Here is a 576,716-nt window from a genome sequence, read left to right as displayed (position 1 = left end):
GTCACAAATATGGTTTGTGTTTGATCCATTTTCTAACACATCCGTACAACAGCGTCGGCCTCACTCCCTGCAGAGGAGGGGGCTGAGCGGTGGCCCTGGGAACCGCCTCTCCCTCAGCAAACCCAGCAGCTCAGGGCTCCCCCGTCCTCAGGGCCCTGCACTGCGTTCATCTTCATCGGGACAAGCCAGGCCCTTGCATCTGTCCCGGAGGCCCCTGCCCTCACCGAAAATGTTCCCTCGGCTGATGTATCACAGATCTGCGCCGGCGCCAGGCTGATGGGTTCCGATGCTCACAGCCGCACGCTGTCGTCCTGTTGAAGGGTGGGTGTTTTCCGTTAGTATGATTTACGCCTCAGCAAGTGTTTCGGTAACTAACGTGTGTGTTTGTACACATGCACATGCACAGGTGTGCACAAGTCTACCAAATACAGAAATAACGCCATGAATTAATTCCAATATTCCACATTCTATCCAGACCCATCGCAGCTCACTGTCAACTCCTATATGACATTTGTTTTTTATTCTATCCAGCAATATTGTGTGACACACTTCAGGGTGTACAGTCCCATCTGTCCTCGGAGCCTTTACACTCTAGCTAGAAAGGCTCTTCTCTCTCTCTCTCTCTCTCTCTCTCTCTCTCTCTCTTGCTCTCTCTCTCTTCCTCTCTCTCTCTCTCTTCCCCCCCACCTCAATTCAGTAAGGAGGCCAATCAAACAGAACAAGAGAGTGAATCTCAAAAATGAGTGGATGCATAAAACAGAATTTCTGCTACTGTTTTTGCAGAGTGTGAAATGCTCAAGAGCTGCTGTGGGACTTCCAGCGCAGGCTCGGTGGCATTCACGGAGCTCACGGTGGCCTGCCCAGGTGGCAGCTCAAACAGGTCACCATGGCAAAAGTAGCCCAAAGGGGAGTGCAAGAGGCGCCGGTGGACTCCAACTGCCCCAGACCCGCCACACAGGTGAGAGAATCCGGACAGAGAACACCTGCTTCAGCCAGGGGCCCCACTTCACAGTCGCCAGGGCAGGTGCTCTGCTTTGTAGTGCTGGTTCCTAACTGAGGTGCGTCTTCCACAGGGAACTCCACCAAACGTTCCCCAAAGGCAAGAGCGAAGGAGTCCCCCTGCAGTGCGGGTGGTGAGTTCCACCCAACCCCGTGTGGTCAGCCAGATGCGTGGTGGGCTCAGCAAGAGGACTTGCATTTGCTAGTAAGGTCAGCAGGAAGCATTCAAATAGGATATTAATGAATTTGGATCTTTAAGAATGGTCATATTTTGAATTTTTTAAATTTATTGTTTTGAGAGAGACAGCGAGAGAAAAACATCGACTTTGTGGTTCAAATGATGTATGCACTCATTGGTTGCTTCTTGTATGTGTCCTGACTGGGACCGAGCCTGCAACCTTGGCATATGGGGACAGCGCTCCAAGCAACTGAACTACCTGGCCAGGGCCCACACTGGCTATTTTTTGGGGTGAAAAAGCTAGGGAGTACAGCTTCTTAGGACAGGAGACACAGGGGTGCCTGGGCTGAGTGCACACCCCCAAGCCAGTGCACACCCCCAAACCATGGTCCCTCATGACAGTGACACAGTCGGGATGCCTCGGCCAGTCCTCAGTTCCTCTCACCTCCCAAGTTCCAGAATGTCAGCACGAGGGTCCTCAAAGTTCACTTCTCAGAGAATTCTGCCCCCCAAAAGGGCGATACAGTCCCCTACACAGCATTCCCTTTTCAAAACCACAGCGGCTCCATCCCTGCAATACGTTCTTTCTTTCAAATCAAAGGAAACAAAATTAAATATTTTCTTCCCCTCAGGCAGGCCATTTCCTTCCTCACTAGACTCTTTCCTAATCACATAGAGCTCCCCCCCTTCTGCCTGGCCCTGTCCTGGCAACTACTCCATCCATGTGACTTGATTCAGCTCGAGTTGGTCAGGACCCTTCCTTTGCACACAAGGAGAATAGTCTACATTCACTTAAGGTGTTCTTAAGTGGGTGCAGTTCCCTCACCCTAAAATTCTGTGTGTGTGTGTGTGTGTGCGCGCGCACGCGTTTGTGTGTGAAAGTGGTCCTGGCTTCTCTGCACTGCAAACATCCAAAAGCCAGAACCTAACTACAGCATCACAACAGCGCGCATTTAAAGGACCACAGAATTGCTGTTCTGTAATTATTGTTTTAGAATGTCCTTATGGCCCCACTGTGAGCACAAGGCATCTTTGAAAAGGTGTCAGCATCATTTATGCCCTTGATTTTACCAATATTTATTTGTCAGACCAATTGTCAGCATCACAGTGCAAATATTATGGAAGATATCATCTATACTAATAAAAGGGTAATATGCTAATTAGACCGGGAGACCTTCAGGACGTCCTTCCTGACAAAGCCATGGTGGCAAGGCTGAGGCAGAGGCGGTTAGGGGCGATCAGGCCAGGAGGGGAGGGCAGTTGCGGGTGATCAGGTCAGCAGGGGGGGCCTCTTGGGGGTGAGCAGGCTGGCAGGGGGGGAGTTGGGGGCGATCAGGCCAAAAAGGGGGGGCAGTTGGGGGTGATAAGGCCAGCATGGGGGGGGTAGTTGGGGGTGAGCAGGCTGGCAGGCAGAGTGGTTAGGGGCAATTAGGCAGGCAGGCAGGTGAGCAGTTAGGAGCCAGGGGTCCCAGATTGCGAGTGGGATGTCTGACTGCCACAGGGATCGGGCCTAAACCGGCAGTTGGACATCCCCCGAGGGGTCCCAGATTGGAGAGGGTGCAGACGGGCTGAGGGACATGCCCCTACCCAGTGCACAAATTTCATGCAATGGGCCACTAGTATATTATAAATATTAGCCTCTTAAAATATAGAAATTTTGTTTAACATTACTACATAGCCATAATGTATAACAAATGAGTTAGAAAACTGTCATTTTTCCATAATCAACTTCAAGATTTAACAGTTTGATTAAAAAGAATTTTTGTAAGACAGTTTTATTATTTCTTCATAAAGCAGGAAAGTTTTTAAATTATCTTTATAGCCAGATATTTTACCTTAAATATGTTGACAACTGAATAGTTATATTCTAACAACTATACCTTCTTAATGTCATTATCATTTCTGTTTGAAAAGAATAAGTTCAATCTTTCCTTAGTATTTACATATACCCATTTTAAAAAAGAGATTTATGTCTTTCAATATGTTTATGTGATGTATCACGTTTATTGATTTGTGCATATTGTACCAGCCTTGCATCCCTGGGATAAATCCTACTTGGTCATGGTGTATGATCTTTTTAATGTATTGCTGGATCCGATTTGCTAGGATTTTGTTGAGGATTTTAGCATCTATGTTCATCAGGGATATTGGCCTGTAATTCTCTTTCTTTGTAGTGCCTTTGGGATTAGGGTAATGCTGGCTTCATAGACAGAGCTTGGAAGTGTGCCTTCCTCTTGAATTTTTTGGAATAGTCTGAGAAGGATAGGTTTCCGTTCTTTGACTGTTTGGTAAAACTCCCCTGTGAAGCCGCCTGGTCCAGCACTTTTGTTTGCTGGAAGATTTTTGATGACTGCTTCAATTTCATCAGTAGTTCCTGGCCTATTCAGGTCTTTTGATGCTTCCGAAACTCAATCAGGAAGAATCCGGGATTTAAGTTGGTTTTAGGTTGCTGCTTGCAGGTTGCATCTGGACTTTTGGCATCGTTCTAAACAGAGCCCAGGCTGCCGTCTGCACAGAGGCCGCGCCAGGAAAGAGGCCCGGCAGTGGCTTCTGCAGCCCCAGCCTCCTCGGGAGCTCAGCAGCAACAAAGAAATGCTTAAAACACAAAACAAAACGCAGGACCCTTCCCCTGGTTTAAACTGACAGAAACATACCTTAAATTTTCCTAACAGTTAATTATGTGTTAACCTCTGTAAATAAGCAAGCTGACCACAGTTTTCACTCATAGTTAACTTCCGGTTACTGATGGGAAATTAATGTAACCAGAGAAATAATAAGTTGAGAAAGTTCAGGTATCCTCTTTTGTTCACCTTTCTTATTTCATGTTTGACTAAAAAAAAAACCACTTTCAGCAATTTTGCTGAACTTTTAAATAATTTTCTTCCCCCAAACTGTCTGCAACTTTCAGACTATTATTTTTTTACTGAATAAACAAATTTAGTGAAACAATAGCAGTTCCTGTTTGCTACACCATGGACCTAGTTAAAAATTCTAAACGTCACAAAATCCCTGTTCTCTTTTTTTTCTTAGTACCAGATGGATGGATTTGTATATTTACAAACACTATTGGTTACCTTAGTAATACCTATTCTCCCCTTATTCTTAGTTAGCAAAACCTGTATTTTCTTAAAATGCTAGTTACTCATAGTCACTTCTTGGCTTCCCTTACCTTTTGGGACCTTCTCTGCTTCCTCCTGACTGGAAGGCGGATGTGATGCCTGGAGCAGGAGCAGCCACCGTGGCGCCAGGGTAACTGTGGTCTGAACAAAGCAGAAGAGTTGCGTGGGAGATGCTGCGTCCTGATGACGTCTTTAGAGAATGCCAGGCCCTGGAAAACTGGGAGGTTGAAGCGGGGCAATGTGAGAGGGAACTGGCACAACCCTGTAAGTCATTCTTTGCTCCTATGAACTAAATTCAGATTTTAAAAAAGGTAACTTATTTTTTTTTGCTAGAGATTCTGAAAGTTTGGCTAGAAGATGTAACTTTTCTTAGGTACTATCTCTTAAATTTTGAACAAATGTTCATTAAGACCCTTAAATATTAATTTGGTTACTGAGTATATAGGCAAAGATATACTAAAAAATCTTTAACATTTGCTCTCCTGTTAAAACTGCAAAGTATGACGTTTACAGACATAGGTTATGCCATCTGCGAACTTTGGCAAGCTACGCTAATTTTCTGGTTAGAAAGCTGTAGTTTGGGTGCTTGGAATAATTCCCTTCTTATTCTAATAGGATCATGTCAAGTAGTTGAAATAAAATTTAGTTTTCTAAGATGCATCTGAAGTGATTTTCACGGCCTGCCCCACCCCTGTCCGAGGCGGTGGCCAGGCCCCTGCAGGCTGGGTGCTGGGTTAGCCTCCTGCTGCCGGAGTGGCTGGGCTTTAAATGGATCCTCCCGCCATGGGAGATGACTGCTGTTTTTCACCATATTTTCTCTTATCATCCACAGATAATTAGTTCTGCCTGACAAAGCACATCACCAGGGACGAGTCCGCAGCTTTCAGAAGCAGCTCAGCAGTGTCTTCCTTATGGCCAGCTCTTCCTGAACCTGCTGAAAACTGCTTCATTATCATTATTATTCCTCATCACTCGTCCACACTAGAAATGTAGGCGATATTACCAGTACAAATAGCAGCTATCTCCATACCCTCTTTGTAATGCTCCTAGATATTTGCATAGCAGGATAAGGGGACATTAAAAAGCAGGCGAGCCCCTCTGAGCCTCAGCATCCGCACTCATACACCACCCCTGGGGCCCTGAATCGATTGTTAATGCCCCTTAAATTCCTAAATATATTACCTCCTCCCACTCGTTATATAAACTGAGTTACCATGAAGGATAACAAATAGTCTGTCTTCTTTACAGCAATAAAATATCTACAAATCATGGACGAAAGCTGTGGGTACCAATGAAATATATTTTTAAATACCATGATACTATCAAAGATGCAGCGCGATTTTAGTAAAAGCTTCTCAAGTGTGGGAAAACCCCGCCTCTATATTAAGTATAGGCATCTGTTGTGAAGTATAAGCCAGTTAAAGTATGTTCACGTAAAAATAAGCTTCTTATAACCAAAGAAATATGGTAATAACACTTTAATCACAGGTGAAAAAGTGACTGGCAGATCCATCCTCTCCAACTCGAACCCTCTCTCGGCTCTGCCCCCGCTGCTCCTTTGGCTCCCGCTGGTCTTTAACTCTAGACTCTAATCCTCGCCCTGGTCACCCTTCAGGTGCTTCCTCTGGGGAGCTCCACTCAAAGAGCCTCAACCCTCAAAATCTACGCCAATGACTCTCAGGACTCTGAGAAGATGGATCACTGAGAAACTGAGCTTATGACAAGCACATCCTTCTTATCACTACTGAGGACTCCACTTGTATACTGTGCTACTGGCACAATCTGTCCCCAAACACGCTGAGTAATCTCTCCCAACAGGAGTCCCAGCCCGCCGTAACCGAGGGGCGGTGACTGGCCTTCTCTGCCTTCCTCTTCCCAGCACAGACGCAGCTTAGGGAGCGCTGCACGCACGGCACATAAAGCTCCCTTCCCTGAGAGAGGAAACACGGGGATGAGCAAAAGTAACAGAGGAAAGAGATGATGGTACCGAAGCCTCAGAAAGAAACTGCTCCCTAGCATTTCAGAGCGGCACAGATCAGTGTCACTTCCGCAGGAGATCCCGCATGGGTCGCTGCTGCAGGGAATTACGGTTTCAGAGTGGTGTTGAAGAGCTCCCTGAGACAGGCTGGGAGGGCGACAACAGTCATCTCATTCCATGTGCACAGGGCCTGGGCCCTTCCAGGGACGCCTTTAACTGGACCTCCTGGCAGGTGAGACCATAGGTGTTCTCTCGACAATCAGGGCTGTTTTCTGTTTTGGCTCCTTATTGAAATAATTGACCTTAAAAATATTCAGGCCCTTGTTGCTCTCTTTCGTTTGTTTGTTTGTTTATTTATTTATTTATTTTGGTTCCTCTTGGCAGAATTCTGGGTCTTCATGGAAGGCATAGCCAAATCACCCAGTGCTTTTTTCAAAGCACAAAACAAGGTGTGGCTCTCATTGGTACCTGGCCTTCCTCCAGCCCCTTTGAGAAGTGGCCTGGCTCCAGGTGACAGCAATAGACACATCTGGCCCGAGATCATCATTCCCACAGCCTTGGAAAGCATGTGGATGCCACTCAGCAGCACCCTCTGCCAGCACTTCAGGCACTTGTCTAAGAACTCACCGGGACCTGACGGTGACCCAGGACTTGGGTAAAGCCTCCTTGAAAATCTCATATTTAAGGATGTGCAGGATGTCCCCTGCACACTCACTGTCCTTCCCTCCAGATTCTCAAAGGCCTAAGCTGGTAGCTCGAGCGCGGAGAGAACTCTGCAGCAATGGTTGCAGAGGCGTGCTTTCAGACTAGGTCCTTAACCTGTACAGGAAGACAACAGAAAAGACGCATTTGAAAATCATTCTGCAGTTATTACAAGATAACCATTACAAAGACATAAGAAACCAACTTTTTTTGAGATCTCAGCAATAAAATAATGTTTATCCTTCCTGGCGAGCCTGTTAAGAAGATTAACTTATGACAGGTGCCTGATTTTCTGCAAATTTTTAGGCAATTTCATATTATTAAAATTGTTCTTAAAATGTATTTTTTTAAAAGAGTAAAATAGGATTAGTAAACAAATGTGCAGTTTACATTTCAGTCTTACCTTAAAATACTGAGGATCTTTAAATATGATATATGTTGATACTATTTTAATTAAATTTGAGATTTGGATAAAATATCCACTCCTGAGTTTCTGGATGTCTCCTCTGATCCATGTCGAGTGTCTCCTGGAGAAAGGACTGAAGCCCACATTTCTTCAGGGACATTTCCCGAGTCAGATAACAGGTTTCAGAGCTCAGATTTTCCCATCAGGTGGTACCCATTGTACAGCCCCAGCCTGGCTTGAATAAGCTGAAAAAAGATTCTACACGTTGATGAATAATTTGTAAATATTTCAGGTACCAAAGTAGCATTTTTAATAGGATACATTTATTTCATGATAACAAATGAATATTGTTAGAATCCATTTAAATTTTATATAGCTTATCCTATACTAGTAGCCCGTTTGCACGAAGATTCGTGCAATAGACCTTCATTCACCTGGCTGCCAGCACCGGGGTCCCAGGCCTTGGCTGTGGCCACCGCCTTCTACCTTCTTTCAGGGTCCCGGCTTGGCCCTGGGCGGTGGCCTTGGGCTCGGCTGCACCCAGCGTCCCTGCAACCCGATCGCAGGAGCGAGCCGACCCCCCAGGTCGGCTCGCTCCTGCGATTGGAGCAGGCACCCCGCTGGCGCCCAAGGCCCGGAAAGCCCCGGGCAGCTTTCCGGGCCTTGGGCTCCACTGCACCCCAGCATCCCTGCAATGGTTTCCTGGTGGGCGTGGTTGATGGGCGTGGCTTGGTAGGTGGGCGTGGCTTGGCGTAGCGAAGGTGCGGTCAATTTGCATATTTGTCTATTATAAGGTAATATTATAAAGAAGTAATATGCAAATTAACCACCACACCCTCACAAGATGGCTGCCTACAACCAGGCTGGCAAGGGAGTTAGTGAGGGACGACCAAACGACTGAACAGCAGGCTGTGTGGGGCACCCAGGCCAGCAGGAGGGGCAGTTGGGGGCTACCAGGCTAGCGGGGGGGGCAGTTAGGGGCAACCAGGCCAGCAGTGGGGGGCAGTTGGGGGTGACCGGGTGGGCAGTATGGGGTGACCAGGCTGGCAGGGGGGGGGGCAGTTAGGGGCAACCAGGCAGGCAGGCAGGTGAGGGATTAAGAGCCAGCAGTCCAGGATTGTGAGAGGGATATCCGACTGCTGGTTTAGGCCCAATCCCTAAACCAGCAGTCGGACATGCCCCGAGGGGTCCTGGATTGGAAAGGGTGCAGGTTGGGCAGAGGGGACCCCATCCCCCATGCATGAATTTCATGCACCGGGCCTCTAGTAGGATGTAAAGGAGGAAATTGGATATGTTTTATACTTATCTACTTGAATGTTGTACTAGTCAATTCATTACAACAGCCTCTAGATTTTTTGTTTCAATTATACATAACATTCAAATCAGCATAAAATTATGATGTATGATGTTTCAATATTCTAATAAAAGTGGAAGAGATCTGAGTTTTATTGGTAATTCTACTCAATTCTATGAACAGAGCCTTTGTCTATTCCCGCCAGGTTTAGAAACTTTGCAGATATGCTACTTTTTGACAAAATTTTATCTACAAAACCCCTCCTTCTCTCCAGAAAGGCAGTGTATTTTTTGAGTCAGGCATTTACATTTTAATTTTCAATCTTTCTTTTTTCTTTTTAAGCTATCATTCAGAGTACTATAATACTTTGATGATAGATTTTTAAAATTAGGTTTAAAGAATATTTATTGATTTCTTCATATAAATCTTAAAACATGTTACACTTTCTGTTGCACAAATGGCAAGAGAAAAATTACAGATGACCTTTATTTGTAACAAAAACAAGTACCCAGTTTAAAGATTAACATTTTTTTCTGGAATTCACACATTTTTGTTATCTCCTGAGTTTTGAACACAGTTGATTGAAGGAATACTAATAAAACATGCTGTTTAATTTTTAAAAATCAGTTGCCAATTCTCTCTGAAACAGGCAAAAAGGAGATGTATATCAGGTGGTAATAAACTCTTTTTCTAGTTATGTGGCCATCGAGCCCTACATTTGGTTTTACGTAATTTGTAAAGATAAATGCATCTGAAACTGGTCTCCCACAAAGACATGTGACTTCTTGCAATGAATGGCTTGTCAGGTGGGGTGTTTGTGTATTTATAAGTTGGTAGCATGAAACATTCATATCTTGTCCAGTGGCCTTCTAGTTGTTCATTATATTTTTAGTTGGGATGCCTGTGTTTGATCTTTGCCCTGGTTGTCTCTGGAGCTTTAGATGAATAAAATAACAAATAATTCACTACCCAGAAGCCAACCCACCAAGGGCTGTGATCTCTTCAGATCTTAACAAGGTTGACCCCTCTCTTTGCTGAGGGGAGACATCCAGGGGGCAAGGAATTGGGGGATACAGATATATATATATATATATACATATATATATATATATATATATATATATATATATCCTACCTAATAATAGAGTAATATGCAAATTGACCACACCTTCGCTACACCCACAAGACATGCCCACCAGTCATACCCACCAGGAAACCGTAGCAGGGACGTTGGGGTGCGGCGGAGCCCAAGGCCGGGAAAGCCTCGGAGGGAAAGCGGAGGCTTTCCCGGCCTTGGGCACCAGGGGGGAGCCTGCACGGATAGCAGGCAACCTCCAGGGGTCAGCTCCTACGATCCTTAGCAGGGACACTGGGGTGCAGCAGAGCCCAAGGCCGCCGCCCGGGGCCAAGCCCCGACCCTGAAAGAAGGCAGAAGGCGGTGGCCACAGCCAAGGCCTGGGTCCCCGATGCCGGCAGAAAACTGGTGCAGGCAGCCAGGTGAATGAAGGTCTATTGCACAAATCTTCGTGCAAACGGGCTGCTAGTATATATATATATATATATCTCAAAGTGTGATATACCAATAGTTATATCACTTATATAACTATTTCCTAAAATCGCTTTTACCAAATGTCTAATTACACATTTACTAATACAAAAGATTTCTATCCTACCTAATAATAGACAAATATGCAAATTAACCATACCTCCGACACACCCACAAGCCACGCCCACCATCCAATCAGAGCAAGTATGCAAATTAACCCAACCAAGATGGCTACAGCCACAGGGAGCAAGGTTTCCTAGGTAACAGAGGAAGCCAAGCTTTCCGCCTGCCCTTGCCAGGCCTAAGCCTCCACTCAAGCTACAAATTTCAATTATAGAAGGTAAACAAATTTAAACAAATGGCGGCAGAGGAGCTTGAGAGAGCAGGCCAGGGTTGCTCCCGGCAACAGGGGAAGCAAAGCTTTCCGCACACCCTGGCTGGGCCCACCCGCTTAAGGCTACAAAGTTTCAATTATAAACCCAACAGAAATGGCTGCCGGCCTCGGAGGGAGCCCCAGGCTTGGCTCTGCTCCAGGCTACAAAGTTGCAATTGTAGAAGGAAAATAAATTCCAGATACCAGGGCCTCCACTTGGGTTGCCAGGGGGCGTGGCCGACCTGAAAACCACTACAGGCCCCTCGCTCAGGCCACCCCACACCCCAAGGGAACCCCACCCTGATCAGGGACACCCTTCAGGGCAAACCAGCTGGCCCCACCCCTGTACCAGGCCTCTATCCTATCTAATAAAAGAGTAATATGCAGATTGATCATCACTGCAACACACAATATAGCTGCCCCCATGTGGACACAAGATGACCACCACAAGACGGCCAGCAGGAGAGGGCAGTTGGGAGGCACCCGGCCTGCAAGGGATGGCAGTTGAAAAGGACCAGGTCTGCAAGGGAGGGCAGTTGAGAGGGACCAGGACTGCAAGGGAGGGCAGTTGGAGGTGATCAACCCTGTAGGAGAGGGCAGTTTGGAGTGACCAGGCTGGCAGAGGAGGGGAGTTGGGGGCAAATAGGCTGGCAGCGAAGTGGTTAGGGGGTGATCAGGCTGGCAGGCAGAAGCAGTTAGGGGCAATCAGGAAGGCAGGCAGGCAAGCAGTTGGGAGCCAGCAGTCCTGGATTGTAAGAGGGATGTCCAACTGCCCGTTTAGGCCCGATCCCAGTGGATCGGGCCTAAACGGGCAGTCGGACATCCCTGGAAGGGTCCCAGATTGGAGAGGGTACAGGCTGGGTTGAGGGACAACCCCCCTCCGTGCACGAATTTCGTGCACCGGGCCTCTAGTTAGTTTCATAAAAGTTCAAGTTCAAGAATTAATGTATGAATATATCCTATCCCCTGAATGTGTGTAGGATGATGTCAGAGGTCTGAGTTCTGAAATACAGAGAAAAAAAGAGAGTAGAAACTATCAGAGGAAACTTACGAGTATGTAAAAGAAAGCAACCTATTCATTGTTTCCTGAGCCCCTAAAGGGAACCTGGGAACTTCAGATTTATCTCCCACACAGTCAACTTCACTGTTTCCTAGCATAATTATTAACCAAATGTCTATCCACACATGTGTTAGTACAAAAGACTACTAAGCAAATATTTTTTAAGTGCTCAAACCAATAGTAAGAGGCTTGCAAAGTGTGTTGCTGCATGCTTTGTCAGTGTAAAACCATTCTCCTATATTATCTGGCTTTTGAAAACTCAATTTTATTGTTAGAAAAATAAATTTTGTTTTCAAAATATAAACTTCACATCGATAAGAAATACATAGCGTACTAGGTTACATGGCCTTAGACTTGGTAATCACCAACTCATGGCATCCATTCATGTCTTGATTGCTATAACCTTTAAGCAAAACAAATGAATAACCCTCAGTTAAAAAAAAAAAAAATCCATGCCTCTAAATACCAGGCTTTTAAAATTAAAACAAGTAAACAGAGAAAAAAGTCAGCAAGAGAATCATAATTCTAACTCAACACCCACACCACTGCATGTAAAGAAGCTGGTATACCTCTGTGTCTAAGATCCTGAGGTGTTGACAATCAAATGTTGGTTTTCTCCGGAATATCTTTCAGCTTCTTCTTATGCAAAATTTCTTTTCCAGTGAAAGCACATTGCCTGCTGCTACCAGTCTGAGTCAGCAGGATAAAGACACCTCTTGTTTTTGAAACACCAGTGAGATCTTTCTGGTGTTCTCTCTGGGAAACCGTCCTTCCTCCAGAGCAGGTGTGTGAACTCAGCAAGGCTGCTTTCTGGAATGTCCAGGTACCTTTAGCTTCACTGAAGACACACGCTGTAAAGGCTGCGATATGTTTTTAAAGTACTTTTTGTCCTGTCTTGTAGGACTCATCAGTATGACCCAAATCTGTCCAGTGTCGTAGTTGTCTTATGTTTCAAAAAAATAAAATAAAATAAAATCCATGCATTTTTTTGGAGATTTCCCAGCCCTCGCCTCCCCCTCCCCCCGCCCCCATATGCTTCCTCTGACCATTTTGGGTCTTCCCTCATTCCTGTCTTGACTTCCTCTCTTCTTTTTGCTAATCCCCCCCCACCCCCCCGCACTCTCCTCCTCTCCAGACAAGGTCACTGCCCTGGTTCTTAGCTGTAATGACCACACCTGGTCACTGAAGTTCCTCTTCCTGTTCCGTGGCCTTATCGCTCTCACTCACTGGCCGTGAAGCCCTTAGCTGTTCACCTGCTTCAGTCCCAGCTCCCTGGGTGGGGCCTTCAGAGAGTGGTTCTGATGATGAGGATTTTATGACAGTCCGTGTCCGTTGTCAAGCATCCAAGACACGGTACGTAGTTATCCAGTGGCACATAGTCTCCTGTATGATTCTTCTCACCAGCATTTTTAGCTTTTTTTGTTTGTTTGTTTTGCATAAACCTCCTTTTTTGTTCCCTTCAGGCTTCTTATATGCTTATATTATATTAACATATAATAAAGTGTTTTAAAAATAACTTGCTATTTTTAACCTTTGGTGCCTTTTCAAGGGCCTATTTCTGGCTCTAGGATTGCCGCGTTTTTATCTTTAACTCTTCAAATCTGAAGAGACACCCTGGATACATTTGCAGCTTCTAAATTTATAAACCGACATATTTGACATTCTCTTTAGAACAGATGCTTGACAGGCCCGTCATCAGTGAAAAACGGCAAATGGCGCAGAACACAGCACGCAGAGGGGGCGTGGGCTCCTCCTGCCTGGGCCAAGCGTGTCCCTGGGAGACCATGGGGGGGGGGTGGGGAGGCTCCTGGGCGCACACGCTCTCTCACCTTTGCCGGAAGTCACTTTATCATAAAACCACATTCAATCTACTTAATGCAAAAAAAAAAAAACGCACAAAACATTCAAAGTAAGAATGCTAGTAGACATACTAATTTGCTTTACATTTATTTTCTTAGTAATATACATATATATCTTATTAACGTTGTATGAGTGTACCTAAATCATAAGAAATTTAGCTGTGTATTTTACTCCATATATCTGAATTTTGTGGATGCCATAAAATACATAGTGAAGTAAGAAATATAAAAAAAATAAATTACACAGCACATCTGACAGTTCTACTCTCCTGACTTTACTCATTTCATATCATATTGTTAATATTTATTCTCATATTTTTTAATCACTTTGATAATTTATAAAAATTATTTGATGAGTTTTGGTATTTGCAGTTCCTCCAATATGAATATTGGAAAAAGTAAAGGAAACCCACCAAACTAAAAAAGAGAATTATAAGTACTGTATGTTTCTAGCAAGGGACAGAACATATAATGGAAAATAAAATTAAAATCACTAAGTTGTGAAAAAATTGCCAAGCAAAACAAGAGAAAATGATATGAGGGCATTGATTGTAAAAGCATACATTGGGCCTGTGATATTGTGACATGATTCCTAAATATATATTCATATGTAAAATATCTACTTATATGCACACATAATTCATGTATCCTCAATATCTTCTAATGGAAAAACATGGAGATTATGTAGCATAGATTTCAAAACAGATACTTCCTCAACTGGCATTACTGACTTGCCTTAACTTAAATCCACTATACTTCTCAGTTATGAACCCTCCAAGGCGAACTCAGAATGGAGAGCGAAAGTTCACCGCTGCAAACTGGTTTTAAAAAGTCTCTGTGGTTGACTCCTGGGGACACGGCCAGAAGCATGTGGCCACCACGTATGTGGTGCAGATTTTTGCTAAAGAAAAAAAATGAACCCCTTTATCTTGGCTTTTGAAGGTTTATTTTCTTCTCCTTGTGTTCCATGAAATAAAATAAAAAAAGAGTGAAAATATGTGTATTGCTACTGTTACTTGTGGTCAATAATATAGCTAAATTGATTCCCACAAACTTATTTCACATCTACTTAGAGTATTGAACACGTGTTCATTGACATCAATAGCAGTATTTGAAAATATTGAGCATCCTTTATGTATTTTTTGAGTTATTTTATTCTTACTGTCAAACCAGATAAAATCTGGGTCCAATCCACCTCTAACAAGTACTAACAATGGAATCCTTGGCAGATTTTTTTTACAATTTGGACTTTATTTTCCTAATCTGTGAAATGAATAGAAGGACACATTGCTATGGAGCAGATACAAGGAGATGAGAGCTGTGCTCAGTCCATGCTGGTTCCCTGAACTAACTGCTTACTCCGGGGTTACAGCAGCCACAGCCAGAGGAGGAGACTCGCACGTTGGAAACAAATTACTGGAATATGGTGAGCACTGCGCCGTGGTTATGTAAGGAGAGGGGAACGTGCAGGGAGGACACTGATGCCCTGCTTCCCTTTCCCTGGCAGACCTGCATTTAACATAAAGGGGAGCCGTTTTATTGAATAATAAAAGCCTGCCTGTCGCTGAGCTGGCTGCCAGCCACCTCTGCAGAGCAATTCTAAACAGCTTGTTTTCCAAGTTCTTCTGAAATAAGTCTCTAACACCGGCCACTGCCTAACTCACGAGGTGCAAAACCCATTTCTGAGGTGAAGTGGCTCACATGTGAATCCTGCGGTGAGGTAAGTGATGAGAAAAATATACATTAGCATTATTTTCTCCTTACAATGATTGGAATCAGGCTAAGGCTTCATGATAGAAAAATTAACTCATGACTCAGAGAAGAAAAAAGACACGTGAAGAGATCTTATTTGAAAAATTAAAAAGAAGAAGCCCAGCATGTTTGAGTGAGAGGCACATTTGATCTGTATCCATCATGCAGCTTACAATCCAGTGGCTTCAGGATGGAATTCCATGAGGCTTCAGAAGGTACCTAATCACTTTCTCAGACGCATTTCTCGCCTTTCTCATCAGCAACCCTCATAATGTATGAATAATAAGTTGTAGGGCTGGCAACCCACCAAAATAAATATTTAATGATAGTTTAGTGCTTATTTTAAATCTCTTTTTGTTTAAACTGTGGATTACGACTGTACTGGGTCAATGGATTCTGACCAGAATGCTTGAGAAACCTATCTGCTGTTGAGCTCTCTATAGCGGCTGCATTCTTAATTGTCACAATTGTCCAGGGTAGGTCATCTCTGGGAGACATTTCGTCTTAAATGTCAACCTTGGGAACATGGGGACAGCAATCTGGGGACTGTGGAGCTGTGCTAGTGTCTAGTTCTCAAACACGGAGATGCCAATTAATGCCACACACCCCTGACTCAGAGCAGCACGGAGAGCCGGAGAGATGGTCCTGCTGTGGGTACTGCACAAAACAGAAGAAAAATGGATGTGCTCAGGCGCCAGAAAGAGGGTTCTGGAACAGGCAGTGGGAGCGTCCCAAGGCTTCCGGAGACTGGCTGACGGAATCTTTGTTCAGGCGACAGGCACCCTCAGCCAGACGCCAGGTGGAGACCCGTCACCTCCCACCTGGGCTGCGCCCACTCCGGGCGCGCTTCTCCCCCTCGCCGCCGCCAGCCGCTCGCTCCCCGCTCCGTCTGGGGACTCACACAAAGGACGCGCTGGTTCCCCGGCCCCCAACCCCTGACTTCGCGCCCCGGCCCACAACTTGAGCGGGAGTCAGGCAGGAGCCCCAGCCATGGAGCCTTCCAGAAGAGCCGGGAGGCCGGCGCGCGCGCGCAGACCAAACAATGCCTGGTCCACGCAGGAAGGAATTCACGCCCCACCCCTGGCTCTGAAGCCCGCGGAGAGGGGCGTGGGACGGGGTCCCGCCGGAGGGACGGCTGTGTCTCTCCACCTGCAGACGGCCCTCTCTGCGGCGCGCGGCGCGATGCCCTGCGCTCGGATGTTTTGATGGCGACCGAGAGCGAGGGTGGCTGTGCCCGCGGCAACGCCCCCGGTGTCGCCGGAGCCAGGTTCCCGGAGCTCCGCGCGGGGGGAGCGCAGATCTAGGGGAGGGAGCGGCCGAGGCAGCCTGGGAGGGAGGGAGCTGGGAGCCAGGGGGCGACGGACAGAGAAACTTCGGGGGAGCCGGCCGGCCGGGCGCCCTGCGCAGGTAACTACCTTGAGACGGCGCAGGGTTGCACCCAGAGGAAGTGGCAGCGGCGCAAGTTCTCGGGGAGCAGCAAGTTGTTCCCGCCTCTCAGGCGTGTCCGCGGCACCGCGCGGCCCGCACACGCGCTCCGCATCCAGGCGGCGGCGCCAGCGGGGGCGGCGGAGACGGCGCGGAGGCGGCTGCGCTTCGGGCGGCCCGCGCGGCTCCGCTCCCGGCGCTGCCCCCCCGCCCCGCCCGCCCGCCGGCGTGTGCGCGCGCGTGTGCTCGGCCCCGCGGGGCCCCTGCTCGTCTGCGCGCAGCGCCCACCAGCCTCCCGGCCCCGCGCGGCTCCGTGGCGCCCCGGCAGCCCGGCCCTCCCGCCTGCGAGGCCGCCCGGCTCCTGTCACGTGTCAGTACCCGAGGTCGAGATCCAGAGAAAAACGCGCTTCATTCCTTCTCCCACCGCCATACTGTATTTTATGCCAAATCTCATTTTTATTCCAACATTTTACTCCCGCTCGGTGAGTACCTTCTCAGTGGCATTCTTGTCCTATTCTTTTTTTTTTTTTTGTCCTTTTTTTTGTGTTTTTTTTTTCTTCTTTTTTTTTTTCCACTTCTTTGATTATTGTTTGTATCTGGGAACGCTGGAGGAGATGGTTTCGAGCCTTTTCCTGAATCCAAGTTTTTCTAGCAGGCGATGGTTCCGTGGACGCGGCAGGTCCCGGTCCGGGCGGCCGTGCTGCGGAGCGACTCCGGCGAGATGTGCAACTGGTTTTATGGAAAAAGCGGTGTGAAGTGTGGTGCCTGTTTTTTCCCTTTGTAAAAATATTTTAACAGCATGTTTCTACCTCTTTTTTTTCGCCTACTCTTTTTCTGATAAGATTTTTGGATAGGTGGGATTTCACGCAGTGTTTACAAGTTTGTGGTTTTGCGATACTGGTACAAACCACTGAGCAAAGGCATTCCTTTTCCATTTTCTTGGTGCCCTTTTTGGAGCCGGTGAGAACAAATTCGTTTTTCCCCTGTTTTTGATACCCATTGATAACGTGAAACTTTTCTTGCAGCTGGTGACTGGGATTATTTTTAAGCAAAATACTTTTTTTTCCTCCTTTAAATTAACCATGACTTTTGCACACTTGGCTTTTTTAAATCCCGAGATAATTTTATGATAGATATCCTGATATCTATATCTCTATTCCCCCTTCTTCCTGCCCCGCCGCTCCCCTTATATCAATTTTCAAATGATGGCAGTGGAAGGTTTTTCTGGAAAAAAAAAATGAAGTGCGGTTTGGTTTCCTTGTCAACGGAGGATGAAGTGAACAGCTGAACAGCTCGCAGAGAGCAGGTACTTGGTCCCTTTGGAGGCGTTTCCCGGGTTTGCAATGGCAGCGCTGGTCCTGGCGAGGACGTGTGTGTGTGTGTGTGTGTGTGTGTGTGTGTGTGTGTGTGTGTGTGTCTGCGCGCGCCCGCGGTGGGGACAGCCCAGCCCGGCGCCGGGGAAGTCCCCTGCCTCCGATCCTTTCTGGATGCGCGCAAACACGGTCCCTCCTTGGCTGAGCCCAGGTCTTGGCAGCAGCTGGCGGCGGAGGGCGGCGGCCCGGACCCAGCTCTCCGGCCTGTGAGTTCCCCCGGGGCTAGGGCCCTGGGCGCCGCGCAGGCCGGCGGGCGACCCCTGGAAGTGCCGGGAAGTGGGGAGGGAGCACCCAGGCGGCATCCTCCCGAGGGGCTGGCAGCTGGCCACAGGGCCAGGCGCCGGGGACCTTTCCAGGTCCAGAGAGGATGGCACCAGCCCAGGCGCGTGCTCAGGTCCGGCTCCTCCTCTGTGCCAGGAGTAAACAAGGCAGTAGGTCTTTCCCAGCCTGGTGGCAGGTTCCGGTTCCGAAGGGTGTTGCTGTCTCGGAGCGGCTGCGTTTTCTTTCTCGGGTGCCTCTGGGGGGCTCAGGACTTGCTGGGGACACAGTTACTTTCCACGATGCGCAATTGGGTATCATGTTGAGGATGAAACAGTTTGTAGTGATGAATCCACTCCCCTAAGGTACAAAAGTCCCCAGTACTTGAGGTGTGAAGAAACATTGTTGACTCTTTATGGCCACCTGATAGTGGTGCCAAAGGCTTTCCTTTGAGAACCGGGCAGGACAGGACAGGTAGGGCTTGGTGATGGTGGTGATTGTGTTGGTAGCAGTGCTCGGTGCTGAGTGTATTCTGTGGAGTTGGTGGTAGTTTATGACTCTTCTGTGATACGTTTCCAGTGTAAGACTTTTGGGAGATGAACCAGTTGGTAATAAAAAGCCTTTTCGGTACTAAACACAGTGACAGAATCTGCTGGAAAGCTTGCTGTCCAAATAACTCTGCCGTCTGTACTTGAAATCTTAAAATCTGGAGGTTGGCTGGTATTTGAAGGACTTGCTTTTGAAGCCTTTATTTTCTTTTTCCAAAAAGAAAAGTCCACCTTAAATTTATCATGTGTATGTAATTCGTATTCTTTTAAAACGAAAAGAAAGCAAATGAAATTTCTCAGACTTAGTTTTCTTCTATGTTATCTATAGACTTAAAAACTAATTCCAACACTTGGAAGGGCCCATAACAAGGGGTTAATAACCCATGATGGCTTTTTCAAGCCAATATTTCTCTATGTCTATAACCTGAGTTTGTGGAATGAAAAGTTTTATGCCTGTATTTCTTTACACCTGGTGCTATTCGGGTTAGGAGTGCAAATGGCCATTTCTCTGTAGAAGATTGAAGTTTATTGTAATATCCAGAGTGCTAGATATCTCTTTATTCACCATGCACTGTCTCCTCAAAGGTCTTAGAAGTCACGGTGTGAGCTGGGTTTGTGCGCCACGCAGCTTCCTCTGCGAAGAGAGCCCTGTTGCATTTGTAGCAGGGAGACAGTTCATGTCCAGCTGTGGACTCCCACCCTCGCCGCGGAGAGTGGAGAGCTAGGCTGTGACTCGGATCCCAGGTGAACCAGCCTCCAGTGGTGATTGTTGTGCATACGTGCTGTGCCCTGAGCACACTGTTAAAATGGGGTCTTTCATCTGGTTTAAACAACTCACAAAAGCATTTAAAAAACCACTTGCAACATTCTGGTTTTCTAAATCATTTTTCTCATAATAATGTGGTAAATAGAGATGCTCATTTATTAAAAAATGCAAGATAATGCATGTGTACAATATTTTTTCACAGGTTGCATGCCCTGTAGATCCTTTAGTTCTTTGAACAGAGAGACTGAGTGGGAAAGAAACAACTTGAGTAGTCAAACCAGAATGGCCACTGAGGCCAGGTGCTGTCCTGCGGGACGGGGTCGGGGGTGGGGGCATGTCTCACAGCTGGGGCAGAGTTGAGCTGTACTGTATCATGCACCCCACTGAGATAAAAACCATCGGGGGAGGGAGATGTTCAGAGGGCTTTACTGTGGGAACACATATGTGCCTGTGCTTTGAAATCTGTAAGTAAAAATCATACTAAGAACCTGTGGCCATCTTCGTTTCCATGGAACACTCATCAGGCATTATAGAATATGCTAGGTTACACCGCTGTCTGTTACATTCCCGTCTTTGAGATTACTCCTCCGTGGATCATATGGGTAGTTCTGCAGCTCTGGATACTGGCCACCTATTCAGTGAGTTCTCTGGTTGAAAATCTCTGCGTGAGGCCCCTGTAGTTAGCACCGCCTACTGGCTTGTCCTGGGAAACAACCTTGTTCTTTCATTCAGTGAGCAATCCACCCCGTGATTCTGGATAACTTAATCCTGTGAATAATTTCCAAAGCTTACAGAAAGAGAGAACATATATTTTGCAGGGAGAGCGGGCTTGGGAAGTGAAGGTGGGAGGCGAGGGAAGGAAAACGTAAATTAAATTGGCTGGTGGACCACTAATTGACCTCAAGTATTGTATTACCTGAATTTCGATAAAGAAATAATCAGAAACTTGTTAAATGTCCTCGCAGTATGAAAGTGTTCCAGGAACTTTTATGGCATGCCAAAATTGGCACGTAAAAAAATCCTGGATTACTGAATTAATTTCACAGTATCTGCCCCAGTCTTAGCATTGCAAAGAAAGGAAACTCTCATCCGAGTCCTGTCTAGAATGCCTGGTCTGTCCAGTAGTTTTTAAATGAAGAAATGTTCATCAATGAAAGTAAACATTTAGTTATTTCTTATACGTATCCTTACATGGCTACACGCAAGCAAGCAGCACGCTGATTTTTATCCTGGTAGGCATGAAGCTGGACTGCTATTTATACATAAAGGGGGAAGTGTGAAACACACATTATAACGGCACTCATGTTTACAAAAGATAAACTGCATTTTTTGAAAAGATGGTTGGTTTGTTTTCTCTGATTTTTATGAAAGGTGAGTGGTTAAAAGAATTATAATTCATGCAAACAAATGGTACCTTTAAAATATAAAAAGAATGGAATTGAAAGGTAATGCACATACGTTTGGTATACCAAAAATATATATATATTGTCCTAGTTGAAAGAATTATACGCTATGTAGATAACTGTTCTTAACTAGAAGGACCATTTTTGAGGCAGCTACAGCCCAGAAAGCCTTCTGCTGGGGCAGGGGGTCTCCTTGCTCACTGCTCACTGGCAGCGGAAGTGACTGAGTACGCTGTGTACCCAAACAAACAAAACTCCGAGTGGGGAGCAGGAGAGAAGTGGATAGTTAGGATTGTTTGCATGATCAACAGGAAACTGAAGAAAACATTTCAATTACAATTTAATTTATTCTCCTCTCTGACTTTTAAACACTTTCCTTTTTAAATGGTGTTAGCTGTGACTTAAAAAAAAAAAAAGCCACACAGTTATATCTTCACTTCTTTTATCACACTGCCATTGAGAAAATCATATTTTGTGCATAAAGAACCGAGTTATTAATGAATTTTATTTTTAAGCTACTTTGGCAGGCTCTGGAAAGCAATAAAAAACTAATTTTAAAAAATCTTCACTGATCCTAATATTGTTATTGTTTCCTCATTATTTATTATTATCATTTGCTACTTATACCGACGTGCACAAATCTTTTTAAAATCGCATTTTTTATAATTCAGTGTGATTTAAAAAAAATGTGTTACCTTTCTCTTCAGTAACTGACAATGGCAACATGACCATTCACATTAATGACAAGGAGGACAGTGACTTCCCACCACCGTGATTTTGAGAACAGTAACTGTGATAGAAATTTAAGTAATAGCTAATTTCTGAATGTAACCAGGCTAGCTACACATTTAGCAAGTCAAGTATGATGTAATTATTGTATTTTTCACCATTCTCCTTTTCATTATTAAATTTTCCTGCGGAATACATATATCTACCCAGTCATTGCCAATTTTAGTAGTTTTGCTTATTCGCATAGCTTTTTTATTTCGAAGAAAATATCGGGGAATTTACTTTTTGTTGCTCATTTGTTTTGTTAGACTTCTGTTAAATAGCAACTGTACATTATGGAAAATAGATTTTGTGTTTTTCCAGTGCTGCCATAAATGTAAAGCGTTTGTTTCTTTGTCTTTACATTATCTCGCTGTTTTTCTGGGACTGAATGCTGGAAGGGGTGAGGTGTTGATGCAGTTTTTTCTCAGCTCTCCTGGCCGCAGAGGGGGAAGCAGAGTTGCCGGTGAGGATAAACGTCCTCAGCCTGTCTGTCCAGGGAGACCGCAGTGGGGCCGGGGCACCAGACTGACTGCGTGGGCCTGTGTAAGAGCAGCAGGAGGCAGAGGTGCAGTGGGAGCGTGGGAACCTGTCCTGTTCGCTGACAGGCGGCATGGCCATCACTCAGCGCCCGCGTTCTAAAGAAACACTGGAGATTTTATTTGCATAAATCCATTTCATGCCCGGCCGGCGTGGCTCAGGGGTTGCGTGTCCACCTATGAACCAGGAGGTCACGGTTCCCTTCTGGCCAAGGGCACATGCCTGGAGTGTGAGCTCGATCCCCAGAAGGGGGCGTGCAGGAGGCAACCAGTCAATGATTCTCTCATCATTGACGTTTCTATGTCTCCCTCTCCCTTTCTCTCTGAAATCAAATAGTCCGCTAAAATAAAAATATAGTTTTGAAAATCCATTTCATAAGATTACATGTAACGCGTTCGTTAATATCCTCTTTTCTTAGAGTTACACGGTGGACTGTTTGGTCTGACCTTGGACAGTGGACAGTAATTGCTTTCATGCACAGTCCGTGTGTTTGGGGAAAACATTTGTGCACACTGGTAGCCACAGGCTTGAAGATCGCAGATCCGGGGCCTTTTGGAGGGTGGTAACCGGCTGGGCGAGGGCAAGGCTATTGCCTCTGAAGCCTGGGGAGAGGAAAAGCAAAGGACCAAGGTCGCCTGATGTGCCACGTGGACGCACTTCCGTTTCCACTTCCCTATGCCTTGGTGCCATCACCACTATTTATATTCCCGAGGAAACCGAGACTGGGAGAGAGGTGTAACTTACTCAGAGCTGCACAGGAGGTCGAGGGACGAGTGACAGGACTGTCTGAATTGACCTCGTGTTTGTTTTGTTTCTCTTAATATAAAACAGCTGCTCTATGTTTACCCTTGATCCATTATTTGAAATGACTGGATTTTGGCAGGTTTTCCCATCTTCCCGGGAGGGGCCGGCACAGGGACGTTTGCAGGGGCCGTGGGCGGCCGTGGCTGGGGAGACAGATGGGTCCCTGCCCGCAGAGGCTGTGCAGAGGCCCGGGAAGCCCTCCGCAAATATTTACTCACCACGCACGCACAGAATGTAATCTCCACTCGGGAAGTGTTTGCTGTTGATGTGGAAAATTAGTCTTTCGCACAAGGAGAGTGAACAGCCAATTCCCTCATATCGCGGCCGCTCAGAGGTGTCTGTCTCCCCACAGGGCCTCACCTCCACTCCAGGTTTCTCCATGGCCCGCACTCGGATGTGCCCGTTTCCCAGCTCACTTTGTCTGCTCTCTAATCAAAGGGAACACACGTAACTACACACTATTATTTTAGGGCGCTGCTTCGAATGGCCACTTGAGATGCGTGGAAACGTATTTCATTACTGAATAGTTTCCTGGGAACTTGAGGAAGGGACTGTTTTTCAGTAAAGATTGGGCAGCGTGAACCGCAGTGGAGGCGGGCTGAGTGCGGGTTGGGAGATGACAGTTAGTCTGCATGTCCACAAATCAGCGGAGCGCGGAGGTTTGGAATCTGGATCTCCTGAAATCAGTGGCATAAAACAAAGAATATCTAGAAAACAAGATATATCTAGAAAAAACAGGATATCTAGAGGAGAGCCTTTGGTTGGGGTGGGAGAAAGGGTCAGTTTTGACATGTCACTCACTTGAATTACGACATCGCCTCCTGGCTAAAAGCACTGATGTACCATTGCCTTCCGGGTCTAGAGCTGACAACATGCGGAAGCTAGAAAGGAGGTATGGAATCATCTGCATTGCAGTTAGGAGGGAGGAACTCACCGGAGGCATTTTTTTCTGAGTGGAGGTAGAAGCAGCCAGTTAAAGACAGAAAAAGAGAATCAAGGTGGTGAGCCACTGACTTAATTTTCAAGAGCGAGTTCCAGAATGTTCTGACAAGGTTGGCGTGATAGGTAGCTGCGAAGAGGTTGGCACCTCTTAGAGAGGAAGGAAATGGAGTCAGTTCCTTCGTTAACTGTGTCCTCTGCTCAGCCCTGTGCGGAAAAGCTAGCGGGGAAACACCTCCCATCAGGAGCCGCGTCAGGCCCTCGGGTCTCTCAGATAAGGGAGAGCTCAGAGGTTGAGATGAAATGGTTTGGGGCCAGGGCCTTGGGGGATGGAGAAGTTATAGGAAGATTCCAATAAGGAGGAACTTGACCACGTGAACAAGCCTTTGTGTCGCATTAGAGACTCGGCAGTCTGTAATCCGAAGGAGCCAGCAAACAAGGGTGTTTACTATCAGGACAGGAGCCAGGCTGCAGAGGGCAGGCTGCACAGGGCCTTCTGGAGAGCGCATTTGCAGAAAAGCCGGGCCGGACCAGGGCTGGCCAGGGAGCTCTCAGGACGAAGGACCTGGACAGGGAAGACGGACCGCAGAGCCTGAAGTTCAAGAGCACGTTCACTCTTTTCACTCGAATGAGGGCGGTGCAGGAATGGGTGGTTTGGGTCAGAGGAGAATATTCTATTTCCAGATTTTAAAAGTGGAGCAGAGTCTAACGAAGAACAAATTCTAGACTTTGGAAGGCACCTGGCAGCTGCTGCAGGCGCTGAGACATCCGTGTTGTGAGGGAAGCTGAGAGTTAAAGTGCAATTTCGAGAGAGAGTTTTTAAAAACCTGTCATAGGATGAGAGGGGGAAGGCAGAAAGGAAAGGTTGAAAACATGGACTGGAAGTTTCAGTGACCTTCCTGGATGTGTGTGGGAGCTGCTGCTGTGCTGGTTCTGTGGCTACGGCTGCCCCCCCCCCCCCCTTTCCCGCTGGCAGAGCATCCCTTCTGGACCCTGCTGACTGCTAGGCAAACGCTGGTCATATTGGCCCCATCGTTGTAACACCGGGAAGCATCTGTTGTTACACCAGGTACCAATATCTGGGAGGAAATAAAGGACGAGACGGGGGGCATGTCAACCGTGTTGTGCTGTCGGATGGCTGAGCGGAGATCTGGGCCCGAGCCTGCGTGCACCAGGCCCCGAACGATACCCCCGCGCCTTGGCTCGGAGATGGAGGAGCGGAGATGCTCAGCCCTGCCTGTCCCAGGGCAGGTCTTCAGGACACAGTGCCCTCCTTCTGCTGCCAGAGGGCCCGTCCCTGTCCTCCTCAGAGCCTCCCGGTCCTTTTGTGCTGGGAATAGTTGTACAATTTTGAGAATTTCTCTGTTCACCCGTAGGTTGGGAATCTGTGTTTTAGGAGATGTAAAAAGGTGGGAAAGGAGACAAGACACTGACTCTCCTTGGGCGAGGAAAGGTGCTGTGAGAAATGGCGGTGCCTGGCGCTTTGCCAGCTGAGGAGAGGGGATCGCTTGTGGTTACGTAGAGCATGACGGCACTTGAAAACTCGTGACTGCGAGGCCTCTCCTCTCCAGTGACGTGCAAAGGTCCTGAGGTTGGGAGGCTTGGCAGCGTTCCCCTGACATTGTGTCCAAAGCCCAGAACATTTGAGAACAGACGGAGGCTGTGTGCGGCAGGGATAGCGAAAGGGCCAAGGAAGAGGGCAGACGAGATGTAGAGGTGGCTCCCACAGGAAATCGGGGGATGAACAGGAATGATAGGTTTTTGAGGAAAAAAGAGGTTGTCAGGAAAGAGGAGTGAGTAATAGGACTGTGTGACTTTGTATCACGTGCATTTTATGACATAGAGTCCATAGTTTGAGAGTATAAATTTTGTTTCAGAATATATTGAGATTACTCAAAATTACAAATAAAAGTATTGTATTAGAAACTCTTAAATACGTAAAAACATGAGTTCAAGGTCTCTACGCTTTTATATTTTTTATGTGGACAACAATGTACACTAGTCCCCTCTTATCCCCGGGACGTATGTCCCAAGACCCCCAGTGGATGCCTGAAACGGTGAATAGTACCAAATACCATGCTTTTTCCTGTACATACATACCTGTGGTAAAGTTTACTTTGTAAGTTAGGCACAGTGAGAGAGTAGCAATGACCAATAATAAAACAGAACCGTCATAGCAATATACTCCCTTTGACATTATGTGAATGGCTCCGGGGCCATCATTAGTAAAGTAAGGGTGATTTGGACACAGCGCTGCGGTGCTGTGGCAGGTGACCTGGTGACTGGGACCCCTGCCAGTGACTCTGGGCAGTGACCAGACAGGTGACTGGTAGGAGACGAGGGGTACAGCCTGGAGACGAGGGGTAATCATGTCTCGGGAGGGACAGGGCAGGCCACCAGATGCAACTCTGAATCATGTCGAAGACGTTTAGTAAGTAAAACGAAGCAGGTGAGATCCATTTTCATAATGTTTTATGTAACCCGGTATCATAAATGATCATTTCAGCATGTAGTCGATTTAAATTATTCTTTAAGTATCCTCCATGTTTTTGTGCTCGGCCGTGGAAGCCCAGTTTGTATTGGACGCGGACAGCAGGACCAGCCTCGTTGCCAGAGCCGGGTCGTCACGCGTGCTGGTGGCAGAGGTTCAGAGGCCTCAGCGTCTGTCATGTTTTAAATTCTTTTTGGCACCTCATTCCTTACTAGAAATTAGCCAAGATACATTTCTAAAATGCCCTCTGATTGTCGCAGTTTTAGCTTTCACTTTTTATTAAGAATTTAAACTGACATCCGATGAAGTTCATTTTTTTGCTGAAATGTGATCCCAAAATCTGGTCAGTTGGCTCAGCAGTGTTAAAATGTATCCAGTAAGTATTTAAGTATTTCTTGAAAATGCGCCTTTACCACTCTGTGTGTGGTGAGAGCTCTGTGTGTGTGTGTGTGGGGGGGGGGGTGGGGGGGGGGTGCGGGGGGGCAGGTTCAGTCCACAGCAGCCTTTCTTTGATGTTGGGCATCTTCTCGGCTGACAGGGTGCATGTCCAGGTGGCGGGGGCCCTCAGATGCCCTCCATAGACAGGGACGGACTGCGGCCACCGTGGCTCCCGCCAGCCTAAGTGTCTCAGGGTGAAATGAACAGGATGAGGGAGACCTCAGGGCTGGAAGCCTTGGCTTGAAGCCCTGTCCTTTTCAGGAATTGAGCACTGATCTGTTTACGTTTAAATTGGGGGGACTTATAACCTAAAGTTTTTATATTTGCACACCCCCCTCCAGCACATATGCAATATATTAAAGGAGGTACTGTTGCGCTGTGACCTGGAGTGTTGACTCTTCAATACCCCTTGTTGTCCAACGAAGTGTTGGACAAGTAACCTGAATTCAGTACCTCTTTGGGGGGCAGGGGTGGATGGCAGAAATAGCATTGCTTTTCTAAGACACTAAGTTGGCAATAAAAAAAAAGAAGGAAAAACCCATGACTACAAGGCATTTGTGTGTGTGTGTGTGTGTGAATCTGTCTTAAGTAGTGTTGTCTGAGAGGAGAAAGAAATAGCAAATGATAAATTCTAACTAATTTGGCAATCCCATGATGCATAGGGCATGTCTGTTAGGCCTGCAATAACACAGTGCTGCATGCTGCTGCCTGGGACAGCAGACATTTAATTTCTCATGGTTTTGGAGGCCAGAAGTCCAAGGTCAAGGTGTTGGCAGGATGTGCAGAGGCCTGTCCTTGGCTCGCCGGCGGCTGCTTCCTGCTGAGGTCTTACGTGGCCTTTCCTCTGCGTGCACGTCGCTGGTGCCACCATCTCCCCTTGGATCAGGGCCAACACATATGACCTCATTTTCCCCAAGTACCTATCCAAGGGTCCATCTCCAAACCTAGGCCTTGAACATGCGAATCGGGGGGAAACACACACAGTTCAGGCTGTCACGGGTGTGGACTAGGCTGAGCGCCTTGGGAAATACTCCGTGACTGGGTCCCAGTGCCGCTGGTAAGGAGTCTGCACTGCTGGGCGGGACAGGGTGAAACGTGTGGCATGAGTGTGTGGGTGGCCTGGAGGTGACTCTGGCCTTGCTCATGGTACCTAAAACCAGGAGAGTTCCTTGGAGTAGCTGGGAGTGTGCTCTTGACTCAGTCGCTCAATCGCTACTCACTTTAAGAGGGCACTTTTCATATTAGAAAAAGTAATTATTTCATCAGGACTACACACGTGAGACACTGGAAATCCCGTTCAGTGGGCACGCGTGATTAAGGGTTGAATTAATGGCATAAATGTTCATTAGAGAACAGTAAGAATGGAGTGTTTCAAGTGAGGCCTTTAGGGTGTCGGTGGGTGCTCTGGGGCAAGGTCAGGGATGAGGCGGAGCTTGGAAGGACCTCCGAGGGGTGCTGCCCGGAGCTGGTGGAGATGAATGTGGATGAGGGCCTGGCGGGCAGTGACGGCGTTTAAGTTCGAGCAGCCGTGCCGACGTCGGGGCTCCACGCGAGCAAAGCCAGGCGGATTGTATGCTTCTGGGGAGCTGATCAAGAACGAGTTCCACTTGACTGTTTAAAACGTTTATCAGTGCATTTAATGTGTTAGCATATTGTGGGGATGGGAGATTTCAGCCACCAAATCCTGTTCGCTCCTAGTGAATCTAGATCAAGGGTGTATTGGCTGCAGGAAGCTCCCACTCCTTTGAGACTCACGCAGTGTTCTGCTTCAATTTCAGATTGGAGACACTGGCTGTGCCCTGGGCACACACGCATCACCATAATAAATGGGAATTTTAGAAACACTGCAATTATATCACCTCCTCCCCCAAAAGCTGTGCGTACACGGTATTAGGAGACTACGTCTTTGTCAGGAGGTGTCCTTTGTTTGTTTTGTAATCTTTATTGTTGAAAGTATTACATATGTCCCATTTTCACCCACTGACCCCGCCCAGCCCCCCCTGCCCTCCGCCCCCCGCCCCAGGCCCTCACCACCCCACTGTCTGTGTCCCTGGGTGATGCATATATGCATGCAAGGTCTTTGGTTGATCACCTCTCAGCCACCCTCCCTCCCCCGCCTTCCCTCTGAGATTCAGCACTCTGTTCCATGCTTCCAGTTGCTGGATCCTTTTTGACATTCCCTCAAGTCCCACAATTAGCGTGCAGATTTCAGAGCTCACTTACCCTGCCAGCAGCACAGAGCTGGGCACGGGTGGGTGGGGGGAGTCTCCTTCATTGCCACTCGTGGCCCAGGCTCCATCTGCGCAGGCCTCCGCTTTCTGTCAGGGGGTGGAAGAAGTGCGCCCCTCCAGCCAGACGGATCTGGTCTCCCATACTGGCTTTGCGTGCCGACCTCGGGAAGCTGCCTCTTGTCATCGGGAAAATGGGGACCTGCCCGTAACTCCTTGGACAACCCTCCCCAGGCAGTGTTTTCAGCCAGTGACGGCGTCTGTCTCTTCACTCAGTGTCCCTCCATCGGAGGGAGTCCCCTGGGGGCTGACAGCATCTCCGCGCCCGGCCACACGGTGACCTCAGCCTAAGACTCAGCGCCGGGTTTAGGGGGCCTGGGATTCTGTGTATTACACTTTGCCCTGTACAGCCGCTATGGGATGGGCACCGGTCCTGCCATCCCGCCAGGCAGCTCAAAACATCACGGAGTAGATCAAGCATTTGGGGTGGTGCTCAGCACCTTGCCACCCAGCTCTGTGTGGCTGTGTGTCCGTGTGTCCGTGTGGCCATGTGTCCATGTGTCCATGTGGCTGTGTGGCTGTGTGTCTGTGTGTCCGTGTGTCCGTGTGTCCGTGTGTCCGTGTGGCTGTGTGTCTGTGTGTCTGTGTGTCTGTGTGTATATGTTAGTGTGGGTTCCAATATAATGACTATTTCAAAACCGGCAACTACCATTGTACAATATGATGCTTCTGTGTATTTCTTACTTGGTTTTGGTTGACAACTTATATGCTATGACTCAGAATTAATGCAGCTAATTTTCTCATATGACCAAACCCCCACAAAGGCATTATCATTATTATTATTATTATTATTATTATTATTTTTAAATCCTTACTTGAGGACAATATTTTTTCCATTGATTTCTAGAGAGAGTGGAAGGGAGAAGGAGAGAGTGAGAGAGAGAGAGAGAGAGAGAGAGAGAGAAAGAGAGACATTGACATGAGAGACACATCAATTGGTTACCTCCCACACCTGTCCTCACGGGCAGGGGAACCTGCAACCAAGGTATGTGCCCTTGACCTAGAATCAAACCCTGGATCCTTCAGTCCTTGGGTGGATGCTCTAACCACTGAGCATACCAGCTAGGGCAAAGCCATTATTAAAGAGGAGGGGAGTTCGCGTCAGTGGAACAAGTGTATCTCTGGGGCCAACCACTTGGGATTGACAGCACACCCCTCAGGGTAGATATTCCCATAGGTTTAAAAAATCAGCCTCACTTCCTTGTATTCAGTCTAGTTTTATAGATTCAGAATTATACAAGCTTAAGCATAAATATACATATATGATGTGCATATATACATACATGGATGTGTACGTATGCATATATACATGTATGCATATGTATCTTTGTATAAACAATTAAGAAGACAAATTTATGCATATATGAATTTTCAAATCACTTACATTATCTTCCCAGCATCTCCACATGGTCAGAGGAGCCTTTAAGTCATGATGTGGCATTTTGGCGCATCACCCACGTGACTCAGCACTTTGCAGACTTCTCAGAATGGGTTTTTTCAGCAGCGTCCTGACATCCTGCGAGGCTTCCTTGGGGCAGGGGACTACGTGGCTGCTTGTCTTTTCCATCAATGGCTCAACCACAGGAAGTGGGTCTCATTAGCCTCCAAAGCCCACAAGAAGGCGGCCGTGATGTAAACAAAACTCGTGCCGTCACAAGGGTCCGAGTAGAAATAAGTGCAGCTCACCTGCCTTGCCCGCCACCAGGGCAGGAGAGGGGAACCGTTCCCATAAACTGGGCTTTGTTTTGGTCGTTGGGTGGCAGACTCCAAGCCTTAAGCTCATGGGCCACTGAGAGTGTACTTCATCGTTTGCCGGCCGTTTTTATTACATTTTATTCTCACACACTTAAAAGGGGCATTATGCTGAGCGAAATAAGCCAGTCAGAGAAAGATGATCTCACTCACATGTGGAATCGAAAGAACAAACCAGACAGACAAAATAGATCTAGAGACATGGAACAGACTAACCGATCTCAGAAGGAAGGGCGGAGGGATTAACCAAAGAACTTACACGCATAACCCATGGACACAGACGGTGGTGCGGGAGGCCTGGGCCTGGGGGACGGGGGGATGTTGGGAAGGAGGGGGACATGGGGGGCAAGGGGACACCTGTAAGACTTTCAACAATATCCATTTTTTTAAAAAGACTGTACTGGTCCTGCTGGTAAGAGAGACACGCCCACCTGGTCGTTCAGGGCGCGGTTCCGCCCATCACGGCAGGCGGTCTCGTGCCCCTGAGGTGCGCCAGGCACGGCCCCTGGACGAGGACAGGTCACTCCACGTCACGGACGTAGCTGCAGCGAGGACCCTGCCCTGTGTGTGCTGCTCCGAAGCTGCTTTTTGCCTCGCTGAGTGCCCCCTGTCCACGCTCCCCCAGGAGCATCGGGCCATTCCCAGCACCTGCTGTGCACCAGGCCTTCCTTGGCCACTGTGTGGGGTCCACAGGGTCCCTCAAAGGTTGACCGGTATTATCCCCATTGTCCAGATGGTGGGTCTGCTGCTGCAGGCGGCAGCACAGATTTGCACCCGTGCCTGTCTGAGGGGCTGCCTGGCCTCTCACTCCCACACGGCACTGTCCATCCTCACCGCTTGGGCTCCTGAAGATCCCGGAGAGTTCCCGGAGCCCCTGACTCAGTTCTCTAACAACTCGCCTTGCTTTGAAATTCACAGCGACTGGCTTCCCGGCCGCAGCTTGGACCAGGGCCTAAATGGTCTATTGAGCGCATAACTGACGGCCGGACGGCTGTCTTCTCCATCAAGCTCCTGAATAGTGATGTAATTAGACCCAGTGCCGACTTCCTCCAGCATGTTTTCATCGCTGGTGATGAGATTACAATGTCAGTGATTAGCAGGCGTCGTTTCCCCACTCTCAGCAACAAGAAGCTCTCTTCTGAGTTTGGATGTGGCTGTGGGGCTAATCCAGTAACTGCCGGCTCCTTGATCCAGAATTACGTGCTGACGGGCGGGGGTGAACTCCAGACATTCAGGAACAGGCGTTGTGAGCAGACACCAGGACTGCGATGGTTTTTTACGGCCGTGTGCGAGGTTTTGCACTGGTCAGAAGCCTGTGGAAGTCTATTTAGAATTATTGGAGCTGAAGAACCATCTCAAGGAAAAAAAAAACACAAAAAACTATGGGGACAGTATAATCAAATAAAAATATTATCAGAACATATTTGGGACTTGTCTTTTGCCAGCTGTCTTCTAACACACCGCTCGCCGCCTCGGTGAGGAAACTGAGGTTCAGGGAAGGGAAGCCCAGCTCACAGCGGCAAGCAGGGCTGCAGCTCAGGCGCTTTCTTTCCAGATTCCATGTTTTACTAAAAACAAACAAAACCAGCTTCCGGGCGGTATCGTGGACATGTGAAAACGTATATTTAGTGAGTGCAGCCCGCTCTTTTGAGAGAGGGGCCTGTTAGGGAAAGACTGGCTCCGTCAGGCTCATGGGCGCCCCGGAGGTCCTGTGCTCTTCAGCAGGGTGAACCTGTCCCAGCAAACCTCCTGTGGCCATCAATCCGGGTCTCGGTATAAACTGCAGGTTTAATTTACACGAGGAGTTCTAGCACGGAGGTGAATAACTCTGGATATAAATTTGAATGCAAATTATATTTTCCACGAATTGGTGTTTTCCTGACGAATAAACGTCAGTTTAATCTCTTGCACATGGTGTGTTCACAGGAGAGACGACGCAGCGCTGGCCTGCTCTCCCGCCCTGATGATGCTGCGGCTTTCCGTTCTCCCTGTTGTACGGTCTCCCGGCCTTCCCACCTTCCCAGGGCAGGCGTTGATGTGCTCCGCCCAGCCTCACCACCGCCCTCCCCCCTCCCCGCCCCATGCTGGGGAAGCAGGCGTCGTGTTCCAGATCTGCTTATAGGGAATTAGTCACAGGGCCCTGCCGTGAGCAGCACACAGGCAGGAGCCATGGCTCTGAGCTGAGAATGGGAACACGCGGTGGGTCTCCGGACAGGCAGCGGCGATTGCATCACATCAGTGGTGATGACGTAGTTCAAGGCTTCAGGGAACACGGATACTGGTTTCCATAGCGATGTGCGGAGCTGCAGGTGGGCAGGCGGCAGAAGGAAGTGCAGGAGATGTGAGAACTGCACACACAGGCATGTTCCCATTCAAAACAAGACATCATTTTAGTTTCCAGAAATAGGCCCTACGAAGGTACAGATATGTGTTCGGAAAAGATTTGTCATCTCACAAACAGGGTTTTCTTCCGCTGCCTTTTCAGATTTTGAAACAATTTTTGGCCATTTTTATTGTGATGAGGTTCACAAGAGATTTTGTATGTAAAGAAGTGACATTGCAGGAGTAACTAATGACATTGAGTTCTCATTTATTTCAGTTTACCAAACAAAGCAGATTTCTTTTAACCTCTAGAAATTGCTCTTTACAGCACACCTCAGGAATTACCTTTGTTCCCTGTCCTTATTTTCTGGTTTGTTCTCAGAATCCTATATAATAAAAAGCTAATATGCAAATTGACCGAACGGCAGAATGACCGGTCGCTATGATGCACAATGACCACCAGGGGGCAGATGTTCAACACAGGAGCTGCCCCCTGGTGGTCATTGCGCCAGAAGTCCGGCTCACAGCTGGGAGCCTCTCCCGCCTCCACAGCAGCATGAAGGATGTCAGACTGACGGTTTAGGCCCAGGAGTGGGCCTAAACCATCAGTCAGACATCCCCCGAGGGCTCCCAGACTGCAAGAGGGTGCAGGCAGGCTGAAGGAACCCCCCTCCCCTGAGTGCATTAATTTCCTGCACCAGGCCTCTATTAGAGATATAATTGGTAACTGCCTTATTGTTGTGAAAATAGATTTCTGCATGTAATAAGTTATTTTTGTTTAAATTGATTGTTATTTTGAAAATATGAATCATATTTCATTTAAAGGATCCCTGTTTTTCTTAAATTTATTTTATTTGGAAGAATGAGGTCACATTTTTCCTTAAAAGGAAATTACAATTGTGTGTGTATTTCATGAAAGTAATCACTTAAAAACAGTGACACAAAATACATATTAAAATCAACTTCCATAAATTCATATGTGTCACTTTTAGGATAAACCCCTGGCATGAATTTTATGTTTCCCATTCATTGCACTTTAAGAAGTATAGTAATTACATATTTGTATTTGGATTCTATCCTCAGAATTGTATGAGAATGTTCAAAATTGACACACAGCCACTATGGAGAGCTATGTGTGGGGTAATTAGCAATGTATGTGTCATAAATGCCCTCAATATATCATGCTAGCTTAAAACTAATTTCCTTATAAACATAAGCATGGACTTTTCACTGATATTATTGAAAATTCAATGAAAAATATGTTCAACAGTTTAAATTTAAAAATTGTGTTGTAAAGTTTCCCTACTTTTATTTTGAAATTGTTAACACTACTTCTATTTGCTTTGTCTTTGACTAATTTAATTTGCTATGGTGTGATCCATCATTGTTACCCGTATGTCACAATAGTTTAGGTGAATTATTTATAGAATATGGTAGATTCAGTCGTGTTACAGTTTTCACCCTTGAGTGGGAAAGAGAAGGCATGATAATCACACAGCATTATATCAACTTTGAATAAAGAAAATGGATAAGTTGCATATGAGAAATGTGTATCATTTCATATACATGAGATAGGCAGTAGAACTGTGGGTCTGTTTCTTTGGTCAAATTTTCCTTCTAGTAGTTGGATGCATTTATACAGAGTGAGAAATGCGTCTTTGTGCTTTATCACTTTTATACAAACTAAGTATAGGCAATACCATGTTCACAAACGCAATCACACAGTTAACAAAAGTCCCACCAAAACTATTTAACTGAAGCTTTCCAAAATAGGCAATAACAATTTATTTTTATTTTTAGCTGTGTTAAATTTTTCAAATATAGTGAAAGAGTAATTAATATTACTTACCATAACAGCCATAACATATATGTCCACCTGTGCGTGGGTGTGTGCACGCGCGAACACACACACACACACACACACACACACACGGGATAATTATTTGAGGCATTTTTTTGAATTGCATATTAGCCCTCTTTCCAGGACGAAACAAGTGCTAGGACTGAATCGGTGCCTCTCAGCACGCTGTATGCCATCAGAGTTGGTGAGGGGTCTGCCAGGCGGTGGAAACAGCAGGGCGCCGACCAGCATCACAGCCAAGCCACGCAGTCGTTCGTACGATGGAGTTGATAAACATTTTGGCTTGTCTTCTTGTGTCATGTTCTTTTCCATTAGTAATTAAATTAATTTTAGTTCATTAGCGTAATTAAATTAGTCATCAATGTTTATTTTGGCGTCCATACCGGATTGGTGGGGGACGGGGACAGTGGCCCTGCATCACAGAAGTTGAAAAGGCAGCGATTGGTCTGATCCATGATTCAGGAAGTTCAGAGTAAAACCAAAATCTGATTCCAAGTACAATGTTATTAGTGTCACTGGAAAAACTCTTTGAAGAAATGTCATGTCCATAATGAGTTTTGGACAGTAAAATGCTAAAGCTGCCCTGACCATTTGAGGAATAAACATTTTATCTGAATGGCCATCAACACTAACATAGGTGCTTTCTGTTTATAAAGAAAATATTTGCACATTATTTATTGATTCTGAATAATGTAAAGGATCTTACATTAAAAATGCTACTCGTTTAAGGGAATGAACATATTAAGTACAGGTAAGCGGAAAGTTGAATTATTTACAGAAAAAAAAAATCCTGGACCACATTTCTTCATTTATCTTCTCTGCAGTTTCATTTTTGCTTTTCTCTCCGGCTCCGGCTCTTCTTCCTGCTGACTTGGCTCCGTCTCTCCTGTCTTACAGGCAGTGGCAAATGTACCCTTCATGTCCAAGCCAACCAGTTCCCTGCTCCCAACCTCTGAGGGCTTGGCTTGAGTTCTGCCATTTCTGGGTCACTCTACCCACATTAACTCACCTGTCCCCAAAGTACAAGAGAACCGTACAAAGGCTCTTTAAAGAACATTGTATTTATTTATTTCTCTTGTATTATTGTTATTTTTAATCTTTATTGTTCAAAGTATGAGTCTCCTGCTCAGTCATTTGGTTCATACCTGCAAGTCCCCAAAGTACAAGAGAACCGCACATTGGTCCTCCTTTTACCCCATTAACCTCTTCCAGCCGCTCCCGTCCCTCCCCATCCCCATGCCCTCACCACCCCATTGTCTGTGTCCACAAATTATGCATACATGTGTACAAGTTCATTGGTTCACCTCTTCCCACCCACCCTACCCTGCCTTTCCTCTGAGATTCAACAGCTTGTTCGTGCTTTTCTGTCTCTGGGTCTAATTTTGATAATCAGTTTATTTGGTTCATTAGATTCCACATATGAGTGAGGTCATGTGATACTTATCTTTGTCTGGATTGTTTTGCTTAGCAAAATACTCTCCAGTTCCATCCATGCTGTTGCAAATGGTAAGAGTTCTTTCTTTTCCACTGCTGTGTAGTATCCCATTGTGTAGATGTACCACAGTTGTTTTTTTATCCACTCATTTGCTGATGAGCACTTCGGCTGTTTCTAGATCTTAGCTATTATAAATTGGGCTGCTATGAACATAGGGATGCATATATTCTTTCTGATTGGTTTTTCTGATTTCTTGGAATATGTTCCTAGGAGTGGGATCACTGGGTCGAATGGGAGTTCCATTTTACATTTTTTGAGGAAACTCTGTACTGTTTTCCATAATAAAGAACATTTTTAAAGTATCCACTTCAGTAATTAATGCGTGCATGAGCAACAAAGAAATAAATCACTGGCACAGAAAGGTATAATGACAGCTTACGTCTCCGTTCTCCTCACTGTGCACCCTGGGAGAAACGATCTCCAGCTGCTTGTATGAGAAAATGTCAGGGTTCTCCAATGTGACAACATACACGCACAATAAATGTGCATCAGAATTGAGAGCCTCAGAGACACATGGGAAGGCCGCGACTGTTCCTGTACATGCCCCGTGTTGGCCATTCTGCCGGGGACTGGCCCTCTGCCCTCCCCGCCAGGTGCCCCGCTCATGGTGCCCAGCTCTCTGCTGTTCTGGTGGGAGTAGCCTGGCCCCAGGGCATTTGCAGGGACACCAGGGCCCCAAGTCGATCCTTGGCTGGTTCATTTCTGGAATCTCTGCAGGTGTTTCCATATACTCGTTGCTGAAAAAGCAAACATTTTGCTGAGTTATGCACTAAAAGTTATTGGGCTTATGGGGGAAATGGACCTAGGCTTTATCCCTGTAATTCTGTGTAACCAGACTATGAAGGAGAGTATAATTTTCATTAAAATCTCAGCAGAGTTGAAAAGAATTGTAAAGTTCCTAATAAATGGAGTAATGTGAGAATTAACTGCAAGGAAAGGTGAGGACAGCGGGTGGAGGGGGCATGAGGAGGCGTCACACAGCTAGAGAAGGGCAGAGGGACCAGAGGTCAGGGACAGGTGCCAGGGAGCCTGCCAGGACTCCACTGGGCAGAAGAGGGGGGGCATCAAACAGTCCTGAGGTATTTGGGCCCTCACGGTTCCCATGGGTTGTGTGCCCCTGCTGCTAGTGGCCACACGTGTCTACTGAACACGTAATGTGACTCCTGGGACCAAAGACCTGAATTTGTGATTAATTCCACTTTAATTTACTTATGTTTAAATAGCTACACCAGGCCTGGGGCTAGCAAAGTGGACTTGTAGGTATGAACCAAATGATTGAGCAGTAGACTCATACCATCCTCTTGGTGGCTAATCCGCACAGGCCACGCCCCCTTCAGACCACAGATGGTAGAGTGGTCTCATTGCTGTGTCCTGGTCCTGAGCAAAACTAACCAGCTAAGAAAGAGAAATGAGCACCGTGCGTTATTAGCATCCTATCTAATAAAAGAGTAATATGCAAATTAACCATCACTCCACTACACCCACAAGCCATGCCCACCAGCCAATCAGGAACGAGTATGCAAATTAACCCAACCAAGATGGCTGCGGCCACGGAGCGAGCAGGAGGCTTGGGTTTCTCTGGCAATGGAGGAAGCCAAACTTTCCGCACACCCTGGCGGGCGCAGGCCTCCACTCAAGGCTACAAAGTTTTAATTATAGAAGATAAATAAATCCCAACAAAAATGGCGGCAGCCACAGAGCTGGAGAGAGCAGGAGGCTTGAGTTGCCCCTGGTGATGGAGGAAGCCAAGCTTCAGCAGCCCTGGCCTGCCTTGGCCTCTGATTAAGGCTACAAAGTTTCAATTATAGAAGATAAATAAATCCCAGATCCCAGGGCCTCCGCTTGGGTCACAGGGTTCATGGCCGGCCTGCAAACCACCACAGGCCCCTCGCCCAGGCCACCCCACGCCCCAAGGGAACCCCCACCCTGATCTGGGACACCCTTCAGGGCAAACCAGCTGGCCCCCACCCGTGCACCAGGCCTCTAGCCTATCTAATAAAAGAGTAATATGCAAATTGACCATCACTCCAACACACAAGATGCCTGCCCCCATGTGCTCAAAGATCCTGCCCCATGTGGACACAAGATGGCCACCACAAGATAAACAGCAGGGGAGGGCAGTTGGGAGAGACCAGGCCTGCAAGGGAGGGCAGTTGTGGGCGATCAGGCCATCAGGGGAGGGCAGTTGGGAGAAACCAGGCCTACAAGGGAGGGCAGTTGGGAGCAATCAAGCCCACAGGGGAGGGCAGTTAGGGGTGACCAGGCTGGCAGAAAAGGGAAGTTGGGGGTGACTGGGCCTGCAGGGAAGGGCAGTTGGGTGGGACCCAGGCCTGCAGTGCAGAACAGTTGCGGGGAACCAGGCCTGCAGGGGAGGGAAGTTAGGGGTGACCAGGCCTGCAGGGGAGGGCAGTTAGGGGTGGGGCAAACAGGAAAGCAGACAGGCGAGCAGTTGGGAGCCAGCAGTCCTGGATTGTGAGAGAGATATCCGACTGCCCACTTAGGATCGGGCCTAAACAGGCAGTCTGACATCCCTCGCGGGGTCCCATATTGTAGAGGGTGCAGGCGGGGCTGAGGGACACCCCCCCCCCCCGTGCACGAATTTCATGCACCGGGCCTCTAGTCTGTAATAAAACACAAAGGGGTGTAGTGGTTCCAGGTCTCAGTGGAGCCTGCTCAGCAGTGCCCCTTGGCCCCCGCGCTCGGCAGAGGCCCTGTGGTGGATGTGCATCGCACCCGCAGCAGGTAGCTCGTTCAGAACTGCGAGCCACTCAGTGAGCCCTGCTCCCTGTGGTGAGTTCTGGGCAAGCACGTTTTGCATTTTAGTTTCCTGTGTGGGTTCAGTTTTTAGAAACTGCTCTGCAATTTAAGGTCGATATTTTCTATCAGAAAAAAAAATAGACTATTATAATTTCCAAAATAAAATTGCTTAGGAAATGCAAGTTAAAAATCGATTTTGAAAACATCTCAAAGTGTTTCAATTACACTAAATATTAAATACATTGGGAATAGGTTATATTTACTTCAAGTTACATGTCATGGCATTTTAAACAAAATAGGTATCAAAAGAGGATGACAAATTATGCAAATTATTAAAGAACTGGAGTATATGTAACATTTAAGGCTAGACCATCATCATCGCTATACTGAGAAGGTAATAATTATGAATTAAATTGAGAACTTATGTTTTTTAAACCATCTATCTCAATCATATGTATACATATTTTTTCAGACTTGTACATCTTGGTCCACAACCAATAGAAACTCTCAGATCCACTTTAAAAGCACATGCGTGGAACAGTTTTGCAGTAGAACATCTTGGAAATAGTTTGTCTCGCTCTGGTCTTTCATAAACATGCCTATCTTTGAAAAGTTCTGACTCTCAGACTGTATAATAATTGGAGATAAAACTATTGGGATTCTATAAATTAGTTCTTATTCCTGCTCCAAATCATTAAGCAATTGTATTAATGTGTTTTCTGGAAAAAAGTAGATTCTTTAGAAGAGAGATTCTGGAGCATTGTACCTCATGATTTGTGAAAGGATGGGGAGGCCACACCCCTTTCTGTGAGTGGATAGACTGGTCAAGGACACTTTATGTAAGCCACTTTCTGCGTTGAGAGCAGAGATGGAGGTAGTGCTTAAGTGTCTGTGGAGACTAAGGGGGACATGGAACCCTTTGTCATTGAGGAGAAGCTGGTCAAGGCTAGGTAGGCTGTTTCAGTAGAAGTATTGCCCAGGCAACGTCCTGCAGAATCAGCTTCCTCGGGGTCATCAAGCCTGAGGTGCCCTTGAGTGTCAGAGGCATCGTTATTTTATGGACTGTTTATGGGGGAAATGCTGTCAATTAACCTGGGACAGACCCACGTTTGTATAACATGGCTTTCTTTCAGCTAGAAAGTGCAGAATACTTGCCTAAAGTGTTGTGAAACAGAGTAATACTTTCATCACAAACAAAGAATTGTTTTTGGAAACACTGCCGAGGGACATGAGGGAAGACCTTCGTGACGTCCAGGTTGGATGCCAGTGGCATTCACCCATCTAGAGAGTGTCCCTAAGTCACCGTCTGACTCAGCTGGGCTCCCGCAGCACCTGTGCACAGCTCCTGGGAAGGCCACCCAACACCCAGTTTGTTGCTCTTCTGTACCTACTACAAGAAGTCTGAACCTCAGGGCACATAGTAGACTTTATCCGAATTTGTAGCCTTGTGGCCGGTGTACGGTAGGTGCTAAATGTCGAATGAATGAATTGAATGAATGAATGAGAAGGAAACAAAAGCGGCGCTGATGTAGTAGCCATAATACCAAATGAAAGTCATCCTTTTAAACTCTTCCAACAACAGACTAACAGATTTCCCACATCTGCATCACCATTCAGTAACATTTCCAATTATCCTGGAGCCTGGGAAATTTAGTGCAGACCTTTGGATAATGTGATGACAGACTAAAGCCTGGGGTTTATTAGGGTGAACAAAAATAAAGAAGTGTAGGCAAGAAAAGTAGAGTCGGATTTTCTGGGGGCGAGGGGTTGTTGTTGTTAATCCTCACCTGAGAATATTTTTCTCATTGATTTTTAGGGAGAGTGGAAGAGAGAGGGAAAGACAGAGAGAAACATCGATGTGAGAGAAACACATCAACTGGTTGTCTCCTGCAGGAGCCATGACCAGGACCGGGGGTCGGGGGTGAAGAGGAGCCTTCAACTGAGGTACCTGACCTTGACCAGAATTGAACCCGGCAGCCTTTGGTCTGCAGGCCAACGCTCTATCCACTGAGCCAAACCGGCTAGGGCTTTCTGGTTTGTTTGTTTTTTAATGTAAGGACCCACTAGTTAATTTTCACTCACACTTTATGACAAGCATAACTTAAAGATGAATGCCACTTCTGTTTATTTTTCATCGAGTGGGGATAGTAAGCATATATTTTCAAGGGAGATGGATAAGGATGCATAGTGCAGCATTGCATAAATCAACAATGAAATAAAAGCAATTCTGAGATTTTAGAGTAAGTATTAGTAATTATAACTGTGTCTAACTCAGATAGTAGGATTTATGATGTAAGGAAAAAAGGACAAGGAAGAAAAGATGGCTGCTAACCCCATTCTCCTAAAAACATAATGATTATAAGAGAGCGAGACAGGCAAGGAGGACTAATGAGCTGCTTCCTATGACTGGACAGTGTGAAACTAAAGAAAACAGGGTCCTTTATTTTGGGCTATGACAACAGTAACTGGATTTTTAGATATCTTGCTACTCCTAACCTTGTCACCTAAATGAATGTTTGACGATGGTACTGTGGAAAGTTTAGACTCTCAGTGCAGGATTTTGATATGGTCCTCCAAGTCTTCCTAACAAGGTAGCTAATTATGATTAGACTAGAGGCCCAGTGCATGAAAATTTGTGCACTGGGGAGGGGGGGCAGGGCTCAGCCAGGCCTGCCCCCTCTCACAGTCCAGGAGCCCTCAGGGGATGTCCTGCAGGAGGCAACCAAGCTGATCAGGGGAAGGCGCTGCCCCCATCACTCTGCTGCTGCTGCCACTGCCGGCTGCCATGGCTGACGGCCCTCCTCGTCCCTCGCAGGTGTGGCGGCTTTGTCCAGAAGGAAATCCAGAAGACGTCCTGTCTATCTGGTCTAATTGGCACATTACCCTTTTATTAGTATAGATAATGTATCCATTACTAATCTTTTTTAAAAGATGTTACTACTTTAAGAGGTTAATGATGCTACTGTTATGAACAATTATGCAATCATAAGTTATCTAAGACATGTTTGTCCCATATTTATATATTGGATCATTTGACTTGTCATTTGTAAGTACTACTAAAGAGTTTGCTTGATATAACATGCATATTTCACTGTGAATCAGAAGCCATTGTTCCTGGGCCTGGTGAAATATGGCATATTTTGCCCCCAATAGATCCACAACTGGAAAGCAGGTATTCTCTCTGTAACACCAACCATTGAGAAATGTTGCTCCTCCCAGAAATGATGGGCAGAGAGCTCATTGTCTTATAACACTAACTTGAAGATTGTGGTGAATGATAATAAAAACAAGAAAAAATGTAACCCATGTCTAAATGCATTCCTGATTTTTACATAAGAGCATACTTCCTATGCACACATAATAGCCATGTGAAGCAATTTCCATATAGCCCCTACCCATTTCCCAGGTGACGAAACTAGCTACTCATCTCAGTTCCTTGTGCAGTGAGTTTCTTGTAATTTAACCAAACAAGACCAATTTCTGTAAACCAGAGTCTGGAAAAATTAAATATAACTTGTACATAAGTGATTAGGAACACATTAGAAATATAACTCAAGTTTTCCATTTCCTTTGCTTTATACAATTTTTCTCAAATGAACTCACTTTATTAATCTAAACTGGATTGTTTTAAACCCCACTAAACTGTGAATCACTTACAAATATTCCAGTGTATTTGCCAAACATATCATTTGGCATTTGAATGTTTCCTTTTGAACCAATTCTAGAAACACCATCCCAACACTCCCAGGTGATGGAAAATACATTCCTCTTGCTTAAGGTTGACTGTAAAAGAATAATAATTACTCAAGTTTTGGCATAAATAAGGCTTTGAGATTCATTAGCCACCTTAGTTTTGATTCAGCTATTAATCTGAGAAAACATTTATACTTTGCATATCACAAAGCAATAGAGGCTATTCAATAAATTCTCTTGGGAGATTTTGGGACCACCATAAACAACATTTAAAGAATAAATGAATCTTAAAGGGAACTAGAAGGTGGAATATATACATAATATGCACAAAAAGAAACAGAACTTTAAGAAATTACTGTCACATTCTTAGACAAGTAGTTGTTACTCAGGAGTTCTTCACAGAAGGGCAGGTAACTGGTGGGGTGTGGTGGGGAGGAGTCGGTGGCAGGGCGGTGAGTGTGTGCCTTGAGGAAACCTTCCGTTTAGATAACCTGTTATTATTAGACTAGAGGCCCGGTGCATGAAATTGTGCACGGGGCGGGGGGGTGTCCCTCAGCCCAGCCTGCACCCTCTCCAATCTGGGACCCCTCGAGGGATGTCCGACTGCCCGTTTAGGCCCAATCCTAGATCGGGCCTAAACGGGCAGTCGGACATCTCTCTCACAATCCAGGACTGCTGGCTCCCAACTGCTCGTCTGCCTGCCTTCCTGATTGCCCCTAACTGCTTCTGCCTGCCAGCATGATCACCCCCTAACCACTCCCATGCCAGCCTGATTGATGCCTAACTGCTCCCCTGCCAGCCTGTTTGCCCCTAACTGCCCTCCCCTGCAGGCCTGGTCATCCCTAACTGCCCTCCCCTGCAGGCCTGGTCCCCCAAAACTGCTCTCCCCTGCAGGCCTGGTCCCCCCAAACTGCTCTCCTCTGCAGGCCTGGGTCCCCCCCAACTGCCCTTCCCTGCAGGTGGAGTCGCCCCCAACTTCCCTCCTTTGCCAGCCTGGTCACCCCTAACTGCCCTCCCCTGCAGGCTTGATTGCCCCCAACTGCCCTTCCCTGCAGGTGGAGTCACCCCCAACTTCCCTCCTTTGCCGGCCTGGTCACCCCTAACTGCCCTCCCCTGCAGGCTTGATTGCCCCCAACTGCCCTCCCTTGCAGTCCTAGTCCCTCCCAACTGCCCTTCCCTGCTGGCCTGATCGCCCACAACTGCCCTCCCTTGCATACCTGGCCCCTCCCAACTGCCCTCCCCTACTGGCTATCTTGTGGTGGCCATCTTGTGTACACATAGGGGCAGCCATCTTGTGTGTTGGAGTGATGGTCAATTTGCATATTACTCTTTTATTAGATAGGATAGAAATGCGTTTTTCCCAGTCATACCAAGACACAAAGAGAAATCTAACCCAAAGTGAGAAACCTGTAACCCTTCGTGTTTCATGCATTCTTTTCTTTTTATGTTTTTACTGATTTTAGAGAGAGTAAGGAAGGAGAGAGAAACATGGATGTGAGAGGTTGCCTCACAACCCAGGGAGCAAATCCATGACCCAGGTGTGTGCCCTGACAGGAAATCCATCAAGTGATCTTTTGGTGCATGGGGTGATGCTCAATCTACTAACCCACACTGTCCAGGGCATGTTTCATATTCTTGGATATAGGTTACTGGAGTGCAACTCAAACCAAACAATGGCTGTGTTTTATACATGGCCTTAAGTATTTATTTTTGTATCATTATAATTTATTTTAGCTATTAATTTTTTGGCTTAGGCACATTATGACTATTGTAAATATTTTGAGGTAAATGGATACTGTGTCTGTCATACTAGACAAGTAGAATGAGTGCTGGATAAACATCTGTGTAATGGGTACATTAACATCAGTACTCACATGAGTTTTTGGATTGACATTTGAGATGATTTCGTTTCTGAAATAATACATTGTAAAATATAAATGCAGAGGTAAGTAATTGCTATGCTTACAATACTTAAAGAAAATATATTCAAAATCTATATCAAGTATAAGTTGAAATTTATCTATATAAATCAATAAAAATTCAAGTTATTTATTGAACACCTGCCATGTTCAATGCTCTGTGTAATCTGTGTTCTATTAGTACATTAATTAATTTTATTTATTTAACAACACATAGTTAACAATGCCCATGTTTTAGCCAGGGACATGGAACACACACATAACCTTGACCCTGTATTAAAGGGCAGAGTGCTGAGGGCTATCACAGAAGTTAATAGAGTGCTGCCCAGAGCCCTGGGCATGGGTCTCGCCTATTGATCAGAAGGTCCTGGGGGGATTTCCTTAAGACAGTGATGCTTGAATTTGGGTGGTGGAGGCAGAGCAATTTCCTTTCTCTCTCCCCCGGAGATAGGAAAGGAGAGCACATGTCCATTTGTCCCATGGAAACATATGGATAACATTATTTTATGGGCTCAGTAATGCCCATCGGAAGGAAGGATGAAATCATTCGGGCCAATAGTAACCTGTCCTGATGCACAGGAGGCCCTTGGGGTTCATATGCCACTGGAACTACCAAGCTGCTGATGGAACGAGCAGGGTGAAGGGGTCAGGGAGGAATGCTACGGAAAGACCAAGGTCTGGTTGTGATCTGAGGGTGGTGTGACTGGCCTTGACACACACCAGTTCAAATAAGTCCCTGGAAACGGAGCCCCGTAGGTATCAGAGGAGGATTCACTGCAGCCACATCCCCCGTGGAGCCGTTTCCACTGAGAAAACTCGTGTGCAAACTTGACGGGGAAGATGGGGGACAGGTAGAGTGGAGGAGTTCTCTCTCTCCTCCTCTGCCCTCCCTCCCGCCCTCCCTGTCTCTCTTTGAATGCCTAGGATTTATTATTGGTCAATGGGTCACGCTGGGAGGGTGCTGTAGGCTCTTTTCTCTCCAATTCTCTCAGCTAGCTTAGCAGTGATCACCCAGAATGAAGTTAAGGTCAGGTAAAGCGCTTGACTCTTTGGTACCAACCATTCAAGGAGGGTGGGGTAACGTGGGCGCGAACAGCGGTCAGAGTTTGGGATATTTGTGATTAGAGAAGCAAGAGAGAGCTAAGTGATGCTACACAGAGAGGATGCCAGGGAGCAGGGAGCACGTGGATTGCGCACCCGCACTTCTCACCTGGCCCTGGGGCCACATTCCATCCTGCCGTCCCCAGGCGTCCTGTCTCACTTGATGGCATCACTTGATGGACGTTTTCCTTAGTTCTTCCCCTTGCCTTTCCCTCCTGACTAGATGGAACAAGTCCTACAGTCCTCTTACAAAGTAGGTCCCGAGTTTTCCCACTTTTCCCCACCTTCACTGCCTCCGCGAGGCCAAGTCACATCACTCTGGCCTGGATGGACTGCATGGTCTCCTCCCGGCCCTTCCTGTGGACACGCACTCTCATGCATTCTCTGCGTGGCCCTCGGAGGAGGTCTTTCAAAGCGGAATCAGTGTCACAAGCTGGCTGAGCGCTTCATCCGCTTGTCATCACACACAGGACAAAACCCGGGTTCCCCGTGGGCTCCCAGGGCCCTGCCTGACCTGGGTCCTCTTATCTCCCCAGCCTTGTCGTGTTCCTTCTCGCCAGCGATGCCTCGGCCACAATATCTCTCAGTCTCTCCAGGAGGCGTGTTTCTGCCCAGACTACACTCTCTGCGTGCAAGCTCTGCCCTCAGCTCTTTGCACGACTGCTTTCCTCTCCTCCTGATGTCTCAGACTTCACGGCCCCGATCACAATGTCTCTCTTGGTTGCAACCTTGGACGGCTTCCTCCAGCCCCTTTGCTCTCTGCCAGCACTCGGTCTGTGTCCTGCGCAGCCCTTACCACCGTCTAGGCCAGTGATGGGCAACCTTTTGAGCTTGGTGTGTGAAACTTCTCCAAAAAACTGAGCACAACTCGGGTAGGGTATCACTTTGAGGAAAAAACTAACTCCAAGACTCCAGTCACAAATGTTTCATCCTCAGGAGCAGCAAATGTTTCATCCTCGGCATGCGGCCGTGTGTCATCAGAAATGGCTACGCGTGTCATAGGTTCGCCATCACTGGTCTAGGCTGTGAGTTCTTGCTGATGTGGCTGCTAGTTGATTCTTTAGAGTGACTCCTCCATGAGGACAGAAACCACATCTCTCTTTTTCCCCATTGAGTCCTCGTCATCCCCTGGTGCCTGACACCGGCAGCTGCAATAGGCTTTTGGAAGAACGAGTGAGGAAGGAGAAATGAGAAGGAATTTTTAGTGAGTTTATCAGGGGCAGAGGCTCGAATAGACTGGTGATGCCAACGGCCAGGGTTAGCGGGCCTGCCTGCCTGCGTAGGTCAGACCTGCTGACGTCAGGTAAGCAATCTGTCTTTGTATCTTCACGCATCTCACGTTTGTTCAGATTAGAGCTCCCATTCTTGTTTGGATGCTTGTTGGGGACCCAGACATGTTATTCACACTGTCATGTACCCTTATTATTTCAATCTATCCTTCTTACTCATTAAACATAAAGCAACTGTTACTCAACTCATCACACAACTTAAATTTTTAAATTTAGGAGAGCCCAGCTGGTGTGGCTCAGTGGTTGAGCATCACCCTATGAACCAGGAGGTCATTGTTCGATTTGCAGGCTTGATCCCCAGTGGGGGGGGGGAGCGCAGGGGCAGCCAATCAATGATTCTCTCTCATCATTGATGTTTCTAGCTCTCTATCCCTCTCTTTTCCTATCTGAAGTAAATAAAAATATATTAAAAATAAATACATTTAGGAGAAATTATTGTTTAGGCATCTGCTAAGAAAGTCGGATAATTCATGCATGTTTGCAGGGGTTAAAGAATTTTGCAAAGTAGATTACCTCGCATGGACATGAAACTTGATTCAGTTATCTATTGGGACATATGGATACTATCTGTCTATATTGAGCCTTAAGAAAAATGTATTTCTTGAAAGTGTGATCAAAACTGTTTGACAGCCACTGTTCTCGGTGCTGTGGTTCTAAGACCTCGTGTGTGATTCTCGCTGGCTCAGCCTCAGGCAGAGTTTTGAGTGGGAATGCAGCCAATATTCCCTTGCCAGGATAACCAGAAAAGGACCATTCAACCAGGACTTGCGAGGCAAAAGTTGTGCAATGGATTCCACAATTACCATTTTTAAATTCATTTACATTTTTTGTGTTTTGGGGTTTTCATCTGAAAATGTCACATGCTGTGGTGGAATTTTCCTCAACCAACCATGTCTCCTGACTCGCCTGTTACTGTTAAGGGACGAGGTAAAGTTAACAAGAATTAATTACGCTTATAATTGTGATGGGCCATTAGGCATCGGACATTGAGTCTCAGAAATTAGTTTCATCATTGTTGCAGTAGTGGTTTATAAACAATCTTCCCTCTTTGACTTTTTAATTTATTCTTACTGTTCTCTGTGACATTTGAGCATCTGTTTATCAAACACGAACACGGAGCTGCCCTGTGCCGGCCGCTGCATGTTCAGGGCGCGGAGAATATGGTTTGAGTGGAGAATAGAGACCTGCAGGCGGAGGCCTCGCCCAGGCCCCGGGGATTCGTGGGGCACTGTCACCTACGAAGGAGAAGGGACAGAGGCCAGCAGTGAGGGATGCGGAGAGCACTGCTCTCCACATGAGCGTGAGTGTGAGCTGAGTGGGCAGCTCAGGGAGCATGAGGCTCAAGAATAAGTCTAACACTGAACCGTGAACTGACAAAATCTCGCAACGTTTGTGTGCAACGGAAGTGGTGAGAACACCAGTATTTAGAGGAGCGTCTCCAAGCTGTGGGTAGAGGAAGCACCTGTGTTGCCGGCTAGGGAGGAGGTAGGGCACAGCACCATTGTCTGCAGTAAATGTCAGTGGCTCATCACTGCATCATTGTACGCATGCATGCTCACACACACATGCACACAGAGACACATGCATGCACACACAGACACATGCTCACAGAAATGCATGCGTGTATACACAGGCATACACATACACAGACACATATACACAAATACACATATACACACAGAAAAACACACGCACACACACAGACATAGAGGGATGTGTATGCCGTTCTGTGGACTTCCTCCTCCTCCAGTCTGTTCTCTAAAAGAATCCTAGTACTCAGGCCTGAGAGAATGGCGCTTAGAAGAAGATAAGCTCTACTGAGAAAGAACCCTGCCGTGCTCCTGTCCGATTTTACGGACGATGTCAGTTATGTGGCACCGAGGCCCGTCCTCTTGTAGTGGCCGCCAGGCCTGGAGCTCAGAGATGGAGAGCAAACAGCAGTGGCTCTCTCCGTGTGACAAGAAAATCCTGTAAGTGACAAGGATAAAAAACTGTCTCCAGAATTAAAATCCGAGCACTTGAGTGTGATATAAATTAAATAGACAGTGATATTGAGTATCCCTTTTTGTTTGGACATAAATAGCAAATAAATGAAATAATTTCTATTTAGCCAAACAAAATGTAAAGGAATTGCGCCCACAGGTACAGGGTTCCCTGTTAATCTGTCAGGGCCAACAGACTACATAACGGTTTAGAAATTGCTTCAAACTTCTAATTTTTAAAAATATACGTGTAATAATTCATAAAATTGTTCAATAGTTTATGATTTAATTAAGAGGAATTTGCATTTTGTTCAATAAGCTAATTAAATATAAATTTCACAAGATAATGTATACATGAAGAGAGAGTAACAACCCCACAACATTACTGAATATGCTAGAACAATTTGTGAAAATGCCACAACCCATTCATTTCACTTGGATGAGAAAATAATAAACAAAACACCGTGTATGAACATTAACTTGCATTTCTTTAAGTTTAATACATTAGTGAATTTCCTGCGATGTAGAACATGTCTTGCCAATCCTGAAGAAAGGGGGGCGCTGTTCCCCACTTCATCCTAGTTTGGGTTCTGCTAGGGACACTAACACTGCTTATACTGCTTGCTGCTCCCAGCTGCCAGCGGTGAGCGCACCTGTACCAGACACTGTGCTCAGTGACCTGCCTTATCTCCCTTCATCCCCATAGTGTTCTCACGTGTTTGTTCTCCCTGTCTGCATTTCACAGACGAGGAAACGGAATCCCACGGGGTAAAAGGATGTCACTGGTCAGACACCATTAAATAGTGGAGGGGGGAGGAGGACTTGGTTCTGTTGTTGAGGGCCCTGCTGCAGCCACACAGGTTGAGCCTCGGTGATCAGCACTCCGTCAGATGCCAGGGACACCTAAACAGACAGTGGCCTGGGCTCTCACAGCTCCGGGAGGCGAGCGTGAGGACATGGGAACATAGCTAGCACATCGAATAAGCCACAGCATTTCTTCCTGCGGATCTCAAGGAAGGCTTTGTGTACGAAGGGATGCTCGAGCGAAGACTGGAGAGTAAGGGTCTGCTGGGTAAGAGAGGGGAGGGTGGTCCAGATTTGGGAAAGATAAGAGGAGAACTTTTAATCTTCAGGTTGACTGGAGCAGAAATCAGGCTGGCGGCAAAGGCGAGTCCAGCCTAGGTTTCCTGGCGTCCAGCTAGGAAGAGGCCGCAGGGGGCCGTCGTGTGGGTCAGTCAGGACAGGCTGTGTGAGGCCAGGAGAGGCCGCCCCAAGGGAAGAACACGGGCTAAGGCAGCAGTGCAGGAGGAGGGGAGCACATTTATAAAGATTTCGTTTTTAGCTCTTAAAGATGCTCCATGGCTGCGCGCTCCTAAGTAAGCGCGTGCAGCTGTGTTCATGTCCTCCATGCTCACGGGGCCTGCCTGTGTCTGTAAGCGTGTCCCGAGGTGTTGGATGGGATGAAGCCGGTCGAGCTCCCAGCACCGTCCTTCCATCCTATTCAGATTCCCTCACCACAGCGAGCACACGGCAGCCCCGGCCGCCAGGAGACCGCCAGACCCAGGATCTGCAGGTCCCTCCTCCTGCGAGGGAACTGAGGAGGACGCGTCAGATATCCCTGGGGACAGGCATTTACCACGGGACAGAGGTGACAGTTCAGGTGCACATACTCCCAAAGAGGCCTTAAGAAAACCACCTAGTCATTTGGGGGGAAATAAGTCTGATCAGCCCTTCACTCTGTGTTCGCAGAGATTGCCAGGCACCGGGGGGATTTGAAGGTAAAAGCTGAAAAAAATAGGACTACCCACACTGAATGCCGGTGACTGAGCATACAGAGGGGTTTTCAGTAATGATGCCTAAGACAAAAAGAGAAAAGATGCATTTGGCTACATACAACTTCAAAATTGTCTGCTGTAAAATAACCTTTACAAGTTGAATGAAAAATGACTGTGAACATCACTTTCAACATAAGTGAGATATGAACAGTGAATACAACCAACAGAACATGCAGATATTTTCAGATTTGCTGATAATCTAATAAATGCAAAAAGTAATAATGAAAAGTCATTTTACCCTGTCCATTTGAAGGCTTTTTTTTTAGTTTGACAATATTCAGTGTTTTTCTGAGTGTGTGAAAATAGGCATTTGAATAAAATGCTAATGGGAATGTAAATTGATATACTCCTTCCAGATTATGGCTTAGTAACATGTGTAGAGTGTTTACACAGTGTGTATACTTATCCATATTAAAATATATATGAATATACACAGAGTGGCCAGATTATTATGATCTCTGAACACATAATAATCTGGCCACTCAGTGTGTGTGTGCATATATATATATACATACACACACACATTAGAGGCCCAGTGCATGAATTAATGCATGGGTGGGGTCCAGCCAGCCTGGCCAGAGGGAGGGGACATGGGTGGTTGGCCGGCCTGCCTGCTGGTTGAACTCCTGGTCAAGGGGACAATTTGCATATTAGCCTTTTATTATATAGGATATACACTGAGTGGCCAGATTATTATGCGTTCAGAGATCATAATAATCTGGCCACTCAGTGTATACTTAATATCCAGGAATGTAGTCTAAAAAGATAGTCATACAAATTAATAAAAATGATGTTTAACAAAGGCATTTTATACAGTTATTGTTTATAATATTGAAATACCTGAAACACCTTTAATTCCTTTGAGGAAGGGACTAGCTGAAAACCATCCTATCTAATAAAGAGGGAATATGCTAATTGACCATCATGCCCTCAAAGATGGCAGCGCCCACAGCCACAAGATGGCGGCGCCCAGTCCTCTCAGCCCCCCTGGGCAGCAAGCGCACTACACGCCCAGGCCGGCCCCCGGGTGGGTCTGGCCGCTCCGCGCACCTGCCTCCGGAGTCCCCCAGTTCCCTCAGCCCCCCAGCCGCCCAGGGCTGCCCCAAGGTGCAGGCAAGCCTTGGATGACAGCTGCCCAGGTGACACTCGAGGTGCAGGCAAACCTCAGATGTCGACTGCCCAGCCACCCAGGGCCACTTGAGGCTCAGATAACCAGGGCCACAGAGGCTTGCACTGTCGGCAGTGGCAGCAGCAGAGGTGTGATGGGGGCGTCGCCTTCCCCTGATCACCAGGTCGCCTCCTGCCCCTGAGGGCTCCCGGACTGTGAGAGTGGGCAGGTCAGACTGAGGGACCCCCCTCCAGTGCATGAATTTTCATGCACCGGGCCTCTAGTTTAGCCTAAAAATACAGCCATTAAAAGTTTTCTATGAGGTTAATTTTTATGGATATGGTAATCCTGTGATACGTTAGGTTATAAGCAATTTCTGTCCATATTTGGATTTTATTTCTGACATTTTTGTAAACAGAGAAAGAAAAAGGCTTTTCATTTGCAGAAGAAACCTTCGGATGTGGTGGCAGGTGATGGTGGCAGGTGACTGGCAGGTCTCGGCTGTGGGTTTCCCAGGACAGGGTCACAGGGGTAAGGCAGCTACCACTAGTTCCAAACCCGCAGCTACGAGCTCCTGCCCTTGCCCCCCTCTGCTTTCCTGCCTTTATGCAGGAAGGGAGGAGAGTGAGAGTTGAAGTTCAATCCAACTCATGCTGGAGTTTCACAATTTGAGACGGCAGAAGAGAAAAATAGTCCTGCTTCCAGGCCCCATGATGCCTTCTCCAGGCTCCCAAACTCAAACACTGAGCTTTCCTGGTCTTAGTCGCCCTCCTGCCGTACACGACCATTGATTCTCCCCTCGTCCCTCTGCTGGGCGCCCCCTTGTGTTGATGAGCGCCATCTTCCCAGGTGGGCTTATCCCGGTCTCCTTAGCCTGTGCTAACCCCACTGCTTTAGTCACTTCCGGGACCTGCTGGGGAGAGACTTCCTTTACTTTTGTGCTTCAGATGTTGACCGAGACTTTTCCTGGGCACCACTGTGCCAATGATGGGCACTTGGCTCCCAGGCTCATGTGTCTGGCATATTCTGCTGCATTTCTGATTACGATGCCTTTCTTTCCTGCTTTTTTTTGGCAGCCTTTTACCTATTTATTTTTGTACCTCTCCATGGGACAAATTACAGACAGCAATATCATAAAGGAAAGCTAGATAACTCCCCTAATTTTCAGTGCATTAGGGATTCTGGAAAAACTCCACTGTTAAATTGCTCATGTCCTCTCAAGTGTCTACCACAGCTAATTAGTCCTTTTTGCTTGGCCAGTTCTTAGCTTTGGCATTTGTCCATGTGCCTTTTGATCCCCCTGGGGAAAATGTATTTTTGCTACTAAGAGCACTATCAAATATAACTTACCTCGTTTTCCCTACTTTATGTGACAGAATGACATGCTTTTGTCTCGTATCTCCAAGAGAAATGCATTGATATACTCCTGGGCCCCTAGGCCTGGGCATCTGACAGCCACATCCACTGTAGCGTGAGGACTGAAGACTTGCACTGTAAGGATAAGAGGGAATGATTGATAGCTTGAGCAGATATAACTATCTCTCCCCTAACTGATCCAGGTGGATGACTGAGGGCAAGGTATTTAACCTCTGATGCTTCCGTTTCCTTATCTGAAAAAAGGGAGCACATTTCTTTCATTGGAATGTCTTTTGCTTCCTGTCAATTTTCCAAAAATTTTCAATAACTTTTTTTTAGTTTGTAAATTTTCTCTTTTTGTGCCCATTTATTTCTGTAAGACATTAATTTCTTTTTTATTGATTTGTAAGATTTATTTTTATTTATTTTTCCCAGTTTTATTGACATATAATATTGTGTAAGTTTATGGTGTTTGTCTTGTTGATTTCATACTAATATTGCAAAATGATTCCAACAGTAGCATTAGCTATGCCTGCATCACCTCACATGATTACCATTTCTTTTTTGTGGTTGAGAACATTTAAGATCTATTTTCTTAGCAACTTTTTTATATATAATTCACAGTATTATTAACTACTAGAGGTCCAGTGCATGAATTCATGCATGGGTTGGGTCTGGCCGCCCCGCCCTGATCAGGGCCTATAGGGCCTGGCCGGCCAGGAGAGGGGCCATGGGAGGTTGGCCAGCTGGCCCTGCCCCCGATTGGGGCCAATCAGGGCCTAGCCAGGCGGGGGATGGGGGGCCTCGGGAGGTCAGCCGGCCCCACCCCTGATGGGGTGGCCAATCAGGGCAGGGGCCGGCCAGGGGTAGGGGATGTAGGTGGTTGGCCAGCTCTGCCCCCAATCGGGTTGGGGGGGGCGATCAGGAATGGGGTCAGAAGGGGGAGGGGCCACAGGAGGTTGACTGGCCAGCCCCGCCCCCATCGGGCTGTTTGACCAGCCGCAGTGTGCATCATAGCGACCAGTTGTTCTGGTCATTTCGGTCGTTCTGCTTGCTTGGCTTTTATATACATAGATAATCATTATGCTATACACTAGCTCCCCAGAGCTTACTCATAACTGGAAGTTTGTACCCTTTGACCAACATCTCCCCTTTCTTCTATCCCCCAGCTCTGGAACACCATCCTAGTTTCTGTTTCTGTGAGTTCCGTTTCTTCGATTCCACTTAAAAATGAGATCATACAGTATTTATCTTTCTCTGCTGACTTGTTTCACTTGGTGTAATGCCCTCAAGATCAATCCATGTTAACACATATGGCAGGATTTTCTTCTTTTTCATAGTGGAAGAATATTGCATCAAATGTGTTCACCACACCTTCTTTCCCATTCATCTGCTGATAGACACTTAGGTTGCTTCTGTATCTTGGCTCTTGTGAGTAACGCTGCAGTGAACATGGGGTGCAGTCTCTGGATCAGATCTTGTTTTCATTTCATCAAGATAAATGCCCAGGAGTGCGCTGCTGGGTGATTGGTGCTTCTCATTTTTAATGGCTACACCCATTTACATTCTCACCAGCAGAGCACAAGGATTCTCTTTTCTCCACCTCGTAGCAATGATCTTTTTACAAGATCATTCCAGGTGTGAGGTGGTATCTCCTTGTGGTTTTGATTTGCATTTCCCTGATGATTATAATGTTAGTACCTTTTCATGTACCTGTTGATCACCTATATGTCTTGTTTGGAAATGTCTATTAAAAATGACCATTTTTAATCAGATTGTTTTATTTTGCTTTTGATTTGTATGAGTTTTTTTTTTATATATTTTGGATGTTAACCCAAATGATTTGCAAATATTTTCTTCTCTTTTGTAGGTTGACTTTCATTTTGTTAATGGTTTTTAAAATTCACAACATCTAAAAATGAATTTTCTAAAAGAACATAAGACCTAATTTTGTTGTTGCTTACTAAATTTGAAACATTTTAGCAATATTAGAGACTTTTTTATTTTGTTCTACTTGAGTTTTTCCATTTATCTATTTTGAACATTTTAGGAAATTTCCATTCGATGTTGACATTTTTCAACATTTATGTTTATTTAATTGTATAAAGCAATTTTATTTTGTGAGTCATTTTTATCAATATAAAGGTATTCAGAAGAGTTTGAAATGCAGGCATGAGGAGTTATTTAGACAAACTGGTTTCAGGGAACTGAACTGCTTTAGACCTAGAGGCCTATATCACCGTCCCTCTCCCAGCATATGACTTTGAAGTCAGAAATAATCCTTCTTCTTCCCTCCTCCCTCCCTCCTCAGACACTCATCCTGTCTCTGTCCTTTAACAGGGATTCATTCAGCTGCTTTTCTCTTCTCTGAGGCTAACAATTACACTTAAACTATTGCAAGATAATAACTTTTGATATTTATAGTTTGCTGTTTATTTTTTTAGTGTTGCCCTTTTATCAACCTACTAGTCGCCTGGTGCACGAAATTCGTGCAAGGGGGAATGTCCCTCAGCTCAGCCTGCACCCTCTCCAATCTGGGACCCCTTGGGGGGTGTCTCGCAATCCGGGATCGCTGGCTCCTAACCGCTCACCTGCCTGCCTGCCTGATCACCCCTAACCACTCAGCCTGCCAGCCTGGTCGCCCCCAACTGCCCCCCCCTGCTAGCCTGCTCACCCCAAACTGCCCTCCCCTGCCAGCCTGATCGCCCCTAACTGCCTCTGCCTAGGCCCCGCCAGCATAGCTTTGTCCGGAAAAATGTCCAGAAGGTCTTCCGTTAATTAGCATATTACCCTTTTATTAGTATAGATTAATGAGTATTCCTCCTAAAAGGCCCCATTTTCCCTGGTGGACCACAGCTGTGGCTGTGAGAGAATTATATGAAGGGCCTTATAGGAACTCAGAAGCAGAGCGACTTCTTAGGAAGGCACTGCCCTTGGGGAGGAGGAACAGGGAGGTGTCTCTCACAGGCTGAGAGTGAAGGAAGGGGGGGGGGGTGTTGGCCAAGCACAGTCGGCAGGGAGACTGGAGAGTGGAGACCTTGAGCAGGCAGCGATGGTGTCTAAGGGGGTGCAGAGCGACAGCAGCCGGAAGGCAGGTGACACCATGGCAGCCAGGGACTCCACCTGCTCACGCGGGGGCTGTAATCACTGCCCTGACTTCCATATGGACCAGTTTCAGGACACCCTGCAGCGGGCATCGTGCTTCCTGTTGGCACAGAATCAGAGGCTCGCCTGCGACCTGCGACTGTGCCTGGGCTGTCCAGGTGGAAAAGGCGTCTCTGTGGGTCAGACACCAGCTGTCCTGTCCTGTCATAGGTAGCAGCTCTGCTGTTCCAGGTGTGGGGGGACAGCGTGGCAAGGCTGCCTGGAGCCACACGCATCTCGGGTTTTTCCCTGCGGTACGGTCTGACAGTTCCAAGTTAACAGAAAGGTGGTTGTCCAAAATTTAAGATGTTTTCATGATAGAGAGCAGGATAAACTCTTCCAAATGAGTTTTTATAAGGCTGATAATTTATTAGTGAACACATAAAACAAACTCTGATGCTTTGATAACTAGAATTGAGCCCCTTCTTGGATTGAACCACTGGGACATGTTATGATTCCATCTGAAGAGCAACTATATTGCAATCAAAGCAGAATATGTTTCTGGAGAAAACTTCATTCAGTTACTAAAAACTGCCCATAATGTGCCTGGCACTGCTCAAAGACTTAACATGGGTTAGCTCACTGAGTCCTCCTGGCGATACCACATCGTAATTATTGTTACCATTCTGCAGATGAGGAAAGCGAGGTACAATGAGTTAACTTGCTCACGATCACTCAGCTAGTAGCTTCCAAGGTTCACACCGAGGCATCTGACTTTGGTGCATGTGCCAAATACTGCACCTTATTTTGTACTTCCTCCTCAAAATGAATTTTACATCCAAAAAATGAAAGATGAATAATAGAAAGCCAAAATTTTAATTCATTGTTGAAGAATTGCTAACAATGATGACTAAGTTTTTAAAAATTATTGATCAGTGTTTGTTGATATAATTATAGGCATACTGATTTAAAGTTATATATTTTCTAAACTAGAACTGAGACAAATGAATAATGAAAAATTTTACCTGGTCTGTGATTTTAGCTAACTTACAAAAATATGCAATTATATAACAGTTCTGTTTTTGATCAGTTATATTTCTTTAAAAGTTAAATAATATGAAATTTGGATTTTCCAGAAAATTGTGCTTTCTGGAATTCTGTATAGCTCATTCTGCTGAGGCTGTCCTCCAAACTGGTAATTGTGGAGAACAGCTACAGCGTTTGCACAGGTTCAAGCCTCAGACTAATGAGAGGGCATGGGCCTCTCATGGCAAAGCCACGTGCAGGTCCCAGCTTGGAGGGCTTTGCAATTATTGCCTAAGGCTATGGTTGTAAGCTTGACCTTATGGTCCAAACTTGTGGTCCCATGTGGCTGAGTGATGTAGGCTGTAGGAGGTGCAGCAAGTGCTGCCAAAACAAAGCTAGATAGAGTTCTCAGGTGCATGCAATTAAGTAGATTTGAGAACATTGTAAACATCTTGACCACGCCCTTGCTTTGTCTTGTGGGATATGACTGTAAAATAAAGACTCTGCTTGCAGGCTATGTCACTGTCTCTCCATCTGAGAACAGTGTACCACCTGGCCCCAGCTATATTCTCTTGTCTGTTTTCTTTAATCATTCACTACCCCTCCTCAGGTTCACCCCTTGCCGTGCTGGATGCGGTTCAGGTAATGAGTGCCAGTTGTGGTATTGCTAATTTTGCCCCCCTGACTTCCTGAAACCTAGACTATCAGAAGTCCTGGCCTCTGCCTACAATCAATTCCCATGAATGTCTTTGTTGAGCTCCTACTAAGTGGAACACTGCTATGAAGACATGAGTGTCTGCAGAGAACACCTGCTACTGTGGGGACATTAATTCTTCAGGGTGAGGGAGGGAATGTCACAGGCGGGCACGTGGTTCATTGTCACATGAATAAAGCTGCAGGAGCATGATCCTCAAGTTCACATGGTCACTCTTGTTCTGAAGAACTGTGGGGGGCATGTACTGACCCTTGTGGATGCTGCGCACGTGGTGTGCTCATCACAGCCCAGGAACCCAAGCTTAGGAAGCCTCCATCTTTTCATGGGGTTGCAAGCAGGGCAGCAATCATGGGCAGGATGGAGATCTGGGTGCGAACTTGGCTTCTGCTTGGAGACCTGAAGGTGGTGAGTGGGTACACATGGGGATGAATGTCCAGGCGACTGTTGCCACAATCCTGGTGGCATGGTTGGAGAAGGGGGTTATGGATGGATGCTTTCCAAAACCACTGGATGGAAGAATTGACCAATTCTTCAAAAAAAGATGGCTCACCCACCAGGGTTATTTCCTCATTGTGGTCAGTGAGTGTGGCCCTCAGGAATGTGGTGGTTGAAAGCATGTGATTCAGTCTGTGCCCCTTCCCAGTGGCAGGAACTTGGGCAAGTCTGGCCCTCAGACCCCTCACCTGTAAATAGCTCCATAAAAGTCCCTGTGTGCGGGGTTTATGAGATTGTCAATATGGTGATGGCAATTTGTGGAAAGATAGTGCAGGCAAACATGCAAGTGTCTTTAATTTAGGACGTTTACAAGACTGCTTTGGGTGGTAAGGTTGTACACGAGGGAGACTTCCCCCCTTGTCCCCACAGAGGAGCAGGTGCCCCTGCCTTCAGTAGCTCAGGTGTGCCCGCATCAACCTGCCACTAGATCTCTCTCCGTGTTGACTGCCATTCATCTTGAAACTCACACCCTTTTGGCTGGTCCAGGATTTATATAAAGCGCCGTAGGTTTGAGGAACTGGTACCAAGGTTCCCAGCATATTACTGCATTTTTCTCAAGGTTAGCATACGAACTGGGCGTTCTTTTAACAGGTCAGAGGGTTAGGTCTGCATGAACTGTCTTTCTGCAACTCTGTGCAATGACTTAATGAGCTAATTTGTATAAAGCTCTTGGCCAAAACTTGGAAAAGTGTAATACACAATAGAGTTAAGCCTTTAATTATTAGCAAATTATTAAATAAATCTTCTCTTTAGTTTTAGTTATTCTAAATGCTATTCCATAGTTATTTTTGGAAAGGGTTTTTAAAAATTCTTTTCCAAGAGCCTGCAATAAAACACGTGTGAAGGAGGGGAACCCCGCCACCTGCTCACAGAGCTCTCTGCAGCAGGGAGAACAGAGCCATCTGCCTGCTTATTTCAGTGACGCACGTACAGGAGAGGGGACCGGCCGTCCTCCATCGCTATCATTTGTAACTGTGAAAAGGGACTCTCACGTAGAAACAGTCCTTTTGTGAATTTTCTATTTCTTGAAAGCTCTTTGTCAAGTGAAAGTTTCAAACTAGAAGCACCTTCTGTGCTTCAGGTTCCTGAATTAGTAAATTACAGTCCTCTTAATAACACTACTGGTCGTCAGTGAGGTGCACATAGCATTATTCCTCCATCAGTCTGCTCAGGGTATGCCTTGTCCACTCAGCCATAGGACACTTGGAAGATTCTGAGTCTTAAAAATAATTTCCCAGAGAGAAAATATGAAAAGTCATACCTGTATTAATTTATTATTATTTTATAGGTCAAAGTTTTTTCTTCATTTATATATGCATATTTGATCTATTAATGATACAATAACAGGAAAATATAAAAAGCTAATTTTTTTACAGTAAGAAAAATGTTTGGCAACTAATCCAACATTTTATAAAAATATGAGTACAGGGCTTCTGATTTTACTCTTATTTTAAAGTAGTTTATTACAAAGTCTAATGTATTGCTTCACTAAACAGCTATGATAATATAAAAAGGAAAAACAGCATATATATATATATACACACAGTTATCTATATATAAAAGCCTAATCAACTGAACGACCAGAACGAGCAGAATGATTGGTCGACCAGTTGCTATGACATTCACTGACCACCAGGGGATAGACTCTCAACGCAGGAGCTGCCTCCTGGTGGTCAGCTCGCTCCTGCGGGTTCCTCCCCCTGGCCGGCCCCCCCATAGGCCTCAATCACTGGCCCGGCCGAGGGACTCCATCCATGCACAAATTCGTGCACCAGGCCTCTAGTATATGCATATATACATATATATATATATGTATGTATGTATATACATACATACACACACACGCGCGCGCGCGCGCTCTTTAGTTTTAGGAAAACAGGCTTTCTAGCACACAAAAAATTTAATATTATGACAGTCAAATAGCAGTTAACATCTTGTTCTGGAATTAAAAAATAATTTCTTATTGAATCCCAAACTCAGAGAAGCATCTGAGCTGTTGGTACTGAGCAGAACTTCAGGGAGTCCTATCTGAGTGTTTCACACACATTCCGGTTTAATTTATATGCAAATTCAGTGTGAAGATGTTAAGTTCCAGTTTTAAATGTCTTTTTCTATTAGCTCAGAGAAATAGTGGCTTTTTTATATTGTTATAGACCCGTGGTCGGCAAACTGTGGCTCGAGAGCCACATGCAGCTCTTTGGCCCCTTGAGTGTGGCTCTTCCACAAAATACCATGGCCTGGGCGAGTCTATTTTGAAGAAGTGGCGTTAGAAGAAGTTTAAGTTTAAAAAATTTGGCTCTCAAAAGAAATTTCAGTCGTTGTACTGTTGATATTTGGCTCTGTTGACTAATGAGTTTGCCGACCACTGCTATAGACAAAACTTTGCTTAGTATATTAATTACAGGAAATTGCAAGAAAGAAACAGAGCTGTATGGATTGTGCTTCGAAAAAGTGGAAACGAGTAACATACACCCGCTGAAAAAATCATACACAGAATCTAATACTGTAGTCATACTTGGTTTTCCTTCCTGTGAAAGGTGATTTTTCAAATAGAGTCTGTCATGTACTTTTTTAGAGACTTTTACTAAAAGCAAGTTGAAGGTAAAATATGTCTTAATGAGAGAAAGCAGAGGGCCAGGCAGCCCCATGCCCACTCCCACCTGAGTTGTTAGAAAGTGACCCTCTGAGGCCAGACTATGGAGCTGGCTCCCCCTTCCACTGGGCTCAGGCTTCAGCCTGTCGGGTGGTTTTTATAAAGCCTTTTGCTCCTAATTCTGTGATATTAAATACAGTCTTAAAGTTCTAAAAGAAGCAACTTTGAAAGAGTGTTTCCCCTGAGAAACGCCAAGGGTCAGCAGGCTCCAGGTCACGTTGCAAGAGCTTTCCCCCTGGTGCCTGCTTTGTTTCAGCACAGCCCTTAATTAAACGTGTAGAGACGCGTGTATTTATAGAAGTGTGAAAACGGAAGCAGGTCACATTTAAATGATGAGTCTGCTCTCATCCCTGTTGGTGGGAATGTAAATTGGTACAGCCACATTGGAAACAATATGGAGGTTCCTCAAAAAGTTAAAAATAGAAGAACTACTATAGGATCCAGCCATCCACTGCTGAGTATATATCCAAAGAAGAAGAGTCACTAGCTCAGAGAGGTGTCTGCACCCATGTTCCCTGCCCCCAGTTATGGAAACAGCCTGTGCTTCCGCAGCTCCGTGGGTAAAGAGGATGTGGCACATATGCACAAAGGAATATTATGCAGCCAGAGAAGGGAGTCCTGCCGTTTGCAACAACATCACGCTAAGTGAAGTGAGCAAGACAGAAAGAAAACTAGCATCTGATCGCTCTCTTATACGCGGAATCTGAGAGAAGAATTCACAGGAACTCCGCGTAGACAGGCTGCTGCCAGGGTCCGGGGTGAACTGGGGAGTCTCTTGGCCGCTGTTTGGCCAGGTAAAGCGGAATTTATTCCTGGGTAATGGAACGCCACGTCTCTTCCTCTCCTGTCACTGACACAGAGAAGCGTGTCCCAGTTCCAAAATGCAGCACAGTATTGCTCCCCCCGGGTCAGCCCAACCCGCAGTGTCGTTTGGGAAATTGATGCCGCTGAATGGAGGAAAGTATTATTGCTCCTTCTTTCGTAACTAGGGAGACCAAGTCATCCAGATTTACCCGGAATTCTGCTAGTTTGAGCAATGCAAGTCTCATGTCCCGGGGACATCCAGGATTCCTGACAAACTGGAGTGGTTGGTCAATTTATTTGCAACCTACGCCACTTTTTACTACACGTAGGATTCCAGACTTTCCAAAGATCCTGCTACTTCCAGGGGAGTATGCTCCTTTTACCTCCATTTACCTTCTGCTGTTTTTTATTTGGAAAGCAATGAACTGTTTTTTCTTTTAAAGACATAGGATTAACATATGAGTTCAGGTTGTCTGCTGCTTGCCAGCCTGCCTTCCAGTGACACATCTGAGAAGTGCCAATGGAGTGAGAGAAGCTGGGCCTCCGACGGGTGATGCTACATGTCAGCCCGGCGGGGCCGAGTGCCACCAGGTGGGCGAGGAGAGCTTGTGTCTGGGTGTTGGGGAGGGCGTTGCTGGAAGAGCCCCGCACGGGGGTTGGTGACCTGAGTAGAGCAGACAGGCCTCCGCAGGGTGGGTGGGCTCCACCCATCTGTTGAGGACGTGAATAGAACAAAAACTCAGGAAGGGCCAAGTTCCCCTCTCCCTTGGAGCCAGGCCGTGTGTTTTCTCCTGGCCTTGGACAGCAGTGCTGCCTGGCTCTCAGGCCTGTGGACTTGGGCTGAATCGCACCCACAGCTTTCTGGGTCTCCAGCATGCAGACAGCAGATTGTGGGCCTTCCGGGCCTCCGTGAGCCAATTCCTGCAGTCAGTCCCCCTTATGTGCACACATATGTGAGGGAATATATATATGCTGCTGGTTCTGCTTCCTCGGAGAACCCTGCTACAGCCTTTGGAATGCGCTGTCCTGGAACAGCCCGGGGGGTCCCCAGGCCCTGAGATGAGCGAAGGCTTTGTGCCTTGGAGCCTGGGACATGCAGGTGGGGCAGACTGGCACATCCTCCTTGATCTGGGCCTAGCCTGTGTCCTTCCTAGGGCTCCACCTACTGTTGGCTTTTGAAATTGTAATCTGAGTTCATCAGTACAGGTGACCCTTGGACAGTGTGAGGGGAGGGGTTAGAGGGTGAGCCCAGCACAGTTGAAATCCTCCATATAACTTTTAAAAATATATATTTTTCAGAGAGAGAGACAAAGAGAGAGAGAGAGAGAGAGAGAAAGAGAGAGAGAGAGAGAGAGAGAGAGAGAGAGAGATTTGTTGTTCACTTAGTTATGCACTCATTGGTTGATTCTTACATGCTCCCTGACCGGGGATGGAACCCACAACCTTGGTATATCCAGATGACACTCTAACGTACTGAGCTACCTGGTGAGGGCTCTGAGTATAACTTTGACTCCCCCGAAACTTAACTCTAGCCGGCCCTCAGCATCCAGGGAGTCAACCAGCCTCCGTGGAAAACAGTATTTTTGATCAGCTATGGCAAATCTGTGGCTGGGAATCTGCAGTTGGGAATGTGAAAACACTGTTTTTGACCTGTGGTTGGTTGAATCTGTGGATGCGAAACCCAGGCCTATAAGCGGCCAAATGATTTGCTGAAAAAAAGTCCAAGTGTAAGTGAACCCTCATTGTTCAAACCCGTGTTGTCGGGGGTCAGTGTATTCTGGGAATTCTGAAGGCTGTGTTGAATGAAACAAGAAGTGGAGGTATGTCAGTTTTGTATCAGGAAATGTTGCATGCTTATATTTCTAAAATTTAAAGCAAAACATACTTAATGACCTAATTGTATGTGTGAGGCACTGCGCCGGAATGTGTGGGACATGAAACTTCTGATGCTGTCTTTTCAGAAGTGTCTTTAGAGTACCAGTTGCCAGACCCAGATGCCTAGATTGCAAAGCCTGGGCGTCATGCAAGTGGTTTAAAAGTGCTGGGAAAAGAGATGATTTCTGGTTGGTGGGGACTGTGGTACAATTATTTGAGATAATGTTAAAAGATATGTTGAATTTAGGGGGCCAGCATTGGGAGAAGCTTATGAAAAGCTCCAGAAAAACACCTGGTGAGGGCAAGGTCAGGGAGCATGTGAAAACTCAGAAGCTGCTGGGTTTAACAGCCGCTTTTGGTTATCTGTGGAGGTTAGTGCAAGTTATTCTGGAAAGTTCTGTTAGGATAGATTGGTGGAGGGTTTGAAATGGAGAGTTAGGAATTTGACTTTTCTTGTTTTTAAATCACCTGACCTTTTTAATAGAGAAATTTCCCATTCATATTTCTATCTATAGACTAATAGCAAACACTCAATAAAATGTTTGAGGGAAATGAAGTAATAATTATATAATCATAACTGCACATCTGAAATGGCTTGGCATGTGCTGAAATGCACTTATGAAGTGTTCCCCCAGAAATTTCATTTAAATTTTTCAAAATCAATTTATGGAAATGGTACCCAATATTGTCCGTAATTTCACTGTGGACTAAATTAGACGTTCCCCCCTTTTGCAACCAGACGCATAAATAAGGATAGCACTTAACAAAACCATTATCATTATGGGGAAGGTTTCATTTTTCAATGTTTTGAAAGACATAGATTGACTCTCGTGAAATACCCAGTGTCGTGGCAAGAAGCAATTCGCCCCAATTCGCCGCGGGCCCCTGTGAGGCCAGAGCCGCGAGGGGAGGGGTGATGAGCCCTGAGAGGGGAGGGGGACATGGCCTGTGGCGGCTCCCCACCCGCCTGGCAGCTGTTCCAGGACTCCACGCTTCCGTCCTAGTTTCTGCCTGACTGCAGTGTGCTCCGGGGCTCTGGGCAGGAGAGGCGTCACGGGCACGTGTTCTTCCACGGAGCGGGACGTTTCCTATTTCTGAAAATGGTTTATTATTTATTTATTTATTTATTTATTTATTTTGCCAGCAAAACCTGTGTTTTGAGACACAAGCGCCTTCATTAACTCGGGGCATGTTCTCACATGGACGGGCTGGGCTTGAAGGCTGGCTGCGAGGCGCGGAGGACTGTGTTGAAGGACAGTCTCTGACACAAAGCCCCCTGAAGGCCGCGCTGGGGTCCAGAGGCCGGCGGTCCGCTGCTCCACGGGCCCCTCCTGTCTGCATCCTTAAAGACGGGGTCTCCAGGGAACCCGGTGGAGAGAAAGACCGGGACTTGGACAACAAAAGTGATCTGAATCAGGGACAGGCGACGTGTGACTTCACCAAGCAACTCAGCCTGCGTGCGTCTCAGTTCACTGTTCTTGTGCCCGGGGCCTGGAGCGAACTACGTTTTTAAATTTTTAGACAGCTCCAGGTAGCACATGGGATGGCAGGCACCCCGCTTTCTCAATTAGGGTCTGAAATGTAAAGAGCTTAATTTGCCCAGTCGGACAGGGTGTAAGCCTAGACATTGAACTTGGCTGCTGCCCCTGAGCTAACCCTTAGCCACTTCTGTACCATCTAATACTCTCTGCTTGATAAGATTCTTTGAGGACTAAGTGAGATAGTGTCTGACTGCCGTAGGTGTTCATTGAATGTGTTTTTACTCTGCATATAAACTTTTGGGAAATGAAGATTTTAAAAAGAGTTGTTTTTTGGTGTGTGTTTTTGTTTGCTTTTACAACAACAAAATTGCTTCTTGATAATACAAGGAAAACTTGCTTGGGGAAAGAGTGGGTGGACACCCCGGCCGGGAAAGGCAATGCTGGGACACACGCAGGTGGGATGCGGAGCCCACGTTCAGCCTGAAGCACTTCATGGAGCACTGGGTCGCAGGTGATTGAATGTCAGAATTACAGAGGAAAATGCATGCAGGCTTTCCCGGCTCTTCCCTCCTTTAATCCCATCACCAAAGACTCTGCCTGGAGATGCAGGGTCATCCTGAGAGCAATGACACTGGCACGAAATGAAGACCCACGTGATTGATTAACGGGACTGCCATGCCAAGAGCAGCCTTACAGTGCTGCGTGTTCACCACAGACAGATCTGTGATTAACTTCATCAGCATCTCACGGTGGCACTGACATATCCCTCCCCGTCCGGGTCAGAAGGGACATCGCGCCTGGTCTGCGGGCCGTGGTTGGAGGACTAGGAGCAACTGCAGCGCAGAGGCTGTGGAGTCACTCATCCCAAGGCACCTTTTCTGTCTGATCCCATAGCTTTCAAACTGAATGGCTGTTTGCTGAATTCGCATTGGCTTGACATTCCCAGTCAAGACTCAAAATAGAGAGAAATGTCCACTAAGGATACAGGTTCATGAGTATTTTAAACCCGTTTATTATCTGGGGACCACCATATTTTGTGAAAAGAGAAATTTTAATGAGTGGTCATTTCTAGATGAAACTCTTAGGAAGACGCTGCCTTTGCGAAGTTGGGCAGGCATGGCAGGCAAGCAGGATGAGAGGACAGGTGTGTTGGGACATTGAGTGCAGAGCCTTTTGGGGTGCCTGTGTAAAAGTCCTGGAAGGTCACCAGACACACAGTCTTGGGACTTAGAGGAGAAACAGGGACTCTGGGATGGATTTGGGGATCATCCCCTTATTTGGCACTTGAAGCCTGGAGCTGAGGTGGCCCCGTGCATGGTGGTGGTCCCCAGATGCTCAGCAAGGTGGTGGTGGGTGTGCCCAGGGCCTCTCTTTGCTGGTTTTAAATTAGTGATTTAGATGAGCACATGGTAGACGGGGGGGGAGAGGGAGGGCGGTCTGTCAGGATTTCAGAAATCATCAAAACAAGTGGCATAATGAATGTCCTGGATGAAAAAAGTAAAAAAAAGGTTATTTTCATTTGCCTAGAGTCATTGAAAACAAATGACCATTTAGAGGAATAAATGTCTAACTGGACGTGGAGTTGAGCCATTGAGTGCAGCCCGGCAGGAAGGCTGGCGAAGCTGGATAGGTGGTGTTTTGTACACAAGCGCTGCTTCCTTCTGCCATTCGACCCGATCTCTCCCACTCCACTCCGCTAAACAGGCTGCCGTTCGTGTGTCTCAGGAGAGACAGCCTGCCCCGTCCGTGTCTGGCCGAGGCTTCTTGTTCCTGTCCCCCTGATTCTTCTTCGATCTGAAACATCCAGAAAAATGATCCTGGGTGGTGATGGATCTGCAGATTATGTAGAGTTATGCAGACACCGTGTAAGAGATGTTCTCCAAGCTTTTACTGGGAGCTTGAGAGCTACCTGCAAATAACCGAAAGCTGTTACTGTTTATTTTCCCCACAAATTTACTTTTTTTTATATTTCCCCACAAACGAGTTCCCATCATAGCCTTTCAGGACTCAGTTCTAGAAACACCTGCTGGTGAGAACCTGCCTGAGGTCCCCGGTGCGAACCACACCCTCTTTTGTGTTTTCCTTGTGTCTGGACCCCATCCTTCGTTTCAGCACATTGAGGGCATTCACTTATTCACCTGTGTGTCTGTGTCTGCTAGCCCTGGAGGGACGTGAGAGCCAGACCCGTGTCCCTAAAGTGTTATTCATGCCTGAAGCCCATGTCTTAGTTCAGTTTCCGACCAGATGCTTATGTGCTGAATGGAACTCGGGGCGGGAGGGAGGGCCCTGTGGTGGCCTGGAGGACAGAAATGGGACCAAAGGGCAGAAGTGACAAGAACACAGACTGTGAGCTCATTGCTAACAATTGTGCTGTGGGCGAAGGGAAGGGCCTGCCTTTACCACGTAGGTCAAGTACAAGGTGAACGATCTTGGCATCGGCTAGCCTGGACCTCTGGCTGCCCCTCCAACTCCTGTACCTTCTGCCTGCATTTTCTTCATCTCCTCAGCTGCCTTCTTGGGGAATCTTCAGAAGTATTTTATGTATTTTCTCACTTACTTGGACAACTTTCACGTATGGATGTAGGGCAGGCTTTATCACTCTAATTGTTCAGCGAAACGAAGCATGACAACGTACGCGGCTTGGACAGAGACTCCGTCAGCATTAAATTTCAAGACAGAATCCATCGTCCTCATGGCGCTTTAGTTTTGGTTTTTTTTAGGTAGAATGTCTGAACTGATCTGATTGAACATTGTGGATTCATAGTCATTCTGATATTCACGGAGCAATATGTTTTTTCCTGCTTATCCTCTTCTACACACTCGGTATTTTTAAACATGATCAAACCATTGTCAGTCTTTTCCAGGTCACTTTTAATGGTCATATTTATTGGTGGTTCTGAACAGCCAGGACACAAACAGGAAAACGTGAAATATAAACCAGTGCCTACAAGGGAGCGGGGATGACATGCCACGTGTTCCAAAGGTCTGGGTGAGGGAGAGACACCCCGCCTTCCGTGTCAGCACCCCACGCAGGGAGCAGGTCCGGGCAGGTCAGAGGTCAGAGCTGGCAGCGACACTGGCTCCTGCGCATTCCCGGCAAGGCTGGCGGGAGTGATCCCAGATTGCACTTCAGTTTATGCTCTGCCTGGGCTGCTGGGCTGCAGACGCCACAGGAAGCATTGTGCTGAAGGTCAGGTATTTCCTGAAGGGAGGGTAAGGCCCCAGGAGAAAAGTAGACGTCATTTCATTACTATTCCTGTGTCACCAGCCGCCCTAACGCTCAGTGGCTTAGCACAATGGCAGCTCTTTTTTCTCATCATTCTGTCTGTTGATCCTGTCTGTTCTCCCTCTGCTGGTCCTGGACGCGGTCCCTCAGGAAGCTGCATCAGCTGGGGTGGGGCTGGGGGTCCGCCCCGGACCATTAGTGCCCTGTGGTGGTCTGGAGGACACCTACCTGTGGCCTGCGGCTGGTCTGCAGGGTCTGAGAGGGAGCCGTGGAAGCTGCCAGTCTGGCGGCCTTGACTCTGAAGTCCAGGAATGGCACGTCACAAGAAATAGCAGCAGCTCTGAAGCCTGCTCAGAAAAAGGGGTGGAAAAAGGCTGCACTTCTGGATGGGGAGAGCAGTGTACCTCAAAGGGGTAGTCGGATGGCTGGTGGCCATGGTGGGTGGTCACACTCTATGCAGCCTATCCCAGGGACCAACCCGGAAAAGGAGAACCTGGGCTCTGAACCGCATTGCTCATCCGTCAAGCCCATAGAAACAATCACCTGAAAATTATGTGGCTGATGCTTCTATAGTGAGTAAAAGCCCTGACAATCCTGACTTTCTTTGAGTAAACCAATATTCCAGTGACTCTGTTGTTTATGATGATGCTTTTCCAATCTATTCAGTTATTTTTATAATTTGGGAATGTGATAAAACATTTTCAGAAATACAGCAGATGATAATTGGGGAATCATACATTTCTATCATTCATGTATTGATTAACTGTTGTGCTGTCTTAAGATACTTACATTATGTTTAATGTTATCAGTCCCACTAACTTCTGTGTAACTACAGTAAATTGTTTCCTAAGAGTCATTTATCATTATTATAATGCATTACTTAGTGTTTTGTTTGTTTTTGCTGATTTTCAGAGAAAGGAAGGTAGAGGGAGTGGAAGAGGGAGAGAGAGAGAGCAAAGCATCAATGATGAAAGAGAATCATTGATTGGCTGCCTCCTGCACACCCCCTACTGGGGATTGAATCTGCAACCCAGGCATGTCCCTGACCAGGAATGGAGCCATGACCTCCTGGTTCATAGGTGGACTCTCAGTCACTGGGCCACACCAGCCGGGCCATTACTTAGCTTTTAATTGATTACTGAATTTTATTGAGATGGAATTAAATTAACTTTTAAGAAGTTTTTAAAATCAAATAATTCAATAAATATCTGAATTGTTTATGTTTTCTCAGCAAAGTTGTGAGTCACGTTTGCTTCCATTAACCAGCTATTGATCAATATATAACAAAAGTTCAGTTTTCTCTACATATTATTTTGAAATTTGAAACTGTGGCTCTATAATTATAGTCCAAGTTATTTGGACAACATTTTATTTTATTAATTCTATATGGATTTATTAATTGTATAGGCACTTAATATTTGGAAATTTTATTTTTAAAATGTTTTATTGCTTTATTTAAGCATGGTATTAAAATAGCCGTCTTAGGGATTTTAAGTTATATAGATTGCTTTTTCAAATTTTATTGCATTAATTCATCTTTTCACAACTTTAATAAATAAAATTAGTAAATGTTTAAAAATTAACTGTCTGGCAATATACTTTATACATAAAAGTTGACAGAATAAATTTTGTCTCATCATTCACTAAGCTCAAATCTATATTTAAAAAATCCTTCTACAGTATTTCATAGTAATATACTTAGAATATTTTTATGGCAATAAAATCGGTTCTTTTCTGTTTCTTTTTTAAACATATTTTTATTGATTTCAGAGAGGAAGGGAAGGAAGAGAGAGATAGAAACATTAATGATGAGAATCATTGGTCAGCTGCCTCCTGCATGCCCCCTACTGGGGATTGAGCCTGAAACCTGGGCATGTGCCTGACGGAGAATCAAACCATGACCTCTTGTACGTAGGTCAACTCTCAACCATTGAGCCACACTGGCCTGGCTCAGTTCTTTTCTGACAGAAATTTCCATGTCACCAGTGAGGGCACAATCATGGTTCCAGTTCAGAGGTTTTTGATAGGTTTTCTGTTTGTAGAAGTTGTTAATTTCAGTGTTTCAAGCTTAGTCTGCTGATTTAGCATTTCATTCTGGCAACTGTGTTCTTTCATTAGTGGAAAAATATAGTGAACTTTTTAAATTGAGGCTTTAATATGCATAAGAATATTTATACTGATTCACACTGGAGTCTCAAAATAACATTTTCAGTTTACTTAGGAGCTAAGAGTATTTACAAATCTAAACTGAAAACATGCTGCCTTCAATGTGTTTACCAAAATGTTTACAGTTTATTTTCCTGGTGACATGAAATAATAAATATTGAACAAAGTCTGAATCTGTTTCTTAAGCATTTCTATAAATAAAAAATATAGTTTATTGAATTTTATAATTATTTTTATAATAAAAGATAATACATTTAAGTATAATTTAACAAATTGCTTTGTCTCCTTCTATAAAATAACTACTGTGTTATATTTTTATAGATTTTTTAATTGATAAAGAGAAAAAAAAATGGTTCTAAGTCCTTAGGTGAATTGTGTAGAATGTTCTGGAACAGCAGTTTTCCAACCTATTGCTTTTCTGTTAATGGGTCATCAAATTGATTTTTAGGTTAAATTCAGCATTTTAAAAAGAGTGGAATAGAACTTGAGTACAAGAGATTACATAGAAAATAGAGTACCTAGGAACACAATAAAGAGGAATGTTTCCTGAATGCTTTGTCTCAGTTTTCTACATTTATACATAGTTGGCTACAGTATAAAATATGCCTCTAGCTGAGGGTTGTGGTCAAATCAGTTTGAATGCTTACCTTTATTTAGTTCTTCAACAACAAATATCTCACTACTGAACTAAGCTTAGTGTCTCCAACTGTATTTTGATGAACTAGAAATTACTTTAAAGATGAGCTACTGTTAAACACAAAAGGTGTGAAATTCTGATCTTACAAATTTTAATTAAATATTGGCTCTCTGTGTTAAATGTGTATCTTTGATATTCAAATGTCTAGAATTCATCTACTGATTTACCTCTAAGTTTTCAGTTTATTCTTCTTAACCACAAAACAATTATCAGTCATTCTTGAACTATTTTGACAGAAAACTTCCCATTGATAATAGTAAATGTATTGACTTACAAGACTGAACAGTTGTAATACTAAGAAATAATGATGTTCTATTAATTTTATGTAATCATGAACTGATTTGATACTTTGAAAATGATATGATGTGTATATAAAAATTATGTAGTAAATAATGGCAATTCTATTCTGAAGGCAATTTATATCACTGTTTTTAATGTGGTTGTCAATCAAAGATTAATATACTAGAGGCCCAGTGCATGATTAAATCATGCATGTGTAGGGTCCCCTAGGCCTAACCTGCCATCCAGGCAATATCCACTGCCCCGCAAAGCCTAGCACGCTCCACGGACACTGCTGGCAGCCTGCTCCCCGCTTTTGATGGCAGGGGGTCCACTGGTGCTGGAGCGGACACACAGCTCCCCGCTTTTGATCCCGGGGGAGCTGAGTGCCTGTTCTCTGGTGCACCAGGCCTTTCAGAAGCCTCCGGCGCAGTGGAGGCTTCTGAAAGGCCTGGTGCGGGAACAGACAGGCACCCAGCTCCCCTGCTTTCGCTTTCGATCGTGGGGGAGCTGGGTGCCTGTCCGCTGGTGCACCAGGCCTTTCAGAAGCCTCCACTGCGCCGGAGGCTTCTGAAAGGCCTGGTGCACCAGCGGACAGGCACCCAGCTCCCCCGCTTTTGATGGTCCGCGGCGGGACGTGGGCTTGCTGCCCCAGAGGCCCCTTCTGTGCCGCAGCACAGCCATGGCGCAGACGCTGAGCTCGCGCCGCCGCTGGTGATGCGAACTCAGCGTCCCGCCGGCCCAATCAGCCACCCCGAGTCCCGCCGCTCTGCGCCTCCTGGCCAATCGTGGGCATAGCGAAGGTGCGGTCAATTTGCATATTTGTCTATTATTAAGTAGGATTGCTTTGGTAATGAAGACTGTTTTTTTTTTTTCAGTCTTTGGTTGTCCATGTACTAGAGGCCCGATACACGAAATTCGTGCAAGGGGCTCAGTCCCTGCCGCCGCAGTGGCTGCCTCTGCCTTGGCCCCCGCCACCACAGCTTCATCTGGAAGGTCGTCCAGTCTAATTAGCATATTACGCTTTTATTATTATAGACTACATGATGGTGCCATGGTTTAGCATTCTGCCAAAGCTTCAAAGATGTGATGCTTCCTTCATGAGTCTAGAAGACAAAATAGTGCTCATGAAATCAAGGCACTCCTTGGTGCCAACATGGTGTCTGTTTATTCTTACAGCTCTTATACCTTCAGGATTTCCTGTAACAAAACCTCAGAAGCATTGCTGAATTCATGGGAAACTGACTGAATCAACTTAAACAATATAGGGGAAATGGTGACATTGCGCACGAGTGTGGCATGTGTCCTAAGAAAGGATGAGTTCAAGTTTGGAAAAAGTTTTGAAGGAGATTGGACTGCAGCTGAATTTAAAGGATAAAAAGGAATGGGTTCTGGATTGGTGGGGGGAGATGGCATAAACAAAACTGCCATCATGAACTCCATGTTTGTAAAGCCTGCCTTTGGAGCCTCCCCTTCTCTTTCTAATGGAAAACAACTTTCTCTGTAGGCTTTGATATCCAGGTGGTTGTGGTGGGCAGAATAATGGCACCCTACAGTTGTCTACGTATAAATCTGTAGAATCAGTGAATGTTGCCCAAGGGAACTTTGTAGATATATTTAAGGGTATAGACCTTGAGATGGGGAAGTGATTCTAGACTCTCCACATGGGACCAAATTAATCACATGAGTACTTAAAGCAAATAATTTCTCTGGCTATGGTCAGAAAGAGATGTTTGGAGGAAGGATTCAAACCACAAGAGATACTTGACCCACTATGACTGGCTTTGGAGTTGGAGGAAGGGGCCATGAGGCAAGGAGTGTGTATGCCCCTAAAAACTGAATCAGTCGTCAGCTGACAGCCAGGAAGGGAACAGGGACCTCAGTTCTTCAGAGTCACATGGAACTAAATCCCATCAGCCTGAATGAGCTAAGAAATAGACTGTCCTCTAGAGCCACCAGGAAGGAATGTAGCCACATACACCTTGACTTTGGCTTGATTATTCCTGTGTCAGACTTCTGATATAGTCAGAATCCTAAGATCATTTGTGTTGTTTAGCCAGTGAGTGTGTGGGAGTGTGTTACAGCAATGTAGACTCTTAATGCAGTGATGGTGAGGTTTGGCAAACCACCGTATCTCTATTTGCATCTCTTGCACGGAAGTGAGGGTCTGACAAAGGCACCCAACCCATAGGCTAACCAATGGTTTACAGACTCTGCTCAGACAGTGACATGAAATAAGCTTGTCCAATCCAATTCTCTCCATGTCTTTCTCTGGATTTTGTACCAGGCAATAAACACAGGAAGTTTGTCATTTGAGATATGAGCGTCACTGAAAGAAGATGGAGATCAGAGCTGAGGTCCCTGATGGCCCATGTGCAAGATGACATCATCGAGAATAGGAAACCAGGAGCTGCCCGAGGATGCTTGTCAGGAAGATGTGCAGAGTAAAGCAGAGACCTGGAGGAGGGAGGAGCCCCTTATGAGATCAAGTTCCCAGTGTAGAACATAGATAGTCTTACAGTGTACCTCTTTTTCCTTTAGATCATTTAAGGGGAGCCTTCTTCATTGAAAACCCAAAAGGCTGAAATGAAATATGGGCATTATCTGTGAGTAGTCATTGACTAAGCCAGTTTGAATGGCTTAATGTGGAAAATTCAGAAGGAGGAATCTGGGCCAAAGAAGGGAGAAAGAGAACAGACCAAAAGATGGAAGAATAATCAACAAAGATTCAAGACCTCACTTATGAAAGAACATTGAGAAAGTATACGTATGATGGGCCGCTTGTCCCAGGACAGTTCCTGATGTCTAATGTTTTTGGGTTTTTTTTTCTGTTTCTAATAAATCTTTATTATTCAGATTATTATAATTGTTCCTCTTTTTCCCCCCATAGCTCCCCTCCACCCGGTTCCCACCCCACCCTCTGCCCTTAGCTCTCCCCCACTGTCCTCATCCATAGGTGTACAATTTTTGTTCAGTCTCTTCCTGCACCCCCCACACCCCTTTCCCCCTGAGAATTGTCAGTCCCTATTCCCCTGATTCTATTCTATTCACCAGTTTATTCTGTTCATCAGATTTTTTTATTCACTTGATTTTTAGCTTCACTTGTTGATAGATAATGTATTTGTTGTTAATAATTTTTATCTTTACCTTTTTCTTCTTCTTCCTCTTCTTAAAGAATACCTTTCAGCATTTCATATAACACTGGTTTGGCGGTGATGAACTCCTTTAGCTTTTTCTTATCTGTGAGGCTCTTTATCTGACCTTCAATTCTGAATGATAGCTTTGCTGGGTAGAGTAATCTTGGTTGTAACTTCTTGCTATTCATCACTTTGAATATTTCTTGCCACTCCCATCTGGCCTGCATAGTTTCTGTTGAGAAATCAGCTGACAATCGTATGGGTGCTCCCTTGTAGGTAACTGTTTTCTCTTGCTGCTTTTAATATTCTCTCTTTGTCTTTTGCTCTTGTCATTTTAATTATGATGTGTCTTGCTGTGGTCCTCTTTGGATTCCTTTTGTTTGGGGGTTCTCTGCACTTCCTGGACTTGTAAGTCTATTTCTTTCACCAGGTGGGGGAAGTTTTCTGTCATTGTTTCTTCAAATAGGTTTTCAGTATCTTGCTCTCTCTCTTCTTTTGGCATCCCCAAAATTTGGATGTTGGTATGCTTGAAGTTGTCCCAGAGGCTCCTTACACTATCTTCATATTTTTGGATTCTTTTTGCTTTTTGCTTTTCAGGTTGGGTGTTTTTTGCTTCTTTGTATTTCAAATATTTGACTTGATTCTTGTGATCCTCTTGTCTGCTGTTGAATCTCTGTATATTATTTTTTATTTCAGTCAGTGTATGCTTAATTTCTAGTTGGTCCTTTTTCATATCCTTGAGGGTCTCACTAAATTTATCGGCCTTTTCTAGGAAATTCTTGAAAAACCTTATAATCATGGTTTTGAACTCTATATCTAGTCATTTGCTTTCCTCCATTTCTTTCACTTGTGACCTGTTTTTTTGTCTCTGCATTTTGGCTGCTTTCCTGAGTTGATAGAGTGGCTTTGTGTGCTAGGTGTCCTATAGTGCCCAGTGGCTCAGCCTCCCCAGTTACCTGAGATGGCCCCTCTTGGTGCACCCCTTTGTGGGCTGTGTGCACAGTCTTGTTGTAGTTAAGCCTTGATTGTTGTTGGTATCACTGGGAGGAATTGACCTCCGGGCCAACTGGCTGTGAGGATCAGCTATGTCTACGCTGGGAGAACTTCTGTACTGGAGACACCCTTAAGAGACAAGACTTGCAAAAGGATCTGTGCTCAGTTTGGATGGGGCGGAGTCTCAGGGCGGAGCAGACAGCCTTGGCTTCCCATCAGCCCTGCCTAAGAGGCCCCTGGGTCTCAGTGTCCCACGGTAATCGCTGCAAACACTTCTGAGAGAGAAAGCTGCCCTCGAGTTTCACCCACTGCTAGACAGTCCAGTTTCTCCCCGAATGAGTCTGGGTCCCCAGAGTCTCGCCCAGAACTGGAGTTCAGAGCATTCAGGAGCTTTTGTCTCCTTTCCACTTGAAAGCCAGCCATGTACTCAGTTGCCAGTCCTCTCTGTGCATGAGTCTCCGTACCTCTGCCTTCTGTAGCTCCTCTGAGTCTCAGTGTGCTTTTCTCTTTCCTTCTAATTGTAGAATTTCTACTCAGCCAGCCTTCCTGTGGTTCTGGATGATGTCCGTTTTGTCTTTTAGTTGTAGTTTTGAAATTGTTCTGCGAGGCAGCAGTTTAGGTGTTTACCTATGCCGCCATTTTGGTTTTCTGTCCTGATGTCTAATGTTTGAGGACCTCAGTGGCTTTATTAGTTAGTTGAAGGGTTAGGCAGCTGATGATAACTCTACGATTGGTTTTAATAGGAACACTCTTTTCCCTGGTGAAGCTGTCTTAACTCTACCCCTCCCAGCCTTCTGTCCACCTTTGTCAACACTGTCGTTCCATCTCTAAACAGTTGCAGTTCTCATCTTCAGCACTTTCTTTTTTCTACAGTCCTGATCCTGGACTGATCGTATCTTGATTTGCCAGCTACCTTAGCCTGCCTTCTCTCATCCTTCCCATCTAGTCTCATCAATTATCTTTTAAACTCCCTTTGATCTTGTTCCTTCCTGAGTCAAAACTGTAATTGTCCCCTGACATTTCTAGGCTCCCCTGTAGTATAGCTTTCAAGTTACTCGGCAGCCCAGTTCCAATCTCCATTTATCATGCCTCATGTCCCATTATATTTCTACAGAAACCATCTTCACCAGCCAACTCAGCTCAATCCAAATACCCTAAATAGACCTCTTGGCTTGTTGCCAGTGCATTTGCTCGTCTGGTTCCTTCACCTTCAGTGTGCTCCCTGGTGCACTTGGCTATTCAGACCCTTGTCCTCTTTGGTCTAGTGCATTTGAAACTAGGAAATGTGTCGCTTCTGGACGACATGGTGCTCCTATTCTGTTAATAACAATGAAAAGGAAACCTCAGAGCTCCAAGAGAATGGGAACAAAGGCACTAGGATTCCTGTCCTTCCTATCAAATGCACTGTCAGAAAATATTAGGATTTTTCCAATATCACCTTTATCTTTAACCTCAAAATGGGAATCTGCAAAGATAACACTATTCCAGACATCAAAGCTGGGGCATAGAGCCAGGCTAGCCCTCCAGCCAGGGGTGTTTTGACCCTTTGTTTTTCATTACTGTCTCTGAGACAGAGATTGAGAGCTCCTGATGAAATCAAATTATAACTCAGTAGGTAAATGTCAGTCCTCACAACTGGTCTGAGGGGCAGAGGGACACTCAGCTCCCTCGTCAGTATGCGGGGCCTTACTCAGAGGCCCTGAGCATCAGATGGACTCATTATTCACTGGGAGCCGACCTGCAGGAATCTTCCAGGAAAGGCCAGCAGGATCTCGCCAGGCAGTCTTGATAAAGGAAAATGATCATGGTCTTGTCTTCTCATCTTTCACAGAAGAGAGGAAATTTTTCCCTCCTTATCAATGAGTGTGGAGACCCCTTTGATTCTTGTCCTGAGATGCCTTCACAATATGCAGCTGTAATTCTAAATCCTTTGAGCTCTACTGCATGAAATTTAAATATTCAACATAAAAAAAGGATGAAGTACTGACATGTGCCACATGCTGCAACATGGATGAACCTTGAAAACAATATAGTAAGTGAAAGAAGCTGGATACAACCACTGATTTCCTGCTTCTACTCTGAACATGCGAATCCATAGAGAAAGTAGATAAGTGGGTGCCAGACACTGGGTGTCTAGGGGAACGGAGGCTGACTGCTAATGTTATGGGATTTGGTTTGGGGGAGATGAAATGTTTTAAAATAAGACAATCCTGTACTGTGGAGTTGTTGGCAGCGGGGAGCAATCTGCAACCACATGTATAATGTACAGGTTCAAATACTAGGCTTTTTTGAGGAGTAATTGGGGAAAACTTGGCCGAAAGTAAAATGCAATCCAGCAAAGTAAAATAATAGTGATATTAAGGGAAACATAAGAAATGCATCGTTCTGTAGTTTGTTATATGACTGTCATTTATTTCCTTTCTGTGCTTGGTTCACTGAGCCGTAGGAATATGCACTTTACATATTAAGAAAACTGCAATGATGACAGCTTAGCACGATGCTCAGTGTCCCTAGGAAGTAGCAGTGCAGAGCAGAGGCCGTCTCAGGGCCCCTCCTTTCTGCCCAGGCGCCTGTTTTGTCCACTCCATCCACGCAGGTTCATCTCTCTTGTCCCTGGCGGCCACGTGTTATAACCTTCTCCACAGAGGAAAAGCTGGACTGGCGCTGGCCGCCTCACACCTACTGAGCGTCCCTCTTCTTCAGTATGTAGTTACTCTATGGCCCAGAGCCTGTTGTTTCCTAGGGAGGGGAAGAAAGGCTGGTAGCATCTGTAGTTAGATTAAGGACAGGTAAAAGTCATGAGCACACCCTTGCTACTGCCCATAATAACTCCAGAGGCTGAAAAAGTACTAAGCAGCCAGTACTGGGCAGTAATGTGGAATCACTTTGCACTTACCTGTAATTAACTGCTGTCCCTGCTGCTTTCCAGGCCATTGCTGTGACTTTATACACATCCTTTCTCTAAATGTTGTAGATCCTTCGAAAGCAAGATCTCTTATTTTGACACTGTACGAATTACATAATTAATAGGGGAAAGAGAGACTGCACTGCATAGTCTCTAAGAGAGACTAGAAGTATATTGGTGAATACAGATACATTAAAAACTAATTAATTTGAAATTTATGGCCTGGTGGCCACTTATGCCTTGACAGGCTGAACGCTCTGGTGAGCACTGCATTATTCAATGGAGGTCTCAGTGGGAGTGATTGATAACTGGCTGCCGGTCTCCTGACCTGAATACAGATGGAGCCCAGGTCGCTGCTTCCTGTATTCTCTACTGAAGGGTTGTGTCTTATAAAATATCTTCCTTAACTGAGGTCTGCATGAGGGCTGCTTGTTTTGAATTTCTGTTCTTTCGGTTCCCATCTGATATTTACTAGTGAGTTCTGCTGGTATTATAAGCCACATGTTGCTGATGGCAGGACTATAGAGCCATTATGTTTAAGGACTAGTTCCCACTGATGAGTAATGGCTGAGTGACATCAGCAATATATTCAATGTGTACCAACAATTTTAATTACTATTTTAACCATGGTCATCAACTCTGAGTGTTTGATTCAGTAATATGTTTTAAAATATGTACATATAGAAATAAATAAATAGGTATATTATAAAATATATATGATAGAAAAATCCCTGTGCTCTGCCGGTTCACCTCCTGCACCACCCCCACCCTGACCAAAGCGGACCTGTTTACGCTCTCATGCTTTTGCCTTTCCCAGATGTCTTGCACTTGGAACCATCCAGCAGGTAGTCTTTTCAGATTGGCCTCTCTTACTTAGTAACACCCGTTTACATTTCCTCCGGGTCTTTTCCTGGCTTGGTAACTCACTTCTTCTCAAGGCTGATTGACATTCCCATTGTCTGGAGGGACCACAGTTTGTGTATCCACTCACCTACTAGACGTCATCCTGTTTGCCTCTCAGTTTTGGCAATTAGGAATAAAGCCACTGTAGGCATTTGTGTGCAGGTTTTTGTGAGGACATAGCTTTCCACCCCTTTGCATAAATAATGGAATACTACCCAGTAATAAATAGAATGAATGACTCTCTAAAATAATATTCTAAGTGAAAGAAGCCAGCCGGCTAGAAGAGACCACACAGATTACCTCACTTATACTGAGGGTTTAGGAAAGGCAACGCTGGTGAGACAGAAAGCAGACGTGAGGTGCCCGGGCTGGGCTGGGAGTGGGGCTTGGCTGTGAATGAACACAAGGCCACTTTGGGCGATGAAGGTGTTGTAAAATTCCATTGTGATGATGGCTTCCCAGCTGTACAAATGTGCTAAACGTGAATTGTGCACTTGAAGCGGGTGAATTTTATGGTATTAAGTTAACTCAGTAGAGCTGTCATAAATTACCAGGCTCCCCTCAAAAGGAGAGTTTAAGATGACTTTCTGTTTTTAGTGGGAAAGGGTGTATACGAAAGAGAGACATCGAAGGCAAAAGCGTCCATGTGGAGAGCAGACAGGCCACTACCTGTGAGACTTGAGAGAGACTTCCATTAACTTGGTGAATTTACTGTGATGGACCATGTGTCTCAGAAGATGATTTTATCGGCAAAGTGAGAAATAGCCCTGTCACATGGCCAGGATGCTAGTGTCCATGTACGTAGTTTATTTATTACTGTAGACAGAACTACACAGCAAGCGGAATGACAGTTTCATGTATAAATTATCATGAAAATCCATTGGGATATTTTGGGAAATAAAAGAGGCAAGAATTTCAGCCTACATGAAGGCTCCTACACTACATCATAATCATAAAGTGTCTTGACAAGCACAGCCTCATACTAGTGCCATTCGTTACCTACGGTCGATACTTCCTGGTGTCAGGATGCCCAGCTTGCTTAGTCCACTTCCCAGCAGGGCGGCATTTCCAGGACTGGCCAGGTAGGTAACATAAGTGCAGGCATGGGTGTGGGTAAAGAGCTTTACAGTTACTTACATTTACTAGATTGATTCCTTTCAGGGGAGCAGTTATTCCACTTACGTAGGTGAATTTGCATCTTTCAGCACCGAAAATCAATCTATTGGCCAGGTGGTGTCACTGGGGCCTCTTTGGAGGGCACCCATAATACGGCAGCCTGCTTCCCACCAGCAGGAAAGGTGACATATGTGGTTCCTGCAAGAAAGATTGAATTCGATGTAGGTGTAAGATTTTGTTAGCAATGAAAGAGCAAAAGCCTTCTTATTGGAGATCAGACTGTAATATGATGATGTGAAAGGAGAGGGGATGTTTGGTTCGGTGGAAGGGAATGGGAAGTAAAGCAGCACACCCTTCTTGCTGCCATGTACACTGGTTTTTTATTTGTCATCAGTCCGATGAAGACATGAGAAAACAGGGACAAGGAATCGCAGATGAGACATCTTCTTGACTCCCTTGTCCACTGCCCCCTTACTTCTTTTTCCTTTCTCATTCTGAACTCATATGCATTTTTTTATTAGTTAATTGATATGAAATAGATTTTTCCCCATCGAGCTGAGGTGAAACCCCCAAATCCAGGGCCATGATCAAATGCCAAAAATGACATGTTTCTCAAATATAAAAGTGAAATGTGGACTTTAAAGAATCTTAATACTGTGTGGGCCTTAGTTTATCAGCCATTGAACACCTTACAGGTCTGAGTAAAATGATTCCCATAAATTTTTAATGAAATTCTCTTTACTTTTGTTTTTTTGCTTTGCATTTAATAGGAGTGTTATTAACATAGAATAACTGAGAGAGACCGGGTGTTCTCTTGGTGAACTTCGGGAAACCTGGGATATTCTGTGTCAAGTACTTTGCATAATCTCACAGGGCATCCTGACACTAAGCTTATTCACTCTGAGCAGTAGCTAGGAAGAAAGAATAGCATTTTATTCTCTAAACTGAAAGCACCAATTTTTGTATCTGAAATTTCCTTTTGAACACAAAAGCAATTCAAAACTGTTCTTTTAAAAATGGCACAGCCAACATTAATACAATATGCTGATACCACGAGAAACTGTTCCTTTGGTCTTGATATTTTTTTGTCATTCGGGAATTTTAGGGTTATAAGTAATGAAAATCCAGTTCAGACGAGCACAGGCATGATTGCTGTCTTACCGAAAGGCCCCTATATCACCGGAGAGAGACTTGGAGACCAAGCTGCAGGGATGTCTGGGACTAGCCAAGACTCTGCCTCGTGTCTTCCCACAGTAGCTTCACCAGATGGCCATGAGAGACAGTCTTCCAAGACTCCCCACTGAATTCTCCACCCCCAGAGGGAAAATCCAGAGATGTTCTCAGACAGCTCAGGCTCTGGTCAGGTTTCCACCTGGGATCTGTCACCTGTGTCCAGAGGATCAAAACCCTGTAATTGACCCCACTAGAGTCCGTCTCCAGTACTGATCAGCTGCAACTCGGCAGGTGGTGTGATACACAAAGGTGGTGAAAGTTATAAATCATCTTTTGGCTTTTAAGCCTAATATGCTTTGACTAGAGTCCCGGTGCACCAAATCATGCGGGAGTATGGTCCCTAGGCATAGCCTGCTATCAGGGCAATCTTGCCGCCATCCACCCCAGTTCCCCGTTCACCATCAGGCTATGGGAGCCTGCTGGCTGGGGCTAGGAACCGAGAGGTCAGCCATTCCCGCCCACTCGCTGGCCCCACCCGCTGTGGGTAGCTCTCTGTGTGGGGGGCAACGAGCAGGGCAGGTGCCTTGGCCTGGCACTGCCCACATCCCCCGCCACCCACCCTGGTTCCCCATTCGCTATCGGTGATCGGAGCCTGCAGGCTGTGGGGAGGGACCAAGAAATGGTCAGTGCATCTCATAGTGACTGGTCAAGCGGCCGTTCTGGTTGTTCTGCCATTATGGTTGCTGGGCTTTTATTATATAGGATTATTTTGAGTCATTTTTATGGAGAATTATATGAAAAGTATAAGAAGCACTATCTCAGTTCTTCATGCTGCATTGAAATAGAAGGTAGAGTAGGAGGAGGAACCATTTTCAAAGGAAGAGACAAATGCTAGGCGAGTCAAAGAAAATCCTGCCATTGTCATCTCTAAACTTCTCATGTTTTTGAAAACTTAGCTATTTGTTGAGTGTGCTGTACAAACAGTGTATGAAATCTAGTCCCACTTGCTAGCATACCGTCTTGTAACTGTATTGGGAAGTGGCAGATGTACTGAGTCTGATACCAGTATTATATTTAGAATTCTTATACAAGAACTAAAATTTCCCAAATCAGTGCTAACTTTTCTAACTGAACACTTGTTTGTCAAGGATGGCCTTTGGGAAGATAGAATAATCCATCTAGTCAGTGTTGTCAATATCTTAGCAAGTTTTCACAGACGTCCAACTTGAAGTGAGTCAACCAGCAGTCAGTGGCCTTCACACAGTCTTTGGACTTGAGTTCTGAAAGGCAAAAATTAAGTTTACTTTATTTTAAACATACATTATCATTCATTCACAGCTCACGAGTCCACTCTCAATGGCAATAGGAAAGCATGTTTCTTTCATCATTGTGTAGTTACGCTATAACAAGGTCACTGTACCATCTCTATATAATACATGTTTCATAACTGAAGTAAAAGTAGGCCATTGATAATAAGGCTGTTTTGTTTCTTTGTCAATAATTTATGATGTTTTGGTAAAAAGATGAGCTTTGGAGACTGCGTCCTAGGAGGTGCACTGTTGGAAAGGCACCTCTGTGCCCACAGTGTGGCTCCACCACTCTCTACCACCTTGCATTTTACAAATGCCTTCTTATAACCTGTGCCTTTGGGTTCTCACAGCCTCTTTATTTGTGCTGTGAAGAAAGCTGTCATTTCCACTTTGCAGATAAGCAACCTGAGAAACAAAAGTAAAAGTATTGGCCATGAGTCAGGATCCTTCTGGAAAGGATCCTTCTAGTCAGTGTTGCCAATATCTTAGCAAGTTTTCACAGATGTCCAACTTGAAGTGAGTCAACCAGCAGTCAGTGGCCTTCACACATTTGCATTTTACAAATGCCAAATTAAAAGGTGCAAATTAAAAGGTGCCCGAACTAGACCTGCTACACTCATCCTGTGGACTCAGTCCTGACTCCTGGTAAGCAGACCACAGTGGGACAAAAAGGAAGTCAGGAGGACCCCGTGGACAGGGAGAGACGATGGTTCAGGTAGTTAGGATAGTTAAAGTTTACACTGCACTCAACTTGAACTTGCTCTAGACATCCTTCAGGAACAGGGAGAGTGCCACGGTGATTAGAGAAAAAATAAAAGGATGTAATAGTTGTACCCCATTGAAATGTACACTCTTCAATAAAGTGTACAGCTGAAATTACTAGATTCCAAATGTGTATTAAAACACGTTTATTCTCACCAGTCTGCCCTCACCAATTTGTTCCCTAAGAAAAAAAGATCATGCAGACACCACAGAGAAGAGAGTGCGCAGTTGCCAGAGGTCGAGGTTTGATGTTTATGAATGTCTTTCTGCACCTGTGACCTCTTCTGCTCGAGGTTCAGCATTTATCTTGCGCTTACTACAGGACTCTTCCCAGTGCTGGAGTTTCTGCACCAACAAGATCGACAAGTGCTGCCCTGGCCAGGGAGCTCAGGTGGTCAGAGCATCGTCCTGATGCACCAAGGTTGTGAGTTCCATCCCTGGTCAGGGCACATATAGGAAGCAAACAATGAATGTATGAATAAGTGAAACAACAAATCCATTTCTCTCTCTCTCTCTCTCTCTCTCTCTCTCTCTCTCTCTCTCTCCCCTTCCTCCTTCCCTCCCTCCTTTATTCTCTCTCAAATCAATCAATACATTTATTTTTTTTTAAAGACAAGGTCTTTGCCATATAGGGAAGTTATATTCAAATGTGGAAAGACATTTAGTAAGCAAAATCCATAAATATGGCAATTTCAAGTAAGGGTAAGTGCTATGAAGACAGTGAAAAAACTGGCCGGCACAGCTCAGTGGTTGAACCTAGACCTATGAACCAGGAGGCCACGGTTCAATTCCTGGTCAGGGCATATCCCGGGTTGTGAGCTCAGTCCCCAGTGTGGGGTGTGTACGAGGCAGCCAATCAATGATTTCTCTCATCATTGATGTTTCTCTCTCTTTCTTCCTCTCCCTTCCTCTCTGAAATCAATAAAAATACATTTTTAAAAAAAAAATGAAAAGTAAGTTTATTTCCTAAAATAAGGGCACTGCTATTAGTGACTAAAGCAGCACAGACTCACTCTCTGACAGTTCTGGAAGTCAGAAGTCACAGTGTTGGAAGGACTGTTGTTTCTGGGGGCTCCAGAGCGATACCTGCTGACTTGCCTTCTCAGCTTCCTGAGTTCCCTGCATTCCTTCCCCGTGGCCCCTGCTGGCTTCACTCCTGTCTCTTGTTCCCATCCTTACATCTTTTACTGATTGTGAACCTCTTGTCTTTGTCTTTCAAAAGCCTTGTGATTATATTTGGGGTCCATCTGGGTAATCCAGGATAATCTCCCATCTTAATATCCATCGCTTTATCTCATCTGCAAAGTCCCTTTTGCCAAGTACCGTGGCATTCACAGGGCTTGGACTAGGTGCTGGACATGTTAGTCCAGGGCATTTTTCAGCCTCTTGGTGAAGCTATGTGAGAGACAGAGTCATGGCTATTTATGTAAAGTTATAACAGTTGAGTGAGGTCTGAATGCTGGAGAATATATAAAGTATGGTAAACCACTCTTTTTTATTATTGTTAATCCTCACCGGAGGATATCTTTCCATTGACTTTTAGAGAGAGTGGGAGGGAGGGGAGATACAGAGGAAGAGAAACTATGGATTGGTTGCCTCTGTGCACATTCCCTGATCAGGACCGAGGATCGAGCCTGCCACTGAGGTACATGTCTTTGACCGGAATTGAACCTGGGACCCTTCAATCTGCAGGCCGACACTATCCACTGAGCCAGGTCAGCTAGGGCTATGCTAAACTACCCTTAATGTGAAAAATATGTTCCTAGTATGTGGCCACCATTTGTTGGTAGAATCAGGATTGATTAAATTGTTATATAATGTGTTGTTATTACAGTCTCCTCATTGCCAGGTGTAGCAGTTGAGTGTCATCAGGAGAGAGAGAGAACAGAGCTTGAGCCCTGATGGTTGTGCTGATGAGTGAGGTCCTCAATTACCAGCTCAGGGACTCACGCTGCAGTGGCTTCTCCACAAAAAGTTAGCAGTACACCAGAGGCCCGGTGCACCAATTAGTGCACCAGTGGGGTCCCTTGGCCTGGCCTCTGGGATCGGGCCAAAACCAGCTCTTCGACATCCCCTGAGGGGTCCCAGATTGCAAGAGGGTGCAGGCCAGGCCAAGGGACCCCACCGGTGCACAATCTGGGCCGGAGGGGCGCGGGAAGTTCGCCAGCCGGGGAGGGGCCGCGGGAGGGCTCCAGAGCATGTCTGGCCTGTCTTGCTCAGTCCTGATCTGCCAGACCCCAGCAGCAAGCTAACCTACCAGTCAGAGTGTCTGACCCCTGGTGGTCAGTGCATGTCATAGCGACTGGTTGACCAGTCAACTGCCCCCTGGTGGTCAGTGCACATCATAGCGTGTGGTTGATTGAGTGGCCTTAGCCTATCAGCCTATTATGCTTTGATTGAATAGATGACCAGACACTCAGCATATTAGGCTTTTATTATATAGGATATGAGAGGACAGGGTCTACCTGTTCCTATGGCTTTGTGTCTCACTCGTGAATAAACAGTAGTTCTTCCTTTGCTCCTGAGAGCTTTCCACAGTAAAATATTTACATTGAATTTCAGCCACTAATGGGACCTCTGAGGTCGATACATAAGAATTGCTCCTATGGCAGAGAACAATGTGCTGAACTTTGCACATAGAAATATTATTTTTTTAGAAAAATATTTTTATTAATTTCAGAGAGGAAAGGAGAGGGAGAGAGAGAAAAAAACATCAATGATGAGAGAGGATCATTGATCAGGTGCCTCCTGCAACGCCTACACTGGGGATTGAGCCCACAACCTGAACATGTGCCCTGATCAGGAATTGAACTATGACTTCCTGGTTCATAGGTCGATGCTCAACCACTGAGTCACGCCAGCCAGGCCACATAGAAATATTATTAAGAGCTTTTTGAAAAGCACAGTGACAGGCACAATGATGTTTCTATCCCCTCACTTCCCCTGAAACTCCAAGCTGTGCCGCACCGGATTCTCTGGTTTACTTCCCAAGCTTACACTACAGAACATGTGCACGTTTCCAACATCAGGAGCTGGAGTTTTCAGATGAAGTGCCGTAAGGAACTTGGTGATATCTTTTTGTTTTTGGATTTAGTGCCATGCGTATAATGAACACCATACCCATTAAATGGTGGCCCGTGATAGTTCAAAGACCCTGATGCCGCCTCGAACATATCACATCTCAGTTTTGGCGTCAGAGCACCCAGAATGGGGCTGGTGCATTTTCCAGGGGATCCGTGCTGCAACGTCTTGGGGAAAAGTTGGATCGAGGTTTCCTGGTTTCATACATATACAGTGTTTGGCGAGTATAGGTTTACAGTTGTGAGTGTGTGAAACACAGAGTGTGTGCTTGTATTATCTTTTATTAATGACTGTATTACTTTCCATAGGCACAACTGTAAACCTACCTTTGCCACGCCCTGTATGTATATGTAAGTATGTATGTATTAGAAAAGGAGTGGTGTATTCACTCTCTTACATACAGAAAAAAGTTGTTGGGGAGGCGGTAATCTTTCTTTGTGATCCCATGAGATAAAGAAAGGAGAGTAGACTTAGGACATTTTTCACTTCACTCTTTTTCCAGCTGTAAACCTCTGGGGTGCTGAGCACCTGTGTTTCACACTCGGATGTCTCTGGGAATGAGGTGTGTTATCGCCAGATGGGAGAGAGGTGTGTGGGTGAGAAGTTCGCACCCACAGGGACTGTCGCTAGCGCTGAGGGGGTACAGTTAACACTTTACAGGAGGATTTCGTAGGTCCCAGTCCCCATCACTCAGATTCTGGCATTCCCACACAAGCGTGGGGTAACCTACCTTAGGGATCCAGAGCTTCCTCAGAGGTGCGGATTGGAGCACATATGGTGTCATGTAATTCTCATGGTTAGGAAGTGACCGACACCCAGCAGCGAGTGCATGTTCTAATGGGACAAGGACAGGTGTGGGTCATCTGTGTTAAGGGAGCAGTACTTTCAGGCCAGTTATCCAATTAAGGAAAGATTGCAGGGCAAGGTATTGACAAAATCAATTGAAATAGGATATTATTCTATAATACACATTGTAATTTTGTTTTAAAAGCTAAAGAAAGGTGTAGAACAGTAAAGTAAATAAATGGAAATGGTCAACAAAGTAGGTTTTAGAGTGTCCCCTGTATTATGATAAAACATGGCTGAGGAAGAGGCTCGATGAGAAGCAGTCTCAGTGCACAGGGGCGGACAGCCTCGCCTCCTGGTTACCAGGTGTGGAGATATCTTATTTAGTCATACTGTTGTGTTCCGGCTTTCCATTATGTAAAAGGTTAGCTATTTTGAGAAAGTCAAGCAGTAATGCAGAAAATTGCTCTGTTTGAACGATTGTTTTTTAGCTTCTGGAGTCATCTGTGGTTCAACATTCAAGAAATGTATAATGTCAGACTGCATAAAATTCATTTTTATTCTCTTGTAATGGTGACATTGGTGTTTTGTTAAGCCAGTGCCTTTCCAGCTAAATAATGAAATGTTTGGATTGTTAAATACAGCACTTAGAAATGCTTAAGGACCAGTTATGTAGCTCTCAATCGTTTTTAGTTTACAGATGTTTTGCCACTTGAAGGAGAGTGGGGCAGGCGTGTGGAGAGATTTTCAATGCAGAGGACTCGCAGATCATCAGCAGTATTTAACCTGGTCACAGTCAGGCTGGGCATCCAGAGAGAGCTTTGCACTAAAGAGCCTGGGATTCATTAGATGAACGAGGGCAGGGGAGAAAGCTCATCTAAGCCCCTCTCGTGCCCGTAATGGCAAAACGGGGCGAGGGCCATGCTCTTTCTTCTAACCAGTATTTTTCCCATTATCTTAACATATCTGCTTTGAATTATGTTAATTGCAGGGAAAGATATAATACTTTAGAAACCTAAAATTAGTGTCATGTCTGATGTGAGGAGCATATTCAACACCAGGCCTGCCTGGGTGTCTGTTTCCACTGAAATAGTCAAGGAGAGGAGAGCTAAACAGAGGTTTGGGAAGGAGCAGTGGGAGGAGAGAAATGTGACTGAATGATGCTGGAAGCCACATTGATTAGCCTGCAAACATGGTTCTGTCTTATATTCTGACAAGCTAGGAATTTTGACTAAGCCTGACATAGGTATAATAAACACTGCAATGCATTTCAGTGCTACAAATGAAAAATGTTTTACAAGAGCTCAAAGATTTAAAACACCATTAAGTATACCTGTTTACATATTATCTATTTCAGAGACTGCAAAACATGTCTTGTGATTTGAGAGCTAGAGGGCTAAGGTGTAGGAGTAACTTAAGGACAAGCATACTAGTGGGAGACAGATAATAAATAAACAAAAATAAACTACCTGGTGTGCTGCACAGATACAATGTTGTGGGACGTGGAAGGGGTCGGGAGGCTGGGAGAGGGAAGCTATCATTTTAAGTAAGTGAGTGAATGGGAAAAGGGCATTTGATAGAGGCCTAAAGAGGATGAGTTATACGTTTCTTTGGGGAAGAGGATCCTTATCTCTAGGACTACCAAGTGCAAAGGCCCTGAAGTGAGAGCATGTCAAACATATTGGCAGAACAGCAAGGAGGTTAGCATGCTTGATAGAAATAAGTATAGAGCGACATTGGTAGGATGTGGGGTCAGACAGAATCATCGGGGCAGTTGTAGGCAGTGTCAAGTGAGAAAGGAAGTTATTGGAGGGTTTTGGGTTGAAGGGTAAAGCAGTTTGAGTCCTATCTAGAAGGAAAGCTGTGTGTGCTGCGTGCATGGAAGCAGGAGGCTGCTGCTGTCTGAGGATGAGCAGTGGGGTAGTGGAGGCCACAGTAGTAGCAGTGGGGTGGTGACTAGTGACCACGTTCACATATGCATGGGCAATGTAACTGGCAACAGGGCTAATGACTGAATTGGTGGTACAGGAGAGGGAAGTCAAGCGTGACTACAAGAGTGCAGGTGCCATCAGTTGGCACAGCTGCGTCTTCTTCTCTGGTCACATCTTGTTACAGGCAAGCAGAGACAGAGAGGGGTGAGAGTTAGTGCTAACCAAGCTTGACCTGTTGCTATGTTGAGTGAATGAGGCAGGAGAGAGGTTAAAGAATTGATTAGATATGCCAAAAAGTATCATAATGATGGACCAAACTGTGTCAACTGGATAATAAAAAAGGGGAGACATGATGGGGTGGGATTTAGTGCTGGAGAGAGTGACAGCCAAGTACTGAGACCCTACAGGAAGGAGGGGAATTAACCAAGTGATTGATAGATAAACCAATTGATGAGGAGTCATGGGTGGTGTCTGATTACATCAAAAAGAGGAGTTTTATTTTTTGAAGAATTGAGGGAAATGGACTGGAATCAGCAAGAGAAAAAAAAACCTATCGTTTCAGGGACCATGGCAGAGAAAACACCACCTTCATAGGGTTATAAGAGAAGCATTATTCTCCGGGCCTGATAGGACTTAATTAGAGGAAAAGGGTGGTGGACATATTTAGAGAAAAGGGTGTGGATAAAGGATTTTGCTGATAATTGACCATGAATTCTAGAAGATTCAGTGGTTTCCACATTGGGGTGCAGTAGCTGGTGGGGTTGGGCAGGGGAATGCCCAGAGCTCTAAAGGATTTTGCTGGGATTGGGACATGCCATTGGTCCTTGGGCTTCTTGTGATGATGGACATGCAGGCCATTCTCACTTCACCCAGTTCTGTGGCTACTCAGATCATCGCAGTCATTGCAGGATGTCAGGAAATCTCTGTATATAAAGAGCCAGGGTCCATAACGTCCAAAATGACTGAACACCAGGCTGCGCATGCAGCAGGCTCGGGTGGGCGGGAACAGGCGAGCAGGCTGAACTGCTGACCTTTTGGAGAGAGAGAAGGGGGGGGGGGGGCTGATCAGCAGATCATCCCTCCATGGCAGATACAGATCATCTCTTGCCTCTCTCTCTCTCTCCAGGCCTCACCAGCAGCTGTGCCTCTTTCTTTCTCTAAGAGGTTAGCAGTTCAGCCCGCTCGCCAGCAGCCTGGGGAGGCTGCTGATCAGCCCTGCCTCGCTGATCAGGCCCAAAGATAGGCCCAGGGACGCTGAGTAGCATAGAAACCAACCAATCAGAACCAAATCTGGGTGAACTGGAAGGAGCCAATGGCTGCCTAGGAGGTGGAGCTTTTCACACTGACTGGCATAGAAACCGACCAATCAGAACCTAATCTGGGTAAACTCTGAAGGAAAAACCTAAGGTGGGGGCTGAGGAGGGGTTTGGTATAAGATGTAAGAAAGCGGTTCAATTTTTTGATGACTAGTTTGGCAGTATAGTGCATATGGCTGGCTATCAGTCCAGATATAGGGATTATGTATTTTTGCCTGCCAAGGGCATCTCCTCCTGCTGAAAAAGGCTTCCCCACCCCCCACTTAAGCTATCCTATTCTATATAATATATACTAATAAAAGGGTAATATGCTAATTAGACCAGGTTGACCGGTCATCTTCCAGACATCTGACTTCCTTCCAGACAAAGCCATGGTGGTAGGGGTTGAGGCAGAGGCACTTAGGGGCTATCAGGCTGGCAGGGGAGGGTAGTTGGAGGTGACCAGGCTGGCAGGGGAGGGCAGTTGGGGGCAATCAGGCTGGCAGGGGAGCAGTTAGGGGTGATCAGGCAGGCAGGCAGAGGAGGTTAGGGGTGATCAGGCAGGCAGGCAGAGGCAGTTAGGGGCAATCAGGCAGGCAGGCAGAGGGGTTAGGGGTAATCAGCCAGGCAGGCAGAGTGGTTAGGGGCCAGTGGTCCAAGATTGGATTGGGCCTAAACTGGCAGTTGGACGTTCCCCGAGGGGTCTCAGATTGGAGAAGGTGCAAACTGGGCTGAGGGAATCCCCCCATTCACGAATTTTGTGCACCAGGCCTCTAGTCCTAATATGTAAAAAGCCAGGGTCTGTCACGTCCGAAACGACTGGAAGGACGAACGAACACCAGGCTAGGGAGCAGGAGCTGATCAATCAGTGGCAGCGGTGACTGTCGAGTGATGACTGTCGAGTGGTGACTGGCGAGCAGCTGGAAGGCAGACCTCTTGGTCCCTCCTCCTGGCCCTCAGACTCCAATCAATCGGTGGCAGAGGCGGGGCACAACAGGGACTGGCTCCCTTAGTAGTCCAGCAGGTTCAATCTCAAGAGGACAGGCCAGGCACCAATGGACCAGCACTGCCAGCATGATCCTGACAGCACTGCCGGCCTCCTGGAACTCGGCCTCAGGCACTGCGGCCACTTCTCCTTCCTTGGACTGGCTCCCTTAGTAGTTCTGCAGGTTCAATCTCAAGAGGACAGGACAGGACAGGCACCAATGGACCAGCACTGCTGGCATGATTCTGACAGCACTGCCAGCCTCCTGAAACTTGGCCTTGGGCACTGCAGCCACTTCCCCTCCCTAGACTCTCTGCAAGGAAGAAAGGATACCACCAGCAGCTCCAGAGGCGACCAGCAGTGACTGTTCTCCCCAATGCTTCCTCCAGTTCACTCTAGCCCGCCCTGTTCCAGATGAAGTGTGATCACTGCACATGGAAGGAATGTAGTAAAAAAATAAAAACCAATGACCCCACGACCAGAGGGATGACTGAACACCAGGCATACCATGTCCACTTACATAGTGCCAGGCACTTGAATGTGAGCAGACAGAAGGAAACAAGACCTTCAAGGCCTGTCCGCGCCCCAAAGCGGATTTGCATTTAAAACCAAGTGGGGTGACGTCGGATTTACCCAAGCACACCCCCAACCCCTTCACTTGCCAAGACGCCTGGGGTCCTCTTATAGCTGGGCTGAGCTCTGCTCAATACTCCCCCCGAATGCATGGTGACAACACGCAACTCTGTGCCAAGCCCGAGCAAGACCCGTGGCCAAACTCCCGCAAACTTCCCATGAAAGCATTGGTCCTGCCTCAGCGCCCACCCCCAGGCTCAGGGAAAACGGACCCATTTCTTGGCCGACCAGCCTGGGATCCGGGTGGCACGGGCTCTGGGCAGATACACCCCAACAGCGGTGCCTCATGACAGCGTTCCCCGCTCCGGTCCCTCCTCCATGGCAGCACAGCACTGGCTCCCCGCATGTGGCTCTCCCCGCAGCCCACAGCATGGTTTGGAGTGGCAGCTCCAAGGCAATGGACATCTCCACGGGGAGGAGTGCTTGCGCCAGGAGCTCCCTCACTCATTTGGTGATGGCTCTCTCCAACAGCAGCGCGCCCCTGCCCCACACTAGGCAATGGTTTGGTCCAGCACAGGTGCCCCTGAATGGCAGCTTGGATGGTGGTGGGGGCTGTGGCCTGCACCCCGGGTTGAGGCCACGACCGGGAGGTGGAGGGTCTGGGTGGGCCCCACCACCAAGCCGTTGCAGAGGAGCCCAGTGCTGCCCAGTGGCCTGGACACCAGGCCTGACCGCCTCTCTGGTTTGGCCAAAACATCTGAAGTTCTCATTAGTTGCCAACTTAAGAAATTGGAGCATTCACGTAAAATCAGGATTCCCCACTTCTCTTTCCAAGGTGGCTGATTGGGCTACCAACCAAGGGTGGTTGGTGTCACGTCAACCCTAAGAGGAGCCCCCAGCTTGGGGTGTGGTGAGGAAGGAGCTATCCATGCAGACAGCTCAGTTGTGTAAACTCCCGCTGACCGTTGCCTAGCCTAACAGTGTGGCCGCTCAACTGCGAGGCAGCACAACGACGAAACAGTGCGGCTGTTAAACAAAGCCCCTCTCCACCTGCTCCAACCCAGTGCACCCCACTCTGCCCTGAGCTGCCTAGTGCACCCACACTGCCCCAGTGAGACAGTTTCAGTGTTTCAGCTCCAGCAGACAGACCACGTCCCAGCGGAAAGGGAAAGTGTAGCCCTGGTCAGTGTTGCTCAGTGGATAGAGCCTCCAACTGAGGACTGAAGGGCCTAGAGTTCAATTCCCGGTCAGGGAACATGCCTGGATTGTGGGCTTGATCCCCAGTGTGGGACGTGCAGGAGGCAGCCAATCAATGATTCTCTCTCATCACTGATGTTTCTATCGCCTCCCCTCTCTGAAATTAATCTATACTAATAAAAAGGTAATATGCTAATTAGACCAAACATCTTCCTAACAACCTTCCGGACATCCTTTCAGACAAAGCCATGGTGGCAGGGCTGAGGCAGAGGCAGTTAGGGGCAATTAGGCTGGCAGGGGAGAGCAGTTAGGGGGATCAGGCCAGCAGGGGAGAGCAGTTAGGACAATCAGGCTGGCAGGGGAGAGCAGTTAGGGAGATCAGGCCAGCAGGCAGGTGAGTGGTTAGGAGCCAGAGGTCCCAAATAGCAGGAGGGATGTCTGACTGTCAGACATCCCCTGAGGGGTCCTAGATTGGAGAGGGTGCAGGTCCGGCTGAGGGGACCCCCTCCATGCATGAGTGTACTGGGCCTCTAGTCCTATCTAATAAAGAGGGATTATGCAAATTGACCATCACACTGTCACAAAGATGGCAGTGCCCATAGCCACAAGATGGTGGTGCCCAATCCCCTCAGCCCCATCGGAGTCCCACAGTTCTTTCAGCCAAGCGGGGGGGGAGGGGGGGCCAGCAGGCACATGGTGCAGCCGGACTTGCCCTCAGCCCCCTGCTGCCCAGGGCAGGCCCAAGGCACAGGCAAGCCTCAGATGGAAGCTTCCCAGCTGCCCAGGTCCACCGCCTGAGGCTCAGGTAACCAGGGCCAGCAAGGCTTGCGCTGCCAGCAGTGGCAGCAGCAGAAATGTGATGGGGGCATCACCTTCCCCTGATCACCAGGTCACCTCCCGCCCGAGGGCTCCTGGACTGTGAGAGGGGGCAGGCCGGGCTGAAGGACCCCCTCTAGTGCATGAATTTTCATGCACTGGGCCTCTAGTCCTATATAATAAAAGCCTAATATGCAAAGTGTCCAGTCATCCATTTGGCCATTCAGCCAATCAAAATATAATATGCTAATTATATGCTAAGGCTGCTCAACTGCTTGTTATGATGTGCACTGACCACCAGGGGGCAGACACTCCGACTAGTAAGTTAGCTTGCTGCTGGGGTCTGGCTGATTGGGACTGAGACACCCTGATGGGCCGGACACAACCTGGAGCCCTCCCACTGGCCCTCCTCAGCTGGCTAACCTCCTGTGCCCCTCCCTGGCCCCGATCATGCACTGGTGGGGTCCCTTGGCCTGGCCTGTGCCCTCTCGCAATCTGGGATCCCTTGGGGGATGTCGGAGAGCCAGTTTCAGCCCGAAAGTGGAACAACCAGTCATTATGACACGCACTGACCACCAGGGGGCAGACGATCAATGCAGGAGCTGTCCCCTGGTGGTCAGTGTGCTCCCACAGTGGGAGTGCCACTCAGCCAGAAGCCAGGCTCACATATGGCGAGCATAGCCTCGGCAGGGCTAAGGATGTCTGACTGCCGGCTTAGGCCCTCTCCACATGGGGAGCGGGCCTAAGCTGTCAGTTGGACATCCTCCAAGGGCTCCCGTACTGCGAGAGGGTGCAGGCCAGGCTGAGGGACCACTCCCCTGAGTGCATGAATTTTGTGCACTGGGCATCTAGTCTGAAATAAAAGGAAAGGAGGTTAATATTGCTCCAGGGGGAAGCTGGAGCCCCCAGCCGAGTCTCAGGCTGAAGTCAGGCAGGTGTGTGTGTGGAAGTTGTGAGCTGTTTTAAGGGATATATGCAGGACACCGAGTTTGATTATAGCAGTGATTCTCTAATATTTCTGCACATTAGAAATATCAGGGAGCTTCAAAAACTTCCAACAGCCAGCCCACACCCAGGCATCATTATTTTTTAACCTTTTCAGTGGACTCCAATGGGCCACCAAGTCTGAGGACCATCATGCTTTGGTATCTCCTGATCCTACAATATTTAATCCAATGGATGCATCTGTCATGTCATCAGTGCTGGTTTTCTCTACTTCACGTGTTATCTGTTCACACTGTGACAGGGCCTCATTTCTCAACAGCTTGGTTTGCCATATAAGTATTTGCAAGAAGTCAGTCATCAATTACATAGACTTCTGCATCTGTGGAGACATGTAATGTCACATTGTGCTCCATGTGCATTTCACTTGCATATTATTGTCCTATTGCATTTTATTGCTGTAGTTGAAACCATAATCAGCCAACAAACAAAGATGCTGGCCCCAAGAATGAGAACAGAGGCAAGATATTTTCATCGTACAATTTCTTCCCTTCCCTGCCTAGAAACTTGTGTGTGGAGATTGGTAAAAGGGAAATGTTTTTCTCTGATATGTTTTATTTGCTTCACAATTCTTATATTTTTGTTTAAGCATTTAGTATTATTAGACTTTTTGCTATCGCAAATCATACATTAATCAGTATAATAACGCATGCCTTTTTATGCTTTTAAAGCAAAAATTGCCGGGCACCGAGTTAAACAGGCAGATGTTATTTAAGCTATCACAGTGGTGCAGATACCAGAACTGAATTCAACTCTAACAAAGGGCAGGGGCCCTTTAACAGCTGAGGAGGGAGGAGGACCGGTGGCCATCTGTGTTTGCTAATTGGCTTTACTCAAAGGAAAAGTAAACTTCCTCTTATCTTTGTGACAGGAGGTAGTTTTGTAATGTGGAACCAGGCACCTGCAGAGTCCTGCTCTCACCTCCCATCCCCGCCCCAGAGACTGGGAGATGGCGTGGCTCCCTGGATGGTTACAGGTCAGAGAGGTGCTCCAGGGTCCTTGAGAAAGGTCTTTCTGGCTGTGAAACTGGCGGCAGCTTCTTTAAAAAGATGTACATCTCACAGATCTCACAGAGAGCATTCACAATGGGAAGTTCTCTAAGGTAATTGATGCTCTAAGAAAGGGAGTGAGGACCGGGACTAATCCAATGAGGGCTAGTGTCCTCGAGCTGCGAGAAGGTAGAGACTGTGATCAATGCACACCTCAGATTTCCTGAGGAAGAGTCGGGAATCCCTGGGTGAGTGCAGGGAAGCTTCTGAAACATTTGATTCACATGAGGAAATTGCCATCAGATTTTTTTAAACTTATACTCTCTCTACTGAGTGTGAAGGTATTTCATTTCCTATGTATGTGCCAATATGGTTTGTTAAAGGAGACGATTTCTAGCTTTTCTTTTTTATTTGGACCAGATATAAGCGAAAAATTAAATAGCACACTTTCAATTAACAATGCAATGGACATGTATTAAATGTATTTATTGTTCATTTGCAATTCCTCTATTGGAAATTAGCACTTAATTAAATTGTTTTTACTTTTTAAAAATATATTTTTATTTATTTCAGAGGAAGGGCAAGGGAGAGAGAAATAGAAATATCAATGATGAGAGACATCAATTGATTGGCTGCTTCCTGCACGCCCCCTACTGGGGATTGAGCCCACAACCTGGGCATATGCCATGACCGGGAAATGAACCGTGACCTCCTGGTTCATAGGTCTATCTATGCTCAACCACTGAGCCATGCTGGCGGGGCATAAATTTTTGTTTTGTAGTATTTATATTAATTTTACAAGAAAACTGCCATGTTATCCTGCTTAATGGTTCATCAGTGGGAGAAAAATCAGGACAGTGTACCAAGAGCTAACTAGATGTGTAGGTGTTGGGCTTTTCCTGATAAATTCCCAACCTCGGTTTACCCTGGATTCCTTTGTCACGAGTCAGAACAGCTGTAGTGAGAGAAAGCCTAGTTGGAGGCTACTTGCTTCATGCTCACTTCAAAGAGGAATCGGTATGTCTTGGATTCAGTAAAACATTGGACACCAACAATTCTTTTGCACAGAAGACTGCTCCTCTTGTTCATATTTTACTTTTTAACTTATTTTTGTACCTTTTTCAAAAATACTTAGAAAATGTCACTGGCATTTAAGAATGGTTAAAGATAATAAATGGGCAAATGAGCATTATTGTAACAATGCCGATGGAGATAAAAGTAGATTTGATTAGATAACTGGCTATTGAACTAAAGAATGAAAAATAGAGGTAGAAGACAGTATCTTGTGTAAGTGGCGGGGTCTGACTTCCACATGTTCAGGAACGCTTGCTTTTCCTAGCCTCCACTTCATGTGCGGCTATCAGTCTTTCAAGTGACTTGAAGGTGTCCTGTTCTCCAAGCCATAATTTAGCATCTGTTTCCAACAGAGGTAGTAACTATTCAAGGCATGGACATTTCCCCGATGATAAACTCAGATCACAGAGTTCAAAGCCAGGAGGTTCTGAAGCCACCAGGGTGTCTGTGAACAGCTTTCCAGTCCCGCACACATCCCGGGAGACCGCTTCGTGAGGTCCAGACAGCTCCCAGACAGCTCACGTGCTCATCCTCGCCTTCCCTGGAAAAGGCTCCAGGCTCCTTATGTTAATTATTCCCTGTGGTCTGGTCTCCTGAGCCACATGCAAAATTGTGGCTTGTTAGTCACAAAAAGTGTCCCTTCTCCACATTCCCCAGGGCAGCAGAACCCTCCTCTTGCATTTACTTGATGAGAGATAACCACTCAATAAACATGGAGGGAAATTAAAGGTGCTGCAAGCTTGCCTGGTTCTTCCAGAATCTAAAGTAATTTGTAGTTTCTCTTGCATTAAAAACAGATCAATCCATCAACCGTATAATGAGGCTGCAGTCGGGGCGCCCGCACACAGCTGCAGAACTGGAGGACCCAATGTCTCCAGCTGGTCGTTACTGGGTTTGCTGCATGAAAGCCTTAGAGCGGTTGGCCCTGTGGCCTTTCTGGAGCAGGGGTGCAGTGAGAGGGGGTCAATGAGCAGCTTCTGATTGACTCTGGGCGTGGAAGAAGTCGGAAGACTGATGGGAGTGCTGTGGACTCTGGATTGAGAGAGTGCAGATATTCCTTTCTTTGCACGGTAGTCCAAGACCATGAGAACACATGCCAGCTGAGACTGCGCAAAGGATCTTAGAAACCCACGGGGAGAATGCTGATTGCTCTGTGACCTTTAGATTTTTGTCAAAACAGTCAACCTTCTTACTCTCAATTGTAAATGTATAAGGAAATTAGAAAATGGTAAAGCTGGTATTTATTTAGTATACTGTAATTGAAGATACGAGAGATTGAGAAAGTGTCATTTCTTTCCGATAACTCCCTGGTTGTAGTGTGGAGGGTGCTTTCCTTCCATTTCTCAGGGAGTAGCTCACAAACTGAGGAGCATCTCTGCTCTGCCTGGCCCATCGTCACATGCCTCTCGAGACCAGTCGGTTCCATATCCTTCATCATGACACACCCGAGAGTGTCCGTACTAGAAGCTGGAGCCAGGGCTGCCCCACCGGCCATTGGAAAGCCTCTCAGGGGTTCTTGTAGGCAGAGAAATGAGGTGAGCAGTTGGAATTTTTATAAAGATACTAGCAACCCATCACATGACATCGCACTCAGTAGGCCGCCCCCACTTCCGAGGGAGCCTGCGGGAACCGCAGCGCACGGAGGGGAGCCTCGATGCTTCCACGGGAGCCGGGAGGGACCCGTGCTGCTTACGCAGGAGGTGGGCCTGCCGTCTCCTCTCCAGGCCTGCACTCGGCCGCGGAGGCTGCAGGCCGGCCCCCCTGTCCCTGCCTGTGTCTGCTCTGGCTCCGGGGGGCTGGCCTGAGCCAGGCACGGTGACGAAGCAAGCATTCCGCCAGGCCACTCATGCTGCCGGCTCTCAGCGGCTGGCCCCCAGGGCCTGGGGGACTCCAGTAGGGCTGAGAGGACTGGGCGCCACCATCTTGTGGCTATGGGCGCCACCAGCTTTGTGATGGAGTGATGGTTAATTTGCATATCACCCTTTTATTAGATAGGGTCTGTGGGGCATTTTAGAAGGTGGAAGGTGATGGGAAGTGGCAGTGGGGCCCCCGGGGGGGGGTTAATTAAGAAACAGATGGGGGAGATAGGAGAGAGGGAAGGAGAATTAGCCAATGGCGGTGTTGTCATCATTCCTGTGCAAAGGAGAGTCAGGTGCTGGCACTGTGACCGTCAAGGTCAGCCTTCCTGGCTGCTTGAGGGTGAGCAGCATTGGGGACACAGGAGGCAGACAGGAGGGCAGGGACACGGTTCTCTGCCGAGCAGGGACAGGAGGGACCGCGGAGGGAGCCCCACCCCCGTGTCCTCGAGGCCCTTCACATTCGTGAGATGCTGGAGCAAGTGCTAACAAATGAGGGTCTAGAAGTCACATGGGACGCCTGCCAGGCCTCAGAAATAAGTCAGGAGACTTGGAGGTGGACATTCCTAAGTCCTGTGGTCATGCAGGTGGGAATCCATTAAGCAGAGAAATTGAACATTAATACTACGGTGATTTCATTTTTACCAGCATTCTGTTGAGGTCAGGGGACATTCAGGACACATGCTCACTTATAATAATAAGTTAAATCAATCTCCATACCCATCATCTCTTCCACGGAACTGCCACCTGAGTGACAGTTGATCCAATGACTACTGATGTTTCCATCTCTGTAATAGCACAGCATCGGGCATGTTCAAGAAACAAAATACATGTTAGCTCAATGAAAGAATAAATGAATTTTAGACACAATATATAGTTGTTAATCAGATTACACTAAGTTGAATAAAATGGGTAGTGTCTTACTTACCTTGCTTAAAAATAAACTATGTGAGCCCTGGCCAGTATGGTTCAGTGGTCAGAGCTTTGCCAAGGTGCCTCGGTTGTGGTTCGCTTCCCACCCCTATTTGGGGTGCACGCGGGAGGCAACCAACCAATCAATCAATCTCTCTCTCTCTCTCTCTCTCTCTCTCTCTCGCTCTCTCTCTCTCTCTCTCTCTCTCTCTCTCTCTCTCTCTCCCTCTCTCTTCCTGTCTCCCCTCCCTCTCTTCCACTCTCTCTGAAAAAGCAATGGGGAAAAAACATCCTCTGGTGAGGATTAACAAAAAATAAATAAACTGTGCAAGTTCCAATTTAGTAACAAAGAGCTGCCTTATAAACAGTTGAGAAGCATTCCCAGATAACATTCAATAGCCTCGTGAGTGTGTTAATGAACTAAGATATAGCTTCCCCCATAATTGTGGGCTCCGGTGCTGTTGTAGGTTGAAGATCATTCAAGCTTATCAGAGGTCCTATTGACTTATACTCGTTCTGTTTATTGATTACTTAATTAGTTTTCCAAGATAGCTAATCAGAAAGAGATGTAGGTATTTAGGAGTCTTTTATTAAACCTCGCTGAGAAATTTAAGAGAGAACTGTGTGATGTGACCTGAAACGGAAGCTTAGCAATGGCAGAGCTCCTGAGGACCATGGGTATAATGCAATAATCATAAGTAAAATAGTTACAATTTAGTATTTTCTTCTTCTTCAGAATAACAATGGTTTTTTTTGTGTGTTTGTTTGTTTTTTTGGCCTGTTGGACAGAGAAGGGTATCACATGTGTACATCTGTGATTACATGGATATTTCAATTTTTATCCAAATCATAAATTAATAGGCATAAATATACATTTCTATGGCCTGTATATATACAGTTCTGACACTTTCTCTTTTTATTAGAAATACATTGATAAAATATAAAAGTCAGCATGTCTTGCTCTGACCGGTGTGACTCAGTTGTTTGGATGTCAATTTATGCACTGAAAGGTTGCTGGTTCAATAGGTAGGGGGCGTGCAGGAGGCAGCTGACCAATGTTTCATTCTCACCTCAATGTTTCTCTCTCCCTCTCTCTCCTTTCCCCTCTCTCTAAATAAGAGTCAGCATGTTTTTTTCATGTTTTAAATCTATATTTTTTAACCTAAATCAATTTTTATTTTTTTTGTTCAACTTTTTACTTACACAGTGTGACATTAAGGAGATCCATTACCTAGTAATTCTTTACCATCTGTTACCATCTTTTATTTAATAAAGTCTATATATTTTTTTTTAATTCTGGAGGAGCATTATTAGCATTGAAATTTTTATATGTATATTTTTTTTCAAAAGGCAACTTCTCACAACTTTTGTGAATGAGATCTTTGTTTCTCTGAAATCATGTCAAAGTCACGAGGACTTTGAGATCTTTGTCTCTGTACTGTGTGAAATGAAAACCCTCAGATACTTTATATTTTTTAAAAGGAGTGACTTCTACTTTCTACTTCCCTCTCAGGTTCTTAAAGGCATAGGGTTATATTACTTCTTTAGCACAACTGTGCATGTTATTGGATGGCTGCTGCTCCTGTTCTCTTGAAGTTAGTTTATCGCATAAGTCAGTACAGGAGGACTGTGCCGTCATCACAGCAGACTGTGATGGTGTGGGGTCGGTTAACCTGAGGTTCACAGCGAGAACATTGAGATAACATTTATTCCAGGGAATCGAGGTGCTGGCTTGAGCTCATTAAGCAGTTTCTAGTCTTGGACTTGTATGTACTAGTGGTGAAGTCTTCTATTGTCAAATCACATTAATTTGTTAGTAAAATTATTTTTCATACTAGAGGCCCAATGCACGAAATTCATGCCAGGGACTCAGTCCTCATAACTACAGCAGCTTGCCTAGGCCCTCACAGCCCAGGCTTCATTCGGAAGGTTGTCCAGAAGGACGTCCGGCTGTCTGGTCTAATTAGCATATTATGCTTTTATTATTATAGATGACCTTGGAGAGACAGAAGTTACAGAACTGACTTGTGACAATTATTTGCACCTAACAGTGATGCATTAAGATGACAAAACCAGAACATAGCTTTAGTTTTTCTGTTTTGAGCTTAAAGCCTGGGAATTCTATGAAATATTGAGTTTAAAAAATGATGCTCATTTATTCATTTTTTCACCCAAACCTATAACCAATATTTATTAAGCATATAATATCTGCTCATGTAAATATGGAGTCAGAGAGCAAACTGTTTTCATTTAAAAGTTTTCACATGGAGTACTAAGTTCTCATGGACCTCTAGCTCTTGCCAGCCCTGCCTTCGATAGTTCATCTTGTCCCTCAGCTGATATTTAGTCAGTAACCAGTGCTCATTTACATAAAATAATGTGTTCAGGACTAGGGAGAGATGAGAGGTACATAGTTAACTTAGTGGAATATGGATGGGGCTATTAGAAAAACATTGCATAGAGTTATGTGAAATAAATAAAAGGAACAGAAGTCACATGACAAACAAGCAAATGAAAAAAAAAAATCGTTTTCCAACTTCCTTGAATTGCATAGGTTTGTTGTCTGTTGTTTGTGTAGGAGCAGACATTGCAATCACCATGTGTCATTTGTCAGGTCGATTATTAAAAGTGTATGTGATGCCCGTAACCTGGTTCCCACCCTTCCTCCGTGAGTGGTCAGGAGCCCTCAGGGCGGGTAATGGAATGTCTTCAGGATCATCCATCCCAGGCAGTGACTAGTCTCATTGCTGAGTAGTTCAGCACCAGGGGGCGATCTGAATTGGACACTGAGGGTGAAGGAACATGTCATGTGACATGAAGGAAGCATTCCACCATCAGAAGGGGAAGAAAACAGAGGCGGGAGCCCTGCCTCCAGCGTCTTAAGGTGGAGATTTTCAGACACTAAACCTTTCTCAGTGGCAAAAATCTCCCTGGCAATGGCACAATGCATCTTAGATACCTATGACTGCCCACATTGGATTTCTCAAACAAATATTATGATCATGTTGAGTTTTGGGGGACATTAATAAATGGTCACAAAAGGAAGAATATTGTTTCCGAAGCTGGGTTTGGGGGGGGGGCCTGGTGACTGGCTTTTGGATGGTCCTCTAACAAGGGCTGGTGCTGGAGGGGAGACATTATGGCGCCCTCTAGGGGCTGCGGAACCCCACTTGAGGCTCAGGAAGCAGGTTAGACCTCCATTCAGGGGAGGACATGAGCCACTGTTGCAACGGGACTAACGCTTGTCCCTTTGTCTCAGTTCAGGGCGACCCCAGAGGAAGGACCACATTCACAGGGACCAGCATTTCAGGTGGCGGCTCAGCCCAGTGGGCGTGAGGACCAGGGGTTTGGGACCCAGATGGTGGAGGCTGACCGGCCGAAGCCTTCCAAGGCAGCACCTGGAGCCTGAGGCCACTGCGCCTGGGGGCTCAGTCAGCGGCCATCCGCTGCCCTGCTGGTTCCCATTCAGTGCAGAGGAGGGACTGCGACCTTCCGGGGAGCCGGGACCAGAGACTCCTTCGGGAACACCCTGTGTGTTTCTAGGAGAGCAGACTGGCCTTTCTCCCTTCCCTTTGACTCAGCCGGGATGGGTGCACTTCACCCTGGTCTGCAACGTGACAGATAGATCCACCCCCAAGCCCACCTGCGCAGGCAGCTTTGTGAGAAGCCGGGAACAGGCGAGCTGGGCTTCCTGGGCATTGGAGTCAGCGCGCACACTGTGAGCTCAGCTGCATCAAAGGAAACTAAAGAGCGACCAGAAAGTCCCCCTTCCCCTCTCAGTTCTAATTTACGCTTTTCACTCTCCCAGACACATTTTTAAAAAATGCATGACCATACATTTTTAAATTAAATTCCTTCATTGGTTAAAGCAGGATTAATTAAAAATGACAGTCAGAACAAACATTCCTCTTTCTCATTCTGAAAATGACTCAAGGCCAGAAGGAGACTAGAAAACAAAGTTCTAATTACACAGTAAGTCAGTGACGGTGAGTTAGAAGGCTGCCAAGCCCACGGGGAAGAGGTGAGTGAGGTCTCTCCGCTGCACGTCTCCGTACCCGTCAGGGTCACCTGTGAAGGTGTGCGGCCCCTTCTGAGGCACAAGACCAGATCTTCACCTGCAACATCTTCACCTGCAGCGTTCAGATGGGCCATTGGCTTGAGTCAGGAACTTCCTGAATCTAGTCTGTCTCCCACAAACAGGGTGAGATAAATCAGGAGGATGCACCAAGTCATATTGTAGGAAGAAATCTGTCTCCACAGCAGAAATAAGGAATCCCTGGATTATGAAAATAAAATCAGTTGCCCATCTCCATTAGCTGTTAAGAACTAAAGGCTCAGTGAAACTTAATCCAAAACTGGGGCGGGGGGCGGGGGGAATCTCACTTGGACCCTAACTCTGTTCTCTCCTAAACACAAAGCACATACACATAGATCAGCAAGAAAAAACGCAGAAACTAAAATATGAAACAACAAAATGTCTATGCAAAGATTCTATAAGAAAAACATGTTTATATAAGGAAATAAACATAAAAGGTAGAAAACAGAAATAAAAAACTACTAAAGATAAATGTGGCAGCATAGCATAGCAGATAAAAATTGTGACCATCTTGCCAAAAATGTTAAAATCTATGCATCTCTGAGCAGTTACCACACACAGAGCAGCAAGAACTCCTGGAATATGTGGAAAGGTGAGAGACTCATTATTACTACAGTAGAGGCCCGGTGCACGAAATTCATGCATGGGGGGGTGTCCCTAAGCCCGGCCTGTGCCCTCTCACAATCAGGACCCCTCGGGTAGGGTCCCTAGGCCTGGCCGGTGATCAGGGCCTATTGGGGCTTTCCTTCCCCCGGCTGCTGGCAGCTGGCTCTGCCCCTGCCGCTGCCACTGCTTGCCATCTGTGCGGCTCTCCCACCTGTCACCGACAGGTATGGGGTGCGATCGCTTGGCTGTCCTGGGCCTCCCTCTGTGCGGCGATTACCAGCTGGCCCCGCCCACCTGCTGCAGTGCCACCGCCCTGGTAGCCTGGGCCTCCCTCTGTGGGGTGATTACCAGCTGGCCCTGCCCACCTGCTGCAGTGCCACTGCCCTGGTAGCCTGGGCCTCCCTCTTTGGGGCGATTACCAGATGGCCCCGCCCACCTGCTGCAGTGCCACTGCCCTGGTAGCCTGGGCCTCCCTCTGTGGGGTGATTACCAGCTGGCCCCGCCCACCTGCTGCAGTGCCACTGCCCTGGTAGCCTGGGCCTCTCTCTTTGGGGCGATTAGTCACGGGGCAGAGGGAAGCCCTGCCCACCTGGCCAGGGCTCCGTGATGGATTGCCATGCAGAGGGTGGCCTGGGCCTCCCTCTGAGGGGCGATGGTGGGGCAATGGCGGGGCCACCTGACCAATCACATTGCACCCACCTTGGCTGGCCTGGCACCAGTGCGTGTCATAGTGTGGTCGTCCAGATGGTGATTCTGCCCTTTGGTCATTCGGTTGATTTGCATATTATGCTTTTATTATTATTGATTATTATAGATGTTAAGTCTCAAAAATCTTCAGGAGTTTCTCCTCCACCAGGGCTGCTCACGCCATTGGTTTGTTGGATGCTGGCAGATTGTGGGTCTCTGTAAAGTGGTCCACAGGAGGCTGCGGGCAGTGGGCATATGGTCCTCAGGGGTTTGCTGCCTGCGATGCCCAGTCATGCCCGCCCCCCCCCCCACCCCCAGAATCCCGCAGAAACACGGGCTGTTCAGAGTCTCATGTGGCAGGCACTGCAGTGGTAGCTACCTCTAGCCAAAAGCAATTGCAAGAAGCTTATAACTGTATTACTGCACGGATTTTAGTAATGCATCCCAACTTTAGAGATGTGAAAACATGAAAAAAGGTGCATCTTAAAACTGACAGGATGTATTAAAATGAACTGTTGAAACCAAGAAAAACATCTGTGATATAAAGAAATAAAAATGGGTTGTGTAACTATTAAAAGGAAACGGGTTATATTTGATCACAAATCAAAGCCCAATATTGACCTTAGAACAAGTACTTCCATAATAAGGTGATTCTCAAAGATTGAAATGAGCATGAAATGAAGACATGGGCAAAGATAGACAAAACAAATGTCAGTAACGTATATCAAGGCTTGTGGCTGTTCTATCACCAAATGTTGAATTAAGGCAAATAACTACCATTTGACATACAATTATAATGTCAAAGTCTATAGTTTATATAGAGATGGAATCAAATCAAATCAAATAATAGTATTAGTAAAAAAAACTCTAATTTACCTGACAAATTAAACAAAAATAAAGAATATCTAAATAATATAATTACATAAGTACATGAAATTAATATTTTATGCTGTTGTAACCTAAAGAGATCAAATATACCTTCGTTTTAGTATCAATGGGAAACTAATAGGGCTTGATAACATCTTACGTGGTAAAGACAATCAATCCCAACAGTCCAAGGAAAACAGAAAGCATTCTCTAATAGCATGTGAAGGATGAAATCGATATTACAAAGTGAGACTTCAATCACTTTGATACTAAAATATTAAAATATAGCCTGTAAAAACTCTATTTGAAAAAGTAAGCCTAAAATAAAATATTGTAGACATTCTAGCACCTTAATAAAATGGATATGCTTAACATCTAAATTGTGGGAATAGAAGTAGCAAACACAGAGACATTCAGATGCCTAAACATGTACGTTAATATACAAGAAGGAAATAAATGAGATAATAATTTAAGCATCTAATATATGAAAAATGGAATGAAAAGCAGGAAACATTAAGCAGGTAAATTTGGAAAGTAATGAATTGAAAAAAGAAAAACGTTAACATTTCTTAAAAGAAATCTCAGAGCTAGTTTTTTAAAGAAAATAATTGGCTAAACTAATTTAAAAAAATAGAAGGATGTACTATGACCAAATATACATAAATACATAAATAATATTTAGCTAAATAAATAACAGTATGATAATACATATATTGTTTATGTATACTTACATATTTACATATATAACATGCTACATATTTTACTTGTGTGTGTGTATGTATATATATGCATATATATACACATATGTATATATATCCTATATAATAAAGAGGTGATATGCAAATTGACCGTCACACCCTCACACAAGATGGCCATCCCCATGTGGTCAAAAGATGGCTACGCCCATGTGGTCACAGAATGGCCACCACAAGATGGCCAGCAAGGGAAGGCAGTTGGGGGCAATTGGGCCAACAGGAGAGGGAAGTAGGGGGCGACTGGAAGGGCAGTTTGAGGCGACCGGGCCTACAGGGGACGGCAGTTGGGGGGTACCAGGCCTTCAGGGGAGGGCAGTTAGGGATGACCAGGCCAGCAAGGGAGTGGTTAGGGGGCGATCAGGCTGGCAGGCAGAAGCAGTTAGGGGCAATCAGGTAGGCAGGCAGGCGAGTGGTTGGGAGCCAGCAGTCCCGGATTTTGAGAGGGATGTCTGACTGCTGGTTTAGGCCCGATCCCTGTGGGACATCCCCCGAGGGGTCCCAAATTTGAGAGGGTGCAGGCTGGTCTGAGGGACACCCCCCCAGTGTACGAATTTTGTGCACCGGGCCTCTAGTATACAATAATATTTTCTAGGTGTACAATTATCATCTCTCCAAATGATCAGATAACTGAAAAGATATTAAGGAAACACATGGAAAAGCTATTATAAACAATAATTAATTGAGAAAATAAATAACTTTTTTATTAATAAACAATTGCTTAAGCATAGAGAGATAGAAAACACTTCTTTTTACTCTACTAGCAAAGCTCAACTATTGTAAATAAATGTACAGAAATGTGCAGTACCTGTTTGAAGGTTACTCTGTGCACTTGGACTATCCAACTTCCACCTGGAGATGGATTATCTGTAAATTCATCTCTGAAATTGACATGTACCCAGTAAAACTCCATGGGGATGGCTGTGGTAACTGATGGCATTATTTCTAAGTAACAGAAACAATGAGTAGTTGAAAGGGAAACCTGAGAGTGAAGAATATGAGGGAAGCTAGCCTTCCTAGATACTGAGATTGATTATGAAGCTTCAGTCATTAAAGTAATGCAATACTGTACATACACATAGACTGGTGTAACACCATAAAAAACCCAACAACCAAATAACAACCATCGCAAGAAAAACAAACAGAAATAGAGCAAATGCATACCAAAATTTAGTATAAAATAACAGTGACATTTCAGTCTAATGGATTATGCAATAAATGATGTTAGAACAATCCTATGTCTACCTGGAAAAAGTAAACTTGGAACTATATGCAATACCTTAAATCCTCAACATTCCAACATGAGCAATATAAATAGACTAGAGGCCCGGTGTATGAAAATTGTGCATGGGTAGGGATCCTAGATCTGGCCGGCAATCAATGCCTAGATCTGGGCAACTGATCAGGGACAAAGGGGCCCACTGGCACCTGCCTTAGCCAGCCAGGGGTCTGCAGGCTGGGGGCAGCTCCTGCATTGAGCGTCTGCCACCTGGTGGTCAGTGTGCATCATAACAGCTGGTCGTTCCGGCAGTCATTCTGCCGGTCAGTCAATTTGCATATTAGGCTTTTATTATATAGGATATAGGATAGGTAGATAGAGAAACATCATATTCTATACAACATTATATATATAATTTAGTATACTAGAGGCCCAGTGCACAACATTCATGCATGGGTACAGTCCGTAGGCCTGGCCTGTGATCAGGGCCATCTTCCTTGGCTGCCAGCAGCTGGCCCCACCCTCCACTGCCATCCATCCCTAGTTCCCCATTCGTCATTGGGTGATGAGAGCCTACCAGCCAGGGAGAGGGACCAAGAGGTTGGCCATCCCGCCCACTCGCTGGCCCCAACCCCTGCCGCTGGTCACCCTTTGTGTGGGGGGTGACCAGTGGGACAGGGGCCTTGGCCTGGCACCACCTGTGCCTGCCACCACCCACTCCCAGTTTCCCGTTTGCCCTATGGCAATCAGAGCCAGCCAGCCAGGGGGAGGGACTGAGAGGTTGGCTGGCAGGCCCCAAGTGATTGGGGCCTGCAGGCTGGGGGCAGCTCCTGTGTTGAGTGTCTGTCCCCTGGTGGTCAGTGCATGTCATAGCGACCGGTTGTTCTGCTATTCGGTTGATTTGCATATTACTCTTTTATTATATAGGATGCTACATATATTTCTCTCTATCCTACCTAATAAAAGAGTAATATGCAAATTAACCATCACTCCCCTACATGCACAAGCCATGCCCACCGGCCACGCCCACCAGCCAATCAGAGCGAGTATGCAAATAAATCCAACCAAGACGGCTACAGCCACAGAGAGCAGGAGGGAGGCTTGGGTTTCCCAGGCAATGGATGAAGCCAAGCTTTCCGCCTGCCCTTCCCAGCCTAAGCCTCCACTCAAGGCTACAAAGTTTCAATTATAGAAGGTAAACAAATCCAAACAGAAATGGCAGCAGCCACGGAGCTGGAAAGAGCAGGAGGCTATGGTTGCCCCCCGCTTTCCGCACACTCTGGCCGTCCCAGGCCTCCGCATAAGGCTACAAAGTTTCAATTATAGAAGATATACACAAACCCCAACAGAAACGGCTGCTGGCCACGGAGCGAGCAGGAGGCTTGGCTTCACTCCAGGCTACAAAGTTTCAATTGTAGAAGGTAAATAAATTCCAGATACCAGGGCTTCTGCTTGGGTTGCCAGGGTACGTGGCTGGCCTGCAAACCAACACAGGCCCCTCGCTCAGGCTGCCCCACTGCCCCAAGGGAAACTCCATCCTGATCCAGGACACCCTTCAGGGCAAACCAGCTGGCCCCCACCCATGCACCAGGCCCCTATCCTATCTCATAAAAGAGTAATATGCAGATTGATCATCACTCCAACACACAATATGGATGCTCCCATGTGGACACAAGATGGCCACCACAAGATGTCCAGCAGGGGAGGGCAGTTGAGAGGCACCAGGCCTGCAAAGGAGGGCAGTTGGAGGCGATCAAGCCTGCAGGGGAGGGCAGTTAGGGATGACCAGGCAGGCAGAGGAGGGAAGTTGGGGGCAAACAGGCTGGCAGGGGAGCAGTTAGACATCAATCAGGCTGGCATTGGAGTGGTTAGGGGGTGATCAGGCTGGCAGGCAGAAGCAGTTAGAGGAAATCAGGAAGGCAGGCAGGCGAGCAGTTGGGAACCAGCAGTCCTAGATTGTGAGAGGGATGTCCGACTGCCTGTTTAGGCCCGATCCCAGTGGACCTAAACGGGCAGTTGGACATCCCTCAAGGGGTCCCAGATTGGAGAGGGTATAGGCTGGGCTGAGGGACACACACACACCTCCTTCCCCCGTGCACGAATTTCGTGCACTGGGCCTCTAGTATATCCTGCATAATAAAAAGGTAATATGCAAATTGCATCACTCCGCTATGCCCATGATTGGGCCGGCTGGAGGCGCGGGGGGGCGGGACTCAGGGTGGCCAATTGGCTGGCGGTAGGAGCGGCTGGCGGGGACTCACGAGTCCCCGAACCCCGCTCCTCCCGCCGGCCTAAACGGCCGGCGCTGCTTAGGCCAGCACTGCGGAAGGACCCATGGGGCCGGCGGAAGATGCTGGTGGCGGAACTCGGGGTGGCCGATTGCATGGCTGCCGGCACCAGTTTTCCGCCAGCAGCAGTTTTCCTCTGGCCACCCGCCAATCGGAGCGCCTCCCGATCGGAGTTCCTTTCGGGGTGGCTGATCGTGCTGGCTGGAGGTGCTCTGATCGGCGGGTGGCAAGAGGAAAACTGCTGCTGGCAGATAACTGGTGCCAGCAGCCAGGGGAAGGAAAAGTCTATTGCACGAAACTTCATGCAATGGGCTCCTAGTATATAATTAAAAGAAAATATAAGAAACCAGAAAATTTTAGAAAAATGATTATATGTAAAAACATGTTTATACATTGAGTGGCCAGATTATTATGATCTCTGAAGGCATAATAATCTGGCCATTCAGTATATATTAGAGGCCCGGTGCATGAATTCGTGCATGGGTAGGGACTGGCCAGCCTGGCCAGGGGGAGGGGATATGGACGGTTGGCCGGCCTGCCTGCTGGTCGAACTCCTGGTCAAGGGGAAGCCTTTTATTATATCGGATATACACTGAGTGGCCAGATTATTATGCGTTCAGAGATCATAATAATCTGGCCACTCAGTGTGTGTGTGTGTGTGTGTGTGTGTGTGTACATACACACACACACACAGAGTGGCCAGATTATATATATATATAAAAGGCTAAGTTCTACTTGCGTATGTTTGATACATATAAAGTTCTTGCTGCCACCAACTGCACATGTGTGTTTTGATCTGTCATCGTTGATCTGAATTTGGTTAACACTTCTATTATAGAGAAAGGGCGAAAGTGACATTAAAATATTTCTTCTAATTATTTCCCTTTCAGTGTGCACAAATCCGTGCACCGGGCCACTAGTCTATATATATAAAGAGCCAGGGTCCATAACAACCGAACAGATGACCGGTCCATCCCCCGGCCAGGCTCCATTGATCAGGGGATGGCTAATGGGGGAACTGGGTTCCTCAGGCTCCAATGAATCTGTGGCAGCAGCGACTGGTGAGCAGGTGGAAGGCAGACCGCTTGGTCCCTCCCCCAGCCTGCAGGCTCCCATTGATCAGGGGATGGCTAACAGGGAACCGGAGTGAGTGGTGAGCAGGGACTGGTGAGCAGCTGGAAGGCAGGCCTCTTGGTCCCTCCTCCCAGCCCTCAGACTCCAATCAATTAGTGGTGGAGGCGGGGCAGAACTGGGGACTGGCTTCCTTAGTAGCCCTGCAGGTACAATTTCCAGAGGACAGGCCAGGCACCAACAGACCAGTGCTGCCGGCACGATCCCAACAGCGCTGCCGGCCTTCTGGAGCTCGGCCTCAGGCACTGTGGCCGCTCCCCTCCCTAGATGCTCCACAAGGAAGGAAGGATACCACCAGCAGCACCAGGGGCGACCAGCAGTGACTGACTGCTTTCCCCGGGCTTCCTCCAGGTCCCTGGAGCCAACCCCCACCTGCCCGGCTCCAGATGAAGTGTGATCACTGCACATGGAAGGAATGTAGTAAAAAAACCAAAAACCGATGACCAAGAGAATGCCGCAGGCAACGTCCAGAGTCCGGCTCAGGAGAACAGAGAGAGGGAGAATTCCATAAGTTGGCCGATGCCAAGATATTTCTGAGTGACTGCCTGGCGTGTGACAGTTGTGTGACTGCAGGGGAAGGAGTCCAAGTTTCTCAACAGAACACCAAGGACTTCTTCCTGTTCTGAACCACAATAAGAAATGTGATACCTCACAGCACAAGGTGCTGGCAGTGTCCGTGTGTCCTTAGTCTCTGCCTTATTTTGCTGCTAAATTCAGCCTCAGTGTCACTGATGCATCCAGAAGGCTCTGTGGCTTCCTCAAAAGCCTTGGGGCGTATTGTCTTTGACGTGAAGATAGCTGCGGACTTCAGCATCCCGGAGAGTCGGAAGGAATTTGTGCGTCGGTACTGCCGGCACCGTGAGGGAGAGCCCCAGCTACCCATGCTGACCTCTGCCTGTCCCAGCTGGGACCGATATGCAGATAGGTCAGCCCATCACCCCCACCTCTGCACGGCTAAGTCTCCCCAGCAGATCAAGGGCTCTCTGGTGAAGGATTACTTCACCAGATGGCAGAACCTGTCCCCAGACAAGATTTTCCACGTCATTGTGGCCCCGTGTTATGACAAGAAACTGGAGGCCCTTTGAGAAGGTGTTCCCACAGTTTTGCATAGTTCCCAGGGTGCTGACTGCGTGTTAACCTCAGCTGAAATTGTCCACATAGTGGAGCAAAGTGACCTTGCCTCGAATGACACCGCCGTGGACACTCTGTTTGGAGACATGAAGGAGGAGGTGAGGCTCCACGAGGGTGCCAGCTCCGACGGGCACCTGGCACACATCTTCAGGCACATGGCCAAGGAGCTGTTCAACGAGGACATGGGGGTGCTCACCTACCGCACCCTGAGAAACAAAGACTGCCAGGAGGTCACTCTTGAAAGGGACGGAGAGGCTCTGCTATGCTGTGAGGCTGCTTACGGCTTTCAGAACATCCAGAAGTGGTCCTGAAGCTGTAGAGGGCCAGTTCCCCTGCCATTCCGTGGAGGTCCTGGCCTGCGCCGGGGATGCCTAAGCGGCAGGGGCCAGGCCCAGGCGAGGACGGGCGTGCAGACAGGGCGCTGCTGCGGCAGATGGAAGGCATCTACGCTGCCATCCCGGTGTGGCCCCCAGAGACCAGCGCCCATGTGCAGGCGCTGTACCAGGAGTGGCTGGGGCCTAGCAGGGCCCAGGGCAGCCTGCCAGGGCATCAGTGGTAAAGGTCCAGCAGACACCCGGCCTGCAGGCCGCCTGAGGAGGGGTGTCAGACACATGAAGGAAAGGCTTAGCATATCTGTCATCGCTTTGGTTTTTAGAATTCCCTGCTCCCCATCTGTCGGCTTCCTCCCTCTGAGGGGCGCTGTCGTGGTCACATGGGTGCACCTGGAATATTGTATCTCGAGAGGATTGCCCCAATGTACGTATCCTTTTATCCGACGGTGAAAAAATCCCAAAGAACAAGAATGGAGACAGACTACTGTCCTTTAGGCTTAAAAAACCCCAGAAGTGTCCTGCGAAGAGCTGAGACTTGGTCCTGCCCACGCACCCCAGAGAGGCTGGATGAGGAGATGGCCCGGCTTGGCCCTGACTTTACCCACTTACGTTACTCTTGAAGGTGTCTTTGCCACAATGTGAATAAACGGCCACCTTTTGGAACAGGGGCTCATACGGAAGTCTGCATTCCCAGCTTTTATTGGAACAGATCTCTGTTCTGCAGCTGTGGCCACCGTCCTGAGAGCAGGTCCTGTTGACCAGGTCCTGTCGCTTGGAATCAGGGGGCACTGGAGTGGAGCCCCCCCCTCATGCCCTTTTACATTCAGGGATTGAGCTGAACTCATTTTGGGGGAGGCCTGGCCAGGGTGACATGTGTCACAGATGGAAGGATGGAGAATGAAGAGATGGACACCCTGCTCAGTCCCTCCCTGGGTGGGGTCAGGCAGATGAAGGCAGGCCAGCCTGCCCCACAGTTGGGTGAGATAGCATCCTCTGTGTCCACCTCTCACCCCATGGGCCCAGCCACTCCCCTGAGAGACTCGCCCTCCCCCCCCCCCCCCACACCTGTGCACCGGGCCTTTAGTATATTTATAAAGAGCTTGTGTAAGTTGGTGAGAAAAGGTAAAAAATTCAATAGAAAAATCGGCTAAAGATATGATCGACGAATCCCTCTCTGGTGTGAGCGTGGGAGGGGCAGGTGTTTGCGTGCACAGCCAGAGGGCGATAGGCAGCTGATACTGAAAGAATTTTCCCATAAACACATCCGAATAGGTATAAGAGGACACAGAGTAACATTTATTCTCTCCTTATTAGTGATGATAAAACATTGGAAACAAACTCAATGTCCTTTAAAAGACAGTAGTTAACTAAATTCCATTCCATCCACACAATATATTCAAGAAGTTTTCTGTGGTTATATCCCCATGTGTCCAAGCGAACAGTGGCTGAATAATTCACATTTGCCCGCACTCTAGAAGAATAGGCACCTTTGAAGGGAATTGAGGAAGTCTCTAAGTACGATTGTGGGATAACCCCCCAATTATACAAAATGATATGCTGGCAGTGTTGACTGGTTTTGTACCGTCTGTATAAAACTATTTGTATAAAAGGGAGACAGAGAATACTTATACATCTTTGTTGAATGTGCGAAAATATAGACCTAGATTTATATACAGGAGACTGCTGCAGCGTGCGCCTCGCGGGAGAGGCAGTAATTGCCGGTCTGAGAATTTCATGTTAAGACTTTCTAATAGGGCCTTTGTGTGCCTCCTGAATTTTGAACCATGTCATTACTTTAACTTAAACAAATAATGATTATTAATTCCAGAGGAATCTGCACATTTGTCAACATTGGTTGAATGAGCTGCTCAATTTCTTGTTAATCTAAACCCATTTAAATAGACTTTGCATATTAAAGTTCAGTGAGGATTCTTATAGCCTTTTTATGGACTGTGACCCAAGAGCCTAGGATAGTTCATTAGCTACAGAGTTTATAACCGATTCTGAATATTTAATCTGAGTGAGAAACCGCCTCCATTCTGCTATTCCACTGCCTGACAACTTTTTTTTTTTCCTGAATCAAGGACAGAAATATTTAAATGATATAGACTATCTCCTTGGGTTTTTAACCCTAGTGAAAATTGTAGGTTGCCTTGATGATAGAACTTAATTGAAAGTTGGCTTCACACTTATAACACATCCGATGCTGCTTAGTCAAATTACTTCACTAAAATACAATGAATCTAATACTTTGTAAAACTGTTATTTTCAATTTGGGGACTTGTGCGTACGTGTGATTACTAATGCATGTAAAACCCGTGTCTTCCACTTTTGGTTAACATAGACCCAGATAACATACATTTAGAAAGTCCTTTTGACTCATGTTTCAATCACTTTAGGAAAGTCATTTTTTACTTTAATTTTCCACAAGTTACTGTTACTTCTCATGCTAATTCATTTAATCTTCAGCATCTCTATCCTAAATCTGCCTTAATGCCTAGTTTGCAACTTGCATTTGCAATTTACAGACATCCTGGCTAGGAAAGGCCTGGGAAATTGTCAGCGTGTTCTTTTCTCTGGCGGTGTTTGTGCACTCTAAGCCTTCATCAGACTTCTCTCAGAAAGCAGTTGTGTAATGTTATGCTCAAAATTAGAAAGTAGATTATTTTATTTCTATAAGTTCTGCAAAGTTATTATTAATACTTGTATTAGCATGTTTTATTAGCTGAGAGAAGAAATTGGGTTGAAATTTACGTTAGGTGTTTTTTATCCATTTCACATGCATTCAAGTGAGTAAAGCCAACATCCTGGTGCGTTATTACTTTGTACCATTTCTACTGTTTACTTAACTTTGTAAACTTAGCTGTAGCTGTTTTCCTGGTGGGTGTAGTCATTTTTTATTTCAGCATGTTCAAATGTTTATTCTCCTTCTGTACCCGTAAATTCAGTCACGTACCCTCAGCATCTCTCCAGAACGTGGACTCTAAGAGACTACTCTTTTTCGCATCTAGAACCTGTGTCTACCTCTATTCTGACTAGGAAACATAGGCACAGGTAAGGGTCTCCCTGTTTAATAATAATAAAAAAATACTATATGGAAGCCTTTTTATATAGATCGTTTGAAGCTACTAGAGAACTTCATTTTTGTGTAAGTGTGTGATCACTTGCTAAGCACGATTTTGGTTATGGACCTGATTAATTTTGAAAAGCACATGTTAATTAACACTTAATAGCACTTCATTTAATTAGGCTAGGTATCCTCAAAAGCACTCCAAAGCTAGATTTTATGATTCATAGAAACAAAAATACCCACTTTCTATTCAACATGACGATCCTGTGTTAAATGGGATACAGTGGGAAAGCAGGGATGGCACACACGTAGGTCAGTACTGCATTCATCTAGTGATATTTTAGCTGCATATACTCCCTAGCTCCTAAATTAACTCATCTTTCACCAACTAAGACATAGCTCTGAGATTGTGTTAGATGCTCAGAGCAAAAAAAAAAGATGAACACCACAGCCTCTGACCTCAAGGATGTTCATCTCCTAGGATTAAACAAAGGGGAATTTATGATTCCGGAGTAGAAGCTCGGAGGCTCTGTAATTCAGCAGCTGATTGTGGGTTTTAACTGTTCTGCTGCCCTGAGGTCCTGACCTCGTCTCTTTTCTTATGATGTCGGGATGGCTGCCTTCATTCCAAGGCCATGTGTCAAGGTCAAGTGGACGAGGAGAGGAGACACTAGACTTGTTTCTTCAGTAACAAGGAAATATCCCAGAAGCCCTCGATAGACTTTCCATCACAGCACATTGGTCAGCATTGGCCACAGCCCCTTGCTAAACTCATAGCCGAAGAGGGAGTGGCTTTTCCCTGGTTTCCTCACTGGTCCTGGAAGGTAAGGAGGGGTCTCAATGGACCAAATCAGGCCTCTGCGGGCAAGGAGGGAAGGGGGAAGGGGTCAATTTTATTGTGGCAACTATTACTATCTGGTATTTATTTTTCATAAATGTATCAATTTAATTTAATTTATTACGACCGCTATTTTTTATTGATTTTTCTTATTTTTTTAAAAATTTAATTTAATTCTGTTGTTTAAGGTATTACAAATAGTACATATGTCTATTTTTATTTTTTTCCCCACTGACCTCCCCCCGGCCTCCCCTACCCCTTGGCACTTGCCCTCGTCCTCCAGCCCCCAGTGTCTTGCATCTGTTGGTTGTGCTTATATGCATGCATACAAGTCCTTCGGCTGATCTCTTACCCTTGAGGAGAGAAGCGTCGTGATTAGAGCTGTGCATTTTGTCCTGGAAAGTGAACGCCATTCCCACAGTTGGAAACTGGCTGTTCTGAGCATTTCCTTTCTCCTCTCCTTCCTCTTCCATTCTTTGTTCTTTATTATTTCAATTAATTATTATTTGAATTATGAAATATGTTCATCTACTACCAACACTTGCCTTTTTTCCTCTTAAATCATTTCCCTTTGTGTTCACGTTAATCTGCCAGTTATTTCTTTTGTAGACAATTGTCTCCCTTAATCCACTCTTACCCTGCGATAGCATTGACTACATCACTTGTGAGGCTTAAAAATTATTAAAATGTTAATATGGCAACAGCAGAGCAGCAAACTGAGAATGGGACCCTGTGGAACTGCATAGGCCACATGCCCCCGAAGCGGGTCCAGCTTTTCAGTCCGCCCTCTATTTGTCCTCAGAGATCTTCCCAGGGTTTCATGCTGAGGACCGACAGCCCAGATGTCACCAGCCTAATTCTTCACTGACATCTACAACATATGAGTCCTGTTTGTAGCTCTGTTTTTCAGCCATAGTAGTTTTGCACACTGCCCTGATCATTATATGCCACAGGCCATTTGCACGTGCTGTTTTCTCTGCCTGCCTCTCCTGCCCTGTTTAATCTTTCAACTGTTATATTGATGTTGAGTTGCATGAGTTCTTTATATATTTTGGAAATGAACCCCTTACCAGATAGATACATCATTTGCAAATATCTTCTCCCAGTCACTAGGTTGCCTTTTCATTTTGTTGATGGTTTCCTTCACTATGCAAAAGCTTTTTAGTTTGATGGAGTCCCATCTGTTTATTTTTGCTTTTGTTACTCTAGCTCAAGGAGACATAGCCAAAAAGGTGTTGCTAGTATGTCACCTTGGGCAGAAGCAACATATACGGCTGTCTTTTTAACTCCCCATTCCTTTCATCATAACCAGGAGACAGGTCTTTTGGAAACGAAGATATTTTCCAAATGTAAGTAAAGTTTTTAGTAACAGTTTTTGAGTCATTGGTGTATAGAAACATCTTAGAAAAGGTGAAACTATTTGAGTTGAAGTAACACATTTTTTCATTCTTTTAACACTTAAATACATTAGAATGAATTCCTGTTAAACTTCTAAAGAAAATGTATCCTTTGAACTGTGTTGGTCATAAAAGGAAGTTTTTACAAAAGATACAAATTCTCTAAGGAAATTTGTGACAATGGAATTCAGCTAGGTCACTAGTTTTATTCTCTTTCTTGTTTTACAGTGTGTTTTAAAATATATACATAAAATTCTTCCATTATTTTTAAAAAACATAAATGGTATCAGGGATATGTCCTTAAAATATTTTATTTTAAAATATAAGCTGGATAAATGATATTTACACATTTGAATTTCAACACTGGTAGTTGAAATTTCAAATTCTGTGATAGTTTTAATTTTATAGGAAAACACACACATCTATCAAAGTCAGAATACTGATGTCAGATTCAGATTGACTACCTTTTGCTTCGGTTTTGTATGAGGTACATCACAGCCTCTGTTGATGTGTGTTATATAACGAAGAGTAATATGTCATGTAGGTAGCCGATACCTATTCTAAGATGGATGTTTCCTTTATGCATTCAGTTAGCTATTCCCCTCTCCCCTTTCTGTGTGTGTGTGTGTGCTTCTGTGTGTATATGTCTAAACACATACACATATATTCACACACATACATGTATGTATATACACATATACACACATGAAAAAATATGTAGGTCCATCCTCAATTTAGTTCACTGTAATAAAGTTTCACTCCATATATAATTTTAGATTTACATGCATATACGTCTTGTGTGTTGGCTACATAATACAATTAAATGCAAATCCCAGTTATACAGAACATAATTTATATTTGTAGTGGCTGTAGAAGTTAAAGTGAAATGGAATCACTTATTCTCGTTCAGCAAATGCTTGCTCAGTATGTGCTGTGTGTAGGAACATAGAGGCCTCGTTCCCATGTGTGGGTATAAAGGCTCCTTTCCTCCCAGTGCCTTTTTGAAGACTTTCTCCATAATTGAGAAGACTTTCTCCAGTCTGTCTCAAATAAAATAGAGCTATGAAGCTAAAACAGGATTTAGAGGTCTTAGTTGTTCCAGCTAAGATTGGAAGGACACTGGAGGCGAGGAACCAAGATGGCGGCGCAGGTAAATGTGGTACTCGCATCCTCCCACAAGCACATCAAACTACAACTAAAATACAGAACAACCATCATTCAGAACCGCCTGAAATCTACCTTAATGGAAGTTCCATAACTACAGAATTAAAGAAGAAACCTCACTGAGAATGGTAGGGGGTGGGAAGGCACAGAACATGTTAGTCTGACACCCACTTGTGGCATGTTTTCAATTGGGAGGGTTATCTTCTGTGAGGTGGTCTCCTGTGTGGAGCAAGGGGTCTCAGACCCACACCAGACCCTTTAGCCCCGGGTTCCAGAGCTGAGAAGAGAAGTCTCAGTAACTTAGGGCTGTAAAAACCAGCTGGGATTATGGCTGAGTGTCACTGAGGCTGCCAGAGACCCAGGCAGTTCCTCTTAAAGGGCCAGCACATGGACTTACTTGGACTCACTTTCTCTGAGCTCCAGCTTAAAAGGATCCAGGGACATATGGGGAGGAACTAAATTGTCTGGGCATCAGGGCAAGAACACCAGGGCAGCCCCACCCAATTTGCAGCTGAACCCAACCTGTTTGCAATGTCTTTTCCTTATGAACGGCCTATACTGGCTCAGGTTTCAGACTTTCCTAAAATCTCTCAAACAAGTAGCAGCTGCACTCAGCATTCCCCATACCTCTGGATAAGTGGACTTGGGCCCTACACTACAGCAGCCAGCCTTGGTTCACAGTTTGGGGCACCTCTAAGCCCAACAAAATTAATGGCCATCTGCAGATTGCTTTGTACCTTGTGCCTGGTGGCCATAAGCAGGGGCTGACTTTGTACTGCCCAGGAGGCCCCAGAGCCAGTGCACCCGGTGAATTGCTTCAGACCATGACAGATTACAACTCTACCACATTCACCAGCAACAACCCAAAGGGCAGACTTGGTGAGCACCAAAGCTCCACTGAAAGAAGTCCTGCTCCATAGGGGTGTCTCCTGCACAGCAGCTCTTCCACTGTAGTTGCAGCTGGTCCTCATAAGCCAGTTGGCTTGGAGGTCATTTCCTCCCATTGATGCCAACAGCAATCAAGGCTCAACTACAACAAGGCAGTGCACACAGCTCACATAGGGGCACACCTAGATTGCCCAGCTCAGGTGACTGGGGAGGCTGAGCCACTGGGTCCTACAGGATACCTACTACACAAGGCCACTCTACCAATTCCAGAGGACATATCAGCTCTACTTAATACTGGTACATAGAAACAAACACAGGGAAGCAGCCAAAATGCAGAGATAAAGAAACATGTCACAAATTAAAGATCAGAAGAAATCTCCAGAAAAAGAACTAAATGAAATGGAAGCAAACAAATTATTAGATACAGAATTCAAAACAATGGTTATAAGGATGCTGGAGGAACTTAATAAGAGCTTCAAGGGACTTAGTGAAAATTTCAAGGATCTTAGTGAGAAAATCAAAGACATGAAAAAGGAACAGTCAGAAATGAAGGATATGCTAACTGAAATGAAAAATAATTTACAGAGAAGTAACAGTAGCGTAGAGAACAATGAGAATCAAACTAGTGATTTGGAATATGAGGAAGCAAAAAACACCCTATTAGAAGATAAAAAAGAAAAAAATAATCCAAAAATATGAAGATAGTGTAAGGAGCCTCTGGGACAACTTCAAGTGTACCAACATTCGCTTCATGGGTGTGCCAGAAGGAGAAGAGAGGGAGCAAGATTTTGAAAACTTTTTAAAGAAATAATGACAGAAAACTTGCTCTAGGTGGTGAAAGAAATAGACTTACAAGTCCTAGAAGAACAGAGATTCCCAAATTAGATGAATCCAAAGAGGCCCACACCAAAATACATCATAATTAAAATGCCAAAGGTTATAGACAAAGAGAGAATCATAAAAGCAACAAGACAAAAGCAGTTAGTTACTTATAAGAAGGGCCCATAAGACTGTCAGCTGATTTCTCAACAGAAACTTTGCAGGCCAGAAGGGAGTGGCAAGAAGTATTCAAAGTGATGAAAAGCAAGGACCTACAACCAAGATTACCCAGCAAAGCTATCATTTAGAATTGAAGGTTAGATAAAGAGATTCCCAGACAAGAAAAAACTAAAGGAGTTCATCACCACTAACCCAGTGTTACATGAAGTGTTGAAGGGTCTTCTTTAAGAAAAAAAAAAGATAAAAATTATGAACAATAAAATGGTAACAAATACATATCTATAAATAATTGCATCTAAAAGTCAAAGTAAATGAAGAAGGAATCTAACAAAATAAACTAATGAATAAAATAGAACCAGAGGCATGGAAACATGGAACAGACTGACAAATCTTAGAGGAAAGGAGGGCGGGGGGTTGGAAGGAGATTGACCAAAGAACTTATATGCATATATGCATTACCAATGGACACAGACAAAAGGGTGGTGAAGGGTTGGTGCAGGGTGGGATACAGGTGGAGGAGGGAAATGGGGGGGGGGAGGGGTGGACATAATATTCTCAACAATAAAGATTAAATAAATAAATAAGTTTTAAAAAAGGTTTGTAGGATGCTTCAGTCTCTTCCCACAGTGCCTCTGATCATTGGCTGACTTAGGAACTTCCAGGAAGAAAAAGAAAGCTCATGCCCTGGACTTTGTCATGAACATAATTCTTACTTGGCTTTGCTGACTTACTCTGGCACCATTCTTCAACTTCTTTTCATATTTTCAGATGTCTCAAAATATCCACATTTTCTAATGAAAAGTCAGTGGTGAAGGAAGACTCTCATTTGCATGGCGGTAGAAATCTGTTTCTTGGTTGTAATAGAAGAAGTAGATGGGAAGAAAGACAGTTGTAGGGAATGTAAAGAGGAAAGGAAGAGATCTTAGAGCAGAAATGGAATTTGAGGTTTTAGGTTGAACAGTTAGGGGCTATTAGTGACTTAGGAAGGTATCACTCATGCAATTGCAACAAGAAAAATTCAAACAAACAGAAAATCAATGGATTTTCTTGGACACAGCAGAGGACTGAGGTCATAGGGCAAACTGCCAGGCTCAAATCTGGGGACAGACGAATGCTGATAGGCTTATCCCAGGCTTGTGGACCTGGACAGAAGCCACTGGAACCATGGGCTGGTTAAAGATCATAGAAATGGTCTTGGCAACTGTAGATACTGATATGGGCAAAAAGTGATATGGGCAACTCCTGAGGGGAACAGTCTCAGAGGACTTCCCCGTATTTCCATGGCTTTTTTCTCCTGAGGAACTGAGCAAGGTCCTCTCAGGCTTCTGGAAGCAGAGAGGAGGAGTAATCTGTGTGGAATATGTCATTCCTGGAAGGGGACATTTCTTCTATTGCCCCTTTGGTCTTCCTGTATCACCTGGGGTCAGGGTGAGCTAAGAATCCCTGTGAAGTTCACAGCCCAGGGACACAGGGGCACTAGAAGACTGAGATTTAATCATGAGATCTTAGAACTCTTCTGCTTCTCCACCCACACCTTCCCACAAAGCCAAAGCACTCCAGTATAGTCATATCTATAATAATAAAAATAAAAGCATAATATGCTAATTAGACTGGACAGCCGAATGATCTTCCGGACATCATTCCAGATGTCCTTCCGGAGGAAGCTGCCATGGTGGGGGCCAAGGAAGAGGCGGTTAGGGGCGATCAGGCAGGCATGTAGAGTGGTTAGGGGTGATCAGTCAGGCAGGTGAGTGGTTAGGGGCAATCAGGCAGGCAGGTGAGCAGTTAGGGGTGATCAAGCAGTCAGGCAGAGTGGTTAGGGACAATCAGGCAGGCAGGCAGAGTGGTTAGGGGTGATCAGGCAGGCATGTAGAGTGGTTAGGGGAGATCAGGCAGGCAGGCACAGTGGTTAGGGAGAATCAGGAAGGCAGGGAGGTGAGCAGTTAGGAGCCAGTGCTCCTGGATTGCAAAAGGGATGTCTGACTGCTGGGGTAGGCCCAATCCCACAAGTCCTGAGGGACCCCCCCCCCCCGTGCATGAGTTTCGTGCACCAGGCCTCTAGTAATATAACATAACTAGAGGCTTGGTGCACGATGGGGTCACTCAGCCCGACCTGCACCAATCCAGGACCCCTTGGGGGATGTCAGGTAGCCGATTTCAGCCTGATCCCTGCAGGCCCAATCCAGACTATAGGGAGCCTGATCCTGTGCATTGAGCATCTGTCCCCTGGTGGTCAGTGCACATCATAGTTACCAGTCGACCCATCCTTCAATAGTTCGGTCATTTAGGCTTTTATATATACAGATTTAATATAATATACAAGAGGCCTGGTGCACGAAATTCGTGCACTTGGAGGGTCCTTAAGCCCGGCCTGTGCCCTCTCACAGTCCGGGAGCCTTTGGGGGATGTCCGGCTGCCATGGAAGAGGGAGAGGCTCCCACCACCACCGCTGCACTTGCCAGCTGTGAGCCCAGCTTCTGGCTGAGCAGTGCTCCCCCTGTGGGAGTGCACTGACCCCCATGGGGCAGCTCCTGTGTTGAGCATATGCCCCCTGGAGGTCAGTGCACATCACAGCAACCCAATGTTCCTCTGTCAGGCCGAAACTGGCTCTCTGACATCCCCTGAGGGGTCCCAAATTGTGAGAGGGCGCAGGCCAGGCTGAGGGACCCCAACGGTGCACGATTGGAGCGGGGAGGGACACAGGAGGTTGGCCAGCAGGGGCAGGACTGGAGGAGGGCTCCAGGGCATGTCAGGCACATCTCGCTCAGTCCCGATCGGGTGGACCCCAGCAGCAAGCTAACCTACCGCTCGACCGTCTGCCCCCTGGTGGTCAGTGCATGTCATAGTGAGCAGTTGAGCAGCATTAGTGTATCATTAGCATATTATGCTTTGATTGGTTGAACGGCCAACTGGACGACCAGACACTTACCATATTAGGCTTTTATTATATAGGATTCTCTCTCATATACATACATATATAGAGTGGGTGGCAAAAGTAGTTTTACAGTTATGAGCACACAAAATAGAGTTTATTCTTAAGTTTTTACTTATTAATTATTGTATTACTTTGCATAAAAACAGCTGTAAATCTACTTTCTCCCACTTTATATAGTAGCTGAAAGGGCTTCAAGACACAGACTTAGGCATAAAGGGAAAATTATATGATGCTCCGAGGAAAGCTGAAATTGCTATTTTTAGAAAAAGCAGATACCAGAACAAGGAAAATCATCCAGGTAAACAGACACTGCTTAAAGGGGTCAGCTTTGTAAGGAGACATAAGGATCCTAATCTTGTTTGTACCTGAGAACAGAGCATCAAACTATGTGGCACAAAAACTGACAGAACCCAAAGGAGAAAGAGGTGAACTCCCTGTTACAGTTGAGTCTTCAAAACCCTCCTTCAAGAATGGAGAGATCAAGAAGAGAAACAGTAAAGATAAAGTTGACCTGAGTAGACGTGGCCATATCATCTAACTTGATCTAATTAGCCTTTGAAAAATACCACATAAGTAACAGCAGAATACACCTTCTTCTCAAGCTCACGTATAACATTCTCTACAATAGATCACATTCTGGTTCCACAGGGGACAGGAACAAAGTGTAGAAAGAAAAAATGTTAGAGGAAGAAATTTGCCTGGAAATAATATGAGCAGGAAGAAAAAATATAGTTGGGAGACAAGAGAAGAAAGAAGAAAGCAGGAGAAGAGAAAAATAAGTAACAATAGCTACCCCATACTGTACTAGTAAATCCCATAAATCCACAGTTTCTGGGAGCTGAGCTCATTGTATAAAGTATCTCATTTAATCCTCACACTCTCTGACCTGGGTTGTCATCATCATTTGTAGATGAGGGAACTGAGACTCAAAGAAGTTTGCTCATTTGTAGGTAAGAGGACCAAGATGCAAAGCTAAAGACCCTACGTCATCAAAGATTCAACTTTGTTGATTCTGCAAATATGGGGTTGATTCTACCTGCTATGAGGCTGGGCTGGATGGCTGAACTCTAGAATGGATGTATCCATCATTAAGCATCGTGGTGTGGCCAGTGCCTGGTAATGAAGTCCCACTTTTCCAGGTGGTTCCGTAATAGTCACAGCCTCCCGGCCCCCAGCCACCACTCTTGGCTCTCAGGTTTCCCTCCGCTCTGCTGTGAATTTTGTTTTCCTCTGCAGATGAACTTGGTGCTTCAGGGACCCTGCAATCGAGTGGCCACATCCATCATGTCCTACTCTTTACAGCAGCGAAAAGGCTTTTATAATAAGATTGGTGGCTTTGCACATAAAAGTTGTGAGTTTCAATTATTCTTTAGTAATGGGTCCAAGATTGGGGTAGAAGCTAGATAGAGGAGATGGTTAAAATAAGAAAGCCTTTTTCCCTCTAAATTGTGACATCATATCCCTCAAATCAAAACCATACATTGCACGATTCTTAAGGGCAAAGACCATAATATTCATCTTGTTTCCTCCAAGTTGGGATTTTATAAATAGTTGTTTTAATAAAGTTTTGGTGAATTATAATCCTTCATAATCATTTAAAATATCAATATATGCCTCAAGTTTTAGGAAAGATCGTAAATATATTGCCTACAAAATGAAATACTTTTATATAAAGCCATACAGCACATTTTTCATACAACACATGAATAATATATCTGTATTGTATCATAAATTTATCCCAAATCTAACAAGTTAGCTATAAAGGGCATTTTCATGTTCTTGTTCCTTTAAATTTAGGAGAGTTTGTTAGAATGTTTTAGATGAACTTGAATTCTGGAAAAGGGCTGCTCTTGGGACCGTGAGTAATGTTTTCTTTTTATCACAATATATGTTCCTTAACAAACAAAAAATTATTCCATTTCTTGGCCTAGAGCTGAGCTCTTTTAAAAAATACAACTTCGCCCCCACCCCCGCCCCAATTGAAATGTAGTTTGAAATTAAAATCTTCAAATAAACCAGTTGGGGAAGATCATGGACTGCTTGTGTGACCTCACCAACTAAATCCCTGGGACTCACTAGCAAAGGAAGTTTCTCTGTACCCTGATGTCCATCCTTCATCATCAAACAAGTGTTTTGTGGGTTAAATGTTAAGCATGCCTTCTGACAGGTGAGTGCTTCGGGTGAGTCCGAGCAGCGATGGTTCTGGCAATCACAGGGTGGGAATGCCGGTGTTCAGGGATGCGAATGCCACGACAGCAGTTAGTGATCATCTGCTTAAATATTTTCTGAGTCCCTTGTGTTATACAGTTGGATCATGTAATAGAGTTAATAGTGTACTTGAACCCACAGAACTGTGCTGCAGTGAATTCTGAAGTGTGCACGTGTGTGTGTTTGCAATCCTACCTAATAAAATGGTAATATGTAAATTACCATCACTCTGCTACACCCACGATTGGGCCAGCGGGAGGCGCAGGGGGCGGGACTCAGGGTGGCCGGGATAGCTGATTGGGCCAGCAGGACGCTGAGCTCGCATCGCCAGTGGCGGCGCTAGCTCAGCGTCTGTGCCATGGCTGTGCTGCAGAACAGAAGGGGCCTCTGGGGCAGTGAGCTCATGTCCCGCCGCTGACCATCAAAAGCGGGGGAGCTGGGTGCCTGTCTGCTCTGGCACCAGGCCTTTCAGAAGCCTCCGCCAAGCCGGAGGCCTGGTGCACCAGCGGACAGGCACCCAGCTCCACCGGGATCGAAAGCGAAAGCGTGTAGGGGACCCTACAAGTGCATGATTCAATCATGCACTGGGCCTCTAGTAGTGAATAATGTTATTCTTATAGCAAGCAAGTAGTTTAGTGAATTAAAAGGTCTCTCTATTGTCTACCTGGTTTCAGATGAGTAGGTTGGTGGTTTGAACTATTCAATGAAATCAACCAGTTTTTTTTCTGTTAAATCAATCAAGTGTTATATCATATGTATTTAATTTTTCTCCCTCCCTACCTCCCTCCCTTCCTTTCTTCCTTGACTGTGGATGACATTATTCATAGTTAACATTTCAAACAAGAAGCACTTTGAGTGCCGGCATGGTTTAGAGCTCTTTGCGAGTGACCTTTCCAACCACTCCATGACTCAGTTTCTTTGTTCAGCACCAACCTCATTGAGTTCCTTTGACGAGTGCCTGAAACATGTAAATTTCTCAACATATTGAAAACAAACTCAGTGGAATTTCATTTCACGAATTATATTCCTTTTGGAATCTTCCAAATCCCCATTTATAATTTTTCCAGTAAAAAAGAGTTTTTAGGTAAACATTTTATTTTTTAAAAGTCCATTTTTGCTCTTGTTTTTACATTAGTCAGTATTCCTATCCTAGAGCCATTGGTGCTTGTCTAGGCCTTGCTCCCTTCCCACTGCACCGGTGAGTGTAGGTGACATTCTGCACGTTTCTCACCTGGGGAGTGGCTTGCGGCCACTTTACGTCCGACTGGATGCTGTATCTGTCCATCGTTGTCTCTGCCAGGTGTCTCCTGCGTTACCCGGAGGCACCTACTTTCGCCAGGAACAGTCGTACATGCAGGGTTCTTTCTGCTCTTTGCTCAGCCTGGCTCCCTGTGCTGCCCTGACTCTGAAGCTTGGATCAGGCTGTGTTCACGTCCCCCAAGCCCAGCCCCGAGCGGCCGTTCCCGCTGCAGAGTGAGGATGCTGCAGTTGTGGGAGGGTGTGCACTCTCTGCATGTTCCCTGTGTCCACAACCTGTGGGGCTTTCAGGGAGGGCCCCACCTCCACTTTCCCCTGTATGAGGATGGTTGACCGCACCGCTCACTCAGACACGGCCTGGTTACTTCATTGTCATCCACAGAGTGTGTTCTTTCGGCCACCAGATGATCCTCCCACATTACATTCTTGCTGTCCTATTCACTTTTGTTCACTGAATTCTAGATTTCCCCTTTCCTAGGTGAACTCAGCCATCACCCTGGGCTCCCACAGCTCTGCTGTGACTTCAGGTCCCTCCTCCTGACTGACACCCTCTCCTGAACCCAAAGCTGCCTGATGCCCTCAGCGCCTCTGGCGTCTGACATTCCTTCCTGCTGCTGCAGTGGCCAGGCCAGAGCTGGGAGAGTGCAAGCCCTCCTTCAAGGCGACAGTCTCAGATCCCAATGGTGACCACTGTGTAGCTCCACCCTCTTGACAACTGACAGTGGAGAAATTTGAGCCTGAATTTGAGCCTCCTGCCTAGTCTTTTTCATAGACCCACCTCTGACCCTGAACTAGAGCGAACATCACTTGTTTCAGTTCTACCTCAATGGCTCGTCTCCGCCTCCCAAAGTTTCACTGCCCGCACCATTCCATGTGGGCGGCACGTCACTTCTGTCTGTGTCTCTTGGGGAAAACCCTAAGGATGACATGTCTGTCCTTTATTTATCTAAAAACAATAGCAGTTAACACTGGCTATGAACTCTTGGATTTATTTCATATTAGTGATTTTGTATATGACTATGTACATTACAGTGCCATACGCATTTACATAAATGTAGTGCCTGGAATTCAATGAAAATTGTGTTTATAATCCTTATCCTTAATATACGGTTGTAGATGACGTGTCTCTTATGGTCTGTGTGGCACTCTGTGGGCCCAGCCCCTCTGCTGCGTCTGCTCCGGCCACTGTCCTGCGTGGCCTGCTCGCTGCTTTCCCAGGAGGTACAATTATAGGGCTTTCCCTTTCACGTAGCCCATTGCCTGCCTTTTCCTAATTGGAATAACCTGTACAACGGGCAAACGGTCAGACACTTTATTTCTTTAGTTGGTGCCTTAAACATTTAGATGTCTGTTATTTAAAATAATGTAATAGCAAGGAAATGTTTAAATTAATACGCCAGCCCAATAAATAAGTATACTCATATTTCTGGAACAACATATTTAAAAATCAAAACATTGGCAATAAGTATATGAATTATAAAATATATTAAGTTTATTTTCATATAGTTGAGGTAAAAATGTAATCATGTCTGGCAGACACTAAAATGAGAGTGATTTAAAAAACATTTTTGTTCTTCCTCACATAAAAATCTGTGTCTTTTTCATTTAAGGGCACGGCCCACAATTTGCCACTTCTGTGCTAATTCCATTTGCCAGAACTTGTATGGAAGGGAGGCTTTAAACATACCGGTAGTCATTTTTCTAGGCAGCCATGAGCTTGACTGAAAATAGTCTGCAACTGAGGATCAAAGAGGTCCTGAATGCTGGGTGGCAACTGGCATTCTATCCCTCCTACGTTAATAAGATTTCTCAAGTCATATTAAAATAAAAAATCTTGGTTGAGCTCCCACCATATGCCAGACCCTGGGGATTTAACAGTGGATGGAATATAAGCTTTACCATGAAGACTGTACACGGTGGTTGGGATGTGGGGGTGGGGCCCAAGGGGATGACGCTGGGTGCGCTCAGGAACCGGGCCATCATAGCCCAGCTTGTGGGGGAGTGGGGGTGGTTGGGGGGGCATGAGAAACACTGCAGAGGAGGCTGGGCGTTAGTAAGTGAATTTTAATGTGATTAGAGCTTTCCAGGTGAAGAATGGGCTGAGACACTGGAGGTAGTAAAGGTAGCAGAATATGCTACCTCAAAATATGCCACTTTGGTACCTTAATCATTTTGAGCTGTAGACACTTGAACAACAACAGTTGCAGGAACAGGCTTTCCCTGAGCTCCCACTCTGCGTATAGACAGACCCTCCCAGGGAACCACTGGTCAGCAGCCCCTCCCCGGAAGTTTCATCTCTCAGGCAAGATGCACCCTTGTCCAGGATAAGAGATTAGAGGACCAGGCAGCCCAGACAAACTTTGTCACAAACTCTCTGACCTCATATCTGTTCTTCTGAAGGCCCATTCTTCTTTCCTGAAATTACTTCCTGTCCCCAAAAGGTCTATACACCCCTCCACCTTCCCTACTAAGGTCGTATTGAATCTGGATTCTAAGGCAGCTCAGGGGTTATTCACTGTTGTCTGAGTACCTCCCATGTGTCTGTGAGGTTCACGTGTTAATAAACCTGTTTATTTTTCTCTTGTGAATCTGTCTTTTGTTACAGGAGTCTCAGCCAAGAACCCAGAAGGGTAGAGGTTTGTTTTTTGTTTTTCCTGTCAAGAATTCAAAAATAATTTTCCTCTCCTACTGTAGTGAGATATTTAATGAAATAAGCTTTGTCATGAAATGGTATAATGCAGAGAACAGCCATAGCCGGTTTGGCTCAGTGGCTAGAGTGTTGGCCAGAAGACTGAAGGGTCCTGGGTTTGATTCTGGTTAAGGGCACGTGTCTCAGTTGCAGGTTCTATCCCTAGTCCTGATCGGGGCACATATGGGAGACAACTAATCCATGTGTCTCTCTCACATCGATGTTTCTCTCTCTCCCTCCCTCTCTCTCTCTTTCTCTCGCTCCACCCCCCTTTACTCTCTCTAAAAATTAATGGAAAATGTCATCGGGTGAGGATTAACAACAACAACAAGATCCAGAACTGAGTTGGGCTGGTCTGGAGAGCTCATGGGGGAATGTGGAGTGAGGTGAGCCTACAGAGGTATCTTGTGTTGGGATGTGAAGGGCCTTATATGTTTGAATTCCATCCCATAGATCAGGGGCCCACAAACTAGGGCCCCTGAGCCAAATCCTACCAGCCACCTGCTTTTGTGAAGTGTTACTTGAACACAGTGACACCACATGTTTACCTTAAATGTCTGTGGCCACCTTCCCGGGACAGTGGCAGAGGGGCGTGGTGTGACAGATACAGTAAGGTCCACAAAACCTAGAGCACGTTATCTCTGGCCTTTCACAGAAAAAGGTGGCCAGCCCCCAGAGGCCCGGGATGATTTCTCTTTGGGGATTTTAAAGCCATAGAAACACGCATGGGGGTTCTTTTAGGAGAATGTGGACTAACCACTCACTTATTCTTTGCATATCTTGATAAAATAGTTTTTCTTTTGCTTTGTTTTTGTTCTGCTGTGAATAGAGACTATGCTTGGGAATTAAACTATGGAAGAATCATGAGAGCAAGCACTATAAATACTTTTGTTTACCGCCTCTGGGGAAGCAATTCAAGGGACTACAAAGCTTGCCAAAAGGTGCCAAGAGTTTGCTTAAGGACCAAAACTTTTACACTGAAGAAATGGATGAGCTCTGGTTGCTATTTTAATTAAAATGTGAGTCTGTCTTTCTCAGAGCTTTCACAGTGTGATATTAATGTGGAGCTGTGTCTTCAGTCACACCAACACAATGGCAGCTGTTGGAACAAAGCAACGCTGGACCATGACAAATCCTGAGGAAGGCAGAGAACATTTGCCTTAGTTAGCTCAGCATCCTAGACCTGGAGACGTGTCAGATTCAGGAACGACTTCTTCCAAAGTCAAGTCACAGCAGGTTGTGTTAACCCTGAAGCTTTGTAAGAGTTCTTCATGAAGTTGTCATATGCCATTAGGGCACAATGAGCATCATTCATTAAGTCTCCACTAACCTGGCAAGCACTCTACCTCACATAATTGCTGTCAATGCTTTACCTTTGTCCTCTGTGAGCTTACTTTCCTGTGTTACCAGCCATCACTTTGGATGTGAGGTCTGTAGGTACAAGTCTCGCCTGGCCAGTGTGTACTGGACAACCTTCAGCTATGAACTCTGGCACTGAAGTTCCCCTCACACATTCTCCTTTTATCATAGGGTTTCATGGTTTAGCGTTACCTGTGTAATTTTTTTTCCTATACCATCATCCATATATGTAAAAAGCCAGGGGCTGTCATGACCGAAACAACCAGACGGATGACCAAACAGGCTGCGTGCGGCAACCAGGCTGGCAGGGGGGTTAGTGAGGGTTGACCAAACAACTGAACAGCAGGCTGTGTGGGGCGATCAGGCTAGCAGAGGGGTTAGTGAGGGACGACCAAATGACCAAACAACAGGCTGCGTGGGGCAACCAGGCCAGCAGGGGGGGCAGTGAGTGACGACCAAACGACTGAACAGCAGGTTGCATGGGGCAACCAGGCTGGCCGGGGAGGGCAGTGAGGGGCGACCAAGCCAGCAGGCAGAGGCGGTTAGGAGCCAGGGGTCCAGGATTGTGAGAGGAATGTCCGACTGCCAGTTTAGGCCCGATCCCTTGGGGATCGGGCCTAAACTGGCAGTTGGACATCCCCCGAGGGTTCCTGATTGGAGAGGGTGCAGACTGGGCTGAGGGGACCCCCGTGGGCACAAATTTTGTGCACCGGGCCTCTATTCTATATATATAAAAGCTTAAGCAACTGAACAACCGAACGACAGGTTGACTGGTCACTATGACACGTGCTGACCACCAGGGGGAAGATGCTCAATGCAGGAGCTACCCCCTGGCGGTCAGTGTGCTCCCACAGCCAACCTCCTGCTGCTGGCCAACCTCCCACGACTCCTTCCCCCGGCTGGCTAGCCAACCTCCTGTGGCCCTTCCCCTGTCCGGCCATCCCCGATGGCCCCGATCAGGCCAGTGGCCAACCTCCCATGTCCCCCCCCCCCTGGCCAACCTCCTGTGGCCCCTCCCCCTGGCCAACCTCCTGTGGCTCTGATCGGCCCCAATCGCCAGCCAGACCGAGGGACCCCACCTGTGCATGAATTCAAGCACTGGGCCACTAATCCTATATAATAAGAGGCTAATATGAAAATTGTCCCCGTGGGAGTTTGAACGACCAAGAGTTTGACCTCTTGCTATGATGTGTGCTGACCACCAGGGAGCAGTGTGGAATGAAGGAAGGCCCCAGCCGGCAGCCAGAAGGAAGGCCCTGGCTGGCAGCCAGAAGGCCCCGATAGGTCCTGATCACCAGCCAGGCCTAGGGGCCCTACCCATGCACAAATTTTGTTCACTGGGCCTCTAGTTGTAAATAAAATTATATCCTCCTTGGGTTGTTTTATTGTAAATAATGCTGCTATGAACATAGGGGTGCATACATTCTTTCTGATTGGTGTTTTGGAATTCTTAGGCTATATTCCCAGAAGTGGGATTGCTGGGTCAAATAGCAGTTTCGGTAAAACAAAAACAAACGCCACATATTTTCTATCACTGTGCCCTGTTATTCATGAAGCAGATTCTGATAGACCTCCCATATTCCTCACAATATTTTGATTTTCCATCAGTCCTTGGATTTTAAAAGACAGCCATTCTGTAGAACTCCTTTAGTGCTGGGGAGTGGTGGTGTGGACTAATCTGATGTATGTAGATGCAGCCTCAGGTTTCTCTGTTTTCAGTAGAATTCTGCTTAATTGGAAAACATATTGAATGAATCTGCTTAAGACTTATTCTTAAAGCTTTTTCATAATTAAGACTCATAAAAATCAATATTTTCATAAAAATTAAGTAAAAATGTGGATATTCAATTCACAGTGTTGATACACATGGTTAACAAATATGTGAAGAGGTACATCACCTCATTGGAATAAAAAATACACACACGCATATTGAGAGCATAAGGAATACTGGCATCCACACTTGTCTGGCTGTAAAGGAGACGAAAACGAGTTAGCACCAGTAGCCCGAGTCCATGAAGCCATAAGCTCACTAAGCTGCTCTGTACCAGAGAAGAGTTTTGAGTCTTTCTGGAAGAGACTTTGGCTGTGTAGCTTGTACTCTTTCTGGAAGAGAGTTTGGCTGTGCACACCACAGTTACGTGTTATGCAATTTGCATAGCCATTTTAGTAATTACATAAGAACTGATGCTCAGGAAACAGTAGAAAAAGGGATAGAGATGCATGCATAAGACTGCTCATCATAGCATTGTGGGTACCGAGAATAAACTAGAAACCACCAAACAATCATTGGCAGGGAGTTGGCAAAATTCTCTATGGTGCATTAATGAAATGAATATCATTTTGCTGCTTTAAAAGACTAGTAAAATTTAACAGTTTCTTTCTTTTCCAATAATCTTCTCTGTACTTCTGTCACAACATTGTCCTCTAAGGCCTGTGGATGTTGCCTCTCCTTAATGGTTCATCCTCCTCTAACTAGATAAATTTTGGATTTTAGAAAGTTCTACCCAAGCCTCACTTCCTTTCTCATACTCTTTCCTTCAATCATAAGTGTATCAAAGGGCACGTGATGACTCAGTCCTGAGGCATGAATTCAACCTAATGAGTAGTAACCAACATTTTAAACATTTATTGAAAGGATATAGCCTGGCCAAAGGTACCAACAGGGTGGTGCATTTGAAGAATTTCAAGAAGTTCTTTAAAATGGAACCATTATGTTAATTTGGACAAGTTCAAGGATTTGAGTATGGTGAGAAAGGCCATGGAGGGGATTGTGTGTGGTGCAAAATGAATATTTAGTCTTGAAAATAATGAAGAGGCACTGATATTTTAGGCTGACTATTATTCAGGAATTAATACACTGACTGTCTTTATAACCATAAGAATAGTGTATATCTGTTCCATTTCCTGGGAATATAAATAAGACATTCCACCACATCCTGATGGCTAGGGTGAGATCTATCACATCCTGATGGCTAGGGTGAGATCCTCCATCCTGGGGACTAGGGTGAGATCCTCCATCCTGGTGACTAGGGTGAGATCCTCCATCCTGGGGACTAGGATGAGATCCATGCCCAGATTCACCGAACATCTCTGCAGGGACTGATCTAATATCAAAAATTCATTGGGACCTGTTCAAGCAGCCAGTGGCCGTAATATTCATCACTGTTCTCTCAGGGTTGTTGCATTTATAACAGCTCTCTTTGCTCTTTACTATTAGTTCAGTAGCCCAGAGCATGTGTGTCTGAGCCACCAAAAGAAATCTCATCTTGTCCCATACAGCTATGATATGTGAAACTCTGACACCACAGCAGCACGGTGTGGAAATCTGCTTATCATTTGGATGCAATAACAATGCTCCCTTTAGAAGCAGGAGCTAAGTGGGGCTGGTTCTAGGACACTGTGACCTTGGACAGCACATCTTTCAGAAGCCATCTGCAGAAATCCCGTAAGTGCTTGGTGTTCATGACACTACCTGAGGTTGTGATCACGATGCACGAAGCTGGAGCCCATTGTAGGGCTGAAGGAAGGCTTTCTGAATAAAGAAGAGCTTATTCAGAAAGTTCTGAAAAGCCTATGCAAATTACCTTTCTACCAAAATATTTGTTATGGAGTAAATTTAGGTATGACTAAATTTAGTGCAGAAGCAGACTTGGTCAGTTCATCATTGTCTTATTTTCCTATACCAATGACAATGTTTGAACAAACTCTAAAATGTATTTCACATGTCCTGACTTACAAAGCATACTATCCTGTAATCTAACACATGGCTTCCATCTCCTCTTGATGATTCAGAGTCTCCATTGTAATTTTACAAGTCATGCTAATTTGTAAATTAATAGAATGCATTGTAGTAAACAGGTATTATGTAAATCATATAAAATTATATGTTTATGTCATGAAGTTGTCAGTATAGTTGAGGCTATTTAACTCTGCATTGAACCACCCCACCCCCAGCATTTGGGATTCTGGAATCAACTTTATATAGGTTCTCTGCTTTCCACGCCTCATGGGATTTAACGTTCTCATAGTGCTGCAGGCAGTGTGGCTTTTTCAAACAATGCCTTTCCTTGTAAAGAAAAGATGACTTTTGTGTGTAAAACAGAAGGCCATTTTGTTAAAATGTCAGCTTGGGGTGTCATCTCATTTTTTTTTTTTTACTTACAGGTCTGATTGCCTGTCACATACCTTTTATTTCTCCTTCTTTTAAGTATCTTCAGAGTCTGGTTCTCAAGAAAATACAGAAGGCTCAAGGGAGGGAAGAGCAGCAGCTTGAGAAAGGGAATGAAAGTCTTTTCTGAGTCTGGGTCAGGGCCATCATTTTCTATGTACGTACAGTCCCATTGGAAGGCGAAGACAGGACAAAGGGGAAGAAGACACGCAGGAGCATGAGAAATGAAAATAAAAGGATTATATGAGGTTTGATGCTATAAAAATCAAAGAAAAAGTAAATAACCAAACAATAATGAAGGAACAGTTTAATAAAGTGCAGCCTTACTCTGTATTTAGTGATCATTGGTAATAATATGTTAGGTTTTAGCATGTGTGCCTGAGCCACCAAGCGAAATCTCATCTTGTCCCATACAGCTATGATATGTGAAACTCTGACACCACAGCAGCACGGTTTTATGGAAATCTGCTTATCATTTGGATGCAATAACAATGCTCCCTTTAGAAGCAGGAGCTACGCTGGGCTGGTTCTGGGACACTGTGACCTCGGACAGCACATCTTTCAGAAGCCATCTGCAGAAATCCTGTAAGTGCTTGGTGTTCATGACACTACCTGAGGTTGTGATCACTATGCACGTAGCTGGAGCCCATTGCACGGGAATTTTAAGAATTTCCCCTTAAAATGTCTCCAAGTTTATTATTTCTAATTTCCTCCCTCTTTCCCTGTTACTGCTGGCTGCTGTCTGGTGACCTTTAGAAGGAGGACCTGGAGCTCAGAGGCTCTGCGGGAAGTTTGCCCAGATCGGGCAGCCACGACGGTCCCTGGAGGCCATCCCTGGATGCAGAGAAGAGCGGAGGAGAGGAGGGCGACTGGAAGCCAAGCTGAGCTCCAGAGTGAGCCAGACAATTAACCTCACAGAAGGTCCCTGGGTGATTTCCCTGAAAACACATCGGCGGTCCTGTTCTTTCAAGCCACGTAGGCAGGCTGAACAGTCCTGAGCTAAGGAACAGATTTCCAGGAGGAGGAGGCAGGCAGAAATGCTCATAGGTTTCAGAGGGGCACGCAGAGCTGCCCAGACCCCACTGACCTCCAGGTCACTATGTTACTTATTTTATTGTTTTTGCTTTTTTGTGTTCCCTGCCAGGATAATGGTCTCAAGCCTAACTCTGAATGAATACTTTTTTAAAAATTGTGTTAAGAACATTCAACATGAGATGCACCCTTTTAGCCAACTGTGAGCATATAACACGTTATTATTGAAGCTGGGAGCAATTTCTGACAGGGGACTTTACATCTTACTCACGTTTACTGATTTAACCCCCATTTTCCCCCTTCCCCCGGAATTCACAAGTCAAACAACCCAGCTGTGGCCTTGCTTTTGTGTGCTGATGTTGGACCCCTAACTTCATTGGTTCAGTTGTGTGATCAATCTTCTGTGAACATCCATGAGATAGCATGTGAAAGTGCCAGGTTGTGGGTGCCCTTCAACATGGTCCCCCTGTAAATGCATGCCCTGTGTCAGGCACGATGAACACTACATAAAATACACGTGGCACGGCACGATTTTAAAAACATTTCTGTTGGAGTGAAACATACATGCAGAAAGTGCACAAACCAATTCATTTTTAAGGGTGAGGCACGGCTAAATTTTACACAATAGGACATCTCCATGTAACCAGCACCGGGATCAGAAAATAGAACACAGACGTGTCTCCTTTTATTTCACGTCACTTTATTGCACTTCATGGATGTGGCGTGTGTTTTTTTACAAATTGAAGGCAAGACCCTCCACCAGCAAACTATTCAGACCTGAACTTTAATTCGATATTTTTTGTGGTGGTCTGGAGCCAAACCACAGTATTTCCAAAGTAAACCTGTGTACTAGTACCTCAACCCCCCTGGGGCTCCCTGTCCATCACTACCCACCCCTGAAGATAGTAACTACCTTCACCTTTAATATCATAGATATGCTCCCATTTCTCTCCGGTTTCTCTCACTCACCATCATATCTGCGGTTGTGCATCTTGTTGAGTGGACATGTTAGTTCGTTCATGCTTATTATTGAATTGCACAGCATTCACACAACTTTTTTCTCTTCTGTAGACGGACCTGTGGGCTATAATAATGAGAGCTGCTATTTTAAAAAGATAAATTAAAAGCAAAGTCTATCTTTAGAAAGTGCTCAGTCTAATAAGGAAAATGATACCTACATATTAGAAATAGCTGAAATGGAAGAATACTAGGAGGGACTCAGAGAGCATTTTGACTTTGGAATGAGCACTGGTTGCCGACCCCTTTTCCTAATTAGTCCACAAGGACTGTCCTTATCTTTCTTATCCGGCTGGCTCCACAGTAATCGTGTCCTTAATGCAGGTGAGTTGGTCCAAAAGGCTTGCTGGCCCCCTTATTTCCAGAAACAGTTCTGACGTGCTCCAGCGTGGATCTCTCAGCCTCACTTTCTAGAATGAACCAGACAGCTTATGAGGGAGCCGGAGCTGTGGCAGCTGTTTGGAAAGAGTTGTGTGGTCTTGGTTTCATAGTTTCAGATATCGGTAGTCTACAGTAAACATCTCAATAGCAATTTTCTTTTCTTTTAGAATTTGACCAGAGAAGCTAGCTTTAAGGATTCTATATTTTATCTTTTTAAAAAATAGATTTTAGCGTCTTTGTGTCACCATATTAAACAGTTTAAATCGTTTGTGTGTTGCATCATCAGGAGAACTATTGGCAGGTGGCAGGTGAGTTCCTCCACCTTCCTCTGCCCGCTAGTGGGTGGCTGGGGAGCTCTTTGGTATCTGGGGGGAGGGGAGTTGGTTTCCTGATTGTGTTTGGTTCCTGTCAGGCTGCAGACAACTTGCGTTTTGACAGGACATCTGCCTTTAAACCCATGCATTTGCACAGATCCTTGGATATGTATGGGAAGTCTGACTTACTGTCTGCACTTTTGCAGAATTAATTGTCTCTAGAATGGCTGTTGGTACAACGGGGCATTGAGATTTTGAGAAAGAAAAATTTTAGGTCATTCTTCGAGAGTTAAAGGCATTAATCAAGTTTTCTAAATAGAAAGATTCTTTTCGATGTATGTTTAAATAAGCCGGTGTTGATGAATGGAACCGTTGCTGTAAAAGCACCTATATGCTTCCATTCTGGACACCAGTGTCATCGATCATGCAGCCATTAGCCCCTGTGTACCTTCTGCTGTCCTTAATTAACAGTGTGGTCTGCCTTAAATGCGGGCCTCTCACCCAGCATTTTAGCTGGGGGTAGCTGTCCTCCAACCTGGCTGAATTGTGGAATTGGAGAGCTCATCTCTTTCTATTCAAAGAACTTGTAAAAACCCGAACACATAATCTCTCTGTCACTCCATGCCGATGTCTCCTGCACCTGGAATAAGCCATCTGGGCCCAGCATCCTCCTTTTGGTCCAGGAGACAGCATCAGCCGTGATGCTTTTCAAAGCAAAGCTGGTTTCTTATAGAGAGGCTTCTTTTTCCCCTGCAGCTGAGCAGACAGGTCCATTAAATTTCCTCGAATATGTGGGGGCTCTTATCTCAGTGTGCTCCCCAAACTCCAAGGGGCAACACAAGCCTTCTGAGTGTCTCACTGGATCCGCTCTCTCCCGACTGGAGGTGAGGGGCCGCGGGCCTCTGCACGTCGTCCTACGGAGGGAGTGCATTCTTATTGGACATCTTCCTTTCTCCTTTGTACCCTGCACCCTAGAGAGGAGCGTTGGTCTGAGTGTCCGAAACCCGCCTTTGTGAACACTTTGTCCTGCCCGCAGAGGGGTGGAATGTTTCACTTTGCGATGTCCTCTGCTTTGGGGCTTCAGTGAAATCCAAGACAGAGAGAGGCCCGTGGAGCACCCAGTATGAGGATTCGTTCTTCCAAAGCAATTAACTTAACCTTCGTAGCCCTGTCCTTCTAGCGAGAAAGACAGACATGAGGTTTAATTTCTAATGGGAAAGCCTGGAACACGGGATGATGGATCGGAAGAGTCTGGCATGCAGCATATGTTATATGCAGGGAGAGGGCACAGCATCTGGGAAGCTGCTGTTTTTGCTCACAGGCTCCCCATCCCAGTGACTTCTCTGCCTGGACCACAGACCTTCTCCTGTCCTCAGTTCCAGGGATGGCTAGACTTCTGAGTAGCTCACTGACTGTAACATATGGATGCGGCCACTGAATGCTATTCACTCGGGGCCACTGTGTCCACTGAACCTCAGTGGTTCACCTCGATGCAGAACTGCTGCATCCACGTTATATCCACAGACACAGCCAGGCTCCTCCATGCCCCTTTCCTGCTTTGTTCTTTCTTTGACATTTCTCTTTTCTCTTTACTTATAGCCTGACATTGAAAGAACAAATTCTTTTGCTGCAAAGGAAAATATGCATGAATTTGATGGAAGGATAGATATTAATGTTTTATTTCATCCAGGGAAGAACCTCATCCTACTTTCTAATGCTTTAGGGAAAGGATAGGATATTTTTGAAGTATAAAAGGCTGAGTGTTTACAGATACCTTTTTAGAGTGGATGGCAATCATCCTACCTAATAAAAGGGTAATATGCAAATAACCATCACTCCGCTATGCCCACGATTGGGCTGGCGGGAGGCTGGGGGGCGGGACTCAGGGTGGCCTATCCGGCCATTGAGAGGCGCCGGAGGCTTTTGGCCTGGTGCACGAGCGGACACCCAGCTCCCCTGCCATCGAAAGCGGGGAGCTGGGTGTCTCTCTGTGCATACGGAGAGACTATAAGATGCCAAGAAAGAAACCACTACTAAGGAAAGGACTCAAGAACTAAAACTATGGAACTTACAGGTAAAGAAATAGGAGAAAATCTTTGCTACTTTGGAGGTAGCTAGATAGCTTAGAAGGACATAGGAAACACTAACCATAAAAAAGTAATTATTAGATTTGTTAAAATTAACATCTTCTCTTGAAAAAAGTCACCATTATGAAAATAAAAAGGCAAGTCATAGGGAGAAATTATTCACAATACATATGTCTGAAACAGACTTTTATGGAGAATATCTATGAAGCAGTCTTACAATTCAATGGTAAGAATACAGACAACCCAATGTTCAAAATGTGCAAAAGATTTGAACAGACACATCACAAAAATAAGATCTATACCATCATGTGATGATTAATATCATTAGTCATAAGGAAAATGTGGATTAAGCCTCAGTGATTTTCTACAAAACACACTAGAAAGGCTAAAATTAAAAAGACTGACAATAACAAGTATTGGCAAGTATGAGGAGCCACTACAACTCTCATGTAGGTGGGAGTATAAACTGTTGCACCCACTTTGGAAAATGTATTGACAGTTTCTTAGAAAGGTAAACATTCCCTTACCATAGACCCAGCAATGTTACCTCTTGGCATTTAAAATAAATCAATAAATCATAACATTTGTTCACACAAGGATTTGTACACAGATATCCATTGTAATCCTATATAATAAAGAGCTAATATGCTAATTAGACCAGATGGCAGAACAACCTTCCAGAACGATCAGTGGGCGGGGCTGTGAGGTAGCTGGGGCCACAAGGCAGCTGGGGCTTCGAGGGCTGAGTTCCTTGCACAAATTTTGTGCATCGGGCCTCTAGTTTAAAAATAAGACAAGACAAATCTATAATTAGGACATTTTCATGTTTCTTTAGATGACAGACTCTAAGGAAACAATTATTTCTCCTCAAGTTTTCAACAGCTTCTGCCAACAGTTTAAATAAGAGCCAGAATGTAACCACACTGATGGGGAGACAGTGAGGACCACCCATTAGGAGCCCGGGACTGAGCCACACCAGTGAGCCACACCTGTGAGCCACGCCTGTGAGCCACACCTGTGAGCCACGCCTGTGAGCCATAGCTGTGAGCCACGCCTGTGAGCCACACCCATGAGCCACGCCTGTGAGCCACACCCATGAGCCACGCCTGTGAGCCACGCCTGTGAGCCACGCCTGTGAGCCACAGCTGTGAAGCCCACGCCTGGGACACAGGTGAAGGTCTCGTCTCCTCTGCAGAGTCCAGCCAGACAGGAGGTGGAACACCACGATGCATACGATGGATTAAATCTGAGACTTAACCTACATGTGGGTTGTTTGCTTGCTTATTTGTTTATATTTGTAGACAATTATGTGTGTGTATGTGTGCATGTATGTGTGTGTATGTGGTTGTTTTAGTTTGATCAATAATTATTTATTAATATAATAATAAATATTTATTATTTCCTGGAGTTTTTTTCCCCATAACCATTTATCCCATCTATTCCCTTTTCTATTTCCACTCCCCCACCCCCACAACCACCACACTGTTGTCCATGTCCATGAGTTCTCTCTCTTTTCCTTCCTTTTTTGCTCATTTCCTTCACACATCCCCCAACACTATCACCCCACCAGAGCCATCTGCCTTCTCTCTGTCTGTAAGTCTGTTTCTACTTTGCTTGGTAGTTCATTCATTAAATTCCTCATATGAGTGAAATCATATGATACTTGTCTTTCTCTGACTGACTTATTTCACTTAGCGTAGTACTGTCCAGATCCATCCATGCTGATGCAAGGGTAAAATTTTCTTCCTTTTTATGGTAGAGTAGTATTCCAGTGTGTAAATGTACCACCGCTTTTTTATCCAGTCAGCTACTGATGGACACTTGGGCTGCTTCCAAATCTTGGTTATTGTAAATAATGCTTCAGTGAACATAGGGGTACATATATTTTTTGAATTAGTGCTTTGGGTCTTTTTGGATAAACTCCCAGAAGTGGAATTGCTGCGTCACAAGGCAGTTCCATTTTTCATTTTGAGGTAACTCCATGCTACTTTCCACAGTGGCTGCACCAGTCTGCATTCCCACCAACAGTGCACTAGGGTTCCCTTTTCTCCACATCCTTCCCAACACTTGCTCTTTGTTGATTTATTGATGTTAGCCATTCTGACAGGTGTGAGGTGATATCTTACTGTGGTTTTAATTTGCGTGTTTCTGATGATTAGTGACATTAAGCATCTTTTCAAATGTCTACTGGCCATCTGTATGTCCTCTTTGGAGAAGTGTTTATTCAGGTCCTGTGCCCATTTGTTGGGCTTTTAAAAGTAGAGTAAATATATTATAGCAATCATCTGAAAAGTGTTAATTCAATCATAGTAGGTCCTTCTTATTCATGGGTTCTCAGCTTCAGGTTCAACCAACTTCAGATGTAAAATATTCAGAATCAATGTTGCCTTGCTGTTGATGTGTGCTGTTCATTTAGGTCTAAGATAGTTGTGTCTGTACTGGATATGTACAGATTTTTTTCTTGTTTTATTTTCTAATCAGTAAAAATAACTGTTTACATAGCATTTATTGTATTAAGCATTATAAATGATCTAGAGATTTCTTACATTATATAGGAGGATGTGTGTAGGTTGTAAACAAGTACTACCCATTTTATATAAGGACCTGAGCACCTTCAGATTTTGTTCCCTGCCATGGGTGTCCTGGAACTCCTCCCCCTCGGATACCAAGGGATGACCATATTACGTTTGTAGTTGAAGCCCTCATTACAGAATTACACACAGTGGAAAGCTACGCTGTAACTGTTTTACTTTCACAAGTGTCTGAGTGCATATCTGACTCATTTCAATGTTGTTAGAAATTTAATTTGGCATTTTTTTGTATTTCCCATTGTAGCCACTATAAAAATGGGGCTAATAATTGCTCATTCGAGGAATACAGCTTCAACAATGATTTTTTTCCCTTTTCTTGAAATGGTAGCTTTTCTACTAGACATAAAGAAGATTGTGTATGCAGATATCTTTAAAGCAAAACTTAATTCAGAATTGAGTGTGGGGAGTTGCCCAAGGTTATTCATCCATGTCGATACAATTATATTGTGGTAGATAATGGATTTGTGTTATTCTTAATGTCTGTACATGGCTATTGAGAGACAGACTCAGGGTGTTTTTATAACTTTTCAGTACATTGAACGAAAGGGGAGTATGACAGTAGGAAGCACCTGATAAATTAAATGTGACATGTTTTTTATCCATATGAAATGGTTTCTGAGCAGCCAGTAATTGTGAGTATTTCCACAGTCATTTTTGATGTGGAATACTTATGTGTTCAATGCTAATGAGTTGTGAGTTGTACTTCATCACATTGACAGTCTCCTTGCTTTTGTAAATAGGCACATGATACACCTTGCAAAGCCAGTAAAAGACACTGAGCTCACCTTTCATGGAATGTTCTCTTTCTCTTAAGTTTTACCATAACTTTTTTTTTAAGGGAAGGTAATATAGAGAAAGGCTAGCATTCACCAGGTGCTTAATAAATTCTAGCATCACTCCAGGTACCATAATATAGACCATCTATTGGATAATATTGCAATTCAAGTCAGCTCAAAGAAAAAAGAAGTGAACTATGCATTAGCTAAAACAGTAAATGAGAGCACCAAGAAATTGGATTCTTTAAAGTTTGTTCATATGGAAAACATGTCTTTGTTGTTGTTTTAACATGAATTATTTTTAGAGAATAAAAAAACACAGCATCCCTCCAACTTTTATAAAACTTGGAAGAATATTTTTAGAACACTAACCTTTCAAATCATCCTGTGAGGAAAGTTACAGAGAGATGAATGTGGTCAGAGTGGGACCTTAGTGTAGACCTTTGTCTTTTAATATACAGTGTTATTTTCTCTATGTGATAGGGAGGCATCCATCTGACTCTACAGAAACATTAAAACACAGCAAATAAGAATTATTCAAAGAGAACTAAAGATGTTAAGATCCGTTAGTTAGGAGGTAGATTTTATCCAAGCTGGCAGGCAGAGATTGGCTGTGATTCTGAGTGAATAAAACACCTTGGGACTGATTGATTGTCATTGCCAATATCAACCCTACTCATTCTCTGGAGAAGGTTATATAGTAAGATTTTTATTGAAAACCTGCACCTTACTGGGTGAGGCAAAAGTAGGTTTACAGTTATGCAAACTCGAAACATGGAGTTTATTCTTGTATCATTATTTATTAATTATTGTATTGTTTCCCATAGGAACAACTGTAATCCTACTTTTGCCCCACCCTGTATTATAAACTTTGAGTGGAGAAGCAAACTAGTGTTCAAGTTGTCCAGCAGAGGCCAGCCCTCTTTGGTCTGTCTGGTACTTTGGGATTTTATGTAACACTAGAGGCCCGGTGCACAAATTTGTGCACCAATGGAGTCCCTCGGCCTACCCTGCACCCTCTCGCAATCCAGCACCCCTCGGGATGTCGGCGAGCCAGTTTCGGCCCAATCCCAACCCGAGGGACCACACTGGTTCACAAATCTGTGCACCAGGCCTCTAGTATGCATATGAGATCTTTGGTTAATCTCTTTCCTCCCTCCCCCCTCCCCCTTCCCTCTGAGATTCATCATTCTGTTCCATGTTTCCATGCCTGTGCATTGAGAATCTGCCTCCTGGTGGTCAGTGTACATCATAGCTACCAGTCGAATGGTCAAATGGTCGGACACTTAGCATATTAACCTTTTATATACATAGATAATATTTCCATGAGAAAAGCGGTCCCGTGTTAACTAGCATATTGTCTGTTCATTTGTTAGACTTCCTGTGACCAGAATTTAGAATCTCACTAATAGGCACAATGATGATGGCACCATATGCTTTTATGGAACATCGCTGTTTCCAAGCAATTTCATGTTGATGCTTCGAGAGATATGTCAAAATCGGTAACCTGATATCCCTCCCAAAACCAGAGCCTGGACATTCTAGATAAAATATAATGAACCTCTTTTGTAAAGGCACAGATGTGCTCATAAATAATGAGGGGGCATGCTCAGAAGCCAAGCACCAAAAGAGCATCCCAAAGCAAGCTGGGTCACATGTGATCTGAAGGCCGGGTTGACCCTGGACTGAGGGGTATTTGGGCCAAGGTCAGTCCAGAGGCATGTGATGCCATTTGCCGATGGGAATAAATTGCAGCTTAATCTGCTGCATAAGTGGAAACCCCCAAAGGTCGCAACCTAGATGGACTGGCAAGGATTCCGCCCTGGCCAGGGAAAGGACAAGGAGGCCTGGGTTAGCGGGAACCACGCCCAGCCCCACCAGCAGCAGGACCCATCACCAGTCTGGTGTTTCATTTTGGAGGATGCTTGCAGGTCTCTGCTAAGCCTTGCCCTTCTACACCGAACACCACCATTTTCTTTAAGTCATTTCTCATGACATAAAATGTTAGTATTACAGAATCATGGTAACTTTCCTTTTAACTTAGTTAAGTGATCAGGGTACCCTGGGAAATTTCCATGTTCAAATTCTGGCTCCTGGAGCCCTAGCCCCTTGGTTCTGAAATTGAAGTCATGGTTATCTGAGACATCACTTAGGCTAGAGGATGTGCAGTCCCTCAGCACTTGGCACAGCAGAGGTGATTAATATTTTCCTTTACCAGTTATTTGTCTATAATATCAATATTGCATTTATACATCTGTTACCCTGTGATAAAAGTCATTGATATACAGAACTGCTTTAATGAGCCCTCAAAATAGTCATTAACTAAATATGTAGTTATATATGTATATATTAATTCATAATTATGAGTATGAACTGTTTTCCTTTTTAAAATAAAATTTAATAAATCTTTATTGTTCAGATTATTATAATTGTTTCTCCTTTTCCTCCCATAGCTCCCCTCCACCCAATTCTCACCCCAGCCTCAGTCCTTACCTCCCCCCACTGTCATCATCCATAGATGTACGATTTTTGTCCAGTCTCTTCCTGCATCCCCCATACACCTTTCCCCCTAAGAATTATCAATCCACTCCCTTTCTATGCCCCTGATTCTATTATATTCACCAGTTTATTCTGTTTCTCAGATTTTTAATTCACTTGATTTTTAGATTCACTTGTTGACAGATATGTATTTGTTGTTTCTAATTTCTATCTTTACTTTTTACTTTTTCCTCTTCTTAAAGAATACCTTTCAGCATTTCATATAATACTAGTTTGGTGATGAACTCCTTTAGCTTTTTCTTATCTGTGAAGCTCTTTATCTGACCTTCAAATCTGAATGATAACTTTGCTGAGTAGAGTAATCTTGGTTGTAGGTTCTTGCTATTCATCACTTTGAATATTTCTTGCCACTCCCATCTGGCCTGCATAGTTTCTGTTGAGAAATCAGCTGACAATCCTATGGGTGCTTCCTTGTAGGTAACTAACTGTTTTTCTCTTGCTGCTTTTAATATTCTCTCTTTGTCTTTTTCTCTTGGCATTTTAATTATGATGTGTCTTGGTGTGGTCCTCTTTGGATTGCTTTTGTTTGGGGTTCTGTGCACTTCCTGGACTTGTAAGTCTATTTCTTTCACCAGGTGGGGAAGTTTTCTGTCATTATTTCTTCAAATAGGTTTTCAGTATCTTGCTCTCTCTCTCTTCTTCTGGCACCCCCATAATTCTGATGTTGGTATGCTTGAAGTTGTCCCAGAGGCTTTTTACACTATCTTCAAATTTTTGGATTCTTTTTTCTTTTTGCTTTTCTGGTAGTTTTTTGCTTCTTTGTATTTCAAATCTTTGACTTGATTCTTGCATTCCTCTAGTCTGCTGTTGGGTCTCTGTATAATATTTTTTATTTCAGTCAGTGTATGTTTAATTTCTAGTTGGTCCTTTTTCATATCCTCAAGGGTCTCGCTAAATTTATCAGCCTTTTCTAGGAAATTCTTGAAAAACCTTATAACCGTGGTTTTGAACTCTATATCCAGTCATTTGCTTTCCTCCATTTCTTTCATTTGTGATCTGTTTCTTTGTCTCTGCATTTTTGCTGCTTCCCCAAGTTGGTAGGGTAGCTTTGTGTGCTAGGAATCCTATATAGCCCAGTGGCTCAGCCTCCCCAGTTACCTGAGGTGGACACTCTTGGTGCACCCCTTTGTGGACTGTGTGTACAGCCTTGTTGTAGTTAAGTCTTGGTTGTTGTTGGTATCACTGGGAGGAATTGACCTCCAGGTCAGTTGGCTGTGAGGATCAGCTGTGTCTACACTGGGAGAACTTCTGTGCTGGAGACAGCCTTATGGGACCAGACTTGCAAAATTGTAAAAGCCTCTGTGCTCAGCTTGGATGGGGCGGAGTCTCAGGGCTGAGCAGACAGTCTTGGCTACCTGTCAGCCCTGACCTTCTGAGGCCCCTGGGTCTCAGTGTCCCTCGGTAATTGCTGCACGCACCTCTGAAAGAAAGCCGCCCTCGAGTTTTGCCTGCTGCCAGATAGTCCAGTTTCTCCCCCAATGAATATGGATTCCCAGATTCTCGCCTGGAACTGGAGTTCAGAGCAGTCAGGAGCTTCCAGTTCCCTCCAGCTAGAGAAAGCCTGCGGCACACTCAGCAGTCAGTCCTTTCTGCGCGCACTTGCACGCGCTCCTCCAGACCTCTGCCTTTCGCAGCTCCCCTGAGTTTCCGCCTGACAGTCCAGATTCCCCCCATAAGAGCATGGGTCCCCAGGGGACTGGGGTTCAGTGCAGTTGGAACTGGGGTTCAGTGCAATCGGGAGCTTTCACCTCTCTCCCGCTAGTGAAAGCCAGCGGCAATCTCAGCAATCAGTCTTCTCTGTGCGCACTCGCATGCACGTGCCTCCAAACCCCTGCCCGCCGCGGCTCCCCCGAGTGTCCGAGTCTCTGTGTGCCTTGCTCTCTACCTGACAGTCCAGACTCCCCCAGTATGAGCCTGGGTCCACAGGGTTTCGCCCAGAACTGGGGTTCAGTGCAGTTGCAACTGGGGTTCAGTGCAGTCAGGACCTTCCTTCTCCCTCCCACCAGAGACAGCCAGCCAGGCACTCAGCCGCCCTTCCTCTCTGCGCACGTGTCTCCATACCTCAGTCCTTTGCAGCTCCTCTGATTCTCTGTGAGCTTTTCTCTTTCCTTCTTGTTGTAGTATTTCCACTCAGCCAGCTTTCCTTTGGTTCTAGATGATGTCCGTTCTGTCTTTTTGTTGTAGTTTTGAAATTGTTGTGCGAGGCAGCAGTTTAGGTGCTTACCTATGCCACCATCTTGGTTTCCTCCTGTTTTCCTTTAAATTTAAGAAAATTCCCCAAAAGATACACAAATGTTTCTTAAATACAGGTTTCCCCCCAAAATGTACACACACTTTAATAGCTGATAGCTCAATTTTGAAAATGAAAGGTATTTTGGTAAGCACTTCCTTTATAATTATTCCAAGTGTGTGTACACATTTTTGGGACACCCTGTATATGTCCATAGTACACAGAGTACAGGCAGAGAGAAGTTGTAAGGAGAGCCTGCCCACATCTCATCTACAGTGTCTGTCACCTTCACCACATTGGGCTTCTCCTTCCTCCCTCCCCAGCTCCGTGGCCTCGTTTTCTACCTCTTCTTACTTCTGTGATCCTGGGCCTCAGGGGAGCCTTGCTGTCTGTCCCCTCTGAGGGGAAAATCCTGCTCCTTGTTGATTAATTGGAATCTGTTCCTACTTAGTTTTGATCTAAGACATTTTTTTCTTCTTTTCTCCAAATCTACTGTTTACCTATAGGTTCCCCGTGGCTGCCAGCCAGGCAAGTGCAGAGCGACGTGGGTGTACAATGCCTGGGATGTTTGAGTCCTCTGATCGTTGCTGTTGCTTAGCTGCGGCTGGAAGTCACGATTCCAACTTCTCTGCAGACGGGCAGTGCCCTCAGCTGTTTCTTGGCTCTGTTGCCAAAATCACCACCGAGTTTAAAAATTACCATTTGGTGCCGGCCACTGTGTGCCATCCTGTCCAGGCTATGGCTTCCCCAGAGGCCCAGTTTGCTCTTAGAGCCAGCACTGAGCTGATGCGGTCTTGCTGGCATTTTCTCCCAGCCCTGTCATGACGGCTCCATGTACCGTGGGTTTCCTGCGGAGACGCTGGCTGCCGTGACCCCCAGGGGTGTCAGTGAGATCGCCATGACCGGCACTGTGCCAGGCTGGTTGTTTCAGCCGGGCAGTTGCCCATCCAGTGCCCGCAGTGTCAGCAGAAGGGACCAGACCACTCCCATACCAGGCAGTGAGAGCCCTTGTGCTTTCTGGAGTGTCAGCATTTGTCTCCAGTTCGCGGAACAAGAACAGCAGGTTCCAGCAGCCGCTCAGAGGGGCTCCATTTAAACACCAGCCAGTGCTACAAGACCTGTGAGAGCCACTGGTTCACATGGCATAATGGGGTCCATGGTAGAAAGCTTTGAGCGTGAAGTTTGTGGTGTGTGTGTGTGTGTGTATGTGCGTGTGCTTGTATGTACATGTGTGTGCATGTGTGCACATGTGTGAATGAGTGTAAATGAACATAGGCGGGTGGAGAGTCTGACATCCTGGCCCACTCACCTGTTGTTGAAGCTCCTCCCCTGCCAGTTGGGTCCTGCCCACTCTCCAGGGAGCCTGACAACCCCAGGAGCAGTCAGGGAATACAGGCTCTGAGTGCTGGTCTCCCGGGCTGGTGGGTGCACCAGGAGATTCACTCAGACCCAGTGACCCCAGGGTCCAGAGTGGCCAACCCCCCAGGTGTCCAGCCACTCTTCCCAGCCCAGCCACACCAGGCACATGTGGGAGGCAACCAATCAACATGTCTCTCTCACATCAGTGTTTCTCTCTCTCTCCCCCTCCTGCATTCCATGCTCTCTAAAAGTCAGTGCAGAAAAAAAAAAGTACCATATTTTCTGGCATATAAGACGACCTTTTAACCCAGTAAAATCGTCTCAAAAGTCGGGGGTGTTATACGCTGGAAAATGGGTAACCCACCCATTATTTGGCAATAACTCACTTTAATTCTATATTGTAAATACTGTATTTTCCGGCGTATAAGACCCCCAACTTTTGAGAAGATTTTCCTGGGTTAAAAGGTCGTCTTATACACCGGAAAGTACGGTATATCTTCAGGTGAGAATTAACAACAACAACCAAGTAAGTGAATGAGTGTGTAAGCTGAGTGAGTGTGTATTTGAGTGAGTGAGTACAGGTTGTGAATCAGGTCACTGGTAAACTTCATGAAGGCACGTCCATCAGAGTGACACTCCTCCTCATTATTGTTGTGACAATACTGCCAGTCGGCAAAACTCAAGGAAAGCTCTCTGGGAAGATGGGCTGAGAGTGACGGGGGGGACAGGGCTTGTGTGGGGACTCCATGCTGTAATAGAAGGGACGACTTGGAGCACTGTTTGAAGAGAGGGGTCGATAGAAGGGTTATTTTCTCAGCTCAGAAGAGCTTTTTCAACTCTCTTTGCTCAGTGGTTTAAATGGAATTATTTCAGAGTAGAAAATGACCGTGGGGTCTAAGAGTGGGAGGGACTGGTTGGGAAGAGGGTTGTTATGGCAAGGTTTTATGAAATCATGTTAATAGCAAAACAAAAACAAAAACAAAAACATCAAAACTAATAATGACACATAATGTATTCCCTTCTGTTGGGTCTGGTTTACTCTTCCTTTGAACCGTAAATATTGTACAATATTGCAAGTGAAAACCAGTTCAATACTAAATAATAATTTACTGTCAGCTTGATATGATTAAGTAGATATTTTTTGTAGAATGTTCTAAACCTATCAATAATTAAGAGGAAACTTGTCTGGTCGTTGTGGCTCAGTGGTTGAGCATTGACCCAGGAACCTACAGGTCACTGGCTCAATTCCAGGTCAGGGAACATGTTCTGTATCAAGGAGGGGGCCTGCAGGAGGCGGCAGATCAATGATTCTCTCTCATTGATGTTTCTGAATCTCTCTCCCTCTCGCTTCCTCTCTCTCTGAAAATCAGTGGGAACACATTTTAAAAAATAAGAATTAAAAAAGAGAAACTTAATATCTGGGTTCATTTTTCCATATTCCTTTTTAAACCATCATCACAGTACCTTGATTTGGCTTGAATATAGGTTTTGTCTTTGTGCATTTACTTTTTTTTTTTTTTTTTTTTTAGATAATACGGTTGCCATATATATACATATATATGTATAAAACCTAAGCGACCATCGCAACCGAACAGATGACCAAACAGGCTACATGGGACAACTAGGCCAGCAGGGGGGTTAGTGAGGGGTGACCAAATGACTGAGCAGCAGGCTGCGTGGGGCAACCAGGCCCACGGGGGAGGGGGGGCATTTGGGAGCAACCAGGCCGGTAGGGGGGGCAGTGAAGGGCAACCAGGCTAGCAGAGGGGGGCAGGAAGGGGTGACCAGGCCAGAGGGGGGGAGGGGGCAGTTAGGGGAGACCAGGCCAGCCAGGGGGGCAGTTGGGGGCAACCAGGCTGGCAGGGGGGGCAGTTAGGGGTGACCAGGCCAGCGGGGTGGGGGGTAGTTGGGGGAGACTAGGCTGGTGGGGGGGGGGCAGTTAGATGTGATCAGGCAGGCAGGCAGGTGAGCAGTTAGGAGCCAGTGTTCCCGGATTGTGAGAGGGTGCAGGCTGGGCTGAGGGGACCCTCCCATGCAAGAATTTTGTGCAACGGGCCTCTAGTCATAAAATAAAATACTAGGCATGCCTTTATTAGATTTATGATGTTTCTTTTCCCACTTTTTATTAGTATAGCATAATTATTACAAATATGTGCCATAGGGTCATTCTATTTATTTATTTATTTATTTATTTATTTATTTATTTATTTACTAGAGGCTCGGTGCACGGGATTCGTGCACTGATGGGGGGCATGGCCTGTGGGGATTGGCCCGCTGTGGGAGTGCTGCTCCTCCCAGTCAGCCGAGTGGCTGTGCACCCGCCCTCTGAGTGGCTGCTCCCTGGTCTGGCACTTTTATGGAGCCGGAGCACTCGCCTCTCCAGGGGACCCGGTCGGGCTGGGCTCAGTGACAATAGCACTGAGAGGCGGCAGAGTAGGCCACAAACCCACCTCCTAGCCTCTGGGGTCAGCTCTGTGAGCCTGGCAGCAGTGTTCCATGGCCTGCAGTCATCCAGGGGAGGCGGCAGGGACTGAGGAGGAGCCTAGTGCAAGGTGGCAATGATTACAGCCTGGGTTCCTGCCCATCGGCTTGGGTTTCACAGTGGGAGCAGCCACTCAGGGCACTGTGGTAGCACACTGACCACCAGGGGGCAGCTCCTGCATTGAGCATCTGCCCCACCCTGGTCAGTGCGAGTCATAGTGACTGGTGGACCAGTTGGTCTGGTTGTTCTGCCGTTCAGTTGCTGGGCTTTTAGTATATAGGATTTTATTTTTAAATCTTTGTTATTGAAAGTATTACATTTCCTTTTCCCTATGACCTCTCCCAGCTTGCCCTGCCTTCCATGCCCAGCCTTCACCATCCTAATGTCTGTGTCCATGGGTTATGCATGTATGCATACACGTTCATTGATTGATCCCTTCCCACCCACCCACTTTCCCCTGCCTTCCCTCAGAACTATGACAGTCTGTTTGGTTCTTCTATATCTCTGGATCTATTTTTGTTGATCAGTTTACGTTGTTCATTATATTCCACAAATGAGTGAGATCATGTGATATTTATCTTTCTCTGACTGGCTTATTTAGCTTAGCATAATGCACTCCAGGTCCATCCATGCTGTGGAAAATTATAAAAGTTCTTTTTTATAGCTGTGTAGTATTTCTTTGGGTAGACATACAGTCTTTTAATCCACTCATCTGCTGATGGGCACTTAGGCTGTTTCCAAATCTTAGCTATTGTAAATTGTGCTGCTATGAACATAGGGGTGCAGGGTTTAATCTCCAAAATTTATAGGGAATGCATACAACTTAACAAAAGGAAGATAATCCAATTGAAAAGTGGGCAAAGGATCTAAATAGACACTTCTCCAAAGTGGACATACAGAAGGCCAAAGGCATATGAAAAAATTCTCAAAGTCACTAGTCATCCAAAAGATGCAAATCAAAACAACAATGCGGTAGCATCTCACACCTTGTCAGAAAGGCTATCATCAGCAAATCGACCAACGACAAGTGCTGGAGAGGATGCGGAGAAAAAGGAACCCTCCTTCACTGCTGGTGGGAATGCAGACTGGTGCAGCCACTGTGGAGAACAGTATGGAGTTCCCTCAAAAAACTAAAAAATGGAACTCCATTTGACCCAGGGATCCCACTTCTAGGAATATATCTTAAGAAATCAGAAACACCAATCAGAAAGGATGTGTATTTACTTTAAAGGTGGTTAGCGCTTCAGTATTTGCACTTAGCCTTACAGAATCCCAAGGATGAGGGACACCTTTGGTGATGGTGACTGGCGCCTGCTGCTGGGATGCTGGCCAGCAGATAACACCTCGCCTCACACACCGCTGGCCTGGCCTGGGCCACCTGGGACCCTGAATGTGGCTCCCTTCCCCTTGGGCCAGTGCGCTCTGTGTGGCACACTCTCCTGTTATCAATCTGAAATGTTTCTCTTGGCAGCATCTGCTCGTTTTTCCTAGTTAGTTGATTTTGCTTCAGTTTTTGCTCTCCTCAGTAGCATGATGTGCTTGCCCCACAACTTATTTGGAGGTTATGTGACGTTATATCTTGAAAAACATATTATGCTTGTATAGTTATGACAATAAATCTCTGGACATTTTAGTACATCGATTTCATTTTCAATTTACTTGAAAAAAGAATTTAAACTTATGGAGACTGGGTGGGATGGGATTGAGAGTCGGCAGGTGCCCTGGAGAAGTTAATGGCACTGCGGGCAGTGATGGCTGCGCTTCTGTGGGCCTGAGTGCGGTCCTAGGACTGCCCCACAGTGGACAGGGAGTTGCCCTGTCTTTCAGTGTAACTCCTGCTTTGTTAGTGGAGATATTGGGAGTTCCTTTTTTCCTTCAATCTGTTGCTCCAGCGCTGGTAGTCCCATCTCCTAGCCCCGTGGTCAGCAAACTGTGGCTCGCGAGCCACATGCGGCTCTTTGGCCCCTTGAATGTGGCTCTTCCACGAAATACCATGGCCTGGGCGAGTCTATTTTGAAGAAGTGGCGTTAGAAGAAGTTTAAGTTTAAAAAATTTGGCTCTCAAAAGAAATTTCAGTCGTTGTGCTGTTATTTGGCTCTGCTGATTAATGAGTTTGCCGACCACTGGTCTAGCCTAAGCCGGGGGAGGCGCTCCATGTCCTGGCTGTTACCTGGTTGTTCCTTCTGGTTCTTCTCTCAGGAATCAGAACCTCTGATAAGCGAGGCCCCTTCAGCAAGCTGCTGCTCCTATTCTATTCATCTTATTTATATAAACTGCACCAGAATAAATGAGGAATAAGAAATGAAGGGTATTCAATAGGAGATGCAGATAATTATAACTACTGGGAGGAAACAAGTCCTTAAAAATCGCAGTACATGTCTAGCTGGTGTGGATCAGTGGTTAAGTGTTGACCTATGGACCAGGAGGTCAAGGTTCGATTCCTGGCCAGGGCACATGCCCAGGTTGCGGGCTCGATCCCCAGTAGGGGGCATGCAGGAGGCAGGGGATCAATGATTCTTTCTCATCATTGATGTTTTTCTCTCCCTCTCCTTCTCATTTCCTCTCTGAAATCAACAACACATATATTTTAAATCCCAGTATACAGAGTTCACCTAAAATTAGGGTATGTGAAGGGCTAATTTGTGGTGGTGGTGGGTGGGCACTACTTTGATCCCCATTTTATAAGTGAGGAAACAGGATCAGACAGTTGAAACAATTCCCCCAGGGCCACATGCCCAGAGGCCGCCAAGACTATACAATCGGTTGAATGTGGGGTTGGGCTGCTTTGAGAACGGCTGGGAATGCCTGTGGCATGCACTCTCTGACAAGCTGCTGCCAGCCCAGGCTTAATTATGTCTCGCCGCCACCCTGCGGATTGGATACCCTCATGGCCACTTTGCAGGTAATGAAATGCAGGCTTGGAGGGTCAGTCATCTACCCTCCCCACCCACTTGACAGGCAGCAGCCTAGCACTGGAGCATTGGGGTCTGAGTGTAACCATGCCCTCTACTCTACCAAAGAACTGCAGGCTCTTTTAATGGGAAAATCTTTTACTGGAATGAACCATTTTACAAAGTCCCAGGCTCGGTATGTGCTGATTGCCGAGGCCCCTGGGGCCAGGCCGGGCTCTGCCCTGGGAAAGAGGGGCTTGAAGGGGCCCACACTGCCCTGCTCTTCAAGCCATGCTGGCCCTCTCCAGTGTGCAGTGACACACAATGTCCCGGCACTCCCATTTTAACACATGCATGCATAGACACATCAATGCCACATAATGGCATTGACTTAACTGGTATTTATTGAGCACCTACTATGCGCCAGGCCGTCCTCTAGGTGTGGAGGAACACAGAGGCCACATCCAGGGCCTTCGGGAGCGCCTGCTGTCTCGCTGGCATCACCTCTGCAGTGAGCCCTTTGAAATGCCGGCTGAATGAGGCATTTCCACATCCATCTCCTGCTGCTCTTGGTCCCCTTGGGACAGAAGCTGTGTTTTATGAAGTCTTGTATCTCCTTCACACACCTACCACCGCAGTATTCCCAAGGCATGCCTTCTCTTAGGCCTTTTAAAATCATAGGCATATAACATCTTTTCATGAACGCTATCCCTCCACAAAAATGGATTCCAGCTGTGACAATGGTTATAATTTTCATGTAGCTCGAAATTTTGTCAAATATCTATTAATTTGAGACAGGCAAATTGGCTGTTAATCAATGAGTCACTCAGAAAGTATGACGTATTTTCTGGAGGGGGGCACCTGGGATTGGAGACCAGGTGTGAGGCTGAACATGGGCTGAGTCTCCCTCAGGAAGAACAGCTCAGCACTGGAAGGTGGTGTGAGCAGGCCACAGGGCACTGCCCTTTCCACCTCAGAGCGGGGTTACAGCACCAAGTAAATGTTTCTTTTTACTTAATACAGTCTTCTAAAATGAAATATAAATATTTTCATTCCTATTCAACCCTAGTATATAAAAACCCTGGGTCTGTCACATCCACAACGACCAGAGGCTCGACCAACCGGAAGTCAGTCCTGCAGTCAGCGCTAGGTTGCCATGGTGACCCAGCACTGACTGCTATGGATAAAGGTGCAGTGACCCAGCACTGACTGCTGAGGGGGCTGCGAATCAGGCTCAGAGAGAGGCCTGAAGAGAGAAGCAGGGACTGATCCGTAGCCTCTGTGGCAGCTGTTGATCAGCACTTGCCTCTCTCTTTCTCTCTGGTCCTGGCCAGCAGCCATGCCTCCATTTCTCTCTAGGCCTCCACCAGGGCTGCTGATCAGCCCTGCCTTTCTGATCAGGCCCCATTGAGAGGCCCAGAGATGCTGACTGGCATAGAAACCGACCAATCAGAACCAAATTGACTGGCAGAGGAGGGCAGTTGGGGGTGAGATCAGGCCTGCAGGGGAGGGCAGTTGGGGGCAACCAGGCCTGCAGGGGAGGGCAGTTGGGGGCAACCAGGCCTGCAGGGGAGGGCAGTTGGGAGCCATCAGGCCAGCAGGGGAGGGCAGATGGGGGCAAGATCAGGCTGGCAGGGGAGGTCAATTGGGGATGAGATCAGGCCGGCAGGGGAGGGAAGTTGTGGGCGACCAGGCTGGCAGGGGAGGGCAGTTGGGAGTGACCAGGCTAGCAGGGGAGGGCAGTTGGGGCAATCAGGCCAGCAGGGATCAGGCCTAAATCGGACATCCCCCGAGGGGTCCCAGATTGTAGAGGGTGCAGGCTTGGCTGAGGGACACCCCCACATTGCACAGATTTCATACACCGGGCATCTAGTAGTGTTATAAAACGTATTTGTTCCTCTTTAAAACTTACTATATCCTATATAATAAAAGCCTAGGTGGCGGCACGTGATGCCCTAGTGTGACATCTTCACAAGATGGCCACTGCGATGTCACCACAAGATGGCTGCCACAGGATGGCCACCACAAGATGGCTGGCAGGGGAGGGCAGTTGGGGGCCATCAGGCTGGCAGGGGAGGGCAGTTGGGAGCCATCGGGCCAGCAGGGGAGGGCAGTTGGGGATGATTGGGCTGTCAGAGGAGGAGAGTTGGGGGCGATCAGGCCAGCAGGGGAGCAGTTAGGTGTCAATCAGGTCAACAGGGGAGCGGTTAGAGGGCAATCAGGCTGGCAGGCAGAAGCAGTTAGGGGCTATCAGGCAGGCAGGCAGATGAGTGGTTAGGAGCTAGTAGTCCCAGATTGTGAGAGAGATGTCTGATTGCCGGTTTAGGCCCAATCCCTGTGGGCCTAAACCAACAGTCGGACATCCCCCAAGGGGTCCCAGATTACAGAGGGTGCAGGCTGGGCTGAGGGACACCTCCCCATGCACGAATTTCATGCACTGGGCCTCTAGTTACTAAATAATTATTTTGCATAAGAGGTTTCCAATTTGTTAACTATGTTAGGAAATTTGTTGAAAGTCAGCAGTCATTGCCAAGGACTAACCAAGGCAGAGTTGTGTACCTGAGGCAATTAGTGTTTTTTAAAAATAAAAACTTTCTCAGTATTTTTTCAAGCTTTATTGAGGGATAATTGACAAAATTGTATGATATTGAAAGTATACAGTGTGATGATTTGATATACTTATACTAGTACATTGGGAATTATGTTCTCCATCAAGATAATTAACATATCCATCATATCGATCTCTATCTCTAGCTCTAGCTCTAGCTCTCTCTACCTCTATCTGTATCAATAGATATTCTGGTGATAGCATTTAATTTTTCTCTCTTAACATGTTTCAATTACACAGTGTTGTCATCCACAGTCACCATGTTATCATCAGACCCTTAGACCTTATTCAGCTATCCCTGAAATTTTGTACCCTATCCCAACTTCTCCCTATTTTCCCCACCCGCTAGCCCTTGACAGCCACTTTTCTACTCTGTTTCTATGAATTTGACTTTTCGTCCTTCCTTTTTTAAAGATTCCACATATAAGTGAAACCATGTAGTATTTCTCTTTCTCTCTTATTTCACTTCACATGATGCATTCTAGCTACATTCATACTGTTGGCAAATAACAGGTTTGCCTTCTCTTTTAAAGCTGCATAATATCTATACTAATAAAAGAGTAGTTGCTAATTAGACCAGGAGACCTTCCAAAGACCTTCTGGACATCCTTCCAGAAAAGCCGGGGGCTTGCCTGGCCTGGAAACTGCCCCCAAATGGCCCTCAGCCCCTCACTCAGGCCGGCCATGCCCCCCAGCAGGGACCCTCACCCCAATGGGGGCATGGGCAGCCTGCAAACGGCCATCAGCACTTGCCCAACCCGGCCACGCCACCCAGCGGGGACCCCCACCCTGAAGGGGGTGTGGCCAGCCTGAAAACGGCCCTCACTCAGGATGGCCACGACCAAAGCGGGGACCCCAACCCCGATGGGGGTGTGGCCAGCTTGCAAACCACCCCAGCCCCTTGTCCAGGCTGTCCCCAACCCCCAAGGGGACCACCATCCTGATTGGGACCCCCTTCAGGGCAGACTAGCTGGCCCCAACCAGTGCACCAGGCCTCTATCTATACTAATAAAAATATAATATGCTAATTAGACCAGGAGAACTTCCGGACATAGCCATGGTGGCAGGGCCGAGGCAGAGGCGGTTAGGGAAGATCAGGCCAGGAGGGGAGTGCAGTTGGGGGTGATCAGGCCATTAGGGGGACAGTTGTGGGAGAGAAGGCCTGTGGAGGGCAGTTGGGGGCGAGCAGGCAGGCAGGCAGAGTGGTTAGGGGCAATCAAGCAGGCAAGCAGGTGAGCGGTTAGGAGCCAGAAGTCCCAGATTGTAAAAGGGATGTCCGACTGCCAGTTTAAGCCTGATCCCACAGGGTTCAGGCCTAAACTGGCAGTTGGACATCCCCCAAGGGGTCCCAGATTGGAGAGGGTGCAGGTGGGGCTGAGGGACACCCCTCCCCCTGTGCACGAATTTTATGCACCGGGCCACTAGTATGCATATATTTCTTTGTTCATTCATCCATCAACTGACACCTAGGCTGATTCCATGCCTTGGCTATTGTGAATCATGATGCAATGAACATGGGAGTATGTATAGTAACTGATTTCATTTCCTTTGGATTGATACTAAGAAGTGACATGGTTGGATCATATGTTAGTGCTATTTTTAATTTTATGTTTTCCATAGTTATTGCACCAATTTACATTGCCACTAACAGTGCACAAGGGTTCTCTTTTCTCCACATCTGCACCAACATTTTTTTCTCTCTTGCCTTTTTGACAATAGCCATTCTAACAGGTGTAAGGAGATATGTCATTGTGGTTTTTTATCTGCATTTCCATGATGAATAGTGATGTGGGGCATGTTTTCATGTACCCATTAGACATTTGCATGTCTTTTGAAAGTGTCTATTTAGATCTTATGCCCACTTCTAATTGAATATTTGTTTTCTTGTTACTAAGTTGTATGAGGTCTTTCCATATTTTGGGTATCATTTGTAGGATATGTGACTTACAGATATTTCCTCCCATTCTAAAGGTTGTCTTTTCATTTGTTGTTGGTTTTCTTTCCTGTGCAGAAGTTAGTGTGTGTGTGTTTTAGTTTGATGTAATCCAACTTATTTATTTTTGCTTTTGTTGTTTTTGCTTTGGTATAAAATTCAAAAACTCATTGCCAAGATCAATGTCAGGGAACTTACCACTTATGTTTTCTTTTGGGATTTTTATGGTTTCAGGTCTTACATTAAAATCTTTAAACCATTTTGAGTTGATTTTGTGTGTGGTATAAGATGCAGCCTAGTTTTATTTTTTCTTAAATGCAACTATCCAATTTTCCATTATTTATTGAAGAGACTGTCCTTTTCCCATTTTATATTCTTGGTTCCTTTGTTATAAATTAATTGACCATTTATGTATAAATTTAGTTCTGGGTTCTCTATTATATTCCATTGGTCTATGTTTTTGTTTGTATGCCATTACCATATTGTTTTTTTATAGCATACTAGAGGCCCAGTGCATGACTGAATCATACACATGTAGGGTCCCCTACATGCTTTCGCTTTCGATCATGGGGGAGCTGGGTGCCTGTCCGCTGGTGCACCAGGCCTTTCAGAAGCCTCCTGCGTGGCGGAGGCTTCTGAAAGGCCTGGTGCCTGTGTGGACAGGCACCCAGCTCCCACGCTTTTGCTTTTGATCACTGGTACACCAGGCCTTTCAGAAGCCTCCTGTGTGGCGGAGGCTTCTGAAAGGCCTGGTGCCTGAGTGGACAGGCACCCAGCTCCCCTGCTTTTGATGGTCCGTGGTGGGACGTAAGCTCGCTGCCCCAGAGGCCCCTTCTGTGCCGCAGCACAGCCATGACGCAGACACTGAGCTCGAGCCGCCACTGGCGATGCGAGCTCAGTGTCCCGCTGGCCCGATCGGCCACCCTGGCCACCCCAAGTCCCGCCCCCCCCACGCCTCCTGGCCAATCGCGGGCATAGCGAAATTACGGTCAATTTGCATATTTGTCTATTAGGTAGGATGTTTGTATTATAGTTTGGGAACAGGAAATGTGATTTCTACAGTGTTAGTTTTTCTTCATATTTAGCTATTTGTTATTTAGCTATTTGCAGTTTATTGTGGTTCTATACAAATTTCAGGATTGTTTTATTTTATTTATTTTTCTTGCCTAACTAGGACTTCTAGTACTGGGCCAAATAAAACTGGTATCTTTTTCTGATCTCAGAGGAAAGCTGTTTAGCTTTTCACCATTCAGCATGATGTTAGCTGTGAGCTTGTCATAATTGGCCTTTATTATGTTGAAGTATGTTTCCTTTATAGCCACTTTGCTGAGAGTTTTTATCATGATAGGATATTGAATTTTATCTAATGTTTTTTCTGCATCTGTTGAGACAATATGATTTTTGACCTTCATTTTGCTAATGTGGTGGATCATATTGATTGATTTGTGGATGTTGACCCATCCTTGAATCCCTGAAGTAAATCCCACTTGATCATGGTGTATGATCCCTTTAAAATATGGTTGAATAGGTTTGCTAATATTTTGTTGAGGAATTTGCATCAAGGATATTGGCCTACAATTTTATTTTCTTGGAATATATTTTTCTGGCTTTGGTATTAGGATAATGCTGGCCTCATAAAATGAGTTTTAGAAATGTTGCCTCCTCTTCTATTAGTTGGAAGAGTTTGAGAAGGATTGATATTAATTCCTCTTACTGTTTGGTAGAAATCACTAGTGAAATCATCTTGTCCTGGACTTTTTTGTTGTTGGAAGGTTTTGATTACTGATTCAATGTCTATACTTATAACTGCTCTGTTTAGATATTGTATTTCTTCATGATTCAGACTTGTGGGGTTGTATGTTCTAAAGAACTTATCCATTTCTTTTAGTTTGTCCAAATTTTTAAGTGTGATTCTTTATTGTTGTCTCTTATTGTCTTTTGCATTTGTGGGTAACAATTATAATGTCTTCTTTCACTTTTAATTTTATCTCCTTCCTTGCTCTTTTTTCTTGGTAAGTTTAGCTAATGGTATGTCTATTTTTTTTAATCTTTTTAAATAAAAGCTCTTGGTTTCATTAATCTGATCTATTGTCTTTTTAGTCTCTATGTAATTTATTTCTGCTCTGATCTTTGTTATTTCACATGACCCTTTGAAAGAGAGTTCATTGTAGCTACCTGAAAAAGTTATCAAAAAATGTTAAGAATTATAATCTCATATAATGATAATTTTGACTCAACTCAGTCAAAACCAGTTTGCTAGAATTTTCTATGTCTAGAAGGCACTTTATTAAATTTATTGGAAAAACTTACACTTCTGCCCTCAGGCATGTTCATCCTTAAGATTAAATAGAAAACCAACTCTAGAAAGTTCTTATAAGTTTTTATTCAATGCTTTAGGAGTGGGGTGGGCTTGAGATTATACACCACAAACCGTGAGGCAAGCCTCCTAAGAAATTCTTTTCCTATTCTCTTTCCCTTCAGGGTCAGATTCATCAAACAGCTCCCAGAGCCACACCAACACAGTCTCTCCTCCATCACTTTCAGAACCCGTGCTCCAGGCTTTTCTCATTCCATTTTGACCCTTTTTCTTGCATTCCTAACTTTTCTTTTTCTGTAGCATGTGATTCATTCTTGTGCAAATCAGTTTAGCCTCTAAGGCTTCACCTCATTTTTCTACATTTAATTCCTAACTCAGTTCCAGAGGCCTTGGGCCAAACTGAGGAAGGGGCAAGTCCTCCTTAGAAGGTGCCGTCGCTGAAAGCTTGCATTTATTTATACTTTGGTATTTTTGTCCTACTCACAGCGAGTTTAAGATTTCAATTTACTTTTTGGTTAATAGTCCTCACAAGGCCTCACAAGATGGCTTTGCTTGGATAAATTTACCACCTTCAAGGAAAAGCTCTCAGCTTTGTAATGAATCCTGATTTTTGTCAATCTACCAAGAGTGCTTCCATCTTATAATCAATCACCATTATATGAGACCAGTGTGTAAAGACAAAATATTTAATTTATTTTAGTAAGTACAATTTATAGGGGCACCAGACTCCTTGTTTGATATGCTTAGTTCATTTCCCACTGGAGGAAGACTTAGGGAGAGAGCCAAATTTTATTCTAGGATAATTGTTTGCTTTGTCTAGAGTCAGAACAAGGGCTTTAAATAGTTTATTCTTCCATTCCTTCTACCAGTGTCATTTAGTCACTTGGTGTGAGACAAGGGCTCTGCAAGGAACTAGGATAAATTTGTCACCCCACTGCCCTCATGGTGCTTAGTCTAGTGGTGGAGACAACACTAAAGTAAGAAATATGAAGCCTCGTTTTAAAGGAAAATCAGTGCTCTGTGAGAGCAAATACCTCCTGGTTTACTGACGGTATGGCTTCTCCAAGGAAGTGCTATTTAAGGCTGACCTCAGCACAAACCACGTGTGAACTACCAATGGGAAGGGAGCTGGGGTGTGGGTGATGTTCTTGCGAGGAATGGCTTTCAGGCAAGGGGACCAGCGTGACTTGGGAATTGATTGGAGTTCCTGATGCAAAGCCTGGGAAGGATTTGGGGATTTGTGTGGCAGCTTCTTTTCCTGAGAGGACTAGGATGATTGAATTTGTATTTAAAAGGGTGAGTCTGCTGTGGGTGGAGGATGTGGCAGAGCAGGAGCGCAACTCAGTAAGGCCGATTAGGAGGCTGCAGCAGAAGGTGCACATACAATGTGATGGTGATTTGGCTTCAGATGTTGAAAGTGGAAAATGAGATGTGTAGGTGGATTTTCCCATGAAGTCAGATCAACGATATTTAAAACTGATTAGATGTGGGGGAGACAGAGTGATAGAGGTACCTTAAAGTTATTGGCATAAACAGCTGAGTAAATGGAGGCATGGGACCAGGCTACGAAGTCCAGTTTGTACCAGGTGCACAGGCTCAGGCTGTGTAACACTGCAATGCCATTTAAACCATGTACACTCTCCTACCCCACATATCCAGAAGATTGCAAGAGTAGCCCCAAGTGGTCCATTGCTTCAGTGACATTTCCCCTTTTATCCCAAGTTTATAGCCTCATTGTCACAGAATGACCGCAGCAAATGCCATGTTCTCACTGACGGTGAGGATGGGAGAGGAAGCTGTCTGTCCTCGTATTCATCGCCTGCCTAGAATAAACACTCAGCAAATGTCTCCCCCCGAGACCACCAGGCTAGTTTCTTGTAGGTGTCGCCAGCCTTGGCCTCCCCACTGCAAGGATGCTTGCTGTTTGGTAAAAGAACGAGATCATCAGAACTGGCTAAGAGCAGAGCTTCTCACCCTGTGACACACCAAAACCCCTTTTAGTAATTGGAAATGACATTCACAGACAATATAATTTACTTCCACGTATAACCTCGCAAGGAAAAAAAAAGTACAATGCTCTATTTGTCATAAAATAGAAAAATAAAAGAATTCGTGAATGTTCAGGCCAGATTCAAAATGGGGTATTTGGATGATTGCAACTGTTTGTACAAAAACAGGGTAAATAACTTTTGCAGCAATAAGTCCAATCACCATAACTCAGCGGTGTTGCCACAGACCCACACATTTAGGCTGTGTTGGTGTCACACACAGCGAGTGGGGTTGCCATCATCTTTTCTAAAACATTGAACAACTCTTGTTTATCTGTGAATAAAACAAGCTACACTGTTTTCTTGATGAACACGCTAGATGCGGTCCTGGCAGCACACTGGAGGGTGAGTGGGCAAGAGAACAAGTCTTCCATATGCACTTTTCCCCTCACTTTGCAAGAAGACACTCCCTGGACCTCACCAACCTATGTCAGTAGTGCCTCTACTCATTGTGACAAGCAGATTGCCAGAGGGGAAAAGAAGTAATTGACACACTATAGATCAGAGTAGAGATGTGAGATCAACTGAAGGTGAAGAAAGATGGATTTTGCTGCTTTTGAGTGGCAACTGGCACATTCCCACATACTGCCTAGAGCTGGTACAGACATTCGCAACAAAGCTAAATTAAAGGTCACCCTGCACTAATTCTCATTATGTGTCTTTCCCTGAGGAGTGTGATCAGTTCCATCCAGGATAATATTAAGGGTAAACTTAAAGTTTCTTTGGAAAATCTTCCTCAGTACCTTAGGCACTGGGGAAATGTGTGCCAGTGATTTCAAGTGCATAAAAAAAAAAACCCACAAATACTTATAATCCATATTTTAAGAACTTCCAATAAAATGCCTAATTTATATTTTGGGATCTCTAAAAAATTTTTTCCATCATCTGAGGATATTTTCTTTTAAGTTATTTGCTCCTATATTTTACCATTCTCTATTGAATCAGACTTTAACTTTTTGTTTCTTATTAATCATTCTAGTCCAACTTGATAGACATTTTGCTGATGACTATTTGGCCATTGGAAATCAAAAGTTAAAAGTAGTTAATCTTAAAAATGGTTAACTGAAACCCAAGAGAAATGTAGTTGGTGTAATAAAGGTTGCTTTCATTACAGTTTAAATGCTTGAGTTTTTTCCCCGGCAACATTAAAGGAATAAATTGATCCTTATGACCCAGCTCTCCCTCTTCATGGGCAGCCTAGTAAGAGAGGGGAGACTGGTTTAGAAAACACGTTGGTATTTTCAGTAGCCATTCAAATTACATTTTGCATTTAAGGTAAATTAGAACTATTGTACCAAGTCAAGCCATTTTAAGGAGCAAATAGAAATAAATGTTGAAGTATGAATTAAATGAGCTATATTTTATTGTTTTTCATTTTGAATCTTTTAATGAGACCATCGGTCATAAAATGTCTCAATTCACTTTAGAAATTCAGTTTAGGTAAGAAATGGTCATTTCATTAATTTATCAAGAAAGCATGAAACGATGTGGAAACAGGACTTGATAGTGGAACTTGGAGACTATCTCAGAATCATAGCTTTTTGGCAGGTAAACAAGTGTGTATGTGTGCATGCGCGTGTCTTATAAAATAATAAAAATTATACCTCTATGAGTGTGTGAAATTATGTAGCTTATTACTATGAGATAAGGGAACTATAAAGCCAGATTGATTACAAAAGATTGAAGAAAAGATTAGTGGGCGATGGATTAGCAAATGATGAGCATGGATTTCCAGGGGCTTGAAGGAAATGGTGGCTGTCCAGTGGCGAGGATACTGAGATGATGCTGCAGACAGAGATAAGGATGGAGATAAGAAGGCAGTCCTGAACAGGGCATGCGAGGAGCAAGGTGTGGCTTCACAGGGGACCCTGCATTAGTGAGGAATCAAAAAATGCTTAGGAATAGGAATGCTGAAAGGAGGAAAGGCGGTTGATTGAATGCCCTAGATTCAGATGACAAACATGTCAAGTTCTTCCGGAGGTACTGCAGGGACTCAGGTGGTGGTACAAGAGCCAGATGGGAAGTGGTTTTCCTGGTGCCTCCCAGCCGCAGGGAGGTGGGGGGAGCCTGGCAGACACAGCGATGCTGAAGCAGTACATGCAGGAGGGACTGAGGGCTCGGTATCTAGACTGTTGGCAGAACGTCCATAGAGACAGAACCTGAGGGAGGAAATGACTGTGTGTGTGTGTGTGCATGCATGTGTGTGCATGTGTGTGTGTGTGTGTGTGTGTGTGTGTAATAGTGTACATGTGCACTACTTAATCACAATAATCAATTTTCTTAACCATGAATCGAGCAAGTATTATGTTTCTCCATTATTTCACAGTATATAAGCCTAATTTTATATTCTTGGGCAAGGGGGCTAGTGAAGGTAAAGATCCTTAAATTAGTTTGACAATGATTTTAAAAGTGCAAAAAAACCTACATATATATTTCCATAACTGAGCACTATTGCCTTGTAAGTTTGTACTGAAACAGCATAAACCACGTTTGTTAAATTGACCATACGTATATCCTTATGAAGTGGATGGAATGTGGGATTGAATTAGCTGCAGGCTGAGTAAAGATTTGCTTGTGGATTCAAAGGTAAGTTTATTGTAGGGAAGTAATTAAGCATTATGTTTATAGTACAGGGGTTGGCAAAAGCAGGCTTACAGCTGTGAGAGCATGAAACAGAGTTTATTCTTGCATTATTATTTATTACTTATTGTATTATTATTCATTACTTATTGTATTATTTTACATATGAACAACTGTGGACCTACTTTTGCTCACCCTGTGTATTTATTGTGTATATGTGGATTTAATATTTAAATCTTTAATGTCCTTAACTAGTTCCAGGAATTCTTTTATTTTAGTTTAAAATGGAAGCATTTTGTAAGAACTGTATTGTACCAGGTAGGCACTGGACATATTGGGGGACCACTCTGTAAAGTATAGAATTGTCTCACCAAGATGCTGCACACCTGATTCCAATCCTATATAATAAAGAGGTAATATGCAAATTGACCATCACTCCAACACACAAGATGGCCACCCCCATGTGGACACAAGATGGCCACAAGATGGCTGGCAGGGGAGGGCAGTTGTGGGTGATCAGGCCAGCAGGGGATGGCAGTTAGGGGTGACCAGGCCAGCAGGGGAGGACAGTTGGGGGCAACCAGGCTAGCAGGGGAGGGCAGTTAGGGGCGACCAGGCCAGCAGGGAAGGGCACTTAGGGGTGACCAGGCCTGCAGGGGTGGGCAGTTGGGGGCAACCAGGCCTGCAGGGGAGGGCAGTTAGGGGTAGTCGGCTGGCAGGGGATGACAGTTAGGTGTGACCAGGCTGGCAGGGGAGGGTAGTTAGGGGCAATCAGGCAGGCAGGCAGGCGAACGGTTGGGAGCCAGCAGTCCTGGATTGTGAGAGGGATGTCCAACTGCCCATTTAGGCCCGATTCTACCGGGATTGGGCCTAAACGGGCAGTCGGACATCCCTCAAGGGGTCCCAGATTGGAGAGGGTGCAGGCTAGGCTGAGGGACACCCCCCCATGCATGAATTTCATGCACCGGGACTCTAGTATAATATAATACTGAATGTAAATTGTAATTGAAAAATAAAATTAAAAAATAAAGATAAAAGAAACATTTTTAGTCATGGCTAATTATCATACTATCTAATAAAGAGGGAATATGCTAATTGACAGTCACGTCCTCACAAGATGGCAGAGCCCACAGCCACAAGATGGCAGTGCCCAGTCCCTTCAGCCCCGCCTCATCCAGCCTTAGTCCCCCAGTCCTCTCAGCCCCACCTCACCCAAACCCCGCAGCATCCAGCCTCAGTCCCCCAGTCCCCTCAGCCCTGCCTCATCCAGTCTCAGTCCCCCAGTCCCCTCAGCCTCACAGGGGAAGGCAGTTGGGGGCAATCGGGCCAGCAGGGGAGGGCAGTTGGAGGCAGTCGGGCTGGCAGGGAAGGGCAGTTGGGGATAATCATGCTGGCAGGGGAGCAGTTAGGTGTCAATCAGGCCACCAGGGGAGTGGTTAGGGTGCTATCAGGCTGGCAGGTGGAGTGGTTAGGGGCAATCAGGCAGGCAGGCCGACGAATGGTTAGGAGCCAGCAGTCCCGGATTGTGAGAGGGATGTCTGACTGCCGGTTTAGGCCCGATCACAGAGGTATTGGGCCTAAATCAGCAGTCAGACATCCCCCGGGGGTCCCAGATTGGAGAGGGTGCAGGCTGGGCTGAGGAACAACGCCCCCCATGCACGAATTCTGTGCACCGGCCTCTAGTACCTTTATATTGTCTAATCACTTTGAAAATACTAAATTTACTAAAATAATTATATAATAAGATAAAGAAAAACTCTCCCAGTTTGTATATAATAAATTGACACTTTCAGAACATGAATTAAAACCTACAGAAACAAGATAATCTCTGAAAGAGGAAAAAATCAATTCTTCTCTTTTCTAAAATGTAGTAATTTGCAATGTTTTTAATTTACAGTTGACATACAGTATTATGTCATGTGGGTCCCTTGTCACCTCCCGCGTGTTTCAGGGTTCCCGTTCAGGTCCGGTTCCTGGAGAAGGCCGCAATCAAAATGAAGAGACTGGAAAAGAGTTAATTTGGGTTAACGGGGGACCAGGCGGGAGCCCACCTCTAGTGGGAGGACTACTCCTGCTCTGGCCTTTGCCATCCCTTTTATTGGGGTTCTGAGATACACCCATATCCTTTAGGCAGGAAATTCCAGTAACACGCAGATTATCTTATCAATAAGGATTTACATGATTATTTGGTGGGGAAGTTGCCTCAGTTACCATTGTTCTCAATTAGATAGGGAGTGGTTGGCTCTGACCTTTAGCTTAAAGGTTGACCAGCCTTCCCGGATTCCCTTTAACTACCAAGTGACAATGTTCGGTTTCTGGCAATGTCAGATTCAGGTGTACAGCATAGTGATATGACATTTATGTACCTTACAAAGTGATCCCCTTGATATGTCTAGCACCCATCTTGTTGCTAGTACACAATTTTCTGAGTGTACTTATCACACCTGTATTGTGCATTGCAGCCACAAGTGGCTCTCTTCACTTAAATTAATGAAAAACACGAGACGCAGTTTAAAACAGTATGCTCCATCCCTTGCTATGGAGCGCATATTCGAATACTCTGATCCTCTTAGAGCTTCCAGGAAGGCTAGACTGTGGGAAGCCACACCTCTATCAGCTGTCAAAAAATCTTTCCTGAGACCCTCCCAGGTGAGCACTGTGGCTATGATGAATCTGAACATATTGCAATCGCCCTGCATCTGTCTTTATGGATCACCTCAGACACTGAGTTCACTTAAAAACTCCTTACTTGTAAAAGACGTTGAAATATTCAGGAACTTTCTAGTGCAACTTTCAGAGTTCTTCCAGTGAGACTGATGCCCAATAAATAAGACAGTACAGTAAACACCCATTCTTAACCTTGAGCACAAATAGGACAAGAGAAAGCCGAGGGCACCAAGGTGCAATAGAACAGGAGATTTCCCTCAGATGCAGGCCAGTGCGTCCTGGTGCACGGGAGGCAATAGAGTTGGATAATTCTCACGGTGTTCTTCAGGGAGCCAGGTTTCCAGGCTGTTTTTCCTAGCAGTGAACCCGCACTAAAATATGCCTTCCACTCAACAACTTTTCAAATATCAGCAAGAAGAAGCAAACCTGGGAAAAATGGGTGTCCGTGCTCTGCACTTGAAGAAGCAGTTTTCTGGTGAAGATGGGCACGCCCCCTCGGAAGCCGGGTGAGGTCCCAGGGCAAACACCTAAGTACCTGCATGGAAACTCGCCAATTCCTATCACCCTCTGAGTGGAAGGGAAGTCGTGTTTACTGTGATTTGGAAATGCATGTGACATTACGATTGTGCCTTTGATCTGGATGACAAAACTAGATGTGTGTCCGAGGCTGCCAGCGCCACTTCCTGTGGAAACATTCCTGAGTGGCCCAAGCTCGGTGCGCCAGCCACCCCAGTGCTCCAGCATCCAAGCCGGTGGCCATGCTGGCAGGGACGGGTGCCCAGCGCGGAACCACAGGGACCAGGACCCTGGGGAGGGACCCAGGCAACCTCACCATGAGGCGTCAGGGCAAACTGGACCTAGAGGGATCTCTCTGCTGGGAGGGTGACGTGGCTGCTGAGTCAGTGGAGGATGTCACGTGTCCTACTCATCAAAGAAGGAACCCAAAGCAGGTCTCACTCCCCTGCAAAGCCAGTGACTATTTTTAATCCATTGATGTCATGTTCATTCAGGTGTAAAATGGGAAGCGGAAGCAGGTGGGGCTGAGTCAGACTCACAGGCAAGGTTTGGGGGAGGCAGAGATCAAAGGCGGTGGCAGATGGCATCCTGGATGTGCAGAAACAGGGCTTGGGGACAGCCGGCCCAGCCCACAGAGAAGACTGGGAGAAGGGCAATGGAGGAGCACACTCTCCAGGAGATGGGTGGTGAGGACTGGGGATGCACTGTGTGCGTGAGCCTTCACGGGGGGTGCGGGGGTGGGGAAAGCGTGTCACAGAGCAAGCCTTGGGCGAGACAAATAGGAGTTTCTTCTCACCCACTGGCTTGTGAGTCTGTTCTGACCAAGCAAACCTTCATTTCTCCACCTGTAAAGCTCTGGCCGGTAGCTTGGTTGGTTGGTTAGAGGATGGTCTTGATATGCCAAGATTGTGGGTTCGATTCCTAGTCAGGGCACATACAAAAATTAACCAACGAAGGCATAAACAGGTGGAACAGCAAATCTCTCTCTCTCTCTCTCTCTTTCTCTCAAATCAATCAATAAAAAACAAAAATGAAGGATCATATGGCCTACTAAAGTTAATCCTTTTTTTGAAACATATTAGGTTGAGGGGAAAATAAGAAGTGTATCAATACACAATTTGGCTTGTTCTTTCCTCCAAACTAATAAAATATTAGCAGTTTAATGATATTAAAAGCGTGATTGTGATTTGGTGATGAATACAATGCCACCTGCTACTGTGATTACATTAGGTTAATAAAAGAGTAAATGATACTGAATTAGTTATTTCTTAGTAAACATTCTACACGTTATGATAAACACTTATTTCATAAATGCTAACTTATAAAATATTGTATTTTTATTTAAAAAACAATACTTGTTAGAAAAATATATTCTAACTAGTTCTTCAGTTCAAAATGTTTCTGGTTGTTCAGATTAAGCTTTTCAATGTTACTGAAGTATTTCACCAGAAAAGTAATTGAATACAGCTCAAGAGGCAATAAGGTATGATTCAGAAAAATCTACTGTACATGGGACACGGAAATTTAGAGAAAATATTATTTTTAGATCCAAATAAATACAGGGTGACCCCCCAAAAAATGTACACATACTTTAACAGCTGATAGCTCAGTTTTGAAAATGAAATGTATGTCCATAAACACTGCCTTTAGTTACTCACAGTGTGTGTGTGTGTTTGGGGGCCACCTGATAGTCTTGAAAATTAGTTTTAACTCGCCCAGGCATTTCCCTGCACTAGCTGCTCCGGCAGGCAGGCCGGGGCGCACCAGGGGGACGGCTGCCACCTGCTGGTGCACCAAGTGTTTGCGGACAGACAAATACACGCAGAAAGAAGCACACACAGGAAGCATCTCTGCCTTTTGGCTGTTCGCCCAGTCTTCCTTCTCATGGAACACTATCTACTAGTCAGCTATTAAAATAAGTAGTTGTTTGGAGTTCTGCGATATACATGTATAATACATGTATGGTACTTCATGAGGTCCCACCAGTCTTTTCTGATGTGTTAAAGATGCAACAATTTCGTTCATATAGTCATCCAATATTTTTCTCATTTCCAGCTAGACACTACTTGTTTTTCCTTTGCAAGCTGTGTTAATGCCCTAGAAAGCAATCCTTGTGTGTAGGAAGAAACAGATAGTGTGGCAAAATGAATGCTGGCCACAAACATTAATCTGTTGCCTACAAAAATGTCTATAAAATTATGTTAGCCATTATAACCCAATTTATATCATAACTAAAAGGATAAAATATTGAACAATTAAAAAGAAATTACTGGCAGTAAAAGGTACCACTGATAGTGTCTAGAAGATTAAAGTGAATGAATTCTATGAATGGAGGGAGGAACATACAACGGAGGAAGCCTGACGCTTCAAGGATCAGCGAGCAGTCTGTGCGCTCAGAACCCACATGACAACAGTCAGGGCTGTTGGTTGCAAGCAACAGAAAGCAGTTAGGGATTTCAAACTTAGGGGACTTTGGGGAGGCAGTGGTTAGCTCATAGAATTGATTGGGAGGCTGGGAAATGGGCAGGAACCACAGCCCTAGAAATGGCTGGAAGCCAAAAGCATCTTGTTGGCAGAACTCTGCCTTTGGGATCATGGCCATGATGTCCCCGCCTCTGATACTGGACTCCGCGCTGACCCCGGACACAGTGGCTGGGACACCCACCGGTGCTCATGCGGCTGCGGTGGGTGCTCGCCTGCCCTGCACTCTGTGGGTCACGTGCTCTGGACCAGGGTCCCAGGGGATGTCTGCCAGGGCTGAGCTGAGTCCCCTGTTTATGCTCCGAAGTCCGGAGGCGGAGAGACAATTAACGGGAATGTTCAGATTCTTCCGTGGAAGGGGAGACCTCACCTCTCACCAGAACATGCAGGACCGTGGAGTCTCCAGCACGCGGAGGGGGCACGCGTGCTTCCCAGTGACTAATGAGCACGCGTGCCATTAACATGCTGTGTGATCGCAGGGCAACTCCTGCAACTCCTCTGGCCATGACTTTCAGACCAAAAAACAAAAGAACTCCACAGTGTCCACCTGACAACAGCAGAGGTTTGACGTTCAGCTGGAAATATAAAGCAGGCACACTGCAGCCGACAGCCAGTGGCAGTCAGAGCCCGTGGGAGGGGAAGGAGCGGTGGGAGCATTGCTCACTGTTTGAGTGGGACAGAGGAGGAAGCTGACAGGACCTCGGGTGGGAGCTGGGGCGGGTCACTCTGAACCTAGGGGACTGCTGGATGGGCGCTGTCCACCACATCCCTGACCCACAATGACAGCCAGATGGGGTTCCTTTTTTTTAGAGTCCCCTGAGGATATGTTCATTGATTTTGGAGAGAGGAAGGGAGAGAGACGGGGTGGGGGGAGAGACATCAATGAGAGACAAACACCGATCGCTGCCTCCTGCTGCTCCCTACCTGGGGTGGGACCCGCACCCCGGGCACGTGCCCTGACTGGAAACTCTGAGACCCACCAGAGCACAGGATGACTCTCCAACCACTGAACCGCCTGGCCAGGGCTATTATTACTTTTAAAACCATTTTTCCAAAGTGGCAAACGGGATGAGAGACGGGAAGAGCAGGAAACAGACTGTGATGTGGCAGGTGCTCTTTTTGTTAATTCAAAACAGAAAACGGGCAAACTCCTTTGTGGAGTTTGGGGAAAACACTTTAGAAATCCTCTTGAAAACAAAGCCACCTACCGAGCAACCCGAGAGAAATGTACCTCATTTTCTCATAATGCCATGCTATGTTGTTTCCTAATACATTTTCCTGTCTTTCAATATAGTTTACATCTGTCAGAAAAAGAATGACTATTTTCCAGATGACTTAAAAGGTCCAAAGGTTAGGCTCCATGTAGAAGTACTCAAATATTTTTCAGGATCTTTTGATTTTTAGCAATTGCCTGACAAGACATAACAGGCTCTCTCGTGCTTTTCTTCTGATGCGAAATAACACTGATAACACCTTTCACGCCAGACCACATCAGTATGATTATAACTTCTCCCATCCTTCTGCTTTATCTCATCAGAGTAAGCAAATAACTAATATTGAAAGGACTTGAACCACAGTAGACTAGAATTTCAAAAAGACAAGGTTCATTGATGGAAAGTTTTAGAAAAAAAGATTCTAGCTATATGCTACCACCGACTCTATGAGCTTAGAAATGTCACTTTCCTCCTTGTTTAGTTTTCTCATGGGGCAGGGAGGGGGGAGTGTCCAAATGGCTTGTAAGATCACCCTCCCCTCTCAATCCACGGATTCCGCTCTGCCACTCTCACCGCAGCAGGTCTCGACCTGCCCCTGACGCAGAAGTGGCATCCAGGTCGCGTTTCCTGACCTTTAAATCTGCTGCTGAAAACAGGAAGTTAAATGTAAGAAACACAAATGCCCAGGTAGCTATTTAGATATGTGCTCTCTCTCTCTTAAGTCATGGGACACATTTATTTTTATGGGTTTTTCTATTTGTACTACTACAATTCTGATACACGGTTTCTTATCTAAAACCCTTAGAGGCGTGTTCTAGAATTTATAATTAGAAAAGTAATGTAATGTGTATATCATGTTTTATGTATCACCCCCAGGAGCATTTGGGCAGCAACTCATAATGAAACAAATTAATATTTCTATATTAAAGTGTATTTAATATTCGCAAAGGTTGTATTTGAATTTTTACCACGTGTGTATATTACACTGAAAATCAAAATACTGTTTTTTTTTAAAAAGCAGAATATTATGTTTAGAAAATAAAACGTGGGTGATTTCAAATTAACTACAGTAGCCTCACATCGGGTTTATGACAAGTCTGTGTGACAAATTAGTGCAGATCAGTTCAAGTTTTGCCATCAAATTAGAAAACAACACTGAGTTTCCAGAGATTTTTGGATTTGAGCCGCGCCTGCGCGGGAGGGATCTTGAGCACGCATAGGAGTGCTTCGTCCAGAAACCTGCTCTTTTTGGAAATAATTTTGGGTTTGCTTCTGTTCCAACTGCGTGGTTCGTGGCGAAGCTCAGTGCTGCCCGCTGGCCTGGCCTGTCCTGGCGGCTCCTCGCCCACCTGGGCCCTGAGCGCCCAGCGCAGTCCTGCTCTCCTCCGGCTGCTAACTGGGACGTCCCCGATGGCCGTGGCCGGGGTTGGCGACCCCGGAGGCGGGTGTGGGGCAGGAGGCCGGCGCCTGCTGGGCCTGCCGTGGGCGAGTGTCCGCCGCGTGGCCATCTCTCCTTGGTCCTCACCATCCCCTGTGCAGCCTTGACCTTCGCAGCCTCGCGGCTCCGGGATTGATGACAGGAGCCACGCCCCTGGCCTGGAGCAGTCTGAGCGGGTCTCAGGCCCCGCATTCCGAAGAGCCCAACCAGGAATGGCAGAGCCCTGCTGAGCCGCGAGCTTTCAACTTGACTCTGGGGCACTCAGGCTCCCCAGGGCCCGGGCCTCGCCCCTCAGCGGCACCCTCAGTCACAGGCAATGTTGCCAGCCATGAGCCCGAGGCCCTCTTTGCTTCACGCAACGGAAGTGCGTTTCCTGCTTAAAGTGAGTTCCTCCCAGCCGGTTTGCAGAGAGCGCTGGTTCCCAGGGTCCTGCGTGGGCCAGGCGGCCCCAGGTTCCTCCCTGTTTCCCGCACCCCCCGGGCAGGGGCTCCCGGCGCTGTGGGGAGAGGTGAGGGCCGAGAGCTCGTGCAGGAGGGGTGCGCACCGTTCCTGCGCACACTGTTGTCCAGAGAGCATGGGGACTGTGCCGGCAAAGGGGTGCTGAGTGACGGAGAGCAGAAAACACTGGCGACATCACGCGAGCCTTCGCACTGTCCTCCTGGAGCCCAGGGAAACCCGCCCGGGGAACCAGCACCGCAGGGACCACCGTGATGGACAGAACGTTTTGCTTTAAAAGAATTTAATTGTTGGGAGTCACGCGGAATGAGCTTGTCTGAGAGCGGCCTCGGCAGGAGCCGCGTGCCAGCCTGGGCCCCTCGGTGCTGATCTGAGCCTGGTCCCTGGCACCCGTGTCTCCGGTCGGACTGGGTGCCCTTCCATCCGGCCCACTCCTTCCCTCCAGGTCTGCTCTGCATTCAAAGGGCAGAGGACGGGGGACGGGACTGGGGGGCGGGAAGCAGGGGTGGGATGTGGGGAGAGAGAAGCATCTCCATTTCGGGAGCATCGCGGTCTCCTTTCATCACTGGTGTCCCTTGCAGTGGAGCAAGCTGCTTGAGACCTCTTCAACCAGGGGCATTTATTAGCGCCGTTTACACTGCACATGAACTGACTGAGGCTCCTGCGAGGAGCACAGGAGAGCAAGTGTCGCCGGGGAGTAGAAAATGCCATCGCTCACAGAATGAGCTTCCGTTTAAGTAGTTATAGGAAAGTGCTCTCCATTAGCATGCATTAGCCTATAGCAAACCATTAGGAATTCTAATGAATCCTTTTCTTCCCAAAGAAAAGTAAGCATTCAATCAATTAATATACTGGATTAAAATAGAACATCGTTTTGCTGGCAGACTTTCAAAACAGAAGGATTAGAGACATTCAGATACCGAACGCTCAACACAGGCGATGATTTCAGCGGGGAGTCCTATTTAGCCTTTCTTCATTTTAATTCCATCAATTTCAAGTTTTATTAACAGCAATGGGACACAAAACATTCCAACAGTGATGCTGTACAGACCCTGCAACTCCTGAGCAATGTCGGTCTTTGTCATCAATTTGTTTCTAAGGGTTTGCATTTACATTCTCTGCTAGAATGAAAAACTCAATATGTCTCCCAGTGGGTATTGACGAATTAAGTTTTAAGAGGCCATGAGTTTTTAGTCTCACGGTGTGAAAGGGAAGTATTACTTGTCTGATTTAACTAGGCTAGGAGTAACCGGTGGCTTCCGTGAGAAGACTAAGGTGACTTACCTAGCCTCTGCACCAACTGCTGAAATGACACGATGCTCGAGAACAAGAAGTCATTGCTTCCACGTGGTGAAAGGCTTTTCAGAGAAGCTAGAACTAATGTGGGAAGTTACACACCTCCACAGCCACACATGCATGAAGTGCTGTTTTGTGTGTGAGCATGTATCAACCATGAGTCTTCCAAATGGGGAGCCGTATGATTTATTGAGTAAAATTAGTGTTTGGAGTGGGAAGGGACACAGGGCAAGGACAATGGAAGCCAGAGCAGGCTCCATGCTGTGAGACAGTATGTGATGTGGAATCTTGCGTGTAGCTGGCCGTGGTGATTACATCATGTGTGAGACCCTGGTGATTATGCAAGATGTAGACGGATAGGAGGTCAAAAATATAGTCCCTACTGTAAACATGCAACATTGCAGAGCCTGGCACAGGGCGAGGGCAGCACGCGTCCTTCACGTCGTTGGACTAGGACATGAGGGTTGCTATGCGGTCGATGAGCACAGAAAGCCTCAGATTACTGGGCATCCGGACCCCGCAGAATCGCGATTCCAGAGAAGTCAGAGAAAGAGTCTCACTAATGAGGTAATTATGCTGATCTCCGGGTTGAAACCTCAAAGAGCTCTAGTATGAAAGATTAAGTGATGAGGCAAGCACCGCCTGGTCTGTGAGGCTGGGAACCCGGACCAGTTGAGCTGCTCCTCATGGCCCATTTCTCCGTAGCCTCCGCACAGAAGCCCGTGGAATCTGCATCAGGCTTCGTCCTTAAGAGTCTCCCAGAAGCTCTATGCCTATTGTCTCTACTTTCCTGCCAAATGAAACTTCTCAGTTCCCATTTACTCTGTGCCAGGAACCGGCTAAACACATTAGTGTATTTAATGTTATCTGGTTAAACAATTTGTGATAAAAAGGTATTGACATTATTCTTTTCCTCAACACTGGCTCTTCTATACCTGTGACAGTAACTATAGAGAAAACACATCCATGTAAAACCTCTCCAGCTCAAATTTAGGAAAAATGGAGACCCAGTCTGTAGTAATCACGCCGGTTTATTGTGTAACCCAAGGTCTGAAGGAACCTACATGCTGAAACTGCCTCAGAACATTAAAAAAACACATTAGAAATGAAATCCTTTGAAGACGTTTGCCCTAATGGACAATGTTTCTGCAGAAAAACTTGAAGTTGGGAAATTTTAATGTTGATGAACTGGGAGAATCCTGCACATGGGAAATGACAATGAGAACTTTGCATCCGGGTTACAGTACAATAGCATGATCACCTGGAGAGCCGCCTGGCCAGGATATGAAGTCTTCCACATCAACTCTAAAATGTAAAAACCACAACAAAAAGCACCAAAAAACTGCCAAGTCCTTGGCAACAACTGAAGTAATTGATAAGCCATACTAGAGATGTCAAGGTTTAAAGGAAGGGAAAGACAGGGAGACATGGCACTCTCAAACGAAGATGGAGAAAGTCCAGTGTCCCTCACAGATCCACATCAAATAACTGTCACTGGGCCCGTTTCCGGGAACATCCGTGCCTGGACTGTACCCCTACAGAAGCAGAAAGATATTTTACCTTCTGAGAACCTGGTGGATGAGGGGCCCACATTGCCCTCCTCTCGGCCCTATGAGCAGCCTCTGGGGTTTATTTATTGTGGCCGAATCCTGAAGGAGCAGGAACAGTTTAGAAGTAGTTTAAAACAGTCTTTGTGAGGTCCCTGTGGTTGTGGTTCTACCCACCAGGCTCCCTTGGATGGCTGAACATATTCAAGCCTGGATCACCCTCATCCCCATTGATTCTCATCCCCATTTGCCACCCATCACCTCCCCATGAAGGTCATTTTCTGATCAAGACATCCAGAGTCATTTTCTGTTCTTTGTCATCAAGAATATTGACGGCAACTCACATCTGATACCCAAATACTGCGGTCAATACCAGTCGTCCCAGGTCCCCCATGAGCCAGATCTGTAGTGAACTGAACGATGCTTTGTTCTCATGAGCTCCTTAAAGTTTAGGAGGTAACTTGCCATAATTGTACTGTTTGCAGCCTGAGAGAGAGCTCACAGTGATGCCACCTCTGGAATGCAAACATGAAGAAGGAATTTCTAAAACGTTTTTATTTATTGTTTTTTTTAGAAAGAGGGGGGAATGGAGAAAGAGAGAGAGAAGCATCTATTTGTTGTTCCACTTAGTTATGTACTCATTGGTTGATTTTTGTATCTGCCCTGATGAGGGATCAGACCCACAACCTGGACACATTGGAATGACACTCTAACCAACTAAGCTACCCAGCCAGGGCACGAAGGAATTTTATGCATAATTCAGTGGATCTTTGATACCACTGTATTCAAGCTATTTTATAGAGCACGTGACAGCCAGTAACAGGAGGTCATAGAAAGAATTACTTGATCGCAATTTTGTAAACATTGGGCATAGGGATGTTAGCAAATGTATGCCACATGCTAAGAACAGGCATTGCTAATGATTTTAAATCACTTTGCTGATAAATCCTATATAATAAAGAGGTAATATGCAAATTGACCATCACTCCGACACACAAGATGGCCACCCCCATGTGGTCAAAGAGGGCTGCCCTCATGTTGATCCAAGGCCGCCACAAAATGGCCAGTAGGGGAGGGCAGTTAGGGGTGACCAGGCTGGCAGAGGAGGGCAGTTGAGGGTGACCAGGCCTGCAGGGGAGGGGAGGGCAGTTGAGGGTGACCAGGCCTGCAGGGGAGGACAGTTAGGGGTGATCAGGCCGGCAAGGGAGGGCAGTTAGGGGCAATTGGGCCAGCAGGGGAGCAGTTAGGCATCGATCAGGCTGGCAGGGGAGTGGTTAGGTGTGATCAGGCTGGCAGGCAGAAGTGGTTAGGGGCAATCAGGCAGGTAGGCAGGCAGGTGAGCGGTTGTGAGCCAGCAGTCCTGGATTGTGAGAGGGATGTCCCAGATTGGAAAGGGTGCAGGCTGGGCTGAGGGACACACCCCCCCATGCATGAATTTTGTGTACCGGGCCTCTAGTATTGTAATAAACAGTAATGAATATTCAACCCACTTTGCTAAAGTTGATATACATAATTTATAAAGATAATGTCATCCAACAATAGACTTTGAAAATGTGTAAGGCCCTAGCCGGTTTGGCTCAGTGGATAGAGTGTCGGCCTGCAGACTGAAAGGTCCCAGATTCGATTCTGGTCAAGGGCACATGCCAGGGTTGCGGGCTTGATCCCCAGTAGGGAGCATGCAGGAGGCAGCCAATCAATGATTCTCTCTCATCATTGATATTTCTTTCTCTCTCTCTCCCTCTCTCTTCCTCTTTGAAATCAATAAAAATATATTTTTAAAAAATGTGTAAGGATGAAATGTGATGTCCTTAGTGAAGATGTATCCACGGTACAGTGGTCAAGCAGTGCAGTCCTGGCTGGCTAAGCAATGTGATCGCCATCCATCAAGGCACCAAAAATCACCAGTGATTCCCATTTTCTTAGCTTGCAAACAGGTGAACTAAACCAAGTAGCAGAGACTGAGAAACGTAACAGTGTTGGAAAGAGGAAAGCTTCTAGAACTCTCTGAAGGGATAGGTAAATATGTCTAGAGGATAATGCGCCATGCATAATGTATTTGCAGCTTTAAGAGGCCCTTTCTAAAGGCCACATGCCAAAGACCATTTAAGATCGCAGTCATCGTAAAATGGCGTCTTTTGTCACTGGTAGAGAATGGACCTACAGGCGAGGAAGGAAACCAGCTCTTCTTCACATGGGAAATGTGAACTGAAGCTCAGCACTGGGAAGAGTTTCATTTTCTGTTTTTCTAAGAACTGACAAGAGCATGTGCCTTGGGTAACGTGTGACTTGGCACATGACACTAAGGGTTTCCAGGGACGTTGGGAATATGTCAGATAGGTGGAGTGAGGAAAAGAAAAAAGCATGTGAGTTTTACTGCCACACGTGGAAAGTAAAGCTGGGGAAGCCAGCCATGTGCACATCCAGAGTGGGCCTGTGAAAACAGCAAGACAGTGACAGAAACGAGGTGCTGGGGAGGCTGCCCCTATTTGGCACGGCCCCTCCCCTTGAGGAAGCCAGGGCTGTGGCAAGTTGTCAAGACTGAGCCTCAAGTGACTGGAATAAAGGAAATGTTCTTACTGGAACTTGGACATGGCATAGACAAGTCAGTGGAGAAATGGACCAAGGTTGGAGTCAAACTAGCTGAAAATTCTCTTCCCCTGGTGGCCATGAATTTCTTCATTTCTTATTCATTGAGAACATCTTCCTATATTTCTGATTAAAGTTCACACTGGTGTCTGACCTGGGGGAGCAACTGTATTCTCCACTTACCGCCATGGGCCCCATGAACAGACTGTGATGGGGGAAGTTTCCATGCAAGGCATCTCACCGCCTGGAACACAGCAGCAACCTCAGACCTCAGATCTGGAGAAAAATATGGTGAAGCTGAAAGGGAACCACTGAAATGAAAAACAGACCTTGGTTTTCAAATGCAAAAAGGATGCAAAAATAATCTAAAATGTAGTATTTTAGGGGGAAGAGGTAGAGAAAGTTAACCAACTTGTGGCTGGTGCTGATGGGCTAACCACAGACACATTCTCCAAACCCTGGATTCATTTGTGGAAAATAATGCATGCTAGACTCCTCATTTTAAGTGTCAGGTGTGGTGGGTTGGAAGTTGGGTTCTGATGAGTTTGGAGCCTGGACCAATGCCATGAGTGAGTCCCAGTGGCAGGCAGGTTGGGGGCATGCTGACATACAGAGTGTGTATTCACTTCATGGATCGCGTACCCTCAGACTGGGGTGCAGGCTGAACAGTAAACAGAATCTTGAAGACTTTAGGGAAATTAATGGACTCCATAGTTCTATCCACAATGGGTATTCAGGGAAGTTGAATATATCGTGTTGGCAAACAGCCTTCACATTCTGAGGTGGCATCATTAAGGGCAACTGTGTTTTCCAACAAAGCATTTCTCTTTGTAGATAATACCACCTTTTATGGTCTCAGGTGATAAGGAATTTTTTCATACTAAGTGTGGTTGTACTTTATCCCTTCATGCCTCAGATACATCCACTCCTTCTAGGAACTAGGGGACTAGGATCATTTTCCTGTGAACAGCTGTGAATTCAACTTTTTGCAAGTAAATGTGAAGTTCTAAGTCCATAAAACCTATGTTGGCGGTCCTTGGCTTAGCCCAGAGCCCCCAAAGTTGTCAAGGTACAAATGAATTGCAATCACCAATTTTATGGGGTTGTCAGCATATACCAGTGATGGGCATCCTTTTGAGCTTGGTGTGTCAAACTTCACCAAAAAAACTGAGCATACCTCGGGTAGTGTGTCACTTTGAGGAAAAAACATTATTTCGCAAATGTTTCATCCTCAGGAGCAGCAAATGTTTCATCCTTGGCATGTGGCCGCCTCAGCGGCCGCGTGTCATCAGAAATGGCTACGCGTATCAGTGCTGACACGCGTGTCATAGGTTTGCCATCACTGGCATATACTGTCTTGAAGAGGTAATAATACGATGTGAGAATGGGAGCTATTTTCCTATGATTTACTTAAATAATTCGACTAAGCAATAACCTCATTGACTGAATGGTGCTGCCTATTGGTGCTCTGAGGTATTGTTTAGGAGGTAGCCTCTTCCTAGAAGGATGAAGTGTGTTTTGTTCTTAATTATCTGTAAGCAACTGTAATCAAAAATAGATTTCTACCTAATAGTTTTATTTTCAAGCTAATGCTACATATGCTTACCAGTATATCCCTTTACACCTTCTTAATTCTCTATAAACTGCAACATACATTTTAAAATGTTGTTTAAATATTTATATCATGAAGTCAACCATTTGGTCCCAACTCTGGTGCTTTTAATTCACAGGATGAAAATAACATTGATCATGACTAGTTATATTTAACTCTTTCAATACATTTAGCCTGTGGATCAGACAAAGTCTTCTTTCAAAAAATAAATGTACATTTGAGGGTTTCATTTCTTTCTCTCTTTAGTATTTCTTGTCTTTTTATACCTACAGGAATAAATAACATATGCACATTTAAAATTCAGTTTCCCAGACACCACTGTCCCTCTGAGAACAATAGTCAAACCTGGGAGCTTGGGGAACTGGCCTTGATAAAATCTCCCTGCAGGTAAGGTCCAGCCATCTTATATAATAAAAGCCTAGAATGCTAACTGTCCAACCATTTGTTCGACCATTCGACCAGTTGCTATGACACACACTGACTACAGGGAGCAGAACCTCCAACCACTAGGTTAGCTTGCTGCTGGGGTCTGGCTGATCAGGACTGGGCAAGATGGGCCGGACACACTCTGGAGCCCTCCCACAGTCCCTCCCTGGCCCTGATCATGCACCAGTGGGGTCCCTTGGCCTGGCCTGCACCCTCTCGCAATCTGGGACCCCTTGGGAGAAGTCAGAGAGCTGATTTTGGCCAGATCCCTGCAGGCCAGGCCAAGGGACCCCACCAGTGCATGAATCTGTGCACTGGGCCTCTAGTTTATTTATAAAATGGGCAAAATGCATTACTCAAAATTCATAGCTTTTGTAATGGTGAGCAAAGTTAGAATTATGGTACCCGCAAGGCTAGCTAGCATGCCATGTTGAGGTGATAACTTCTGTCCTTGAGACACTTCCAGTGGCTTTTTTCATGATTTCCAGAGCAAAATCGAGCCCAGCGTCATGCTCTGTGTCTGCTGGGATGTGGCCTAGGACCACTTTGCATCCAACTTCAGGCTTCAGGTGACTTCCTGTCCTTCCTGTTTATTGAGTGCTCACCAGGCCTACAGCATCCTAGCTCTGTGTCTGTTCTTGACTCTGTGCCTGGAACTGCTCCCTGCAGTGCATTTAGCTCAGTGGGGCTCTGGGAGCTGCTCTGCTATTGGTGGTTGTGCATTCCAGGCTCAGTGGTGCTCTGGGAGCTGCTCTGCTATTGGTGGTTGTGCATTCCAGGCTCAGTGGTGCTCTGGGAGCTGCTCTGCTATTGGTGGTTGGGCATTCCAGGCTCAGTGGAGCTATGGGAGCTGCTCTGCTATTGGTGGTTGTGCATTCCAGGCTCAGTGGTGCTCTGGGAGCTGCTCTGGTATTGGTGGCTGTGCATTCCAGGCTCAGTGGTGCTCTGGGAGCTGCTCTGGTATTGGTGGCTGTGCATTCCAGGCTCAGTGGTGCTCTGGGAGCTGCTCTGGTATTGGTGGTTGGGCATTCCAGGCTCAGTGGTGCTCTGGGAGCTGCTCTGCTATTGGTGGTTGGGCATTCCAGGCTCAGTGGTGCTCTGGGGAGCTGCTCTGCTATTGGTGGTTGTGCATTCCAGGCTCAGTGGTGCTATGGGAGCTGCTCTGCTATTGGTGGTTGTGCATTCCAGGCTCAGTGGTGCTCTGGGAGCTGCTCTGCTATTGGTGGTTGTGCATTCCAGGCTCAGTGGTGCTCTGGGAGCTGCTCTGCTATTGGTGGTTGGGCATTCCAGGCTCAGTGGTGCTCTGGGAGCTGCTCTGCTATTGGTGGTTGTGCATTCCAGGCTCAGTGGTGCTCTGGGAGCTGCTCTGCTATTGGTGGTTGGGCATTCCAGGCTCAGTGGAGCTATGGGAGCTGCTCTGCTATTGGTGGTTGTGCATTCCAGGCTCAGTGGGGCTATGGGAGCTGCTCTGCTATTGGTGGTTGTGCATTCCAGGCTCAGTGGGGCTATGGGAGCTGCTCTGCTGTTGGTGGTTGTGCATTCCAGGCTCAGTGGGGCTATGGGAGCTGCTCTGCTATTGGTGGTTGTGCATTCCAGGCTCAGTGGTGCTCTGGGAGCTGCTCTGCTATTGGTGGTTGGGCATTCCAGGCTCAACGGTGCTCTGGGAGCTGCTCTGCTATTGGTGGTTGTGCATTCCAGGCTCAGTGGGGCTATGGGGAACTGCTCTGCTATTGGTGGTTGTGCATTTCACTCAGTGGTGCTCTGGGAGCTGCTCTGCTGTTGGTGGTAGGGCATTCCAGGCTCAACGGTGCTCTGGGAGCTGCTCTGCTATTGGTGGTTGGGCATTCCAGGCTCAGTGGGGCTATGGGAGCTGCTCTGCTATTGGTGGTTGGGCATTCCAGGCTCAGTAGTGCTCTGGGAGCTGCTCTGCTATTGGTGGTTGGGCATTCCAGGCTCAACGGTGCTCTGGGAGCTGCTCTGCTATTGGTGGTTGGGCATTCCAGGCTCAGTGGTGCTCTGGGAGCTGCTCTGGTATTGGTGGTTGGGCATTCCAGGCTCAGTGGTGCTCTGGGAGCTGCTCTGCTATTGGTGGTTGGGCATTCCAGGCTCAATGGTGCTCTGGGAGCTGCTCTGCTATTGGTGGTTGTGCATTCCAGGCTCAGTGGTGCTCTGGGAGCTGCTCTGCTATTGGTGGTTGGGCATTCCAGGCTCAGTGGTGCTCTGGGAGCTGCTCTGCTATTGGTGGTTGGGCATTCCAGGCTCAGTGGTGCTCTGGGAGCTGCTCTGCTATTGGTGGTTGGGCATTCCAGGTTCAGTGGTGCTCTGGGAGCTGCTCTGCTGTTGGTGGTTGTGCATTCCAGGCTCAGTGGGGCTATGGGAGCTGCTCTGCTATTGGTGGTTGTGCATTCCAGGCTCAGTGGGGCTCTGGGAGCTGCTCTGCTATTGGTGGTTGTGCATTCCAGGCTCAGTGGGGCTCTGGGAGCTGCTCTGCTATTGGTGGTTGTGCATTTCACTCAGTGGTGCTCTGGGGCTGCTCTGCTGCTGGTTGTGGCCAGCTGTCCCAGACTCGCTCCGTGTTCTGTGGAGATGGCCCAGATCACTTTCTCACGGAGCTCAGGCCCAGCCTGGACAAAGGAAATGCCCATTTAAGCAGAACAATCAAAGAAACACAATTCCAGTTGCCTCCGTGGGGAAGCTCATTGTTGGAGGCACTGGGAAGATTCTTAAAATGTTAGTAATCCTCTAATGGATGAGCTAATGATGATTATTTAATTGTAATTATTATGGATAATAGCAGTGGGGAGAGATGGTTCAATTAGGACTAAAGTGTTCTTCCCTGGTGTCACTCAGAGTGAGGACAATAGTTATTAAAGTTATACTTGCAAAGGATTTGTAAATGAAAGAGTAATACTTCCCAGCATTCATATCACTCTGACAGCATATTTATAGATACTTCTCATGTCAGCTTTAACAATAAATAGACTTGAAATAAATTTAATGACACTTTTTAAAATATCACACAGGTGCCAGCTTATAAAATAACATTTTTATCTATACTATACTCTTCCTCAAGATCTAGGAAAATAGGCCCTTTCTTTTTTTTAAACTGCTGTTTGATTGTTAGAAAATTTATATTGAGAATTTTCATTAATAACCTGATTTCACAAGATGTTTAGCTAATTGTATTATATTCATTACTCTGTCAAGTGGTAAGGAAATGTAATGCTGGTAGTCTGTATGTGTATCAAAGTATTAGCTCATTTCTTACTGTAGAAAGAATGTGCATTTGGTGTCCAGTTTCTGTTAGAATTCTGACTTTGCCCCATTTTATGTTGTTTGGGTTACTTAATTCCTCTCAGGCTTCGGTTTATTCATCTTTAAAATGGGAAGAATTATGCCTGTTTCAGAGGTGCCCTCACTCCTCACATCCACTCCATATGGAGCCATGTAACTTCGTCCTCAAAGAGGCATGATGTTTCTGAGACATAACTGATCTATCTACTTACCTATCTCTATCATACGTCTGTCTATCTACCTATCTATCTATCTATCTATCTATCTATCTATCTATCTATCTATCTAATGCATCTATGGATTCTAATCTATTCCAGTGATCTATTTGTTCAACTCCATATAACTCAATTGACACAGTTTTAAATTAACCTTGGTTTCTGGTAGGGAGTAAGCCTTAACTTTGTTCTTTCCTTCTAAATGGAAATATGTCTCAACTCTTCAAAGTTTACTTTGTTATACTGTAGAGCAGTGGTTTTCAACCTTTTTAATGCTGCGACCCTTTAATACAGTTCCTCATGTTGTGGTGACCCCCAACCATAAAATTATTTTTGTTTCTACTTCATAACTGTAATTTTGCTACTGTTAATGAATCGTAATGTAAATATCTGTGTTTTCCGATGATCTTAGGCTCTACAGTAGCGGCTCTCAACCTGTGGGTCGAGACCCACAGATTGAGAACCACTAGCAGGGTTGCATAAGACCATTGGAAAACACAGATATTTACATTATGATTCATTAACAGTAGCATAATTACAGTTATGAAGTAGCAACGAAAATAATTTTATGGTTGGGGGTCACCACAACGTGAGGAACTGTATTAAAGGGTCGCGGCATTAGAAAGGTTGAGAACCACTGCTTTAGAGTCAAGTTCTCTAGTTGTGTGGAAAACTTTAAGATTTTGGTTGAAATCGAAGTCAAATTGTGATTGGTTCAGGGACAATGGGCATATTGCGATATCAGCTGTCCTGCACCCAACTACATGCAGGACACTCTTGCATTCTGCTTTTCCTGGTCTGCATTTCTGAAGGACAGCTTGCACATCTTCTGTTGAACATTCCTGGTACTTTATTTGTATTTTGCTATTATGAAAGAGTGTTTTTTTTCCACTTTTTTTCCTCAAATCAGTCATTTGCCATATTAGGGCACATTATTGATTTTGTAGGTTGATATTACACGAAGTATCTCTGTAGTTCTGATACTAATTCTTTGGGATTATTTTTACTTCTTCCTCTCTAATCTTTTATTTAAATTAAATTTGCTGGTGTAACATGGGGTAATAACATTACATAAGTTTCAGGTGCACAGTTTTATAATATAACACCTACATATTACATTGTGTGCCAACTACCCCAAATCTAGTCTCCTTCCATCACCATACATTTGACCCCCCTTTACCCTCTTCATCCTCGCCCTGCTCCCCTTCCCTCTGGTAACCTCCACACTGTTGTCTGTGTCTGTGAGTTTGTTTAGTTAGTTTGGTTGTTGCTTTCGGTTTTATATCCCACATGAGTGAAAGCATATGGTTCTTGTCCTTTTCTGTCTGATTTATTTCACATAGCATGATATTCTCAATATACATCCATGTTGTCACAAATGACAATATCTCATCCTTTCTTATGGCTGAGTAGTATTTCATTGTGTGTGTGTGTGTGTGTGTGTGTGTGTGTGTGTGTGTGTGTGTATGCAAACTTATACTTTACAAATACAGTCTGTCTCTTCCTTACCAATTTTAATATTAATGGAAGTTTGGATAGATGGATCTTTATTGTAGTCCTGACTTTATGGCAATACTTTAATACTTTTTAAATACCTCCATAAAGTACTGTAGTTACTTTACATGTTGATAGCTATTCTTTATCAAGTTAAAAATTTAACTTCCTTTCTTTTCTAAGGGAATTTTTATCCAATAGACATTGTATATTATTCAGTGTTCTTTCCTTCTATTGAGATTGTTCCATAGTTTTCCTTTTTTAACCTATAAATGAGATGTTACTTCATCAACTTTCTCATGTTGAATCTTACTCTGGTAACAGGATTACTTTATCATCTTTCACATTTCCATGTGTATTCTCTGTAAATATTGCCATAGTATTTTTTTAAAATATGTTTTTGTTTATTTTAGAGAGAGAAAGAGCGGGAGAGAGAAACATTGATGAGAAAACCAATTGGCTGCCTCCTGACACCCTAAGCCAACATCCTGGGCATGTGCCCCAACCAGGAATCGAACCAGTGATCTCTGGATGCACAGGATGACGCCCCATCAACTAAGCCACATGGGTCAGGGAGCCATGATTTTTTAAACTTGTCAACCCCCACCCCCCGATTTCTCAGCATTTGACCTTATCCTCATCCTCTTCCCCACTTGAGAATTTGCACATGCATCTCTTCCTTCTTCTAAATTCCTTCTGAACTCAAAGTAAGAGGTGTCCCCCTAATGCTCACCCCTTCACCTGTTCTCTGTTCCACTTCTTTCAACCTTCTTCACGGTCTTCCTGCATTATGTATTCTATTCTACTTTTTATCTACAACTTATTTTTTCCTACTATTTTTTATTCTTTGCCTTCAAACATGATTATACTTCTGTTCCCTGCAATTCCTTTGATCTACATTTATCCTCAAGATGGTCCCTTATTTTGTTTATTTAACACCCAGTTTTTTGAAGGGATGGAAAAGGCTGTGTGCTTAGGACCTTAGCTCCCTCCCCACTCTATTCAAACTGCACCATTTACCTACAACCTAATTACTTAGTCTTTTGTTTACATTGTCTATTCATTTTAATCTTCTTCATACATCTAACATGGCTTGCTTCTTTTTGATAAAGTTTTCTTCACTCATTTCTGTGACACTATTTTCACTTTATTTAATTTCTATCTATCTGATCATTATTTCAGTGGGGGTTTTTCTTGCTCTTCTCCCCTCTACATGTCAATCAGTGTGTGCACAGGAAAAAAAAAAGAAGTCATCTTTTGAAACATTAAAAGTCTATTGATTGCCTGTTTCACTGATGATTGGAAATATAGTCTCCATTTAATGTGGCTTTTGAATGCCTCTAAATTAATTATATGATTAAATTAATAACATTTTTTTGCATTAGAGATGCTTTAATCTTTTTGTCTCTATAGTGATTGGGAAAATGGTGCATAGAATGTTGAAAAATGAACATGAGCTGGTTAAAATACTTACATTTGGGATGGGAGTTAAATATTGTTCTTTATCAACATTAAACTGGTATTAATACTACAGTGAAGTTTTTGTAAGTGAAATGCGACTGACATAGCTCTTTTGAAATCATTATTCTAAGGTTGTCTTTCATTTTTCCTATGGTTTAGCATTCCCAAATAAGTCTTTATCTTGCAAAAATCTCTACATAATGCATTTTAATGCATAAAGAAAATGCATCCACTAAGCAGATCTTCTGTGATGGCTTGGATTACCAAACATTTGCAAGTTAAATTCATTACTACTGTATAAATTTAAAGAATTGACTGAAATTAGCATAATTTTTTTGTTCTGTTAGTGAATAACCAAAATTTTAAAGTTCTTCCAGCTATTTTATATGCTTATTAGGGTAATTGCAATTATTCGTTTTTATTTAAATATCAAATGATGTTAAGCATACAGTGTTTGATGAATATAAAAATATATATCATTGAATTATAAATCATCTTGCCTGCAGCTGCCAACTTGAAAAGCCAGCATTTCCCTGATCTTCCTGGTTCATGTCAAGCTGGACCACATGTGGTTCCTGTGGGGACCACATAGGAAACTGAAATATTCATCCACCCTTTCATGAAGCCAAAGGCATTGTTTCATTTGTGAGCTTTTTTCCTTATCAAGACTGATCAACTCTCCTACTTTATTTTTCTCTGTGACTTTAAAAGGTGGTAGGCATTCAGAACCCTCCATTGATGGTGTCTGTTGTTTTTTTCTCCATGGAGTAGACCATAAGCTCAGCAGTGGTAGGCAGTGGGTTTATCTTATTCACCTTCATAGTCTCAGCACTTAAAGAATGAGTGGTTCCCATGAAGGAGTGTATTTATTTTCTGACACTGTTTTTGTATTTTTGGGTATAGTTATTAATTAAAGTGATCCACCCAATTTCATCACTGCTGGGCACCCCAGGGTGGTCAGAGGCCAGCAGTATACATAACAAGATAGCGATTAATGTTTGTGGATCAGTACAAGATACTACACAATGAAGATTCTGCTGAATATCACAGAGTCTAAGCCATGTAGTATTCATAAAGGATGGCCTTCAACAGAGAACCAGAATCATGCAAGTGATCATCGAGTAGAGTTTAGCAAAGAAATATTTACAACAACATGGAGACTTTGCTTTCTATATGAATGGAAAGACATGCAGAGGGCTTGAGGAAGGAGAGATCACTAAACATTGGAGGGGCTGGAAGACCAGGCTTATTGAAAAAGAAAAAGGTTGTTCAGAACTTGGGTGGCATTGCATTTTAATGATAAACCCTTTACAAATGCAAGCCATCACCATTATGATTATATGGTGCCCTCCATGATTCTGAAAGGCAGGTGAAGTTCTTTTTATGTTGGGTAGACAAAAAGCAGAAATCTGGTGAATATTATGAGCAAAAGAGCCCCCTGATGGTGTGTTACAAGAGCTGAGGTGTATTGGAAATCAGACAGACTGAAAGACAGTGTGGGCTGAGTACTTGAAGACCTCCATTAAGGTGGAGATAGCTGTAAGGGAAAGGAAAAAATGATAGTTGACTGGCCCTAGCCGGTTTGGCTCAGTGGCTAGAGCTTTGGCCTGTGGACTGAAGGGACCTGGGTTCAGTTCTTGTCAAGGGCACATACCTTGGTGACAGGCTCCTGGCCCTGGTTGGGGGCATGTGGGAGGCAACCAATCAATGTGTCTCTCTCACATCGTGTTTCACTCTATCTCTCCCTCTCCCTTCCACTGTCTCTAAAAATCAATGGAAAAAAATATCCTCGGGTGAGGATTTAAAAAAAAAAAAAGATAGATGACTAATTTTATAGCTGTAGTCAAAAGAGGTGGCCAAAATCAAACCAAGTTGTCATTAGAGACAGAAAATTGAGATATGAGGGTTATTTTTGACACGTGCAATTTGAGATAGTAGCCACATAGTTCAAAAGAAATATCTCCAAGAATAAGGAAGCTACCTAAGCTGTATTATGCAAAATAATCTCCCTGTCCCACCTCCCTTATCAAGAATATATACATATTCCACAGTTTATTCTTTCACTGTGCCTATTTCTTCTAGAACATTTTCATCTTCTAAATTTTATTTAGTTTTCACTAGCTCTCACTTTTATAGATCATTTTATAAATGATATAAGCCAGTAGACTAGTGTGGGTATCAAGAAAAGTACAATGTTATACAACCCTCTCAAATACAACATCACTTATTTGAGAAAGATATAAAGTTTTCTTTCCTTTATATCTTTCTCAAATGGGGATGAGGGCGGCTGTGGGGATCAGAAGAGATGATGGCGGAAAAGCACTTTGATAACTAAAATCCTTTACAAATGCAAGCCATCACCATTATGATTATATGGTGCCCTCCGTGTGAACCTGAAACAATTCTCAATTTTCATCGATCATGTCACTCTTCAAAGAGCGTGTCCCACAAGATTTTATCAGAGGACTCTGTTTTAATCAACGACAAATGCATTTCCATGCAAGCATAATATTGTTTCTAAAATAGATGTTCTCTGAACTCTGGATGCAAACTGATGCCCATTTCAAGGGCCATTATATTTCTGAGAATTTTCTCCAATTTCATTTTATAGCTTCCTTCTCCCTGTATTCCATGGATGCAGTGAAATGATTTCATCAGGTAAAGCACCATAGAAAAATGTAACTGTCATTCCCACCCTCTTTCCTCAACTTCATTGTTCCCCAGTCTGTGAGTTTGAATTCTCAGATACGCCCCACTCATGGCTCTACCGCTAGCACCTGTCTGTCCTATGATTCAAGCCAGATATTAAAGGTGCCTGAAGAAGGTAGCACTATCAGCCTCATTATGTAGTGTAGCTCGGAATTGGAGCTTGGTACCAACCAGAACCAAAAGCTGTTGTGTCAAAGAAAGTTATAATTTTCTTGAGTCTCTGTCTTTCTTCTCCATCATCAGTGTAGTTCTGCCTCAATGCTTCCATGCCTTGGCCTTTGACATATGATGATAAGAGTGACACATCCCATGGGTAAACACATCTCCTCCTGCCCATCTCACCCAGGCAAGGAGAGAAAACAGTTCAGTGAACTGCTCTGTGTGCACAGTATGTGTTAGAGTGACACACATATGAGGAGTCAATGCTCCATTGAAATATTTCAAAATTGGTATTTTGGGGGGAAATAGTAAATATAATTATTATAATACTGGACTAATTTTACTTCCCAAACCTCTTAAAGAGTAAAAGCATTGCTGATTCCATTATGAAAGGCAAGCATTTAAATTCAATAGACTTCTGAGAGCTATGTAAATGGGTTTTGGGGAAAGCCAAATTTTAGATCCTCACCGTTATTTTTTTAAAAGAAGTCCTTAAAAATCATCTAATCCTAAGCGAGAAAAATTAGAAAGAAAATGAACCTTGGGTATCATTCTTACTTCACACACTCTCCAACGGGATTCTTTTAGAATGATGGGCAAGGACTTCCATTCCCCACTCATCCACTCTCGGTCAGTCTTGGATTCTGAAGGGCTTCTTCCTAGCTTCCTCCTCCTGGGAGGAACGGCCACATTGTCCTGGACCATTGCCCAGCTGCTATCTTCATTCCTGGTTCCCCTTCCCCATGCTGCTGCTCAAGGTGGACTCTCTCTGTATCAGAACTTGATTAAGAGTTGAGTCCTAAGTTCAGGAAGTCCCTTGGCCTCTGCACTTGGCTTCCCCAGCTCCTCCTTCAGAGCCAGCCTCTGGTATTAGATAAATCCAACATATCCCAAACCACTCGAGGAGAGCTGCTCTGTGGTTGCCCATGAGCTTGACCATCTGCCTCATCCCTGGAAGACCAGGTGAGGAATGAACCCTAGGTCAAGCAGGACCCTTCCCGCTGTATCATTCTGCTGCCTCTCAAGATGACCTCCTTCTCTTTCCCCCATAACCTTAACTTTTCCCCTCTCTCCCTCTCTTTTTCTTGCCATTTATATAAAGAAGTGCAAACACTCACTTAAGGGAAGAGGGCATGTTGTCAGAGTTGGGTCATTTCTGATACGTGTATGAGGTCCCCACATCACTGCAGATTTACAGAGGAAAAGGAAACACCACACTTGAGCTGTAATTGCAAGAAGCTCCAAGCCTATAATTACTATTGCCAGGAACTTCATATGAAGCCTCCAGAGTCAGCCTTTGCCCTCTCCATCCTGACATCCCTACTGTATTTTCCCGCCTTTGCCTTTGTTAGAATCAATACTGGAAATAGGAAAAAAAATTAAATATATATATATTTTTATTGATTTCAGAGAGTAAGGGAGAGGGAGAAAAAGATAGAAATATCAATGATGAGAGAGAATCATTGATCGGCTGCCTCCTGCATGTCCCCTACTGGGGATCGAACCTGCAACCCAAGCATGTGCCCTTGACTGGGATTGAACCCAGGACCCTTCAGTCCACAGGCCAAGGCTCTGTCCACTGAGAAAAACTGGCTAGGGCAGAAATAGAAATCTTAACATCCAGTTGAAGGTCTTCAGAGTAGTGCAAAGAACATTTTTTAAATTTGATGCCTAACATCAAAGTGAAGAGGAAAAATTTAATTGATGGTAATATAATTAGTTGTTCATTTTCACAAGCATGGGGAAGAGATGACTGACATATTCAGTGTTTGGGTTCCTAGTGGGAGACGCAGGTGGCACTTTGTGACTCAGCAGTTCAGTGTAGTTCCATGAGGCAGGCGTTACCTTTTTCCCATGTTCGAGATGAGGATGCTCAGGGGCATTACAGGTGAGGACACTGGAGGTCAGAGAGCTCACAGATGTGCCTGGTCAGGCACTGGGGATGTTGGACCTCAATCCCTCACTTCCGGGCCCTGGGTTGTGATCCCTACATGGTGGTGCCCACTTCCTGGTTTACATCCCTGAGCCCCATGCTGTTTTCAGGGTTCCACTGCTCTGGTCTTGCTGCTCCCTCCCTTGCTCTCCATCAGCCACTCGGAGCTCCTTGTAGAGCTCCCTCCTCTGCACCTGGGTAGCTGACTCCTACTTGGGGGCCAGGTCCTTCAGGAGAGCCTGAGCAGAGGCGGAGCTGGGGAGCTAGCCCCATGCCACCTGGTGCCATCTCCATTGGAGACGCTCCTGCCATCTGGTACCCTTTGATGAGCTTCTGCAGTAGAGACTGCCTCTTCCATTTCCGTTCCTCTTTTTCTTCCTCTGCAAACTAAATACAGTAATAGGCACCTTGTAGATTTATTGGAAGGATTAGAGATAATGTATGTAAGGAAAGTAACAGTGCCAGGGACATGGTAATAAAATGAACAATAACTCATATTTATTAAACTCATTCCCAGTGTGCCAGGTACTGTGGTAGGCATTTAACGTGTATTATCTGTAATCCTTATGCAATTATTTCGTTCACTGGCCTGAACTCAAAGCCGGTATAAGCACAACACACGTTTCCTTTTCTTTCTCAGCCACACCCTCCAGCCTCTGGGCCCTGCCGTTTGATACACGTTAGGCAGAGACCATTGCTTTTCAGGCCTTCGGTTATAAACAAAATTTAATTTCAATAATTAAAATTTATTTGCAGTTATTAAAATTTCCGCGCTGTCCTGAATTCTAATAAAATTCAAAATGTCTCCCTTCCCTTCAGTCCAGGCCTGACTTGCAGCTCCGGGCCTGCGTTTGGGAATCACCCTTGACTTGACTGGTTTTCTGGGGCCTGGCAGTGAGTGCCCCTGTCCTGGAGCAGCTGCTGCCCGCTGGGGCCTGACAGGTTCATTACAGCCTTGCCCCTCCCCCAAGCCATCCCTATTGTGCCTTCAGGTGTCTGACTAGGAGCATGGTCATTTTAGCTCCCCGGTGTCAGCCCCCCACTTCCTCCATCTGCTGGGGTTCTTTTCCTTTGTCAGGTGGCTCTTTTTAGTAGGATCCCCAAAAAACAGCAAGCTACTTCCTGTGGGGTGCACTGAGCCATAGGGAACGCAGCGTGCCTGTCTGCTGTCCTCTCTCCCTGCTCTGCTTAGAGAGACTGTGGCAGCCAGGAAGGATCCTGCCTTCGAACACTCCGGGATGGAAAGGGCAGTCAACTCAGTGTTCACATATTTCCCCAAATTCTAGGGGCCACATGGTGGCTTGTTCCAGAATCTCATCACTGTGGTCATGGTCAAAACTGGCCTGCACATTTCTGTAGCTCACAAGGTCATGGTTGGAGTGAGACACTAGTGTCTTGTCTGGAAAGGGCCCAACTCACTCCTCTTCCATGTCTTGGGGCTGCTTCTCGGGAATGTGTGGGGAGCCCGTGTGGAGATGAGGACAGAGCCACCTCCCCCTCCCCTTTTGGAAGACATGTGGTTGCCTCCATAGCTCTCTCTTGGTTCACTCTATAGTCTGCTTTTGAGAGGCCAGAGGAGGTGGAGTCAGGTTGGCCGCCTGTTGGGAAACCCTAGGAGGGCTGCCAGCAGCTTTTCCTTACAATATTTCTGTTGTTGCTCTCAATTAAGACCTCAGCTGAAACGTCTGAAGTAAGGGGAGTGGTCGAGCTACCTGTCTCCTGATAGATAAAGGGCTCATTTTCATCTGAAGGAAACCTCACTCTAGAACTTGGGTTGTTTGTCCTGTGGCCACTGAACTTAGTCAAGTCCAAACCCAGTTTACCTCTCCCTGAGTCTGATTGCACATGGACCTTGTGCTCATGTAAGCTCCTGCAAGTAGAGACTGCCTCTTCCATTTCCCTGTCCACACTGGGGAGTGAGTGTGACTGCAAGTAGTTAGCTATGGCATCCACCAACTGGGGTGGACAGCAGAGGCACTGTCTGGGTTCTACTTAGAAACCATCAACATAAAGTGGAGCCTCTATGCTGTGGGCATATCAAGGCGTATCCAACTTAGCTGACTCCTGCAGGTGCGCTAGTAACTGTTAGTCCTTTTTCCCAGGCAAGGAAGGAACATCTGATAGAGCTCACACAATGCCTAGCTCACTGGGTGTGAGAATTCAAAAAGTATTTGTTAAATGAAAGGCTGTCCAAATTCGAAGTCGGCTGATGTAACTACTCCCAGCAAAAAGTGACGACTGTGGGCTTTTGTGCAGTGTGTCCATAGTGTTGTCCATCCACCCATCATCAGCCCTACATTCAGGGAAACGTGTGTAACATTTTTATTGGAAGACTGCATGTCTCTTATAGGCCACGGGAAGAAAGACCAGGCTTTTGAAAGCAGCCTGATTGTGTTGCAGTTGAAAATTCAATCAGCGAGAACCAATGTAAAAGAGCCAAGTTGTAGCAAAATCTAGACAATTCTAACTTTAAATGTAAAATCCTTTTCTATTTCACTAGAGCCCCAACGTTCTTTCAGCTTAAAAAGAAATGCTGATAAATGGCCACTGCTGAAGAGTTTAGTACAAAAGCTATTCTTATTTTTCTCTCCATGTTCACAGGGAAAAGAAATTGGGGTTTATGAGGAGTTTTAGAAAATAGAGAGAATCTACTAAAGATATTTACATGTGACATTATGAGTCAAAAACAAAGATATTAAATTCTGCAGCTGTTTTATGTGATCTGATATCTTTACATCTACTGCATTTGCAGAACAGCTCAAGCATATAAAAACACATCTTCATATATGGCATTCTAGAAAATGTGAAACTATAGTGAGAGGCAGCCTAGGATGTCAAGGAAGAGATTTGACTGAAAGGGCACAAGGACACTTTCCCAGAGTTGCAAATGCTTTATACGTTGATTTTGGTGCTGATTATATGAATATTGCCCAGTTGCCAAAATTTATAAAATGGTATATTTTCAATGGGTGGATCTTTTGTGTCTGTGTACTATCTCAACACACCTCGGAAGGCTTATGCGGGGGGTGGCGGGGGGAGATCTTTGTTATTGAGTTCAGCCTATTTTACTTGTAATATCTTTTATTTGGATGAAGTATATAGGACCATGTTAGACAATCAAATAATATTCTACATGTTATAATAATAAAATATCAAGTTTCAAGTGATCTTACAGGTCATTTTGTCTAATCTTCTATTTACTCTTCACTTAGTCATGTGGCCTAAGTTAGCTGCTTTCTAGTTGCTGGATACAGGAAGTCAAATAAAGTGTAGTCCTTGCCTTGATTAACGTAGATAACTCACTAAGAGTTCTAGTTATGTACTTCTGTGTAACAAATTACCCCAAAATTTAGTGGTGTAAGACAATGCCCATTTATCATCTGGCCATTTCTGTAAGTCAGAAATCCAGGCCCTCTTACCTGGGCTGCAGTCAGGATGGTGGCCAGTTCCGGGGTCTCATCAAAAAGCTTAACTGGTGAGGGATCTGTTCCCCAGCTCACTGATGGATTGTTGCCAGAATTCACCCCTGAGTGCTATTGGACCTGGACTTCTGCTCCTTGCTGGCTGTTGGCTTGAAACGTCTCTCAATCCCTTGCCATATGACCCTGTCCAATATGAGGCCACCCCTTCATCAAACAGATTAGACAGAGGAGGCTGTAGAGAGAGCCAGTTAGGAAAATGAAGTCTTTTATAACCAGCCACAGGAATGACATCTACTCAACATTGCCATGTACTATTGGTTAGAAACAAGTTAGTGTAGAAAAGGAATTAACAAGGTCAGCACCAGTATTATTGGTGGAAGTGGACTTCTTGGGGTGCCTCAGGGAAAAGAATTTCCTGACACCTCCAGAGGAGTATGAGGTTTCATGGAAAGCTTTATTGATGATGTGAAATGAAGGGAGGCTCCCTATCACGTCTCATTTCTGTCATCCCAACACGGAAGGAGAACAGTCTTGCCTTCAGCAGGGCAAGAAGCAAGGTCACTGCTCAGGATTTCTCCTCCATATTCAAGTCCAGTCCAGTCCAGCATCTGGCTGGCTCAGCTTGTGCTCCCAGCTGCAGTCCATTGCATGTGGGTCTGCATGGCCCTGGGACATGCAGCTGCTTAAGGCCACATGGCAGTCAAGTGCACGGGTCATGGAGCAAGAGGGAAGGGGGAGACCAAAAGGCAAGAGCAGGCAAGAGAGAGGGAATTCTTTGTTGGGCATTTTACTTTCCAAGATTTGCACACTTCCAGTGGCTCCGCCCTTCTAGCCAATCCATTTTTCCCCAGGCTAGACTGACAGACAAGCACCTCCAGTGCATCACTCCAACTTCACTGAGCATGCACCCATCTCTGCCTTTGTTTGATCTCTTCTCCCAGTGATTTGCAGGGAATGGACCAGTGGTTCCCTGGGGAGTATGAGGCGGTAGATTCCTGGTGAAGCTGCCCAGATGACTATGCCATAATGTTTGGCCTCCCCATTGCTCTATTCCTATTATTAATATAAAAAAATAGCTAATTATGATAATAACACCAGGAGGTGGTCTCACAGGCATGCATCTTAAAGGCTGCTCACCACAGGAAGCACGATCCAGCCTTCATCCATCAAGAAGCCAGCCACAAGCACTGCAATCCTCCCGGTGTATAGAATAGGGTTAAGAGCAGGGTCTTCACAATCAAGTCTTTCAAGTTCGGGACCTACTCCTCACTAGCCATATGTCTGTGAATTTAACAGATTCATTAAGCATCAGTTCACTCACCATAAAATGGCACAGACCTGATAAAATGCTATGACAATTAAACATGATAAGGAATATAAAGCTCTGAGCATGGTATCTGACAAGCAGTAAGCATTCAGAGAGTATTAATTGTTTTCCATTGTTATCCTTATATAAATCTTATTCCTGACCTCTACAAGTTAAGTTCCAGACATCTAGATCTCTGGAACGTCTTCCTGTTGAACTGAATTGGAAAACTGATCAAGTCATACTTTCCAATGCCAGCCCTGCTTTTAAGTCACATCCGAAGACGGGGTACGTGTGCCCTCACTCTTCCTCCCGGCACTCTCCAGGCTTCTCCTGTGCCACAGATGGACCTTAGGGAATGTGATTCAAGCCTGCAGGCCGAGCTCTTCTCCGAAAGCCAGTGAGTTTATAATCTACTTGTGAGTCACACAAAGCCAAGTAACACTTTCAGGAATAGTCTAATCCATGCAAAATGGAATGTTATTAAATAAATAGTTAAACAGATTATAGATAAATAGATTATTTATGGCATAGATATTCTATAATTACCAAACAATTTTAAGTTGTTGGTATTAACTTTCCTTAGTCTCATAGAAATACATCAAAATAGACATGAAACTGAAGCTGAAAAACAAGTATAGGAGTATAGTTCCCCTGGTTCTCCTCATGAACATTTCACTTAACCTAAGTCACATGACCCGGCAGTAATAAAATCAGGACACTTAGAGTAAAAATCCTACTTTCTATCATTGCGCAATATGAATACGAATGAACATAAAAGCAACTCCAGGTGTTGAACTGTAATTTTTTCCCTTCTATAAAGGAAAATATACTGGTATTTCTTACCTATTAAATAAAATATGTCACTGAATAAAAGTGTTTAACATCTTGTTTCAGATGGGATTTTTCTTATTGTTATAAGTATGCAATGCTTATCAATATGTTACAATGAAATCTTTACCAGATATAAATATGATCCTTATTTACTGAAGAAAGACCTAGAAATGTTTTGACTTAATAAAATATGCTTTCTTTGATAACTTACCATTTTGTGCAAAGGATTTTCACAGAAAAGGTAAAAGTACATCTAAAGACTTTTTACTTAAGTCATTGATTCTTACTTAAAAAGTGAGGGTCCCTGTAATCAAGCACTTGTACTTGTTTTCTTATTGGAAGAAGAAATGCCAGGAAAATGAGTTCTAACAAACCTTCGGTGTCATCTGCACGTGAAACCAAGCACCCTTAGCAAGTGTGTGTTCCTCAGAGAACACGAGAAATTAAAATCAATGACATCTTACCATGTTTCTACTGAATAGCACTGAACATGTTACAGAGATTGACATGCTCACCGGCATGCCGTACGCGCCTCACAGTGTAAGGCACAGTGGTATCCTGAGGTCCAGTCTAGTGGCAGAACTTTCTGAGAAGGAGAATAAAACTATTTTATTTTAATGTATGCTCTATCCTTTTGAAACTTACTTTAAAATGAACACTCTGGTAAAAGTTTCTAGAATGAGAAGTATCAGGGTGACATACTTAAAAAGTTAAATATACTTACCAGGAGGCTCCTTTGACATCCTTCCTGTGACTGAAGTACCCAGTGTGATGCACAGGCCACTCGTGAGGGTGCCCTCTCCTGAGAGAAGCAGGCACTTGCTAATATGATCACATTTTCACTGGGAAATTGGACAGTTTTAAAGTAATCATGTTTTTAAAATTTTAACATCTATTCATTTTATTTAATATGTTAAATTATTATAAAATATATATTTATTTAATATATAAACATATAATGTGAAATATGTATTTATAAATATAAATAAAGATGTATGTATCTTATTTAATATATTAAGTTAACATAAAATATACTTATTTTATTTCATATACATTTGTTGCACATATATTATTTACCAATTACAATATTTCTCATGTTTTGATAGTTATTTTTGCAAAAGGTACTACCAGCTCTCAGACAGCGAGTTGTTAGAAGCATGTCTGTGCTTGTCAAATGCACCTCGCTAGGTCCTGATCAGGTCACTTCCCAGCTACCCGGAATGAGCCATGCATCATTTGTATCTGAAAGTGTTCCTTTCCGATGATTGGAGTGTGTTATTGAGGACACTGTGGAGAAGACTAGCATGTATTTGAAGTGAGGACTGTGTAAAAATTCCAGAGTTTTCAGCAGTTGATGGAAGCTCAGGTCTGCACTTAATATTTCAACCAGCAATGTTATTTTGCTTTGAAAATCTGGAAAGATAAAAGTAGATTTTTTTCTTTGAACATAGAGCCACCTGAAATAGTTTCATTCATTTGCTCATTCATTCACTAGACATTAAAAAGCACTTACTTTTGTTGTAGGTACTGGCTATCCAAGCCCTTGCAGGCCAAAAGGGGAAATGATAGATGCATGGAAAATTAATGAAACTGCTTTGATATGGATACTTTGATCTTACCTATATTTGAAATATCCAGTTAGTGTTCATTAACAGAAAATAGCAACTCAGAAATTTATATACTTAAAAGGTTGTCAGTAAGCTTTCTAAAGTCTTGTGAATTATGGTTTGATAAATATTGTTTTTCAAAATATTGGTCACATTGCAATTATTCAGATTGCTTCTGGTCATATTCATAAGACATATGAGGCCTACTCTCTAATGTCTGTTAAACTTAGCTCAGTTATCACAGCCTTGTAGACAGAATAGTGCCCCACAGTGATATCCAGTTCCTCATCCCAGGACCTGTGCATAGAACAAAAGGGACTTTGCTGACGGATTGAATTAAGCATTCTGAGATGGGAAAATGGTCCTGGATCATCCTGTTGGGCCCAGTGTAATCACGGTTCTTATAAGAGGGAAGCGAGAAGACCAAGGGTGGAAGAAGGTGGGATGAAGAAGCAGAGGTGGGCATGATGCTCTGTGGAAGGCGGGAAAGGCAGGAATCCGATTCCCCTCGCAGCCCCGAAGGAGTGAGAAACTGCTACCCTTCATTCTCCCCAGCTCTGCCAGGACAGCTCCATCAGGCTGGAGGGAACACTTTCGTGTTGTTTTAAATCACTGTTTGTGGTAATTTGTTAGGACAGCCATAGGAACCTAATGCAAAACTACGCAGTAATAACCCTTCCAGTGGCCTCTGTTTGGGAAATTTAAGATGAATCCCAGGCCCAGCTGGCATGGCTCATGGGTTGAGCATCAACCTATGACCAGGAGGTCAATGGTTAGATTCGTGGTCAGGGCACAGGCCTGGGTTGCAGGCTCAGTCCCAGTGGGGTGTGTGCAGGAAGCAGCCGGTCAATGATTCTCTCTCACCATTGATGTTTCTCTCACTCTCTCCCTCTTCCTTCCTCTCTGAAATCAATGAAGGTATAAAAAGAATTCCGGCTCTTTCACCAAACGAATCGCTGCAGCGCTGCTGCATCAGAGCAGAAAGTGTGCCTTTTCCTGGTTTCCAGAGAAGTGTGTGTGTGGGAAAGGTATATGTGTGTGGGCGGGGGGGAGAGGGGGGCCGCTGCTCTCTCCCCATCAGGCACTCAGTCTTCCAGGGGCTCAATGCCACAGGAGAGCAGTGCTGGTGTGCCTGGGCCAGAGCCATTCCTTGCATGGACGGCCAGTGTTTCTTTCCAAAGGAGTCTCCGGTTCCCCTGGAATTAGAGGGAACAACGTACGAATAAACATGTGACTGTTCAGTAGAGACGTCTCCCGGATAGTCACACAAGCCATGCAGCCACTTCTGGTGGATCTGTGTGGGGCTGTTGGGTTTCACCTGCAGACAAGCAGGTCACTGAACCCTCACGGCTCCTTCTGGCCCCAGACCACTCCTTGTCAGGGAGACCAGTTCTCCTTTTCAGGTGGGGGTCAGGAGGGGAGATAAGCTAAGAGCGTCTATGCCACTATTTTTTTTCTTTTAATCTTTATTATTGAAAATTTTACATAGGTTCTCTTTTTCCCCCCATTAACCTCTTCCAGCCTGCTACTCTCCTCCCCTGATCCAGGCCTTCACCACCCCATTGTCTGTGTCCATGGGTAATACATATATGCATACAAGTTCATTGGTTGATCTCTTCCCACACACCCTCCCCAGCCTTCCCTCTGTTCATGCTTCTATGACTCTGGGTCTGTTTTTGATCATTCGTTTGTTTGGTTCTTTAGAGTCCATATATGAGTGAGACCATGTGCTACTTATCGTTCTCTGACTGGCCTATTTCACTCAGCCTAATACTCCCCAGTTCCATCCATGCTGTTGCAAATGGTAAGAGTTCCTTCTTTTTATGGCAGCATAGTATTCCATTGTGTAGATGTACCACAGTTTTCTAATCCACTCATCTGCTGACGGGCACCTAGGCTGTTTCCAAGTCTTAGCTATTGTAAATTGTGCTGCTATGAACATAGGGGTGCATACATTCTTTCTGATGAGTGTTTCAGGTTTCTTAGGATATATTCCTTGAAGTGGGATGACTGGATCAAATGGGAATTCCACTTTTAATTTCTTGAGGAAACTCCATAGTAACTCGAGTTCATTCAAACTCTCCTTGGCTTTCTTCACTGCCATCTTCCCCCTTCTTATGAATTGTTCAAGGCAGATTTCAGTTGAGGTAAATAGTTTTATTTGAGGGTTTTTGTATCTGGATTTTGATGCAACAAGATGTGCTAAATGCTTAGAACTTTAAGTGTAGAGAAGGCACAGACTCAGCTATGAAGGTGGGAGACATTTGCATAATGCTCTGGGGCTGCTGCTGCACCAAGCGTGGGCCTCTGGGTCACTCGGGAGTGGCAGGCACTGGGATTCCTGCATAGAAACCCGACTGCACAGGACTCACTCCCCAGGCACTTCCAACACCAACCCTCTCCTCAATGAGCAGCACACTTTTGGGTTTTACAAGGTGAAGTTTGGCTGTTTTAGTTAGTCGTGGTCAATTGTTAAGCTCTATGATTTCCCAGGTATCATATACCAAACAACAACACACTTTAGCGCGCATGTTTCTCTTGGAGGAAATGAGGTCACGGGGTTAGAGTTCCTCTTTCAATGGGACTGGGAAAGCTAGGAGGACCCAGGGCATTCCACTTTCCTAAAACGCGCGGTAAGCCCAGTTTCTTCTTCATGCTGGTCATCTCTTCCTGGGACTCTGCATCTTAAGTTTAAATTTTAGAGTACTTAGCTCTGGCGTTCACACCTGATGGAGGGGCCGATGGGACATGGCTGGATACTGCATTGCTCTGGAGTTAATGGGCAGAATTGGTTCAGTGCAATGTAGCACATTTAAAAACCATCCAAGGAAGTTTTATTATAGTTCAGTCATCTGCTGAAACTCACTTTCCTAATGTCAGTTTTCCTTAGAGCACACTCCATAAAATTAGATCCAGGAGATCGTGCCAAAGCATTTTATTCAGGTCCTCTGCTCACACACAGTTTCACAGCAGCAGGAAGTGTTGTTTTGCTAAAGATAGTAAGGACTAGCACTTATTAATTACTAGTGTGCTGACCACCTCGCATGCATTATCTAAGTCCATGCTCACCCTAAGTCTAGGCTTAATCTGGTAGTATCCCGTCTGGCAGCTAGAAAGATGCTTGCACAGCAGTCTTTAATCAAAACCCATCACGTAAACACTTGCCAACGATGGCACATTCCAGCACGCCCTGGAACATAGATTTCTGAAGTTGCCCACTATAAGGCGATATGGAATGGTGGGGACTATGGAAAATTGTTCACAATTTTCATACTTATCCATTTGAACTGCACCCTGGGCAACCAATACATAGTTGTTAACTGTAATCAGCTTTAGGCCTCTGGTTTTTAACTGTACACAAAGCCATACTGCTTTCAAAAGCATCCAATTATACGCATAATTCTTCCTTTATTTATCTCCACCTTATTCAAGTTTCATGAGGGAATGTTCACATTCCTGTTAACAGAACTGCATGCTCTTATTACACCTTCATGGCAAAGGCCAGCATTAGCCCAGCATGTGGTCTTTCTGGTCTCGGGACAGAACACCCTTACCAGTAAGTGACTGTCTAAGTCATGGTGTAAGGCAGACATGGGTCATTTTGCAGGGAAATTGGATGAAGTGTCTGTAAATATTTAAACATACACAGTGTTTCAACCCTGTAAGTAGGGTCTCTGGCGAAGCATGTGGGTGCCTGGGTTTCTTTAGGTGTGCAAGTCCACGTGGGAGAGTTTCATTGCCCAGATGCCAACTCACAAAGAAAGGCAGGAAAACATTTGTTATTTTGTTGGATTATTTAAGCAATAAATTTACATTACTACACTATTTCTGGATGCATTCAATTAAATTATCACTTCTCAAAAATCTCTAATAGTTTCTAATTTTAGTTGCAGCAGGCACCCTTAATTTGATAAGTTATTTAAGGTCTCTGGTCTTTAATTTCCATGAAGTTGGTGTGTGACTTGTAAGTGGTTTCTTTTCACTCAGTGTGCTGATATGAAATGAAATCTGAAATCACTGACACTGTTTGATCTGACCACTATCAACTCTAAAATTCAGTGAGTCAACATCAGCTACAGCTACACCAAGGCTCTTTCTCACTTGGTAACTGATAATGTGCTTAATACACTTCCTTCCCCGCTTCCATTCTATTTCAGTCTATTGAAATAGGAATTCCATTGAATTCTTGAACCGGTGGTTGAATGTGGGTATATTACTCAGCATTTGGTGCATTTGAAACCTGAGGGAACTTGGGGTCTCCTCCATAACTAACAGAATGAAGGGGTCTGACCACTAGCGTTTCGTAGTCAGAGGTCAGGGATGTTGGTAAGCACCCTGCCGTGGAGAAAACATTCTCTCAAGGTCAGTTGTGTCCTTTTTGAGAAATATTGTAATGGCTCATGCCCTGGATGTGTGAGAAAATGGCAGTGAAACTAACCCACTCTGGTTAGGGCTCTTCATGTCTGGTTTACCCTGTCTGACTCGGGCCCAGTTACCCTGTCAAGATCCTGTTTGTTTGCCAAGGCTCAGCTCATATCTCATCTCCCACCCGCCGCCAGGGTTCTTTCTCCTTCTTGAGGGCCCTTATGCAATCTCTCTCTTGCTCGCAGCTTGAATAGTCTCCGAAGGAATATAGACAACTGGACAACAGTGTCGCTCACATCTCCAAGGCTGCCCTCCACATCGGGGTTGGCAAAGAGCCTGTTAATGGTCAAGGAATATGGCTTTTATTTTGTTTCGCTTTATCTACATTCAACTGATGCTTCTATAGAGAATTAGATATAAATAATGAAATAATAATGACACATCCTCACCCAGAAAAACAGCATCGCGTTAGACATGCTGCTTCAGAGAAACAAGCCTGGGAGCTCGGCATGACGGTTTATTTGGGATGAATTCAGGTCAGGAGCTCCATTCACAGTGGGACATGGAGCCTCTTCGCTGACAGCCCTTGCTGTGGGTTGTGTCTTGAATAAAATTCCGTAAAAGAGTACCTGATGGAAGTAAAGATTTTTCAGAGCTTCTCTTAAAAATTAAAAAATATGTGATCAACTGCCTAAGAGTTGACTGAAACAAGACCAGGTGTCATTGACCCACTGTCTTGGTTTGCACTCAGTAACGAACCAACAGGATCCTCCATCCTCAGGAGTATGGCTTTGTGAAACCGGAAGTGCTCACTCCCCCCAGATGTTGGTAGGCACAGCAGCTGTTGCCGAATCATTTCTAATCTTATATCAGGAAACTACATGCTCATTCATATTTTCAACTCATCTCCCAAAGATTAATATTTTCTTTGCATTATACATTAAAAGATGACTTCACTATTAAAGATTTAATAAGAGAATAGAACTGTTTCTTTGAGTGTACGAATTTATTTTAAATTAGACTCTTTAGGAGTGAAGATAATGAGACTATTTTAAATTCTGTTAGTTTGATTATTCACACGTTTTTTGGTTTTTTTTTTTAGATATAATTGACGTGTAACATTCTATTGGTTTCAGGTGTACACCATGATGTTTTGTTATTTGTGTATGTTATTAAATGAACACCACAATAAGTCTACCTAACATCAATCACCTCACAACATATATTTTACTTGTGATGAGAAATTTTTAAGTCTCTCTTAGCAACTTTCCAATATACACTACAGTATTGTGAGCTGTAGTCGCCAAGCTGTACATCACATCCTCGGGACGTATTTATTTCTCAACCAGAAGTACGCACTTCTAAACCCCATTCACCCATTTTCTCACCCACACCCACACCAGTCTGTTCTCCATACCCAGGAGCTTGTTCTTCTGATTTTTTCCAATTTCACATACAGTTACCCTGTAAAAATTAGGTTTACAGTCATTTGTATGGAAAATGATATAATAATTCATAAATATTAATGCAAGAATAAACTGTGTTTTACCTACTCACAACTGTAAAACCACTTTTGCCCCACCCTGTGTAAGAGAGATCATACGGTATTTGTCTGACTTATTATACTGAGAATAATGCCCTCCAGGTTTATACATATTGTCACAAGTAGCAGCATTCCTTTTTTTAGGGCTGAATAATATTTCCATGTGTATGTGTTTTTATGTGTGTGTATTTTTTATTCATTCAACATCAGTGGACACTTAGGCTGCTTTCATATCTTAGCTGTTATAAGTAATGCTGTAATGAACATGGGAAAGCAAATATATTTTCATGTCAATGTTTTGGGGTTTTGGGGGAAATACCAGAGGTGGAACTACTGGGTCATGAGATAACTCTCATTTTTTCTAATCATTTGAGGAACCTCCACACTGTTTTCCATAATGGCTGCACCAGTTTATATTCCCATTAGCAGTGACAATGGTTCCCTTTTCTCCACATTCTATCAAGCACATATTTCTTGTCTTTTTTATAGTATAGGTGTGAGATGAGATGTCATTGTGGTTTTGATCTGCATTTCCCTGATGACTAGTGATATTTTTATTATTAATGAATAATGGACATAAGTTAGAAAAACAATGCAAGAAATACATAGACTTGTACTAAACATGATGGAAGCAAGATAATTCTCTTCTATTTAAGACCTAAAAGAAGAAGAAAAGAAAAAGAAAAGTAGTTCAATTACCTGTGCCACCTGTTATAGTCTGAATTTGGGTCACAGTGTTTTGCTTAAGTCAGGGATTGTTGGATATACATTTTTGTTACTTAAGGCATCTTCAGGCATTAATTTTCCTCCCACATCCTTAGGTGGCTACACAAATATTTTGGAATCCTGTGTGTGTATCTAAGTGTTGTGTCTGTGTGTATATCTAGGTGCTTACTATTTTTTCTATCCAGTTAGAGTGTGAATTTCCAAGATTAAGGAAGTCCAGTTATATTTCTTCTTGAGACCTTAGATAGCAAACCCCCTTTGAAAATCAGTCTGGCCCAGTAGGTCAGTTGGTTAGAGCATCGTCCTGATAGGCCCATGTTGCAAGTTTGATCCCTGGTCAGGGCACATATGAGCATCAACCGATGAATGCATAAATAAGTGAAACAACAAATTGATGTGTTTTTTTTTTCTCTCTCTTTCTGTCTGTCTCTCTGTCCCTTTCTCTAAAATCAGTAAATAAAAATTTTAAAAAGTTAGTCTGGTAATATGAAGTCATATGGGTGGGGGTGCCCATCACAATAAAGTTTAAAAATTTTCAAAATTCTGTTACTTGTCCTGGCTAGTTTGGCTCAGTGGATAGAGCATTCCAGTCAAGGGCATAAATCTGGGTTGTGGGCTCAGTCCACAGTAGGGGGCAGGCAGGAGGCAGCCAATTGATTATTCTCTCTTATCACTTTTGTTTCTATTTCTTCCTCTCACTTCCTCTCTGAACACAATAAAAAATATTAAAAATAAACAAATAATTAAATGATTAAATAATTAAAAGTAAAATTCTGTTACTTTATGCTTGGGTTACAGAGTTACCTTTGGGAATAAAATCCTATCTAATAAAAGAGTAATATGCAAATTGACCATATCCCTGCTATACCCACAAGCACACCCACCAGCCAATCAGGAGTGAGTATGCAAATTAACCCAACCAAGATGGCTGCGGCCACAGAGAGAGCAGGAGGCTTGGGTTTCCCCGTCAATGGAGGAAGCCATGCTGTCTGCCTGCCCTCCGCTTAAAGCTACAAAGTTTCAATTATAGAAGATAAGTAAATCCCAACAAAAATGGCTGTGGCCACGGAGCTGGAGAGAGCAGGAGGCTTGGGTTGCCCCCGGCGATGGAGGAAGCCAAGTTTCCGCAGCTCTGGCCTGCCTTGGCCTCCGCTTAAGGCTACAAACTTTTAATTATAAAAGATAAATAAATCCCAACAAAAATGGCTGCGGCCATGGAGCGAGCAGGAGGCTTGGCTCCTCTCAAGGCTACAAAGTTCAATTATAGAAGATAAATAAATCCCAGATACCAGAGCCTCTGCTTGGGTCACCGGGGCGCGTGGCCAGCCAGCAAACCACCACAGGCCCCTTGCCCAGACCACCCCACGCCCCAAGGGAACCCCCACCCGGATCTGGGACACCCTTCAGGGCAAACCAGCTGGCCCCCACGCATGCATCAGGCCTCTATCCTATCTAATAAAAGAGTAATATGCAAATTGACCATCACTCCAACACACAAGATGGCTGTCCCTATGTGGTCAAAGATCCTGCCCCCATGTGAACACAAGATGGCCCACAGAGGAGGGCAGTTGGGAGGGACTAGGTCTGCAAGGGAGAGCAGTTGGGGGCAATCAAGCCTGCAGGGGAGGGCAATTAGGGGTGACCAGGCCTGCAGGGGAGGGCACTTAGGGGCAAACAGGCTGGCAGGGGAGCAGTTAGGCATAAATCAGGCTGGCAGGGGAGTGGTTAGGGGGTGATCAGGCTGGCAGGCAGAAGCAGTTAGGGGCAATCAGGAAGGCAGGCAGGTGAGCATTTGGGAGCCAGCAGTCCTGGATTGTGAGAGGGATGTCCGACTGCCCGTTTAGGCCCAATCCTACGGGCCTAAATGGGCAGTCGGACATCCCTTGATGGGTCCCAGATTGGAGAGGGTGCAGGATGGGCTGAGAGACACACCCCCATGCATGAATTTCATGCACTAGGCCTCTAGTCTCTATATATAAAAGCCTAAGTGACCAGTCAAATGAACAACCAAACAACCGGTTTGCACTGACCACCAGGAGGCAAACGTTCAACACAGGAGCTGTCCCCTGGTGGTCAGTGCACTCCCACAGTGGGAGCGCTACTCAGCTGACAGACGGGCACCAGATGCCGGGCTCATGGCTGGTGAGCACAGCTGTGGCAGCATGAGCCTCTCCTGTCTCCCTGGCAGAGTTACCGAGCAGCAAGTGGTGGCAGCGGCAGGTGCAGCAGGGCTGGGATGAGTGGGAGTGGCGTGGCTCCTGGCCCAGCTGGGGCTCCTCCCCAGCCGCCTGCCCCTTCATGCACTACTGCATCCCTTGGGGGATGTCGGACTGTCGGCTTGCAGGGATCGGGCCAAAACCAGCAGTCCAACATCCCCCAAAGGGTCCCAGAGGGGGCAGGCCAGGCTGAGGGACCCCACCAGTGCACAAATCCATGCACCGGGCCTCTAGTAGATAAATATATTCAAATGTATTCTGTATGAGAACATGCTGGGTAAGTGGAAAATAAAAGATGGCACTTCTGGGCACTTGCTTTTGATAGAATATCACCATTTTGAATAAGCTGTTTACACAAACATATGTACATAATGTCTTACCCAGGAACATCAAACTGGATTCCTAAATTAAGTTCATCTAATCAGGAAACATTTCAGCTGCGATGGGCTCAAGATCCCGTGCTTGCTGAAGTGAATGAAGTACCAGCACTCTCTAGGAGCCTGAAAGAACCCCAGGTGTTCAGATTTTGCTGGGATTTGTCCTTTTTGGCATAGAAAGGGCATAATCGGAGATTACACTGGCTGTTGATGGAGTCTTAGAGGGGTGCTGGTGCAGACAGAGAGCTTTGTTAGATTTGCAGCATCTGGACGCAGAGAAGAAAGTGTGTGTGGTAACAAAGGAACAGGCCGGCGCCGCCTCCTCTCTCTGACACACAGGGCACTAGTTCTCCAGTCAGGATTCAGCTCTGCAACCTCTGTCCCGGCGTTTCCTTCTCTGTGCAATCGGGGTCATGACCGCGCGTGCGGCAGAGGTTTGGCGTGCAGTGATACCAGGCACCGTGGGAATGGGTTAAGGTTACAGAGCAGCGCTGGCAAACAAGGGCTCAACCCCCACCCGCCCATCAGTCCCTGCAAGTTCTGCACTGTCTGCAGATTCAGGCATCCACTGGGGGTTTGGGAACGTATCCCGTGCGGATAAGGGGACGACTGCTCTCTATTTCGACTCCAGACTGCACAAGCTCAGTCTCCGGGCATTTCCGGTACCTCCTGATGTCACTCCTTTTCCTCGGTCCCTGCCACAGCGAACTGTGTGCTGAAGTTGCTCTGCTGGCGTGGTGATGGGCAGGTGCCCGGGCATCTCTCCTCCATCCAGCCACGCAGGGACCCAGGCAGGTGAGCCACCTCCATCGCACCGGCTTTGAAAAGAAGCTGTCTGCACTAGGTCTGTAATGCATCATGAGCCTCGCTGTGGGCTCCAAAAAGAAAGAAAGGTGAACAAGTCAAATCTGTTGACAAGCTGGTTGCTAACAGGTCTCTGGGAAAACCCTACACTAGTGATATTAGCATCAAGAGTGTTTTTGCTTTGGCTTGTTTGTTTGTTTGAACATATGGAACTTTCTGGTCTGACCAGGATTGCATGGAAATTTATTAATTTGAGGAGTATATCTCACTGGGAAATGCAGAGTGCATGAAAGTGGAGTTATAGAATGGAAACGTGGCCTTGGCCCATGTGGCTCAGTAAAAGGTTGCCGGCTCCATTCCTAGTCTGGGCACATGCCCAGGCTGGGGTCTCAATCCCTGGGTCCCTGGTCGGGGGCCTGCATGAGGCAGCCAGGCAATGTTTCACTCTCACATGCATGTTTCTCTCTCTCTCTCTCTCTCTCTCTCTCTCAAAACACATTTAAAATATTTTTAAAAATAAAAATGTGTCCAGAATAAAAGCTCTCTTTTGTACAAGTGATGACTGTATTCATCTGTTAAAATCACAAGTTAAATCTGGGCAAGAGTGACTCCTAGGTTCTCCTAAACTCTGTCCTCTGCTTTGCACTAAAAAAATATTAGTTATTGCTCTTTTCACGGTGTTTATTATTTCAGCAAATATTTATTGAGAGCTTGTCAATTTTTGATTGGTTAATGGGCTAATTAAGGATTGGTTTTAGAGTATGAAAGCAATTAAAAATATATCCCAAATGGTCTAGAGAGGAGCAAATGTTAATCTAATAAGTACAAAAACTACAAACTCTATTGAGAGCTAGGAATAGGAAGGCAAGTGTTGAGTGGACAGAGGGGTGGAGATGGCTGATTGAATTTAGAAAACAAAGCAAGTCTGAGACCTATGGCTGAGGAGGTGCTTCAGAATTGCACTTCATTTTCTATTTTCTGACAGTAGCAATGTTTTATTTTCTAAATAAAGTAAAATAAAAGCCAAGATTACCTGTGTTTTCACCAGGAAGTTCACACAGGAACCTGAGATCAGACCTTGATGAGGAAAGGGGCACATTTGGGGTCTGGCAGATCTTACTGCGGTTTCACTTATATTATACATCACAAGTGCCTTGCTGTCCCCAAAGGCTTTTGTACATTTTTGAGGTGATATTAGCGGTTGGCATGCTAAGGTTCCATTTTTATTCCTTTAATAACCTCTAATTACAGATTCCTTTTCCTTTCATTTCAGCCTTTATACTGAGGATAAAAGCCATCCGCCATCTCTCTCCACTACCTTCTCTGCTAAAAGCAATTAGGTAGATAACTGCTTGGCTCCTTAAGAGAAAGTAGGTTGAGACAGGCAGGGGGAGCCGGTCCCTGAGCCCGGTAACCGCCATCCTCCAGCAGCGGCTGGTCGCGCTGGGCTCGAGCAGGGGCCTGGAGTAACAATAACCACGTTTGACCCCAAGTCCCAAGGTGTCCTTAGGCATCGGTGCACTTTCGTGAGCTTAGGAAAGTAAAGCCCCACAGACTCGGGGGACAGCTGGCAAGTGCGCTGAAAGGGACGGAGAGAAGAGGGACAGAAAGGGAGGACAAAAAAGAGAATAAACAGCAGCAAAGCCAGAAGAGGAAGAAAGGTTTTGCTAAAGAAATTTTTACTGCTATTCTTTTCACTGATATTTTATAGTATGAACTCTGTATATCGCTAATTCCATACATACTAATTATAGAATTGCACACATATTTGAAATGAATTTTTCTAGTTCTTCAGCCACATCATCAGCATGGATAGTCTCCATCCAAGCCGGAGGCCACTGTGAACACTTCTGAGAGCACATTCTGGGCGTTAAAACATTGAGATACTTTTCAATGTTTTAATATTTTTCCAGCTATCTGGTTTTGAATTATCTTTATATCTGTGCAACATTTTCAGTAATGTAAATAACTGTAATTTAATATTGGGAATATTTATTTAGGAATACTAAGGTTTTTTTTAGGGAAAAGTAGTTATTCTGACCGGACATTTTGTACTCACAGATGGAGGGAAAAAATGTCCCTCCTCTTATAGACACAGCCAAGTTGATACTCAAATTCTACACATTAAATGTATTTTCGGTGAGCCACTTAATGTAGTAAGATATTCCAACATGTTTCACCATGTGCTTTGCATGTAAAAAGAGAGAAATTGTCTCACTTTGCCTTATTTTTAATGATTCTCTGGAATGTTTCCTGTAGAAAGCCTTAGAAGGTTGCCAAGCACAATTCATCTTCACGAAGAACGTGTACAAAAGTGCAAATCATTCCAACTGCTAAGCATGCAGCCCTCACAGTGAAGGAGAAACACACGCGTGCGTGTAATCACCTTCATCGCAGCATGATTTGCATAGAGAATGAGTCTTATTAACGGGAGCGCCTAATGCCATCCACATCGGTTTTGTTTCCTATTTTAAGTCATGAACCAAATTCTCCATCAAGTCTGCAGCATGTTTTGCGAGCTGACATATATTATTTCTGATGGCGATTTATTTTGTACGGCACATACGTCAGAGGGGCTTTCTATTTGTTAAAAACCTCATTATGGCATGTGATTTTTCACTTCTTAATGTAACCCTTTGTTGAAATCTAAATATGATTAATAGGGCCCTGGCTGGGTAGCTCAGTAGTTTAGTTCATCATCCCTATAGGCCACGGTTGCAGGTTCTATCCCTGGTCAGGGCACATACAACAATCAACCAATGAATGCATAGATAAGTGGGACAACAAATCCCTCTCTCTTTCTCCCTCCCACCCACCCTCCATCTCTCTCTCTAAAAATCAATTAATAAAAATAAACTAATAAATATGGATTAATAAAAGTATATACTTTAACTTAGCATCTGGTGTGTTAAAAAATTGTCTTACCTTCTTTTCACATGACCCCCTCCTTGAGGGTTATCATTTTCTCATAACACTTTTCTAATTTGTGAATTTTCTGAAAATCATATTAACCTATTCATATAAATTCTACATCAATGGTCATTTTCATAGGAAAGTTAATAGTCTCCTATTTCAATCCACGTTTGGCCTCTTTCTGATGGTCATACTTCTATTTTATTCACAGTTCACTAAAGTGTATTTCCCAGGAGAAAGCTTGCTAAAATCACCTATGTTACCGTCTGTGGCTGTGGCTCAGAGCATCTCTTTGCATCTGTGTTTCCCAGGACTAAACACCTTTGTTTTCCACGAGGGCAGGTGCGGGGCAGGGAAGGAGAGCCGGGCCACGTGTTGCAGCTGGTCGCTGGGTAGCATAGTTAGATCACCTACCATTTCTCCCAAGTTTTTGTCCCTTTCTTTATGATTTTATTGCATCTAAAACATGTGATTTTGGACATATTTGATGTGCAGGCATATTTCAGCTTCAACTACCAATATTTACATTATAATTAAAATCTAACAGCGTAAACAATCGCTAGCACCATACTGCATTTGTCTTCCAGAACAGGCTACCAGGATTCACGGGTGTCTTCCTAGAAGGACTGTGATTAGAGTGAGGCCTCTTCATTCTCCCTTCACTGTAACATACTGTCTCTGTTTTCAAAAGAAGCTTTCTGTCTGTGGACACATTTTTAGTTAAACCTGAGACCTGGGAATGGGTTTCGTCACCTGCCTCCGCCAGCCCTTCTGAAACAGAGACTGAGTTAGGACAAGGCCTGAGCCCCGGAGGCCCTGAGGCCCTGCGTGCTCACCGCATCAAAGAAAAGACATCTTTTTCACATGGTTAACAAAAATGCATCACTGAGCTGCCTTAGGAATATTACTTAATTACTTGGTCTTAAGGTGTGCATGGTGTATAGAATTTTTGTGTATACGTTATTTTCATAGGAAATGCACTGAATCTGTTATTAACACATTTCATTCTCATTCATTCAGTTAGGAAGAAATAAGCCCAAAACACACCTGTTAATACTCTCAGGTACCAACATCAGGCTTGGTTCATGCCAACAAAAGTGAGTGATTAAGGGCCATTTGAAGACGAGTTAAAGTTTGTAGAAATCTTTGTATCATAAATGTACTGCTCATTAGCATTTCCTGATTTCATACCTTATAATCCCCCCTTGGCAATAAAAGAGACCTCTCTTCTTCCACTCACTTTTTATTCACTCAACATTTACTGAGCATTTCTTTTAAGCCAAATGCAACCTAAGAGCTGGAAATACAAAGATAAGCAAAATTATACCTCCTGCTGGTCCTCATTACACTGAAGGGCCACTGGTGAAGGCGCATGTTAAATGCCAGGCAGATGAGTGTAGAACTCAACCTGTGGCAGGTGCAGAAGCCCAGGGAGCCAACCCAGTGTGGGCAGCAGGGGGCACAAGGGACCAGGGCAGGGAAGGACAGCAGTGGCCTGTGAGCAGCCTCCAAACAAATGAGGAGATATTAGAAATGACTCTTCAGAGTGAATTCAGGGGGGCTGGAGGGGCTCGGTTGGTTGGAGCGTAGTCCTGGGCACTGAAGGGTTGCTGGTTCAATTCCAGGTCAGGGCACATACCTGGTTTCTGGTTCAATCCCTAGTCCAGGCAACTAATTCTCTCTCTCTCTCTCTCTCTCTCTCTCTCTCTCTCTCTCTCTCTCTCTCTCTTCCCACTCTCCCCCCCCCTCCTTACTTCCTCCCTCTCTTCCTCTCTCTATCCTCCTCTGGTGAGGATAAAAAAAAAAAGAGTAGATTAGAAGATTTGGTACTTTCAGGGACCCAGAAAAAAGAAGTGGAAAGTGGGATTTTTATAAGTATTGGTTTGAACCATTTTTCAGATGTTTTATTACAGAATTAGTCATCATTGTATAGGCAATGTGTTGAATTTCAAAGAGTTCAGGTTTCCTCAAGGTATCAAAACCTAAGGTGAGCATCTACCTAATTGGCCCTGGAGTGACAGTGCCAGTATCTGCCTTCCCCAGCTTAGCTAGCATTCCTGGCCTTTTCACTGTCAGACGTGCTCGACTCTGGATGATAAATGTTATGGTCACAACCTTCTAGATCTTGTTTTGGATAATTTCTTGCTATAGAGCAATAAACTACCAAATAACCAGCCAACCAACATTTTTACTTCTTCCCTCCCTTTCTTCCTTCTCTCATTCCTTTCAAAGTACAACCATTATGTATAGAGGGTCCGTGCTCTAGAGCAGCAGGCAGGAGCTGGCACAGAAAATGGGAAACAGGACGAACTGGGGGCTTTCGAGGGAGCATCGAACAGCTGTGCTGTGTGCGCCTGGTCAGGAGGCAAACCTGGATTTAGAAGTACATTGGGGACCAGTGTCCTTTTCATGGGGTTCCAGACACAGGAAGTCTCTTCTTCCAGATTCTTCATGCCTGAAGCCCCAACACCCACCTTGGCCAGGCACGACCCCCTTTGGGAGTAGAGAAGCCTCAATCTCGGGTCTGTGGAGGGAAAATGCTGGAAACAGCTTCTTGTAGCGTGTGGGCCATTTTCTCTTGATGGAGACGACTTTTTCCCTAGGTAGGTTGCAACTCACTTCAGGGGGTTGACAGTGTCCCAAAAGCAGGCGGCGGCCCCAGGTCCCGTGTCTGCCGTGTGCCTGGCTGAGTGGACGGAGACTATGCTCTGCTGGGACCCCGGTCATCTCTGTGGCCGCGCTGGTGAGGGAGTAGGCACAGTGCCAGGCGCTCCCTCAGGCAACAGGCCAGAAAGGGCACGTGGATTCCCTCCTCTGCCTCCCACGCTGGCATGTCCTCCCTCAGGGCGGGCACAGGAGAGGGTGGGCACAGGAGAGGGCACAGGAGAGGGCGGGCACAGGGGAGGGCACAGGAGAGGGCAGGCACAGGAAAGGGCACAGGAGAGGGCGGGCACAGGAGAGGGCGGGCACAGGGGAGGGCACAGGAGAGGGCAGGCACAGGAAAGGGCGGGCACAGGAGAGGGCGGGCACAGGAGAGGACACAGGAGAGGGCACAGGAGAGGGCACAGGAGAGGGCAGGCACAGGAGAGGGCGGGCACAGGAGAGGGCGGGCACAGGAGAGGGCACAGGAGAGGGCAGGCACAGGAGAGGGCGGGCACAGGAGAGGGCAGGCACAGGAGAGGGCACAGGAGAGGGCACAGGAGAGGGCAGGCACAGGAGAGGGTGGGCACAGGAGAGGGCAGGCACAGGAGAGGGCAGGCACAGGAGAGGGCACAGGAGAGGGCAGGCACAGAAGAGGGCAGGCACAGAAGAGGGTGGGCACAGGAGAGGGCGGGCACAGGAGAGGGCGCAGGAGAGGGCAGGCACAGGAGAGGGCGGGCACAGGAGAGGGCGGGCACAGGAGAGGGCGGGCACAGGAGAGGGCGGGCACAGGACAGGGCACAGGAGAGGGCAGGCACAGGAGAGGGCACAGGAGAGGGCACAGGAGAGGGCACAGGAGAGGGCGGGCACAGGAGAGGGCAGGCACAGGAGAGGGCACAGGAGAGGGCAGGCACAGGAGAGGGCACAGGAGAGGGCACAGGAGAGGGCAGGCACAGGAGAGGGCGGGCACAGGAGAGGGCAGGCACAGGAGAGGGCGGGCACAGGAGAGGGCACAGGAGAGGGTGGGCACAGGAGAGGGCAGGCACAGGAGAGGGCAGGCACAGGAGAGGGTGGGCACAGGAGAGGGCGGGCACAGGAGAGGGCACAGGAGAGGGCAGGCACAGGAGAGGGCGGGCAGAGGAGAGGGCACAGGAGAGGGTGGGCACAGGAGAGGGCAGGCACAGGAGAGGGTGGGCACAGGAGAGGGTGGGCACAGGAGAGGGCACAGGAGAGGGCGGGCACAGGAGAGGGCAGGCACAGGAGAGGGCAGGCACAGGAGAGGGCACAGGAGAGGGCGGGCACAGGAGAGGGCAGGCACAGGAGAGGGCAGGCACAGGAGAGGGCGGGCACAGGAGAGGGCGGACACAGGAGAGGGTGGGCACAGGAGAGGGCGGACACAGGAGAGGGTGGGCACAGGAGAGGGCGGGCACAGGAGAGGGCGGGCACAGGAGAGGGTGGGCACAGGAGAGGGCGGGCACAGGAGAGGGCGGGCACAGGAGAGGGCGGGCACAGGAGAGGGCGGGCACAGGAGAGGGTGGGCACAGGAGAGGGCACAGGAGAGGGTGGGCACAGGAGAGGGCAGGCACAGGAGAGGGCAGGCACAGGAGAGGGCGGGCACAGGAGAGGGCAGGCACAGGAGAGGGTGGGCACAGGAGAGGGCACAGGAGAGGGCGGGCACAGGAGAGGGCGGGCACAGGAGAGGGCGGGCACAGGAGAGGGCGGGCACAGGAGAGGGCGGGCACAGGAGAGGGCGGGCACAGGAGAGGGCACAGGAGAGGGCACAGGAGAGGGCAGGCACAGGAGAGGGCAGGCACAGGAGAGGGCAGGCACAGGAGAGGGCAGGCACAGGAGAGGGCACAGGAGAGGGTGGGCACAGGAGAGGGCACAGGAGAGGGTGGGCACAGGAGAGGGCACAGGAGAGGGCGGGCACAGGGGAGGGCACAGGAGAGAGCAGGCACAGGAGAGGGCAGGGCGTGGCCATCTGGGACTGGGACACACTTCACATGCGTCTGTGTGACTCCCTCTCCAGGCCTCTCCTCTCCCCTATTCTGAGAAGCAGGGGACTTCTCACCTGGGTCACATTAGTATTAAAATTCTAGCAAGTTGGGATTTTTTAAAAAATTCTGTTGCTTATCTCAGAACCTCAGCACTTTGGAAACCAAAAGCCAAGAATTTTGCTTTTCTATTCTCTCTCTCTCTCTCTCTCTCTCTCTCTCTCTCTCTCTCTCTCTCTCTCTCTCCCCCGTTCAGTAAAAGAAGTTTCTTAAAGACATAGGGCTCTCTTTCTTCCTGCTAAGAAGCTGCACAGGGGAGGACCGAGGGGCTCAGAGGAAACACGGGAGCAGGAGCTCATGCTGCAGTGCATCCGGGGTCTCTGGTCACAGAAATTGCTGACATCGTCCTATTCCGATTGAGGCCCAGGCCCTCCCGTGGCTGAGAGCTGAGGTGTCTGTACGGCACCGGCCCCTCCAGCCTGGGTGCGAGTCAGGGCTGTCACTCACCGATCCCGGACTTGGAGTGCACGGTTTTACTCGCTGTTTATCTATTTGGGCCTCTGTAAGTCAGAGGGAATGAGCAAACCTCTCTCTGAGACTTCTGATGGGAACACGGGACGTCAGTCATGTGACACACAGCGCGGCCGTGGCACATACAGGCCCATACATGTCCGCTGGGGTTAAAAGTTCTGACAGCACATCTGCGCTGTCCAGAGCTGCTCGGGTCTGAGTGGAGTAAGTTTGGCAGAAGGAGGAACATTCTCAAACCTCCCTCCCCGATAGAAATGACTCATTCTGTGGCTAAAACGTAGTTGAAATGACAAACTCAAGTTCAGTGCTTAACTAAAACTTACATTCGCGGGAATATGCGGGACCCTGACTGCAGCCTCGTTTTAACCCAGTTCCGTGGAGGCCCTGAATCCCATTGGAGCAGGTCTGTCTCCCCGAGACCCCCCCCCCTCTCGGTCCGTTTCTGGTCCCCACGCCTCGCCTGGCGCTGGCGGCTGTGGGCGTCTCCCATTTTGCCCACTGACCCTCCTTTCGCCGTCAATGGGCCTCCCTTGCGCTGCCTTCATGGCTTCTTGACAATTTCCAGCGCTCTCCTGTGCAAGTGGAACCTAGTCCCTCGCTCAGTATGGCAGTCCTCTTGGGGCGTCTGTGCTTCCCCCAGCTCCATGGAAGGGATGTTGGGGCCCAGAAAGTATCGTACCCCGTCTCCCCTCTGCTCCATCCCAGCTGCTGCGTCCAGCCCCGCCCCACTGTGTCTATTTCCTCCATGTCCCTCTAGGATCGTGGTCGGCAAACTGCGGCTCGCGAGCTACATGTGGCTCTTTGGCCCTTTGAGTGTGGCTCTTCCACAAAATACCACGGCCTAGGCGAGTCTATTTTGAAGAAGTGGCGTTAGAAGAAGTTTAAAAAATGTGGCTCTCAAAAGAAATTTCAATCGTTGTGCTGTTGATATTTGGCTCTGTTGACTAATGAGTTTGCCGACCACTGCTCTAGGAGATTTAGTGGGGACAGCACCATGCGTATGCCATCACCAGGGCACCTGGAACTTCCTGGACCCCTTGGTGTCCATGTCCATTAAGTCCATTCTGCTCTAGGAGACTCAGCTTTGCTTCCTCTGTCCTGCCTGGAATTCAGTGTCTGAGCATCTGTTTCCGCTCCTCGCCTTGTTCTGCACCTGCATCATCATCCTTCAGACCTGCCTCCTCCCTGCTTCCTCTTCTCGGCCTGCGGGGACAGGCCTCTGAGAACGCTTAGACTAATGTGTGATCCTAATTTCACACGCTCTCCAGCACCGTCCTGTCCAGCTGGGCAAAACAGCGATTCCAAACCTTTCTCTCCAGCGGATACCACACTGATGTTCTGTCTGGCTCCATAGGAAGGTTGTCAGCCTCGGAATCCTTTGTAGCATCAGCTGTTAGGAACAAGGGGAGGGGGGTGTATCTGAGTGTGTGTGTGTGTGTGTGTGTGTGTGTGTGTGTGTGAGTGAGAGTGTGTGTGTGAGTGAGTGTGTGTGTGTGTGTGTGTGTGAGGGTGTGTGTGTGTGTGAGTGTGCAAGTGACAGACCTCGGGGTGACAGGCAGATCTGGGCTGGTTGCTATTGCCGCTCCATCTGTGCAGCCTCACGTGGGCGTTGACACTGAGAATTAGACTAAGGACAGGCATGCTCTGCAAAGTATAAAGAAATCCATGTAGCAGTGTGTCCTTTCACTTCATCCTCGGCTGAAATCCTCTCAAAATATTTTCCAGAACTGAGATCTAAGGGCATCTTACCAATTTTAAAGGCCTGTTTACTAAGAGGAAAACCTAGAGGGATTTCCCCTGAGATGTTCGGAAAGGAAAACAGTGGATGGCATCGGGGTGAAGACTGGACGTTACCTCTCCACAAGACGGGGCATCTCTCCATTGCCTCAGAGTAGGAATGGCCTTTCTACCAGATGCTGGCCTTCACTGCAGCCCCTCACTGACTCTAGAACCTTCTTTGTATAAAGAAAACTGATGATGCCATGGTCGCATCACAATGGACCTAGGAGTGGCTCTCACATTCAAACCTCCCTGGAAGCATCTGAGAACTTGCAAATGATGATGTCCCACCACATCCTGCAGAGGTAGATTCTAGCCGGCCCTGGTGGTCCAATTCATTAGGCATTCTTTGTTTCTCTGTTGCCACAGCAGCCAAAATCACAGTTTGCAAAACATTGACCTCCAGAATGAACATCCTATGTAATAAAGAGGTAATATGCAAATTGACCATCACTGCAACACACAAGATGGCCACCCCCATGTTGTCAAAGATGGCCACCCCCATGTGGACACAAGATGGCTGCCACAAGATGGCCGGCAGGGGAGGGCAGTTGTGGGCGATCAGGCCAGCAGGGGAGGGCAGTTGGGAGGGACCAGGCCTGCAAGGGAGGGCTGTTGGGGGTGACCAGGCAGGCAGGGGAGGGCAGTTGTGGGGAACCAGGCCTGCAGAGGAGGGCATTTGGGGTGACCAGGCTGGCAGGGGAGGACAGTTAGGGGCGACCAGGCCAGCAGGGGAGGGCAGTTAGGGGTGACAAGGCCGGCAAGGGTGGGAAGTTAGGGGGTGATCAGGCTGGCAGGCAGAAGTGGTTAGGGGCAATCAGGCAAGCAGGCAGGTGAGCAGTTGGGAACCAGCAGTCCTGGATTGTGAGAGGAATGTCAGATCAGGCCTAAACGGGCAGTCCGACATCCCTCAAGGGGTAATGGATTGCGAGAGGGTATAGGCCCAGCTGAGGAACCTCGTGCACCGGGCCTCTATTCACATAAAAGGAGTTATCCCGGCCTCATGCATGACTTGTCTTCCCATGTTCACCCCCCACTCTGCATGGATCTTTACACATATGTGTATACTTACATAGACACACATACACACATTGTTTTCATATATTTTATTTATATTGAAATGGAGACTTCTATAGAACATGTAAACTTTTCCTTTAATAATAATAGTTTCCTTTTGTTTTGGTATATATATATATATGTATATTAGAGGGCCAATGCAAAAATTCGTGCATGGGTAGGGTCCCTAGGCCTGGCTGGTGATCAGGGCCAATTGAGGCCTTCCAGCTGCCACCCAGGACCTCCCTTCCCCAGCTGCCAGCTGCTGACCAGGGCCTTCCTTCATTCTGTGCCGCCCACTGGTGGTCAACACATGTCATAGTGAGTGATCAAACTCCCAGTCTAACTCCTGAGGGGACACTTTGCATATTAGCCTTTTATATAGAGAGATTTTTTTATTGATTTTAGAGAAAAAGGAAGGGAGAGAGAGAGAGAGAAACATTGATGAGAGAGAAACATCGATTGACTGCCTCCTACAGACCACTTACTGGGGATTGAGCCCACAACCTGGGTATGTGCCCTAAGAATCAAACCATGACCTCCTGGCTCATAGGTCAATACTCAACCACTGAACAACACTGGCCAGGCTTTCTTTTGTTTTGTTTTGTTTCTATTGTTGATAATATTACAGATGTCTCCATTTCCCCCCTTTACCCCTCTCCTCCCAGCCTCTACCCACCCACGCCCAGGTCTTCACTACCCTATTGCCCGTGTCCATGGGCTATGCATAAAAGTATGTAAGTTCTTTAACATCTTTTGTCTTTCCCAAAGCTCATGTCAGACTAACAAGACATCCAGGTGGCCAGATGGTCGTGGCTCACGAGGGCTTTTGATTCTGCATTCCTAAAATTCCCATCATTTCTAAGGACTCCCTCTGAATCTTGGCTTCACTCTAATATGGCTATGAGTAGTTGGTTTCAATTCAGATTTTGGGTTTACATGATTTAAATTATTTTGTCATTTTTATAGTACAGCTGGTCAGGAATGGCTCCTGGTTAAAGAAAACCTTAAAGGCAGAGTTCTTGTTCTAAATGGATTTAGTCAGACTTAATTCAATTAAAGAGTCTTTCCTTGACCCTTTGTCAGTATCTCTGCCTATTGCTTCAAAAATTAAATTTTACGTTTTGCTCTAATATTTTTATCAGTTCCTATCCTTTATTTTATTTGCTCACACCTTCAGGGTGGGGCAAAAGTAGATGTACTTTGGTGAGTATGTGAAACACAATAGCTTATTCTTCCATTATTATCTATTAACTAGAGTCCAGTGCACGGAATTTGTGCAATAAGGAGGGACGGTTCCTCAGACCGGTCTGTGCCCTCTCGCAGTCCAGGACACTTCGTGTTTGTCTGGGAGCCCTCGGGGGGTGTCCAGGACCCCTCGCTCCTTAACCGCCCACCTGCTCACTGCTCCTTACTGCTCAGCTTGCTGTTCCTTAGCGCTGCCGTGGAGGTGGGAGAGGCTCCCGCCACTGCCGCTGTACTCGCCAGACGCTGAGCAGCGCTCCCCGCTGTGGGAGTACAATGACCACCAGGGGGCAGCTCCTGCGTTGAGCATCTGCCCCCTGATGGTCAGTGCACATCATAGCGACCAGTCACAGTTGTTCTGCCCTAAAGGTCGCTTATGCTGTTATTATGTAGATTATTATATTATTACCCATACAAATACCTGCAAACCCACTTTTGCTTTGCCCTGTACACGCTAATCTGTACACAAATGAAATAAAGGCACACATATATGATGTTCAGGAGATGAATGAACTCAGAAAAAGACATATACAAGTGGGAAGTTACCTTTTTATGACAAAATTACCATGGGACCCTCTTTTTAAATCTGCTAATTTATCTGGCACACTAGAAATTAAATGTGAAGGAAATTAAGTGTTGGTTATGCCTGCTAAAACATTATGATTCATAATCCCCAAATCACCTTAAAGTAGGTTACACAAACACTATTTTAAGTGAGAAATTGCCTAATGTCAATTTTTCTTCTTTTCTCTTGGACTCATTTTCACATGGGACATTTACAACGGGCTTTCTTCACATTTGTTTTAAGGTAATTTATGGCCACTTTTCTTTATCCAAGGAGAGCCAAGCAAAGCATAACAAAGCCAAAACCCTTTCTGACAGAAAAGCGCAGAGCGCCTGAGTGAGAGGTAAGGAGGGGCAAGAAGAAGCACATTCTCAGGTTTAATGCTCTGGGCTTACAAAAGCGTGGTGTTGGCATGGTAATTGGATTTCTGAGCGTTGCTTCGGAGAATAGACTGCTTAAATCATTGAAAAGGAAATCATTGCCGCAAAGAAGCAGTGAAGAATCACACGGGCTGGCTGAGTACTTACAAAATAAGAATAACATCAGGAACAATGGAGACCTGCTTTAGTGCTGTTGAGATTTGACATCTTTACAAACTTGACATTGTAGCTGTAGTTTTGATCTTTATTCCTTTGTTGAATAAAGTCCCAGTGCATTTTGGACCCATACCTTCAAAGAGGCCTGAAATAAATGAGACCTGCTAAATGCTTTCAGAGCGAAAAACACAGCATTGCCCCCAAAGGCTACATTACACTCTGTATGAAAAATAGATGTGGACAGGTGTGCGTCTCTATTTTTAGTTTCTTTCGCAGGTTTCTGCTGAGGCAGTGAAGGTCCCTGCGTCCCCGAGCCTTCATGTAGGTAGAGGGGCCGGATAGACAGGCAGCATTTAAAAACTACTCAGAGGCACCAGGAGAGCCGAGGCCCATGGAGGGGGGGAAAGGATGGATACTGGCCCCTAAAACCTCTAATTAAATTTCCCGTCAGCAATCGTAAGGAAAGCACTGCCTTTAGTGCAGATGGCGTTCAAGGCACATCCCAGCCCTCTTTTTAACAACACTGTCCCTCATGTATGAACTTCACTTCTCCTTTTCTTGTTTTCTCACACATACATGCTCACATGCACACCGATGCAGATAAACACAGTCACATGAAATACAGATACATACATCCCATGAAAGAACTCAGAACAGAGCATATGTAAACGGGAAGTTCCCTTCAATGACACGAGCACCATGGCACCCTCGATTTGGAATCTCCGAATGTGTCCAACACACTAGAAGCTGAATGAGAAGAAATGAGTGTGGATTGAGCCCTGGCCACGTGCTCAGTGTGCCGGCCCTCACATCGCGCTGCAGGGTCATGGGTTCAATTCCCGGTCAAGGGCAGCACCTGGGTTGCAGGTTTGATCCCTGGCCCAGGTCTGGGCACATATGGGAGGCAGCCAGTTGATCTCTCTCTCTCTCTCTCTCTCTCTCTCTCTCTCTCTCTCTCTCTTCTCCCTCTTCCCTCCGCACCCTCCCCTTACACTGTCTCTAAAAATCAATGGAAAAATGTAAAATATCCTCGGGTAAGGATTAACAACAACAACAACAAACATCTTTCTGGTTCATAATCCATAGACCTCCTTAAGGGAAGCTAGACACTATTTTAAGGAGAAAATTGCCGGTTTCCTTTTTACCCAGTTTCCTGGAGTTACGTGAGGAGTGCATGTATGCCATGAGCATGGGTAACATCTTGTTCCAGTAACTGAATTGAGTTGCTCTTGCCCCAGATTTTAGCATTTGCTCTAACAGAAGCAGGGGGAAGCAACAGAACATAGGTGAAAGATGAAACAGAGGGCCGGAGACCGTGGGATACCAGGACACAGGCTTTATTGGAGATCACCCTGCCGGCCGCCTTCCAGAGGGGGAAAGGGAAGAGAGAGAGAGAGAGAGAGAGAGAGAGAGAGAGAGAGAGAGAGAGAGCTTGCAGGGGTGAGAGTGCCTTTTAAGGGGAGGAAAAGAGGGGACGGGGCTTAGGGCACTCAGCACACGCTGATTGGTGGTTTCATGTAAGGCACATGGTTAGGGGCCTAGGGATTTAGGAATTGGGGGCTTAGGGTATTTGGCAGGTGCTGATTGGTGGTTCAATGTACAGTCCATATAAGGTGTTCAGGAATGGCCGGCTGCAGGTGGAGTTTACGTCATACTCCATCCATCAGTTGGGGGACGGGAGGATCTATCAATAGGATGTAGAACGAGGTTTCTGGGAGAGCTGGCTAAACAAATCCCTTTATTTTCATGGAGATACTTGACCGATTTTACTTCTCCTTGTGAAATTGGCCTCAGAAGTCACATGCTGCGCCTCCGCCCTGTGCCGGACCATTCCTGAGACACCTTATCCTGTATTGAACGCTTTCCACGAGGACCCGTCTTATCCTCCCTCAGGGAGGGAACGGAAACCCCAGATGGTGATGGAATCTCGCAGGGACACGGTGCCAGGGCCCAATCCAGTCCTTCCCACTCAAAGCTTGTCTCTGCTCAGGCAGTCATCTGCTTGAAGCAGGAGTTCTATTTTGAGGTGATCTTGTCTGTGGGAATATTCATGGCTCTGGATGTTTTACTTCCATGCTTTGCCCTGACATTGAAATGCAAATGCCCTCCTTTTGTTCAAAGAGAGGAAAGAAAGTCTCCCATGGAGATGTGGGGGGACAAGCACTCTCCTGGGCTCGCACACAGTGAGAAGCTTGGGGCACCCCAGGGCGACCCTGGTGTCCTCCCCCAAAACTCCAAACTGTTGCGTGACGGGTTCTCTGGGAGGAACTGCGGGACGTGGAAACCCATGTTCTGCTCTGAACTGGCCCCCAGGCCCGGGTTCAGGAGCATCGGCACCAGCCGTACTCGCACTCACCCATTTAAAGCCAACATCCATCACAATGATCTCTTTCCCAAATAATACGTCTGTGCTTCCTTACGGACCAAAAAATACTCCGGGCTAGAAAATCAGTCATTCGGCGATGGAAGAAGCCACGTTCCTTACTATACTGCACAGGACATAGATTTGCTTTTTAAAATAAAATGGTGATAATAGTTTCACTTTTTTAAACAATGGGAGCAATGTGTATTTAAAACGCTCCTCACTGGATAGGTTGAGAATATATGAGTAAAAATACATCAGTTATGCCCAAGAGTGTGACTCAGTGGTTGAGCATCTACCCAGGAACCAAGAGGTTCAATTCCAGATCAGGGCCCACTCCTGAGTTGTGGGCTGATGCCCAGTGGGGGGCGTGCAGGAGGCAGCCGATCAATGATTCTCTCTCATTGGTGTTTCTATCTCTCTCTCCCTTTAAAATCAATAAAAATATATATATATTTAAAAAATGGCAGCTACTAACTTTCAGAGCAGATTCTGGTGATGAGGAAAATGTGCCTCTCGTGTAACCCATTACAACTGGAGTTAATCCACTCACTGCTCCCTGTCCCCCAAGCTGGGGCAGTGCCTGCCCCCTCCAGGCAGTGGCCAGAGCAGACACCCTGTGAGCCCCAGGGCCACCCCTTCCTTCCTGTGTGCCTGTAGGCCCTCTTCTGTGAGGGAGGAGGTCAACGCTCAGCTCATCAGAACGGGGGAAGGATGTGACTGATGTATGGCTGGCGCGCTGCGTGCTTAGCCGTGTGCCCACCATCCTCTCACCTTCATGCATTAGCACAGCTAGCCCTCACTTATCAGGCATGTCTGTGCTGCCACCCCCTCTCCCCCCCACTACAGGCAGAGGGGGAATCACACCGCGGAGAAGTGTCAGGACCAGCACTGGACGCCAGGCATGTGACTCCATAAACCAAAGTACTGATCAGGCTGCTGACTCCCACCGCCTATGACACACTTATCTGCTTTAGAAACATCTCTATCTGGGTATTAATGTAGCGATATAGCAGTATGTGTGGAAGTTTTCTCCCCAAACAGGTTGAAACCCCAACCCCAGGACCTCCGCTTATGGCCGTGCTGGGACCTTGGTCATTGCAGATGTGAGGTTAAGGTGCGGTCACACCGGAGCAGGCTAGGCCCTCGCCCGGGCACTGCTGTCCTTGTCAGAAGACCAGGCGAGCACACAGAGGAAACGCCACTGCAGGTGGAGCGCAGGCATTTCTGCAGCTGCAGGCAGAGCAGCAGCCAGGATCTCACCGCCAGACGCTGAAAAGATGGAGGAAGGACCGGTCTCAGGGACAAAGGCCCCGCATACTCATTCCAAACATCTGCGCTCCGGAACTTCCAGACCATGAGTTCTTGTGGTTTTAAGGCACCTAGATTGTCATTAGCTTGGAGCCTTTTGTTATGGAAGCTCTGGGGAACTAATATATAATATTCACTTAATATTTATATCCCATTTTATATATAGTGATTATATATACTGAGTGGCCAGATTATTATGATCTCTGAATGCATAGTAATCTGGCCACTCAGTGTGTGTGTGTGTGTGTGTGTGTGTGTGTGTGTGTGTATGTATGTATGTATATGAGGCCCAGTGCATGAATTTGTGCATGGGTGGTAACTGGCCAGCCTGGCCAGCGGGAGGGGACATGGGCAGTTGGCCGGCCTGCTTGCTGGTCGAACTCCTGGTCGAGGGGACAATTTGCATATTAACCTTTTATTCTATAGGATATACACTGAGTGGCCAGATTATTATGCATTCAGAGATCATAATAATCTGGCCACTCAGTGTATAGTGATGAGCAGAGTGTCAGACATTATAATCGCTCAGTAAATGTGTGTTCCTACCTTTTTATAAGTCAGTAGTATCAGAATCTGTGCTACGGGAATCTTTGAAAATACTCTTCCTACATATCATTTTCTGAGGCTAAAAAAAATCTGTACACCTTGGGACCCCTGTCTACTCCACCAGGAGACAGACAACGTATCTCCCTAGACACCAGTGTTTCTGCTCTCTTCAGCCAAGTAGCAGATGCGCCCAGGCGCACCCGTGGTCATTCCTACAGCACCTGTGATTCATGGCCCTCGGGGGAGCATCAGCTCTCCCATCCCAAAGTGCTTCTTTTATCTCATTGTGTCGTTTTCTTTCTGTATTTACCTTGCACATTCTTAAAGGGCAAGGAGTTATACTTTATATGTTTGGAAAATACGTAACAGCTGAAACGGTGGCGTTTATACAAGGTGTAAAATATATATTTTTTCAACTGTTATACCATCACAAGAACTATTATTTCAACCCGTGGTATTGGAAGAGCGCAGCTCTATGTGGGGACCCCCTTGTTCGGTTTAATGGCGTCTTCCACCCTCAGAGAGGACAGTGTCTGAGTCTGCTCCCTGTCGTAGCAAAGCCCCGCAGGCTGCAGGCCGACACAGAGGGTTATGGCTTCTCGTCCTGGAGGCCGGCAGCCTGCGGCCGGCGTGTGAGGGCTGGGTGTGGGGAGGCCTCTCTCCTGGGCCTCTGGGGCGGCCTTGCTATTCACATGGACCTGCTTCTGTGCGCAGTTGGGTCCTACCTCCTCCCCTCAGTCGGACAGCGACCAAACTGGGTGAGGACCCGCTCGAATGACCTTGTTCTACCTTCCCTGCCTCCTGAAGGTCCTGTCTCCAAAGGCAGCCACGTGCTGATGTCCTAGGGAGGGACCGCAATGTGTGGATTTGGGGGACACAATTCAGCCCCAAGCAGCAGGCATGGAAGAGCCCCTCAAGGGCCTGCTAACCAGAAACCCTGTGAGATATTCAAATGAAGAATCCACATGGGCAGCTGACACTTTTCTTTAAAGGCAAATGTAGTATCATGTCCACGTGGTAACTCTTTTAAGGCAAGAAAAGCATGTGATTAACTTCTTGGAGAGATTTGGGGCTTTGCTTTTCTTGACTTCATTCTGCTGAAATACCTAGCCAAACAGGCCGTGCGCATTTTGATTTCACTGAAGTAATCTCTGTTGTCCCACATGATAACAGCTACAAGCAACGAATGAGAAGAAAATACACCGATGCTCTGAAGGCACTAACAGGACTCCTCCAAGAAAACGATGCGGGATATTCAATGGGGTTTCAGGTGGAACCCAATGCGTTTGTCCCATGGTCGGCAAACTGCTGCTCATGAGCCACATGCGGCTCTTTGGCCCCTTGAGTGTGGCTCTTCCACAAAATACCACGGCCCGAGCGAGTCTATTTTGAAGAAGTGGCATTAGAAGAAGTTTAAGTTTTAAAAATTTGGCTCTCCAAAGAAATTTCAATCATTGTACTGTTGATATTTGGCTCTGTGGACTAATGAGTCTGCCGACCACTGGGTTAGTCCCTTAGAGATGCTCTCCCTCTGCCTGAAGAGCTTTCGCCTGGAGAAAAGCAGTGAGTGTAGGAAAGAAAGCGCTCACGGCCTCTGAGCGGCAGATCTGTGATCCCGGGAGGCTGGATCTGCCGCTGCCCCAGGGCCGTAGCCCACACAGGTATTAGAACCCAGAGCTTCATGTAACTCAAGTTTATTTCTGCACGTGAGAGGGAACATCATTCTCACTTCTAAAAAACATCTCACTTCTAAAAAACATCTAGTGTGAGCATAGCATTATCACCTTTTTATTGGTTGAGATGTTACAAACCTTGGGTGAAAATTTTGTTCTCAAAGTGCAAATTTATGGTACTGAGTGTATCAACTCATGTGAGACATGATCTGAAAGAAGACTGTTAAATGAACATTTATAGTTTTCAGAATTTTCAAAGAAAGTATTGTTGTGGAGCGGATGCGAGTGAACGACCACTGGAGCCCAGACCAAATTAAAATTTAGGGAGCCTTTATTAGCCGGGCGGCCGGATGACCCGGCGACTGCTCTGCCATTCTCCACGCAGGGAGACCAGAGAGCAGCAGCGACCCTTTGTGTAGGACCGCTTTTAAGCACATTAACCACATCCGGTTTTTGTAGAACAAGTAACCCAAGACAAAACAGTTTTTCCCAAGCAACGTCAGGATCATGCCAATGACGACCATGTTATTCAGAGGGTCATCCTGTTCTTCAGAAAGCTGACAGTGATCTATGAAAGAAGGCTACGTGCTGGGAAGGGGCCATGAGACCGAATCTCAAGGCCTGGCCTGGTGTCAGCACTGACATCTCTATCTGGGGCATAGTCCACGGCCTCTCTGGAATGCTCAAAAATTCCCACTCTCCAACAGTGTCTTATTCAGAAGGGATTTTTTAATTGGCTCCAGATACACGGATTAATATGACAAAATTAGTCCCGTGCCTCAGTGACTTGATAATAGCCACAGTACAACAGGCTGACATCAGGGGAGGAGCTCTGCTTAGATGTCATCATTTTGATCTCAATGTGTTACAGGCCGGCATTTGCCCTGTGCCCAGGAGTGGGATACACGGGGCAGTCACTGCCATACTCGCCAGGGAGGCAGGCCAGCCGCCCCAAGCCCATTAGCTTAGCTGTGGAGCGGCTTTCCTGTCACTCTGGAAGACCAGGCCCCGGCTGGGTTTAAGTCTAGGCCCCTTTGTTGTCCCTGTCCCCCAGGCCTGTTGTCCCCCGCCCACATCCTGAGAGCTGTCCTTGGATGGAGACGCAGAGTGCAACGGACAGGACGCTTTCTTCTCTGAAGCCACTTCTTGTGTGGGCAACTGTGTCCCCTTCTTCCTTCCCCCCCCTCCCCCCCACCCAGAATGGGAGCTGCTTGCACTCCAGCTCCTTCCTCTGCTCTGGCTTCCAGGCTGTCCTGGCAGGGATGGCCCTGTTTTGCATGACCCCAGAGGTGTGTCTAGAGGTCGCCAACTCCATTGAAGGGTCCCTTCAAGCCTCGGGTGCTCCCCACCCCACGGGGTGGCCCTGTGGTAGGCGCTTTCTCAATGTGTGCTCTGAGGACGCTTTGCTTTAGTTTGCATTTTTGTTTGTTTGTTTTTTCTCTACTTGCTTTTGTTCGTTTTTACTTCTTATGCTTAACTTTTCTTTATTTTTTCTTCTTTTTCAATTACAAGTTAGTATTTAATATTATATTAGTTTCAGGTACATTGTGTAGTGGTTATATACTTTACAAAGTAATGTGTTTTTTTTTTAATTCTTTTTTATTGATTAGAGAGAGAGAGAGCAGGAAAAGGAAACATCAACTTGCTGCCCGGCCGAAACCGGTTTGGCTCAGTGGATAGAGCGTCGGCCTGCGGACTCAAGGGTCCCAGGTTCGATTCTGGTCAAGGGCATGTACCTTGGTTGCGGGCACATCCCCAGTAGGGCGTGTGCAAGAGGCAGCTGATCGATGTTTCTAACTCTCTATCCCTCTCTCTTCCTCTCTGTAAAAAATCAATAAAATATATTTAAATAAATAAAAAAAAAAAAACTTGCTGCCCAACTATGTATGCGTTCAGTGCTGACTCTTGTATGTGCCCTGATGCGGGATGGAACCCCAACCTTGGCGTATGGGGAGCTGACCAACTGAGCTACCGGCCAGGCGAAAGCTTGTTTTCCCTCCATCCTCTCTCTCCAGGGCCGTGTTCCTAAGCTGCTCTGTCGCCTGTACTTCTGTCTTTCCTATTTTTTCTGCATCATGGAGGCTAGATTGACTGGGGTTGATATGTTGTTGTTTTCATACATTGTAATTCCAGTTTGATAATATTTTCCATCTGATTTCTGTTCCTGATTTTAATAATTAAACACAGATGACTATACAAGCATTTTTTTCAACCAAATTTAATAACTTGTCAGATTCTTATGGTCACACTTAAGATAAATATGTTTGAAAATGTGTTAATATTTGGATTTCTTTGCAATTAAAAAAGTCATTTGCTCGGATGTGCTGGATTTATGCTTGATAATCCTTTAATCATGCATACCAATGGCCTTCACTGTGTAGCCTAAATTTCAAACATTTTAAAGTAATGTAATGCATAATGTTACATGCAGTCATAAGTACTTTCAGAAACAAACTTTAAATCAGTAAAGGAATATAATAGAATTACTGTTAACTGATAATATCTCTAAGCTATGTGTTTTACATTTGTAAATCATTATAATTAAGGCAGAATATAGGAACTCACTATGAAATTTTATGAGAGAGAAAATGCTTACAACATTTTATATATGAGTGACTTTAGAGTTTTCAGTAGGTAACAAACAATTTGGAGTATTCATTGGCCAATACCACTGATGCTTATCTTCATAACATTGCATGCATGCTTTCTTCAAGGATGGAGAAAAAAGATTGATTTTGTTAATAGTCACGGTGACATCTGAAATGTTGATGTGTCACAAACTCTGATAGGAGGCAATAGTGAATTGATTAACAGGAGCCTGAATTCAAATTCTGGCTTTTTTTTAAAACATCAGTGTCTTCTGAGAAAAGGAGATGGTGCTGGTGTTGAACAAGGCAGTGGAAGCTGGCCAGTGCTCTCGGACTCCGCTGCAGGACAGAGCCCCCTGCCGTACAGTGTTCCTTTTGCAGGAATGCTGCATAAACGGATGGACTGCATGTCGGCCTGAAGTCCTTAGCAGTGGAGACGCGCCGTTGTTTTCCTGGCATCAGGAGCACGTGTGGTATTCCGTTGCATGGACATGCCACAGCTTGTCTGTCAGTTGCCAGCGGAGGGCTATTTGACTTGTATCGGTTTGGGGAGATTCTGAACAAAGCCACTATAAATGTCTTTGGACAGGTTTCACTGACCATTGTTTCCATTTATTTTGGTTAAATCTCTAGGAGTGGGGATACTGGGTGGTGTGGTAGGTGTTTAAGAGTCTAAGAAAAAGATTATTTGAAGCAGTTTTACAATTTTGCGTTTTGCAATCCCAATATTTGTGCAGTATATATATTTCTGGTGCAGGATAATATCGCTTCAAGTATATCACAGTAGAAAACAGACTTCAAAAGTACATGGAATTGCAAATGTGCACATTTTCTCATAAAGAGCGTTTCGCATTTACTGCTTTACTTCACATATTCAGGGGAAAGAACATTGGCCACTTTCATTTTCTAGGCATTTTACAAGGTGCTGTGTGACATCTGGAGATTCACCATTTCCTAAGAAACGGCCCGCCTTCACGTTGCTCACAATGGATGGGGGTGTCTGCGGTGGGACCCTGAGCGCAGGCCACAGCGTGTGAGGTCCGTCCAGCCGCGGGAGGTCAGCGGGTTTCATGGGTCAACGCCGATGAGATGAGGACAGGGCTGAAGGGAGCTTTGAAAGACCAGGCTGGGGACCCCGGTCGCCTGTAGTTTTGAGCTGCGATAACGTTTCTTCTTTTGCGGTTTGAGCGCTTCCTTAAACACGGGCCGGATGGACCCGCTCTGGGGCCGCGGACGCTGAGCTGCGGGATAGAGAACCGAGAAGAGAGAACCACAGACCTCAGCTCCGTGCCACCTGACTGTGGCAAGTTCTTGCATATATGACTTACTCAACTATAAAAATTAATAAAGTTTTTATTTAAAAAGAAGGGTTTTCTGCTGCTTCCTCGTCTTGTGCTGGAGCTCAGCTCCCTGCCAGCGCCCCGCGGGTCTCCCACCAGCGCCTCGTGGATCTCCCACCAGCGCCCCGCGGGGTCTCCCACCAGCGCCCCGCGGATCTCCCACCAGCGCCCCGCGGGGTCTCCCACCAGCGCCCCGCGGGTCTCCCACCAGCGCCCCACGGGGTCTCCCACCAGCGCCTCGTGGGTCTCCCACCAGCGCCCCACGGGGTCTCCCACCAGCGCCTCGTGGGTCTCCCACCAGCGCCTCGTGGGTCTCCCACCAGCGCCCCACGGGGTCTCCCACCAGCGCCTCGTGGGTCTCCCACCAGCGCCTCGTGGGTCTCCCACCAGTGCTGGGCCTTGGGGACAGTGGCTTCCCTGTGACCGCGGGCCCCACGCGGTGCCTGGTCCTCGCACCCCGCAGCCGTCCCTCTCGGCTGTCCCTTCCCGAGGCCTCAGGCACAATCCGCCTTCCGGGCTCTGAAGATGCCCGCTGGGCCGGACTCCCGGAGCCAGCTGCACGCTCCTGACCACATCTACAATCAAGCTGACGTTCCTAATTTAGGGTGAAACTGCGGGAAAAGCGGAATGCTTGCTCAGCACGCACCTTTTAATCCGACGGGGGCGTCCCTGACCGCCCGGACAGAGGCAGCAGCTGGAGACGGGAGAAGGAAGGAAGCCAGGAAAGCTGTGGAATGCGTTCGTGTTCCTTACTCTCGTACGTGGCTTTACTTTGTAAACTTCTGCGTGTGCATCGTCTGGCCAAGCTGTCCGGGTGCGGATAGAAGGAAGCCGTGAGCCTGCATCCAGTGATGCCCAGGCCACCCACGGGGGAGGGACCTCGAGTGGGGCTCCTCCTGAGCCAGGGGCTGTGTCCCAGGCAGGCAGCTCGCAGCCTGGGTCTGATTAAGGCTCCCATTTAAATCTGCCTGTAGAGCCTGTTTTCCTCGGCATCTCAGCCTGTGCGGGGCTTTGCTTATCCCTCCCTCATTCCTCCCGCAAGGACCGCAAGGACCGTAAGGACCGTTCTCTCCGGCCTCGCCCCTGTGGAGCGCCGGGGACACGGAACTGACGGAGAGCTCGCCCTCCTCACCCAGGCGCCTGAGATGGAGAGGCGGGAAGCCCAGGGGAGCCAGGGCCGAGGGAGGAGGGCAGTGATGCCCGGGCTGTATGCGGGTGGCGGGCGCCTCGTACTGTGTACTTTGCCTCATTGCTGATGGCTGAGGACCTAATGTTTCCATTTTCTCAGTTTTCTGACAGAAGCTAGAGGAGTGGAACTTGTGTTTTATTGTACACTAGCGTTCCCGTTGCAGGAAAGATCCTGCAATAGGATTTCCTGCTGCACTCTACCCCGCCTCCACTCCTCCCTTGTCGCCCGCCCCACCTTCTCCACCAGCCCGCCTGCTTTTCCCTTCGCCCCCGGCCCTGACTTCGCTCCTCCCTTCCCCCCGCCCCCCACTTGCTTGCTTCTTCGAAGCTTTACTCCCTTCTGCAGCTCTTGACTTCTTTCGAGGCTGTCTTGATATGCAAATTAGCCACCAACTTTGTTGGGGTAATTTGCATACTCATCCTGATTGGTTGGTGGGCGTGGCTTGGCTGGTGGGCGTGGCTTGGGTGTAGCGAAGGTACGGTCAATTTGCATATTTGTCTATTATTAGATAGGATTTCCTTTTGCAGATAACTGACTAAAATAGAAAATAAAGCATTGCATGGGCCAGCCCTATGGGAGCCAGCCTAAGGGACACATTGTCAGCCTCCGAGGCTGACCTCTGTCTAGGTAGGAGGAGAGCACGAGGATTTTCAGAAGAAAAGAGAAATGGTTAGATTTGCACGCTGGATGGGCCCATTATCCCCGCCTCAGCCAGAGGCCGCTGTGAAGCCAGGAAAGAAGATAGGACTTCCAGAGACGGGGACACAGTGGAGCAAAGGGGTCCCCGGTGGAACCCTGGCCATAACCAGTCATTCTAGGAGAGACCATGGAAGACACAGGATTGATCAGACAGGCGAGACCAGTGCGAGGAGGAAACAGCATCAAAAACTTCAGTTGAAAACAACTCCAAGACCATGTGGATTTCTGCAACAGAGAGGAATTGACAGGACTGCTCCAGCCATGAAGACAGAAGAGAAGCAGTCCAGAGATGGAAGACGCTGACGACGCCTTGCCATACTAGCAGTCAGCAGCTGTGCATCACTACAGGTTGCCCAGGACCAAACCAGAGAGGGTCGGACCTGCATTACCACCATTTGTCCACCATCCAGAACTGAAATATCATTGCTGACATGTACACATAAGGAACTGTATGACATTGAAATTGGGACTCAAAAGAACTGTTGGACCAGAAAGAAACTCACTACAGACTGATTAATTGGCCTTTCAGCATAACCATTATTGCTTGTCTCATTTTCAGTTCTTATAAGTGTATTTCTAGTAGCACATGATCTCACTCATCTAGGGGAAATGATGAACAACATAGACTGATGAACAAGAACAGACCCAGAAACAAGGAGGCATAGATCAGACTGTCGGACCTCAGAGGGAAGGTAGGGGAGGGTGGGGATAAGGAGGAGAGATCAACCAAAGGACTTGTGTGCATCCATATGAGCCTAACCAGTGGTCATGGACAACAGGGGGGGGGGGGGGCATGTGTGGGGAGGGGTTTGGGATGGGAATGGGGGATGAGGACAAATATGTGATACCTTAATCAATAAAGAAATTTTAAATAAATAAATAAATAAATAAATAAATATTCTGATAGACATGTAAAAAAAAAAAACCTTCAGAAAGGCCAGGAAGGCACTGTAATGGCTGAAAACGGCATTTGCTTTTGTCGCTTGTCTTTATTGTGCAATGAATAGGCGGTGTTTGGTTGAGTGGAAGACTTGGAGTGGCCCATAGACGCTCCCCCTGTACAAAGCTGGGGTTACTCAGGAGAGGGGTGGAGTGGGAAGCTGAGGATGGAAGAGGAATTACACATCAGGAAAGGGTGTGTCTTTATGAACGAGACTTGGAAATATTTATTACTAGAGATGTTTCTGTAATGTTTACTCAAAAGACAGAAGAAAACCGCCTTTTATTAACCGTTACCAAATGCCATTTCTAAGTGCCTTTATCTCATCAATTCTCCCAAAGATAGCCAAATGCACCTCTGTAATAGATGTGGGAAACCTTGCTTTTCCAGGAAGTTCCATGACTTTATAATCAGTATTTTCCTTGTGTTTTTATCCACCCAACAGCTGTTCCGACAGATTGAAGATAATGTAGAAGAATATTTAGTACATAATTATGAAGCAGAAGACACTAGCCTCTGCTCTTTTCTTAGTAGCATGTTAGTAGATCAATATATTGACTATATTCTAATGCATGTGTCTTTGCTTCCTTCATATCATAGTTCTAGTTCTGTTTGGGAAATGAATCATTTGAAAATGCCTTTTCCTCTTCTAGCCAGATACACTGAAATAGAGGGAGGTGACAGCTGATATTTAATACTAACTTATGTTTTCTTATCAGTAGTAGATTACACTATAAAATTCACAGCTTCATATATAGTCAGCATCAACTTTCTTTTATTTCAGTTACTAAGAATGTGTTTGCATTCATTGGAAAACATGGGCTCCCTCTTGTGACAAAACCAATGATTTAAAAAAAATGTTGAGGCCAAATAACATCATCTATCTATGCTCCTTTAGTAGTTTTTAAATAATATTACATATAAAATTATCTAATCATTTAATATCACTATTTTTTTCTGATAATTCTTCCATTTTTAAAAAAAATACCAATATTTTATTTTAATTTGTGTTTAAAAATGTATATAATCTCACTTATATGTGGACTCTCATGAACAAAATAAACTGACGGACAAAATAGATCCAGAGACATGGAAGCCTGGAACAGATGGACAGATCTCAGAGGTGATAGAGCAGGAGAAGGAGATTACCCACCCAAAGAACTTCTACCCATCAATGCATAACCCATGGACACAGAATAGGAGGAAAAGGCCAGAGGAGAGGGGATGGGGGTGGAGGGGATCAATAGGGGGAAAAGGGGGAAATCTGTAATACTTTCAACAATAAAGATAAGCTTAAAAATAAATAAATAGTAAGTCTACACAGAGCAGGACTCTGCCTGTCCTAAGATGTACGCATCTGCTTTTATCAATTGCTGTTCAGTTCAGGCCAGAGCAGGATGGCGGCATGCGCATCCTCTCCCAGGATGCTCTGCGGCACTGGGCACCCCTGAGCAGGGGAGAAGGGGCATCCCATTCCTGGCGGATTCGAGAAAGGAAAAGCACCTGACCCTTGAGCGCTGCCTGCGCAGCTCACTGCACCACTTCGCCCTCTTCAGAGTCGTGTTCTGTGGTCCAGGGTGAATGCCCTCCATGCTCGTTGGCTCAAGCTGGGGCCCAGCAAGGGATTTGCTGCGTTAGGGGTTCTATGCTTCGTTCTCGGGTCCCCACCTGGTCCCCAGGCCTCTCCACCTCGGGATTTCTCAGAGCATCAGCCTTTGTAGCTGCATTTACATAAAGTGGATGTTTAATAAATCTCAACTGAATTTCAAAAATGAACTGAATTTCCTCCAGAATCTACTCTCTCCCCTAACTGATTTGCATTATTAATATTATTCTTCCATCTAATCCTTTGGCTCTGCTCATAGGAGGAGGAGGCGCGAGGGAAGTGATGTAGGTGTGGTGTGGACATGCACTCCCTCCTACTCGCCTCATTCTTGCTTTTGCCACATTGCAGTGCAAACATTCAAGTACCTACCACCTCCTCCTCTGCCCCATTCAGGAGACTCTGGCCTAGACACAGGGACCAAGTCTGCTCATTCGGATGCCTCAGGACACAGGCTCCTGTCTGAACTTGTACAAGGCGTTCAGTGGGGGGGAAAAAAAGAGTGAAAGGATGAGTTCGCATGTCTGTGTAAAATACATATGGAAAATGCTAGAAGTATTTTAATGTATACATATAAGTAAAACTTCAGGTATTACTCCAGGAAATATGTAATTCGGTTGAGGCGCAGTTTACATATTTATTAAGGAGTGATGACTAAGAAGTGATGGCTTTTCAAGGGCCTGGGGATCAGGGAGCCCCGGGCCAGGGGACCTCGGAGAACCCAGCTCCTGGGCGTGATGGGCTGGGCTGGCCGCCGCCGTGCAGCAGTGCTGCCCTCTGAGAAGGGCAGGGAAGCGCGCCCGGCTCCCGAGAGCTAAATGCAGAATGACGCGCCACGGTAGCGGGACTCGTCATGTCTGATTGCTAATTACCCCTCTGAATGATTCCCTTACGCCGTGACTGGATAATTAGTTTAGTAATTTATGGCTCTGGCACAAACTAGTGTTTTAATTTTCACAGCCCAATTTTCACAATACTTACCATTCAGATAACATCTTTCTCCTTTCCTCAGTTTTAAATTGCTTTCTCGAAGACTTACCGAAGAGCAAAAATCCTTGCTTTTCCCTCCCCCACATGTATTTCATGCAAAAGTTTGGCCCTTTCTGAAATTTTATTTAACTTTAAAAGTGCAGGAAAATAACATGTTAGTACTGTTTCATTATGATTATTTTTTTTCCAATTTTTTTGTGGGCAAAAAGGGTTAAACTTCTAAAAAGAGTCTATCAAGTGACTCAAGTTAACAGCTGCGGAATTTCATGTTCCAGAGAGACACTGAGCGGCTGATCATCCACCTTCCTGTCTGGCCACTCCTCCTGCAGCCCTGCGCTGTGAAGTCTGGGCGGCTTTTCTCAACAGCTGGGAGGAGCCAGCTGGATACACTGCCGGCCCCAGCCCTGCCGCTGTCAGACTGAGGAAGGTTCTGTGTCGTCTCCTATTCCTATCTGAGCAGATCTGGTTGATTCTGGGCTAAGAAAGGAGAGTTGTGTTGCTATGGGTACATTTTGTCCCTGGAACAGCCCTCTTGAGTCCACTAAAGCCCCCCAGTGTCCCAGCTACCTTGCTGGGCTTGTGATGGGATAGTGGCTATTGCCTTAACGTATTTGTCATTTTTCAGAAACACTTATTTTTTAGTTTAAGATAGTGGTAAGAAAGTAAGTCAGGGAGAGGAAGTTGATAGTATGATATGCTAAATAAATCGGGGTTAATTCTGTGGACAGATTTGCCAGAAGGTTGAGTGACATTATGAGTGAAGATTTGATTTAAAGACACGCCTTATTTACCTTTGGAATAATGGATTCTGAGTAGCGATAGAAAAGTGGTGGCGTGATGGATGCAAAGAAAACTGGGTGGCTTTCACAATGAGAGGGAGCAACAAAATGCTCAAGATAACAAATTGTAAAAGTCTCATTAAGTATTTGGTCCCCCCCCCAATATAAGAAAATGAGTATTTATAATATTAGTGGCCATCACCAGACCCATTTGCCTCAGCTAAGAGATTTTAGCTAGCATCTCAAAACAAAGAATATTTGACCTAACTGTCACTCCGGCTTTCTACATGGTACTTTGTTGATTACGGTAATAGAATTGCAGAGTGCCCTGGTATGTTCTTGCTGTACTGTCCTTGTAGCCGGATCAATATTCCAAAGGGCATCCCTGACTGTTATTTCAGCAAATGCCAGGCTGTGTTCATTACAGACGGAGTCTGTGCCCTTGTTCGCCAACAGTCGCCCCTGAAATATGTGATCCCTGACCATTGAAGAAATGGTTCCCACGGATAGGGAGGTGTAAATCTCCCTCTTCCTGCAGATGCTCTTTAAAAAGTGCCTTACCCATAAGGCATTCTGTCTAAGCATCAAAGCATCACAGTGACCTTTCCAACTTTGTTCCCTGACAGTGGCTGGTTGTTGACGCTGCTTTTTCCCAGTTGCTAACAAGAGCGCGGACAGAAGCTGTGCCGCCCCTCTGGGCCCGACTGTCTGTAGGGTTGTGGTTCATTCCTCACTACTCACTTCAATACTGATTGTCCTAGAGCCTTGGTCAGCAAACTGCGGCTCACGAGCCACATGCGGCTCTTTGGCCCCTTGAGTGTGGCTCTTCCACAAAATACCACGGCCTAGGCAAGTCTATTTTGAAGAAGTGGCGTTAGAAGAAGTTTAAAAAATTTGGCTCTCAAAAGAAATTTCAATCGTTGTACTGTTGATATTTGGCTCTGCTGACTAATGAGTTTACCGACCACTGACCTAGAGCAAACACATCCGTGTGGAAGTGAATAAATGCATCAGCAACAAGTCAGAGGTAAAAGTCACATGTGGTTAGAGTTTGGCCAAGATTATAAAGCCCAATATCTTTTTGTCTATATTATTAAATTATTTTGGTTCTCCTTTCACAGTAGAACATAAAGAAAGAAAACATGTGTTATCAGTCTAGACATGGGGTGCTGATAAGTGAATCACCTGTTAATAGAACTTCTTAGAAGATACTATATAGACCTTGGATTTCCATTATAATCTTATCCAGCAGAAATGGTTGTCAAGAGTTGAAGGAATCTTGTCACAGCTCTCACAATTGCATTGTTTTCAGACATTATTGGATTGGGTGTTGAAATTTTTATGTATTTTTCTCCACTTTATTTTGACCTTTATTTTTCTATATACAAAATTATATAGATCGTTGTATTAAAATATCTAAGAGAAAGAAAAAAATTCTTCTTTGTACTTCTGTATATGTATATGTCTGTAATTAAGATATAGATTATTGGACATTTTTCCATGGAGCAAAATTTAGTCCATTTCCTGGTCTTATGCACTTGCTCTGTGGGATCACCTTTATCTTACTTGGCATGCTACCTAAAACAGGTGCAGTGAGAATCCCACACTGTCTACGCAGACCGTCATAGAATGTGATGCTCTGACTGCTACGAATTCTACTCAATTTTTTGGAATGTGATATTATATTACATTACATGAGTAGGTATTGTTTTATACATGCACACATATAGGTACACACATGTCAATGTGTTCGTGTTGTTTGTGTGTACAAATACATATACAATTGGAGTTCTTGGCTGTTTAAAAGTTCAACATCAAGGGATGTTTATTACCAGTTTCCTAAACCCAGACTGGCCATTGAGCCACTGCTAACACGCTCTGTGGGAAGTGCCGAGAGGGAGTGGAGAGTGTGGTGAGTGGTGAGGAAGCACCATCTTATCCTAGAATTTATTTATTGTCCTGCTGAGTTTTTCAAGCTAGAGACCAAGTATGCACTTTAGGGGTACGGAATATAAAGGAGAGCGGTCCCGAGTCTGTGCCCACAGAGGTTAGACTCTAATGAGAGAGATGGATGAACACTTCTCATTATACACTGTCCAAACAAGAGGCTGCGCCCTGGCCGGGCAGCTCAGTCACTTAGAGCGTCGTCCCCAGCCGCCAAGGTTGCAGGTTCTACGCTGGGTCAGGCAGGACACATACAAGAATCAGCCAAGGGAGGATCAATCCACAGATAGGTGGAACAACAAATCTCTCTCTCTCTCTCTCTCTCTCTCTCTCTCCTCTCTCTCTCTCTCTCTCTCTCTCTCTCTGTCTCTCTCTCTCTCTCTCTCTCTCTCTCTCTCTGTCTCTCTCTTCTCTCTCTCTCTCTCTCTAAAAATCAACTAAAACAAACAGACAACAAACAACAAGAGGCAGAGATGGGAGAAATGTCCTCCAAGTGTCCAGGCAGCTCTTCTTAACATCCAGTGCCAGCCACCTTTTCCCCCATCCTCCTCTCCCCGAATGGAGTCACAGCTTTTGTGGAGAAAGGACTGGCTCACTTCTGAATCCCTGTTCCCACACAGTGCCAGGCACCTGGGAGGCACTTGGGAAATCTGTATTGTTATGAAGGAATCAAAGCCAACTGTTGTGTCCAACGGGGTTCACTCTGGGCTAGAAACTAGTAGGTTCCACAGCTTCAGAAAGACGAAAGCAATACATAGGGGTTCCTATGACGGAAACAGCCTGTCTCCGAGGGATTGCGCTGGGACGAGGACAGGGAGTGTGGTGCAAAAGGCCCCCTGCAAAGGGAGACAAAGATGAGGCAGGCTTGTGCAGAGTCTGGGAGCCACCCTCAAGCGGAGGTCTGTTACGTGAGAGAATCTCGGGCTGAGTTTATCAGTACACCCTGGTTGTTCCTGCTACCGCCCCTTCAACCAGCCGGTGCTTTTTTCCTGTTGACCCTCCCTTCCCTAGTGAAGCTGTGAGAACTGGCTGAGGCGCACCCGGAGTCCGGTATAAAAGATAAGGCCTTCACTGCGCAATGTGAAACCAGAAAAATGGGGTTATTTCTTCCCACAGGGAAATGAGTGTCCTAGGGGAGAAAATGTCTTCCTTTTCCGTCAGAGTCCGGACAGACAAGTCCAAATGGAATAAATGTGCGATATAGCCATCTTCTGCAAGTACTGCTGGTGCTCACAGTAGTTCCCCGAGTTACTCAGGTTTTGGTATTTGTGGCTAAAACCCAGTGTTTTATAGGATCCTGAACCATTTTCCCCTATAGCAAAGAATAATTCCATGTAGGATTGTTGTGGAGCGGATGCGAGTGAATGACCACTGGAGCCCAGACCAAATTAAAATTTAGGGAGCCTTTATTAGCCGGGTGGCCGGGCGACCCGGCGACTGCTCTGCCATTCTCCACGCAGGGAGACCAGAGAGCAGCAGCGACCCTTTGTGTAGGACCACTTTTAAGCACATTAACCACATCCGGTTTTTACAGAACAAGTAACTCAAGACAAAACAGTTTTTCCCAAGCAACGTCAGGATCATGCCAATGACGACCATGTTATTCACAGGGTCATCCTGTTCTTCAGAAAGCTGACAGTGTTCTATGAAAGAAGGCCTACGTGCTGGGAAGGGGCCATGAGACCATATCTCAAGGCCTGGCCTGGTGTCAGCACTGACAACTCTATCTGGGGCATAGTCCACGGCCTCTCTGGAATGCTCAAAAATTCCCACTCTCCAACAGGATTTAAATACAAAAGAACTAGATTTAACCTAAACCTAAAAGAAAATGAAATTGGTCGCAAAAAAACACGATAATCAAATGTCAAAGGCTTCATTATATTTGTTTATTTTCTTAAACTTTAATAAGTTAGTTCAGTTATTCGCTCTCTTGCTTTTAAGAGCTATAAATTTAAGTTTCCACATAAATCTCCACATCTGTTTTACTGTCATAGACATACAGTGAGCATCTAGTGAGCATAGACATCTTGTGAGCATAGACATTTATTTGCCCCCCAAACAATTTATGTGACAGTTTACACACGCTCGACTAAACTGATCTCATCGCTTAACATCTGTCGGTGGCATCTCAGGCCCAGCCAGCGTCCCTCTGTGCTACTTCTTGGTGCCCGAACCCCAACCTCAGCCCTCAACCTCGACTTTCATAGCTATCCCCCCTTACTCATCCCTTCCAGTCAGCTCTGCAGACCTTCTCTCCTCTCTCAGTCTAGGTTGGATGTCTCTGCTCTCTGTTTTTGAGCAAAATGTAGACAGCTCCAAAATACAGGTGTCTCTCTGACCATTTTGTCCCCTTGAGACAGAGACTGTGTGACGGCTTATTCCCTGTGTCTGGCTCAGAGGTTGGACTATTGCAAATTCTCAGACGTTTTTCAGTACACGTTCCAATCTAATGCCTATTCTGAACCCTTTACGTTTATTGCCTCAGGTAAGACAGTATCCATATGGACTTCATGTAGTTTAGTGGGTTATGCTGCTTTCCTAAGCTCAGACAGCTCCTCAGGGGCACAATCACAATACTGACCCGGGGCATGTCCCGATTACAGCTTTGAAGGTGTAACCTTTGTCTGAATTAGTGACCTCGTTCCAAAGAGCACACTGAATGAATGGCTTATTGCTTATTGTGCATGCTCTGAATATCAACCAATTTCTAGTCATTAATTCAATAAATATTTATTGCACCCCTACTATGAGCCAGGCACTGGGAATACTCAAATGAATAAAATAACACCAACTACAGGTGACTGAGATTCTTAGAGAAAATCATATTATTAACATCCTGCATTGTGTTAACTTAGAATCATAGAAATATTTGATCTGCATTAATTCATTTTAGAAGAACTACTAGTATAGTTACAGTACTCAAAAAAGTTTTTAAAGAGCGATTCTCTATTTTTTTAGGCCAGTGGTTCTCAACCTTTCTAATGCCGCGACCCTTTAATACAGTTCCTCATGTTGTGGTGACCCCCAACCATAAAATTATTTTTGTTGCTACTTCATAACTGTAATTTTGCTACTGTTAATGCATCGTAATGTAAATATCTGTGTTTTCCAATGGTCTTAGGCGACCCAGCTAGCGGTTCTCAACTTGTGGGTCGCGACCCACAGATTGAGAACCGCTAGCAGGGTCGCCTAAGACCATTGGAAAAACACAGATATTTACATTACGATTTATAACAGTAGCAAAATTACAGTTATGAAGTAGCAACGAAAATAATTTTATGGTTGGGGGTCACCACAACATGAGGAACTGTATTAAAGGGTCGCGGCATTAGAAAGATTGAGAACCACTGGTTTAGGCATTTGACTCTGACAAAGATATTAGGTTACTTATTGTGGTGAATTAGCATAGTTGTTCTCCATAGATGCTCAGTTTTAGGAGTTGCTTTGAGCATTCATACATCTCTCTGTTATATATAGAGTTTATAAAACTATCAGAAAATAAAAGGACTAATCTAAAGTTAAGAATTTCTTTTATTTTTATACTGACAATGCAAATGTTTATCTGAAAAGTTCTTATTTTATTCTCTTTTCATAGCCAAGTACAATATGGCACTTCTAGAATCTTAGTTTTCTTTGCAATAGTCATCCTAAAGATGAATAAAATCTAGGTTTGGAAGTTGTATTTGCTCTGTGTTAACCAAAGCTGTTTTTCCCCATTCCTAAATGATGTAGCAATGACTCATAGAACAGAAAAGGGATGGTACATGATGTCATCTGACACTGCTTTTCTAAACCCACCTTTGGGTAATATACACATTGGAAAATACGTTTAAATTTTTCATGCTCCTTGGTGGCCAGGAATGGCTTTCATATTTGCTTTCATTGATAGCATTTTCCTTTCTTAAGTTAACTTTAATCTTGTAGCCATTTCACACTTTACCAAGTGTCCTGAAGTCTCACTATTTATAATGTGTTATTTTACATTGTGCCAGACAACAGATGCATTAACATTTCCATGTTTAGAAACATTCTTCACAAGACCCGAATCACGTGGTGAGTGTGCTGTGGGTGGCATCCTTGTAGCTTTACAGAACTTTGCAGCTTGCGTGCATTTAGTGCATTTCCTTATAGTCTGTGCCTGGTCTTATCTCATTGCCCAGCTGTGATCACTCAACTACTTCTTATTCCTAATGTCTTTTTATCTCTACATTAATCCCATTCCCTTATTTTTTAAAGTTTTCTTTCTATTGCTTTTTAGAGATAGAAAAGGAGAGAGAGAGAGAGAGAGAGAGAGAGAGAGATTTGTTGTCCCAATTATTTGTGCATTCCTCGGCTGATTCTTTATGTGCCCTGACCAGGGACCGAACCTGCAACGTTGGAGTGTTGGGACAACACTCTGCAAGCTGAGCTACCTAGCCAGGGCCACCCATCCCTTTATTGTTGAGAATAACAATTCTATGCCAAAGTGCAATTATAATTCTTTCATAATTTACTCGTTACTCAATGTTTTAAAAAATGGTTTTTTAAAGTAAATCTTGTAAAAAAAGAGTCTTGGCTGTGTCAGCATTCTCTTTTAAATCATTGATTGAAACTTATTAATAATGACCAAGGGCTTATATTTTGAGATTCTGAGTGGCAACTAAACAAGGCAAAAGGCTTAATGCTGTGCTCAGATTTTTACTGTTAAAATGTAATCGATGTGTGCATTTGTGCTGTTGCTGAGAAGTTGCTTAACTCACCTCTCAGATCTATCTGTCTGTCTGTCCATCCATCTGTCTGTCTATCATCTCACCTTCCTGTGAGTAGCATAGTTAGTTGGGTAAGGTATGTATCTCGGTTCCTGGCACTCAGGAGTTAATGAGTGATGGCTAACGGTAGGCCTGGTTTAGTGTCCTTGTTAAATGTGCTCAGAATACCAGGGCCGTGGCTGGGTTCCAGTGCTGTGGTCACCAGATGTTGCTCTTTTAATGTTCTCCATTATCTGCACGTGCCTCTCCCCGTTCTGCTCACCTTGAACTAACGAAATACTCTTCCTTCTGAACTCACTCTTAAGTCAGACAAGGGTAGATGACCTTCCTGGTGTTTCTAGAACTCTTGCTTTCTTATATTATGGCCACTTACCATGTTGTATTGCGCTCATTTAGGTCACTATCTTCTGAATTACATGCTGACAAAATAGCAAACTCTCTCTTATTTATGCTTTCAGTCCCCATGCCAAGCTTAGTGTCTGGCACATAGCAGATCCTCTATAAGTATTTTTTTAAACTGTTGAATTGTAAATAGTACAAAAGACCTTAGGTATGGGCTCAAAAATACATTTTTACAGCCAATAAATTAATATTTGGTTAACCTCAACTGATTCCTTTCATTTGTGGGGAAATAACATTTGGATAGTTTGAAATAATTTACTTCAACTGTTCTTTTCTTCAATAGTTTCTTGCATGTGGCAATTGCCATTTTTGCTGTTTAAAAGCCGGGGGGGATATAAGTGTAGAGCCCTGCCTTTTCATGTCCTGCTCAAGTACAGAGAGTTGCAGCGGTTTCCCTACGGGTAAGACCACGAGGTCACAAAAGTACAATTCTAGCTTTCTGACCATGACTCAAAGTGGCTTTCACCTCTCATTCCAAAGGATGCTGCTAAATTTCTATGCTATATCTAAATTTATTATTATGTTTATTTTTTATTGTACTGAATCTTCAACCTTAAAACAGTAATTCATTTCTCTTTTCAAATTTGTGTTTGCATGACACTGTTATATGCTTCCTCCTAACATAGAGGTGCTCCATTACAGTTTCTTTTGAGGAAAACAGCTTTAAAACATAAAATATGTTTCACAATGATATAAAAAAGGAAAAGTGGGTCAAAGTTGGAAACTACTAGTCTTTATAATGCTACCTTAAGTTTATAAGTGATCAGAAGTATGATGTATAACATAAAGAATGATAAGTTAATTGGATTGTTTTCAAATCGAAAGATCTGATATTAGAAATTGTTGAGACATGGTAAGAGTAAGAGGTAAAAAAAAAAACACAACAGATAATAAGCCCAAACAATTCAAGTCAATACGTTATAAATGGCTTATAACATATTGACATGTTTCCACTTTGCATGTAAACTTTAATGGGATAAAGTCTCCATAAAGGTGATTATATGTGGTGTCTACGAAAGGGTCCTGACCAAGGGACACCTAACGAAGGGACCCATAACCAAGACTGAGGGTCTAGGAAAATGTTCTAGAAAATGTTGCATCTGAGTGGAGTCCTGAAAAAGTAGGAGGCGTAACTAGGTGAAGAGAGGGAAAGGGTCATGCGTTCCGAACCAGTGGTGAGGAGACGAAGTCAGCCTGGCAATCAGCGACTGGCTGGGAGAATAAGCTGTGAGTGGAAGTGAAGACACGTGGAAATGAGGGCTCAAACCCCACAGGCACGTAGCTTATGTTAAGGAGTTCACCCTAAAAGCAGTGGGGAGTCATTGAGTGAGGGCAAGCAGAGGGCAGTGTCGTCCTCACAACCTTGTCACTGGAGGGACTGAGACAAAGGTGCTGGTGACTCAGGGCAGGGGAGCCTGGAGAGGACCCTCTGATGGCATCTATTTTCTCTGTAAATAAATTGCTGAGATCATTCCTGTGAGTGAGGAAGGGGAGGGGTAGTGGTGGTCAAAGACTTAAATATCACCTGTGGGAAAATGGGACAGAGAACTCATGGGGAAGTGACTAGATGTGCCCCCTGCACACAAATCTAGGTGGTGTGGTGGACCTGAAATATAGGAAAAGGAACGGAGTGAAGGAGGTTGGAGAGCAGCCCAAGTGATGAACCCTGGGGTCCTGACTGGATATAGGAGTGGGGATAGGATGGAGCAGAATCAACATTAGACATTTAAAACTGAGGAGTTCAGACACATGCAGAAGAAACAAGGCTATGAGAACCTTGGAAAGGTTTCAACACAGGGAGTGTGTTGAAAATGTAGAATATTAAAGCTTAAAATTCTAAAGGTAGAGAAATTCTTGAAAAGTCCAAGAGATTCATCTGAAAAACTACTAGAAACAATGATATCCTAATATATAAAAACCCTGGGTCCGTCATGACTGGAGACTCGACCAACCAGAAGTCAGTCCTGCAGTCAGCACTGGCTTACCGTGGCAACCCAGCACTGACTGCTGCGGCTGCAGGCACGGTGACCCAGCACTGACTGCTGAGGGGGCTGCGAATCAGGCCTGGAGAGAGGCCTGAAGAGAGAAACAGTGTCTGATCTGTTGCCTGTGTGGCAGTTGTTGATCAGCACTTGCCTCTCTCTTTCTCTCTGGGCTGGGCCAGCAGCCGCACCTCCATTTCTCTCCAGGCCTCCACCAGGGCTGCTGATCAGCCCTGCCTTTCTGATCAGGCCCCGTTGATAGGCCCAGAGATGTTGACTGGCATAGAAACCGACCAATCAGAACCAAATCTGGGTCAACTGTGAGGAGCCAATGGCTGCCTAGGAGGTGGAGCTTTTGACACTTACTGGCATAGAAACCGACCAATCAGAACCAAATTGGCCAGCAGAGGAGGGCAGTTGGGGGCGAGATCAGGCCAGCAGGGGAAGGCAGTTAGGGGTGATCAGGCAGGCAGAGGCATTTAGGGGCAATCAGGCTGGCAGGGAATGGCAGTTGGGGGCAAGATCAGGCCAGCAGGATAGGGCAGTTTTGGGCAACCAGGCCGGCAGGGGAGGGCAGTTGGGGGCCAGATCAGGCCATCAGGGGAGGGAAGTTAGGGATGATCAGGCAGGCAGGCAGAAGCAGTTAGGGGTGATCAGGGAGGCAGGTAGAGAGGTTAGAGGCAATCAAGCAGGCAGGCAGAGGCAGTTAGGGGCATCTGTCAGGCAGGCAGGTGAGTGGTTAGGAGCCAGCAGTCCCAGATTACAAGGGGGATGTCCGACTGCCGGTTTAGGCCCGATCGGGCCTAAACCGGCAGTCGAACATCCCTCAAGAGGTCCCTGATTGGAGAGGATGCAGGCTGAGCTGAGGAAACCCTCCCTCTGTGCACGAATTTCGTGCACCGGGCCACTAGTAATTTTATAAAAGAGCACAATGAAAATAAACAATCAAGTCTTAGAGAAGCTCATTATTTTCACTTCTAGGATTTATCCACCACCAATTAATTTAGGGTGGCACAAATATTATCACTAGGATGTTCCTTAGAGCCTTGTAAGTAATAGCAAATGATTTCAAACAGCTCAGAAGTGCACTAATAGATGAGGGCTTAAGTGAATTATGATAAATCAAAATATCTGTGGAAGTCTAAATTGGTAGACCCTTTATGGAAGCAACTTGTCCCTGTCCATCAATTTTAAATGCAAATGCCATTCAATCGGGAATTTCATTTCTGCAAACTTGACCTCCAGATGTATTTATTCACATGCAACATAAAGAACGCACCGTTACTTTGTTGCTTGTTAAAGTGAAATGCCCATCTGGGGCATCCATGGAGTGGGATATTATAGTTGTGGAAACTAATGTGAAAACTCCTTACAGACATGAAAGGGTCCCCAGGATACATTGTTAACTTGAAAAGAAACACAAGGTTCATAGCAGAGTGTGAGGCAGAAGGCCATCCATATAAAAAGAAAGACAGTTCCTACGTGACTTCACATGTGTATGTTTAAATTATTTTCAGATAATTTATCAGAAAATAATAGCATTAGTTACTACTGAGAAGAGAATTTGCAGGGGGACAGAAATGGGGAAGTAACTTTCATAGCCATTTTATCACATATCTTTGCTTTATGATTTTTGAATTGTAAGAATGTATTATTACCATTTGACAATTTAAAATACTCAATTTATTGATGTAACAAGAATAAAAGTTATTGTAAAATTTCATATTTTTAATTTTTTCAAATCTTTATTGCTGAAAGTATTACATATGCCCGCCCCCGCTTTCTGCCCTAGGCCTTCATTTGGAAATCATTTGCTATTTAAATAATAAGCCTGAGACAGGAGAGAAAATCTTAGGAAAGAGTATTATGTAACTCCAATATGATACAGGAGTAGGAAAATTATAAGATAGCATCCCTTAAAATATCAATAGTGGATATAACTGGTGGTGGGTTTTGATTGCAAGCAATTTTATTCTCTTCTTGTTCTTAAAGTGTAGTTTGAATACATCTCAGTGTACGGGCATTATTTACATTTTGGTAAAATGGACCAGTGTACCATGAATTTTATTATTAAAGGGAAAGTATTTTTAAAAAAACCACACACACTTTTAGATAATTCCTGATCTATTCTTACAAACATGGAAGCCATGTTTTAGATAGTTTGCAATAAAATTTAATAAAGATGAATGTGGGCACTTCTATAACATCTTCCATTTGAATAAAAGACCAGTCTTTGGGCAGATGTACCTGCTAAGAACTTTCATTTGGTATCATAAACAAAATATATTCACTGATATAAATTAAGAGAATATTGCAAGAATGAGTCTCCAAGAGAAATCTAATAAAGAATAGTATAGATTTTGAGAAGGCCCACCTAATCCTATATAATAAAAGCCTAATATGCTAAGTGTCCTGACCATTCAACCATTTGACCAGTCGCCATGATGTGCACTGACCACCAGAGGGCAGATGCTCCAACCAGTAGGTTAGCTTGCTGCTGGAGTCTGGCTGATCGGGACTGGGTGAGATGGGCTGGACACACCCTGGAGCCCTCCTATGGTCCCTCCCCGCCCCAATTGTGCACCCATGGGACTCTCAGCCTGGCCTGAATCCTCTCACAATCCAGGACCCCTTGGGGGATGTCACAGAGCCAGTTTTGTCCCTATCCTGCAGGCCAGGCCAAGGGACCCCACAGGTGCATGAATACGTGCACCGGGCCTCTAATTCACAAAATAAATGGTGGTTCTCTTTTACATCTTCAGCATAATTGACAATAAAGAAATACCTTACATTAAAAAAGCATTTCAGATAAATGAACATATTCTATAAGTAGTGTCTTGCAAAATCTTGAATTCAGGCAGAAGCTAGGGATTTTATTAAAATTGTAAAGTAAAATCTATAATACCACTGATTTTTTAACTTGCTAATTCACAAATCAATTAAATGTATAGTCGTGAAAGAGGTCAAAAAGAGATGTTAGACTAATTCATGGCACAAAATAATTTTTTTAGGGTTTATATTTTATACATCTATTGTGATTCAGTTTTTATTTTTTTGAAATATACTTTATTTGAATGTTATCAGAAACTTTGTTAATCTCCTAAGCACTAAGGTTATATATCTACTCCACCTCCATGTCCACTATTCACATCTTGCATTAGAATGAGTACATTTGTTACAATTGATGAACCAATATTGATATATTATTATCCCCTAAAGTCCACAGTTTACTAGGGTGCACTGTTTAGGTTGTGCACCTGTGAGTTCTGACAAACGCATGATGACAGGAGTGCACTGTCACGGCATCACGTGAACTGTTTCCACAGCCCTGATAATGCTTTTGCTCAATCGCAGCACTGTTTCTGCTCCCACTCGCAGTGAATGGCAGTTCCTGCGGCTCCACTTCCACACAAGCGTGTGATGCTGTCGGTGCCTTGGATGTTGGCCACTCGAATGGCTGCACAGTAGTGTCTCACCGGTGTTCAGTTTGCAATCCCCTGTCCACCTGGGGTGCTGAGCAGCTGCGCATAGTCCTACTTGTGATCTGTATTTCTTCTTGGTGAGGTGACGATTCAGATATTTTGCCTGTTTTTAAAACTTTTCTTATTGTTGAGTTACATGTGCTTTTTTGTATTTTGGATACCAGTTCTTTCTCAGATACACACACACATACACACACACACACACACACACACACACATATATACATACTAGTGGCCCGGTGCATGAAATTTGTGCACATTAAAAGGGAATTAAATAGAAGAAATATTTTAATATTGCTATTTGCCCTTTCTCTATAATAGAAGTGTCAGAGATTAAAGAAAATTAGTAAAATGTATATTAAATCTCCCTCCTGTCAGAGTCCGGGGCACGCCGTGGGACCTAGAGTCAAGTCCCCACCCACCACCCACACGCACTTAGAAAACACAGGAGACCCAGACCCAGCTGGCCCCATCCCCATTGGGTGAGACACAGACCCGGCCGGCCCCACCCCCGTCAAGCCCCTCCAGGCGGGGGGGCACAACCTCAAGTCCCCCATCAAGCTCCGCCAGATGGGAGGCACAGCCTCAGGTCTCCCAGCCCGACACTGGGGAGGGGTGAACAGCATGAGGTCTCCCGGCCTGGCGCTGGGGCAGGGGGAGCAGCCTGAGATTTCCCGGTTCGGTGCCAGGGCGGGGGGCATGGCCTGAGGTCCCTAGTCAAGACCCGCTGGGCGGGCGGTGTGTCCTGAGGCCCCCCGTCAAGCACAGCCCCCGACCCCCCGCAGCATCACGTCAGCGTTGAACGGGGACACACGCAGGCATTGTCACTTCCCCAGCCAGGGATGCAGGCAGGCAGCTTCACGTCAGCGCTAGGCAGGGATGCATGCAGGCAGCATGACGTTAGCGCTTGGGGCGGAAGTCCCTGCCCCCATCCCTGTCCACAGACTGGTCATGACTGGGACACTTAATGGATAAATTAGCATATTACCTCTCTCTCTCTCTCTCTCTCTCTCTCTCTCTAGATATATATATATATATATATATATATATATATATATATATATATACTATATAATAAAAGGGTAATATGCAAATAGACTGAACAGCAGAACAACTGAACAACCAAAGCGTAATATGATAATGATATGCTAAGGCTGCTCAACTGCTCGCTATGATGTGCATTGACCACTAGGGGGCAGATGCTCGACTGGTAGGTTACCTTGCTGCTGGGGTCTGGCCAATCAGGACTGAGCGAGATGGACTAGACATGCCCTGGAGCCCTCCCTCGGTCCCTCCCCAGCCCAATCACGCACTGGTGGGATCTCTTAGCTTGGCCTGCGCCCTCTCGCAATCCAGGACCTCTTGGGGGATGTTGGAGAGCTGGTTTCAGCCTGATCCTGCAGGCCACTCCCCTTGGGAGGGCACCAGTCACAGGGCTCATGGCTGGTGGGTGCTGCTGCAGAAGCGCCAGACTCTCCTGATTGGGACTGATTGGATGCGAGCCCAGGGCAGGCACAGTGGGGCCGGGATGAACAGGAGTGGCAGGTAGGAGCTGCAGGCAGCATTGGACTGCGGGTTTTGGCCCAATCCCTGCAGGCCACCCAGAGGGACCCCAGCCTTTTTCCAACCACCCGTCTAATGGAGGAGTCTCCCCTGTGGCATTCCTGAGGCTCTCCTCTTGAAGGAGTAGAGCACCATGCCATGAAGCAACATGTCACTGTGGTAGATAATGCAAGTTGTAATTCATTCATTCATTCAACACGTAGTGCACACCCTCCATGTGTCAGATATGGGGCTAATACAACTTAGCCCCATATCTGACCTAAAATGACACGATTGTGGTTCCATTCTCTTGGCAATATACAAACATCTATTTCCTCTTCTTTAGGATTTACTTTGGTATCTGTCAGAGGACCTGCCATTTCTCACTGTAACGCTTTCCTGTTCTTTCAAACACCCAGAATGTGATATTCACAGAGATGATCAGGTGCCGTTTCATTTGTCTGTGCTCCTCTCAAAGAATTCTTCACTCAGAGGTAAACTATTGCTCGAGAAGTCATCTGCTTTGTATAATGCACAGTAGTCTATTTACTTTCTGTGGCCTAGGCAGCATCCTCTATTAGTTGAGCCTTAAGTCATTGTTGGTACCTTTACTGCCAAAATGGCATAATGCACCATTATATTAAACTCATTATGAAATTAGCATGTGCCTGGTGGTCATATTCAATACTGTTTGGTGAGTATGGAAAATCTCACTCTAATGTGCCTTGAGGGAATGTAGGGGGGGGGCGCGGAATAAAGTGCATAAAGAGGCAGTGTGCTTATGTGAGGAAAAAGCTGGACTTGGCACTGGGAGGCCGGCATTAGGGGTAGGTGCATAATGGCTGATTGTCCTCAAGCAAGTAATTTAACTTTACACAGTTTACTTCTGTGTAAAATAATGACGATAACAGTTCTTTCCCAATCTATCTTCTGGTGAGTTTTGAAGAATTACTGTGAGAACATCTTTGAACATAAAATTTAAGTCGGTTCCTTGAGGAGTAACTTACAGACAGTAAGAACCACCCTTTCCAGTGTGCTGGTCTCATAGTCTTATCAGGCCATGTAGTTAGGTCTGCATGACCTACCTTGCATGATCTCCATGGTAGACCAAACCCGTCACCCACATGTCCCTACCTGCCTCTTCCCAGTGCACCCCTAGCAACCACTAAACTCCTTTGTGTTCCTGCCTTTTTTTTTACGTTTACCACAGTGACATTGGCTAATAAGACTATGTAAGCTTCAAGTGCACGGTGTCATAATACATCACCTGTGCATGGCATTCTGGGCTCATGTCCCAGAGTGCAGTCTCCTTCCCTCAGCACACAGTGGGCCCTCTGTGATCTGCCTGTTGCAGGATGCTATGCAAATGGGGTCACACTGGCCAAGTCCCCCTTCACTGTCACCAGTATTCTTTGAGACTCATCCATACTGCCTTACCCATCAGTGGTTTGTTCCTGTGGATTCATCTATGAAGAAGAGATTTTTTAAATTGTATTAAAGTTCAGTTAATCTACTTTAAAACAAAATTAAAATTATTGCTTTTATAAAATAAAGTATTGTTCAATTACTCCACTGAATGAAGATATACATCTATTAGCATAGAATATAAACAAGAACATTTTTAATATTTCTCTTAAGCCTTGCACCATGATTTATTTCTTTCCAGTGAAAAGTGAATTTCCAGCGGCATAGTTTTCAAGAAATCTAACTTTGTAATGTTTGCAGCCCTATAGGAGGTGGTTTTCTTGAAATGTGTGGGATTGAAAGGCCACTTGTGATTGATTGCGTAGGTTTTTTATTTTCCTGTTGCCAAAAAAAAGCCTATCTGAGCTGAACAAGAAAGGTATAAAATTAAAGCAATTGCACACTTCAACATGAAATCTGCTGGCAGCTGAAGTTTTCTGACGCCTGGGCCTGTGGGCGGCAGCTGGGTGTGAACGCCTTTGTGTTTTCCCAGGGACTCCCTGAGTGGTCCCCCAGGACCCCTCAGGACCACAGGAATGCCAGCCTGCTCCAGAGCCCCTCTCTAAGTGGGGAAGTTATTCCTTCCTGTTCTTGTTTGTTCCTCATTCACCAGTCCTTGTGCATAATTAGATGCTAGAAGGATGATTACGCCGCCGTGAATTACAATGAACTGGGCTTGGCAGCGTGTGAAGCTTTGGTTGCTAATCGCCATCAGTTAGGAGGCTCCCCCGAAATGCAGATGCCTCCTTCCTGCCCCTTCCTCTCCCTCCACCCAGACCCGTGACGCGGCGGCAGAAAGAGCCTTTGGGTGCAGCGCCCATCGCTGACACTTTCTTGTAATATCAGGCAAGTAAAACGGATAAACTCAGGGGCTTCGTATCAGAAGGATGCTGTCTTTTCAAAATTAAGTGTTAAATTTCCAATGGTTTGTTACATAGAAAATCAAGTTACACTACACCCATGCAAAATCTATGGAATTAGTCTATTACAAAATTTTTGCTATAAGCAGAAACATGGGAATATGGATTTTTTTAAGTCAAGTTTTTGATTTGAGATTTTTTTAAGGAAAGACGAAAAATAGTAACAGGATTAGACATTCCCTAGCCTCCCCAAGGTCACATAAATGAGGACACGTAGGATTGTGAAACGGACAAAATTCTAAGGAATTAAACAAATAAGCATTTTTTAGTAAACTTCATGTGTACAATGCCGCCTGGACGGCGTATGTCCCGACTGTGACCTTGGAGAAGTTCTTAAGCTTTCGGAGCGTCAGGCTGCGTCCATACAGCGGCGATGCGCACCCTTCTCAAGGGATTCATGAGAACAAAATGGTGAAAGTTACTGGGGTATTTACTTGGTGCGTAAAAATGACTCTGGAGTATTTGTTTCCTGAAGGAGATAAATCTGGTAGTCGTGGTAGTAAATTGAATTACAAAGGTTGGACACGACTTAACCGTAGAAAGCAGAGGCTGTATTTGTCATTAGACACCATGGCAAACTTCTCTGCAGAAACAGTCTTTCTTGATTGGTACTTCAATCTTTATCTTTTATACAAATATTATCATTCATAGTTTACCCCAGTTTGGCTAATTTTTCACTGGCTTCTTGCTATCCAGTAGCCAAGCATTCACATATGACTTAAAAATAGCTTTTTCCAATTCATTTTTTTCATTTGATCATTCATTCATTCATTCATTCATTCATCAGGTATTCAGTCTTCAAAACCAATATGGTCCTCCCTTTCTGTATGTGTAAGGAGTGCTCCCTCTCATGTCTGCTTTTGAAGGAGATAAGGGCACAAATTTTTATAAAAATAAGCCCTGGCACATACACATACCTGGGTTGCAGGTTTGATCGACAGCCCTGGTTGGGACGTATGTGGGTGGTGACCAACTGATATGTCTCTCTCACATCAATGTTCTCTCTCTCTCTCTCTCTCTCTCTCTCTCTCTCTCTCTCTCTCTCTTCCTCCTCCTCCTTCCCTTGCACTCTCTCTAAAAAAATAAAATAAAAAGATGTCTGAGGGCAGAAGGAAGATGAAGACATATTTTACATGTAAGCCTTATTTATATTCAAAGGAGTTCAGGAGAGCAAGCCACTGATTTCCCTGGGGAGATGTGGGTGGCTGTGATGGGGCTGGAGGAATGGTAGGTTTGGGAGAAAATCCCACGCAAAGAGAACTCTGAGCACTGAGAGGTGACGTAAAGTCCAGTGTTTGGGGACCTGGTCCATTTGATGGGAATTGGTGAAGCACATAGAGAAAGGCCGGGGAGTGGGGTTGGACACAGTGAGAAGGGAGCACAGGCAGCCCGGGTGGGGGAGCACCCGTCTGTGGACATGGGTTCCTGGAGTGCGCCCTCAACTCCAAAAGAAAGAGGTGCATGTAGAACTCTCAGTGAAATCAGGCTGATCGCTGTTCAGAGCTTGAAGAGGATGAAAACTATGTTTTAACTTATTCTTACTTTTCCAAAATCTCCCCTTTGTTCTTCTAACAGCTCCACAGTGTTTTCTTCAGGAAACTGCGAGTGGGTGGCACCAGGCAGACCAAGGCGGGTGCCAGCGGGGGCCCCCTGATTGCCCCACTCATCACCCCACAGATCAGCCCTGATCGCTGGCCAGGCCTAGGGACCCTACCCATGCAGGAATTTCGTGCACCAGGCCTCTAGATATAAATATAATTAAGCATAATATTATAAATAATGTTAAGTATAATAAGGATGGTTTTAAAAACCTCTGCTTCAAATAATGAAATGGAATTTGGTTTATTAATATGAAATTTTTGTTTCTATTATTTAAAGTGACTACTGACCCAGAGAGTTATGGTTGCTGAGGCATCAAGTAACATAACCATCAGTCTCTTTGCTGAGAGGTAGGGAATGGAGTGAAAGATGGCGGGTTTCTTTGCTGTTTCAATCATTGATTTAGTGCCAGTTTCATCACTAAAGGCAACGTCTTTACTACATTTAGAATGGGAAAGAAGTGGAGGTTTATAGTGAAATGAAGTGTCGACTAACGATTATTTCAAAGTAGAAAGGCTAAAGCAGTGCAGCCTTCCCCTTCAGCAGTTCCATGCTTCTGCCTGTAAAAGTTTTTTGTGGGTTTTTTTTGCCCCAATTTTTGGAAATCTTTGGAACTGCTTGAGTAATAAATAAGTAAGTAAATAATGTTTTTAATAAAAGTAGTAAGAATCTTTTAGGGAAAAGTAATCAGAAATTTAAATTCCAATGTCTAACTACTTTTCCCTACTAGAAGTGTGTGTTAATTGCTTATAAGCTATTGTTATAACCAGAAAATGGGCTAACCCCTCTTCCTGCCCCAACTGCGTGACACCAAAGCATATCTGATAGTTGTGGGCAGCATTGTCGGTGTGGAGTAATTCCCTCCAACGAATTTCAGGCTCTGTAGCTCCTGCCCAGGAAATACCTTTGGAATTGTAGTGTGATCTCAGACTTTATCCTGATTTTGCCTGAAGGTGACAAGCCCAGGCTCCTGGCATTGGGAGACGACCTCTCAGCAAATGTACTCCTGCCGGTGCTTTTGCTCAGAGATCTTGGAATTTTAGAAGTGTCCTTATTCACTCAGACTAAGTTTTGTGTGGTGAGAGTGATATACACTGTACTCTGCTGTGTATTTCTTTGAAATAAGGGAATAGAAAAAAATCACTCATGTAAAGGTAGCTGCTTTTTAAAGATGTTTAGAAATGTGTAAAACAAGGTTAGGCAGATTAGAAAAGTGTCGCATATAAAACTTATATAAGGGTCAGAGACATAGAAAAGTGTGTTTAGACATTCACTAAAGTGGGGGAAAGATCATTTATTTTCTCTTATGAGGATTGTGAATTGTGATAAATTGTTAGCTGGTGAATTAGACAATTAGTGTTCAAAGAAGTTCTTAGTGAAAAAGATATTTTTTGTGTGCAGCGGCTAGAGAAATTATTGAAAGTCTCTAGGGTTACAGTCTCTAAGGTTGGTTTTTAAACCTACTTACGGGACGCTTGCCTCAGGACTTGGTAGCGGATCCAGACTGTTGCATTAACGCATGAAAACTTTCAAGAAAGCACCATAGTTTGGCATGTTCTAGGTTGAACCCATGACATCTAACAGCAATCACTGCTTAGTCAAAGGAATTACAGGACAGAAAACTTTCAATTTGGCGCTAAGGTGACTACATGATACAAGGTGAACTATACAACCACTTAAGAGTTCAAAAAATTACAGTGATAGCAGGCATTCATTCAATAGAAATGTGAGTTATTATTAATATGTGTCAGAGGTAACGGTGGATGAAAGTGGATGCAACCCTGACTTCATGCATCTCACAGTCTGAGACAGAGATGGGGAGGGGAACGACATACAGCATTTGGAACAGACCGCATGGAAAATTGTCAATAAGTAAAGGTTCATGGTGAGGGTCCAGGAGCCTGTCCCAGGGGTGTTTTGACCTAGATGGGGGGCAGAGTCCATGCTAATTAAAATGTGAGATGAATGTCATCCTACTTCCTATGTCTGATTGACTGTGTATATCAAGGGAAAGTTAGCATTGAATCATCCTATACAATAAAAGGCTAATATACAAATTGTCCCCTCGACTGGGAGTTCAACCGGGAGTTCAACCAGGGGGTGGGGCAGGCCAGCCAACCACCTATGGCCCCTCCCCCCGACTGACCCGGCCCAGTCGACCCCAATCAGCCCCGATTGAGGTGGGCCGGCCGGACCCCACCCATGCACAAATTCGTGCACCAGGCCTCTAGTTTCTAGATAATAGGCCGGACCCCACCTGTGTATGAATTCGTGCACCAGGCCTCTAGTTTCTAGATAATAGCTTTATATTCCACAAACAACCTATGAAATAGTCAAAACACTTTAAGCTGCCTCTTACATATACAATGTCTTAACCCTTTTGTGGAAAATCCATCTTGCTTTCCAAAGAGATCACAATCAAGAAAGTTCGAGTATTTTAGTCTTCATCTTCTATTTTTAATTTCATCAAATTGGATTTCTTCAATTCTTATCATTCTTCCCTTGAGGTAAACAGAGGTTTTCTTGCTAATAATTTCTAATGATCTTGGGCCTTCTTTCTCATCCTGATACTTGCAGGCTGTCATCTCATATTCACTGTTCTTCCAACCCATATTTGTAGCAAAACTGATTCTAAAGCATCAGACTTTGGGGTGGTAATGAAGGCATGAATGGGAAGGTGACTCTGTGAGGTGACGTAGCAGAAAAGGATCACAAGGTGACCTCCATGCTCCATGGACCCTGGGATACATGTCTTGGAATCCTAGTAGGACACTCCCTGCTTCTCTGTCTGATCCATGATCTCTCTGTCAAGCACAGATCTTAGTCATGCTTTGTTTTCCAGATCCCACCTCTTTCTGTTCCATTGTCTGCATCAGGCTCCATTAGTCAAGTTGTCCTAACTCACAGACTGCCTCCTGGCTCCTGTGTCCTCCGTGCATCCTCATCTGATTTTTATTAACTAAATTGTTAAGTGTGGGCGACAGTGTTCTCCTAGTTTAATACCCAACCCTGTGTCTTTTCACCATGAATGCTCTCTCTCTGCCTCCATTCTATACTGACATCCAGTTCCCTATCATACTTTATCCAGGACAAAAGTACTGAGCAGTGTTTGAAAGTTGAATTTCAGTGAAAACCATTAGATTGCTGCTTCCCAGAAAGTGATTTTTAACATTTCATCTTGGTTCTCAGAACCAAGACAATAAGATTTCTAGCATTATTTCTTATGAAATGACCACCACCCTTCAGGATTCACAGGAAGATGTACTACCTGTCAGGCCAAAATAGTAATTGCATCAGCCCAAGAAAAGCAAAAGAATATCAGAATAGAAACTTCTTTTTTCATAGGTGAGGAATAGTTTTTATTAATTTTTTATTATTTGTATCATATTGAATTTATTGAAGTGACATTGATTAATAAAATTAAATAGGTTTCAGGTATAAAATTCTCTAATACATCATCTGTATACTGTATTGTTGAAAAATGAAGTTTGAAAAAATTTCACAAATAAATTAACATTTTTTTTCTTATTTTAACACTCGCTTTTCATATTTTCCAGCATCAAGTCTTGGGAAAGATGATCCCAGAAGCCTTTGTGAGACTGTGTATTAATGCTATGGATTATAATGTTATTTAAAAACCAAGAGCTTTAAGTAGGCTGAGAAGAGTCCCTCACAGATTCCTCTTAATCTCATGTCCCTTTGTGAACAATCCCACTATTTAAATCTTTGAATTACCCCACGCCTTCCTTTTCCTAAGGATCTGGACTGCTCATTATCATCACACACACACACACACACACACACACACACACACACACACACACACCACATGAGGACTGGATGCATAAAATAAGACTCCTGTTTTCTATGCAGAAATCACTCTCTCCTGCATCTGCCCATGGACATTGCATCAAACATGGGCCACATAACATCAATCAAAAGGAAAGTTTGGGCCAGCTTTCTTACTAACCACAAAAATGGCACACATTTAGGATTCAGGGACTGACATTCCAACACTAAGGATCAGTTTCATCTGGGGAAGCAACGAGTGTGTAGTTGTTTTCAAATCACTTTATTTTTTAACTTTAAGGTGGTCAATCAATTGAGAATTTTGGGTGTCTTTGTCTGGAAATGTGTACCGTGTTGTTATCATTAATGATTATTCTTAGAGGGGAGGAAAATGTTATGCAGCACTTACTCTTTTTCAGGTTACCTGGCTACGATCCTGCCCCACCCCCGAGTGTCTGAACATTAAGAACAATGTTTGTCATAATCCTCAAGCATTCTCTTAAGAAAAATCCAGCTTTTTTCTGTTTGTCACTTTCCCAGAGTAGATTATTGAATCTGTGGAGAATTGAGAAACATTTAGGATTTGGAATTCAAAGCTGGATTGAGCAATTGGATTCTATTTTATAATAGCACTAGAGGCCCGATGCACAAAATCCCTGCAAGGGGCTTGGCCCTCGCAGCCGCAGTGGCTTGCCTCAGCCCTTGCAGCCCCGGCTTCATCCAGAAGGTTGTCTGAAAGGACATCTGGAAGGATGTTTGGCTGTCCAGTCTAATTAGCATATTACGCTTTTATTATTATAGATTATAGCCAAATCTTACTGAGAAGAGAGAAAGAGAGCATGCTGGGAACTATTTTTGTTTCCAAAAGAATTATCATCAATTAAATCACAGATATTTACTGAGCACTTAGGATATGTCCCATCTGAAATAGTTAATAGTGTTTTTCAATTAATCATATAATACTTTAAGCTAATAGATCAGTGGGTCCCTACTGTTGGCCCCATGCTTTTATTGTTTTCACATAAATAGACTTTGATTACTAAGTCAATATATTTAAAGCTAAATGTAAATAATAATGATATTCTGAACTATTCAGGAGATATCCATCTAATGCATATTCCAAATGTGCAACATTTTGAAGAGTAATTGGAAAAAGTAAGAGAAAGGTGTGTTTTAATTGTATCCTGACTATGACTCATAATCATTACCAAAAGGAAACTAAAATGGGTTAGTGATGAGTTTGACTGCACATTTGTGCTGCTAATGATCTTGCCTCTGTGAAGGCAAAAAATTGCTTAACTTTAAGAACTGTTGACTGGATTCCCTTAGGAAAACGACGATCTTTGTTTAGAAATGCACCTTAATGAGTGCCTTTGGCTTTGTAATTAAAGACTTCTGTTGGATAAAGAAGAAAAACAGGTGGCTTCAAAGCTTTATGGGAGAAAAATATACAGGGAATTTTGTAGGATGGAGGCAAGTTAAGAGAAGATGGGGAGAAGAAAATTGAGAAATGTAGTTCTAGGCTAGAGTTCAGAATTAAGGAGAGTGCTGGAGTTCTTCTTGGTCCAATATGAGAAGCCATTTTCTGGAGGTCTTACCAGGAGGCCGAGGACCAGTGATCGCAGTAATGACTTTTATGTCCCTACACACCGCTGATTCTGAGCATTGAAGCACAGCCGAGAAAGTGGCCCAAGGTAGATTTAATAATCTTGGTTGTAATTAGTTTCCTCTGAAGCTGACAGATGACCTTATAAAGTAAGGAGCTAGTAAAATAGGGGTGCACAGTGGAAAATGCTTAAAGATAATTGAATACTTCTATATTCCTTTAATTTTTTTATCTATATATACACAAGCCTAAGTGACTGTGATCATTTGACCATTTGACCGGTAGCTATGATGCACACTGACCACCAGGGGGCAGATGCTCAACACAAGACCTACTGAACTGCGGTGACTTGGCAGCTGTGTTCTCGGATGACACACCCAGAACCAGAAAGAAGGGAGTCTGATTCAAGGGTGTGCACCCAAGAACCACCCTCTTACAATCTAGGACCCATTGGGGGATGTCAGAGAGCTGGTTTTGGCCCAATCCCCACAGGGCAGGCCAAGGGACCCCACCGGTGCATGAATCCATGCAGTAGGCTGCTAGTATTAGGATAATGTTTAATATCATCTGAGTTGACAGATCTCCAAGTATATTTCCTACAGAATAGATGCTTTGTAAAAATAGCCCATGATTAGCAAGAGCAGAAATGGAGTCCTGTGTGCTAGCAGAAGAAGTTGTAGAAGCCTTATCCAGAGTGACATGTAAGGACAATTAGAATTTGAGAACAGAACATTTTTAGATTATTTGTGCCATAAACATATCCATCAGATCTAAAAGTTTCCTCCTACTCTCCTAATTTGTTATATTTATCTCCAAAATTCATTATGTTATATACATTAAATATGTACAGCATTTTGTGTCAATCATACCTCAAAAAGGTGGTTTTAAAAAAGAGATATATGGCTATTATAAATTGTATTTTTCTAAATCTCATTTTCCAATTGTTCACTAGATTATATTATTTTTTGCATGTTGACCTTCCATCCTATAACATTATAAAATTTAAGTATTAGTTTTCTATGTTTTTGTAAAATTTATAGAATATTTTCCATAAACAATGATGGTATATACAAATAATAACAATTACACTTCTTGCTTTCTAATCTTTATGCTTCTGATTTGTTTTTCTTAGAGTATTACATTGGCTAGTGATTTCAGTGTTGACATAGAAATGACAATATCAGATATATTTTTCTAGATCCTTCTCTTGGGGGAATGAGGGCTGATATATTACCATTTTGTATGATGTATACTGTAGGTTCAAATGTATCCTTTATGAGATTGAGGAAGTTCCCCTCTCTTCTCATTTTAAGTTTTATCAAAAACATACCTTCATCAGTGTTCACAGAAGTCCTATTTTAATAATAAAAACCTGGAAACAATTCAAATATCCATCTAGAAGAGAATGGGTGTAAAAAATTGAATAGATAAAAACAGATGTGATATATTCATACAACAGAATATTTGACCATAAAAAAAGAAACCACCGATAACATGTACTCACATGGATAAGTTTTACAGAATCATGCAAAGCATAAGAAGCTAGACACAAAAGAGTTCATGTCACATTCCACTTGTATGATGACCTAGAAAAGTAAATCTGATTTTTGGAATTAGAAGTTAAAAATATTATTTCCTGAGGCCAGAAGTAGGGCTTGACTGGGAATTGAAAAGAGAAGAGATGTACAGTGATTTTCATATTGGGCCCTAATTCTCAGAACTAATACATTTGCAAATTGTGAGGTTCTAAGCACAAATATGCTTACTTTATTAAAGAAAAAATTTAAGAACCTGATTTTTGCACTACTTTATGAGTTCAATTGCTTAATGTTTGAAATTGGAACTATTGATACAATTATATATACAACTACATATACAATTATATATCCTCAGATAACCTCTATTTTATTTCTTTTAAACTTACAGTAATTCTTGAGCATTAGCCAAAATGAAGTTTGACTCTACAACTTAAAATATTTGCTGTGAATATATTAATACCAAGATGACCCATTAAGTAAAACAGTTCCTTTGATTCAAAAGGGCAGTGGTCTCCTCAAACTGCTTTGTTCTCTGTCCAGAAGAGACAAACATTTAATGTTGGCTGAAATTCAGCAAAGGTTGGAAGGACCAGCGTCTGGTCGCCCTGGGTTGTTTAGGACGTACCCCATGAAGGAGCTCCACTCCCCCACTGACAGTCCAGACACTGGGCACAATCTAGGCCCTTGGAGGTTTCCATTAAAACACAAAAAAAGACAAGAGAATATTCTGGGTGGTGAAAATGCCCTGTATCTTGTGTAAATGTATACAATTGTCAGTCCTCATAACATTAAATATGTAAGTGCTAATTTTAATGTATATGAATAATACCTAATTAAGAAAACAAAAACCTGAACATTTAAAAAGGATCTGTATCGAATATTGTTCTGTAGACATGTCCAAAACTCTATAAGGAAAATTGGTCAGTTTATTCCAGAGTTGGTTTTCTTCAGTTGTCATATGCTTATACTTCAGTACCTGACAAAAACAGAAAATTAAAAAGCAGTAAGCAGGAGCACATTATTGAGAACAGAGGAAAACACCTCTTTTCCTTGTGTTCCGGATGAGGACAAAGGTAGTGATCCATATTGGAGAGCATCTTTGAAAAGATACCCTGCCTAAAGGTTGTGTCCACCTTCAATCCTTGAATTCTGTGATCTGAAGTCCCAGTGCCTTGCTGGCCTGGTTATAATGAATACTCAGCACAATCAGTTTTATTTTGTCTGTGACTTCTTCGTGTGGTCACTTACGCTCCCAGGGTAATTTCGTTTTCTTTTGTTTTACTATTTAACAATGAAGCTGTTTATCTGTACTTACTGGCAAGTAGCTTTTAAACTCCATTCCACAGTTCACAACCTCAGAAATCCCCGTCAGTCTGCCACGGCCTGCACCCCATTTCTGGAAATGCTCTCGGAAAGAGCACAGCACGCACACCCATGGCTGCGTGTCAGGTGCATGTGGCTCAGTAGCGTCCACAGCACTGGCTTGTGTTTTTAAAGGAGCGACAGGGAGCTGTGCATCCGTTTCACCTCCATTCTTACAGACACAAGATGACCGCCGCGCATGCCCTCGTCCCTACAAGAACTGCGTTAGAACCGGATGATTTGGTGTGCAGGGCAGAGCTGTAATGGTATTCTCACTTTCATCAGAAATAACAACGCCCTTGAAGGTCCACTGAAGGTTCACTGTTGATAAAACAAAGCCCTAGGTAGACACACAGTGAAAAATCATCGCACTTTTGATTTGGTGCCTAGATCGTAAGACACCTAATATAAGAATTATACTTGAAATTACTTTTCTGTGTTGTGTCTACATAAACCTCCTTATATAAGAGCTAATAATTTGGTGATTCTTTCCTGTAGAGATAATTTTTAAAGACCCTGAAAATATGAAAACAGAGAATTAGAATGAAATTAACATCAATTCCGTGTTTATGGAGAATTGCATTTAAAATAAAGGCAAAATTATTTCTTGCAATTTCTAATGGTAAATTTTCATGTCACCTATAAATGCGGTGTTAGTTTACTCCAATTTCATGCCTAGACAACATCTGCTAATAGTCTGGAGAGGTAGAGCTGAAACATTTTCCCTTGGAGACTGGACATCAAGTCCTCAAACCCTGGAGTGGGAACGCAACTTCTTCTCTCCTCTCCTCCTTGAGATGCGGCGTGTAGCTGGGCTGCAGTGCAGACTCTGACGTCATCACAGACCCCTGAGCGCGTGCGGCCCTTCAGGCCATGATGCTGGAGCTGATTTAACTTCCTTAGGATGCTAACACTCTGAAAATTTCAACGTCACCTTAACAGTCATCTGCTCTCTATGTAATAATAACACGGATGATTGTGGGTCATTTAAATCATGTGCCATTGTCCTTAAGGTTAATTTGGCCTCTGTGCAACCAAGGAGGGCCATCATCAACTCGAGGGCCAGAAATGGGGTGCGCTGATGGGAGAAGAGATGATTAATTGGGAGGGCAGTTATCATCAGGAAAGAACAGACCTAGGAGCTGTTATATTCTTACAAAGTCGTTAAGAGACAAGACAGTCTGGATTGGAATTGAAAGTCGTTTCTGAACAAAAGCCTGCCGATTTTAAATGCAATATCATTTTCTGAGGCAGAATATACAGTTTTATTTTGAAATATTTCCTATGTTCTTTCATTTATTCATTTTATGTTTTCTCTTCCTGATTTGCAGGCTAGGTCTCCTTGTGGATAGACATCACTGAGTTACATCAATTTGGCGATGTAACTCGCTGTTCCATTTTAATGTTTCTGAATTGAGATATGTTTTTAAATTGGTACATGCTTAATGCAGCTTTCTTTCCCAAGATACTGTCATGGAGTTGGCAGGTTTTCTTGAAATAGATAGCACCTTAGAAATCAAGAAAAAAATGGTTATTCAGTGAACGCATTCCTTTAAGAACTATGTATTGGGCACCTGCTCTGCCGGGATGAGGCTAGCTGCTAAGAAACCCCAGTAAGGACAGACGAGGCTTCAATCCTCTTGAGTTCTTAACGGCAAAGTAAGTATAAAAACAATGAAATAGCGTACAACCCAGTAAGCGTCCCGGCAGCCTCCTGTGGGTGTATTTAAAATGCTGTAGGGCAAGCATGTCAAACTCAAAGGCTAACACGGGCCAAATAGACCAGGCATGCGACCCACAGGCCGCGAGTTTGACATGCTTGCTAGGGTAACTGAAGAGGGTGTGGATCATTCTGGGTGTGGTCAGAGGAGGAAGAACCCATCAAGGGTACCAGGCAGGAAGGACATAGACAAAGGCAGGGAGTGTGAACGCCAGGCGTGTACAGGGGCTGAGTCCTCGGCTGCAGCCGTGTGGGGGGCAGTCCTTCCACAGGAGTAACGACACAGCTTTCACAGGGAAGAGCTCGCCTGCCGATCGGTAGTGTTAACGCAAATGATTTCCATTGTTGTTTTTGTAGATGTAATATTTCTTTCATTTGACAACAGTCCACAGCATGTTGATTCATTAAAAAGGACCAGAATTGCAAAACCAATTCAAATCTGATTATCAGCATTAATTTAAAGTGATATGGAAGTGTTTTTTGGAGCATGGTGAACTCGTTTTTTAACTAGCTTACTCAATGATGTGTGAATTGGATGGGCCCATCAATAGAAGTATATCTCAAAATATGATAGCAGTATAGTTATGACTCACAATGGCTATTAGTGAGTCCTAATTATATTCCAAACCTAGTACTGACTTGTTTTCAGGCAATATCTTATCGTTCTTGCAGAGATGTTTTCAAACCGCTGTCCACACATCCTAGTCCACTGCACTTCTGCCCAGGACCTTAGCTCAGTTATCCTCATTGCTAACTTGCTGATGGGGAGCACTGAGGAACGCATCCTTGCTTCTTGTATCTCCAGGCCTTGGTGATCTCATGAGGGCCCACGAATTCCATGTCCCTCTGTATCCTAGAAACCGTCACATCTATGTCCAACCTGACTTCTCTCCCAAACTCTGAAGTTCTATATTAAACTACCTACTCGACATCACCACTTGGGGTGGGGGGAGAGGTGAATAGACATATACTCAAGAACCCAAATTTGAAATTCCTGGTCTTCTCATTAAACCTGTTCTTTGACAGCCTTCATCACCCCAGTTGATGACAATTCTATTCTTACAGTTATTTGGAGCAAAAACCTTGGGTGTTTTTTTTTTTTATTGACTTATTTTTTCCCTCTTCTCAAATCCAAAATCCTCCAGAAACTGAAATAGATTCACCTTCAAAATGAATCCAGAAGGCAGCCTGCTCTCGCACGTTCTACTCATGCCAGTCTTGTCCTGGCACGGTCACGTCTCCCCTGTGTTTTCAGGAGCCTGGGAGGCAGGATTCATGCTTCCACACGTGCTCTCTCTAATCTCTTACGATATATTCTCAAGAAAGACCAGAGTGGTGATTTTGTCATGTAAGTTATGTTATGTCTCTCCTCTAATTTAAAAGGGAAAAAAAAGCTTTTTTGTTTGTTTATTTCTGAGTAACAGTCAAAATTCTGACCACAGCTTGTGGGACCGCCCCCATGATCTGCCCCTGACTCTCCATATGATGGAGTACGGCAGCCTTGTGTCTAGTAGATTAGACACATGCAGTGGAGTGGACCAGACCCCCTTCTGCACACAAAATATGTTCAGTGACAATCATTAAATGAAACAATCCTAATAGCCAGAAAAGAAAGCTGAGGAAAATTTCCTTATATGGAACTTGTATACATATTCATGCTAGTAAATATAAATAAAGAATTTTTAAACTAAAACAATTGTTTAGTACAAAAAAGCAAAACATGATGCTTAACACTTCTAAATTATATTATTACATTTTTTAAAGAGAAAATGTTCTACCTACATTTTAGTGGTTGCACCAATAATTAGTAACATTCTGTTTCCAGCTTTAATTTGTAAATTGTCAGTGACTCTGTCCAAATTAATTTATTTGTGTATTCAGGTCAGTAGACAATATAGTTGTTGAACATGTTTTAGTAGTTTTGATTTCAAAAACTTTCTTTCACATGAAAAAAGACATATATACCAACTTAGAAAAAAAATTTTAACATCAGACTAAATTTGAAAGAAATGCATAATAAACTCTAAATTTTTCAAATATAAAAAATATCCAGTAATTACATCCAATGATAGACATGAAGTGACAGATCTGGTTTCTGCCTCTTTGTGATCCCAGCCTCATTCCTGTTTGCATCTAACCTGCTGTAAGTGCAGGGATGTGAAGGACCACAACTGAGCCTCCCGTGGGTTCCATGACCCAGCACGTCACTCACTGGCTCTTGAAAGGGATGCTGGGACATGTTTCATGCACTGACTGAATAATGAAGTTTCTGAATTAATGTCGATGTAGAACACAATGGTTTTTCTGTTTTTCTTTTTTGACCACCTTCCCCGTTTCATGTATCACACCCCCCCACCACCACCACCACCATCTACGGCAGCCTTCCATCTGTGAGTGTTTTTTTCTCTGTATCTATTAGTTCATTTTTTAAGACCCTACATATAAGTAAGATTATATAGTATTTGTCTGTCTCCATCTGACTGATTTCACTGAACATAATGCCCTCAAGGTCCTTTCATGTTGTTGCAAATGGCAGCATTTCTCTCTTTTTATGGCTGAATGGTAGTTCATTGTGTATATATGCCACATCTTCTTTATACATTCATTCGCGGGTGCACACTTACATTGTTCCTGTCGTGGTTGTTGTAAATAATGCTGAAATGAACATGGGATGCAGATATTTTTTGAGATAGTGATTTCATGTCCTTCAGATAAATACCCAGAGTGGAATTGCTGGATCACACGGTAGTTTTATTTAATTTTTGAGGAACCGCATAGTTTCCGAAGTGGCTGCACTAATTCACTTCCCAGCAGCAGTGCCGAGGGGGTAGGGGGAGTGGGGTGAGGTGAGGGAGGTAGGGTTCTCTTTGCTCTACATTCTAATTAATCAACACTTGTTAGCTCTTGTCTTTTTGTTAACAGCCATTCTAAGCAATGTGAGGTGGGATCTCACTGTGGTTTTTACTTTGATTAGCATTTCCCTGATGATGAGTGATGTCGAGCACCTTTTTATATATCTGTTAGCCATTCCTATGTCTTCTTTTTTTTTAAATCTTTCTTGTTGGAAGTTATTACATATGTCCCCTTTCCCCCCTTGACCTCTTCCAGCCTGCCTCCACCCCCTGTATTCTTTGAAAAAATAAAAAGTCTATTCAGAACTTTGCCCATTGTTAATGAGATTTTTTTCTGTTGAGTTGTAGGAGTCTTTTATATATTTTGAATATTAGCCCCATACCAGTTACATGATTTTCACATATCTTCTCCTATTCATAGGTTGCCTTTTCATTTGTTGATGGTTTCCTTTTTAGTTTGCTATAGTCTTACTTGTTTATTTTTGCTTTTGTTGCCATGTGGTTTTTTTCTTTTAAGTAATAAAACAGGACAATTAGAAACTTACAAATAAAGCATTAAAGTTTAAAAATAACCAAAGCAATTGTTTAAAATTAAACCAACAAATAATTTTTTGGGAAAGGATTTTCCATGGACACTGGTTAGAACTGCCAGTACTCTGGCGGGCTGTGCCGACTGCTCTACCCCTGGGAGGCGACTGGGTCATCGGATAATAAGGAAACTAGATAAATATTTATTTATCAGAATTCTTTAGATACAATGGCAGAAACCACATTCTGCTTCAGTGCACTTCTGTTTTGCTGAATGTTGGATACACACACTCTGGACCCATGGTGGTTTAATGGAGAAAGTCCTTTAAAGTGTGAAATTATTCCCTCATCAATTAATATAAGGCAGGAGTCAACAAACTATGGCCCACAGGTCACGCTTGGCCTGCCGCCAGTGTTTATAAGTCAAGTTTATTGGAATAAAGCCCGGCTATTCATTTACATGTTGTCTGTGGCTGCTTTGAAGCTTTGGGGTAAAACTGAGTCATTAAAACAGATATCAACAATAAAAATAATTTTAGAAAAACAGATACCAAATGGCCTGTAAGCCTAACATTTGTACTATCTGACCTGTTACAGAAAAAATGGTTGAAAACATTTTACTTATTACATTTTATACCAAGAATCGGGTGTTCGGGTTTCTTCTGTAATGAGTTTCTCTAGTGCACTGTGTTAATGAGAGACGCGAAGAGCTTGGTCTGGCAGGGTATGTGCAGTGAGCGATTTACTTCGGGAGGAAAGGGTTACTGAGGCAATGGTGTTTTCCAGCTTGACTGGGAAGTCAACCCATGAAAAATGTTTATATCCCAGACATGAGACTATGAAATAGTGACTCTGTGTTTGCATTAATATTGGAGCGAAAATAGCATTTATGGAGAAAGAATGATTGAAGTGTTAGCATCCGTACGAGGTAGAGTAACACGAAATAACTTCTCATGAGATGATTTATAACTTCACTTTGTAGAGACAGATATTTTCATGGTACAAATACTTCATATCTGGAAATGATTGTAACAAATGTTCTCCTTCCTCCTCGGCATAAGTCATATCGCCTGCTTCACAAGTTCAGTGGTAGAAATATGGTTGAATATTGTACTCGTCCAATTAATTGCATGAGTTATCACCGGTCCATTTTGTAAAAGCTTAAAGTCAGGTATTTTAGGCCTCCTCACCCTCTGGGTCTCTCTGGACTCAGTGGTGTTCTTAGTCTAAAACACACACAGATGGGTAGTTGGAGAGCCCAGAAAGCACCCCAGAGGGTTCCTGGCTCCTACAGCTGCCCCGGCTCACCACCACCAGCTGCCCCTGAGAATAAAACTTCCCTCTTCTCCGGGCCTCTGAGCTTTGCTCCCTTTCTTCTCAGGAGGCTCCTTGGACTCTTTAAAATGACCTATTTTCTCCTTTAAAATATTTCATTACCAAAGACAATCAGTTGGGGCAGCTTTGGTCAGACACAGAAGGTCAATTTTCCCTGTCCCTGTTCTCAGAACAATGATACTTGCCAGGCACTCCCATCCGTGAGAAGGCCCATGGGTGAGTCGGATAAAGGACATTTCCAAGGTCACACTGGGCCCACCTTGGCAAGACATGGGCAACAGCTTCTTGTTTCTAAAAGTAGGGGCCCAGTGTACGAATTCGTGCCCCTTGAAAGGAACTGTCGGCCGCGAGGCTTCAGTGGGCACAGGGGCGGGTCTCCGCCCATCCTCCGCGCCCCTGCCCAGCTCCTCCCACCGCAGCCCCGGTCCCCTGTCTGCCAGCAGCCCCGCTCCTGCCACCACTGCTCCCACACGCTGAGGGTGCCGGCCCCCCTTGCACCTGTTGATGGTGCAGAGTGATTGGCACCAGCGCCAGCAGTGGGTGCGAGCAGCGGCTGTTGCCCTGATCGCCCCTCAGGAGCAGGGGAAGGTGGAGAAGCCCTCAGGGGTGATCGGAGCTGGCAGCTGCCGCTCGCACCCACAAACAGCGATGAGTGATCAGGGCCAGCACCTGGCGCCGCACCGGCAGGTGGTGCGAGTGAGGCCAGCACTGGCAGCAGATGGGAGCACCGGGCAGGACCACGGAATGCAGGAGCAAAGAATTTTCAGTAATCACAAAGGCTCGCCCTCATGACAGTGACAGGTGCCCTGCCTTGGTCTGGTGCCCCACTCACCTGCTCCACCATCCCGCCGCGGCCAACACCCACCATGTTCCGTGCATGCCCCCTGGTAGTCAGTGCACATCATAGCAACCAGTTGTTCGGTTGTTCTGCCATTCTGTTTATTTGCATATTAGCCTTTTATTATATAGAATAATATTGAGCACCTCTTTCACAAGCTATTCTAGTACATTTTTAAAATGGTATTAATAAGAAGTGTAATTGTAAATACCATCTGATTTTTTGTGTACAACACCACCAAAGCATTTAAGAAGAATGACTTCAGTAATTTGGAGCAAAACACTGATAATAAGCCCAATTATCAAAATAAAGGAAGGTATGTACAGGCTGAGTGAGAAGATATATTTGTTTAACAAATGTCCAGTATGTACTCACTGTTTCCACTTGCTGCCTGTATGTATATAGCACAGAGTTCTATTGTTTGTATATCCAAGCTCTCTATACAAAGTCTGATAGGAAAACTCCTGTCAAACACGAGTATAAATAAATGTTAACGTCCGTCTTTACCGTGTAAGCTTAAGCAGTGCGAGCAACTATTGGCTTTTGTCCTTTTTTTCTGTAGCTTTTGTGTTATTGTAGAAATGATCTATCTATTCCTTCACATGCCTTATTTTAGGAAGTCTGGAACCCCGTTCAGAAACTCATGTTTTACTGATGCTACCAAGAATGATATCCAATGAAGGCTAGGGCATTAAGTCTCTGAAAAAGGAACTTAGTTCTAACATGACAGTTTATGTTTAGATTTGAAATTTCATCAGTGAAGTTCTCAATACTTTAGTGTCTGACATTCATATCCTAGAGTCAGTAAACATTTATGGGGCAGTAAGTGCTTCTGGCAAAGTGCTTGGGAGTCAAACATACAACACACAAGTCAGTCAGGTGTGTGCAGCCCAGTTGGAGAACCTGACAAGTAGCGAGTTACTGCCCAGCATAATATATATTTTATTAATTGATAGGCACAAGCACAGAGGGCTATGGAATCTCCTGGAAAGAGCATTTGAAGAAATTGTAGGTGGCAATAAGAAGAGATTATCTGGACATTCTTCCCAGAGCCTCATTCTTTTTTTAAAATTATTTATAAATAAGGTATTACATAAATCTCCTTCCCCCCCACATTGACCTCTCCCCAGCCGCCCCCATCTCCCAGCACTTACCCTCACCCTGACCCCCTGTCTGTGTCCATTGGTTATGCTTATATGCATGCATACAAGTCCTTTGGTTGATCTGTTACCCCATCACCCGCCGGCTTCCCTCATAGGTTGGACAGTCTGTTCAATGCTTCTATGACTCTGGTTATATTTTTGTTCATCAGTTTATGTTTTCATTATATTCCACAAATGAGTGAGATCATGTGATATTCAAATATACATTGTGTATTGTAATAAGGCTTCCCCCCCTCTTGCTTCTTTTATTGCAAAAGCTATACAGACGCTTAGTTTAAAAAAAATAAAAATAGCCCGGCCCATTCAGCTTAGTGGTTGAACATCAACCTGTGAACCAAGAGGTCACAAGTTCAATTCCCAGTCAGGGCACATGCCCAGGTTGCCAGCTTGGGGTGCACAGGAGGCAGCTGATCAATGTTCCTCTCTCATCAATGTTCCTCTCTCTCTATCCCTCTCCCTTTCTCTCTCTCAAATCAATAAAAACATATTTTAAAGATAAATTATGTATAATGAGAGATAACTTTGCATTCCAAACCTGGAAAAATGCCCCTGACCTTGGAAGCAACCACTCTGAAGCCTGGCTTACAGCTATAATCCAATTGCATAACCACAGCAGAGCTGTGCAAGATCATATTACAAAATATCTTTGCAAATATGTAGGTGTAATGTGAGATCTGTACTTGAAAAGCAAACAAAAATTTCAATACATTCCCCTTGTTCTCTGAGTTACAGTTAAACCCTCTTGCTAGCACTGAAAAATCTCAAGTCTGACCTCAATTTATTTCTTTAGTTGCTCCCCATTTTTATGAATGTAGGGCAGTCATCAAATGGAATATTCCATGAAGCCACTCATGTTTCTTTAATCTGTTGAAACCCTTTCTCCGAACTCACCATTCAAATTGCTCTATCTCCATAAAGCGCATTGGATACCCTACACATGGTGAGTTTCTCGCTATGAATACCCATAATATACCAATGGGTACACATTATATCTCTGCGTGGATGTTTCTAATAAGGCAGTCACATAATAGAGTTGTTTGTGTTATAGTTACATTTGTATTGATGGTTCCATTTGCCCCTCAGTAGATTCCAAGCTGTCAGAGGGGCCCGGTTAGAATTTTCCACACCAGAGCACGTGCTTAGAGTGGAGACGGCATACATTCATCCTTGATGTATGAAATGAAGACCCAGCTCTTCCTCTAGGAACAGATCTTTGTTATTAATCTGACCTGTGAATTAGCAAAGGGTGCCTATTCCCCAGGTCTTGGGTAGATGTCCCTAACGTAATACACAGTCCCTGGGGTGACTGGAACACTGCAGAGGAGTGTAAAATATGTTAAGATATCAATTTGAAAGTGTCATTTTGATTTTGTGTTCACTTATTAAAGGTTCTCTTGATTTAAAAGATATTTTCTCTATTTAGCACTCACTATTCTTTATATTTTGAAAATATACATCAAACAATAATATTTTAAAGAAATGTACCTTACTTTTGACTCTTGAAGAAATCTCCCATGCCTTTGTTGTAATTATTAATCAAGAGACATGTGATTTCCATGTGCCCTGTAGAGGCTAGTATCATGTAACAGCCAGATTTATACATTAGAGATTCATGAAGGAGTTCTGTGCTCCACAGGAAGAAGCTCTTGAGTTCGCATCTTGTGGACAGAGTATCATCACCCTAGGAGATTATATCCATTATATGATTAGCTCTTCAAAATTCTAGCTACTTTATGAGCAGCATCAAGTCCTTCCTTTCATATTCCATGTCATTTTCTGTGATTGGGTGGAATAATATCCATGATTCATAATTGCATTAATGACTGGCTTTGACTAAAACACCTCAGTGCAGCTGCTAGTGGATGTCCCAGAGGGTGTTGACACAGCACCTCCACGGAAGTGCTCGGTGTCTGAGGGCAAGACACACTCCTGAGCTCCTGTGTGTGGGTGCCCAGCAGCACTCCTGCCCTCGCGGGAGGAAGTATGAAATGCTGAAACTGCTGTCCACTTAAGTTGCATCATCAAAGCTTCCGTCCAATACTCGGTTATCCATAGGTAGAGTGTTCCTATAAAACTGTTCAAAAGCCAAAATGGCATTCCAGAATTCACATGAAATAATTTTTTAGCATTCCCAGACCCCAAATTCAATGCATGTGTGTGTGTTCATTTCATCTGCCACAGCAGAATCAGTTAAGTACATGCAGTTTTGCACTAACTCTCACCCTTACCAGCTCTCTTAGGCTTTTTTTGCTCGCTGTAAAACAAACACTGAGTACGACTTTCATTTTTTGTTTTGTTATTGTTTTCATAAAAGCAAAATCTCCTATGGATTTTCTTTTTTCAGTTAGAGAAAATCGGGCTTTTGTAAAAGCAAAATTTTGAAAACTTTTGCAAACTTTCAAAAATCTGAGGAAACCTATATATTATTTTAAGAAGAACAGTGATGATTACATTTTCAACAGACTGTTACATACAAAGATGTGAAAGAAAAGCACAGCCACAACACTAAGAAAGTAGAATTGTTATATTTCCTAAGAGGACAGGAAAACCTTTATATAATTCCTAAAGAACAAGGCCAAAAATTATCTAATTATATGCATAGCTTTTTTCCCTTTTATCTATCTATCTATCATCAATGAACTATTATTTATTCAGGAGATAAAAGGATTTTTGCTAATGTTTTTCTTCTTTCATGCAAACTATCTAATGCATGCTTTATTAGGCAAAATTGTATTAGTATTATTGTGTGAACACTTATGAGTAAAAGCTAGAAATATAATATGAAGAACATGCAGCCAGCTTTCTTCAGTAGCTACGCTGTGGTGAAGGAGCTTATAATAATTTTTTAATCTCTTCTTTAATTTATTAACATTTCCCCTAAATCTTTATATAATTCCAAAAGAATACTGATTTAGGGGAAATGTTAGTAAATTGTGAGGTTTATTAGCAAATCTTAAACAAAATGATCACCACAATCAAGAAATTTAACATATGCATCACCTCACATAGTTACCATCCTGCCACTCTTGAGAAGCTTAGCAAATCCCAAGTATAAACACAATGCTGTTAACTATAGTTGCCATGCTCTTCTTTCGCTCTTCAGAACTTACTCATAGCTGAAACTTCGTACCCACTGACCTGCATCTCTCGATTCCCCTCCCTCCAGCCTCTGGCAACCACCCTTCCACTCTGCTTCTATGAGCATGACTATTTAAGATTCCAAGTATAAGTGAGAATCACAAAGTATACACATATCAAAATGCCAAGTTGTACACCTTAAATATATTCTATCTTTATTTATCAGTTATCTATAATAACAAAAGCATAATATGCTAATTAGACCAGACAGCCGAACGACCTTCCGGATGTCATTCTGGACGTCCTTCCAGACGACCTTTGGGATGAAGCCGCCATGGCAGGGGCAGAAGTGGTTAGGGGCAACCAGGCAGGCAGGCAGAGTGGTTAGGGGCAATCAGGCAGGCAGGCTAGTGGTTAGAAGCCAGTGGTCCTGGATTATGAAAGGGTGCAGGCTGGGCTGAGGGACAACTTTGTGCACTGGCCTCTAGTACCTCAATAAAGAAAAAAGAAACAAGAAAAAAAAAGGAAGACATTGAAAATCACTACTAAGATTGGAGAATTATTGTTTTATTTAAAATTTATTTACCCATTTCAAGCAGTAAGCAGTTGTGTATTCTAAGCATTGAACACAGACAGCAGAGACCTGCTGTGGAGGGGGCACCAGGTGTGTGATTTTAGAAGTTCGCAGGCATACAATGCCAATCCAGAAGAAAGCAGTATTTCCTCACATTTCCAGGAAAAAGATCTAACCTTGGACTTCATTGAAGGATTATAAAGCCCATTGGCATTTCTTGAGAAACAGCCACTCCTCCTGATATGAGGAGAGTATAGATAAGACGATGTGTAACTAATTTCTCTCTTCCTACACTCAGGATGATATGAACTTTATACATTTATCACCACGTACGGAATACATAAAACAACTTTCTGTAAAACTGAAATACGATGACTTAAAAAACTTAATTTTCAAAACGTTGCAAATGGTTGCTTGTCAGTGTCTTGGGGAGCTACCATGTTTATTTTACAATCTTTTCCTGGCCTTTTCTCGAGACATCTAGTGAACTTTACTGATAATCAAGGCTGAATAACTTACAGCATCTACAATCAGTATGTAATCAGATCTGATGAAAACACACTTACACATGCTTATTTCATTTCTCTACATATATTTTAATGAACTATGTAGCTTTGGAACTAAAAAAGTGCTTTTTCTATTGATGTCCTGACATTAATGGGAATATTCAAAATTATTGTGGTATTAATGAAGGCAATTAAAATTGAGGGCTTTATGCTCATTTTTTTTTTCCTTGTCTCTAATCTAATACAGATTTGGGGGTTAATACCGATATCTGTAGGAAAAACTACATTCTGAGAAGTCACTTCTAAATTCTTGGCATCCACAATGTTACTAAGTGAAAATTAATTGCTTTTCATAAAAAAAGGACATTTTACAACGCTGTGTAATTATATTAAAACAATGACTGGCTTTGCTAATGGAAACTGAATGTGATGCTGGTGCTCAGCGGTGTGGCCGGGGAGCCGGGTTTGCGTGTACAAGTGCCATTTCTGTTCCCGCTGAGCAGACTTTGATTCTCAAAATAATTAGTTCTGTCAAAAAATTAATATTGTTGACAGGACTAAATTGAGAAAATGCAACCTACCTCACATATATTATAATTATTTAGGATGACAAGATGATATCAAACAATAACCTTCAATTCTGGCTGTCAAACTTGATCAGATCATTTCTTCCCGTGCTTTTGAGATTCATGTAAATAACCTTGAAGGTAGCATATAGGTCATCACATATAATGCCACTCATGTATGGAATATGTATTGTAGTCACTGAATGCACCCTGTGTGTGTGTGGGTGGGTGGGGGGCATGCAGGAAGTGTTAGTGTTTACAAAACACTGCACTGCACCAGGAGGTTAGTTGAAAGCCAGTATTCAAATTTTAATATACTATTTCCTGAAGCCCTTTAAATTGGGGCAGTTATGTCTTTATCTTGCTCTCCAAAGTTAGATAACATTTAAAAAATACCCTTTGTCCTGCAGATGTCATTGCACATCCAATTTAACTTTCTTCATGGATGTTCTAGGACACTAGAATAATGACTCGTGTCTTAACATGCACACATATACACATGTCCTTTATTAGCCAACAAAATTCTCTATAAATTGGTGAAACTTTGGTGATATTTCAATTAAAATTATGAAAATATTTCCATTTAACTTTATCCTGGAAGGCCATGGTCAATGTAATAAAACATAATACTTTTCAGAATAATTATTTCTTGCAGGCCATATAAAAACCAATATACAAACTGAAAAATCACTGGAAAGAATGTTCAAGAAAGTTAGATTACATTGATTTGTGTCTGTTTTTATTCTCTCTCATAAAATCAAAATCTTTTGGGATGACTCTCAGGTATCATTAAAAACAAAACAAAAACTCCTTAGGCAGTTGTTTAGTACAGCCAGGTTTCAGGTTCAGCACCCGTTCATCTATATTTTAAAAATATATTAGACTCTTACCTAAGAACTGCTTTTAAAGTTTTAAGCAAATGAAAATCTATCATCCATGTTTCTAGAAAGCAAGATTGACTGACTATTGTAAAGATGTAGATTATTTTTCCAAATTAATTTATAGTTTTATAGCAATCCAATCAAAACAGCCATTTTTTCAACAATTTGGCAAATGACAAGTGCTTTAGGAGTTCTCCTCTAAGCTTAGATGGTGACATGTGTGTGTGCTATTAGAAAAGGGATATGGTTAGCAGAGCAACCATATGCACACACAACTGGGCAGCCAGGAGTTAGCATGACCTCTATGTCTATAAGAATATAGAGGGTTGCACACCCTTAGATAAAAGCCATTGTTCAGTAAATGGTGTTTTAAGATTAAACTTTTAATTAATATTAAGCATATAATAACATGTAATGCTCTTGTGGGAATGGAAAAATTGGTACCACCATAGGTTTTTGGTGGAAAAACAAACAAAAACTATCTAAAATTGAATATCATTGGAATAGTTTTAATGTGGTAACCTTAAAATAGAAGAAATAAAAAGCTATAAGGGAAATTTGTTTAATTTTTAATAATTATTACTAGGTGGTAGGATTAAACGGATAAGATTCATAAAATTGTAGGCAGAATCCATTGTACATGGGGGCATTCATCTATATCTATACTAATAGAAGGGTAATATGCAAATTGGTCATAACGCCCTCACAGTAACAACTGAACAGCAGGCTGCATGGGGCGACCAGGCCAGCAGGGGGGTTAGTGAGGGACGACCAAACGACTGACCAGCAGGCTGTGTGGGGTGACCAGGCTGTCAGGGGGTGGTAATGAGAGGTGACCAGGCCAGCAGAGGGGGAACAGTGAGGGGCAACCAGGCTGGCAGGGGTGGCAGTGAGGGGCCACCAGGCTGGCAGGGGGGGCAGTGAGGGGCGACCAGGCTAGAGGGGGGCAGTTGGGGGTGACCAGGCCATTGGGGGGGCAATTGGGGGCAACCAGGCTGGTTGGGGTAGCAGTTGTGAGAAACCAGTCTGGCAGGGGTGGCAGTTGGGGGTGAACAGGCTGGCGGGGGGTGGGGGGGCAGTTAGGGGTGATCAAGCTGGCAGGCAGAGGTGGTTAGAGGTGATCAGGCTGGCAGGGGGAGCAGTTGGGGTGATCAGGCAGGCAGGCAGGCAAGTGAGCAGTTAGGAGCCACGGTCCTGGATTGTGAGAGGGTTATCCAACTGCCGGTTTCTATATATTAGAGGCCTGGTGCACGAAATTTGTGCACAGAAGGGGGTTCCTCAGACCGGCCTGCACTCTCTCCAATCTGGGACCCCTGTGAGATCAGGCCTAAACCAGGAGTCGGACATCCCTCTTGCAATCCGGGACTGCAGGTTCCTAACCAGTAGTCGGACATCCCTCTCGCAATCTGGGACCGCTGGCTCCTAAACTCTCGCCTGCCTGCCTGATCGCCCCTAACCCCTCTGCCTGCCAGCCTGATTGCCTCTACCTTGCCGTCCTGATCGCCCCTAACTGCCTATGCCTCGGCCCCTAGTCTGACCTCCCTCTTTGGGAGGCGACCTGGCGGATCAGGGGAAGGCACCGCCCCCATTACCCTGCTGCTGCTGCCACTGCCGGCCTGAGCCTCAGCCCTTCACAGCCGCTGCAGCTTTGTCTGGAAGATGACCACTCTAATTAGCATATTACCCTTTTATTAGTATAGATATATGTATGTATGTATATGGTGGCTATTTTTATTTACACACGTACTGTCATTTTTACTCAGGTGTAACTATCATTATGTGTTGAAATTTGTTTTTCTTTTGTGTGTATCTTACGAGAATTTGTTAGCATACTGTGACCGGAATTCGTAATTAAAGTTCGGTGGCAGCAGTGACAGAGTTAACACTGGTAATCATGACACTGGGGTGGTGCTGTTCGCTGAGCTTCTTGACTGTTTCCACCCACCATCGCGACTTTTCCTTAATCACCAACTGTTCCAACTAGATCCCTATGCTGTCGCTGATACTTTCAGTGTTTACTGTGCGCCTAGCTATTGAAATAATTGCCTTGGTCTCCATCCCAGCCTGTGAGAAAAGTGGTAGCATTGTTCTGGTTTTACAGGTAGGGCAAATGAAGATGAAGGGAATTAAACAACTTTCTCAAAGCCATACAGCTCAGAGGAAATGGTGCCATTCAAACCAAGGCTGCCCAATTCCAGGTTCTATGCTCTCAGTATTCTGTTATTGCTTCCGTCGCTCTAATGTAATTAAATAGAAAATTGGATTTTTCCAAATTCTAGCTCTGTCATTAATTATTACAAAGTTTATAATTCTAATTATTGTTTTCTAAAACACTAATAATGAAACTGTTTTGTGAAGTATTTGGTTAGATTTTTTTATGTTTGGAAATATATTTAATTATGCTAAATGAAATAATGATTTTTCTTGTGAAAAGAAAGGTAAGTATTTCATTTTTCTAAATCTCATTAGGATTAAAGATGGTTTTGAAATTTAAGTAAAATAATATATTAGGTCACAGTAGACTAATTTCCAGTTACTTTGTATTTTATCCCAAAATGTGGTTTAGATTATTCAGCAGATAAAAATTAATCTACATCTATAAGCTACCCATACTGTGTGTGACTTTTAAGTAGTTTAGTTGAGCTAGAATATAAGTAAAATTTTAACTGGGGGAAATATCATTTTTAGATTGAATACTGTCAGCCTAAATCAATGGCCTCTTTAAATTTTCATTATACCCAACATTTTTTTCTCTCCTAAAGGTGATAATGATCATATAAATTTCTACATCTGAAACTCGTCACAAAGCAGCACTCAATTTAACCAAAAATTGTCCATATTTGTGTAACCAGAGAAAAGCCGTCATCTAGCTGGTATTTAGCTGCAAACCACTCTATTTGACAAAAACGTCTAGAACATACTCATGAGCTGGGTTTTTCATTGACCACCTAAAGTCATGATGGTGGGTTTTGCATTGTTCCCCACTTTTCCTACTTCCCCTGCCCCGCCTCCTTTTCCAAAAGAAAAACAGAGACATTCTACAATTACTAGCACACTATACCCAAAGCCTATTTACCTGTCAGACATAGAAATAGAATTACTTGCAGGTGAGATTTTGCTTTGATTGATCTGTGTTGACAGCAGGTGCGTGGAATTAAATTCGGAATAATTCTAAGATCAAAAGGTACAGGTATCACTGGTCCGCGCGTGACTCGTGTTATTCTGATTAATTCTTTAATTATCAGGTACAGAATGTAATTATGGTTCCCCAGGTGTGCCGTTCCCTAGGGGGCGATGTGCAGAAATGGGCTGCGGAGAGACTCCCTGGCTGCCAGGCAGAAGTGCAGGCTGGGGCATCTGTAGGATCTTGCAATCAGGGGAAAAAGAAAGGCCTACCGAAGTACAGAGGATAGCAATCTGCCATCAAGGAAGGACTGTCGAGTCTCACCGAGCACATGGGGCTTTTGTTGGCCTCTTCGGTGCTTTGTGACACAGGAGGGAAGGCCCAGAGGCTGCAGCTAGCGGAGGTTTGTTGTTCCTGCTGGTGGTGGGCAGGCGCTTGGCACCGAGGTCTCTCTGAGTTGGCAGAGGTGAGCTCTGGTCGCTGACTTGGGACAGTCTGTAGATGATGACAAGCCATTGGCTTGAGTTTCTAGTGTAGAGTAATTATTAGGTACAATGTGGAATTGCAGCGTTTTGCTCTGGCAGCCTGCGTACAGCGCGGATCCTTTCTTGAGGAGGAAAATTAAGGACACATTTCATGAGTGGACACCTGACCATAGATGAATGACTGACGCTTCTAAGGCTCTCTTGTCTGCACTGAAAATTTAAATCCACTTGTTAATTTGATGCATTAGAGTAGTGTCCTCCTGTTGCTTGGGTTGGAAAGGGAAGTGATTCAGAAAAAAACATTAATGGGAGTGTGTTAGACCCATGGACAGATCTCCTAGTGCTGTTTCTATAGGAGACAGAGTTTTAAGATTACCATCCCTCACAGCAGAATCTTCATGCCATGGAATGTTCTTGTTCGCACACCTTGAGGACATAAGATCCTCTAATTTATGAACACGGTAAACACTTCCCAAGTCCTCTCAGCCTTTACGAAGATAAGCAGGATTGACAAATGCAAAGATTTATACTAATTGCATCACAAAGAGGCATGTGGGATCATATAAGTGCTGAGTTGGGTGCCGGCTGGCCCGGTTCTCAGCCTGTAACTGCAGGGTCAGTATCATTCGACCTTGGAGGAAAGGATGGTGCTGTCTGTGCAAACAGCACCTGTGAGGAGTTCCTCTACTTCCCAGGTCACTACACAAATCAAAACAATAACAGGTGAGCCTTTTGTGACCTTCCGATCGCTGTACAAATTCAAAACAATTTAAATAAAAACTTTTGAAAAGAACTTCAGCGTGACAGATATGATGACCATTAGCATTTATTAAGCTAGTACTATATGGAAAGACTATGCAAATTATCTGTAATATATTATTTAAAGCTGAGTTTTGCAAAGTTTTGAAAAACTTGTGCTGGGGTTTTATCCTATAAAAAGTAGAACCCATTCTGCTTGGAGGAAATCAAGAATGCAAAGACTAAGCATTTTGCCTTGTGATTCTGTTGACTGCTATTGCTGTTATTCCTGGCTCATGGCACATCATAAAAATTCTAATAGTAAAGCAGTTCAAACAAATCTATTCAACTTGGGTACACATACTTTATAGAATTCAAGAATTAATTATAACTAGATTTTTCAAGTAGGGTAAATATCCATGAACATGATAATGACTATCTCTTAAGTAACTAATTTGGGGATTCTAAAAATATTTTCTACTTATACATCTGCTTGCCTAATTACTTTAGAAAAAAATATACCTAGTATGTTGATTACAGATATATTCTATCATAAAAAGTATTTGGTTGTAAAGAGAGACATTCCTAAAATCAATACAGTGTGTTGTCTGCTACAGTTTATGGAGAGACCATCTGGACAGACCATCTTCTGATGGACAGGTCACCACGGCGATGCTGGCACATCAATGCTTTGAAGGAGGGATTGTTCCAGGATGAGAAGGAAAGAGATTAGGTGCATTTGAGGGGTTCCGCTCCTTGGCAGATCCCCCAGCATCAAAATGATGAAGGGAGTTCTGCTATAGCCCGAGGCACCAGAGGGCGATGGGATGCGATGAGCAGACCTTGGTCCAAGTCCAGACTACGCTGTTTCACTGTCATCTCGGACCAGCTTCCCCAGTGGGCAGCATCTCGTTGGTCTGTGCAACGTGAATGATGCTGCCTTGCTTGCAGGGGTTTTGAGTTCAGTGATAACTTATGAATTATCTAGAACAAACTTTGACAAGTGTTGGAGCCCAGCAAGGCACAGCTATTGGCAACTGCTCGGGAGAACTGACAGGAGACAGTGTCCTCAACCAGGAATCTAACATTTGTTTTGGGTGTGGATAATAGACTACAGGTGTGGGCTACAGGTGTGAGCTATAGCTGTGGGCTATAGGTGTGGGCTACAGGTGTGGGCTATAGGTGTGGGCTACAGGTGTGGGCTATAGCTGTGGGCTACAGGTGTGGGCTATAGGTGTGGGCTACAAGTGGGGGCTACAGGTGTGGGTTATAGGTGTGAGCTACAGGTGTGGGCTACAGCTGTGGGCTACAGGTGTGGGCTACAGATGCGGGCTATAGGTGTGGGCTACAGGTGTGAGCTACAGCTGTGGGCTATAGATGTGGGCTACAGGTGTGGGCTATAGGTGTGGGCTACAGGTGTGGGCTACAGGTGTGGGCTACAGGTGTGGGCTACAGGTGTGGGCTACAGGTGTGGGCTACAGGTGTGGGCTACAGGTGTGGGCTACAGGTGTGGGCTACAGCTGTGGGATACTGGTGTGGGCTTCAGATGTGGGCTACAGATGTGGGCTACAGGTGTGGGTTATAGGTGTGAGCTACAGGTGTGGGCTACAGCTGTGGGCTATAGGTGTGGGCTACAGGTGTGAGCTACAGCTGTGGGCTATAGGTGTGGGCTACAGGTGTGGGCTATAGGTGTGGGCTACAGGTGTGAGCTACAGCTGTGGGCTATAGGTGTGGGCTACAGGTGTGGGCTATAGGTATGGGCTACAGATGTGAGCTACAGCTGTGGGTGTGGGCTACAGGTGTGGGCTATAGGTGTGGGCTACAGGCGGGGGCTACAGGTGTGGGCTATAGGCGGGGGGTACAGTGGGGGCTACAGGTGGGGGCTACAGGCGGGGGCTACAGGCGGGGGCTACAGGTGTGGGCTACAGGTGTGGGCTAAAGTGGGGGCTATAGGTGTGGGCTACAGGTGTGAGGTACAGCTGTGGGCTACAGGTGAGGGCTACAGGCGGGGGCTACAGGTGGGGGCTACAAGTGTGGGCTACAGGTGGGGGCTACAGTGGGGGCTACAGGTGGGGGCTACAGGTGGGGGCTACAGGTGGGGGCTACAGGCGGGGCTACAGGCAGGGGCTACAAGTGTGGCCTACTGGTGTGGGCTTCCCTGGGAAGGACCGTGTAGGTGCTGGTGTTACTATAGAGGAGGAAGTCCTTGGAAAGGCTGAGAGTTCTGGCAGATGGCCCCCTTAGTGGCTGTTATATGTAAAGTGTTTTATGGAAACTTAGAGATAATCAGATAACACTACAATCAATGCCAGCAGAATAAACAGAGGGTAAGAACGTGTTAGCACTCTTTCAAAAATCATTCTGGCTTCCGGATGCTTAAGCCTATAAAGCCTACTTAGGTAGTTGCAGCAACCTATGATTTTCTGTATAAGTCTTTGCACTATTGAGGTCATTACTTTTTGTGTTTATGACCCTACGCAATACTCAGTTTTATTTCACCGAATAAACTCCACAGCTATTCACTAAACAATAGCTCCATAGTGAGAGATATTATTTCTAAGTATACTTTAGTAAAATACTAGCTTTTTTATTATAAACGGAGGGAAACAGTCCTGCCCATTTTTTAAATAGCTCTTCTTTTTATCTGAATCTGTTGTGCACTGTGGGTGCTAAAATGTTTTCTTAGAGAGAAGTGTTTTTATACACCATTTTAAAATAATGAGATCCATTCCAAATATGGAAAGCCTGTCCCTAATGCTGTGCTGAGCATATATTCTTTTCAACACTGTTCACAGGGATTGTGAAAGGTTGAAAATTGTACCATTAACAACAGTAGCCAACAGAATTTCTTACCTCTCTCTGCTTCTTAAAATGGTGCTTCTGCCCTTTCCAGAAGTATGATAATCTCTGTGAGTTAACCTATTTAATTTACACATGGAGTTAATTTACATATGGGTTAATTTATGTAGGCTCTTCTGTTTGATTTAGATGATTGGTCATGCCAGGGAATGACAGTGATCCCTCTCTTTGCATGTAGAGGACAAATTTTATATATACACTAGTGGCCCAGTGCATGAATTCATGCACATTGAAAGGGAATTAATTAGAAGAAATATTTTAATATAGTTATTCACCCTTTTTTTTTATAATAGAAGTGTCAGAGATTAAAGAAAATTTGTAAAATGTATATGAAAGTAAAGGTGAATGGGATTTGGGATTGTCAGGGCGCCGACAGCAAGGTCTGGGTCAGTGCATGTCATAGCTATCAGCTGGTTGTCTGATCATTGGTCATTCTGGTGATTCCGCCGTAATGGTTGCAGGACTTTTATTATATAGGATATATGTATATATTCAAATTATATATATATATTCAAATATTCAAATAAAATATATTTGTATATAAATATTCAAATTACATAGTCATATTGTATATATGTTTATATATAAGATGTTGTTATATCCTATCTAATAATAGACAAATATGCAAATTGACCATACCTCCAACACACCCACAAGCCACGCCCACAAGCCACGACCACCATCCAATCAGAGCGAGTATGCAAATTAACCCAAACCAAGATGGCTACAGCCACAGAGAGCAAGGTTTCCTAGGTAACAGAGGAAGCCAAGCTTTCTGCCAGCCGTTGCAGGCCTAAGCCTCCACTCAAGCTACAAAGTTTCAATTATAGAAGGTAAACAAATTCAAACAAATGGCGGCAGAATGGAGCTTGAGAGAGCAGGCCAGAGTTGCTGCGGGCAACAGGGGAAGCAAAGCTTTCCACACACCCTGGCCCGGCCCACCCGCTTAAGGCAACAAAGTTTCAATTATAACCCCAACACAAATGGCTTCGGGCCTCAGAGGGAGCCCCAGGCTTGGCTCTGCTCCAGGCTACAAAGTTTCAATTGTAGAAGGAAAATAAATTCCAGATACCAGGGCCTCCGCTTGCGTTGCCAGGGGGCGTGGCCCTCCTGCAAACCACCACAGGCCCCTCGCTCAGGCCGCCCCATGCCCCAAGGGAAACCCCACCCTGATCCGGGACACCCTTCAGGGCAAACCAGCTGGCCCCCACCCCTGTACCAGGTCTCTATCCTATCTAATAAAAGAATAATATGCAGACTGATCATCACTGCAACACACAATATAGCTGCCCCCATATGGTCAAAGATCCTGCCCCCATGTGGACACAAGATGGCCACCACAAGATGGCCAACAGGAAAGGGCAGTTGGGAGGCACCCGGCCTGCAAGGGAGGGCAGTTGAGAAGAACCAGGCCTGCAAGGGAGGGCAGTTGGAGGTGATCAACCCTGCAAGAGAGGGCAGTTAGGGGTAACCAGGCCAGCAGAGGAGGGAAGCTGGGGGCAAACAGGCTGGCAGCAGAGTGGTTAGGGAGTGATTAGGCTGGCAGGCAGAATCGGTTAGGGGCAATCAGGAAGGCACGCAGGCAAGCAGTTGGGAGCCAGCAGTCCTGGATTGTGAGAGGGATGTCTGACTGCCCATTTAGGCCCGATCCCCGGGATCGGGCCTAAACAGGCAGTTGGACATCCCTTGAGGGGTCCCAGATTGGAGAGGGTACGGGCTGGGCTGAGGGACAACCCCCCTCCGTGCACGAATTTCATGCACCGGGCCTCTAGTTTATATATAATTTTAAATTATATCTATTATATATATTTATTATATATATATATATTTATATATTTACTAGAGGCTCGGTGCACATTTGTTCACTGGGGGAGAGGGTATTCCTTCAACCTGGCCTCCACCCTCTCACAGTCCAGGACCCCTCAGGGAATGTCCCCCTGCTGGCTTAGGCTCGCTCCCCAGCCTAAGCCAGCAGGTGGATATCCCCTGAGGGGTCCTTAGCGCTGCCACGGAGGCAGGAGAGGCTCCCACCACTGCTGCTGCGCTTGACAGCCATGAGCCCAGCTTCTGGCTGAGCGATGCTCCTGCTGTGGGAGCACACTGACCACCAGGGGGCAGCTCTTGCATTGAGCGTCTGCCCCCTGGTGGTCAGTACACATCATAGCGACCGGTCATTCTGCCATTCAGTCAATTTGCATATTAGCCTTTTATTATATAGGATATACATATAAATTTTTTATTGACACAATAGGGAAACACTTATTTTTGCCCATGAACCATGGCAGAGCCTGTTGCAAATGTTAGCAAGTCAGAAAGGTCTTCTCCTCCCACAGAATCTCTGCTTCTGTTGGAAACTTTGACTCCCAGTAAAATTCATCCTACCATCCTTGAAAACAATGGATTTACCAATGCACAGAGTCTTGTATTATTTCAAAACTAGAGGCCCAGTGCATGAAATTCATGCACAGTAGGGTCCCTAGCAGCTGCTGGCTGCTGGCTGCCTGCTGGGGCCTCCCTTCGTTCTGTGGCACCCCCTGGGGGTCAGCACACATCATAGCAAGCTATCGAACACCCTGTCAGTCCAACTCCCGAGGGGACACTTTGCATATTAGGCTTTTTTTGCATATTAGGCTTGGTTGTTGACTGGATCCCCAGTAAGGGTCATGCAGGGGGCAGCCAATTGATGTTTCCCTCTCACACTGATGTTTCTTTCTTTTCTTCTGCCTTCCTCTCTCTAAAAAAAATCAATAAAAAATTTGGTGGGAGGGTATGGAGGTGAAAGAGGGCATAGAAGGGGTAAATGGTGATGAGGGACAAAAACTATACTACATCCATGCATACATATGAGGTGTAATAAGTGTTATCCCTGCATTTAACTTAGTAAGAAAAATAATGCAAATAAGAGAAGTCTGAAAGGAGAGATATAGGCCATACAGAGCTCACTTTGTTCCTACATGTTTCCTGACATGATCTATAAAATCCAAATGGAAATGCAGTTTACCCCTGCTTGCCACTTGGTACCTAACTCCTTGACCAGGATTCAGACATCGGAAATGAAGCGCTACCCTGGAGAGGCTACTGTGTTGCCCATGTTTGGAGTGCCATGGGCTAGCTCAGCACTGCCCTTTCAACATGTTAAATAATAACATGCTCTGCGAAGTTACACGTGACGTTCATTTTGAAACCCTGGGGTGACAACCCTATTGAAGCAAGTGACCTCAGTAAACCAAGTGAAGAGTAAGAGCCTCTCTAATGGGAAGAAAGGATAAAGGACTTGAACTGCAAGACAGGCTGCTGACCAGAGGGCTCAACACCACCCTGCTCTTCTGGGTGCGAGCGGCCCTGTGACCGAGTCCCCAGCGGCACGTCCGGCTGGACCCTGGCCTGGCTGCGGGGACGGTCCCTCTGGCTGTCCATGCAGGTTTCATGTCACCCTGAGACCCAGATCTGTTCTGAGTACATCCTGCCAGGAGGGTCAGTGCGGACATTTGTAACTTATAAACCATTTCCACCAGCGCCTGGGCAGTTTACCGCGTGAATACGCTCTGTCTCAGCGAGGAGCCATCCGCATGTTCCTGAATGAACACAGCGCCTGCATCGATTGGCCGATCTCTGGCATCGCCCCTTCCCGGGTGTTGCCCCAAGACCCCTCATGATCCATAGCAGCGATCTCAGCATCGTCGGGACTGGTGTGTCAGATTGTAAGAGACATCTATAACACAAATGTTCACAAGGAGCCCCGGCCACCACTGTCCCCAAGTGGGTGAATGTGCAGAGCAAGTGACTTAGCTCCGCCCCATCCTGCAGGCCCAACGACACTACAGCCTCTGCTTGCAAAATCCAGACTCAGAGAAGCACAAAGCATGAGGGACATTTCTGAGAGTGTACGTGGCGAGTCAGACACCTGGCTTCTGTACCATTGCTTCTTACAACGTACACACCAGTGACGCTCAAGGGCTGGGTCAGAATATCAAAGGCAAGATGCCTGGGGAATCCCAGTCGCTCATGGGTCAGGATAAGAAGTACCAGCCATGGCTGTGATCTGACACCTGCTCATTAAAACCTCTCTGGGTTGGCTCACAAGAATCCTGCTAACCAGTTACAAAGACCTCCCATATACCATTACAGACGCTGTGTCCCATCTCCAGCGAGCCCTGCAAAGCGCTCTGGGAAGGACCTGCTGTAACAGCAGGAATCAGTGTCCAGATCCAGCGCAGAGGTTATCAGATTACCGGAGAGCTGCCTGAGACCCTGGGATCATCTCCATGTGCCTGCAAGGAGATAACTGTAATCTTCCCGAAGAAAACCAGTGGGGACAGCACTTCTAACCTCTCCGTGACCCCGAGTAATAGCGACACTAACAGTTCCTGCACCAAATACAGAGGTTGGTGCTTTGCTGCATCTCATTTAAGCCTCTTAGCAGTCATACATCAGCAATTTCCTAAAGTGCAGATAGGAAACTGAGTAACCAAGAGCTTAAGCAGCTGCTCAGTGACTGATCTAGAAACGGGCAGAGCCGAGGCGGGATCCGGGGTCTAACGGAAGGACAGCATTCTGGAAACCACGGGAGCTTCCTCCCCAAGTCTGACGGGTCCTGCCGGAGATGCCACTGTGAAGGCCTCCACGTCTGTGGAGGCCACAGGTGCCCAGTGAATTCACACACTTTAGTGGCATCGTTATCTCACACCTACAGTCAACCCTGTCCGTACTGTTATTTCTGGGGTAAGATCGTAACAAATCTTAACTTAAGGGTGAGCATTAATAATAACCACATTACTCTTATTCAGAAAGGGGCACCCATAATTTGACATTTCTCCATTGTCTGGGTTTTCTCATCTTTTGTGGAGATTCTGACTTCCATAGCAAAGGGGTGGGGAGAATTAGGAAGTCTTGGATATCATCATAGCCTATTGTGTCAACAGAGATAGGCTATGTTCCACCAAAAGGAAGCTATGTTCTGTGTTCTGAGTCCGTTGTTAGCAATACACGGATTGCAGATGCGCTCCTTTATAGCATGCATCTTCGTTCATGGGTGGAGCTTGAGGAATTGGCAAATAGGACTTTTATCTGATCCAGACATACAATAGACATTTTCACTATATCATTTTTATTGCTACTTAATACAACCCCGGACATCCCAGTGTGTGACAAGACATTCAGCACTGCCCACCCTCCGCCCCCTCCCCATGGGGCACTTACATACATTACTAGAAGCCCGATGCACAAAGATTCGTGCTAGAATGGGCTTTCCTTTCCCTGGTGGCAGACACCACCTTTCCACTCCGGCCCAGCTCCTTTCCGCTCAGGCCCTGGAGCCGCCTCTTTCTGCTCCAGCCCCGCCTTCCCATGCTGCCCAGAGGCCCTGAGAGACTGGGGGTGGGGCAGAACACCTGTGTCGTTGCCATGGCGCAAGCGTCCTGCCTGCCCCGTCACTGGGCGCCTGTGTATGCAAATTAACCACCATCTTTGTTGGGTTAATTTGCATATCACTCCTGATTGGCTGGTGGTGTAGCAGAGTTACAGTCAATTTACATGTTTGTCTATTATTAGGTAAGATAGGAGAGGACATGTCTTCCAGGGCATGGCTGTGGGATTTTAAGACCTTTGATTGTAGGGCTTCTCAAAGCCGTGTGGATAATGCCTGAAGGTTGCTCACCTCTGCAGACAGTTCAGTACCCTCCTGAAACCACTCAGTGGCCCGAACGGACCTCCTGGGGACCAGCCCTGACTGACAGCTGGAACAAAGAAGACCAGAGTGCAGGGGACCCTTCGCTGGGAGTGAGAGGACTTCCCTGTGGGCACCACAGCTTTGCCTCCTGCAGTTTAGCTCTAAGCGACCTGAGCGTTTAACTTTGGGGACAAGTATTTTATTCAGTAGAGGAATGTGGAGGCCAGAGTGAGTTCCCTGGAGGCCACTGGTGAACACAGCGAAGAATCCTCTGCGCACTCCTCCATGGCCGGCCTCGCGGCCTCAGTTAGAGGGAGTGTCCTGGCCACAGTGCACTGAAGGCCTGGGAGGGCGGGCAGGGGGCTGGGACCGATGTGGGGAGGGGGGCATCTGTAATACTTTCAACAATAAAGATACATTTTTTAAATGTTTACGTTTATTTAGCACATTCTTTACAAGGGATGGGAGAGTTGACAGAACAAAAATAGACCTCAAAATGACCTCATGCCTTAGCACCTCTGGGAGTAGACCACGTTTCTGGGACGAGCTGGCAGGGCCCAGGAGGCCTGGGCAGTCCTACTCACACAATAGCTGAAACAGAAGCTGTGACTTGAATACGTTGTCTCTATACCTCTCTGACAAGAGAGGGTTTTGGTGTACTTTATGGAAGTTCTAAATGGCCAAATTAAATAATGTCATTTTGGTTTCCTAATGCAATTACAGTTTTACCTCCTCTCCCTTCCCCCCCATCAAATGTCTTGATGGAACTTTCTCCCCTTGGAATAGAAATGATTCCTACATCAGGGTTTTACTTTAGCAACCATCACCTTTAGCCTAAATAGTACAGTAAACACCACTGGTAAATGCAAAGGAAAAAAAGAAAGGAGTGTGGTGATGACTGTGCTCTGACTCTCCTGTAACCTTATTAAACTTCATTAACCTGAACCCCTGGTTCCACTATCTGTGTGGCTCACAGAGGAGATGAATGCAAAGTTAGAGCTTTCTGCTTCATGTTATAGGATTTCAGGGAAACGAGTTGGAGCTGGTCAGTGGATGGATCTTATAATCTCTGAGGCACAGTCTCGGGCGTTCCCAGGACACCTTCTCTTCATAGAACCAAGGTCTAGCAGCTTGCGCCCACTCCCTTTGGGGTCACATGGCAGTTTTTCAGTGAAGATCGCTGGGCACTAGGGGATGTTGTCTTCTGTAAGTGACTTGGAACACATTTCTGTAAATATCCCCAATCCCAGAGGAAATTAAGGAAAAAAGAGGAACTCTCTTCGTACTACTGTAAGTGAATGAATATTTAATAAGCACTTAAATTAATGGCAGGCAGGATAAGTGTGCCATGCTTGTTAAATATAAAGTTGCAGAACTGCTTTTGAGATCATTTTAATAATTTATAGACTGCCTTTTAAAATTCAAATATCCTAAATGGAGCTCCTTTTAGTGATGTTTACAACAGGCATTAAAAACAGAAAGATCAGCCTGACCAGCATGGCTCAGTGGTTGAGCATCACCTATGAACCAGGAGGTCATGGTTCACTTCCCAGTCAAGGCACATGCCTGGGTTGCAGGCTCAATCCCCAGTGTGGGACATGCAGGAGGCAGCCCATCAATGGTTCTCTCTCATCATTGATGTTTCTATCTCTTTCTCCCTCTCTCTCGTGCTCTGAAATCCTATCTAATAAAGAGGGAATATGCTAATTGCTGCCACGCCTTCCAAGATGGAGGCACCCACAGCCAATAAGGAAGGAATATGTTAATTGCTGCCAGGCCCTCAAAGATGGAGGCACCGACAGCCAATAAGGAGATAATATGCTAATTGACTGTCACGCCATCAAAGATGGCGGATGCCAGTCCCCTCAGCCCCACCAGGGCTACAAGTGTGGCAAGGCCGGGCCCACCCCCAGGCAGGCCTGGCCACTCGGCACTCCTGCCTCCAGAGTCCCCCAGTCCCCTCAGCCCCCCAGCCGCCCAGGGCTGGCCTGAGGCACAGGTAAGCCTCAGATGGCGGCTGCTCAGCCACCCAAGGCTGCCCAAGGCTCAGGTAACCAGGGCTGGCTGAGGCTTGCGCTGCCATCAGTGGCAGCAGCAGAGGTGTGATGGGGGCATTGCCTTCCCCTGATTGCTGGGTTGCCTCCCTCCCCTGAGGGCTCCTGGACTATAAGATAGGGCAGGCCAGGCTGAGGGACACCCCCACTCCAGTGCATGAATTTTCATGCATCAGGCCTCTAGTCAATAATAAAATAAAAAATTATATATATATATAATAATAAATATAAAATAATTATATATATATATATATACGAGTGGCCCGGTGCATGAAATTCATGCACGGAGGGGGGTTACCTCAGCCCAGCCTGCACTCTCTCCAATCAGGGACCCCTTTAGGGATGTCCAACTGCCAGTTTAGGCCCGATCCCTAAACCAGCAGTCGGACATCCCTCTCGCAATCTGGGACCACTGGCTCCTAAGCACTCACCAGCCTGACTGCCTGATTGCTGTTAACTGCCTCTGCCTGCCTGCCTGCCTGATTGCCCCTAACCACCTCTTCCTGCCTGCCTGATCACCCCTAACTGCTCCCCTGCTGGCCTGATTGCCCCTAACTGCCTCCGCCTCACCCCACACCCAGGACCTGGGCTTCCCTCCCTCTGGCCAGCCACAGGCACCTGGGCCAGCTTCACCCATGCCGGCCTCAGCCACATGGGACCATAGATGGGTGGCTTCGCCCAGGACCACAGGGTGTGCGGCTTGTCCCTCTCCTGGGCCACAGGTGCAGGCGCACCTGCTGACACCCAGGACTGCGGGGCAGGCAGCTTGTCCCTCTCCTGGGCCAGAGGTGCAGGTGCAGCTGTTGACACCTGGGACCCTGGTGTAGGTGGCTTATTCCTCTCCTGGGCTGCAGCCTGACTGGTCCCCATTCCTCTCTCCCCAGTGTTGAGTGTCTGAGCCGTTATGGCGTGATGACATGACAGCATGATGACTATTTACATATTAGCTCTTTATTATATAGGATTTTAACTTGTCAGGGTCTATCTTCAAATGGATATTATACTACTTTACATCTTGTATAGAAACTTCACTGTAACAAAATTTCATTTATCCCGGGCAATCTTTGTGCTATTGTTGTCATGTATTTTACTTTCACAGTTGTTATAAAACTGACATTACATTATTATTTGTTTAAATAATTAATTGTCTTTAAATATATTTAAATAATAAGAAACTTCTATTATATTTCTTCCTATGCATTTACTGTCTTTGGTGTTTTCCATTTCTTGGCATAGATCGTTATTTGTATCTGGCAAAATTTTATTTCTGCTTGCAGGACTTCTTTTAACATTTCTTGCACTACAAATCTGCTGGTGATAAAAAAATTCAATCTTTTATATACAAAAACTATATTTTAACTATTTTTAAAAATACTTTCACTCAGTCTAGAATTATAAATTGATAGGATTTTTCCTCTTGCGAGTACTTTAATGATGTTGCTCTACTATCTTCTCCCTTACACTGTTTCTGATGAGAAATCTTTTGTAATCCTTATGTTTATTCCTATGTATAGTGTGTCTCTTCTGACTACTTAAAAGATTTTTGTTTTCATCACTGGTGTTGAGAAATGTGATTTTTATGTGTCTTGATGTAGCTTTCTTTATGTCCTGTGCTTGCTATTCACTGAGCTTCTTTGATCTGTGGGTTTATACTTTTTGCTATATTTTGCTAAATTTGGAATTGTTTGAATCATTCTTTCTCAGATGATTATATATATGTAAGTTCGGGTCTCTAGAGGGGCCTGGGGAGGAAGATGAGTGAACCAAACTGTAGGGTCAGGACCTCGGCAGGCAATTGAGTGTGGGGAGGCCAGCAGGGCCATCCCTGCAGTGGCCAGTTCATGACCAGCTGCCTGAGACTGGCTCATTCCTGGATGGGGGTATCATGCATCTGTTAGGTGTGGCCCGGCAGTGCAGTGCACGTCGGGGCTGTGCGTAGCTTACGGGGAAGGCACGGCCTGGGGAGTCGGAGCCTTGATCCCGCGCAGTAACCAGATCTGGGCATTGGGAATGCGGCCAGTTCTCTGTGCCCTGAGTCGTCCCACTGTTGCGTCCCAGAGCAGTCATGGTGCCTTCTTCCATCACGGTCCCCTAAGCTCACAGCGATGGAGGTGTGCTGTCATAGGTTTGGGTGAACGGAACATGGAAGACCCCTGGGTGATAGCAGGTGCCGGGTGCTAGCTGGGGAGGCGGCGGTAATGTGGGTTTGCATGAAGCGCTCACAGTCACAGCTTTGGAAGCCTCTTTCTTAGTTTCTCAGAGAGCTCGATGGTGAGGAAATGCAGGTCTTGTCCTGTGTTGCAGTTTCCATGCAAAACCTCACCATTGGGAGTGTCAGAGGGGTTGGCCAGGAGTGCCTGCGGCAGAGAGACACCCTTCTCCTGTAACCTCTTCACAGGCGGACTGGTTACCGGATGCCCGGGAACTGCTCAGCAGATCCCTGCTGTTCCAGAGTTCTCTGAGCAGCTGTCCATCTTCCATGGGAAGAAAGGTATCCTGGGCCGATGGGGGCACCCCGGCCCCAGATGTGTTCTCCCACTGGGTTTGCAGAGGTCAGAAAAGCATTGTCCAGTATTTCCTTGTTTAACAAAGAAAGTTAAGTTCCCAGTGAGGCCCCTGGTTAGAAAGGGAGGGGAGAGGGGAGAGGAGGAGGAGCTGAGCTGCCTCTTCCCCACCTGCTGGAAGGCACGGAGCCCGAGGCATCTCCAGCCCACTCACCTGCCCTGGGAGACTGATTCCAGAGAGACCGTGAATGCCGGGCTCTGCTCCTGTGTCCTGGTGGGTCTGAAAAGCAGGAGGCAGAGCTGTGCTCTCACCTGGGCCTCGGGGCAGTGGCCTTCTGGTTCTCAGCAGAGATGGTGGCCCTGGGGTCTGACTGCTCCTCAGTGCTTCGAACCGCGTGTAGGAGCCACCGGCTCAGGTGTGCTCCTGGGAGGCAGATACAGTGAGCAAACCATCGGACCTTGTTGCCCAAGCGATGACACCAGCATCCTTCCCCACCCCCAGCCACTCCGTGCCTGTGAGCATGCAAGCTGCCCACAGGCCTGCCATCTTTGTTGGGTTAATTTGCATACTCACTCCTGATTGGCTGTGGGTGTCATGGAGGTATAGTCAATTTACATATTTGTCTAATATTAGGTAAGATATACACACACAGGATCAGGTGGTGAAGGATGAGATGGCACAGACTGCTTGTTCCTGCCTCATTCTGATGCTGGTCCCAGCCCAAGAAGGGATCTTTCCCAATAGGTTTTGGTATCTGCAGGGTGTACCTGGCCAGTCACAGCCCAAGGTAACGTTGCCCCGTTGTCCAGGGCCTCTGTTAAGTCACAGTCCCAGTGTAGTCAGTGCTGCAGGGTTGTGTCTGCCCTCAGTGCCCAACCCCTGAGAGCACCAACCACAGTGTCTCCAATGCCTCAGAGGAAGCACATGCCTTAATTGTTCCATTTCCCAAGATGCAAGTGGGAACTAACCTGATTAACCAATCTCCCCACGTCAAGTAGGAAGAGTCTATTTTTTGTTGATTTGACTGCTCTGTATAGCTCAAAACAATCTTCTTCTGAGTCATGTTGACCAGTGGAAAGTTATCTTGGAAGCATAATTACAGTCGGCATCTTAGGACAACTCCTGTGACTCACCATTCTATTTTGCAAAGGAAAAAGCTTTTAAGAATTTCACATTCAGTAAATTTCCTAGGATTATATCAGTTTGCTCACATTCTATAAGTATACTTTAGGATCATCCCATGAAGTTCTCTTTTGAGTTTTACCACCATATGTCTTTATCTCAGAATCTTCTCCTTTTTAATTTAAAGTTGATCGTTGTTCCTTATTTGAAACAATGCCATTTTTAAACCTTTTGAATTGAACTTAGTGATTGGACAATGGTTACAGGATCTGGATGGAATAGATATCACATCAGTCCCCACGTCTAAGGGCTCAGGGGAAGCTCCTTTCATGCCCCCAAACTCCAAGCCCAGGAGGATGATCTGGGCTTGTGGACCACGTTATGTCCCCTCGAAGTGTATATGTTGAGTCCCTAACTCCCGTTGTGGTATTATTTGAAGAAGGGTCTCCAGGAAGTAATTGGGGTTAGCTGAGATCATGGGAGGGTGGCGCCTCCCAGGATGACATCAGTGTCCTTAGAAGAAAGGAAGAGAGGCCCGGGCTCTGTCTCTCTCTCTCTCTCTCCTGATAATGCCTGAAGGACACAATGAGAAGGAGGCCATCTGCAAGCCAGATGAAAGCTTTCCCAGGAACTCTATCGGGTGGCAACTTGATGGTGGACGTCCAGCCTCCAGAACTTTGAGAAATAACTGTCACTGTTGAAGTCACTCAGGCATGGATATCTGTACTAATAAAAGGGTAATACGCTAATTAGACCAGACTCCCTTCTGGACAAAGCCACAGCGGCTCAGTGGCTGCGAGGGCTGGGGCTCAGGCAGCAGTGGGCTCAGGCAGCTGTGAGCCCCAGCAGTGGCAGCAGCAGCAGTGGGGTGATGGGGGCCGCACCTTTCCCTGATCTGCCGGTCACCTCCCATGGGGAGCGGGCCTAAGCCATCAGTAGGACATCCCCTGAGGGCTTGCAGACTGTGAGAGGAGGCCTGCCGGGCTCAGGGACCCCCCCCCTCCAGTGCATGAGTTTTCATGCACTGGGCCTCTAGTTTTGTTATAACAGCCTGAGTTGACTAATGCACGAACAAAGAAAGGATTTGCTGATCATTTGTTTTTTTCTTTACTTTTGAAGCTTGGACTGTAGCAGCATCTTCCAGATTGGTCACAATTTCCACATGGATGTGTCTGACCCTCACAAACTCAGGTGGTGGTCCCTTGAATACCATAACCCTTTGCCAGATAGTGCTTGGATCTGCAGCTCATCGTTAAACATTTCCCAAGAGTGTTTTAACACATATCATTACTCCTTCTTTACAAGATTTCATTTACTAATTTACATTTTCCAAAGTGATTTTAACACAAAAATTTATTAATGGCTCAAATTCTTAATTAAGTTTGAAATGTTGACTGACCAATATCCATTGATTTTCAATTTTATGTTTATGATAATCAATACAAAATCATTAACATTTTATCACCATAGTTGTTCCATTGTCTATATCTATGTATTTATATTTATGTACTTTTGCTCTTCAAAGATGTAATTAATCTTCTGATAGAAAATACTTATTTCTTTGTAGCTAATGATTTTATTAACCACTATTTTTAAGACATTTTAGCTAGCATTGTTTGCTTTACAAAATGAATGATATTCATATTTTTATATAGTAATTTTATTTTTCTGTTGTTCAACTAATTTTATTTCACATTTATGTTCTACCTGGAGCTATTGAATAAAATACTGCCATTTCTCTAATTTTTAAATCTCTCTGCATCCTATGAAGTGGTATTTTAAATCACTTTGCTTTCTAAAATCACTCATATATAATCAATTTTCTGTAAAATTTATCATGTTGCTTTATTATCAGTGGGTACTTATTTATAGCAAATTATTTTTTTTACATTTTTTTACATACAAATGAGTTAGTTAATTTAAAAAGAAAAGGGAAATTTAGGTTTTAGGTTGTTGGTGCTATTGCCTCAACCCTATACTCAGTGTCTGAGCTGCATATAAATGTATAAAGAATGATTTGATTCATATATTTTCAAGAACTTTATGTGTAATAACTTTCACCTTTGCTCTGTATGTTATTTATAGTTGTAGTAACTGAATTTCGAGACAGAAAGACTGCAGAAAGGCAATAATTCTAATATGCTGTTTTTAATTTCTTTTTAATCAACCATTACATTTTTAATAAACATTGGCCACATACTGTTGTAGCACCCCAACATATTAAAATAGAATCTGTACATGTAGCAAAGTGCATTTAACAAAGGAAACTAGAATCGCTTTTATTACACTTTTAAATAATAATGACTTTGGAGCTATGCCTGGAAAGCTCCCAACACAAATTCATTTTTCTCTGAATACAAGGGAATTGTGCTGTTTTCATTATTACACCAGCCTGGCTGACCTCGTAAACAGATTCCACTCAGGATTGCAGATCCCAGCCTCCCTCTCCCATTGAGTTTAAGGTCTGCCCATCTCTCCTATTCAACCGGATGGATCAAAAAGCACTGAATGTACATTAGGGAGGAGCCCCAACCACCCGGTGTTTGCCGAAATCCCCTCTGCTGGTGGGATTGGAAGGGTTGGAGCCTCCTGAGAAATAGCTGATGATCCTTAGTTAAACGAGAGGGTTTCCCCAAAGGAATCTCAGGACTGGGGCTGTATCCTCACAGGTTTGTTAAAATGTTCATCGGGGATACATTTGCAATCTGAAAAAATTGAAAATAAGCTAAACGCTCATCAAGAGAATGAAGAAAGCAACGCCATAGTTTTATTCCGATGCCACTAAGTTATATCCAATAAGATTATTTCAGAACAAAATAAAATGGGTGTTCAAATGATAGGTAGTGGCACTTGATATGTAGATTATAATTACTTTTATTTTTTTATAATTTACACTTTTTTCCTACAAACTAGAAAGAAATGGCAGAAAAAATATGGCATTTTAATAGTAACTAGAGGCTCGGTGCATGAAATTCGTGCACGGGGAGGGAATCCCCTCAGCCCAGCCTGCACCCTCTACAATCTGGAACCCCTCGGTGGATGTCTGACTGCTGGTTTAGGCCTGATCCCAGGGATTGGGCCTAAACCAGGAGTCAGACATCCCTTTCACAATCCAGGACTGCTGGCTCCTAACTGCTCACCTGCCTGCCTGCCTGATTGCCCCTAACTGCCCCCCCTGCCAGTCTGATCACCGTTAACCACCTCTGCCTCCTGGCCTGATCACCCCTAACTGCCACCCCCCCGCTAGCCTGGTCACCCCTTACCGCCCCCCCCTGCCATCCTCGTCACTCCCAACTGCCCCCCCTGCTGGCCTGGTTGCCCCCAACTGTCCCCCCCACTGGCCTGGTCACCCCTCACTGCCCCCCCTGCTGTCCTGGTCGCCTCCAAATGCCCCCCCTGCTGGCCTGGTCACCTCCAACTGCCCCCCCCTGCTGGCCTGGTTGCCCCTCACTGCCCTCCTCTGCTGGCCTGGTCGGCCCTCAGTGTCCTCCTCTGCCGGCCTGGTTGCCACCAACTGCCCCCCTGGTGGCCTGGTCACCCCACGCAACCTCTTGTTCAGTTGTTTGGTCATCCCTCACTAACCCCCCTGTCGGCCTGGTCGCCCCATGCAGCCTGCTGTTCAGTTGTTTGGTCGTCCCTCACTGACCCCCTCTGCCAGCCTTGTTGCCCCATACAGCCTGCAGTTCAGATGTTACTGTGAGGGCATCCTGACCAATTTGCATATTACCCTTTTATTAGTATAGATTGTCTTCAGTTGCCCTACATTGTGTTTTTGTTTTCCTTCCTTCTGTGTATGTATTACCTCTCATGTATCCATATTCTAAATTTGGCTTACTTTAGGAAGCAGTTTGAGGCTTAAGATTGAATCTTCATCTTAACTGCAATATTCATTTTTATTCAATACCAAATATACTTGGTGACTTCCCATGAAAAATGGCATTAGGAGATTTTTTTTACAATATAATGTTTATAATGCATAAGATCTCTTCAAGAATTGTCACTGCTTGGGTAGATATAAGTTCTATCTTTCTAAATTGTAGATGGTTTTCTTAAGAATAAATTCAGACTTTTTTATGTTCCTTTGGTTTATTTTATCTAAGAAGAGATACTTACATGCATTTGTTTATTGCAGGACAGTTTTCCCCTTTTTCTACTAATTATGATTCTAAGCAAATATTATATCAACTTGTTTTATTAAAAAAATTTATTCAAGTACAATTATATGAGTTTAAAATATTAGAAAAACTGTCCTTTTGAGCACACTGAGAAATTTACAGTATGGCAATTGAATTCTTAAAATATATTTTAAAGACTAATTTAAATATCATCTGTTTAAGAAGTGTTATCTGGTCTCCTCAAATGGATATAAACATTCTATTTTTTCAGAAATTACAGTGCTGTATATTTCGCAGAATTTGCCAGATTGTGCCTTATATTATAGCATTTATGTGATTGCTGGCTGCAGACCTCAGGTGATAACATTTAGGGTACAAACTGTTCTATTTTATTCATTTTTATTCCTTTAACATTTTATTAGGTTCTAGAATATAGTATCCTATATAATAAAAGCCTAATACGCAAATCAACCGAACAGTGGAATGACCGGTGGAACAACCGATTGCTATGATGCACATTGACCACCAGGGGGCAGATGCTCAGTGCAAGAGCTGCTGCCAGCCCGCAGGCCCCAGGCCAGCCAAAGCGTATGCCAATGGGGACCCCCCAATTACCCCACTGGTCTCCCCACAGAGGTAGGTGACCAACGGTGGCAGCAGGGGGCAGGGCCGGCGAGCGGGCGGCACCAGGCTGGCCAAAGCGAGTGCCAGTGGGGGCCCCCCCGATTCCCCTACTGGTCACCCCACAGATCATCCCTGATCACCAACCAGGCCTAGGGACCCTACCCGTGCATGATTTTTGTGCACTAGGCTTCTAGTGCATTATATTGTTGGTTGACTTTTTGAACACCTGGGCATTTCTCACTGTTGTTATTGTTACTTTTGTTGCTCATTCTTTGTTCAGTAGGAGTGTCTGAGTGAATCTAAAATTTAACTCAGAAATTCATGACTGCTTAAATTAAGAGAAGGGTAGAATATACTGCCCTGTTACTTTTTCTCCAAAGCCCATTTTAACCTTGCCTTTGTTTCATAATTATATATTTTAGATTCAAGGTTGGGAATCTCAAACACAAAGAAAAAGGGTATATTTATTCAAAACACATTTTTTTTTATTTTACCAAGCATTCATCATCTCAGTCTGATATTCCCATAATGAAAACGCACTTGTAAATTATTCCTCAGATGGCAGCTACTTGAAATTTTTATTTGGTATTTTTCTGAATTATATCTAATACCATCATATCGTTCGTAAGTTCTGGGGACCAAAAACATACATAAAGAGCCAAATTATTTCTGGTTTACATTATTTAAGAAGTGTTGTGCTTTGCTTGGGTAGACATTGAGATGCTTTGGGTTTAGTGTGATCATCTTGACGCTTGTTTTTGAATTTCGTCAGGGGCCTCCCCGAGTGCCTTTCACTTGTAGGGACCTTTATCGTCCTTAGCGAGGCCTGGCCCTGCAGCGTCTAACTTTGTGCACCAGGAACTGACTTGGACTCGCCACTGATGCTGCTGGGAACTTGAATGGTCCTTGGCCTCTGTGGGTCGGAACCCGTCAGCTCACAGCTTTGCAGTATCTGTAGCCAGCCTCAGGCAGTCACCCTTACACATACCTCAGGTATCAGCACCAATTCAGGGGCTGCTGAGACGGTCTCCGGTGTCTTTTCTGCACAGCTCTCTTCTCTCTAGGAGCGCGGCCCACAGACCCCCGGGTACAGTGACTCTCACAGTAAGAATTGAGAGTGCAGCTGTGCCCTCATATGAGATCTGATGCCGGTCATTGTCCAGGACGAACACTGGGTTCTCAGACCATGGATTGGACCTAATCTAATAGTCCTTGTGTTTGCACCTTAACCAACTCATCCCTGTCCAGGAAATTAAATGCTAGCCATACAAATTGTGATATTTTTGGAAATACTCTACAATATTTCCAACAATACCACATAAGAGCAAAACCAAAATCTTAGTTCTGTGGATTATATTACTGATGTTGGCCTGGAGGGGTAAGAAAGGTAGCCATCAATCCATCCAGAGCCCCAAAATGGGCCTTTTAGTCTAATTTGCTCCCTCAGTGTGATTAAAGTGTACTACGGTATGTGAAGAAGTAGATGCTACATTACATATACGCACCTTGATTTTTCTTGTTTCAGTTGATTCTCAGAGCATTTGTCTAAAGATATGCAATAGCTCAGATTACAGAATTTTAAACAAATGATCAGCTTTTTATCCTTTTGATCCTAGCCGTGACTGCTTCGAATAACTCATAAAGAAACCTCTTCAATGTAGCTAAGCTAGAACAAGGCAAGGCGGCAATGAGTCCTTATTTAAATGACGTCACGCTCTTCATTGTTGTGTGAATGGCTGTTTATGATATTCACCTTCATTATAAGGAGACATATGTAATGTCGATGGTCCAATATTGAGTAAAAATTTAATCACTGGAGCTGTAATGTTTCCATTATTGGAAACATTTTTATGTTACCCAGTTGCTCCTGATCTCAGAGGTGGCTGGTTTCAGTGAAAGTAAGTTTTCTAGCAGATCCAATTCGAATGCCCTTAACACTTCCAACTTTAATGCTCAAATGAGAAATGTCATTTAAAATTATTTTTTAAATGAGGCACTTTAATTATTTTTCTAACTGTGAGACTGTAAAAGAGATTATTCAGATACAAATATATTTGTTACTGATAAAATGTATCAATTAGCTAATGGTCAGCAATGATTGTCAGTGTCAGGTTCTGTGTCCTTGTGGAACTTCAGTTTCACTATATTGGTTTCTTTAAGTTGACAGGCCCTTTAGGAGGGAATATCAGGCAGTTAAAAATAGGTGCTTAATAAATACTGCTGAATGGATGAATGAATGAATGAATGAATGAATGAATGAATTTGCAAAGCTGGAAACCAATGCTGCAGTGCTGGAGTACTTAGGAATAAAAGTTTCACCGAGCTTAATTAAGCACAAGTAAACACTATGCCAGGCTCACAAAACAGTTTTTGGAAAGACTAGCTGTATTTAGGCAACATAGGAGCCATTCGTTAAATGAATTAAAAATGAGGTTGAGAGGAGAAATCTCAACAGATACCCAGTCCACTAATTTGCTGATCATTGATGAAAACTAGCTATGCAGGCAAATTGTTTTTTGAGGGTCTGGGGGTGGGAACTGACATGTGATATCGGTTCAATTAAAGAGGATGTACAGAATTCATTCTGGTTCATTTCTTTATGTTTTCTTGATATTGAGTTTTCTATTGAATTTTTTTATTTTTAATGCCTTTTTCCCTTTCCTGCAGCATTTAATGGCATGGATCGCTAGTTTCCGATAAAAGGGTTCTGAGTCTGAAATAAACAATATGTCTACCTGTTATAAAAAATGTAGAGATAAAAATGCATGTTCTCAACAATGAATGGAGGTCACGTTCCTATATTCCATCATAGCTGCGCTGGACTTTTTTTGTTGTTGATAAAATAAGGTGGCTTCTTCCTCAAACTTGCTTCTAAAAAAATTGATGGACTTAAAAATACAAAGGCTTAGTCATTATACAGGGCTCAACTGTAGAAAAAGAAATCAGGAGCTCATTTCTAACTCTGTGCTAAGTGATAATAAGTATTTTTCTCCCGCCTTTCTGCAATGCGATTCAGTGTACCCTACTAAATATTCTTCTCAAAAAGAAGTCATACTTAGGGATTTGAGATTACCTGGTTCATTATTGGAAAACTGCTCAAAGCCAGTGATGTCCACTCCATCTGACTATTTACCTTTTAATTGTTTTTTGTTTTCACTTTTGTTTCAGGATTAAAACACCGTGCCCCAACCATGACTGGCAAAACACAGACCAGCAACGTCACCAATAAGAACGACCCCAAGTCCATCAACTCCCGGGTGTTCATCGGCAACCTGAACACAGCCATTGTCAAGAAAGTGGACATCGAAGCCATCTTTTCCAAGTACGGGAAGATCGTCGGATGCTCGGTTCACAAAGGCTATGCGTTTGTGCAGTACATGAGCGAGCGGCACGCGAGAGCGGCGGTGGCCGGGGAGAACGCCAGGATCATCGCGGGCCAGCCCCTCGGTAGGTGCCGGCTGCATGCTCCGCTGTCTCCTCTCCGCAGGGTGTGGGCTGCGTGTGTGAGAGCCAGCTCGGGGTACCGCCTCGCTCCTGTTTAACCCCTGGCAGTGCTTCTCTATTTAACACTTACAGTGGCTCCTTTGTCCTCATACTGTTTTAGATGTGTGTTTCTTGTTTTCTTTACACACCTTTAAACTTGGGATCGAGTTGCTTTGTGAGACGTGTTACCGCCACCAATCCTAACAGAGGCGGCAAATGGGAACGAGGCTGTGAGTTTAAGTCAGTGGTCGGCAAACTCATTAGTCATCAGAGCCAAATATCAACAGTACAACAATTGAAATTTCTTTGAGAGCCAAATTTTTTAAACTTAAACTTCTTCTAACGCCACTTCTTCAAAACAGACTCGCCCAGGCCGTGGTCTTTTGTGGAAGAGCCACACTCAAGGGGCCAAAGAGCCGCATGTGGCTCGCGAGCCGCAGTTTGCTGACCACGGGTTTAAGGGATCTGATTTGAAGCGTTGTCTGTCTTCCAGGAGACACTGTTTTGCAAAAACAATAAAACATGTGCCGGCTGATGCAAGGAGATCCCACCTGTAGAGAGTGATTCTAGGAGTTGACCTGCGCAAACTGAGGATGGTGCTGGGAAGCGACTGGAATGCTCTGGGGAGTGAAGCTGTGCGGGGTTTTATACATTTGGAATGAAGGGGGCGCGTGAGGAAGATGCCATGAAGGTGGAGAAAGCCAGGTCCGGGGAGCTAAGGAGACTGTTTCCTTGAGGGAGGTGACGCCCGAGGTTCTGAAAGGAGGGGGCCCCTGGCGCTGCCCGGCAGGTGAGCTGGGCGCACAGGAGCGGGGACGGGACTTGTCGCAGACCTTTCAGCCAGAAGCTCTGGGCTCAGTGACCTGCCAGGAGGTTATGAGCAGGTGACCCTGCGAGGCCACTTCCCGCCACTGGACGTGTCAGACTTATTTCAGAGCCCGCTTCATCCAATGCTTATACTTCTTGTTGTTAGGGGCTCACGTATTTTTCTCATTTTCTGTGTTTACTTTTTGGGAAGAAGGGACAGAAAAATAGCAAAAGGAGGTAAATTCTCAGGACTGAAAAGGACTAGAACCCACTCTTTCTTATCGAGTCAGGATTGGTGCCTGTTGAACCGTGTGCAGTGGTCAGAATTATGCCTAATGTCCAAGGGGTATGTAGCTTTCTGAAAGAAAGGAGAAGAATACAATCTGAAGTAAAGTGAAAATATTTAGAAGATATTTTGTAATTAATATATAGGTTAAAAGTAAAAATTAATCTATTTTTACATGAGGGAAAAAAATGCATTGAATACATCAGTGAGTCCCTAACTGCTGACCAGATGATACTAGTATATGGAACTGATTACACATCTTCTCCCAGAGAGCTACAGCTATCTCAGCTTCAAATGCCCACACAAACCCTTGACTTCCTGAACCCCAACCTGGGTCACACCCTTGCTCTCCATCCCAATAAATGGAACCCTCATTTATCCAGTTTTTCAAACAAAAACCTAGGCATCAACCCTGACTTTCCTTTTCCCCCCGGCACTCCACATGTAATTCATCATCACCTTTCTTGCCCTGAACACATCCCAAACCAGTCCCCTTTGAAAGCTCCGCCCACAGGCACCTCGCACCGGCCACCGTGCCTCAGGTGGTCAGCAGTACGCCTCTGCCGGGCCTGCCCCGTCCCACCCTTGTCATGAGCCCCTTGAGAATGTGCTCCTAACCCTCCACTACCTTCCCATCTCACCCAGAATAGATTTCTCTTCCCTCCACACCTACAGTGCCCACCCGCCACATCTCTCCCCTCCTCTCCATCGAGTGTCCTCCCTGCCCTCTCGGACCATGGGCTGCGCTGCTGAACTCGCTGCGCCTCCACCATTCCCAGACACCCTCCTCACTGGCTTTGGACTTGCCGTTTCCTCTGCTCAGGAGCCAGGACTTGCCGGTGATTCCTCCTGGCTTTCCTGCGGGCTGTGCTCACACCGGGTGCCAGGAGGCCTTCCTGACCAGCCTCCAGCACCCCTGGGCATGCCTGTGGGTGTCACCCACCTTAAGTTAAGTAGCTGCTTGTACGCGTTGGCAGCACACCTCTGCACCACAGGGAGAAAGGGTGCCCGATTATCCACATGCCACTGGCTTCCTGCCCTGGCTGTGCACGGGGGACCCTCAGCTTCCTGTGGAGAGGGACAGTGGGCTGCATTGGATCCACGTTATTGGGTCAGAATTAAAGTCAGAATGTAACCGTGAAATTCTTCTGGAATGGGAAAAATATTTTAAAGCATATTTTCTATAATGGAAAGCTCCTTACAAAAATGCATCTTAGTTATTTAATTAAATTTAAATTTAAAGAGGTAAGATACTGATGTAGCCTCTTAATATACCATTGAATTTGGATTCTACATTTTGTTAATGCTGGAAGTATTTGTGATGTTTTGCATCTAAGTCAGTCATTGGAACTTTCTCTTCTCAAACACATTATGTGAAAGATATCCACAAACTTTTTTAATGTTTAACACTGACAGTGTTCATGTGAAAGTTCACCCATAAAATGTCCTTTTGTCCCAAAATGTTCTCTTTGCTGGTTACACGGGTTGCTGACACAACTGCCATAAACAGTCACTGAATAGCTCCACTTTTAGTCACTGTTACGACTGCTTGCAAATGGCAGTTTATAAACTTAAGAAATCAGTTTTTAATAGCAGAGGAACCCAACACTAACAAGTAGCTTATCTATAAAAACACACCCTGCTCTGTGGGGAAGGGGAACGCCCCCCCTGCCCGCCCTGTCCCTGTGGCTGGACCAGTGATAAAACTGACATCAGACCAGGTTAACAGAAGAAAAAGCAATCTACAAGCACACAGCAGATCATGAACGAGGGCAGAGATGATCAAAGCAGCTTTCGATTTTAAACAAAGAAAGAATACATTTGTGGAGATTTTACAGGACGAAGAAGGCCAGGCGGCTGCTCACTGGCAGGCATGTGAACAGGAGGGCTGGGGGCACATCAGAGCAGGGGTGAGGAGGCGGGCGAGCCCCAGGCCTCTGTCCCTCAGCAGCACCGGCGCTCAGCCCTGCAGGGCACTCTCCCAGGGCACTGGCTTCCTGCAGTCAGGGGCAGGGGTCCAGGTGCCCGGGGCCTGGCCGCTTACTAAGTAACTCTAATCCAGCCTAGCCCGTTCCCCTGCGGAGTGGGCGGCCTGCCCTGGTCCGGAAACCTCGAAGCGGCCCACAGGTCCCGTCATTTCCAAACTAAGGCTGGCTGAGGAAAGGGGCGCGCGGGATGGAGCGTGGCATTAATGTCACGACTTGGGCTTGGAGGAAGGAGCCTGCTGAGCAGAGAGCGGTTTTAAAGTGAGTCTGGGGTCATCCTAGTCCGCCCAGGACGGAGTGATGGCAGCGCCCCGGCAGGAGGGGGTGGGAGGGCATGTGCCTGCCGAAGGGCAAAGGAGGAGACTGGCGCCCGCCCCGTCCATCCAGCGCCCAGGAGGACGGCTTTCAAGTGCGTTCTGAGCCTCAGCCACCTTGTGCACCCAGAGCCGTCTTTCCGCACACAGTCCACGCATGCCCCCTCCCGCACCCTTCCCGGGGCTCCTCCGAGTTCTTGGGGCCGCTCTTCGCACAGGGTTTGTTTCTTCTCATCGGCTGCTCCCGGCTCAGCCGCGCTCGGCCTTCTCAGTGAACCTCCATGTCCTCCCGGACCTTTGCTTGTCCGTCCCTGTAGACCGCCCTTCTCTGCCAGCTCCCCGCCCCCTCCCCCTGCTCCCCGCCCTCTCCCCTCCCCCAGCTCCCCGCCCCCCGCCCCCTATCCTCCCCTCCCCGCCCCCTCCCCCCGCTCCCCGCCCCCTATCCTCCCCTCCCCGCCCCCTCCCCCCGCTCCCCGCCCCCCCGCCCCCTATCCTCCCCTCCCCGCCCCCTCCCCCCGCTTCCCGCTCCCTGCCCCCTATCCTCCCCTCCCCGCCCCCTCCTCCCGCTCCCCGCCCCCCGCCCCCTATCCTCCCCTCCCCGCCCCCTCCCCCCGCTCCCCGCTCCCTGCCCCCTATCCTCCCCTCCCCGCCCCCTCCCCCCGCTCCCCGCCCCCTACCCTCCCCCTCCCCTCCCCTCCCCTGCACGCGCTCTCCTGCCGGGATAATCAGCCCGCAGACCTCAGAGCCAGTGTTCCGCAGTGAGACCTGCTGTGACCCCTGGAGCCTCGTTGGGATGCGCTACCTCCCCCTCCGCACGCATCTTCTTTCCACACGTGTCTCCTGTGCGGTCCTGGCACCGCTCCTCCTCCCAGCGAGCAGCCGGAGGGCAGTGACTTCGGGTTCCTGCCCATCTCCTCAGCCCGCAGCCCACAGGGGCCCCCACAGCACGGCCGGGAGGCAGGGGCGCAGGGGCCCCCACAGCACGGCCGGGAGCCAGGGGCGCAGGGGTGCGGGGCTGGAGGCACGGAACGAGGGGCTTCCCCAAGGGCCTGCCCCACCCGCCCAGGGCGACCAGGTGAAGCCGGAGGGAGGCCGCCGGGCAGGGGGGGACCCGTTCCCTGGAAAGGGGGGGGGGCCCTTTGGGATGGCCTAGGAGTGGCGTGTGGACTCCTGGGCCCACGGGCGGTCAGTCTCGCACCAGCACCCGGAGATGCCGTCGCTAGGCCGGATCCAAGGTTCACAGCGTCCCCCAGGCCCCAGCACGCTTCCAGCGCTAACACGGGCGTGTTTCATTCAAAGGCGGGGTCGGTGATACAGGGGTTTAAAGGAAGGTTTTATCACGGGAGGCTCCCTCTCCTGCCCGAACATGCCGTCCTTCCCTGGTTTATTAGCCATGGCTGCTGTGGCCGGCGTCTCACTGTCACGGCTCCTGGGGCGCTGCCATCTCCTGTGAGCTCGGGGGCGGGTGAGCGATGCGGTGCTGGGGCTGCTCCCACGGCGGTGGCCCCGGTGCCGCTCACACCCGCTGACCCGAATGGAATCCCTTCCACGTCCATTCTGCCAGCAATTCCTTTCGTATCAGCGTGTCAGTGGGGTGGCTGCGCCCCTCACCATCCAGGCCGGGATGTGCCTGAGTCGGAAGGGATGCTGTTACAGTGGTGCCTGACACCGGCTCAGACCAGAAGGCCCCGGTGAACGTGAACTTGGTCCTCGTTGTCTGCTGAGTTTGTCCGGAAGCAGGCCTCAGAGCTGACCTGCTTTCTCACAGACACACCGTCTGCGCATTGGTCAGAGGAGGACCCTCAGGATCAGAAGAGCCGTCTTTTCCCTGGCCCTTAGAACAGAAATGACTCCTCCCTCACATGGAAGCCGCTGGTGCTGAGGAGAGGGGTGCACAGAGGCTAGGGGTTCATCCAGGGGCAGGCTGAGGGGGTCCTGACATCTAGCAGCCAGTGGCCGGGGGACCTGGGCAGCCGACCCTGCAGCAGCAGGTGAAGAGAGTGAAGGGGGGGGGAGGGGGGAAGGCTGGGCGACCCCTTCCTCCGGGAACCCTGTGAGCAGGGAGAATAGAAACCTTGAGTGGGTTGGTTACAAGCCATTTGCTGAACGTTTTATATTGATTCATTTTTATTGTGGGAATATAATGACCTGGGAGTGAAAGGTGCCTCTGGCTTGCAGTTCCCGGTGGGCTGTAGGGCATCGGGGTCTTTGGGGCCATTACTTTGGGGACTGTTCTGTGAATTGTAGGATGTGTAGCAGCATTTCTGACTTTACCCACTGGGTGCCGGGAAGGAACTACTTAGGACATGGTATTCAGGAGAAGGTACTCTGAGGTCCCCTGTTCTGTGGTTGACAGAAATCTGTTCCCGTTTTATGTAGTTGATTTTTAGTAATAACACTTTTATTTATAGATTATTTTCAGCTATGAAACTTCTCAAAGACATTCAGTACACACTCTATTACGTTTTAAAACTTATCTTTCCAACACACCTCATGAAAGCTAGATAACTGGTTTCATTAAGCCCATTGTACAGAGAAGGAATCCTATAACGTTAAGGCGATCATGTTTTCATGAAGATAACAGTCTTGGAACTTCCTTCTAATATTTTTTTAAATTACTGTAAATTATCCTCAATTCTACTCTCCAAAGCACACATGTCCTCTCTGGGGGCGGCTGGAGGAGCCCCATTGCCTCCCATCCGCACCCTTTCCCCGCTGCTCTCCGAAAGGAGGCCTTCAGAACTCAGTACACATCTCCGGTTTTCTGTGATTAAACAGAGCCCCTCACTAGGCTGTAAACAGATGCTAACTAGCAAACTTCCATGATCTAGTGAGTCGGGGGATTGACGCCTGTCAGCCAAGGAGATGCATGTCCCCATGTGTGATGAGAGCCTGGGGCTTTCTTGGCGCCTCTGAAATTGGTTATTGGACTCGGTGGCTGAACCTAAATTAGCAGAAGCAGAGGAGGCAGATACGTCCTTGAGCCATTTCTTCACGTCACTGGAAGCTCCCCAGCAACCTTTAGAAGGCCTTATTAGCTCTAACTTGCTCTAACTCAGCCCTAGAACAGGCTGACGTGATGCTGTATAAAACACAGCGCCTCAAGTTACCTTTAATCCTGTGACAAAATGTCCAAAAGTCACTTGGGAACCAATTTCAGGAAACTGTACTAATAGGAACATTTATTATTTTAACCCTGTGTGTGGAAATGTGTTAGATGCTTGCCAAAATGTGCTAAGCACTGAAGGCACATAGAAAAACAAAGCCCCACCAAAATCAAGGTAAAATAATCTATAATAATAAAAGCATAATATGCTAATTAGACCAGACGATCTTCCAGATGAAGCCAGGGCTGCGAGGGAAGCCCGGGTCCCGGGTGCCAGGGGAAGCCGGTGCCAGCAGCCGGGGGAAGGAAGGCCTACTCTTGCACAAATTTCATGCATCGGGCCTCTAGTACAATATAATAAAAGAGATGACTTCCCTTGGAAAACATCCTAATTATGGAGTAGAACATGTACACACAAAATAACATGCAAATGGGATTTGCAAATGCAAGATAAAGCATGATATAATATGCACATGTGAGCCCTGGCCTGTGTGGCTCAGTTGGTTGAGTGTTGTCCTGTAAACCAAAAGGTTATGGGTTTGATTCTGGCTCAGGGCACATGGCTGGGTTGCAGGCTTGATCCTCTGGGTGGGTGGGGGGTGAGGGGCGTACAGGAGGCAGCTGATCGCTGTTCTGCTTTCACATTGAAGTTTCTCTCTGCCTCTCACTAACCTCTTTCTAAAAATAAATAAAATATATTTTTAAAAATATGCACATATGATATAACATATACTACAAAGTGGAAAAGACAGTTGACATTTTTGTCGAAAGTTTGTGAAAGTTGGTGGCTAAGAGTGCAGGCTCTGGACTCAGGCTTCCTATGCTAGAATCCTAGCTTTGTACTATTTGCTGCATAAAGGTCTCCATGCTGTTTTCTTATCTGCAAAATGGAGATAGTCATAAAGTTGTGAAAATTAAATGCATCCATGTATGTAAAGTTCCTACAATGCTGCCCGGGCCTTATGAAGTGCTATAAAGATCAAAGGGAGTTGGACTCCACATCCCGTTAACGCTGCTGTGTGATGTTCTCTACACCTTCTGAACAAGAAGGCAGAAACCTGGAGTCCTGCCCCTGGTGGTCGGCTCCCGGAGGATTGGGCCGGCACAAGAATTCACCCTTCCTGGGCTTTGGTGTCTTCGGACGTGAGGAGACTGCGGCTGCAGGTCCCCCGGACCCTCATATCCATCACGGCTTGTGCTTGTTCTGTCCTGGTGAAGAAATTTCCACTTACTCTTTGGTCCTGAAGACATCCTTTTATGTTTTCTTCTAGGGGTATTTTTGTCTGTCTTACCATTTACTTTAGATTTTAATACATCTGGAATTGAGATTTTTATATGGCGCATGTTATTGAATAAATGCACTTATTTCCATCTGAATATCAACCAGCTCTATTTTGGGAGGAAACGATGCGTTCCTCACTGGCTGGAAATGTCAGTTTGGACATAGAACAGGTGGCATATTACATATACTTATTATATTGTTGGGGAGGAAATACTTTTCTCTACCCTTTCAGGTTCCTTGGAGGGGCTAATCACCAAACTAACTTAAGACTGATTAACAGAAAAGGTGTTAATTGTGTACATACTTGACTCTATAAGAAGATGAGCGCGCACAGGTAGGCAGGCAGTGGCGGCTTACTTGCCATTCGGAACAAGGAGAAGAGGAAGGGCTGGGCCATCAGAGGGGCGGAAGGCAGCTCCCACAGAGGTGGGGAAACGGGTTCGCCACACCGTGCGGACAATGAGACTCAAGAAGGCCCTGTTCTCCAAGCCCCACCAGTCACCCCACTCCTTCTACCCCATATCCTGGCAGTTATCGCTGCTGACGGTGATCTTCCAGGACTAGGCCCTTTCTCTAAATTCTTTTAGGCAGTTAAGGGGAGGTAAAAAGCTCTTCTTGAATCTTTAGGCCTCAATTGTCTTCAGCTCAAAATAATCTACATTCTAGGGTGTGGCACATTCTGAGAAGACTCATTTTGAACACCTACTATATATATAAATGTATATGTTTATATGTACCTATATATATTATAGCACATATGTTATATGTTATTATATATAATTTTATTTAATATAAATTTATCTACATAATTTCAGATATGCGATAGATATACTATAAATAGTACTGATAAAACAATAAATGCACCGTTTTTTACATTCATTTTCTAATTGATCATCACTGGTATATTTATTAATATATTCACAGATTTTTCTAAATTCACTTATTAATTCTCACAGTTTACTCTGTTTTTGTTTCTTTGTTTGTTTTTTGTTTTTTAATATATTTTATTGATTTTTTACAGAGAGGAAGGGAGAGGGAAGAGAGTTAGAAACATCATTGAGAGGGAAACATTGACCAACTGCCTCTTGCACACCTCCTACTGGGGATGTGCCCACAACCAAGGTACATGCCCTTGACCGGAATCGAACCTGGGACCCTTCAGTCTGCAGGCCAATGCTCTATCCACCAAGCCAAACCAGTTATGGATGTTTTTTTTAATTTATCTTTACTGTTGAAAGTATTACAGATGTCCCCTTTTTCTCCCATTGACCCCCTCCATCCCACTCCTGCCCCCTTCCCAGGCCTTCCCCTCCCTAGGCCTTCACCCCACTATGTGTGTTTTTTGTTTTTGGTTGGTGGGTGGTTTTTTTGGTTTGTTTGTGTGTGGGTTTTTTTTTTTGTTTTTTTTTTTTGTTTGTTTTTTTTTTATATTTGATGTGTACAACCACATCTCTTGGAAATAATGACAGTTTTATTTCTCATTTTTCAATATGTATGCATTTCTTGCCTTGTCACTTGGCTAGTACCTCTGAAGTAATACTGAAGAGCTGTAGTGGTTGCAGATATGTTTTTCTTGTTACATGAGAAATCTGTCAATATTTTGCTATTATCATTTGCCACAGGATTTTATTTTTGTAATTTAATTTTACTGAATTTTATTCAATACTTCTCCTGTATATATAGAAATGAATATTTGATTTTTTTCCGTTTTTCTGTTCATGTAAAGAACTATAATTGATCTTTGAATGTTACATCAATTTCACACTCCTGGAATCAACACAACATAGTCATAAAGTATATCTTTTTTTTTACCTCTATGTTCACAATAGAGATCTAGAGATTGGCCTGGCATTTTTATTCTGTCCTTATGTCTTTATATCCTTACCAGTTTTGCTGTTGAGGATATGCTGGCCTCATAAAACAAACTAAGTATTCCTTCTTTTCCTGTTCTCTGGAAGTTAATATATGATTGATATCATTTCTTTCATAGAATTGATAGAATTCATCAATGATGTCATTTGAGCCAGTGGAAATATCTTTAATAGAGATTCAGTTGTTTTAATAATCATAAGACTATTCATATTTTTAAAAAATTATTCTTGTGCTAGCATTAGAAAGAGAAGTTTTCCAAGGAGTATGCTAATTTAATATATAATTTCAAGTGTATGGACTTAAAGCTGTTCATAGTATTCTCATATTTTATTATTATCAGGACCTTTAAGTGATATCTATTTGCTAATCATAATGTTGGTAATTTTTTAGTTAACTCCTTCTTCTTCAGTCAGTTTAATAATTTATTCAAATAACTGAACTAGGGCTTTGTGTATTTTCTCTATCACATATTTCTTTTTGTTTCATTAATCAGTAATTTCATCTTTATTATTTTTTTCTACTCTGTTTGGTTTTGTTTGCTACTCTTTCTATAACTTCATGGATGAAGACTTAGATAATTAATTTTCAGTTTTTCATGTTTTCTATAAAGGCATTTTATTCTTTGACTAGAGGCCCGGTGCACGAAATTCGTGCACGGAGGGGGGGTTGTCCCTCAGCCCAGCCTGTACCCTCTCCAATATGGGACCCCTCAAGGGATGTCTGACTGTCCGTTTAGGCCCGATCCCAGCCTAAACGGGCAGTCGGACATCCCTCTCACAATCCAGGACTGCTGGCTCCCAACTGCTTGCCTGCTTGCCTTCCTGATTGCCCCTAACCACTTCTGCCTGCAGCCTGATCACCCCCTAACCACTCTGCTGCCAGCCTGTTTGCCCCCAACTTCCCTCCTCTGCCGGCCTGGTCACCCCTAACTGCCCTCTCCTGCAGGGTTGATCACCTCCAACTGCCCTCCCTTGCAGGCCTGGTCCTTCTCAACTGCCCTCCCTTGCAGGCTGGGTGCCTCCCAACTGCCCTCTCCTGCTGGCCATCTTGTGGTGGCCATCTTGTGTCCACATTGGGGCAGGATCTTTGACCACATGGGGGCAGCTATATTGTGTGTTGCAGTGATGATCAATCTGTATATTACTCTTTTATTAGATAGGATAGAGGCCTGGTACAGGGGTGGGGGCCAGCTGGTTTGCCCTGAAGGGTGTCCCGGATCAGGTGGGGGTTCCCTTGGGGCGTGGGGCGGCCTGAGTGAGGGGCCTGTGGTGGTTTGCAGGCCGGCCACGCCCCCTGGCAACCCAGGCCGGCCAAGCCCCTTGGCAACCCCTTCCTGGTATCTGGAATTTATTTTCCTTCTACAATTGAAACTTTGTAGCCTGGAGCAGAGCCAAGCCTGGGGCTCCCGGCAGCCATTTGTTTTGGGGTTATAATTGAAACTTTGTAGCCTTAAGCGGGTGGGCCCGGCCAGCGTGTGCGGAAAGCTTTGCTTCCCCTGTTGCCAGCGGCAACCCTGGCCTGCTCTCTCAAGCTCCATTCTGCTGCCATTTGTTTGAATTTGTTTACCTTCTATAATTGAAACTTTGTATCTTGAGTGGAGGCTTAGGCCTGCAACGGCTGGCAGAAAGCTTGGCTTCCTGTTACCTAGGAAACCTTGCTCTCTGTGGCTGTAGCCATCTTGGTTTGGGTTAATTTGCATGCTCGCTCTGATTGGATGGTGGGTGTGGCTTGTGGGCATGGCTTGTGGGTGTGTTGAAGGTATGGTCAATTTGCATATTTGTCTATTATTAGGTAGGATTCTAAGCACAGCTTTTGCTTTATCCCACAAGTGTGCTATGCACCTAGGATTTCAAGAAAATAGTAGAAGGGTAATATACATTAAACTAATAAATCATGGATATCTGTTGCAATCTCTAAAGTAACAGCACAAGAACAGTAAACATCTGTATAACTCACAAGCTAGTAGAATAGAAAATACTAAACAATAAAAGAAAAATGATCTCACAAAAGCAAGAAAAAATAACATGCAATCTATAGAAAAAATAGCAAACTTGTAGATATAAATTCAAGTATATCATAATTACATGTAAATAGATTATTACAAGTAAAAGACGAAGGCTATCAGACTGTATTTTTAAAAGATCTTATGTTGCTCACAACCATGCTTTAAATATTCAGACACAGAATCACTGAAATTAAAGTGGATGAAAAATGATACACTATGAAAACATTAATAGAAAGGAAGAGAGTTTGACTATATTAAGATTAGACACTGTTTTACCTTAAGACAAAAATAATTAATGGAGAGAGATACATCATACTAATAAAAGGATAAATTCATTAGAAAGATGCAATAATTTCAAATGTGTCTTTACCAAATATTATTCCTTCAAATATATAAAGCAAAATTAAAATAACTAAAAAGATAATATGAATCCATAATCAAAATCACTTCTCTTAATAACTGATGGAAATGAATATAAAAATCAATGATAACAGCAGATAAATTCAATTAGCAGTTATTGCTTGTTGAACACATAAGAAATCAGCTACAAATAACAGCCAAATGCATGGGCTGCTTACCAACGGCATGGACAATATGAAATTGACCATATACAGAGCCATAACAGAGGTTTCGGTATGTTTTAATTCAATTATTCTTTACTTACAGTGCAATTAAGCAAAAATAAATTGAAAAGTATAAATTCAGTAACAAACTTTGAAATAACCAATAGATCAAAGAAGAAATATCAATATGAATTAGAAAATACTTATCAACTAATGTATTCTGAACGTATAAGGTGTTAGAACTTGTGGGATGAAGTGAAAGCTGTGTTCAATATCAAAAATTAAGTGCTTTTTTAGAAAACATGAAAAGCTGAAAATAAATTATTTAAGTCTTCATCCATGAAGTTATGGAAAAATTAGTGAACAAAACCAAACAGAGTAGAAAAAAATAATAAAGATAAGATTACAGAATAATTAAACAAAAACAAATATGCAATAGAGAAAATATACCTTTTGTGTTATAATTGTCATGAATTTTAATTTTGCCTGTATTTTGCTTCATTTCTTAACTTTGTATTTTGGAGATTTTCAAGCATATACAAAAGTAAAGGGAATAATATAATGAACTAGATACATACATGTCCCATCTTAGCAATTAGCAACCAACAAGCATATTGCTTTTTTCTATACCTCAGTCATTTCCTTTCTACTCCCTGAATTGTTTTGAAGCAAGTCCCTGACATATAATTTAAGCTGCAAATATTTCATTCTAAATATAAAAACCACGAATTTTTAAAGAAAACATAACCACAATATCATGATCTCAGCCAGCCTTCCTGTGGTTCTGGATGATGTCCGTTTTGTCTTTTAGTTGTAGTTTTGATATTGTTGTACAAGGCGGCAGTTTAGATGTTTACCTATGTCGCCATCTTGGTTTTCTAGCTATTTATCTTTCATCTACAATCATATCTGTCTAACTATATACCCTCAATTGTAGATAAATGATGACATACTAAAATTACTTGTATCCATATTTTATTTGTACTTAATAGTCTATTCTGGTAACAATTCCAAATGTCTAAGATAGTCATGTTATTTTTTACAGCTGCATAGTACTCTATCATGTAGATGTTCCATGTACTGTAGTTTATTCACTCAGACCTCTTGCATGGGCATTAGAGTTTCCCCAGTCTTTTCCTATTACAAGTAGTGCTTCAGCACATAGCCTTGTGATACATCCTTTCCTACTTTACATGGGGTCCTTTGAGCTAGTTTCCTAGAAATAAAAATATGGCAGTTTTCCCCAGAATGACTGGTGGTTTGTTTGTTTGTTTGTTAATCCTCACCAGAGGATATTTTTTCCACTGATTTTTTAGAGAGAATGGAAAGGAGGGAGGGAAGTAGGGAGGGGAGAGAGAGAGAGAGGAAGGGAGAGAGAGAGGGAGAGAAAGAAAGAGAGAGAGGGAGAGAAATCAATGTGACAAAGGCATAGTTGGTTGCCTCCTACACTCACCCATATCTGGGTCAAGGATCAAACCTGAAACTCAGGTGCATACCCTTGCCCAGGAATCAAACCCTCGACCCTTCAGTATGCAGTCAACCCTCTAACCACTAAGAAATACATGCCAGGGCAAATGCCTAGTCTTTATTAACATAGGAATTTTATTAAAATTAAATTTACTTTATTTATTGTAATTTCCTACTTTTTGTTTTCCTACTTTTTTTGTTTTCCTTTTGAAATTTAGGTTTCTACCAGGTAAAGTCTTGAGAAGAATACAGATGTTACATGAAATCAGCATTTTTTAAAAATATAACTTTTCATTATTTCAATTAATATGGTTATTTTAAAAATGATTTATTGATAAGCACAGTGGTTTCTGGTTGGAAGATGGAAATACTATGACAGTTTCTACCTCAGTATCATTTAGGTCCAGACCAGGGTATGGTCTTGGGATGAATAGATTACTTAATATGTATGTGCCTGATGAACATGGTATAAATTAAAGAAGAAGTTGGTAAATTCAGGAAGTGTTTTCCTCTCTAAAAGGTGACTTTTGAGTTCAAATGTTAAGTAGCTAATGACTTGGTAGAGCTGATAGATAAGTGCATTCTAGTTAAGAGGAATAGCTTGAGCAATAAAGAGCTATAAGGAAAGAAAATCCGTAAGTGGATGTTACAGAGAAGTACTTAAAGATAGTAAGTGAAAGGATTGGAGAACAAGGAAGGATAATTATAGAGAGAAGCATTTATTTGCAAAGATATATGCACCCCTAAGTTCACTGAAGCATTATTCACAGTAGCCAAGACATGGAAACTACCGAAGTGCCCTACAATAGGTAATTGGATAAAGATGTGGTACATATATACTATGGAATACTACTCAGCCATAAGAAAAAGATGAAATGCTGCCATCTGTGGCAGCATGGATGGACATGGAGAAAAGTAAGCTAAGCAAAATAAGTCAGACAGAAAAAGTTAAGAACCATATGCTCTCAATCACGGGTGGGATATAAAACTGAAAGCAACAAATGAACAAAGAAGAAAAACAAACAAACAGAAATTCACAGACATAGATTACCGTAGGGATGGTCCTCACCAGAGGGAAGGGGGTCAGGGGAGGTAATCAAGGGTAAATTGGGTCAAACATATGGTGACAGATTTGACTTTGGGTGGTGGGCATTCAAGGCGATGTACAGATGATGTACCATGGAATGGTGCACTTGAAACGTATGTAATCTTATTATCCAATGTCTCCCCAAGAAATATAAGAACAAATTTTAAAAGGAAAGATAGTGGGACGTGTGAGGATGGAGAGCCAGGTCTGGAGTGTTCGTGGTTGTGTTCCCAGCTCCTAGGCTGCTGCGCACTGCTGAGTGAAGACGGACGTAAACTCATGGCATGCCTCCCGTGGCTGGACCAAGATAGCCATGTGTGAATGTAAAGAAGCCACTTAGTCATTCACTTATTTTCAGCTCTGCTGTGAACGCCAACCACAGGGGAATGAAACATTGCCCTGGTTGTGCAAGTCCTCACATTTTCTCACAATATTTCCCCATTTTCTATGTTCAATAACCAAGTTGTAAAACTTCCTCTCTTGAGAGTCTCTGCCAGTTACTCCTCCTGTAGTCATCACTCTGCTACCAATTTCAGAACCTTTTGATAAGTTCAAAGCAGAGTGATGACTACAGGAGGAGTAACTGGCAGAGACTTTCAAGAGAGGAAGTTTTACAACTTGGTTATTGAACATAGAAAATGGGGAAATATTGTGAGAAAAATGAGTCTGAAAATCACTCCAAAGCCCAACGGGTTTCAGCAACATTCTAGGAAAACAGACACAAGGGGGTTATACTTCTAAGTAAATTTAGAACTTAAAAAGGTTTACCTATCAGCAAGCTACAGGGAGGTGTGTCTGTTTGGACAATGGGGACACAGCAGTCGCTGTGTGAAGAGAGGCGTTGTGGGGGATTAACTGGGTGCCTCTGTCTCCCGGCGTGGCCTCCTCTGTAGACGCATCCCCTTCTTACAAGACGAAGCGAACTGCCGGACCCCCAGAGAGCAGTACCACTAAAGCTAAGCAGACACTCCTGTCTTGGCATCGAGGCTCCTCTCCTCGCTACTTGGTCTTGCGATCTTGGCTCCTGCCCTAGCCAGGCATTCTGATTCGGGACCTAATCAGACCCACTTCCCTCTTCATATCCACACCACTGGCATCTCGCTGCAGCTTCACGGAGCAGGATGTGAACCAGCCTCCCGTTTAAAACATTTCCATCACAAGGTGATGTGTCTCTCTCACACTCTCACCTCTCTCTCTCTCTCTCTCTCTCTCTCTCTCTCTCTCTCTCTCTCTCTCTGTCTCTCTCTCTCTCTCTTTCTCTGTCTCTCTGTCTCCCTCCCTCTCTTTTCTACTCTCTCTAAAAAAATTAATGGGAAAAATATCCATTGGTGAGGATTAACAAAAAATAAATAAAATAGAATAAAATAAATGTTTCCATCACATCTTTATATGGAAGTAGCATTTAAAATATGCAAGTTATTTTAGTTAAAGAGTCTTCAACATAAGACAGAGTGATAACAGAGAAGTGGCCAGTCAACAAAGTGCTTAAAGATGTTGGGGTCAAAGGGCAGGACAGACAAAGAAGTCCACACACACAGAGATACATGAACACACATGCACATGCACACCCACAAATACACACACATGCACACACAGGTACATATATAAATGGGCTGCATGAAGGGAAAATCCTATGACATTATTTCTTAAAAATTAAATGTTAATGTACAAATTTTTTAAAGATTTTGTATTTACTTGAGAGAGAGAGAGAGAGAGAGAGAAAGATCATTGTGATGGTGAACCATCAATCAGCTGCTTCCTGCACACTCCCTACTGGGGATTGAACCTGCAACCCAGACTTTTGCCCTGACTTGAAATCAAACCAAGGACCTTTTAGTGCACAGACGACACCCAACCCACTGAGCCACACCAGCCAGGGCCAAATTTTAAACAATTTCAAGTTCACATCAATCAAATCTTGAAAAACTTGATAAGAAAAAGACGGCATTCCTTGTCGCCCAGTGTGGCAGGAGGCCAGTGGAGGTGCCATTGTGGAGGGTGGGCCCTCACAGATGTCACTACCACATCACACTACCCCGGAGGGAGGGACACCGTGGGGACTGAGCACTGCACCTCAAGTTGTTTCAAGGTCAAAATAACAAAACTAAACCGTGGAAGTTCCCCAAATATCATTTATTAAATCATTCCATAAACTCTAAAGAAAAGTAGCTTAACCTTTTCTGGAGGTATTTAGAACACCATGAAAATTAGTTGTTTCCTGTGCCTGGAAAAAAATGAATGAGGATTTAATAAAAATCGGGGCATAAATCCAAGTAAAATCAAGCTATAGGTGACAGCAACTTTTTAAAATATATATATTTTTATTAATTTTTTACAGAGAGGAAGGGAATGGGATAGAGAGTTAGAAAAACTGATCAGCTGCCTCCTGCATGTCCCCTATTGGGGATCAAGCCCACAACAAAGGTACATGCCCTCGACCAGAATCGAACCCTGGACCCATCAGTCCACAGCCTGATGCTCTATCCACTGAGCCACAACCGTCAGGGCGACAGCGGACTTTTAAGAAAATTAATGTCTTTGACCTTTGCTGCATATCTCCCTTTTTATATGTGTATCTTGTTAGGAGATGTTTATATACTACTAGTGGCCCGGTGCACGGATTCATGCACATTGAAAAGAAATTAATTAGAAGAAAGATTCGTGCAGTAATTATGTTACTGCAAAAAATTACATGTGAAAATAGTATACATAACATAGTATTATAAAATTAAAACACGCATGTGACTGGCACCAGCGAGAGCTTTATATGTATTGTGCATGCACAAGTCAATGTTGATTTTTAAATTGCCAGTGCACATCATATATACCGGCCAGTCGGTCAGTCAGTCAGTCGGACGGGTGGTCAGTCACTTAGCCTTTTATATATATAGATTAGCTTAGCACTGCAAAGTGGCAGAGGCAGAAAAAGGAGCTATTGTACAAACATTTGCTGTGAGATGTATCAACTTTCCATACTCACAACTATTTTAAAATACTTTAGAATACCAAATTAGACTCTAAAACAACTTTTAAAGCAAAGAATTAATGTGACAATCACATTCTTAATAGAGTTTTATTTTCTCATATTCCTTTAATTCTCTTACTGAATTAAAACTTAATAGGTTTCTGTTAGAAACTTGATTATCATGATGCAATAGTGGTTCTTATAATAACAAAATTCCCTGCAAAATTAAGTAATGATGGCTGAAAGACATTTCTTCATGTTTTTAGGCAACAATATTTTATCATTAGCTGAAATCATCTCGGTATTTTTCATCTTAACTTAATTAGACCATCACACAGTGAAGAAACAGGGAATGTAACGAGTTATTGCAATTTCTAGCAATTCATTGTGTTTGGATTTTCAGCCAGAATGTGTTCATCCACTGCGAGTGTGCATCTTTTCAACAGAAAACAATATCAAAGTGACGGTGCTAATTATTGGCCAGTGTTTCTATTGCACATGAGTATGAATATTGCCAACCCAGTTATCAGGTGTGTTTGTCTTTGCAATGACCATTTACAAATAAACACAGTCCAAAGAAGCCAAAATGTAAAATACTGCGAATTATATTCCAGTCACTATTTGTGTCAAAGAGATGCCAAAGAGATCCTAGACCAGTAGTTGCGGTAGGCAGTAGGCCCATCACCTCAGAGGCAGTTTTCTCCAGCACCTGGTACAATTTCCATTTCCTAATCACAAACCAAACCTCAGTCATTTCCACTCCATGTCACCAGCGCCTTTCAAACCAGAGACCACAGGCATCACCCCAGGAGGAGTAATCCTGCTTCACGCCATGTATATGAAGCTAAGTGTGGAAAGCATTCTGTAGGCCTACACAGAATTCTTGATAAATTGTTTCTTCCAAAAAATAAGGAGTCTGGCCATGGAGCAGTTTTCACAATGTGAGTGCTATGTTTTTGGTCTAGTTAGGAGTTTTTCAGGGATAATTTTTAGTCTATACCATGTGGTGCCTCTGTGTGCTGTCTCTGGGCCCAAACCCTGTACAACATGCTTACTCCCCCGTGATCACGCCTTCACGCTTTCCTCCTGTGAACAGTGTTTCCAGGGCAACACGGGCTTGTCTGTCTGACGGGGCAGCGCCTTCCGAAGGGGCGCCCAGCCAGGTGTGCACGCTCATTTGCGGGCCGCTTCTCGGGCCGAGGACCGCACTAGGCTGCCCCAGGCACAGACTCACAGGGACTCTCCCCGCTTCACTGCCTGGGATAAGTCCAGTCCAGGAACCATTTTCATCACCAATGAACATTTTTTTTCTTTTTTATTAAAATTATTGGGATGACATTGGTTAATAAAATCATATAGCTATCAAGTGTACAATTCTATTTGAATGAATAAAAATACTGCTAAGGTTTGGGTTGGAAAATCTTATTTAAGAGTATGTCTAAGGTTTCTTTTAATGTTTTGGAAATAAGTGTAGCTTCTAGAATCTGGCTTCTTTTCTTCTGGAAAAAGGCCCATGTTCAACGTGCAGACCCTCTTCTGAGTATTGAGGAACTTTGTAGCCTCTATAACATTCTTTTCATAATAGTCAAGCCACTGGCTGACAGTGGAGAGTGAAATAATATAACGAGGAGAGACAGGAAGATCATGTCCAGGCTGGTACAGACTGTCACTGTTTGGGACACCTCGCTGTGTGAGCAGTCAGGAGCAGACCAGAGTCAGCCCGCGTGGACCTGCTCTCGGGGCTCCCCTCCCCAGCAGGTGTTTTAGCGAATGCCTGCGTCCGCTTCCCAGATTAATTGCTCTCAGATCACATACATTCGCAGGAACACTGTGACAAATGATAAAAACAGAAAAGGTCATTTGACTGATTAAGGACAAGAGTGATTGATGCAAAATAGTATTAAGAACGACTATTGAAGGTGCACATTGGCTCCCCTTCCCGGAGTCACAGCCAAGTGGTGTGAGGTGCAGGATGATGGATGAGGGTGATGGGAAGCTGTTAATGTACAGGCAGCTGCAGACTTCTGAAAAGCTATGTAAGAGTTTCACACGAAGGACCCCACTTAATAGTAGAATAAAACTAGGAGACAAATGCTATTAGTTTACTTTTGCAGTGAGGAAACTGAGGCAGAGAGCATTCGTCCAGACTCAGCATGCTGGGGCCCGAGCTGGAGTCTTCGCAGGGCTGCCTGACTCCACAGGCAGAGCCCCGCCCCGCCCTGCCGGCCGGGGGACCCCACAGTCTGGGTTGTGTGGTCACTTCCCAAACACATCATTGATGGTGGTCATTTTTGCAACATCGGCCTCGAGTGTTGACTCCTTGCACATTGTCGCCGATGCTCCGTGAGCAGAGTCCGCCACCCTGAGGTCAGGGTGGCAAACGACACTGGATTTGACTAACACACGAGTGGACCGGACCCTGTGCTGCCAAGGAGAAGCTGGACCTGGGCTCCAGGCTTTGCCGTTGCTGCTTCCGCTCCTGACTCTGTTAGGACAACGGTGGGTGCTGGGTCGGCACCCTGAACCTGAGTGTGAGAAGACCGCACCCTGTGGAGGTGTAAGCACCGAGCACCCGGCCACAGCCTGAAACAGGCCACGGCGGCCACGGCAGAGCACACGAGTGGGGGATACCTGGAAGCCCCTGGTATTCTGGGGTCAGCGACTAACAGCGTCTGAGAAATCTGACTGAAGTCATTGGCGAGCCTCTAGGAATGCGTCTCACTCTAAACGGATCATCGGCAGCAAATCACAATAGAAAGCCTGATGTGTCACAGCTCCCAGGGGCAAGCAGGAGGCTGTTCTGGAAAAATACGCTCATTCGACACAGAATGCTGCTTTTTCTGTGGTTTGTTCCCTGATGTCAGCTGTGGGCATCTGTGGGAACAGACATGCTCAGTGCGCTGGGCGCTGGAAAGCCATTGGTTTTGTTTAAGAATCACGAGCTCCGCGTGGACGGTTTCTATGTCATCCCGGGAGTGGCTCCCGACGTGAGCAGTGCTTTCCTGCCTGTGCTGGCCCAGGTGCTTGTCTCCGTGACTGGACGGGCGTGGGTGCACCCAGAGCCACGGCGTCACCGGGTGGACAGAAAGGACAGGAGTGAAAGGGCATCGCACTTCTTACGTAACTGTGATCACTTTACATCACAAGTACGTATATTCTTCGAGCTCACGCACGCCGGTGATCATGTTAACATATTTGTTAGCATATGTGGACAAGAATGATGCGTGCATGATCTGGCTGTAGGAATGACCACCTTCCAAACGGCCTGTCACAGCCTCGGGCAGAAGTTTGCATTTGCGGAGTCGGCGCCAGATGTCCCAGCTGTGCTTTCCCGGCCCCATGGGAAAGGAACAAAGGCCGACTCGTAGGCCATTTGGGTGAAGTTGGAAGTTAGGAGACCCAAGCCACCGGCCGGGAGGGAGGGCCTGCAGCAGCTTTTTACAAGCGCGGCTGCCCAGTGCTGCCGGCCCGGCCTGGGCTGGAGCGCTGACCGCGGCCAGGAGCCCTCCCGCCCGCTGAGCGCAGCTGCCCTGTCCACCGGGGTGGTCTCCTGGGCACGTTACACCGGCACAGACAGGGACTTACTCGGATTCTGCTTTTACGTTTTAGTTATGTCCGTTTCAGTTCTCATGACCCATGTATAGCTGGTTTCACGCCCTTATGTTTTTAAAGTGTAACAAATATAATCTAACTCAGCAAGGGCTTGCAAGAATTTTGCTTTTGCTTTATAGTTATACTTGTTACAAGAACTATTTTCAAAGCACAGGTATTCTCAAACTCGCAAAGAGAGCGAACTATGCCATGGCCAGCCGGGGTTCTCGAGGGCCCCCTCTGTCAGTGTTCTCTGAGGCGCAGTGCGCGGGGCAGCGTCTGTGGGGGGTAAATGGACATCTAGAGAGAGTGAGGGTGGGAGTGCTGAGTCCATAACCCACTCCCCTTCGAGACGTTCGCCGAGTGGCTGAGATGCTGCTCTCGACAAAGCTGCGTTTTAATTTTATATGAATTGTGATGTCTAATAACAGCAGCTAACCTAGTGACAGACAGATGAGAGGATTTTTTTTTTGTTTGAAATCCAGAAATCTCTCCTGGTGAGATTTAGAATCCCTTAAAGGCCATCCTTTTATTTGATGTAGCAACAGCAATAAAAGGTAGGAGCGTCCTGGTGGGGACTCCGAGAACACTGACATTCACGCGGGTGCAGACCCGCTCCTGCTGAAGGAAGACCTGCTGGCCCAGGTCCAGTCCATCCTCCCTCCTGCCTCCCCGGGCTGGCTGCGCAGCCAGATGTTGTGCTCCTCAGGTCAGGTTGGCTTTTCCAGACAGCCTCCTTCCTGCACAGCTGGGACCAGCACGTGTCCCGTGATGCTCCCACCACAGCCCGCCTCCTGCACAGCTGGGGCCAGCACGTGTCCCGTGATGCTCCCTCCTGCTGAGCTCGGAGCGGCAGTCCACAGCCTCCTCGTCCCTCTGGCCTCTGCAGGCTGGTCAGTGGAACGCCTGATTAATTAGTGAGTAAACAAGCCCAATTCTTGGTCCGATCACTTTAAATTGTTCTTCAAAGTACCATTGGATCCAGGATTTCAAGCAATGAAATTTCTATCTGGAAAGGGATCCAGGCAAAGCACCTGTGACCCTGGCCACGTTCCCCTGGTGATCCAAGCCTTTCTCTGGGAACACGCACCGCCCCCCCCGCCTTTTCCCTTCCTCCAGCTGACCTTCTGATTCATGGAGACTGACGTTCCTTGTGAAAGGACTTGCAAAACTGACATTTAAGAGGTGAGGGGTCAACTTGCGAACTGGCCTGGTGGTTTCGTTTACAGACTTTCTTTGGGTTATGGAAGATGACAGCATCTCTTGTGTTACAGTTGAGAATAGTTTTTAAAGCTTTCTTTTGGGATGGGAGTTGCTACGCCTGTTAGCTGCACTCATTTCTGTGGCTTTGATTTATTTCCCAGCTTTCCCAGTGTTCTTTTCTCTGGTTTATGTTGATCTGTGTACACTGAAATCTGAACGTCAAGTTTCTGGTCGCTGGAGTGGAAGTTCTCTCATGGAGTAATTAGGCGGCATGGATGGGGTTTCTGAAAGTGTACCTCTCAGCGGGGCCGCCCCGTCACTGCCCCCGGCCCCGCGGATTGCCCTGTGCGATGCTGCGGGCTCAGCGGCTCCGGAAACGTGTCCTCCTCCCTGCAGGCCACCAGCCGCCCTTGGCCCCGAGCCGGGGCTGGGAAGGAGCCCCGCTGCAAACAACACAATCAGAGCACAGGAAACATCACTCACATTTTCATGTAATCCTGAAAAATAATTGAATATTCATTGTTCGAGGCCCCAAGTAGCATTTTTCATTCATCTGCATGGTTCTTCATCTAACCTTTTTTTTGGTGGAAATTATTGAGCAATATTTTCTATTTATTTGGGAAAAACAATAAAATAGTATTTTTACCATTATGTTAGCAGGTCAATGAATGAAGTGTTTTTTGTAGCACATTTATGAATTTTACTATAAGGGTTATTTTGAAACCATGAAATGCACAGTGTGACGACATACAGGAAGTAATTGTACTTACAGAATTGGGAGTGGAATTTTCATAAGAAGCAAGCAGGAATTTTGTTCAGCATCCTATACAACCACAAATACAGCTCAGGATGATCTGAAAAGCAGAAATAAGAGCCTTCTTGTCTTTCTTTCTTTTTTTTTTTCTTTTTTAAATTTGAAGCCATCAACTTAGCCTTTGCTATTTCAGAAAATACCTATTTGTGGTGGAATTAAATTTGCATCTCATGCTGATTCATTTTTCATATAAATGATTGTGACTTTAGCTTATTAAAGAGAGCTATTTATTATTTTTGTTAGTCATGGGAGCATTAGAAGTGCCATGATAGGATGGAAAAATTAGTATCTGATTACCAAAGGAAGAGTACATGGCGAAGATCTGGCATAAAAATGAAAATACTGTTAAATACAGTGATGACTTATTTCAGATACAGGGCTCAGGTTACATCTCAGGATGTGACCAGGCTATGGTCCAGTATTTACAACAGCTGGACTCAGGCGAGAGTAGGGAGATCAGACGTGTCAGCTCTGAAGGGGCTGGACATGGGGGAAAGGAAGCTGCTGGGAGGTGTCGAGGGTTGGGTGACAAATTCCAAGGGAGCTGTAGAGGCATCATGAGTGACAGCTCTGAGCTCCAATCACACACAAGCAGTGCAGTAGGGTGTGTGTTTTTGTTTGTTTGTTTTTGTGTTTTTAAGTTTCCAGAAACAGACCCTAACTCTGGCTAATCTAAGCAAGCAGAATGTATTGAAAGGTTGTGTGAGAGTTCACAGCGTCCATGAGAAGACTGGAGAACCACACGTGGAAAACAATGAGTCCAGAGTGACTCCCGGCTCTAAAACGTCCTTCCTAGACTCATGAAGACACATTTTAAATTGTCATTTTCATGCACGATTAGGTTTATAAGGACAGTGTCCAAATGCCAAGCTTGGGTTCCCTGTCTACCTGTTGGTAGAAAAGGCCAATGCACTTGAGTGAATTCCTCCCTTGCTATGAACAATAGAAGAGATAATTTCTCAAAAGCAGCAGTTACCAAAAGTGGGAGAAATGGATACTAAACAGCAACATGACAAATAATAGTAATGGCACCAGAAGGTAGAAATTGCCTAAGGCTGTGGGTCATTCTGTAGACACCTACCAGCTTCTGAAGGAGCTATAGGACAGTGGAGACACCATAGCAAGGTTATAGTGATGTTTTTACATAGGAAGCCACCATCCTCCATCCATCCATTCATTCATTCATTCACTGCTTTTTCCATTTCTTAATTGTGATTACTATTTGTAGCAATGTTTTTCTTGCCCTAAAACCTAATGCTCCTCTTTACAGAGAATTCTCTTCTGAGAACCTCACCTCTTCTAAATTCGTAAAGATGATGTCTCAGGGTAATAAAGACAGGCTAAACCATGTGTGATGGTAGCTGAGACTGGAGGCCTAATTTCCAGGTCAAGAAGAGAGGATAAGATAGGCACAGATGCCTGTCACCTGCTTATCTGCTGGGAGGGACATTCCAGGAGAGGGTTTCAAGTCCGTCTGAGAACTGGTACGTTCGGCACTCTTGGCTTGACCAGTTAGCTGTTCTCTTTCCCTGCGTGTCTGTCTCTAATTATCAGATGGGTGCTTTCTCCTCTCTGCCGGGTTTGTGCCTATGCAGCAAAGTAATCATCTTTTAGACCAGTGATGGCGAACCTATGACACGCGTGTCAGCACTGACACGCGTAGCCATTTCTGATGACACACGGCCGCTGAGGCGGCCGCGTGCCGAGGATGAAACATTTGCTGCTCCTGAGGATGAAACATTTGCAACTAGAGTCTTGGAAGACTCTAGTCGCAAATGTTTCATCCTCCCCTATTAGACACTCTGTGCCAGAGGTCTGTAGGCCAAAATAACAGAAGTCTGGCACAGAGCATCTAGTTCTGGGACTTCCGGTAGCCAGGATCTTTGCCCTCACTTCCGCCGGCAGCGCAGGGAGCAGTGAAATGCAGCAGGGGACGCATCTCTGGGGGCCCTGTCATTACCAGTAACCAAATAACAGTTAACCACAGCAACCATTATTTACTGTTCTGGGGTGTCATGGATTTCTAATCCATCATTACTGAGATAAGTGAGGGGGAGGCTGGGAGAGGCGAGGGTTTGTGGCGTGCTATGGGTGCCATTTCCCACCATTAGAAATAGCGGCAGCCATTTTAATTCACATAAGGAACACCATCTTGCTCCATAGTGCAGACTCCATTTCACCACTATTACTGTTGTGCATCCTTATTAACCCCTATTTCTGCTTATTAACCCTGCCCTTTCCTAAAAGACAGTTATATGCACCATTTTGTGGTTAGTTAGGCTAGTTAACCCCTAATTGCCTGCAGGCCTAACAAGCTATCTATAATTCTATCTTCTGTCACTGCCCCCCTGATGGAGAACCCAAAAAATAAAAAACTAAGGTTAAGTAAAGGAAGTGGTAGTAGCAGTGGCCGACCCTTTCAAGAGACATGGACCGAGATGTATGGCTTTATAGAAAAAAATGGTAGATCATTTTGCGTTCTATGTACTGAAATGGTAGTAAGCAGAATGTGGAATATAAATAGACATTTTGAAACTAATTATTCCCAGCTCTTGGAAAAAAGTGAGGATGAAAGGAAGGAATACATTTCCAGGCAGCTACACCTTTATAAGAGCCAATCTAATTCCATCCTTAAATTTATGAAAGGCTCTACAAATTTAACATCTGCAAGTTTGAGCATTGCTCACTCTATAGCTCAGCATGGAAAAGCGCTCAGTGAGGGAGAATTTATTAAAGAAACTTTCCTAGCCGAAACCGGTTTGGCTCAGTGGATAGAGCATCAGCCTGCAGACTAAAGGGTCCCAGGTTCGATTCTGGTCAAGGGCATGGACGTTGGTTGTGGGCACATCCCCAGTAGGGGGTGTGCAGGAGGCAGCTGATCAATGTTTCTCTCTCATCGATGTTTCTAACTCTCTATCTCTCCCTTCCTCTCTGTAAAAAATCAATAAAGTATATTAAAAAAAAAGAAACTCTCCTAAGATGTGCATCAGTTCTATTTCACGATATGCAGAATAAAGATGCAATTATTAAGAGAATATCTGAGTTACCACTCAGTAGAAATATCATAAAAGACCAAATAATGAGACTGAACACAAACGTACAACATCAATTAAAGAGAGACATAAGGAAGTGTAAATATTTTTTTATCTCTCTTGATGAAACTACTGATGTCACATCACATGCTCAGTTGCCATTATTGGTCAATATTCTGATGGTATCACAATGAGAGAAGAGTTGATAAAGTTAGTTAGTATCAGTGTCAACTAGTAAATCAGGAAGCGAAATATGTAAAGTTGTTATACAAACATTTCGTGACCTAAGCATTGATATCTCTAAAGTTGTGTCAGTGACGACAGATGGGGCACCAAATATGGTGGGGGAAAAAGTCAGATTTGTCAAATTGTTTACAGAAGCTATTGGACATCCGATTGTGCCTTTTCATTGTATTATCCATCAGGAGGCTTTATGTGCCAAGGCAGGATTCACCGACTTAAATGACTTAATGTCAGTTGTTACAAAAATAGTTAATTTAATAGCTGCTCGCCCCCTTCACAAGCGAGAATTTTCGGCACTTTTACTGGAGGTTGATTCCACCTACAGTGGACTGCTGATGTACAATAATGTAAGATGGCTGAGCTGAGGCAAAGTATTTGAGTGCTTTGTGGAGTGCTTTGAAGAAATTAAGGTATTTCTTAATGATAAGGATCTGGGAAACTTTCCTCAGCTTAATGATGATAAGTGGGTCAACACCCTGATGTTTTTTACAGATCTCTCTGTTCATATTAATGAACTGAACTTAAAGTTACAAGGTTTTGGCAAAAGTATTGACGTTATGTTTGGATACATAAAAGCTTTTGAAAGTAAAGTTAAAATTTTCAAGTGAGATGTAGAAAGTAAAACTTATAAGTGTTTTCCTCGAGTAACAAAGTATTTTGAGAAGGCCAGTGCAGCTGTACAAAATGAAATGGGACTCTTGCATATGAAGTACCAGCATGTTTTAGACTCATTACTTGACCAGTTTAGTGATAGATTTAGTCAATTTAGAAGTCTAGAACAGACCATGAAAATAATTAAGTATCCTGATGTAGTAGTCTACAGTAGTTTGGAATTAAATGGTTTCCAATGGATGCAAATTGATGATTTGGAGATGCAACTTGCAGAATTTCAAGACAGTATCTGGGCTCAGGTGTTTGTCGACTTGAGGTCAAAGCTTGAGAATCTGGAAAGGTGACGCTTGGAGAATCAGGAGGAGTGCCACTACGAAGAGGAAATTTGGAGTGCCTGGAACCGACTACCAGACACTTTTAGCACCCTGAAAAATATAGCAATGGCTTTACTCACAATTTTTCCCTCTACATACTTTTGTGAGGCCTTATTCTCAGCATTAAATAATATCAAAACCAACAAAAGAAACAGATTGACAGATGAAGTTAGTAGCGCTTGCTTGGGCCTGAAGTGTACAAAATACCAACCTTCAATTGAAGATTTAGCCAATGAAATTCAGCAACAAAAAAATCACTAATAGGCAGGTTAGTTAAAGAATTCCCCCTCCCCCTCACTTATCTTAGTTCATGGCACCCCACACAAGCTAAAAAATATCAACACCAACAAAAGAAACCGACTGATGGATGAACAAAGAAGTCACTAAGCAGATAAGTTAAATATTTAGTTTTTGGTTTATTAAATACAATTATATGTAACAATTATACATTTATGTTATTTAAACTATAAATATCACGAAATAATGTTTTTTCCTCAAAGTGACACACTACCCGAGTGATGCTCAGTTTTTTGGCGAAGTTTGACACACCAAGCTCAAAAGGTTGCCCATCACTGTTTTAGACTGAGTGCAACTAGGAAACTCTGAAGTCTTAGAAGTTTTATTGTATCTTTCAGAAGATTCTGCTCTTTTTCTTTACTAAGTCTTTGTCCAATACCTACAGTAGATCAGGCATTGCATCAATGAATGCCAGTCGCCAGAAATCTAATCCTTCTTAAGCCAGGCACCCAACAATAGCAGAATTTAGGATTGCATGCTGCCCATTGCATTTTTCTTCAATAAGTAGTTGCGGTACAAAAAAAGATTATGAAAACCTCTCATTGAAAATACCAAAGTTAACGAATAGCAGTTAATCTAAAATTTTAATTATAGTCACTCATTAGAACTAGCTAAATATGAATACCTAAAGAACATCTCAAGGTAACGGCTCATGTAGATGAAAATTAGCATACATACAAATTACGCCTCATCCCATGTTTCTTTGCAAAGCTAATTGCTAAGGGAACTACCTTGGTTAGGTTATGAGCAAAGCACTCAGGCACTTTGAAGGATGACTGAGGCCTGTATCTATGAACTCTTTCCACCAAGCCTCTCAGGCTTCTCCCCACAGTCGTTCTCTGATTTCCTGTCCGGAAGGCCCACAGCTAAGGAGGCCCTCTTTAGAAGTGTAAGTTACTGGATGGCTTATCTGCCAGAGATTATTATTCACATTTATAGTTGAAGCTTAGAATCCACACCTGAAGATGTTTTTTCCCATTGATTTTTAAAGAGTGTGGAAAGGAGGGAGGGAGGGAAGGAGAGAGAGAAACATCAATGTGAGAGAGACACATCTATCAGTTGCCTCCCTCACTCGCTTTGACCATGACTGGGGATTGAACCTGCACTGGGAATTGAACCCGAGACCATTTGGTGCACAGGCCGACACTCTAGCCACTGAACAACACCAGCCAGGGCTGAAATTCACTTTGAACACACCTGAAATGACTCCAAACTTTCCATGGGCTTGTTCAAATTCTTTTTTTCAAATGGTAGCCTGTTATTCCACATGGTTGTGAATCTTCCAGATGTAAATCTTTGACATTTAACTTGGTGTGCACGCCAATGGGATGTGAGTGTATGTGATCACAATTTCTTCATCGCAGCCTCAGTTTCCTCATCTATAAAACGGGAGTAATGGTTTTGCTGTGAGCAGCCCTGGGCGTCTGAGTCAGACTGTGTCTTCGCTTCAGAAACTGTTGCCCCCCCTCTTCTGTCACTTTCTCCGAGGCCCCAGGCCAGGAGAGGACCCTCCTCAGCAGGACTGTGTCAGGGTCATGCCTGTCTCCCATCCTGGCTGAGTCGGCCATCTTCCAAAAGACGAGCAGAAAGAGATGTCTTTATTGGAGAAAACCCAAGAATAGTGAATGGATCCCTTTATCCACAAATTTGCCACAGATCACACAACCACGTGGAAGGCTTAGGGACAGGGATGGGTCCTGGTTGATAAAAGTCAGAAATCCTCTTCTTGCCCCACAGTTCCCATAATCCTCATCGCATCCAGCATCTCCACACAATTACATATTAATAAACTCGGGTCCCTGAAAATATAAACTACAAGTACAATCTCGTGGAAACTGCTTGGAAATGGAAGATAATCTATATATATATATATAAAATAGATAAATATGCTAATTAACCAGGATGCTGTAACGGGTTGACCAGACAGGAGGAGGTTGCATGTGCAGCTTCGGGGGAGGGGTGGCAGGGCCTGATCAGCAGTAGTCGCAGCTGCTTCAAGGGCCAGAGAGGGAGGCAAGGTGAGGCCGAAGCTGCTTCAGGGCCCGGGGAGCAAGGCAGGGCTGGACCGGCGACTTGAGGGTGGGCGGCGCCATGCGATTTTGAATTGCGCGCTGGCTCCTGGTTATATATGATCACAGATAATCATTTGTTCTCTAATTTGGTATCTTGGAACCAGTTGTTGAGCACATAGAGAGGAGAGCCCTTCTATAGTCACCCTCACTCTTGGAACAGTTCTGTGCAGAGATGCAAGTTCAGGTCCCAGGGCAGCTCAGGGAAAACTCTGAGCTTTAGCTTAGAAACACCAGCAGTTGGGACAGATTTAGGGACTTCCGTGTAAGCAAACCCTGAGGGATTAAATTGGGCAACTTCTTTTCTAATTCCCAGCCACCACTGCACTGTTGTAAATTTACGTCTTTTCTTGGTTGTTTTTATGTGTGGGAAATTGCTTCCCTAGCAATAAACCATATTTTCCCTTTAATCTGTGGATAAAGATACTGTTTTAAAGGGCTGCCTCTCTGCTATTTCACCTTTTCAGCTTATGGCATTATGAATCTGTTGCTAATTTTAATAACATGATGCTGTGTACTATATTTAGGAGGTATACTTTATTATAGATTTTTGCCAAATGTTATGTTTGTTTTTTATTTTGATATTTGAGGGTCATAATTTTAACACTATAAACAGAGTCCAGTCTGAATTTAGAAGGCCATAGGTGTTCACATGTTGTGAACATGGATTTGTAAGGTCCCTGGAAAGACATTGTATGTGTATACAATCAAAAGAAGAACCTCTCTCTGGTGGGAGTGTGGGTTACCCTATGGCTATCATCCGCTCAGATTTAATTCCTCAACCTACCCGTGTTTGGTCTATCAATCCCAGCGCTAAGATCAATAGAATTGATGGGGAAAACAGTCCAAAAATATAGGTCAAATAGCTCTGCCTTTCTCAGTGGTCTGTTGATATAAATCTCCTTTGAGTGGGTGCTGTTACGCTCAGGATGATGGATCTGAGCGAGCGGACACCAGGCCGCCCAGCCCACTGGTGCTCAGTCAGAACCTGCCTGCAGGACACCTGTCACCAGTGGTGATTGCACTTCCCATGAGCACTTTCACGCATGACAACTGTTGGGACTGAGCCTTAGACTAAGATTAAGTCTGTATTTTGTAATGTTTACTCTTGTCTCACACTCACCATATGCATTGTTCCAGAAGCCTGACATTTTTTTCTACAAAATACCTATTCAGATACTTCCACTACCATCGCCATCCCATGAAAGTCTTATTTTTTATTCTCTCAGCTAAACAGCCCCTGTCCTTACAGCATTTTTCCTATGGATGATTTCTAGACCTTTTATTGTTTCCCTGCTTCTCTTTGCAGCAATCCTCCCTAAAGTGTTGGTAACTGTTGCAAACAGTGGGAGTTTTAAATGTACAAGGACTTTTTCAATTACAGTCAGAGAGCTAGAAGGAAGGTTTACGTGGGGCCCAACTCTCTCAATCTACACTTCCTCATATTTCTGTGAATGTGACCCACGTTTTCTGGATGCCTACTGAGCAATGCTTTCATTTTACCTCAAAAGGATTTTTCTATCAAAAAATATGAAGATCTCATTCATGCAAAATACTGTGTAGGCAAGGGCCCTTTCACACTCTGTTCATGCTGACATTCGTTTTGTTAGTTTTGTTTTATAATTTCCTCTTATAAAATTCTTTTCACATTTTTATCCTATGTTCTAATATACTAGCAGCCTCGCCCAGACTTGCATCTCTACCTTCTGGTGACCAATAAATGGAAAAATATTAAAATATATTCTAAAAAAATCTCTCCTGGCTATATAAGTTATATATGTAAATGATGATAAAATAGATTAATTAACTAATACTATTTGAGAGCATAATTTCAAGACATAATTCTGACAAACTAGATATTTATGTAGTCACATTTCTTTAATGTGGCCTATTTGGCTAGAAGAGAAACGTTCATAAAATACCTTCCAAAAATTAAGATTTTCAATTTCTGAAGCTTTTAAATTATAGACCATTTCTAGTATCAAAATGGGAAATATTTATTTTAGTATCACTTAGTCTTCCTAAACTCTTGGTAGTTTCTGGAGATAATTTCTATGATTAAATAAGATTATGCCATATATGAAAAAGTTACATAAACTTTAAAAACACTATGCATTGTAAGGGATTACAAAGGGTTGAAAAAGATCTACTTACTAATGATCTGTTCTAAAATTTTTCTGGAAGTTAGCATTCAACATGTGGATCAGGAGTTTTTAGAATGCCCAAGAACTCACTTGTTTTGGCAGCACTTGCTGCACCTCCCACAGCCCATCAGCTACCCAGATAGGAAATAGGGAGAGTCATAAGGTCAAGCTTAATTATGCTTAAGAGGGCTGTGCCCTCTAAGCTGGGACTTGTTTGTGGCTTTGCCAACAGGTCTGAGGCTTAACCCTATATCCACTCCCTGCATCTCACCCTTCTTTCATTTTTAAGCTACTATAATGAAAGTAAAACTTAAACATCAAGAACAAAACTCTGGCTATTAAAACAATAACAAACAATGCCAATGCAAAACCCAAACTACAGACATGTTAACATTTTAAAACTTGGACATCAAGAACAAAACTCTGGCTATTAAAACAATAACAAAACAATGCCAATGCAAAACCCAGACATGGCTACTAACAAAACAGTGCCAATGCAACACAGCAATAAGAGAGAAATCAAACTACGGTAACATTTTCCTACTAAATGAAAGTTTCTTTTGCTGATTTCCTCAGAGTCCTCGGACTTGGCTGCAAAAGAGTTTGCAGAAGACTGGCAGCTAACAGATGCTAGCATGGCCAGAAACATGGTTGAGGGAGTAGCTTCCACTTCTTGCTTTCTGCCATCTGCTGGGCCTCAGTTGTTAACTTCTTCAGCTGACCCCATGTTGGCACCTCGGTCTCTTGTGTAGCCTTCGTCATCTTCCTTTTCCGCTTTGCTGTCATCAGGGCAACTCTCAGTCTTTTGAACAATGGGACAAGGAACTTCTCTGGGTCCATTGTGGTGATGCACGTAACACTCTGGCACCCAAATTGGCTGCTCTGCTCCTTCTGGAAAGATACAAAATACAACCTCTTCCCCACATCATTACTGAATCTGGTAAAACTCTTGTCTGGTTTGTGCATCCTTCCATCAGGCTAACCCAATGGAGGCTATTGTACAGGAGGCCCGAAGCCTTTCGGCCGCTGTACAACTCTCTGCATTGTAATTTAAAAAGTTTAACACATAACATCCTACTCCCCCCCACCTTTTTTTTTTTTAATAATTGTTTTTTAAGAGTAGAATTGGCTCTTTCTGCTATTGCCTGAGTCCTGATCTATCATCCCAGGGAGAACTTGCCAATCCTGCGCTTCCCGGGGTGGCATGATAAAGGTTTACTGAGCCGGCTGGAAAGGCTGCAGTGGGGTCAAGGATAAGGACCCTACTGTCTGGTGGATCCGGGGCTGGCCCCGCTTGAAGTTTCCCTGCCTAAGGGGCATTGGATTATCATCAACATCAGTCTTGGAGCGGCATTCATTTACCCAGTGCTTTCCTCTCCTGCATCTTGAACATAGTCCAGGCTGCTTGTTTCCATTCCCTGTAACCCTTTGACTTTCATTTCTGGCATTGCAGTCTTTAGCAAAATGCCCTAGTTCACCACAGTTAAAGCAGCCCCCTTTCCTTTCTGATGACCAGCGAGTAACATCTCCTTTAATATGGCAGCTAATACTATTCCCCGAACGTGGGCTGTCCAATGTCAGCACAGACACGAATATAATACTTCCATAATAAGTAGACTCCAGGTGAGAGACAAGCCTTTGCAACAATATTAAGCCTCTGGTAACCTTCCTCTCTCTGTCTGAGTTCCCCTGCCACATACGTCCATTCCCTTTCAGGAGTGGGCTCTAGGAAGTCCAAATCAGGGACCACAGACTGAAAGTAGAGAGAGGAATTCTCCCTGGACCTTCAGCTATATAACGATCTCTAAGTTGCTTTCCTACCTTCTCCCATGCCTCTACATTTACCTTTCCTTCCTCAGGAAACCATGGGCAGGTTTTACTTACAAAATCCAACAAATCAAAAAGCTGTTGATACCTCACACAACAGCCCTGTGCTTGGAGCATAGCCTTAAGCATGGATATGTCCTGTGATCCTGAATTTCCCATGTTTTACACCTCGTTATTACTAAACTTCACTCCTTACCTTCCTTTTTGCTTTCTGCACGTGCTTCACTGGAGCGTCCTTTCACCTGACAACTGCAGTTCCCCCGAACTCAGGCCCCGTGTTGGGTGCCACATGTGCCGGGCCAGCACAGCCAAGGGTTCGGCGAGCCTGAGGGGTGGCGGCGAAGGATTTAGAAAAGACAAACAAAGAGAATAAGCTGGGTCTAGGTGGCTCTCCTGTGCCTGGCTGAGGCCACAGAGAGAGATCCAGAGGGCAAGCTGAGCCTTTATTTTATAGTCAGAGGTAAACAAGGTAGTGGTCACCATAGTTACAATGTTCTTGTGAGTTTCACTTGTTTGGCAGCACTTGCTGCACCTCCCACAGCCCATCAGCTACCCAGATAGGATCTAGGGGGCATCATAAGGTCAAGCTTAATTATGCTAAGAGTGCTGTGCCCTCTAAGCTGGGACTTGTTTGTGGCTTTGCCAACAGGTCAGTCTGAGGCCTAACCCTATAGCCGCTCCCTACACACAAGCACATGGAATTAATGTGTGGATGAGGGCCTGTAGTTGATGGCAATGAAGGGCCCCTGGAGCAGGTAGCTTGAGCTCCCAGGTAGCACTTGGCCCCTAGAACAGCGAGGAGGACTAGGAGGACTAGGAGGATGAGCGTGGGGTGGAGTCTTCCCTGAGTGCACGTGAGAGACCAAGAGAAAATGACAAGCTCAGGCCTGTTAACTCTCAACGTCATCCACTATCTGAGAATCAGAGAACCTTCATAGCAGCCTGAACTAAGCTCTCACTTCCCCTAGCTGCAGGGTTGATATTGCTGAAATCAAACACAAATGCCATTGTGCGGGTTGCTGTATTGCAAAGCTGGTTGAATTCAGCCTCAGCAAGTTCTCCTGTGGAAAGTTAGGGCCTTGGGTGAAGGCTGGGTCTCTGAATGTTGGAATGTACGTCTTTGTTGAACACACAGGAAACTGACAATCTTGAGCGGCAGACCCAGCAGGTCTGGTAACAACACCCGAGGTGTCCATGGCAGAGACTGGGTGGAGCCTCTGGGTCCACCTAGCTTTTGGTCCATCCAGAGGCCTGATCTGCAGATAACGCCCTCCTGTGGAGAAGCAGCTGCTGGTCTGCGATGGGCCGTGTGCACACTGACCACCTAACCCTGAGACAGTAGGTGTCCCCGCAGCAGAGAGCTCCTAACACCCACTGAGTGTCTGACCCCTCCATGGAGGCTGGGCCAGGGCAGGAGTCCTCTGTCCTGCACTCAAATGGGACAGGTAAGGTCAAGGTGAGCAGGTCCAGGAATGTCTGGCAGGAAAAGCCATTTGCTGCAGCAGGTATTCCAGGCTCCCCAGCATGAACCAGGCCAATTATAACTCACTGAGGACCTCAGAGAGCAGCTGACACAGAACTCAGGACAAGTTAGCACTGAGCCCCCCTAAAGCTGCTGGTGAGGGGCCTTGGTTTCCAGCCTCAGGCAGCCAGAGGGCAGACCCCCCTTACCCCCAGCAGGTCTTAACCCTTCCCTCCCATCACTCCCAGCAGGTCTTAACCCTCCCCTCCCATCACTCCCAGCAGGTCTTAACCCTTCCCTCCCATCACTCCCAGCAGCTTTTAACCCTTCCCTCCCATCACTCCCAGCAGGTCTTAACCCTTCCCTCCCATCACTCCCTGCAGCTTTTAACCCTTCCCTCCCATCACTCCCAGCAGCTTTTAACCCTTCCCTCCCATCACTCCCAGCAGGTCTTAACCCTCCCCTCCCATCACTCCCAGCAGCTTTTAACCCTTCCCTCACTTTACTGACATCAGATTTTAACTTGGCTGTTCACTGGAGTCTTGGGCCCTTCAGCACCTTTCTGAGCTGCCTCAGTATCCTCTCTGTAAATGTGGGTCACGTCACCCACCTCACAGGATTATCATGACTCCATAAAATAATTGACACAGACCAAGTAGAACAGCCCAAATGGTTGGTTTTCTCTTTTCCCTTATCCCATCCTCCTCCAGTCACTGAAGGTGGGAAGGATTAATTGCCTTGTGCCTTAGTCCATTGGACACAAAAGTGATTCATCTGAATTGGGTCGGGCAGAAGTGCAGTCATTTGGCTTCTGCGATGCATCCCTAATGGAATAGTGCCGTGTGTGTCTTTCCACAGGCCCCATTAGACGGCGAGCCGTCTGGGGTCTTTAAGAGAAAGAATGATGACTCGCATAGTACATTTCCTGCCTTCCATGCCGTAGCCTTCATTCTTCGCCTTTTTAACAGAAAGTCCTTCTGCAACAAGAACATTTGAAAACCATATCCTGCTGATGTGCTGCTGCTATATTGGAAACCAAAAAATGGCAAATGCCCAAATACCCACACTAAAAAAAAGTGGTAGGCAGGGCAGGGTGGGGACAACGGATACAAAACAAAACAAACAAACAAACAAAAACCAATAGGTCTGTTCCTGAACTAGAAACGGAATTCAATCCCGAAGGCTGAGTGTTCTACCTGGCTGGGCAGCTCAGTTGGTTAGAGCATTGTCCCCATGCACCAAGGTTCCTATCGAAAGGAACAGGCATGCAGACCTGATACAGACCTGAGCTTTAGACACAAACACCAGGAGGGAGCTGCCACACACTGGCTCCAGCCTCGGGGTGCGGAGAGCTGAGGACGAGGGAGGCGATGCAGCCAGCAGTCTCCTGCCTCTGTGAGGACTCGGGAATGTGTCCGGGTCCCCGGAAGAGGCTGGGAACCAGAATATTCAAGTGACTTGCAGCCGGAGAAACTTCAGAGGAAAAATCCACTGATACCCGCAATCTTGGAGGGATTCTGGCGCAGATATCTACTCCTGGGTTTAGTCTGTATTGTGGAGCGGATGCGAGTGAATGACCACTGGAGCCCAGACCAAATTAAAATTTAGGGAGCCTTTATTAGCCGGGCGGCCGGATGACCTGGCGACTGCTCTGCCATTCTCCACGCAGGGAGACCAGAGAGCAGCAGCGACCCTTTGTGTAGGACCGCTTTTAAGCACATTAACCACATCCAGTTTTTGCAGAACAAGTAACCCAAGACAAAACAGTTTTTCCCAAGCAACGTCAGGATCATGCCAATGACGACCATGTTATTCACAGGGTCATCCTGTTCTTCAGAAAGCTGACAGTGTTCTGTGAAAGAAGGCTACGTGCTGGGAAGGGGCCATGAGACACTATCTCAAGGCCTGGCCTAGTGTCAGCACTGACATCTCTATCTGGGGCATAGTCCACGGTCTCACTGGAAGCATGCTCAAAAATTCCCACTCTCCAACAGTCTGTATCATTTACTTCTAGTACAATCTCCATCAGCTCTCTGGCACCATCAGCCCCTGGCGGATCCCTCGCCAGCTGAATAGCTTTTAAACAGATATCGGAACGTCAAGCCGCATACTCTTCAGAGGCATCATTTACTTTCAGCAAAATAGAAAAGACCCCTCAACCGGACCTCTGACTTGTTTTGCTTTCATTTCACTCCCTTGATGATGCAGAAGGCTGATTTGCGAATTAAAAAGGGGAAAAATTGCTATGTTCTAAAATAATAGCATGACATTTGTATTCTGCAGCAGAGATTAGAAGTCTTTTCTATTTATTTTAGTGCCTCTGAATCTCCTAGTTAATCTCCCATTAAAATCTCGCATATGTCTGTTGCTTGTTTGTAAGTCAAAACTAAAAACATGTCTATTGGTTTGTTCATAATCAAATATAAGCATAAGATGATGTATTTGAAATGCACTCCCTTACAGGAAGCAGTGAGAGCTCATTTTTAAAATTGTAACTAAAGGTAGTTTGAATGACTTGCTTCCGTCTGTAGAGTCCCAGAAGGGCGACCATTGTTCCGCTTCAGTTTGGGTTGAGAGTGAATTATTCCAGGAAACCGTATACTCACCTGTCTGGGCATCAACGCGGGTCAGTAATCGGCTGGTGCAGCGTGGGAAGTGTTCCCCCTCCTGGGAATCAGGAGGACCGCCCAGGCAATGGAGGGTCATTTGGGGCTTGTCTTCTGCGGCAGCAAAAGCTCCTGCTTAATGCGCAGGCCTCACCAAGCACCTGCGTGCCCAGGACCCAGACGTGGACATCCCCTTCCCTCTTAACGGCCCTTCGGGGGGAGGAGATTCCCGGGCCGCACATCCCGGGGGCGGACAGGTGGCCCAGGCAGCCCCGCTTGGGTCCCCTGCGATCTTTAGAAATGGAAATGCTGGGCGTGAAACCCGTGATGGTTCCATCACGCCCTCCCGTAATTACACAAGAAGATAGTTTTAGCGGAAATAATAAAAGGTTATTGTTTACTCGTGTCGTAGCCCAGTGTTCTCCAACAGTGGTCCATGGGCCTTTGCAGGGATGGGTGTGGCCCGTAAGGTCCAAACGTTTTCCTTCGTAATTAATAGCATGGCATGTCTTTCTCGGTGTGTTGCATTCACACTGATGGTAAAAAGGCAACGATGAATACAGCTGCGGCCGCCTTTGCACAAACCCAAGCCGTGGCATCAAACTGCAGTAGGAGCCACTCTCTTCCACTGCCACTCGTTTGCAGTCAAAGCATTGTTTCTCTTACAACAGGTCCTTCATGAAGAAAGAATAGTTAATATTTTAAATTTTATTGTTGAAAGAATTACAGGTGTCCCCTTTTCCCCTCGTTGTCCCCTTCTAGCCCACCCCTACCTCCCCCACCCCGCCCCAGGCCTTCACCACACTATTGTCTGTGTCCATGGTTACGCATAGATGCATACAGGTTCTTTGGTCCATTTCTTCCCACCCCCACCCCCCCCCCGCCTTCCCTCTGAGATTCTGCACTCTGTTCCATGCTTCTATGTCCCTGGATCTATTTTGTTTATCAGTTTATTTTGTTCATTAGATTCCACATATGAGTGAGATCATGTGATACTTGTCTTTCTCTGATTGGCTTATGTCACTTAGCATAATGCTCTCCAGGTCCCTCCATGCTGTTGCAAAGGGTAAGAGATCCTTCTTCTTTACTGCTGCATTGTATTCCACGGTGTAAATGTACCACAGCTTTTTATCCACTCATCTACTTACTGATGGGCACTTGGGTTGTTTCCAGATCTTAGCTATTGTAAATTGAGCTGCTATGAACATAGGGGTGCATATATCCTTTCTGATTGGTGCTTCAGGTCTCTTAGGATATATTCCTAGAAGTGGAATCACTGGGTCAAATGGCAGTTCCATTTTTAATTTTTTTAGGAAACTCCATACTGTTTTCCACAGTGGCTGCACCAGTCTGCATTCCCACCAGCAGTGCACGAGGGTTCCCTTTTCTCCACATCCTCACCAGCACTTGTCTTTTGTTGATTTGTTGATGGTAGCCATTCTGACAGGTGTGAGGTGATACCTCATTGCTGTTTTAATTTGCATCTCGCTGATGATCAGTGACTTTGAGCATTTTTTCATATGTCACTGTGGAGAAGTGACTATTTAGGCCCAATTGTTAGTATGAAAAAGTGAAGTGTCAGAGTCACAGGTTTCAGCAGAAAATGACCCTCTGTGAGGGCTATGGGTTTCTTTTTCCGTCAGTCATGCACTTGTTGGCTGAAAACAAAGACACCTTACCACGCTGTAGTTTAGACTGTGAAAGTGAACAGCGTTCCTTTATGTTCCTGTGACATTGTGTTAGCTTCTCCTTTATCCTAGACATATAAACAAAACATTCCTGAACTTCAGTTGTCATGGACACTGTAAAGAAGCCCTAAGCATAGGGAGGACTCTTTAAAGATGTGTTTGATTACTAGGACTAAATTCCGTTCCACAGTTAGATATTTACGTGTAACCTCAGGTCACAGGAGAACACGTGGTGGACTTAGAGAAACGGCCGCCTGTATTTTGCCTGCGACTGTGGACAGTCAGGGGCTGGATGATGGCAGATGCCTGTGTTTTTGTGACGGAAACTGTGCGTCTTCAGGCTCCGTGTTCGCTCCTCGGGTTGACAGGGGTGCCACGCCCCAGGCAGCGTGGCTGGAGGCTGAGACGGTCTCCGGGTGGACAGCGGCACCTGCCCCAGGCCGCCGTGGGAGCTGCACGTGCTCTCTGCTTCGCTATGTGCCTGTGGAACGGAGAGGAACGCAGCCCTGCTCCCAGCATTTTGCCATCAGGGAACCTATGTATGTGCTGCTGACACACCTGGCGCATGTGTGCTGCTGACACACCTGGCGCATGTGTGCTGCTGACACACCTGGCGCATGTGTGCTGCTGACACACCTGGCGCATCTGTGCTGCGGACACACCTGGCGCATGTGTGCTGCGGACACACCTGGCGCATCTGTGCTGCTGACACACCTGGCGCATGTGTGCTGCTGACACACCTGGCGCATCTGTGCTGCTGACACACCTGGCGCATGTGTGCTGCTGACACACCTGGCGCATCTGTGCTGCGGACACACCTGGCGCATCTGTGCTGCTGACACGCCTGGCGCAGGGAGGGAATATTTTGATAATATTTTGGGGAGTGGTTAACTAGTGGCTGCAGCTGTGGCCTCAGCGGCAGGAAACAGGCTGTTCTCTTCACGGCCCATGCCACCGCCGGGCTCCTGGGGACTTTCAATTCGTGGCAGGAGCCCCCAACTCAGTCAGACCCCAGGGCCCCAAGCCTACCCTGGTGCTCCCCACCTCCGGTCCCCAGGTCCCCCACGGCCACTGCTGCCCTCTGAGCTTCTGCTGCGCCCGCTGAAGGTGCTGCCCACAGCGGCCACCTGGCCGCCGCCAGGCCTCCGGGAGCCGCGGGGCCACCAGACAAGCAGGCCGGCAGCTGCGCGGGGCACGACCACACGCTTCCCGGGAGGACACAGCCGACCTTGGGGCTCGGAGGCTGACACTGTCCGCCTGGCCTGCTTGGTACCATCGGGGGCGGAGGCGGAGGTGGATGGGAGGAGCCCAGCAGGAAGGGCGAAGGGCCAGGCCTGCAGGTGAGGCTGGGGCAGGGCCTGCAGCCTGAGGGGCGTGGAGGCCCCTGGAGCACAGAGCCAGCGGCACCTGGGGAAGAGCGGCTGGTGCTGGGGGAAGCCGTGTCCTGAGTGGGCGCTGCGGTTCAGCGGAGTGGGAGGCTCACCTGGGTGGGCACAGCCATTCCAACCTTCCAAAGGAAAGCCACGGTCTTTACCAAATAAAACTTTAAATCCTCTTACTTTGGAAATGTTCATATAGATCCCTCCCCCCTTTTAAACACTTCCCAAGATACTGAGACTTGGTTTAAAGATGATTTTAGTTATTACATTTTTATCACTTTGGTCTCTGCTTCAAGAGGTGTCAAATCTAGGAAAACAGAAATAAATTATATTCATAAGAGGAAATACATTTAAAGTTAGTGAGAAAATAAAGAAACTCTGCGAAAGGGTTTGCTACATTGTGTTTTAGTGTGAAAATGAGAAGAGAATTTAAAACACTCAGAATCTTAGCTACTGCCATAAACCAGTAAGTTCAGTGTCTAATGGGACAGTGGTAGCTTTACTGAGAGTTTCTAACACCAAGTCTTTTCCCCCTTGTCTTGGAATGACAAGCCATTAGAATTCATACATTACCGACTTGGGTGACAGAAATCACTGGAAAACTAAATTCAGTCCTCTTGCTTTTCAGAATTTGTGACAAAATGAGAATTATTAATAAGGTTCTGTTTTCCATTATTAAATATATAATAATTTTTAAGAAAGAATAATAGTTTCATCCAGTTCTGTCCAACAGGGACACCATGTGAACTACAGTTAAATTTAAATTTTCTAGAAGTCAAACTAACAAAAATAAGTAAAAATGAAAAAGATGAAATTACTTTGTAAGATATTCTAGTTAACCACTACCCAAAATATTATCATTTTAGCCATGTAATCAATATAAAAACTATGAGGTAATATCCAAAATATTAATCAATGTAAAATTTTAATGAGATTTCTTTAAATCTTTTTTCATACTAAGTTTTCCAACGCTGGTGTGTATTTTACACTTAGCACGCTCCTCCCTTTCATCAGCAGCCACAACCAACAGCAGAGACTTAAATAATTTTACCTTCATTCCACTCATTCACTTTCTGAGTGCTTGAAATCATAACTGACATATTAATTAATAGCAGAGGTGTTTTTATGGCCTATATTTTTGCTAAAAGTTCTTTCTGGCAACCCCCTCATTTCAGCTACAGAACGTGCACTGGGGCAGGTATAGCTCAGGTGCATCTTCTCATTGTGACTATCATAACAGTTATTAAAAGCGTTTCGTCTGCAGAACAATTTCCCCAACTTTGTCAGGACAAGACAACCATGTCATTACGCTCAGATCTCCTGGTCAGTATTCAAAAGGGCAGGGCGGGGGTCTTGTCTTTGGTCCCCAAGGTCTGGGGCCTTGAGGGGGAGACTGGACCCCGGAGCCCCCGGAACCTTGGTTCAGTCACAGGTCTGGAGCCTAACCTGGGAGAACGGGGACTAGCTGCTCCCACAGCGCCCCAGGCGTCCTGTGTGGCGTGGCTCCCCGCAGCCTGGCTTTTCTCCAGGGGCCAGGACTCCAAGCCATTGTTTTCTAGGACTTCGAAGTCCCACAGTGTCATTTCTGCTCTTTTCTGTTGGTGACCGGCATGTCCTTATGCTCAGTCCAAACGCCCAGGGAGTGACGCGGACCGCACCTCTCCATGGGAGCGGCCAAGACCTGGGGAGATGTTTGAAAAGCGCCACATCACTGCTTTCTGAAGCCTCAGCTTCGCCGTGTCCATCGTTACTGTGATTCCGTCTTGTCTGCTGGGCCTGCAGAGCCCGCTGGACACGAGCGCTGTCACTTGTGGGTGCCCAGAGGCGGCAAAATGCGCCCAGCGCACACGGGCGCAGAGCTGTGAGGCCGCGTTGGCTGGTAACGCGGGGGCGCGGGGGAGGGGGTCTGCGGAGGCGGGGCACAGCGGTGCTCAGTGGCCTTTAGCTCTGGCGCTTACAGTCACTGTAAAGATACATCCTTAGGTTTCAGCTCCAACACCTGCGACACATTTTCCTTGATTAAGTCACTTGGATTCTCTAAGCCTCGGTTTCCCTTTTGTAAAATGAAGGTATGAATAGTTCACTTAATAGGATATTAATAGTATCAAATGGAATAATCTGTATAAAATGCTTATGATCTTGTCTGGCACACATTCAGCCAAGTATTTTACAAATATTTGTCCATAACTCTGACAAATGTCTCCATGGATTATTCCATGGACAAAGGACTTTTTATGAACAACGTGGAGGAAGAGTTAGTTTTCTATTTCAATCCATAGAGAGAGGACAATTCTGGAGCAGATTGATTATGGTACATGTTATTATGTAAGATCGTTAATTATGATACATGTTATTATATAAGGTCATTTGTGTTATTGAAATGGTCTAAAGAGCAATCAAATCAAGTACATTTCCAGGTTGATATTAACAGTAACTGGGCCTCTATTGAAAACATCTGTAATTACAGAAAATGAGGATATGAGGTCTCTGTACATGACTGATTCTTACCTTAGTGCAGAACATTAAACAGAGAGTTCCACAAACTCCTATGGTTCCCGGCCTATAGCTTTCAGTTTCTCTGGTCCTTCCTCAGTGGCGAAGAAAGTGCCAATGATTGTGGTGTCCACATATGATTCACCAGAAGTGCATCCCCGTGGTGACTTTCAGAGTTTACAGCTGGTTAACTTGACCAGCAGATGTTGAGGAGTGCTTTCACCGCAATGATAGCTTCTGTTACAGTGACTGGAACTCGGGCTTTGTTCATGTGTCACCTTCGTTCCCTGAACTGTCATGCCATGTTGGAAATGGTCCATTAGGCTGGTGCCCTTTCCCTCCTCTGCATGTGACTGAAAAAGTGCCCCCGTTCTCCCTTACCTGTCAGCAGAGCAGCTGATCATGAGCGTGTCCCAGCCCCTCTAAGCTGGCTTGGTTTACAATGGCTGGTGTAGTGCAGAATTTATCATTTACCTACAAATGTCTTTGAGTTCATAAAATATGCCATAGATTTGTGTCTCATCATAATAACCAATATTAAAGGCACAGTTTTTATAGCCTAAAAACCACATATAGTTTGGGATACTCTGAGACACTGATTTAAATCTCCTTTATTCCTAAACTAGAGGCCCAATACACAAAATTCATGCAAGAGTAGGACTTCCTTCCCCTGGCTGCCAGCACTGGCGTCCTTCCGGCCACCGGCAGGCACCCAGGACCAGGGCTTCCCTTGCAGCCCCGACTTTATCCAGAAGGACGTCTGGTCTAATTAGCATAAACAAATCCAAACAGAAATGGCAGCAGCCACGGAGCTGGAGAGAGCAGGCCAGGGTTGCCTCCGGCAACGGAGGAAGCCAAGCTTTCCACTTGCCCTGGCCAGCCTAGGCCTCCACTCCAGGCTACAAAGTTTCAATTATAGAAGATGAATTAACCCCAACAGAAATGGCTGCCAGAGCAAGCAGGAGGCTTGGCTCCACTCCAGGCTACAAAGTTTCAATTGTAGAAGATAAATAAATTCCTGATACCAGGGCCTCTGCTTGGGTTGCCAGGGGGTGTGGCTGGCCTACAAACCACCACAGGCCCCTTGCTCAGGCCACCCCACGCCCCAAGGGAACCCCCATCCTGATCCGGGACACCCTTCAGGGCAAACAAGCTGGCCCCCACCCCTGTACCAGGCCTCTATCCTCCTATCTAATAAAAGAGTAATATGCAGATTGACCATCACTCCAACACACAATATGGCTGCCCCCATGTGGTCAAAGATCCTGTCCCCATGTGGACACAAGATGGCCGGCACAAGATGGCCAGCAGGGGAGGGCAGTTGGGAGGCACTAGGCCTGCAAGGGAGGGCAGTTGAGAGGGACCAGGCCTGCAAGGGAGGGCAGTTGGAGGCAATCAAGCCTGCAGGGGAGGGCAGTTAGGGGTGACCAGGCCGGCAGAGGAAGGAAGCTGGGGGCAAACAGGCTGGCAGGAGAGCAGTTAGGCATCAATCAGGCTGGCAGCAGAGTGGTTAGGGGGTGATCAGGCTGGCAGTCAGAAGCAGTTAGAGGCAATCAGGAAGGTAGGCAGGCAAGCAGTTGGGAGCCAGCAGCCCTGGATTGTGAGAGGGAAGGAGCTCATCTGCCTTTACTCAGCGCAGAGCAGGGCTCCCGAGGCCTCGGCACAGGCGACAGCCCCTCCCTCCCGCGGCCCCGGCAGATGAGCGTCCTGTAGGAAGTGCCTTAGAGCATCCACACGGCACAGCTGGACCCCTATTACTACGACGTCTGTGTTTCCCCTCCCGTCCTTTAGTTTTATTCTATTGCATACAGCTCGCTTATAGCAGTTCTTGTCCTACCTAATAAAAGAGTAATATGCAAATTGACCCTAACTCCGCTACACCCACAAGCCAAGCCCACCAGCCAATCAGAAGCAAATATGCAAATAAACCCAAAGATGGCTACAGCCACAGAGAGCTAGGTTCCAAGGCAACAGAGGAAGCCAAGTTTTCCACCTGCCCTTGCTGGCCTAAGCCTCCACTCAAGGCTACAAAGTTTCAATAATAGAAGGTAAACAAATCCAAACAGAAATGGCGGCAGCTACAGAGCTGGAAAGAGCAGGAGGCAAGGGTTGCCCCCGGCAATGAAGGAAGAAAAGCTTCTGCAGCCCTGGCTGGCCTAGGCCTCCGCTCCAAGCTACAAAGTTTCAATTATAGATATACATAAATTCCAACAGAAATGGCTGCCACCACAGAGCAAGCAGGAGGCTTGCCTCCGCTCCAGGCTACAAAGTTTCAATTATAGAAGATACATAAATCCCAGATACCAGGGCCTCTGCTTGGGTCACCAGGGGGCGTGGCTGGCCTGCAAACCACCACAGGCCCTTCACCCAGGCCACCCCACACCCCAACGGAACCCCCACCCTGATCCAGGATACCCTTCAGGGCAAACCAGTTGGCCCCCACCCCTGCACCAGGCCTCTATCCTATCTAATAAAAGAGTAATATGCAGATTGACCATCACGCCAACACACAATATGACTGCCCCCATGTGGTCAAAGATCCTGCCCCCATGTGCACACAAGATGGCCGGCACAAGATGGCCAGCAGGGGAGGACAGCTGGGAGGGACCAGGCCTGCAAGGGAGGGCAGTTGGGGGCAATCAAGCCTGCAGGGGAGGGCAGTTAGAGGTGACCAGGCTGACAGAGGAGGGAAGTTGGGGGTGGGTGACCGGGCCTGCAGGGAAGGGCAGTTGGGTGGGACCCAGGCCTGCAGGGGAGAGTAGTTGGGGGGGGGGGGAACAGGCCTGCAGGAGAGGGCAGTTAGGGGTGACCAGGCCTGAAGGGGAGGGCAGTTAGGGGCAAACACACTGGTAGGGGAGCAGTTAGGCATCAATCAGGCTGGCAGGGGAATGGTTAGGGGGTGATCAGGCTGGCAGGCAGAAGCAGTTAAGGGCAATCAGGAAGGCAGGCAGGCGAGCAGTTGGGAGCCAGCAGTCGGACATCCCTCGAGGGGTCCCAGATTAGAGAGGGTGCAGGCTGGCCTGAGGGACACCCCCACCCCCACCGTGCATGAATTTCATGCACTGGGCCTCTAGTTATAGATAATCGATGACATTCTTGTCTCATTTCCTGACTCCATCTCTCTACACATCTCTCACAGACAGTGTGCTGCCTAGTAAGAGAGACTGATGACACTGATTTGCTCTTTGACTTCCTTGTCCCCGCCTTCTGTTTTCCTGGTAAAAATTGATCCAACATTTTCTTCATCTTCTGACAAGTAACAATGCTGTTTCCATAAAATAAAATGTACTGTTTGCCCTTCAGTTTACCCGTGAACTTACTGACTCCAGGCTTGTGACTGACTACGTTAAGAGTGCTTCCAGACTGTCGAGTTTGAAGGTTTTCCCAATTAATTGTTGAATTCCTGAATATGAGTAATACAAATAGTTGATGAAAGCTGCATCTGTATGCACTAAACTTTATTTCTATCTACTTTTAGATCTTACAATCATTTATAATTGTATTATATGTCTGGAAGAGTAAAAGAAACATACCTACAAAATTAAAAACTTATTTTTTAGTGCATTGCTGGATCTGATTTACTAATATTTTGTTGAAGATTTTAGCATCTATGTTCATCAAGGATCTCAGCCTGTAATTCTCTTTCTTTGTAGTGTCCTTATTTGGGTTCAGAATTAGGGTGATGCTGGCCTCATAGAAAGAACTTGGAAGTGTTCCTTCTTCTTAAATTTTTGAAATAGTTTAAGGAGGATAGGTGTTAATTCTTTAAATGTTTGGTAAAACTCCCCTGTGAAGCCATCCGGACCAGGGATTTTGTTTACTAGAAGCTTTTTTATTATTATTTTTACTTCAACTTAATCAGTAGTTATCAGCTTATTGAGGTTTTCTGATTCTTCCTAATTGAGTTTTAGAAGATTGTATTTTTCTAAGAATATGTACATTTCCCATAACAATATGTTTACTGATACATCTCCCAGGACAAAGGAAACTAAGGAGAAAATAAACAAATGGGACTACATCAAAATAAAACTTTCTGCACATCAAAGAAAACCATCAACAAAATGGCAAGAGAACCCATTACATGGGAGGACATATTTGCCAATGTTACATTTGATAAGAGATTCATCTCCAAAATAAATAGGGAACTCATACAACTTAACAAAAGAAAGACAAACAATTCAATTAAAAAGTGGGCAAAGGACCTAAATAGACCCTTCTCAAAAATGGAAATATAGAAGGCCAAGAGACATATGAAAAAATGCTCTAAGTCACTAATCATCAGAGAGATGCAAATAAAAATGACAAGGAGGTATGACCTCTCACTGGTCATAATGGCTATCATCAACAAATCAAAAATGACAAGTGCTGGCAAGGATGTGGAGAAAAGGAACCTTAGTGCACTGCTGGTGGGAATGCAGACTGGTGCAGCTTCTGTAGAAAACAGTATATAGTTCCCTCAAAAAACTAAAAATGGAACTGCCATTTGACCCAGTAATCCCACTTCTAGGAATATATCCTAAGAGATCAGATACACCAGTCAGAAATAATATATGCACCCCTATGTTCATAGCAGCACAATTTACAATAGCTAAGATTTGGAAACAGCCCAAGTGCCCATCAGCAGATGAGTGGATAAAAAAGCTGTGATACATTTACACCATGGAATACTATGCAGCAGTAAAAAAGAAAGAACTCTTACCATTTGCAACAGCATGATGGACCTGGAGAGCATTATGTTAAGTCAAATAAGCCAGTCAGAGAAAGATAAGTATCACATGATCTCACTCAGACGTGTTATCTAATGAACAAAATAGATCCAGAGACACAGAAGCATCGAACAGACTGTGAAACCTCAGAGGGAAGGTGGAGGAGGGTGGGTAGAAAGAACTTCCATGCATATATGCATAACTTATGGACACAGACAGTAGGCCTGGTTGGATTGGGGCAGGCTAGAGGAAGTCAATGGGGGGGGGGGACAAATGGGGCATATGTAATACTTTCAACAATAAAGATTTTTAAAAGAGAGGGGGGAAATAAAGATGCTGAACATTAAAAAAAAAACAACTAACATTTTTGAGGCATAGTATATGCCAGGCATTGCTTGGAGGCTAAAACATCTTGCATTATTAAATCCTTGCAGTAAATGATGATGTAAGTTATTTTTGAAAAGTCAAAAAAACAGAAGCTTATAAATGGTGAAATTATTCAGCTGGAAAGGTTTAGAGTCTAAATATAACCCATGATTGCAAAGTGTAGCTTACCCATGTATTTGATAAAAATTGATATATTTTTGGGTTTTGGTTTTTTATGTTTTTTTCATCTTTATTGTTGAAATTATTACATATGTCCTCTTTCCCCCCCGCATTGCATTGACTTTTCTAGTCCACAAAATTGATATATTTTTAATTGGAAAATATCTAGATATCAGAACAGATTCTATGGCAGAACACAGAGTAATTTATAAAAACAAGTGTGTCACATTCACAAAAGTTTTACCTTTCTTTAATATCTTCAGGTATTTAATATTTAATAAGTATATTTAATGATTAAATATATTTAATTCAATAGGGATTCAATAACTTTTGATTATTTGTTATTATGTTTTAAAGTTATGAATCATCTAGTGTGTTTTCTTTCAAGTTTCTTTTTCCAGAAAATAATGTCATTTTGTGATCACCTGAGATGTACAAAAGCAAAAGAAACTGGAATAAGCTTGTAGTAAAGAACTATGATTTGTGAGTTGAAAATAAAGACAATAACAATCGTGTAGAGATAATAGAGCCACTAACACCCAGCTCCCTTCCATCTGCTCATACCTTAGCGGATGACTTTGTCCTTCCCCTTAAAGCTTTCTATGAATAGCTTTCCATGAGCACCTCTGTTCTGTGCGGTGTTAGTCAGAGTCTAAGGTGATTCCACCTGTTTCTGCAGAGCTGGCTGCCCAGTGATTGCTACATTTGGTCCTTCCCTGACTTGAGACATTCTGGCCCACATTCCCTCAGAATATGAGCTTGAGTCCTTGCATTGATGTAGGTATTTTCGATAATGGTGATGAAATTGCATTGTACAATTTAGAACCCCTCACTTTGCTCTTCAGTATCAGGTATTGATGTACATGCCATGATGCCACTCTTTCTTCCCTGAATGCATTAACCTTCATTCTCTGTGTTTGTGTCTGGTCTTTTGTCTAAGTTGGGAGAAAATCCCCCTGGGAAAAAGTCTAATTCAGTACTGTGTGCATTCTAAAGTCATTGCATCAGCTCAATAAGTACTTGTTAATGAATATTGTCAACATTATTAGTTCCCGTTATTGAATAACAGTAGTAATAATAAAAATATGCATTGATTATTACTGGAATACAGTTAATATGTGTATATAATATGTGTACATATATATGTATAAGCACACACATACACATATAAACATATGTGCATATATTCAGCAGTTATTGTTATTCATGTCCACATTGTAATATAAAATATTTATTGGATGAACATTTTACACCTCATTTAAATATACTTTAAGATTATTATGAAAGTAAGCAAAATACATGTAAATGTGGTTTGCGTTGACACTTGAGTTATTCCTAAATGCTTTTTATTTTTACATTACCCTATATGCCAAGTGCACTGAGTACTTGGCTACACACTGGAGACAAAGGAGAAATAGGAAGGGGTCCTGTCTTTGAGGTAGATACCAACTGAATAAGGGGCAGGTAGGAAACCAGGTGCTTGCTGTCCGTGGTGCTGAACGCTGAGCCGCATTAAATGTGGACAGTGGAAAGGTGTGGCAGTGGTTCTCAACCTTTTTAATGCCGCGACCCTTTAATACAGTTCCTCATGTTGTGGTGACCCCCAACCATAACATTATTTTCATTGCTACTTCCTAACTGTAATTTTGCTACTGTTATGCATCGTAATGTAAATATCTGTGTTTTCCGATGGTCTTAGGCTCTACAGCAGCGGTTCTCAACCTGTGGGTCGCGACTCACAGGTTGAGAACCGTTAGGGGTTTCCTAAGACCATCGGAAAACACAGATATTTACATTATGATGCATAACAGTAGCAAAATTACAGTTATGAAGTAGCAACGAAAATAATTTTATGGTTGGGGTCACCACAACATGAGGAACTGTATTAAAGGGTCACGGCATTAAAAAGGTTGAGAACCACTGGACTGTGGAGGAATCACTTAGGGAATTTGCTGTTTAGGATGTTTCCTGATGCCAGAGGGGACTCGCCTTGTGGAAAACTACCCTGTATTCAAGCTTCAAAGAACCTGGGGAGGTATATGATTACCGTTTTCATGTGAGAACTCTGCAACTTAGGGGAATTTGTGATTACCTTGCCCAAGGTCACATAGCAGAGATTTGAATCCAGGTCTGCCATGTCCACAGCCTAAACTCTTAACTCTGTCTCCTTAATGACACCCTAAATAAGGCCTTAAGTTCCAAGTACTTAGACAATTAGGAAGCCTGCCATCATTGAAGTGCAATGGACGAATAATGAAACTATCATGTGAATTACTGATAATTATTATCCCTAGATTAGCAAGTAGTATTTAAATGCTTAGTCTTAAGCTAATCTGCTAAAGTTGAGCTGGAAAATCATAGTGCATAGTGCTTTCTTTTCTTTGAAACACTGTCCATTGAAGGTTTCTGTGTGGCCCTAGGGCTAGAAGCAAATCTCATATTCTTCTTATTTTTAAAGAATATCTCCTGGCTGATGGTAACCTGGACTTTCAAGAGAGGCATGCTTGTACTGTGACGCAGCATTGTTAGGTGCCACATAATGCGTTTTTATGATCCCTACATCACACTAGGAAAATTATATGACTCATTTTGTTCACTGTCTGGGTGAAAGGGCGACATCAGTGTCTCAGCTGTCCAAGGCTGGAAATGGATTGTTACTGAACGTATCATTACACACAACAGTCCATGACTTCAGCGCACTCCCCCAGTCGCAGCTCTTGCGCTGGAGGGGAAAGGACACAAATAGCCCTGCTAACTGCACATTTGTTTTCATTTGCTGGTCCTGGGACCTGTCCACGGAAGGCAGGGTTACGGAATAGAGACACAGTAAAATGGGACCTTTCCTTCACTCATTCTGATGGCGACACTGAAATACAGCATTGCAGCTAAACGTTAGAGTATCTGATTTGTATTAATTTCTAGGTTTACTTGAGGTTCCAAGCTCCTTTGAGGTGGGATAGCACAAAGGTAGGTCCTGAAGAGCTGCTGACATCTAGGGCATTGCTGACCAACTTTGCCCTACAGTCTGTTCTCTTCAGAGTGAGCCCACTGAATTTCAGGATGCTTTATACTGGCTTTTAAGTGTTAGTTTTAAGAGTCTGTTCCCCAAATTGTGTTCCAGAGATACTTGTTCCATAAGATACAATAGTTCACATAGAAAAATGTTGGGTTGGGTGAACAAAACTAAATAAGCATGTGGGGAGGTCTGTAACACTTGAAGTTGTCCCCTCCCAGGGAACCATATGCAGCATTTGCAACCTGATTTAAACTTTTATTATTAAACTCCAAAAAGTAAGGACTTCCCAGGCTAAGCACTGCATCATGGATCATGTGCTATGGGTACTAACTGAAATTCTCAATTAAGTGCTTACATGTAAATGAAACATAAGGACCAGTTGGGTGGGACTTCCTAGATGTCTCAGATTATTGCTGAAAATCCAAAACTGAGAGCAACAGATTATAACTAGTCCACAATCTACAAGAATGGCCAGCAGGTTCCTGATAACCGAGTACAGATGACAGCAGTTTCTAACTCTCTTCCAGCCACATATAGGATGAGGCCAGAAACTCAACAGGATGGTGGCAGAAACCACAGAAGTAGAGTTGTCAGCTTCATGGAGAATATATGTCACTTCATATGCCCACTTCTCCTACTCCCTTCCCATACTGTGTGCATGCACATGCACACAAACACACATGCACATATATGGGAGGGGACTGCTGCTCCATCCTTTCAGCCAAGGAACCCACCTCCAACGCTGAGATCTGCTCTGGGGTCTGGCAGCTTGGGTCTCTGTGACTGATGAGTGCTGAGCTATAGAAGCACACAGACCAGCTGGTGCTTGGGAGAAACGCTCTGCAAGGTATTTCCTGAGAGATCTCGATCTCGGTCATTAAATTAAGGAACATAGACCAGCACCTGACTCTTAGGTCTCCATGTTCCAAGCCTGGGCAGTTACAGGGAACAGGCAGGCTAAGGAAGGAGGCCTGTATCTGCATTCCCGGGACATGGTGTAGCCATGGTGGGCCGAGGGACCCAGTGAGCACCAGGACTGTGAGCACAGGTCACCTGCTGAGGAGGAAGAAGCTGTGCCCCTGGGACAGTGGCGGGGGTGAGAGGTGCCTTAGGCTGACCTCGCCCACGTGATGGGGGCGTGCAGTCCTGAGCACAGGGAGTGGGTTGCAGAAGCTACAAATGTGCCCTCAAAAGCCAGTGTTGTAGACACATCACCATGGAGGGCATGACCGGTAGCCAGTGCTAAGGAGCGGGACAGCAGGAAAGCGAGGACAGAGACTTCACAGCGGCCCATCCCTTGGCATTGACCCTGGGAAATCAGAGGCAGGGGCACAGGGGCACTAACCACTGAGAAACACTCCATTCCCCCTGGAGGTCCAGACCCAGAGTTCGGGCCGAAGATGAGGGGGACAAGGAGATTGAACTGGGTGTCTGTGGAAGTTTGATTATTTAGGACTAGAGATTAATGACTAATGGTGGCTTTTATGTGTGGACCCCCCGTCTCCAGGGTGACACTTTTTCTAATGATTGACAGCAACCAACCACCAATGTCTAAATTCCAGGGAGAGCCTTCGAGGGGACTAACAATTCCCAAAGGCCAGATGGAATACATGGATTTGGAGAAAATGAAACCTTTTACCAATTGTGTCCTGCTAGATTCAGTCTGTCCAATATGCCAGTTACAGACATTGGGTTTCATTTTCTTGTTTTAAATATTGTGTTATCAAGTTATATTAATCAACTAAAATAATACAAACATTAACTTCAGGTGAGGTTAATTACACCACAAACTTAGAAGTAGCATATGTTTTGCATACAGGTGCATAATCCTAATATATGAAAACCCTGGGTCTGTCACCACCAGAGGCTCAACCAACCAGAAGTTGGTGGCAACCCAGCACTGACTGCTATGGCAGCAGGCATGGTGACCCAGCTCTGATTGCTGAGGGGGCTGCGAATCAGGCCTGGAGAGAGGCCTGAAGAGAGAAGCAGGGTCTGATCCATAGCCTCTGTGGCAGCTGTTGATTAGCACTTGCCTGTCTCTTTCTCTCCGAGCCTGACCAGCAGCCATGCCTCCATTTCTCTCCAGGCCTCCACCAGGGCTGTTGATCAGCCCCGCCTTTCTGATGAGGCCCCGTTAATAGGCCCAGAGACGCTGACTGGCATAGAAACCGACCAATCAGAACCAAATCTGGGTCAACTGTGAGGAGCCAATGGCTGCCTAGGAGGCGGAGCTTTTGACACTGACTGGCATAGAAACCGACCAATCAGAACCAAATTGGCTGGCAGAGGAGGGCTGTTGGGGGCAAGATCAGGCCTGCAGGGGAGGGCAGTTGGGGGTGAGATCAGGACAGCAGGGAAGGGCAGTTAGGGGCAACCAGGGAAGCAGGAGAAGGCAGTTGGGGGGAATCAGGCCTGCAGGGGAGGGCAGTTGGCGGAGAGAGCAGGCCATCAGGGAGGGCAATTGGGGGTGAGATCAGGCTGGCAGGAAAGGCCAGTTGGGGGCAAGATCAGGCCAGCAGGGGAAGGCAGTTGGGGGAAATAGGCCCTGCATGGGAGCAGTTAGGTATTAATCAGGCCGGCAGGGGAGCAGTTAGGGGGTGATCAAGCTGGCAGGCAGAAGTGGTTAGGGGCAATCAGGCAGGCAGGCAGGCGAGCAGATAGGAGCCAGCAGTCCTGGATTGTGAGAGGGATGTCCGACTCCTAGTTTAGGCCAGGAATAGGGCCTAAACCGGCAGTCAGACTTCCCCCAAGGGGTCTCAGATTGGAAAGGGTGCAGGCTGGGCTGAGGGACAACCCCCCCCCCCCAGTGCACAAATTTCGTGCATCGGGCCTCTTGTCCTATATAATAAAGAGGTAATATGCAAATTGACCCTTATGCCCTTGAGTCAAAAAATGGCTGCCCCCCCCGTTGTCACAAGATGGTTGCCCCATGTATCAGTAAACATATTGTTATGGGAAATGGACATATTCTTAGAAAAATACATCACAAGATGGCTGCCCCCACATTGTCACAAGATGGCCACCACAAGATGGCCACCCCGATGTCATCACAAGATGGCCACCACAAAATGGCTGCCCCATGTCATCACAAGATGACTGCCCCCATGTTGTCACAAGATAGCTACCACAAGATGGCTGCCCCCATGTTGTCACAAGATGGCTGCCCCCACGTCATTACAATATGGCTGCCACAATATGGCCACCCCCACATCATCACAAGATGGCTGCCTCCACATTGTCACAAGACAACCCAGGCCACACATCCAGGGGGTGGACAGGTGGTCAAGGCAGCCCCGCTTGGGTCCCCTGCGGTCTTTAGAAATGGAAATGCTGGGCGTGAAACATGTGATGGTTCCATCATGCCCTCCCATAATTACACAACCAGGCCTGTAGGGGTGGGCAACCAGGCCTGCAGGGTAGGGCAGTTGGGGGCGATAAGGCCAGTAGGGAAGCATTTAGGTGTCAATCATGCCGACAGGTGAGCAGTTAGGTGTCAATCAGGCTGGCAGGGGAGTGGTTAGGGGGCTATCAGGCAGCCAGGCAGGCAAGTGGTTAGGAGCCAGCAGTCCCTGTGGGATCAGGCCTAAACTGGCAGTCGGACATCCTCCAAGGGGTCCCAGATTGGAGAGGGTGCAGGATGGGCTGAGGGACACCCCCAACCCAGTGCACGGATTTTGTGCACCGGGTATCTAGTTTATTATAATAGCTTGTGAAGCATTAATGAACACAGTTCACTGTGAGAATATATATTTTGGAACATCAGATAGAGCAGGAAAATACTTTTAAACAGCTAGTCTTATATTTCATTATCACAATTCATGCCTAAAGGCCCAGTTCTGATATATTCATATCCAGCTCATCATATCTAGTCATGTTAGAACCAGAAGGCTGATGGCAACTGAACTTAACCATCTGTGTCAAATTTTAGAAGAACAATAAGAATGCTAAAAGGGGGAAAAGAACATATGAATGTGAAATAAACCCAGACACTCGGTTTTATAAAATTATTAAAAAGTCATATATAATGTTTCTGTATCACATAGCTGGTGGAAAAGACATCGAATATCTTATTATCTCTACATTGAACATAATAAATTGATTTTGTTCTAATGAGAGGATCCAATTATTTAGAGACATGAGGAAGACATACGAAAGCTCTTTAGCACCAGTGGTCTCACATTATTGGAAGTAATACTTAACCCTGTGAGGTCTATTTCCTATTCTGTGCATTTTACAGCATACGGTTGTCCTAATTCATTTTTTTAGAGACAGATCAAATACTAAATGTATCATCCTCCTAAAACTAACAAGGGGGACATCACATGAAACCCGAGGGGGCACCGTTCAACGGTGATCACAGGTCTTGCACTTCAGTTTTTCCTGGACCTTGCTGGTCTTCCGCAGGTAACAAACAATAAACTGATGGATAATGACTGGTTCAACATATAAACCTCATTCAGTAACTTCTTGTGATCATAAAATTGGTAGACTTCTATAGCCTGAAAGAGAATCAAGATATAAAATTATTTCAGCAGGCTGGACTTCAGGGTTGAAAGCAGTGAGACGAAATTTAACAGGGGAATGGAAATGGGCTTTGGGCTTCAATGATCCTCCGTATAAATGCAGCTCTGGGAGACATATGCCGAGCGTGAATGTCTGAGCAGGAGCCCAGTGGAGGTGAGAATGGGGAACATTTGAAGGAAGCTCTTGTAAAGGAGGGTTAGAGCTTTGGGCAGGTGAAATTATAGAATGCATTTTTAGTCAGTTTTTAATTCAATAAATAACATGTGTACACCCAGAACTATGAAATATGGAAACGACTGCTTTGGAAGGTGGTGAGTGCTTTCTCACTGGTGTCCTTGACTATTTCTATCCAATGATGGTATAACCATGTCAGGAAAGCTGATTATAAACAAAGAATTTCTGCAATCAAATCTGTAAGAAATTATGATGTTACTTCCAAGGCTCCTACTGATCTTAAGATTCCTGGATTGTATTTTTTTTCGTTTATATAATTCGACAGCTCTCTCATTGACATTTATCTTGTCTTATTAATTATAGATTTTTATGTATATATCTAGTTCCTTGCTAGATTTTTTTTGATACAGTGAATTCCATAAGATTAGTAACTGCATTTTGATTATATTCTTATCTCCTTCAGGAGGTCTAGAAGCCTTGAACAGAGAGATGCACCAAAACTATTGGAGTGAGTTATGAAATCAATATACAATAGTATTTTTTAAAAAATATATTTTTATTGATTTCAGAGAGGAAGGGAGAGGGAGCGAGATAGAAACATCAATGATGAGAGAGAATCATTGATCAGCTGTCTCCTGCATGTCCCTCCCTGGGGACTGAGCCCACAACCCGGGCATGTGCCTTGACCAAGAATCAAACTGTGACCTCCTAGTTCATAGGGTCGATGCTCAACCACTGAGCCACGTCGGTTGGGCTACAATAGTACTTTCTTGAATGACATATAAGAGAAATAGTTACTATAATATTAAAATAACATTTCCATGAGAGAGCTTTCAGGACCTGTGAGAAGCATAAAGTTTTACCAAACTCGCATGCTGACAAGTGAGCCCACCTAACGTGAGCAATAAGATTCTTGGGTCGGAGAATACCAGTGTCACGAATGTTAACAGAAGGCCCAAGACTCCTGGGTTAGAGACAAAGGACTTCATTACTCACCATAACAGCCAAGAGCGTGGACATCGGCAGATGTAAGTCGGTGCTCCTGGCCCCCGGATCTCAGGGGTAGTGTAGGTGGCCTGAGAGTGTGCATGCAGGCCTGGTGGGTTGCATTACAGGAAAGAATGCTGAGCATGCATAGGGAACTCCAAATCTTTTACAATGAGTAGTAACCATGTTTTCCTGTGCTCCAAAGGGAGAAGATATCCCCCCTTCCTAGATTGCTTGTCATACAAATATCTTTGAAAATATAGTTTTGCTAGTGCTTCTCACAAGACACACAGAAACACGAGCGATACACAGAGCATGGTCTGCTGACACTATCACGCACACAGTGCTTCTGCATCGCAAACTCCAGAGGCCAGGGTTTGCGCCTGACTTTGATGTGTGACAGTGATGGGGAAGAGGAAAGGATGCAGAAAGTGAAACTTGCAGATCCAATGTGTTAGATGTGACCTGGAAACTATGAATTCCTCTAGTCAAGAGTCTGCACGGTGTACAGACAGCAGCTATCGACTGATATCAGTGGCTTTTACTTATTGAGTGCCTGATGCTATTTTCACAATTGGTTTCTTCTTGGTTGTTCAATTGTTATTTTTGCACCTGTGCTCATCTTATTTCATTGCCCAAACATGCAGCAAACCAGTGCATTTTGGGAGGATACGAATCAAACCAGGATCAAAGACTTAAAAAAAAACACACAAAAAAACTAGAGGCCTGGTGCACAAAATTCATGAATGGGGGGGGGTGCCTCATCCCAGCCTGCAAACTCTCCAATTCAGGACTGCTGACTCATAACTGCTCACCTGCCTGCCTGCCTGATTGCCCCTAACCACCTCTGCCTGATCACCCCTAGCTGCCCCCCCTGCAGGCCTGGTCACCCCCAACTACCCCCCCTGCTGGCCTGGTTGCCCCAACTGCCTCCCCGAGCCTGGTTACTCCTTACTTCCCTCCCTGACTGCCTGGTCACCCCCAACTTCTCCTCTCTGCCAGCCTGGTTGCTCCTAACTGCTCCCCCTGCTTGCCTAGTCACCCCCAGCTGCCCCTCCTGCCAGCCTAGTTGCCCCACAGAGCCTGCTGTTCAGTCGTTTGGTCGTCCCTCACTAACCCTCCTGCTGGCCTGGTCGCCCCACACAGCCTGCTCTTCAGTCATTACTGTTACTGTGATGGTGTCCTGGAAAATTTGCATATTTCTCTATTATTAGTATAGATGACCTACAGAACACAATTTTCAAAAATTCTGGTCTTCTAGGAACATCCCTATAGCTTGGTTGGTTCCCATACCCAGAGGCCAGCAATTATATTCAAAAGCCATAGGAAGATGTAGTAAATATTATAATGGAAATATACTGGGACAAGACCTTTTTTTGCTTTAAAAGTTTTAGAGATAGCAAGTTTCTGTTTAAATATAACAGTGTTTATTCAGAAATAACTAAGGCTTGTATTCCCTTTGCTTCCTTTTCCCCCTCTGTAGCAGGTAAGTTTTGTAAATTGATACAGGTCTGTCTATTTATGATGTCTGAAGTGTTTGGTTTAAATTTCCTTATATGCTGGGAACTTTTTGCTATAAATAATTATGAATTTTAATCTCACAGAATCTGTTGCCATTAACATCAAATGCTATTAATGATGTACTTAATTGAAAGTGGGCCTTTGAATACTATTGAACAAAGGTAATTAATGCATACCAAAATTAAGTAGGTGATTATAATAAGATATATTCTCCCACAATAGTACTGAAACACAGGAAAAATATTTAATAATTCAGGTTGAACTGAGTAAAATGGGTTTCTGAGGACAAACAATAGAAATGATAACTTTCATAAAATGTTCCATCAATCATAAAAAGAATTGAATGTCATATTTTCTTTATTACATTTGTCATTTCTGCCTTCATCGTTCTCTGATTTTCACCCAAGAATATAGCCCACTAATAAATAAACATTGTTCCATCTAACAGATAACTGTTTAGCTACAGGATGTTTGGGAATCACTGGCCACGCCCCAGTGAAAGGAGTTGTAGTTGAACTTCAGAACTATTCTGGGAGCTCCAGCACTAGTCCCCAAGTCACATTATCACATGGGCTGCTTTGCAAAGCATCTCCTTCTAGTCAAATTTCAGATGGATTTGTTTGGATCTTATTCTTTAACTTTCAAATAAATATAATTAAATTAATATCTTATTTCAGGAGTAACAAATGGAGTATTTAAAGGCCAGAATGAGGTTCCTGAGACCTACAACTATCCCTATCCCTTCGGTAAAGCAGGGTGGCTATGAGCACAGGCACTGGAGCAGAGACAGTAGTGGGACCCTGACTCTACCCCTAATTTTCTGGGTGATCTACAGAGAATTACTTAATCACTCCATTACTTAATCCTCAGTCTCCTCCTGTTTATTTGTTTTTATTTTAATTACAGTTTAGACTTGGTATTATTTTGTATTATTTCAGGTGTGCAGCACAGTGGTTAGCCATCTATATAATTTACAAAGCAGTCCCCTGATCAGTCTAGTAACCACCTGCCATCATTCACAGTTATTAAAATACTAGAGGCCCGGTTCATGAAATTTGTGCATGGGGGGCAGTGAGTCCCTCAGCCCAGCCTGCACCCTCTCCAATCTGGGACCCCTCAAGGGATGTCCAACTGCCCGTTTAGGCCTGACATCCTTCTCACAATCCAGGACTGTTGGCTCCCTGTTGGCTGATTTCCCCTAACCGTTTCTGCCTGCCAGCCTGAACACCCCCTAACCACTACCCTGCCAGCCTGATTGATGCCTAACTGCTCCCCCTGCTAGCCTGACTGCCCCTAAATGCCCTCCCCTGCTGACCCGGTAACCCCAAACTGACCTCCCTTGCCATCCTGGTCACCCCAACTGCCCTCCTCTGCTGGCCATCTTGTGGTGGCCATCTTGTGTCCACATGGGTGCAGCCATCTTTGACCACATGGGAGTGGCCATCTTGTGTGTTGAAGTGACAGTTAATTTGCATATTACTCTTTTATTAGATTGGATTACTGACCATACTCCCTATGCTGCTGTGTACTTCCCCATTAGTGTTTTGTACTTCTTAATCCTTCAATTTGGTAGTGACAATACCCACCCCACTAGGGTTGTACAGAGCAAAGGAGACCATATACACAAAGGATGGTCACAAACCCTTGTGCATATAAAGTTGTATGATTTCAGCTTCTCTGGGTCAAATCTCTTTACCTCTAAAAGTAAGATTAGACTATATGGTCTCTAAGGTCCTTCCAGCTCTGACTTTATGTACCAATTGTGCCCTTTGGATTTTTACCTGGGGCTCCTTGTTTGCTATTGCCTATGGTTATGCTTAGTCTTGCTGTCTTCCTAATGTAATTTTTATTATGTGGAGCCTAAGGACTAGAACACATGTGTATGATCATGAATGGATACCATATCCTCACGACAGCCAGTCTCCAGGGAAAATGCAGACTTTTCATGCATAATCTTGCTACTCTCCTGTTTCTCATTACCCTTGATAGCTAAACCAGTGCTGGGGACTAGAGAGAGACAGAGATAGAGAGAAACAAAGAAAGAGATTAAGAGAGATAGACAGAGACAAAGAAGGAGACAGAGAGAGACAGAGACAAGTAAAGAGCTGGAGAGAGGCAGTGACAGAAACAAAGAAAAAGACAGAGAGAGACAGAACAAGGAAAGAGATGGAGAGTGGCAGCAACAGAAACAGACACAGAGACAGAGGCTGCTGGTCAAGGATGCTGTGGATTCCACAGCCGGGGTGCCACTGAGATTATGAGCATAAAGAATAGGGGGTAAGGTGTGACAGAAATCATAAGCATCTAACAGAATTCGAGTTCTGGGATACACACCCTGTTTTCACTAAGAACAGCTCTTGATATGCAGAAAGAGCCCTAGGTTTATAAAGGGCCAATTGACCAAACATTTTAGACAGTGAACTCAATTGTCTCTTAGAGTTTAGACATTATTTGATACTACAGTAGACACTTAAAGTAGCTTAGAAACTCTTTTTTGGCATGAAAAATAGTAATATGATGTCTCTAATATCTTTAATGAGAAAATTACCAAAGAGGTAATTTAAAATTCATATGGGAGGCATAGGACTCAATTATTATCTACTAGAAGCCCGTTGCATGAAGTTTCGTGCAATAGAAACTATTTTCCTTCACCTGGCTGCCAGCACCAGTTTTCCGCCAGCAGCAGTTTTCCTCTGGCCACCCGCCGATCAGAGTGCCTCTAGCCAGCACAATCGGCCACCCCGAGAGGAACTCCGATCAGGAGGCGCTCCGATCTGGTGCCGGCAGCCACACAATCGGCCACTCCGAGTTCCGCCACCAGCGTCTTCTGCGGGCCCCATGGGTCCTTCCGCAGCCGTTTAGGCTGGTGGGAGGAGCGGGGGTCCGGGACTCATGAGTCCCCGCCCCCCGCTCCTACCGCCAGCCAATCGGCCACCCTGAGTCCCGCCCCCCATGCCTCCAGCCGGCCCAATCGTGGGCGTAGCGGAGTGATGCAATTTGCATATTACCTTTTTATTATGTAGGATTTTCATAAAAAGTTTATCCTTTTTTTGAGGTTGTAACTATAGTTTTTTTGAGTGAGGGAGGTTCATACACATGCTTTCTATATATATATATATATATATATATATATATATATGTATATATATATATATACATATATATATATATCTATATATAAGGCTAATATGCTAAGTGTCTGACCATTCAATCATTTGACTGGTAGCTATGATATGCACTGACCAATAGGGGGCAGATGCTCAAAGCACAGGCATGGAAACATGGAACAACCTGATGAATCTCAGAGGGAAGTGGGGAGGGCAGGAAGAGATTAACCAAAGATCTTATATGCATATTAGAGGCCCGGTGCACAGATTCTTGCACTGGTGGGGTCCCTCGGCCTGGCCTGCAGGGATTGGGCCAAATCCATGCAGTGGGCTCTGACATCCCCCAAGGGGTCTCAGATTGCAAGAGGGCACAGACCAGGTCGAGAGACCCCACCGGTGCATGAATCCGTGCACCAGGCCTCTAGTAAGCAGTAATGATCTCAAGACCACTGTTCTCTGCAGAAGTCCAGATGCTTCTTATTTGTACCCAATTCAGTTACAAATGTGGGACTTGCATAAGATCACTGTTGATATATCCGAACTATCCCTCTTGCTTCCATGGTTATAAGTAACTAGAGGCCTGGTGCATGAAATTCGTGCACGGTGGGGGGGTTGTCCCTCAGCCCAGCCTGCACCTTCTCCAATCTGGGACCCCTCAAGGGATGTCTGACTGCCCGTTTAGGCCCAATACCAGTAGGATCAGGCCTAAATGGGCAGTCGGACATCCCTCTCCCAATCCAGGACTGCTGGCTCCCAACTGCTTGCCTGCCTGCCTTCCTGATTGCCCCTAAACGCTTCTGCCTGCCAGCCTGATCACCCCCTAACCACTCTGCTGCCAGCCTCTTTGCCCCCAACTTCCCTCCTCTGCCGGCCTGGTCACCCCTAACTGCCCTCTCCTGCAGGGTTGATCACCTCCAACTGCCCTCCCTTGCAGGCCTGGTCCCTCTCAACTGCCCTCCCTTGCAGGCCTGGTCCTTCTCAACTGCCTTCCCTTGCAGGCCGGGTGCCTCCCAACTGCCCTCTCCATCTTGTGGTGGCCATCTTGTGTCCACATGGGGGCAGGATCTTTGACCACATGGGGGCAGCTATATTGTGTGTTGCAGTGATGATCAACCCGCATATTACTCTTTTATTAGATAGGATAGAGGCCTGGTACAGGGGTGGGAGCCAGCTGGTTTGCCCTGAAGGGCGTCCCAGATCAGGTGGGGGTTCCCTTGGGGTGTGGGGCGGCCTGAGAGAGGGGCCTGTGGTGATTTGCAGGCCAGCTACGCCCCCTGGCGACCCAAGCGGAGGTCCTGGTATCTGGAATTTATTTTCCTTCCACAATTGAAACTTTGTAGCCTGGAGCAGAGCCAAGCCTGGGGCTCCCTCCGAGGCCGGCAGTCATTTGTGTTGGGGTTATAATTGAAACTTTGTTGCCTTAAGCGGGTGGTCCCGGACAGGGTGTGTGGAAAGCTTTGTTTCCCCTGTTGTCGGCGGCAACCCTGGCCTGCTCTCTCAAGCTCCATTCTGCCGCCATTCTGTTTGAATTTGTTTACCTTCTATAATTGAAACTTTGTAGCTTGAGTGGAGGCTTAGGCCTGGCCAGGGCAGGCGGAAAGCTTGGCTTCCTCTGTTACCTAGGAAACCTTGCTCTCTGTGGCTGTAGCCATCTTGGTTTGGATTAATTTGCATACTCACTCTGATTGGATGGTGGGTGTGGTTTGTGGGCGTGGCTTGTGGATGTGTCGGAGGTATGGTCGATTTGCATATTTGTCTATTATTAGATAGGATACCCTGAGCAGCTGCTATCTCCACCGCTCCGTGTTACACAGGAAATGAGGTGGTCTACCTCACTGCTTCACCCTCCTTCTCCAAGAACTTCCTAAAATGTCCGCGACACTCTCCTGAAATCCCCCAGCTAGCGTTAGTAGTAGTGTCCTCACTAAGCTCATAATATTTTATAAGCACTCTTGTTAGAATTGTCATCAGTTTGTATTCTGTCTGTTATCTTTGCCTGTGTCTTTTTGGTTAAAATGGGGATTACCCAATTAACCAATGATGGCCATCTCCTGGTTGTGTCCGAATGAGAGACCCTCCTGGGTCCTGTACGTTAGCAGGTTGCTGAGAGTAGAAGGCGAGGAAACCACAGCCTCTCTGAGGCTCACTGGCGTCCAGCCCAATGGGCAATGAACAGAATAGAATGCTTTAAAAGTGGTGATCTACAAGACATCATTCCCAAGGGACCAGCTCCTCTGATACCCTTCCCACATCATTCCCAAGGGAAAGAGATATTTTGCTCTTTTCAGAATTGGCTGATTGCTTCGCTATGAGATTACAGAATATATCTACTTGGGGAAATATGTATTCTTGGCCATGCCACATAATTAAAAATTCATCTCTGAATCTTAAATGATTTGTATACTAAGGACAGAGAAATCATTCACCGAGCAAACGTTTGGTATTTAGTAGTTTGTTTTTTGAAAATGCTCACATAAATTATAAGTATATAATAGACCTTTTCCTGTGTTACCTTTAATACCATAGTTTTTAAAATGGTGTAGCTGTAAATCCCAGGGCCCCGAGGTAAGATAGGGCCCTGGGAAGAAAGGTGAGGCCACGGTGGATTTATTGTGCATGTCAGATACGTCACCTTTGGGCACTTCATTACTTTCCCGGGCTGCAAACTGGGTGGCTGCGAACAATAGAAGTTTACCTTCTCACAGGTCCGAAGGTGAGAAGTGTGAAATCAAGGTGTGAGGAAGGTTGGATCCTCTGAGTTCTGGGGACAGGTGGCAGTCCTTGGAGATGCCTGGTGTGTAGATGCACCCGAACAGCCTCTGCCTTGAGGTCCCACAGCAGCCTCCCTGCGTGGGTCTGTCTCCTCTTCTTACCAGGTCGCCAGTAGTATCAGATTAGGGCTCACTCTGAGGACCTCATTTTAACCTCATTACATCTTCAAAGCCCCTATTTCCAAACAGGGTCCCATTTGTGGGCACTAGAAGTCAGATTTAGCATACCATCATATCAAACATATGTGTTTGGAGGACACAGGTCAACCCTGAACAGGCACGTCTAGAAGGCTGAGTCAGGGTCTGTAAATCCAGCACCAAAGAGACAAAGACAGACGCTGCTTGAAGTTCACAGTGAATGGCACTAACAAGCACTATGGGGTGTTCCAGGGGGTTTGTCTGTGTGTTGGTATATCCATTTTGTACTAGGAAAACAACTGGGCACAACACCCATTGTAAACACACACACACAAACTGTTTTAAACGAATTAATGGGTTTTATAGGAAGATCATTGAACTTATGGTCTAGATACTGATTTTTCAGTGAAAGATGCTGTTGACAATATGAATATTGAAACCCAGGCTAGTTTCTTCAGCCCTTCTATAGTTTTCAACATTTAATTTGTTAAGAATGAAGTCCAGAAAGATGTCTGCAATACATATGGACACATTGATTCTTTTTTAGCAAGTAAAATTTTGAAATTACATAACTATAATGAAATTTCCACTTTAAGGCTTATGTAACTTTGGAAATATGTAATTTTGAAATTACATAATAATAATAATAACAATAATAATAAACTCTCCACTTGAACCAAGTCCTCCTGTGGACAACCCTGTAGATTTCTGTTGGGCATTCACGGTTGACACCAAAGGAAGGCTGGCCTCTGCTCCTCAGAGTGTGAGGTTTTCCCTTCAATCCCTACAGCCCCTCTGCCATGCCATAGCTCCGTGACTCGCTCAGGCAGTCAGACTGCAGCCTGCACACTGCATGCAAAATCTGTGGGTTCCAGACATCTTCTAGATTCATATACTAGAGACAAACAAGAGTCAAATAATTGTGGTAACAGGGTGATTCTTGTATTGCAAGAGGAGGAAATGGGTGGACAGGTGTCTGTGTCACAGATCCAGAATTCAAGGAAACGGGAAAAGGCATAGTGCTATTAATTATGGGCATTAAAAGTCATTAGGGCCCTGGCTGGTTTGACTCAGTGGATAGAGCGTTGGCCTGCAGACTGAAGGGTCCTGGGTTTGATTTCGGTCAAGGGTACATGCCCAGGTTGCAGGCTGAATTCCCAATAATAGGTGTGCAGGAGGCAGCCAATCAATGGTTCTCTCTCATCATTGATGTTTCTATCTCTCTCTCCCTCTCTCTTCCTCTCTGAAATCAATAAAAATATATTTAAAAAAAAAATAAATAAAACAGCATGAGAAAGCAACGTTAAAAAAAGTCATTAAGAAACTGATAGAATCCAGTTTTTTGCTGTTGCTGACAGCACTTGAGGTATAATTACATGCATGTAGTTCATCCATGTAAAGTATAGAATTCAATCCGTTTTAGTGGGTTCATAGTGTTGTGCAACTATCACCAGATTCAGCTTTAAAGCATTCTCATCACACAGCAAGAGACTTCGGCAGACCTTTAGCAGCCTTCTTCCTGGGCAATCACTCCTCTACTTTCCATCTCTGTGCACTTGCCTATTCTGGATATTCCATATAAATGAACTTATACAAAATGTGATCTTTGTGACTGACTTCTTTCCCTTAACATAATATTTTCAGGGTTCATCCATGACATAGCATGTGGATACATGTCTATTTATGCATTCATCAGTTGACTTAAATTTGGGTTTTTCTACTATTTGGCTATTATGAATAATGTTGTTATGAACGTGGGTGTACAAGTTTCTGTGTGCACATTGGTTTGCATTGCTATTGGGTATACACTTAGGAATGAAATTGCTGAGTCTAATGGTTCCTTTGTTTAATTTCTGGAAGAACTACCAGACTGTGTTCCAAAGTGCTGCCCCATTGCGTTCCCACTAGCCATGTATGTGTTCCAAATTCTCCTCATTCCATGTCAACACTTACTATTATCTGCTTGTGATGGTAGCCATCTTAGTAGATTGAAGTGGCATCTCATTATTATTTTAATTTGCATTTCCCTGCTGGCTAGCTAATGATGTTGGACATCTTTTAATGCACTTATTGGCCATTTGCCTGTCCTCTTTGGAAAATGCTTACTTGTATGATGTTTTTCCACATTCTGTGGGTTGACTTTTTACTTTTCCAGTGGTGCCCTTTAAAATACTTTTTTAAAATCTTGATGAAGTCAAATTTGTTTATTAATCTTTGGTTGCTTGCACTTTAGGTGTCATATCTGACAAAATATTGCCTAATCCAAGATTAAAAAGATTTATATCTCTGCTTTCTTCTAAGAGTTTTATAGTTTTAGTTCTGACGTTTTGATCTTTGCCCCATTTTGAGTTATTTTTTGTATATGGTGTGAAATAGGGATCCAAATTCATTCTTTTCTTTTTCTATAGCTCTTACTTTACCAACAACCTAATTCACTCTCTTCCAATATATCTGATCTCTCCATCATGAATCTGGCTCACTCATAACTCCTAATTTTTCATAATTTCTGAAGCTCAGTTTTTGGCTGTTTTGTGTTATCTGTGTTCTGTCTTAAGGATTTTTGGCTTGTGTTCTCTCAGATGCTAAGCCTCCTCCTGCATCTTCAATCCCCAATGCAGAGTCCTGAAAAGCAGGATCTGGCTGGCCCTGAGACCGTGCTCTGGGCAGAGCGTTTGGAAAGATCCCTGGCAGCTTGTCAATGGGCTTCTCTCCAGGAAAGGTGCAAACTTCATGCATTTACCCCCTGACGGGGTTTGCTTGAAAAAGGATGTGCACACTTAGGCTACTGACTAACAGGTAGCCAGGGGCTTCTCAGGGCCGATGTCATGCACACGGTTAAAGGCAAGCGTCCACATGTCAGTCATTGGTGGTTTTATGTGTCCAGTGTAAATCTCAGTACACGGATCAGGTCTAATGTTATAGATTGGATGTTTTGTCTCCAAGCTGATTCATTTCAAGCGGAGGCCAGAATAGATTTTTCACCTTTACCTTAGGCTTGTAAGGGAATACTGCTTAGATTTCTTTGGTTTGAAATGTAACTTTTCCTTTGCAAAATGAGCATCTTCCTTCATAGCCGTCTAAGCACACATCTATCCTTGCTGCATTTTCCTATATTGAACACACACATTACATGCACCATCTCTTGCTATTTCTATTTATCTTCCTGGGCTGTGCCTCCCTGTCTCAGTCACAGTACCATTTGTGTCTGTTTTAATACCTCTTGTAGCTCTTCCTACACCAGCTCCATCATGGTTACTACAGATCTCACCATGTCCTCTTAGCATCCTTCACATCTATGTATAAACCCCTCTTCCCATTCAGTTCATAGGTCAGGCTTCTAATTTCCCAGCCTTTCAGTATCATCTGTAAATCAACCCCAATACCTACAAAACAAAAACACCTCTGAAGTGTTTATTCTCAATAACTTAACTTTTTTTCAGGGATGGAAAGCATCACAGTACAATCTACAATAAACTAGACGAAATAGGATACCTTGAGCAATATAATAATGTTGTATTTAATAATGTACTTAGAGAAACCAAGATGGCAGCATAGGTAAACAACTAAACTGCTGCCTCACACAACAATTTCAAAACTACAACTAAAAGACAAAACAGACATCATCCAGAACCACAGGAAGGCTGGCTGAGTGGAAATTCTACAACTAGAAGGAAAGAGAAAAGCACACTGAGACTTAGAAGAGCTGCAGAAGGCAGAGGTACTGAGGCGCGCGTGCGGAGAGGGCTGGCAACTGAGTATGTAGCTGGCTTTCTCAACCGGGAGGGAGACAAAAGCTCCCAATGGCTCTGAACTCCAATTCCAGGTGAGACTCTGGGGACCCAGACTCATTAGGGGAGAAACTGGACTGTCTGGTAGCGGGCGAAACTCGAGGGCAGCTTTCTCTCAGAGGTGCTTGCAGCGATTACCACGGGATGCTGAGACCCAGGGGCCTCTTAGCGCAGGGCTGACAGGAAGCCATTGCTGTCTGCTCCTCCCTGAGACTCCACCCCATCCAAGCTGAGCACAGAGGCGTTTGCAAGTTTGTCTCATAAGGGTGTCTCCAGCACAGAAGTTCTCCCAGAGTAGACACAGCTGATCCTCACAGCCAATTGGCCTGGAGGTCAAATCCTCCCAGGAATACCAACAACAATCAAGGCTTAACTACAATAAGACTGTGCACAAAGTCCACAAAGGGGTGCACCAAGAGTGTCCACCTCAGGTAACTGGGGAGGCTGAGCCACTGGGCCCTATAGGACACCTAGCACACAAAGCCACTCTATCAACTCAGGGAAGCAGCCAAAATGCGGAGACAAAGAAACAGGTCACAAATGAAAGAAATGGAGGAAAAAAAACAACTGGATATAGAGTTCAAAACCATGGTTATAAGGTTTTTCAAGAATTTTCCAGTAAAGGCTGATAAATTTAGCGAGACCCTCGAGGATATGAAAAAGGACCAACTAGAAATTAAGCATACACTGACTGAAATAAAGAATACTATACAGAGACCCAACAGCAGACTAGAGGATCACAAGAATCAAGTCAAAGATTTGAAATACAAAGAAGCAAAAAACACCCAACTGGAGAAGAAAAAAGAATCCAAAAATATGAAGATAGTGTAAGGAGCCTGTGGGACAACTTCAAGTGTACCAACATCTGAATTATGGGGGTGCCAGAAGAAGAGAGAGAGCAAGATACTGAAAACCTATTTAAAGAAATAGTGACTGAAAACTTCCCCCACCTGGTGAAAGAAATAGACTTACAAGTCCAGTAAGTGCACAGAACCCCAAACAAAAGGAATCCAAAGAGGACCACACCAAGACACATCATAATTAAACTGCCAAGAGCAAAAGACAAAGAGAGAATATTAAAAGCAGCAAGAGAAAAATAGTTAGTTACCTACAAGGGAGCACCCATATGATTGTCAGCTGATTTCTCAACAGAAACTATGCAGGCCAGATGGGAGTGGTAAGAAATATTCAAAGTGATGAATAGCAAGAACCTACAACCAAGATTACTCTACCCAGCAAAGCTATCATTCAGAATTGAAGGGCAGATAAAGAGCTTCACAGATAAGAAAAAGCTAAAGGAGTTCATCACCGCCAAACCAGTATTATGTGAAATTCCAAAAGGTATTCTTTAAGAAGAGGAAGAAGAAGAAAAAAGTAAAGATAAAAAGTATGAACAACAAGTACATATCTATCAACAAGTGAATCTAAATATCAAGTGAATAAAAAAATCTGATGAATAGAATAAACTGGTGAATATAATAGAATCAGGGGCATAGAAAGGGAGTGGACTGACAATTCTTGGCGGGGGAAAGGGGTGTGGGGGGTGCGGGAAGAGACTGGACAAAAATCATACACCTATGGATGAGGACAGTGGAGGGGGATGGGTAAGGGCAGAGGGTGGGGTGGGAACCGGGTGGAGGGGAGCTATGGGGAGAAAAAAGAGGAACAATTGTAATAATCTGAACAATAAAGATTTATTAAACTCTCCATAAAAATAAATAAATAAATAAATAATCTGTGAAGTTTTAAAAAAATAATGTACTTAAAGTTTATTAAATTATTAAATTAATCATCATAAAACAAAACAGTTTTTCTTTCTTTGGTCTTAAATGAAAATGTTTTAGGCACTTGTTTTATATTGAAATCCATATATACATAAAAATGAACGTAATTTGTTACAATTTCTGTATTAAGAATATTTATATTGTTATAAATAACATTGAGGAGCAAGTAGCTGAAATATTCTACTTTACTTAAAAATGTGCAAACAATTCCTTAAAGAAGCAGGGTGAGGCTTAAATAATTCAATATAAAGTAAATGAGAGGAAGATGGAAAACAAGAGGCTACAGATTCATGAACTGAGTATAAGCTTCAATAGGAAAGTGAACTATTTTAAAAGCTAGCTTCTCTGAAATAATTTTTTTTTAATAACACAGGTTGTCCAGGGTCGTGAACTATGTTCATACATTTAAAAGCCACATTTCCTAAAGTCATGAAACTGGGCTTTGGGAGTCGCCGGGAGAAGCTGATCTCGGGCTCTCCCGGGTCTCGGAGCTCCCTCATCGTCAACCCCAAATCCTTCCCCTAATTCTCCGCACAGTCTGATACCGCCATCTCCCCAGCATCCACGCCAGGACTGGGTAGTTTTGTGATTCCTCCCTGAGGTTCATCTCTTAATTACCAAATTCCACTGACTTATTGCCCAAACCTTCCTGGGGGTTTTCTGCCTTTTGCTGAATGTCTACCACAATGGCCTTTTCGGGCTCACAGAGCTCTTGTACCAAGTGCCTGAAAATGCTTCTGGATGAATTGCCAGGACTCCATCTCGTCTCCTTCAAATCCAAGCTCCACAGATCTGGCCAGAGGGACGGATCCAAACCACGTGAGCAAACGCAGCTTGGGAGCCGAATCCGACTGCTGGCTACTTTTTGCAACCCATAAAAACATTAATTTTACATTAACTAGAAGTAATACTTCGTGACCCATGAAAACGATATGAAGTTCAGATTTCACTGTCAGTGAACAAAGTCTTACTGGAACAAGCCACCGCCGTTGCGTCCTGACGTCAGTGGGGGTCTTTGTGCCTCAACAGTGGGCGCGAGCCTTGGCAGCAGGAAGCAGAGGCTCGTGGAGGCTAAGACACTGTCTGGCCCTTTGTAAAAAGTGTGCCCTGCCCTGCCCTGCCCCAAAGCGTCCTTCATGCCCCATCCCTGCAGGGGCACCCGGCCCCGAGCGTGACATACAGACTGTCATCTGGCCTGTGTCTGCTGCCTCAGCATCCTTTGTGTCACACCTACTGCTTGGTGGTAATGCCTCCCTGGGTTCCTAGCTTATGTGCCCTGAATGCCACCCTCCATACCCTTTGTTGAGTCAAACATGTATTTTCCTGTTGGAAGGAAAACTGAGGCTACCTCCTCCAGGGAGTCTCCCCAGACTCCCCCCAAAAGGCTGAGCTCTCTCGACTTCTGCTGTCCACACACCCATTATTTCATGAACATGACTTCTACATGTCTAAGTACCAAGCCCTGATTGCAAGCCCAGTAGCTGGTTTCACTTATTTTAATGTCCTCAGTGAGGATCACACTTCAAATTAGCTTGTTAGTGTTTGTTGAATAAATTAAGATGCCTGACCTATAAAGTAACTAACAATAGTTAATGTTTAAAAAGAGGACTTTACATATACGATTTTTCAATATTATTCTGCAACAAAAATGTAACATAAATTATGTTCAAACCTTTAATTTCAATAAAATATATATACATATATATATACATATATATACATATACATACATATATACATATACATATATATATATATATATATATATATATATATATATATATACATATACATATGCCTAAGCAACCAAACGACCAGTCAACCAGTGGCTATGACACACACTAAGCACCAGGGGGCAGACGCTCAATCCAGGAGCTGCCCCCTGGTGGTGAGTGCGCTCCCACAGCAGGAACGCCGCTCAGTGTGCTTACGGAGCTGCGGCGGCAGCAGGCACAGCGGGGCCAGGATGAATGGGAGCGGCACGGCGCCTGGCCTGGGCTCGGGCTCCTTCCCCGGCCGCCTGCTGCTTTGCACACTACTATATCCCTCGGGGGATGTTGGACTGCTGGTTTCAGCCTGACATCCACCGAGGGGTCCCGGATTGCAAGAGGGCACAGGCCAGGCTGAGGGACCCCACAGGTGCACAAATCTGTGCACCAGGCCTCTAGTTACAGATAAGATGGCTTGTAGTTTGAGGACATTACAGCAAGAAACATAGAAACTTAAGCCAATTTCTTCATATGCAAAAATAAAATTTTATCACAGGCCTGGATGACACAATTAATAAATATTTTAAACAATGCACCTTGCCATTATCCCTCATTATCAAGTACCACTGACCATTAAAAATGTCTTAAATGTACTATGACTATAAGCAGGGGGAACCTCACGTAGCTGGAATAATTCATATGCACAGTCTTGGCTAGGAGAAAGATTTAGTGTGGTAGCATTGTTTCCAGATGACACTTTGTATTTATTTTGTAAATCAAGAAACTATATTTCAAAATAACTTGCTTCCTCCCATAGAAGTTAGTCAAATAATCACAGTAAATATATCACAATTTAAATACCAGTTAAATGTCATTTTTTAAAAACCTAAGCTGTATACCTATGGAACTTGCTCTTAATTATGAGATATAAAAAGGAATTGCTTCCTTTGATATCTCTAACTAGGAAAGAAATCTAATGTTTTAAGTGTTTTAATCATCCATTGCTTTTATCATCCCCTAAGAAAGCCTTTGGGTTGATTCAATTGCATGTAAATGTATGTGTTTCTTGAAAAAGGAAGCTTTCTACCCTGGCCGGTGTGCTCAGTGGTTAGAGTGTTGGCCCAGGCACTGAAGAGTCGTGGGTTCGATTCCTAATCAAGGGCATGTACCTGGATTATGGTCCACCCCCTGCCCCCAGTCAGGGCGCCTACAGGAGGCGACCAGTCTATGCATCTCACAGCAATCTCTCTCTCTCTCTCTCTCTCTCTCTCTCTTTCTCTCTTTCTCTCTCTCTCTCTCTCTCCCCCCCTCCCTCCTCCCTCCCTCTCTCCCCCCTCCCTTCCCACCCCCTGCCTTCCACTCTCTCTGAAAAGCAATGGAAAAAATTCCCTCAGGTGAGGATTAACAACAACAAAGAAGCTGTTTCTTCAAATTAATTGTTCCAAATACAACACTCTGTTCCCCTTGTTGCAATTGGTGTGAGAAATGGGCCCAGGGTTTAGCAGAATATATAGGGTGTCCTCCAAAAAATGTATGCACACCCTGAATAATTATAAAGGCAGTGTTTATAAAAATACATTTCATCTTCAAAATTGAGCCATCAGCTGTTAAAGTGTGTCCACGTTTTGGGACACCGGTATATAGATGGCTTTTCTTCTGTCATTGCCTCTTTAACCCCCATTAATTCTCAGGGCCTGATCTTATTTGAGGATGGGGTCGCTTTCTGTTTTCACTCTAATTGTACGTCGCCAATCTTCGCCGGATTGATGGGTGACATCCACCTGTGAGCTATCGCAGTGTTCTCTCTCGCTATTTGACTCTTTATTCCTGAAACTCTTCATTGAGAATTGTGTGATTAGTTTGCTTAAATATTGGCCACATTATTTCTCTACAGACAAAGCAGCCAGCATAGCCCTTACTTACCAGTGCCCTGTCCCCTGAGCGGGCGTCCGCCTTCACCCAGGTCATCTCTGACCCGGGGAGCAGCCCCTCGCGGCTGAGCTGCGGCCTGTGCTCCTTTGCACAGACGCTCCGGGCAGAGGCGAGTGCGGCCTGCAGGTCTGGGCTCCGCCTCCTGCCCACCGGCTGGTCACCTTGGGACGGTCCCCTCTCTGCTGGCCTGCGGGCTCGCCCCGCGCTGCCTCACTCCATAGGAAGGTCTGCTCCTGAGGCGGGATAGTAGACGGGGTGGTATTGGAGGCAAGATGCTCTCCCAGGAGGGTCCTGTCCCTCCCTTCTCTTTCCTCTGGAGGCACCGCCTGAGTCTCCGGGCTCCACAGCCCATCCCGGAGGAGCCGACAAGTCCGGAGCCAGGAGCTGCGAGAGGAAAGAGGGGAGAGGAAGGCTCACCTTCATAACCCCGTTTGCTTTGACTGCAAACTTCCTGGTGGGGCGCACGTGGCCGCCACTCAGCGCCCGACACGCGTGTGAGAAATGCGCAGCAGGCAGAGCGGTGGGAAGGCGCCTGCGTGTGGGGCAGGGTGAGTGTGGGGCAGGGTGAGTGTGGGGCAGGGTGAGTGTGGGGCAGGGTGAGTGTGGGGCAGGGTGAGTGTGGGCAGGTGTGAGTGTGGGGCAGGTGTGAGTGTGGGGCAGGGTGAGTGTGGGGCAGGGTGAGTGTGGGCAGGTGTGAGTGTGGGGCAGGGTGAGTGTGGGGCAGGTGTGAGTGTGGGGCAGGGGTGAGTGTGGGGCAGGAGTGAGTGTGGGGCAGGTGTGAGTGTGGGGCAGGGGTGAGTGTGGGGCAGGAGTGAGTGTGGGGCAGGAGTGAGTGTGGGGCAGGTGTGAGTGTGGGGGCAGGGTGAGTGTGGGGCAGGAGTGAGTGTGGGGCAGGTGTGAGTGTGGGGTAGGGGTGAGTGTGGGGCAGGAGTGAGTGTGGGGCAGGAGTGAGTGTGGGGCAGGAGTGAGTGTGGGGCAGGGGTGAGTGTGGGGCAGGAGTGAGTGTGGGGCAGGAGTGAGTGTGGGGCAGGGGTGAGTGTGGGGCAGGAGTGAGTGTGGGGCAGGTGTGAGTGTGGGGTAGGGGTGAGTGTGGGCAGGTGTGAGTGTGGGGCAGGTGTGAGTGTGGGGCAGGAGTGAGTGTGGGGCAGGTGTGAGTGTGGGGCAGGTGTGAGTGTGGGGCAGGGTGAGTGTGGGGCAGGGTGAGTGTGGGGCAGGGTGAGTGTGGGGCAGGTGTGAGTGTGGGGCAGGGGTGAGTGTGGGGCAGGTGTGAGTGTGGGGCAGGGTGAGTGTGGGGCAGGGTGAGTGTGGGGCAGGGGTGAGTGTGGGGCAGGAGTGAGTGTGGGGCAGGGTGAGTGTGGGGCAGGGTGAGTGTGGGGCAGGGTGAGTGTGGGGCAGGTGTGAGTGTGGGGCAGGTGTGAATGTGGGCAGGTGTGAGTGTGGGCAGGTGTGAGTGTGGGGCAGGGGTGAGTGTGGGGCAGGGTGAGTGTGGGGCAGGGTGAGTGTGGGGTAGGGGTGAGTGTGGGGCAGGAGTGAGTGTGGGGCAGGGTGAGTGTGGGGCAGGTGTGAGTGTGGGGCAGGTGTGAGTGTGGGGCAGGTGTGAGTGTGGGGCAGGGTGAGTGTGGGGCAGGTGTGAGTGTGGGGCAGGGTGAGTGTGGGGCAGGGTGAGTGTGGGCAGGTGTGAGTGTGGGGCAGGGTGAGTGTGGGGCAGGTGTGAGTGTGGGGCAGGGTGAGTGTGGGGCAGGTGTGAGTGTGGGACAGGTGTGAGTGTGGGGCAGGTGTGAGTGTGGGGAAGGCGCCTGTGTGTGGGGCAGGTGTGAGTGTGGGGCAGGGTGAGTGTGGGGCAGGAGTGAGTGTGGGGCAGGGTGAGTGTGGGGCAGGGTGAGTGTGGGGCAGGAGTGAGTGTGGGGCAGGGTGAGTTTGGGGCAGGTGTGAGTGTGGGGCAGGTGTGAGTGTGGGGCAGGTGTGAGTGTGGGGCAGGTGTGAGTGTGGGGCAGGTGTGAGTGTGGGACAGGTGTGAGTGTGGGGCAGGTGTGAGGTCCCAGCTCCAGGTGCTCTGTCCCGCAGCTGACCTCCCGTGTCCTCGCCCTCAGGGAGCGGTGTCACCACCAGGAACGTGATTAAATCAGCAGCAGGTCCGAGGCACTGTGCGAGCTCCGGTGAGGTCTACAGCAAAGTTCTGGGGAATCCAGGCGGGGGTCTTCCCTCAGGAGCTTCCATGCTCGGCTGGGTGGGGCCATGATGCAGTCAGAGAACAAGGCCGGTGCCCGCAGCAGGGTCCCGGATCACGGAGGCCCCGCACACCTTACAGCGCACACCGTGCTCCACCGGCAGCGTGTGGTCTCGGCCACAGCCATGACAGGTTACCGCCAAGGCCGGCCCCGGGGAGGCCCCTCGGCGCCTGGGTGCCCCTCCCCCACCCCTGCTCCTGCTGTGAATAACCGGAGGGTAACTAACACGGTCTCGGGCAATTACTCTTTGTTTGCCCAGCGGCTAACCCTTTTAGGCCGATCCTGGAACTTTTTGTTTTTTAATTGCATGGATTGGGGTGACAATGGTTCATGAGACCGTGTGGGTTTCCAGTGCACAGCCCTGACACATCTCTGAATGCTGCGCTGTGTGCTCGCCACCCAGTCAATTGTCCCTCGTGGCCGTATACTGGGCCTCCTTTATTCCCGACCACCTCCCCTCCCCTCCCTCTGGTAAGAACCATACGGTGGTCGGTGTCTGCGAGTTTTTGCTTGTGTTTCTTCTTGGTTCATTTGTTGCTTTCAGTTTTATATCCCACATGAGTGCGATCATATGGTTCCTGGCTTTCTCTGACTTATTTGGCTTAGCTTAATGCTCCCCAGATCCATCCAGGTTGTCCCAAATGGCAGGATTCCATCCTTTCTGATGGCTGAGCGGTATTCCACAGTATATATGCAGCCCCTCTTTACCAATCACCTATTGAGAGACACTTCAGTTGTGTCCTTTCAATGCTGCAATGAACATAGGGGTGCATATATCTTGATGAATAAATGTTTTCAAATTTGGGGGGTAGGTGCCCAGGAGAGGGGTTGCTGGGTCACATGGTAAGGCTGGTCTTGATGTTCGGAGGACTCTCCATACTGTTCACCTTGAAGTCCACGGTGCACAGCAGGGAACCTAGGACAGAGCACAAGCCTGCTGAGGCCTGGGGGAAGTGGGTGGATGGATGGAGGGTGGTGACATTGTGCTTTGAGCACCGAACGAGAGCTGAGAAAAAAGCAGAAGGATCTGGGGAAAGCGGGCAGGGGGAGGAGGGACTCCTGCGGTGAGTTCACATGGTTCACGGCTGTGGGGTGAGGCTCGCAGAGCCCGGGGAGCAGCACCCACCTGCCCAGGGGGGAGGGCGGAGAGGTGACCCCCCTCTGGCTGAAAGCAATGCCACCCTCCTTGTGGAAACTAGACTTCACACCACGCACCCTCGTGCCCTCGTCTCCGACAGACGGGACATCTGCCCTGTGTGGCTCGCTGTCCCCCGCGGGGCTCTGTGAGGTTCCCCCCTGAGAAACGCTTCCCTGAGCCCCGGCTGCCCCACTCCAGCCCCTCTGTCCCAGCTTTTCCTAAACATGTCACCCCCGCCCCCTCTGGCCCCCCACTGGCGTTCTCCGTCATTGGCTGCTTTTTATAAGAGCAGGACCTGGGACTCAGTCCCTTATGGAGCCATGACTTGACTGATAAAGCCCATACCTGCGGGGGCCTGATGCGGCGGGGGCCAGACATGGCGGGGATCTCCCTTTTCCGCGCCCCGCGCGAAAGAGAGATGAACGAACCAGTTCTAAATGGAGGCGGCCAGGGATTGAGAAAATAATGGAAATAAAGAAAACAAGTCCAGAAATAGATTCATGAAGCTGGGAGCCTGGGTGGATCTTTCTGTGCCTGGCTGAGGCCACAGAACAGATCCAGACTGCAAAGCTGAGGCTTTATTTATAATCAGGGACAAACAAGGCAATTGACAATGTTCTTGCAAGTTCCACTTGTTTTGGCAGCACTTGCTGCCCCTCCCACAGCCCACTAGCTACCCAGGAAAGATCTAGGGAGCAGTCACAAGGTCAAGCTTAATTATGCTTAGAGGACTGAGCCCTCTAAGCTGGGACTTGTTTGTGACTTTGCCAGCAGGTCAGTCCGAGGCTTAACCCTATAACCGCTTCCTACACATACCTCTCCTCCATGCTTTCTCCTCCTGTGAAGTAGAGCGCCCTTCTCCAAACAGCAGCTCAGTGATGCGCTCAACCCTCTGACCATAAACAGCGCATGTCCAGTGCTGTCCCCATAGGCCAAGGCGGTGGGCTGTGGGAGGGGCAGGTGTGAGTGTGGATCCCTAGTCGGGGTTCGTATAAGAATCAACCAATGAGTGCAGAAATAGGTGGAAGAACAAATTGATCTCTCTCCCCCCCCCCTCTACCTCCCTCTTTCCATCCCTCCCTCTCTCAAATCAATAAATTAAATATTTTTTAAAAGAAAAGTGCATGTCCCTGTCCTCCTTCCTCCAGTGTTTTGCTCTATTGCAGTTGCCCCTAAACCCTGAAAACCAGAAAAACAAACTCAGCGGCAGGAGGCCTTTGCCGGCTGGGTCTCCACCTGGGCTCTACACACCGGGAGGGGCGTGTGGACAAGCAGTGGGTCTCCGAGAAGCCCTGGCACAGGTGCCTGGGATGTGCGAGGGCGCAGCTGTCCCCTGGGCCACCGGCCTCCCTGGCCCAGCCTCCCTGGCCCTGCTTCCCCGGCAGGGCTCCCCGCTTCCCGTGAGAACCCTCAGCGGCTGATGGGAATTTCTGCAAAGCGGTGTGCTGTTTCTCCAAGTACATTGCCACACGGAGATCACTACCGCCCAGTGGAGGCGGCTGAGATGTGGAGTGCCATGGGGCTGCTTCCCCGCAGGCCCTGCTCCTCCCTTCCCCGCAGCGCAAGTGGGATCTCTGGGTCCCGTTTGGTAGTTTCCGAGGGAGACTCACGTCGGCGCCCCGTCCCTCTCAGTGGTGCCCTGGCTGTGCCTGCCGCCCTGGCTGTGCCTGCCGCCCTGTCTGTGCCAGCTGTGCCTGCCGCCCTGGCCATGCCGGCCGCCCTGGCTGTGCCTGCCGCCCTGGCTGTGCCTGCCGCCCTGGCTGTGCCTGCCGCCCTGGCTGTGCCTGCCGCCCTGGCTGTGCCTACTGCCTGTGACAGAGGGATCCAGGCTCGGCGGGCCTGGGCGAAGCTCTCGGCTGCCACCCGGTGGTGACTGGTGACTCCCACGCAGTCGAAGGCCCTTTTGTTCACGCTGCTCTTCTGCTCAATGCCTGTTCCACCCCCTCCAGCCCAGCTTCCCTGCCCCTGAGCAGGTGGGTCACCGTAAAGCGGGTCCTCCTGGGCTTGGCTCCATCCTGTGCCCAGTCTCAGGCATCTGCGTTCTCACCGGAGCGTGGCCTCCACGCGGCTTCACTGACGAGCATTCCCTGCTGACCAGGAAGAGGCCCCACCGGAGCCGCCCACCGGCTAGAGCAGTTACCCACCCCCCCTCCCAGCCGGGCGGCAGGCGCTCCACACCACCACCCAGGCCGCTCGCACGCCTGTCTCTGCAGCTTCTCCCACAGAGACGCCCGCGCGGCCCGCCGCCCACCGGGCACCGCCAGCTTCCTCCCAGCCCTACCCTCTGCCGGCCTCCCCCCACCATGCCCGTCCCGGCGGGGCTGCCAGGCCTCCCCTGGGGCAGACAGGGCCCGCGTCAGTAGCCGCAGCATCACTGCGGACCTTTTGCTCCAAACCTGGATTCTGCTGTACCGATGTCCCCTGTGGGCGCTGGGCCCCTGGCGGTCCTTTCTCCTCCCAAGGCCTGCGCCGAGCGGCGGGGACTCCGGGCCCGGCATCACCCACGGGGAGAGCCCGGCATCACCCACTCCCGGGGTCACCCACTCCCGGGGTCACCCACTAGGAGAGCCTGGCGTCACCCACTCCCGGCGTCACCCAATAAGAGAGCCCGGCGTTGCTCACGGGGAGAGTCCAGCATCACCCACTCCCGGCGTCACCCACTCCCGGCGTCACCCACTCCCGGCATCACCCACTCCCGGCATCACCCACGGGGAGAGCCCGGCATCACCCACTCCCGGGGTCACCCACTCCCGGGGTCACCCACTAGGAGAGCCTGGCGTCACCCACTCCCGGCGTCACCCACTCCCACTCCCACTCCCAGCGTCACCCACTCCCACTCCCGGCGTCACCCACTAGGAGAGCCCCGCGTCGCCCACGGGGAGAGCTGCCCCTGCCTTCGGACCCTCTTGAGAAGCTGAGCAGGTGCCGTGGTCAGCTGACGTGGACCCTTTGCTAAGATGTGCTGCTGCCTGCAGGTCCTCCCGGGCCGGCGCCCATGCGAGCCCCGCCCCCAGCTCCCCCGCATGCTGTGGACACCCCCTCTCTCCGGGCACACAGCTCTGTCCCCAGGCTGCCAGCTCTCAGGGGCACCCACGCCCCGGTAAGACCCTGCTGCCTGCTCCCGCTGCCGTCACAGGGCCTCCGGGGAAGCTGATCTGAGGACGCGTCTCCTCCATCACAGGAAATGCAACCTGCACACGAGCCCCCGCTGCGCTGAGAACGCCCCTGACTTCCGTGGGCCTGGGTCTGGGAGCGGAGGACTGCGGGTGTGCGTCTATGCTGCTTTCATGTAAGCAGCACAGGACACAGCCCGAGAGCCTGTCATGCTCCGTCTGCACCCCATCATTTAGCTGGAGGATGTTCACTGCAATGTCCCTGCGGGCGCCCAGTGTTCCCGGGTTTCTCTGCGGACGTGGAGATCTTTGCACCGCACACACGTGATCCCACGGCTGTCGTGTGCTTCTAAATGTTCACCCGACCAAGGGTGCTCGCCCAGGGAATAGGCGCTGTCTTGTGATGATGCCAACTGGAGTATAAAGAAGCGAGCCGGCAAGAGCAACATACTGAGCATGCGCATGTCCAAGGCCACTGTGTGGGGGAGACGCTGAGTGCGGGGCAGTGGGAGATCTGGAGTCACAGGGCCCAGGCCTAATTCTGCCCCAACTTACCAGCATCTTATCTCAGTGAAACTTTGTAAATTGGGAAAATAATGTTCTCCTGGGAGTGCTGTGTGTGTACATATGTGTATGTGTGTGCATTTGTATGTCATATCATGTGTATGTGCATGTGTGCATTGTGCATGCTCATGTGAGTATATGTGTGCATATGGGTGAATTGCATGTGTGTATACATATGTGTGTATATGTGTGTGTTGTATGTGTATTTGTAGGTATGTGTGTATGTGTGTACTGTGAGTATATCTGTATGTCAGTGTGTGTATGTGCATATATGTGTATGTGTGTGCATGTGTATGTGTGTAAGTGCACATCTATGTGTGTAAATCTTGCACATGTGTATATGTATGCATGTGTATATGTGCATGTGTACATTTGTGTATGTGTTCTGTGTGTATCTGCATATGCTTGTGTATGTCTATGTATGTGTGTATGTATGTGTGTATTGTATGTGTGTATGTGTGTATCTGTCTCTTGCATGTGTGTATATATGTATGTGTGCATTCATGTGTACTATGTATTGAATGTGTAGTTGTATTTATGTGTATAAGTGTGTAGTGTGTGTATGTCTGTATGCATGTGTATGCACATGTATGTATATTTGTATGTGCATGCATAGATGTGTGCATGTGCATATGTCTCTCTATGTGTATATATATTATCTGTGTATGTGTGCATGTGCAGGTGTGCATATGTATCTGTGTGTCTCTGTATATGTCTGCATTTATGTTCTGTGTGTATATATGTAGAGTGTGTGTCTATGTGTGTATTTTGTATGTATATGTGTGTATTTGTGTGTGTCAGTGTCTATGTGCATGTGTGTATATGTGTGCACATGTATGTGTGTAATGTGAATGTGTGTATTGTGTGTGTATTTGTGTATTGTGTGTGTACAGGTGTGTATCTGCATGTGAGTATGCTTATCTGTGTATGTGTGTATGTGCATGTATATCTGTGGATATGTGTGTGTGCATGTGTGTGTCTTATATTTTTGTGTGTGCATTGTGCACATGTGTATGTGTGTATACCTGTGTATCTGTATGTGTGTCTGCATGTATGTGTATTTGTGTGCATGCCTGCATATGTCTGTGCATATGTGTGCATGTTTGTGTGTGCACACCTGTGTGTATATTGTGTGTATGTGTGTATGTGTGTACATGTGTGTATGTGTGTGCAAGTGTGTGTCTGTATATCTGTGTGTGTGTGTATATGTATATATGTTTGTGTGTGTGTGTCTGTGTGTATGTGTGTGTGTGCATGTGCTCCTGTGTGTGATTAATGATGATGAATCTGAAGTGTTGTATACACAACTGCTACGTTTTAGTTGTTCTGCAATGATTATTGTTAAATTTCTAACTCGGTAAAACTAAAACAGCATTTCTGACTCATTTTTTATCCCTTCCCATGTCTCCCAATCTTTCTTCCTCTTCTTCCTCTGTTTCACTTACCTTGCCTCTCCTTCTGAAAAGCAGTGGTATCTGGTAGAGAAGCAAGTGTCTTACATTCTCATAGACGGGCTGCGTAAGTCACCCTCTGGCCAGAGGATAGAGACAACTTGCAGTAATTTGACAGTAACTTTAGGAACATGCGTAGAAGCTATTTTCGCTGGATGGTAATTAAATATAAATTCAGACCTTCAGACTGATTTTTAAATCTCAGAAATACATCTCATGTTCCAGGTTAGAGAAAAATCAACAAAATACTGACTTAGCAAAATGGTAAGTCAGGGGAAAGGAGCCTTTGCAGAGGAGGAGAAAGAAAGCTGGCCAGGTAGGGGGCTGGGCGTGGTGGGGGCGGGTCTCTGTATAGGCGTGGCGTGGGCAGGCTCCTGGTTGGGCTGGTGTGGGGTCTCTGGCTGGGCGTGGTGTGGGCAGGTCCATGGCTGGGCGTGGTGTGGGCGGGTCTCTGTCTGGGCGTGGTGTGGGCAGGTCCATGGCTGGGTGGTGGTGTGGGCAGGTCCCTGGTTGGGCGTGGTGTGGGCAGGTCTCTGTCTGGGCGTGGTGTGGGCGGGTCCGTGGCTGGGCGTGGTGTGGGCGGGGCGTCGTGTAGGCGGGTCCGTGGCTGGGCGTGGTGTGGGCTGGGCGTGGTGTGGGCTGCAGACTCGTCCCAGCGCTGAGCCTCAGGGGGCGTCGGGGCATCTGAAACCCAACAGGCACCAGGTTCCTCTGAGGCCCCGGTTCCTGTAGGTGAGGTGGCTGCTTCTCTTCTATGACGACAATCTCACAACTCTGGGAATGCACAAGGCTGTGCACTTGGCAGGACTGCTTTGCGGCGTTTGGCGGAAAGGGGGAATCCCAAAAATCACCGAAAAGTCCTTTGAGAGAACGAGGGACAGAGCCAGGCGGCTGGTCTTCAGTGCGCTCCGGGCGGGCGCGCGTCCTTTAAAACGTGCGTGTGAAGCCGCAGCCACCCTGCGCCGCCAGCAAAACGGCCGCTGCGTGTGGATCGCTTGCGTTTTCCCGTAGACACAGCTCGGCCGCGGCGGTAAAATTACGTGGAAATGGATTGTGTGCGCCCGTCCCTTTGATGTTTGTGGAGTGTTTGCTGTGCTCCACGTTCGTGGAGTGCGAGGCTCTTGAAAAGATCCGGGCCCCGAGAGCTGCTTTGGGTAACGACGCTAATCAATGCTGGGAAACATATAAAACAACCGAGCAAACGGACGGCTTAACCCGTTTCACACGAGCGGAGTGATGCTTGTCTTGGGGAATCACGGTCAGCGCCCCAAAGCCTCTGTCTTCATGTGAACTAAAGACGAATCCATTAAAAAAGTCAATTTCGGCCCAGAAACAGAGAAGATGTGTTTTCTGTGAAACATACGTCCACGAGCTTTTTGCTGTGAATTGGTTCTTTCAGGAAAGAAGTCATCCTACATGTCACCACCAGGTTGGGGCGGGAGGCTTGTGCGGCACTCTCCTGACCTCAGTGGTGACAGTGCACTGAGCCCAGCCACTGACCCTTCGGTGGTCGCCGAGTCACTCCTCGTGCTTCCTATGCCCAGTCCAGAGAAGAAGATGCACAGCGCGGTCAAGTGCGTCACCTGAGGTCACAGAGTAACTGGAGGAGACAGCAGTCCAATGGAGATAACTGGTGCTGGTCCCGATAAGCTAAACTATACAATTGCACCTTACAAGGCCGGGAACGAGATGTGGCTGCGGCGGCTGTTGGGTGGGCGTTGTCCCGTGCACCAAAAGGCTGCCATTCAGTTCCCAATCAGGGCACAAGCCTGGGTTGTGGGCTTGATCCCCAGTAGGGGGCGTGCAGGAGGCAGCCAATCAGTGATTCGCTCTCATCATTGATGTTTCTCCCTCTCCCTCTCCCTCTCTCTCTTCCTCCTTTCCACTCTCTCTAAAAATCAATGGAAAAAATATCATCTGGTGAGGATTAACAAAAAAAATAAGAACCATTTAAAATGTAAGTGGATTTAATCTCTTTTTCAGGCATTGGACACATCACAGAAGCTTAAAAATTCAAGAGGCTCATGGCTCACTCAGTCAGTTACGATGATAATATGCACAGTTCTCACAAACAAAGGATAATCACAAGTCTCCCCAAAATTTAGATGTGGCCCCAAATAAGGAACTGTGCTGCTTTTATTCCATCTTCAAACATCAGTTCAGTTCCATTTCTCAACTACGAGGTGCAGTTCAATTGGTTCTTTTGTTTCATTGTTTAAATCTTCAGTGGGAACAGGTTATTCATTAGGTAAAGAATTAATGAGTCAGTTACTACATAATGTTAGTCTGAAGGCATGAAACCTTCCTTTGGGCCAGTTCCCCACGTGGAATAGTAATTACGGCCCCAAATCCATTTTAAAGGCATTCCTCGCTCCCTGTAGGAAGTTAGCAATGTGGATAGATGTGTTTGTGACATTAATGAGTCCCAGTTTAGTATTTGGGAAACACTGTACCCCTGAGGTCTCCTACAGCCCGGTGACAGCTCACCAACAGTGAGCAAAATTCAACCTCTATTCTCTTAGTGTTGAGATCACACCGACGTGGGCGGCAGTTCTTCTGGGGAAATGCAGGGAGGGGATTCTCCACTGGCTCCAAGGAGAACAACACAGACTGCAGACAGTGCCTCTGGGGACACATCACAAGCTCAGGGGACACGGGAGGGCGGGAACTAAGTCACTGACGGGAACAGTGACACACAATGTGCGTGTGTGTGTGTGTGTGTTGGGGGGGCCTCCAGGGGGCGCTGCCAGGCAGAGGCACTGTGTTAACTCGGCCTCGCTTTACCCTCCGAAGGATTCATCTGTAAAATTCAGAAATGTCCAGAGAACAGAAAATGACTCTCCTGCTCTCCTGCTGGTGTATTACCATGTTCCAGCCACGAGAGTGCGCTCTGGATCCACATTTCCACTTTCTGCGTTATCTTTGAAGAAAATCCATTAAAAACTTTTAACCTATTAGGATATTCCTCTGAAACATGTAGGTTCCATTTGACAACAATAACGAAAATTAATCCAATGAACATTCACAACCAGCCTCGGATCATTTCCGATGAAATTCAAGATTGCTGAAAAATATTCATTAATTCAGGAACATTGTTTTTCATGATTCTGAAGAGTCACTGAAATAGTAGAAACATGTAACTGCTTGAGAACAGATCTCCATATCATAGTGATTGATTTAAAACAAGCTTTGTTTGAAACAAGTTTTTAATTTATGTAAAATAGTTGAGGGTTGTTCACAGATATGTCATCAAGTGACATTCCATTGGTGTATGTTTCTCCGTGTTAGTGTGTTTACTGGAGAACACCAGGCTCGGCCTTCGATGAACAATGTGCTAGAGGAAATGATGACGGCTCTGCTTCATGTGATGCTGAAGGACCCCCCCCCCACCCCCAAAGCCTTATTCCGGGGAGAATTCAGATGAAATTGGTACCGTTCCCTCCCTTCAGCTGGGTGCCTGTCCCATCCGTGGGGCATCTCCTAACTAACTACTGGTATGTCAGAATGCCTTCAAATCATTGCAGCAAGAAGGTCATTCTTGCCAGTTCTGGGCTGGATTGAATGCCCGAGCGAGGGCTTCTGACATCTGAACGTGCAGGGCTCCTCTCCCCAGGTCAGGAGCCCCATTTGTTCTGACCCAGGGGGGCCTTTGGGAAGCCGCCGCTCCTAGCCTGTGAGGCTCCCAGACCCTGTTCAGACCCGGGCCTGCGGCCTCTGCTGGGGACGGTCCCTGCTCAGACCCGGGCCTGCGGCCTCTGGGGACGGTGCCTGCTCAGACCCGGGCCTGCGGCCTCTGCTGGGGAGGGTCCCTGCTCAGACCTGGGCCTGCGGCCTCTGGGGACGGTCCCCGCTCAGACCCGGGCCTGCGGCCTCTGGGGACGGTCCCTGCTCAGACCCGGGCCTGCGGCCTCTGCTGGGGAGGGTCCCTGCTCAGACCTGGGCCTGCGGCCTCTGGGGACGGTCCCCGCTCAGACCCGGGCCTGCGGCCTCTGGGGACGGTCCCTGCTCAGACCCGGGCCTGCGGCCTCTGCTGGGGACGGCGGGGTGAAGTCCCTGTGTGGGTCACTCAGAGGCCACACGCTCATTCCTAGTGTCCCTGTCACTAGGTCCTTCCCACCACGGTCTGCAGAGGAGTCTTGTCGAATTCGCAGCAGTGGCCAGGCTGACAGTTCAGGGACAGCGGTTAGTTTTCTCTCACGGCCTCTCTCTGACGTGTGTGCATTTCCTGCTTCCTGCATCATGTGTCTCGAGTTCCTGCTGTGGTTCAGGTCGGTCTTTCTCAGTTTCCTTCGCTGTGACTCAGTGTCACAAGGAAGACATGGAATGCAATGAGGCCATCGGAGGACCTGCTGTGCTCTGGTGAAAGGGGGGAGACAGATGACAAGGCCCCTGCACGTCCGCATTTGTCTTCAGTGAAGCTCAGGCCACCTCAGGAGCAGGAGAGCTGGGGCGCAGGGACGGTGCTTGCTTGCTCCAGGTTCCTTAATGAACTGCAAGTGAGGGAGCAGAGAGTGGGTGCTATCAGGGAACAATCAACATTTAATAAATCCATCCGCATTCTCAGGGGGTTAAACCTACAATACGGGAAGAAAACCTGCACATGAGGTCACGTTTTTCATAACCAAGGAGCTTTGCATAGTGTGAGAAGATTGAAAGATGTAAATGTCTGTATCACCAAGAGCTAAAATGAAAAGTGCATTCTGGTTTTATTTATTTATTTATGTTAACCCTCACCCAAGGATATTTTCCCATTGACGTTCAGAGAGTGGAAGGGAGGAGGAGAGACAGAGAGAGAAACACCCACTGGTTGCTTCCCGCAAGTGCCCCCACTGGAGCCTGCAGCCCAAATGTGTGCCCTTGACCTGGACTCGAACCATGGCCCTTCAGTCCGAGGGCCTATGCTCTATCCACTGAGCCAAACCAGCTCGGGCAAACGTGCATGCGATTTTACCGACTGCAGCTTCGCGATGTGCCTGACATAAGGCAGTGTGAGGCCTTCCGCTGGTTCTTCTTCCTCAAGGCTGTTTTGGCTGGTTGGGGCCCTTTGTGTCCCAGTGAGTGTTAGAGCTGTAGTTTCTATTTCTGTAAAAAATGCCATTGGGATTTAAAAAAAAATATTTTTTATTGATTTCAGAGAGGAAAGGAGAGGGAGAGGGAGAGAAGAGAGAGAGAGAGAGAGAGAGAGAGAGAGAGAGAGAGAGAGAAACATCAGTGATGAGATAGAATCATTGACTGGCAGCTTCCTGCACATCCCACAACCCAGGCATGTGCCCTGACTGGGAATCAAACTGTGACCTCCTGGTTCCTAGGTGGACGCTCAACCACTGAGCCACACTGAGCAAATGCCACTGGGATTTAAATCAGCACAGCGTTTGATCTGTGGGTTGCTTTGGGCACTGTGAGCATTTTAGTAATATTCAATCTTCCAGTGCATCAACATGGGTGGTCTTTCCATTTATTTGTGTCTTTAATTTCTTTCATCAATGTTTTGTAGTTTTTAGTGTACAAGTCTTTCACTCTTTCACAAGTTTATTCCTATGTATGTTATCCTTTTTGCTACATTGTAAATCTGGTAACTTTCTTAGTTTCCTTTTAGGTAGTTTATACAAAGGGTATAAAACTGGCTGCAATGCAGACATATAGACCAATGGTTCAGAACAGGGAACCCCAAACTAAACCCACACCTGTAAGACAGCTCATCTCCACCAAGGACGCAGAGAACACACAACTGGGAAAAACAGTCTCTTCAGCAAACAGCTGGGAGAACTGAGTCCGCACCTGCAGAAGCATGAATGAGACCCTAGTCCACACCTTACACAAAAGTGAACTCAAGCCTTACCTGGCTTGGCTCAGCGATAGAGCGTTGGCCTGCAGACTGAAGGGTCCTGGGTTTGATTCGGGTCAAGGGCACATGCCCAGGTTGTGGACTCGGTCCTCAGTAGGGGGCGTGCAGGAGGCAGCTGATCAATGATTCTCTCTCATCATTGATGTTTCTGTCTCTCTTTCCCTCTTCCTTCCTCTCTGAAATCAATACAAATATATTTTTAAAAAAATGAACTCAAAGTGGATCACACTTAAACGTGAGACCTGACACTATGAGACTCCTAGAGGAAAACACCAAGAGAGGCTTCACGGCGCCGGCCCTGGCAGCGCTTTCCTGGGTTTGACACCGGGAGCAAGGCAACAGCGGCCAACAGACAGGGAGCCGCTAGAAGCCTGTGCGCAGCGAAGGGCGATCCCCAGAGGAGAGCCAGCCCACAGGATGAGGGACACGCTCTCAGTCACACGTCTGACAGGGGTTCGTATTGGAAATGTAATGTTTAAAACCCCCATAGAAAAACAAGGAACCCAATTACAAAACAGGCCAAGGACTGGAATGAACTCTTCTCCAAGGAGGACATACAGACGGCCAACAGGCATATGCAAAGGCAAAGGCTCTCGGCGGTCAGTGAGGAAGCTGCTCACTGAAACCCCAGGAGGTGTCAGCTCACGCCTGTTAGGATGGCCGGTATCAGCCAAACAGGAGCAGGGCGGGGGATGTCAGAGCTGTGACTGCTGCACTCTGTGGGGATATGACGTGGGGAAGCCATTATTGCAGCCACATGAAGATTCCTTAAAAATTAAGAGTGGAACTCCCGTGACCCAGCAACCTCACAACCGGGTATTTATCCAAAACAAGTGCAATCAGCAGCTCAGAGATATCTGCGCTGCCATGTTCATTGCGGCATCAGGCAGTATCCAGCAGGGGCAGTGACCGAGATGCCCTTCGGTGGGTGGATGGCAAAGACGATCTGACATACACACACAGGGTGAGTGCTCAGCCTTACCGGGAGGGACATCTGCCGCCATGACAGCGGGGTGGACACGGAGGAACATTACGCCAAGTGAAATAAGCCAGTCACGAGGGCAGCTGCTGCAGGGCCCCACTTAGATGAGGAATCTAAACAGCCAAGTGCATAGAAATAGAGAATGTAGTTTCCAGGGAAGGGAGTGTCTATCTATAATAATAAAAGCGTAATATCTATAATAATAAAAGCGTAACATGCTAATTATACCGGAAGCCAAACGACCTTCGGACGTCCTTCTGGACATCCTTCCGGACCACCTTCTGGACGAAGCCGAGGCTGTGAGGGCCGAGCCCCTTGCACGGATTTCTTGCATCAGGCCTCTAGTAAGGGAATAACTGTCAGGCACACCCAGTGGGCACGCACTGCACATGGACGATCCCTGTTGCACTCACAGTTAACACTTGTGTGGCACACTCAACAGTTTGTTTAAATCTGTATTGTTATGTTCTTACCACAATAAAAAATGGTTGCATAAACAACAGACAGATGAACTTAAGACTAATCCAAGTAAGGCATACACTCGTCGGAGGAACATTCTGGAAGAGAAGTAGAGATTAAGGATGGCAGCATGGCTCACTCAAAAGCCCCACGCCTGTCTGCTTCTCTTAGGATGTCACTAGGTTGATGGCATCTCTGCATTTCAGCAAAATCCAACAGATTTTCTTTCTTGATTACTGAAAATCTAGTAAAACAATGTGAATAGAACCTAGGTCAGGTCAGAACTTCTCATTGGTAGGCCTCTTCGTGTCCATGATGTCCACGCTGAGGTAAGAGTACACACGTAGTGATATGACATCTCTGATCACATGGATGCTTCCCCTACACGCACCCTCCGTGCTGCGCCTCTCCTCCAGCTCTGGACAGCTCTGCCAGCCACGCCTCCCACTCCATCTGCTCGGCAACTGCACCATTGTCTCCCATGAAGCCTTTTCACAGCTCACAGTTCAAATAAATCTGTCCGTCTCTGCCGTCCCCGCAGTATCTGTCACTCTCTTCCATTGGAGCAGCTGTTCAGGAAGCATCAGTCCCATCAGCCTGGGAGCTGCTGGCCCAAGTCCAGCGTGTACCGGGGTTATACTCTGCACAGCTCGGAGCACAGCCCGTGTGCAGCCATCTAGCTGTTCACCACAGAATCTTCTAGGCTTTCAAGGCACTGAGGCTATGACAGCACACAGATACTCACAATGATGGGTGATAACCAATCCATGTCGTTTGCTCTAGCGATTTCATGTCTAGTCCTCCCTCTTCTCACAGCGCGGACCTGGGGAGGACACGTCTCCAAAGGCTCATGAAAACATTGCTGTCAAGTCCGTGCCTGACTGTGCAGGGGGCTCAGCACTCAGGTCAGAGTAACTGAGCGCTAATGTGTGTAAAATTAAACTAAGGGGCGCAGGTGCCAGCCATCTGTCTCCAAGGCGACATCTGCCCTTCCTCGGTCCAGGGACCAGGGACTGTCACCGGAGTAGGCGGAGTCACTGGGTGAGAGCGTCATAAAGTGTCAGCAGCTGGGGTGGTGTGGGTGAGTAATGAGAACAGCAAGGGCCCTGCGAGAGGACAGCAGCCAGTGCGCCCACGGCGATCGCCCCTACTGGTGAGTGGGATGCCGCGGACACAGCGAGGGTGGGCATGCCTTCCTCCGACAGCCCTCTAGCTATTCGGCATTCGGCATCAGAGAAGAGGAGCGTGACAACATAGCACACAGCTCAGTGGGCCGCAGACCATCAGGGTGAGCTGGGCTGGCACTGGGTGGAGGGCATAGCCATGCCCCCACTGAGAACACCCTGGAGGGCGGTGGGTGCCGTCCACCAGAATAAGCGCTCTAATAACTTCCAACGGGTTTTCCCCTAAATAGCTGAACTGCGAATATGTTTTATAGGTAAAGGACGTATGTCATGTACTGGAGGAATTTGGCCCATCACTCATGTTGATTGAGTGTCACTAATAGAGACTCAGTCACACATTCAACAGGCAGAGCAGTGAGCCCAGCGGCGCTCAGACCAGCCATTCCCCATGGCTCTGGAGAGGCCGCTGCCCTCGCTGGGCTGGCTGGGGTTCCAGGTAAAACGAGAAGAGGGTCAGCATGTGCCTGCTGCCTGCACGCAGCCAGAGTGGGAGGCTAGCGGCCTTCACTAACAGCCCAGACCAGCATCCAGGAGATGCGTTCAGTTGGTGACTGGTGAGTTTGCTCCTCACTGCCATCAAACCTGTCCTGTGGAGTGACATGCATCTCTTAAAATGAGAAGGAAAACGTATGACATAATTAAAGCGCGTCTTCACATCGACTTAAAAATAAGAGCCTCTCCTCTGCTCCTTGCAGAAAAACACGCTCACCGCTTATTTCTCACCGCTCACCTGCGAGGCTGGGGCTGTGCCTGCCTTTGTAGCTGTTCTGCTGCTCCTTGTCTCCGGCAAAGCTGGGGTGGGTGTCATATCTGAAAACCAAAGTAGAAGGTAGAGGCTTCGCCCTTCAGAAAGTAGGCGTGGCGCTGTGTGCTGGCTTGGGGAACTCATTACAGGGTTCAAGGCCCCTCCACGCCCACCCCCAGCATTCCAGCAGCCTGTGTGGGGCACAGAGTAGGTTTCACTGATGGAGGGGCCCGCAGGGCCCTGTGCTCTAAGTCAGGCCGGCCGCTGCGTCCTGACCCTCCCGGTCCCCGTTTTCCGTGGGAGGACCATGAGCTGTGGCCTCCTTCCCTGCCTCCCGCTGACGCCCTGCACGAGGGGCCGTTTCTCAGCCTGGCCCAGTACAGACAGGCCGGTCAGCGGAGGCGTCCTGAATATCAGAGAAACGAGTGGTCCCGGGGGGGCACGTGAGCTGCCCTTTCTCTAGTGAATTCAGAAGAATTGACAGAAAAGACAGCCTAGTTTCTCAGTCAGCTTCAGCGAACATGAGTTGTTGCTGTGGACGGAGACAGACCAGAAACAAGATGCGTGTGTAACGTATCGGTTGTTGAAGAATTGCTGAACAGTGTGAGGGGGCAAGAAGTGTTGGGGGCGTGTGTTAAAATCGTAGGCCTCTGGGGAAGCACTGAGTGTCAGCGTGGCATTCGAATTACACCCCGAGAGACACGAGGGCTTCGCGCTGAGGTGTCCACGCTCTGGGCCTGTCATCTGGGGAAGGAGGAGGGGGCACCTGTGTCAAAGGGTTGGCCGAAGTCATGTCACCACCTGGTCTCTTTACGCAGGTGTCTTTTCGGTGGCTGGGGTCAAAGTCAGGACCACAGAGGGGTGTGTCAATGGCTCCCAGCAGTTTAAATGCTTGAAAAAAAGACCTTTGACAGCCAGTCATCCTGGGGGGCAGTTGTGGCTCTAATTAGACTCTTCAGCAGGACGCACCTGGGGAGGTGGGCCCTGTGCAGTCATTAAGACGAGTTCTCATTAGTGATTAGGAGGCAACATGGGACGCCAAGGGGGCAGCATGAACTTCCCCAGGTCCCTGAGCCCATCGACTGCTGTCATGAACCATGAAGGAAAAGTGTGGGAAAACCTGTCTTATTCATTCCGTGCTGATTAGGAAGGAAAGCAATGCTGCAATGCTGCCAGCAGAGGGTGCCCGAGGACTGCTTCTCACTGCAGGGCCCACAGGCCTTGGTCATCATTGCTGGTGCAAGGACTCTTCTTTTCAAATCTTTATTGTTGAGAGTAGTACTGATGTCCACATTCCACAGCCCCAACCCCCTGACCCAGTACCCCTCTCCACCAGTTCCCACCCCGCCCCGGGCCTTCACCACACTATGGTCTGTGTCCATAGGTAATGCATATATGCATACAAGTTCTTTGGTTAATCTCTTCCCACATTCTCCTCCCCGCTTCCCTCTGAGATTCCTCAGTCTGTTCCATGCTTCCATGCCTCTGGTTCTATTTTATTCATAAGTTTATTTTGTTCATTAGATTCCTTGTTCATTTATTTTGAATTTGAGATTCAATTGTTTATATATATATACATATATATATATATATACACACACACACACACACACACAACACACACACACACACACTAGAGGCCCAGTGCACGAAATTCATGCATGGGGGTGGGTGGGGATATGTCCCTGAGCCCAGCGTGCACCCTCTCCAATCTGGGACCCCTTGAGGGCAGTCGTACATCCCTCTCACAATCCAGGACTGCTGGCTCCCAACTGCTCGCCTGCCTGCCTTCCTAATTGCCCCTAACCGCTTCTGCCTGCCAGCGTAATCACCCCCTAACCACTCCCCTGTTAGCCTGATTGATGCCTAACTGCTCCCCTGCCAGCCTATTTGCCCCTAACTGCCCTTCCCTGCAGGCCTGGTCACCCCTAACTGCCCTCCCTTGCAGGCCTGATCCCCCTCAACTGCTCTCCCCTGCAGGCCTGGGTCCCCCCTAACTGCCCTTTCCTGCAGGCCTGGTCCCTCCCAACTGCCCTCCACTACTGGCCATCTTGTGGTGGCCATCTTGTGTCCACATGGGGGCAGGATCTTTGACCACATGGGGGCAGCCATCTTGTGTGTTGGAGTGATGGTCAATCTGCATATTACTCTTTTATTAGATAGGATAGAGGCCTGGTGCATGGGTGGAGGCCAGCTGGTTTGCCCTGAAGGGTGTCCCGGATCAGGGTGGGAGTTCCCTTGGGGTGTGGGGCAGCCTGGGCGAGGGGCCTGTGGTGTTTTGCAGGCCGGCCACACCCCCGGCAACCCAAGCAGAGGCCCTGGTATCTGGGATTTATGTATCTTCTACAATTGAAACTTTGTAGCCTGGAGCAGAGTCAAGCCTTCTGCTCACTCCGTGGCTGCAGCCATTTCTGTTGGGATTTATTTACCTTCTATAATTGAAACTTTGTAGCCTTCTCTGTAAATTATTCTCCATTTCAGTTAGTGAATCCTTTATTTCTGACTGGTCCTTTTTCATTTTGTTGAGATTCTAAGTCCCCTGAAGCTCTCATTAAGATCTTTGAGTATCCTTATAACCATTGTTTTGAACTCTGTATCTAGTAGTTTTCTTGCTTCCATTTCATTTAATTCTTTTTCTGTGAATTTTTTGTGTTCTTTCATTTGTGACATGTTTCTTTGTCTCCACATTTTGGCTGCTTCCCTGTTTTTGTTCTGTGTATTGGGTAGAGCATCTATGTATCCTGGAATTGGTAGAGTGGCCTTATGTAGGAGATGCCCATTAGGGCCCAGTGGCTCAGCATCCCCAGTCACCTGATCTGGGAAATCTAGGTGCACCCCTTTGTGGGCTGTGAGGACAGTCTTCTGGTGTCACTGGGAGGAACTGACTTCCAGGCCAATTGGCTGTGAGGACCTGTTGTAACTACCGTGAAAGAGCTGCTGTGCAGGAGGTACCCCTATGGAGCAAGACTTGCTTCAGTGGGGCTTTGGTGCTCACCAAGTCTGCCCCTTGAGTGTGTCACTCATTGATGTGTAGAGTTGTAATCTGGTGTGGTCTGAAGCTGTCCACTGGGTACATGGGGCCTCCTGGGAGTCCCCTGCCTGGGGCCACCTGTAAGGAGCTACAGAGCCATCTGCAGATTGATGCTACTTGAATTGGGCTTAGAAGTGCCCCAAAGAGGCCAAACTGTGACCCATGGCAGGCTTCTGCTAGTGCTGGGTATGGGACCATTATCAAGAGGTATGGGGCACATTGAGTCCAGTTGCTGCTTGTTTGAGAGATTTTAGAAAAGTCTGAAGCCTGAGCCAGGACAGGCCATTCATATGGAAAAGACAGTACAAACTGCTGGGGTGGGGCTGCAAATTGGGTGGGGTGGGGCTTCAGGGAATCATCAGGGTGGGGCAAATAGTGTGAGCAGGTTGATGGAGACTCAGATATGGCACTTGCCAGTCATCTCTGTGGCAGGAGAGGTTTCAGCACAGGAACGATGTCCTCTGAGAACACCCCTGTCTGGGAGAAAGCGACCCTCCAGTTCTTGCCCTGATGCCAGACCATCCAGTTCCTCCCTGTATGTCCCTGGATCCTTTCAAGCTGCTGCCCCAGCCCTGGAGCCCAGGGGGAATAGTCCCAGTAAGTCAGTGCACCAGCCCTTTAAGAGGAACTGGGTCTCCAGCAGCCTCTGTCCCACTCGGTCACAGGCCCCACTGGCTTTTACATCCAGAAGTTTTGGGGACATCTCTCCCCGGAACCGGCACCCTGGGCTGGGGCCTGGTGTGGGGCTGGGACCCTTGCTCCTCACAGGAGGCCTCTGCAGCCAAGATATTCCTCCCGATTAAAAAACATCTCATGTGGTTGTCGCCCCTCACCCCTCCTACCAGTCTTGATGTACTTTATTCTTTGCTTCTCTAGTTGTAGAACTTCCATTCAGCCAGACTTCAGGCAGATCCGAATGATGGTTGTTCTGTATTTTTGTTGTAATTTTGATCAGGTTGTGGGAGGATGTGAGTACTGACTGCATTTACCTACACCACCATCTTCTCTACGGCAGTTTTAGCACCTGGTGCAAGGATTCTAATTCCTTTTCTCTGACCCTGGTGAGCTTTTCTCATGCCTGGTGGATTATTAACATAAGAAAAATCAGACACACATTACTGAACATGGAGTAGATACTTAAAAGTATCCTCAAAAAGTGTATTTCAGCACTCCAAATTTCAAATGAGTTAGGAAAAGCATTAATTCTAATGTTTTACAATTGTAAGAGGAACATTGGCAACAATTTAGTAGAAATAGTATATACTGTATGTATATACATTATTTGAATATATGTCCAATATATTTAATTGAATTATAAATATATATATATGTGTGTGTGTGTATGTATTTCCTCACCACGTCCTTCCTAGTAACATGACACAGTTCTCCTCTTACAGTGATTGCTTCCTTCCAAGACCTCCCACCCTTTGTATTAGTTTATAAACAGTTTATTAATTAATAATATTCAATCTTTTCTTGATATACATAATTATTGCGTATGATTACAAGTCTCTACAGATCATGGAGCATAGGAATTTGTAAAACTGTTCAATTCACTTAGAGTAGGACCAAGTAATGGGGAAAGCACAGTATAAATGTTACTATCATTAATATAGTTAATATCATCAATGTAGTTAATAGTTGTAATGTGATTAATAACATGTACGAAACCACAATATGAGATAGCTCATATCCAGGCACAAGCTGTGAAGATAAAAATATCTATGACATTGAATGGATTCTAATCGAAGGCAAATGGGAAATTTTATCAAGACGTAGGAATGTCCTTCAGGCTCCAGGTTCGGGCACCACTGAGTTTAGGGAAGGGAGCAAAAGCTCTCCTTGTAATAAAGACAGTGCCTGAAGTTATTTTGTCTGGAAAAGTTCAACATGTCAAGAATACGTAACGGAATATGCAAATGTGTCATTTGAAATACATTACAGACCATGTCAATTGAAGACTGTTAAGATAACTATTGGAAATTATGATAATTTCATAAAACGCTGTATGCTATATGAAAAATAGTTATGACATCCAATTCTGTGGACAGAGCCTGGGAGAGAAGAATGGCTCTACTGGACTGAGGTCATTTAAAAGAGTAGAGAATGTGTCTGCCTGCCCTGAATCTCCGGAAATGAGAACATTCAACAAATCTTTGTATAGAAAGCATCTTGGGATCTTGGCCCACATCCTCTAATTCGTATCTGACATGAGACCTGAAGGTCACCAGGGCTGAGTGTCCCATGAGGAGGCCAGTCTCTGTGAAGACCTGTGGGAATCTGCAGTGGAAGGCGACTTGGTGCCAATGTGTTTCTCCAAGTGGATTTAACCGTGGACTATAATTGTAAGAGAAAGGGAAACATTTAAATCTCTCTACCAAGGAAACTCTTGTTATCAAACATTACCCTGTTGCCCTGGAGGGTGTGGCTCAGTTGGTTGAGTGCTGTCCCATACACCAAAAGGTTGCGGGTTCAATTCTCACTCTGGGCCCATGCCTAGGTTGTGGGTTCAATCCCTGGTCAGGGAGCATTTTGGAGGCAACTGATCAATGTTTCTCTCTCACATCAATTTCTCTTTCTCTCCCTCACTCCCGCCCTTCCCCTTTTTCTAAAAATCAATGAAATGTACTCAGATGAGGATTGAAAACAAAAGAATTAACACACTGAAGCAATCAATCTGATACCTAACAACTTAGAAATTATTTCTCTATTATAAGGTTCACTAGAGGCCCGGTGCACGAAATTCGTGCACGGAGGGGGGTTGTCCCTCAGCCCAGCCTGTACCCTCTCCAATATGGGACCCCTTGAGGGATGTCCGACTGCCCGTTTAGGCCCGATCCCACCGGGATCGGGCCTAAACGGGCAGTCGGACATCCCTCTCACAATCCAGGACTGCTGGCTTCCAACTGCTTGCCTGCCTACCTTCCTGATTGCCCCTAACCGCTTCTGCCTGCCAGCCTGATCACCCCCTAAACCACTCTGCTGCCAGCCTGTTTGCCCCCAACTTCCCTCCTCTGCCGGCCTGGTCACCCCTAACTGCCCTCTCCTGCAGGGTTGATCACCTCCAACTGCCCTCCCTTGCAGGCTTGGTCCCTCTCAACTGCCCTCCCTTGCAGGCCAGGTGCCTCCCAACTGCCCTCTCCTGCTGGCCATCTTATGGTGGCGATCCTGTGTCCACATGGGGGCAGGATCTTTGACCACATGGGGGCAGCTATAATGTGTGTTGCAGTGATGATCAATCTGCATATTACTCTTTCATTAGATAGGATAGAGGCCTGGTACAGGGGTGGGGGCCAGCTGGTTTGCCCTGAAGGGCGTCCCGGATCAGGTGGGGTTTCCCTTAGGGTGTGGGGCGGCCTGAGCGAGGGGCCTGTGGTGGTTTGCAGGCCAGCCACACCCCCTGGCAACCCAAGCAGAGGCCCTGGTATCTGGAATTTATTTTCCTTCTACAATTGAAACTTTGTAGCCTGGAGCAGAGCCAAGCCTGGGGCTCCCTCCGAGGCCGGCTGGCAGCCATTTGTGTTGGGGTTATAATTGAAACTTTGTTGCCTTAAGCGGGTGGGCCCAGCCAGGGTGTGCGAAAAGTTTTGCTTCCCCTGTTGCCTGCGGCAACCCTGGCCTGCTCTCTCAAGCTCCATTCTGCCGCCATTTGTTTGAATTTGTTTACCTTCTATAATTGAAACTTTGTAGCTTGAGTGGAGGCTTAGGCCTGGCTAGGGCAGGCGGAAAGCTTGGCTTCCTCTGTTACCTAGGAAACCTTGCTCTCTGTGGCTGTAGCCATCTTGGTTTGGGTTAATTTGCATACTCGCTCTGATTGGGTGGTGGGCGTGGCTCGTGGGCGTGGTTTGTGGGTGTGTCGGAGGTGTGGTCAATTTGCATATTTGTCTATTATTAGAGAAGATTGTTCTAATATCATGACAAGTGAATACTATATTTCATGATTGTATCACTTCACTGGTCATTATTTGAGTTAAAGAAATAAGGACCGCACTCCTGTTTATGCCAGGGTGTGCTCAGAACCGCCACTGGTTACCTCAGCAGTCACAGGGTGATTGTAGCTCTACACTGACGTGGCTGTAGAGTGACTACAGGAAAGTTCCTTTCCATAACCTCCGCAATCATTGATCAGAATTCTTCTCACCCCCCCATCTTTGCTTAGACCTCATTTCTGAAACACCTCTGTTCTGGACATGTTTTCATCTAAATGAATACTCCACAGCCATCATGAGTTGGGTTTTATTACTCCACATTCTGGTTCTAAAACAGCCCATGTGATGTGTTTGACCTACAAAAGGAGTGAGAGTTACGCTGTGATTCAATTCTAGATCTGCCAACTCCCCAACTCTCAGCCCATCTGTCCTGGTGTCTGGGACCGACCTGATTTATGACCTTGCGCTTTCCCATTTGTCTTCCACCCAAGTTCCCTACTTCGGGTGATAAATCACATGGTCACCCTAGGTCACCCTAAGAAACCAGGATGATTTTATCAGGATTAGATGTAGCATCAGTTCACCGGAAAGCTAGACGTGTGACTTCTACTTAAGTTACAGAAACTAGCTCCACGGTGCTTAGTAATGGGCATTAGCAGCTATATTTCCTCAACTATCCCTTAGGGCTCCAAGATGCTACTGTTGTGCATGAAAAATGAATATAAACATATAAACATCCAAAATTGAGTCTAGGTTTCCTATAAATAGGGGAAATTGTGAAAGTTCAAGAAAACATTACCTATATACTTCTAAATATACTTTAAATGCTCATACGATCAATAAAGCTCATTATGCCTTAATATGCATTTGTTGTAAGGAACCACATGAGACAAATCCCTTCACCATTTCTACGGAAGATCTGCAGGGGCTGGAAGGCTTTCGCTCCCATTTTGCTGGACTCTGATTATAATGTAGCTTGAACCATTCTGAAACACACAGGGCGATGGCACATTTTTATTTGGAGAAAAGGTGCTGATCCCGATTTTACTTAATGCTAATGATTATCCCAGACACCAATTTTCAAGCCTACTGAAAAGCTACAGTGTCCCCTGACCAACATGTAGTGACAATGGAAATTGCTGTGCTGTTTCAAAGGTGGTTTCATCTTCAAAATATCTATTTGGTGTTAGGTTTTTCTCAGTCTCTTGTACACTTAAAGCTGTCCAGGGTGGTGCCTGGTACCTAATAGTTGCTTATTAAATGCTTGTCCATTTGTCCAATTTGTTTTCTTTCATTGACAAACAAAAGAAGGTGTTCTCACAACAAAAAGAACTGCCATTGAAAGGACAGCCCCTCCCTGCCTCGGCCCAGTTCTCCTGGGAGGAACGGATCTGTGTCCTTGCCAACTTCAGCAGGCAGGTCCGTCATGGACCTTGCCCTGGGAGCGCTGCGTGAGGGAAGGGCACACAAGAAAGAGTCTGCGTAGATACAGAGAACAGACTGAAGGTGGCCAGAGGGAGGGTGGGGCTGGTGAGAGAGTGGAGGGACTGAGAAGTACAGGTCGGTAGCTATAGAGTAGTCCCCTGGGATGTAAAGTACAGACCAGGGAATAGCCAATGATATTGTCACAACTATGTGTTGTGGAGCGAACACGAGTAAACAACCACTGGAGTCCAGACCAAATTAAAATTTAGGCAGCCTTTAATTGCCGACTAGCGACTGTTCTCTCTCCACGCAGGGAGTTCAGAGAGCAGCCCCGACCCTTTGTGCAGGACCACTTTTAAACACATTAACCACATCCTGTTTTTGCAGAGTAAGCAACCCAAGACAAAACAGTTTTCCCAAATAATGTCAGGGCCATGCTATTGATGACCATGTTATTTACAGGGTTATCCTGTTCTTTAGAAAGCTGACAGTGTTCTATCTTGCAAGGCTATTTTGTGAGGTGCAACTGGGAAGGGGCCATGAGACTCTATCTCAAGGCCTGGCCTGGTGTCAGCACTGACAACTCTATCTGGGGCATAGTCCACGGCCTCTCTGGAGTGCTCAAAAATTTCCACTCTCTAACACTATGTATGGGCCAGTTGGGTACCGGAAATAGTGGGGAACACTTCATCGAGTGTAGGACTGTCTAACCACTATGCTGTACTCCTGAAACCAATGCAAAATAATATTGAATGTCAACTGTAATTTAAAAAATATTTTAAGTTAAAAATATCACTTTATTTAAAGAAAATAAAATAAGAGCCAAAAAGAAAAGAGTTCACATTAGCCAGTTTCAAAGAGCAGAAGGGCGTCCGTGTGAGGTGAAGGCCGTCAGCAAGTTCTAGTTGAGAGGCCTGGATGGAAGGCAGGGAGAGCCAGGGGCTGAGGAAGCCCTGCTGAGAGCCCAGGGAGGCCGGCCCCTGAGGAGTGGGGTGTCGCCTGGGAGGGAGGAGATCCAGGATCTTGGGGACCTGATCCCAGAGGAGCGGCTCAGGGCTAGAGTGGCTGTGACCTGTCTTGTATTGTCAGAGCAGGAGACGGGGCCATCCTGGGCCAGCCAATCAAGGGAAGCCATGGATCCCACTGTGAGAACCCCAAGGAACCCCAGGACTTCACTGCTGTGGACACTGGTGGTCCCCCAGGGAAAATACCAAAGCAGAGAGGAGGGAGACACAGAATGAGGACTTTACTTATGTCTCTCATCCGACTTAAGTTCCTAAACATTTACATGTGCACAATATTCTTTAAATTCTGAAGTTTCTTATGTAAAGTTCTAGAAATTGTGCACGTAGAAGTGTAACTGGGACATGCATAGTCTGTGTTGATGGTCTGAACTCTGTGTTCTGGAGTCATTTTCCTTGTTCGCCTACTTGTCATCTGAACCTGTCCCTTGGACTGGACATGCCATGCAAATGCATCATCTTGGTCATCACCCACATCTGTTCGCCCTGCATCAGCCTCAGCATAACCTCCAAACCTCCTCCCACAAACACATGGGCGGCTACTCTTCCAACTTTAACCTCTGTAGTGTTCATGGTACCGAGCTGCGTGCGGGAAACACAAAGAGAAGGAAGGCTTGGCCCTGCCTTGGGCTGTTGCCATGGGGACCGCACACAGCCAGCAGGTGCCGGAGGCTGGGATGAGAAGCCCCACGCCTCTTGCTGCCCAGCTCACCTGGCCCCTCCTTGCTTCTTGCCTCTGTATTTAGATCACAGGTATCATGGTATTTGCCCACCTGGCTAACGTTGACATCACAGTGGACCATGTGTAGTCTCCGCTCAGACAGGGCCCTGTGGGAGTTCCCATTTCCACAGCCGTGTGCTTCTGAGCATGTCTCTGGTCAACTCTGGCCAAAGCAGATCCCAAGGATTCATGACACCTGCCCAGAACGGTGCGCAAGTCAGCAGCACGCCCAGGCCTTGTCACCTGTAATTCCAGGCCTTGTCACCTGTAAGCCCAGGCCTTGTCACCTGGAGCCCAGGCCTTGTCAACTGGAGCCCAGGCCTTGTCACCTGTAATTCCAGGCCTTGTCACCTGGAGCCCAGGCCTTGTCACCTGTAATTCCAGGCCTTGTCACCTGGAGCCCAGGCCTTGTCACCTGTAATTCCAGGCCTTGTCACCTGTAATTCCAGGCCTTGTCACCTGGAGCCCAGGCCTTGTCACCTGTAATTCCAGGCCTTGTCACCTGGAGCCCAGGCCTTGTCACCTGGAGCCCAGGCCTTGTCACCTGGAGCCCAGGCCTTGTCACCTGTAATCCCAGGCCTTGTCACCTGTAATTCCAGGCCTTGTCACCTGTAAGCCCAGGCCTTGTCACCTGTAATTCCAGGCCTTGTCACCTGTAATTCCAGGCCTTGGTACCTGGAGCCCAGGCCTTGTCACCTGTAATTCCAGGCCTTGTCACCTGTAATCCCAGGCCTTGTCACCTGGAGCCCAGGCCTTGTCACCTGTAATTCCAGGCCTTGTCACCTGTAATTCCAGGCCTTGTCACCTGGAAGCCCAGGCCTTGTCACCTGTAATTCCAGGCCTTGTCACCTGTAATCCCAGGCCTTGTCACCTGGAGCCCAGGCCTTGTCACCTGTAATTCCAGGCCTTGTTACCTGGAGCCCAGGCCTTGCCACCTGGAAGCCCAGGCCTTGTCACCTGTAATTCCAGGCCTTGTCACCTGTAAGCCCAGGCTTTGTCACCTGTAAGCCCAGGCCTTGTTGCCTGTAAGCCCAGGCCTTGTCACCTGTAATTCCAGGCCTTGTCACCTGTAATTCCAGGCCTTGTCACCTGGAGCCCAGGCCTTGTCACCTGGAGCCCAGGCCTTGTCACCTGGAGCCCAGGCCTTGTCACCTGGAGCCCAGGCCTTGTCACCTGGAGCCCAGGCCTTGTCACCTGTAATTCCAGGCCTTGTCACCTGGAGCCCAGGCCTTGTCACCTGTAATTCCAGGCCTTGTCACCTGGAGCCCAGGCCTTGTCACCTGGAGCCCAGGCCTGTAAAGGGAGCACTCCCATTGCTAGTGCCACAGGTGTGTCTAAGGTTTGCTCCACACCACAGACTAGCAACTGCGAGTTTCTTACAAGAAACGATGCCTTCATTAAATAGACATAACTTCATTTATTGCCCCTCAGACACTAACTTTAAGCTCTGTACTCCTTAATGCATCTCTGTAAACAGAGCCGTTCACAACTGAAGGTGTGCACGGACCTGATTCTTCGTCCTCTCCCTGTTCACGCTCACCTTCCTTGTTTCGTCTGGAAACACCCCCGGTGCTGGCGAAGAGCTGGCGCCTCTGCCAGGTTTAAGTTTCTCACGTTCGGGCATCTTCTCTAGTTTCCACTGAGGAAACAATGACCCACTTCCCACCTTTTCCCTGACTTCCCACTGCTCTTGGGGTCCTGGCCCAGGAGCAGTTCTGACTTTTCTTCCCTGAAGACACCAAAAGGAGTTCAAAGGTCTTTTGTTTTGTTTTCACACTTTTCTAATTGAAAGGATTATCCACAGCTTCTGCCTGGCATTCAATTCATTTTGAGCACAAAGCTTGTCAACCAACTAGTCATTCACAGCGGGACTGTCCTTCCAGAAGAAAACCTCAGGAATCTGACCCTTCTTAAAGAGACCATTGTGAAACAATGTGAGGATTTTAATAATGTGTTCGCACCAAGAAGTTCTCGTTTCTAGAAATGTGTTCATGTAATGCTCTCAAAGACATTTGTAACGACCTTGCTTTACCAATTTGATTTCCTATATAATAAAAGCCCAATAGCCAAATTGTCCCCTCGACCAGGAGTTCAACCACTTGCTATGATGTGCGCTGAGCACCAGGGGGCAGCGTGGAACATAGCGGGCGTCAGCAACATGATGCTGGCAGCGTGGGGCAGTGGAGGTGCTGCTGGCCCCTATGGGCCCCAATAAGAGCGGGACCATGGCGGGATGGTGGAGCAGGTGAACGGGAGGTACCAGACCAACATGGGTATGAGCAGGGGCCCGATCACCCCACCAATCGCCCCTCTGATGGCGACAAGTGGCGGTGGTGGGGAGCGGGGAGCAGGGCCGCCTGGCTCCCAGGGGTTAAGGGAGCTGGGTTGGGGGACCGGCCCTGATTGATTGCCCCGCAGTTGAGGGGGCAGCACAAGGCTAAGGCAGGGTTCCAGGCAGGGCTGCAAGGCTGCAAGGCTGGGGGCGGGAGCTGGGGCCCGATCCTCACAGGCCACCCTGAGGGACCCCACCTGTGCACGAAGTTGTGCACCAGGCCTCTAGTAGTATCAGAAGGGAGTTACTAATGGGGGGATAAGGAGACATATGTAATACCTTAATCAATAAAGAAATTTAAAAAAAAAAACACAAAAAAACAGAAGGGAGTTACAATCTGGCCAGTGTGACCAGTGGTTGAAGCATCAGCCTGAGGACTGAAGTTCATGGGTTCAATTCCTGGTCAAGGGCACATACCTGGATTGTAGGTTCACTTCCAGGCCAGTGAGGGGGGCAACCAATAGATGTGTCTCTCCCACACTGATGTTTCTCTCTCTCTCTCCCTCTCTCCCTCCCTCCTTCTCTTCCACTTTCTCTAAACATCAATGGAAAAAAGGTCCTTGGGTGAGGGTTAACAAAAAAAAAGGCGGGGGGGGGGAGTTACAGAACTTTTAGAATGGGAAGCGCTCTTACACGGGGGACAGGTCAAAGCTGGCACTGAGGCCCGCAGAAAGGTGAGCACTGGGCTGGGCAGGTTTGCTGGTCCCGCCCACGGCTCTCCTCCCGACCACATTCTCCAACCTCCATCCAAATGTACCTTCTCTCTGGTTTTCTCTGACCTCCCTGCTTCCTCCATGGCCGGGTGTGCAGTCAGGTGATTACACAGGACTTCTAAAGACTAAAAAAGGTCATTCTTATCATCGTCCTCGTCAAAACTGAATAATCCTGGCAAACAGGACAATTGTCTTTTATCACTAGCAATTTTTTTTTTATCATGTTCAGGACTGGATACTCAACAAATATGAATCAAATGACCCCTATCTGCCTATAGTGTGGTTCATTCTTGTTTACCACATACAGATTTTCTTTTTATTTTATATATTTTTTTCTTATTTTTTTTATAGATTTTTAGACAAAGAGGAAGGGAGAGATAGAGACATTGATGAGAGGAAAACATCGATCAGCTGCCTCTTGCACACCCCCTACTAGGGATCAATCAAGCATGTGCCCTGACCAGGCATGGGATTCTGCGACCTCTTGGTACATGGGACGACACTCAACTACTGAGCCATTCCAGCCGGGCAAGGGAGCATTTTTTAATACAACCAATAATAGGTGTGTGATAAAGAATTTAAATGGAGGCCACAAAAATGTCAGAAAAACTATTTGAATCCACTTGAACATGCAGTTCTTTTTTGAATCTTTCTTATTTTCACATTTCCTGAACTAGCCTTGGCACATAAAGGAGCAACAATAATGCTGTCAGTTACTGAGAAGATAAAACTTGTGCCAAATCCCTACGTGGGCACGAGTGTTTGTTTATTCAGTAAGTACTGACCGGCACCCACCATATAGCTGTTAGTGCTAAAGGAATTAGGAAAAGGAGGGTGATCATTGCCCTCAAGGCAAATATTAAGAGACGTGTCTAATCAAATCAAATCAATTCTAATCCTAATCAAATATTATGAGATGTGTCCAAGGCCATAACAAGATGTACAATGGGAATTATAAAAGCATAGACTCATCTGAGGCAATGCTTTCTGGAGAAGTTTAGGGTCGAGCTATGTATTGAAGCATAACTTTAGAAGATTTGCACCTAAACATGAAGAGACATGACTACCTAACTAAGAAACTGTGTGGACAAAGGTATTTATGGGAAAGCATGATACATGTTTAAGAAACTACAGAGAATTTGGCATTGGAAAGGTTGGTTCTGGCACAGCTAAGAGGGGGAAGGCACATGGGGTAAAACAGTGAGCAAACTGGGGTGATGTGTTGAGATACTTAAACTTTACCCTCTAGATATGGGAAGCTGATCAAGAGTTTCAGAGTTTCTGCACAGCCCAGATGCCTATTCTCTATGTGTCTCATGGGGTTTGTATTTTCTGCAGGTGTGTGCTGGGGCTGCCAGAACAAATGGCCATAGCCTGGGGGCTTGAACAGCAGTTCTGGAGGCTGGGAAATCCAAGGTCAAGGTGCTGGCATGGCAGGTTCATTCTGTGGCCTCTTCTCTTGGCTTTTAGGGGGCCACCAGCTCACTGTGTGTTCACATACCTCTTCTTTGATCTTGAGCTTGGGGAGAGCAAGCTCTCCGGTGTCTCTTCTGAGAGGATCCTAATCCTATCATGGGGCCCCATCCCATAACCTCATCTAACCATACTCACCTCCAGAAGGCCCTATCTCCAAATATCACAGCACTAGAGGCCCGGTGCATGAATTTGTACACAGGTGGGGTCCCTTGGCCTGGCCGGTGATCAAGGCCTATTGGGGGTAGGGCTGGCTGCGGGGAGGGGCTGTCGGAGGGTAGAGAGGCTAATCAGGGCCTGGATTGGGCTGGTTGGCCACCACAGTGAGCATCATAGTGACCAGTCATTCCAGTTATTCCGCCGTTCGATCGCTGGGCTTTTATATATATCCTAGAGGCCCAGTGCACAGAATTATTGCACGGGGGGGGGGGGGGGAGGCCCTCAGCCTGGCCTGCACCCTCTCCAATCTGGGACCCCTCAGGGGGATGTCTGACTGCCAGTTTAGGCCCAACCCCACAGGGGATTGGCAGTCAGACATCCCTCTCACAATCTGGGACCGCTGACTCCTAACTGCTCCCCTGCCTGCCTGCCGGATTGCCCCTAACCCCTCTGCCTGCCTGTCTGATTGCCCCTAACTTGCCCCGCTGCCAGCCTGATCACCCCTACCTTGCCTCCCTGCCAGCCTGATTGGTTCTAACTTGCTCCCCTGCCAGCCTGATTGCCCCTAACTGCCTCTGCCTCAACCCTCAGCCTAAGCCACAGTCTGGCCTCCCTCTGCAGGAGGCGACCTGGTGGATCAGAGGAAGGCGCCGCCCCCATTACCCCACTGCTGCTGCCAATGCCGGTCTGAGCCTGGGCCCTTCGTAACCATGCCTCGGCCCTTTGCAGCTGCCCATGGCTGCCTGAGCCTTGGCCATTGCAGCCACTGTGGCTTTGTCTGGAAGGACATCTGGAAGGTTGTCCAGAAGACGTCCACTCTAATTAGCACATTACCCTTTTATTAATACAGATATATTTGGTGTTAAGGCTTCAACATACAAATCTGGGCAGGCATACACCTCCCGTCCAGAAAAGGAGAGAAAAGGGCTGCTGTCATAATAAAGGGGATAGACAATGAAGCCTTGAGCTGGGGCTGATAAGATACATGGAAAGAACAACTAGAAGAGGAAGTATGAGGTGAATGGGTTTTGCTGATTGATGGATGGGAACTGAGGGAGAACAAGCAACCCACTATTTCCCACCTCCACTGTCATCCATCAACTCCAGGCCACCAGGAGAGGCTACTGCACTGGCCTTGGGCCTGTCCCTTCCCTGCACTTTACCCAGCTCCCAGCATCCCCTGCACCACAGGCCCCCTCCCCACCCCTCCCCTGCAGCTTCAGCCATAATGATCCTATACCAGCATCTTTCAGCTCAGGGCTATGCGCCCCCTAGTGGAGAAGGCAGTATTGTACATACATACAATACTACCATTTTTTAACACAATTGTCCTTCACACAAAACACAAACACCCGAAGCTAGACATGAAACCTCAAAGTGGCAATATCTTCATGTAAGAAATATAGTTTCACAGAAACAGCTCCTCTGTTTTTAGACATAAACTTTATCATTGCACAGAACCATGTGAAGCCAGGTGCCTTGACTTCTGGGACATCACCCCCAGGGACACACCTTTCAAGAACAAAAAGAAAATGCGGAAACAGAAATGGAGGTGAATACCGAAAGGCTCCAGGAGTCGGCAGGCACCAGGCATTTATTGTACAAATAGTTAAGAAACGCATGAATAATGCATTCATGCTCCAGGGTGTTCCCATAAATCCGCACTGGCTCCTGAAGGCAGTGAATGGTGAGTGACAGGCGGGGGTGGGGGGGGTGGAGAGGGGACAGGTTGAGTCACACCGGAGCTGAGGGAGAGGTCCCAGGTCCGAGGTGTGGGGTGTGGGATGCGTGGCCTGGTCCCACCCCGCTAGTTCCACGGTGCGTCCTTTGAACTCGCCTGTGTTTCTCATGAGGGAAATCACGCATCGGCAACTGGTGTCCCGTATCAGTCACACTACAACAAATTCGGGGTGTCAGGACCAGCAGAGCCAAGGAGAAGTGTCACAAAGGTGGGGTGTGGCCGTCTGTAACCTGGAGGCGGGAGGCGGGGAGAGGGCCGGGGAGCCAGGCAGGAGGGACTGGCAGGTTTGTGCCGCTGCCCATGTGGGATTTTCCACATTAACCCATAATATTGGTTTTTGTCTTTCATGCAATTATTTTTTTCCTAGTAGTTGTCCTAATTGGTCTCCTTTTCCAACACTCGATTCTTTGTTTCTATGACTTTTGGGAAAATGACTTTCCTTAGGTAATGTCTGCAGTCCTCATTCAGTCCAGGTGCTTTTATGTTTGTGTCTGTCACCGATGCCACGACAGCGTGGCCACCTGGCAGAGCCTTCCTTCCCGCAGCGGGCCTGGCTGCCTGGGTGGAAAGTACAAGCAGCCCCACCAGGTCCAAAATGAGGAAGCCTCGCCCACGTCCTGGGAATGAGCAGAACGGCAACTTCCCGGTCTGACTCATGGACTTCATTCTATCCGTATTCTGAAATATTCCAAACTAAAGGCAGAAATTAACGTTAGAATGTTCAATTGCTCCCAGAGGTTTAACTTAGCCTCCTGCAAGTTAATAAAGTGTAAGATGTGTTCTTATACCAGGTAGACTCGTTAATCAATTAGCAATGAGTTGGTAAATGCCTGCGTGTGCCCAGGACAAGCATTGGGACTCGAATGCTGTCACTTCAGTTCATGACTGCTCCCGGGCATCCACCAGGCGGCACTGGAGGACTCACCCTGAATGGGAGAAGCACTGGGGTGAAACACAGTAGCTTTTCATTCATTCACGTGGCTGTGTTGGTTGGGTTCCTGGTGGGTGTTATGCCCAGAGTTCAGGGTCCCCAATAATCAACCACTAGGGAACCTTTTCTCCAATGCAAAAGCAAAGAGTCTTTATTCAAACCCGGGTTTGGCTCCCAGCCCCCTCCTGACACAGCAGTGGGGCCAGAGAGCGAACCCCGGGAGAGCGGTAGGTTATAAAGGGTTGGTCATTTGGATGGGCTTAGGGAAGTGACGTGGGTTACAGAGATTGCCTAATTTGGACTGAGTCTACTTCTCTACATTCCTATTGGCAGGTTTATGCAACTGTTACATTCTCGCGGTTTTCTAAGAAAAAGGAGTCCTATACATAGTTACACGGGATGGAGGATACAGTACATTTTGTGCTGTCCTGCTCTGCCCTTTCAGTGGGCACGGGCCATTTTGCCCCTCATGGGTGACCAAATGTGCTTTAGAGTCGAATCGCCTGAGGACACTGCAATCTGCGTTTCTCCGCCAGCTCCTGCTCCAGGGTGACAGACACCTTCATTGTGGCACACTCGCTGGAGGCACTGAGTACCCGAGTCATGGAAGCATTCATGGAGCCGCAGCCCCGTGCGCGGGGTCCGGGGCCGTGACGTGTTCTCCGGGGGGCAGGGGGGTGGGGTCTGGGTGTGTCTTGTTTTCTAAGTCCCTCCGGACGCGTTAGTGTTCGGGCTCTCATCGCCGCGCCCGCTCCGGCCAGGACGTGCGGCTCGGAGAGCGGGGCTCCGCCGGGACTCCTGTGCGGACCTTGGCTCTTCTTTCCCTCCGTCCTCCGTCCTCTGCTCATCCCACAGCTCACCGCGCTCATCTTGGTTCTCTACAAACGAGGACAATATGCAGAAGGAATTAAGTTCATACCAGTTAATCCTACTATTCTTTATTGGGATACAGCAAAGAAAAGGGATTAAAATGCCTAAGTGGGAACTCTGACTTTCATTTATTCATTTATTCAGCCCTTCTCTCCAAAGGCCATTGATTAACTCAGCTACTTCTCTATTCCTCATGCATTTCCCTCTAACTTTAGAATGAACATTTGTGATAGAAAACAATCCTGGATAAAATGTGTCTCCATGTTTTCAAATAGTACGGCTTGTTCATTAGTGTGGAATTTATGTGGAAGAGATCTTGGGAGCTACAAAGAAAGTCAAATACATGCCCAAGGATAATACCCAAATCAAGGACATTAGAAATCACTGATGTGAAAGAACACTGAGATGGATTTTATCATATGGAAGATGGAATCAGTGAAGATCGACATCCAAACGTTAAATAACTAAAACAAACCCAGGAACACGAGAGGAGCTGTGGATGGTGAAGACTCAGTTTTTGGAGGTAGCACCTGTTATTTCCTAACTAGAGGCCCGGTGCACGAAATTCGTGCACGGAAGGGGGTTGTCCCTCAGCCCAGCCTGTACCCTCACCAATATGGGACCCCTCAAGGGATGTCCGACTGCCCGTTTAGGCCAAGGGATCGGGCCTAAACGGGCAGTCGGACAGTCCTCTCACAATCCAGGACTGCTGGCTCCCAACTGCTTGCCTGCCTGCCTTCCTGATTGCCCCTAACCGCTTCTGCCTGCTAGCCTGATCACCCCCTAACCACTCTGCTGCCAGCCTGTTTGCCCCCAACTTCCCTCCTCTGCCAGCCTGGTCACCCCTAACTGCCCTCTCCTGCAGGGTTGATCACCTCCAACTGCCCTCCCTTGCAGGCCTGGTCCTTCTCAACTGCCCTCCCTTGCAGGCCGGGTGCCTCCCAACTGCCCTCTCCTGCTGGCCATCTTGTGGTGGCCATCTTGTGTCCACATGGGGGCAGGATCTTTGACCACATGGGGGCAGCCATATTGTGTGTTGCAGTGATGATCAATCTGCATAGTACTCTTTTATTAGATAGGATAGAGGCCTGGTACAGGGGTGGGGGCCAGCTGGTTTGCCCTGAAGGGTGTCCCTGATCAGGGTGGGGTTCCCTTGGAGCATGGGGCGGCCTGAGAGAGGGGCCTGTGGTGGTTTGCAGGCCGGCTACGCCCCCTGGCAACTCAAGCGGAGGCCCTGGTATCTGGAATTTATTTTCCTTCTATAATTGAAACTTTGTAGCCTGGAGCGGAGCCAAGCCTGGGGCTCCCTCCGAGGTCCACAGCCATTTGTATTGGGGTTATAATTGAAACTTTGTTGCCTTAAGCGAGTGGGCCCGGCCAGGGTGTGCGGAAAGCTTTGCTTCCCCTGTTGCCGGCAGCAACCCTGGCCTGCTCTCTCAAGCTCCATTCTGCCGCCATTTGTTTGAATTTGTTTACCTTCTATAATTGAAACTTTGTAGCTTGAGTGGAGGCTTAGGCCTGCAACGGCTGGTAGAAAGCTTGGCTTCCTCTGTTACCTAGGAAACCTTGCTCTCTGTGGCTGTAGTCATCTTGGTTTGGGTTAATTTGCATACTCGCTCTGATTGGATGGTGGGCGTGGCTTGTTGGTGTGGCTTGTGGCGTGTCGGAGGTATGGTCAATTTGCATATTTGTCTATTATTAGAGAGGATATTTCTGTGACTTTATCAGTGCAGCTAAGTCAAAGGAAGGTGAAGGACGGGGAAATGACGGCTCTAAATGGTGTGGCTGCCAGGAGTCCCCTCCTTGCCACGTGATCCTGCGGTAAATAAAGTGAAAGCCACCGCCCATAAGCATGCTTCAGTTACAGCGTTTCCCAGGCCAGGAGAAGGTCCAGGTGGTGGTGGTTACCAAACCTCAGCGTGGCAGTCACTTGCCGCCGTTCTATTGGAGCACACACACTTCATACTGTTTGTTGGGATAACCTGATACAAGATCTGGACGTGCTGGGCGAGCTGAGGCAGCCACTGCTGGAGGGCGCGCCGGGCCTGTGGCTCCTGTCACCTGTGAAGTGTGGCACTCCGGGCTCCACGGAGGCTTATCTTTCTCGGCTCGGCTCTCTTGGGTCCGGTCTGGGACGTCCTAACATCCCTGGCCAGCTGAGAGTCTAGATTAAGCTTTAGCTTTCTGAACCTCTCTGCTGGAGGAAAATTAAATTGTGCGTTTTACTAAGGACAGTTTATATCCATCGCTAAGTAGCTGAAGTGAGAGTGAACTGAGAGAGGCTATAAGAAGATTCAAAAGGGAAGAATAAGACCTCCAAAGTACTATCTGATTCTATCCCTAAGGAATTCAGCTCAGCCCGCGTTAATTTAAGGAGGATTCGTAGCAAACCTGCTAAGCTACAGCTACTGGCGGGCTTAGCCCCTCACAGTGGGGTGGGGGCTCTCGCACGGGGGTGCCCCGGTGCCGTGGGAACCAGAGTGTGTGGCTCTAGCTCTCCTGGGAGCGTGGACCGCACAGAAAGCGAGCGCAGGCCTGGCGGATGCGAACACAGTGCGGTGGGGCCGCCAGGCCAAGCTGCTGTGTGCGAGGATGCAGACACAGGAAGAGAGAGGTTAGCAAGTCCGTGCGGGAGCCCCAGAGGGGATGGCGGAGCAGGACCGCCCTTCGGGTTTCTTCTCCAAATGCCGCTCTGCAAGAGCGTTGAAAAGGCAACCCAAACACTTCACAGCAATTGGGGAAAGCCGCAGGCATTAGCAGACACGGAAAAATAGATGACATAACTCAAGAGCTCATCATGTTGCAAACTCTTGGAAAAAGAAGGGAATGTCGTTCATGTAATAAGGAGTTTCTGAAAATAAAATATATGCAGACAACAACAACGTCATACTTAGTGGTAAATTATTGAAATTTTTGCCTTAAAATCAAGAAGAGAAAAGAATGCCTACTCTACTCATGTCCACTATGACACCGGAGAAGAACAAAAACTGTCTGTATTTACAAATAACTTGACTGATATATAGAAAATATAAAACAATATTGACTAATTTAATATACTAGAATTAGTTTAGAAATTCTAAAAGGTCAAAATGCAAAGTCAAACTTTTTCTACATACCATCAAAAGCAATCATTATGCAGAAAATGAAATTTTAAAGGCACATCATTTTACATAACTTTCAAAAGCTCCAATATTTCAAAATAAATCTAATTGCAAATGCGGACGGCCTCTACACTGAAACCTACAAACGCTGTTCATAGAATTGAAGATGTACTATTATGATACAACTTCTCACTAAATTGATCCTTAGATTCAATAGCAATCCCAATCAAAATCCCCAAAATTTTTCAAGTAAAAACTGGCAATCTTATTCTAAAATTTAATGCAGAAATACAAAAGAATAAGGCTATAAAAACACTCTTGATGTCCAGCCGACTTGGCTCAGGGGTTGACCATCAACCTATAAACCAGGAGGTTACGGTTTGATTCCTGGTCAGGGCATATGCCCAAGTTGCAGGTTCAACCCCCAGTTGGGATGCATATGGGAGGCAAGCAATGGATGTCTCTCTCTCTCTCTCTCTCTCTCGCTCTCTCTCTCTTCTTTCCTCCCTCTCCCTTTTTCACTCTCTAAAATCAATTTAAAATGGTAGGCTTATACCAATGTATATCAAGACTTTGTATGCTATAAAGTTACAATAGTTAGGCAATGCATGTGGTCATGCAGGTCAACAGAGAGATGGGACTGAATGTTGAATTGAGAAATAGATTAATAAATATATGATCAACTGATTCATTGCAGGAGGGAAAAGGTAAAATTGTGTGGGATAAAGTGAATCGCCACTCTTTTTTAAAAGCACTAATATTGACCCCCTACCTCATACCATACAAAAAATAATAATTTTAATTGGAGATCAAAATGTGAAAATAATTAAACTTCTATAAGTACTTATAGGAACATGTTTTCATTATTGAGGTGAGCACAAGAAAATAATAGCCACCATAGTAAAAAATTGAAAAGTTGGACCCCATTAAACGTGAGAACTTGAGTTTATCAAGTGCATTATTTAGAGAGTGAAAGCAAGCCACAATGTAGAAGATTATATATATGACAAAGGACTTTTACCAAGAATTTAAAATAACTTCTATAAATCTAATTAGAAACAACAACAACACTGAAAACCCAGAAAAATGGGGGAAACTTAAAATATCACTTTAGAATAGAGGATATACAAATGAACAAAAACACAATGGGTTTCAACCTCAGCAGTCATTAGGGAAATGCAAATTAAAACCCTAGTGATATCCCAGTACACACCTACCAAAATGATTAAAATAAATATATTGACAAATGTCGCCGAGGGTGTGGACACCTAGAACTCCATGCTCGCTGCCAGGGGAGCAAATTGGTTTAAGCACTTTGAAAACATTATGCAGCTACAAGAGCAAAAGCAAGGTGTTGTCCCTGTCTGTAAAGCTGGTCACACACTGCCTCATGAACTAATAAATCTCCTACTTGTAAACATGTAACCTCTTACCAAAGGACTTGTGCAAACCCGATATAATAAAAGAGTAATATGCAAATCGACCGAACAGTGGAACGACTGGTCACTATTATGCGCACTGACCACCAGGGGGCAGACGCTCAATGCAGGAGCTGCCCCTGGTGGTCAGTGCACTCCCACAGCGGGAGTGAAGCTCAGTCAGAAGCCGGGCCGATGGCTGGTGAGCGCGGCAGCGCTAAGGATATCTGACTGCCGACTTAGGCCCGCTAAGCCGTCAGTCGGACATTCCCCGAGGGCTCCTGGACTGCGAATGTTGTGCACCGGGCCTCTAGTATATGCATAAGAATGCTGTTTCTAATAGCCCCAGACTAGGGAATGAAATGATATGCCACATTCAAGTTTATAAATGCTCCTTTACTCATAACTAGTCCCATCATTAATTTACCAACACATTCCCTCAGCGGGGAGACAGAACAATGTTCTCCTTGGGATGTCCATGTCCTGATCCCCAGAACCTGTCAGCAGCTGAGCTTAATGGTCAAAAGAGACCAAGCAGATGTGGTTGAATTGAAGATCTCGGGATGGGGACAGCTGGGCCTGAACTCTCTGGATGGGGCCATGGAATCTCAAAGGTCCTTGTAAGATGGAGGCAGGAGGGCAGGGAGGAGATGGAGGGAGACATGACCATGGAACCTGCTCTTGAAGTGATGCACCCATAGGTGGAGGAGGAAGCCATAGGCAGGAAATGTCAGCAGCTTCTAGAAAGGTGAGGAAGTGGGCCTCCCGCCCCCCGAGGCATCCAGACGGAACGCGTGCTGCCATGTCCCTTTCCATCTGTCTTGGCTCACATCTCTGTGATGTTTCCTGCGACCACAGAACTCATCCTGCTTCCTCTGAAATTTCCCCGGGTGTCTTGTCCAGTGATCCCCAGGGAATGAGGTCCTGCCGAATGTTCCTTGACTTTCTGACGTGCCCACCGCCACTCTGCACAAGAGCCAGCATGCGTGACGGGGCCTGGCGCATCTGCCCTCCCTGCTGTGGACAGATGCTTTAGCTGCTGTTTTCATCAAAACAGTTTTAAACTTTTGGGTTCACAATACCTATTAGTAAATACAATTTCAAGACTAGGCCATGCTGTTCTAGCTTCCTCTGCCCCCTGTATCTTGTACAAGCACGTGCTCAGTAGGTGTTTGTGGAGTGGAGCAGGGCGACATAGCATTCTATTAACTCTCTTGTCTTCATTTGAGGAATGAACAAGTGTTTGGAGTATGATTAACCCTTTGCACTCGCTTGCTTTTTTCTCGATTCCTTTATTCTACTCTGGATTTAATTTTTTAAATACCCCAGATTTTACAAAGCGCGGCAGTAGAATAAAAAACTGGCGTTTCTTTTCATACAAACTTATTTATTTGGATTTTTTTATATTTCAAATTATTGATACATTCAAAGAGTAATTTTAATCTCTATAATTTTTCATGGTGTGATGTTTTTTGAAACATTCACCCACATGAAGACCTGGTTTACGTTCACATGTTTCGCAAATATAAATCGTCTCTCTTCTTCCTCCTTTGATTTTTCTGTAAGAACAAACAACACAATCTTTGTGTTTTTTGTTAGGGTGAGGTGTGATTATATGGAGCTTTCCATCTAAACGTTGCTCTAAGTTAGTGGATAATAATCTACCCCTGGAAGTTAGTGTACCATCTCTGAATTCTCCAACAAGATCATGTACTAGTTTCCTAATAAATTTCACATGCGTTATTGGTTTTTCATTTTTTGTTTTTTGGCATCAGTTGAGACGGCATTTACATTTTACTTGTCCTTTCATGCTAATGAAAACAAGAAAAGATACTGGAAAAATAGACAAAAATCCCCCTTCCCCCCGCGGTGAAACTACGTGTCGAGTGTGGCTCGACATATGAGCTGCTACCGATGCTAACCATGTTGAGTCACACTCGACATCTGAGTGCAAAAGGTTAAAATTGGTCACAGGCAACATGAAAGTAACATCTCTGATGTGTTGAGTACCAGTTGTGTACCATCGTCCATTCAGACACGAGCACATTCCTCTGAGCTTCCCACTGAGCTCAGTGACGCACCGCCTCTGGGCGTCCCGGTTCATTCTTCCCACACCCCGCGCACAGCACTGGGTCACAGGCGGCGAGGGGCACTCTGCACACTGCCGGGACTGCACAGACTCTCGGAGCACCTACCTTGGGGCTTACAGAAAACATCCTTTCATGTTATTACCCAACTATTGCCTGTACTCCCCAGCAAAATAAAAGCCACGTGATCACATTATCCAAATGCACAACGTGAACGCACAAAGTATAGGTGCTGGATATATGAAAAACAGAAAGCCGAATTAATTTAGTTTCAGTGAGGAATGACAGATGGAGTCCTAAATCTTACAACAAAGAATCAGGCTAACCTGATCCAAGTGGGAACAGAGGTATTTATGTTCCTGGAATCACATGCCATCCACTCACCCTGAGCCCCTTAACCAGAAAATAGTAAAAGCAAAACACAGTTGTTTTCCACTGAATCAAGATCAGGCAATCACAAACAGGTATTTCAGTTCATTGTCTGTTATACTGTTTTCTTACAGAAATTTCTTTTACTATCTCAGAAGTTGGGAACCAAAGCTTTCTAAATGTGAGTAATCACCTCTTCACATGCCACATTGTGTCCGTGTTTTGGAGCCCAGTAAGGGCATTTAACTATGTATTGTGCGGTCCAGGTGGGCTTCCTCCAGCTTCCGGAGGCAGGAGTTAAAGATGATGGAGAGCAAGCACTCACCCCACTAAAGGACAGTCTGGGAAATAAAATTGACTCTCTTTTCCACCTATCGCTCCTGTTTCTGTATGCAGGGCCGGCTAGGCAAACGTTTAGAAATGGTTTTTGTAACCGTAAGAGAATCGTGCATTTCACGTACACGTTTCCTGTCCACATACTGAGGTGCTGGTGAAAGAGATGCAGAGTTTATTCAAATGCTTGTCTTTGAACACATGTGCCAGGTCAGAGACTAGCCAGGTGCTTTCGAGCCCATTAGCAGCCACTAACAGCACAAGGAGGAGTGGAGCTGGATTTCCGAGCCCTGGGCTGTGCCACGCTGAGTGACACCTGAAAGCCAGTCTATTCGCCCAGCAGGCGGAGGGAGCTCATCTGCGAAATAATTATAACTAAACAACAGACAGAAAAGGAGATGGGAGGGTGAGACTGCGGGCGCTGACCCTGCACACAGGCTGAAAAGAACACGATTATATACACAAGGTGTGTTATACACATTATACATTGGGAATTATTAGACATTATAGAGTAACAATTATGGATTAATCATTAGAAACCAAAATATGCAGAATGTGATCCATAAATAAAAAGTTTATCTAGTAGGTTTTCAAAGTCCATGAAGTCATACATCTTTAGTACCGCTCTTTGTCCATTTAAAATATTATACATTTTTAATTTAACTAAATTTATTGGGGTGGCATTGGTTAACAAGATTATGTAGGTTTCAGGTGTAATTCTATAACACATCACCTGTGTATTGTACTGTGTGTTCACCACCCAAAGTCTAGTCTCCTTCAGTCACCATTTATCTCCCATTTACCCTTTGCTACCTCCCCACCCCCTTTCTTATGGTAATCACCACACTGCTGTCTGTGAGGTGTGGGGTTGTTGTTTTTTGTTTTGTTTTGTTTTTGCTTAATCTCTTCAACTTTTTCACCCAGCCCCCAGATCCCTCCCCTCTCTCCCACAAATCCCTCCCCTCTGAAAGCTGTCAGTCTGTTCTCTGTATCTATGAGCCTGTTTCTATTTTGTTTGTTTATTTTGTTCATTAGATTCCACATATAAGTGAAATCATATGGTATTTGTTGTTCTCTAACTGGCTTATTGCACTTAGTATAATACCCGCTAGGTCCATCCATGCTGTCTCGAAAACTAAGATTTCCTTATTTTTTATAGCTGAGTAGTATTCCATTGTGCAAATATACCATGTTCAAGGTTAACTTAATTGTATGTACTTACTCCTCTTTTTTAAAAAAAATATTTGTTTTACTAGCCCTGCAATACCTAGACCCATCCAAAGGATGTGATTTAAAAAAATTTAAAAAAAAAAAAAAAAGATAGAATGCCATTATCTTTAGCACAATGCAAATTTATCCAGATATAAATAGGAAACTATCACCCCCAAGAAAATAAAACTAAGTTAGGCCAACAGAAAGGAAAGATGAAAGTAAGATAAGATGGAAAGGAAACCACACAAAGAAAGGGAAGCAGTAAAGTGAGAACACCCAAAAACAATGACTACTGACTCAGTGAACTACAATCCAGTGTAAATTGAGTTGTAGAGGAGAAACATTTCAACTGTGCTTAATACTTGTTAGCATTAAATATTTCAAAATGTTAATGATTTCAAAGACTTCTTTGAGACTACAGCAGAAGGAACTGGAGAAAGTCCAAAGAAATTAATAAAGAATTAATAAAAGCCAATTGCAGTTAAAACAAACAAACAAACACTTAGAAAAGTCTTTTTGAGATCCATGAAAACGTTTAATGAACTACTTGTGGTAAAGAAAAACATTCCAGAATGAGGCCTCTTTCCCTAATTTGAACCAATATTACAAATGAAGAATTGGACTAAACATTAGAAAATTTTCTATTTCCTCAAATTTAGAAAAGAACAATCATAAATATATTAATAAACTAAGGTACTAGATGAAATGACAAGAAAACGTTTTTTTAATTGTTTAAAGTATTATATATGAATCCTTTTCCCACCATTGACCTCTCCCCACTCATTCCCACCTCCCCCAGCACATGCCCTTACCCCCCTACTGACTGTGTCCATGGGTTATGTTTATATTCATGCATACAAGTCTTTTGGTTGACCTTTCAACCCCCCCACACACACCTCCCCTACTTCTACCCCACCCATCCCTGCCTTCCCCCTGAGGTGGGATGGTCTGTTCAATGCTTCCCTGTCTCTGGATCTATTTTTGTTCATCAGTTTATGTTGATCATTATATTCCACAAATGAGTGAAATCATGTGATATCTATCTTTATCCAAGTGGCTTATTTCACTTAGCATAATGCGCTCCAGTTCTTTCCATGCTATTGCAAATGGTAAGAACTCTTTCCTTTTTACAGCAGTGTAGTATTCCATTGTGTAGATGTACCACAGTTTTTTAATCCACTCATCCACTTAGGCTGTTTCCAAATCTTAACTATTGTAAATTGTGCTGCTATGAACATAGGGGTGCATATATCCTTTCTGATTGGTGTTTCTAATTTCTTGGAATATATTCCTAGAAGTGGGATTACTGGGTTGAATGGGAGTTCCATTTTTAATTTTTTGAGGCAACTCCATACTGTTTTCCACAGTGGCTGCACCAGTCTGCATTCCCACCAGCAGTGCACGAGGGTTCCTTTTTCTCCACACCCTCGCCAGCACTTGCTGATTTGTTGATGATAGCCATTTGACAGATGTGATATGGTACCTCATTGTCATTTTGATTTGCCTCTCTCTGATGATTAGTGATTTTGAGCATTTTCTCATATGTCTCTTGGCTTTCTGTATGTCTTCTTTTGTAAGGGGTCTATTTAGGTCTTTGGCCCATTTTTTTATTGGATTGTTTATCTTCCTTTTGTTAAGTTGTATGAGTTCCCTTAAATTTTGGAGATTAAACTCTTATCAGAGATAACATTGACAAATATGTCCTCCCATGCTGTGGGCTTTCTTGTTGTTTTGTTGATGATTTCTTTTGCTGTGCAGAAGCTTTTTATTTTGATGTAATCCTTTTTGTTTCTCTTTAGTTTCCATTGTCCTAGGAGCTGTATCAGTAAAGATATTGCTACGACATGTGTCTGCTATTTTGCTGCCTATGGAATCTTCTAAGATTTTTATAGTTTCCCATCTTACGTTTAAGACCTTTATCCATTTTGAGTTTATTTTTGTGAATGGTGTAAGTTGTTAGTCTAGTTTCATTTAGTTTTTCATGTATTACCAGTGGTTGGCAAACTCATTAATCAACAGAGCCAAATATCAACAGTACAACGATTTCTTTTGAGAGCCAAATTTTTTAAACTTAAACTTCTACTAACACCACTTCTTCAAAATAGACTCGCCCAGGCCGTGGTATTTTGTGGAAGAGCCACACTCAAGGGGCCAAAGAGCCGCATGTGGCTCGCGACCCACGGTTTCCTGACCACTATATTAGACAGATAGAAGAAAACACATTTTTAATTTATTTATTGATTTTAGAAAGAGAGGAAGGGAGAGAGAGAGAGAGAGAGAGAGAGAGAGAGAGAGAGAGAGAGAGGGAGGAGAGAGAGAGAGAAATATTTTTTCCCCACTTTATGCATTCATTGGTTGACTTTTGTATGTGTCCTGATTGAGGACCGAACCCAAAACCTTGGTGCATTAGGATGACACTCTAGCCAACTGAGCTCCCTGACCAGGACCATGACAACAAAACTTTTATCCTTAAAATAAAATAGATTTCATTTCAATGTTAATTTGTTATGTTAATATGATAGCCACTGAATACTTTAATTAATGACCATTTTTAGATTACCCACTAACAGGAGGGCACTTGACTTTGGCAAACAGATGTGGGTGCAGTTCTAGAGGTGTTTGGCAAGACAGCAACTCCGCATAGACATGTAAAATGCAGGTGTACATTTTGAACTGTTGAAAAGATGGGTTGGTGATTGTGCTGGGTTGTAAATTATTCAGTTATCCCTAAAAGGATTTGTGAGAGGACTATTGTCAGGAATGTATGGGTGTTGTTTCCGTAGAGAAAACAGAGTTCATATTTGAGAGGAGAAAAGGCTGAGTGACCACAGGGACAGCTGGCCTATTAGCAGGAGGAGGCTTGCTCTGTCCACTCATCATCAGAGAATGACATCACAGGAAGGTGAACTATGGGTCTCATTCTGTCCAACCTGAGAAAAATGACTGAAGGATAGTGGAGGTGTCACTGTATCACGTAAGGAAATAATTCCACGGTCATTGTTCTGAGGGACAGTCTCTGGGTAACTCTAGCCCCGGGTGGGGGGCCTGGTTCAGGTTGCATGAGGTCCTGGCCCTTGGCCCTCAGTCCCACCCAACAACCTGGTAAGAGCTGTGTGTCCTCTTCCAGATGTCAGGAGACGAGGAGTCTGGGCAGTGCCCCCTCTTCACACCTTTTTAGTTTTAACATTCAATTGTTCTGGTAATTCTCTGAAATGCATCACATGGTTCAAGTTAAATATTTCTACAGAATCTGTGTTCTATGTCTTGATCAAATTCTTTAATGTTTTATCAAAGTCAATATCTATATATATAAAAGCCTAAGCGACCATCACAACCAAATGGATGACCAAACAGGCTGTGTGGGGCAACCAGGCTGGCAGGGGGGTTAATGAGGGGTGACCAAACAACCGAGCAGCAGGCTGTGTGGGGCGACCAGGCCGGCAGGGGGGTTAGTGAGGGGCGACCAAATGACTGAGCAGCAGGCTGCGTGGGGCGACCAGGCCTGCGGGGGGGGGGGGGGGGGGCAGTTGGGGGTGACCAGGCCGGCAGGGTGGGGGCAGTGAGGGGTAATCAGGCAGGCAGGCAGGTGAGAGGGATGCCCAATTGGAGAGGGTGCAGGCTGGGCTGAGGGGACCCCCTCCCATGCACAAATTTCGTGCACTGGGCCTCTAGTATATAAAAGCCTAAGCGACCAGATGACCGAATGACCGACTGGTAGCTATGACACGCACTGACCACCAGGGTCAAATGCTCAATGCAAGAGCTGCCCCCTGGTGTTCAGTGTGCTCCCACAGAGGGAGCGCCACTCAGCTGACAAGCGCAGCTGTGAGGGCGTGAGCCTCTCCTGTGCACACTCCCCTTGCGCATCTGAGCGGTGGTGGCAGGAGCAGTGGGGCCGGGATGAGTGGGAGCAACATACACCCAGCCCAGGCTCTGGCTCCTCCCCGGCCACCTGATGCTTGCTTTGCGCACTACTTCATGCTGTGCAGGATGTACGTGGACAGTGGGCTGGAGCCCGACAAGCCTGCAGGTAAGGCCAGGCTATGGTGGCGAGGAGATCCACTGATCCCCGCAGGCCAGGCCGAGGGACCCCACCGGTGCATGAATCCGTGCACCGGGCCTCTAGTCGATTATAATTTGAAACCAGAGGAGGATGTCAGCACTCTGGAGAGGCTCATCATCGGATGCTCTTGGGTAGTCGGTCAGCATCCTTTGAGTGTTCTTTATGGAGGAAAGGACAAGGGCCAGGGCACTGTGGAGAGGCAGGTGTGGTGACCTGTGACCCCCCCAGTAGGGCATGGCCTCTTGTTCCCTGTGGGACTCTCGCTGAAGCCTTCATCTCTCAGCCTCCCTTTACAGAAACATAAGATGAGGATGATGATGCTAAAATGGGATGTTGATAATCATCCATCCCAGCATCGTTTTCAGCATCCGCTGGACCATGGTTTAAGGTTTTGTGCTTTATTGGTCTTAAGGCATAGGCGACTTTTACTAAGGAGATGTTGCTTACTGGTTGTGACTTTGGTTCAGGAAGTTTAAAACATAACTTTACACCTGTGAGTATATACAAGTTCATTCAAATCAGTGAACTCATTCACACTAACCTTAGGACCAAAAGACAGACACAAAGTAACAAGTATTTGCTTTAAATAAGGAAATAACTTTCATCAATGGCTATTGTCTGAATTCATTGAAAAATAATCTGTGTTTGTATTGTCTTTATCATTTCAATTTGTATGCAAAAGCCATTTAATCAAGCAAATATTTACTGAGAGCCGACTTTGTGTGGGGCTGATCTGACCCTGGACGGACCTCTCCCAGCAAAGGGCCGCCCTGTGCTCAGAAGGCTCCTGCTCTGTCAGGTAGAGGCCCACAGAAGGCAGCCAGCAAGTAAACACACGCCTTTCAGGTGATTGTCAAGGGCGACGGAGAACATGTCACAAGGAAGGGCCGTGGGAGGTGAGGAGTTTCCTGTGTTGGTCAGAAAAGACCCGCTCATTTGATTTATTGAAATACTTTAATCTCACTGCTAGAGAAAACACAAGGAAGATTCTCCTCATGTCTCACGCTGTCTGTAGATAGACAGAGGCACGGATGATGCTGTACAGCTAGGGGTGAGCACAGAGGTGAGCCTTCCTGGACAGGGATGCTTGTCAGTCAAACAGCAAGGACGCTGGAGAGGCAGCACGGGGACCCCGCTGAGATGCTCTTCTCCATGTCTGCGGTCAGGAAATGCAGTCAGTCCTGAGCAGGAGCATACTCTTGACGCTGACAAAGGCCTTCCAGTGGGAAGGCTGAGGGCCGCCTCTCCTGCACTCAGAGGGCAGCCCGCTGGCTCCTGGGAAGGAACGCTGGCCGTGGACGTGACTTTCCTCTCGGCTGCAAGAGGAGACCTCCCGCAGAACCAGGACAGAAGAAGCCTCTGCTGGGTGTGCACCCGCCTGCATTTTCAGTAAGAACTGCATTTCTGACACCCTAACCGCCCTGAAGGAGATGGAACTCATGCGCTGGGCATCACGCTCAGGGTGGTGAGCAAGCCAGGAAGGCAGAGCTTCCAGTGGCCGGGCCTAGACCATGGGAAAGCACAGACCAGGAGACGCCCACGTCCCGGGAACATCGAGGTCTGAGCACTCTGAGGAGGCTGAGCAGGTGAGCCTCTCTCAGGAGGGGCAGGGTGCCCAGCACACAGTAGTCCCCCTGAGCTTGAGACCTCACTGTGCACGCCCCCTCCCCCGCAGAGGGCCCGGGGTGTCGTGTGAAAACATGGCTTTCCCACTTTGCCTGAGAACGGTCTGTCCAGACAAACAGACAAACTAAGAGTGATCGCTGCTGTGATTTCTGAGCACGCAAAGGGCGGCGGGAGCTCAGAGCAGGACTGAGCAGTTCTCTAAACAAACAGAGGCCCGCGTAGCCGGAGCGGCTGGAAGACAGGGCCTCACGCACAGCTGTCATGTCTGGGGACAGCAAACAGGGGCGTGCAGGTTTCGGATGTGGATCCCCCAGTCTTCGTGTTCTTGCTAAACACGCGAACCCATTCTTCACTCCCCGCCGCTTCCAGCACTCGCAGGAGCCTCGCTGCTGTCCGGAGGCGAAGCAGATGCAATTTGCTCCCGCAGATGGGCGTCTGACAGAGCGTGACGGCGGCGGCTCCCCTGCAATCCCAGAGAATGGTATCACCCGGGCTCTCGCCCTGGGATCGCTGGTTGCCTCCTGTCAGTGAGCAACAGTCTTGCTGCAAAGCGGGAGCCCAGCCGGCCTTTGTCTCGTGGGCAGAGCTCCCCCGGGGAGGCATTGGCTCGGGATGACCATGTACCGGAGCAAGCGCCGGCATCAGAGATGTGAGTACCTTCTGGCCCAACTTTCTCACCACAAGGCGGTGGCAGACATGGACTTGGTTTGTGAGGAGAGACTAACCATGACTTCTTCAGGTATTTCCTGGGACTAGAAAAGGTAGTGTAGCTTTTTCACCCTCGCCTTTATCTTCATCGCTGTTACATGCCAGAACGGTGTGGGGGGCGAGAGCAGGGGGAATTCGCTTGTTACTATGGAAACCCTTGAAAAGGTTTACAAAATCAACAGAGAAACAGCTCAATGCAATTCCAGTGGAGCTCAGCATCCTTCATCAAGCAGAGCACTGGGTAGTGCTCGCTCTCTCCTCTCTCCCTTCTCTCTCTCTCTCTCTCTCTCTCTCTCTCTCTCTCTCTCTCTCTCTCTCTCTTCCCCTTCTTTACCGGGAGCAAGGGGTTTTCTCCCTGGGAGTCTATGGAAAGGTTTGGGAAGGGAGCCTGGCACATCTGTTTATTCATCCCATTTCAAGTGTAACTCTCAGTGTCTCTAAACACTTCGGGATGGAGGGGAGAGGGGTCATTGCGAATATCTAACAGGATACTGTTTGGTGCCAGACTTCTTGGTCCCGGCCACATTTGTAACTTCATTCACGACAGGCAGCATGTCCCAGGGCTCTGAGGAGTCACCTGTGACCGCCCCAAAGGGGCTGGTTCTGACAGAGAAGCAGCAGGACAATTGCTCTGGCCGGATGTCCGGAACCACCGTGGCTGTGGGACTGATGGAAACCCTTTCATGGCAGAGCCCCGTGCTGTCAGGGCGACCTCTCCCCGCACCGCGGCCGCCGGCTCTGGGCCACTTTACCTTCTCAGGTCTGAAGTAAGCGCTGCCATGGAGCCCGTGGCCCTGCCCTGACCGCTCCCGCCGGAGGCAGGTGACCACCTTGTTCTGTGGTCCAGCTCCGCCGGCCTGATCTCCATCCTGACGTCCTGGGTGTTAGCGAATACGGCAAACACAGCAGCAGCAGCAGCAATTCCCCCATCCCGGGCTACAGGACGAGGAACACAGTGTTTTTTGAGGGTGATAATGTGGTCTTTGGTCCGTCGTCACCTGCGAGCTGAACGCTAACGTTTCTCTTGTCCGAGGAAGTTTGATGCTCCGAGGCGCCCGGTGAGCTGCGACCTCCGGCGCATTTCAGCGCTGCCTGCCTCTGGGTTCCATTTCTGCCCTGTGATTGAGAAACAGTGTGGGACAGCGGCTGCCTTTCCCTATAAACAGGGTTCGTACACAGCCCACAAGTCGGCTGCTGGTTGTCTCCTTGTGATTTCCTTCAGCAAGAGCCACTCTGAGCGGGGCACGCACTGGAGACCCGCACGCCCCGTTGCTCCTGTCTCATACCCCCCTCACGTTTTCCCCGTGGGCCACCATCGCCTTAATGCACCTGGCAAATAAACGATTCACAGGAAGCGGTCCCGAGTGTCCCTCCTGAAATGTGCTTGCTGGAGTCTGCGACGAAGCAGCAGGAAGAAAGTGTGAATTACAGGAGGCGAGCCCGCCATGTGTAATTATGCAGCCAGACACAGTGGGTGTGCTGAACGGTTGGATTTTCAAAGCCCGGTGTGTCTTGTCTACCTGCATCGCTGGCTGGATTCTACTGCGCTAACTGTTCTATATTCTAACCAGATAAGACTGGAGAGCAGGAGTGCAGTAAAATAAAGTATTAGAAACCTTAGCAATAAAAGCAAATGGGATCCTTAAATGAATGTCTATCTTACGCCAATAATCTTTGCAAAAGTGGAATGCAATGCCCTTGTTTGCTCTCCAACCGGCATATAATGATATCTGGATTATCCCCTCACCAAAATCCAGTGCGGTTCCGCTTTAAATCATATGTTCTATGTGTTTTGATCATGTAAAGGCATAAAGGAAGCTAGAGGCAATTGTAATCCAATTAAAGCAATAATTGCATGCATAAAATCTCAGTGTGGGAAAGGAGAAGAGTGTTCTATGATTGTCTTTAAAATTGCAAAAGTACATAAATAAAGTTTTTAATTTTCTCATTCCATAAAGATTTACTATAATATCCTCCAGCAGAAACAATGCAACTTCCTTAGAGAGGCCCAGGAGAGAGCAGCCAGCGGCCTGAGCCCCCAGGGCGTGAGGGGGCAGCATCAGCACAGGGGGTGGGGGGGAGGGTGTTTAAAGTAGAAATTGCGCTAAGCCTTTGAGAATTCCTGTGGGGTTTTTAAACCCATTCCCCTGTCCAGGATGGTTATTTATAATCCCCTGAGGAGGGGGTGGGGAGCAGTTGCTGTGGAAAAGGAGACTGCCTGCGTTCACTCAGCTGGCAGGTCTTCCTGGCGTGTAACTGCATAATGACTGTCAATTAGATATGAATTGGGGTGGCGGGGGCGGGGGGAGCATTACAAAATGATTGCCTGTGTCTAACAGAGCCAAATACATAGAAACCACTTTAAGGAACTTTAATAGATGGAAACCTGGTTTTACAAATTAGGTTGGGGCGGAATCATATTTGTAAAAATTTTTCCTTCAGAGTTTAAATATAGATTTTTTTTCACACATATTGCATTAGTCTATTTGTTAAAGTGTGAAGTTTATGTTTAAACTCTCAAAATTCATATTATGTGTAAAACAAGGTATACCAGTGACCTGCCTTACTGGAATTCCAAATGACCTTGAGAAAACGTGTTTTGTTTTTTTAAAAAGACAGAGAGAGAAATTCTTAAAGCTGAATATGTTTTTGAAATACATATGTAGGGAAACCTTAGAGCAGGGCCCCATGATGTTAGGTGTGGATTTGTGAACATCCTACAACCTCATACACAGCGAGAAAACAGTGCCCCTCTCATGGTAGGGGTAACACTTCATCTCATTGTATGTACTAAGTGGGAGCAGATGTGGCTTTCTGGCTGCTAAGGATGCGTTAGGGTGACCTTACCCACCTTATTGGGGGAGGACTTGCTGAGATCATGGCAGGAACCTGATTCCCGCTGCCAGTCTCCTGTGATCTTGTCCCAGGTCTGTGGGTTGTGATTTCTTCGATACCTTCAGTGACCAGTGCACAGGTGGTTTTTGGAGTGTCTTCCATTTCTAACCTCAGCGTTTCCAGTACATAGTTTCATCATGTAATTCTCCTCAAAGACAGTGCGTGGTTCTCATTGCATACACTGGGGCTCTGGGCCCATGTGTTCGTATCCACATGGCCTTGGGTTTAATGCAAGAGGCCCTAGAATCCATGAGAACATTAATCATTGCCTGTGTAATGATGAAAAAATCCTATCTAATAATAGAATAGTATGCAAATTAACCGTACCTCCGCGACAAAATGGCGGCCCCCATAGCCACAAGATGGCGGCGACCAGTACGCTCAGCCCCGCTGGAGTTCCCCAGTCCCAGGGAGGGCTGGCGCTGAAAGCCGGGCAGCCCGGGTGTCCGGCTGGGAGATGCCGGGGATCCCATACTACCATCCCCTCCCAGAAGCAGCCCCTGGTGTCAGGCTGGGAGGTGTCTGTACCCCATGCTGCCATCGCCTCCCAGAGGCAGCATGGGGTGGGAGGCAGTCTGGCTGGGAGGCGCCTGCGACCCAATGCCGCCAACCCCTCCCAGAGGCAGCCCGGGGTGTCTGGAGGGGAGGCGCCCGCGCCCCCACACCGCCATCCCCTCCCAGAGGCAGCACGGGGTGTCTGGCTGGGAGGCGTCCGTGCCCCCATGCCGCCAACCCCTCCCAGAGGCAGCCCCGGGAGTCTGGATGGGAGGCGCCCGTGACCCCACGCCGCCATCCCCTCCCAGAGGCAGCCCCGGGAGTCTGGATGGGAGGCGCCCTCGCCCCCACGCCGCCAACCCCTCCCAGAGGCAGCACGGGGTGTCTGGCTGGGAGGCATCCGTGCCCCCACGCCGCCAACCCCTCCCAGAGGCAGCCTGGGGTGTCTGGCTGGGAGGCGCCCGCGACCCCACACTGCCATCCCCTCCCAGAGGCAGCCCGGGGTGTCTGGATAGGAGGCGCCCGCGACCCCACACCGCCAACCCCTCCCAGAGGCAGCACGGGGTGTCTGGATAGGAGGCGCCCCGGACCCCACACCGCCATCCCCTCCCGGAGGCAGCCCGGGGTGTCTGGATAGGAGGCGCCCAGGACCCCACACTGCCATCCCCTCCTGGAGGCAGCCCGGGGTGTCTGGATAGGAGGCGCCCCGGACCCCACACCGCCATCCCCTCCAGGAGGCAGCCCTAGGTGTCTGGCTGGGAGGCACCCGCGCCCCCCAGGGAGCGAGTCAAGTACTGATGATTCTACCAAAGGAAAAGTTTAGAGAAAGAGAGGATAGAAAAGGAATAGAAGAAGAAAAGTAAGAAAGGACAAAAGATGAAACATCAAGAAAAAGAAAGAGAAGAAAAGAAGGAAGAAACAACCACAGGATATCACCTTTCCAAGTCTCATGAAATTCCTGTTTAAGGAGTTTATTTTATGACTCTTTTAGTTTGGGTTTACATTTTTACTGTTTTGTCAAGACCACAGCAGGTACACTGTCCAATATGTTTTTTTTAAAATAAATTTTATTGATTTTTTTACAGAGAGGAAGGGAAAAGGATAGAGGCTAGAAACATCTATGAGAGAGAAACATCGATCAGCTGCCTCCTGCAGTATGTGCCCCCAACCAAGGTACATGCCCTTGACCAGAATCGAACCCGGGACCCTGAGTCTGCAGGCCGACACTCCATCCACTGAGCCAAACCAGTTATAGCTGTCCAATATGTTAAAGAAAAAACCCTATCTAATAAAGAGAGAATATGCAGGGGAGGGCATTTGGGGGTGACCGGGCTGTCAGGGGAGAACAGTTGGAGATGATCTGGCTGGCAGGGGAGCAGTTAGGCGTCGATCAGGCTGGCAGGGGAGTGGTTAGGGCAGTGATGGCGAACCTATGACACGCGTGTCAGCACTGACACGCGTAGCCATTTCTGATGACACGCAGCTGCATGCCGAAGATGAAACATTTGCTGCTCCTGAGGATGAAACATTTGCGACTAGAGTCTTGGAGTTAGTTTTTTCCTCAAAGTGACACACTACCCGAGTTATGCTTAGTTTTTTGGCGAAGTTTGACACACTAAGCTCAAAAGGTTGCCCATCACTGGGTTAGGGGGTGATCAGGCTGGCAGGCAGAAGTGGTTAGGGGCAATCAGGCAGGCAGGCGAGCAGTTGGGAGCCAGCAGTCCCGGATTGTGAAAGGGATGTCTGACTGCCTCTTTAGGCCCTATCCCTGTCGGGCCTAAAGAGGCAGTCAGACATCCCCCGAGGGGTCCCAGATTGGAGACTGTGCAGGTTGGGCTGAGGGACACCCTCCCCCAGTGCACGAATTTCATGCACCGGGCCTCTAGTATGTATATATTACCCATATGTATCACATACACACACACATATAAACATATACTAATTTTGGGTTCTAAAGTGGTATGTTTAATTAATAAAATGTATTTAAAAGGTGATACTAAACTTGTAAACTTTTTATGCCATATATTTTATATGTTATTTAAAAAATATATCACATTGGATATAATTATGTTCAATGTTGAAAGAACAGTATTTTCATGTTCCCAAATGTTGGGAATCACAGAACTGGAAAATGAAATACAGACGTGACATCATGTCACAGACACCCGCGCCATCCTCAGCCCCGCCTTCCTCATGCCACCTGTGTTCTGGGCTTGATCAGGCTCCGGACTGCCCCGGCTTTGCCATGCCTCCTCTCGAGACGGGCGGCCTCACCAGCATCTTCTCGTGCAGAAACCACCGCTAGTCAAGGTTTCACTCAAGTGCCACCTCCCTCACAAAGGTCTCTCCCGTTTCCAAGTCAAATTTCTCTTCCTCTTCTCTCTTCTCAGGTAATTATAATTTGCTCACACTTTCCATGGTTCTGTCTTATACAGCGACATTTATCTGCTTATTCCATAAATCTCTCATTTTCCTTTCACATGAGGTACCTCTTATTCTTGTTGGATGTATTCTCAGAGCAGAATATAATGCCTCACTCATAACAATCCATAACTCTCTAATGAAGTTTAGTCACAGAAAGAACTGTTTACTCATCACCCCTTACATTACTTTCCAGACACGGCTCTTACACTAAGACTGTAGCAATGTACAAAACGAAGTTCTATTGGGGAAGGGAAAACAAAATGCAAATAAATCTATAATATGCCATATGCCATGTGATGCTATTTTCTATGGAGAAAAAAAATAAAGCGAGCAAGAGGGAAAGAGAGTTTGGGGAGGTGGAGCGGAGAACTGCTCTTTTCTAAGGGTAGACAGGAAAAGCCCTGTGATTAAGGTGACATTTGATCAGACACCTGGAGGAAGTGAGGGAGCAATCTCTACTTCCCGCGTAGTTCCAGACATACACAGCATGTGCAAAGTCCCTGGGGTACTTGGGGTATTGGAGGAAGACAGAGAAGAAAACTAGAATTAATGAACAGATATGAGATAAAAAAAAAAAAAAAACACGTCAGAGGCATGGGTAAATAGGACAAAGAATTAAACATAACAATGTATTTTATTTGTAACTGAGTTCAGATATTATATGTATTTACTAACTTTTAAGAAACACTGTACTTCGAAGTGACTTGTGAAATAGTTCTATTAAAATGAAAATAATAAGAATGATGTTTTAAAAATCACTACACTTTATGCTAGTCAAGGCATCCAATCATTAAATGAAAGAGAATCAAATAGTGGTCACTGAGAGCCAGAAAGATATTATTTGAACATGAACATTTTCTGATTTGTCTTCTTATGAATATTCTCATATTCTTGATTGTTTCACCCACCCTCTCTTTAAAAATCTTGCCATGAGGAACAAATAAATTCATAATTTGATGGAAATGTTGTCCAGTTTCCTAAGGGATTGGCAGGAAGAAACGCTGGCTGCCATTCTTAATTGGTATAGAATTGGTGCGTTAGTGGTCAAGCGGATAATTGGTTTGATGTTCCGGAATCATTAGAACATGCGCTGACACATACATCTTTATTGCTACATTTGGTCTTATATAAATCTTTATTGAAATATTTTTGAAATTAATACAAATTGGATAGAAAAGATAAAAATGGATTATTACTCAAAACAAATATTTATGTTGATGCCATATGTAATTGTGAAGATGAAAGCAGGCATGACTCTTCGTTCCTTAATTAGATCATATCTCAAATGTTGACATTATTTATTACAGAACTAGTTGAAGGGTCATATGATTTAGGTTAAAATTTTTTTAAGTTTACACTAAAAAAAAAAAATACTTGACGCTTATTATGTAAGGCTCTCTGGAAGACACTATTCAATTCAACCCTTGATTTTTCTGTTATTAAACGCTTGTTGGGAATCCTGGCAGACATCTGAAATTTCTCCAGTCTTTTCTCCTCCGGTTCCTGATAAGACGTCTACAGCGGGCATAGAATGAGCCATGTAATGCTGCACTTCCCTCCATGGGCTCGTGTCTGCAGCTAGCGTCAGGATGGCCTGGTAGAGCATGCTCACCAAGGCTGTCGTGCAGAGAGCAGGGGTGTAGGCAGGATGGCTGAGGACGCCCTGGCACACGGGATCTGCCTCTCCCCCTCCCTGTGCTTTGCTTTCTCAAGCTCCAGCCTGCGGCTGCGACTGGGTCCACCTGAAGGGATGCTTTCCTCTCTCTCTCTCTCTCTCTCTCTCTCTCTCTCTCTCTCTCTCTCTCTCTCTCTCTCTCTCCCTCTCTCTCTCTCTCCCAGGTATTTTTCTATTTCAGTGCTCCCATAATCAAAGGTCACTTTTGTAGAAGGTGACCGTTTGTCCATTTTCTTTGAACTTGGCTCTCATCCACCACCTGCTCATTTAGTTTCTCTCCTCTGAGAACATGGGCTGCATTCCTATCTAGGCCTACATCGAAACCTTGGTGCCGGCCCTGCCCCACCACAGTTGTCCAGATAAATGTTCTCTACAGAATGGCACTGACCGCTCAAAGAAGGTGACAGTGACGAATGATGGGAGTTTTGTTTACAGAGAACACCTGATACACGCTAAGAAACTAGATTCTTAGCTAAATCAGATTGGTGTTGAAGTAGATCTCAGTGTATCTTTTAAAAATTCTGCCATGAATGCACAGGTACGTGTGTGTGATTTCAATATTTGTTGTTGAAAGTATTACAGATGTCCTGTCCTTTTCCCTCCATTGACTCCCTCTACCCCTCCCGCCCCCCTTCCCCGGGGCCTTCAGTACATTATTGTCTGTGTCCATGGGTTATGCATATCTGTACTAATAAAAGCCTATGTAGTCATCATGCCCTCACGCCATGATATCCTCACGCCAAAACAATCCTCCACCAGGAGGCTGCATGTGCAGCAGCTGTGTGCAGGTGGGCAGGGACTTGACACAGCGTGCACGGCTTGGAGGCAGGTCTTGCGGTTCCGCGCGCCAACTCGGGGGCGGTGAGGGGGGTGTCCTATGGCTCTGCGTGATGACACGGGGGGGGGGGGCAGTCTCCACGGCTCTATGCAGTGCAGAGGCTGTCCCAGTGGCTCCACACAGAGCTGTGGGGGCGGGTCCTGGCGGCTCCACCTGGCAACGCCAGGGGCAGGACCCCTGGCTCCAGCCTACCTCTTTGGGGAAATCTATTGAGGAGCCCCGGATGGGTGGGCAGGGCCTATCTCTTTGGGGAGATCGATCGTGGGGCTCCCGCACTGTGAGAGGGCACAGGCCAGCCTGGGGAACCCTCCCCCCCACAACCCAAGTGCAGGAATTTCGTGCACCAGGCCTCTAGTATGCTTGTAAGTTCTTAGATTTTTACATGGTGATAGACAAGATGGCCACTCCAAAGCCCTGATGGAGAGAGGATAACATGGGAAGGAGTCTTTGAAGTGTCTAAGGTGTCCTGCCGTTGGGAGCTTAGAAAGCAACTTTCTCAAAAGCCGTGATCTGCTGTAATTATGCTTTTTGGACAGTTTGTCTATTTTGTTGAGCCACATTAAATTGTCATTTCAAGTCAAAATTAACAGTTTCATATTGTTAATCTAAACACCAGCTATCACAGAAGTTGGTGATGCAAGGGGAGCAGGCAGATGGAAAGCCATCACACCAACACTAGTTGACATTAAAAGGTGAGGGTGTGGTGATGATCCTTCATTAATTTAACTGTTTATTCAACATGACTAAGCCTCAGAGCCCTTGATAATGATGCTAAAAATGTGTCGTTGCCTGAAGTGTATTTTATTGTATCCTTCCACTGTCATTGTAGGAGTTTTCATTTCATTGCACTAAAACATGTCAAGGGCATTTATAGTTAAGCTGAGGATGAGCACTGACTGTCTAAAAGAGCATAATTAACTAAGGGAAGGTATGCGCTGTTGTTTGGGGCATGTAAGGTTAAAGCAGCCACAAGGGAACAGAAGTGCATTCAGACGTGTCAACATAGGTTAAATAGATGACATTTTAGCTACTAATCCTTCTAACTAGGCTTTAAAGATCATCAAAACTTTGGAAATTGCCTACCTCTCACCAAACAAAGCGGTTATCATAAAAATTTGAATTCTAATTTTACATGGTTTTATTACTAGAACTTTGCTTTCATCCACTTGGAACAACTATAAATGAATAATAGTAATACAAAAATGATAAAAGTAGCATTTGACATTTCTTGAACTCTACCCTATGCCAGGTATTATTTTAAGCACTTTGTAATATATAACTAATGTAATTCATGTAACAGGGCAATTATTGAACATGTAGAAGCACTAATCTAGTAATTATAACCCTTTTAATTTTCAATGCAATTTCAAAATATTACTCATAATTTTGATATCTACTCTCTAGGAAATCAAACACCAAGTTAAATTAAAATATGTCATTGGCCCGAGGGAAAGAATCAGTTTTTGTGTCTCTTGAGGAAAGTAAGAAATTAACATTAAAAGTCAAAATATAGTGTTTGACCAATATCCCTATTATTTGAATCATATAAAAACAGGAAAAATACTCTGAGGAAAACGTTTACAGTCATATATGCAAATGAAATGCTCACTCTAAGTGCACTTGCTCTCTTTCTGCAGAAGGATGCAAGGATTTCAGAAGTTCCAAAAGCTAGCGCGCTGCCCAGGCTTAGTTCAGAATGAGTCGCTGTCCCCTTCTTGGTCTAAACAGCTGAATAGTGTGGCGTGACCTTTGATTCCTTTTCCTTTTCCTAGTTATTGATTTTCTTGGCATTATTTTCTGAATTGCACTCTCTTTGCGACTATGGAATTGCTGACCCTATAGTTATATAGGGCTACGTTACATATGTCTTAATATTGGCTCAAGGTCTTAATGGACTCTTATCATTGACATTCTATTCTCTCTAGAACCTCATTTGTGTTAAAATAAAGATAAAATCCACATCCATTTCCTTAAATTTCTTAGAGAGATTGTGGCACATATTTTTGTAATGCCTCATGCCTTAGGCTGCTTATCATTGGAAAGTGCTATATTTTTTATGATTATATGATTCTTTTGACCCTTAGTAAACTTGAAACTGCCCTAGAGGAACAGAGGATGTATTTCCTTAGACAAACACACATTGTTCTTCAAACTGCTGGTATGGTCTTCTCCAGGTGCCCCCGGGCCACGGGAACTGGACTTTGCAGTCCCCTCTGCTGGGTGCCGTGGAGGTCCACCTTCCGCCTTCATTCCCCCCATATTTGAATGGCACCTTTCAACTCAAGCACAAAGCCATACTTTCCCTTTACTGTGCTCTCCGATTATAACATTTCGGCATTTTATTTTATATGATCATAAAATGGAACATAAAATCGGATAGCAAACACACACAACCCCTGTAAATGCATTCATGACGTCTGGAACCTTCAGTTCTAGCTCATTTATAGCATCAGTAACTAATGCGGGGCTGATGCACAATTAAATAATACACTGACACAGAATCAAAAAACATTTATTTCTAACTGGAGTACAAGAAAATTTTCATTTACTTTTTTTCCTTCACGTCTGGCTTTGGTAAGCTAACCAGAGAGCAATGGCCACAGGAATGTTCTCAGTGGGCATAAAAGTTCTTCCACCGAAGTTGTCCTCCCAGAGCTGTTTACAGGGAACTGGCCTTTCCTAGTGACCATTTCCAGCACAGATGACCCGCTCGAATGTGATGAACGGGCTCCGAATTCCCCCAAGGCTGGGGCAGCGACACCCATGCGGGTTCCTGCAGTCGTTTGTTTATTCACCCTCAGACAGAAGTAGTTTTCTGATTTTACCAGAACACAGGCTAGATTTTGAGAGAGGATTCTATTTGAACAGACATGAAAAATTCATCTGAAATGGAAAGAAAAACCAATTTAAAATTCTACTTTAGAAATATTTTTGGTACTTGGGCTCTTTAAGAAAGAAGGTAATAAGCAAGCACAAAAATAAAATATAGTAACTGTGTCAGGGAGATCATAGGCGTTGGTTGCTGGGGGTTTCTTTTACGTCTGTGGAGCCACATTAAATTAACCAGCTCTTATACTAAACACAGTTGTTCGACAGGTTAAAGACCCTGCAAGTGGGTTTTGTCTTATGGAGACAACCATCTCATGTCTTTAGTTGTTTGGGGAAGCTACTAATCATTAGTAATACCATTTCCCCGCTGTTACTACTGACAAGAATTAAATCAACTCTTATAGTAATTTGCCTCATACTTCAAGCCCAATTCAGTTAAGTCCTGTCTTGTTTATTTGGTGTTAAAGGAGCAAGTGGCTTGGTGCTCAACTACCATTCATAGAATTCTTTTGGTTCTTAAGTCTTGGCTATTTTATTATCATCCATCTAGAAACGTAAATTAGTAGGAATCTTCAATCATGTTATCATCTAATTGTTAAAATGTTGTTGCATTTATTGGATGATCGTATACAGTGTATCTCCATTATCTGTCCTTATTTAAACAAGCTTTAACTGTCAAATATCCTGGAAAACCAACGAAGTCTAGAAGTAATTTTAGTTGACTAATAAGCACCATCACTGTGCTATCGACTAAAAGTTTTCTTGGTTATTTCTTTGAGTTATTCTGGGTCAGTGCCTCCATCAGTATAAACGGAAAGCCTTCCTATTATTTACCCATCCAAACTTTACAACTTAGTTGTCATAGTGAACAGATTCTTCAATCCTTGCACAAAAGAAAATTTAAGAAAACCATGTCTAACTCTATGACTTTAACAAGACTGACAAGGCGTCTCTTGCCCGAGTATTATCTGACTTTGCAGATTCATTTCTTCCATTCTGCTTTGTGTATTCCAGTTTGGTGTGTGACACTGTATTTTCCTTCTGTTCTCCGTCATTAACCACTTAGGTTACCTATTCTATATAGGAACCCCCCCCCCCCCCCGCCATCTTCGTGAATTCCTGCTCATCTCGGGTGCCAGCTCACATACGCACCTCCTGCTGAGTAATTTCTCTAAGCTCCTGGTGGGGAGGCGAGTTTTCCTCGTGCCCTACATGTGCCTCTTGTTGCGTGTGAGTTGTAATGAATTGGTTATTTGGCTGCACTCCTGGAAGACATATCCCTGTGTGTGTCTCCAGTGTGGTCTGGCACGAGGACGCCTTCTGTCAATAGTTGTTAAAGATTGAAAGGAATAGATTGCCTTCCTTATATACCATTGTCAGCAACTAGAAATTGCAGTCATTTGCTCCAAATAAACACTATGATGTAGTCCAGGGTCCTCAAACTTTTTAAACAGGGGCCAGTTCACTGTCCCTCAGACCGTTGGAGGGCCGGACTATAGTTTAAAATAAAACTATGAACAAATTCCTATGCACACTGCACATATCTTATTTTGAAGTAAAGAAACAAAATGGCAAAAACACCCGCATGTGGCCCACGGGCTGTAGTTTGATGTAGTCTATTGATAAAATATCTCCTGCCTTTTTATAGTCAGGAGATATCTCCAGAGGTGATATTCATCAGCTAAGGTCTTTTTGGCCTCAGCTTTTGGGGTTATTTTTTCTACTAACAACTCTAATTTACTTATTTCATAAAAAGTATTAAAAATAATTTAGCCCTGGCTGGTGTGGCTCCTTTGGATGGAACATTGTTCTGTGTACCAACAGTTCCTGGGTTCGATTCCTGGTTAGGGCACATACCTAGGTTGTGGGTTCAATCCCTGGTTGGAAAGCAAGCAATCGATATATCTCTCACATCAATGTTTCTCTCTCTCTCCTTTCCTCCCTATTTATGATAATAATAATTTCAAAGTACTGATAATATGTCCTGGGTAATGGAACAATGTTTACCCCAAATTTAAGGTTCACTTAGGAAGTCACATGGAACACAGAGGGTGGCTTTCTGCTGAGGACTTCTGCTGCACGGATCATGGGGCAACTGGGCTGGTTTCTAGTTAATGGGTTTAAAGCTTCCAGATGCCGTGTCACTGTGCTTTAAGCACCGCAGACGGATGGCTGACAACATTAAAATTAAAACTTGCCTCTCTCCATTCTCAGCTGCTCCCTCTCTGGGTTGGCTGGGCTGCTAGGTCTCATTATTCCTTACATCAATTTTGCTTCCGTTAGAGGAGCAAACTGTTTGTTTCTCCACAGATCTGTAGCCATTAATCTCAGCAGGAACACAGTGATTGATTTTTTCAGACCTCAACATCACAACAACATAGGCTAGAAGGAGTAACGCGCACCAAGTCCAGGGCATATTGGCTGAATCTATGAAAATTAAGACTTCATGACATATAGAATAAGTCTGTGTCACTCATATGTTCTGCCACTTTTAAGTTTTGAGATGTAATTAGAATGGTATTATAAAATAATTTCATGGACTACCTTCTACTCTCTTCTTTCATCCTCTTTCCATTGTTCTTGCTGCTCAGTAGTGGTGTCAACTGGAAATTCTTGAACTGTAACTAAAAGTGACCTCATTCTAAAGCACTTAAAGGCATTGCAGGTGGCAGCTCTCTGAAGGGCTGCGGTGTTCCTCGCACGTGGATGTACAATCTGCGTCAGTAATGAAAGCCGCACATTACATTGACCTCAGTGGTTAGAGCACAAACTTTTTCTCAGCATTGGCAATTTCCTGACATAAAAGCTTAGTCTAGAATGCTTGAAAAGCTGTTAGAATAAGGCAGAGACTCTGAAAGCATGATCTCATGCTACACTTTTTTTAAATTTTCTGAGTATAATGGAGCTTTCCAAGAATTTTTACCAAGGAGCCATTTACCTCCTGGACTTGGAAATTGAAAAAAGATAACATTGTTAGAGAAGCAATAAGGAACTCAATAAAGAATTGAGAGCAAAATATTGTATGCTTGTAAGTTATTTCAAGCTTCTCACCTGCGTTGGTCAGAGCACCAAGCTAGCATGACCCCAGTCAGTGGTGTGAGCTCTCAGGGCACAGAAGGTTTGCCCTCACTTGGGATCAGGGGCCACGGTGGCCACCCGACCAGCCTCCTTCACAGAAGGTAACAGAGGATGGACAAGGGAAGGCAGACCAAACTGGGGCCAGCCCCCAGTCCCCATGACCACAGAGTCTTTGCTATTCTATGTGTTATAACATATATGTATGCACATATAGAATGTGTGTCATATTGTTTATGTCACCTTTATATACACAAAGGAACACATCTATCTTTGAAGAAACCGTTATTTAGTTCCGTTTCAATTTGTGACGGTGGGAAAATTCAGCCAGCCTAACTTTCTTTTTGATCAAATGTCAAGTTTACACACTTGGAATGTCACAGAGTACAAATATCTTCAGTTTCAAGGACTTGCTTCACAGAGGCTGTGAAGTTAGTCTCCATTAACAGTTCCCATTATCACCTTTGCATTTTTGCAGGTATATGTTAACGTTAGATACTTTAAAGGACACTGAACTAATGGAGTATGTTGGCTTTCCCTCCAGGCAGCAGAATGTGACTAAATTCTCTGAAAAATGTTACTTTCTTCCCATGAGAGAGGCCATGGTTTGTTTCATTAGCATGGGCTCAGGGACTGCTATGAGTAAAATCGTAGGAAATGTTTAATCTTATCCAGCTGGGACAACAGTCTACCAAGCATCTTCTTTATTAAGCACGTGTCTTACACCCCAACTGGCAGTGTGAACCACAATCTATAAACTATAGTTTGGACCTAATTACAGTTTGGGGGAGAGAGATAGAAACATCAATGATGAGAAAGAATCATTGCTCAGCTGCTTCCTGTACACCTCCCACCTGGGATCCAGCCCACAACCCAGGCATGTGCCCTGACTGGAATCAAACTCTTGACCTCCTGATTCATAAGTTGATGCTCAACCTCTGAGCCACACCAGCCTGGCTGCTCTATTTTGTTTTTACATCAATTTCTTTATTCTTTTTTTTTTATTTTCTAATCCTCACCCGAGGATGTTTTTATTTATTTTAGAGACAGAGGAAGGGTGAGGGAAAGAGAGAAACATCAATGTGAGAGAGAAAAATCCATTGGTTGCCTCCTGTATGTGCCCCAACCAGGATTGAACCGGCAACCTTGCAGTGCAGAGGATGACGCTCCAACCAACTGAGCCACACCGGCCAGGGCTGGGGCCATTGGGTAATAAGTGTGACCTATCAATGACATAGAGTCAGGCAGAGAGATAGCAGAGCCATCTAGGCTAGCTGCTGCTTTTCATAGAGGAGGGAAGGATTTGTTTTTTGCCCACCAAACAGTGGTAACCAATCAATGTGCCTGCCCAGCCTCCTTCTTTGGGAGATGGGGGGTTTATTCTGCACTATTTATTTTTAAAGTAAGAATAATAATCTTGTTTTGGAAAAGTTAATGTTTAAGAGAAATCCACATGATAATATTCTTCTCATATATTTAAATAACTAACAGCAATTTTCAAGTAGCTGTTTTTATGTGTCAGTATTCTATCTTCCTATTTTCAGCCTCTTTTCTCTTCCCAACCATCTTCACATCGCCTTTCCCTATATACTTCTCCATCGTCTCTGTTGACTCTGCCTATCATACTGTCAATCCTTTTTCTTTCTTCGCATAGCTCTCTCCAGGAAATTAGGAGAACGAAGACCACCTTACTTGGCTCTGTACCTGGCTCAGGGTAGGATCTCACTGAGCATTTGATGAATGAGTAAATGAATAAATTCACTCATATTGTTGAGTTTTTGGCTTTAGTTGTTTATCTCCTATTTTTATTATATTTTTTAACTTACTCTGATTCCTTTCAGTAACCTGGATAAATTAACACATATAATTTACCTTTCTAATACAATTGTCCCACAATATCCTTGACAGTTTCTAAAAATGCACAAAGGTTTTAACCTACACTCTTGCGTGTGGTTGGCCATCTAATGACTATTGCAAATTCATCATTCAAAAACTGCATTGTCTGTCTTTCAGTGACAATATAAAAGACAGGTTTCATATCTGAATTAGAAATCATTTATTCACCACTTTAGAGTGCTAAGCATGCTTGTTAAAGGTACTCAGTTAGCCATCTATTTTCTAGGAAAAATGTCCAAGTCTCTTGACCTACTGCTCCAATTTCTGACAAACTGAAAAAGTAGCATCTTTGACATACATTTGGGATTTTATCTCCTTGATTTATTTTGGCCCAAAGCCACAGGCTTTGCTGGAGGATTCTCAAGCAACTTGTCTTCTCCTCTTCTCTATTCCTTGCCAAATCTTTTTAAAACTAAGCCAAAGAACTGCTCCTCCAAATTTTATCAATGTAATAACCAAAATTCTTAATTATGCCTTTGGATTCTATTTCCTCGTTTCCCCCACACACTATGTACATTACATAGTTTTACAAGTCCCCCATTTTTCTGGAATTTGTGCTTGGACCTTCACCAGATGACTATCAAATCAATAGTCCATAATTAACCTCTGAGTAGAAGGACTCTGAATATTTTACAATCCTTAATTAATCTTCCCCAATGGAACAGTTCAATGCTCTTTTCATAATGGGAACAGTATTATGGGATTTAAGAATACTTTAGTTTGCAATTACCTATTTATTATATAGCTTCATTCCTTTTTCTTCTTGATGAGTAGTCAACCTCCTGTTTATTATGGTCTGTATTTCATGGCAGTTATGGTGGTTATATATACTTTGATTGTAGGAATGTAATGAATAGTCTATAATTTCCCCCTGCTTAAGATCTGCTTACACCAGTAGTATTTTTTAATCATCTCAGTCCCGATGTTATTAAAGTGTGTTTTGTCAAAAATGTCATTTTCATCTTTTAAGTAGTGGCTTAAGAACAGTTTTCCCCCTTCTATGTATAACATAATTGCCAAGGTCATTAAATAATGTATGAAGATACCTTTTCATGGCAGAGACTAGCCAAGAATGGATCTAGACCACACTTGTTTCTTTTCCTATTGCTGTAGAAATCTGATTAGTGAAAATGGTAGGTAATTATTTCGAACAATGGACCCAATCAATCTAGCCAGTTCACCAAGGAAAAAGGATGGTATTAAAGAACTTTGATACCATCGGAATGGGCTACCAAAAGACATGAATGAATTCGGTGTGTGCTTTAATCAAAGCCGTGCTGTCATGCCCTTGAGTAGATAATACATCTGTTCACACAAGAAAGAATGATGTTTCTTTAAAAATCATCATTTTCTGTTTCTTTAATAACAATGACTTTTGCATTCACCATGTTCTAGTTGAGTGTGAACATTATATAGAATATGTCTACAAGTCCTCAATTTAGAAATACGAGTTATTATGAGAGATAGTAAAACTGCCGGAACCCAGCCACAGAAAGCTCGTCATGGATGATACAGATTCGTAGTACTCTGCTCATAATGGAAATGATGACAAGCTTAATCTAGTGTAAACAACCTGCCTGAATATACTTTATTCTTCTTTCCCGGGTGCATATAGGAGTAGCAAACACACTTAATAACACTGAGCAATCTTTGTTTGAAATCATCAGTTTCCTTTAAATTTAAAATGAGGATTGTGAAAATAATTGTGCTTTACAAGCACGTAGGTTTATATTTTCAGTGGATATAGAACAATAAAATTTTACCACTTCACAAAACTTTAAGACAACTACAGTATTTACTATAAAAGAAAACCCAGATATGTAAAATGGCCTTGGGGCAACTTAAATCTATAAAATCAAGAAATCCTTAGCCCTGGGCAGGTGGCTCAGTTTGTTGGACTGCCACCCTGTACACCAAAAAGATTGCGGGTTCTATTCTTAGTCAGGGCACATACCTATGTTGTGGGTTCGATCCCTGTTCAGGGGTGTATGGAAGGCAATCAATCAATGTTTCTCTCACACATTGATGTTTCTCTCTCCCCCTCACTCTCTAAAATCAATTTTTAAAAAATATCCTCAGGTAAATTGAGGATTTAAAAAATTTTAAATATATAAAATCAAGAAATCCTTAAACAACCATGTATAACTGCATATATAGCTAAGCCAGCTCATGGGTAACATTACACTTATATAACCCTATTTTTGGAGGTGTAGTTCTTTGTAATATCTTTCTTGCAAATGATGGTTGAAAAACTAGGGAAAGTTCAAAAGAAGTGTTTCAGTTACTACCTAGCAGTTTATTTGATTTTTATGGACTATAAGGAAAGGATAATAATTTACCTAAAATAATTTAAACTCTACTTAGACTTTCAAAACACAGAGATAATTGAGCTCTAAGCCACATTAAACAACAATGTGTACAGAACAGAAATTGGCTTAAATCCATATTTAAAAACAAAACATACACAATTATATAAAATATCCAAAATATAGGATGTGGAAAGAATCTACTTTATTACTATGGTAGAAGATGGCCAATTTCCAAAAATTTGCTCTATTTTTTCTGCTCTAGTCAGATTTTTCCAAGTCCTTCTTAGGGCTCCAGCCCAAGTTCCTCTCAGCTTGTACGTGATAAAAGCATTTCATTCACTCACCTGTTTAGCAAACATTTATTCAATGAGAAATGTGTTTTGCTCAGCCTGGTAAGGGCTGTGACTATACATCAGGTGGTCTCATCCCCAAGAAGTTTACACAAACACAATACAAACTGGAGCACGAAATTCCCTGGCAAATTACTTCTGCCTCGGTGTTAAAGCTTGAAAGACAGGCAGACTGTGGTCATTGGAAGTAGGGAAGAGCCTATGGGATGTAACAGAAAAGCAGACTTGGGAGACAGTTGTGTGTTCAGAGACTGATAGGGCTGACATCTATCTCCAAGTTAGAGGGGTCATGAGATGTCAATAGAAGTAGACATCGGATTGGAAGGTCTTCAATGGTGTACATACAGGTGTGACCCTCATCTTTGAAGATAACAATGCCAACTGCTGAGTGTCTCCTAGGCATCTGCACACATTCTCTCAGCCGATCTTCACAGGAGCCTCCAAGAAGCTGTGATCTCCGAGTTATAGAAGAGGAAGGACTGCAAACCTGAGAGACAGGCAGTAAGTTCTGCCCAAATTGGTGAGCACCTGAGCCCTAAACAAAAATGGAAAATCAGCCCTTCTGACTCCAGAGGCTTCACTCCTTACCACATTCCCATTCACAACATCCCGGAAGAGCTATGAAAGGTTCTGAGCAGCACACTCAGACAAGATAAGAGTAGCCGTTTAGGATCATTAATGTGACGGGGAGAGGTGTCCCATGATTGGAAGTGGGAAGACTAGAAGTGACCACACCATTCATCTCAGTAGAGGAATAAAATAATGCAGGCCAGTAGTTGTTGGTGGTGATGGGAAAGGAAAGCAAAGGGCTAGTAGAAAGGAGGAGATGAAAAAATCATGCTGAGATGAATGAATATGCTAATGAACAAGGAGAAGGGGAAAGGGAGGTGGAAGAGCAGGGTGCTAATGATGGTGGGTGGGGAGGGGAGAAGGAGGAAGAGAAAGAGGAGGAGAACAGCTGTACAGGAGGCCAGTAGATGTGCAGAAGAAACAGGGGCCAGTAGAGAAGAGAAAGTCAGGAGAAGGAGCGGGAGTATTTTTATGGAAAGTATCATTTGGTTAAAAGTAAACTAAGGAAGTAAGCTCCATGGAATATTACATTTACTTTTTATGACAGCCCATGAGTTATTGTTATGTAACTTGTAGAAGGGGAAGTGGAGGCTCGGAAAGCCTTGCCGGCCTGTGCCCACAGAGCCCATGGAACGTGAAGCTGAGATCCACCCAGTGTTGGTGGCTCACCCGGAAGCATTTCTTATACTCATGTTTTTAAAGCCCAAATTTATTCTTCACATCAGGTCTCAGAAGTGAAATAAAAAATAATATAAAATACCTCTCATGACTTTCCATAGCCCTTAGAAAAAGGCCAATGTCCTTCAACAACCTAGGAGGTGCCTCATAGGGCAGACATGACCACCTCTGCACCATCACCCATTGTCCATGTATCTGTCACACCTCAGCCACCCTGATCCTATTTCCTACTTCAACAAGCTGGGACTTCGTCCCTGCTGTCCCATCCCCCTCTCCACTCTGTCGTATTGAACACCCATTTCTGATCCTTCAGGTCCAAAGTAACTTCCTCAGGAATCTTCCTTGATGCCCAGAGCAGAGGTGCTCTTCCTTCCCAGGCCCTCACAGCAACATTTTGCTATGTAGCCTTCACCTCTGTTGGTGAACATGTATTCACAAGTTTATTTTCTGTTCATTATCTATCCCTCCCCCTTGTCTAAAAGCCTCAGGAGACAGGAATCACATGTTTATCTCACTGTTTTATCTCTAGAACCCGCATCCAAGATCAAGTAGGTGTTCAGTAAATATTTGTTGAGTGAACCCTGAATGAGTAATAGCCTGTCTGTATTGAAAGTCTAGCCCCTGCTTTGACTAAGTGCGTGGACTTTGGTGATTTCCTTAAACTGGACAAGCTGTTCTTTCCCCATTAGGCAAAGAGGAATAGTAACAATCTAACAAGTAAAATTGTTCATGAGAAGTGCTTAACTGTATAGAGGGTATTTTAAAAAAACATATTATACTATAAAAACATCAGAGCTAACGAAGAACAAAAGTAACATTTATTGAGGGAAAAATGTCTTTTAGTATAAATTAATAAAAATAAAATCTTTTTTACTATAAATTAATAAAAATAAAATGCATTTTAATGTTTAGGTAATGCCTTAAAAGGGTATAATTTACTTGACAAGACTAATTTAATCATCTTGATTTTTAAATGCTTCTTTTAATAAATTAACATATTTTTTATGCTGGTCCTTTTAGGGTCCAGAGTCAGATATGAGTTTGGGGAAGTCAGAATGATCAGTAAAAATGGATGGTGGCCCACCCACCATACTAATAAGTTACCTTCTTTGTTATATGGATGCTCCTGTTGTGGAGGAAATGGAGGTAATGAAGAGCGTTCAGATGAGCTACTAGCTTCCAGTTCAGGAAGCCAGTATAGGGCAATAAACCAGTTATACTCAGCCTTACCCCTGGCGTTTGTATATCGTGTGTGTCAGATCTCAGGGTATACTTTTTTTAAAAATTAAATTGGGTGGTGACATTGGTTAATAACATTATATAAGTTTCAGATGTACAATTCTATAACACATCATCTGTACATTGCATCGTGTGTTTACCACCCGAAATCTAGTTTCCTTCCATCACAATATATTTGACCCCTTTTACCCTCTCCAACTTCCCCCTCCCCTTCCCTCTGGTATTCACCATTCTGTTGTCTGTGTCTATGAGTTTGTTTTGTTTGTTCATTTGTTGCTTTCAATTTTATTTCCCACATATGAATAAAATCAATGGATCTTGACTTTTTCTGTCCAACTTATTTCGCTTAGCATGATATTCTCAAGATCCATCCATGTGGTCACAAATACAGTATTTCATCTTTTCTATGGCTGAACAGTATTCCATCATATATATGTACCACATGTTCTTTATAGTATACTAGAGGCCCGGTGCATGAAATTTGTGCACTCGGGGGAGGGGGTGGTCCCTCAGCCTGGCCTGCATCCTCTTACAGTCTGGGAGTTCTTGGAATTATGTCTGACTGTCAGCTTAGGCCCGCTCCCCACAGGAAGCGGGCCTAAGCCAGCAGTCGGACATCCTTACCGCTGTCGTGGAGGTGGGAGAAGCTCCCTCCACTGCCGCTGCTCTCGCCAGTCATGAGCCCGGCTTCTGGCTGAGCGATGCTCCCCCTGTGGGAGCGCACTGACCACCAGGGGGCAGCTCCTGCATTGGGCGTCTGCCCCCTGGTGGTCAGTGCACATCATAGCAACTGGTTGTTCTGCCGTTCGGTCGATTTGCATATTAGCCTTTTATGATATAGGATACTTTCTCATTCATCTATCCCATCCAAAAATGTCCTCATGTCATACAATTAAGAAATTCACCTAGCCTGACTATATTGTTCCCTTCCATTCTGAAAGCCATAGTTTTATTCCTGATTTGTCTACCCTGTCATATAGAGTGCATCACCACAATGCTCTATATGAGAACTTACCATGAAAAAAGTATGTGGTATGCCCTGGCCAGTATAGCTCAATTGGTTGGGTGTTGTCCCATGTACTGAAAGGTTGCTGGTTCAATTCCAGGTCAGGCACATGCCCCAGTTGTGGGCTTGTTCCCTAGTAGGAAGTGTGCAGGAGGCAGCTGCTTGATGTTTTGGTCTCACATGGATGTTTCTCTCTTCTCTCTCTCTCTCTCTCTCTCTCTCTCTCCCCCTTTCCCTTCCTCTCTTCAAAAAATCAATAATTTTTTAAAAGAAAAATGTATGTGATATTAGTGTTAATACCTGTAACAGAGTGATGAAGTCAGTCCTAAAGATGCAGGACGTAGGAAAATAATACAGTGGTATTTATAAGAAAAGGCTAAATTTGAGCCTGAGCTTTAAAGTGCTGGCCTTGGAATTAAGAGGACCACAGTTAGAATCACTGTCCCCCTGCTGGCCTGTCTGCTCATCTGTGCATTAGGAATGACAAGAAGGTTTCCATCAGATGGTGGTTTTGTTAAATGAGAAAGTATCTGTGAAGCCCTCAGTCCTGTCACAGCCATGATGACCAGCTCAAGAATGGTAGTCAGCACTGAGACACCTGCCGCCACACTCAGCCCCGTCCAGAGCTGGAGTGACGAGCCTCCCACGAGGTGTCACCACCTCTGGATGGAATGTGCCAAGGGGACTGGCATGCGGATTGAAAAAGCAGAAAAAGCCAATGATGGCTGTTGCTGCAAATCGATGTGGGTTTTGATCTGCACACAAAGTATTTTTCCTTGAAAATAAATGCCATCATTTTATTTGGGGACATTGTTGTAAATAAGTCTTGCTTTTTGTGTACAAACTGCATGATTTATGTTCACAGATTGTAACATATAATTTCTGCACAGTCTGTTTGAAATCAGCAAGTGAGCAGCCAGATCTATCTTTGCCAACCTGGAGTCGCCGTCATTGTTAATTCTATTTTCTGTTCTCATTGTGCATATCACCACTTAATTTAAATCTCTAAAAACAAATTGACTAAATTAAATCTTTCTTAGAGTGAAAAAATTACTTACCTTTAAAACAATATAATTGGATAAATTTGGTTATAGTTTCTGTGCTTGTTAGTTTGATCTTAAGAGAATATTTATGACAAAGATGAATTTTTCTTTCATTTTTTAAGATATAGTCTTATAAAAGTCTCTCACTGACTATTTCTCTATTGTTAAAACTGCATAATATAACAGAGCTGTATTTGGGGTATTGTGGATAGAAATATCCAGCTGCCAGAGCAAAAAGCTTCATGTAATTTACTATATACATATATATGCAATATATTTAGTCCTGGAACACAAGAATGTGTCCTCTTGTTTTGTGATAGTCTGCTCTTGACAGCCACTAAAGACATGTTGATGATCCTTATACGAATAATCTGAGCTCAGTCCCAGTATTTTGGCTGTTCTACCTGCAAATAATATTATCTCTGAAACAGGGGAAATAATGCATGAGGGACTCATTAGCATGAAGGCTAAGGGTACAGGTCAATGTAAAAACACAGAAGACACTGACATGCTCCCAGGACCAAACTGGAATTACAACTAAAATACAAAAAACAAAACAAAAAAAAACTTGATAACCAAGGATAGAAAGTAGAGACCACATAGAGACTGTTAGGAAGGCCAGAGGCAGGAAATGGCTGGCGAGGCTCCTGTAGGCAGCAGCTGAAGTTCTGGAGGGATATCTCAGATGTGAGGGGTTCCCACTGAGAACTCTGGGATCTAAACCCCAAGCTGGGCTCCCCAGTCCAGAGAACCAGAACTAAGAAAGGTGCCCACTTAACAATGGGCTGTGGAAAGCAGTAGGGTAGCTGTCTACCAGGAAGAGATGGCTGTAAATGCAGGCATCCTCTTAAAGGCCAACACACAAAATTTTGTGTGCAGCCACTCACCTTGGGCTGTGGCAGAGGGAGGACAGAGTGGACTTGAGCTATGTGAGCAGAAGCCAGGGTTGGGAGCTCTGCAGTGAGACCTCAGAAGGAAGACACCCTGGTTTCCTGTGCTGAGTCATTCCCTCACACTGCAGAGGTCATTTTTCTCCAGCAGACCTTGGCTATACAGGCAGTTTTTGCTTGGGAGGATGGCAGTTGCCCCACCATATTGGAAAACCCCTTGTCCCACCCTGTGGAGTTTCTGAGGTCTATTGGGAGACTAAGAATAACAATCAGCCTGCAGGCAGAAACAATTGCCCCACCCTATTGGAAAATCTCTTGCCCTACACTGTGGTAGATAGCCTGAGGCTAATAAAGACTGAATAACAATAAGACTACAGGCAGAGGTGAGTCTCTGGAGGCTTTTGAGTCTTTGCCTAATCTAATTCAGGGCCCAGGGCTAGGAAAAGAAAACCTTGGTGCACATCTCGGTCCTTTCCAAAGACATCTAGCTCCAGCAAAGGGAGCCACAAGCTGTGGATTGCTGATAGCTCCAAACAGCATACTCAGGGCCAGTCAGAAATAGCGTCTGACACTGTCCTGCATTGGGAGGCATAGCAGATCTACCTAATACATAGACAGAAACCCAACAGGCAGCCAAAATGAGGAGATAAAAAAAAAATAAGCCCCAAATGAAAAAACAAGAGAATTCTCCAGAAGAAGAGCTAAATGTAATGGAGATAAGTTATCAGACATAGGGTTCAGAATAATGATGGCAAAGATGATCACCAGTATGAGAAAATATGTAGTAACTATGAAGAATGACATAGCACTAATAAAGAACACGGCAGTTTAGAGGAAGCCTAGGATCAGATCAGTGGATTAGAAGACAAAGTAGAAAAACACACACACAAAAACAAAAACAAAAATCCACTCAATCAGAGAACCAAAAAGAAAAAAAAAAAAATTAAAAAACAGGAGGCAAGCTTAGGGGAGCTATGGGACAATATGAAATGTACCAATATTTGCACAGTAGGTGTGCCAGAAGAGGCAGCAAGGGAGAAAGTGATAGAGAACATGTTTGAAGAAATAATGGCAGAAAACTTCCCTAACCTGGTAAAGCAAAAAGTCACAGAAGTTCAGGAAACACAGAGAGTTTGAAGCAAGAAGACTCAAACAGACCATGCCCAGACACATCATAATTAAAATGCAAATAGATTAAATCCTCCAATCAAAAGAATGGATGTGAAAACATGATGTAAATATATGCTGTCTACAAGAGACTGACCTCAGAACAAAACACTCACACAGGATGAGAGTGAAGGAATGGAAAAAATTTTTCCATGCAAATGTAAATGAAAAAAAAAAAAAAAAGCTGAGGTAGCAATATTGATATCTGACAAAATAGACTTCATAATGAAGGCCATCACAAGAGACAATAAAGGTCACTACATAATACTAAAGGGATCAGTGCAACAAGATATAACACTGGTAAATATATATGAACCCAATATAGGAGCACCTACCTCAAAAAAATAATAAAAATAAACTATTTAACCCTACAACTTAAAAAATTAGAAAAAGAAAAACAATAAAGGCCCAGAGTTATAAAAGGAAGGAAATAATAAAGAATAGAGTGGACATAAATGACATAGAGACTTAAAAAAAATACAAAAGATCAATGAAACCAAGAGCTGGTTCTTTGGAAAGATAAACAAGATTTTTGAACTTTAGCCAGACTCATCAAGAAACAAAGAGAAAGGACCCAAATAATTAAAATCAGAAAAAAAAGTGGTAAAGTAACAACTGGCATCAGAGAAATACAAAGGATTGTAAGAAAATACTATGAGCAACTATATGCCAACAAGTTGGACAATGTGGACGAAATGGACAAATTCCTAGAAAAATGCAATCTTCCAAAATGGAATCAGAAAACCTGAGTAGGCCAATAACAATTGAGGAAAATGAGCAGTAATAAAAAAAACTCCCTGGCCTAGATAGCTTTACAGAGAAGTTTTACCAAATATTCAAAGAAGCACTAAATATTCCTAAAATGTTGCAAAAAATCCAAGAGGAAGGATCACTTTCAACCTCTTTTTTATGAGGCCAGCATTAACCTAATTGCAAAACCAGATAAAGACACTACACAGAAAGAGAATTAGAGGCCAATATCCTTGATGAATATAAATGGTAAAATCCTCAACAAAATACTAGCAAATCAGTTCTAGCATTATATTAAAAAGATCATACACCATGACCAAGTAGGATTTATTCTAGGGATGCAAGGCTGGTACAATATTCACAAATCAATAAATATGATACATCACATAAACGAATTGAAAGACAAAAGTCATGTGATCATATCAATATACACAGAAAAAAACATTTGACAAAATCCAACACATATTTTTGATAAAAACTCTCAGCAAAGTGGGAATAGAGGGGATCATATCTCAACATAATAAAGGCCGTATATGACAAACCTACAGCCAACATCATACTCAATGGGCAAAAACTAAAACCATTTCCCCTAAGAACAGGAACAAGACAGGGATGACCACTCTCACCACTCTTATTTACATAGCACTGGAACGCCTAGCCACAGAGAACAGACAAGAAGAAGAAATAAAAGGCCTCCAAATTGGAAAGGAGGAAGTAAAACTGTTTATTCATAGATGACATGACATTGTACATAGAAAACCCTACAGACTCCACCATAAACCTACTAAATTTAATAAATGAATTGGGTAATGTAGCAAGATACAAAATCAATGGCATTTTTATACACCAATAATGAATTCTTAGAAAGAGAAAGTAATTAAACAACCCCATTTACCATTGCAACAAAAATATTAAGATACCTAGGAATAAATTGAACCAAGGAGGTAAAAGACCTGTACTCGGAAAACTAAAGGACATTGAAAAAAGAGACAGAGAAAGATATAAATGAGAGGAAGAGTACACCATGTTCGTTTTAAATGGAACACTCGGGCTTGGAGAAGACTAATGCAAACACGCTGTTGTAAGGTCTGACTCACAGCGCAGTACATAGAAAAGTGTGAGATATGCATATAAAACACCTCATTTATCAGGAAGTGCAGTGACATTTTTACTGGCTACAAATGGGCAGAAACAGAATTTCACTTGTCATATTGATGGACTGCTCGTCATCACCTCAGACACTTCTGAGAACTAAGAGGAACAATAACCCCCCAAATTAGCCCAGATAACAGCACCTGAGTGATGATTCCCAGTATCTTTGCCTGTGATGCTGTTGCAAGTTCTTCACCTGTCACAGAGACGTGAAATAAAATTAATGAAGGACAGAAAGCCTGTCCAACTCATCATACAGTTTCTTGAGTTAAAAACCAGTACAACTTATAGACAAAGAACTTTTTTTAATCCTCTCAATATATTCTATAAAGTCTACCACCCATGGCTCCTAAAATCAAAGAGAACCCAGCTGAGCTATGTATCAGGCACCCGTCCCCTGCCAGGAGTTTCCCAGGTGCCATCTCCAGGTGAGCCTCGGCCGCCAGCCAGTGCTCATCTAAACGGGTGAGCTCTCACCTGGCTCTCCCTGAGGCTGCCCTTCCCTCTCAGGCTGGAGTGCTTGCCTGGAACACTGACCATCTACCCTTTGTATCAGGACCCTGACCCAGGAGCTTCTCTCCAGCCACGGGTTAAGCTTTGGGGTGAATTTCAAACAACCTTCCTAAAAGGAGGATGCTGCTGTCCAAAGAGGAGCAAAAAGCTTGCTCCCTTCCCCGAGACCAAACACTGAGAGAGAAAATACAAGTTCAGGGATGTCACTCAGGATGCCTCCTCAGACAGTGCATTTCTTATTTCTGACCTTGCTCCTTGGAGACAAGCCTTTCAGCCAGTCCCAAAATACCACAGTCAAACACATGCAATTATGACACATTATTTCCTACACCATTCTCCCAAAATTGCAATACTCAAACACTAACTCTAGACAGACTTTCCTAGCAATGCCAGAGACACAGGAGGTGGATGTGAGACCAGTTAATTTTAATTTCACAGGAAACAAATAATTACAATAATTAGCACACTATCCTATCTAATAATAGACAAATATGCAAATTGACCATACCTCCAACACACCCACAAGCCACGCCCACCATCCGATCAGAGCGAGTATGCAAATTAACCGAAACCAAGATGGCTACAGCCATAGAGAGCAAGGTTTCCTAGGTAACAGAGGAAGCCAAGCTTTCCGCCTGCCCTTGCCAGGCCTAAGCCTCCACTCAAGCGACAAAGTTTCAATTATAGAAGGTAAACAAATTCAAACAAATGGTGGCAGAATGGAGCTTGAGAGAGCAGGCCAGGGTTGCCGCCGGCAACAGGGGAAGCAAAGCTTTCTGCACACCCTGGCTGGGCCCACCTGCTTAAGGCAACAAAGCTTCAATTATAACCCCAACACAAATGGCTACCGGCCTCGGAGGGAGCCCCAAGCTTGGCTCCGCTCCAGGCTACAAAGTTTCAATTGTAGAAGGTAAATAAATTCCAGATACCAGGGCCTCTGCTTGCGTTGTCAGGGGGCGTGGCCCGCCTGCAAACCACCACAGGCCTCTCGCTCAGGCCACCCCACACCCCATGGGAACCCCCACCTGATCCAGGACACCCTTCAGGGCAAACCAGCTGGCCCCCACCCCTGTACCAGGCCTCTATCCTATCTAATAAAAGAGTAATATGCAGATTGATCATCACTGCAACACACAATATAGCTGCCCCCATGTGGTCAAAGATCCTGCCCCCATGTGGACACAAGATGGCCACCACAAGATGGCCAGCAGGAGAGGGCAGTTGGGAGGCACCCGGCCTGCAAGGGAGGGCTGTTGAGAAGGACCAGGCCTGCAAGGGAGGGCAGTTGGAGGTGATCAACCCTGTAGGAGAGGGCAGTTAGTGGTAACCAGGCTGGCAGAGGAGGGAAGTTGGGGGCAAACAGGCTGGCAGCAGAGTGGTTAGGGGGTGATCAGGCTGGCAGGCAGAAGCGGTTAGGGGCAATCAGGAAGGCAGGCAGGCAAGCAGTTGGGAGCCAGCAGTCCTGGATTGTGAGAGGGATGTCCAACTGCCCGTTTAAACGGGCAGTCGGACATTCCTTGAGGGGTCCCAGATTGGAGAGGGTACAGGCTGGGCTGAGGGACAACCCCCCTCTGTGTACGAATTTCGTGCACTGGGCCTCTAGTTCCAATATAATTGCTTTCTAGTGCCGTAAGTATACTCATATGGTGGGAAGAGTTCACGTTCTTTCCGAAGATGCCTGAATTCTACATCAGCACAAAAACGATGTGTTAAGCATCTTGACAGCCAGCTGAGGGCTAGCTGTCTCATTCTGGAGCCAACTGCTGCATCTTTTATGATAAGAAGACAATATAAAAGCTCATCTTCTCTTCCTAGCAAGTACAATTTGGGAAATTACTCCAAACAAGGAAAGGACAGTATAAGACAGACTATATACCTGTGGAAATTTTAGTAATATTTCTGTGTTATAGAAAGTAAGAGATCAAAAAAACTTTCTGAGTCAGAAGAAATGTGAGCGAGACCTGCAAAGTGTGTACGAGTGGCTTAGACTTCCCTGTTATCTGCCGTCTGTGAATGTTATTAGGTAAGCATTTCTGCTCCCATGGAACTATAATTCCCCCAAATGAAAAGCTTAGGGGTCCATTCTCAGGTAATTTACAACTGACTATGATCATTGATTCAGAATTTTCTGTCTTCTAAGAAATCATTTGATCATTTTTATTGTCTTTTAGTGTCCAGACTTGCTCGCTATGTCTAAGCTAATGCTTTTTCGCCTAATGTTTAGAGCAATTGTTACAGAAGACCAAAGAAATACCAAGCACACTTCCTAGAGAAAAGGAGGGACCCCGTTTATTAACACTAGTGGACTCCGGGAATAATTTCCAAATCAGAGCGAAGAAACATACAGAGGGCTTCACTTTCTTTATCTAATTCCAAGCTAATTAGATTAATCATCGAGTTCATCAAGCCAACGTCTCCAAAATGGCCTGAAAGGGTTGGTTACACACAGGATCCAACTCCCCCGCTAATAGCGCTTAGTTTCATACCCAGGCGAGACTCAGGGAAGGGTGTCTCCTGTAGTCCATGGAAAGAGGCGAGTGACAGCCCCGTGAGCCCCTTGAGCACTGCTCCCTATGGGCTGTGATCTCCTCGGGCCATCTCACCACTCCCACAGTCTGCGCCTCTGGTTATTTACCCAGAATGCCTTTGTAACGCACAGGAGAGAATGTCTCATTGAAAAGAGCAAGAGTTTGTACAACAGCACACGGCCTCTCCCATAGCCCTCACTCTCAAAAGGAAATGCTTAGTTTAATGAGGGTTTTACAGTATTCTTACTGCATATTCTTTTAGCTGCTAGTTGACTAAAAATGTGGGCCAGTATCGTGGAAGGTGTGGAAATGAGTCTGGCCTATAATGTCCGAAGCCATGTGATTTTTTCATTTTCCTTCTCTTGCTCTTGAGCCTGAGGTGGGGCAGTGTGTGTGGTGGGGACGGGAGTTGCTGAAGATGAGGGAAGATCAAGAAAAGGTGGAAAGATGCAAACAAGAAGTTGATGGCCATATAAAGATTAATTGTTAAAGAGTTCAAAGCTCAAATGTCCTTGATAACCTTGTCTATTACAAACTTCAGTGTAGACATGCTGGGAAGCCTGTGGGCAGGACTAGACTCCAGCCTTATGGGAAAATGCCCAGTGCAACATCACACCTCCGTGGGCATGGCCAGCATTTTTATATATTTTAGCAAATGCTTCTGCCAGCAAAAGAAGTTAGTGTTCAGATAAGACAGTACTTAAAAAAAAATCTTTGAGACATTTCAAACTACCATTAATTTTTTTTTTTCCTGGAGAAATGTCCTTAGCAAATAGTACAAGTACAACATGGTATAAAAGATCAATAAATGAAACAAAAAAGTAAATATTAGTATAGTCCACAAAGTTAATTGGAACAAAAATCTATACTAATAAAAGGGTAATATGCTAATTAGACCGGGTCAACCAGACATCTTCTGGTCATCCTGCCTTCCTTCCAGATAAGCCATGGTAGCAGGGGCCAAGGCAGAGGTGGTTAGGGGCAATCAGGCCGGCAGGGGAGTGCAGTTAGGGGCGATCAGGCTGGCAGGGGAGGGCAGTTAGGGGTGATCAGGCTGGCAGGGGGGGCAGTTAGGGGTGACCAGTCTGGCAGGAAGGGCAGTTAGGGACAATCAGGCAGGCAGGCAGAGAGGTTAGGGGTGATCAGGCAGACAGGCAGGTGAGCGGTTAGGAGCCAATGGTCCCAGATTGTGAGAGGGATGTCGGACTGCCGGTTTAGGCCTGATCCCTGTGGGGTCCCATATTGAAGAGGATGCAGGTTTGGCTGAATTTATGCATGAATTTACTGCACCGGGCCTCTAGTACTTATTATAAAGGTTAATCCTAAGATGTTAACTATATGCAAAAAAAAAAAAAAAAACCCACAAAACATGTCTTCAGTCGCGCGTATCACACTCCAGGGAGTAAGAAAAATCTAGAGAAAATTGGGAGGGGAACACCACATCCTCCAGGTCAATGATTCTGAGGTGCCCCATGCACTAAACGCAAGGCGATGCAGGTGGAACGGGACACCCCAGGGAAACCCTCTCCCCCAGCATCATCCGTTCCCGTGGGGCCTGGAAGCACTACAGACCGGCTGTCCATCAGCAGGCAGGTTAGGGCGTCCATCAGGCGGCCCTGCACATGGTTTAAATCGGGAAAGGATTGTCCTAAATTCTATGGCTCCGAATCACTTAAGGCGGAAGCTAATGCTACTTAAGAACCCAGTGAGCTCACGGCCAGCGTGAAGCACGGCATCACTTGATTCATCCATCCCTTTCCTTGGTAGCTGATGGAGTTATTTCTCTTCTGCTCTTTCTTGGCAATTCCAGGAAAATAAATGACAGTCACAGTATCTACTAGTTTTAAAAATGTATTCCATTATTTTTGTAGCACATTTGATAGCTGTAGCACTTGCTAACTTCAGACAAATTGACTGCAGGATTAATGTCATCATTTCTATCCAAAGCATTTCAAATCTTTAAAATGACCGAGTTCTGAAATAAGACAGTGATTCCCAGACGCGGGATGAAGCTCAATGGAGCTGGTTTCACTCTGCCCTTTCTCCAAAGGGCCCTTTGCAGGCAGTTCTCTTCCCGCCTCCTTCATTTGAAATTGAATTTGACCACAGGGAGAATCAGAAAACCAAAGATACTCCGAAGGAAGTGTCCTTTGGCTTTCTTGCTAAATCCCTGCCGCTCCAAGCGAAAAGTGCCTCTTAAGGGGAAACACTGCCATTCGTGCTCCGTGGTTGGGGATCTATTGGTCCAGGAAAAGGGGGGTCCAGTGTTGCGGTCACCAGTGTCACTCAGGGCTGGGAGTCTGCAGCACGGCTGTGCGAGGCCAGCGGCAGAAGCAAACCCCGGGGCCTGCCTGGCCAGCTCTGAGCTTATTAAGACAACCGAGTGCATCTGGCCACTTTATGGAAGCCACAACTCGGAATTCCACAACACAGAATGCCTGGAAATAAATATGTACTGTTTTAGTCAACATCAAGAGAAATCAGAGCGAGGGGTATGATTCAGCCTGAACAGGAAAGACATCCTGCCCCATGCTACTGCATGGATGAGCCTCCGAAGACGTGATGGTCAGTGAAGACCAGACAAATTCCACACAGCTCCACCAATGGGTGGCTGCACTTCGCTGTGAACGGACTTAATGCACCTGAACTGCACACGGAGAAATGTTTAAAATGGTGGGTTCTGTTATGTGCATTTTATCACTATTTGGAAAGTAAAAATAGGAGGAAATGAGAGCGATGGGTATTGGAGGGCTGTGAGGAGCTGGAAGAGACGGTGCACATCTCGTGGCTGCCCCTCACTGCGCTGCCATCGCCTGAGCTCCCAGCTCAGACGCCCTGGGGCCCTGGCTGCAGACCCCGCCCGCTCTGGCTCACTCAGCAGGGGACACCCTGAGCCCGTGGGACACCCTGAGCCCGTGCGGCACCCAGTGCTACTGGCCGGGCCACACCTCCTCTGCCACGGAAGGTCCCAGCCGAGCAGAGCGGGCCGGCTGTGGAGACCCAGGGAGGTGACTGAGCCCTGCGCACGCGGATCATGTTGCTCAGCCCGGGAGCCAGGGTCCCTGGTTGCACGCAGCTCAGCGTGGGCCGGCCCAGGGTGTGCACAGTCGCTCATCTGGGCCACAACAAGATCACGGCCATTGGAGGGTTTAAGGCGTGGCTAACTGTCCAGGATTGCCTTCCGCTGGCTGATGCTGCCATTGGAGCCAGGCAGCTGCGTGGAGCAGCAGAGACCTTGCAGGGGCATGGTGCCTTCTCACCTTCATCGGCACGAGACCGGCGAGGGCTTGGTGGCACGGAGCCGCAGGCGCAGGCAGTGCTGAGCAGAGCCTGGGCAGCTGACCATGGTCCACAGGGAATGGCCCAGCGAGGAGCCAGGCAGAGCGTGAGTGCTCTGTGCATAAGTCTCAGGGGAACATTAGGGGACACTGGCTCACTCAGATAAGCCACGTGATATGGGAATACAGAGCCCCCTCAAACAGCCCCCACACAGCCACACACATACACACACTGCAAACACACCTACACACCACGCTCAAACACACAGACCACAAACACACACACATATAGACCACAAATACACACACACCACAAACACACACACATATAGACCACAAATACACACACACCACCCCAAACACACACCACAGTCACACACATATACACCACAAATACACACACACCACCCCCACACAACACACACACACACACACACACACACACACACACCTTGAGTACCTACCACTTCTTCAGTCAGCAGCCACCTGGGTGCATTGGTAGCTGGTGTCACAACCGCCTGATGCCTCAGACCCAGCCCCACCCCCAGCGCCTCCCAAGCTGCCCCTTCCAGGCCCAAGGCCCATTCACAGCAAACTCAGGCCTTTCCTCAAGACCCAGTGCCATTTACTGTGTGTATCTACGTCCCGCACGAGTGAAACGGTGCTGCCCTTTAACGAGGGCCTTTTTTAATGTGTCCCTGATAAAGTGCCGAGTGCCCTGCAACTCTCCCAGGCGCCCTGGGGTCTCCCACTCTCCTGGGGTCTCCTGCTGGGGACTCCCGCTGTCACAGGCCATCCTACACCAGAGAGCTCACTGCTCTTCATGGATAACTCAGACTTGTTGGGCCCAAGAAGAATCTGGGTGGGAACTGTGACTCAGGGAGGTGTTCTTGCATTCTTGCCCACCCTAAGTGCCTGTCCCAGCTGCCTCCCACTCCCTGTCTCTGCAGGCGGCACCGGGCAGATCAGACCAGCTGAGTGACCACATGGTCGTCCAAGGCGGGAGCTGAATGTCCATCTTCCTTTCACGTTGAAACCCTCGCACTGGCTGAGTGATTGTCTGTATCTCCTGCTCCCGGAGTCAGAGACACGCACCAGCTGGGTAGCAGTCTCTCCTTTCTCAGTGTTCACAAGAGCAGCACACCCCAAAAGCCAGCTCTCCCTGTCCCAACCCCTGCTCCTTTCTTGAGTGGGGGACAGAGAGACGAGGAGGAGCGGGGAGGGATAGATGGCTCCCAGGAGGCGTGGGGAGGTAGATGACGTTAGAGTAAGAATAGCCACACAGCTAACCAAGAGTACATTCCAGGAGGCTGAGAGTTTTACATGTAATAACTAACTGAATCCCTCCCCAAAGTATTCTGTGGAAGTACAATGTTTTTTTTTTTTTTACAAATGAGTGTAGATAATTTGCCCAGCTCTCTAATCTAGTAAGTCCTGGAGCTGAGGTTTGATCCCAGGCAGTCCGGCTCCTGAGCCTGGTTCTGAGACCAGCTAGGAACACAGTGAACTTAGGCATAGGGGACAATGAGGTGCCACTGTCGGGGGACGTGGAGAGAGGCGACGTGCAGGGTGCAGCGCTGAGGACCCGGCAAAGCTTGTAGGTGTGCCCTACACCACGGGGGAGTGCACAGTGGGAAGGGGACCCGGGGGCCTGTCGGACTCAGACGCTGTGGCCCGACTGAGGGGCGGTCTCCCAGTGTGGAGCGGGTGCAGATCCCTGTCAGTCTTTTCCATCACAAACACACGAGCATCACATGCTGTCGACAGAAGCACCTACTCAGGGCACCCAGGACACGGGTGTGGCAGGTCCTTTAAGTCTCAACGGTCGCACTTTCACATTTACCGTGTCACTGTGTCCACGTCTGGCCAACGCTGTCACCATAAACAAACTGGACCTCACTCATGCGGCGTCGAACTAAAATGTTCAACGTTGTCTAGGTAGAATTTGGCCAAGTTGTGTTTACAGAATCAGTAGGTTTTGTGAGCTGGTTGGGTTAGACGTGAGTGAGTGCTGTTTCGGGAGAAAGCTGCCTCTTTAGGAAATGGTAAGTACCGTGAGTCTGAGGTTGCTGTACAGCATTGAACCAAGCTGTGTTGTGTTCACACAAAGGCGACCGAGCTGTGTGGCCACGGGAGAGCGCGAGCTGGCTCTGGCTGTGGGGCATTGAGGGAACCAGCGATGCACCGAGTGCCATGTGGCCTGCAGTGCTGCCCGCTGCCCGCTGCCCGCTGCTATGGGGGAGCCGTGGTGCCTGTGAAAGAAAAGAACCCCGAAAGCTCTGCAGGGCGCGCGTGACATTTGACAATGCCGTGGAGCTGGAAGTGCTGGGGACAGTTCTACAGCCTGTGAGCCGTGCTTAAGCTGAACATTTCCGGGAAGATTTACGGGAAATGTGTTATAATTCATTGTCCTGAACAAATAGAGGCCACTGACATTTTTCTGACTGTTTGAGATGAGTGATAGACCCATAAAGCATAAGGACAGACACTATCTGGACCAACATACCACGGATTTTATCGCCCCAGTGGCACCCACAACCAGCCCACCGAGAGGAACAAGAGGGACATTTAAAACATGGAGTGACACATGTTCCAGGTGCCTAACTCCTAATAGAGAAGAAATGAAACAGAATAATGCAAGAGAAGGTTTGAGGTAAGTATTGATAGGTGACCCTCAAAATGAGGGTCGTGATTATGGGATCAGCCCCCCAAACTACCCAGACAACCTCGGTGAACTGTGGTCTCCTTTCTTCCATAGACAGAAGCTAACACGGGTAACACACTCAAGTGACAGTCACAGCCTCGTCACAAACCTACAATTGAAAAACATTTGCCTGGCCACCTTTGGACTGTCACCTTCCTCGGAGTAAATACTGACGGCGAAGGCCACGTGGTGGACATGTTTTAGGAACCCACTAACAACACATGCTGTCCGGGCCCTGGCTCAGGAGCGGAGCAGTGTGCATAGTTAATCACTCTCCTGTTTTCATATTCGTATTGCCGATGGTGTTTCCTTGTCATGATTTATTAGCCACGCCTCCTGTGCAAGGCAACGGCGTTACAAAGACACCCCAAAAGGCTGTTCCAGCGTTTCATTAGCAGAACCGATTGCGGTGGAGATTAGCCCACTTTCCTTTGCAGAATGGAGGCATATTTTGATTACTCTGTGAATCAAATCACAATTACTCTTCTCTCTGTTAAATGTACAAAGCTTGTTTTTCTTCCTTACCAATTCCTGCTTGGTTAAGGCACAGTGCCCGGGCCCTTTCGGACTTGGGTTTTGTGTGGTGCTGTGTCTGTGCCCTCTCCATGAAGCAGTGAGGATGTCTGATTGAGGCGCTAACAAAGGAGAATTTGAATTAAGGAGAAAGGGGCTTTGGGTGAGGAAAAGTCCGTCTCCTCTGTGTACCAATAAGCACCTAAACACTCATTGCTGAATATAAGTAGACTTCAGAAATATTTTTGATAACTTATCAATATTGGACTATTTCTATTGATTAAATTCAGATCAGATGTTATATTGAGTGACACTATAGCAAGAGGCCATTACAAAATAAAAATACCTAATCTTTATCCACTGGAAATTACCTTGGCCATTAGTTTTAAAAAATAAAACTAGTTCTGATTTCACAGAGAAAAATAATAAAATGGACACTAACTTATAAAAAGTCAATTTTCTCTACTGCAACATTTAGGCAAGGAAATTCATTCAACTTCATGGGAAACAAAATTACAATCCCAGGCTGTAATTTGCCCTTTTCTTCTCTATTTGTCCATAGAGATGATTTATACACCAGTCAATAAAAGCTGGATTTGGGGAATTATATTTTAGCATGCAGGAGCCATGGAGTTGATCAGCTAACACTTCCATTTAAAAGAAGCTGTGGTCTGAATGTCAGTGGAATTAAATAAGACGTGGGGAGGGAATCTGCCTGGTCATCATGCACTATAATGTGGCTAGTACATATCTTTGCTTGGCCGATACAATTTACACTAATAAAGAAAAAAAAAATATGCTCTAATTCAATAATCATTTTCAAGCTGAAATTCAACATAAAAGTACATGAAGTGAACAGTTATTTTCTTCATTTATCAGATGTGCAGATATGTATACATATGAAAGTTGATTAGGCTTTGTAACTTGCAGTCTAGAAAATATTCTATATAGCAAAGTAGAAAAACCATCAATTAATCTCAGTTTGTGCCATGCCTTGTTCCACTAAGTGTAGACTTCACAGGAAAAGCAAAAATATAAGAGAAGAAAGAGCAGAAGAAAATGTAGAGGTTAATTGCCTTTGTGGCCTCACAGTGGCTTTGACAGCTCGGATCCATTAAAATGTGTGTGAAAGTGGATGAAAGTACTCTTAGGAAGACTGCATGTTTTGAGGAATTTTGTTCTCAACATTCAGGTTTTCATTCCATTTATAACCTGGATAAAAGCTGACTGTACTTACAGGGTTGTCAGCTTTTATGTGTGCACATTGTGACACTGAAAATACTGGATATTTTCTCACAATTTTCATTGGAATGTGCACATATAGAGCAATACCTTCCTAATTATCATTTTCCTTCCTGGTTCTTTTCTCTCTTTTGGTGGGTAAATAAAATCTTGAGTAATTGTAATAAGTTCTCCCAAAACGTCATAGCCTAAAATGACCACACACAATATTTCACCATTTCTGTGGGTCGGGATCTAAGTGCAGCTCACCTGGGTGGTCGGGCTTGGCGTCTCTTTTGAGCTGACAATGGGGTCCAGTCATGTAAGTTTGACGGGGAAGATCTTCTTTCAAGACCCACGTGGTTGCTGGTGGGCCCCGCTCCTCACCATGTGGCCACAGCACAGGGTGACTGGTGACACGTCAGCAGCTCCCTCGGAGTGGGAGAAAGCAGGAGAGAAAGCAGGAACTCACCCAGGATGCGAGACCCAGTCTTCTATGACCTAATCCCGAAAGTGGCGTCCCATTGCTGTACCTTGTGCTCATTAGAAGTGAGTCACTTAGTCCAGTCCGCACTCAAGCAGAGGCAATGGCATCCTGTGAGTTCTCTGTTGCTGCTATAACAAATGACCCTAAACTTAGTGTCTTATAAATAAAACTAGAGGCCCAGTGCATGAAATTCATGCATGGGGGGTGGGGGAGGGTTCCCTCAGCCCAGCCTGCACCCTCTCCAATCTGGGACATCCCTCTCACAATCTTGGACCACTGGCTCCTAATTGCTCACCTGCCTGCCTGCCTGGTTGCCCCTAACTGCTCCCCACTGCTGACCTGATCGCCTCTCACTGCCTCTATGTGCTGGCCTGATTGCCCCTAACTGCCCCCCGCTGCTGGCCAGGTCGCCCCCAACTGCCCCCTCCCTGAAAGCCTGGTCACTCCTAATTGCTACCCCCCGCTGGCCTAGTTGCCCCTCACTACCCCCTCTGCCAGCCTAATCACCCCCAACTGTCCCCCTCAGCCTGGTTGCCCCTAACTGCCCCTCCCTCACCTGCCTGGTCACCTCTTACTGCCCCCCTCTGCCAGCCTGGTCACCCCTAACTGCCCCCCCGCCAGCCTGGTCACCCCCAACTGCCCCCCCCCCTGCCAACCTGGTTGCCCCTCACTGCCCTCCTGCCAGTCTGGTTGCCCCATGCAGCCTGCTTCTTCAGTCATGCCGGCCTGGTCATAGGCAGCCATCTTGTGATGGTGTAATGGTCAATTTGCATATTACCTCTTTATTATATAGGATAATTTAAATTTAGTATCTTAGCTTTCTGTAGGTCAGATGTCCAAGACAGGTCTCGCTGGGCAAAAGTCAAGGTCAGCAGGGCCATGTTTTTTTCTGGAGGTTCTTGGAAGATGCCTCCTTGTCTTTCACAGTTTCTGGAGGGTTCCACCGCCCTTTGCTCATTACCCCTTTCCCATCGCCAGAGCCCACGGGGGAGCGGAGTCCTCATAAGGCATCACTGTGACCTTCTTTTCCTCCTGCCTCTTCCAGATGGGGAGACCCTTGTTATTGCACTGGACTCACCCAAACGACCTAGGACAAGTTTCGTCTTTTAGAACCAGCTTACTTCCCCTTTGCTTGTAACAACACGGCCACAGGTTCCTGCATGTCTTCCAGGGACTGTTATTCTGCCAAGTGCAGGCATGAAAGAGTTGTGGACATCTTTGGTAAACTACCACATTAATTGGTTGCTATCAAATAATGCTCCTAGGACCTGCCTCCTTCCCAAGTGCACACACACACTCCGGGCCCTGCAGGGCGCTCGTTAGAAGCTGAGCAGACGGCCTGCGCCCATCACCCAGTGGCAGTGGGAACACACACCCCTACCTGCTTTTCCTCAGGCAGGCGCGGCTGCCAAGAGCAGGGGTCACATTTCTACCCTTAAGCAGGAGCAGGCCGTCAGTGCTGTTGGAGGAATGGCCTCTGGAGTCCGAGGGAATGTAATTTGAATGTGGTTCCTGACAGGAAATTACCTGGGCAGCCTATGCAAGTTACTGTCTCTGTTGTCTGAGGTCTTACCCCTATCAGTTAGGGACAGTGAGATGGACATTACAGAGATGTGCAGGTGAGTTTATAACTCAGATTTATTAGTCTCTGTTCTCCAAAATCTAGTCTATTTTAATAAGAAGGCAACTATTTACCCCACTACATACCTGTGATGTTAACTTTTTTCCACAAATGTCCATATGTCACTAATAAACAATATATTTTTAAGTTGTGTTCTTGACCTTCGACTGATGATTTGTGCCCCTGAGCCCCTGGGAGACACCTAATCTGGACATGAGATTTCCTTTTGAGAGTAGAACTCCCAGGTTGTTCAGCAATTCCACTTCTGGGTATTTATCCAAAGGAAACAAAAACACTGATTCGAGAGATATCTGTACCAGATGAATGTGAAAAGTACTTTTGTAATGTGTGTGAAAATGTGGCCAGCTATTAAATGACATACAAATGCCAACAACTATTATTATCATCAAAGGTGACCTTAAGAGAGCATTATTTCATTTTGAGCCTTTACACTAAATTAAAACTTAAATTTAAACTTAAATGTTTTCAGGTTTCTTCCCTGAAAGCTTCATTTTACTGCTCAAAATGCTCACTAATTCCTTTTCAAAACAGTTAAAAAAATAAAATCCTTAGCCCTAGTGCCCATCAACAGATGAGTGGATGAAAAAGCTGTGGTACATTTCCATAATGGAATGCTAAGCAGCTATAAAAAAGAAGGACCTCTTACCCTTTGAGACAGCATGGAGGGACCTGGAGACTATTATGCTAAGTGAAGTAAGCCAGTCAGAGAAAGTCAAGTACCACATGACCTCACTCATATGTGGAATCTAATGAACAAAATAAACTGATAAAGAAAATAGATCCACAAACATGGAAACGTGGATAGACTGATGATTCTTAGAGGGAACTGAGGGTGGGGGGAGAAATTAACCAAAGAATGTATCCTATGTAATAAAGAGGTGATATACAAATTGACTGTCATGCCCAGCTTTTTATTTTGATGTAGTTCCATTTGTTTATTTTCTCCTTAGTATCCTTTGTTCTAGGAGATGTATCTGTAAACATATTGCTATGAGAGATGTCTGAGATTTTGCTGCCTATGGTTTCTTCTAGGATTTTTATGGTTTCGTGACTTACATTTAAGTCTTTTATCCATTTTGAGTTTATTCTTACATATGGTGTAAGTTGGTGGTCCAGTTTCATTTTTATTTTTTTTTTTTGCATATGTCTGTCCAATTTTCCAAACACCATTTATTGAAGAGACTGTCTTAACTCCATTATATGCTCTTGCCTCCTTTGTCAAATATTAATTGAGCGTAATGGCTTGGGTGGATTTCTGGGGTCTCTGTTCTGTTCCATTGATCTATCTGCCTGTTCTTGTGCCAGTACCAGGCTGTTTTGATTACGGTGACTTTGTAGTATAACTTGATACCTAGTATTGTGATCTCTCCAATTTTGTTCTTCTTTCTCAAAATTGCTGTGACTATTTGGGGTCTTTTTTGGTTCCATATGAATTTTTGGAGTATTTATTCTAGATATGTGAAATATGCTGTTGGAATTTTAGTAGTGCTGAATTGAATCTATAGATTGCTTTGGGTAGGTAGTATCAACATTTTAATTATGTCAGTTCTATCAACCATGAACAGGGTATATTCTTCCACTTGTTTATATCTTCCCTTACCTCTTTTTTCAACAAAAGGAAGAGAAACAATCCAATTTTAAAAAATGGGCAAAGGATCTAAATAGATACTTCTCCAAAGGGGACATACAGATGGCCAGGAAACATATGAAAAATGCTCAAGGTCACTAATCATTAAAGAGATACAAATTAAAATGACAATGAGGTATCACCTCATACTGCAAAATGGCTAACATCAACAAATCAACAAATGGCAAGTGCTGAAGAGAACGTGGACTGGTTCAGCCACCATAGAAAACAGTATAGAGTTTCCTCAAAATATTAAATATGGAACTGCCATTTGACCCAGTGATCCCATTTCTAGGAATATATCCTGAGAATCCTGAAACACCAATGAGAAAGAATGTATGCACCCCTATGTTCATAGCAGTGCAATTTACCATAGGTAAGATCTAGAAACAGCCCAAGTGCTCATCAGTACATGAGTGGGTAAAGAAGTTCTGAGTACATTTACACAATGGGATATTAAGGAGCTGTTAAAAAGAGAATATCTTACCCTTTGAGACATCATGGAGGGACTTGGAAAGCATTATGCTAAGTGAAATAGCCAGTCGGAGAATGACAAGTATCACATGATCTCACTCATATGTAGAATCTAAACAACAAAATAATCTGATGAACAAAATAGATCCAGAGACATAGAAGCATGGAACAGTCTAATGAATCTCAGAGGGAATGTGGGAGTGGTTGGGTGGGAAGAGATTAAGCAAAGAATTTGTATGCATATATGTATAACCCGGGGACAGACAATAGTGTGGTAAAGGCCTGGGGAGAGGGGCAGGTAATAGGCTAGAAGGGATCAATGAGGATAAAAAGGGGACGTCTGCAATACATTCAACAATGAAGATAAATAATAAATAAATAAATACGTCCTTCATTTTGACCTTTGTAGAGATTTGACAGATGCTCATGAAATACAGAAAAATAATCTTCAAGAAAAGTATCCCAGATAAAATAAGAGACAACGTGATAGGGGGGAAATGACATAAGTTTCAGGAGTTAAGTAAATTCACATTTGATAAATGCCCCGTTTGGTGCTGGCCTTGCACCTGAGGGAGGTGTGCTGTGCTTGCTGCTAAATCTCTTTAAACTAGACGTTGATTATCCGTGCACCAGAGCCACAGAGCTTTATCAAGTTCCGTGGCCACTTACACCTCAAGGCCAATCAAAGGTGTGTTGACAATTAGCTAGTGGGAGTTTTGATGGAGGAAAAAGTAAAACCAACAAAAGAAGAGAAACCGGTCGGCAGACTTTGCGGATGATGCCAGCCTGAGGAACGGCTCACACCCACCTCCCCGGGACCAGGCCTCGCTGAGATCAGAGCCAGCAAGTGAAAAAGGCACCCAGCCGCGCACGTGCACTGTCCTCGCTCCCTTTCTGTTGGGGAGACCGCAGTCACAGACAGCGCCCCTCCCCAGGTGCTGAGCAGGAACTCGGAGTTTCCACTTTTACTTGTCCTTGCAGACAGAGCCGGAGCAGAGCTGGTCTGGTAACCAATGGGATCGGCCAAGCGGTGATCTTTGCATTAGCATTCTAATAACCGGAGGCCGCGTCCCTGGCGCAGTGTCAGAACTAATTTATGAAACTAGGTCCGAGCGCTCATTAAAATGCTCACAATCAGTGACTGCCCAGTAAAATGAGGCTACAGTTGCAGACCCACACCAGTGACTATTTTACATACCATTAAGGACCTATTTCAGAGGCTCAAGCTAGCTTTGATTCTGCAAAGAGAAAAACAAGATGAGAAAGCCATTTGCTGTTGGACAAAACCGGCCGCGCTCCCCCTCAGCTTCAGGCCGGAAATGCCCCCAAGTCCGCACTGGAGAGCACAGGTGGGCGGGCTCGCCTTCTCCAGACTGGGGCGTGGTCCTTAGGTTGCGGCACCCCGGGCAGCCCCAGCTGACCACGGCCTTGGGAACCCACCAGGCAGCGCAGCCGAGAGTCAGGTGTGTTTCCCCATCACTGCCAGACAGTCCCCCCAGCACCCTTCACTCCTACAGCCTCCGGGATGCCAAGGCTCCTGGGGACTCGGTGCAGGACTTTCCCTGCTGCTCCCCCAGCCAGGCCAGGTTGGAGGGCAGAGAAAGGCGAGCCCTGACCTGGGTGAGAGCCCTGAGGCAGTGGGGCGCTTCTGGACTGAGTCTGGTGGGGCTGTGGCTCCTGGCTGTTGCTGAGGCTCAGGCTGCCCTCTCTGCCAGGACAGTGCCTGGCATGGCGCTGAGCTCACTAGTACGGACAGCTGCCATGCATGATCATGGGAGCCATTCAATCTCCCGGTCTCTGGGGCATCTGTATGCGTGGCGTGGGAGCAGGGACCCGCTTTCGCATTTCCCAGGATTGCTCCGAGGTGCTGACTCACAGTAACCGCACACCCGCGGAATGTTGCCTGGGCTGGTAATGGATGGTTTCACGCCTTCGCTTGTCAAACCCAGCAGACTGTTTTCTTCATCTCCTGGATTTTTATTCAAAGAAACAGGAGTGAATCTTTAAATCTTCCAAATGTGAACAATAAAAGCCTGAGTGGCTTTTCCTGGCAGCATCTGTGCCGAAGCTGAATTATTTAAACTTTTATTTAATCCTGGGGAAGGGAGTGAAACAAAATAATCCCAAGAATAACGAGATTACTTTTCATTAAATCACTTAGAAATTGTTTTTCTTCTTGTAAATGTTTTCTCCATCTAAAAAGATCGCATCGGTAATGTGGATGCCATCACTTGGATATCAAGGTTACATTTCTCTCGCCACGACGGATGCCCACAGGGTGGTAGAGATAGGCAACAAGTGTTTGTTTCCTGTAATAGTGTAAATATTACGTGATTTCAAAGATTCAATTCACTTTTAAAGGAGAATATTCCCGATTGAACACATGCAAATAAATAAATGTAAAACACTTTTCTAAATATTTCTGGTCGTCTCACAAACTAGAGTTTCAGGGACGCGCTCTGTCTGGCTGGATACTCATAGGGGTGCCATCCAAAACATCTCCATGTTCAAATCTGTATAAAACACTGACGGGGAACATAACTGAGTGGTTCTTTTTCCAGAATCTTATGCTTTAATATCCATTACAGATATCCAAGAAAGGATGGCAGATTTATTTTGCCATGATTTATGTGTTTGGCAGTGTACCTAACAGCATCTTCCAAAACATTCTTCAGGTAACTAGCCCGCTCGGCCAGAGCTGACCAAGTGAGCTGGCTGCACTTCCGCAAGCCGTGCGTGCTGCGCCTGCTGGGCTGTGGAAAGCCAGTTGACTGGCAGGCTCATTGAGCACCTGCTGGACAAACACCCGTGGGCAGGCAGGAAGGGGAGTGGAATGATGACTGTCCTGTAGGCGTCCCAGGTCAAAGGAGCAGTCAGCAGTCAGCACCGCTGGAACAATGTAATAAGTGAGGTGGGAGCAGAGAGGAGAGCCACGCCTGTTTGGGCATGGGGTTGGAGGTATCTTCCCAAGACTCAAAGCGTAAAATCATAGAATGCGGCCACTAACACGTTCAGTGGTATGCTACCAGGACCTGGACATGTGAGAAGATTTCTGCGTGTAGGCTGTCCTTTCTGAGGATGACACTTTGCAATTGCACCTGTCTCCCTCTGCCGCGAATCGTTTACCTCAAATCCAAAGAGGTTCGTTCAGCTCATTGACTTTTTCTAGTTCTGTAACTTTCTAGTTATTTCTCTCGTGGTATATTGACATTGCTTATTTAGTGTAAAACTAAAGAAGAAAAGAAAACTCATTACACTTTTTAGAACATTGAATATATTTCAATGAAGTTAGTGGCCCAACAGAATATTTTTCAATTGTTTGAATCTGAGGTTTAGTATTAGAAGGATAAAATTTTCTCTTTTCTGTATTTCTTATGCTTCCGTGAAATATTGAAACCTCAAAATAGATATGGGTTTGCCCTGGCCAGTTGGTTGAACATCATCCCATGCACGGAGAGGTCACCAGTTGGATTCCCAGACAAGGTATAAGCCTTCGTTTCTGGCTCCATCCCCAGGAGGGAGAATGCAGGAGGCAGCCAATACAGTAGATGGTTCTCTCTCATCGATGCTTTTCTCTCTCATTGATGTTTCTCTCTTCCTCTTCCTTCCTCTCTTTTTCTAAAACCAATAAAACATATTTAAAAATATAGATATGGTTCCATTCTACAAGCCTCTCAGTAGGTCCTTACAGAGGCGCACAATGTCACAGGCCCCTCCCCCTCCCTGTGTGGAGATCTCCTGTGTCCAGGAGTCTCCTGGCCTGGGGTAAAGCCCTAGCTTCCTCTGCTTTGCCCCTGTGTCTGAGAAGGGATCAGGGGAGTTCCTCCACACAGGTGAACCCAAACAGAAACTCCTCAAGGGACTGCTTTTTGGTGGTACTCATCTAGTTTCACCAACCCTCTCTACAACAACATGATTCTCATACTCAGGGACTAGAGTCCACCAGCTGGGTACATAGATACCTCCATAGGTACTTCTGCACAACAAGTAGGAATGCAACTAGGGTTTTGAGGACTATCTCAAAAGAATTTGTTGAGGATAATTAAATCCACATCCACATCCTTTCTTGAGGACACTATAAGATCCTAAATGTTAGTATTTGGTATGAATTTATTTGCAAACTCAAGAACTTAAGAAATGACACTTTATGTTCTGTATCTTAATATTTTGCTCCAAAGCTCATATCATATGAGAGTGGCCTAAAATGGAAGCTTGGTCATCCCTCTTCTTGCCCTACCTGTGTGTCACTGGCACACTGCCAGGCAATCGGGGAAGAATGCCTCAGAGGTTGCTCTGCCACTGACCACAGAGGGTACTGTTAAGATGCCATTCACTTGGTAGGTACGGTCACTCCAAGGTCAACAGGTCTTGAGACATAAAAACCTGAGTTTTGGATTCCAGAGAAGTTGGGTTGTTCTCAAGGCACAATTGAATCTTGTATTTATAAAGTTTAATACGAAGGTAGTGCTCGCTCATCCCAACCTTTGCAATGCTTTATGTTCACTGATTAGCTGAGTTCCCTGCCTGCTGTCCCTTGTCCCTTGTCCCCAACCAACGCCTTTCACCCTCACCCCTGGCACAACCACTAGATTTCAGGTGATGGTCGCTAAAGCAGTGTAGAACATGTACATAAAAGGCTAAGCAACTGTCCAGTAGCTATGACACACACTGACCACCAGGGGGAAGATACTCAATGCAGGAGCTGCTGAGCTGCCGTGACTTGGCAGCAGTGGGTTCTCAGGTAAAGCACCCTGGAACCAGAGAGGAGGGAGTCCGATTCCTGGGTATGTCACCTGAGAACCGCCCTTTCACAATCTGGGACCCCTTGGGGGATGTTGGACAGCCAGTTTTGGCCCAATCCCCACAGGCCAGGCCGAGGGACCCCACCTGCTGAGGGACTCTGTTCACTCCACAAACACCCTTTGAGCCCTGCCCTCCCAGGTGCTGCCTGCCGGGGAGGGACCACGGGAGGTTGGCTCCAGGGCATGTCTGGCCCATCTCGCCCAGTCCCACCCCACCGGCCACCTTCTAATTAATTTCCTTTCAATGTGCTCATCCATCCCTAACACAGTGTATTGAATCCACTCCACAGAAATAGAAGTCTTCCCTTGTTCTTATAAAATAATCTCCCTCACTTCTTTCCAATTGTTCTTCAAGTTTGCCCCCTTTGGATTTTCCTTTTTATCATCCTTTGGAAATTTTAACTGTATTAAATCTAGTTGGTTATGTCATTTTCCAAACCTTTGTACTCAACTTTGCAATTTCTTATGTTTTATACATTTTTAAAAAATTGAGTTGGTCAATTGCATGCAGATACTCTTTTGTCATGTATTTAAGCATCTCCTTGTTGAATCTTAGTGACTTTATCAGAGTTATCATTCCTAAAGCAAAGAATATGCTCTCTTCTTAATATTTCTCTCTCTCTCCCCTCCCCTCTCCTCTTTCTGTCTCTCTTCATTTTTGGTTAGCATTCCTAATTCCCCCTACCCTGTTCAACATTTTCTCTTTTCATACTACTTATCAGCTTCTAATCTGTCATGCATTTTTCTCACTTATTATGTCTGTTGCCCACAGTCTGTTCCCCCGGTAGAAGATGGCTTCCACAGAGGTGTGTCTAACCTGTTCGGTACATGACCTATCTCCACCAGTGCTGGGCCTAAGTCAGTGCTCAGTCAATCCTTGTTGAATGAGTGAAGGACATATAACATTTGCATAGAAAAATGGCAAGAAAAACTTAAAACTTCATGGTTTACTTTCCTCAAATGGCTGCATAGTTTCTTAATCCATGCTATTTTATCTTATGCTTCCAGATATCAACATGGCCGGAGAACCCAAACCCTACAGACCAAAACCCGGGAGCAAGAGGCCCCTCTCTGCACTTTACAGGTGAGTGGGTGGGCACGAGGCTGCACTATGTGGCCGTGGAGATGCCCACCAACTTGAAAGGCAATGCAGGTGACCTATGAGGGCAAACAGGAGCAGCCAGCACCGACGTCAATGGCGCGGCACTGGCCTGGTTGGACGGCGGACCTCCTGGTCTGGCGGAACCTCCTCAGACAGCTCTCTTACACCCTGGTGACGCCTCTCCTAGCCCACTGGCAGGTGGTGGGACGGTCAGCCTTCAGTGATGGCCTCATGCCTGCACTGTAGGTGGCTCACACGTGGTGCTTGATTTAATTTAATTTTCACAGCAATGCTGCTCTCCTCTTTCAGACTGAGATGCTGACATGTAGCTGCTGGGCCGGAATCCCATCCACCTGGCCACTCAGCCTCCTTGTGACAACGCGCATGCCCCTGCCCCCCTCTCTCCCAGACAACAACACCGTATTCCTCTTCTCCGAGGGCAGCTCCGTGTCCTCCCCTCTCCCCACAGTCCTGGGTCTAAGTCCATTAACAGCTGGTGCTTCCCTCCCAGGCGGCAGCTTGTGGTGCCCACACCTGTCAGCTCAGTGCCAGCGGATGGGGGGCATGTGTTTAGCATCCTGACTGTTCTGCATGTACTTTTCTTAGGTTAAGTAAAATTCGGTCGATTTGGGGGAAAACAAAAGTAAACTCTTGGAAATTTTGGTTTTTTTAAAAAACAGCCTCTTTGGAAAAAAAGCCCTGTCATGCGGTTGAGCCCGTGCCCCGTTCATGTGCCCTGGCATTGCTTTCTGGCTCCTGGGCTGACTCTGCTCTGGCCACTACATTCCCTCCTGTCGCAGCAGCTGTCCCGGGCGATTGAGGTCTCCTGTCATTCCAATCAACCCGGGCCTCTCCCGGACTCCTGTCTTCACCCCATCGGTGTCCCCATCCCACCCCAATCATCTCCCTCCTGTCGCAGCAGCTGTCCCGGGCGATTGAGGTCTCCTGTCATTCCAATCAACCCCATCGGTGTCTCTCCCGGACTCCTGTCTTCACCCCATCCGTGTCCAATCAACCCGGGCCTCTCCCGGACTCCTGTCTTCACCCCATCGGTGTCCCCATCCCACCAGCCCATGCGGGCTGACAAGGCCCCTCCCGCCCGCTGTCATGTGGATAACCGAGAACTGAGCTGGGCTGTTACCATGGATGGCGGCGGATGCAGCAGAGGGTGCTAGAAGGCAGCTTGGAGCTGTGGCCTTGCCTCTGTCCTCTGAAAGCCCGCACTCCTTTGCAGCCACGCACAGCCTCACGCACAGCCTCACCCACAGCCTCACGCACAGCCCCACCCACAGCCTCACCCACAGCCTCACGCACAGCCCCACGCACAGCCCCACACACAGCCTCACCCACAGCCTCACCTATAGTCTCACCCACAGCCCCACGCACAGCCTCACCCACAGCCTCACCCACAGCCTCACGCACAGCCCCACCCACAGCCTCACCCACAGCCTCACGCACAGCCCCATGCACAGCCCCACGCACAGCCTCACCCACAGCCTCACCTACAGTCTCACCCACAGCCCCACGCACAGCCTCACGCACAGCCCCATGCACAGCCTCACCCACAGCCTCACCTACAGCCTCACCCACAGCCTCACCTACAGTCTCACCCACAGCCTCACGCACAGCCCCACCCACAGCCCCACCAACAGCCTCACCTACAGCCTCACCCACAGCCTCACCCACAGCCTCACCCACAGCCTCATGCACAGCCTCACACACAGCCTCACCCACAGCTTCACGCACAGCCTCACCCACAGCCTCACGCACAGCCGCACACACAGCCCCACCCACAGCCTCACCTACAGCCTCACGCACAGCCCCACCCACAGCCTCACCTACAGCCTCATGCACAGCCTCACCCACAGCCTCATGCACAGCCTCACCCTCAGCCTCACCCACAGCCTCACCCACAGCCTCACACACAGCCTCACCCACAGCCTCACGCACAGCCTCACACACAGCCTCACCCACAGCCTCATGCACAGCCTCACACACAGCCTCACCCACAGCTTCACGCACAGCCTCACACACAGCCTCACGCACAGCCGCACACACAGCCCCACCCACAGCCTCACCTACAGCCTCATGCACAGCCTCACCCACAGCCTCATGCACAGCCTCACACACAGCCTCACCCACAGCCTCACCCACAGCCTCACGCACAGCTTCACCCACAGCCTCACTCACAGCCTCACCCACAGCCTCATGCACAGCCTCACGCACAGCCTCACACACAGCCTCACCCACAGCCTCACCCACAGCCTCACCCACAGCCTCACCCACAGCCTCACCCACAGCCTCACGCACAGCCTCACCCACAGCCTCACGCACAGCCTCACACACAGCCTCACCCACAGCCTCACCCACAGCCTCACACACAGCCTCATGCACAGCCTCACCCACAGCCTCATGCACAGCCTCACACTCAGCCTCACCCACAGCCTCACCCACAGCCTCACGCACAGCTTCACCCACAGCCTCACTCACAGCCTCGCTTCCAGGGCGGTCCAATGCGAAACAGTCAGAGCTCGGGACTGCGGGGCCCTGCCTCGCCTGCTGCCCCGGCTCTCCGGTGAGTGGCCAGCAGAGAGCTGAGACGATGTATTGGAAGTGTATCTAGATTGATCTTAGTATTGTGTGCGAATTTTAACTGAGATTTTTAATATAAGAATGGAAAGCTAAACGGCTTCACACCAATGTTGCTACTTGGTCCAGGGCGTGTGGACGTGAGAGGCAGGAGACGTCACCGGCGAAGGCCTGCTTTGGCCGCAGAGAAATGCAGCCCGTTCCCCGGGGGGCTTTGGGCGGGGCGCTCCGCAGCTGCCGGGGCAGCGGGAAAAGCCAGCGCCGGGTCCTTAGAAAGCAGTCAGCGGCGGCCTGCTCATCAGTTACGCCGCCCGTGCAGGGACGTCCACTTTCCTGCCTTTGGTTCTCGGAGTGGTTCCATTTTCTTAGAGATAGACGCTCATGAGAAGAAATGCATGCGCTTGTAGCTGTCATTCCTCTATTACTCAGCTACTTAAATTGTGAATTCAAGAGAATTAGAAGCATCCGATGCACTGCTGGTGGGAATGCAGACTGGTGCAGCCACTGTGGAGAACAGTATGGAGTTTCCTCAAAAAACTGAAAATGGAACTCGCATTTGACCCAGTAATCCCACTCCTGGGAATATATCCGAAGAAACTAGAAACACCAATCAGAAAGGATATATGCACCCCTATGTTCATAGCAGCACAATTTACAATAGCTAAGATTTGGAAACAGCCTAGGTGCCCGTCAGCAGATGAGTGGATCAGAAAACTGTGGTACATCTACACAATGGAATACTATGCTGCCATAAAAAAGAAGGAAATCTCATCATTTGCAGCAACCTGGATGGAATTGGAGAACATTATGCTAAGTGAAATAAGCCAGTCAATGAAAGAAAAATACCACATGATCTCACTCATTTATGGATAATAAAGAACATTATAAACTTGAACAAAAAGACAGATACAGAGACAGTAAAGCATCAAACAGACTGTTAAATTACAGCGGGAAGGTTAGGAGAGGTGGGGAAGATAAGAGATCAATCAAAGGACTTGTATGCATGCATATAAGCATAACCAATGGATGCAAAACTCTGGGGGGTGAGGGCATATATGGGAATGGGGTGGGGGTGGCAATGGTAAGATATGTACACATATAATACCTTAATAAAAAAAATTGGAAAAAAAAAAGAATTAGAAGCAGAAGCCATTTCCGTCTGACCCTGCGCACAGACCACACTAATTTTTATGCGATTTCCATCTATTTACACAAATGAAGGCTGGGATGCGCTGACCCTGCCAACTGGCCACCACGGGAACAGAGCGCCGCTAGAAAGCCCCTGTGCGCCCCGTCAGCTGGAGGTCTCCATCCTCCCTTCTCCCGTGGGGCCGGCTGTTTTCATGCTCCTCCTTCACCGCCCAGCTCAGGGCTGCTGCGTGCACCTGGCGTCCTAGGCGGGAAGTAAGCTTATGAGACAACCAAGGGTTTGCCTGGAGTCAGATCACAAAATCAGAGCCTGAATTCTGGGTGCAGCCCTGGAGACTGGTGACCTTGCTGGGAGCTCATGGCCATCTCCACCTGCTACCATTGAAACTGCACAGCTTGTGACAAGCAGATTCCTGCCACCCAAAGCCACAGTCCATTCCATTTCTCTCCATGTGCACACGAGAACATGTGTTACCACCATTCACGCTGCTTCAAGTTCTTCTTCACATATAGTTGTGTAGTTTTCTTTAAGCTGATTTTCTCTTAATTTTTATTGATTGATTTTAGTGAGAGAGAGGAGAAAGAGAGAGAGAGAGAGAGAGAGAGAGAGAGAGAGAGAGATATCAATTTGTTGTTCCACTTATTTATGCATTCATTGGTTGCTTCTTCTATGTGCCCTGACCAGGGATCAAACCACAGCCTTGGCGTATCAGCACGGCCCTCTGACCAATGAGCTCCCCGGCCAGGGCGATGGGTTCCCTGACAGGGTGACACTGAACAATCGGGGTGGAAGCGCCCAGGGGTGTCGGGAATGTGAACGTGGAAGCAGCTCGCACAGGGAGCTTTCTGCTTTCCTGTTCTTTGCACCTTTGGGTCTGTTTCCTTACCTGTCACGTGAAAGGACTGGAATGATTTCATTTGTTCATTCATTCATTCGTACAAAACATTTACTGGGTACTTACTCTAGTGTGGGCACTGTGACAGCTGATCTTCCTGGCAAGTGACACAGAAAAATGCAAGGCTGCAGGGCATGGAGAGGACAATGAATTCAAAGTAATGATTTCACAGTTACAGGTAACCTTGGGTTTGCCTTCATGCCCTAAACTGCTGTCTCTGTCTCTGCTCAGCGGGGGGTGGAAGAGGTCTGCCATCAGACTCTCCACTTATGTCCATCTCCTCTCCATCGTCACCACAAAGCAGCACCTACATGGAATATCCACGCAGGCATCACGTGCCTTGCTGCTTCTCGTGACTGAGTTTGGACTTAGCCAGACAGGCTGCACTGATCATGCATCCTATGCTGAATTAACATGGCCTACAGAGAAGACACAAACATTTTAAAACATAGTGCAGCTGCGAAACATTTCCTGTCTTGTACATGAGTTAGGTGTACATGTAAATAAGGAACATGGATGAACATAAATGCACACAGATATGCAAGACAGGAAGTGAGAGCAGTACTGCTGACGGGGAAGGGGCACAAAGTCTGGGTGCTGCTGCTGCACGAGTAGATGGTCACTCGGCACGCCAGGCACAGACTCCGCCCCTGCACAGAGGTCAGAAGAGCATGGCATGCTGGGAGCAGGATCAGCCACTGGCGAAGACCACAGAACTGGACTGTCTGGTGGCCAGGCTCTCCCAACCCCTATCGCCTGCTCATCGGATGAAGGCGGTCCAGCTTCTGTTCTCAGGCTCTCAGGGAACAGTGGCTCAGGCACAGGGTTGGAGGAAGGGAGCAAAAGTAATGATTTCCGTCTTGGACATGAATTCATAAAGACAGACAATTCACGAAAACAGCACTTGTAATAAAAAGGTCTCTCATTCGAGGCTATTGGTATAGGAAAGGTAATTAGCCATTTGTGAACATTCCATAAAAATTGGACCTCATATAATGGTGAATAGCAAATGCTCTCTGAGGAAATGCTGTAACGTTGGATAACTTGCTGCTTCCAACAGTCTGTGTCCATCACTGTGGCATCCACAATAATGATTCTCCCGCAGGAAGTGACTTTCCCCACAAACACAGTTCCAACGGTACTAACTCATTGCTTAAGGGGGAGAAGGGTGTGATGGTTCCCCCTCTGCTTGGAGAGGAAATAGAACTTTCCTCTGATGTGAGCAAGGCGGACAGTGTATCAGAGCTGATAGCTGACTGACAGTGTATCAGAGCTGATTGCTGAATGACAGTGTAACAGAGCTGATTGCTGACTGACAGTGTATCAGAGCTGATTGCTGACTGACAGTGTATCAGAGCTGATTGCTGACTGACAGTGTTTCAGAGCTGATTGCTGACTGACAGTGTATCAGAGCTGATTGCTGACTGACAGTTTCAGAGCTGATTGCTGACAGACAGTGTATCAGAGCTGATTGCTGACAGTGTAACAGAGCTGATTGTTGGCAGTGTATCAGAGCTGATTGCTGACTGACAGTGTTTCAGAGCTGATTGCTGACTGACAGTGTATCAGAGCTGATTGCTGACTGACAGTGTATCAGAGCTGATTGCTGACAGTGTATCAGAACTGATTGCTGACAGTGTAACAGAGCTGATAGCTGACTGACAGTGTGTCAGAGCTGATTGCTGACAGTGTAACAGAGCTGATTGCTGACTGACAGTGTAACAGAGCTGATTGCTGACAGTGTAACAGAGCTGATAGCTGACTGACAGTGTGTCAGAGCTGATTGCTGACAGTGTAACAGAGCTGATTGTTGGCAGTGTATCAGAACTGATTCCCAAATGTGGTCTATGGTATTCTACAGTGTTTCTCATAGCAACCTGTCCACCCCACATAGGTGACCATAGGAATCAAGATTTTCACTGCGAGTAACTTCAAGACTCCTTACGATTATCACAGGATAAGCTGTAGGATCATTTTTTTTACGTCCCTACCCTTGGAGTGTTAGCTATGAATGTGGGTTATGTCAGCGGAACTCCAGTGATCAAAAAACCTTCAGAACATGGTCCAAGCAAGGTAACTGTGCAAGAGCCTGGTGATTTGACACTTGATCCTGAGGCCTATTGTCAGCCTTCCTGGCACTCTGTCACATCATGGGAAAGGAGACCCTCAGGGGTTCCCAATGTCCCCTGGAACCTTGAATAGAAAGGAAAGTAATAGGAGTTAATTTCAAGTAAGGCTAAATCGCAAACACAGTGTGGAGGGAAGGCTCCTGGACACCTGTGCTGCATCCCCTTGCTTTGTGCGCTGAGAAATGTTCCTGAGGACTTGCTGTTCGTTGTATGTGCTTTCTGTCTCCTTTTATAACGTCCAGGATGATACACATCCACTTTCGGGAGTCAGTGACTCCCTCTGCCCTGGTAAGGGCTTCATTTCACCTCCCCCGCCCGGTGGGCCCACGCAGGCAGCCACCTGGGAGTGGGCTCTGGTTTTAAAGTGGAGCGTGAGGTTTTCAAGGTCGCCCTGTCCCTGCTCTGCACCCCATCCTTCTGGCATGGACACCAGCCCAGCGCTGGCACTCCTGCCAGAGTCCATTGGAAAGCAGGATATTAACCCCTTAGTGGATGTATCATTGGCAAATGTCTCCTTCCATTCAGCAGGTTATTGTTTTTTCTTGTTGATGGTTTTCTTTGTTGTGCAAAAATGTTTTAGTTTGATGTAGTTTTCATTTGTTTATTTTTATTGTTTGCTTCTCTTACCCAAACAGATAAATCCAAAAAAAGAAATGACTAAGAGTGACATCAAAGTGTTTGCTGGAGGAGCCAGTGATGATTAGGTCTTGTCCACTGGAAATCTGATCTACAGTTAGGCACATCACAGGGCCTAGGTGTCCTCTAACTTTCCTGTAGACTGGAACCTCTAAAAAGAAAGAAAAATAATTTTATTTAAAAATATTTCTTAACATGCTGAGGCCAAGTTTCAATGTAAATAATTTATATTTTTGATAAAATAGTTTACTATTTTTTAAAAATATTTTATTGATTTTTTACAGATAGGAAAGGAGAGGGATAGAGAGCCAGAAACATCAATGAGAGAGAAACATTGATCAGCTGCCTCCTGCACACACCCCACCGGGAATGTGCCCGCAACCAAGGTACATGCTCTTGGTCGGAACCGAGCCTGGGACCCTTCAGTCCGCAGGCCGACGCTCCATCCACTGAGCCAAACCAGTTAGGGCTACTATTTTTTCTTTTATCTCCACCTCTATGCAACTCTGTTCAAAATAGAATTTTTAAAAAATGGACAAAAGAAGTGGGAAGAGTCCTAAAGAAGGTATTCCAAAGCTCACTAATGTCATTTAAGTAGTAAGCAAAGAGACAGCAAAAGTCCACAAAATTGCTAATGGCTAAATTTAACTCCAACCTAAGTCCAGGTGAACCTTAATCTCTTAAATGTCCAAACATGTGATAGGCAGATGACTTATGTTATTAGGTATATTTGAAGTTTGATTAAAACACTATATCACTAAAATAATTTGTTTAATTAATAACAATATAGAGAAAATAAGATTATTTTAGTAAACACACATACAAATACTCTTACATATACAAATACATAGACAGGCACTCACTTATACACATATACACATACATACATCTATGCACACATATTAGTTTAAAAAAGTGTTTACTGGATATTCTTCTAGGAGTTTTATGGTTTTGAGTCTTACATTTAAGTCTTTAATCTATTTTGAGTTTACTCTTGTATAGGGTGTAAGAAGGTGGTCTAGTTTCACTTGTTTTGCACATATCTGTTCTCTTTTCCCAACATTTATTGAAGAGACTGTCTTTACTTCATTGATTATTCTTGCCTCCTTTGTCATAAATTAGTTGAGCATATATGCACGGGTTTATTTCTGGGCTCTCTATTCTGTCTCATTAATCTATGTATCTGTTTTTATGCCAGTTCTGTACTGTTTTTATTACTCTGGCCTCGTCATATAGTTTGATATCAGATAGGGTGACAATTCTGATGCTGCTCTTCTTTCTCAAGATTAGCATCTAAAATAAAATAAAAATATTAAGTAAGGTTTGTGTAGCAATCACAGTCTCTTTCTGCTCCTGGTCCACTCTTTCCAACCAAATCATGGGCATGGAAAAGTGTGATTGCCAATATCAGCGAGAGAAAATGCAAAAACAATGTCCACTTCTAACACTCAAAGTGAATACCCATGCATCTGGGTAATTCTCTTTAATTCACACTTTCCAAGAGAACAGGAACTCCTGTTGAAACAGAGAACGCCCCACACACTCCCTTTTTGGTGGTTATAATTGTGCAAATGCCGTATATGAGTGTGTCTGGTGGAAAGAGTGTTAGACAAGCCTGGCTCCTGAAGGAGGAGTGGAGGTGTCCTGAAAGGTATATATTTATGGAGCCTGGGTCTGTTACAGATACTCTACAAATGTTAGTTATTCTCATTCCTATGATTATTCAAAGAAAAAGGTCTACAATAAACTACTTAAAGAAGTTATTTTAAATGAGCCTTGAGCTATGATAATGTTGCTAAAACTCATAGTCAACTAAACAAGTTAATATCTATAATAATAAAAGCATAATATGCTAATTAGACCGGACATCCTTCCTGATGACCTTCCAGACAAAGCTGGGGCTGCAGGGAAGCCCGGGTCCCAGGAACCAGAGGGAAGCCGGTGCTGGCAGCTAGGGGAAGGAAGGCCCACTCTTGCATGAATTTTGTGCATTGGGCCTCCAGTTTCCTATAACTGCCTAAAGAAAAAAATGTTTAAAGATTATGATTACTTATAGTCTGTAATTCATATTTCACACTAAACAAATGTAATTTGTAAACCTTTTAATTTAAAATACTTGAAGAAATGCTGACACAGAACCCATTAAAATAGTTCTGCGGCAGGCATCCCTCTGCCAGGCTAAGGGACAGCCGATCTTCCGTTGTGTCTGTGCATAGATATCCATGATTGTCTACTTGAAAAGGGAAGAACACGGTGGTGGGAGGGAGATTGATTGTGCATTCCTTAATGCCAAGCACCCATCTCTAAGGCTTCTGGAAAGACTGCTGTTTTATTTTTTTGATTGGAGGTAATTTCTGATCAAATCAAAAAAAGCAAAACCATGCACCAATTTTAAAAGAGGTAAATAATGAGAGCCCAGAATTAGAAGAAGCAGGGGTGGAGTGGGTGGACAGGAAGGATCAGGCACAATCTATAATAATAAAAGTGTAATATGCTAATTAGACCGGACAGCCGAATGACCTTCCGATGTCATTCTGGACAACCTTCTGGATGAAGCCATGGCAGCAGGGGCCGAGGCAGAGGCAGTTAGGGGCGATCTGGCAGGCAGGCGAGCAGTTAGGGGCAATCAGGCAAGCAGGTGGGTGGTTAGGAGCGATCAGGCAGGCAGGCAAGCAGTTACAGGTGATCAGGCAGGCAGGCAGAGTGGTTAGGGATGATCAGGCAGGTAGGCATGCAATTAGAGGCAATCAGGCAGGCAGGCAGAGTAGATGGGGCGATCAGGTAGGTAGGCGAGCAGTTAGGGTTGATCAGGCAGGCAGAGTGGTTAGTGGTGATCAGAGCAGTTAGGGGCAATCAGGCAGGCAGACAGAGTAGTTAGGGGCGATCAGGCAGGCAGGCGAGTGGTTAGGAATGATCAGGCAGGCAGGTGAGCAGTTAGGGGCAATTAGGCAGGCAGGAGAGTGGTTAGGAGTGATCAGGCAGGCAGATGAGTAGTTAGGGGCGAACAGGCAGGCAGGCAGAGTGGTTAGGGGAGATCAGGCAGGCAGGTGAGTGGTTAGGGGAGATCAGGCAGGCAGGGGAGCAGTTAGGGGCAATGAGGCAGGCATGCAGAGTGGTTAGGAGCAATGAGGCAGGCAGCAGAGTGGTTAGGGGTGAGCCAGCAGTCCCAGATTGCAAGAGGGATGTCCAACTGCCAGTTTAGTCCTGATCCTGCAGGGATCCCTGCGGGACTGGGCCTAAACCAGCAGTTAGACATCCCCTTGAGGGGTCCCCGATTGTGAGAGGGTGCAGGCCGGGCTGAGGGAAGCCCCCCGAGTGCATGAATTTTGTGCACCAGGCCTCTAGTGTTTGTAATAATAAGGAATTACAAGTGAGCGCCTCGTGATAATGGGTGTAACTGTATTAAAAGAGATACTCTAATCTGCCCCTCACTCTCTCTTCTGAGAGGTCCTTGTCACATATGAAATCAGCACATAACACCCTCAGATGTTGTTGTAACACACAGTCACGCTCACAACATGTTCTTACACCAGTGGAGCTCTTCTTGCCGAGTCTTTCAACACAAGCCAAGGCCAAGTGCAGTGGAACAAACCACAGTTTTCCTTCCTGCTTCTCTCAAGACAACTTACCATCCTGTGGCCAACGATGAACCTCAAAAAGAGTGATGTTCTGCCCGGCCAGTGTGGCTCAGCTGGCTGGAGTGTGGTCCTGTGCACCAGACGTTCCTGGGTTCAACCCCGGTCAGGCCTCATGCCTGGGTTTCGGGTTCAATCCCTGGTCCGAGTGCTTACAAGAGGCAACTGATCAATGTTTCTCTCTCTCTCTCTCTTAAAAAAACACCAAAAAACAAAACCAACCAACAAACAAGCAATCATTCCAAGATGGCTAGACCTACAGAGCAGCCAGGTTCGAATGACACACAGAGCCACGCCAGCAGTCAGAGAAAGCAGGAGCAGCTGACCGGCTCACTGCCCAGCCCCGGCCCTGAGCGGAGAGCCTGTGCCTGGTGTGTGTGGCCTTTCATTGAGCACCCCGCTGGGTGGGGAGAAGTGCCCGGGAATGGCCAGCGGGCGTGAGGCCGGGACTGATGGACACATGCCCCCTTCCAGCGCCAACTGACTCTCCTTCAGAGCTGATGTTTCTCTCTCTCTCTCCCTTCCTCTGTGAAATCAATAAAAGTATATACATTTTTTTAAAGAACTCAAGGTTTTGGTCACACTCTGAGTTACCTTCCTCCTCTATGACCTTCTAGCTATAAGGTCTGGGGAAAGCTGCCCAATCCTCTCTGCCTCAGTTTCCTATAAAAAATGGAGACGATAATGGCCTCAGGGAGGTTATGAGGCTTAAATGTGCTAACCTGCTGAGACTAGCAGCCCAGTTCCAAACAGTGGCTATCACACGAGGCATTAAATACACACCGTAACCGGCACAGGCTGGCGGGCTGCGTGCCTGGACGTCGTGCCCTGCAGCACACTGTCCCTCTCCCCACTCCTGGGGGAAGTCAGAGAAGTTCCTGTAGCGCCACCAGCCCAGCTGGCATAGCATCCTGTGCCTCCTTTGCCAGCTGCGAGGCGGACACGGATGAACTGCAGCCCTCCGCCCGCAGGCCTGAGCGGGTTTTAGAATTCCTGTCAACACACTGTTCCCAGCAGCCACCATCCATTAGTCAGAATTGACACAAAAATTAAAACGTTTGACCTCTCAGCTTCAGAGCAGACAAGCTTTTCGGAAATGACTGCTCCCGTGGTCGCACCCAGAGCTGCACGTCGTCATAAACTTCTCAATGGGGTTGACAGCAGCGTCAAAGGCTGCGGGTGGGGTAACCCTGGGGCATCTGTGGCGGCTCTGCGCCCCGGAGGTCGCTGCACCCGGAGAGGGGCTAAGGTGCATGAGAATGCCCTTGAAGTGCCTGCCCATAGCCAGTGGACAAAGCATCCGTTTTCTTTCTGACAGTTGACATTCGACTTTATTCTGTATCAGTGCCAGGTGCACCGCCTCGTGGTTAGACAACCGTGTGCTCTGCAGAGTGGCCCCCCCGATTTCTGGGGCCCACCTGGCCCCTGCATAGTTATGATGATATTATTGACTCTGTTCCAAGCTGCACGTCATACCTGGGACTGATCTGCAACTGCTCTCGTGGTCCCGACTCGTGGCCAGACTTCCTTGGGCGGCTGGGGCGCGGTCCCGTGCTGGCCCGTGTTCTCCGCACGCCGAGCACCGGGGAAGCGTGTCCGCCCAGCGCCTTGCTCCCCACAGCAGAGCCCACAGAGGCCGGGGCTGCTTCGCTCTTGTTTTTGGTCTTCAGGTGAGGAGAGGAGAGTCAAGAGGCAGATTCTGATTCTCGTTGGATGTCAAAGAATCCATCTACGCTTGCCTGTTTAATTTGTAAGAATTTTAAGAATACTGATAGAAGTGTGTTAGACTTTAATATGCAAAGTGTTTGTACAGAAAGACATCTAAGAATCACAAGTGCATAGCTTTGATCAAAATTATCATCAAAAAAAGCTGTGCCCTTTGTGTATAACACTGTGCCTGATTTGCCCCGTGCAAGGAGCAATTGATTGGCTAAGCTCTAAGGCGCCAGGACCCGGACTCCATGGCAGGCAGATGGTTCTGCTGGGAGAGAGGGCGCTTGGCGGGAAGGCTGCAGCGGGAGGCCTGGGGCGACGGGCCACCTGGAAGCTGTGATCCGAGCACTGGCCCTGCAGCAGCGAGAACTGAGAGGCTGGAGCAGCGTGAAGAGGACTCGGCAACAGAAACAAGGGAACCAGGAGCGGCTGTGCACTGAGGCTGTGCAGAGTGAATGAGCAACATTCTCCGCCTTCCAGCTCGGTCTCCGGTCTCCGAGCAGTGCCAGTGCCAGGGGGCCATTGAGTGAGGGGCAAAGAGGAGAAGAATAAGGGAGGGAGGGAGGGAGGGAGGGAGGGAGGGAGGGAGGGAGGGAGAGAGGGAGGGAGGGAGGGAGACAAGGAATTGAATCTGGGCCGTGTTGCGTTAAAGGCACCTACAGTTGAAGGTGCATGCTGGGCAGACGTAGCCATGCATCGGAAATGGGGTGAAGCCGGAGGGATGTTTGGGAACAGCCGGAATGTGGACAACATTGGAAATCAGATAAGACCTCTCAGGAGAATTAAGGAAGAATGAAGGGAGGACTTGCGGCAATCCCATCAGCAATGTGCAAACAAACCAAATAAACTGGCAAGACAGGGCGTGCCACACCGGACGTGAGCCCATGACCTTCAGGGCCAGACTGCCTACATTCAAACCCGGCCTCCAGCACCTGTTAGCTGTGTGACCTTGGGAAGACAGGTAGCGTCTCTGGGTATCACTTTCCTCATCTGTAAAGTGAGCTCTACCTCAGAGGGTGGGTATCATGTTGCTGAAATAAATCAACGTTTATAAAGCATTTTGAATAATGCCGTGTCCTCAGTAAATACAGCTTAGTTCTTTGTTGTTGTAAAATACAAAGTGTTATAAATCCTTTAGCCCCAAATATTGATTTAAATTTTGCATTCTATTTTACTAGTCTACTGCGCCTATGTTTTGGAAGTTTATCTTATTCTACTCATAATTCTAGTGGATCCTGAACGAAGTAGTATTAAATTCACTACCTATTTCCTGTTAAAAGTAAATCTCAGGAAAGGTAAAATCAATTATTTTCTTCACAGAACAATTCCCTTATAAAAAACTCAGAGGATATAAAAAACGCAGGGTATTCTGCCATGTAATCATGTTTCTAGGGTTTAAATTGATTAACAGTTTCCCCAGGGGCCTGCTTCTCCAGCGCTTTCCTTCTTTTACTTATTCTTTTCACTTTTCAGGATTAAAGTGACAGAAGTGAGTTTTTCCTACATTCCAGTCATTCCGGCTCTTAGAATGACGGCTGGCCTTTGGCGTTGCCCTGGCCCCTGTCCGCTCTGTGGGGGAACCCTGCAGACGATCCTCGTGTTCTTCACCCCGCCCCTTGGGCTGGCTCGGGGTTTGCTATGTGATGAATGAGAAAAGTGTAAGAATGTCTGAGTCTCTCGGGCAGGGCATTGGCCCTGCGAGATGAGGGCGGCCAAGCAGGTGGTTGTGAGGCCCAGTATGGCTCACTGAGGTCACTGGTCACCACTGCGGGAGGAGACCTAAGGCGGGATGGCTGGTGGCAGCTCCCCACCAAGACTTCCTGCCCATGTCACCACTGGAAGTGCTGGGGGTCCGGCACCCGGGGCTTGTGTTCAGTGGACATCCTCTTTCCCCTCTGCTCAGCTCCCAGAGCACCAGCCAGCTCCCCCTCCCCTGCCCAGGCCCATCGGGAGGCTTCACACAGAGCCTCAGGAGCTTCTTGTCCAGGTGGAGGCAAGCGTCCTGTTCTCACCAGTCTGCACGCCCTCTCAGCCTGCTCACCAGGACTGTGTCCTGAGACAGTCACAGCGACAAAGATAAGGAGTCACAGAAGCAGAGACAGGGCTGTTCCTGTGAGACAGAGGTGTCAAGATTGGCTTTAGAAGGCGGTAGAGAGACTCGAAAGCTAAAGAGACCATGCAGCGGGGAAGAAGGAAAAATCAGTGCTCGTATAGAAATGGATGCTAAAGACAGCAAAGCGTCACTAAACCGAACACGTCTGAGCAATAAGGAGACAAGTTTCATGCAATAAAGAGGCTGGTAAGAGAATCGATAAAGAGCTACATGGAAAGCCCTAGCCAGGAGGCTCAGTTGATTGGTGCATTGTCCCAGACACCAAAATGTGGTGGGTTCGATCCCCGGTCAGGGAGTGTACAGGAAGCAACAGATCAATGTTTCTCTATCTTCAACGGATATTGAAATTGTCAAGAAAGGGGTGACATACATGTAAATAAAATAATTTAAAGCAAGAAAGCTTTCTAAAAATCTTAACCGCCAGGATTTAGATGAAAATGTCTTTAATAATTGCCTGCATTTAACCTATAATCCCATCTAATAAAGAGGGAATATGCTAATTGAACATCACGCCCTCACAAAGATGGCAGTGCCCACAGCCAATAAGGAGGGAATATGCTAATTGACTGTCACGCCCTCAAATATGGCAGCACCCACAGCTACAAGATGGCAGTGCCCAGTCCCCTCAGCCCCGCCGGGGTGGCAGGCACGCAGCATGGCCGGGCCCGCCCCTAGGGGGGTCTGGCCAGTCTATGCACCTGCCTCTGGAGTCCCCCAGTCCCCTCAGTTCCCCAGCCACCCAGGGCCAGCCCAAGGTGCAGGCAGCTTCGGATGGCAGCTGCCCAGCCACCCAGGGCTGCCCGAGGCTCAGGTAACCAGGGCCGGCCGAGGCTTGCGCTGCCGGCAGTGGCAGCAGAGGTGTGATGGGGGCATCGCCTTCCCCTGATCGCCGGGTCACCTCCCACCCCTGAGGGCTCCAAGACTGTGAGAGGGGGCAGGCCAGGCTGAGGGACCCCCGCTCCAGTGCATGAATTTTCCTGCACCAGGTCTCTAGTCTATAATAATAAAAGCGTAATATGCAAATTGACCAAACAGCAGAACCACCTGGACCACGTTATGACATGCACTGGTGCCAGGCCAGCCAAGGCGGGTGCAATGTGATTCATTGGGGGGCCTGCCATCGCCCCATGATCACCCCACAGAGGGAGGCCCAGGCCACCAGCTGGGGGGCAATCAATGGGGGTGCTCCACTATTCCCCCAAAGAGGGAGGCCCAGGCCACTCTCTGTGGGGCAATTAATTGGGGGGCTCTGCGGAACCAGAGAACTCGGGGTATATGGCGGCGGACGCAGGCGGCGCCAGGCCAAGGTGTGTGCAGGCGGGGGGCAGGGCTGTGAGGCAGCTGAGGCCTTGAGGGCCTACCCTTGCATGAGTTTCGGGCACCAGGCCTCTAGTTATGTGATAAGAAACTTACATGAAAACAGTGCACACCCACCAACCGGCCTCCTTGGTTGTTAGCGAGAGAGCGTGGGGAAGGGCTACCTTTCTGCTACCTTTCTTTTGCAAAGAATATAGAGCTGATTTAGGAAATAAGCCTCTTCCCTGGATGCAATCCTAGCCTCTGCTATAATGAGAAAAGTAAGGGCCACAGTATAGGGGTTTTCTATTTTGTTTTTTGGTTTACTAATTTTATTTTAATTATTTTTTATATTTGCCTCCTTATATATTTTTTCCCTTTATGTTCTTCCATCACCATTTATCCTTCCTCTACCCTCTTCCACCTCCCCCTACACCCTTCCCTCCCCTTCCCCCCAGGAGTTCTTTCTCTTTTTTCTTTCTATTTTGCTCAATCCCTCCACCCCAAATGTTTTTAAGTGGATTGTTCAAGATGCCACAACAAAGCAGAGGCTTCCTTCAGAATTAGCTTCCCGTTAACATGTGAGGAGCCACAACAAGTACCTGGTCCCCGGGACACAAGAAGCAGGAAGGCCTCGCCTGTGTCCTGGCTCCCGGGTGGTGGTGTCACTAGTGGCCAGGGGACCACGATGTTTAGATCTTCATGCGGGAAGATGTACTGGAAATAAATTATTCAATTACTATGTAACCAAATGCATTGTAAATTTTACTGCTCCAACCATCACAGACACATGTAGGAACTTCTACAAACAAGTTACTGGGGGTGGGGGGAGACAGAAAATAAGTAGCTATAGAGAGAGCAAATCAGAATTGAACTAACAATATATCGTTTCAATGCTACGTCCCATACCAGGGTTCTCTCACTCTTTTAGCCTCCCCATTAATCCAGCTAGAATTTGAATTAGTCCAGATTAGGGGTTAATATATTATTTATAGCCTTTACATTGGTACTAAGTTGTGCATTTTCATCCCAACAAGGATAACAATTCAGTCAGGTTTATACAAAAGCAATTTAATTGAATAGCATATCATTATGTTAAAATAAACTTTTTATATTTTTTTCACAGACTTGAGTCAAAGGAGCCTTTCCTATCTGTTGGGTGAGTATATGTCTAAATATTTTAAATCTCCATTCTTTAATCAATTTTTAATTCAAATTACCAAGGTTTGCTGAGCTGGTGTTTCAGTCATTTAAGTCCATATTCAGAGTCTTAACACATCTCTGGGCGCATCATTTCTTCAGCGGCATCGCTGCCTCCATTTGATAAAGACTTAAGTAAAAGGCAGCCTGGGCTGTCTGAGACCTCAGAAATGTAGCTGATGGACGTCTGTGCAACCCTCCATCTCAATGAGCACAGGGTAGACTGGTCATCTATGTTCTCATCGTGTAAACATATGCTCAGTCAGGTTCTAAGCTTTCCTCTGAACTGCAGCATCACTGTTCCCTGTCCGCCCATCGTGGCCGTTTTCCTTCAGTCTTCTCTGCTCAGTGATTCTTCCGCCAATTTCTCCAGCTCGATCTCCAAAATCTCTATCTTTTCTCTTTTTTTCTCATTTCACTTTTATTTCTCCACTCCATTCACACTTACTGGCTCTCTGAACACAGAGCTGGTGGTGTCGTCCTGAGTCAAGATACATGGTCCAAAGGTAGTATGTTGTGTGCAAGAACACATGGATGATCTTCAGGCATTCCGAGCTGATTGTTTTCAACGGATCTGTCCAGCAATCCTTTGACTAATATATTAAAGGGTTGTTCGTACATTAGTCACTTTAGGACATTTTAATAGATTAGTCAAAGGTGAGAGCACCTCTGCATGCTCAGCATTTGTCCATGCTGTCAAGTCTCAGAAGGAGCTGGAAGAGGTGATGCCTCGCTCTGAGGAGGTTGAGCAGCATTTGATGAAGAAACAATCACATCTAGGGTCCACTGTGCTCAAACTCGGTAACCAGAACACGGATGGGATTAGATTCTGAGTGATCACATCAATTTTCTTTTGTGTCTTTGTTTGTGGCCTTTGAACATTTCTGTCACTCCTTGAGCACCATGGTCCCTCCCCTTCTACTCCTCATAAAAGCATCTCAGAAAGTCGCTTGAATCACAGTAATCAAAATAATGGTTTGGGATGCTGGGGAAAGAAATGAGCAGGTGATTTATTGGAGGACTTCATGAAAAATGGAAGGTCGCATTGATCTGGTCCAAAGAAATCAATAGAGCGTGCTTCCTCCTTCATTGTCATCAGCTGCTATTGTTAGACATCTGTGAGCCAGAGGCAGCCTTCCCTTCGGAATGCATGTGTGTCCTGCACTCGAGCCAGGGGGTGAAATGGCTTTTCTTCACGCCTCACTTAGTGCACTTTCCCAGCAGCTTCCCCCGTCCTCCTACTACTCTGAGATGGAAGTCATTTTTTATTGCACAGCCTCCATAATCTTTGTTCTAAACTTATTCGGAGTTTAGAACTCAGTAGTAGAGCCCTGAGAAAAAATTTCCAAAGAAGAATGATTTATAACTCAGCAAATACTCAAAATGGGAAAACGACATAGCAGATGATGATGTGACTTAGATATGACTTAGACATTACTTAAGTATGACTTAGATATGACTTAAGTATTATTTAGACATGAATTATGTGTGACTTAGATATGACTTATGTATGAATTAGGTATGACTTAGATGTGACTGAAACATAACTTAGATATGACTTAGGTATGACTTAGGTATGACTTAGAAGTAAAGTGGGGTGAAACGTACACCCAATGGTTCTGCTGACTGAATATTTACGTCATAGTGAAACTTCCCCGTTCTCCTCCAAGGAAATGATTTTAAATACAATTGTCCAAAAGGATGCATGACTCTCTCCTGACCCTCTTCAGTGTGAGAACAGGGTAATGGTGACCATGAGGACACACACGAGCCTACCAGGCACAGGTAATCTAGTGCAAGAAACATATGTTCAGAAATGTGACTTGTATCTCAGCTGCTTGCCAAAGGGAATAAGAGCATGGTGTGTGGTCCATGATATCATGGACATGTGACCATATAACATAGGACCCTGCACACCTCATGGACATTCGCTTTAATTCTGTGTTGAATAAAAAATCGTATTAGTGAATAGCGCAGTGTTAAATATTGCATACGTCAGCCACTGCCTGCCCGTGTCTTAAAAAGGTGCTGCTACGTACGTTTAGAAACTGCCTCCACCTCCTTGCCTCTGACCCTCACAGACAAGCTCTATTAGTTTAGCCCGTTATTTCAACCCCAAGCCTCAGGTCTTTATTTGTGAAATAGAGAATAAGTAAGGAAATTTGCATCATGCATTTAGCTCCGTCCTGGCGCTTAGGGACTGTCAGAACATCAGCTCTGGTTGCAGCCCTAGAGGCGCGTTCATGTTGTGCCAGAGAGTCAGTCAGAGAGTAAGCGCCTTCTGCAGGCCATGCTGTGAGCTACACGTGGAAATCAAAGAAGTTTTCATAAAGTAGAGAAAAAAATAAAACTTGTGAATGAAATAAGCTATCAAACATGAGCACGTATATTCCATTTTAAATTTCAATTATGAACATTAGTAATTGTCATTTAAATTCTTGAAATGAAAAGAAATGTCAATACATTTTGATGCCCATCTCTTCTTAATATAAATATGGAAGCAAATTTTCTCCTCAGATACATGTGCTGCAGAAATTATGAAATAGCATTTTTATATTTTTTAATATGTTTTTATTAATTTCAGAGAGAAAGGGAGAGGGAGAGAGATAGAAACATTGCTGAGAGAGAAACATCCATCAGCTGCCTCCTGCACACCCCCTACTGGAAATCGAGCCTGCAACCTGGGCTTGTGCCCTGACCAGGAATTGAGCCATGACCTCCTGGTTCATAGGTCAACGTTCAACCACCGAGCACACTGGCCAGGCATGAAATAGCGTTTTTAAATGATACAACATAAAATCAATCAGAACATATCCATGGAAAATTTTGTCAAAAACAGTTACAACACAGCCTAAGCCGGTTTGGCTCAGTGGATGGAGCGTCGGTCTGCGGACTGAAGGGTCCCAGGTTCGATTCCGGTCAAGGGCATGTACCTTGGTTGCGGGCACATCCCCAGGTGGGGGTGTGCAGGAGGCAGCTGATCGATGTTTCTCTCTCATCGATGTTTCTAACTCTCTATCCCTCTCCCTTCCTCTCTGTAAAAGATCAATAAAATATATTTAAACAACAACAACAACAACAAAAAAAAAAAACAGTTACAACACAAGGAAATATTTGCTTACAGAAAAGCTCAGAGAATTGTGAGAGGAAATAGGTGATCTCAGACCTTCCACTCTAGGCTGATATAAGAACTTGCACATTCACAAGTCAGTGATGAATAAATAATGTCATTAGGAAAATAAAAAATCGCCCTAGCCGGTTTGGCTTCATGGATAGAGCATCAGCCTGTGGACTGAAGGGTCCCAGGTTTGAATCCAGTCAAAGGCACGTACCTCGCCGAAACCGGTTTGGCTCAGTGGAGAGAGCGTCGGCCTGCGGACTCAAGGGTCCCAGGTTCGATTCCGGTCAAGGGCATGTACCTTGGTTATGGGCACATCCCCAGTAGGGGGTGTGCAGGAGGCAGCTGATCGATGTTTCTCTCTCATCATGTTTCTAACTCTCTATCCCTCTCTCTTCCTCTCTGTAAAAAATCAATAAAATATATTATTAAAAAAAAAAGGCACGTACCTCAGTTTCAGGCTCGATCCCTGGCCCCAGTCAGGGCCCATGTGGGAGGCAACCAACCAATGTGTCTCTCTCACATTGATGTTCCTCTCTCTCTCTCCCCCTTCCTTCCACTCTCTCTAAAAATAAATGGAAAAAAAATATCCTCAGGTGAGGATTAACAAAAAAAGAAAGGAAAATAAACATTAGCCTAGCACAAAACCTGAAGGCTCATTTGACAGTCTGATGCTGTTTCCTAGGGTGGGTCAATGCATACGGTGGTTTCCATGGCTACCTGGCAATTCTGGTACCACCAGGCCTCGAGATCCTGTCTGCACCAAGCCTGCATCCTCCCCATCCTCCCCTTCCTGCCCGCAGGCAGGTCATCCTCACAAACATTCATGGTCTCGGGATCGCTTCAGAAAAACCTTTGGAACCTACTTCCCCCAGCCCCTCCCTGCTCTGAGGCACATGGGGGTGGACACACTGATCTAGGCCTGTCCGGGCTCAGCGCGGGGGCCGGGCGCTAGAGACCGGAAGGCGTGCCTCGGAGTCTGCCAGGGCCCGCGAGCACGCTGCCTGCGCTCACGTGCACGAAACTCACTCTGGCGTCATCCCAGACCGCAGGTTGGGTTGCACTAAACTTAAATGTTAAATTATTAAAAAATATAATTTAAACACTTAATAAGTGATTTTATTCAATATTAATAACAATGTTTCACTTTTCAAATTATTATAAATATACTTCATATAAATGCATTTTATATGTAATATGCATTACGTGTATAATTTATTATATAGAATACTAGAGTCCCAGTGCACGAAATTCGTGCACGGGGGTGAGGGGGGTGTCCCTCAGCCCTGTCTTGGCCTGCAAAGATGCCAGCATCCCTCACCCCGGCCTCTAGCCAGAGGTTCCTCCCCTCCTTCTGCACAGCCTCTGGGAAGATGCTTGTCCTGGGGCCTCCTCAAGGCCCTGGCCCACGACGCCCTGCAGCTCAGGTACTCGGGGGCTTGGGCTTTAAGGTCTGGCTTCCTCACCTGGCATGGTGAGCATCAGCTGCCATGGGAGCCTTGCCTCAGGAGTCACCCCCTTGGACCATACTACTTGCAAGAGTGTTTGGGGGGTGGCCTCGGTGGCAGTGATTTGATGTCTGTAGCATGCCCGCTGACACCCACCACCGCGGCGCCACACTGGTCCCGTCTGGACTGCTGGCAGGGGGCTTCCAGTCTGAGACTGGGGCTTATGGGCTGCGACTGGGGGCTGCAGGTGGAGGACCCCGGCACCCATAGGGCTGTCAGCATCAGGAACTGGAAAGACCCATTTTTCTGGTTCCTCCCCTGCTGCACGGATGCTGAGCTCCGGGCCCCACAGGCCCGTTCACTCCTGCCGCACGGCCGGCCAGGGCGGGGATGTGGGCAGGTGGCCCCGGAGGCCCCTTCACTCCCGCCACACGGCTGGCCGGGGCAGGGACGTGTGCGCGCGGCCCCAGAGGCCCGTTTACTCCCACCCTACGGCCTGCTGGGCCGCAGCACAGCCATGGCGCAGACACTGAGCTTGCGCTCAGCGTCCTGCCGGCCCCATTTGGTCCCTGCTCAGCAGCGCGGCGGCCGATCGTGAGTCCCCGCCCCCCGCTCCTCCCACTGGCCCAATCGGCTACCCCGGCCACCCCAAGTCCTGCCCCCCCATGCCTTCTGGCCCAATCACAGGCATAGCGGAGGTACGGTCAATTTGCATATTACCATTTTATTATGTAGGATAAAAGATTTTCCGATAAATAAAATAATTTTAATTAGACTTAGAAAGTAAAATGCTTTTCCCCTCTCACCTGACAATAAAAAGTCCCAGCTGCACTGCCTTGACCTTTAGCGCAGAGCTCAGGCCTGCGCGCCAGAGGACCCTTCAGCGGCGCTATTCAGCTCCTCTGGCACCGGCTTCCTCTAATTGGCATCCGGTAGACTCTGACTTGGGAAGTGCGCTGGGGGAAGAGGGCATCCGGTCTGCACCTGGAAAAGAATAAGGACTGAGTGGTCGATCCATTTAAAATTCCAAAATCAAAATCGTAGTTTAAGACCAGTTTTGCCTTGAAAAAGGTTCCCCAGCTTCTTAATGGACAGCTCAGAGGAGGGGGGAAGGACATGCTGTTCTTTGGCCCTTTGAGCGAAGAGGTCAAAGTGCAGCTGGGGCAGCCTGTGAGTCCCGAGTGAAAGGCACACTCACATGCTGAGCTGTTTATTCTCAAGGCACTCAATGAAAACCGCCAATGAATTAGCTCTCCTCACCTTGTGGCATGAAGTTGACCTTTTTTTTTTTTTAAATATATTTTATTGATTTTTTACAGAGAGGAAGGGAGACGGATAGAGAGTTAGAAACATCTATGAGAGAGAAACATCTATCAGCTGCCTCCTGCACACCCCCTGCCGGGGATGTGCCCACAACCAAGGTACATGTCCTTGACCAGAATCGAACCTGGGACCTTTCAGTCCACAGGCTGATGCTCTATCCACTGAGCCAAACCGGTTCCAGCTGAAGTTGACCTTTTAAAGGGAAGACTTTGCATATGAATTGGTTGATTCTTGGAACTGAAATTTGATTCACACCAGTTGTTCAGTAGATGAGTTTTCGCAGGAGTAGCTTGATTGTAAGAATGATTATTTATTTCATGGGTAAACACCTTTTTCAGACTTTTTCACTGACATAGAATAATTTAAATAACTCAGACTATTTAAAAATTATGTGGATACAGCTCAGAATACATTCTTTTCCGGGCTTGACTGAGAGGCATTTTAACACACACTCAAGACACGAAGCCCAGTTATGACCTTGATCTCACTGCGGTGCTGGCTCCGTGAGCGAGGGGCCCAGGCCAGCCAAGCCGCTCTCCTGCTCAGTCCCCCGAGGCCGTGGGCCCCCTCCTCTGCGATGGGAGGAAACCCCGTTTGGGACGCCCTGGATGAGCCTAGAGGACATGACAGCCAATGAACCTTCAGACAGAAAGGCCAGGACGGGCCTCAGGGCAGTGGAGCCGGATGAGCAGAGCTCAGAGCCTGGGAGGGTGGGGAAGGGGGGGGAAGCGGGTGTGGAGGGGGGGGGGGGCAGGAGCAGTGGCCGTCAGTGTCAGCGACACGGGCGTGACTGGGAACTGCCGTTAATGGTGACTCCTTAATAGCACTGTTTCGTATACTTGAAACTTGCTTTAAAGAAGTGGATCTTAAACGCTCTCACCCAGAAAGCGGAACTACGGGGGGTGGTGGATAGGTTAATTAGCTTGGTTGTGGAAGTCATTTCACAATCTGTACGTATACGAAAACACCACGTTGTGTGTCTTAAATATATACACTTTTCATTTGTCCAAAAAAAAAAAAATAGGATCTGTAAAACCCAGAAAGAACAGAAAGGAAATGCCTGACGGAAATGTCATTTCTCTAGGACATCAGATCAGAGTCAGTGAGTGAGAGAGGCTCCTGCTGAGCATGCTGGGAATGCACCGAGTCGTCAACCTACTTATTCATGACGGCAAAGCAGCAGCGGGGAGGCCCGGCGTCGTGGGCACGCGGTTTGGGCAGCTCAGCCCGGAGGCCGCAGGCTACAGCCCTCAGCGAGCCTCCAGTCCGTTCCCCACAGGTGGCTGCGGACCGGGCAGGGAGGGGGAGATAGGCACGTGCCCAGTAAAGTTGGGGGGACAGCGGAGATGCTTGCTGTCAGTCACACCTGGGAACAGAGGTCACGGGCCAGGACGGGCGTGGCCACTGCGTGCACATGAGGATTTGAGATATTTGTCCCCTCAACCAAGAAGCTCGCTCTCTTGGGCTCTTCTCGCCTCGTGCTCTGGGCTCTTGGTTCCTCCTGGCCCTCTGGGGAACTCTCGTTGCAGGGGCGCACTCCTGGGCTCCCTACTTCTCCACTGGGCCAGGCCATGGGCCCCACGCACGGTGGGAGGCAACGCTGGACACTGGCTCTGCCTCCCGCTCCACTGAAGCCCCCGCCACGTCTACGACGGGACTTTGGAAACCAGGACTGTGACTCCACGCACATAAAACCCGCATCCTCCCAGGCGAGTCTCAGACATTTTCTTTTCTTTTTTTGAGATATCGTAAGGAACCACCCCCAGCACCCGCTGGGGAAAGGGATGCCCAAGCCCCCTGGTAGAAGGATCGGGGTGCTGTGGCATGTGCTAACATCCAGATGCAGGGTCAGTAATGAGAACCTGTCCCCAAGCTTTCAACACACCATCGGACTTCACGGAGTCACCACGGCCCGTTCAGTGTCTACCTTCTGATGGTCTGGTTTCACTTCCTCTCAGTCTCCAGGGAAACGGGGATACGGGGATGACACCAATTTGCCCCTCCTAAAAATCCATTTCTCATTTTTTAGACTCAGACAAGTGCCACCACAAAATTAATGGTTCCTTTAGCAACTGCGCTCGTGTTATTTCTCTGAGGCCCCCGGGCTGCTTCTCTGGCGAGTGCACGGAGCCTCTGATGCCTCAATTGTCATTTATTTCATCAGCCTGCCCCTCAGCCCGGCGCTGTGGAAGCACGTGAGAGCTCGGCCCAGGCTCTTACCAGTACTGCTGCCCCATCAGAGTGCCCCCCCGCCGCCAAGATCATTTAAACCACTGGATGGCAGACAGCAGCCCCGGGACACTGGGCGACCGATCACGCATGTGTCTGCTTTGGCAGAGGAGCCTCAGCAGCAAGAACCGGCGGCTGTTCACTAATGAAATAAGAGGCGTCCTCACAGCCCTGCTCAGTCCTTCCAGCTCTAATGTCACGGCCGCACGGGCTGCTCGAGGCCACAACCACTTTCATTTCTCCCAGAAACTTCCTCCTTGGGGAGAGGGAAGTCGTACGAATTGCAATGGCAGGGCGGGCAGGACAGACCGACGGCACTCCTGGAGGGAAGAAAATGCACAGCAGCATTAACAGACTAATTGACGTTCTGCTCAGAAAGGAAGCAGCGGTGCGGGGCTTTGTAGCTGATGATATTCAAGAGTGTTACCAGCACTTCCCCTGCACCTCGCGCATTCACGTAGCCAAGTGCCACGGCTCCACTTGTCACGGGCCACCTTCCCCCAGGTCTGGGTGATCATGAAACACTGAGGTGTTTAAAGAGCAACCTATCATTTGATACACAGTCAGAGAGAAAACACTGTTTAGGCATTAAATCCATTCGAGCCAATAGCAAGTCGGATGTCACACAGGCTCCGTGTGTATTGAAGGTAAAATGGTGTTAAAATTGTAACTTAAACAATATTGGCTAAATAACCTAACTGCACCCTCTAAACTCTTAGCCATAGCAATTTTTACCTCTTAATTATTTTATTTTTAAAATATTTTTATCGAAACACGGACCGGCTGCCTCCTGCACACCAGTCGCTGTTGGCTCGGTGGTTTGAGGGCTCCAGCCCGCCCGCTCCTGCGGTCTCAGCCTCCATGCCCAGCTCTGAGCAGCGCTGGCCTCTCTGGAGGTGAATGTGTTCCTCGAAACCACCACGACTTCCCCGAGGGCCTGATCATTGTTCTCACATGTTCTGCATCGGTCACCGGGTCGGGGGTTCTGATGTGTCTGCGAGTTGTCGTGTCCCCGTTGATGGCAGCCAGCACCTGCTCGAGGCTGCAGGTCCAGGGGCTCAGTGTGTTGTCCTTCCTCACCCCATGCCCACTGACCGCGTGCCAGGTTTTACTCAGAGCGCCGTGCACAGGCGGTGACTGCGGAGCACTGACCCCGGGGGCTGAGGGCATCTTCCCGGTGGTGTCGTCAGTCCAGCCTTCTGGGCTTTTCCATGGACTGCGTCCCAGTCAGATACCCTCCTGCCGCTCACCTTTTCTATTACAGTGTGTCGGCTCTTTACCATAAAAGCCCAGAGAGCATGGAGCCAGAGCTCCCCGGGCCCGTCTCAGAGTCCCAGACCAGCAGAGAACACGCCACATGGCTCCGGGGCAGGGGCGACATGTGGTGGCAGATAGCACGCCCTCCCTGGCTCCACGCAACACAGCTCTGCCCTGATCGCCAGTGCCCCCTGGGCCACAGCAGAGTGCAGGGAGCCCTTCAGAGTGTCCCTCTCATCACAGACGGGGGCCAGGCAGTCTGCGCAGGGGAGGCCATCCAGGCCTGGAAAGCAGTGTTCTCGGGCCACTCTGTTCACATGCACACAGGAAGGGATGACCTGCTCACACACACAGGAAGGGATGACCTGCTCACACGCACACAGGAAGGGATGACCTGCTCACACGCACACAGGAAGGGATGACCTGCTCACACGCACACAGGAAGGGATGACCTGCTCACACGCACACAGGAAGGGATGACCTGCTCACACACACAGGAAGGGATGACCTGCTCACACGCACACAGGAAGGGATGACCTGCTCACACGCACACAGGAAGGGATGACCTGCTCACACACACAGGAAGGGATGACCTGCTCACACGCACACAGGAAGGGGTGACCTGCTTACACACACAGGAAGGGATGACCTGCTCACACGCACACAGGAAGGGATGACCTGCTCACACGCACACAGGAAGGGATGACCTGTTCACACGCACACAGGAAGGGATGACCTGCTCAGGGAACACAGGAAGGGATGACCTGCTCAGGGAACACAGGAAGGGTTGACCTGCTCACACGCACACAGGAAGGGATGACCTGCTCACACACACAGGAAGGGATGACCTGCTCACACGTACACAGGAAGGGATGACCTGCTCACACACACAGGAAGGGATGACCTGCTCACACACACAGGAAGGGATGACCTGCTCACACGCACACAGGAAGGGATGACCTGCTCACACACACACAGGAAGGGATGACCTGCTCAGGGAACACAGGAAGGGATGACCTGCTCAGGGAACACAGGAAGGGTTGACCTGCTCACACACACAGGAAGGGTTGACCTGCTCAGCACCTTGGGGAAGCACACAGGCTGATTGCAGCCAGGAGCTGTGCAGGGCCATGCCGCAAACTTGGAGAGTAGAGTGGCCGTGCCAACCTTTCCTGGCTCCCTATAGGAGAGCGTCAAAGCAGCACAGCTAGACCTTGTCCCGGGGTGCTCACCCTCCTGATTTCAGGGTTCCTGTCTCCAGAGGCCCCAGGGATCCCCCCTTCTCTAAGACTCCCCCCTCTCCACATGTTTGGTCTATGTTAGGCAGGGAAAGAGAGCCATCTTCCTGAATGGACTAAGGAGGATTAATTGTGAGAACTCCAGAGAAACTGATCCCAGCTGGCAGGTCCTACAAATTCATGGCTTTTAAGTGGAGCAAGTCCCCTCTCCCCCCTGCCCCGCCCCAAACCAAGTGTTCCTGGATGGAGAGAGCAGGGACCCAGGCTTCTTCCCAATGAGGCCCTCCATCCTCAGCTCATGGCCCCAGGGTAGCCCTGGGGACGGCCTCCTACCCACTGAGTCACCTTCAGCCTCTGCACAGGGAGGGTGGGCTGTGCCTCCTTCTGCTTCTTGAAGCCCATCTCCTTTCCCGAGTCTGTCCACAGGGCTGGGCTCAGAGCCTCAGGCCCTCCCCGGGACTGCCGTAGCTGGAGGGTTTACGTGGAAGATCTGACTGATGTCTAGAAAGAGTTGGGAAGAGGAGTTAGGGGAGGAGATTGAAAATGGAAGCAGAGGACGGGCTTGGAGGCCACTGTGGCTCGTGGTCCAGGTCCGAGTGGATGGAGCTAGCAAGCCTGAGAAGGTGGCCTCACGTTTGAATGGGGCTGAATTCAGGATTACAGGGGTGATGCCTGCGGCACCTGGTGGCACTCAGTAAACATCTGAGACTACAGGGACTGGTGATGTTTCCTGACGTGTGGTGTCTGCTCTGACCAGAACTCTCCATGCCTCTGTGGCCAGCTCTGCAGAAAGAATGTGTTTCTTCCCAGCACTGGGCCCCACACTGAGTGCCCCGGAGCCCCTGAGGCAGAGAGGAGGGGCTGCGAGTGAGGATGCCAGGAGGGCAGGGCGCCGTCCTGTGTCAGCTGGATCCAATGGGCTTCAGTTTTCTCACTGCACGTTACCGGGTCCCCATGCCAGCTTACCCAACACGTCCTGGTCGATTTGATAGCTGCGTGACATTCTCCAGTGTGAATGCCCCACACCTTTTGACCAGTCTCCTACTGATGGACAGGTGGTGTGGCCACATTTGTCACAATTAATCATGTATCTATCACCTGCGATCCAGCTATTCCGTTTTTCAAAATTGATCCATCAGGTAGTCTCACTTCATTATCTTTGTTGATTCTCTCTTCTTTGTCCCACATCATCAGCAATAAATGGCTTTGCTGGGGATCAGAGTGGCTCCCCAACGTCACTTTCCCTGACTTCATTAAAGTTCACACTCTTTGTAAGATCTGCATTTTCACCCCCAGGGAGGCCGGAGGGGCAGCCCGGACCCTGCTGAGTCCCCTCGCACACCACGGGTTCCACCTTCCTTCCGATTTATCCCCTCTTTGGAGTTTCATATTATAATCATCATGAATGTCTAAATAATAGCTTAGTGATCCAGGACAATCATTCTGTGCATAAAAGTTATTTTCGCTTTTAGAGGCCCTGTGAACCTCAGATCTGCGTCGAAAGGGCTGGCAGAGGATTTAAAGCCTCGCTTCCCAGTTAGAGTCTGTTCACCAGCCGGGGGTGACGGATCTTTATTTCATCCATCTCAAAATGTGACCTTTTCCACACTTTTAGTGACATTTTAAAGTACAGAATATTTCTTGACTCAAAAGATTTCCCACTTGCCCTAACTGGTTTGGCTCAGTGGATAGAGTGTCAGCCTGCGGACTGAAGGGTCCCAAGGATCGATTCCGGTCAAGGGCATGTACCTTGGTTGCGGGCACATCCCCCAGTAGGAGGTGTGCAGGAGGCAGCTGATCTATGTTTCTCTCTCATCGATGTTTCTAACTCTCTATCCCTCTCTCTTCTTCTCTGTAAAAAAAATCAATAAAATATATTAAATAAATAAACAAAAGATTTCCCACTTAATTCTGCAGAACAAATCAGTTATCACAGTTTAACCGGTCGCTGCCAAATACCAGCAAAAGACGGGCATCACTTACACTTTAAGAGCTTATGTGTGTGAGGGGGGAGGGAGAGATACCTTGAGCAGCTATATTACGGCATTCCAACTGGGATAGATGCTAAGATAGAAAAGCAACCCCCGATGTTTCATGGTTTTAGATTCCTTATTGTTTCTTCAGTGAAATGTTTACTGGGTCACATTCAGAACTCACCATTAGATCCTACAGGCCACATTCAACTTCAAAATGACAGGACAACCTGTGGCTCCGTTGTGGCTCCGTTGGTCTGGCGCCATCCCATGTACCAGGAGGCGCCAGTTGGATTCCCTCCCAATCAGGGCACATGGCCAGGTTGCAGGCTCGATCCCCAGTAGGGGTGTGCAGGAGGCAGCTGATCAATGTTTCTCTTTCATCAATGTTTCTATCTCTCCCTTTCCCTTCCTCTCTCTGAAATCAATAAAAACATTTTTTTAAAATAACAGAACGGCCCAGCAGTGTGGCTCAGTGGTTGAGAGTAGACCCATGAACCAAGAGGTCACCAGTTCGATTCCTGGTCAGGGTACATGCCCAGGTTGCAGGCTCAATCCCCAGTAGGGGGCATGCAGGAGGCAGACTACTGATGTTTCTCTCTCATCAATGTTTCTATTTCTCCCTCTCCCTTCCTCTCTAAAATCAATAAAAACATATTTTTTAAAAATAAAAAATATAAGTGGAAGAACAGTCTAACCCAAGATGGCCATTGTAATGGTCTAAAATTCTAAATTAATATTCAGATGTTTAAACATTCTAGTGTAGATATGTTGTTTCCTTACAAAATGTAATAATAATAACTGTTTATAGGAGAGAAAGTTTCACAAACGTGCACCATTCAGTTCAAAAAATATCTCCTGGGCGACTACACACACCTCTCTTCCCAGGCTCCCTCTCCTGTGAGGCAGAGGCATGCACAGCCAATTCCATACAATCTTCAGCCAGAAGATTGCGGACATGACAAGAATGACACCTGTGCACTGATGACTAAATCAGGTTAAAACAAAGAGATGGGTCTTACCCAGCGGGACTCTGACATGAGCCCTCCTGGAATATCTTACTGTGAAAACTCCAGTGTCGAGAGATTCAGACAGAGTAAATTAAGTTCAAAGGAGGAAGACAGGAGTGATTAATGGGGTGGAGAGGTTGGTCTGTGAAGGAAAAGGCTAACAGAAATAAATCTGTATAGAATAGCTATGTGACAGGAACAGAAGAGGGTTGACAAGCATTGATTCCAATACAAATTCAGAAAGACAGCAAACAATAACACCAGCAAAACAAGACAACAAAAACAAACAATAGCACAGGAGGTGGAATTTAGTCTAACTCAACAAACTTTTTAATTGAGGACGATGAGTTAGGCCTTTAAGGATGGATGCATATTCAACACAATGAAGATACAATACGTTGACAGGTGCACAGCTTGAGCAGAGCCCCTGACAGGGAGCTTTGTGCTGAGCAACCTGTCCGGTGAAGGCCAAGGCTGTGGAGAGGAGGGTCTCTCTGAGAGCAAAGAGCCTCGCTGGGACCCACAGAACGCAGGGCTGGGAAAGGCGGAATGAGTGAAGAGTAATGGGACACACTGCTGACGACTGTTGCAAGGAGCAGCTGCATTTTGGAGAGAAATGAAGTTTGCGGTCTCAAGGTTACCTGGAGGTCGTGCTGAGTAGCTGGAGAGGTGTTGCTGCGGTTCTGTGTTTATTCTGACACTGTGTGAAAAGAATGCTTTTAATTCCTTAGCAGCGTATGTGGTAGGTGGGGATCTGGGAGAGACTTGAGACCAGGAATACCTGTTGGGAGCCGGTGTTCCTGCCCCAGGAAGACTGCGCAGCTCCAGGCCAGGCCTTGCAAGGAGCTGGTGCGTGGTTCACCTGCTTTCATACTTACCGTTCTCTCATCAAAGGTGTCAAGATGTCTATAAAAAATAAACGTTCATTCTCATGGTAGCTTTAGAAAGCAATCACGAATCGAAGAGGGTTGTATTTAGATATTTCTTTTCACTCATTCTAAACCAGCAGACAGCAGTGAAAACGAGACACAGCTTGGAATTCCATGTGCAACTCTTCTTCCTGAGAGCCTGTTAGGGAACGGTGACAAGCACACCCCATCAGGCGGTGCTTCCAAAACCAGACTCCCTCGGCTAGCTCAGCCAGAAGAGAGAAAAAGAAATCTTTTTTTTTTCTTCTCCTTCCCTCTTGTTCCCAGAATTCACCCTTCACACATCTTTCCATTAAAGTCACCACCCTTCAAATGTGTGAGAGTAAGCTTGACACAGCAAGTAAGAGACAAGACTCTGATCAGGGTCGGTGGGTTGTTTAATCTTTTGAACTTCTTAGGCATTTGATCTTCTTAAGCTGCCAGGTCCTAGTCCACAATAGCCTGGAATTTCATAAGTCCTTTAGGTTCCTGCTAGCCTCCCTCCCTCCCCCCAAACCCCCGCCCCCAATCCAAAGGTCTTTGGGAGTAAATCCAACATTTTGTCAATAATGTTTAGACTAAATAACTTAATTCACTGTTTTTGAATTTTGAATCTATGCATGTGTGTATCCACTACACACACATACACACACACACTCCGAAGTAAATGCACAGATTTATACATAGGAAAATGGATAGATGTTGTCCGCATATTATCTTGGCAAAGTTGACAAATCTGTTCAACTATGTGTATGCACTCTGAGAGTTGGCAGCCTACGCCCAGCTTTACGACAGGTTGGAGCAGGGTCTCTGGTGCCGCTGAGGCCACGTCCTGCCCAGGGAGAAGGAGCTCTGCACGCTCAGGCAGTGAGCACCTGTCATCACTTCTGCACCCAGGACTCCCGCGGGCGTGCTGAGAGGAGGGTTCTAGAGAGCCATGAACTTCCTGAAGCACCTTCTCCACGCTCGCTCCACCGCTGATCCCGCCGCTGATTCTGACCAGCTAGAAGGACCAGGCCCAGTGCCATCTCTCTCATGACACCTCTGATCCCTGTGTCCCACCAACCACATCCTAGAAGCTCCCCTAGTAGTTTCTATTTCTATTTTGGCACTTGCGAAATTCTGCTTTGAATTATGATCTCCTGTGTATTTGTCTGATCACTTACACTTAGAGTGACTTTCCTTGAGATTAGAAGCCATGTTCCACCTATATTATCGACAGCTCCCAGTATTGTGCTTACAATAAGTACTCAATAATTGATTATTCAACTTACTTTGGAGAGCACAATGCAGTCATCGAGAAGCTCCAGTAATAGTCACTATTGACTGGGTGTCTGTTAGGAAGTCACTAACTGCTCCCTCCTTGTGTTAAGAAGTTTATTAACATTCTTCAGATTATATTTTAATGAAGTTTCATAATGGAAAATACCAAGAATACTTTTGTGTATTAGTCTACTCACACTAAGCTGATTTTATGAACACAAAGGGATTAGAGAAAATTGATCTCATATATTGCAAAACCCAATGAGTTGTGATGATCTCTTCTTCTATAAATGAAAAAGCATAAATGACATTCCAGGAGCATTACTAGTTTTCATTCAATCTTCAGTAATAAAAGAAAGTGTGTATGTGTGTGTGTGTGTGAGTATTGTATGACTCTCAACAATTATTTGACCAATTCTGATTCCTCATTAAATTTTAAAGAAATGTGAGCAAATAGATTAAAGGTGCATTGAAAAGTAGAATAAAAATCATGAATGTGTACCAGATTTAAAAGTGAAAATACAAAGTATTTGGGTTACATAGTCCAAATTTTTATTCCACTTTTCTAGAAAGTCAAGTACTGCTCCTTGCCACTGGCTTTCCCTCAAATGACAGAAATGCTGACATTTACTGCAGTTAGTTTCCTCCTGGACCATGTGCTACACAATCTAACTTATCGCCCTTTGTTTTCAGTGGCCTAAGGTCCAGGGTGACATACAAAACTACCGCAATAAAAACTTGAACAAAAAGACAGATACAGAGACAGTAAAGCATCAAACAGACTGTCAAATCACAGCGGGAAAGTTAGGGAGAGGTGGGGGAGATAAGAGATCAATCAAAGGACTTGTATGCATGCATATAAGCATAACCAACGGATGCAAAACTCTGGGGGGTAAGGGCATATATGGGAGTGTGGTGGGGGGTGGCAATGGTAAGATATGTACACATATAATACCTTAATAAAAAAAATTGAAAAAAAACAAATGCCTTAAATTTTCCACAGGTAAGTGGAAAAATAGTTTTAACTTTCCAATAAAGTTCTTGATTACATTTGAAAAAAAAAAAAAAACTACCGCAATAAAATTTGCAAAAATTCCTCCCTTAAAAGCCAAAAGAGATTAGCCCCAAGCATAGCAGCTGCCCTCCTGGCTCGGGGAGGGCAAAGAGGACCTTTTCAATGTGAAAGACAAGTGGTTTTCTGGCAGTAAAATTCTAGGATACATAATGTGCCTTAGAAACTTCGATGTGACTCGTGGAGATGCCATTTTTGACAGCTAATTTCCAGTAAAGGTTTGCACAGAAAGAAAAAGGAGAGATTTTTATGAAAGAGATGCAATCTGCAGGGAGGAAAAAAGACAAAAAAAAAAAAGGAGTTGAGAAGGGCGGCAGGAAGGCCCAAGAGAGCATGAGGAACGTGCATGAGACAAGCCCCGGGTGTTCTCTCCATCCCCTTGGATCTCTTCCTCCTCTTCGGAAACCCAGCTCGATTTTACAGCCAATAAACTGAGCCCGAGTGTCTGCTAAAAGTTCAAGCCATCGGGACAAAAGCAGGCTCATCGTGATTGCCCTGACATTTCATCTCATTACCAATTGGACAGGCAAAATTGAGTTCATGATGCAGACGTGGGGCTTGGAGGTCAAACCATTCTGACGCTCAGCCTTGCCTGCTCTTGTGAATGACCTTCGCAGTGAGGGTCAAACAAAGAAAACAGGATGGATAGGTCACTTAAGCAGCCACTGAGAACAATAAAAACGAATTATTTTTTCTTGTGCATTTTTAAATTTCCAGAGGCTGTTCAATTACTGAAGTGTTTCCTAAAGGCTGAAGACACAGGAATGGGATGATCACCGTCAGCTACATTAGAAACATGTGTTGATTGGTTCGTGTGTCATCGTATCTTCTTGCTATTAAGCTCTTCTGTCTGAGGTTGTAATATAAAAAAGAGTCTCGGGAAAAAGATTATAAAACATAATTAGCATTTCTCAGTGCCTGTCCACAGATGGCTGTCTAAGGAAGACAAGGTGCCCATGCGATGGAACGTTACTCAGCCAAAAGGAAGACCATCCGGCCATCGGGACAGTGTGGGTGGGCCGTGCGGGCATATACTGAGTGAAATAAGTCAGACAGAGAATGCTACACTAATACTGCACAATCCAACTTATATGTGGAATAAGAAAAAACTCAGATAAAGAGGGTAGAATGGTGCCAGCAGGGCCTGGCGCTGGGGAGACCAAAGGGTACAAACTTCCAGTTATAATATGAACATATTCTTCAAATAATCCAACATAAGCTAAAACAATAATTATTCATGACAAATTAGAGTGAAAGTAGCATGACTTTAAACAAAAAGTGATATTTATCCATTATACATGCACTAAGGGCCCAGTGCATGAATTCGTGCACCTTGAAAGGAACTGTGGGTCATGAAGCTGCAGTGGGCACAGGGACAGGTCTCGGCCCATCCTCTGTGCCCCTACCCAGCCCCTCCCCTCACAGCCCGCCCCCCCCCCCCCCCGACGCCCTGTCTGCCAGTAGCCCTGCTCCCGCCACTCACACCCATGATGGCATGGAGCGATTGGGACCAGCGCCAGCAGCAGGTGTGAGCAGCGGCTGCTGCCCCAGTCACCCCTCAGGAGCAAGGGGAGGTGGAGAAGCCCTAAGGGGCGATTGGGGCTGGCAGCCGCCGTTCACACCCGCTGATGGTGCCGAGTGATTGGAGCCAGTGTCGGGCACTGGCAGCGGGTGCAAGTGGTGGCTCCAGCGCTGGCAGCAAGTGCGAGCAGAGCCGGCACTGGCAGCAGGTGCAAGCGCCCGGTGGGACCGTGGCACACAGGAGCAAAGAATTTTCAGCAACCAGGGCCCCACCTTGGTCTGGCACCCCTGCTCACCTGCTCCACCATCCCACAGTGGCCAATGCCCACCTGCTGCCAACGCCCACCATGTTCTGTGCATGCCCCCTTGTGATCAGCACATTTCATAGCGACTGGTTGTTCGATTGTTCAGTTGTTCTGTCGTTCGGTCTATTTGCATGTTAGGATTTTATATATATATAGACTAGAGGCCTGGTGCACAAAATTCGTGCACTGGGGAGGGTGTCCCTCAGCCCAGCTTGCACCCTCTTTAATATGGGACCCCTCGGGGGATGTCCAACTGCAAAACCTGCAGTTGGACATCGCTCTCACAATCCGGGACTGCTGGCTTCTAACCGCTCACCTACCTGCCTGATTGGCCCCTAACTGCTCCCTTGCTGGCCTGATTGACCCCTAACTGCTCCTCTGCGGGCCTGATTGCCCCCAAATAGCCTCCCCTGCTGGCCTGATCACCCTCAAGGCTTTTATTAGTATGGATATGACCCTGCACAGAAAATTTTACTAACCCTGCTTTACAATAAGGGCTTGACGATTGAATCATTAGGACCAGACACCAAGATTTCCTTTCTTTGAATAGTGGAGGGAATACTTATCTTGTCTTTAAGTTGCCCTGAAATTAAAATGAGATAATGACTTAGAAAAGTATAAAAGCACCACATAAAGACAACTGTGTTTTTAATGAAGTGGCAAAATGAAAAACACTTTTTATTCTCCCCTTCCTTCCTTTACAACTTTTATTTAAACTTTGAAATTTATAAAAATTTCACTCCAATTTTCATTTCTTTACATTCAACATTATTTTGTATTGGTTTCAGGTTTTATATTAGTTACAGAATAGTGGTTAGACAATCATATACTTTACAAAGTGTTCCCCGATATTTCTAGTACCCACCTGGCATCATACCATCATTACAACACTACTGACTATATTCCCTATTTAAGTGACAATGGGTTTACAGGTTCCTTTCAGTGTTTCTTTTGTGTTTTTTGTCCTTCCTTTTCTTTCTCACTTCTTCCCTCATTTTCTTTATACGGTATCTCAATTGGCCATCAAAGCTCAGTGAAGGCACTGGGACACGCTTCATCCATTTTACAGACCAGGAAACTGAGGCCAATTCCAGTTGGCTGTGGAACTTGACTCAGGAAGCCCTCAGAGCACACAGGAAGCCCTCAGAGCCATGCTCTTTGAGCTTCCTAAGGGGCAGTGGCCCAGCAAACAGAACAAACCTTCCAGTCAGGCTTCCGAGCCTCTTTCTCAAGCACCTCTTCATTGTGGATGCTCCACATTCTTTCCTCTCCCCCCATTCTTTACTGCCCCCCTTCTCTGAAGCAGGTGGAAGGCTTCCCACTCACTGCCTAGGCATGCTCTGCTATGGGGCAGGGTGTAGCAAGCTTGCTTTTGGGTGAAGGCAGGAGCAATAGTCACTGCCTCTGAAGTGTGAAGGCCACCTGAGCAAGGCCCATTAGCACTGGGAGCTTCTCAGAATCACGTCAGTCAGTCCAGTACCCTGCAGTGCAGCACCCCTTCACTGAGGTGGCTCCACCCCTCAACCCCCGCCTCAGGGGTGAGGGTCCTTGCCCCTCTGCCAGGAGTCCTTCCATGCCCCTTGATCCCTGGCTGGGCCCACCCACGTCTTGGGGGCACTGCAGAACCTCTGTCTCTCTGCAGATGAGGCAGATCCCTGCCCTAGGTCTCCGCAAAGCTATGAATCTGTGGCAGGAGGCCTGGTCTGGGTCTCAGCAACCACATGCCTGCAATGTTCCCAGGAACCCTGGGAGGGGCTGGGCGAGTCCTGCCATGTCCCCCCCAGGGTGGCGATCTCCCCGGGGACCCCCGGGGAAAGGCTGGCTGGGCCTGGCCACGCCCCCCCAGGGTGGCGATCATCGCCCGGGACCCCGGGAGTGCCTGGCTGGGCCCAGCCATGCCCCTCAGGTGGCGATCGCCACCCGGGACCCCCGGGAGCTCCTGGACCTCCGGGAGCGCTGGCTTGGCCCGGCCACGCCCCCCCCCGTGGCGATCGCCGCCCCGGACCCCGGAACTAAGAGGATTGGTCTTCTCAACGACCGGATAGGCCACCCGGAGTCCCACCCCCAGCCTCTCGCAGGCCCAATCATGGGCATAGCGGAGGTGCGGTCAATTTGCATGTTTCTCTATTATAAGGTAGGATAGACTAGAGGCCCAATGCACAAAATTCATGCAAGGGGCTTGGGCCTCGCAGCCCTGGCTGCCTCGGCCCATCACAGCCCCAGCTACCTCATGGCCCAGGCCCCGTGGCCCCACCCACTGGTCATTCGGAAGATCATCTGGGAGGTTGTTCCAGAAGGTTGTTCCGCCATCCAGTCTAATTAGCATATTAGCTCTTTATTATACAGGATATATACACACTGTTATATTATCCTATCTAATAGAAGAGTAATATGCAAATTGACCATCACTCCAACACACAAGATGGCCGCCCACATGTGGTCAAAGATGGCTGCCCCCATGTGGACACAAGATGGCTGGCAGAGGAGGGCAGTTGTGGGCAATCAGGCCAGCAGGGGAGGGCAGTTGGGGGGGACCAGGCCTGCAAGGGAGGGCAGTTGGGGGAGACCAGGCCAGCAGGGGAGAGCAGTTAGGGGAAACCAGGCCAGCAGGGGAGGGCTCTTAGGGGTGACCGGGCTGGCAAGGGAGGCAGTTGAGGGGGACCAGGCCTGCAAGGGAGGGCAGTTGGGGGAGACCAGGCCAGCAGGGGAGAGCAGTTAGGGGAAACCAGGCCAGCAGGGGAGGGCTCTTAGGGGTGACCGGGCTGGCAAGGGAGGCAGTTGAGGGGGACCAGGCCTGCAGGGGAGGGAAGTTGGGGGGACCAGGCCTACAGGGGAGGGTAGTTAGGGGTGACTGGGCCGGCAGGGGAGGGCAGTTAGGGGTGACCAGGCTGGCACAGGAGGGCAGTTAGGGGCAATTGGGCCAGCAGGGGAGCAGTTAGGCATCGATCAAGCTGGCAGGGGAATGATTAGGGGGTGATCAGGCAGGCAGGCAGAAGTGGTTAGGGGCAATTAGGCAGGCAGGCAGGCTAGCGGTTGGGAGCCAGCAGTCCTGGATTGTGAAAGGGATGTCCCAGATTAGAGAGGGTGCAGGCTGGGCTGAGGGACACACACACCTGTGCACAAATTTCATGCACCGGGCCTCTAGTTCAGTCATAAAAAGGAATGAAGTGAAATTCCGTTATGTGCCACAACGTGGATAAACCTTGAAAACGTTTTGATAACTGAAACAAGCCAGACGAAAAGGACAAATACAGTACAATTCCACTTATAGGATGAACCTAGACTAGGCCAATTCACAAAGACAGAAAGTAGGATGGAGGTGACAGGGCGGGGGCAGGGGTCACAGAATGTCTGTTTGGGAAGATGAAAAACTCTGGAAGTAGATAGTGCTGATGTTTGCACAACATTGTGAATGTACCTAATGGTGCTGAAGTGCATACTTAAACTGGGCTAAAATCATAAGCTTTATGACAAAATAAATGAGTAAATGTTAAAAATTATCACTTCCTTGTAGAGCAGATGCTGTGTTGGCGTGAGAGTAAACTTCTCCCAGCTTGGGCAGCCGCACAGTGTCACCACAGCGCTCTAGATCTGGATTCAGGAGTTTTTCCTCCAGTGTTGGCTCTGTCACTTCCTAGTGGTAAACATTTGAGCATTTGCTCAGGGGAGTAGCTCAGCTGGTGAGAGTATAGTCCTGATACACAAGGTTGGGGAACCCTGGTCAGGCACATACAAGAATCAACCAGTGATGCATAAATAATGGAACAACAGAGCCGTGTTTCTCTCTCTCTCCCTCTCTCTCTCAAAATCAATAAGTAAAAAATAAATTCAATATTTTTTTTATTTTGAGCAAGTCACAGAGGTCCTTTTTGCTTTAGTTTCTTCCAGTTGCAGTATCCAGCCAGGGTTTGTTTTGAGGACAAGATTAAAAGGAAATACTGCATAGAAAGTGCTTTATCAACTCCACACTATGGTGCAGGGGGAAAAGTGTATAATTTATTCCTTTAAGGTGCTTAGTCATAACAACCTTATCACTGAAATGTACTCTTTAATTCCTAATTGAATACCCTATAATATTGTTATAGTTGGTATGATTCAGCCAAAGTGGCTTTTTTAAAATTTTTCCTGATGTAAAAGTATTCAATCATAGTGTTTAGAATTTTAAAAGCTGAATTTCTGAAGAAACCACATTCCTACTTACCATTCTTAGAGAGAATGGGCCGCTAAACCCTTTCATTTATGCTATTTTGATTCCTTTTGTTCATTGGTTAGCCTCATTGCACAGACCTTAGGAAGAAAAGACAGCTGTATTGTATTTTGTCTGGAAAAAAAATGGGCTTCAGTCTTGTTTAATGACAAGTATTGAAATATTTTATTTTGCTTCCTGCTCTCATCTTCCATTCCAACCAAATCAGTCTCTGCATTGTCAGACATGTGGCAGTTCTCTGGCACGCTGTGATAGACAAAGAAACATCATCTTGCAAGACTCTTCAGACAAATAATTACATTGAAAAATCAGTATTTATAAAGTGACCTACATTGCTTGCTAGAACATCATAAATTAGTACCAAAATCAATGTGGTTGAAACAAATGTCAACTAATTTTTTGTTTCTCCCCTTAGTGGTTACGTCTTCGACTATGATTACTACAGAGATGATTTCTACAATCGGTATGTGAACTTTTCATCTTCTTTCCCTTTGATTTAAATTATCTTTTAAGTATTCTGTACATTTCATTCATGAGCATTCTTGATTAATGTGTTTAAAATATTTTATAGTAAAAATAAAATAAAATATTAAGTCCCCCAAAATACAATTTAGACAGCTTTTCCCATTTTCATGGTACTTACTGGACTACATAAAGTACAACGTGGACTTTTAGGTGCTTAAGCCTAAAATTAGGTGTCTGATATTCGGATAATATTTTAGAGATTTAATCAACCAAAGTTATTTAATAGGTCTGTTGTTGACTTTGAATTTCTGAAGACAGAGCTTTATAAACCCAGAAAATGACTTCAACCTTAGCCACCTGCTTTCATATGACAATTGAGCAGCCTAGATTGGTTTGATTCGGTGAAGTACACCGCACACTCACCCGGCAAGTGGTGGGGGCAGGAGAGGAGGCCGTGCACAGCGATGCTAATGATCAGCGGGGAAATGGGACTTCCCATGTTCTTTACAAATGTTGGTTAAAACATTAAAAACTACCTTATTCTAGGCTATACATGTACAGGGAAATAGAGTAAAACTAATAGTTATGTAGTACACTGTCATTTAAAACGGTGAAAATATTGAAAGTTAATGTGTTTTATTTCTTTGCAAAAAAAAGCCTTCTCCAAAATAGTTTGAGCAGTCAGTTCTAACTCAGGGCGTGGAGCCGGCGAGCGGGGGCCTCCCAAGGGTGGATGGGCATGGTGGCTGGGCCTGCGGATGACCGTGCCCCAGAGTCCTTCAGGGGGAGCTCTTTCCCCTCTGTCCCTCTCCTGGGACTCCCCACTTTCCTCATCCACGTCCATAGGTTTGCTTTTCCTGCATCCCTCTGGCTCCACATCTGGAGTCAACCGGAAGCTTCAGCCTCGCTGCAGGGTTAGAGTTAGGGTTAGGGTTAGGGTTAGGGTTAGGGTTAGGCTGTGTGCCCTGTAATCCCACTGGCATTACATTTCCGCTTAGATGATATTTACATTTCACTGGCCTGACATTTACATGATAATTCCATTACGTGATCTTTACATTTCACTGCCCATTACCCTCTCCAGTTCCTGCTGCTCTTTCCTCTTGGTGACCAGGGCCCTCTTGGGGTTATCCATCTGCGTGAAATGCCACATGGCTCATCATGAGGACACAGCACCCCCACATCTGCTGTTCGTGTGACCCGAGTGTCAGGTGACCGCAACCCCTCACTGACGGCCCTCGAACGAGGTGCTGGGCTGAGGGCCGGTCGTGGGGCGCCACGGTCTGTGGACTGAGAACCTGGCAGCTAAGCCTGGACTTCCTGAACCTTCTCCCAGTCCATCCGCTGGGGACCCCGAAAGGCGCCTGGTGCTGGGGGGGACTGGTGTTATTTAATACGATGCTGGTTTGACCAAGCAGAGGTATGCAAAGTGAGGAGCCGCTGTACATAGGCCATCGGACCAACCAAAACGATGGAAATATCTCTTAAGCCTTTCATTACAAGTTTCATTCAAACAAAATTCCCAAGGTCTGGGAAAGCGAACTTGGAGAAGAGGTGGCGATGGACATTCACAGACTCTGAGGGAAGACACGGTGCAGCCCTTGTCCGGTCCAGCCCCGGGTCGCCTCCGGTTCCCCTGGGACCTTCCTGAGTTGCTCCTTCTCCTCGGACCCGCGCCGGCTCCTTACCTGACTTCCCCGCAGCCCTGAGCACACGCGCCCTGACCAAGTCCCCTCTGGCCCCTCCAGGGTGCGTGGGCTTCTGCTGTGTCTTCCTCTCTGGGTGCCAGGATTTGTCTCCCGCACCCGCCTCCTCCCCCAGGCAGGCAAGGGGCTCGGTTGGCTAGTTTTTGCCTCCAGGCGCTTTCGTGTCTCCCTTGCAGTGGAGACCAGTCTGTGTTATTATTTCATCTCCTTGCGTCTAGAGAGACTGGTTTTTCCCAGGCGCACAGTTAATTAATGGCAAGGCTACAAGCAGAACCTGCGGCTGTAGTCAGGGACCTGCGGTGTGAGGATGCAAAGCGCGGGGCCAAGGGCCAGGAGCAGCCTTGTCCGGGACGAAGACCCGCAGCCACGCCTCCTGATCACTGCCGGCTGCTGCGGAGAGCAGGTTACTGCACTAGCCAGCCCTTCGTGGCCAAATATGAATTTTTAAGAGTTATCTGATCAAGTCATTTCTATCATTTCTACAAAATATACTTCATTTTAAATATTAAATAGCTTCTAATAACTTGTCCTAGAAATGATGTGAAGTTCTGGCAGCATTAAAATAACCCACAGATATTAAGAAAATATAACATTTATTTTAATTTTTACTGAATTTATTGGAGTGACATTGGTTAATAAAAGTATACAGGCTTCAGGGGTACAATTATACATACATCATCTGTATATTGTATTGTGTGTTCACCACCCAAGTCAAGTCTCCTTCCATCACTATTTTCCCCCCCTTTACCCTCTCCTACATCCCCCACCCCCACCCCCTGGCAAGCACCACACTGTTTTCTGGGAAGAAAACGTAACATTTAGATAGTCTTCAAACTATTTGGAAATTTTCATGTTTGACAATTTTAAAGACATTTTCTAATGCAGCTTTTTTTGAGTTGTAGAGCATTATCCTAATTATTATGACTGAAGTTTTCAATCAGTGTACATTGTCATTTAGTCTGTCAGTGTGAAATTGTTTGAGCATTATAATTGCTTGAGTATTTTCTAACATGCGACTTCCTTCCGAATGGAAAGAATTTCAGAGTTTAATCTAGATGGCAAGAGACCCAAGTTCTGGGCAAGTGGTCAGGTCCAGTCCTCTCACCTTTACAAGGAAGCCAAGCCCGGCCGGCGTGGCCCAGTGGTTGAGCGTCGACCTATGAACCAGGAGGTCATGGTTTGATTCCCAGTCAGGGCACATGCCTGGTGCTGTTGGGGGACTTTTTGCAGGCTCGATCTCCAGTTGGGGGGCGTGCAAGAGGCAGCCGATCAATGATTGTTTCTCATCATTGATGTTTCTATCTTTCCCTCACCCTTCCTCTCTGAAATCAATAAAAATATTTTAAAATAAAGGAAGCCAAGATCAGCATTTTTACTTTGTATAAATTATTGCTTAATAAAATCATTAATTAGATTAGATGTCATTAAATAGATAGGTAGGTAGATAGGTGAATAAATAGATGACAGAGAAATAGATAAGTAGATATAGGTAGACAAATAATAGGTAGGTAGATAGATGATAGATAAATAGATCAATAGATGATAGATAGATGGATGATAGATAGATAGATAGATAGATAGATAGATAGATAGATAGATAGATAATAGGTAGGTAGATAGTTGGATAGATGATAGATAGATAAATGGATGATAGATGGATGATTGATTGATTGATTGATAGATAGATAGATAGATAGATAGATAGATATAGATCTTACCTGCCAAAGAGCAAGAGCCTTAATCAGCCAAATAATTACAGTCTGAAGCTCTCAGATGCCTCTTCTCTATACAACAAAGCTGACTCTGAACAATTTCCAAATAATCCATGTGTCTTATATAAAACCTGTTTGGCGTGTGAGTGCAGAAGTGTGCTGTGCTTGTGCTGCTGACAGGCTGTGTGAGCAGTCTGTGCTCTCATCAGTGTGTCTTACATTTTTTGCACTTGGCTGACACAGACATGAGCACCTGCCACAGTGGCCCAGCCAGGAGTCCCCTGTGAACACAGGTGCCCAGGCTGGAGCATCCAGACCAGGGAAATAGCTCACAAGTCAGTGTTCAATTTTATCCACAGTGATTCCTCATACGTTAAATTCTGTTTGTATTTATGGTTCTTTTCTTTCTTTCTTTCTTTCTTTCTTTCTTTCTTTCTTTCTTTCTTTCTTTACTGGTGGTGCAAACTTGGACACATTATTTAATACCACAAACCCTGTTGTCTCATCCATGAAGTGAGCGTGATACTAATTCTTGCCTCATGAGGCTGTGCTGAGGATTACATGAAGTAGCATATGTGTAACAATCAGCAGTATGCCTGGTATTGTTTTTAGTGCTTCATGGTGTTGGTTAAGCACAGTTAGCAGTAACCGTTAACAATGAATGGATTTCTTATACCGATATTCTTGTGGCAAAGTCCCAGTGACAGAGGAACAAGTGGCTGGTCAGCGGTCCTTCCTCACTGCCCATGGTCCCTCTCCGGGCGTTCTGCTTGTAGATTTCCCTCCTGCCCCCAGAGCATCCCGTTCAACTGGCCACACGGACCTAACAGGGACTCTGGGTCAGGAACACAGAAATCACATGGCTGTTTCACAGGGATGTCTGCAAGGAAAAAGCAAAGCGTAGGAAACTGATATCATGGAGTTCGAGATGGCACGAAGCAGCGGCCTTCTCCAGGGCTGGGGACCGGAGCAGAGGTTGGGACCATGGGAGGGACTTTCAGCGCTGGCACCTGAGCGGGCTCTGCTCGGCCCCTGCAGCTGTGTCTGAGCCCGGAGGGGTCCCTGACCACTTCCAGGGGTGTGAAGGGATTGTTCTGCCAGCCAAGGTGGCAAAGCCCCTCAGCCTGGGCCCACCCCTGCTGCAGGGATGGATGGCCGCTGCCGGGGTGAGGACGCGGGCGGAGGGATGGGGACAAGAACAGGATGCCAAAGCACTCTCCCTGTCCAGTTTCACTGTGTCCCCTCCGGTCCCTTGTGGGTGTGGTCTGCAGAGTCCCAGCCCAGCTGTGGCTCAAGCCGCGGCAGCAGCGGAGAGATGCTAGCCTGGGAAGGACAGCATCCGCACGGTACCATCGCCCTGTTTCTGCCCATGGGGAGTCTAACGCACATGGGAATTACCAACCCTTGGGGAGTTTTAAACGCTTAGAAAACGTCTTTAACAAAGGTCCATCTTATCGTGGTGGTTCTGATACACTGGCCCAGCAGTAACTTTTCCTAAGGCTAATCAAACACCTATCCCTAATTTCAGGGGTGGCGAAGAGTATCACCAAATAGGACCTGAGTGGCTATTCCACACGTTCATCTCTTTATGCCACACAGAGCATTGGGCTGCAATTGACAGCACTCGCTGGCATTTTCTGCTAAAAGGTCAAGTCCAGCTCTAAATGAAGGACTTCACACGTTATTAAAACAAAACATCTTCCAAGTAAAGCAAAGGAGGCGGGTGCCGGAATCCTATTGAAGCCCCCAGGGGTGATTTCCGCTTCTGAGGTGGGAACAGGTTAAGGCAGCCTCTATTCAACAAACAGCCTCAGGAAGAACACTGAGCAGTTTGAACCAGGAACAGGGGCTGCTGTTAATGGAGAAAAGGAAATGCCAGAGGTGCTTGGCCCAGAGGAATCATATTCCCAGTAAGCAAGTCAGGGGCTCACTCAACTCTGGGACCCTTTTGACCTCCTGTTAATTAACAGAAGAGAAGCCGCTAGAGTTGCAGTTCATGAAAAACCTCTAGGTTGCAATTGTTTCAGACCATTGATTGTTGAGCACAGTCTGCATTTGTGAATGTTGGAAAAACATATTAGCAAGAGGCAACGTCTATGTCATTATGCAAATTTGAATTACCAGCTGGTAGAGTGGTCTTCCACTGAAAACATCTGGAAATAGCAACATGGCACAGTAGACAAAGGGTACAATGTGGAGGCAGAAGAACTGAGTTGCAGGCCAGCTGTGCACATGTCAATGGCTTAAATTTGGGCAAGTCACCTCCTCCCTTTTTTGCAAGTTTCCTTCATGGGAAAAATGGCTCAACAATGCCTACACTGCAGAATTACAAGACTTAAAGACTCATTGTATTACTTTTCAAATGTGCCATCTTTGTAATTACCCAAAACTATATACAAACTATAGCAGATAGCAAAGTTGTATAAAATGTAAAAATTATGTTAAAGTCAAACTATTACATGGAGAAACCAAGATGACAGCATAGGTTAACACCTGAACTGCTGACTCTCACAAGAATTTCAAAACTACAACTAAAAGACAAAACGGACATCATCCAGAACCACAGGAAGGCTGGCTGAGTGGAAATTCTACAACTAGAAGGAAAGAGAAAAGCACACTGAGACTCACAGGAGCTGTGGAAGGCAGAGGTATGGAGGCGTGCGCACAGAGAGGGCTGACAACTGAGTACGTGGCTGGCTTTCTCAATCAGGAGGGAGACACAAGCTCCTGACTGCTCTGAACTCCAGTTCTGGGCGAGACTCTGGGGACTCAGACTTATACGGGGAGAAACTGGACTGTCTGGCATCAGGCAGAACTCAAGGGTGGCTTTCTCTCAGAGGTGCTTGCAATGATTACAGCGGGACACTGAGACCCAGGGTCCTCTTAGGGCAGGGCTGACGGGAAGCCATTGCTGTTTGCTACACCCTGAGACTCTGCCCCATCCAAGCTGAGCGCAGAGGCTTTTGCATATGAATGGCCTGGACTTTTGAATTCTAAACTTACCTAACAAACTGCAGCTGAGTCAATGAGACCCAGAACATCCAAAAGAAGGCCCAAGGCCCCACATCAGCTTGCATTGCTTCACAGCTGGGCCTCATCTGGGTGCCTCCAAAACCCAAACAAAGAAGAGGAATCTGCAGATCTCTCCGTAGCTCCTGCTGGGTGGCCTCAAGCAGAGGCTAAATTAACACCTCCTTGGAGATCCAAGAGCCAGTGTACCCAGTGGTTAGAGGGGACCATCCAGAGTACAACTCCTCAGATCCATAAGGGACACATTCAGGGGGCAGACTCAGTGAGCACCAAAGCCCCACTGAAGCAAGTCTTGTCTCATAAGGGTGTCTCTAGCACAGAAGTTCTCCCATTGTAGACACAGTTGATCCTGAGAGCCAACTGGCTTGGAGGTCAATTCCTCCCAGTGATATCAACAACAATCAAGGCTTAACTACAACAAGGCTGTGCACACAGCCCACCAAGGGGTGCACCAAGAGTGTCCACCTCAGGTAATTGGGGAGGCTGAGCCACTGGGCACTATAGGACACCTAGCACACAAAGCCACTCTATTAACTCAGGGAAGCAGCCAAAATGCGGAGACAAAGAAACAGGTCACAAATGAAAGAAACGGAGGAAAGCAAATGACTGGATATAGAGTTCAAAACCATGGTTATAAGGTTTTTCAAGAATTTTCTAGAAAAGGCCGATAAATTTAGTGAGACCCTTGAGGATATGAAAAAGTATCAACTAGAAATTAAACATACACTGACTGAAATAAAAAAATAATATACAGAGATCCAACAGCAGACTAGAGGATCCCAAGAATCAAGTCAAAGATTTGAAATACAAAGAAGCAAAAAACACCCAACTGGAAAAGAAAAAAGAAAAAAGAATCCAAAAATATGAAGATAGTGTAAGGAGCCTCTGGGAAAACTTCAAGGGTACCAACATCCGAATTATGGGGGTGCCAGAAGAAGAGAGAGAGCAAGATACTGAAAACCTATTTGAAGAAATAATGGCAGAAAACTTCCCCCACCTGGTGAAAGAAATAGACTTATAAGTCCAGGAAGCACATAGAACCCCAAAAAAAAGGAATCCAAAGAGGACCACACCAAGACACATCATAATTAAAATGCCAAGAGCAAAAGACAAAGAGAGAATATTAAAAGCAGCAAGAGAAAAACCTACAAGGGAGCACCCATACGATGGTAAGCTGATTTCTCAACAGAAACTATGCAGGCCAGATGGGAGTGGCAAGAAATATTCAAAGTGATGAATAGCAAGAACCTACAACCAAAATTACTCTACCCAGCAAAGCTATCATTCAGAATTGAAGGTCAGATAAAGAGCTTCACCAATAAGAAAAAGCTAAAGGAGCCGAAACCAGTTTGGCTCAGTGGATAGAGCGTCGATCTGCGGACTGAAGGGTCCCAGGTTCAATTCTGGTCAAGGGCATGTACCTTGGTTGTGGGCACATCCCCGGTAGTGGGTGTGCAGGAAGCAGCTGATCAATGTTTCTCTCTCATTGATGTTTCTAGCTCTCTGTCCCTCTCCTTTCCTCTCTGTAAAAAATCAATAAAATACATTAAAAAAAAGAAAAAAAAAAAGAAAAAGCTAAAGGAGTTCATCACTGTCAAACCAGTATTATATGAAATGCTGAAAGGTATTCTTTAAGAAGAGGAAGAAGAAGAAAAAGGTAAAGATAAAAATTATGAACAACAAATACATATCTATCAACAAGTGAATCTAAAAATGAAGCGGATAAAAAAATCTGATGAACAGAATAAACTAATGATTACAATAGAATCAGGGGCATAGAAAGGGAGTGGACTGACAATTCTCAGGGGGAAAGGGGTATGGGGGGTGTGGGAAGAGACTGAACAAAAATCGTACACCTATGGATGAGGACAGTGTGGGGGGTAAGGGCAGAGGGTGGGATGGGAACCTGGTAGAGGGGAGCTATGGGGGAAAAGGGGGGAACAATTGTAATAATCTGAACAATAAGGATTTATTTAAAAAAAAAAAAAACTATTACAAGAAAGATCATTCAAGATCTCAGTCAGCGAGCCTTTGAGGCCTGCCCCAAAAGTGTTTGCACAAGACCAGGGATGGTGGACTTCACTGAAATCTTGGAAACATTTAATGACAAAAAACAGAAAGAGAAATTATTCATCTACTGGACATAAGTGAAGGGAGACTTTAAAAGGTATTTTCTGATCAGTTGTAACCAAAAGCTTATCTGAAGTTGGGGTGAAAATTATAGATGAATTTTGAGTCATTCAAACAGTATAGAAAAAAGATATACTAAAAAGCTATAAAAATCACTTATGTGGGTTTCAAATATAGCCTTGTTTAAAACTCAGGAGACATCTTGATTTGGTTTTATAGACTGTACACCTATCCAAAGTTAAGCAGTTTTGAAGAAAAGGTTTCAATGTTCGATCAAGTCAGGGGGGAATATCCTCACTAGTTCCCTGTATTGTTTGCTTTTTTAATGTATCTTTATTGTTTAAGTTATATAGATGTACCATTTACCTTCCCCCCATTGATCCCTTCTAGCCCACCTCTGCCCCCAGGGCCAGGCCCTCACCACACTATTATTTGTGTCCATTGGTTATCCATATCCTATCTAATAATAGACAAATATGCAAATTGACCGCACCTTCACTACACCCAAGCCACGCCCACCAGCCAAGCCACGCCCACCAACCAATCAGGACGAGTATGCAAATTACCCCAACAAAGATGGCGGATAATTTGTATATCAAGACAGCGTTGAAAGAAGCCAAGAGCTGCAGAAGGGAGTAAAGCTTCAAAGAAGCAAGCAAGCCGGGGGGAGGAGAAGGGAGGAGCAAAGTCAGGGCTGGGGTGAAGGGAGAAGCAGGCTGGCTGGCAGAGAAGGTGGGGCGGGCGACAAGGGAGGAGCGGAGGCGGGGTAGAGTGCAGCAGAAAATCCTATTGCAGGATTTTTCCTGCAACGGGAACGCTATTCTATATATATAAAAGCCTAAGCAACCATTACCACCAAACAACTGGTGGGTAGCTATGATGCACACTGACCACCAGGGGACAGATGCTCAATGCAAGAGCTGCCCCCTGGTGGTCAGTGCACTCCCACAGCTAACCTCCCGCTGGCTGGCCAACCTCCCGTGGTCCCTCCCCTCAGCTGGCTGGCCCCGATTGGCCCCTATCACCGCCCAGGCCAAGGAACCCCACCCATGCACAAACTCGTGCACCAGGCCTCTAGTATGTATATAAGTTCTTTGGTTAATCTCTTCCCAACCACTCCTCCACCCCCCACCTTCTGAGATTTGACAGTCTATTCCATGTTTCTATGTCCCTGGATCTATTTTGTTCATCAGTTTATTTTGTTCTTTAGGTCCCACATATGAGTGAGATAATGTGATACTTTTCTTTCTCTGACTGGCTTATTTCACTTAGCGTGATACTCTCTAGGTCCCTCCATGCTGTGTCAAAGGGTAAGAGATCCTTCTTTTTTATAGCTGCATAGTATTCCATAGTATAAATGTACCACACGTTTTTATCCACTCATCTACTGATGGGCACTTGGGCTGTTTCCAGATCTTAGCTATTGTAATTAATACTGCTATGAACATAGGGGTGCATAAATTCTTTCTTGGGATATATTCTTAGAATTGGGATCACTGGGTCAAATGGCAGTTGCACAGTTAACGTTTTGATCCCTGGTTATCGATCATACACCTGCTAAAAGGTCCCAGTGAGAAGGTGGCCAGGAACCTATTCTCAGGGTTTGGGTCCAGGCAGCCCAGTGAGTAAGCCCCGAGTCCAGGCCACATATTGTTCTTAGTATTAAGCACATGACTATACACTCTGATTCATAAGTAAGGAAAATGAAGAAGTCATTTTCATGAAGGAACTTTAGGAGAAAACAAGTAACTGCCAATTCTTGAACTCACTATTTAATCTAAAATGAACATTCAGTGTTCAGTGACAAAATGCTCTACAAATGTTACATTTAAATTATTTTTCAATTTTAAAATCAAATTTGCTAACAGTAAAAAAACAGGCATTCATTCAAAAATCCACCAGCCAATGATTTATTAGGACAAGGTGTGTCTACTTGAGAAAATGCACCACAGACATGAAAAGAACCATTAGGAAGACCGCAGAGCAGGCTTGGAATGCTGTTAGTATAAGCCAAGGAGAATCTACCAGAAAGTGTGACTGCACACATTTCTAATTCTGTGAAGAATGGGGTTGCTTGTGGGAAAAAGACTAGAGAATGATACTAGCTGTTTTAGAGTGTGACAATGGGAGTTGGGGGTTTTCATCTATTTTCCCTAAAATGTTGGCTTTATTGTTGTTAAAGTTTAATAGTAACAAGTTTTTAATAAAAGCAAACATTCAAAATTATATTCATTATATGTCAATATGCCATTGAATTGCCTTGTCCAAAAAGAAGCCATTTTAATAGCTAATGCCCTTATTTTTCCTAGAGACAAATTATGTCTATTTTGTCAAGTAAGTTAATATTAAAATTATTTACCAGATTTTAGCTTTTACTATTCAATAAAATTACATGTTTCTGATATTATTAAAGCAAAGAAAATTCCAAACAAGAAATGGGCACATGGAAATTAGAAATGTTTATTAAATAAAGCAACTTAAATCCTCAAATTTTCTCCAAGCGTTGCTTTTCTTAAAATATGACTGCATTTGTTTTATTTAATGTTTGAGAGTAGCTCTTTTAGAGTTTTTATTTTACAATAGACCTTGGGGAAGGAAATTATGTCTAGCTTCATTGTAAACCATTATCTATTTGATCAATAAATATTAGGGGGGAATAGCATTCTTAGATTTTTAGAGGTTTTAATTTAAAATAGACACTGGGGAAGGAAAACAGGAAAACTGATGTGTTTGGCTTTATCATGAGTCATTATCTATTTGACCAGTAAATACAGGAAGAAAACGGTATTCTGACTAAGCAATATTGGGAAAAAATGAACCATTACAAAAAGACCGGGAAATCTATATAATTCTAAGAGTGGAAATAAAAAAATAAGAGGAGGGAAAAAATGTTAGTTTTAACTGACCTTTGGAATTTGGAGTCCACTGAACTCCGTTGGTTGGCGTCTCTGTTGTCCTATATGGATCCTAAATGGACTGTTTCCTTTGTCTCAGCCCCATCCATACTCTGTGAAAAAAATCAATAAAATATATTTTTAAAAAATAAATAAATAAATAAATAAATAAAAGGTGATGTTCTGATGCTGTATGCCGTCCCATCAGTTTGGCAAAAGGACTTGGTAAAACGGCACCTGGTTCCTTGGTGAGAAGGAGTCACCTCACCCCCCACCCCCTTTGAAGCAACTCAGCAAAACAATCAGAGAACCAGGCTACACTATGTTGGAATTATCAACAAAGGACAGGACACATACTGAGGACGTTATAAAATGTGTGTCACATCCAGGAAGTATGTCAGATGCAGCTGCCTTCTCTCCACATAGGCTCAGACCCAGCAACATGCGGGCTTTGTGCTCCTCGGCTGGGGAGGCAGGAGAGATGCTGCTAGACTTTTCAGTTCCCTATAAAAATCACTCGATGCATCGTCACTGAAGTAGCAATGAGTACGGTACTTTACCTGGCCTGAATTTTCATTATAGCATTCTTATATCGTTACAGATTTCAGTGATGCTTTAGAAGTGCTCTTTACCAAATGTATAGATTAGCTTATTTAATGAACCTGCTAGATTGCATGGCCTGGGGCAATGGTCTGTCCAAAAGAGCTTGCCTTTCATCTCAAGGCAATGTCTACCCCTGGAGAGAAGTTGATTGCCACATTTTCTCCTCCCTCAATAGCTGCCTGCGAACTTTGGTTCACTGACTTAAGGTGCTCTGCAAACTCAACTTATAAAGAAGTCCTGGAGACTTTGTTTGTGGTGGAAATGAGGGGCGGGCTTGGTTGACCCTCTTGATTCTCCAGGCCTGGTAGGAATGGCGCTCCTAACCCTGGTTGACACTCTGCCTACATTGCGAGTGAGCTGAGTGGACCCCCACGCGCTGCTCTTTGCTAGCGGTTCTTTGGATCTAGTGGACTTCGCTTATTCGCAGAGGATGGCTCCCCCCTTGAACTCTCTCATTTCATTTCTTTTCCTTCCCAGATATCTCTTGCTTTTTCCACAGCATGTTTCCCAATCGGTTTTGAACACTTTAGCTTGCTAATGCGGGACATTCCTAGCTCTAAGTTCCGCTTTAAATGTGGTTCATATTCTACTTCTTTTCCTCCAACAGGCTGGAAACCAGCCGGTCTAATTGTTATCATATTTCACATCTTATTCTCCAAAACAATTATCCCATTTTATCTGAATGTGTAAATAACATGTAGCTTTATGAAAGAACCTATTATAGAATGTTTTTTAAATCTTTCTTCCTAAAGAAATGGAAAGAGGGAGGATCATAGGCATAAAAAAAACAAAAATGCCAATAAATAAATACCTATCATAATAACCTTAAATGTAAATGGATTAAATGTTCCAGTCAAAAGACATAGGCTGACTGAATAGATAAAACAAAACAAAACATGACCCCTATATATATATGCTGTCTACAAGAGACCCACCTCAAAACAAAAGATGCACACAGACTGAGAGTGAAGAGATGAAAAAAATATATTCCCAAGTAAATGGAAAGGAAAAAAAGGGGGATAGCAATACTCATATCAGACCAGATTGACTTCAAAACAAGGGCCATAACAAGAGACAAAGAAGGCCATTCATAATACTAAAGGGAAGGATTCAAAAAGAAAATATAACCCTTGTAAATATATATGCACCCAATATAGGAGCACCCAAGTACATAAAAAAAACTCTTGATGGACTTTAAGGGAGAGATTGACAGCAATGCAGTCATAGTAGGGGACTTTAACAACCCAGGGACATCACTGGATAGATCTTCCAGACAAAAAATGAACAAGGAAACAGAGGCCTTAAATGACACACTTGATCAGATGGATATAACCAATATTTACAGAACATTTCCCCCAAAGCAACAGAATATACATTCTTCTCAAGTGCACATGGAACAGTCTCAAAAAGAGAACATATATTAGGGCACAAAACAAGTCTATACAAATTCAAGAAGACTGATATAATAGCAAGCATCTTCTCAGGTCACAATGGCATGGAGTTAGAAATCAACTACAATAAAAAAAAAACAAACTCAAAAACACTCAAATATATTGAGGTTAAATAGCATGTTATTAAACAATAAACAATGAATGGGTTACCAATGAGAACAAACAAGAAATTTAAAACTCCCTGGAAACAAGTGAAAATGAACACACAACCACCCAAACCTATGGGACACAGTGAAAGCAGTCCTGCGAGGAAGGTTCATAGCACTGCAGGCCTCCCTCAAGAAACAAGAAAAAGGACTAGTAAACGATCTCACCTCACAACTACCAGTAAATGACTTCAAAAGAGAGCAGCAAGAAAAGCCCAGGGGAAGTAGAAGGAAGGAAATAATAAAGATCAGAGTGGAAATAAATGACATAGAGACTAAAAAAAAAAGTACAAAAAAGCAATAAATCCAACAGCTGGTTCTTTGAAAAAATAAACAAGATTGATGACCCCCTAGCCAGACTCAACAAGAAATAAAGAGAGGGGACCGAAATAAGTAAAGTTAGAAATGAAAGAGATGCTATAACAACGGACACCTGTTGTACATGTCCTTTCATACCTGACAAATGAGCTCATATTGGAGAGTCAGATTCTAACGTCCAGAAAGCATAGGCTAATTTTTACTTCTTTTGAGAAATGATTTTCTAATAAATACCCGTTTCCAAATGTTAGATAACCAAAACATCTACTGAAGTTTTCTGCCAGGCCATTCTCTCAATAATTTCCTCCCTGGACAGCATGCTGAGGCCCCAGCCAATCTTCCCATGTCTGTGTTCTGTGCAGGTTGTTCGATTACCACGGCCGCGTGCCTCCTCCTCCGCGTGCGGTCATCCCGCTGAAGCGCCCCAGGGTGGCTGTCTCGACGACTCGTCGGGGAAAAGGGGTCTTTTCCATGAAAGGGGGGTCGAGATCTGCCGTCAGCGGGTCCTCTTCATCAGGCTCGAAATGTAAGTAGCCTCCTTCATCGCCTTTTAAAGAGGGTGGGGGTAGATGCATTGCCTGAAGCCTGTGTCAGCAGGTAACCACACCAGCACGGAGTGTCTGCTGTGCACTAAGCAGTAGAGGAAAACTGGTAAGAAATGGGTCACTTTCCAGCACAAACACAGGCGTGACTGACGAGACGAGACCCAGGAACACTTTGAAAACTTTGATCTGAGCAAATAACGAGCTGTTGGCCCTCTTAGCTTGTGGCATTTAAAGTCATGAAGCAGAACATGTTGCTTTCAGTGAATGAACAATTTCCCTTCTGAACAGAGTGCATATACTACCTTTCCAGAGGAACACTATGCAAAATCCGTGCGTGTGTGAGTAACTGAAAATGCATTAGGATCATGAAGATAGGCAAACTGCATAGTAGAGATGATAAAAGTGTAACTTGTCATCCTACTGTAAATCATTATAGAGTTACTAGAGGCCCGACGCACAAAATACGTACAAGAGCAGGCCTTCCTTCCCCCGACTGCCGACACCGGCTTCCCTCTGGCACCCAGGACCCAGGCTTCCCTTGCAGCCCTGGCTTCATCTGGAAGGTCGTCCAGAAGGATGTCCTGTCTAATTAGCATATTACGCTTTTATTATTATAGACTAGAGGCCCAGTGCACGAAATTCGTGCACGGAGGGGGGTTGTCCCTCAGCCCAGCCTGTACCCTCTCCAATCTCCAGCCTGGGACCCCTCAAGGGATGTCCGACTGCCCGTTTAGGTCCGATCCCAGGGATCGGGCCTAAACGGGCAGTCGGACATCCCTCTCACAATCCAGGACTGCTGGCTCTCAATTGCTTGCCTGCCTCCTTCCTGATTGCCCCTAACCACTTCTGCCTGCCAGCCTGATCACCCCCTAACCACTCTGCTGCCAGCCTGTTTTCCCCCAACTTCCCTCCTCTGCCAGCCTGGTCACCCCTAACTGCCCTCTCCTGCAGGGTTGATCACCTTCAACTGCCCTCCCTTGCAGGCCTGGTCCTTCTCAACTGCCCTCCCTTGCAGGCCGGGTGCCTCCCAACTGCCCTCTCCTGCTGGCCATCTTGTGGTGGCCATCTTGTGTCCACATGGGGGCAGGATCTTTGACCACATGGGGGTAGCTATATTGTGTGTTGCAGTGATGATCAATCTGCATAGTACTCTTTTATTAGATAGGATAGAGGCCTGGTACAGGGGTGGGGGCCAGCTGGTTTGCCCTGAAGGGCGTCTCGGATCAGGTGGGGGTTCCTTGGGGTGTGGGGCGGCCTGAGCGAGGGGCCTGTGGTGGTTTACAGGTGGGCCACACCCCCTGGCAATGCAAGCGGAGGCCCTGGTATCTGGAATTTATTTTCCTTCTACAATTGAAACTTTGTAGCCTGGAATAGAGCCAAGCGTGGGGCTCCCTCCGAGGCCCGAAGCCATTTGTGTTGGGGTTATAATTGAAACTTTGTTGCCTTAAGCGGGTGGGCCCAGCCAGGGTGTGCAGAAAGCTTTGCTTCCCCTGTTGCTGGCAGCAACCCTGGCCTGCTCTCTCAAGCTCCATTCTGCCGCCATATGTTTGAATTTGTTTACCTTCTATAATTGAAACTTTGTAGCTTGAGTGGAGGCTTAGGCCTGCAATGGCTGGCGGAAAGCTTGGCTTCCTCTGTTACCTAGGAAACCTTGCTCTCTGTGGCTGTAGCCATCTTGGTTTGGGTTAATTTGCATACTCGCTCTGATTGGATGGTGGGCGTGGCTTGTGGGTGTGGCTTGTGTCGGAGGTATGGTCAATTTGCATATTTGTCTATTATTAGATAGGATGTGTCTGCAGACATACTTAATGTCATAAAAAATAAAATCCTATATAATAAAAGAGTAATATGTAAATTAGCCATCACTCCACAAAAAAATGGCGGCGCCCATAGCAGACGCTGGAGGCATCACCCCGGCAACGGGAGCCCAGCATCTGCTCCTTGGCCACTGAGGGGTCTCTGGCCAGAGGACTGGGAGCGTCCGCGCCACGGCTGTGCTGCGGCAGAGAAGGGGCCTCTGGGGCAGCGAGCCCACATCTCCGCCCCAGCCTGCTTTTTGGCAGGAGGGAAGGGGCCTGTGGAGCCATGAGCTCAGCATCTGTGCGGCAGGGGAGGAACCAGAAAAATGGATCTTTCCAGTTCCTGATGCTGACAGCCCTATGGGTGCCGGGGTCCTCCACCTGCAGCCCCCAGTCGCAGCCCATCAGCCCCAGTCGCAGTCTGGAAGCCCCCTGCCAGCAGTCCAGACGGGACCAGTGTGGCGCCACGGTGGTGGGTGTCAGCGGGCATGCTACAGACATCAAATCACTGCCACCGAGGCCACCCCCCCACACACACTCGCAAGTAGTATGGTCCAAGGGGGTGACTCCTAAGGCAAGGCTCCCATGGCAGCTGATGCTCACCATGCCAGGTGAGGAAGCCAGACCTGAAAGCCCAAGCCCCCGAGTACCCGAGCTGCAGGGCGTCATGGGCCAGGGCCCTGAGGAGACCCCAGGACAAGCATCTTCCCAGAGGCTGTGCAGAAGGAGGGGAGGAACCTCTGGCTAGAGGCCAGGGTGAGGGATGCTGGCGTCTTTGCAGGCCAAGACAGGGCTGAGGGACACCACCCCCCGCACCCCCGTGCATGAATTTCGTGCACTGGGCCTCTAGTATTTATATAATTTTACATTGCTGAAACGTAGAGACACAAACTTTCTAACTAAACATACTTCTAAATTTTTACACAGACTGATTCAGGAAAAACTCTAATATATTATTGGAATACTATTCCTACAGAAAAGAGAGTGAAGTTTCCTGCATTCTTTGAGATTACATTCTAGCAGAGAAGAAACAGACAATAAATAAACAAATTAAAATGTGAGATAATACATGGCCGATTGTCTCTATGTAGAGGAATCGAGTAGAATAGAGCAAATGAAAGGGTTGGGAGAACTCTGTCATAGGATAGTCTCTGACAACCTCTTGGATGAGATGACATGAGCAGAGATCTCAAGAAAGTGGATGAGTGCCTGGCTGTCATGGCTCTGTGGTTGAGTGTTGACCTAAGAACCAGGAGGTCACGGTTTGATTCCCAGTCAGGGCACATGCCTGAGGTTGCAGGCTCAATCCCTAATAGGGGCCATGCAGGAGGCAGCTGATCAATGATTCTCTCTCATCATTGATGTTTTCAACTCTCTCTCCTTCTCCCTTCCTCTCTGAAATTAATAAAAATATTTTTTTAAAAAAGAAAAGGAAAGGAAGTGCATGAGTACGAGAGTGCTCCAAAGTTGTCGGGGCAGGGCGTTCTGGGCAGAGAGAACGGTGAGCACAGACATGTTCAATCAGCATAGCTGGGGACCAGGGAGGAAGCCAGGGAGGTGCAGAGCTCGGGGTGGGGTGGGGGTGGGGGTGGGGGGGGAGATAGGGGAGAGGAGAGGGTGGCTTGTAACAAGCGCATGAGGTAGGGAAGGCGAGAGTCAGTGCAGCTTGGGGGCCCTTAGAGGGACTTTGTGGTCACTTGGCATCCCAGCCCTTTAAGACGAGTCAGGAAGTACTGTTCTCCCAATGTACCGATGAGGAAACTCCGGGCGGTCACATGCCTGGTAAGGGGAGGGCCAGGCCTGCACCGGCCTCGTGCTTCCCATGCCAGGTGCTGTACCTACCACAGGACACTGCCGTGGCCTTCCGGGACAACCAGAGTTGCTAAGACGGAATCACTGAAACACTTGGTCTTTACGTGAAGATGTACAAAAAGGTAGTTCAGGGAGAAGGACTCACTGATGCTCTGGTAACTGATAAAAGTTTGGTTTGCTCAGAATGTGGCCGAGAATGTGACCTAGCTAATATCACCCAAACAGCAAGTAAAATAGATTTACAGTTCCCTGTGCGCATATCTGCCCATTTGTCTATCTGTTCTGTGGTAGCTGAACATGAGTTCCCTTTCTGAGTCTTAGTAATAAAATAAAATGACTTTCAGCAGCAATTCCTAAACAGAGTGTTATATGCTCTCAGATGACTGTCAAAAGCAAAGCAAAGTTCTTGAATTCGGTTTTTCTGTGGGAAATTGAACATTGAATTGCCTGCGAGGTTTACAGAAGACTTTTTTCTACCATGGTAATATTAACTTCAAACAGAAATATCAGGCATCTGTGGATTCTTTGCCCTGTGGTCGCTTTTAAGACAAAGTTTATCGATGGCAACATCATTGGCCTATTGGCCACAGCAATTCTTCATCCAATTCTTCATCGGTGAGAGTGTTCTGAGCTTCGCAGATCATGTAGCATTCCTGACCCTACCCCCAAAGGCCAATGGCAACTCTGTCTTTGGACAACCAGAAGCGCCCTGGTCCTGAGGCAGGACTCCCTGAGGGGATGGCCCTCCCTCCTCCGTGGCGTCTCTGGCAAGTGCCACTCAACTGTGCAGACTCGGCCATGAGGTGGCCTTACCCACCTGCCCTGCCCAGCGTGCAAAGAAGATGGTGAACTCCAGAGGTTATTTTAATGTAAAATCTTAGTATTCAAGTGGTTATTTTTCACATTTGTATTTTTTTATTTCTAGTTTATCTTGGGTCATGGAGAGAGAATGGGGATGATGAAAATTTTTTTGAGATATTTATTAAGAATGTTGGTTTCTTTTTTTTTTTTACAATAAAGCTAAATTTTATTTTATAGTTCTTTTAATATCTTATAATTCTTTTTTATTTAAAAAAAAGAATGTTGGCTTTGTAACGAACAGATTGTCTAAATGGACATATAAGCAGGACTTATTTTCTGCTTCCAGTCTAGGGCTGAGGGTGTGTGTTACCCTGTGGACTGTTACCCAAACCCTCCATCACCCTGCTGTGTTGTGGCAAATTGATGTCAGCTTCTGAGGGTGATTAAGATGCTCTACCACCGCGGTGATTTTACTGTTTTCTTTTCTTGAGATTTTGGTTTATATCCCATGCTACTTGGATGGTTTTTATGAAATAGTTAATAATAATAATAGGAAAAAGAATAATCGCTAGCACTTTTTTAGTGTTTATGATAGCTATGGATTCAAGTACTTTACAAATATTAACTAATTTATTCGCCGTCACTGCCCTGTAAGTGAGGTATTAGTATATCATTCCCACTTTACAGGTGTAAAATTGATTTTTCATTTATGATTAAATAATATATTGGATTATATTTCTTCCATCCTCATGTCAGGTGTATAATTTACGGTTTCCCCTCTTTTCCTTTCCTTGCTTTTGCTTCCTTAATGGATTTTCTTTTAATTCCCATGTCTTCCACAGAAACTACCTTAATTTGAATATTCCACTAGCCCCCTGTTTCATTAGCTGCTATATTAACATAGAAAACTGTTATGAATCAACCTGTATTTACCGGTTAATCTCTTAACAGCAAACAATACTGCTCTAAGTCCCCTCCGGACTAAGCTTGAGCAGCCCTGACGCCATCACTGGCTCTGCGCCTCCCCTCCCCTCCCCCCGAAGCTCAGGATTTCCCAGAAGCAGCAAGTTCTAATATTCTGCACCTACTGCTTATCTGCCACCTCCCAGTGTCTGTCACCGTCTTGCCTGTTAGGACTAGTGGCTTCAGTTGGCCTCTTTCCGGGTTGTGCACAGATGTGATAGTCTTCAGGGAAGGCTAACCCTGAACCTGCACGTATCACCCAGACGCTTTGAAATAAATCTGACGTCTTTTGTTTTTTAGCAACAATCATGTGGAACTGGGCACACAAGAGTGCCTTTGTTGCTCTAAAATATGTAAATAAGTAATCGGTAGAAATATTACCGATCAGCAATGGACTGGGAATGTTTTGTAGGATCTAGTACAATAATCATTTGAAATTTAGTGTGAATATATATTTTTCCTCATAATGTGTTCATTTTAATAGAGTTATTAGTATAGAAAGACAATAGAGTGATCAATTTCATGTAGATTTCATATAGTTTTATTTGTTTTGAGGTTCAGTTCACAGAAATTAACTGTGAATTACTGTTATGTTAGTGAAACACAAATCTAAACAAGATTTATATATAATTCCTGAAAAGCCATATGTACAAGTGTACAAATAGATATATGTGTGTATAAATATATACAGGGTGTGGCAAAAATAGATTTGTAGCTCTCTATATAGAATATAATACAATAATTAATAAATAATAATACAAGAATAAACTGTTTTGTGTACTCACAACTGTAAACCTACTTATGCCCCACCCTGTATATAAATATTATCATTATTTGAGATTTTATAATTAGCCTGGTACCTATGAATAACAATAATTTTCAAATTCAAATCACAAATGAAAAATTTGGGTGACGTGTAAAATATACCGTGTTAATATTGCCTTAATCTGAAGGAATATTTCCTGAGCCATATATCCTATCTAATAAAAGAGTAATATGCAAATTAACTGTCACTCCATGACAAAAATGGAGGTGCCCATAGCCACAAGATGGTGGAGCCCAGTCATCTAAGCCCCGCCAGAGTCTCCCAGTCCCAGGGAGAGCTGCTGCTGAGAGCCAGCAGCATAAGCAGCCTGGAAGAATGCTGCCCAGAGGCCCTCCTGACCCTTTATAAAAAACAAAAAAAAATTCACTCCTCATGGAGTGATCCTACACACACACACCTGCAGCCTGGGGTCTCAACCTGGGAGGGGCGCGCAGCCCCACGGAGCAATCCCGTCCCAGCCCCAGCCTGGGGTCTCAACCACTGAGTCACACCAACCAGGCAGATATGGAGGAATCTTAAATGTTTCTTTTTTTAAATATATATTATTGATTTTTTACAGAGAAGAATGGAAAGGGATAGAGAGTTAGAAACATCTATAAGAGAGAAACATCGATCAGCTGCCTCCTGCACACTCCCCACTGGGTATGTCCCCCCAGCCAAGGTACATGGCCTTGACTGGAATCGAACCTGGGACCCTTGACTCTGCAGGCCATTGCTCCATCCACTGAGTCAAACCAGTTAGGGCTACCCAATATGTTAAAGAAAAAAACCCTATCTAAAAGAGGAAATTTGCAGGGAGGGCATTTGGGGGTGACCTGGCTGTCAGGGGAGGGCAGTTGGGGACGATTGGGCCGGCAGGGGAGCAGTTAGGTGTCGATCAGGCTGGCAGGGGAGTGGTTAGGGGGTAATTAGGCTGGCAGGCAGAAGCAGTTAGGGGCAATCAGGCAGGCAGGCAAGCAGTTGGGAGCCAGCAGTCCCAGATTGTGAAAAGGATGTCCGACTGCCTGTTTAGGCCCGATCCCATGGACATCCCCTGAGGGGTCCCAGATTGGAGAGGGTGCAGGTTGGGCTGAGGGACACCGCCCCCCCCCCCCCCGTGCATGAATTTCGTGCACTGGGCCTCTAGTGTATATATATATATATATATAATTAATAGCTGTCTCAGCCATATATATATATATATATGTATATATATATATATAGTTAATAGCTGTCTCTCAGCATTTAATAACTTTGTAAATTCAGAGGAGGAAATTAATGTTATAGCTTGAACAATTTTCATTTCTTATTTCAGAATTTTTAAATATAATTAAACTAGAGGCCCAGTGCATGAAATTCATGCACTGGGGGGGTGTCCCTCAGCCCAGCCTGCACCCTCTCCAATCTGGGACCCCTTGGGATTGGACCTAAACCTGCAGTCGGACATCCTTCTCACAATCCGGGACTGCTGGCTCCCAACCGCTCACCTGCCTGCCAGTCTGCTCACCCCGTAACCATTCCTCTGCCAGCCTGATCAACCCCTAACTGCTCCCCTGGTGGCCCGGTAACCCCCAACTGCCCTCCCCTGCTGGCCTGTCCCCCCCAACTACCCTCCCCTGCTGGCCTGATCACCCACAACTACCCTTCCCTGCCGGCCATCTTGTGGTGGCCAACTTTGACCACATGGGGGCAGGCACCTTGTGTGACGGCATGAGGGTCAATTTGCATATTACCGCTTTATTATATAGGATTTTGCTGAGGAGAAAAAAACAGATAAAGAAAAAATAGATTAATGCAGTAATTTGCCAAAGATAAATGTTTCTAGTAGTGTACTCTTTAAAAATTGAGGTTACCATGAGACATTTCTGTCCCTTTTCAAATCAATTTGAACTGAAACTGTCATCCACTTGTCCCATCCCACATCATGGAATCATAAGATGAAGGAGACTGATGTTGCTAATAAGCATTTTACAACAGAGAAGGCATGTGTACCGATGAGTTACAGTTTCTCAGTGGAAAAATCAGTTCCCTCTGAACAAATAATTCATTAAATCAATTAATTTAAATGCTTATGTGTAACAAGAACAATCTTAGTAAGTTGTGATGCATTTGGGGGTTCTGTCGATGCCCTTAGATAACAGAACAGGTGACCCCGACAGGACATTAAAGAGAGTTCCATTAACTTTAAGGAATAGTTGTGAGAACTTATCCCCAACCCTGAGCAGGTGCTTTTATGTTGGGGTTTTTCCCCAGAAGACCATGTGGTTTACGTGTGGAGATAACGCTTCAGTAGAGGAGCAATGCCAATGTGCAGCCCGCTGTCACTAATCATCCCGCAGCCAGTCTCCGGAGCACGCCTGTGTGTGTTCTGCTCTCAGGTTTGGGCCAGAGGGGCCGCAGGGGCCTCACAGACAGTACTGAATCGAATTGAGAAGGGCAGTGGGCTGGGGAGGATGGAATCACAGAGATTCCTGCTTCCAGGAGACAGACTGTGGGTGGAGAGCAGAGTGTGGCCAGTGGGTGGCCCGGGGCACATCCATGTTCCACAGTGTCCAGCCACGGTGGCCTACAGAGAGCCTTGAACCCTGAGGTGCCCCTATTTTCTACCCGGAAAATAGAAACGATGATACTTGGATCCAACAGGTTGTGTTGGGTATCTGTATAAAGAAAGTCATAAACCTGCTGTAATGGGGCTCCTTCATATAACCAGATTCTAAAGCAGAACGGCCAATAACAAGATGTTCAGCAAGACCCGTCAGTGAGGCTGCAGCACTGGAGTGGGTTCCTCGGGGCTGAGGACTTGTTCCACAAGCCACCCCAGAGGGTCCGACCTCCCTCCCACTGGAGCGAGGAGAGCGAGTCCACCGACAAACCTAACATCTATCTCTGTTTCGTCCTCTCCGCTCTCTCCTGAGATCGGGCCCTACCAAGCACAGCCTTGAGTACCCTAACACTCATTTAACTCATTTTCTGGACTCTATGCTCTCCCCCTATCCTGTTCACCATGCCCAACCACGGGATTACCTAAACCGAGTGCTTTTGTCATTTCCTCACTCAATACTCAAAATTACTACCATTTACCAAGTAAGAATCCGAACTCTCCAGGTACTTCTCAAGGTATACCAGTATGTGGTCTGATACCTCCATCCTCAGTTGTACCCCACTATTCTCCTAGCTTAGCTGAACACTTATTTAAATATTTCCCAACTCATGTTCATGTACCTCCACCTGACAGCTCTTTCCTTTACCTGGAGAAAGGAGTTAGCAATCTTAGTATCTGTCTTCCATACAAATAAGCATTAATGGTTGTTTTATCTGCCTTTCAAGGCCAGCTCAGGTAATGCGGGTCTTCTGAGATAAGTTCTCACCTGCAGCATCTGCCCCCTAGAGTGAACCAGTGTTCATCTTCTATTATGGGACTTCAGCCCATCTGCCTCATGTTACAGCTACTTGTAAGAGCATCTAATCTCTCCATTCTAGGTTACAAATGCATTCTTCATCACTTCCGCATTGCACAGAGTATACTGTTGAATATTTATGGAATCTATGTCACCAGTATTATTTTTGCTTTTTTTTTTCTTTTTCACAAATGTTATATTTGACAATAAAATACCTCTTCAGAAATGCTACAACTAAGAGAAACTTATTTATAGAATATCTTGAGATTATAGTAGGCAGATCTGCATTTGATCCTAAACTCTACCTGTTCAGATTAATACATTTCACAAGGTGATTATATGAAGTCAGTATAGGGCTTTGAGAATGTACTGTAAATTGTCAGGTTCTCAGGCTTCTTTCTTTGGTTTTTGATTCAAGTTTGCATTCAACAGTATTTGTATTAGCTTCAGGTGTACAGAACAGAGGATAGACATTTATATAGGTTACAAATTCAAGTGTCCACCTGACATCATAGATAGTTATTACAATATTGACTATATTCCTTCTGCTGTGCTTTTTACATCCTGTGACTATTTTGTGACTACCTCTTTGTACTTCTTGATCCCTTCACCTTACTTATGTCACCCAGTCCCCCAACCCCCCTCTCCTGTGGCCTCCATCAGTCTGTTCTCTGTATCTATGGGCCTGTTTCCATTTTGTTTGTTTTTAACATTGTTCTTTAGATTCCACATATGTGGAATCACATGGTGTTTGTCTTTCTCTGTCTGAATTATTTCACTTAGCATAATGCCCTCTGGGTATATCCATGCTGTTGCAAATGATAAGATTTAATTCTTTTTTATGGCTGAGTGATATTTCATTGTATATATGTACCACAGCTTTTTAATCCAATCATCTATTGATGGGCACTTAGGCTGCTTCCATATCTTGGCTAATAATGCTACAAAGAACATGGAGATGTATAGATTCTTTTGAATTATTATTTTGCAGTTCTTTAGATATATACCCAGAAGTGGAAACTGGGTCATAAGGCAATTTTATTTCTAATTTTTGCGGAACCTCCACAGTTTTCCACAGTGGCTACACCAATCTGCATTCCCATCAACAGTGCAGGAAGGTTCCCTTTTCTCTACATCCTCACCAACACCTATTGTTAGATTTATTGATGACAGCCACTCTGAAATGTGTGAAGTGATACCTTATTGTGACTTTAATTTGCATCTCTCTTATAATTAGTGATGTTGAGCAACTTTTCATATGTCTATTGGCCATCTGTATGTACTCTTTGGAGAAGTGTCTATTCAGGTTCTTTGCCCACTTTTTAATTGGTCATTTGTTCTTTTGGTGGTGAGTTATCTGAGTTCTTTACAAATTTTGAATATTAACTCCTTATCACACGTATCATTGGCAAATATCTCTTCCCACTCAGTAGGTTCTCTTTGTTTTGTTGACGGTTTCCCTTGCTGTACAGAACCTTTTTAGTTTGTTGTAGTCCCATTTGTTTATTTTTTCTTTTGTTTCACTTACCCAAGGAAATATGTCAGAAAAAAATATTGGTCAGAGAAATGTCCAAGATTTTATTGCCTATGCCTTTGTTTTCTTCTAAGACAAAGGCTATAACAAGAGACAAAGAAGGTCATTACATAACGATAAAGGCATCATTTCAACAAGAGGAAATAACCCTTGTAAACATTAATGCACACAACATAGAAGCACCTAAATATATAAAGCAAATGTTGATGGATGTAAAGGGAGAGATAAAGAGGAATGCAGGCATAGGAGGGGACATTAGCACCCCATTGACATCAATGGATAGGTTTTCCAGGCCAAAAAAAAAAAAAAAAAATCAACAAGGAAACAGAGGCTTTAAATGTTACATTAGACCAGATGGGTTTAATTGGTTTTTATTGATGAACAGGGGCCTGGTGCACAAATTCGTGTTCCTTGGCCTGGCCTGTGGGATCAGGCTAAAACTGGCTCTCTGACATCCCCCCCAAGGGGGCCCAGATTGTGAGAGGGCACAGGCCAGGCCAAGGGACCCCACTGGTGCACGATCGGGGCCGGGGAAGGACGTAGGAGGTTGGCCAGCCAGGGAGGGACTGCAGGAGGACTCCAGGGCATGTCCAGCCCATCTCGCTCAGTCCCGATTGGCAGAAGTGCCCTCAGGGTGATATTGCCCTCTGTGAAGATCACTGATAGAGGCAGCGAGCTGGAGAGTCTTTATTTGTCCCTGGGTAGTCTTGCCCCACAGGGATGAATATAAATTGAAATATTTTCCATCACATAAATCAGAGAGGCACACATTTTTTGATACAGGCAGACAGTGTCATCCTGTATGCCTATTTCCTCTCAGATTGTATCTCATTGCAGCAAAAGGCACAGACATCATTTTGTTGACTGTATCCGAATGTAATAATGTTTATCACCAAATCAATGAGCTATTTAGAGAGAGCAGGTCTGAAATGATTTAGCATGCCTTCTTTTTTCAAACTAAAATCCTGCAGTAACAGCTTAGGCGAAAATGTTTAAGACGGTCTGTGTGATGTAACCTAATCCTAGCTTCTCCAGGATCTAAAAGCAAGTTAAAACCATTTTTCCTAGGAACTTGTTAGGTTTTTTTATTTTCATTTATCATTTTTCTAATAATGAAGAATAATTTTAAATTCAAACCTTATAACCACTCATAGAAAAATAAGTTCGTATAGTCAACTGGACAAGCATCGATTTTTAATATGACATTATGTTTTCTTTTTTATGTTTACATGTTATTTATTTTCTTACCAAACAGATAAATAGAGCGCATAGTTAACAGCATGTTTTCTTTTGTCTATTTTTTTTTTTTTTTTGCAAAGCTTTTGTTGTAGAATTTATCTAGAGGAAAGGAGTAAAAGACATAAAGGTAAAGGCAGCACTTCAACAAGAGGACATCCCTTGCAATCATCAATGCACCCAACATAGGAGCACCTAAATATGTAAACTCCCTTGGAAGGCAGTACCGGATGCCATCTGAAACACGTGTTATGTATGCAAACTCAAATACTAGGCAGGCCCATCTAATATAGTAACTTAAAATGCCATCTCTAACTGGTTACCCACATATTTATTTTCCTACATTTGCTCTCTCCCGTTCTCCGGACTCATGTACCCAATGCCTACTGCTCACTTGCGCGTGGGGACTAGCAGGCATGTCACAGGTAACCGGTTTAAACAAAGCTGCTGGGAGGGGACAGGGAGATCTGATCACTGAAGCCCCGGGATTGGGGGAGTCTGAGAAAACTGCTTTACTTCCTGGTGGGCTCTCCCTCCCCCACCGCTGTGTCCCCTGATCTGAGGCTCGGCTCTAATGGTGTCCCCCTGAGTGTCACCTGAAGGTGTGGGAAGGAGGATGAGTCTGGTGCAGAAGAGGACAAGCGTGGAGGGGACGTCACAGCAGGGGCAACATTGGAGCTGAGGGTTTCAGGGTCAAAGGGCATGCCCCAGGCGGAGTGAGCGTGCAAGCAGACCAGTGGAAACAGGAACAAGGGTTTGGATGCCTGAAAACACGACCTCTTCCCTCCCCCCGGGGTGTGAGCAGCTGTTCCCGGAGCCTCAGGCCATTAGAAACACAGGGAAGAGGATGTGGGTGGAGAGATTTGGAGCCAACTGGGAAGTGAAGCCGTTTTCTCAGATTCTCACATTCATAATTTTTAAATTACAAAATTCATAATCTCCAGTAATCAGATCTAATTGTCCCCAGCACCCAGCTTTCCTATATCAATAATTGTATAACAGCACGTTGATTAAAAATATTCGGTATTATTCTCTTTTATTATTAATACTGATTTCAGAAAGGAAGGGAGAGGGGGAGAGAGATAGAAACATCAATGATGAGAGAGAATCATTGATAGGCTGCTTCCTGCACGCCCCCTACTGGGGATTGAGCCTGCAACCTGGGCAGGTGTCCTGACTGGCAATCAAACCTTGACCCCCTGGTTCATAGGTCAACACTCAACCACTGAGCCACACTGGCCAGGCTTCAGTATTACTCTTAGTAAGAGAACTACGCCTGGCTCTTGCTAGCTCATACTCTACATGAATAAGGTGCTACAGTCAATGGGGTGTGTCTTTAAATACAAGAAGTTTGGATTTTGAAGAGTCAAGGGGAATTGGGAAAAATTGCAAAATCGTGTTTGCCAAAGGCAGGCATTCTTTTCTCATTTTTTGTCATAGTGCTTCTGATAAATTAGGAAAAGGGCTATTTCCACGTCATTTTTCTCTCTGCACTTCCTGTTTGGTTATCTAGCCTCGAATTAGGCAGTCAGCTCCATCAGTGGCCAGCACACATACAACGCTGAGCTGGACTTGCAGTGACCATACCTGCATACAATAACTACAGATTGTCTGGCATTTGTTAATTTCTTACTGTGTTTAAGATGTGCTTAAGCCGAAACCGGTTTGGCTCAGTGGATAGAGCGTCGGCCTGCGGACTCAAGGGTCCCAGGTTCGATTCCGGTCAAGGGCATGTACCTTGGTTGCGGGCACATCCCCAGTAGGGGGTGTGCAAGAGGCAGCTGATCGATGTTTCTCTCTCATCGATGTTTCTAACTCTCTATCCCTCTCTCTTCCTCTCTGTAAAAAATCAATAAAATATATTTTAAAAAAAAAAAAAAAAAAAAAAAAAGATGTGCTTAAGATTGGGAGGAGGGGTCAGGGAGGGGAGGAAGGGAGAAAGGGGGGAAGGGAGGGAGGGAGAGGAAAATGGATGCCCTCTCTCCATTCAGGGAGTTTTGCTGTTGAGAGCCTGTGATGGCATAGATCCATTAACATGTCTTACTTTAGACAACCGCCCATGATTTCTTCTTTCTAAAATGTAATATTGTCAGAGATCAGAATACTGTGTCAACCAGGAATCTGAGTAAGTTGCACAGAGCTGGTTTATGATGACAAAGGCAAGAAGTTTCCATTCGGTGCTAATCTGAGTTAGGGTTTCTTCTTAGACGTGTTCGTATCATGTTTAATTAAGGAGGACAGACCTCGAAGCCCAGGGCCTCCTGGTAGCAGGAGCCTCACAGTGAGGAAGAGGAGGAGCTGGCCAAACCCAGAAACATCCCAAAGCAGCGGCCGGCGCCGTCCAGCGCGGAGCCCACGTTTAATACAGAGAGGGACATGGAGGGGTCCGCAGCACAGGCCAGCAGCACCTGCGAGACCCAGTAAACAGACGGGCAAGACACGCCCCTCCGGGGGGCCAGTCCAGGAAGAATTCACAGGACAGAAAAGACAGAATATGGCTCCTGAAAGGCACGTGGGCTATTTGACAGACATATTCGTGGGGAAGAGAGTGTTTTTGTTGGATAGGCATGTAAATAATAAAAATAATAATACCTGAAATAGCAACTTCTGCTTCTACCACCTACTGGCCTGCTGATGCGAGCGAGGTGCCAAGTGTTCTACACGCTGTAGCTCACTGAGTCCTTGCAGCAAGGCCCTCAGGCAGAGGGTGGGAGTTGGAGAGGAGCTGCTCTGAGCTGTTGGAGTGACTCCCGGGGCACAGCGGTGAGTGGGTCCGGAGGCCACGCTGGCTGAGCGGCACAGCCGTGCTGTTCAAGTGGAGGGTCAGCCTGAAAGGCAGTGGGAGGCACACCTGGGGTTACCTTTGGAGAGACCCGTGCAGCAGCCTGGAGCGTGTGAGTGTTTCTGGTCTTTTTCCTGTAAAAGGTGGGGCAGTTGGACTTTTCAGCAGGAAAGACTTATGACCTGTAAGTAAGGCTCTCCAGGTCCCACTCCAGGGCCGGGCAGCCGGAGCGCAGACGCCAACGAAGAGGGCGGTGAAAACACTGGGAAAGAAACGACGTGGGGGGAGAAAGCACGCCTGGGGCGCTTTGGACCCAAGGCTCGCCTTAATTCTGAACTAACTTCTGTTGTTTTGGAAAAATATCAGAAGTCAAAGTTGCAAAGATTTTTAAAATTCTAAGTTTAGAAAACTGCTGCTGCACAATATTGATGGGGTAGGTAAAAACAGGGAATGAATGTCACCCACCAAGCGGTAGAGAAATTGTTAACAGGAACCAAAAAAGGTAGAAAAAAGGCAGAAAAAAGTGAGAGAGAAGCACATCGACACAGGTGGCTGTGGCAGGGTCCTCAGAATCCAGGCATAAGAAGACAACCATCCGGTCTATCGGTCTATCGGAGCACCTGCGCTAGGCATCCAGGAAAGGGCGGGCCCCGCACAGGCCTGCACCCACCGCCTGCCCTGGTGGGGCAGCAAAGGGGCAGAACCTGGCTGGCTCCGCCCCTGATGTCTCTGAGCTCCAAAGGCTAATTAGACAGACTTCACAGCGACCCCGCTGTGGTCAGAGGTTCCCACAGAGCTGGGCATGAGCCCAGACAAAGCAAACCTTCCCCGCACACTTACAAGTTCCTACTGCTGAGTCCAGATGCCTCGTTGGTATGTAGTGCAGTTGTATAAAACTGGACATTGGTGCTTAATTTGTTTATTTTTTTAAGGAGATAAATTAAAATTAGTCAATTGCATTCCTGGGCGGCGGAGTGGCTCCACTTACCAAGAAATCTGTTACTTCCCAGCCCCAGCCCCAGCTCTCCGGCACTGATAGCCAGTGTTATAAAGTATTTCCTATTACAGTCGATAGGGTTAAGTAAAACTACATGGGTGCTTTCATCAAAGGGAGTGAAAATCATTCTTCAAAGCAGAATCCATTTCAAGTTGTGACAGATGATGTTTTTCAAATTGAGCTGCAATTCGACAACGGCACTTTTATGTCTTTGAAATGACTGACAGAAGGAGCAATTCTCTACTTGAAACTGCTCTGCTTTCAGTTGGGTTCTTCAGATAGGAACACTCCAGGGGTCCCTGATTCTTGCAGCTTTTATTTTACAAATGACTTGGCATTAGAAGTAAAAATCTGTTTTTTATGAAAAATCTATGATTTTATAATGGAAAAATTTTCTCATTTTCATATTGGAAAAAGTCTTTCTTCTTTTGAGCGATTAGTGTACATTAATGCATAATTTACCCTGTATGTCATATGACATATCTGAGTTGACAGACAGCCCTATTTCAAGCAAACATAGGTTGCATTTAGTTTTTACTATTTACAATAAATTTCCTGAAGACTAAAGAAGCAATCTAAACACTCAGTTGTTTTGTTTTGTTTTGTTTTTCTGAAATTCTTAGGGAATAGCCAAGTTCAGATCATTATAAATTTGAAGTGAAAGTGACAGAGAAGGATAGTCCCTGATTTCAAGATCTGTGCCCCAAACCTTTTTAAAATGTTTTATTGATTGATTTTAGAAAGAGGAATGGAGAGAGAAAAACATCAATTTGTTGTTTCATGTTGTTCCACTTAGTTATGCATTCATTGGTCGATTCTTGTCTGTGACGTAACTGGAGATTGAACCCATAACCTTGGTAGATAAGGACAACGTTCTAACCAACTGAGCTACGTGGCCGGGACTGTGCTCCAGACTTGAGTGTAGCTCTCTGCTGGGACACAGACACCCCAACCCCCCAGGTGAAAGCTCATGGGCAGGTGTGGCTCCCACAGTGCCAGCTTCAACATCTTCAGGCTCCGGTTTCTGTGGGTTCCTGGCAGCATTTCCAAACGTCCTCATCCAAATGGGAAGCTCAGGGTGGCGCAGTGGATTTCCACGAACATAAACATGCTTCATTTAAAGGAGTGTTTGGTCAATATGAGGTTGTCCTTTTCTTAAGCCCTTTCTTTCTAATTATAGGAGATAGTAGGATGCCTGTTATAATTGTTGTTTTTTAACATCCTTACTTGGCAAAATGAAAAGTTGTCAATCTCCTATTAGTCTTATCTTTTATCTTTAAAACCATAGTGAACAGCAAAAACCCGGCATGAGAGCCATCCATGTGAAACTGGCAGTGGGAGCGTCTGTGAATTTGCTTCCTCCGGCGTCAGGGCTTAGGGAGGCTGGCACAGCTCACCGCCTCAGTTTCCTTTTTAAAAAGTCAAGTACAAGCGTTCTGTAAGTTGGGAGACTTCTCTAGCATCTTAGACATTTTAGGGAAAAAGTGTGATTTTCTGGTTCCAATCAATCACCAAAGTACTGGATTAAAAATATCGCTGACTGCTAAAATATATATTACGACTTAGTCCTAAAAGTATCATTATTAACACACCTGTCAGGATTGAATCCTCCCTCAATCTGAGTCCATCTAAGAGTTACTCAATTACTAGTATTTGCCAAAACTAAATTTAGTGTCAACTGTTTTGTAAAATATTTCTAGATTCCTCCACCTCGCACCATGTTGGTGAGAGGACATGTCAGAGGCTCCCATCCTGGAGAATCACTGTGTGATCAAGTCCTCGGTGTGGGGGGAAGCTGGAGGCAGTCAGAGTTGATGGGACTCGAAAGCATCCTCTGAGATTTGACGGCGTCTGGGGGAAACACAGGGTGTCCGTGAGGCCTGGCCTTTGACTCTCAGTTGCTTTCTGTCCCTTTTCCCCTTCCAGTGAAATCAGATGAGTTACAGACAATCAAGAAAGAACTAACGCAGATCAAAACTAAAATCGACTCCTTGCTAGGACGCCTGGAGAAGATTGAGAAGCAGCAGAAGGCAGAGGCAGGTAAGTGAACAGGGTCTGTGCCCACAGACTTGTGGGAATTAAATCAGAGACACTGTCAATCACCTAGACAGGCAGGTCCAGGGGCGGGGCCCGGGCCAGGGACAGGTTTCATAGAGTTTAATGCAGATTCACTGTGAATGAAGTCTGTAAGCTAGTGTTACAACAGTGGGATCTGGTCTTTTGCTTTTCAGAGAACATGAGCCAGTTTGTCTAAAATTCATATAGTCACAAAAGGGGAAACATGAAAAGTATATTGATGCTAATAAGTTATGGTAGGATTGTCCTTGGAAGTTTATAGCTCAATATCAAGTAATCTTTAAGAAAATAAAGTCCATTCATGGACTAATGCTATCAGGCTAAAAGTACAATTCATACGTCATTAAAGTAAGTGCAGCAATATTGAATGGATTTCAAGGTCATGATCACAAAGCCCAACTCCAGCATCGCTGTGAGCCTGTGAAATTTCAGGACCCAGTTCAGAACTCACCACCAGTGTCTCTGGCCACCCAGCCAAGTCGATGATGACAGTTTCATTATGTCGTGTCTCTGGGCTCTGAATTGTCAGCCTTGATGCTGGTCCCCAGTCCTTTTCATGCAATGTTAGTGCCTTTCCCTGTGGCCACGATATCATTTAGAATCACAGAATGTGAGGACTGGGGTGAGCCTGGCGGTGGCCAGTGCCCAGGCTGACACTGTGTTGTGCAGCCTCAGACCTTCCGAGGCCCCTTGGAGACGAGATAAGGTGATAAAGGTGGATGACTAGCATCACCTCCACCTGTTTTATCCATTGGGACTCAACCTATGACTTTGTTTGCAAAAAGTTTCACTTGAAAAAATAATAATACAGTTTTGAAAGCCATTGCTCCCATCCAGCCCCTCACTTCCCCGAGGAGAAAGCAAAGGGTCAAGGCCAGCAGACTTTTCCATGGCCACATAACCAGTTAGTGGCAGACCAGGTCTCAAGCCCAGGTCTGTGGGTGTGTTACTGAACCTACCAGGCGACCAAAAAAATACGCAGGAGTACTGGAGGCACAGGACTCAGGGGAGACTGTTCCTCTCAAATCCTGGGTAAACCAATATGGAGGAAGCTCTCTCTTTATACCCCTTTGGTTTCTTTGTCCCCCAAATATGGATTATACTTCTGGACCTTCTGCAGGCTTTGCAAAAAGCCCCATGTGTTGGGTCCCTGAGACCACAACTAAAGGCCTGGCCTGGCCTGGCACCAGCACTGATAACTCCATCAGGGGATAGTTTATGGCCCCTCTAAAATGGGAGTAACCAGGTCTTGCAGAACCAGACAATTAAAGGGGCAGTGGCTAGACTATAGGCCAGGGGTCCTCACACTTTTTAAACAGGGGGCCAGTTCACTGTCCCTCAGACCGTTGGAGGTCCGGACTATAGTTTAAAAAAAAAAAACTATAAACAAATTCCTATGCACACTGCACATATCTTATTTTGAAGTAAAAAAACAAAACGGCAAAAACACCCGCATGTGGCCCGCGGGCTGTAGTTTGAGGACGCCTGCTATAGGCTAACAAGAATGTGCATTAGGTTAATGGCACAGATTCAGATTGCTAGCCCCCCCGCCAAAAAAATGTCTCATTTTCCCCATCAGGTGAGACCATTGTCCTTTTGTTACCGGGGAGACCCCCGGGTGGGCCCGGGCTGCCTGTCGCTGTGCCCAATAACGAAGGCCGGGTTGAATCACACAAGGCGTTTATTGAGGTCAGCCCACCAAGAAGACAGGGCGCTTACAAGCATCAAATCCTGCCTCCCAGCAGGTGCAGGGGGCAGGGCTATAAAGGGGAAGGGGCCGGGGTGCGGCTGGGAACAGAATGCGGCTAGGTGTCGCCCTGGAGGTCCACAGACGTCCGCTATTGTCCTTGTCACCAGGCGATGAGATGATGTTTTGACTCCTGGTGGGTCGGTCTGACCCTGCTTATCGGGTCTGGGTCACCCCCTCAATTGCTTCGCACAGGGATTGAAAAGGAAACTTAAGAAAAATTCCCCTCTTCACATAAAAGAAACTTAACCCTATTCACATGAGTATATGTGTTCTAAGATTGAAAATAATATGAAAATAATAATAATATGAAAATAATATGTTTTTTGGTATAATTCAGGTGCTCTATCCATCAGATTCTAAGTCCCTATCACTTTCCCATCTGCAGTGTCAGTCTCAGGTGCCACCTCATCCAGATGTCACTGCCCTGCGGCTGCCTGGGAAGCTCCTCCCTGGGGAGGACCTGCAGGGAGGTGGGCCCTGGGCTCGGACACAGCATCTGGCCTCATGTTGACCGTGTCTCAGGGTAAGGACCACGCAGTCCTGGCTCCTGAGGCACGTGGGGCCTCCGGGTGACAGGAATGAGCTCGGGTCCAAGCGGCCCAGCCCTTGCCTCTGCCTGAGCCTGTTTCTCACTCACAATGAGGACAGCGGTGCTGCCTCCCACTGTGGGAGTGACAAGGCTGCCTACGGAAGTCGGTCCCGCAGTCACTGGCGAGGGGTAAAGGCTCTGATCAAAGCGACCTGGGGCGGGTGGGAGCAGACATACACGGCCAAGGAGTGTTTCCACCAGGTTCCTGCAGCCTGTCCGCCCACCACGTGGCAACGTCTCCTGACCACGTCTTAAGTTCACATGGATGACAAATGAGAGAGGAAGTAGACTCATGTTTATTAAAAATTTCTACTTCAAATGTGTTTTCTGCTGAGCAGAGATTCGCTGCCTAAACCGCTCACTAGAGAAACGTAGGCTGGAGGGAGTTTGTCACATGCCATCTGGGGCAGAAATAGGAAGCATTTCCAGGACGAAAATACCCTATGAGGTCTCTGAATCAGTATTTTCCTTCAAGGAACTTCTGTGAAATCCTTTATTACATACAGCAACCCCTACAGCGAAGGACTTTGACAACCAATTCCCAAGTCAGCTTAAAGGATGTGGAGAACTCATTTAAATACAAATCACCTCCAGGAGGAAAATGTGATGCTTCAGTCCATCCGGTTAGGCTGGCGGCTCCCTGCGCCAAATAGCCGGTTCTTCTGTGGCGAGGTCTAAGCAGACACCGGACGCAAAGCTTCGCCTCCTTTTATTAGCGGGCACCTGACTGCCGCCCGTGTCCAAGCTTCCCGCCACGAGACAGTGGCTTCTTCAGCGACGGGGCTTGGTCCTTTGATAGGTGTGCTGTCGTCCTTCCCCATGGTGGGAAGAAAGGGAAATTATTTAATTGCTAATTTTTTTCTCTTGCCAATTTTCTCCTGAACCAAGTTCATTTTTATAGAAATAAGATGATCATCTTCTATATGTTTTTTATGAAAAAAAAATCAGGGTTGTATGAAAAGCGTCAACCCTGCATTATAGAAGAAAGTAGAGAGAAATGCAGTAGAATTCTTTAAAAGACTCAATATCTCCTTATTAATCTTCAGGGGCACTCATTTTAATACTTATTTGGTTGCAAGCTAATTGTTTGGTAGCTAACATTGACTTTTATTGTTATGTTCTATTCGTCTCTCATTCCCAATTCACATCGTTAGATGATGACAGTTCCCCGGGCACAGGCAGAGGCAGGAAGGAGATGGTGGGGGAAAACCCACCGCGCCCCTCCCCGCTCCCCGTGGCTGGGTTCAGGCCGCAGAGGCCTTCTTCTGCGCCGTTGGGAGTGAATCCCTAAGCGTCAGGAGTCAGTGTGCTGAAGTATAATTACAACATCTTGGATTCCCTGCATCTTAAACAGCTTCCAGCCGATACTCGCGTGGTACACGGGCTCTTTCTCTGAGCTGGAAACCTCAGGAACAAGGCACGGCTTCTCTTCCTCTCTGCTCTCCCCTGCCATCCACCTCGCCCCGGGCGGGAGCACTTGTGACTGCTCTCAGGGTCTCCAACCCTTCCCCTGTCAGCTAGAGGGAGGGATTGTGGCCTCAAAAGTAGTCCCAACTTTTAAATTATAACTGCTATGAATCCACCATGCTTGTGTTATTTTTTCCATTGAATAATTCAAGTACCACTTTTGGGATATACTGACTATTTATTGAAAATAATAAATAACCCTCAACATCAGTTTAGCCTATAAATGTGCTTCATTCCTAGATTTTTTTTTAAAGAACCACACGTAAATTGCCACCTATGAATAGCACAAGTATTACGTGGTGTACACGGTGATGTTAAATGACCCATAAGGGTGTACGGAGAGAACAGGAAAAACAATGGGCACAATTACTCCATGGGTGGCCACACTTTTTTGAAAAAATCACATGTCAGGCATACAGTCTTTCCTATGAAAAGGCAATTAGACACTAGTTAGTTCCACTTTATTCTTGGGGGTATGGCTAACACATGGCCAGCCAATCTCTCTCAGCCACTCCCAGTGACATAGGTCACATTTATGGTAATGTTAGACCAAAGCATGAGAGTGGTCACAGACCGGAGTCCCGTTGGATAAATGCATCTTCCCATGTGCTTGGTAAAAGATAGGTGTTTTTTTTTTTTAAGAACATCAACGTCCAAAAATGGGAGGTTATACATAAATGTCAAAACACATGACTTCCTTGGAAACATTAGACTTCAGTCCTGCTGCTCACCTGCGCGGGGGTGCGCTGCTCAGTCAGCTAGTGTATGGGTGCCCCAGGCACGCACTGATGTTATTCACGTGGTCTCTGTTCATACTGGGCTTTCAGACGCCTAAAGCCGGGTCCTCTCTTCTGAACCAAATGTCTGCTGCTTTCACTCGGTTCAGTTCCCCTTTTATGTCCCCTGAAACCGAGCTTAATGTCCAATCCCTTGTGACGGTAACAGCCAAGGAAATATTTAAAAGGAGCTAAAATACCCTTGCCTTCCTAAACCTTTGAACAGAATGTCAATATAATTGGCCCACTGATGGTCGAATTGGCTGCGTTCAGATTTTGGTCACGGCATCTTTGCAGCCTTCTTTACTCGGGATGAGTGTCAGGAATTCCTTCAGCTGCTTCGCAGTAATTGGACTCTGCATCTTGAACCATCGCCATCTCTCTTCTCTGGCCACAGACTGTGGCTCTCAGAGGGAGGGCGCTGCTTCAGTGGGACCGGGTTGCGACCTATGGTGTGGCCGCGTTTCTGTTCTGATACCTTCCTGTCGTTGACAGTTTGGATCAAATTGCTGATGCTTCTGGTTACAGATGCTAAGCAAACACAACTGGGCCCTGCTCCCTCCTGAAACTGCATCACATTTGTGACGGTGTTTTTAAACTGAAAACCCCTTGTCATAAGGAGAATGGGGACCTAGCTGTGGAGGCTGGGCAGATGGAGAAGTGGACCAGACTCAGCACACCCATGCAACCTGGGTCCGGTTTTAATCACCCAACTCCCCCAAACCTCAGCATGAAGGCAACCATCTTCCCCTAGAAAACATGGCAGAATGCCCTTTGGGAACCAGAAACCCGTGTTGTCCTCCTGACCGCTCCTGGCCCAGTGGGAGGCTAGAGAAGTGTCTTCTAGCAGAGCGCACACGGCAGGCCTCAGGCTGCTAGACAGACTGGAGAGCATTTGAAAACAGAGAGAGGAGGAAGCGTTTACACCCTCACTGTAGAAATCCCCAGCATTCTCTCCCTCTCAGTAGCCAGGCTCCTGGAAGACACTAGAAGACCTCTCAGTTGGGAATATGACCAGCCCTAGAAGAAAGATTTAAAGAAGCTGGCATGGGTGCCACCCAATGAAATGGTCAGCAGGTCACCTGCAGAAACAGTCCCCATTGTACACGCTGCCTGTCGGCACTCTAACACCCACTGTTACTGTGAACAGACAGGAGAAAAGATGTAACATAAAAAGCAAATACCAAAATAGAAAACAAATTGGAGGAAACCGAGATTGTGCGGGAAGAATAAAATTTCAAAAACCAAACAACAAAAAATGCTGATTAATACCTCGTGGAAGAGAACAGATTGCATTCATGAAGCACCTGAAACATAAACTGAGTATTCAGATGGCAGGTAAAGAGCTTTTTAGGAATTAACACATGATGGCGAAATAAATAACTCAACTCAGGAAGGGAAGACAAGTTGGAGGAACTCACCCAGAAAACATGGGAGAAAGCAAAGATGGAAACGAGGAGGCCCGTGAGCGGGGATCTGTGGCAGAGACCTGCATCCCCACCCCGGAGTGTGGCGGCAGCAGACAGGGCACCGAACTGATGGAGAAGGAGCGATGATGGGATGATGGGATCTTGTCAGGAAGACCTGGGAGGCCATATCTCGGGAAGAATCAGCTGAGGGAGTAGAAAGACTCTAAGGAGCTGAAAATGGGGAGCAGGGAGGGACAGACAGTGCTATTTCTCTTAACAAGTCTCAGAAATACTGGACTGCAAAAATTAAACGTTTTAAAGTGTTGTATCATAATGAGACGCCTTAATGAGCCAATAATAGGAGTCGTTTATGCGGGCGGCCCAGAGGGAGGTGTCTCTTCCAAATCTCTGAGCCCCACATACAGGAAGTTCCCAGTATTTGTACTTTTCGAGCCTCTTTATTTGCAGATATTACAAAGGGCTCTGTGTGAGTTATTGTTACAGACAGTTGTAACCTTGAATACATAATGAGTTAGTACTTGGCATAAGGATGGGAATTGTTATCAGTATTAGTCTATTACATTGGATGGCTAGCTTGCAAGGTCAGACAGTTAAGTTTATCTTTTCCTATTATTTGAACTAAAAACAAAGTCATTTTATAGATAAGAGACTGTCTTAAAGTGACAGAGTTTACAGGACTAGGGACTATCTAACAATAGCAGAGAATTCAAACAGCAGTTTTATACAGATGGAGGTCACTGTGCTTCAAAAGAAGCTGAGTTGGGGGAGGGGGTGTTGAACAACTCCACCAAAGCTTTTCCCGCGGCACTGGGGAGCTTCCTGTGCTGCCCCTCAGGTAACTGTAGGAGGAGCTGTGAGCTGGACACGTCAACAATGGCAAGGACGACGTCCTTCCGGACTGGGGACAGGGCCAAGAGTGCTGTGAGGAGGGTGGAGACCGCACTCCATGCCACTGAAAGGAGGGCAGGGCATCTGGCCGCCGGGGAGCTCAGGGACAGGCACTGGGGCAGTGTGGGAGGGGGCAGCATTGGAGGGGGGCAGCGTGGGGGGGGGCAGTGTGGGGGGAGGGGGGCAGTGTGGGAGGGGGCAGGGGGGGGGGGAGGCAGCGTGGGAGCGTGGGGGGGGCAGCGTGGGAGGGGGAGCAGCGTGGGAGGGGGCAGCGTGGGAGGGGGGCAGCGTGGGAGGGGGGCAGCGTGGGAGGGGGGGCAGTGTGGGAGGGGGGGCAGCGTGGGGGGACAGTGAGGGGGCAGCGTGGGGGGGACAGCGTGGGAGGGGGCAGCGTGGGGGGGGCAGCGTGGGAGGGGGGGCAGCGTGGGAGGGGGCAGCGTGGGAGGGGGCAGCGTGGGGGGACAGTGAGGGGGCAGCGTGGGGGGGACAGCGTGGGAGGGGGGCAGCGTGGGGGGGGGCAGTGTGGGGGGAGGGGGGCAGCAGGATCACCGTGTTTGCGAAGTGAGGCAGGGGAGGTAGGTGTCCTTCTCCCACTGACACTGGGAGGGGCTGGTCTCTCCCGATGGTCAGATTTCAAAGGGACACTTTGCAGGTCCTGAGGAGACATGTCCGAGTAATTGCAACAGATTTGCGTCTCAAAGGGGCAGAGTGAGAGTTCCCACTAAAGGATGTGCCCTGAGAAGCAGGTCAGGCCTAAGGTCAGGAAGAAAACTGCCATTAGCTGCCATGGGCAGCCTGAGGCCGTGGGTCGTCACTAGATCAGTCTTTCCAAGGACACTCTCCTCATTTCCTCATCCCAACAGAGTCTCGCCCCAGTCCTTCCCATCAGCCTGACAGCAGCCCTGCCCATCCCAGCGCGAGCCCCCACCTCTAAGCCTCCGCTCTCTCTGTTCCACCCCCCTGCTCTCCCAGACCTAGGCCAGCCCTCAACCCTCCTCACCTCTCACTGGCTCTGTTCTGCCTTCTTTTTTTAACAACTTTGTTGAGATACATTTACATAATACAAATGTTACCCCTTTCAAGAGTATAATTCAGTGACGTCTTAGTAATTTGACCAAGTGCTGCAACCATCCAGGGGAATAGAAACCTACCCTCCCCGAGTCGGTCAGCGAACAGGGCCAAGGTCAGTTAGGACCTCACCCCAGCACCACCAGCTGCCCTGCTCCCAGCTCCCCGCGCCTGACCCCTCATCCCAGCGGCGGGGTTTTCCCTGACCTGTGGAGGGCAGACCAGGAGCCAGACCGCGCAGCCCGCACCGACTGAGAGCTAGTGCGCCAAGAGCTAGCGACTTCGTGCTGCACGCAATTTGGAAAGGGCCGTATAACATTTATTAAAACGGGGAAAGTAATCTCTAACCCTTACAATTATTGCAACACTTAAACAAACACAGTATCTCAGTACTTTTCTAAACGATTGATGTGGCACCTGTGGTGACCCGAGGCACCTGGTGTGGACAGCTCGGAGGTCACCTTCCCCAGGAATGCGCTGCAGGACCTGGTGTTCCCTCTCTGGCTGGCCCGCTGCTCACCACGCTCCTGTCCGCACCAGCCGTAAGAAGCTGTGTCTTCTAAACGGCATTGCCTGGAATCATCGAGGGAGATGCAGGAGCTGTGACGTAGAATTTTCTAAACACAGTGGATACTGGTGTGAGACAACCAGGATTAAAGTCATGTTTTTGTGTCAACATGCCTCCAGCCACTGAGTTAGCAATGAAGCCAGCACGTCAAAAAGCTGGATTGCCAGCTCCACCAGTTTTCAGAGTTACATTAATGGCAGCAGCTATGCAGCAAACTGAATTTAATAAACATGCTTTGAACATGAATTCCAAACATTCTCACTTGTTTTCTGAATCACGTGTAGCTTCTGAAATAGGAAAGAGATGTGCGGGAAAACACAGGCAGACGTGAGGACTGAAGACCATCTCCCTCCAGGCGTGTTGGCACCCCAGGCATCTCCCGCAGAGGACTTACCCGTCCCTTTCCCTCCTCAGCTCTGACGTCATTGTTCCGCTCCAACAAGGGCCCAAACTAAGAAACTAATTCATTCTTGAATTTAAAAATGCTCCGGTTACTGAAGAGAGCCAAAGCGTTCTACGCGTCAAGTCAGGCCTTTCTTCTTGTAGAGTCGGAATGCCTCAGTGGGAGTGTCAGCGCTGGCATTTATTGACTGTGTGACCCTGGACGTCTTACTCGGAGGATGGAGCCCCCCTTTCTTCATCTGTAAAGTGATGAACAAGCCCACCCGCAGGATGTTGCAATGCCTGGCGTTAGTGAGTTCTGCGTGGTCAGCATTTTGTGAGCCCTCACTACCTAACAGCCGTAATAACCCTTTTTTTTCTGTGGAAATCAATCATTTGCTTTTGCTGCTGAAGTCCGTCCTTTACGATTTTCTTCGTGGGAACTCTCAGGCCCCACATTTGACTTGGACTTGGTGTGTGGGCTGTGCTGTGGAATGTCACCAGGAGGCTGCTTTTAATTTCTCTTTGGATGCATAGGTTTGCTACCACAGAGCCAAATTCAACGATCACTCCAACTCCATAAAAATAATGACACCCAGACATTTATGTTTTAGTTCCATGACAATTCATGAATATATTCCGCAAATATTTAATTTGTATGTAAGACTCCGAGTTAGCCGCCAGAAATACAAAGATAAATGAAAATGTTTCTGCCCCAAAAAGCTTTACTAGTAGAGACATAAATGTGTGTGAGTGCATGCACACACATACACACAAAAACATATGCAATACACAACACACATACTACACACACCATACACACATACCACATACACACATATACACACACATAATGCATACTCATACAATAAAAAGTAAAAGTGGTAGAAGGAAAAGGATTATGCAGATAAAGAGACTGTTATGAAGGTAAGAATAAACAAAAATTTTACTAAATTTCTAGCAGAAATAAAAGTAGATAATCTATATAAATAAAAATGTAAATGTTCGTTTGTTCAAAATCTTAAGTCTCCGAAAGTTCTTCACTGATTGCTTTGAAATTTTGATACAATGTTGCATTTGAATACGCACATGTTTTTATATACCTTACTAGAGGCCCAGTGCACAAAATTCATGCACGGGGGTGGGGGGGTGTCCCTCAGCCCAGCCTGCACCCTCTCCAATCTGGGACCCCTCAAGGGATGTCCGACTGCCCAGGTGGGATCGGGCCTAAATGGGCAGTTGGACATCCCTCTCACAATCCAGGACTACTGGCTCCCAACTGCTAGCCTGCCTGCCTTCCTGATTGCCCCTAACCGCTTCTGCCTGCCAGCCTGATCACCCCCTAACCACTCCCATGCCAGTCTGATTAATGTCTAACTGCTCCCCTGCCATCCTGTTTGCTCCCAACTTCCCTCCTCTGCCGGCCTGGTCACCCCTAACTGCCCTCCCCTGCAGGGTTGATCACCTCCAACTGCCCTCCTTTGCAGGCCTGGTCTCTCTCAACTGCCCTCCCTTGCAGGCCTGGTGCCTCCCAACTGCCCTCCCCTGCTTGCCTGATCACCCACAACTGCCCTCCCTTGCAGGCCTGGTGCCTCCCAACTGCCCTCCCCTGCTGGCCATCTTGTGGTGGCCATCTTGTGTCCACATAGGGGCAGAATCTTTGACCACATGGGGGCAGACATATTGTGTGTTGGAGTGATGGTCAATCTGCATATTACTCTTTTATTAGATAGGATAGAGGCCTGGTGAATGGGTGGGGGCCAGCTGGTTTGCCCTGAAGGGTGTCCTGGATCAGGGTGGGTGTTCCCTTGGTGCATGGGGCAGCCTGAGTGAGGGGCCTGTGGTGGTTTGCAGGTCAGCCACTCCCCCTGGCGACCCAAGCGGAGGCTTTTGTATCTGGAATTTATTTACCTTATACAATTGAAACTTTGTATCCTGGAGTGGAGCCAAGCCTCCTGCTCGCTTTGTGGCCAGCAGCCATTTCTGTTGGAATTTATGTATCTTTGATAATTGAAACTTTGTAGCCTGGAGTGGAGGCCTGGGCCAGCCAGGGTGTGCGGAAAGCTTTGCTTCCTCCATTGCCAGGGGCAACCCTAACCTCCCACTCTTTCCAGCTCCGTGGCTGCTGCCATTTCTGTTTGGATTTGTTTAATTTCTATAATTGAAAATTTGTAGCCTTGAGTGGAGGCTTAGGCCAGCAAGGGCAGGCGGAAAGCTTGGCTTCCTCCATTGCCTGGGAAACCCAAGCCTCCCTCCTGCTCTCTGTGGCTGTAGCCATCTTGGTTGGGCTTATTTGCATACTCGCTCTGATTGGCTGGTGGGCGTGGCTGGGTGTAGTGGAATGATGGTTAATTTGCATATTACTCTTTTATTAGGTAGGATACCTACTATTATATAGATGTCACACCTGTGACAGGTAAAAACATGCTTTTTTTGAAAAACAGCGCCATCTGTTGGACGTAAAAGCAACACACGCTATACTAAATATTTTACGATTCCATTTCAATGTTTCTGATTTACGATCCATTTACGATTTCCAAATTTTCAATTTTACGATTCCATTTCAATGTTGATAATGATGGAAGATTTGTGCTTATAAATCGCGAACAAAGTTCTCAATCAATTGGGAATGCCATCATCAAATCGATCTGCTGCTGCTTCATTCGATGTAGAATTGCATCGTGAACAAATTTACAACAAGGGTGATCTTCTGTTGTATGTGTAATCAAATATTCCTAAGCTAACGCTTGAGCAAAACGGCATTTATGATCAAATAATGCAAACTGTCAATAACGGGGTTGGAGAAATCTCCTTAGGTGCGCCAGGAGGAACTGGTAAAACATTCCTAATTAGATTGATTCTGGCAGCAATTCATGAGGTGAAGATGTCCTCATTCCTCGCATTCCTATGATTCCAACGGATATGCCATTTCAATTTAAGAAATTGCAATTCCCAATTCGATTGGCGTTTGCAATCACCATCAACAAAGCTCAGGGCCAATCTTTAGAATTATGTGGTTTAGATCTAGATACGGATTGCTTCTCACATGGACAATTATATGTTGCGTGTTCTAGAGTCGGCAAACCAGACAATCTCTATATCTGCACAGACAATGGAACGACAAAAAAATATTGTATACCCACAAGCATTGTGAAATTAAACATATTAGAAACATGTGCTTTCTCTTTTCTTTCTTTTCCATTTAACCAGACTGAGCCACAGCAACGCATGGCCGGATACAGCTAGTTGTTCATAAAAATAGGACAAGTTGCTTTTTCCTTCCTATTTCAACAAGATAATTACAGGGTCCCACCTGCTTGTGAAACTGACCCATGTGCTTCCCTGTGTGATTTCATTCATGGAACCCATTTGCTTAGGGGCTGTGGCATTTCCTGCTGAGGTGATGACACGGATGGAGGAATCCACAGGTCCTAAAGCACAGGCTGAAGGTGTTCTGTTAAACTTTTATGAGTCGATGACCATTGTCTTTAAAGTTTTTTTCTCAACCCAGGTCATGTCTCCCATCCATTTACCTTTTACATGTAAGCTGTATATTAATACACACACACAAAAAGACAGAGAATAATTTAAAACACTATGTCTGTGTAAACAAAAATTAAGGGGCCATGTCAAAGCCAAAATTGTCTTTGGAGTATGTGATTCTTAATGATTAATAGTGATTAAGTATTTTGACATGGACAATTTGTCTGGAGAAGTAATCAAAATAAATTCAATTCGAGAACTATTTAGAGCCTTTTGTGCTGACACGTTGGTGTGGCCTTTACAATTTAGAAGGCACTCATCCCTGCTCTTCATGTGCACGTAGAGCAACTCTGAACGCAGCTAAGTCGACCATCTGTGAGCCAATTATATGCTCAGCTTTCACAGAAGAAAATTACAGTTAGTAGGACAAGTAATCAGAGAAAATGTGGGTCCCATATCCTCTCTAATACCTTATGTCATCTCCTGTCTGTATTAGGCATTCAGTGAAGGGAACACATGAAAATATGTCTTGAAAATTGCCTTGTGTTGTACTTTCCATTTTACAAAAGACTGACACCTATATCATCCCCTTTGAGTGGGACAATGTCCTTGAAGGCGATAACTCAAGTTTCAAGGAAACTTCAATAGGAATGAGACAAAGGACAAATGTAGGACGAACTGTCAGAGCCTTTGGTCCAGGCATCGGTGGACCAAAGGAGCAGGGATCACATTCAGAGCAGGATCAGCAACATCAGCTTCAGCTCCAAAGACAACTGAGCAATTCAGACCCAAAGCCCAATGCAGGCTGTGCATCTTCAAGGTCTGCCCCTGAGAGGCTCTGAAAACCCGCCATACTGCTCAGCTAGGGATTTTTCTAGAGGGAAAAAATGAACATCACTTCCAATACCAAAAAGTGAAAGTTCTCAGACCAATATTTCTGAAACCACTAGAGAAGAAATGGGTATGCTAGACCAAAACATTCCAATATAATATCAATTTTAAGCAAGAGACCATTTATTAACAAAAAATAAACACAATGACCTAAAATTGAGAAAATTTTGCTTTAGGAAAGGTGGTAAGATTTGGAACAATTTTCAATGTATAGTTGACCTTAGAGCAACACAGGGGTCAGAAGCACTGACCCTCACACAGTCAGAAATACACATATAACTTTCAACCCATCAAAAACTTAACTATCATAACCTATTGTTGACTGAAGTCTTATAATAATACAAGCAGTTGATTAATATATATTTTGCATGTTATATGTATCATATGCTATATGCTTACAATAAATAATCTAGAGCAAAGAAAATGCTATTAAAAATCATAAGGGAGATAAAGTATATTTACAGTATTGTATGTGTTTATTGAAAAAAATTCACCTGTAATTGGGCCTGCCCAGTGGAATAACTGTCCAATCCCAAACTCCACTTCTCTCTCTGTCTTAAAATACTACCCTAGAACTTGAGGGCCAGTTGAACAAGCAGAATGATCACCTAGAGGGGCTAGAATTGAGGGGGTCAGATAATAAGTACAAAAACACTCTTAGGAGAAAGAGAATGTGGGGACAAAACCAGTGTCCACATCCATTGTGTGATCCAAGGACCAGCAATGGCGGAGGCAACAGGAGAGCAGGAGGTGTGTTTCACAGCAAGGATTCCAAAGTTTTCACTGATCAAACCAGTCTTCCCCTCACAGCCTCTTCTCAGGGGGTGCTTGTCACAGTCCTGGAGGTCAGCCAGCCTAGGATAAGGTCTGGAACTGGAGAGGGCAGTGATATGTGGAAGGGAGATGAAATGAATGAAACCTAGCAATTTTGTTTATTTGGGGGTTTTTGATTATTTTTTATTGAATTGTATTTGACATATCACATGGTATAAATTTAAGGAGTACAACATGTTAATGGAATATATTTATACAACTATATATATAAAGGCCCAGGGTTGTAACAACCAAAGGCTTGACTGAATGCCAGGCTGAGCAAGAAGCAGGTGAGCGGGTTGAACTGCTGACCTCTCAGAGAGAGAGAGGTGGGGCTGATCAGCAGTGGCTGTGGCTGCTGGCGAGGCCTGGAGAGAGAAGCAGGCTGTCGATCAGACCCTGCTTCTTTCTCTGGGCCTTGCCAGCAGCCAAGCCTCTCTCTCTCTCTCTCTCTCTCTCTCTCTCTCTCTCTCTCTCTCTCTCTCTTTCTCTCTCTCTTTCTCTCTCTCTCTCTCTCTCTCTCTCTCTCTCTCTCTCTCTCTCTCTCTTTCTCTCTCTCTCTCTCTCTCTCTCTCTCTCTCTCTCTCTCTCTCTCTTTCTCTCTCTCTCTCTCTTTCTCTTTTTGAGAGATCAGCAGTTCAGCCCGCTTGCCAGCAGCCAAGCCTCTCTTTTCTTTCCCAGCCTCTGGTGGAGCTTTTGACGCTGACTGGCATAGAAACCGATCAATCAAAACCAAATCTGGGTGAACTGCGAGGAGCCAGTGGCTGCCTAGGAAGTGGAGCTTCTGGAGCTGACTGGCATAGAAACCGACCAATCAGAACCTAATCTGGGTGAACTGTGAAGGCAGAACCTAAGGTGGGGGCTGAGGAGGGGTTTTAAGGGCAACAGCCATTTGGTGTAAGGTGTAAGAAAGCGGTTCAATTTTTTAATGACCAGTTTGGCAGTATAGTGCATATGGCTATCAGTCCAGATATAATGATTATGTATTTTTGTCTGCAAAGAGCATCTTCTCCTGCTGAAAAAGGCTCCCCTCCTCCCCCCCCCCCCCCCCGCTATTTAAGCAATCCTATCATAATCTATACTAATAAAAGAGTAATATGCTAATTAGACCGGGTCGACTGGCCATCTTCCAGATGTCCGACTTCCTTCTGGACAAAGCCATGGTGCTGGGGGCTGAGGTAGAGGCAGTTAGGGGTGATTAGGCTGGCAGGGAATGGAAGTTGTGGGTGAAATCAGGCCTACAGGGGGTTAGGAGCAATCAGGCCAGCAGGGTAGGGCAGTTGTGGGTGAGATCAGGCCAGCAGGGGAGGGAAGTTGGGGGCAAGATCAGGCCCGCAGGGTAGGGCAGTTAGGGGTAACCAGGCCAGCAGGAGAGGACAGTTGGGGGCAAGATCAGGACAGCAGGGGAGGGCATTTAGGGGCGATCAGGTAGGCAGGGGGGCAAGGTAGGGGCAATCAGACCAGCAGGCAGAGGGGTTAGGGGAAATCATGCAGGCAGGCAGAGGGTTTGGGGTGATCAGGCAGGCAGGCAGGCAAGCAGGCAAGTGGTTAGGAGCCAGTCACCTTGGATTGTGAGAGGGATGTCTGACTGTGGGATTGGGCCTAAACCAGCAGTCGGACATCCCCTGAGATGGTCCCAGATTGGAGAGGGTGCAGGCTGGGCTGAGGAACCACCCCCTCCAAGCACGAATTTCATGCACCAGGCCTCTAGTTGTAATATAATGGCCATTGCAGGAGTAGCTAACACCCCCATCAGGTTACACAGTGATAATTTCTTTTTAGTGGTTAGAATCATTAAGATCTAGTCTCTTAGCAAGTTTGATGACTATAATACAATATTGTTGTCTATACTCAATGGGTCTCCAGAGCTTATTTACTACTCCTTGCAAATTCATACTTTTAAAGAGCACGTGTCCCATCTTCTCCCTGCCCCCAGGCCCTGGAAACTGTCACTTTACTCTCTGCTTTTACTAGTTTGGCTTTTAGATTCCACATGTAAGTGATATCATACACTACTTGTCTTTGTCTGACTCATCTCAGTTTAATATGCTCCAGATCAATAGCAGTTAAATTCAGGATATTTGGGGTCTACAGCTTTTGCCTACTTTGCCTTTCTTTTCATCTAGCTACTTGGATCCTCTTTTCTAAATTAAACCATTTTTTAAATTTAACTCCCTATTTCCCTATTTAATTTGGATGACAATTTTATAGATTTACATATACATATAGGAAGTCTTACAACAACCACTTTAGAGCCTTTCTGGGACCTTCTCTGCTTTGTCTGTTGAGCACTTATGGTTTGCAAATTACTCTACTAGACACTTTGAGTTACTGCTCCAACCCCTAAGAGTTACACAGTGGAGATCCCGCTTGTAAGGCTGAGGAACCGAGACTCATGGAGGGCTCTCACTCTCTGCCCCGCTTCCCAAAGTTGGGGAAGGAGGCAGCTCCATGCCAAGCCCAGGCCACCCCACACTAGAGCTTGATTCTCAACCGTGAGGTGAACCTCAACTGCCAACAAGACTTAGACTAAAATTTCAAAGGATCGTCCATTTAGACGTGTTGTCTGAGAGATGTCATACCTGCTTCTGAGCTTTTTATCTCAGTGAGCTTTTGTCCTTCTCACTTAGGTTTGAACCTGTCAGTGAGCATTCTCACCCTCCTTCCTCCAATGAGCAAGCTCTGTGTTTTACTGACCCCCTCCTTTTTTGATATATTTTCTCCTCAGAGAGAACATCCTTATTAGAAAGGACTATATACAGGGCAGGACAAAAGCAGGTTTACAGTTGTTAGTATGGAAAATAATGCAATAATTAGTACCAAATAATACAAGAATAAACTAAACCTACTTTTGCCCCACCTGTATAGCCAGAAAGATCAATCTATTTATGTACATCTTTTTAAAATATATTTTTATTAATTTCAGAGAGGAATGGAGAGGGAGAGATAGATAGAAACATCAATGATGAGAGAGAATTACTGATCAGCTGCCTCCTGCATGCCCCACACTGGGGAATCAAGCCTGCAACCCATGCATGTGCCTTGATCAGGATTTGAACCAGTCACTTCTTGGTTCCTTGGTTGACACTCAACCTGAGTCACATCAGCAGGGCTATTTATGTAAATCTTTACTTCTTTATCTACCAGTATCATTTAGATTCCACTATTTTTTCTATTTCCATTAAAAAATAAATAAGCATACATGTAAAATAGACATGTACATAATATACATAACTTAATAAATTTGACTGAAATTCACAGGACCTTATCTTCCTCACACACTTAGCCACACACTTAGCAGTAGAGGGCACCTTCTGTAGACTATTTTGTTTTTCTTCATAGTTTATCCAAATGGCGCATGAGCAACCCAAAGTAGTAGTCGTTTGCTTTCTTCCCTCCCTCCCCCCAGAAGCTCAGAAGAAGCAATTGGAAGAGACTATAGAGCTGATCCAAGACGAATGTGTGTCGGAGAACGCAGACCACTCTCCCGAGGAGCCTGCAGAAGGAGGGCCCGATGCGGACGGCGAGGAGATGACCGATGGCGTAGAGGAGGACTTCGAGGAAGATGGGGGTCACGCGCTGGTAGGAACTAAACTGATCCCCCTCCTTTTTTGATATATTTTCTCCTCAGAGAGAACATCCTTATTAGAAAGTTCCATATACAGGGCAGAACAAAAGCAGGTTTACAGTTGTTAGTATGGAAAATAATGCAATAATTAATACCAAATAATACGAGAATAAACTAAACCTACTTTTGTCCATTGGGTGTCCGTGCCCATTGGGAGCATCACCAAAATGTCAGCGCTCATTCGGTGTAGAAGAAAGATTCAATGTTCGGGGCTAGTTTCTTTCTTCTGTGCATTTGTTTAAGGCAACGTCAGTCCAGTGCTTTGCACAGAATAAGTGCTCAATACATCTTTGCTAATGTAAAGCACGAAGGAGCCCATGAATAAATAGAAATATTATGCATGAGATTAGATATACTTCAAGTCCCAAAAAGAAGATTCTTTTTCCCAAATGCTCCTTCATGAAAGCAAACTTGTGTGTATTCAGTCAAATTACACGTCAACTGTACGTGGATATAACCTCCTGGTAACAGACCACTTACGGGAAGATGCCCGGTGCCCCTCTTATCCAGCCATGTCCACTGAGCATGACTGTCTCTGCTAGCCACAGGGCCAGCAGTCCTTCCTACACTCGCTCACTGAGGGGACCTCTGGTTCACAGCTGGTCCCCATCAGCTGGGCCTGTGCTCTGAGTCGCCAGTCTGATGGGGGTGGGGGAGACTTAGCTGAGACTTCATTTTGCACCTTCTATTTTCCCACTGTTGCCATCATTACACTGCTCATCTCCAGATGTCCTCTTCCCCATAGCACACTGGGGACTGGTAAATACATGCTGATGAGCATGCTCGTTCTCATAGTTTATCAGCCATGAAATTAAATATTCTATCCTAAGGGGCTGACTAATAGCAATGTGTGTGTGTGTGTGTGTGCGCGCGCGCGCGCGCTAGCGCACGTTGCCAACTCTCAAATATCAGTGGAATAATCGTCCCATCAATATTTTATTTACATAACTCAATGTAGGTTTTTAACATTCCAGCTCTGTTTAAATTGCACGGCACCTCCCCTTAAACTTTTCCAGGATGAGCCATTAACATTCACCCTTATTTCCACAAACACTGCATCAGTTTGAAGAACTGAAGGCGCTTTCTTGGAATTGTTTTGATGTTGGGAGCGTGTTGAGCAGGGACTAGAATGAAGAGGACAAAGTTTCTGGGCTTCTCCTCGGGGAGGACTTCCTCCACAGCAGAGGCTTCCTCAGCCGCTCCAGTCAGACCCTTGCTCTCCCTGAGGCATCTGCAGGCTCCCCGCTGCCATTTCCAATGGTTACCCTCTGTTCTGACTTTAACTCACTTCTCAGCAGGATTGGGCTGAGAGTTGGTTACCAGTTGCTCATTCTCACTTTCCTCTGCTGGTAACTTTCCCTCCAGACCCCATTTTACATATTGAAGCAGCCCAGACTTTGTCATGGACCACCTCCTTGTTTGGCACACTCTCCCAAGGTGACCTCAAATGTCAGAGTTTTAATAGTATCTATAGGCCAGAGATCCCTAAATCTAGATTTCTATTCCTGATCTCTTCCTGGAATTCTAGACTCTAGTATTCACATGCCATTTCCTCATAGATCTCCAGTGAACAACTGAAATGTAACACGCCAGAAATAGTCTTGATGTTTTTCCAGCCAACTTATTCTTGTCCTGTCTTCCTCGTTCTAGTAAAAAAAAAAGTCACCCTAGCTGGTTTGGCTCAGTGGATAGAGTACCGGCCTGGGGACTGAAGGGTCCTGGGTTCAATTCCCGGTCAGGGCATATGCCTGGGTTGCAGGCTTGATCCCCAGTAGAGGGCATGCAGGAGGCATCTGATCAATGATTCTCTCTCATCATTGATGTTTCTATCTCTCTCTCCCTCTCCATTTCTGTCTAAACTCAAAATATATATTTTTAAATGTCATCATCCCATTATTAAAACCAAAGGAGTAGCATTACTTCTGATTCCCTCCACCCTCTCCACTAATAATGTGAAACTGCAACCAGCATGGCTAGAGTTTAGGATCTGAAGAAGGGGCCACACACAAATGAAAACACTAGATAAGAAATATGAATTTAGAAATCATGGGGGAGCCAGGTGGAAATTTCCCTCTAGAGGAGAAGCTCCCCAAAACCCTGGAACTGCCAGCTTTTTATTCACTTAAATACACATTTGCCATTTAGGGATGCAAACAGGCATATCAAAGGTAAAGTTTGGTAAACAGCAAAAGGATTATCAGGTTAGGGGATTGCCTTGAGCCATTTGGCCAACAACAGGGCAATATTATGCTGATTTTCAGCCCTGCTGAATATTAAAGTCCATTAGCCTTCTACTGGGTCTTTTCACATTAATATGCTCAACTACTGTTGGTCTTTGCCTCCAGCAATTCTACCTCCAAATCACAGCCCATAGCTAGTCCCATCTCCATGTCAGCCATGCAATCCATTCTCCACACAAGAAGAATAGAAATCTATATAAATATACATCTGATCATGCCACTCCCTGGCTTAAAAACTTGCAGTGCCTTTGATCATCTCACTCAGAACCAAAGTCCCAGTGTAAATGTGAGGATGCTGGGAGGAAGCTGCTGGTGGAGAGAGAACTTGGGGCAACCGGAGATAACACCTG

At 45.8% G+C, this 576,716-nt stretch overlaps 1 protein-coding gene and 1 pseudogene across 1 annotated transcript; both read left to right on the top strand.

Annotated features, from left to right (window-relative positions):
- Nucleotides 1-113,106: 113,106 nt before the first annotated feature.
- On the top strand, nucleotides 113,107-114,410 carry LOC103299961 (nuclear prelamin A recognition factor-like; annotated as a pseudogene).
- Nucleotides 114,411-309,247: 194,837 nt separating this feature from the next.
- RALYL (RALY RNA binding protein like) lies at nucleotides 309,248-574,113 on the top strand. Its single transcript, XM_054708761.1, has 7 exons — nucleotides 309,248-309,503; nucleotides 482,870-482,945; nucleotides 500,246-500,278; nucleotides 523,607-523,654; nucleotides 538,009-538,172; nucleotides 556,245-556,358; nucleotides 573,908-574,113. The coding sequence occupies exons 1-7, from the start codon at nucleotides 309,248-309,250 to the stop codon at nucleotides 574,111-574,113; spliced, it is 897 nt and encodes a 298-aa protein (XP_054564736.1).
- The last annotated feature ends 2,603 nt before the right edge of the window (nucleotides 574,114-576,716 follow it).

Source organism: Eptesicus fuscus, chromosome 19 (assembly GCF_027574615.1).
Source record: "Eptesicus fuscus isolate TK198812 chromosome 19, DD_ASM_mEF_20220401, whole genome shotgun sequence".
Taxonomy (NCBI): domain Eukaryota; kingdom Metazoa; phylum Chordata; class Mammalia; order Chiroptera; family Vespertilionidae; genus Eptesicus; species Eptesicus fuscus.
Note: the sequence above shows the minus strand (reverse complement) of the source record. Positions and strands in the feature narration are given on the sequence as shown.

What these genes read in the sequence shown, in the direction of transcription:
- RALYL (XM_054708761.1), top strand. Translation starts at nt 309,248, where the DNA reads ATGACTGGCAAAACACAGACCAGCAACGTCACCAATAAGAACGACCCC. An exon ending in CATCGCGGGCCAGCCCCTCG is followed by an intron (nt 309,504 to 482,869) that starts GTAGGTGCCGGC and finishes TTATGCTTCCAG; the next exon opens with ATATCAACATGGCCGGAGAA. An exon ending in AGAGATGATTTCTACAATCG is followed by an intron (nt 523,655 to 538,008) that starts GTATGTGAACTT and finishes TGTTCTGTGCAG; the next exon opens with GTTGTTCGATTACCACGGCC.